This window comes from Lentinula edodes (genome assembly GCF_021015755.1).
Source record: "Lentinula edodes strain Le(Bin) 0899 ss11 chromosome Unknown C8R40scaffold_3, whole genome shotgun sequence".
Classification (NCBI taxonomy): Eukaryota; Fungi; Basidiomycota; class Agaricomycetes; order Agaricales; family Omphalotaceae; genus Lentinula; species Lentinula edodes.
Genome location: NW_025764309.1, coordinates 1 through 415,550, shown reverse-complemented (window position 1 = coordinate 415,550; position 415,550 = coordinate 1). Strand labels below are relative to the sequence as shown.

The window sequence follows — 415,550 nt, the reverse complement described above, 5'->3', positions numbered from 1 at the left end:
GGGCCCTGGCTTTCATGTAGGGCCCGGCTCAGGATTTTGATGAGCTTTGGCCGGGGCTATATGAGCCTTAGCCGGGGCTTTTAAAACTGAAGAGCATCTGCAAATCCTGTATGTTTGGCTATGGATTTAGAGCAGATAGCCCTCAGATCTGCTCTGAACTGCTTTCAGACTCTTAAACAGAGTTATAGGTTTTGCAGATGGAGATAGAGACATAGGAGCTTCATAACCTAGACTCATCACATGAAACAACTAAGTTGAAACTACTTAAACTGAGCTGAAAACTATGATACCATGACAAGTCACTTTTTGCAGCCTGCACTGTCTTCATTGCCATATTCTTAGTCCTCTTCAACTTGGGTATCAATTCTTCTGACTCAGAAATGTCATTTCAATCTGAATGGCTATAACATATGTAGACCTTTTAGTGAGCAAACACAAGAAAGTATCACATATGCACTTTGGACTAACTGGCAACTGTTAAATTCTATGCAAGCTACATTCATTGAATGGCTTTAGGCATTATGTGAAGTAAAGGCAAAGACAGGAGATGACTTTTGAATTGCTGGATGAAAGATTTCCAAAGTTTGGCAGACAAGATTCGAAGCTTTGAGTGATTGGGCTCAGGATGACACAATTTCAATGAGTTAGATCTTTGCCCTTGTGTCTGGAAAAATTTACAGTGGCTAACACTGCATAATCTTTATCTGTATGAGTATTTTATGAGTATTTCATAGGTTTTGGGGAGTCAACCAATCATCTAGTTGTCTTGAACGTATTGTTGTACGGAGTATGCCTCAACAATTGATGAATATATGTTGAACCAATTGCATGTTGAGGCATACTCCGTACAGAATTTACAATGACATCAGATAATTTCTTTGAGTGATATACATAATAGATCAGTTCAGATGTCAGGGAAAAAAGTAGAACAATGACAGAAGTTGAATGCATGGTTACATATGGCAAACATAGTTTGTAATTAGCCATACTGACATACTTTGAAGTTCGAAATTCAAACTTATACAATCTCAATTAGGCAATATTTGACGTGGTCTACATATAGTTAGGTTCAGCCTATTTTAACATCAATCAAGCTTCGGAGATCAAGAGATGTAAGTATGTTACACCAATACGGTTAATTTCAACCGATTCAGATATATGGTCAAAACTTCAAACACTTATGCGGCTTACATCAAATTGGTAAATACCACATGTGTACTGTGTTGATTTCACTAAGCTGTATTTAGATCACATTTAGTTGTGGACTTCAATTACCCATATAAGGAAAATTCGAAACGTTTACATACTTAATAAACATATACTTGACTGGTGATACCCGTTACTTCAGGACATTATGGGCGCATAGTCTGTTAGGTAATGAATTGAGTTTTTATTTACCGAAATGATATAAGAGCTGCGATTGTGATATTTCATCTGCGGCATAGTCATGGAAGAAGAGGGCAACCACCTTATACTTGCTTACGATCATCAAGGAACTTTAAATCATACATTACATGGTGTGTTTGAGTATATAATCTATTTTTCTAGTTTGCTCATGTGTGTCATGTATTTATCTAGTCTTGTCCGTAGACGAAACAGGGCATTTGGAATTACCACAGTCATTTGAAAGATCATGTAAGTGGTACTTGCTCATGATGAACAATGGTTCAAGATATTCAATATTTCAACTAGCTGTGACTAACCACGGAAATTCGATGGAAGAGCAGTCATCTATAACTCAAATTAGTCATCTTCTTGTCATAGATGAACCAAACTCAAACTTAAGCCATACGACGCCCTTGCCTCATAATTCAGTACATTCTACAAATTCCAATGCTGAAAATTTATTGACAAGTGAGTATCAAACCATATCCAATTACATTTGTTAAACAGTATTGTTTGTGACACAACTTAGATGGTACAAAGACATATCCAGAATTATATGTGACTGCATTTGATAGCAGCAATAATGACCAAAAACTTGACAACAAGCATGATTGTCTATCTCGAGATAATCTATATGAAGCAGATTTGACTTGTCCAATGTATGTTGCACTGTGAATCCACTATATCAATGGTTTACAAATATTTTAATTGTGTGTAGCTGCCAAGACATATTGAAAGTATTATTATGTTCTGAATGAACAATTCTTTGACATGTACCATAGTATTTCAGCTCAAACACTCAATCCTTGTGGCCACACAATTTGTGGTCCTTGTGCAGATGAATGGTTATTTGATCAAGCAAGTTTCAGTATCATTTCTATTAACATTCATTGGTTTAATATTTACACTGATAGGGTTCAGAAAGTTGTCCTAATTGTCGAAGAAAAACCAACTATCTGCGGCCTCTTATAAAAAATATCACAGTGAATAACTTTGTGGAAAGCTATATCCAAATCCGTGCTCTTGGTGGTGATAAAGATTGGCAAACTGATGGGAGCAAGCTTGTTGAATGGCTTGAAAGAAGAAGGTAGAGTATAGACTTCACTGATGTAATGTTTGATATCTAATGATCAATATTTAGGCAATGGAAAACAGCATCTGAGTAAATGCAGTAATTTACATATAGGTACAGTATAAGTAGACCAAGTTTTTGAAATGTATCTCAATTCCATTTGCAAGAGCTGTGGATATAGGTAAAAAATCTGACAGAAGTTGAGCGCATTTTCCAGCAGCCAAATCACCCGAAACAATATGAAAATTTTGCTCTCAGCCTGAGCTGTCAGTGTAAAGTGTTATGTAGCCAGGATTTTTCTTTTGGCCCGGGCAAATATAAATGCAAGCACAGCGTTTGGATGTTGATGTTGCTTCCGTGTTCATCACTGATAATGGCTCCGTTGTGTCTATCTAACCAATTGCTGCACCTGATCTTACTAAACAATTCAGCTGGTGGTTGTATTTGATATCATGGATGATGTTATAGAAGATGGCATTTTCAGGGGAATGACATATAACGATGTTGTTGTTCCCCAATTTTTCAGTGATTTGAAAGCTAATGTGATTGTTGAGGAGGCTTAGCTTTGTTGTGAATTATTTCCTCCAGCAGTTGAGCGCACGCTTGAGACAATAGCATTCGGGCGAGCGTTGCAATTGGACGAGGACGCGGACCCAGAGTCACCTACCAGGATAGGTGGTAAATTGGCGCCATATCCATCACATATTCCTGAAGGAGCTTGCGTATGCTTGGCATGATACCTTCGTATGGATAGGAACATTCCACTTATTCTGGTTCTGCTCCCACCTCATTGTCTTTTGCCCACTGCATCTGAAGCTGCCAGTTCCTGCAAACACTCGAGTTTTCGGAAATATGCAGTAGGTGGCGGTGATCCTCCTTAGCCATTCTGCATTATTTCTCATTGTATAATCACATTACTGCAGCTTCAGGCAGGAGTGGCAGCGTTTCGACCTTGTATGATATCCTGATCCATATATTGTAACGGCGCAAGGGCCGGGGGTATCGCAGCGTTGAACTGATTCATGGTTTTTGGCGCTGAATCTTCTTCATCTCTTGAAATGAGCGCAATTTTCTCGCAATAACCCGAACTCATACGGGCTGCTTTCGAGCTTAAATTGTATTCATCCAACCGAATAGTAATTCCCGAATCCTCGTCGATCGGAGTTACTTCACAAGCCTGTCTGTATGTACCTTGTCACGAACAAGAGCAAGAGTATGAACGGGATGTAAGGCAGGCGAGGAGCTCAACCTGTATTACGCAGTATCCTCCGTCTGAACATCAACAATTGTCAATACATCCGTCGTATCTGTAACGACACCGTGGCGTTGCAGACGATTCAGACATCCACATTCGTCTCGATCATCTCGTACTCCTAATATGACGCCCAATTACGATTCGGATGACGATTCCTTGGATGGACTTCCACCTCGCATGTCACCACCAGTAATGATATCCTCTGCCCAGCCAATGAGATAGAATGCATCAATGAGATTTTGACAAACTTGCAGAAAGGATGCTGTTGCGTGTATCACAAAGGACATTGTCGCTGATGTTCAAGGTTATCTTGGCAAAAGCGGAAAACCTGGTCGATATCGTTTTCCGGATTCGAGAATAAGCACCATATGGCCGCCTTTGATATCGAGGTATGACAACAGCATAAGTAGTGGAATGGTAGCCGATGAAAGTTTGGAGAGCTTGATTACACAGGTTAGATTGGAGAACCCTATAGGTTCGAGGAAATTTAGCTAGATAGGATCGAGGGCAATACGAATACTCGAGTGTCAATCAATTTAATTCACGCTTGCAACTCCCGACCTCTGAGCATAACTCAGGTCTCAGTCGGATGACTTCTAAGCATTAATTCTACAACACCAACGATGGCTTTTTTGCTTACGAATTGAGACGAATGATGATCAATTATTGACGCCTACGCCACAAGAGTATCAGCACAATCCCTCCTACAACGATGACGATGATGACAAAGGACGATATCATCTACTACTCATCATCACAGAACATGTATCTGATGGGGACGATGACTCCTTCGACGTCGACAACAGAACGCGTTAGGGGTGAGTTTGATTAAAATATTCCTTTTCCGGCGGAGGTGATCGGAATATGATACGAAAAGTGTATCCGTGTAGGATCACTCGTCCGACGATTGATCCGACAATGCAAGGTAATCCTATGTCATATGATACATTGTTTCGTGTGCTTCTAGGGCAATTCTAGGGAGGCAGGGCCCTCAACTTGAGGCTGTGATGATGCATGTGATTGATTTTCTTTATGGAGCACAGTTGACAGAAGAGCTTGCGAGGGTAGTAATGATAGTGAGATAACATGAACGGACCGAAATCAGCCGATCTAGAAATACGGGCGCTTGGCAAGTAAGGGAGTACCACCAGTGCCACAATTTCTTTACCAGTCTTTATAAGCATCATGTCCATTCGTGGCACTAGTACTAGCACCCCGGAAAGAGAAAAAATTCCGCTCGACGGAATTGTAACAATTCAGTGTAACTGATATATCATGTGACTGCAGATAAGCTATATCAGGCACATCGCCGGTCACATGATATATCAGTCGAACTGAATTTTGATAATTCCGTCGAGCGGAATTTTTTCTCTTCCCGGGGTGACCTGTACTCACTGGTTCCTTACCTTTATATTGTTTTGGCTACAACCTTCGACTAGACCACCGTGTTCGTACCCTCAAATTCTGGAGTCAAAGCTCAAATCTCAGTCCCCAAGTAATTTTATAGCCCAATTGTCATTTCCTTCGGTGATCCATACGTCGAACATGATAAGGCTGCTTATTGATTTACTGCTCTTAGAACGCGCTGTATATCGTCATTTATTGTATAATGGTGACTCAGAACCAAAGAGAGAGGATGGGACAGTAGACAAAGACAGTGATGAAGAAGATAAGATTGGACATAGCAGCGAATTGGTGAGCTTCAATGCCGCATTTGATGAATCCCGGTAGCCTTTAACTAGGTTCTAGTTTGGCTGGCGTCTTGTGCTACGGCCTGGATCAACGTCGACTTCTGTGGATGCTTGTGAGCGTTTACTTGGGGAAATTGGCTATTTTTACCTCCATCATTGGATTCGCCACTAATTCGCTGGAGCGACCTTAGCGTGCGATTTGCTTCCAATGAGCTCGAAAAATCACTTATCATTTCTCCATGGGCCATAGAAACGATATCCCGATTTACCACAATATTCTTCGGTTGTTGCATAGGTACCGCAACAAATTCTTTACATTGATTATATTCTTACAAGCTTTTTCCAGAAACTATAGCATCTCATGCGGGCGTCATCTTTGCATGTCACAGCGTCCTTCGGCTTTAAAATTTCGTTTCTGGCGTTCACAATTTGACATACGCAAAGAGTTCAGGTGCATTAGATTCGGACTATTTCGATTCCGAATCATATTGACATTTTTGTTTAGATTCTGTTCGATTACATTGGCTCTATTCTATCTATCGTTTACTAAACTGTTCTTTGTCTTTCTCCTCACCATTTGGTGCCATTAGGTCCCATTCCGATGATCGTTAGAGACAGACGGCAACATCCCAGTTTAGCAATCTCATACATCACTTACGGTGTGTTAATTCGAGTTTCTTCTTGAAATTGGATCTCGCTGGAGTTGGTACGTGGATATACGTCAAGCATCTTCCACTATTTGCGTTACTCTTTTCAGACGTCTTATCAATGGTTGCGTCTATGACCCCAATACTCACAATGTGTCAAATATTGGATGCTACTGCGGGGATCACTTCTGGAATTGTGAGGTCAAGAAGGGTGCAAGTTATGGGTGCAGTGTGAAACATTTCGTGAGCATTATCGCGTACACTTGATTTTCAGCATCTGATTTTTCTTGCTTGTGTATTGCGTGAACGATCAGTAGTGCATCCTATGTCTTTGGTATTTGTTTCAGAATTTACCTCGGCTTTTCATCTTCCACGCACATGGGCCTTTCCGGCGCTTAGGTCGGGCTCATTGTCGCAGTAGTGTACTGTGCCGGATTTGGTGTTGCGATGTGCTTGTGAAAGCTTGAGTACAAAAAAGAGTTGAAAAGGTTGAAAAACGGGTAGAGCGAGAAGGAGAACGGCAAATGGCGAGGGAAGAGAGGGAGGAATAACAAATAGAGCGTGATACTGTTAGCATGGGATGTGATAGTAGGACAATTGGTCGGAGATGGGCAGAAACCGAGGAGAATTTATAGCGCCACTGTTAACATTAGAAGCCACACCGTCACCATAGAAAGTTCCACTTCCGAGAATTGAGAATAAATAAATTATTATCAGACAGAGTGAACTACTCTAAAGAGCTGTCAAGATGCCCGTAACAGAGGAGAAGGATCCTGCTGACTGGTTGGCTAGATTGCACCGAGAGGATGGCAGCGGGAGCCATAAGGAGAACGGTCAGGGATTAGTGGTAACTGAACCAGGTTAAGCCCGTCAACACAACGCGCCGCTAAGCTAGAGCATCCGTTATAGCGCAGCAGGATCACATAAGAACGTTGTCCAAATGATCGCAGTAAACTATCCTAGCTGATTTGAAGATTCTTTTGAGGGACCGTTTGAGATGGTTACTATCAAGGTCGTCGTCTTGTAGGGGCTGTGAGTCGACGAAGTCGTCAATTCCTCTATCGTCAAGGAATGGGTAGACGTTTTGAGAATGGAATACAAGAGTCATTCTGGAATGGGCACTTCCTGATCAGCTTGTTTACTCGACGATATCTGCCCTCCTACGTATCTCGAGCTCCTGGAGGTTATAAGATGACCAGAGTCAGTCTAGGAGTATGACAACATTCGAGGCAGGCAGAAGATAGAGGAATGTTGATATCCGCAAATTGAGAATAGGTTGTACGTGCTCCAGTAGCCAGTACATCCGACATCTCAATCACCGTAAAATTCCATGTAGTGTAACACGATTAGTACCAACGTGTCGACGCGTCAGTACTCACAGCACTTTTCGCGATCTTCGTAACTAAGCTCTTCGGGAGCTCAAAGTTATCGATGCCCTCTGAAACCAGGTCTTGTTGTTGTTGAGCGGAGAGGGGGCCTGGGTTCTCTTTGCGGGGCATGCTGACTCCAAGATAACAGGTGCAGAGGTGAGCGTAGATAACGCTCAATCAGATTCTGGGAATGTGTGTATATACAGAGAGAGACAGAGCAAGATAAATTCCAAAAGTGAAAAACTGCAATTATGCAAAGTGAAGGATAACAAACTATAACAAATTTGGAGGCTACTATTAGTTCCTACTATATCACGCCACATGCCGGACTACGCTTTGATCTCCTTAGAATGATAATCCCTGGATAATACCCTATAATCCCTTTAGTCAGGTTTAGATCTCTGTTTACAACATGAACCTGAAGATCGTTACACTCCCGGCCCTGATCCTATCCAAACACACCTTGCAGACCAACCAGCAAGCACTTACAACGTTATACGTAGATGACACAAACAGCTAGAATGAATGAGCTACATACGTCTCATCCCAGCTTCGGTCCATCCCTCCTCCCATAGATCTGCGCCAAGAGCCCCAACACACCTTCATCCTCGAGGCTATCTTCGTCCTCTTCTTCGTACACACGCCTCGAAGGCCGTCTTGTGCCGTCGACATATGATGTGTAACGTCGCTCACCGGCTTCAGCCACGAGTTAACCAGACAGTGTTTTATAATTGACACTGGGTAGTACAAGTATTCGTAGATGTAGCGATAAGCGTCGTCGTAGTAGAAGTTAAAAAGATAAAGGATCCTTTCTCCGTCGGCGCCTGCTCCTATAACCTCGATTACTCGTTATATCCATATCCGTTACATATGATCCACCCAATCTACTTCCAACCTCTCCATCCGGACCAACCTCCTCATCAGGTATAACTCCAATCCGTGACTCTTCTAGTTCCGCGTCAATTGACGGTCTTGTTGGTGCTGGTTCTGGCATCACACTCCCTTGTGAGTCACCCAGGACAGCAGTCTGCGCACCCGCCATCACACTGGGCCCAAATATCGATGACGCAGAAGGTCCCGCACGCGGGTTCAATACCGACATTTCCATGATGCTACCACCACCTACCCCTTGTCTTCGCGTAGCATGCTGGCTTTGGAGAAGAGCGCGGTCGTATTCTTGTGCTCTGTCCGCCAGGGAAACTTCAGTCTTCCATGCAGGTATCGGAGAGGGGGGATTCACAGGGTGTGCAGTAAATGGTGATACTCCGGAGCTTTCCATCTGTCGGCGGAGCAATGAGTTCACCTTACGATGTGCAGCAGTGAAGTCGTGTATGCGGCTGAGGTAGAAGGAACCTGAATGGTCTGGTATCCATTCGGGATTGGCAGCCTACAAGACGGGGGTCAGGATTCAGAACTTTCACAGATGGATTAGGCTTGGGCCTTGAAATTGAGGAAACTCTTCTCCATCTTCCCTTCGTTAGATAGCATTCGTTGATCCTCGATCTGGCCCGGGGCACCAAACTGGGAAAGAAGACAGTGTCAGTCAAAGAACATTACGACCAACGACCAGCGAAGACCAAATCCATGCCTTGACGTTGCCATGTCGTTCAAAATTGAATTCAGCAAAACTACAAACATAACCACGTCCATCGACATGCACAGAAAATTCACGGAAAAAATCGATGATGGCAGGTGCACAGTTGGGTAAGGAAAACTATAAAACGAAAGGTGTGAGTACTACAGAGAGGACCTGTTCAACGAATATCATGATCTTCATCGCGAAAAGTTCTCCGAAGTCTTGATGGATCTACGTGCATATAAAATCAGCCAATGAGCTAGAAACATCTAGATGGATTCAGATACCTTCTTACTATGCAAATGTTCCTTCCACTCATCTGCCATGTAGTGAGTGTAATTGAACACATCCGTCATAAGCATCTCTGGATCGAACACCCGATTGTCTTCTGGGATCAAAAACGTCGGGGTCTAACACTATGGCGAGAAAAAGAACAGCGGCAAAGGATCCTGCGATGAAAGCTACAAATCTGTAGTCAATCGTGAAGTTAGTCGTACAGAGGCATGCGTAACGAGTAAACACACATACTGCATGATGATAGTCATCTTTTCATTTGGGAACTGTACAATGTAAATGTTCGCCAATGGGTAGCTCTCATCTAATCGGCGAATGAACAGGTGCGGAAGTTCATTAAACTCTCGGAATTTCCACTGAGCATATGACGTGTACCGCCGGCCACCAATCGTAGAAGGGTCTTTGTGGTATTCCTGTTGTGTTCAGTCAGTCATTATAACATTCGAAGACTACTATGCTTACTTCAAAATATCGGAAGAATGAATACATAAGAAGATACAGGACGATGAAGGGGGCAAATATCGCGTTGAAAATGCCCATGAAAACGAATCGTCGTCCCAGTCTGCCAAGATGTAAGATATATATCTGAACTTGTGAATGATCACGACTAACCCCTCGATAAGGGCCGCGCGATTCTTCGATTTCAAGAACAGCTTCCGCACCCTTCCATGTTTGTCAAATAGATACTCCATAAGACAGAACCCAAAATTCCACTCCAACGCTTGAGTGAGCATCTTGCCTCTGGTCTTGCTCTGATCTTGAGAAACAAATCTCTTGAGCACCGTCGGCAGAGGCACTCGCAAATCTAGCAGGTCTTTGTTAAACAACGCGATGAGGTGGTTTCCTTGTCGCATGATTTTGTTCGCAATATCGTGCGCGTCAAGCTTGGCAGTGGTCGTATCATTACTGCCGACACGATTGGAAGAGATGGCGGTAAGCGGGTTCTCTTCACGAATCATACTTATCCGACGGACGATTTCTCCCCAGGATATTGTCTAGGTGTCTGCCTGAGAATGAAATAAGTTTGTACAGTATTTAGGGAACACGAGACTAGGCCTTACGTCTGGAATCTTGAGAAGATGGGTGTAGAAGTTGTACATGTCGACGAGACGCATAATGCCTAGGACAAAAGTGGCAACCTGCCAGACATAGAAGACAGTAAAGAGGAGGAAGAATAGCAGGGGGAATCCAGAGAACCTAAGACAAATTAGGGCAGAATCCCGCAGCAAAAGATATGGATGACTTACTTCGAAACGCAGTGCTATTGCTTCTGATAATATCATCTGCTTGTCTGGATGAATCCTCGAGTAATCAATGCAACCAATAAGAAACGTGGAGAAACTAATGACAAGGCCGACTGTCCTGCAAAGAATTAGTATCACACCACACAGAAACGGAGGTATGAGACTCACAAAAGATTAAGTCCTCTAGATAAAGCTATACTATATATTCCTTTCCCTTCGTAGTAGAGATACATCTTGTAGGAACGCATCTAAGTTGTACACATTCACCCAATTCCATAATGCACGTTCATAAGCGTCCAGCCCGCGCATCTGCTTTGGACGTTCACGTTCGGAAGCTTGGCTGAATGTGTCACCGGGAGTAGTGGGCCCTTCATCGACCTCTGAAGGCTTTAGAGGTATTGAGACTGTATGGGTAGGTAGCAAAGGCGGTATCTTTCTCCTACTTGGAGCTGAATGTAGAGGTTGTTGACGTCTTCGGGCAGGTTCTTTACCTTTCAAAGACGATGTCGGCGGCTTCCTCGGTCTCTTCAACGTTGCTTTAATCATGAAGCTCTGTGGTACTTCTCCATCCGAAGAGTCATCACCCCGGTTCTGCCCCCGAACGTTTGAATGTGTATCACAAGATATTCGCCTCTTGCTTTGCGATTTGGACAAATTTGCCAATGGCGCTCCGGGTTCTACGTCTCCTTCCGCGTCGCTCTCTAACTGATCCTTTTCCTCCTCCTCCTCTTCGAGAAAAGACTGATTCGCCTGAGTGTAGCCTTGGTACGCTCCTCTACTCACTAGATTCAACATATTCAAGAAGGGTTTCGAACTTGACCCGGATGGAAAAAAAAAGGTTGAGAGGCTTGAAGGGATCGCGAATTAGATTGGCGTGATGAAGACATTGGGAAGTACTGAATGAGTGAACCTCAGCTCTACAGCTTGGCGGAGAGATTCAGAACAGGTTAAGAGGGTGACGTTTTCAGCGTCTAATCCTGCGGAAGCCGTGTGACTATTTCGTGACTTGGGCGTTCTGCACGTGTTCAATTACGTCGAAGTTACAACACAAACACGTCCATCGACACGCGCTATCTAATCCAGGGAATGACATGCTTAATACTTGTATCTATGAAGACTTATACATGACCATGGATAGGGACTTATATTACTTGTACGGAATTCCTAGATGGAGGGTAAATAAAATGCGATCAAGATCACTCTCTGCACAACCAAAGAGAACCGAGGACGCACTCTTTGAAATTCGTCATAAACCGTACTCCTCACATTCTGGTGCGCGTTCTTAATCACACCCATCATATACTCCGCTGCCAGTCGCTCATTTAGCCCTAACGCGTAGCGGTCCCTCAAACGCTTGATTATGCCTTCTCCTTTCAAGGAAGGAAGGCCGGTGCGTAGCATCAGCTGCACAGTATCGACTAGTTGGTCAGCATAAGGGCGAATGGCGAGGAATGCTTTAACGGTCAGATGCTGGAAAAGCTGGTATCCCTGTGAATACCGTCCACCCATCAACACAATCATTTCGTGCTTGAGCTTGAAAGATGATGGCTCGAATTTGACGTCCTATCAAATAACAATCGGTATCACAACTTGCAGATGATCGAAAAACACGACTTACACCTGTGCCAATGTCCAACAGGAAGCCGAAGTCTAGAAGAAAAGATCGTGATTTTCGATATATATAAATTCAGAAACAGACAAACCAATGTGGACGATATGACCTTCGCCGTCTATCATGATGTTTCCATTGTGGCGATCCTTGATTTGCAAAATGTAACACGCTACGGCGTAGGCAGCCATAGACTGAATGAAATTCAACCGCGCGCGCTGGAAGGGAATAGTATCTTGACCACCATATTTAGCCACAAAAAAGTCCATAAATCGTTGACTTTAGCACGCCCCATCTCGTCCCTAGAAGTGGCGTTTGGCACGACATCGATAACACCACACTGAAAGGCCACGAGTCAAAGCAAGAAAATTTCCAAGAAAGCTGTACACTTACACCCGGTGCGGTAGCCGTTACACGATACGGATAAAGATAAAGTGTCAGCCCGACTGAGGTAAATATGTTTTTGAACATCGCGATAACCTGTAGCGCTAGAACATCCTGACGGCAGTCATCTCCGACTTTGAAGATTGTCTGTTGCCAAACATCAAATTCGACATGACGCTCGATTCCATTGTCGCCCAGAGATTCAGGATCCTTCTCAATAGATATGCGCTCCTTGCGAACCTTAAACGTTGCCATGAAGGGGGCCTAGAACAGAGACGCAATCAATCAAAGTGATTTTAATCCATGCAACTCTTCACTAACCTTCGCGTGACTCTGAAGAGGTCTGCCTGATTTCTTGTGTATATCCACTACGACGCCATCAGGATTACTGGGAAGGTATACTCCAACGTCCACTACGATCTTTGCCATCTCTTCGTCGATGTTGGCCTTTCATATTACGTAAAGTTTAATAGAGCTCGAAATCCCAAAGAGACCCTTACTTTTTTCTCGGGCTTCGTCTTCTTAATGAATGGTTTTAGCTTCCCTGAGATCGATGTTACTTCGTTGAAGAAACCAAATTCACGATCGTATAAAGCTCGTGCCTCCCCCGAGAGAGAATTGACCACCCGAGTTGTTATAAGGTCCAGCATGGGTTTCATTGGATCTTCCTGCAACAGCCAACATTCAGAACTCGTTTTCACGACAACGAAAGTGAACCACTCACAATTTCAGCTAAATCATCTTTGTAACAATTGGCTTTCATGTTCCATATGATTTGATGGCAGAAGATCTGCGAAATTTTTGCTGTTTCAAAGATGAATCGAGAGACGTAACCTGCGGAAATTGAAATGTTAAACAGAATGTGTACAATAAATGTAATCCACTAACCAAGTTCATCATATGTAAGAGCCTGGACTACCTGCGGAACGAAGAAAAATGTAAGCTCCACTGGGTGTTGCTCCAATACTCGATGCGCATATTGCAGGAGAAGATGATCGCTCTTGTAGCGTGGTTCAAAGAATGTGTTGGCGGTCACTGGTGGCACAGGTGCCCACAAAGGAAGCAACTAGATGAATCATCAAATCAGATGGGCGTCTCAGGGAAAGGGCAATAGAACCAGCCTTTAAATCACGACGAACTGCTGCCAACTCTACCCCTTCCCCGAGCAGGAAGTTGAAAGCTTCGGGCACATCCAACACATCGGCTGTAGAAGACCGCACGAGTTTGGTCACTTCACTGCTGATGACGTTCGACTTGAAGCGTTCCGTTAAGTAAACAGCAATCGCTGGGTTAAGTTGCCAGAGAGTCCGTATCAAAGCAGGCCACGAGCTCTGTTGTGTGGATTCGACCTTATTACAATCACATGGGTTTGCAGAAATCTCACCTCGATCAATGTCATCCCAATATGATCTGTGCCGCTTTTAAGCTCATTCATTTGGTTGGCTCACACCTTGAGACGGAAAATTTCGTTCTCGACCAACAAACGAAGGGGCTGATTGATGTCCCGACACGGGATGCGTAAACTGCGAGAGCAGATATCAGAACATAATCCCGAAGACGCAGGTAATGGTTTACACGAAGCTCGAGGCGCGAATTGCGACGGCGCGAGACTCGAAACAGTGAGTGTATCACGGATTGAATCTGCTTGCAAATACGACAGGAATTCGGAGAGCACTTTGACATCTGCATCGATTTGAACTCGATTGGCACCGTACGACCATCTATATTCATATTTAGACATGCTTACTCAGAGAGAATCATAATTTATCACATACTGCGGCCGAACAGCAAACCAGGCGTACGCTATGGTATAAAGGCTTTCTCTTATGGTATGCTCACAAAACGAATCAAGATGCGAGCTCCTTAAAGTTTCGAATCCAAACATCAAGAATGAAAATCGGGCTTCGCGAGCTAAAGCATGGGTACTAGCGCATCCATCAATCCCGACTGCAGATGATAATAGTAAGGGTAAAGATTTACCTGAATGACTGGTGTGTCCTAGCTGATCGTGGTACCAGATGTTGAAGTAAGAACATGACACCCGGTCTACGATATCTGGCAGCTTGGAGACGACTAAGAAGTATTTGCGGAACCAATGCATGAGGTGTTAAGAGTCTACGAGCATTAGCAGCACCGAGGTCAATGGTGTCTTTATCAGTAGGACTATAACTGATAGGATGATAGAATGGGTCGTCATAGCTACACAATGGAGTATGTTAGTCCAGAGCGATATTACGAATGGAGGATTATTGACTGACTTTAGATTGGTCGAAAAAATACCTTTTTCGTTTTCGATGGTGTCAGTCCAGGCTGAGAGAAGTTCGCTCATAAGAGCAACTTCGATACTCGGTTTCTCGGCGATGACCCACGTCCAAACTTCAATGGCAGCTGAAATTGAAGGAGGGGTAGACACTTCGAAAGGAATGGATACTAGATAGTGCAATAGCTCGTGATCACTCTAGACTTTGATGAGACTTTAGCATTACGAAGTGCGACAACTTTTTACCTTATTCAACGATATCAAAGTAGCAGCGCACCGAAATAGAAGTCGTTTCAGGTCCTGAACAGTTAGAGTACTGGTTTTGCTGCGTATTTCCTTCATGGACTTTGCTAGCTTTTTCTTCAATGCCATGAGTTCTCCTGAAGGGGCATCTTGGGGGGGAAGCTGCTCAAGTCGGTCGGAGGCTTTAACAAAATGAGATCATGGCAACTTCAATCAAAAGGAGACACCCACCTACACGGCTTGCTAGCCTGAGACCAGCCGCCTCTCCCGCAAAGTATCCCTTGCTGGCGATTTGACTGGCAAGCACTTTGGCTTTATCCGAGCTCCAGTTTGACAATTTGGCCAAAGACGCTATATAGGTACGCCATCAGTAGCAGTATATAAAGCAATAACTAGAGTTTATTGAGTTGACGTTGCACGGGACCTATGGCTTTACCAAACTTCTCAGCGATATATGCACCAAGTTCAGAAGCATCGGAGGAAATTTGACCGACTGCGAGATATTTCTAGTGTATGATATAAGAATATTAACAGACCAGAGTATGTCAGATCCCACCTGTAAGGTTGACTGAAGTTCGAGTGGAGCACGACCAAGAGCAAGTTCAAACCATGTATTGGCATTCCGTTGAAGTTGAACAAGTATTTCGTTTCGAACTTGGTAACTGTCCGGTAGATGAAGCTTGATTTCAGTGCGCCTAGATTCGAACTCGTAAACAGGGTTGAACTATGAAAAGCACGCTTGATAGAACTAGACGAAAAGAGCAACGAGACATATTTCGTCAGTGAACTCATTGTCACAAGCCCGCCGGAGCAATGTCAAAACCTCCAAGATAGCGAATACCAGCGGGGGATCGCACATTAGCGATGGGAAAGATGAAATTAGCCGATTTAAGAATTTTGACGCTACATCTCTTGCTCTCGCCATACGATGGATGCCGCAGATGAGCAACGTTCGGAGTTCGGCCGAAAGTCTTTCCGGTAATGCTTGTTGGGCTGCCTCGGTGTTCAGGTCAATGATACAACCCCGAATGACCTGAATAGTAGTTCAAGAACAGCCAAAGATGTAACTGTAGTAACGCCACACATTTTCAGCAATAGAATCCATACAAGCACTCAAAGCAGGATGTCTGTTTAAGCTTTCGTTGATGAAGTAATAAACGAGAGAAGAGGTGAGGCCTGCGGCTGAGCGCATGCTCTCCATGTCATGCATAGTCAGCAGGAAGATGATTTGACCTGAAGACAATCCACGAATGTCGCTACTACGAAGCGAAATGTGCTTGGTCAAACACGAACGATGTTTAAATATGACCTGTTTAATCAAATGAGCTAAGAATACTTCGACCGGTAGCGAAGAGGATCACCGTATGCGCATAGTCTTGTCGAATGACAGAGTTATACTCCACGTCACTAGCAACGGAATCATGAGATTCCTCCATGACCATCGCGGGTGTTTTTGTCGCGATACGTGCCAAAGCAGGTTTTTGCCAGTCCATAGCAGTGGCCTCTTTATCATCTGTCGTAAAGTGAAATAGTATGCAGAGAAACCACATATTACGGAACAGGGAAACCAAAGTTGGCGACTCGTCGATTGGAGGGGTAAAATCTTCATGTGACAACAAGGCATCGATGGGGAGTAGGAGAGAAGCTAGCTGCTCGATCATATCATCTATCTTACTTGGAAGTCTCTCAGTCTTCGGTTAGTAAGGTAAAAATAAGTGCAGACCTTGATGAGATGATTTTCGGTCTTCACGTTCTGGGTAGCGACGCCCTTGTCAGCAAAGAGCGTAAGAAGCTCGACGAGATATATTTCATAAAGCTCGGGGCGGCGATGCAGTTCTTGTGCCAAACGAGTTTGGGCAGCAAGAACCTAGTCCGCGAGTCAGTGAAATACTACATGACATGAGACACAGCTCATACCATGTTGTTCGAGAATCTTGGGTCGTCAGGGTTGGCTGAGCGGTTGATCATGGAGAATGCTCTGATTATATCAATGAAGGAACTGTCGGGTGCGGATGAAGCAAGGTCAACAAGGTTGTAGGCAATGGCTGCTTCCACAGTTGGTTCAGCAGACCGCAAGCGTTGAAGCAACATTAAGACGGTCAAGCGGGTCATCTAAGTAGCGCGTCAGACCTTTGCAACACCAATAAAGGAGAGACACGACCTTTTCCATGCGAAACTCCAAAGCCAGCCTAGTCACCACAGAAATCGTGCTGATACCGACTAATCTTTTTTGGTCGTCTGAGAGCCCTCGTAAGCCGGTCTCCACGTTCACTACTGAATGACGATCGAGACCCTGATATAATGGATAATTCAGTAAGTGTGAATTACTGGAGCTTTCGTATATCTCTTTGCTGGTTGCGGCGATATAATTGAGTAGCGAGTACATGTTTGACATTATGAGATCATCGCCAGGAGCGAGCTGCAGGAGTTCTGTCAGAAAAAGAGTGTGCAATTTGGAAGAGAATAACTACTCTGATGCATAACGCAAGATATTTGGCGGCGGCGGCTAAAGGTGGAGGTGCTCGAGATTCCGACGCGAATTCGAACTCGAAAATGGGGATAGGCGAGGTGACAAACCGTCTAAGATGAGCTGCCAATTGCGAAGCTTTGCTAGGAAAACTGAAGAAAATTTAAGCATTTCTCGGAACATATATATCAAAGCTTACTTTTGAACGAGAACAATGGTGGCTTTGAGAGCAGCCTCCTGAACAAGATTATCAAAGATCGGAGCTTCGTCACTGAGCAAAAGTAGTAGCCGTTGAAGCAATTTGTCATCGAATTTGCGAAGTACAATTGAACATACAGACGCCAATTTCTAGGGACAATGTAAATGACTGATGTAGATATGAAGCCAGATCAAATCTCACTAGACTTTCTGACATAGTCTGCCAAGCATACGTATCTAAAGAAGGCTCCTGGTCCATTTCCTCAATCTGGACGAGAAGGTCGGTGAAGCATTGCATGGCATAGTCGGTGACGTTATTCAGGGCAGAAACGGTCTTCTGGTCGGCGATATCGAGCTCCATGGCAGCCTGTCGCATCAATGAGTTCCAGGCTTTATTTGCAGCAACAGCTTCTGAAACTCCTGGAACGATATCAGCAGGAAGTGGTGCCAAAACCTGTGCCAATACTGTCCACAGCGTTTCAATTACACAACAAACGATGAAATATCCGCTGAGTGGACGTCCACGGGAAATATATCGGGCAAGGAAAGTTTGAACAGTTGAAGAGTACCCTCGTCGGAATCGTCGGATTCAACGAGGTCAGTGATAAGGTGATTGAGATGGTCCACCATGTCAGGAGAGCACATGTATTTAAGTTGATCAGCGAGCATCTGCCACTGAGAAAGACTCCAAGTGAAACACCTGGAGCTAATGGCTCTGTACATTCCATGAAGGGCCGTTGTAAGTTGGGTGAGGACATCCAATGCTACACTGAAGGATAAGCACTTGCAAAACATCATAGTAATGATATCTCACAATCTCCCGCCTTGATATTTTCTACCACATCGGATATGAACGCGCAAATTGCTTCCGTTGCTGGTGCGCTGGAAATGGGATGTGAGCTCGAGATACGTAGGAAGGCAGAGTAAACAAGCTGATCAGGAAGTGCCCATTCTGTTTGTATCATTAGCACAGGATATGAGGTATACGGGGAGTCGAATAGTACCTTCCCATGATAGGCATTTGTCGAAGTCGATGTCGGGTATGTCGCGTAAAACGTCGATGAGAACTGGCAAAAGGGTATTTACGTTTTCGGATATGTGAGCGTCCGTAAAGTTGACAATGAGTTCTCCGAATGCAATGTTACGAAGAACCCTGGAAGCAGGCTATGTCGAAATTCCAGTGTACAAGTTGGAACAAGTCCGGGAAAGAATACGCACCATGAATGCTCTCGGCAGAGGATTCTCTTTATCAAGTAATGTTTCCGACCTTCCTCCTGTATCAGCCCTCGTCCGAACATTGGAAGCAATGAGTGCATTGGCATGCTGGAGGTCTTCAGGAGCTTCGCCAATATTCAAAGCAATGTCAGACAGAATTAAGATGTGCAGAATAAGGTGAGTTGGTACGACACGAAACTTGGTCAGATTTGAAAAAAGATACATGATATTCTACAGTTTAAACGTTAAGTTGATTGTTTCAATACCCACAAAACAGCGACTGTACCTTCATTCGTACTTCGGTAAACTCTTTGACCACATTTTTCTTGCGTTGAAGGTAGCGGAATTGTTCGTCAAGCTACGTCACATCGTTTACATTATTACATAGCGCCTGAGTATATGTTCAGATGTTGGACCTACAATGGAGACAAGCTCGGTCCCAATGTCAGGCATGTAAGGGTTGAGGGTAGCAACTAGTCAAGAATAATGAGGTAGTAGATCCGTGCGATTCTTGGGAACCTGTCCAAGATACTACAAGAGATGAGCGAACGAGCGGTTGTTCAGGATCGAGTCTCGCTACCTTTATGAGCCGTTTTCGGGCGGCTTTCGAGTTCAAAAATACAGATTCAACAGCAGCTTGATCAATTAGTGTGCGATTCGTTGCGTCTGGAAAGCGCGTGAGGAGCGCTGAGAGCAGCTGAGATGGCCCCTGAGGAGTAAGGTGCGGAGAAGCAGGTGAACTAGCGACTCTGGGCGTGCCTGGTGTGGGAACACTATTTCAAGCATATTGACGACTTTGGAAACAGGGAAAAAATAACGCACTCATCCTCTTCGTCCATAGAGTGGGTATTCTCTGAAATACCGTTCTCGCCTCCCAATGTTTGCAACTCTTCATCCAGCTTTCGCAGCTCCTTTTCCTGCTCGATGGCCTTCTCCGCATCGTCGTCCGTGGCTTTATCTGCATCGTCTAGTCCTAGCACGTTTTTTGGAACGAAGTCTTTGAGGTCTTGAACTTCTTCGAAGAATTTCCTCTCTTCATCATCTTCCCATTTTCCTCCGGGAGTGTATATTTCGTCCAACTTTTCTCCACCAGGATTATTTGAGCTGCTGATCCCAATTTGGAGACTGTCGGTCTTGCGTGCATTATTGGGAAGATCAGGCAGAGGCAAACACAAGAGCTCAGAGAGTCTGACGCATTCATTGAGACGACTGCTTTGAATATACCTATTCTCGACTAATTGATATCTTTCATCGAGCATTGGAGGAACAGGTTCGGGTTGGGATGCGGATAATGATCCAGATTCGGTTTCGAAAGAGATTTGTTTTGATAGACCAGTGGGTAACAGACCGAGGAAAGGACAAGCATAGGATTTGAAGAAGGTGGTCAACAACGGCAATGAAGACAGTGTAGGGTCATTGGATAGCTGAGAGGATTGGTAAGTTCGTACTTTCACGGCGTAAGTGACTAAACTCACCATTTCCTTCATTGCCCTCATGATTTATTCTCCTCCCGAGCGCAGCGGATCGTCACGGATAACTCTGACCAGTGCGAGTTCAGAACATATGCGGAGTACAGGGCGCCACCGCACTACTCGTGAAGAGTCCTCTTTTTCCCGCTCTTCGGCTGTGAGAGTCGACAAACTAGCTCGACATGAGACAGCCAAAGCGGAAAATAGTAAAGAGGCTAGCTTCGAAGTAAATGCGGTGGGAAACCGCAGATGAAGTGCAGAGAGGATCTGAACTGCTTGAGTTTAGGACATGACGTAGATAAGACGGGCGTACCTCGACGGCGCTCCATACGTCTCTTTCGGTCTTGCACCTCGATATTTCATCCAGATAAACCCCGGCAATCTGATCCAGATACTTGCTAGCGAGAAAGCGTCGATATCTTTGATAATTTGTTCACGATTATCGCTGGCCATAGATTGACGCATCCTCTTGATGAGTGCCGTGTGTCATTTCTAAGAAGATTCAAATTTTGAGGATTCTACAAGTCATGAGAGCAATCAAGAATAGTGTTATCATGCTAACCTTTTGTCGTAGAACTTAGGTTCTCCAGGTACCTTTATGATGATGTGTCAACATGCAACAAAGACGACAACGTGAAGTAAACATACCGATGAATGATGGAAGTCTGTCCATTTCGACCTTTTCCGTCGCGACGAAACGATTGCTCCTCTGTTTCAGCGGACGCTTATCAAGATTGGGGATGATATATTTGGGCCCGATTCTTAGACATTACGAGGGAAAGTGGCATATCCTTGCTGAATCTGTGGCTCCTGACTGTATAACAAATTGCAAAGGATCTGATTCTAGATCCACCTTGCCTCAACTGGTACGTCTACGGGAGTCGTTATTCGACAAATTGAGAAGTGGTGAAAGACGAGCGGAGAGGTTGAGTGAGAGTTATGTAGATGTTATTACGACTGAATAGTAAACATCACTAGGTCGCGTTATCCAATATCTCTCGTTCGTACATATCCCCCCAAATGAGAAAAGACTGCAAAGGTGCGACATTAAAAGGGAAAATTAAGAAGTGAGTCAACACTTACAGAAAAGACCACAGATTATTCAACGTCAATTTCATAATGTCAGAGACTCCCTAGGGTTCTTCTTCGATACCCAAACTTCCTGATATCTCTGATCATAACTTCGCGAGGATGTAATATGAACGATCACATTAGCGCAGAAGATAACTACACGTCTTGCGAAAGAAGAGGACAATCCAGCGATAGAACCAAACCGCAACAGCACGGTTGAGATACATGCGAGCAATCGTAAGACCAAATTCGGGGATCATGCTGGATGATAGTCTCAGCGGCAATACAGAAAATGAACGGTCTAAAGGACAACAAAAAATAAGATGTCAACAAACGGAGAACAAAAATGCGCACGATATAGATACTGCAAAAAACATTGAAACGATGCAGATGAAAGATTAAGAATGGATGCAAAGCAACATCCAATGTGCAGAAAAGTGTAAGGTCGATGATTGATCAGAGAATATGACAAAAGGCAATTCCAGGATAACGCAACAAGCAGTTTGGTAACGGAAGTGATGACGCGATGAAAGTCATGCAGCGTGATAATCCAAACGAGAAATAATCCGATCAGTCCGGAACATGAAAGATCTACAATCGAACTGTAGAATTCCTATCCTATCCTTTGAGCTCATAACCCAATTACATGAACTATGCACTTTTTGAACGTGATAATATGTTCTTCTCTCTCATTCAAAAACATATTATATGTATATACGTACTATTATAGAACTGCAAGGTCAAATACCTCCCAATGAGGAGTAAGGTCTGATCTCACGTGATGATCATACACGCTGGCATGCGATAGGTAAGAAGAAAAGGAACAAGATACTTCGACAATCAATACAAGAGTAACATCATTTTTCACTGAAATAAAGATACGGTCCGGATAAGATAGCGGAAGGATATGAAGAGTACGCTTACTTGTGATTATCGTTCAAAACATTCTCGTTGTCATCACGAGATAGACGGTGAAGGATATTCAGCGCATCATCGTCATGGAATCCTCGTAAATCCTCCAAGATAGATATGGGAGGTAATACAGGAACAAATGTCTCCTTTGACACCGACTCGGCGGAGCCAAACATATCGATTTCAAGGTTGGGTATGGATGCAGCTAAGAGATGCTCTGGAGATGAAAACGAAGATGCTGAAAAAAATGTCGAATCCCAATGAGGCGGCCACCGACTATATGATTGACATATCTTGTCGTCATTATAGGAATCTGCGATAGATGGAAGAAGAACCTCGGCTTGATTCAAGTGTGAATCAATAGAGATTGGGTACGGATCACCACCTAAAACAGAACCAGACGGAACACGATGCAAGAAAGATGAACGATGAGAAGACGAATATGGAATAGCTTGACAATGTCTAGATGATTCTGCAGCGAAGCTGCCAGTTGCGTTCGTATTCTGTGTTCCACCTATAGACAACTTGCGGCGTAGATAATTGCTCGGCTTGATATTTACAAAAGTAAGATCGTATTTCTGTTCAGTATGATTTGGTGGAATGCACTTTGATGAAAATTCGGGACTAAAACAGTAAATTGGTGAAATGTTAACGTTTAATGAATAACATTTTGAGTAGATTACCCAAAGAATGGAGTCAACTGATCTCGGATAGGCCAAGCAATCCTGCAAATGCGATATTAGAAACTTAGTTCAGAATTGAAGGAACCGACAGATCACCTAATAGCTAACGCTGATACCAACTGAAAAAATAAGAATGGTCGAATATACGTTAACGGCATTTGACAGTTGAGATAGTCTTCTAAGCGTACTTGATACGGCAACCAAGTACCCCGAATTTGGCTTTCACCGTCCTTGACAATTCGTGCTGACCGGGCAAGATCTGGTCTTAATCGGAGCAATTCTATAACGTCGACTTCAAGGCAAGATATCAGTGAACGGACAACACGGTTGTAGTGATGTATTCGAATTACTTGAACAATTCCCCACAGCTGATCGAATGAGCGAAGACAACTTCAGACATGTTTCGCCGTTCATGAGCGATAGACGTACCTTTCCAAAGACTTGACCATAAGATATATCCATCATCCTCGTCCATCATCAAGATGTATCCATTCAAACGATACTGCAGCACCGAACTAAAAATCATGTGTATTCACGCTTGCAGATTACGATGAAAGAGCGACGAACTTACATATACCCCTTTGTAATGTCATTAGTCGGATATATACTTCGTGTGAGGTGAGACGCAGAATGCGTAGATTTAGAAACTATTCCAGAGGAGGTGGAGAACGCCATTTTCTAGAAATACGATGTCCTCAATGAAGTAATCACAGATGAATTGTAAGAGACAATTTTAATCACCTGCGACATCTCGAACATTCAACCAAACGATTGACGAGGTTAACAGAGCTTGAAGCAATCGGTCGTTGCACAGGAAACAAGGAAGACAAGAGCGATGTTAATGCAATCAGAGAGTTCATGATATATATTGTAGATTAACAGCGGTTATATTCACAGGGTAAGTTACTTGCCTTACCGACACAACGTACAAAATAAGCTCGACATATCAGGAAACCAGAACACCTATATGACTGTAAGCATAACGTAGCACGACTGTTCTGCGTCCTAATTCGCGTTTGAGATCCATCTTGATCATAGACACCTACTTGAAATGTATTGCATCAGATTTGGGACATCTGATTTTCATCGTGCATAGGAGATATTTTTTATGCGGCTTCAAATATATATGGGAAGTTTTCGCAGATCGTCGATAGTACGAACTCTATTCGGAGTATGTAAGATTAGCGTAACCAAAAAAAAACGACGGCGTACTTCATTTCAGAACGATACTTATTGAATGTGGTGTAGGGACCGTTACAGTCCGGTCTTTCCATTTGTGAGGCTATGAATATCACTTGATCTTTTCGGATTTTGCTTGTGTGCGCGGATAGTACGATGCTTCGCTATTGGCGCTGACGACGGAGTAAAAACCGCTATCGGCAGCATGTACTCCCTATCGACCCACAAGCGCCACTGTAAAGCATTACCCAATGCGCGCTCACATCTGCTCACTTCCCGAGATGGGAGCTTACACACTGTTGCCCATGCACGATTGGAATATGATTTATCATGGATGAATTTTGTCGCAAGTATGAGTGACGCGAGAAATGTGCGTCTAGGACATAAAAGCGGTGAAGGAAGTAGTGGAAGCGGAGGAAGTGGAAGCGGAGAACGCAGCGCTTCATCGCCGAAAACGATGCCTTCTTCGTCTATAAAATGAGTTATTGTTTCGATACTGCTGGGGACATCTGCCTGATTGTCGTTGATGTTGTTGGCAACGTTCGTAGAACCAGGTGTATCTAGGAGCTGTTCGATGATCGTTGTACTTTCGTCGGCAACGATAATTCGATCTGTGATGGTTTCTTCCCTATACTGGTTACTACCTGACCGGGCCTGATGGAAAATTTGGGACCGAACTGTTTCAACATAACGTATTGCGATTAATAGGACTGACATGGACGTATGTGACCGCCTGAGTAACTTGACCACGAAACGTCTCAACATCATAAATTGGTCAAAACCAGTTGTCGTTTGAACCTGCGGGAAGTCGTCGGATACCTTTGGAAAAGAATACACAGCAGGTATAATATAGGGTGGCCAGCTATCGTTCAACACCGTAGCGATATGGTCTATCATGGTTGAGACAAAAACAACGTGAACATGGTGGTAACTTACTTAGTACATCATCAAATTCCTTGCGACGATGATCGATTTTAGGCGGCATTGATGAACGAAGAGGGTGAAGCGTTCAATGAGACGTAGATTGTTGAAAAGGAAGTCGTTCAGATGTGTCTAAATGTTCCAATTGTTAAATACAATCTCATTGAAGACGAGTCCAACAGACTACTCAACAGTTAGAGACTATTGTGATAGTAGTTCAAAGTGGGAGACGCTCCGGTGGTGCTGGTAAGACGAATAGAGGACATTGATGGTAAACAAGCTGTATATAGTAATAGTCTGCTCGAAGTACTGCGGTAATATGTTAGTACTTCATTAATCAATTGCAAGCTTACAGAGGCACGTACAAAGAACTGAAACTCTGATCTGTGTATCGTTCGAAATTCGCCCGAACGTCTGTAGCGGTCGCTGGTTTGAGCGAAAGAAAATCATGTAATGTGTAACGGCAGGCACAAACCTAAGACGTATACCGCTTGTCATCGAATCTGAAGATTGCACGCCGTCCAAAGAGTCCCCAAAGTCGGGAAAGTCCTATCAATTGTGAACAGATGACTCTCTGCAAACAAATTTTTATTGGACAACGATGCGGACCTCATATCATTACGAATTTTGAACAATTCAAATTTTTGTATTCATTGCTGCATAACCTTTCACTTTTCCGCTTCGACCACTCCGTTCAAGAACTCAACTGATACAACCCTTTATTGGCATTAGCAGTACGGTGCTCTTCGAATGGATTCAAATTATGTAGACGGTCTAGAAAGTTGGTCTTATTGGCGATTGTGAGTCTACATTGTTATTGGTGCGAAAGAAAACAAAGCTTGACTCAAATAAATGGGACCGCGCCGTTTCGTTCGTAATATCCTCCTCTTGATTTCCAACAAGTAAACATGGGCGGCCAATACGAGTATATCTACTATGATGATCCTATTTCTGAGTCGAAACGTCGCAGGCGACGGTCGAAAAGGACTAATCCTTATTCAAAAGTGAAGATGGTAAGTCTTTCTTATCCATACTTGAACCACTACGCTAAATGAATCCTCCAGTTGGCAGATCTTGGGAAACCTGAATGGGCAACTGAAGACTTAAAGCGCAGCTTTAGCGTGTTGTACTGCATGCGAATTTCAAGAGAGCAAAAGAAAATATTGAACGCAAAATACGGCGAAATTGTGATTGTTTTTGTTGCGTCTTCTTTCGGATTATTCACGTCGCGAGTTTAGAATTGCTCGGCTTGCCTATTTGCAGGCATACAATGCAAGATAAACGAAAGCACTCTCCATTGCGAACGTTGCGGTACTCATGGAAGATGCAGTCGGCTCTCCGTCCTAAAGAAATTTCATGTCCTTGATACAATACAACTATCCAAAAACCAATACGACTGGCTTACAGTATGGTATAAAATCGCGACTCGGGACGGCGTTATTCAGCGAATGTTGAAGGCGAACGACAACGAACTTCATGCGGTTAGAGATATTTGCGCTCTTGTTCATTTCGTTGTGTTTGCTTAATCGTCTTGCGGAATAGAAATCATCCGATGCAACTACGAACAATATCCCTAATTTGCAAGACGCGAGGTGCATATTTCGATGTTGCCTTTGTTGATAATCTACTCTTAGCCACAAAATACTTCTTCATTTGACAGAACCGACACTAATCTAGACACAACTTCATTTCCGAGTGGAAAGCAGGACTACAGATCAAGTGCGCACCAGAACTATCAATCAAGCACCGACCACCAATGCGAGCCATGTATACGCCACAAATACGGATTGACAATGACATCTCAGGAATGGCAACCAATGTTCGAATACTATTCCAAGCAAAAAATTGGAACGAGATCCATCAATGAACAGAAAAACGATTCGATCGTTTCGACTTATGCCTCATCCGATGGCGGCGTCGGCAACGACTATTCACTACCTTCTTGTGACTATGAGGAAAAGGTTGATGAAGATTCCCCTGACCCAACCATGTATCCGACATCGTCGTCAAACTCCTTGGAAGACTGTTCCATGTACCATGGTCACAATTCTGTTCAATTTTCCCCAAATCGGCGCCTACCTTTTCGCAAGTATTTATGTCTTTTTCAGACAACATTTTCGCTGATTTCATTACAGTCGAACCGCTCATACAGTCATCGGAAGATTGTTCTTACACTTCGAGTAATTCCTTACATTTTTTTACGAAACATACATTGAGAATTTGTAGCACGTCAACATTACTCGCATGAAGCTCCTACTTATGTGGAAGTGCTCGAACAAAGTAACAACACATATGACTACGGCGTGCAAAGTTCAAAAACTCCTGCAAATCCCCTTCCTTCGTATTTGAATATTCCCAGCATGTATGATAAATATTGCCAATCGTCCAACCTCACCGAGTATGTTATCGACCTTTTCATCCGTAACATCTTCTTGATAATGAAGAGCAAACAGGTCGTCCCTTACTTTATACGACTCGACAGTATTCACTTCCTGACGAAGATGGTCTTTCCTGCATGCATAACAATACGTACGAGGAGCAACAGCGAAAAGAATAGTATGTGTTCGGAATGGTACTGAATACTATGAAGCAAGTACTTCTGTTGTACGAGAAAGTGGATCGTGGCGCGTTTCCCATGAACATCTACGTGCATATGTATTTCGACAATAATACATAGCTCATGAACCGATCAATGTACTTAAGTGTACTTAGTGCCTACAGATCTTAAGGGGTCTTAATGGCTCAGATAGAAAGCGGCTGACTTCGTTTGAAGAAAATAAGACTGTATCAGACATCAGACTGTTTCCACCTCATTATCCGAATCTTACGTGTGATGTTATGTAACTATATAGTTATACAAGTGTATTGGCTTACATGTGTATTGGTAGATTGGTATGGAAGCCCATTAGGCTTTTAAAAGAGAAATCAGATGGATCTCCGTCCAACATCCACTTACACGGAACGTTGCGGTGAAGCCAACGCCCAGGAAAGTGAGAAACCGCAACCTTACTGTTAAGTTGTTTGAAAAAAAAATCTCCGGGCGGACGTTGCTAAAGAATAGTCGCAATTTGTACTGCGTGAATCAGCAGCAATACATTAATGATCAGAACTGAACACGAAACGACACGGGAAAATAACGAACCGAAATATTTTCATCGAACAAACGGTGTAAGCGCAATCGCGACACGAGGGGGGCTTAAAGATGCAAAACTAGGACTCAAAATTGACCGAACGTTTTAGCGCTGTACAGCGATATTGCAGCAATGATTTTTCTGGATGTAGTAGGGTAAGTAACCACGAAAATTAGAATGGAAGGATTACGGACATCATCTTTCGTAGTTCCATTTCTTCGACATATTGACCTCACGTATCCAACATATCTTTTTATCAGCAGCTTGACGTTCAGAGTTACATGAAAATTATGTGACGAAGGAACGCCGATAGATATTCTGAGGTACAGTTGCGTAGTACTTGATATAAGTCAACGACTTCTAGTATCTGCATCATAAGATTGATTTCGAAAATTTTCAGGTATCAACGACGTACGAAAAGCAGAAATATTGACTTCTTCTGTTTGTGATTTGTCCTTTGAAAGATAGGTCGTGATTCCTATATTAGTGAGGAGGATAGAGAACACACCGGGATCAACCTGTTACTCTATCATCCTTTCTGCGATCTTCAAACTTCACCTGCTATCGATTTGTCTCAACAAGTTGTAGAACAGTCAAGTAAATGATTCAAGACGCTGAATCCCAGTTTCATGAAGCGAATTCGATATATGAACCAAGCACTCACCGTCTACCTATCACAGTCGTTAGAGGTGATTCTTTTGTCCGTTCGATTTTCGATAACTTCGAATTCCCAACGATAATGTAGCGGTGTATGAGCGAAAGAGGTAGAAAATAATTGGATTCCATGGGTTGAACGCTGCGTTATGTCGGGGAACGACATCGTGGGAGCGATTAAACATTTCATTTCTTTATTCTCATCACCTCGCTCACAAATTCATCAAAAGTCGTCTAAAACAGTTCGAGTTGCAGCAACGAAGACATGTTGAAAAAGAATATCAACGCAATTATCGATCATTGGACAAGCCTAAAATTATTTCACATTCATCGGTGTGCACATTTGTATCACCACAAACTTTACATGTCATTGACGAACGTTATCCGAACAAAAACATATCATTCGTATGGTGATTAGACCTGCGACAAAACATATAAACGATATGGAGAGGAAGCCAATTACGAAATACGTTACCTCTCTACCGTTAGTTGACGACTTGTCATGTTTTGGTCACCCAGCGTTCAGCGCAAGAGGATGGGATTTTTACTTGGGTCAACCTATGTTAGAATCAATATGGAAAAAAATAGTACGTTTACCATCGTGTCCAGTGAACGTTCATAGATTCAACTGATGTATCTACATATCCTGTCGATTCACTGTCTTGCTAATCGCGCGTTCTTTACCTCGTTCACAATCAATGTCTTTTACTCATTCTGCCACAGACAGTATCAATGCACGCAACAACATCCTTTCGCAAATCTAATCTCACCTTCTGACGCACACACAACGAATCGTCGATTCACGTTAGCGTATACAATAACCACATATTGAAGTTCGATGTCTAATGACTGAAGATTAGTCGATGTCTAACGATTGCAAAAAAAGTACGTAGCTTGCTACATTCACATAGGCACAGTGAACTAAAACTATCTGCGCGATGATACGACTTACGATATAGGCGTACTCCGTTTCGTTGAATATATAAACATCTTCTACGACTGCATTTCTTCCAATTCTATGGTTAGTTATTTCCAAACCTATCCAGAACGTTAGTTCATATTTTGTTGAAACGATCCTTACTCACAACTAGAAAAGCGCCCCATTACTGTTGACTCATAACCAACAACTTCTACATTCGATGAATCAGGATAATATGTCGGTCAAGAATATCAAAACGGTTACCATTCTTAGCTTGTCTTCGCCGAATACTGATTTCTGTTAATAGGAACATGGTACATCGCTCATGCACATATCAAAAAAGCTGCGCGCAATTTCGTTTCAAGACCTGCGCAAATTCGTCACGACCTTCCGATACAGTCTCAACGCCGAATGTTCGTAGACACAAGATGCTAAACAACAAAACGCACACAAAGTGAATACCTCATGCCTTTGCTCCTGAGAAGTACTTCTTCCTCCTACAGGATATTCTTCAAATACATTGATCATGTAGCTGAACGTTTGTGATGGACGAATTGACCGGCCTGTCACCGACGCACCTACGGCGACCATCATAGATTCTTGACTTAAATGAGCCAGAATAATTGCGACCACAGATTGATGAGCTGTTAGCAAACGATGTGTGCAGGAGTGCTTTACACGGTGCGCTGAACGTCAAAACAAACTTCTGGCTCTGATATTTGAACATCCTACTACAGTCATATTAGCAAAATCGTTGAGGACTTTCATAATATATACGAAAAGCTACCTTGATCGTACACGAACATAACATGGTCACCATCGTCGTCGAATTTTAGGGCGAAAGTTCTCCAAAATGTACAGGCTTTCTTGCGATTGAATTTTGGCAACTGGTTTCCTGGATCCAGGTCAGTTATATGTATTGAGCACGGAACTTCTGATACCTTCCATGAACTATAACAGGATATCGAACGCATGCTATTTTTCAATCAACGAACTAAGGAAACTATTTGTGGTAAGTCCAAATCCAGTGATGATTCTTGCTTAAATGAATCTTCTGTATCGGTGAAGAATGATGCGGACCCAGTCTATTGCATGCCACCTGTTAAGAAATTGAATCGGGAATTTCTTTCTTGTCAATGTGATTAGTGAAAGGCTACGGATGAACTAAATCTCGCACAATATGCTAAATAATTGCAGACACACAAACGATCTCATTTTGTATGGAGTTCGAATGCTATATCGCCACCGTTCGTGACGCCGACGAGTACAAAGCGACGGCCATCCATGATACATGTCGACAGTGACGCTAAGCATACGCACAACATTGAACATCAAGTGAATGAGTGTCCTATGCAGGTACAAACCAAGGACACGCTGCTCGTTAACGATTGAAAATATCATGGTAGAGAACAGTTCGGCAAGATGTGCTAATACAATGACCCAGGTATTGCATAACAGCGTTACCATAAAGAATGATCGAGTTATCTGTTTTTACTTCACGATCCACCAACTCATATATAACGAGGATAATATCTCTATGATTCCGTATAGGGTGGGTTCAAGTTTCTTTCATCAGGCGTTATACTAAATATGTTGGGTTTGAAAAAAAAATAGACATGCCTAATAGCACGCAAACTCGCACCGTTTTGAACGACAGACAATTTCAGATTTTATCAGCGGCGCTGCATAAGGTGGCTCCTCAGTATTCGAATGCATATGTCATGCTGACTATACTACAGGCATTTTATCAGACCGATGAAGCTGTAGCTCAATTAGTGATTGATACTGGACTGACGTCTGCGCAGGTGAGGGTGAGTACATAGATTGTCCCCATATTCTACTATGCAAATACACAAACTTTCAGAATTGGTTCAATGTGAGCTCGATACTTATGCTCGAAGTTGTGCATGATTACAACGACATGAACTCATCATAGCATCGAAGACGGGTCTTACGCGAAAAGGAATTCGAAAGACGACGAATAGCGACTAAACAACATCGGTACGTTTTCTGTATCTTCAGAACATCTTCGCCCTAAGTATTATCTAGACAAGATAATAAGCAAAACTCAAACTACGTGTACTCGTGTCCACTAGACAGCGAAAGTTCATCCGAAATTGCATCGAAATCCTTATGCCCTTCGAGTGCATCATCTCAGTATTCTACTAGCAAACCCACCTTACCGCCCATTTCTTCGATGTTTCCCGAAATATTCAACAGCGAATATGATTATACACTTCCTCCACATGTTCATCCGATCGAACTACCGGCACATGTTGATTAAAGCACTCGAGTGTACTATTTGCCATATATACCATACGCAAACGCACCTTTTTGTTCTCATCAGAATGAATGCGCGTAAACTCTGCCGTCTCAACCAACTTTCAACAACAAGAGGTGGATTAATGCACCAGTCAGGTTACATGTTTTATCCGACCCAAATCTAAAACCCAATCTAGTCAGGTTCACATCATGAGTATGTTAATTCGAACCGTGAACTTGATAGCAGTAGAACCGGCGCCGGTCCTCTCTGTCACGTAGCAGAGTATGTCAAACTTGTAAGTACTGTAAAAATTATAAAAGGAATCCGTTCAACTAATAAATCGTTTACAATCAGGATATGACAACGTCGAAAGAACAATTCTGTTATTCTCTGACTAGAAGACGTATAAGGACAACAACACCTTATTTGATTTGAGAGTGACAAAGCGCGCGTGCGTTGTCGTATTGCCTCTCCATAAAAAATAGGTGCCGTATAATGTTCTGATCTTCGTTTAACACAACTAATCCTCACGTCGGGTTTCGTATCAGCTCCTGAGCCCGTCGCTGTTCCTGCGAAATATCCTCGGGAGCCTTCTCCGCTTCCATCTCCACCAGCGGAAGTCGTCGACGCGGCTGTTGTTCTGGTCGAAGAACCCCCTGTAATTGTTGGACATGGTTGAGCCTGAGCCTTTTCCGGTACCTGTTATTGATGAGCCCCTTTCTACTTATCTTAATGGGTATGAGATCGAAAAACCTGCTCCTACTTCCGTGTCAAGAACCCCTACACCAGAGCCTACTCCTGATGCTGCATCCACACCACCACCTGCAGCAGCAGTCATCGCTCCATCGCCGTCTCCTACTCCTGCTGTTGCTGCCTTCGGAACTACCCCCGCCCCTCCTGCGCCAGCTGCAGCTGCAGTTTCCAATGCGAGCGAACCCCACTGCTTTCAATACAAGAAACTGGGGCAACACTGTTGCTCACCACTCCCGAGGCTCTTCGGAATGTTTCTAATTCGCTAGCTGTTGTCGATAGCAATGGTATACACACGCCCATCAAACCTTCAGGTAGTTCCAGTAGGACTCCACATCCAGGTTATGCGGCTGGTCAAAGTGTGACAAATGCTCAATGTTTCATCAAAAATCTCCCCGGCCTCACTCATTGTACTGAAAACCACATTTCAAGAAAATATCTGTTCACGCAGCTTTCTAAGGAAGGTTCAAGCAAATTTGAACTTTGTCGTGATCTTTTCCATATAAACTCAAATCTGGGCGCTCGAACGCTGAGCTGATATTCGAATTCTCACTACCTGTTTGTATTTGACCCCTAACAGCTCCTTCTCAAACCTTTTTTACAACGCAAACACATCTACGCTCCTCGATTTCATCTACGGTTTCGCCAGCCCTGCGACAGGCTGTCATTCAAGAACATAACCATACATCCATGTTCTACTCCGGCCGAAAGATGTCTTCGCTCCAACTTGTAGCGTAGCGTGACGAACCACGATAACACCACACGAAAGACGGGAAGTTAGGGTAGCGTGTCGTCGAGAGAACTGTTCTAGGGTACATAATACAATCGAGTATCCTTATATACCCTACAAGAATCGGTTTCCCATATATGGTACTATATTCATACTGCATGATCTGGCACAAGTAAGCATAAGTACGAGCAGGCATAGGTAAAGTCCGAATAGTCCGAATGTAGCGCCTCTGATTGAGGCGCTAAATAAGTAGTAACGCGTGACACTCCGTTACATACGCCCTCCACAGATCCTTCATGACGACGATCTCTTAACCATCTCCATCATCGTCAACTGATGTGTCCATTGCCTGAAAATTGTCGACGTCGTGGGTAACTACTTCTATCTAGTCGAAATCCATCGCCAGGGTCTAGCAAATCGTCGACGAAAGACTGGGTACAACTGTTGTGTGTCGGTTCATTGGTCAAGATTGGTGTTTCCTCTGCGGCCGACGCGTTAATAAGGAGTGATGCATGAGGATCGCATGAGATGATAGTGGGGCTGAAGAACATTTTGAAGGATGTATGAGTAGGATGAGGGAGATGTTTTCGGTTCGTATGAGAAGCCGTTTTAGGAGCAGGCGAGATAGCAGAATCTCTGGGTGCAGATGGATGAACAAAGCTACCGGAAGGACCTCGGGCTTCATGGGAAGATGCAGCTGAGCTAGCCTCCTCTCTCATTGAAACTTCTATCTGATATTCGTTTTTTCCAGTCTTTCCTTTCTACACGACTTTTCGTCCAATGCTTCTTTTGTACTTTCCGATGTAGACCGTCCTTCCGTAGTCAATTTATACAATCCGTTCATCCTCAAATCATCTTCACGCGTGAATGAATCAAATAGTCGCCGATCAATAGGTGGAGCCTACGTATATACTATTCCGATATCAACATCAAATGTAGCGAGCTGGTATAGATGAATGAGTGGGTCGCTATTAATGTGCTCAGCAAAAAGTGAGTAGATGGCTGGGATGTCGGCCGTTTGCAATCTGAAGTTTCTTTTCTGCAGGATTCGGTCAAAGTCGAGGCAGGTGCAAACATCAGAAACAGTGACAAAGTGAGCATATTCATCGTGCCGCTTGATGAGGATTTTGTCATTTCTGACGCGTCTTAGCGAGGTGACAGATTCATACCCTCCATTTCCATTCATTGTTGGCAGCAAATCCGTATCAATGATGTATTGGTGCTACTCTGGTAAGTCTTCAAGTGCGAAATCTATTCCTAGAGTAGCTTTCCTCTTCTTGGTACGTCTTTTTTGGGACGTCAGAGCCATATTCATTCTTCCGCCCTCCTTTTGTTCTTCACGGTAACTGTTGAAGACGAAATCTTTCTTTCTCAAGCTGCGAGAGTAATATCTACCCTCTCGAACAGTATTGCTGATATCATTCCCAAGTTCTTTTTACCCACAAAACTTCAGTAATGTATCCATTCAGACAATAGCGGCTTATATGGCCGTACCCGCCACACCAAAAACATCTGCCGGTCGCAAGATATTCACTTCTTTCACCTTCAGAAAGTCGTCGTCGCTCCGAACGATGTTGGTATGTACTCCGGAGACAATCATAGTTACTTGAGTCTCATCACTGACAAACTCATCATCAGATTCATTGTGGTGTTTGCGATCAGATTGGTCCTCATTGGAGCGGTTCTCTGCATAGAAATTACTGTCCGAGGTTTTTTCAATTTCAAAGTCATATCTCCGCCTCCTCACAATCTCTATACCGCAAAATGTGCAATGACGACATGATGGAACTCCGTACCTTTTTCCTCGAAAGGCAAGGGAAAAGTATTCAACAATGACTTCTCACAGCCTGATTTAAACGCGTAAATCTACTATGGTAAGCCATTGCCTCAGTAATAACATGTTTCGTTCTATTCACACATTCTAGGGTGGAAAAATACCACCCGGTCACTGAACGATGTCGTATATCTCAATCATCCAATCATCTTATCACCCTGTTTATGAATTCTCCGAAGAGAGCCTTGCGTGAAGCGTCTGGTTCTCGAATGCATATACCTGCGGGGTGCACACTAGACGGTATACCCTGCAATCTTTTATCGGTGCCGTGTCGCAGTCAGGGTTTGACATCGAGTCTGTTGAAGAGAGGGACCGGAGCGGCTCATGCAGAAAAGAATGGAACCTATCTCGGGCAGAACAAGAATATGAAAAAGAGAGAAGAAAATGGCTTTTGTGGATTGTACCGAAGTGATCAACATTTTCAGTTGCATAGACGATTACAATAACAGAAAAACAAATATAGTGGCTATTTTGTAACACATATTGTTACACGAAGGTGGAACAAAGAACCTACCTGGATAAAGCAAAAGCCCATTGGTCTGAAAGTACGGAGCCTTGACAAATCAAGCGACCGATGGGGTGGTCTATAATCTATTAATTTGAGCATTGGCCGGTTCGTTGTCCTTGGGTTTCGCGAAAAATCCCCATTCGGGCTATTGAGAATGAAGATATATTTCCAAAGAACCGTGTACTGACCAAAAGATAGCACTCCAAACCTCTTCTCGCTTGAACTCGATGTAACGCAAATCAGAGCTCGAGGCAACCAGAACAGCAGTGCACCACTCCTTCCAAAGTTTGCCATTTAGATTACCGAAAGTCTTGTCGTTAAGCTCGTCGAACTGCTCTGCGGTAGCACTTGACAGCAATAGGCACAGTGGCAAAGCGAATTTTAATTCCATCTTAAAGGTGAGGGGAGGAAGACGAGGATTTGCAACGATGTCATGTTCGGGTCGTCCGCCACGAGGAACGACGGGCCGAACTCATACGCGAATGAAATGGCGATGTATTCGTCGCTCATTCTCGCATCAAAAAAAGCGGTGCTTATCTATATCTACCAGTAAGATTTCCGATTGACTGAAATTCAGTAAAAATGATATATCATGTGACTAAAGATATACCTACTATGGCTTATCTATGGTCATATGACATACGAGTGACTGTGGAATTTATTCTCTTTATCGTGTCAACACCTTGCATACGTCGCGAAGACCACACTTAACACAACCACTATGGGCATCCTACTCCGTCACCAGATTTTACAGCTGCTTTCTTATCGTCATGCTGACCAGAAGACATCAAACGTTAGACCAACCGCAAGCATACTTACCGGATTCCGGACACGTACACACAAATGCGATGCAAGAGAAAAACTGGAACGTCTATATTGAGTTGAAAAAATAAGGTTAGTTTGCCAACTTCGATTTGTTATAAGGCAGGCCAAAAATTCTGCTTATAGTACGTATAGAATCATTCTTGTTCCAGTTCCACAACCTTCCATCGTGGCAATTCAAACTATAGCTGACAAGGACGACAACATGGAATACAAAGATATCGTCTTCATTAGTGATAATCCTTACGAAGGCGGTCACCGATCTGCAGTTGACGCTATCACTGGTGGAGTCGTGAACTGGATGACAGATGCGTTGAAAAGAGAGTTTGTTGTCCAATTCAGAAGGTACGGGACGGTCAAACAAAGACGGATTCTTAATCGAAAATACAAGGACATTGTAAGTATGTTGTTGAGTATCGTTCCTCGCTGCTGAATTTTTTGATCGTGAGGTTTGTGAACGATGCAAGCGTATTGGAATCAAATGCGATATTTCTCCAAATAGGATCAGGTGCAGAGGCTGCATGCCTACTCGTATGTGCAGTCGCGTTGCTCGTATTAATAAGTTTCGGGTAATGGCGGATATGAACATTACTGAAGCCCAATACGAGGACTTAAAATTATGGTACTTCCGTTCGAAGAACCAGACTCATTTTGAATCATTCCAAAATGTAAGCTCTGAATTTTTCATAATACTTACTCTTCGTGTTGACCAATTCTATCAGATCCAATTTTGTTTCATGTACACAGACTCAGAGACATCTGAATCTGAAGACTGTGTAGGTACGAAGATTCTGGATAAAGAAACGGTACGTTGTTCTAATGCCTCATTTTTTTTCACGTGCTTCACAACAAAATCACAGACAAATGGTAGAAAGGAAATCGCAGATAACAAGTCTGAAGAGGGCTGTATGATGGATTCGGATGAACCAAGAAACGAACCAAAGAATGTATTACATAAAGAAGTTGTAAGTATTGTTATGTCTAATTGATCAATGGAGTTCATATTTCCGTAGACGTTGATTATGGCTGAAGTAATGGATGGCACTCAATATGCCAATACTATATCTGGACCAGAACATGGGGAACCTTGTATCGCAAACGATCCTCAATATAGCTTGCATGAACTCGAGGTGAATAACCCAGAAATCGTTGCCTTGCGCTGAGATTGACAACTGTTGATGAAAGTACCTAACCGCAGATCAAATCACGGATCGTACTGCAACTATTGATTTCAACAATGGTGTCGATACTTTATTTTGCAGTTCACAATCGGTGCCATCACATGGTCAGCATTTTGTTCCATTTCCAGGTTCAGTACTAGTCGCAACAAAATTTGGAAGAGTTCCTTTTTCCGATCCGTTGACTCGTAAGTCGTTACTACTATTGATGAATTTATTCGGTAACGTGAATATTTCAGCCATGCCGGGCAATTACCAACAATATACTGAAGATTTACCTGGAACGGTGTCTGCGTTTCAATCGTTTTCATATGGTATGTTAATTTATTGTTGAATAATATTTGGACTCATCTGTGCAACTTGCAGCCAATTCAAGTAGCTTGTTTAATGCTCTAGGTCAAGCAGTGATTACTACTGATTCCACATATTCAATGTCATTTCCCGGACACCCCAATCATTAAATGTGCCGACACCGCGTACTTCGGAATGGATAGTACCATATTGTGAAACACAACAAAAACAATATTCGATTACAGGTCTGCCACTCGGTATAGGTAGTGTTATAGTGTTATGAAGAAGAATCAGAAGATGACAGTAGTATTCAAATATTTCAGGTAAATTTTGTGAAGTATTAGCAATATGTATTCATTTTCGTTGGCTGATTAAGAATTGAATGATGTAGTATACATGTACCTACACAGTCTGTTCTGAGATCCTATCCTACATCTACACCGCTAATTCCAAAACACTTGGGTAAACTGTCACAAAAAGTGTTCGTTAAAATCACTGACATGCAAATCATCCCTAATCAACTTCAATCCTCGCTACAACAGCACAGTCTTGACGATGATAGTCCACTTACATTGCATGAATGACTTTCTTCCTTCTTACCATACATAGCTCTTGAGAAGAATGATCAAGAAGATTGATGAAATCAAGATCAGACATCTCACAATAATGACGCCGACATTGTGCATGTGACTATGGAATTATTACATCATGATCACTTTACTCGTGTCCTCGCTTACACTCTCTTCCAGTTACAAGAATATCTCGTTGAAGCATTTCTCACTCAATTCATGAAATCCGTAACCTCTTCACCATATCCACAGGAAAACCATAGCTACCTTCTAAAGACAACTTTTCAAATGAATTGACAATACCAATTCAAATTACAAAATAATGTACTCAAAAAAACTATATCTCACACTGGCCCGTCCTCGAAATCGTCCTGGACAATCTCAATCAATATACATCCTCCCCTCGAACCAAACAAGATTCAAAGTTTTCTTGCAGAAACACTGCAACAAGGTACAGTACTTGAACTCAATCTACAGATATCTTTGTTTCTAACTATGTTTGTTCAGACTGTGCTCAATAAGGATTTTCCTGAGAAGCAAGTACCATTGTGACATTGAACGATACAATGCAGGGTATGTTCTGCAAACGTCAACACGAGCCATCAATTGACGAAGTTACAGCTACGCTCTTAACTAAATCGATCTTGTAGAGTGGAACCATCATCGAAATCCACTTTCTGATCATATCTATGCTACCAATCTACTACGTTCTCCATCGCTAATACAAACTGTTCCCAAGAAATTACCAACCACGAATCAATCAAGCGTCAGGAATCACTACAAGTTCAGGGAAAACATAATCATCAGTGCATCTCTTCGCAATGTCATCTGTATGATAAACGACTTGGTTTTCATCTTCAAACGCGTTTCCCCTCCTTCTTGTTGGTAACTTGTCTTATCTTTATTCTACTCTCATTTTCTTTGTCGACTAAGCGGCTCCATCACTATCAATGGCTCAAACCCATTCACTTACTCGATCATCTACATACCACACATATACTTTCTGCGCATGCGGCGCTGGAACAGAAGAGCAAGAGTATACAAGATGTGAAAGAACAGAGGAATAAGTGAGTCCACCTAGCGCTACGCCAAGTCAACGAGGATAGGGACAAGGCTGATTTGTTAGAAGGTGATTTGGAACGAGAGTACGTAGCCACTTCATTCATTCTGCAACGTCTCTTGTCAATCCTATCTCTTACCCTTAATTTTCTTTCAAGTCCACAACACTTTGTCATCAAATTCTCGCTCTCTCAGACGGGGAGTACGCCGTCACCAAGGCCGACGTCGATAGACTCCGTGCAGAATTAGGTTCGCCTGCGTTACTGAGTTTGCAGACCATGTTGGATGGAAAAGCCTCGACTTTCATTTATAACTTGTCGTATCTCATTCAGCCTCAGCTCAGTTTATGATATCACCTACTTCATGAATTGGCTGAATTTTCTCGTACCATTCAAAACTGACTCTCTTTGCAATTGCAAACACATAGCACACCGACATAAGTTCTGGTACACATCCTCGCACTGCCATCGCGCTTGTCACAAGCAAATCGACGACAATCCATCATCGTATCGTACGCTTTGCTCTTATCATTTTGACGAAGCATTTCACCGCCGGCCTTATTCTGTTCATCAACCTCACAAAACAACGACGACTAACGAGCGAAGTTCGTTCGTCACGGTCACGCATTATCGGAACCCATCTTGCTCTATAACCTACCCCGACTCAACTGGTCTATCTACAGCTTTCTCACATTAACGCTCATTCTAATTCGTGATTTAGTACAATAACTATGCGTCGGTCGCTCCCAAAACTACAACGACTCTTTAACAAACGACAAACCCGAAAAATTTCAGACGCAGACGGAGCTGGATATCTTTATGCATATGTGAACAACAAGGAATGGAAAATCGGAACCACGAACGACTTCTTTCGTCGCCAAAAGCAGTGGGACAAAAGTTGCCCCGACATCTCAAGACTATGGTTACCTCCAATCAAAGTCGCGAATCGACGAAGAGCCGGTGAGTTTTGTATCTATCCTCTTTCGTTGTTACCAATCTGCGCAACAGAAAGCCTAGCCCATTTAATGCTGGAAATTGCATGCATCAACCGACCACGCACGTATTGTCATCTTTGTACGTGTCTGAATACTTTATCGTCTACTTCCATCTCATATTTGTTAAATAGGTCGACGAAAACACGTTGAAAAATTCTTGTTTACTCAAAGTTGGACCGTCGCCTGGATCACAATCATTGAACCGATTTTGTTAACCGCGGCTACTGCTTGAAGGTATGTCATTTTTCTCCTACTCAAACGCTTTATAGCTAAAACAACCGCAGTTTCGGTAGAGAATACTGTACCAATACCAATACCTTGCTTGTACATTAAAAATTAACCCAAAACTCAGAACAACACGCCATATAAGACAGCAATATACGTATGTACATATTCATCGTCCTTATACATCATGAATAGTAACTTATTCCACAGTTCACTAGGTCAAACCGTTCGTATCACGACTTTCGCCTCGTTACTACAAAAGACTCCTCAATCAATATTGACCGAATCTGATACTCTTTCACCTTGGTCAAGCTACATTTTCAACACACCACACTCCAGCAACGCTGCGACGGCTTGCTAGATCCTCAATAATCGATATCAACAACTAAACGGAGTAGTACAAAAGACTCTTCAACTAACACCGTTCAACGCTGATACTCTTCAAACTCATTCAAGCTTCACTTTCAATACGCGACAGTCCACCAATGCTACCACATTGCTTATTTACCTGCTACGAATATCTTTAATTACACGTACTATTGTAGTAAATGTACTTATTTCAAATGCAGAATTTCCGTTCTGACTTTGTTAGTCGCATCAGTGTTTCAGAGTCGGGGATTTGGCGTGCTAGCACGGCGCTAAGGATTATTATTTTTGTTGTTGTACCATCAACGAAAAGCGACCAAAATTCGTTATGCCACTCAGGCTGTATATACTTATCTTTATATGTGAATAGTGTTAGATAGGACAGCTCGAGTGCTGGGACCTTGGTTGCCTTCTCGTCGCTGGTTCGGCCAACGAAAATGGGGGGATATGAGTCAACGAGCATGACGTCTTCACCAAAGAGGGAACGGGATAATGATAAACTTGAATCATTTACATTGACAGAAGACGATGTATGCATATCGAATGTCATTGTTTTTCGCTGTATAGTAACTTGCATGATTATGTACATATGCGAAAGGAACATCCGAAACATATATATCAGAAGAAACAAAGCAAAAGATAAACAGCAAGCAAAGGAAGCCAGAGAAGAGAGACACGTATGGACACAACACATTTACAGCGTTTACATATATGGAACGACCGCTTCATTATTTCCTGGGCGTGCCCAACGTTTACTGAGAGATCCTTATCATGAATGTCAAAGCCAGTGGACAATCTCAAACTTACCAAAATTGGAATTGAAGAACAATAAAATGGATGGGGCGCCAACATGTGATCCTTACATGACAGCCATTTAAGCGCGTCTCCTCATTGTCCAAGCACAATTTCACTCTTGAACTTGCGCCTACACCACCCATAACATCCCAACCCAATCATGGAACCAGTACTGGAGAATGAGATCGCAGCCCATCCTCCGCTTCCTCACACTCCTAAGCCGAAACAGCATCAGGCTTATGCTCCACCTGTCGTCCAGTCCACTCCTTCGAGTCAAAGGTTCACCTCTCACGCCGAAGACGAAGTTCCCCAGCGTGCAGAGATTGTCAATAAGTTCCTTGAAGATGATATCAGCGACCGCCTTGAAATTTCTCTGAACGACTTCGCGACCCTGATCCTTGATCTTCCAACTGATTGGCACGTCAGAAAGGAGTTCACACTGCTGCCGGAAAGCGAAGTCGTGAAAGATGCGTTCGCGGCATATGTAAAGGTAGCGATAGGGGAGGTAGATGGTGAAGGGAAGAAGAAGATAGGCATTGCGGGGAACGAAAGCGGGTTGTACCAACCCCTTGCGAATCTCTTGAACTCATTGAGAGACGGAGAGGGACGGTTAGGAAAGGACATTGATGAGAAGATCTTCTACGTTCAGGATCCCCGTCCGGTGTTGGGCTCATTAGTGGCAAGGAAGCCAGACCTGGGGGGGATCTATACTGAGCTCCTTGGTCTCACCGAAAATGCAAAACTCTCGGATTACCTCGCAGAGAACAACATCGTGGGTGTATTTTGGGGACTCTTGCTCTATTTCATAGAGGTCAAGCATGAAAGGGGGAGATTTGTCGGTCTGAATGTGAATAAGCAAGAAGGTATATTTACAGGATTAAATTCCCTCCCGTACAATTGAGTTAAATTTTTTGCAGCGACGGGCACACCGACGAATGAATCGTCGCAGTCGGTGGCATCCAATGGATCATTGAATGAATCAAATCAAGCTTCACGGACAGCAGCAGGACCTTCGATTTTGGCTGCTCCTCCAGCAGGTCCATCGCAGTCGCAGTCAATCAAACGCCCCAGACCATATGAAGAACTTGATACAACCAGTGAGTGCACATTATTGATTCATAGAGGCTTGAGACGAACTGATATTTGCAGCTCCATCGGACCGTCCTAACAAGAAAGTCAAATCTCACTCGACCTCCGAGGCAAACTCGCAACACTTGAGAAGGTCTAAGAGAATACCAAAAATTGCAGGTGGGACGGTTTATCACCTCTTCTGTTGAATTCAACTTACCCAGTAACGCGCCCAGGTTTCTCATCGCGCACACAGTCGGATACACTGCCCTCCATAGCCTATATGGTATCGCGATCTAGTACTGCCTCTACGCCTCCGTCTACTCCCTCCGCTTCTACATCAAGCAGCGATGAAGACGAGTACCTGCCTGGAGTTACCCTTCAGAATCGGGGCGGCAGGAAGAAGAGAGTGGAAATCGTGACGTCGCAGGAATATTTACAAAGGGCAGAGGCAGAACGGAAAGCAGAAAAAATGTTGACTCCGACGCAGGGACAGCATCTTACAAGGATTCAATGCGCGAGTTATGCCAAAGAAATGCTCTCGAATGGATTTATTCGAAATCATGCTGTGGGGATCACGGCGGACGACACTAGCTTGCGCTTCCAGTACTATGACCGATCAAAAGTTGTCGAAAGCAAAGTAAGTGTTCTATTTGATTGTCTTAGAGATCACGCGTCTTCGGACCGGGTCCATTTCTCCACGTTTTTAAATTTTCTCACAATCGCATTTTCGCTTGAACCTTCATCGACTAACCTTTCTATTTCCACCTTCAGCCCTTTGGCATCGTGAACGACGAGTTCAAGAAGCTCTTTATGGCCATGGTCTGCCAACTGCACAAGCTCTCTACGGAAAATCTCGGATTTATTCCCAACCTGGACCTGGATGGCTTTGATCTCCTACGGAATCCAGAGCAGCTTCCTTACAATTTCGACAAAGATCCGTCAAAGTTGGTCGGCGCTACCTATACTTTTACAGGGACTGATGGCAGCAGGCGGAGAGTCCGAATAACCAAAATTCTCTACCGCGCCGAGGGCATCATTGGTCGATGTTCGATCGTTGTTGAGGTGGAGTGCCTTTGTAAGGAAGCTGATTGCACCTGGCATGAGAAGGGGAAGAAGAAGACGAGGACGAAGAGGAAGGTGATGAAGATCAGTTTTCCAAGCAAGACTCGGCCTTCAGAAGACGGACTCATTGGGGAAGCAAGGTCGAAAGCAGAATCTTCCGGCGACAGTTGGGCACTCAATCATCTTCCAGAAGTCATCGACTCTATCGCATTTCCCTACCACGAAGAAACCACGGTTCAGGGTCGCCTGAAGAAGCATCTGAAAGAAAATTACGAGGAACGAGTTATGCGTGTCACGTTTTTGGAGAAGCTTCATCCACTTTCAGAGTTGAAAGACCCCAGAGAGATTGCGCAAGTGTTTTACGATGTCCTACAAAGTACGTCGCTCTTCTGTTCCTTACATTCACCCCCTCTTACTGTTGTTCTTGTACCCTCCTAGTTCACCAGTGGCTTTACGAATATGTTGGGATTCTTCATCGCGATCTTAGCTCCGGGAATATCATGTTCAGACGCATAGATGGCAAGGTATATGGTGTATTGAACGATTTCGACCTTTCCTCTCGCGTCCGAGATATGGATAATGGTCCAACTTCCAACCAGCGTACCGGTACTAGACCGTTCATGTCTCTAGATCTTTTAAATCCCGTTTGGAAGGGCGGTCACTTTTATCGCCACGATTTGGAGTCGCTATTCTATATCATGCTTTGCCTTGCTTGTCGCTACGAGGCGCCGGGTGTGCCCGCACCCGAACCACGACCCTATTCGCAGTGGTTTAGTGGGTCCGATGAGGAGATCTGTGATAACAAGCACAAATTCTTGACCGACCCTTTGGTCCTTGCTCAAGATCTACCTATTCAACCTTACTTCGCCCATTTCAAACCGTGGCTCAACCTCATGCACCGACTTGTTTCAGAGGGATATCATACACGTCCCCGACCGGATATTGATATGTCTGCATATCCAGCTTTGAAGAAACACTTGCCTTCAAAAACCTTATTCGACTGGCAGACCCTGGACGGGAACGTTACATATAATGTACTGAGACAATTTATGTCCTCTTTTCAAGAAGAATCTCTCGACACTCGGTGGACAGGCTTTAACCCGGACAATTGACCTATAATAGCCTCGATGTTTCCGGAAAGGGGTTTCCATCATTCTTATGCCTTTCCTTTCTGCTTTTCTGTATCTCAGGCCCATCTACTTTCCAGATTTGGAAAACTTGTATTTATACTGTTTCTGACTTACGGATCATTGGAATACCCACATGAAGACCTTGAATGAATATTTCTCAACCAATTGTTTAGTTACTAGGAGAAGTTCTGGCATCAATGGCTGACGCAGACCTACTGACTGTGCGGTCGAACGATTTCGACCCTTCCTCTTCCGTCCGAGATATGAACAAGGGTCCGATTTTCAACCAACGTACCGGTAGACTGTTCGTGTCTCTATGTAGAATTGACTTGGAAAGACTTGGAAGGGCGGTAATTTTTATCGCCACAATTTTTATTTCCTGAATAGACTGCCTTACATACATACAAGTAACGGTTTTACCGCTCCCATGCAATTTCTGAGTCATAGATAGATAGAATACACGGCGCCATCAGCAATGTAAATTAGTGGTCCACAAAGCGAAGAACAATAGAGCGTACGCGCTTTGCCGTCAACAACATGTGATCGTGATAGGCAAGTCAATTATGCGCGTCCTCTCATTGTCCAAGCATTTTCCAATTTTGAACTCGTTCCTCCACCAGCCAAAATCTCATCGTTGAATCATGGAAGCCTCATCTGACACCAAACCAGCTACCCCGACTTCGCTTCCTCAGCAGAAACAGCCTGATGCTCCACCTATCGTCGGGAGCACTCCTGAGAGTAACGGAGCTGCTCATCCCACCCAAGATGATGCTCCGCAGCGTACTTCGGCTCTGACCAAGTTTCTCGAAGATGATGCTAACGAGAGGGTCGTATTATCTCTCGATGAATTTGTGACCCTCATTCTCGATCTTCCAGCTGAATGGAAGATCAAAGAGGATTTCAGCCTGCTGCCGGAAACCAAAGCAGTAACAGAGGCGTTCGAAGCATATTTAAAGGTTGTGATAAAAATAGCGGAGGGTACAAGAAAGAAGTGGAAGAATGCGGCAACGAACGAGCTCACAAAAGTCTTGGATACGTTGAAAGGTGGGGAGGGACTTGGACAGTTAAGCAGAGAGATTGACGAGGAGGTCTTCCGTGTTGAAGAGCCTCACCTAGTATTGGATTCACTGTTGAAGAGAAAGCCAGGCTTGGGTGGAATATACAGTCAGGTGTTAGAACTCACAGAGAACAAGAAACTCTCAACATACCTCGCAGAGAAAAACATTTTCGGGGTTTTCTGGTGGCTCCTCCTCTTGTTTGCAGAGGTCAAGCTCAGGAAAGGTTGTGCCGAACAAGATATTCAGAACGAAAGTACGTTTCGTAGACTATTCCCGCTCCCCTAACGTTGGCTTGACTTCCCATCCCTTGCAGAGTTCGGAACAGCCATGGATGAATCATCCCATTCATTGGTCATTGAAGCATTGCGGCCTAATTCGACGGTCGCTCCGCAAGCATTACCAAGCCCTTCAAATCTCCGTCTTTTAGGAAAACGTCCGTCACATCCCAAATCGAAAAAGCGGCTGAGGTCAAATGAAGAACTGGATTCGACAAGTATGTGCTCTTAACTCATTTTGGAGAGCTTCGGTACTGACAAATGTTTGAAGTCATCCAACCGAATAAGAAGTTTAAATCTCACTCAACGTCCTGGTCACAGTCAGGAGCCTTGGAGACATCTGAGAAATTATCGAAGAGAAAAGGTGTGGTACAATCTTACCTTTGGCATTTACCTAGATGTTGAGACTGTCAAAGTTAAGCACCCGGGTCCTTCGCTCAGCATGCACCTGGATCAATTGCCCGCCATCGACTTCCAATGCGACGCTTCTGCGCCTCTTCCATCAACTCCATCCACTCCTACAGCCACCAGCTTTGAGTGCAAGGATAGACCTCGAGTGACCATTCATTGTAAAAATGAAACGAAAACGGTAGAGATCGCGACGTTGCAGGAAGCAAGAGCGGAAGGAATGACAAGAGCAGAGCAGAATGTAATCCAGACACAGGGTCAACACCCAACAAAATGTGCGACAGAGATGATTCCGACTGAATCCATGGATCACAATTTTAGTTCCGCGCATTATCGTGGTTCAGAGGTCGAGAGCGAGGTGAGCGTTTCCTTTCATTATTCAAGCAGTGGTCGCAGTTGAAAATAAAGAGCATCCGGCCCGATTCAATTTCCACGAGTTTTCCTCTTGACTTCAACTATGATTTGAACACTAATCAAAAACTGTTATCTTCTTTCTACCTCACAGCACAACAATGAGTGGAAGAAACTCGTTTTGGCCATGATCTTCCAGCTCAAGAATTTGCCTACGGAAAAACTTGTGTTTGTTCCTACGTTGGTTCTCAATGGCTTCGATTACCTTCGGGACCCAGAGCAGTTCTTACAAGAGTTTGCTGACGATCCGCAAGGCTTGATCGACACTGTCTACTCCTTCAAAGAAATTGACGGTCGCACGCGGCAAGTTATCATCAAATCAGTCCTCTATCACGCGAAGGATATCGTTGGCTTGCGCTCGATTATTGTCGACGTAGAATGCCTCTGCACAAAACCTGGCTGTGAATGGCATGGGAATGGGAGAAAGGTTGTGAAGATCAGTTATATGTCCACGACTCGGACATCGGAACCACGACTTATCAAGGAGGTCAGATTGAAAGCAGAGTCCACCAGCGAACTCTGGGCACTCAACCATCTTCCAAATCCAATTCACTCACTCACTCTACTCCCCAATAGAAGGAAAGCGTCTCATAGACGCTTGAAAAAAAATCTCAAGGAGAAATATAAAGAACGAGCGATGCATGTCACAGTTCTCGAGCAACTTTATCCGCTTTCTGAGTTGGAAGATCCGCGAGATTTCGCGCAAGTGTTTTACGACATACTACAAAGTACGCCGCCAATCTTTGATTTAATGTATCCTCATCATCTCACTGGCCCTTGCGCGTTAATCTACATAGCTCATCAATGGCTTTATGAATGTGGTGGAATTCTCCATCGTGATCTCAGCTCGGGCAACATCATGTTCAGACGCAAAGATGGCAAGATTTATGGTGTCTTGAATGATTTCGACCTCTCTTCTCGCGTCGAAGACGTGGACAACGGCGACATCCGTACAGGTACCAGACCATTCATGTCTCTTGATCTGCTGAATTCCTACTGGGAGGGTGGTCACCTTTATCGTCACGATCTAGAGTCGTTGTTTTACATCATACTCTGTTCCAGCATCGTTCTTCTCGATACGTATCCAACACCGATCTACGTTACTTCACAGCCGATTGCACTCCAGGATGCACCAATCCGCTATCTTTCTACTCATCAAGTCGATCATACAATCTCATCGTTGGCTGAACGCTTCTCGCCTCCAAATTTTGTGCATTCCACAACCTCGGTTGCTCTTATGTCCTATGTAGCATCAACACCCCAGACAACGTCGCGTCCCGACTTGAAAGCAACGCTCCTACTTTTGCCTTTCCCGAGGATCCCAACGTCTGTTCCAAAAATTCTTGGACGGTCCGATTTCTCTCACCTCACTGAGGACGAGTATCAATGGTCTGAAGTTATGATGAATATCATACAGAAGCTGTTATTCGTCGCGGTTGGAGAGAAGCCTGATGTTTGGCACACACCATTGAACAGTAGCAGTAGTAAATCGTCAGTCAATGTCTTCGTCAAAGCACAAAATTTCCGTATTCGTTCTAGTCAAGCAAAGCCTTTTTATCAAAGCTTTGAACACAACCTCAACGCGTCGTAAGGTCCCTCAAGTCCGCCAATTCTCTGCAGAATCTCAAGTGGTCTACTGTACACTACTCACTCACAAGTCAGCAACTGACTCCGGCAGTACCCCCCGGGGTCGAGCAAGCCCCTCAATATCCCCTTTTCACCTTGCACTCTAAATATCAAACATCCTCGCGCGTCTCTACATCACAATTCTCTTAAACTATCGACACAGTCTTCATCCCTTTGGTCATTTACCCTCTTAACCCCATTGACGGCCTCTCGACCATGAGCGAGGTTACCTGGCTTGAGGACCCCTTGGGCCCCTATCACCCCGAGGATTCTCTAGAAAGGGACGACGCCGATGGTGTCAGCCTGGGCTCGCTCTCAAGTACAGGCGAGCCTCTGGGAGTGGAGGAACTTAGCCCCGAACCCACCACTATCGACCCGCATAATAGCAACGACGACCCTGACATCGGAGTCAACTCTGACCAACATCCATCCCCTCTGTCAGGCTGGTACTCCCCTGGAACCACCGCTACAAGAGAAGACCAGCTCAAATTACTCATCGCCTCCCGTCCAAACTACAACTTCCTCCCCGCAATCATCCGCCGAAACGACTCCAATGGGGCGATTCACTTTCAAGACTCTGGTCATGCCTCCAGCCCCCCTCTCCTTAGCCCCTCCTCACTCCGCCCATCTGCCTCACAATCCCGTGACAGCTTCGCCGCGGCGGGTGGCTTGGTCGTGTCTAAGCTTGGCGCAAAAGGGAACTCATCTTCCAAACTCCCATCGAAACTACCCGAGCAGCCGGCCGGCCAAGACGGTCGGTTTACCTCAGCTCAGAAAGGGAAGAAGAGAGCGCCAACGACCATTCAGAAAGAATCCTCGTTTCCCAATCTTCTTTATCCGCCTGACTTCAAACTGGACAAACGCCCACCCAAAGAAAAAGCGGGAGATCGGGACATTCGTATCGAGCGGAACTTCATCCATATACATGAGCTTCTGACCCAAGACCGATCTGTCTCGGGCCAACTACTAACAGCCCTCAACAAACTCCAAACCGACTTCACGGGCTTCCTCAGCGACTTCAACCGCACCTCGCAACCTTCTTCCCCACCTTTTGCACTTCCATTGCCCACTCCCTCCCCACTATCTACACCCACTTCTCCCCTCCCTACCTTCACCCCGGACACTCAAGACTCTCTTCGCACCGTGAGGCTCCAGACTGGATCATTCGGCGATCTTCTCTCTCGCATCACGGATGGCCCTTCCCTCCCTGCCTGTGCCTCTGTCAAACGCCCACGCTCCGAACATGATCACACTAATCCCTCTCCGTCCAAGCTCCCTCGCATTGCCTCACCCCTTCAACTAGGCCATGATCCTTCTACTATCATGGTGGCACCTGCTCGGTGGGCCCTCCCAACCTCCTCCGCTGCAATCATCGCGGTGATTGGTCGCTGGCAACCATTTTTCGAGGCACGCGGAGCCCGTCTTCCTCTACCGGACCTGGCGGAACATGTCAAGGCATGCGAGGATAAATCCTACGTCATCCGTCTGTCCTTCACCGATGCATCCCTCAACACCTTCATGCGAACCTGGAAGACTCACCAACCTTACATCCCGGAGATCTTCGACATCTCCATGACACGCAGCAGTGTTTATTGACGTTTAACTCAGAAGAGAGCATTGTTAAGTAGATCAACTCATTCATCCACCAGCCCATCACTCCCTTGTCCCGCCTCACACACACTCACTCCTGTACCTTTACATACTTCTAACTATGATTCCTGTACCTCGCCTACCACTCCCTCCCTGAATACACACTCTTCTCACCTCAGAATCATGAGCTGGAACATCAACGGCCGCTATCTACTCAACTTCCTCTCCTCTGACTTCCTTGACCTCCTGCTCACTGCTGACGTTATCCTTTTACAAGAAACCCGTCTTCAATCAGAAACATTCATGAAAACCCCACCTGGCTTCACATCCTTCGTACGAAACCGCCGCCGTCTTGATAATGACCTCGAGAATCCCTGGGGCGGCGTCGCGACTCTTGTCCGGGACAATGTACCCTGCTGCCTTCGCCAAGACCTCTCCAGCCCGGACTTACTGGTGGTCGACGTCAACGGTACACTGATCCGCAACGTGTACATCCCTCCCGAGTCCTCACGCACAAACTGGCGCGACTGGTCGGACATCGATCCCTGGGACGCCTTCATAGAAAACACTCACGTTCTCATGCAACTCGACACCCCCTCCATTACAGCCGGTGACATTAATGCCCGAACTGGTGATTTATTACCTCACTCGGGACACCCGGATCGCGTATCGTCCGACCTTACCGTGTCAACACGAGGCAGACTTCTCCTTAATCTCTGCAACGACCACCATCTCACGATTCTCAATGGCTCCACCTCGTTACCTGGTATTCATTCTTCCCCGACATCCTTCCAACATCGTCGCGATGCTCAAGGTCTCCCCATTACCTTGACTTCTGTAATAGATTACTTTATTATTACCCCATTTCTCTTTCCTTTCGTATCCGAGCTTAACGTGAGCCCTGAAACAAAATGGTCTGACCACTCCCCCATCACCCTCAAAATTATCTCCCCTGGGGTTTCTCCTACGCGGGTTCCCATTAGACCTCCTCCTCTCCGACCTGCAATTCACCTTCCTTTACTCACTGATTCTGATTTCCTCCAGGACAGGATACTTCACTCCAAACCTCGCTCACACCAGTCTCAATTGCTCATCTTGTATGGCCATGCCTCACAGTCCTTGCTCCCTTTCCCCCCCCTCAAGATCTATACAGACGGCTCATGTGCCAATGTGGGCCAACCTAATGCCCGTGCTGGGTCGGGTGTCTTCTTCGGTAATCCGTCTCATTCACTAAACACCATGGCACGTGTCACGGGAAAACAAACCAACAACCGCGGCGAACTCTTGGCTGTCCTCATCGCAATCCAGAAATCTCACACGAAACGCCGTCTCGAAATATTCTCAGATTCCGAATACGCCATTCGCGCTATCGTCTACCGCGCTCCGAAGGAAGCTCAATGCAACTGGACTTGCACTAATGGGGACATCCTGCGTGCCATCAGCCTTTGGATTGCCTCACGGGAAGCCCCTATCATTTTTCACCACGTCCGTGGTCACTCAAACAATGCTCACAATGATGCTGCAGATAACCTGGCCAAGCTGGGTTCATCTCTCACAATTCCCCGACCTTTCTCCTCCCTGGACTTCCTATCTTCCCCTGCCCCTCCCCCCTTTGAACCTACCACTCCCTCTGACATCCCAAAGGTCTCCTCCTCCCTACCTGAACTTCCCCCTCAACCTGCTCCACGTCCAGCTCCTCACCCTCCCCCTGCCTGCCCATCCTCACATCGAGGCCGCAGCCATAAACGGACACGACAAGACGAAATTTGCTCAAAATTGTCCAATGCTGCTAGCGCCGGGAGTGCGGCTTTTTGGCGTTATTACAATGACATCCGCCGCCCCTTGCGCCCATCTCCCAAAGTCTCCCTGCAACAAATTACAGACTCCTTCATCCCTCGCATGAACCCCCCTGACCCCTCCGCGTCTTCCTTTGACCCCACCCTGATTGCTGCCGAGGACGCTCGAGCGCACGCTATTCCACTCCCCTCTCCACCCTCAACTCATCCTGCCTTCAACGACCCTCTATCCCTCGATGATATTTCCTCAATTAAGTCATACCTCAAACGTACCACCCACTCCAACTCCACGGGTGTCGATGCTGCTACCTATGACCTCCTCATCGACATTGACAACGATCTCCTCCTCCCTCTTTTCCAACGCGCTATCGAACAACGCGAAATTCCCTCATCATGGCTCACCTCGACCATCATTGCTATTGCTAAACCTGGTAAAGATTCGACTAAAACCTGCAACTACCGTGCCATTGCCCTCGAGAGCTGTGTCCTCAAATTCGCCTCTCTCCTTGTACATCACAAACTCCGCCTAGCCTTAGAGCAATCCAACACCATCCCACCTTCTCAGAATGGTTTTCGGGAAGGCTACCGCACAAACAACAACGCATTCATCCTCCGTACCATCATCGACAAAGCTCGGGCACAAGGGGAAACCATCTACTTAGCATTTGTCGATATCTCCAATGCCTTCCCCTCTACCAACCAGAGTTCCCTATGGAACAAACTCTCCGATGCGGGTCTCACTGGCAAGTACTTCGACTGGCTTCGATCACTTTACAACCAAATGACCTACATCATCGCCCACAATGGCCAACTGTCCCACGAATTCCATGCGTTCAGTGGAGTCCTCATGGGTGACCCTTCCTCTCCCACCCTCTGGAATATATTCCTCTCCACCTTCAACCTATCCTTTGACCCCGAGGATGTCGAGCTCCGAATGGTAGTTATCTCACACCTCGAACATGCAGATGACATCGTACTCATCTCTCGAGGTCACGCTGGCCTGCAACGCCATCTCCGAACATTTGAGATCTGGTGCCGAAATAACTCCCTTCTTGTCAGCCCCGGAAAGTCATGGCTAATGCTCTTTGGTCGCCTCCCTTTGGTCCTTCCTCAACTCACACTTTCCGATAAACCCCTCAAATTCCGTGACGTAGGCCGATATGTGGGCATCTTCTTTCAATCCACCCACCGTAACATGTTCGCTCCCCACTATACCGAAAAGCGTGACGCCGCTGTCGGGACTGCGCGCGCCATCACTGGCTGCGATCTACTTGTTGGAAATCGACGCATGCCTCCCTCTATCACTAAACAACTATACACCGCGCTCGTGGACTGCCACCTGACCAACGGATGCGAGATCATACCTGACACCGACCCTGGTCTTATCCAGATTCTAGAAGACGTTCAATTACGCTTCCTTCGCCGTATGCTCAACCTCTCCAACAACTCTGTTATCACACCACTATTCACCGAATCGGGCATCATGCCTATTCGCACCCGCCGCGCATCGCTTGCACTCCGTTACCTCAAATACCTCATCGCTCTCCCCCCCTCTCACTACGCACTCCTGGCCCTCTGGGAGAACGACAACCTCCGCCGCGCTAGCTCTCCATGCTGGCTCTCGGACTTAGACTATGCCATCTCCCAACTCCCGGGCCACCACCGCCTGCCTCACCTTCGGGATCTCAACAGTGACTGTATTGACACTCTGATCAAAACCATTGAGTTCTCCACAAAATCCGAACTACAATCCCACATCGACACCTGGTCAAAACTCTCTTTACTCAGAAATCGCCTAGAACCGAAGGAAGAAGGTCCGGCAAAACTGCAAATCATCGGACTTCGCCATTACCTCACTCAAATCAAGAACCACGCGCATCGTCGCTCAGTCACCAAACTCCTCTGCGGCGACCTCACCCCCCAAGTATTCCGAGCCTCCGCCTCACCCCTTCGTCAGCTCACCCCGACAGAGATTCTCAACCGAGCCTGTCGTGCATGTAATCGGCAGGGAGAAACTCCACAACACCTTTTGTTTCAATGCCCATCCCTTACCTCCATCTCTTCTCTCCGATCCGAGTTCTTCTTGTCCATTCGACAGTCTCGGCCGCTACCACGCAGCTCAAACCTCTCGGATCCCACTGCGCTACACTATCTCAAGTTATTAGTTTTCGACTGGAACCTAATCGTCCCCACCGCTAAGTTCATCCACGAGGTCGTGACTCTCTGGCAACTCTTTTTAGACACTGGTTTAGATGGCTCCTCGGAACATGTGGATAGCGATTATGAGTCTGAAGAGGAGTGATTTGTGTTTGTTCCGCTCTATTCTTATATGTATACAAGAATAACCCTGTACTATAACCCCTTCATTCTAGCTGCAGTCTACCATCCCAGGTTGGATGAGCATTCGCTGCAGCGAAGATTGCTGGGCCCGGCTGTTCCCTTGTGGGACCCCGTCGACTCGACGGAGCCGCGTATATATCTATCTATCTATCTATCTCTGCCTTGCTTGTCGCTATGAGGCGCCGGGTGTGCCTGCAACTGAACCACGAGCTTACTCGAAATGGTTCAGCGGGTCCGATCAGGACATCTCTGGTTACAAGAACACCTTCTTGACCAGCCCTTTTGTCCTTGCTCAAGGTCTACCTATTCAGCCTTACTTCGCCGATTTCGAACCGTGGCTCAACCTCATGCACCAATTTGTTTCAGAGGGATATCATGCACGTCCCCGACCAGGTATTGATGTGTCTGCATATCCCGGTTTGAAGAAACACTTGCCTTCAAAAACCTTATTCGACTGGCAGACCCTGGATGGGAACGTTACGTATAGTGTACTGAGACAATTTATGTCCTCTTTTCAAAAAGAACCTCTCGACACTCGGTGGACAGGCTTCAACCCGGACAATTGACCTATAATAGCTTCGATGTCCGCGGAAAAGGATGTACATCATTATTTTATGCCTTTCCTTTCTGCTTTGCTGTACCTCAAACCCATATACTTTCCACTGGATTTGGAAAAATTGTATCTATACTGTTTCTAACTTACGGATCATTGGAATACATACATGATGACGTCGACCTCGAATGAATATTTCTCAAACAATTGTTTAGTTACAAAGAGAAGTTCTGCCATCAATAGCCGCCACAGACCTAATGACTGTATGGTGTTTCTGATTCGACCTTTCCTCTTCAGTCCGAGATATGAACAATGATCTGACTTTCAACCAACGTACCGGTACCAGATTTTTCGTGTCTCTAGAATCGACTTGGAAAGACTTGAAAGGGCGGTCGTTTCTATCGCCACAATTTTGATTTCGTGGATAGACTGCCTTACATACGATAGATAGGATACACGGCGCCATCAGCAATGTTATGGTCCAAAAACCGAAGAACAATAGAGAGTACGCGCTTTGCCTGTAACAACATGTGATCGTGATATGCAAGTCAGTTATGCGCCTCCTCTCATTGTTCAGTCATTTGCCATTCTTGAACTCGCTCCTCCACCAAGCAAATTTTCTCCGTTATCATGGAAGCTCCACCAGAGACTAAACTCGCTACCCCGACTTCCCTTCCTCAGCAGAAACAGCCTGATGCTCCACCTATCGTCGGGAGCACTCCTGAGAGTAACGGAGCTGCTCATCCCACCCAAGATGATGCTCCGCAGCGTACTTCGGCTCTGACCAAGTTTCTTGAAGATGATGCTCACGAGAGGGTCGTGTTTTCTCTCGATGAATTTGTGACCCTCATTCTCGATCTTCCAACCGATTGGAAGATCAAAGAGGAGTTCAGCCTGCCACCGACAAGTACAGCAGTGATAGAGGCGCTCGGAGCATACCTGAAGGTTGCGATAAAAATAGCGGGGGGTGAAAGGAAGAAGTGGAGGAATGCTGCAACGAATGAGATCGAGTTGAACCACCCCCTCACAAAAGTCTTAAATACATTGAGAGATGGAGAGGGACACTTCACGAAAGACAATGATGAGGGAATCTTCTGCATTGAGGATCCTCACCTAGTATTGGGTTCACTGTTGGAGAGGAATGGAATATACAGTCCGCTGTTGAAACTCACAGAAAACAAGAAACTCTCGACATATCTTGCAGACAAAAATATGTTCGGGGTTTTTTGGGGGCTCCTGCTTTTGTTTGTAGAGGTCAACCTCAGGAAGAAAGGTTTTGCAGATCCAAATATCCAGAGAGCAGGTATGTTACAGGGACTATTCCCGTTCCCATAGTTGACTCGCCTTGTATTCCTTGCAGAGATCGGAGTACCTTTGAACGAATCATCAAATTTCACTTTTTCACAAGAACGTCGCTCACACCCCAAATCGAATAAGCGGCTGAGGTCGAATGAAGAACTGGATTCTACAAGTATGTGCCCTTTATTCATTTTGGAGAGGTACTGACAAATGTTACAAGTCGTCCGGCCAAATAAGAAGTTAAAGTTTAAATCTCACTCAACGTCCCGGTCAGAGTCACAAGCCTTTAAGAGATCTGAGAGACTTTCAAAGAGAGAAGGTGAGGCACAGTCTGACCTTTGGCATTCGACTAGATGTTCAGACTGTCAAAGTTAAGCACCCGGATCCTTTGCTCAACATGCACCTGGATCAATTGCCCGCCGTCGAAATCCAATCCGATGCTTCGACACCTCTTCCTTCCACTCCATCCACTCCAACAATTACGAGCCTTAAGCAAAAGGATAGACCTCGAGTCACCATTCAAAGTACAAATAGAACGAAAACGGTCGAGATTGCGACGTTGCGGGAAGCAAGAGCGGAAGGAATGTCAAGAGCAGAGCAGAATGTGATCCAGACACAGGGCCAGCACCCAACAAGAAAATGTGTGACAGAGATGATTTTGACTGAATCCATAAATCACGGTTTCAGTTTCGCGCAATATCGTGGTTCAGAGGTCGAGAGCGAGGTGAGCGTTTCCTTTCATTATTCAAGCAATGGTCGTAGTTGGAAATAAAGAGCAGATATCCGGCCCGATTTATTTAATTTCCACGAGATTTCCTCTTGACTTCAACTATGATCACTAATCAAAAATCGTTATCTTCTTCCTATGTACCTCACAGCCCAACGATGAGTGGACGAAACTTGTTTTGGCCATGATCTGCCAGCTGAAGAAGCTGCCTACGGAAAAACTTGTGTTTGTTCCTACGTTGGTTCTCAATGGCTTCGATTACCTTCGAGACCCAGAGCAGTTCTTACAAGAGTTTGCTGACGATCCGCAAGATTTGATCGACGCTGTCTACTCCTTCAAAGAAATTGACGGTCGCACTCGGAAAGTTATCATCAAATCAATCCTATATCATGCGAAGGATTTTGTTGGCTTGCACTCGCTTATCGTTGACGTGGAATGCCTCTGCACGAAAACTGGCTGTAAATGGCATGGGAATGAGAAGAAGGTTATGAAGATCAGTTTCATGGGCACAGCTCGGCAGTCAGAGCAAGGACTGATTGGGGAGGCTAGATCGAAAGCAGAATCGACTGGCGAAGTCTGGGCACTCAATCATCTCCCAAATGCCATCCACTCACTCAGTTTATTGCCCAACAGAAGGAAAGCGTCTCACAGACGCTTGAAAAAGGCTCTCAAGGAGAAATATGAAGAACAAGCGATGCATGTCACAGTTCTCGAGCAACTCCATCCGCTTTCCGAGTTGGAAGATCCGCGGGATTTCGCGCAAGTGTTTTACGACGTACTACAAAGTACGCCGATCTTCCATTCAATGTATCCTCATTATCTCACTGGCCCTCGCGCGTTAATCTAGTTCATCAATGGCTTTATGAATGTGGTGGAATTCTCCATCGTGATCTCAGCTCGGGCAACATCATGTTCAGACGCAAAGATGGCAAGATTTATGGTGTCTTGAATGATTTCGACCTCTTTTCTCGCGTCGAAGACATGGACAACGGCGACATCCGTACAGGTACCAGACCATTCATGTCTCTTGATCTGCTGAATTCCTACTGGGAGGGTGGTCACCTTTACCGCCATGATCTTGAGTCACTGTTTTACATCATACTCTGCCTTGCTTGTCGTTACGAGGCGCCGGGTGTGCCTGCAACTGAACCACGAGCTTACTCGAAATGGTTCAGTGGGTCTGATCAGGACATCCTTGGTAACAAGAACACCTTCTTGACCAGCCCTTTTCTCCTTGCTCAAGATCTACCTATTCAACCTTACTTCGCCCATTTCGTACCGTGGCTTAAGCGTATCCGTTATTTCATTTCAGAGGGCTATCATGCGCGTCCTCGACCTCAACTCGAACCTGTGGATGATACAGTTATCCTCGATTTACCGGAAGACATGCAACCCCAAGCGTCGTTCAATTGGCAGACTCTCGGCGGGCAGGTGACTTACAGTCGTTTCAGGCGTGTCATGTCTTCTTTCAAGGATGAACCCCTCGAAACTCGCTGGTCGGATGGTCAGGCTCCACGTTGAAAGTATACTTGACCTCCGGTATGCCTGCCTTGGGCCACCCATGTCTTCACAACGCATATTTTTGTAGTATCATTTATCCGGGGGGGTTTTGGTAAAGTTGTATTCATCGTAGTCTTAGGTATTCTTTCGTTGGTGCTATTGGACATAATCTGACACATGTATGTTCGAAAGGTTGCGTGAACATATCCCCTTGCCTGACATAGATAGTTAGAAGACATGTACAGAGGTTCAAGTACTGTGATGAGAATCTATGGCGCAATTCGTGCTGGGTGGTCGACGAAGAGTTACCCTTACTCATTTGCCTGCTGTGTGACGCAAGTGAACAACAAAGTTTCCGTATTTCGTTGTTATTACTTCAACTGTTTTTGGTGGGTGTTGAGATGCATATGCATAGCACATTCAAGAAAACATGGTCAAAATGGGACCGAAAACAAAGTGGATATACGCATGCAAGTGAGTCATGATGGATAGATAGATAGATACACGGCGCCAGAAGGTGTGGTTCCAAAAACGGAACAGCCGATCTTGAGGCATATAATGCTCATTAGAGTGACCTGATATGTACTATACTAGTGACTAACTCAGTCACTGGCACTGGTGCGACCGCAACATCTAACGGGCATGAACGGGACAGGCTTTGCCTCGTTGAAGCCATGAGGAGAGGCAGGCTTTGGGGAACAACAGAGGGCGGAGAAATGGGGAGAGGGGTAATGGTTCATGGACGAGGACGGAGGAGGAAGAAGGGTGAAAGACGATGTGTGGTCGAGAGGGAAGGAGCAGCAGAATGAATTTCAAACTAGAAAAAAAGAAACGTCTATCTCACTCACCGTTATGAAAACTGCAAAAACAGCTAAGCCGCGCCACCATCGACCCTTTTGTAAACTCTTCTAGACAGATCACGCCTATTGTGTGATGAAGAAGAAAAGTAAGACCAATCGAACACAAACGCCGAGACTTACATTCAACTCCGATGAGCGTGCTCTCCGCCGGAAGCCTGTACACCAGATATTTCGCAGCTTGCTGGGTTGCTCCCGAGCCACCTTCTAGACAACTCTTGACATGCGCTTCTTGTTCGGCTGCGGTCCCGACGTGCTCCAGGATGCGGTTGCATACGGGGCACCTGAAGAAGATAATGATTGAGATCAATGCAGACCATGAAGTATGAGTGGAAAAGAACGGGAGATACCCACTCAGCCAAATCACTCAATTGCGAACTAGTCTGTCTCCTCATTGCCGTGCTATTCCTGGGATCGGGAATACTCAACCGCTCTTGATTTACGAAAACCCTCTCCATGCCCGCGATCCCCCCTGCACTGCGAAGAAGCCCATGCACACTGGCGGGGAGATTACCACTGACTTCGTCGAAGCAGGTTTGACAGACGCGGTGCGAGGAGGATGAGGATTGTGGTGGAGAGGAGGAAGAGGAGGTATTCGAGGAGCCTGGGAGGTGTGAAGAGAAGCGAGGATAAGAGTGAGAATGAAGGTAAGACTAAGAGACAAAATAGAAACCTTGAGAACCTTGAGAGCCAGAAGAGTTCGATCGGTTCGAAGAATATGTTTCTGCAACAGATCCTGGTTCGTGTACGATATCAGAAGGATCTAGGAGAGCTCGATGGGAAGAACATTTATCGCAGAATATTTTCCCACATCGACGACAGTGCTGTCATTGCGAACGGACAGTAAGTACAAATGTTGGTAATAGATAAGGGATAACTTACATGCTGTAAAACCACGACGTGAAGATAGAGCAAAGAAGAAGAAAAAACCATTAGTCCCCCACAATCCATCAAACAAATTTCGTAAACAACCCTAAAGCAAGCAATAACTTACCCTCCGAAGCAAAAAACTAAACCTCCTTCTACACTCCCTGCACTGACTCACGTCATCGTCCTTTTCCCATTGATGAACATATTGCGGGCTTGGAATAACCCATGTAGTAGATCGGGCGGTCCCTGATCCCCACCCGGAACCTGCACGAGATACTGTCTGGGATCGCGGAGCCTCATGTGTGGGGACACGGAACTCAGGGGCTTGAGAGAGGTGGTGGGTCAAGTCAGAGATGGTGGAGTTGGTTGCTGAGTTGATGGAGGAGCTGCGGCCTGGTTCCGGTCGATTGGAGGAGCTAGACCGGGAGGATGGCCGGATACTGGTACTCCCACTTGCATTAGTAGGGGACATTGGGTAATGGAATGATTCGTCGTCGTCGTCGTCGTCCTCTTCGTAGTCGTATTCATCTCCATCGTGGATACCTTCTCCAGCACCCGGAGTGGTTAAAACCCAGCCCTGCACTTCCGCACTAGCTTTTTGTCTCTCCAGCTCCCTGGTATATGTATGCAGAAGGACTTGGGCCTGGGTTTTTCGTTCGATGTCAGTGTCTCCTGCAAAATAAAAACACAAAGGAAAGCAGGTGAGTTCAAAAGACCACACAGGGAAGAGGAGAAGAGTTGATAGTGAAATACTTACCTGAAACACCCAATCTCAACTCCATCGTCGCTCTCTCAAGTTTAGCTATAGTTCTCCGAGCGTCGACCGCAGATAGTGATCCACCTGCATTGTCACCATTTTGGATACCATCCGAATCAAGCCCGCATGTCTGAGAACCAACGAGATACCTCGCCCGACTAACATAATCCTGAGCCTTCGAAGACATAGAAGGAATCGTGCTTAATTCTTGTCCTTCCTGATGACCTTCTTCGCCATACGAATACGCAACCTCATCGGGGGAGGCATTGGGATCCCAGTACGCGGGAGATCTAGGATGAGAAGCATCTTCATCACTCACGTTAGGATGATGGATATACCTAACCAACCCCCCATCCTCACGCACCAGATACATTTTTCCATCTGGGAATAAGAAGGGGAGAGGAAGGATATCCAAACGTCGACGCATAACGCGGACCCAGCGACGGCGACGGACGTAGGTTGTCGGGGTTGGAGTAGCCGAGGTAGAATTTGAACCTGATCCCGACCTAGAGTCGGAATTCGAAGAAGAACGACCAAGTCCAGGTGGTGTCCTCAAAACTCCACTCAATCCACCCAACCCTCCACCCAGAACCCTCCCCAATGCACCCGTGACTTCTGGCGTCCACTCTTCCTCTGGATCCTCAAAAGTTCTAGCGTATTGCCACCCTTGATCAGCGTCGACCCCAGGGTGTGTGACGTCCAAAGTCCAATCCGAGAGCCAGAAATGGCTTTTCTCTTCTTGACTTCTATCTGGACCGGTAGATCCTTGTGATTGAGAATGATATGAGCCTGGCCGTGGAAGGGAGTACGGGCTATCGAGGAGCGGGAGTTGAACAGTGCTTCGCCAGGCTGGGATGGTCGTATTATGTTGATAAATATTATTATTAACTGTGTTATCCTCATTTCCTTCATTTTGTCGTTTGTTATCGTCGTCAACAGATAGTATCCTCAACTCGAACGGCGCGCGCCTTCCTCGCCTGCCGAGACCGGAAGCAGAGAACCGAGGTTTCCCACCAGAGGTAGCGAGTGTTTTTAGACGCGCATCGAGCCGCTGGTTTTCGTATAAGACGAGAGGAATGGTGGTGTGTATTGCGAGGGAATTGTATGGAATTTTTGACGGAGAATTTGGGTTGGAGTGTGCAGAATTACGGTTATACCACCATTCCCTCTCCGCTCTCTCCAAAACCTCACATATCCAAACCTCAAACACCGCGGCAGCAACATCGTATGCTGTCTCTCCCCAGTTGTTCCTCACAAGAGGATCGGCATGTTGTTTGGAAAGGAGGTAACGAACAACAGGGAGGTGGCCTTTGGATGAGGCGTTCATGAGAGGAGTGTAGCCTGCTTTACTGCGAATATTCACGCCGTTGGCAGGAGGCTGGTCACTATCGTCGTCGTCCACTGACTCCGTAGCACCTCCTTCTTCACAAAGATACCTGACGATATCGAGATATCCCTTTGAACACGCATTATGTAGTGCTGTCCATCCATCGGCGTCTTGCGCGTGCACTGAAGCTCTAGACAAGGCATCCGAGGAATTCGCTGCATGCTTCGAAGGAAGGAGATACTTGACGATATGTAAATGACCATTCAGCGCAGCCTTATGCAACGCCGTCTCTCCTTCTTTATCTTCCAAGTCTGACATAGCCCCACAAGATTCTATCACTGTGAAAACAATGATTTAATGAATAGTAGTATTGATTTCCACAAAAGAACTCACACCAACGAACGACATCCTCGTACCCTCTACTCGCTGCAGCGTGTAACGCCGTCAAGCCAGTCCTTGTCGAAGCGTCGTTGGCCAAACTAAACGCCGAGATACCACCCGTTTCATGCGCGGTGACAAAGATCTTTTGCAGCAGGGAGAGGTCACCGGAGGAGGAAGCAGCGTAAGATGATTCAAGCTGTGCGGGAGTCGGGTGCGTGCGTGAAGGTTGAGGTGCTTGTTCCTGTGGCTGAGCCTGAAGCACCAAGTCAGGTGGTGATTCAGAGAGTGGGTCAGAGCGAGGTCTAGAAGACAATTCAGAGATTGTTGGGGGTGTCAGTGGCTTTGGAGACTCCTGAGGCGAAAGAGGCGTGGTATCTTCGTCATTCAGCCCAGGATACACGAATTCTTCCTCCTCCTCCTCCTCTCTATGACTTGGACTCTGACTAACACTCCTGCTTTCGCCATCATACACGAATCGATCCTCCTCTGCATCCTCCTCGTGTCCATTCAATTGAGTATCTGACAATCCAGATTCTTCTATAGTCCCAAGATGCGCGTACGGTCGTAAGTTGTTCATTCCGAACCTCCGTTTTTTGTAATGGACCAGGCAAGCTAGAGAGAGTTCAAAAATCTAAAGCCCTATATACGCCCGGAAACCGGGAATTGGAATTTCTCCAATACTTAAGCGCCCATCCATGTTCCCACGGATGCGCGTCATTCCGATTCTTGTGATAACAAGCACTCGCAGTTTCTTATTACTAACAGCGATGGCCAACATCCTCGACGCTTCTGCTCTAACATCTCTCATACCAACTCTCCTCCCACCTAACCAAAAATCTCTTCAGTCCCCTCAAGATGCTTTGGCAGTGCTGTCCCATGCGATATTATCTTCTCTCGCTTTTCGATTAATTGCTGTTGACGATTCCAATAATAATAACGAGATCAACAGTAATTCTCTTCCAGAAAACTGGAACTCGCATGGACCTGGAGGATACACGTTTAGGTATAAACACGAGCAAAGTAGTCTGGAATTTGTTGTAAAGTTGACGAAGTTGGGAAAGAGGACTGTTGTTAATGCGATTGCCGTTGAAGTGCGTATATAGGTGTCGACACTGTCATGTTCGGTCAAAATTAGTACTGATAATGTTCTCTACCTTTACAGAGCGATAAAACATCAACTCTCGACATATCTACAGATGATTTTACTTCGCCTTCTTCGTTCCCTTACATCCTCAACACCGACACCAATTCTTCCTCCTCGTCATCGCCGCTTGTACACTGCTACATTTCCTCCTCCCGCATAACCGACTTTGTCTCCCAGTTCAAACTCAAAATCATTCAAAAACTCGTCCCTGGGTTAAGGAAGGACGGGTATACTGAGGAAGTTGATCTCGATGATAAATCGTCTACATCTACGACGAACAACACTCACTCACTAAACCCGGTCCGACCCGGTCCCTCACGCACGATCCCGCGATACAACCCAGACGAGGAGGAGTTTCCTATGCGGTTCCCACCTACCCGGAACCCGTCCTCGCACATTGCGCCAAACAACCCCCTCGAAATCGGTCGCAGAGATCTAGACCCCATCCCAGGGGGCTCCTTCCAACCACCTCCGCTATTCCCACAGTCCGGTAGTGGCGATGGCATGTTCGTTGGTCCAGATCATCCCATATTTGGTGGGCGGATCGGACAAGGACAAGGAAGTGGTGGTGGGTTTGGTCCAGGAATCGGTGGAGGGGGTATCGGAGGTATCGGAGGAAGGGGGCCTCGATGGGGCGGAGACGGATTTCTCCCACCTATGGGTGCACCTCCCGGTGCAAGGTTTGATCCTGTTGGGCCAATGTTTGGGCCTGGTCCTGGGGGCGTTGGAATTGGTCTATTCCCTGGTGGTGGTGTAAGTGGAATCGGAAGTAGTGGTACGGGAAGGAGACCACATAATCTCCCAGGTCAAGGGGATCCCGACAACGACGAGTTTATGCCTCCTGGTGCGGTGAGTAATAGCTAACTGGTAGATGTTTCTGTCCAACTTCTCCGCTATGATTTCATATGTGGGGTGCTGACTTGTTTCTTCCCTTATTGGACACAGGAGAATATGTATATGTGATTTTTCGAGGTACCTTTCGCGGAGGAAGGATGTTGATGCCATGTAAGTTCAGACGAGATTTTGTATATTTCAACCTTTCTGTAAATGTAATTTGTATATATGGTATACTATGGTTTATATGATCCACGAAATCTTTCTGCAGTTAGTCAACATTTTGGATTATATCTCATAGTCGGCAGCGAAGGCGGAGTACCAGGGAATACCATTATCCTGACTAGCCTCCTATATAGTTCCTCCAATCGACCGGAACGATGTCGCAGCTCCTCCGTAAACTCAATAACCAACTCCACCATCTCTGACTTGACCTATCACCTCTCTCAAGGCCCTGACTTCCGTGTCCCCACACACGAGGCTCCGTGATCCCAGACAATAAACCTACCATGAGAATATCAATGGGAAAAAGACGATGACATGAGCCAGTGTAGGGGGGAGTGCAGGGAACGGAGAAGTTGGTTTCATTCTTTTTGCTTCGGAGGGTAAGTGTTTGCTTGCTGTAGGGTTGTTTTGAGACCTGCTTAGGATTGCGGTGGACTGATTAATGGTTTTTTGAAAATTCATTCAAAATCTTTTTGTATGTGTTCCGATGATTCCTATGTCATATAAAATAGTTCGAAAACAGGTAGAACAACACAATTTTATCAAAAATAGGCAAGAGCTACATACAGTATATACATAAAAAGCAGAAAGGAAAAGCATAAAATGATGATGGAGAAACACAAACCTCGGTGAAAGCCTACCCACCGAATATCGAAAGTTTCGTCGCCAAAAGAGGACATATATAGATTGTCTCAGGACCCTATATCGAACGTTTCCATCAAGGGTCTGCCACTCGAATTGGTGGTAATTCTTTCTTCAAAGCTCGATCAACAGACATACCAGTACTCACTGCCTGAGGCTTCGCGGGTGGTCGGGGACGTCATGATACCCCTGTGCAACAGGTCGAGTCACGGTTCGGAATCGGCGAAGTAAGGTTGAATAGATCGATATTAAGCAAGGACAACAGGGCGGGTCAGGAAAATCAAATCATGGTGATAAAAGAGCCCACTCTTCCGAGCGGAATTTAGAAGATGAACGGTCTGGCACCGGTACTTGGGCCGGAAGTGGAACCATTATCCATATCTCCGACGCAAGAGGAAAGGTCGAAATCGTTCAATACACTGTATATTTTGCGGTCTAAGCGTCTGAACATAATATTGCCGCGGGCGAACCACTGCATGATTTGTCTACACCGTGACTATTGAAGCTAGTAAAGTCTAACTCTTATTTAAAGTGAAGGTATTATCACTTTTCGAGCAAGTATGTTAATGATCCCGGTTCCAACCTGACCACCGAGTTTGGAGAGTTTCCCCCTCAAAGGAGGACATTATTAACCGCATTCCAGCATAGGTGACGGGTTTATTCAATGCGTACCGGTCATAATTCTTGATCTCCTCCACCTCGTCGCCATCAAGCCAGTAATACAGTGGAGGCTGGTTATAACCAGCACGTACTTCCCAAAAAATTTTCGACAGCCAGTGTCTAAGCCCCACAAAATAAGGTTGAACAGGGAAATCAGCCTTGATAACGGTGAACATAAAGCTACGCTTCTCGACGTATACTTGTATATCGGTGCCACTGTACCATTCCGAATAAGGTCGGGGTTCGTCAGCAGGAATTCCAGGTTTCTGGTAGCGACAAGCAAGACAAAGCATGACATAGAACAATGATTCCAGATCGTGGTGATAAAGGTGACCCCATTCCCAGTAGGAATTCAGCATATCAAGAGACATGAATGGTCTGGTACCCGTACGGTTGTCGCCGTTGTCCACGTCTTCGACGCGAGAAGAGAGGTCGTAATCATTCAAGACACCATAAATCTTGCCATCTTTGCGTCTGAACATGATGTTGCCCAAGCTGAGATCACCATGCAGAATTCCACCACAGTCATAAAGCCATTGATGAACTAGATTAACGCGCGAGGGCCAATGAGATGATGAGGATACATTAAATCAAAGATTGGCGGCGTACTTTGTAGTATGTCGTAAAACACTTGCGCGAAATCTCGCGGATCTTCCAACTCAGAAAGCGGATAAAGTTGCTCGTGAACTGTGACATGCATCGCTCGTTCTTTATATTTCTCCTTGAGATTTTTTTTCAAGCGTCTGTGAGACGCTTTCCTTCTATTGGGGAGTAGAGTGAGTGAGTGAATTGGATTTGGAAGATGGTTGAGTGCCCAGAGTTCGCTGGTGGACTCTGCTTTCAATCTGACCTCCTTGATAAGTCGTGGTTCCGATGTCCGAGTCGTGGACATGTAACTGATCTTCACAATCTTTCTCCCATTCCCATGCCATTCACAGCCAGGTTTTGTGCAGAGGCATTCTACGTCGACAATAATCGAGCGCAAGCCAACACTGTCCGTCGCATGATATAGGATTGATTTGATGATAACTTGCCGCGTGCGACCGTCAACTTCTTTGAAGGAGTAGACAGCGTCGATCAAGCCTTGCGGATCGTCAGCAAATTCTTGTAAGAACTGCTCTGGGTCCCGAAGGTAATCGAAGCCATTGAGGACCAACGTAGGAACAAACACAAGTTTTTCCGTAGGCAGCTTCTTCAGCTGGCATATCATGGCCAAAACGAGTTTCTTCCACTCATTGTTGTGCTGTGAGGTAGAAAGAAGATAACGATTTTTGATTAGTGTTCATTCAAAGTTGAAGTCAGGAGGAGAACAGAGGAAAACTCGTGGAAATTGAATCGGGCCGGATGCTCTTTATTTCCAACTACGACCACTGCTTGAATAATGAAAGGAAACGCTCACCTCGCTCTCGACCTCTGAACCACGATAATGCGCGAAAGTAAAATCGACATCCATGGATTCAGTCGAAATCATCTCTGTCGCACATTTTCTTGAAGTTGGGTGCTGGCCCTGTGCCTGGATTACATTCTGCTCTGCTCTTGACATTCCTTCCGCTCTTGCTTCCTGCAACGTCGCGATCACCGTTTTCGTTTTATTTTTACATTGAATGGTGACTCGAGGTCCATCCCTGCCCTCAAAGCTGGTGGCTGTAGGAGTGGATGGAGTTGATGGGAAAGGTGTAGAAGCAACGGATTGGATCTCGACGGCGGGCGGAGGATTCGGGTGCTTAACTTTTACGATTTCAACATCTATTCGAATGCCAAAAGTAAGATTGTGCCTCACCTTTTCTCTTTGAACCTCTCTCAGATCTTCTAAAGGCTCGTGACTCTGACCGGGACGTTGAACGAGATTTAAACTTCTTGTTCGGCCGGACGACTGGAAACATTTGTCAGTACCTAGCCTCGCCAAAGTCAGTAAAGGGCACATACTTGTAGAATCCAGTTCTTCATTCGACCTCAGCCGCTTATTCGATTTGGGGTGTGACGGACGTCCTGAAAGACTGAGATTCGAAGGGATTGGTAATGCTTGCGGAGCGACCGTCGAACCAGGCCGCAATCCTTCAATGACCGATGACTGTGATGATTCATTCACGGGTGTCCCGTGTGACGTACTTTCTGTCTGAATATCTGGTTCGGCAAAACTTTTCTTGAGCTTGAGCTCTGCAAACAAGAGGAGGAGCCACCAAAAAACCCCGAAAATGTTTTTCTCCGCGAGGTATGTGGAGAGTTTCTTGTTCTCGGTGAGTTTCAACAGCTGATTGTATATTCCACCCAAGCCTGGGTTTCTCTTCAACAGTGAACCCAATACTAGGTGAGGATTTTCAACGCGGAAGACCTCCTCGTCAAGCTCTCTGCTTAACTGTTCCTCTCTGCCTTTCAACGTATCCAAGACTTTCGTCAGGGGCTGGTTCAGCTCGATCTCGTTTGTTGCAGCATTCCTCCATTTCTTCCTTTTACCCTCCGCTATTTTTATCGCAACCTTCAGGTATGCTCCGAGTGCCTCTGTTACTGCTGTGCTTGTCGGTGGCAGGCTGAATTCCTCTTTGACCTTCCAATCGGTTGGAAGATCAAGAATGAAGGTCACAAATTCATCGAGAGAAAATACGACCCTCTCGTTAGCATCATCTTCGAGAAACTTGGTCAGAGCCGAAGTATGCTGCGGAGCATCATTTCGGGTGTGATAAGCCGTTCCGTTGCTCTCAAAAGTGCTCCCGACGATAGGTGGAGCATCAGGCTGTTTCTGCTGGGGAAGGGGAGTCGGGGTAGCGAGTTTAGTCTCTGGCGGAGCTTCCATGATAACGGAGAAATTTTTCCTTGGTGGAGGAGCGAGTTCAAGAGTGGAGAATCTTGGACAATGAGAGGACGCGCATAAGTGACTTGCATATAACGATCACATGTCGTTGCCGGCAAAGTGCCATCTCAACTCTTTATTGTTCTTCACTCTTTCTTGAAACACTAGTTTCCGATGTGCATAAGTGACTCAAATATAACGATCAGATGTCATTGATGGCAAGGCGCGCAATTGATTCTAATTTCTATCTATATACTCTCTATTGTTCTTCAGTTTTTGCCCACTAGTTTTCACAACCTAATGATACACATTACTCGAAAAGTAGCATTGAGAACCGGCTCTGAAATCGCATGGGAGCAGTATGATCATAGCAAGAGTGTCTACGGACACGTCGTAAGGGGAGTATTCCTACAACAAAAATTACAGATATGAATGACGGTTGAACACATTGCAAGTTACACTGTGAAGGTAGAATAGGTCGATAGGCAACCTAAAATAGCGTCAAAATCAGCGGTAACCTAGTCTAAGTTGGTATCAATTAGTGCTAGGTTGATGTAAAGAACCTAAGAAAGGGTGCCCAAATGTTTTCGGAATCTCGCACATCGATAGGTTATCTATAGGTTGTTATTTACCCTTCACTTCAACCTAATTTTTTTCGGACTCAACCAGATCAATCAAACTATGGCCTACTTCATACCACATTTTCAGTGGGTTTGCTCGTACTCATATCCCTACTGATATGTCTTGCTCGTTCACTATACATTCTACCCAACCTATATCCATCACAATACGAAGTGGGAACCTCCCAAATGCTATGTCAACAGACAAAAAAGTGGGAGCAGTGAACTGCAAAGTTACAGTGGAAGTACGAGGCTCTAACCCTGGAGGACCCATTGTGAGTAGTATTTGGAATATGTGTGTACATTTACTGACCGCTTTCTATGTAGACTATCACGCTATTTGATGACTATTCGAATCCTGGACCCGAGGCAACTCCATCTAACCCCCGAGTTGAAACCTCAGATACGACACTAGTTGAGCCTACTGTGCACCAGCTCTTGTTTCAGCATCGTAAACGTCTTCCAACTGGCGAAATTGTGCCCGAGGATTATAGTGAAAATACAGTCCATGAGAAGAAAGCGGACATGAATGTAATTGACATTGGCTGTGACGAGAATAGAGTTGTAGAGTCATCTCTCTCCCCAAGGTCTAAGGAAATGGGAAAGGAGATTCAAATAGGTGAGTGCTTTGCCTTCAGCCATCGGACTCTATTCATTTCACCACTATTAGAAGCGTCAAGTCCTTCACTGTCGACGCCTCTCAAAGATTCTACACATAGCAACATTCTGAAACGAAAATGGTCTTCTGACATTGTTCAGAGTTCTCAGTGGTATGAAAGGGAGTCTTTCCAGGGAGCCTTTGTTTGTAGCACACCGAGCCCGAAACGGTCTAAATATTATGTCGACGGTAGTACTAGTTAATGTCTCAATCAATCAATCTTCATCTTCAAGGAAAAATGCGTGACCCAATACACCACTTCTGTCAATAATACACCATTCATTCTTACCGCAAGGGACCCGCCCAACAACACACTGCACACTGGTGATATCGGTGACATGAATTTGTCCATTGGTGGAGTAAAAATGGAAGTCAAGCCCTGGAATGTTTTTGTCGCCAACCTTACATTCCCGTATCTGTGCCATTATGAGGGTAGTTGGTTCTTGTAGGCCCAAATCAGGACAGGGAGTGTCGAAACGTATTAAATAGATACGTTGAAGTTGGCCAAAAAATGTCTGAGGGACAAATTCAGACCTTACATTCCGTCTTTGAGCATGTTTGTCCACAAGCATCTCATACTAACCATGAATATCAGTGATTGAATAAGAATTTTTGCAGTAGGGAACCTACCCGGACATATGATGCATCACGGTGGTCATCTCCTGCTCTTCTTGCCTCTGATGCTCGCATTGTATCACCTGCTTCAGAGTCTATACATTGAATCTTCCCCCAGTTCTCGATATGAGCCATCTCCAGACTCTTCCTAACCACTCCAACACGTTTTTGAAACCAAGTACTTAATGCACCGATAAGTGGTGTCAAAGATGACACAGCTGGTGGTCCGGGAAGCTTTGGTGGAAGAAGACAACATGAAGGATCTTAGTTTGCTGTTAGTACCAATCACAATGATGTATAGATCAACTCAAGACTAACAGGAAATCACTTGACAAGCACCACGAACGAGCCCTTTATGTACAGACTGTAGAGATAATTCATCAATTTTGTCATAGAATACTTTGATTTGGGTTAGGCGTGCATCTTCGAGGACATATCGAGCCAGGGAAGCAAATGGAAACCGACGACTACGGATCGCAGGTTGGATTGCCCCGCAGTACCGCTCCATTGGGAATGCCCAGTAGCACCAGACTGGGCCAGTCGCTTTGATACTGGGTGCAATATGTAACAGTGCATGGATAGTTAACGGACAAACTGGGAGCCGTTCGGGAGAATACTGATAATAAATACTATGGAAAATGAGCCAGAGAAATTAAAATAGTGCTTCAGTCCACATACCGTTCATACTCCTTGACCCATTTGATGAACCCTACACGGACTTCCTCAACTTCTACCGATGATATTTCAAATTGAAGGCATATTGTGAGGAGGCGGACGAGTTGAATAAAATGATGGTAATAGCACTCTGATGTGAATCGACGATGGAGTAGAACAGGGCCAAGGTAGAGGGTCCAAAATGAGTACATCTCAGCAGACATATAGACCCCATCAGCTGCGATGTTTGGAACATGTACACCATAAGCTGACGGAATAGTAGAACCTGATTTGGCAGTAGCTTCACCGATGGCCTTCCAAACAGTATCGGGAATTTCATATGATTCGGAGCCACTGTTTAAACCCTTAAATGAACCTGTCCAATGGAGTATGAGATTCTTCATGAGATTTTCCCATATTAAGTGCATGAAATCATAAGGAAAGGAGAGTGGAAAGCGTAGTGACCTAAGGTTGAACAAAATAGATGGGCCCTTGATACCTGTTGCCCAAGATCGGCGTGTGGCTTCAGCCTCGGTAGGAGCTGCTTCTGCATGATGAGCCTGCTGAAACATTTCGTCATGAGTCCGCAGGGGAAGCTCTTCTGGATCATAGCACTTTATCTCATTGATCTCCGAAACAACATCTGGGTGCTTAGAACAATCCAGCGGAACATAGTGGGTTGTTCCAGATGCTCCTGGAACACGGAGACCAGTAATTTTGCACATATGACATGGTGAAAACCCATTATGGCCTGTCATGCGCATAACCATCGATACCGCAGGAATGTCACCAAAGACGAGAATGAGATATGCTCGTAGTGAAAACATTTTCTTTGAGCAAACATCATAAGAACTTATTCCGAGAGCTAAACGAAGCATTTCCCTGACAAATGGCCATAGAAATGAATCCATATCCTTTGGCTTCTTGGGACCTGGAATAACGCTGAGAGCCAATATGTGCTCAAGATGGAAGCGGATATCAGGAGGGAGATTGTAGTTGAAAAGAATCAATGGCCAGCAGGTATGTTTGCGCCGTTTAAATGGGCCAAATCCATCCGTCGAGAGACCCAGTGCAATGTCGCGGTGATCATCGAAGTACCGATGTGACAGTTTACGATTACCAACTTCGACAAACTCATTCTGGAGCTTGAGGTACTCGTCACCATCGAAAACATCGTTGATATTGCGGGAAGATGATATGTCAGAATTATTACAATATTCATGGCGATATTGCATCTGCTGAGCAATCTTCTGATTCATCAGGAATGCCTGCAAACGAGGGATGATAGGGATATAAATGAAAGTTTTGCGAGGTTTTCCGTCTGGGTGGTATCGAGATTCATTGCAAAATGGACACTTTTGGCGCAACTCGTGTGATCCAACGTAGCAAATACAGGAGTTGACACAGCAGTGATAGACCTCAGGTTCGACACTGGAGAGAGCTGCCACACAGGAGCGTATCTCATCAAGCTTTGGAAGGGGTGGATCAGAAGGGAACGCATAATGTGTTTTCTTGAAGGCACGATCTGTGGTATGAGTTTGGACCTTGTATGCAAAGGCTCTACAAATAGCAAGATCATACTTGCCGAGCATTTCCTCTATAAAATCATTAGAGTATTTTGCGAAAGCGAATAATTTAGACTAACTAATGCTAGTGAATTCCCTGAAGAATTCAGCCCGAGCTTGCTCTGCAGCTGTCAGTCGACCACCTCTACCATAACCTCGAAATTCCTCCCAGTCAATGTGCCCAATGTCACCGTAATCATCCTCCTCGCCTTCGGAATCCTGATCAGCAGCTCTACCATCTTCCATGGGGAACTCGGTATTCTCTTCATGTTCTCCTAAGTCTGGTGTAACCTCCCAAGCAGCACCGTAAAGCTGCTTAACATAGGCCCATTGATCATGGATACCTAAAGCCTCGAAGCTGAATTCAGAACTATCACCGGGGGAAGCAGGGACCTGATTTTCAAATCCGGAGTCACTCATACCAGAGTTGATATCCATAGGCGAGTGTTCCAGTTCGAGATGTGACTGCTGGCTGGAGCTGTCACTGCTATATTCCGATTCAGATCCGCTATCCACCACTCCATCACCAAGAAAAGGTAGAATTGGAGGAGGAACTGGTAGAGGTACAAATGAAGAGTGTCGACAAGTGCGCTCATGCTTTTGCGTAGTCATCTTCTTGCATTGCAAGCACCACACTCGAATGGTGGCAGGTTTCTTTTTCTTTCCAGATCGGTCAGGGGGCATGAAGCACAAGAAAATAATGATGATTGTCATTCAAGTGAAGAAAGCACATACGTATACACAAACAAAAATTGGAGGTGACATTCAACGTCACAACTTGTCACCCCAAAAACTTGACCGCAGTTTTTTCAACCTCGAGCTCAAGCCCACCCATTCCTTACAATTTGACTTATAGCTCATACACATGTCACAGAACCTCCGAAATAAAAACAGACCAACAATTCCTTCAAAACGTGGCCGGCCCAAGAGTGCCAGTAATGAAAAATCAGCAGTTCCAGCAGATGCCGGTGCTGGTGATGCAGCGACTATTCAGAACCTGTTGATCCGCATGAACCAATTTGAGAGTGAGTAGTCTGTACTCAAAAGAATTATACAGGACTGACCAATATATATATAAATTGTAGCTGCTGCGGAGCTGCGCGAAAAGGAGAACAAAATGCTTCAAGAGCAGCTCGCTGCTGCAAAAGCACTACTTCAGCCAGGTGGGTGCATGAAACAGCAACTCAGAAAATAATTGACTATATGTTGTACTAGCTCTTGCCGCCAGTCATGCCCACCTCGAAAACCAGATGGAACCTGAAGGTGAGCTGTTACATACCGAGCGTAATGTCTCTTCTCTGACTAGAATTCCCTCGCCACCTGCAAGACCATGAAGACCATTATGATGAAGTACTTCAAAAAGAGCTGGCTGAAGCTTGCGCCCGACTTGATGCACAGACTCCATGTGATCACCCAAATACAAAAGACTCCACATTTGGGCCACCTGCACAGAATACCAGACAAAGTGAGTTTTCGTTTCGTTAAAATGATGCAGACAAATGTTCTTACACTTTGAAAGTGTTTGAAGTAGATGCGGTCAATGTCTTGAACCAGGAAGAGCCCGAGTATAAACCAACAGTCCCAAAACCATCGGGACAGGCATGGAAGGATTACTCAATCTGTGTTGAGATGGGGTTAGCTAAAAGTTCGGAGAGTATTAAGAAGTATAAGGCAATACTGGTGAGTGGCTATCAGGCATCACTTGTTCAAAGGCTTATGTTGTTGCTAAAAGCGTGGCGTTCGCGAGGCTGTAATGCAGTCCCGTCTGCCTTGGCAAAATGCATGGGCTGATATCCCTGCAGCGGATAAAGCAATGATTCTTGCTGTAGTCAGTCATCTTCGGCCAGTCTCCACATAGAACCCTCACCTTAGATATCATCTACAGATGCGCAGCCGGCATAAATTTCTACAACGCTTCATTAATGACTGGGCAACTGTTGACATGATACGACAGTATCTGAAAAACAAGCGCAAGCCTCTTTATCGTAGCGGTGAACTGGAAATTCCACCGAAATATGCTTACCTCAAGTCCAATGCAGCGAAAAGAGATCAGGGAAAGTCTCGAAGAAGCAAAGCTGTGGAAGCTCGAGAAGCTCGGAGGCAGGAGAGAAAGAGAGAGAAGCGTGCCGCAAAAAAGCCAGAAAGGAAAGCCGGGCCCAAGCTTGTTCAGAGGGTTCAACTTCAGTCCAACGGCAGTCACCCGAGTTTGTTCAGGGTTCCTCAAAGGACACAGATGCTGAGATGGGAGATGTGGGCGGGGAAGATGATGATGAGGGTGACGGTCAATAATGGATCAGAATCGACGTGGCATTAGTAAGTTTACCAGTCGTGCTTCTTTTATTATGTTGAGCTGATCAGAATCATCTGATATACAGCGCTAACGGCACTCGCGCGCGCGGTCGACGTTGTTCATTGCCGGAGTTTTATATATGTTACTGTATGACTGGGGGAAAGGCCGCAAGCGGCAGGTGCCAAACACTTTATGAAAGTGGTGGCCAACCACCAAACAAATAAGATTGAAGGGAATAATGTTGGACCAACTCCGTATGCATACGTATAGCCCAATACCACCGCTTTGACTACACAAAACACCTTACATGTATATGCTGTGCTTACCATAAACTATACAGTTCCAAGTAGATCACACACAACAGAGACTCCCAAGCTCCCTCAGTTGTTCCATTACCAACTGAGGTGAGCTCAAGAGTATATCCCATCATACACATACTGATTAAACATGTAGATTAAACATATACTAACAAATATCTATAAGTTTGAACATTATGCCAAGTCTACTTACAGGATAATTAGCTGGATAATCCATCCCCCACTTATCTGCAAATCCTGGATTTTTTGGCTAAGGGTCCAAAAGCAGTCAAGAGCATTTCCCAGCAGTGAGAGCACTCAGAGTAGCCTGCTCTCAGTGCTTTTGGTTCTGGGATTTGCTGGGATTCTTGGCCCTTAGCCAAATATCCATGTCTTGCAGATGCTCAAGCTCAGGCTTGTTAGGATCTATCTCAGTTGTGTACAAAGCAACTAAATTGCTGTAGGTACCTGTTAGGATATATTTATGCTGAGTTAGTATGTTGTCTGTATTGTAAAGGTACTTTGAGCTCACCTCAGTTGTGTATAAAGCAATTGAGGGACCCAAAAATGTCCTTCTGCATGATCTAGGTAGTACTGTACAGTATAAGCTAATAGTGCTATTTACAACATAGTGTTGGAAAGAAACGGCAGAGTGAGTGTAAGTGTACATATGGAGTATCTCCCCTAACAAGGCTGACTGATTTGCTTTATTTTGTGCAAGACTCAGGAATCAGTAAATTTTTTTCAGAATATTCCCTAAATTGTGGGTTTTTTTGGCATTCTACTTACAGCAAATTGCAAAACCGGAGGCGGGTCCAAATATTTGCAGAACTGATGGCCGACCTTGGCCGGGATGCAGCAAGGTCACTGCCATCGACAGCTGTACAATACACCTACAATACACACTAAATACACAACGTTTCGACCATGAAAAGACTCTACAATGTGCTCAAATTAAGTATTTGTTAAGATCATGTACACCGTGTAACCGTGCCAGAGGTCACAAGGTGTCTAAGTGCGGGAGGTCGAATGGGACAGTAGTGAAGTTATTAACAACACCGCCGTTACGCCTTCAGTCCCCGGAGATCGAGAGTATAGAAAGGAGGAGCTGAGGAGCAGCCAAGTCGGAGCGGCGGTATCGCCGGTGACGAGGAGCAGCCAAGTCGGAGCGGCGGTATCGCCGGTGACGAGTAGCGAACCAGAGGACGTCTAAGTCCTAAGGTAGAGTAGAACGTACTTCAAGGCATTGAGCCTGAAGCCTTAGAGGAGCACAGAGTTAAGGAGGGAATCTAAGTTGATAATTAAACTGAGGAACTACAGTAGCGTACAGGCAGTATTTATATCTACGGAGCAGCGCATCGGTGCGGAACGCCAGACTAACTACTAGGAGCTATACAAGTAGTACCTGCAGGGTAAAGTAAAAGACAATAAGGAGGGACTAGAACGAAAGGGTATGTGTAGCGAGAAAGAACAATAAGGAGAGATTACAATAAAGGTAGATCTTCGGAATACCGAGCGGCGGAATGGAGGCCCGAGGCATGGACTTGACAGTATTGGTACATCCATACCAAGAAGGCCTTGTTGTCAGCATTTGCTGCCCTGAGTCAGATCTTGCTAGGCAAGCAGGAATGGGAATACAAACAATTCAGCGCATACATACATAGTGAGAAGTCTGAAAAATCCTGTCGGCTGTCCATACCCCACGAACAGTGTTGAGAGGTGTTGAGATAGCAGTCAGTCTCTCTGCCTTCCATTCATTCTACAGATAAATTGCTACCTTATGTTGAATTTGTATCAATTGTCATAGGTACACAATCTACGCAATGTGCCCACTCTTCCAGTCATCTCTACTCCATTGCTCGTATGATGATCAAGGCGGGCAGAACTTGAGTTGGCAGGTCTGCCGCTGTCGGCCATCAGCTGGCCATCAGTTCAGCTTTTTTTCCGACCCGCCTCTGGTTTTGCAATTTGCTGTAATCTAGATTAGTATAGTAGACAAGAGACTTCCAGACTACTGTGCTCCATGTCATTTTTCTGAGGATCATGATTTGAAGTACATAGCTGGAATTTGGAATTACCTAAAGGTTTGGCAATGACCTCATTCATACGGTGTATCCCGAATTGATATATAGTAACTGTTGCCTATATATGGGTGTGGGAGGTGGGACAAGGGCCAACATACATTCTACGAGACATTTTTGTAAAGAGCCTTACCTAAAGGTTCGGCAATAAGCAGCGTTTTCTACCTTGTTTTAACATACGTATATATACCTGAATGAAAGCATCTCAGTCTATCCCAATTATTGACTGAAGAGCTGTGCATTGTGTACAGAATCTGAACGACGAAAGGCATCAAAATACAGGTTGGAAAACAACCTAATTCAGCGTGCCATTTGGTAGGATGTTTCGAAAAAGACTCATAGGTTGAAAGTGGTCTTTTTAGGTCAGTTTGCAACCTATCATTCTGAGGGAGAGCAATCAACCTATCTAGGATGATATATACCCTGCGACAGGTCGAAGAACACTCTAGTACAGGTCAAAAGTTTCAACCTATCTGAACACCATAGAGTTACTACAGTAACATTGGAATGAAAAACATGTAGATCAGAAAGAAATTTCAATGATCCTGGTTCCCTATCCACCGCGTCTCGAGCTTTTGCCCTTCGAATGAGGACATTATCAACCGCATTCTAGCATAGGTAACACATTTGTTCAACGTTGTCCAGTCAAAGCGGAGGCCTTCACTATCATAGAAGTATTCTGGATATTTCTTTGAAGTCGAACGATGGTAGATTGGTCGTTGTTTATAACCAGCACAAAAATCCTCAAAAAGCAGCCACAGCCAGGATGTAAACCCTGCAAAGTAAGGTTGGATAGGGAAATCAGTGTAAGGGTTGAAGAGAAAGACACATTTTTCGCCACAGATGTCTTTGTCACTACCGCTGTACCATTTCGAAAAAGGCCTAGGTTCGTCGGCGGGGACTCCAGGTTTGCGGTAGCGGCATGCAAGACAAAGGATGATGTAGAACAAGGACTCCAAATCGTGGCGATACAGATGACCTCTCTTCCAGCTAGAATTGAGCAAATCGTACGACATAAACGGCCTAGTGCCGGTGTGGTTGACAACATTGAATGTCGGGAATTTGTTCAAATCTTCAATGCGAGAAGAAAGGTCGAAATCATTTAAGACACCGTAAATCCTACCCTCTTTGCGTCTGAACATGATGTTACCCGAGCTGAGATCACGATGAAGAATCCCAGCACATTCATAAAGCCATTGGTGAACTAGATGACATGTGAGGCTTAGTGAGATGATGATACATTGAATTGAAGGGAGGCGTACTCTGTAGAACGTCGTAAAATACCTGCGCGAAATCCCTTGGATCTTCCAGCTCGGAAAGCGGATGAAGCTTCTCAAAAACTGTGATATGCATCACTCGTTCCTCATATTTGTCCTTGAGATAGGTCTTCAAACGTCTGTGAAACGTTTTCTTTTTGTTAGGGAGTAGACTGAGTGAGTGGATGGCATTTGGAAGATGGTTGAGTGCCCAGAGTTCTCCAGTCGATTCTGCTTTCGATCTAGCCTCCCCAATAAGTCCTTGTTCTGACTGCCGATCCGTGCCCATGAAACTGATCTTCACGATCTTCCTCTCCCCATTCCATGTACAGTCAGCTTCCATGCAGAGGCATTCTACCTCAGCAACGACTGCGTACAAACCAACAGCATCCTCCGCATGATGGAGAATTGACTCAATAACGACCTTCCGTGAACACCCATCGGTTCCAACAAAAGAGTAGATAGCGTCGATCAAGTCTTGAGTATCAAGTGCGAACGTATGTGAGAACAACTCTGGATCTTGAAGGTATTCGATGCCATCTATGTACAAAGTTGGAATGGATCCAGCGTTTTTCGTAGTACGAGGGAGGGTCTTGAGCTGGCAGACCATGACAATGAAAAGTTTCTTCCACTCATCATTCTTGAAGGACTGAACGTGGAAAGAAAACTATAGTGAGAGAATGTTCAAGTATGGAATGCGAGAAAAAATCTGATGTGAAATCGGGCCGGAGGGAAGGAACAAATTGTTTACCACGACCTGCTTAACAACACGTACCTTGTCTTCGACACCCCTTGAACTGAACTCGATATGATTCCCAAAACTTTTCATCCCATCCTTTTGTGCATATTCCTGCACCGTCGCGATCTCCACTGTCTTCTTTTTATCTTCACTCCAAATGTTAACGTGAAGTCTATCTTCGTCTTCACATAGCAGATGGGTGGGTGCAGAAGCTAGAGTAGAAGCACTGTGCGGGGATACTGGATGCGGGGTAACGGGCAATGCATCTGACTGTATGCGGCCTGCAGAAGCGGGGCAATCCTCTATCTTGGGCTCAGTTCCAAGCTGAATGCACAAGGTACGATATAGCGTCACCTGTGCTCTTCCGTATTTTCTTAGACCCTCTCAAGCTCTGTGAATTGGACAGCGACGTGGACCGGAATTTCACCTTCTTTTGAGGCCGCATGACTGAATAGGTATTGATACCAAGTCTCCGTGAGATGAATGAATAAAGTACCTATACTGGCAGGACCGACTTCGTCATTTGACCTCACCCGTTTGTTCAATTTGTGATATATCGCTTCTGTTTGTGAACTTGAAGGAGGTGATCGCGAACGACTGAAGGCCGTTTGCGAACCTTCTGTTGTTCCATGCTGCGATGGAGTGGACACCATAAACTGTGATGATCTATTTGCGGCTGTTACAACCTCTGCGCCAAATGGTAAGGTAAGTGAATATCACGCAGTGAAGGATAGTTACGCTGACTCACCTTCTTTGCGGATGTTCAGTTCGACGAAATCTTTCTTCTGGCACCCAACCTCAACAAACGATATCAAGAGTCCCCAAAAAATCCCAGTTATGTTTCTTTCCGCAAGGTAATCTGAAAGGCTTCTGTTTTCTAAGAGTTCCTGTAGCTGAATGTATATTCCACTCAAATCAGACTTCCTCTCCAATAGAGAAGCCAAAACCGGGCGAGGATCTACAAAGAGCGTTTCTTCATTGATGTCCTTGCCTAGATGACCTTCCCCATCTCTCAATGTATTCAAGAGATTCCTAAGGGGCCGGTGCAACTCCTTCTCATGTGCTATGGGGTCCGTCCCCTTCTTCCCCGCACCCTCTGCCGCTCCTATCGCAACTTTCAGAGACGCTTCAAAAGCATCTTGAACTATTTTGCTTTCCGGTCGCAGGCTGAATTCCTCTTCGACTTTCCAATCAGCGGAAATGTTGAGGATAAGGGTTGCAAAATCATCGAGAGATAATACAACCCTATCTCTAACATCTTCAAGGAACTCGGTCAAAACCGAACCACGCTGGGGAACCGCGTCTTCGGCGGTCGTGATTTCGTGACTTGCGGGGGTCTTCGCGACGACAGGCAGATCCTGAGACTGTTTCTGCTGAGGAATTGGAGTTTCGGTTGCAAGAACATTCTCTCGTGGTTGCTCCATGGATCAAGTGGGAATATTTCTGGCGATGTATGATTGAGCTCAAGAGTGGAAAATGCTCGGACAATGAAGACTGAACGCTCTTAAACTGCAGTCATGTAACGATCACATGTTTATGACAAGGCGCACCCCGCTACTATTATCATCAACGTAATTGTAATTGTTCTCCTATTTGGTATGTCTACCACTAGTTACACCAAATCTGGACGTTGCAATGCTATCAGTGTTTGTCTTTCGTTATCCGCCTATTGCACCTAAGTACAGCCGCAATGATCAAGAATCAATGTTTTCAATCGATTCACATCGCAAGTTGCTCTGCCATTGCTCAACAAATAGTTAGATTACGCGACGTATCCCTTTGTCAGCATCTTTCAAGTCCCAGTCTACCACCCCCAAGGTCTGTATCGTATCGTCAAACTCCGAACCCCGACTTTCTAACTACTGTACAAATCCATTTCAACCAGCCAAGAATCCATAAATCAGGAGAAACCAGGAACTCCCAAACCTGAATGTGGCAAAAAAGTCCTGCGCTAGTCATACAATGTATGATTCACCGGGCAATATAGGATGATCTAGCGGTACAAAAACTAATTGTTTAGCAAATCAAGAGATATAGATTCATCACAAAATGTGAAAAAGAAATAAACCGACGACGGGGATCGAACCCGCAACTTCAGCCTAACCAACACCGTAGGAAAGCTACGCGCTACCATTGCGCCACGCCGGCTTCGCCATCAGTTAGGTTCTCATTTGTTAATATCACATGCTTATGGTGCTTATCGAGCCTATCTTAGCATTCTTGTTTTGCTTGCTCCTTTCATGGAACCAATCAAGTGCTGTGCAATTGGTGCAGGTCTAGCAACACTTACTTTCCATGTCCCATTTGTTCTCGGTCTTCCTTCGCTCTTTACCCTGCACGGCGTCCTCGAGCGCAATCCCCGTACTCCCTCCGGCACCGTTTGTGACCGTTTCCACCTTTCTTCCGCTGAAGTAAAGCTTTACCAAACTCTCGAGGAAGTCCTTTCCGATCCCGAGATCGAATTAGTTCTGGTTGGTACCCCGAATGACACGCATTATGCTCTAGCCAAAGCCGCGCTGGAAGCAGGAAAACATGTTCTAGTGGATAAACCTGTTACACCCAGTGTACAAGAGGCAAAAGAGTTGGGCGAGTTAGCTCGAGATAAGGGAAAGGTCTTGTATGCGTTTCAGAATCGCAGATGGGATCAAGATTTTTTGGCATTGAAGAAATTATTGGATCTGCCGGATAGTGACCCGAAAAGTTTGGGGACTGTGGTTGAGTTCGAATCGCAGTAAGCTGCCGTTGTTGTGGTTTCCTCTGGTAAATGATCAATTGATATCTTGGCATCACAAGTTTCGACCGATATCGCCTTGGATTGAAAGGGTCATGGAAAGATGAGCCGCGTCCAGCTGCTGGGCTAATATACGACCTCGGCTCGCATCTGATTGACCAGACCCTTTGCTTGTTTGGTCGACCCACACAGATCACAGCGTTTGCATCAAACTTGAGGGGAGTAGGACATCCTGATGTAGACGATAATGTAAGTGATCTCCGTACTTTCAATACCTCAACTCGTAATCAATACAAGATATTTTCGTCCACCAGTTCACAATTCATATGCACTACCCAGCCGGATCCGCTCTGCCATACCCATTTACCGCCATCCTCCGCGCTCACCCCCTTTCCGTTCACTCTCCTCAACTCCGCTTCAACGTCCTAGGTCAGAAAGGATCTTACATCAAATACGGCGTGGATGTTCAGGAAGAGCAACTTAAGAGTCTTACTGCAGTTCCTGTCACCGCTACTAGTACCAGCACTGCAAGCCTTACTCCGGAAAATCTGATCACCTCTCCCTCATTAGGCTATGGTCTCGAACCCGAAATACTCTGGGGTGCACTCGAACACGCTACAGATCCTGTCGGTATGACGTTCGTTAAATCAGTATGGCCATCGGAAGAGCCGGGATGTTATGCGGATTTGTATCGTAATCTCGCAGCAGCGATCAGAGAGGGCGTTGAAACAAAGGTCAAGTGGGAGGAGGCAACAGCAGTCATTGAGATGATTGAACTAGCAAAGAAGAGTGCAAAGGAAGGCAGAACCGTTGATGTGCCGTACTGATGTGGACAGTAGGGACTCGATACAGAAGTTGGTTTGTTTGTTCTCTATTGAGAGACATACAACGTGCGACGGTGTTATACAGCCAGAGGTGTTGGCACAACTACTCGAAGATAATTAAGTTACAAAGTCACAGTCCCAATACAGTCAAGTAATTACACAGGAAATGTAGGATGCAACAGCAGCGAAGTCGACAGCACGATAAGCAAGTATTGAGAGTGGTTTAGAGACAGCGTACAGATTCATCAAGAGTAATAAAAGAGGACTTCACGATGTTGTTGGAGGTATTGAAGTTCTTCGGTTCAGAGGATAATTCTCTGCGCCGTTCTCTGCTGTCTATGTCAGCACATAGGTGGATGCAAGAGTCCCGCAACAGGACGCACCGTGTCTTGAATCGAAAGGGGTAGTCATGAATCCAAGGGACTCAAGCTCTCCTTCCGGACCTCTGTTAGCAGAGCCACCTAGCCGCATCCAGCCGGGCCTACGAGTAGGGAGCCGCAAACCGGTAGATCCACCACGAGTATCTTCGGGCTCCGCAGACATGACCCTCGGACGAAAAGGTATATCGCATTCTGGATCGCCAAGTGAGGGGTAGAATTGCCTGTAAATTATATAAGTGAAAAGTAGGCCAAGAAAGAACCCTAACGCCACGTCGTTCCAGTGATGTCTGCGATCCGCGACGCGAGTCAAACAGATCCAGATTGAAAGGATTAGTGGGGAGAAGACCAGCCACACTTTGTACTACGTTCCGATTATCAATCAGCGACTTGGGAACGAATCGCACAAACGCAACGCACGGTGTATGCCTTTTGATTGAACAAATGCAATTTCCCACCCCAATACAAGCTCATGAAACCAAGCCCTGCAGCGGAAAGGATGGCATGACCACTGAAGAAGCTTCGCATTCCGTCTTTGATGAATGCGGAGTCCGTGCTCTGACATATTGTGATGTTCGTCAGGCCAAAAAATGCACTGTTCACGGAGCCTGCAGCTGGATCGCATCTCGCAATGAAGTCTGGAAAACGTAAGGCTGGGCAGGATCCAATGATATGAAAGGGTACTACCTGGCCGCGGCCTTCCGGCAGTAACACGAACGAATTGAACGAAACTACCAGAAGCAGAATAGCTAATCGATACTAGCATAACACGAACCATCATCAGAGTATAATGAGTAAATAAAAATGATTGCTCACAGCCCAATAAACTAGCATGTAGATCCCACCAATCCCGGAAGTTGAACAAGAGATTGCCGGCAACGATGGACAAATATGGAATAACCAAGACAGCGATCAATAGCCCGTTCTTGATATGACAGTACAGATGAACACGATTCAATCTTTAACGCCTTGAGATTGTCGTCAACCTACCGAAACTGTTTGTACCTCTTTAATTGAATACTGGATGGATGTATCGGTCAGGTCAAACTCAGGAAACTGTTGCAGACGGTTCAAGTAGAAATGAGCGAAGAGACTGCGAAGGGGAGATGATTGATTTTGTCCCAGAAGCTAGAGTGAACGACGTACGCCACTACAATGAGTATAGTCCTGTTGAGGTGCAATTCGTTAAAAAAAACCAAACATGTTGAAATGACATGGTCTGCAAAACCTGCATGCTCGCAAGAGGAAGGACGATTGGACAGCAGTAAACAGCAGTGGAAGCAGCATGCTCTCTGGACTGCTTTGGCTGCCTCCAGCCTGCTTTCGAACCCTGAGCCGAGGATACAGGTTTTGCAGATACGGTATGAGAGAAGCCATACCAATCAACAGCATAAGAGAGAAACAGGCGGGTCTTCGAGCTAAGAGGCATTGTGAGAACTTAGCAGGGTAGCGACAGTCTCCTTATTCGCCTACAAAGCATAGATGTAAGGAGCATCTGAGGAGCATGCGGCTTGAGATGAACAGCTCTCAAGCGTGACGATCTGATCTGATTAGTAACCAAGCAAAATCAATCAAATCAATCATCCTTGTAAACGCCGATCAACAAAGCCTCGAGATGGACCGTGGCATTATAACTATAAGTAACACAGTATAAGGCTAGCAGAATGCAACTCCAGGTCACTCTTTCTCTTTTTCTCTTCTTTCAGCTACTATGGCAGGAGGCTTGACGTCTCTTCTAGGTACAGGCAAGATTCTGCTCAGAGTTGCATGATAGAGATATTAACATAGATTAACATCTCGTCAAAGGTTTTGAGGGCCGTGATAATACAGCGGCAGTAGAGACCAACACAATCATTGTTTTCGACATCATGAATGTAGTGGGTCTCTTGATGACCACCCTCGTTCTTTTACCCGCCCTCTTGTCCCCAATGGTATCTAGAACTTCTACTTGGATGGCCTTGATGGCCTCCAGCATTTTTTACTCTTCTTCTTACCTGCTACTTCTTCCAATCGGTCAACGCTCTGTTGCTCAACCTGGATATGGGATCTGCCTCTTCCAGGCTTCTTTGGTTTATGGGGCACCAGTCTTGTCAGCTTTCGCATCGCAAAATCATCAGTATTACTGAAGTTCCTGTTCACAGAGTCTCATTTGCAGGCTGGGCTTATGTACTGCAGGTGAGTTATAGACATTAAACGGGTTATATAAAACTAATATTGGCGGGATAGCTATACTTTGGACTAGCTATGAACATATCAACGAACAAGATGTACCTATTGCGAATCAACATCATGGTGTATATCGATTTCACTGAATCCTGATTTCTCGATTTTTGATGATCAAGCAATGGTAGCTCCTCGTAACTCCTGTGGTCATGGCCTGCATCATGTTCATCGTGTCTCTGGCTGTAAGTATTATGTTCCTTCAGCAAAGTGACTTGACATTCAATGTTTTTATCTCAGGTTGGGGCCCAGTCTCCAAATACAGTCACAATTGATTCTACACGTCGTTATTGCCATATAACAAGTCATGTCCCGTTAGTTTCATTCCTTTCACTTGTACAAAAGTACTTATTGGAAACATACTCATAATCATTTCCATAGACGTACCACAGCCGCAATCCTGATTGGTCTAGGTACTGCAGGAATGATGGTGTTCGAAGGTGAACATCACTTTTTCAAAATATTGAACCACAACCGATATGACTTGCTCATCCCTAGTATTGCTCTCGATGCATCTTTCCCGCAACTGGGTAACACTCAAAAAGGTGACTGACGGCGAAATCTCTATTTTCGCATGGTACAAGTTTGGGCGGATCATTATCTTTACAATCTTCCCTTTCGGAGCTTTCGCGTGGGTTTCTCCTTTGCTTCTCAAGTAACAATGATCGCTGAGAACTCTGTAGACTCAACATTGGTGGGCTTTTCAGCAGTGGGACGACAAATGATAAATGGAACATACTATTACCAATCAGTCTGTCTAATGTTCCCCCCTATTTGACATTCTCAAAATAATGCTTGATATCTAGTACCTCTAGGAGCTGCTATAATTTTTGGCTCGCGCACAGTCAGTACCAAATCTTGACTGATTGTCCTGATGAAAACCTTAGATGCTTTTTATTTTCCAGGATATCATCTATGCGTGGAAAATGTCGTACAAAGCAGAAGCCACTTGGAATATCTATGAGGATCCAAAGCCGGTGTGCTGCAGCTGTCCACACTGTGGGGAGGAGTTCGATACCATACCTGGCAGTGCGTGAAGTAAAGACACGCGATTGCCAGAGGACCCGAACCTTCTTACAGGCTGTAGTCAGTAGTAGTCTAGTTCTGGCTTTATCTGGGTTTTATCATGTATATAGTACAGGCTCGATTCTGGAAGTCAAGTATGCTATCTCCAAATCATGGACTTGTAGTAAATACCGTCGAGTACGTTTTCTCAGAGCCAATTGTGCCAATATATTACCAGTGATAGTAAGCAACCTCCCCCTAATCATAAAACTTTACAGGAACCTCCTTGATACCCTCATTTGTTGGAATATTTCGAAGTTGGGAGACAATATCCCGCAATGTCCTATCCATCAGGCGCGTGTGCATCTAAGAAGCATCTCTTTGTGAATCATTCTACTAAGTACCTACTTGTATTCGCCAACCCAGTGCTCATGCACGAAAACTTCTTGATCTCACGCCCACTCCACCGATCCCGCTTCCACTCGAATTTCCGCCGCCATAGCTCGATCCGTGTCCCGACTCGCCAACCCTTCTCTCTACCTCTGTGACTTTACCTTCAATCTCTCTCACCGCTCCATCAATCCACTGCAAGCTATCCAAATGGCTGCTCAATATCTGAGAGATCTGAGCCATAGGATCTTCCTGTGATCTATCGTTCCCGTTTGCACTTGGATCACCGGAGCTAGATTGTCCTGATGATATGGACAAGCCATTGACAGCTTCAATCATTTGTGTGAGGGAACCGGACAGATCGTCAAGGTGCGTTTGTAAATCTGCCGCAAGCATGTAGCTAGAAGCAGAACAGAAGTAGTAACGAAAGCTAGTAAGGTTTCGGTGGAGATATGATATCGGAAGACGTACTTTTTATCCCTCTCAGTATCCGCAGGACCAGTGTCTAACGCACGTAAACTCCCCCCTTGGCCACCAAATATTTCTTCAGTGACCTTCTCGTATGCATCAAGTGTAGCAGCTAAATCCTTCTGCTGCTGTTCGATATGATCAAGAGATTGGTCGACTTCGTTCTGTTCACGTTCTGCGGCTAGAACATGACTGTAGAGTGTTGCCAGCTTAAAGGGGTTGAATCAGTATGACATCAAACGCAGTAATGAGAAAACACATACACTATTTGAATTCTCGATAAGTGCCCTATCCCAAACCGACACCTCTGCAGCGAATTTGTTGAATTCCTTGACATGGGTCTCCAGCTCGTTAGACCATTTATTGACAATCTCTTCAATGGTTTTGCCTCGTAGCATAGACGGTGGCTGTACGGCGACAGGGGGTGCGGTCGAAGTGGTCGAAGTGGAGATGCCTGATAGACCACCTGCTATAGCAAAGGCATCAGTAGCAGAACAGATCGACGAAATGACAAACATTCACCTGCTGGTTTTGATACACCAAAACTCAGGCCCCCTGATGGTGCTGGACATGACATGAGTGTTACGGCCAATAATTGTTGATCAGAAAGCGCACTTGTACCGGCAGCGCCTCCATCCTTCTTCTCTTCGGGTTTTGGGGCACCAAAAAGGTTTCCTGTAGGCACAGCTGTATTACACAACAGAAATTAATTTCGAACACACAATCCGATACAACACGTACCGGGAGCTTTGCCCTTGTCTCCCGCATTTTCAGCGGGTTTGGTGCCGAAAAGACCTGCACCCAAAGCTAGGAAGTAGATCAGAGATGCGAAGTTGTTGACGACAGCCAAAAGTAGTCGGACCTGGGGTTGATGGAGCCGTAGGGATAGTTCCAGATCCAGCAGCATTTCCGCCAAGAGAGAAAGGGGATGTCGATGTTGACGGAGTAGCAGCAGCCTGTGTATTTGTCGCGGGAGTGGCAGGCTTATTGAAAAATCCTCCACCAAGTAAGCCAGTACCTCCGGTACCAGGTGCAGATGCCGCTGACGTTGATGAAGCATTATTTTCGCCTGGCTTGGGGGCTGTTGAGCCGAAAAGTCCAGTGTTCAGAGTAGGTGCTGATGAGCCTGTATATGTTGAAGTTGAAAGTCGTTTAGCTAGTGAAAGGATTATACAGAAAACATACCGGGATTCGGTGTTGGGTTGCTGAAGACTGTACGGATGGATTACGATGCGAACAATGGCTTACAGCGAAGAACGTACAACTAGATGTAGCAGGTTTTGGCGCATTAGCTTGTTCGGTTGGTTTTGGTAATGAAAACGGGCTTCCTCCAAAAAGGGCAGGTGTTGGGTTTGCAGCGGATGCATTATTGGCTGTATTGGTATTGTTATTGGTATTTGGGCCTCCTCCGAACAAAGAAGGTGTAGAAGTCGATGTTCCACTTCCACCTCCACCTCCACCTCCACCTCCAAAAAGATTCGTCCCGCTTCCTGTTCCTGTATTTAACGTAGAGTTCCCGCCACCAAAGATGGATCCTGCCGGTTTGTTGGCTGTATGAATGTTGTTAATCAGTCAGCTGTAAATGCAAAACACGAATCACGAACCAGTATTCCCAAAGATACTCGGCGTGCCAGTAGATCCTCCTGCATTCGCGTTACCGCCACCACCGAATATATTACCACCCGCTGCTCCAGCCCCAGTTTGACCTGAATTTCCTGTGTTATTTGCGAAAAAACTCATCGTAGACGGTTGTAAGAAAAACGCGTCACGGTCTATAGTAGCCTGTTTGCAGCTCTTTGTAAAACTTCAAGCATCGACTGATTTATTCAATTATTGACAGATGAATTGATTGCCCTCGTCTTTGTACTCTTTCATGACCAGATCAAATACTCTCGATACCATTGCTGTACTCGACGAGCACCAGATGAACGACCTCAGTAACGATTCAGAGAAAGAACACTCCATTAGTTCTTCCACAACCAGTGACTGGAAAGTATTTGTCCACCCCCAAGGATCTATATATTTCTCCAACGGCCAAATTATTGCCGACCAGGACATTCGAGATCCAGAAATACTTTCTGGTATCCGATATAGTTCTTCGTTTCTGGGTCTCGATGTATGGGATTCAGAGGGTTCCGAGAAAGACATGGAAGTTCAACTGAACGTCAGCAATAGGGGACAGTGGAATCTCGCATTGTTTGTTAACCATAAATATTGCATTGCGGCCCATGCGTACGAGAAGGCGCGAGATGGAGCCTTTGCGAATATGGATCCCGAGACTCGTCAGTAATTTATCCATTCGGTTCAGTTCTACCATACTCCGTTGATGAATACCTTCTTTTGCAGTCAATCGTCGTAGAAGGCTGTATTGGAACTTCATATGGACACATTCGGCTCATCGTCCATGCCCTGCACGAGCAGTACCTGATGCTTGTGACGCGTTAGCCTGGTTTTATGTTCGTATACATACCTCTCCTCGACACGTTGTCATTCTAAACATCACACTAGGCAGACAATTTGATTTCTGGTGCGGGAAGTGTCGTTCCTTTTTCAAAAGAGGAATGCGAAGAACTTCTCAGACGCGTGAAGGAATTCGAACGTGAGCCGTTTTTCTCACATTCACATGAACTTTCCCTTATGATTGTTCTACTAAGTGCCATGCTACGACAATTCCACGGCCAAAACTTCCTTCCTTGCGTGGCTTTTACGTGAAATTTGTAGTTTTCGAGATGCGGAGATGTACGGTCAACTCACCCGTAAAGAATTTACAGAACGCCGCCATGATAAATACACACAACATAAAGCCCACTCAGACTCATCTGCTCTACCTGCAAATTTTGTTCTTCCGGTTTTGCGTCTTATCATGAACTGCGTCTTCTTCGGCATTCCGCACTCATATATGAGACTTGTCAAGCAGTCGTTTGAATATCGCGGCCGATTGGCGGGCATGCAAGCTAATTGGGAAACATATATCGATCGTTTAGTCCGAGAGTATTCCCATTTTTTGCTGATCGTACGTCATTATATGTGAAGATTTCGCTTCACTGACCCCTTCAAACGCAGTCGACCGTGCTGCTTTCTGCTACCGTTGGCCTTTTGGCGGTACCCAATGTTCCTCATATCATGGAGATCGCAGCACTTGTATCCGCTTTTAGCTCTCTAGGCAGCATCATAGTGGGCGTGTTTGCAATATGGAGACATCAAGCAAAGTTTCGGACAGTCGACTCTGTACGTATTCTCTCCAGGTGGCCATCAGGTTAACTATTTACATCCATGCAGTTCACATACATGCGCAATGCCCAACACAGCCTACTGGGTTTTTACGGACATGCTATGCTCCTCAGTCTTCCCCCGGTATTACTCGTGTGGGCTATCATCACTTTCACGATATCCACGTTGGCGTATGCATTGGACAGCTTGGGCAACCATAACACGGCCGATCGAATTTCTATTGGGGTTATTCTGGTTATATTTGTTTGCATATTGGGGACGGTCATCGCTGCGCTTTATACATTGACAATGATATGGACTTACCAGAATGAATATTGGTGGACTCGTCTCGCAAGGGCACTTAAAATAGGTTTCTTTCGTCGAAAAAGAGAAAAAGAATTGGTTGTATAACGGAACATTAGGCCACAAGTTGTACTGTATGTTAGCACATAATATGGATACAAATGACAAGCACCGAGATGCACAATTGCTAGTGGGTATGTACGTAGTGATTTGTAGGGATCTAATCAATGACCCGGATAGAGGCCCCTCCGTCTACTGTGACCCGCTTTCGAGTCTTAAGTATCAGATAGCGTCGACCGATCTGACCAACATTGTGCTCTCCATTCGCAGGGGATGGGAATGTAGCAAGTCCGGACGGAGCGAGAACAATTGCTTCCCCAGTCTGGAGATACAAGAAGTATGTTAGTACTGTTTCAAGTTGAAATCTCAAAAGACATTGACCTGAAGCCTGACAACTTTATCGAATGCCTCATTATCCGAAAAGTCTGCAGGAACGTGCTTCTCGAGATGTTGCCACCATGCAGGCGAGGAGAACCTGTGCAAAATTGTGACAGTGCACAAATCAAGTAAGACCGGGTTGACAACGGTGGGCTCTGTGAAAATCGGATTCGTTGAGGATATAAAATAATGAGAAATACGATCATCCTTCACCTTGAGTGCTAATGATTACCCGCATGGCCAAATGTCGTTGCTGCCTGGTAAGACTGAGCAGGGCTTTTGTGAACCCAGAAGGATGATTGTTTGAAGAGAGGTACTGTTAAAATGTTACTCAGACATCACCGATCGGCGAGCGAATGAAGTCCTTCGGTGAATACGCACTTTGTGAGCCTCATCAATAACGAGGACTTTTCCTGTGTTAACCTCTGCACGTACAAAAAGCCGCGTCAGCACCTCGAAGAGCCCACAAGCGGATGCTGGGTCAATAAAAGGGTCAGATAGATCAACAATTGTTAATTGTCCAGGTGCAAAACGGTGTTTTCGTTCTGTTAAGGCTTCCCACTTGAGCTTCTTGGTCTTTTTTCCGGCCATGAATGAAGTCAAGAGAGCAAGACGTTGTTCAAGGCCAGATAACTGAGCTGGGTTGAAGGTCTTCTTCTTCAACTCCAGTGCGGTCATGAACGCTTGATAAGAAAATGATTCTCCAAGTTCCCGCAAGATAGACTAATTGTTGACGTGGCTCAGCGACTGGGGCACAAAAAGTACTGATTCGCTCAGCTTACCAGAATGATTTGGATATAAAGCGGGGCGTTGTCGGAAGATCCAACAGCCATCAATGACAGAAAAGCCTGAGCATCGAGTTCGGACTCGTCGAACGACAGAGCCTCTACAGTCACGTTCCCTCGTTGGGTAAGTGGCGCATAGATACCTTTCATGGTGTTGAGTGATGATTTGGAGACATACACCTTGACCTGCGGAGCCTTGATGGATGGATGATTCGACACTCCGACCCAAGCGGCTTCACAAGGGCCAGAACCCGCACCACCCTCTCCAAAATGCAGAACTAGTCCGGAAAGTGGCTTAGATAAAGTTCCGAGGGATGAGCTTGAGATGAACATGTTTTCAAGAATCACTGAAACGGTATGGGACTTCCCAGAACCTAAAGCCTATGTATTATTGGAAAAGCTTAATATGCAGAGGTAAAATATTTACCTTGGACACCGCATACCAGTGTGGACATAGGAGCATTCTAAACAAAACATCAGTTGATAGGTGAATGACTGGACAAGATGAGCTCACCGTGTTCAAGTAGACGCGAGAATCCGAAAATGTGTGAACATCTTTTTTGAAGCTAGAAGGCGATGATTTCGATGAGACGTTGCGTTGGGAGTAATGAATGGCCTAGGACTTACTGGCATGCCACTACGCGGCCAAGAACACCATATTGAGTACTGGTGGAAGACCCGCAACGAAGAAATGCACCTCTCGTTATGATTGGTGCATCTTTCAGTTCATGGGCCTCCATGGAGCTGAGAGAGGAATCTTTCAGTGGCTCTCTGTCGAGAAGTTCCCACTCTGCGTTCGAATCATATTTGTCCTGCAAGGATTCGAAACTTGAACATGTCGGAGAAGTCAGTAAGTTGGGTTCTGACTCACGGACGACGTCGAGCAGGAGCTGGAGGTTAGCGGAGGGGATATAGTTACCACCATATTGAACGCTTTTCTGAGGGCCTGAAAAGTGAAAAAGATGAAAAGAAACCGTTGAAAAGGACGAATTCTTTGATGGACTTATAAAATACAGCCAAAGGCGCTTATAAGGTGAAAAGAAGTCACTGCAGGCCACCTGTTCGGGGCCAGGATAACCAGCATATAGCTGCGCTCGAAGCCCTTCGAAGCCTGAGTCCCTGCGGAAATCGATCGTGGTAATGTTATCTAGTAGATTGAATAGAAACCTTGGAAAATACTCTTCTAACATCGAAGAAAGGTGTCCTACATGTAAACAGTCATAAACATTCAGTGCCAGTGTACAACGGGAACTTGGTAGTAAATGTCGTAATAGAATGATTAATCGAAGAGGACCATTGGTTCACTTGCGTCTTTAGGAAGCTAAGCAAGTATGCAACCGCATGAAAACAAGGTGTGTTCAAGGAGTAGCCGCAGTCAAAGAGGTTCAATTCAGAATTATACTAGTATGAAAGGTACCGGCGCTCCGTGTGTTTGGATTAGTTGCGGGCGCTTGCACTGAAAATCCTCTTTGCTTTTCTTTTTCATGCCTTTATTCGATGTTCCAGGGTGGTCAATGCCAGCCGATCCAGTGCCAGAGGCTGGGTCTCGGAAGCGCAAAAGACCTATTAGCGACGCAGGGTCTGAAACTCAGAGTAGGATACACTCTGCAGAAATCAATCTCGAAAAACTTGTCAAAAAGTTGACTGGGAAGCGGGATGTGGGCGATGCAAGAACAAATGCGGCTTCCCACTCTAAGCCCAAACCGCGTCGAAAGACAAAGGAGTCTCAGCCGACTGCAGAAGTGGACAAGAAAAGTATTTCATTGCCCATGCCATTGATGAAGGCATCGGACAGAGCAACCAAGAAAACTAAACGGAGCCATGATTCTCGTCCCCCAGATTCTGAGGAGCAACCGGAACGGTCGAGTAAGGATCTCGATTCGTCATCTGGGTTGACGGGCATGCAGAAGAACATGAAGCAGAAGTTGGAAGGGGCACGGTTCCGGTTAGCGTCCAAATTGACCAGTGACTTTGCTTTAGTGGTCTCATACATGCCAACGTAGCATGCTCAATCAAACATTATATGAAAGTAAAAGTGAAGATGCGCAGCGGATGATGCAGGAGGATCCTACCGTTTACACCGAGGTGGATTTACCGTCATTCCCCTCAATCATTCTGCTTATTAGATGCAGTATCACAATGGTTTCAGACAGCAAGTATTATCGTGGCCTACGAATCCCGCAGACCACTATGTTGAAACCCTCTCATCGTATCATGTCAATACAATCGTGGCTGATCTAGGCTGTGGAGATGCAGCCATCGCCCGCGCTTTGATTCCTAAAGGAATATCTGTACTGTCTTTCGACCTGGTTTCTCATAGCCCTTATGTTGTGGAGGCAGATATCTGTGGTACACTACCATTACCGGGCTCAGAGGGTACCGAAGGATCGTTGTCCGAGGGCGAAGCTCATATCGTAGATATCGTGGTATTCTCGTTAAGTCTCATGAGTACAAATTGGCCGAAGTCAATTCGTGAGGCGTGGAGGATCCTAAAGCCCAAGTATGTAACATCATCTTTAATCGAAGACGACAGTCAATTTACCATTCTTATCAGTGGAGAGCTCAAGATAGCGGAAGTCACAAGTAGATTTCGCAACCTAGAAAATTTTGTGTCCTTAGTCTCATCTATCGGCTTCAAGCTGAAGTCGAAAGTAAGTTGCCACCCATTCGCTCGTAACTGACGTTGATCAGAGCTGCGCAGGACGAAAGGAATTCACATTTCACTCTGTTCGAGTTCAGAAAAGTTCCTCGCAGATTCAAAACTTCAAACGAGTGGGATATCATCTTTTCCAAAACTGACACCCTAAAACCCTGCGAGTATAAACGTCGATGTGCGTCGAAATAGGATTTTATTCGTACTGTACTAACAATATTATAGAATGTTACGGTTAATCTTATCGCATTCGGAAGCTGCTGATTCAAGGGCGCAAGGTGTTGAAAAGACGATCACCCTGGATTTGACATCGTTAGAAGTTGCCGGAAAATACAGTCTTATTTTACTTACGGTGTCGCCCAAACCAGGGCTAATCAATCCCTCCTTTGTCAATGTTTCGTCAATGCCTGCGACCCAGATCTATACAAATGTAATCATTTAGAATGATAATTACGGAAAATTTGGTTTGAGTGTGACCTCGAGTCCAGGGAATCCGCTTTGTACGTTCTTTAATCCTTCATGAGAAGCAAGTACGCAAAGAAGTTTGATTTTGTCCACTGAAGATACTATATGAGATGCTGGAAGGTCCGCGAACAAAAGGAATATACCTGGGATGCCCCAATCGACAATCATAGTGAGAGCGGCAACGGCGGTCCCTCCAGTAGCAATGAGAGGATCTAAGAGATATACTATGTCGACTGGAGGTTGCGCTGGCAACTTGGAGTAGTCTGTCAGGCGGATTAGTAGCTTCACCAGTTTTCATGTTGTTACTCATGACCCACATTCGACAGGTTGAAGGGTAACCTTTTCTCTAAAAATTCCGAGATGGTACACAGGTGCGGAGCTAAATCCTGTAAGTGGAAGATAGTGATAATTGTTAAAGGGGTAGCATACGGGAAAAGAGTTAACTGCGGACAAGGCCTATGGTCATTATCCTATTGCTTGTGGGAGGAACGGATGTCTTACCAGAGCATCCGTCATTCCCAGGCCAGCACGCAGAATCGGAGTTAGGCCAACACGAGGTTTGATATTTGTACCCTTGAAAGCCGCTATGGGTGTTTGCTAAGAGAAACGTGGCGTCAGCGAGGATGGATCGATAAGAAAGACCTGAAGCATCACTCACCCCGTCGAACGTCACTTCTTCCAAATCTTTTGACGCTTCGAGTCCCAGAATTAGAGCAATGTGGTTGATGCCCTACAAGAAGTTCTTTGAAATCTTTCATGATCTTCTTGAATGGCATAAGTACTCACTTCGCGGAATTCTTTGGAACTTGTACTGCTGAGTCGTAACTTGGAGAGTTCAGCGTTGACTATGGGGTGCGAGATCTTGTGAACGCCAACCATCTTGCAAGTTAGGAGTTGTAGAGGTTCAGAGGAAAAAGGAAAAGAGCTTATAACCAGAAAGTCCAAGATAAAAGGGATCTGCGGCGCTCAGGGACACTCTGACCTGCTCGGCCCGACAAGTTTTCGGCAGGTTCCGCGGGTAGACATGTGACTACTATCCGCTCGGTGTCTTTCGGGAGTCCGGAAGGAATAAACCGGACAACATTTTCCGTCAACAATTTAGTAAGGCGTGCTACCAACCTCATCTTTGCTCATCTTGTTCGAGAAGAGAATACTATGAAGTCCTACCCGTCAAATTTTCACTTGCTCATTTACCATGGCCATCGACGTTCCCGGCCAAGTTTCAACGTCTCTCGCTTCTTCAGTCACTCTCGTGTCTCCGGCCTCTCCTAAAGTAGGCGCTGTGCTTGAAGCTAATTTCGAGGAACTCCTCGAAGACCCAAGAGTGTCTGCCTCCACCGTGGTGGAATACATCTCATCTCGCGCAAAAACGACTTCCTCAGTTTATATCTATGATCTAGCGGAACAAGTTGGGTTCGGAACGCTCACAAAGATCTGGTCCAAAGCACAAGATGGAACCGCCCCAGTGGTAGATCTACAGACCAGAGCTGGTGCAGGATTGAGTCTCGTTGGCAGGCTGTCAGAAGGAACTAGCTCCGATACCGCCAATGGAGCTGTTTTGACTGCTTTCACGTCGCCGCAGGGGCTTTCTCTGATGGCTCCTGCGCTTTCGTATCTACCTCCCGCAACAGCCTCAAGTAGGCTTGTGATTCAGGTTCCTAACATCACCCCTGCTGGTGAGACTTATGCACTGTCTCCTACTCTGGCAAATTTTGCCACTGTCCTTCCGATTCTCCCAGAAAATATCGTGGTCTTAGCTTCTGCTACTTCTCAGGAAACAGTGCACTTCACTCAGTTATCGTACCAGCTTTCTGCTTCTCATGTCATTCACATCTTCGACCACTTTAGCTCGTCTCGCGAAGTAGGCCATGTTACTCTTCCGCTTCCCGAAAAGGACTACGGAAATATATCTGTCGCCGAAGCTATTCAGCGAGCAGGGTATTCATCTTTTGACTACGTCGGTGACGCTGAGGCGCACACAGTAGTACTGGCGCTGAATGGGCCATTAGCTGTGGCAGCCAAGGCCATTGCCAACAAAAGTCGCCACGGTTTTGCTGCTGTATCAGTCAATGTCCTTAGGCCTTGGGATGAAGCTGCCCTTCGCTCCGTGTTACCAGTCACCGTAAAGACAGTCCATGTTCTCGATGATGTTCCGAATGCAACTACGAAGGGACCTCTTTATATCGATGTTTTCAGTACTCTGCTGGACTCGATCAACCCACCCACTGTCCACTCTCACCGTATCACACCTTCGCAGACCCAGGTGTATATTTCTCAAAAGGACTCGTTCAAGGAGTTTTTGGCCACGCTTGTTCCCGAGTTGGAGGATCCGGTACCTGCTATAATGAAGAAATTGATGTTTTTCACCACACCTAGCACGACGCTCTCGAACCTCCCCCTACTTGTCGAAGGCGCTCTTTCCACGAGCCGGACTCTCTCCTCGCGTCTCTCTATAGACCACGACGTCTTTTCCAAGCGCGGAGGGATTACTGCCAGTCGCATTCTCTTGGCTCCTCGGAGTGCATTGGACTCTGAGGATTTTCCCATCCCCTTGGTCCTGCCATATGATGCCCAGACTAGTGGAGAAGTTGATTTCCTTGCTATAATGGATCAGACGATCCTGAAGACACATTCAGTTCTCAAGTATGCCAAACCCCGTTCCACAATTTTGATTGTAACTACATGGACAGCAGAAGAGTTATTCTCTAATCTCCCGGTCCAGGCTACCAGGCTTATTGTAGAGAGGGAACTTCGTCCCTTCATAATCAATGTCACCGACGTCGCGGAGAAGTTGACGAGCGCTATTGGTCAAGTTCAGGATGTCATCTCAAATATCGTTGCTTATTTGGCTTTTATGAGGATGTACTTGGGCGCAGCCGCTACGGAGGAGAACGTACTTACGTTGGCAATCGGATCCTACGGTGAGACTGTGGAAGGTGTAGAGTTAACGGAACTCAATTCGCAGACTTGGGACGCACTGGAAGAGGTGCTCTTTATTGAAGCACCTGCGGAAGAGAAACCTGTTGAACTCAAGGAATTTGAATTCAACGCGATTGCAGTGGAAACCGATGAAGGTGATACCGTAGTCAACGGAGCTCGTTTGGGCTCATGGCACGATGCGGCCAAACATTTGCTCTTCCCAACCATCTTCGCTCCTCCCACAGTGTCCACAGACGAAGAGTTCCCACAGCACCCTTCGCTGCGTCCTGAACTTCCTGAGCGTACTTTCCTTGTCACCTGCACTGTCAACCGTCGTTTAACTCCAACGGAGTACAATCGAAATGTCTTTCACCTCGAATTCAACACCAGCGGTACAGGACTCAAGTATGCTATTGGGGAGGCGCTGGGTGTTCATGGATGGAACGACAATCAGGAAGTAACAGATTTCTGTGAATGGTATGGCGTCGATCCGAATCGATTAATCACAATCCCCGTTCCCGGAAGCGAGGACAAGCATCATACTCGGACCGTCTTTCAAGCCTTACAACAACAGATCGATCTATTCGGACGTCCTCCAAAATCCTTCTACACCGATCTCGCAGCATATGCGACTTCACAAGCGGACAAATATTCCCTGCAGTTCATAGGCTCGGCTGAAGGAAGTTCGACGTTTAAGAAGCTGAGCGAAAAAGATACAGTGACGTTCGCGGACGTGTTGAAGTTGTACTCGAGCGCTCGGCCTGGTATTGAGGTGCTTTGTGAACTTGTAGGGGACATCAAGCCTAGGCATTACTCAATTGCTAGTGCACAAAGTGTGGTCGGCGATCGGGTGGATTTGTTGGTCGTTACTGTTGATTGGGTGACTCCAAGTGGTGAGTGCGGATGTCCACGTATCATGATTTCATCTCATAAAGCATCGATCTATAGGCTCACCGAGATACGGACAGTGCACGCGATACCTCGCAGGCCTTCAAATTGGACAGAAAGTAACTGTGTCCATCAAGCCTAGTGTCATGAAGGTATTGTCCATATCATCGCCTTGGCGTCCATTCAGTTCAATGACATGTACTTCGTACTAGCTCCCTCCAAATGACACTCAGCCACTAATTATGGCTGGTCTGGGTACCGGAGCAGCTCCATTCCGTGCATTCTTGCAACACAAAGCGCTTCTTCAATCTCAAGGCAAGGCGATCGGTCCAGTGTATTATTACTTTGGATCTCGACACCAATCCCAAGAATACCTTTACGGAGAGGAGATCGAGGCATTCATTCTTGACGGCATCATTACTCGTGCTGGACTAGCTTTCTCTCGCGATGGACCTCCTGGCCTGAAAAAGGTGTACATCCAACATAAGATGCTGGAAGATGCGCAAGATTTAGCGAGGATGTTAAAACACGATCAAGGCGTATTCTATCTGTGTGGGCCAACGTGGCCTGTTCCGGACATGTATGAGGCGTTGTGTGGGGCATTGGAGAAATATCAAGGAATGTCTAAGGACCAAGCAGGAGAGTATCTAGAGGGTTTGAAGGAGGAGGAGCGGTACGTCCTTGAAGTTTACTAGAAAATATTCGCATTTCGGGGTCTGTGGGCTGTCTATTGGAAGTAATCCATTTGCGAACGAATAAATATATAATGCATGTCATGTTCGCCGTACATACATCTTGTCGATGTCGTTATTTGAAGCTTGAAGGGAAGCGGTGTGAATTTGTCCAAGTCGGGCGTATATTGAATACGGTGACGTGACGCGGTTGGGATTTTAAGTTGATTCTGAAAACCAACGACGTGGTCCGTGCGGCGTTTTCATCCCCATGTTACTTCCATCATGTCTCCTAACACTTACTTTCGCTTCGATACAAGTTTACGCCCAACTATCTCTCCCTTCACCACCCTGGCTTCCAGCTAATGCATCTGCCGGAGCAGTTGCCACTACTGGTAGTAATACTTCCGTCCCGAATGAACAATGGTCTACTCTGCTAGGCGATCTGTTGTATTTTTATGAGGCGCAGAGGAGCGGGAAGTTACCGAGCAATAACCGAGTCAGCTGGAGAAATGATAGCGCAACTAGTGATGGAAGCGATGTCGGATTAGATTTGACTGGAGGGTATTATGATGCTGGAGGTGAGGATGCTCGTAGTATTAAAACCCAACAAATTGATTCCCGTCATACAGACTACATCAAGGTCTCTTTCCCGCTGTCATTTACACTAAACTCGATATGCTGGGGGGGTATAGATTTTGGTATGGGCTATGATTTGAGCAATCAAACTAGCTATTTGGACAGCATGCTTCGCTGGGGATTGGATTGGTTGATCAAGATGCATGCAAATACTAGCACTCTGTATGTCGAGGTCGCTGATAGTGAGTACGCTATGTGGCGCTCCTTCGCTGCCAATGTTGAAACCCTATACACTTCACTCTTCCAGCCGGTATAGACAATGCCTACTGGGGTGGCGATCAGAACATCCCAGGTCCACGTCCTTCATTTCAAATCAACGATACTTCCCCTGGCACAGACGCAGCAGCAGGTGTCTCTGCTGCCTTCGCTTCTTGCTCCTATTTATATTACGGAGGAACATTGAGCCCTACCACTATAGGAAAGAGCAGTGTCAATTCCACTGCTCCCGCTTCTTTGAAAAATACAACTTACGCAGATACCCTCCTCATTCATGCCGTCGAGCTATACGAACTTGCTGTCAATGCGTCTGGAGGAATGACGCTTTATCAGAATAGTGTTCCGGAGGTGCAGGATAGCTATGCCAGTAGCGGATACGGTGATGAGCTGGTCATGGCTGGCCTGTGGTTGAGCCTTGCTGTGAATGCGTCGCAAAATGCCAACTCCACCCTCAACATCACCACTCTTAGTCCCCAACAGTACTACTCCCTTGCTGAATCTTACTACAGCCAGTTCGATCTTGCGGGTCAAAATTCAGTGTTTAACTGGGACGATAAAACTGCTGGGACATATATATTGTTTGCGCAGATGTCATCTTTAGGTTTTGAAGGAGCAGGTAACTTCTCACAGTGGCAAACGGAAGCGGAAAGATATTTGGATGTCGTGGTGGACCCTTCGAGTAGCAAAGGAGATGCGTCTTTGACGAAAGGTGCATTCAGGTAAATAATCTTCGGAGTTTCATATCTAATATAATTTCACAACAGGTGGTCTACTATACTATTCGGGAGACTCGAATGACGCGTCACTCAATCCGGCGCTGAACGCCGCGATGTTGTTGACAAGATATGTTGCATCTGGACTCTGTAGCAGTAATGACAAGAAGGCGACCTATCTCGTAAGTAAGCAATCACTGAAACTCCCGGTACTACTAAGCCTTTTTCCAACAGTCCTTTGCTCAATCTCAACTCGACTATACGCTAGGAAATAACCCCATGTTCGTTCCCTACATCGTTGGTCTTCATCCTAATTCCCCTATAAATCCCCACTCGGCAATGTCTTCCGGCGGAGATGATATTGGTCAGATTGATACTTCCCCTCCTCTCAGCCAAGGAAATACCTACGTACTCTACGGCGCCGTTGTTGGAGGCCCTGACCGCTTCGATCGATTCTTCGACATACGAAGTGATTGGGTCGAGAATGAAGTTGCACTAGACTATAACGCGCCAATGCTCACCTTGACGGCGATGCATATAGTGACAGATGATATTGATCCGTATTTCACACAAGTTACGGTGGGGGCAAACGAGAAAGTGAAGCCAAAGGGACAACCGTGTGACGATGCGATACAAGACGGGTGTTCAGGCCACCGCTTAAGTGAGGGAGGAGAGATTGCGTTGGGTGTTGTTCTTGGAGTTGTGGGACTAGTTGTCGTAGGGCTCTTAGCGGTGTGGCTTTGGAAGTTACGGAGTACAGGGAGTTTCGGAGGGAAGGCTTGATGATATCAACCATACCACGCGCAATTGATTTTTTGGGTGAGGAGTAATATACTCTCAGTATACCCAAGATTCAGAGATTGGACAACTTCGTTTTTTTTGGGTACGATGCACGATCGGACTGCACACTATGTTTTGACACTATGTACGCTTTCATCTATCTTTTATACCTTAGTGGATGGATGCTGTAGATCTTAATTGCCTCTTGTTAAACTTATCTGCTTGTATGCGAATATGGACCATGTAAATGCGTAGTCAGAGTTTAAGAAAACCGTTTATCGCAAGTGCTGCTTTTCATTTGTGAAAGCTCTGACGAGCCGTATTACTCTGACTATGTATTCTCCTTCGTTGACTGGTTCTCCTCCTGCTCGCTATCCCTTGTAGGAGTATCCTCCAATCTATTGCCAAGTCTATGCTCCCTTCTCTCCAGATACCAGACCAGACCAGTCACCGCGAGAGTCGCGACGCAAATCACGATCATTGCAATCATTCTTTGCATTCCACCTTAAGTCAGAATGTTCATCACGAGAGTAAACAGAGACGCACCCTTTCGTAAATTTCGGAGCATCTGTGGCAGGGTAGAAGACGATAGACCACCATGCGTTGACGACATTGTTCCACATACTGTGAGGTAACATTAATTAGTATTAGGACTGCAAAGAACGAAATAAGGTAGTTACTTCATCGATGCCTTGGGATGGCAAATTAGTACCAGTCACGACGAAAAAAAGTTGGAGACGTACCAAAACGATTGCTCTTTCCTGATCGTCGTCAGCGCAAATCTGGTTCGCCCATCTGCATATCGTTACTCGTGAATAAGATTCTAGGTGTGTTGAGAATATCCTCACGCAAAAGTTGTCGCCTGGCCTGAATAAGAGGCGCCTGCAAGATCTATAGCAGGGTTACTACGATCGCGCATAAGCTTCCAGTTGAAATAACCTCTTACAGTATGCGAAGAATTTCAAACCGGTTGGACTGTTCCACACCAGGATGCAGACGCTCGCCACAATGCAGGATACTGACATGTATACAAGTACTGGCCACCTCACTTGCGTGTAATCTGTCCAGACTGCACAGACCAGCGTCGAGAGGATACCAAAAGCAGTAACTCCAGAAGGATAATAATCCGTTTGCTCGACGGAATATCCACCGATAGCTTTGAGCCATTGTCCCATTAAATTATTTGAACCAAAACTTTCCGTTTCACCGGAAATGGCAAACTATCATGGAGAGGATCAACAATCGCAGTTTGTTCAAGAAAATGGGAATGATTACCAAAAGGCTGCATGCATACCACCTCCATCGCGTCAACACTTTTTTGGCTAGCTTCCAGGATAGTGGAGAATGTCTGACTTCAACATATCCTTGGAGTCGCGAAGCTGCTAATTGTCGATCCTGCAGAATAATTGTCTCATGAACACAGAAGGATTTATCTGTACGACAGCGTGCAAACTTACTTCATCGCTCAGATAGAACACTTTAGTGGTAGCTGGTACATCGGGGAAGAGCCAAAACCCATATAATGCAATGGGGAGAGTTATGACTCCGTCAATAATAAATCTATCCAGCGGAACACTATGAGAGCATGGAACATGGAAAATTGAGATGTGCACCTACAGCCAACGCCAACCACTTCGTCCAGATACCCCATTGAGGTTACTTGTTATATCCCTATTAGCTCTGTCCACCTCGAGGTTCCGAGAACACCAACCTGTATACAGCGCCTTGTAGAACTCCCGAGAACCTGATTGAATTAGGTAGCGTAAGGTAGGCAAGAAAAGGATTCGCAGCTCCGACTTACAACGTTCCTGCTAATCCAGAACTTGTGAATATGCCTGATCGTTTGCCTAACTCTCCAGGCTTATACCACCTGTGTGTGTCAGTCTCGCATCTAAAGTCGGACAGAACCACCGCTTACGATCCGAGAATATAATGGGTCCCAACAAATGTCGAGGATTCAGCGATGCCTTGGAAGAACCGGATTGCGTAGACCTACAGTGAAACCCATTTTAGCAATGACCTACGTATCCGAAGGATGTTGAGAATACCTGCTGAACATTGGTCACTGCGCTTGTGCTACTCATTGTCTGAGGATTGATTGTTTTGCCTCTGCAAAGAGAGAGGCCGACGTACCAAAATGTCAAGACCCCCCACACTATCTGACACAACGGCAACCAAAGACGAGGTGGAAGTATTTGGAGCATGAGATTATCTATATTTTGCTCGTTCGGATAGCAAGCACAGATTGAAGCAAGACAAACTTGGTATCATTCCTATGCAGATCAGACATATTCAGCAACCCATTCAACCTTCAAGTAATTTGAACTCACCGACAATATAACCACAGGTAAAGATAGTAAGAATTTTATTGAAATCCGTCCCTTCCATAGATAAATCTTCTTTCATGCCAGACACGTAGGCATTATTGATATTTGAGCGGTCCAGATCTGGAAAATTTCCTAGATGAATGGTTTGGAAATACCAACATGGTGTTGCGCGCACAATTGGTAAAATACACCAAGCAGGTATACGAGAGGATGAAGAAGTCTAGTTTGAACAGAAGATTCCTCTCTTGTTTCGTAGATGGAGCTTGGCCCCAAAGAAAATTCCGAACAGTCATCGTATCCTAGGAAGAGAGTGCATCGAAGACCGAGGTCAAAGAGGGTCAAAGTCTCCGTAAACATCGAAAGGGCTTGAGTAAAAGGCGGCTGATCCGGAATAGCGTTATCTTCCACAAATTTCTCAGCTATTTTAGCTCCGGACTTGCAAACGGTATGTACCCTCCTCCGATTACCTCGGTTTTTTCCATTGGATCGAATCCTCAATGTATTTGAACGATGCATTACTGTTTACAGTATTTTATAACGTCGATTGTAAATAGGATATACTGTAATAACGAATACTCTGCACTTATAGGACACTATACCTGCCAGTTGCAGTAGGATTACGCATTTCGGCTTGAAGAGCAGCCGCAGAAGCCTCAATAAGCAATCGTTTAATTTCGCGAACAGCTTGTTCAACCTGGATGAACAGACGCATTAGTTATGTGCATGGGTAGAATGGATACATTGTAAGCTTACTCTATACTCTTCGTTTGACTCGACCAGTAGGTGGAGTTTAGGAGGACCGTCGAGGGGAGGCTCTTTGCCTTGATCATAGTATATTCCCTTGTTCGTGACGGAAGCACCAGTCATGTCGATGAGCTATACGAACGATAGTTTTCAGTATTAGATTCAAGCACTCAAGATGGACCAATTGCAGCTCACCTGAACCATCGTCTCCTTATTCGTAACTCTCCACCTCGCCTTCTGTGGATAGTCATTAATCGGTATTATCGCATGGAAGTCCGTTGAATCAGGATTGTTCTTCTTATCCACTACACCACCCTGCTGTTCAAACGCCAACTGCGACTGCAAGACCAACTTGGACGCCCTCAGCTGTGCGTTCAATTTCGCGACCACACTCAAAGCTTGTTTATGTGCAGGAGAATCCTTGCCGGCACGAGCGGCGGCTTCCTCAGCAGCACGCATTTGGGCTTGTATTTTCTCTTCCTCCTTGGCATGTGCGAGTTTACGTGCAGCGGCAGCAGCGCCTGCGACGCCCAGTAAGCCCTTGGAAGAATCCGGTGCCGGACCACGTTTGATTTCGACTTTGAAGTTTCCGAAAGTCATATCGTCTGCGGCAGCATTGGCGGTGGCGCCGCCTGGGGCTGCTTCCTCCGTGACAGCAGGCTTTTCTTCCTCTGGTTCACCATAAGCTTTACGTTCAGCCTTCTCTTTAGCGTCGCGCTCCTTGTCAAGCCGGTCAAGACCTTTACCACCGAAGCCAGAGCCTGCAGCTTGTGCTTTCCCAGTTTTGAGTTTGTCCAAGAAACCTGAAAGTACGAGTTAGATAGTTCATGTAGCTTCAGAATCTGGAGGGGAACGCACCATTAGCTAGCTCCTCGAGATCCTTGGGAACGGTTGCATTACTAGCTTTGAGCGCACGGTATATATCCACAGAATACCTGTCCTGCTCTGGCGTAATGAATGTCACACATGTCCCCTTGTTCCCTGCTCTTCCAGTACGTCCCGCCCGATGCACATAATCCTCCATATGATTCGGTGCATCATAGTTAATGACAAGTTTCAACTGCTTCACATCCAACCCTCTTGCAGCAACCGAAGTAGCAATAACGATCGGCACCACACCGGCCTTGAAATCCGCAATCGTCGAATCACGATCAACCTGGTCCTTCCCTCCGTGCAACGACATACAGAGATACCCCTTACGCATAAGTTCGCGAAGTAAGTTATCTGCGGCTTCTTGTCTATCGACGAAGACCAGCGTACGACACTCGGGATCCTCGTTATACATCTGCCCCAGAATCTCTAGCAGCCTCGTGAACTTGGTATCCTCTGCCCGAACTTCGACGATCTGCTCAATCTCTGCTGCGACCACAGACCGACCTCCGACAGTGATCTCAAGCGGCTTTCGAAGGATCTTCCGTGCGAGAGAGTCCATCTGTTTAGGGAACGTTGCGGAGAAGAGGACAGTCTGACGGTCGGGACGGACGTTGTTGATAATTTTCATGACTTGAGGCTCGAAACCCATATCGAACATACGATCCGCTTCGTCCAGAACCACATAAGTCACTCGCTTGAGGTTCGTGACGCGACCAGAATTGGCGGTGAGGAGGTCAATCATCCGGCCCGGGGTGCAGACGATGATTTCTGCACCTTTCTTGAGTTCGGCGATCTGGTCTTTGATGGGTGAACCTCCATACGCGCATACGGCCTGGAAAAGGTAACTTCAGTCACACACAAGTCTAATAAGATAAGAGAATTGATTAGCTCACTCGAAGATTCATCACCTTGAGGAAAGGTTTACATTCTCGATGGATTTGCACAGCCAGTTCACGCGTTGGGGTCATTACAATCGCGATGGGACCCTCCATCTGCTCTAAGGGACGCTGGTCCTTGATATGACGAAACAGAGGCAATAGAAAAGCAATCGTCTTCCCTGAACCCGTTTTTGCGACACCAATTACGTCCCGTCCAGACATGATGGCAGGGATAGCTTGGGCTTGGATAGAGGTGGGGGCGGTATAGTTGAGCTTTTTGATGACATCGAGACTGAAAACAAAGAGGATGAGGGTCGTGTCAAGATTCCTATGAAAAAAAGAACTCACCAGTTTGCTGGAAGCCCATAATGACTCCATTTCACAACTGGTTTGGGGCAGTCCAAGCCACGAATCTTTATACTGTCTAATTCGAGACGGAGAAGATCAGCTTCTTCTTCAGTCATAGCAGCGATATCAGGCGGAGGAACATAAAACTCCTTCCTAAATGATTCGTACTTGACGCGAGAATGGTCGACTGCAGCCAGGTCTTTTTTCTTCGCCTTTTTCGCAGCGAGAGCAAGGATATCTTCCAGATTGAGCTCGGTGGTGTCAAGTTCGTCGGGACCTGGACCTTCCACGACATTGTCGTCCTCGTCGTCGCCTTGATCCATACGTCTGCTAAGTCGGCCGTTAGAAGACACGGCTTTTTTCATGTCCTCCAAGTTCACCTTCTTCACTTCCTCCTTCACACCACTCATGAATGCATCCAAAGGATCAGCTTCGTCCTCCTCGACAACGTCCATAGCGGCGGAGGCAGCGGCGGCTTTCTTGATAGCAAGGTCCATCCTATTAGCCTCTTCGTCATCATCATCCACCTCAAGGTCGCCGACACTGGGTTCACCTTCTCCACCCATAGTCATATCCACGGCAGGCATATCCTCCAGCTTCTCCAACTTGCGCTTTGTCTCCACCGAATCATCCATCGTCAGCTGTTTTGTGCTAACAAAGTCGGGTTTCACAGGGAGACCTTTGAACCCGGCGGCAGCGAATTCGGGTTTTGCTGGGAGACCTTTGATGGCGGCGAGAGCTGGTTTGGTGGGAAGCTCGACATTGTTGTTGGTGGTGTTGTTGGGTGCTGTAGAGAACAGAAAAGGATCAAGTGATGTGAAATCTGGTAATTCCCGGTTTTTTTACATGGAAACATAACGACTTACCTGGTGGAGCGGATTTGCCAGCCAGGGCCATAGCTTTTGCCTTGGCTTCACCGAGGGCCTTTTGGGCTTCCCGTTGTTTCTTCCATGCCTCGAGACGTGCGCGTTTAGCTTTGATGGCATCGTCCTCTGGTGTAGCTGGTGCCGGTGTTGCGCCTGGAGCAGGTGAGTCTCTCGGAGTGTCTTTGCGAGGTGATGCTGGACGACGGTCACGGTCACGTTCTCTGGATGGGGAGAGACGTTTATCGTCTCTGTGGTCTCTTCTCCGGTCTTCTTTATGCCTGTCGTCCCGGTATCTGTCTCTGTCTCTGTCCCGTTCTCTATCCCTGTCCCTATCCCTATCTCTGTCTCTATCCCTTTCTCTCACCCGGTCACGTTCCCTATCTCTATCCCAATCCCTGTCTCTTTCATCGTCGTATTTCCTATTGCTGGACCTTTGGGAGCTGCGCCTCGTTGGCGATGGAGACCGGGGTGAAGAGCGATGAGAGTGTCTTACCCTTTTATTCGACGAATCTGGAGAGTACGACCTGTCTCTGCGAACCATAACTCGTTCCCCGAAAGTAGAACGGAGAAAAAAGGATGTAATAAGTAGTGTGAGTGTTTAACGGAAGAGTGCGTCGTGGGAAAAAATCGGCTGTTCTATCTTCCATCATTATCTCTTCAACACCTTCATTGATCAAGCTAGCTATCGCCTTTCTATCTCTATCATGAGTTCCTCTACTTGGTAGTCACTGCAACCAGCTGGGCCAACACAAAATTCAATTTCATACCGTCCAAATCTTCAACCTTCTCCAGACTTGAACAATTTGTAATATCAGTCGATATCAAACTCAGCCTTCAGATAGATATCTACGACCCGGAGTCTGGTCGTTCCTGGGACCCGCTTGATAAGAAGCCGGGATTCGAAATCTTGAATGAAATTCAACTCCTTTTCTCTTCTCTTCGTAGAGCTCTCTGCTGGTCAGCGAGCACATTCACCGGATCCCCCCTCGTCTCACTCTATTCATGTCATTTCGCAATTCGGGATCCCATACATCCATTATGTTCATTATTGTATTTGTACTGGGCGCGTCGTTGTGTACTAATGCGTACCCTATCACCGATACTTACACCGTCTACTCCCCACCCCAACTACCTCCTACTCCCGTGCTTCAATCTCGGAATTTGTATGGCCAAAAATGGATCTTGGATACGTACGACAAGACTCTCCAAGATGAGGATAAGGCGGTGTTCAGTGAATAACCTCATTTGCTACAATCTTTCTGCTTATTCATACCGTACCAGAGAACACCTTAACCAACGTCCCAGTCGGCTCCAGAATCTCCAACGACGGTGCCAACAACCGTGCCATGTTCCTCCTTTCCGGTGAGAAATACTATATGGGTCACCCTACGGGGGACCTCATAATGAAAGTCCTTCGCGGAAAACCCGACGACAATGCTTTCGTCGAAGTCAAAGTCCTCCGCGAGGCCGGGGATTTAATCGCTGCTGGTATGCTCCACGACGCGAGGCTGTCGAAGACGGCTATTCCTGTGATTATCATGAAGAAGAAATCGGGTCAGGTTTTGAGTGGAACGGGGGTGTATAGGAAGGCTAGTGGTAGGGAGAAGAAGAGGATGGAGGGAGAGGCGGTGGGGAAGATGTGTGAGAAGGTGGCGGAATTTGCGGAGAGGAAACAGATTTTGCGGCTGTCAGTGATTTTTTAAACTTCTGGTTGAATTCTTGGTCTGAGATATTGCGTGTAGTGACAACAAGGAACAAAATGCCCTCGTCACATTATCTGGCAAAACAGTTACCTCTGTTGAACTCGTCGATATGGGACCTCCAGGGATTTTCTCGGTGAGTAGAGACGCTAAACGAGAAGACATCGTGAGTTGTATCGTTCAGTCTGCTTACACACGCGCAACACATTGATGCTCTCTCTCTTGAATGTACAGATAAATTTCTGTACAAGATTCGCAATCAATATCTTTGTACCGGAACAGTGATCATCGAGGATGGAGGTTCGACTCGCAAGACGTCGGTTTACTTACTCTTTTCTTCGATATCAGCAGTAATATTTACGCTGACAATGGCATTCGCAGGTGATACTTATAGAGTATGTCTTGTTCTTTATAGCTATCACTTGAATCAATTTTATCGTGAAAGGTTTGGTTTGAAAATGCAAATCGACGTACACCATCTTGGCGTTACAATAAATTGAAGTTTCGGCCTCAAGCTCAAGCTTACAGGTATTCGCCCCGACAGTTTCCGCTTGCGTTGGCCCGGGATGATGTCATTATGCTTTGCTGCGCCTCCAGTAATCGAAAATCAAGATAGCTCATGACCAGATCCAGCAATGACGTCGCCGTTGCAAAAATCCAATTACGCACGATTACCCCTCCAACTCGTCATCCTCTTTCGGAGCGGAGCTCTCTGAACATATATATACTCACCAGAATGAAAGAAAAACAAACGCACAGAACTTTTAACGCATATCATCCACATCTAAACAACTTAACTCAATCAACACATATCCACAAATGCCTTTCGGACTCCACAACAACAACAACCCCACCACCACTTCTAACCACACCGGACGCGATACCGCTCTCGGTGCTGGAGCAGGTGGTTTCGCTGGTCACGAAGGACACCATGGGCATACAGCTCGTGATGCCGCTCTAGGTGGTTTCGCTGGCCATGAAGCAGGTCACCACGGAGGAGGAACCGCTACAGGTACACATGGGAACAGGGACGGGCTGATCGGTGCAGGGGCAGGTGCAGCTGCGGGCCATGGTCATGGACGTGAGTTAAACTTCCTCTGAATATGTGTTCTTCGTAGTTATTGATTGTTTTCGCTCATCTTGCTAGACGGCGTACGAGATGCAGCAATTGGTGGAGCGGGTGGTGAGATGCTCGGACGGCATCAAGGGCGGAACGCTCCCAACGCCGGTGCTAATGCTTACAACGATGGGTACACTGGTGCCCATGGAGCCGGCGCAGGTGCCGCAGGTGTAGGTGCCGGAGGAGTTGGAGCAGGTTCAGGTGCACCCTCCAACCCAAGCAAAATGCACGGTAAACTCGAAGAAATCGAAGGCAAAGTCGAACGTGGGATAGGTAAAGTCGCTGGGAGTGCTTCCATGGAGTGAGTTTTCAATACTCCAAATTAATCATGAATAATATTGACGCGCTGTTGCATGTAGTGTTAAAGGCGAAAACAAGATCATCGCCGGACAACGGGAGCAAGCTGCTGTAGGGGGACATCGGCAAGCGGATGCGCTTGAAGCACAGGCTGCAGCACATAGGAATCGTGCGGATGCTTTGCACCCTTCTGGAGGTCGTTATTAGTAACGCCAACACTTTGACTTCTTTCAACGCCCCACTACTCTGTATCAATATCATCTTTATTGTATGAAGTTCCGTTTGTACAAAAAATAAATATCGCCTCAGTCATATAAAATGTGCTGCGCGTGAGAGAAATGTACAGCTCGTGAGAGAAACATCCACTGCGCCTCAGTGAAATGTACCGTGCTCAGCTCACCAGTGTCATACAGTGTACCGTGCTCATGAGTCAGTTATTTCAAAGGTTGTATTCAAGTGCAAAATGTAAACATATTATTGCCTAGAATCCATGATAGAATCCATTATAACTAAGCATCTAACCCACTGAATAGCCCGCTTTAGCCAGATGTGAGGTGGAAGGGGAACCTCAAGGCGTCTATTGCCCCTCTTCCCAAAAGGTATTGTCTCAAAAATAGGATAAATTCCCGTTTCCCATTCTCCTGGTGTTAGTCTGTAGTTGGAGGGAATAAAGTCCGAAGACTCCAGTTCTTGTAAAAGCCTGGCAAACATCTTTACCTCTTTCCCGTTCTCTTGGAAGGGTGAGCTGTGTTTCGGGACAGCCACTGGCTCATGATAGTATTGGGAATGTTGCTCTTCTCTGATGTTGGCAATCACTACCCTTTCCGCCTCTTCCTTATCTTCCATTTCTTCTACCCTATAGTACTGCAAAACTTCTGGATGGACACCGCCATTGATGTCAGGATAAATTCCATGCTCAAGTTGTCCTAGAAGTCTCATATCCTGGAATTTGAAGTTAGATAACTTTGAAGTTGGATAATTAATCCTTACATTAGGAGTCTTATTATGACCCTTTCCTGATATAGGATGTGAATTCCAGCTCCGGACAAAGGAATCACAGTCTTCATTGATTGAGGGCAGAAAGAGAGTATGTAGGAGCCATAAATGATTGGGATTATTACGCTGGAGACCATGGACTCTTTCCAGGCGGAAAAAGAAAGCCCTCCATGCCCTAGCAAATTGTGAACCTACTTCGGGCCAGGTGCGTTCAGCTCGAGTATTTCCGGTAGAGGCTCCCCACATAGCACTGGCACGGTTGGGACCTCGAGTAAGAATCATGAAGGTTGCTACCTCAACATTCTCTCCTCCACGATCCAGGCGAACTCTGGATGGAAGGCCATATTTCTCAACAGCCACCTGAAATAGATCTAACACCGTAGAAGCCCTGTTATTGGTACTGGCTCTCATAGCAGTAATCTTCATAAAGAGCTTAAGTTTAGTCAAAAAGTTTGAAAAAAAGAAAATTCTCACTGTTCTGCTAAACCCATCTACAAAAGCATGAATAACATAGCCCCAGAGAATAAGTTTATGATAGCCATCGCCATGCCAAAGTGCGTTAGGCCTTTTCACTTTATATTCCTGGCGGCTGATCAGATTTTTCTTCCTGAGTGCTCTTCCCAGACGATCCACTCTCTGTAAAGAGCCTATAGCCCTTCTTCTTTGTATCTTTAGCCCGTGTTCACCAAGAAATCCCATCAGATACCGGAAACCAGAGTTGGGCTTTGTTTGTTTAAATACTCTGGTAATTTCATCCAGCTGCTTGTCGGTCAAGGAAGTGAATTTGTAGTCTATCCCATGTTTCTTCAGCTCCCGACGGAGAGTGTGACGGTGTATACCAAGGCATTTAGCCAAGGTGGTTATAGATATCCGGCGACCCCTTCCCATAGCTTCTTGAAGAAGTACTGGATTAATGACTTTTCTTGGCCTTCCTGGTTTTCCTGTTTTAAGGGTAGTAACTGGGTGCAGATAATCTACTCCAACAGTCTCACTTTGTGAAACTAAGTTAATCCAAAGATAATTAGATTATAATACCGCTTACTTTCCCAGGGCAGTCTTTTCAGCTTGTAATATTTGACTAATCAACAACCCAAAAGCACTACCCATGTTTTCTATCCATGGGACAGGGATATCTTCCTCCAATCTAGACTTCTCAATCTCATCCAGCAGTGGCAGGGATTGGTTGGTTAATACATTTTTGTGGAAATGAACTCGGTGTATTTCAAAACTCCCTTGGCTTAATAGTAGAGAAGCAGCGTTATAATGGGATTTGAGAAGGTCAACTGCGCTGAGAAGATTTGGAGACCTTTGGATTCTTGAAGTGGGAAGCACTGGAAGGGACATGTATACACCACTGAAGGCTTTTGGTCGGAGTAGAGTTGCTATGTAAGCATAAGCGCCTAAGGATAAGTGCCTTCTTCGCACCAGACCTTATGGACCAACCTGTTCCAGTGCAGCCTTCTCCCTTTGCAGATGGAGGTTTGATTGGGAGTTTTCCACCTCCTTATCAATCTCAGGCTCCTTTCCAAAATCCACCTCAACCAAGTCGATCTCCTCAGTTCTGGGACAGTGGCATTATGGTGGTATTTAGCGCAGTTCAGGTAAGGAACTCCCTTCTATGTTTTTGAAGTTAGGCATCCTTATAATGCCCTCAGGAGCTTCCTCCTCAACAAACTATTCTGTACCGTGTTTCCATAGATAGTTTGAGATGCCGCTCAAAGGTCCTGGATGATATCTTTGGCATTCCTCCCTCTACTCAGTCTCCAAACCAAGGCACCGAGGGTAATCCTATTGCTCTTCCTACTTCTATTACCGCGGAGAAATTTGAAAGTTTTCTTATGTATTTGAACTGTCGGTTAGTAAATATTCAATTGATGGATAATCCTTGGCCTTATTTTCTTCCAGTGGTTGGAACGAGTTCGATGACAAGGTCCCTGCAAATATACTCAACCTTCTAGACATTTCCGCCCTTCTGGAGGCAGATGGGGCTTTGTCTTATGCTATGAGCAAGGTTGTGGGGCTGAAGCTCCCCTCTGCACAGCTTCTTGGACTTGCCTGGCGTCACAGAGCCCACCCCCAGGTTCGGGAATGGATTGAACCAGCTGTGATGGGCCTGCTGAATACACCTCTGAGGTGCCACAGCACAGACCAGGAATCTTCAATTGGACTTGCTTATCCTATTATCGCAAAGGCAAGAGAGCGTATACAAGAAGCAAGACTTATTCTAGCAGCTATTCCCTTCCAGCTTGCTCCAAGGGATATGCTGTTTCCGGAGTGTCCAGATGAACTTCATGAGTATTGTGAAAAGTCATGGTTGTTTTTTTGGTATCAGAACATCACCGTGGAGCTTATACATCCGACGAAGCTGCCTTTGTCTTATAATGGTTTGGTACAGCTTGTCCAGGAAACTAAATTTGAAAACCTTCAGGATGGTTGTAAAGCTCGTACTCTGGACCGCATGAGGTCATATGGAGACTACCCAACGGTTCCTGACATCTTTCGCTCCGCAGTTTTACAAATTATTGAGCTTTTCAACATCCCAAGTTCCAAACGTGAGTGACACATTTCTTTTTATTTCTGGTCTGATTAGCACAAATTTACTCAGAGCTTTGATTGTTCTACAATTGCTGCACTGTAGTTAGCCTACCACTGTCTCACAAACGTATATAACAAGTTCAGATATTAAAAATTGGTTGGTTAAAGAGGGAAAACGTATGAGGCAGTCAATAGCAGAAGCCAGCTAGTATCTGTCTACCTTCGGAAGTCACCACCATTATTTCCCTCAGACGTGGAAGCATTGTTGTTGTCCATGTCCACACCATCTCCACTACTAGTCCGATCCAGAACTCGAGCTCCAATCCTACTAAGTGCTTCGACTCTCCACCGCGGTGTCCAACAATTATTAGACAGTGGGGGACTCAAAGAGGGGCCGGGAGAAGAGCTTCTCCAGGGTACCTGGGATGAAATACAATCCCACTCGATCTCCGGTTCCATACCAAGTTCATCCAGCTTATTGTCAATTTCCATCCTCTCGTTGCTATTCCAATCATAGTTTTCATCCACATGATCGGAAATACCAACGCCAACACCTCCCAAGCGTCTTTGACTTCACGATCTCCAAGTGGAGGAATGACCACCAGATCTTCTTCTGAATCTCTCTGCAAATTACATCCGCACCGCCGTGAGCCGCTTGCACTGGAGTCAAGTTCTTCCGCAGAATCAGAACCCCTAGTCGGAATCCGGAACGTATCCTCCAATGCGAGGACAACATAAGGTGACTGAGAAGTGCGATGACTATTGCTAGAACCTGACGTATGAGATATAGCAGAGACCGGTATTGAGAAGGGAATGTTGGATTGTGGGTGTGGATTGACAATGGAAGTGGGCACTAGATGCTGGACGTTGATATGGACAAACATAGGATGAAGGGATTCGTGTCTGCGATGTTTGAGGGGTTATTGTGTGTCTGATAAGGATGAAGGATGAAGGAGAAAAAGGCCGAGGCTCTGAGAGGTCAGGAAAACCAGACTTCGGAGGTGATTTCTCGCGGTCAGAGTTCCCACGTGACAATTTAAAGGTACAAGCGCCGGGAAAAACAGCTCTATCCGCCAAAAACTCCCCACCATTCTCGGTTGCACAGCCAGGTGCAACTGCTGCGGCATGCATGCGAGTCGTCCAGGGAAAGCCGGTGCGCTGACGCCAAGGGGCACAGTGGAGGAATTAAGTCCAGAAGCGTGCCTCCCACTGTGCCCCGGTGCAAATGCTGCAGAGCCGCGGGTGTCTCGGGCAGAGAGTAAGGGAATTAAGTCCAGAGGTGTGCCCAGACACTCTGCCCCACCCCACGCTCATCCATCGCGCTCACCCAAAGACGAGGCAGCCCTGCCGCAGTTTGTTCATCGACGCGTCGACCGCGTCCTGCTTCCTCGACGCGACTGCCGTTTGCCCACCGACCCCTCCCCCACCCGCTGATCAACCTCCGAACCGTGCCTCCCAGACTAACACCCTCACCGCGCCTCCCCGAACGCGCCCACCGCGGTTTGTTGATCAACACGCCCTCGCGTGACACCCACGTCATGTGCCGCCGCGTTCTGTCATGGGCCTGATGTGACAAGTCCTGGGAAATCTCTCTTTTTGTAACTCCCACCATGAAACTTCGACGCTCTGCAAGGCAGGCAATGAAGCTTCTCACTCAGAGGTAAGCCCTTTGCCCTGCCTCAAGGAATCCAGCTCATCACCCCTTTAGATTTCCACTGTTGAAGGACATCCAACTGAACCCAGCTGAGGTGGACACCCTGGCACCCAGACACATCCAACTTCATCAAGTTGGCCTCCTGAGGCACCTTACTCAGCATGAAAATCTTCAAAACACTGACCCAGAGTTCAGCATCCTGGAGCTTTCCCTGAAGTCCAGTTTTTCAGGCTATGAGGAGGTCAACTTCGAGGCTCTTGAGGACCTCACTGCGGACCGCTCGGAGGATTCGCGCGCTCTTGCAACGCCCTCGAATCCGAACACTCTTCCAACGCCCTCAAATCCGAATGCTCTTCCGGCGCCCTCGAATCCGAATGCTTTTGCAACGCCCTCGAATCCCAACGCCCAGCAAAACTCCGAGGAAGAGGACATCGAACATGACGAAGAGGACGCGGAGCGTGATGAAGAGGACACGGACGGTACATCCGGCGAAGAGTGGTCAACTCACGCGGAGCAAAAGAAGTCCGCGAGGTGCGTTGCGCACCCACTCATAAGTCCTCACAACGCTGACCCGACGCATTAGAAAGCGCAAAAGACGCGCAAACGCAAACACGCCCAGACCCAGGAAAAAGACCTCACGCCCACCCTGCATCGCCAAAACCAAAAGTCCACCGCAATTTCCCAGCGTGTCCTATGAAAAACGGTTTGCTTGCTCTTATTTCCACAGCCGCTGCCCCTCCTGACTGATCCCCTGCTCTGCTCAGCTCACCCATGGACGCGCCCACCCGAGAAAAATTCCACGCACTCCGCCCCGCAAACCTTTCTTCGAAGGAATGGAAAGCGGAACGCAAGCGCCAATACAACGCGTGGTGGCAAGGCCAGAAGCACGCCAGAGTAGTTGAAGTCCACACAGTACAAGATGGATTTGATGTGCCCAGGGACTCTCGAATATCAAAACCTGCTTGGATGGGACTTAGAGCCTCCGCGGACATGAGAAGTTCGATACAACTGGCATTAACTCAAGGAGCATCTCAGGTGGCACAAACCATCCTCGAGGGCATCACTCGCATTCCATATGTCCCGTAAGTGCCAGGTAACCTGAGTGTGAATGGCAACACTAATTTGATCTTAGTCACCTCGCAGTTGCGGTCTGCGATCTTAGCAGCCGAATGTTTCTCTATCGCTCCCAACTAACCCCAAACATTCTGGAAGACATTCTTCCCAAAGTCAACACCGCCATTCCGCACTTTGTGCAATCCATTACTCACGGCTTTTCTGAGGACGACATGCAGAACAACTCCCGAGGTGACCATTGGTTTTCTATTGCAGGGCATGACAGGAATAATCGCCAGGTAAAGCTACTTTTATCCTTGAGCAAGCTGGCCTAACCCACAACCAAGCGCCCGGAAGCCACTAAGTTTCAGAAAAACAATCACCTTGCCATTACTCGGGCCTTCAATCCTGGTCAAATCTTTCACACTCTTACGTGAGTTTGCGTTTCATGTAAGCTTTGCTTTGCTGACAAACCTAGTAATTATGGCTGCAACATCTTGCGAATCAGGTTTCCGGCAATTGCCCAGCGCTACCAAGACTCCGTTGACTACATGAAAGTAAAATTTGGAATTCATGCAATGTTTGGGCTGTTTTTCAACTTTTGCCTCAACTCCGCAAGGAATGGTGTACCAAGAGTATTTTGTCGACCTCATGTTGATTGGAAGAACACGGCTTTCGGTGTCTGCATGATTTTTGTCTTCGGTAAGCTGCCCCTCAGTCTTCAGGCATACAACTAAGTACTAGTAGGTCATTTTGATCACCGAGAGAAGTGCTGGCTTGTGATTTGGGAGGCGGGTATAGCCCTAGAGCTACCCCCGGGGGTTTTCCTTTTTTATCCCTCATCTCTTTTCTTGCACTTCAATGTTGACCTTGAGCGTAAGCGTCCCCTCAATCTTACAAACTCAAGCTTACAAGCAAACTTTTGCAGACCTCCCCATCTTCACCACTAAAAACGGAGAGAAACCCACCAGGGACAACTCAACTCCCTTGTACTTCTGCAACTGCCACTCCCATGATCAAAACTCCGCCTGGGCAAGAGCAGAAGGAAGAGGATCAATGGTTTGGTTTAACCAGGCGTCCATGTTTCAGACTTCAGAACTTGGTATCAACACCTTACGGGAGGCAAGGGAGGCAGGCATGGAGACCAACTGCGATGCAAAGTTTTGGCTTGAACAAGGAGTTTTCCCTACTACTTTATAACCCTTTTATCTAATTTTTTCACCTCTTAATTGTGGTACTATAACTGAGTGAATTTACATTTTTCGAAATGACAAACACCCGGCGCCAAAAATGACTAAAAAGGTAATTACTCACCAAAGGATTAACCAAAGTCACGCACAACTTGGTCTTTCTTTTCTACTGCCTCTATCTTCACTCATTCAAATTTCTATTTCTTGGATAATGCCTCGGAACAAGCACGCTCTTTTCTCCAAACATAAAAACAAAAACTCCCGGTCCAGGTTAAGCTCCGCCACAGCTACAGACCAACTCCGTCGCTTCTCAAGGAAGGCAAAGCCGAACAACACTGGTGAAAGCGACCAGGAGGAAATGCCAGGCAACAATTCTGATAACAATTCCGAGGAGCCAGAAGATAGTCATGTTGCTCAGGTTTTGCGAAACATCACTCAAAAGGGAAAAGGCAGCTCTACTCTTGCCCATAAAGCGGTAGTAGCATCTATCAAGGCCTCCTCTGCGTCTAGCTCCAAGCTCAGCAAAGCTAAGGAGGAGACTAATAGAACAAAGAGCAGTCAGCGGAACCACTCTTTGGTAAAAAATAAAGCAAAAGCGGTAAGGACTTGCCTTCATTTTCTCAATTGCACTTTTTCTAACTAGGGTTACCTGCCACCACGGCTGTTCAGGAAGCGGAGGTACATACTGAGTTCAAAGTAATGTCTTTGTCAATTTATCCTGTGGGAACATACTTGGTGGTAAGAGCAATAAATTTAAAAGCAAAATTAATTCTGACTTTATTTATATATAAGGAGGAGGGATATTTCCCTCGTCAGAAACCCACTAAGGTTTATCGAGACTTAACTAGCCTTGTTGATATTGGCTGCGCTCAAATAGCCACCATCAGTCAACCCATAGTCTTCGATAGAAAAGATACCTATGAGGAGGTGACAGATAGGCTCCGGGCTTTGTGTCCTCTGGTAATGGAATACATGGACTCTCGATTCATGTACCGCAAGAAGTCAAATCCAGAGTATCCCAAGCACGATAGTGATCCAGCCCACGCCTATCTTCCTGAAATTATTTTGTGCAAAAAGGACAGGACCCATGGAATGCTACCGCTGACAGGACCAAGTGCGTTCTTCCCAGATGGAGAAATGCTTTGGAGGATTGCTACCAAACATGGATCTGCAAACACTAATGCCCGTCAGCTCCACTTTAGCAAGTGCTCTCTTTTTTTTAAGACAAGCACTAACTGATTTTATAGTTACGAGGGAGCCTATTAGCAAAGGAAGACTTAGCTTATTTCAAGAGGCTATACAAAAAGGCAAGCAAATGAACGTTACACCAATTACTGCATTTTACACCCTGGAGGAAAATACTGAGCTTTCTGCGACCGAAGATGACGAGGAAGAAGAAGAAGGAAGGGTTGTGGATTGTGGCAGTGAAGAAGCAGAAGAGAATACCTCCGACGAAGACCAGAAGGATTATCAAGAAGGCAAGGAAACTGAAGTAGACGAAGAGGAAATTGTTAATACAGGGGCAGTATCAGGAAATAGCGAAGAGGAAGAAGAGCTAGTTGAAGGTACGCAGTGATATATTTGTCTTAAATCTGCTTTAAACATTTTCACAGGCGCTTTGAGGCCACCTTTTACACAGAAGAGGCCTCGATCAGAATCTGAACCTTCTGGAGAAGATGAGCGTCCTCCAAAGAAAAGAAAAGGCAAGTGTTTAGACACATATCGCTGGTGGTTCTAATTTATTCTATACCTAAAGTTTCTACTTCTTTTAGTGGCCTCAGAAGCTACTCTGGGTCTTCTTCGGAACCGCAAACAGAGGAAGCTGAAGAAGATACAACCAATACTCCTAAACCAAGATCACGAGCATTTTTGAGGCAAACAGGATCACCTCATATGAGGAGTATCCTGAGAAATGCAGACCGTGCAAGGAAATGTAAGTTTTGTAACAAATTTTGAAGAAAAGTTGATAACAAAAATAGTTTTTGGCGTTACAGTGGATGAGGTAGAGGACGATCTTGGCTTCCGGACCGATTACTCTAGTGACCGAGAGTACGCCTCCAACCTGTTTGAAAAACCAACTTCTTCCACTCCACAAGTTAATACTTCTGCTACTGCGTCTACTTCCCAAGCTAGTACTTCCACTTCTAATCCTTCTAATTCCATGGCTGCATTCTTAACATACTACAAACCTCCCCTTTCTGACAAGTCCAGGGAAAGACTTGATCCTTGGAAGCAAGTTTAGATTTGTTTTCTGCCTCGCTTTTGACTTACTTGCTTTCTGCTTTTGACTTACTTGCTTTCCACTGAGCCTTTCCATTGCTGTCTTTGCTGAGCCTTGCTCCTCCATACTACGCCACCATACGCATACCATTGCTGAATTTGCCACCAGATTGCCGCACCTACTCTATCTAGCATTGTTGACTTTACTGATGAATTTGCTATCAGATCGCTACTATACCCACTGTCCTAGATAAGCCCATAGTAAATATAAAGCCACTGGTTACATATAATCTTAAGCGCCGTGCATTAGTAAAATAACCAAACTGCATTGCACGACTTTACATATCACTCATGAGCATGGTACATTATATGATACTGGTGAGCTGAGCTCCATACATTTTGCTGAGGCGCAGTCAGTGGATGTTTTTCTCACGAGCTGTGATTTCTCTCAGGCGCTGTATGTTTTATGTGACTGAGGCTCCGTTTATTTTTTGTACAAACGGAACTTCATATTTATTGTATGTAACTAAATGTATAGCACACAATAAAATCTAGTCATGATAATATCATTCTCATGACTCTGATTCTGCAAGCAACCAGTAAACGCTATCAGCACCTGAAGATTTGTTAACTTTCAACGCCGGAACTTGAAAAGAAACTTGTTTGCAAGTACATTCGAAAAGTACGCACCTAAACCCTTCGATCCATCACGATTCTTTGTGCTATTTTCGCAAACGAGGATTCAACGATGCAGATGCTCTTAGCTGTGGCTCGCTGTCCGTCACATTCCCAGGCATCTGAAACCGAGTTAAGATATTGCTCCAGATGCGGGGGAAGATGTCCGTAACATGCATTCGCATGTGAGCCTCCTTCTGGCCTCCTTCGTCCGTTCCAAGTACGTCTCACATGTGGTGCTCGCTTCGAAATTCTAGTTTCGAGGGGTGTCGGTGCTGGCGCACCTCCGTAAAACAATTATCGACACTACAATGATTACACAAAGATGCTATACTGAGCAAGTAAGAATGTACAAGGTAATTGTTAGCTGAAGCTACGAGAGCTTGCTCCGGCTAGCGTAAGTGTTAGATAAGGCAATGGGAGTAGGAGTTATATCATTTCAAAGTTGGGTAGAAACTCTAGTTCAGACGGCCCGGCAGCGACGAGTGGTTACCAAACTTGTGTGCGCGTCAATTAGTCTCTTGCTCTTCGCATCCATCTCAGTACACAAGAATTCACTCGTTCTTTCTCTTATCACTAAGCATTCGTTTTTTGGCTTTATTCATATATCTTCAATGGTCAACATACTCCCTAACGCAGGAATACCGCCACCTATACCAGATAATTTTGATTTTCAGGCGCATTTAGTTATCCCACCTTTTTTGGATACCACAGGACATTCCCTTCGTATTCGTAACGCTCACAATTGCATCGCTGAAACGCACAATGAGGATAGCATGTCAGCCACCGTGAATTGCTGGAATAACAGAACAGTTTTTCCGGACATTGGTCCTCCTCTGTTAGCTCTCTATCCTTACTCGAATGAAGAGCTCGCGTTATTAGCTTCCAATCCTGCAATATGCGATCGAGTAGGACCACTTCCTACCTTCATTTTGATGCAGCTAGAGCGGTTCAAACTTCAGAAGGATTCAAGCCGAATTGGGACGGCAACCAAGGAAACTACAAAATCACTTCCAGTCGCAGGGTCTTTGATCCATTCAAACCCGGTCGAACGCGTTTCTGGTCAACAGCCTAGGACAATCATCCCGGATGTCTTTCTTTACTCCATTCGTCACAAGTTTTACCTCCCAGTCAATTGGTTCACCCATGATCGTCTTAAATTGGCTCAACACAGGCTTCACGATCTCCATACAAAAGTCCACAGAATGGAACCGATGTCCGAGGGCTCTTTGGCAGAGGCGCTGAAGGTGATTGTCTTTGACATGCTCAAGATGATGACACTGTGGGGCAACGACGACGATCATACGTGTGTGTCACCCATGCAGTGGCAAAAGTGTATGGAAAATTACTTGTCAGCTCTAGTAATCCTGTCACCTATTCCTGTAATGCAACTCGACCTCTCTGTTCTTCCTATCATATCGTACGCAGAAGAATTTCGAAAACACGTTGATTTCTTCAAAAACTATCCAGATTTCGAGGCATCATATCCTATCTGGTATAATTTCGAGCGAAAATCACGAAATGAGATTTTGGAAGGTACTCTTTTTAGTCAGGAATACTACGTCCAGAACCTCGCGATTCTTTCGCAGATAAAACTCCTTGCACATTCGTTATCCTCGTCATCTTCCAATAAGCGGCCTTTAGAGTCAGACTCACAAGGGAGAGGAGCAACGAAAGCCCATCGTACTATCTCAAATGATTCTCCACGTTCCTTTCGGGCTGCAGACTCGCCGAATCGCTCTTCCACCCCAACGTGTCTCATTTGCGCGTCGTCACATCTACTCCGCTCCCATCCAATCACCGCCGTCACTTTCAGTGATGGAAAACCGTTTTATTCAGTCTACCAGGATGGCGAGCTCCGGACTACCAAGCCCCTGGGCAGCTCAAAAGAATCAAAACGCATCTGTATTGCCTACAACCTTGCCAATGGCTGTCAGTACCAGCACGAGGATGGGCGGCTCCATACCTGTAGCCTCTGTGGACGAGAACATGCTGCTCTCTCTCGTAGTGCCGGATGTCTCCGCGTTGTCGACGGTGTCATACGCGCGTGATTCTGCAATATCTGATCCAAGATTCCTGTTGTATAAAGATTTTTCATCTACTATCTTACATCGCACTCCTTTCTCCGACGCTACACCCCTCAAAATAGAGATCTACAATTGTATAATCACACCTTATAATGCTGAGGCCTTTGCCAAACTTCTAGCAGAATGTGGTCTATCTGAAAAGTATCCCCTTCTGGTCAATAATCTTATATCTGGTTTTCCAATTGGTGACATGCCTCCCCTCACAGAAACAGTTATCATCCCAAATCACCCCTCCATCATAGAACATCTTGACATTTATGATTACATTAATACAGAACTAGAGGCTAAAAGAATGTCTGGACCATTCACCCAGGCAGAAGCGGAGCACATACTCGGGGGACCTTTTTATTGTTCTCCGTTCGTTGTAGTGAAACAGGACCAGGGTCCAGATCTACCACCAAAAGTGCGCATTTGCCGCCACCTTTCCAAAGATGCACAGAATATGGGTTCGGTAAATAGTTTTGTGGACAAGGAAGACTTTCCGACACGCTTTGATATGCCTTCTCGTGTGGCCGATGCGGTGAGTCTCTCCTTCATTTTTGATCCATATCATCCATTACATCCCATATCCCACATTATACATCATAATATCAATATCCCTATCTCGATATGGCTAGGATTATCTCTATCTCCCCATATCCCATATCACTTTGCACATCTAACACAGTTATAATATCTGGTATCAATAGATCGCATCATCTCCAGAGGGCACCCAGGCCTGTGCTTTCGATATCAAAGCTTTCCATCGTACTTGCCCAGTCATCCCGGCTCACAAACCATACCTGGTCATATGTGTGGAAGGGAAGTACTATATTGATCATTGTCACCCATTTGGATTACAACCGGCAAGCAGTAATTCAGGCCAGATAGCAAATGCAACCGTGGATATCTGGCAATCCTTAGGCCATGGCGAGGTGGAGCCATTCAAATATGAAGATGATATGATGGTCTTGCGTTTTCATGATCCACTTGGTCGTTTCGCGGAAGAACCATACAGCTATTCATTCAATCGGGATGAATGTATGGCCCTCATCGCAGAGTTGGGTATACCATGGCACCCAACCAAGACCGGGCTTCGTTTTGCATTCGATATGGTTTTCCTTGGTTTCTTTTGGGATCTTATTTCCCGTCGTGTTTCTTTGCCAGAGCCAAAACGGTTCAAGTTTCTCGCAAGAGTGGTGGCACTTCTGGATAAAATTGAGAGGCACGAAGGTCTTTCTCTTCTAGATATCCAAATCATCCATGGTTCCCTGGTGCACGTATGCTTTGTCTATGTTGCTGGATCTTCGTATCTTCCATCTATCTCAAATTTCATGTCTCAATTTCTCGACAACGGTTTTATCACCCGTCGTGCATCAGGGTCTTTGATAAGCACTCTGAAATGGTGGAAAAACCAGCTATCAATACCCAAATTCTTCCGTCAACTGCATCCTTTGCAGCCACTCCAGGATCTACACATATTCGTTGATGCTTCTACTTCATGGGGCATTGGCATCATTATCGGGACCCAGTGGTATGCTTTCGGTCTTCTACCAGCATGGAAGGTACCAGGCCGGGACATAGGTTGGCTCGAGGCCATTGCCCTAGAGCTTCTCATGTATTTCATCGTTCAACTTGGTTACCGCAATATCCATCTCCTTATGCACTCCGACAATACAGGCGCTATTGGAGCACATGAAAAAGGCCGCAGCCGGAATATCGCTACAAACCTTTGCGTTCATCATACTTATCTTATATCTGCAGAACATCTTATCATTCCGAAATTTGTATATATTCCATCGGCTGAAAATCCGGCGGATCCAATATCACGGGGTGTACTAGGCGTGGCATCTTTCCATCTTACCAGATCTTTTTTGTTGCCTGCAGAACTATCTTCCTTATTGTATGAACCTATCCATTAATGTCATCTCCATTTCTGTGTATCTACAATGCACCTATAAGGACAGCCGTTAACGGCAATGATCCTACAATTCAAACTCTCTCGAACCGCAGTACTGGAAAATTAGTCGATCCAAATGCATTGATGGAGTCTGACCTTGGAATCAGGATTAAAATCACACCTTCACCCATCCTCCATGTGGTAAATGCAGATACCAATAGTCTCCAGCCCTTCCCGATCCCAATACATCTTCTCGATATTCGGGCTACAGCAGCACTTTCTCTGCCCAAGAAAAAGGCACGACGCCCAGGACCATCCAACACATTGGCCCCCAGCATATATCGCCCAGTTAATGTTCCTGCAGATCGTTGAGTCTTACTATGGACTACACCATATTCATTACATATGCAATCAAATTGCAATATCGAAATTTCGCCTCGTCTACTAATCAAGATGTTTGAAGGTCTCTTGACAGCTACAACACATGACACTAGACAGTCTTATGGGGCAGGACTACTTCGTTTCAATCAATTCTGTGATGCAGAATTAATCCCGGAGGGGGCGAGAATGCCCGCTTCAGCTATACTTTTGGGTGCATTTGTTGCAGAATTTATGGGGACATGTACCGGTTCGTGCATCCAGAATTGGCTGAGTGGACTTCGATTATGGCACCTATACAACAACGCAGCGTGGCATGGTCAGGAGGGATGGCTCCCATCATTGAAGAAAGCCGCAGAACGGAAGGGCGCAGTTTTTAAACGCGCTCAATGGGGACCAATCGAGCGTCACCATCTTCTCGCTCTCCATTCACATCTTGACCTCTCAACACCTCACGGCGCTTCCACATGGGCGATAGCAACTACAGCATACTGGGGTTGCCGTAGATTGGGTGAAATTATCCCAAAATCAGCAACTAAGGTCACGCCGGAGCATGACATTTTCTGTTCAACTCGAATCACACGCTCAGTAGTAGGGGGACGACGAACTATCTCTTTCCATCTACCATGGACAAAGACCACTAGGGAAAAGGGGGGTGAATGTTTTCTCACTGAAATTCCGGGTGATCCATTATGTCCAGTCGCGGCAGTAGAAAATCATCTAAAGGTCAACCATTCACCTCCTCCAAATACTCCATTTTTTGCATTCAGAGAAGGTTCATCGTGGACTATCTGGGTCAAATCGGCATTTATTGCTTGGTTTACCGGCATCTTCAGACTGCATAATCTCGAGGAGGTCTTTGGACATAGTTTCCGTATTGGTGGATCTTTGGCATACCTATTGCTTGGGGTACCTCCAGAGGTCATCATGAAGATTGGAGGCTGGACGTCATTATGTTTCCTTATATACTGGAGAAGGCTGGAGAAGGTTATTCCATTAGCAGTGGCTCAAGCAATGCAGTCGGAATCACGTATGAGGGCATTCGCATCATCATACAATTTGCCATTCACTACAGAAGATCTAGAATTTGACCTATCTTAAATATCATCTCACTTTGCCCATGCTCTGTTGGGGTTTTCGGGTGGACCGGTCAATTTTCACATTCACCCTCAGCGAGCGGTGCTCTGGGAGCTTGGCTCCGTGTGGTATGTTTGGGTTCATGTGATATCTCTCCTTCACACCCTTGCACTCCTTGCGTACTGGATTCGACGTCGATGGCCTGCTACGTATTGGTTTTGGATTTCCTTTCCAAACCAATATCTGTCCGTGCCCCGCTTCGCGGGACGTCTTTTCCCCCGCAAACTACACGATATCATTGACTGACATTGGGTTATTACAGAAGAATACATTTGACCTTTCCCTCTATATGCGTACAAAAGGATATTATCGGCCCATTGCCTTATGGAAGATAGACAGTCGCGACTGAATTCGATAACGAGGGATTCACAGGAATTACCAAAAACGGCGGTGGCTGTGACCTCGTGGGATTTGCGAATATAGAATTGACGAAATTTTTCACCCTAAGTATGGCCAGTATTGCTTCGCTTCGCTCTTCGCTCGCAATCATGTTTGTGGGTCGGATGAGACACGGTAATGACACCACGTTCAGTAAGCCAGGTTGGACTTGATTAGCTCATGATCATAATCTTGTCTCAGAGACGGAATACGGGGACTCGGATGGTGATTTTTGGCTGTAGTACAATGTATGTCTATCCTACCCTGTACTTTTACCCCCTCCATTCTCACTGCAGTCTACCGTCCCTTGTCCGATATGAAACGAGATCTAGTCCGTCACACGAAGTAGATCCGTCTCGAGTACGACGGGAGGTTTAGGTTGGTCTGAGGAATGGCTCGAACTGAGAGAATTCGTACGATTTTTGCTTGGTTGTACTTAGATCCAAAAGATGGGGGGTAAAAATCTAACTTTATTTTCTTCCTACCTACTCTCTAAGTAGGAGGGAGGGGAGATCCGACCTGCGTGTACACTACTAATCTGAAACTAACATATGGACCCTCAAACACCAAGCCATGCAGAGGAGTTCTGAGATAAGTGCTCGATAAGGGAACCGGACGACTGACAACAGTAACCGAAGGCCCGATTTTGAGGTATTAACGCCAAGTCGGTCTTGTCAACCCCGTCCTCAGTCCGACGCACTGACCAGTGCGTAGGACTTGTCGAGTTCCGCGATCAAAAGCATGTGGAGCTCGACATCCCCTCTCCACTTTGAAGAGAAACTATAGGGGAAGGAAAGACGGGTCCTGAAACAGGTAACGGAACCTAACCTAAAAAAAGAAAACATGAACAGCCCGAGAGCGTATAAGTAGGAGCGATGTGCACATCGTACAATGTACTATCGACCGAAGAGAAAAAAAAGGAGGAAACGAAACGATGTCCATTACTGCACGCGAAGAGTGGTACGACTATGAGTACCACCGCGGGTTATACACCGAGGCTCTTGAACGCTTCGAACTTCGGCCCCATGATCCCCTCATTGCCTACGAGATGGTGTGGGCCTATTCGATGGCCGAAACACGCACCGTCCCTGTGGGGGCCATTCCGCTCGCTGCTTTTCCTTTAGAGTCTTACGACCTACTTCCGCAACTCCCTACCGGTACCCTGTCGACGTTGCCTCGCGTTGCTGTAGCGACGGCTATTAGCTGGAATCCGGGTTTGTTGCAGAAACTGGCTTTCGAGCGGGAGCGCCTGGTGGTAATACTCGAGGAGGGGAATGGGGAAGCGGGGTCGAGGACAGTGGTTTACTTTGGCAGTGACCAGTGGGAACGCACACTTCTCCTCCTACCACCGCCTGCTTACCGACCCTGTAGATTCTTCAGTTTCGCTACTCTGTTAAGGGCTGTTACCTTCGTGTACGAGTTCTGGCACACAGAGCCGAGTCATGACCATTGCGACGGTACTGTTTTTGGTAACCGGTGGTTGCGGGACAATTTGGTACGGGAGTACGAGAGGGGAGCGGACCACTGGGAAGGCATTGAGCGGGGTTGGAGCTGGTTGGGGAACGTGTAGACGAAGCTGTGAAGTTTTATAAAGCATAATATATATATCAAATGAAACAAAACTGCGTGTATGGTACGAAATCAGGGTACTCGAACTCGAAAGGTAGAGAAGAGAGAAATAGAAAGAGAGAGGGAATGAGAAAGTGAAATAGGGGGGGGTACTACTCTGGAAGTAGTCCCTCTCCGTCGAGGGTGTCATTGTCTTCCGAGGCTTCGAGTTCGGCTAACTCCTTGGTGGAGATGTCGAGGAACTCATCTAGGTTCGGTAATGGCAGGGAGGAACGTGCTAGGTACGGAATGACCCGGAAAGCACCTACAGGAGTTCTCCATACAGTCCCATCCAATTCTGCTACAATGTACGCCCCTCCTTGGTTTCGGCGTATGATGATGAGGGGACCCATGTACCGCATTCTATTCTTCGCGCCGAACGTCTTTTCAACCCGCGTATTCCGAGCGATAACCAGGTCCCCGAGTTTGAAGTTGTAATTTTTGATTGAGTGGAGGTGCTGTTGTTCAAAACGGTGAAGTCCTTCCAACCAATTTTGGTGGACGCGTTTACGCATGTCCTCCAAATCGTCCCACCGCTTTTGAAGCTCTCGTGCCCGTCGGGCGAGGAGGTCTGTGGTAGAAAGGACTGATGCGGGGGGGGGGAGCAAGTATGTGGCTTCCTCAATGTCCATAGGGAGTAAGGGATGGCACCCATGTGAGAGAAAGTAAGGGCTTGCACCCGTGGAGCGTCGAGGCGTAACACGTTCAGCCCAGTAGACGGAGGGTGCAATCGGGGACCATGAGTTAGCATCGCCTTTGGCGGCCTTAATCATACTCTCCCGGACGTCGTAGTGTTTTCGTTCGATTACTCCCGCAGCCTGAGAATTGTAAGCTGATATTGTGATGTGTCGTATGCCGTAGCGTTTCGCGAGGATTTCGAGAGCGAGCACAAACGGGGTGCCATTATCAGTGACGATGACCCGGAGGGTGCCCCATCGACACAGGATGTCTTCAAATATCCAGTTCGCTATGGCTTCTCCCGTTTGTCGGCGAAGCTTGCGGAACTCGGGATAGGCGGATGAGGAACAACGCCCGTGGACAATGTATTTGAATCCACCTGACTTGGGCATCTCCATAACGTCCATGTAGCATTTGGCGAAGAGGCCTAACGGTTCCGCTACGACTGGGGGGATTCGGAGTTTTTCGGTCTGGCGGAGTTGGCATAGGTGGCAGGTACGGATATACCATTTGATGTCCTCTGCCTGTCGAGGCCACCAGAACCATTCGCGAATAGTCGATGTAGAGGCCCAGACCCCTTTGTGGCCCATTCTGTCGTGGGCCTCCTTGACGATTGCCAGTCGGCGATGTTGAGGGACGACTAGGCGGTGGTTACCTTGTGGATCCCTTCGCCACAGGCGTCCAGTGGAGTCAATGAAGAATTGGAGGCAATACTTGATGAACTGCTGGTATTGGGTGTCTGATAAGCCTTCGGGACGTTCTAGGGAATGCAGATAGATCCTGATTGAATCGAGCCGGTTGTCAATTGCTCGCGCGCGGTGCGATCTGGGTACTGAGGAATACGGGACAAGGTCAACGTCTTCATGTGGTGTAATAGGTTCTGCTACGAAGATAGGGAGGGTAACCAAGGTGTTGAGGGATGAAGAGGCAGAGGGGGAACTGTTGATAAAATGCATAAAGCCGTTAGCTTGGTCTATCCAGTCTTCGAAGTCGTCATCGTCTTCCGGTTGGTCTCCGGGCTGGCGGATTCGACGTGACGGCCCATCGGCTGCAATGCGCTCAGACGGAACATGGACCATCGTGAATGAGAAGAGTAAGATCCCCGCTATCCATCGATTAACGGCGGCGTTGGGCTGGATATCAGGATTGTTAATCATCCCCCTGATATATAATGCATCCACTTCCACCACGAAATGCTGCGCGCCGACCGTCCATAAGCGTGTGGCTCGGAGAGAGCGGAATAACCCATACAGCTCGAGCTTAGCCTGGCTATAGCGCGCTTCCCGTTCATTAAGGGTGATTGAACCGAAGCGATTCACGTATCGAATCGTTGGGTCCTCCGGGCTCTGTTGCATGAGTATATATCCGATTGCAATATTGCAGGAGTCCACGGAAAGCACGATTGGCGCACCATTTGAGTAGTCCAATGGACGTATTGCGGGCGACGATACGAGAGCGTCTTTGAGCTTTTGTTGAGAGTTGGACTCGGCTGTTCCGAATTGGAAAGGGATACCTTTTCGTGTAAGTCTCACCAAGGGCTCCGCCTTCTCCGCAAAGCTGTCTATGAAGATACGGCATACCCCCACGGTGCCAAGGAATGCTCGGACGTCTGTGAGTTTGAGTAAGGGTCCCCAGTTGACAATCTTCTCTAATCGAGAAGGATCAGGTACGCGCCCCTCGTATGAGCAACGGTGACCGGTAATGAGCGCCTCTGCTACTGCGAGTAAGGTCTTCAAACCTGAGAAGGTACCCCCGGCATATTCCATGCGTGTCAGGATGCGGTTGAGATTATTGAGGTGTTCCCAAATGAACCGTCTGATCCCGGAGTTCTCAGGTATTGTTTCGAATCCCCCGGCCGGGAGTTCATAACGGGTAGGGGGACCGCGAACATTGACGTCGTCGACATAGGGAATGGTATATTCTGGAATTTCCGGTTGCAGCACAAAGGTAACATCCCCGTGAAAGATCTGTAGGGAGTTGGTCCAGCCCATGGGGATTGAGGTTAGGCGGAGCGCGCCAAGAGGCGTTTGGAAGGTGGTGTAGTCTCGTGAGGTGATCGCCAATGTACGTTCGTCGTATCCTACGTACATGTCGAGAGTTGCGAGAACGGAACGGCAAGCATATGCTTCAGCTAAGTTTTCAAGGATTGGGGGAATAGAAGAATCGCGGACGGTGACCGCGTTGAGTGGTTGGAGGTCGTGGACGAGGCGTAGTGACGTCCCATCCTTCTTGACCACTGCGAACCACCGTGTCCGATAGGACGAATTGGATGGTTCATAAACCCCTGTGCAAATTTTCTCCCGGACGATTTCTACAATCCGCTCCATCAGTCCAGGTGGAATCGGTAGAGTCGGTACTCGCCAGGGTGTATGTTCAATTACAGGCATCTCTACTGGTGGAAAATATTCCGGATTTAACTGTCCTTTTTCCTCTTCGCACCAGGCAAATGCTTTGTCGTGCAGCATCATTAGGTGGTGGATAGCTGCCATTTCTTGAGGCCAGAGGAAGTTCGGGTCGTGGACTGAGTCCATAAACTCCTTGCGCTCTAGCGTATAACGGCCAGTCGGGACAAATGGCGGGGGAGTCGGGTTTAATGTAGGTAGGTGCTCCAAGGGGTCGGATGGGAAGTGTCGGACCACTCGGAACTTTTCTGGCAGCGTTGCTGGGACTGGTTGGGTGCGTCGTTCGACGGGCTTGTACCTCTTTTTAGTCGCAGCATACGTAGGTAAGGTAAGTAGATTTTTATTTGGAATAACGGATATACATTTTTGGTGGTGAGGAGTATGTAAGTTTTGTTGTTGAAGAAGAGTTTGACTCTTGTTCGGATGGCGGTCAGTATACGGGTGGGGTGGCTCTCCAGCTGGGATTGCAGAGCAGAGGGAGAACGATTCGAAAGTGGGCGTGTCGTAGGTAAAGTACGCGTAAGCGTGTAAGAATGCTAAATTAAGTTCATCGATGTTCGGGGGATCCCCGAGACTGGCGGAAATAAGTGGAATAGAGAAATATCCTCGGAATTCCGAAGAGTCAGCTGATACTTCGGCGGTGTTCAATTCAACGATGAACGCCGCTTCTTTACCCTCCTGTAACTCCTCGAACTCCATACACGAAGGAGCACTGTTGGTCAGTGTGGAATTCTCCTTCGCGGAGTACCGAGTTAAACTCGGTACTCCCGACTGTCCTCTTTTCTGAACCGCGGAGGCTCTCTGGGAACTGTCGGGATTGTCGTAGTCTTGTAGGTGTTGGGGTCTGTTAGTGTGAGGTGCTGATCACCTGAAAGGAAGTTTTTGTAGGAAGCCTGCATCAGGATTTCGAAGGGCCGGCCCAAAATGAAGTCATAGGCTGGGGAATCTACCACTTGGACTTGGAGGAAGGCTACCACATCGCCAAAGCGGAACGGTACGTCTTTTGCTAGTCCCAGTGACCAATCGGTATTGCCATTAGCACTTTGAAGGTTGATCCGTTTTTCTGGGTCGAACGCGAAGCCAAACGCGTTACAGGCCGAGTCTGACATAACGACTATACTGCATCCTCCGTCGAGGATGCAATGTGCTGGCCTACCTCCGATTGTTGCGTTAACGGCTCGGATACTATGCGATTCTCTTGCCACATAAAAACCATCGCCCTCTCTCGCGTCCCCAAAGTCAGTGAAGAAGTTTTGTAGACTTTCTTGTGTGACCGGAACCGGGTACATGCCGTTTGCTAGGTCGATGTCGAACATCAATACCGATTCGAGTAACGCGACGTCTTCAAGCAGTACTCCATCGACTCCGATCCGCCTGCTTGTAATTGAGTCTTTTACCTTTTTCCTGTATTCCGGCGCGATTGCTAGGAGGTCGTCCTGCCTTAGTGATACCATGCTGGTCATACCGGTTTTTATCACTCGTTCGATTGCGGCCTCAGTTTCTATCGGTGCTCGGTATCGGTAGTTCCTGGAGTCTTCCTTGGGTTGTATCCCCACCGTCCTTTCTTGTGGGGGAACGTAATTGTCCGGTAATTTTCCGATGATTGGTTTGGGCGGTTTAGTGGGAGACACGATTCTTGGAGGAATTGGTTTCGATGGTTCGGGATCTGGTTGGGTCCCGACATTAGTATTTGACGAGGGAGGTTGACCTGGTGGAGATGTCGAGGAGTTATTCGCGTCGGTACGTCCCTTTGATCGACGAGTTTCCATTTTGAAAATCAAATCCCTCACAGCGGCTGCTTCAGTCGGGTCGCTTTCTCCCTGGAGGGTATAAGTCGCCGCAGTTGCTAGCATGGAAGGTCCTTGATAACTGTGGAGGGTGTAGGCGTTGTGCTGGCTGACATCTATTCCGGCTAGCGCGGGAGGCAAGGGATTTTTGGGAGTCTGGGGGATATCGAGGATCCAGGTCTTGGCCGATGGGTTCTCTTCGAAATATCGTTCGAATCGAGTCTTCACCAGTCCACGCTTGTACTTGGTTTCGTTTGGTAGGTCTCGTCCTCCCTTCAGTTGAACGAAACCCCGTTCGTTCCGCTCCACCCTTCCCTTGGCGACCCAATCTGCCAAGTCTTGACAATCTTTCAGCACTTTGCTAGTGCACCCGTCCCACGGGCAAGTTCGATCTGGTCGTGGCTCGCGTGTCCCGGTATCTCTGCTTTTATTCTCCTTTACGAGCTGCTGCATCATTTGGGTGAGTGCGGCCACTTGCTGCGACAGGGAATCTTCGGAGTCTTTGGGTTCTGTTTTAACCACCGGAGTGTCTATGGTCGTAGGGTGGGGGATCGACGTTCGATCCCCACTACGAAAACTTCCAGAGCTAACCGGGGCCGAGGCATCCGATAGGAGAAAGGTAACAACTTTCCTTATCTCATTGATCGTATAGGCCTGACCGACCTTCTTAGTGGGGTAATGGACGTAGAGTCCGGTGTCTATGCGGGTCCGGATGTTTTCTGGAAAGGGACGGACGTAGTGTTGGGCAATAAGGATTTCAGAGAGCGTCCCTTGGGTGCGTAGGGCTTTAGCCACCACAGCGAACTCTCTGTGGTATTCCGCAAGGTCCTGGGTTGTTGAAATCAACTTCTTCTGATAGGTTTCGACGACCCGGACCAACTCTTCTGTGGTGACCTCAGCTGTTCCTGTGGCACCAGGGTAGTAATCTAAGATTTCGGTCTTGAATTCCTCCCATGTCTTCTCATCATCGTCGAAGGTGTCCAGGGACTGCCAGAATTTCATAGTCTTGGCGTCCAGATACCCTAGGACTGTCCTTTTCATCTTTTCACTGTTCTCGATGATCCCCGCCGCTTTAGCGGTACGTTCGAACTCCTCGAAGAAGTTTGGCAAGAGTGCTTCATTCTTCGGGTCGAACTTCGGGGCGGAACGCTCATCTCGTTTAGGAAGAGGAGTCGTCATCGGAGTTATCAATGGACTAAGGTTCTGTAGGGAGGGACTAGGGGATAATGGAGTCAGGGGTGAAGGTAGGGTTGGTGAATAGCTCGAGAGAGGTGTTGTAGGATGGTCACGAAATTCGCTACTACCGACCTCTTCCTCTAGTCTGGATAGGCTGTTGTGAGTGGCTTCGGTGCTGTCTACTGGGGACAGTAGCTCGTCGAAGTCAAAGTCGATACGCCCTTGATGGAACTGAGCTAAAAGAGCTTCGTCTTCTACCGACAGGCGATTTCGTAGGCCTGTACGACGACTCGTCGTGATAATCTACCGTGTATTTTCTTTTTGGCGAGAGTTTTCCTAGTTCGGAGCAAGATCCAAAGAAAACGGGAAACCCCCCTCGCGGTGGGCTCCAGGTATGAAACGAGATCTAGTCCGTCACACGAAGTAGATCCGTCTCGAGTACGACGGGAGGTTTAGGTTGGTCTGAGGAATGGCTCGAACTGAGAGAATTCGTACGATTTTTGCTTGGTTGTACTTAGATCCAAAAGATGGGGGGTAAAAATCTAACTTTATTTTCTTCCTACCTACTCTCTAAGTAGGAGGGAGGGGAGATCCGACCTGCGTGTACACTACTAATCTGAAACTAACATATGGACCCTCAAACACCAAGCCATGCAGAGGAGTTCTGAGATAAGTGCTCGATAAGGGAACCGGACGACTGACAACAGTAACCGAAGGCCCGATTTTGAGGTATTAACGCCAAGTCGGTCTTGTCAACCCCGTCCTCAGTCCGACGCACTGACCAGTGCGTAGGACTTGTCGAGTTCCGCGATCAAAAGCATGTGGAGCTCGACACCGATGAGCGCCGCTAGACATTCAATGCACCCCAGTCAGATAAAGTTCCGTAAATATCGAACCCTTTTCGCGATCGACCTTCAAATTTGCATTACACGGACACATCAATCCGCCAACCTCGACTGTGGATGTGATATTGATGCTGACAGAATCCGGATCACCAATGAATTCGGGACTGTCTGCCCTCAAACGAGGTATTCCATGCGAGTTCTCTTTCAGTATTGTATCAACCAGATGCTTTGCCGCTTCCTTTATTTCTGTAGGTGTAAGAGCAGAGTGTGCAGGAAAATGGGCATTCGGGAGAAGTCGATAGGACCAAAAGATATCTTTTCTCTGCTTGTAATGTTGAGCCCCTCTTTAAAAAAAACAAAGAAAGAAGAAAATAAAGATAAAACACGCACATAGCCTACGGGATACATAAGGGCATTCACCGTGCACTGGGCGACAAGGCCCATGATCAGGTAGGTGGCGACGCAGAAGTGCATGATGTTTTGGTTTAGTTCGGCGTGGCAAAGTATCCTGGGCAGTAAATGTGAGGTTTGAGAGAAGGGTAGTACAAGTGCTGAATTAAATTTGAAACTTACCGCTGTCAGTGGGTCGGATGAGGAAGACGATAACTTGAACAGAAATAGATGCTTCGAACAGTGGGGGATTCGAGGTCTGTGCCAGTGATCCGCGAGTGTTATTGGGGCCCTTCAGAATGGTAGATTCATAGACTTACTCTGGGAGAAGTCAGAACAGAAGGGAAGATGCAGACGATCGTGACAAGTTCTGTTAACCGGCAACAAAATTGAGAAAAACAAGGACAGAAAATGTCACGAAGCGGCAGAGGCGGAGTGACTAACGGAGCGGGAAAGCGGAGCGACTAAGCAGAACGGTGAGGCGGAGCAACTGGACAAGGCAACAAGGCGGAGCGACTAAGCAGAACGGCGGCAAGCTGGTCCCAGATAATGACAGAGATATATTGAGTATCGTAGTCATAGGTAATAATAAGTAAGCACATACCTGGTCCCAGATAATGACAGAGAGGTCAAGATAAGGGACCAGGCTGTGGAGGGTTGGCTATATATACATAATCCGGTCTGCGAGAAACAACGATGTAATACTGTACAGTTTAGGAACAAGGAAGGTGGCGGAAGTCAGTAGAAGGAGAAGATGGGTCAGGTGGATCAGTAATCGATGGATCAGTAATCGATGGGGGTTTGACAGTGATGGGATGATGTATCGTACAAGTAAAGGCGTCGAGACGGTGAGAAAAGGAAAATGATAGGGGCTGCGTACTTTATGACATTACCCCCCTCCTTATGACCATTGCCCTCGATGGTCAAGGCTTTGCCGCTGTTGGGTGTTTTTTATGAAAGGCCCGAACAATTTTTGGTGCTCGACTGAGGTTGGCTGCGGGTTCCCAAGAGTTGTGCCCTGCGTCGTAACCTTTCCACTTAACCAAATATTCCAACTTCTTCCATCGAACCCGGCTGTCTAAGATCTCCTCTACTTCGTATTCCGGTTCGTCTTCATCCTCTAAGTATACCGGCTCTGGTGGTGTTGGTATTTCGCCATTAATGGAGTTACCTTTCCAGGGGTATAGTTTATCAACATGGAAGACGGGATGGAGGCGATCTAGGGATAGGGGAAGGTCAAGGCGGTAGTCTAAAGGGCCAATTTTCTCCAGAATGCGATAAGGGCCAAGCTGTCGATCTCCTAACTTTTCACTGGAAAGCTGAAGGTTAATGTCCTCTGCACTGAGCCAGACTAGGTCTCCAACTTTAAATTGATGAGCTTTCCGCTTCCCGCGTTCGTATCCCTCCTTCTGTTGTTTCTTTCCTAGGTGTAAGGCAGCTCCGGCATCTTGTCGCACTTCTCGGAGAATCCGTATACGGTCATCCACAGCTGGAATACCGCTGCGTTGGCCCACTGGGATATTGAACAGGGGAAGATAGCCGTAGGTTAGCTCGAACGGGGACATGCCTAGCGCAGAATGAGTCCGTGAGTTAATCACAAACTCCGCCATGGGAAGGTGCTCTGCCCAGTCGTCTTGTCGTCGTCCTACATAGAGGCGGATGTATTTCTCTACTTCCTGATTTGCTCGTTCAGTTTGGCCATTAGACTGAGGACGGTATCCGGAGGTTAGATCTGATTTAATTCCTAGCCTAGCGAGAAGGGATCGCATGAGTTTAGCTGCAAACTGGGGTCCGCGGTCGGATTTAAAGTGAAGAGGAAGACCATGGAGACGGAAGATCTCTCGGTAGTAAATATCGGCAACGCCTTCGGCTGTGATGGAGCTGGTGCAAGGAATAGCGTGAATTTGTTTTCCATACAGGTCTGTGCAAACCAAGACAGCATCGTAGCCTTGGGAGTTAGGTAGCTGTGTTATCAGGTCAACCCCTACCTCTTCCCATAGACCGGATGGTACATCTAATGGTTGAGTTACGGCTCGTGGGTGTCGCTGGATCTTCTTATGGGCACAAACCTCGCATCCCTCAACGTATTTTTCCACAAAAGAGCGCAATGTAGGCCACCAGAAATGGGTACTGACCAAGTCGAGTGTCCCGTGTAGTCCGGGGTGTCCTGCAGTTGGATGGTCATGGCATTGACGGAGTACCTCAGTGCGTAGGTCGTCGTTTGCTGGTACGTATACTCGACCTCGGTAGTAGACCAACCCATTGTCCTCTTCCCATTCGGCTATCCCATTGGCCAAGCGCTGTAGTCCGTGCTCTTTGACTGTTTTGAGACCCTCCAATACCTGTGCTTCCCGTTCTGAGGCTTTCCGGATACGATCCTCTAAGGGGTTCTGTAGGATCGAAGCTGCAATTTTTACGAAGTGGCCAGGTTTAAGGACTGTCTGTTGTCGGTTATCATCGCTGTCCGATACATGATGAACTGCCATGCGGGAGAGAGCATCAGCTTGGGTGTTTACTCTGCCAGGGCGGTGGATCATATGAAAGTCAAACCGTGACAGATAGAGGGCCCATCGGGCTTGTCGGCGGGTGAGATCTTGTGCAGTGCGCCAGAATTCGAGGTTCGAATGGTCCGTAATGATGTCGAATGGTTGAGGGAGTCCTTCTAGAAAGTTCCTCCAATCCTTCAGTGCTTCAATGATAGCAAGCATTTCTCGATCGTAGATTTCGTAGTTCCGTTCCGCTGGCTGCATGGATGCCGATCTGAAGGCTACCGGATGCCATTGGCCATTGTCTTGCTTCTGCATAAGGGCGCCTCCCGTGGCAAAGCCTGATGCGTCTACCTCGATTCGAGTAGGCCTGTCTGGTGTCCATAGAGCAAGGATCGGTGCGGAGATGAAGGCTTCTCGAAGGGTATCAAATGCTTTCTGTCGAGTGTCGGTCCAGGTAAAGCTGGTGTCTTTCTTCGTCAGGTCGTTCAGAGGTCGTGCTATTTTGGCAAAATTCCGGATAAAGCGTCGGTAGAAGTTTGCAAATCCCAAGAACCCTCGTAGTTTCCGAAGGTTAGTAGGGACTGGCCAGTCACGAACAGCCGCTACTTTTACCGGATCCATTCTCACCTCCCCTTCTGAGATGATGAGTCCGAGGTATTCAATCTGTTGTTGTTCAAATTCGCATTTTTCGGGTCGTAGGTAGAGGTCGTGCTTTTCTAACCGAGTTAATACTTCCCGTACCATTCGTCGGTGTTCCTCGAGATCGTTACTGAAGATAAGGATGTCATCTAGGTAGACTGCCACCTTGCCGGCTGCAATGAGATCAGCAAATATAGCATTCATAAGTGCTTGGAACGTGGCAGGGGAATTTGTGAGACCAAAGAACATGACCTTAGGCTCGAACAAGCCTCGGGTTGTTGCGAACGCGCCTTTCCATTCATGCCCCTTCTTAATCCGTATGTTATTGTAACCCCAGCGGACATCAAACTTCGTGAAGTATCTGGCTCCCTGAAGTCGGCTAATGATGTCAGCAACTAATGGGAGCGGGTATCGGTTCTTCACAGTGTACTCGTTCAGTTTCCGGTAGTCTTGTACGAAACGGAGTTTCCCATCCTTCTTCTTTACGAAGAAGACCGGTGATGAGATTGGTGATTTTGAGGGGACGATATAGCCTTTCCGTAGGTTTTCTTCTAGGAAACGATCCAACTCCTCCTGCTCGTTTAGGGACATGGGATAAATCTTGGTACGCATAGTTGCCGGTGCTCCAGGTACGAGATCAATCGCATGGTCCCAAGGTTGGTGGGCAGGTAATCGTTCGGAGGCGGATTCTGAGAAAACCTTCTTGAAATCACGATACTGCTCAGGGACCATTTCTTCGAAGGTTTTAACGGGTTTGTCTCGGTTGGCTTCCTCTGCTAGCTGCTGGGAGTAAGTGAATCCTGCGGCGCACCAGACTTCCTCCGTCTGTTCCTCTAGAATTCCTGCTTTTACCCATGCCCGGCGAGTTTTATGATTGGCTCGAATTCGGTGTATTAGTGGTTCTTCCACCGCTGCTGATTCACTCGGTTCAAGGGTCGCTTCTAGTGGCACCTCAATGTGGGGGTTTTCTGCGGGAGGTTCCAGTTCCGGGAGTTCGAGGATCGGGGTTTCTGTGTGAGTGGCGGCTAGATGAGAGTACAAGATCTCCTCGTCTGGGACTTCTTCTATCGTTACTCGAGGAGGCTTTACTGAAAGTCGTCCTTTCTCCCAATCAATCTCCGGATTTACCTTCCGTAGCCAGGGGAGTCCAAGGATGATGTCTTCACCTCCTAGGTTGGTGATCAGAAAGTCCATCCATCGCTCTTGATTATCCACTGTGAGTGCTAGACGTGCAAAATGGGTTATCCGTCCAGCTCGGTTAGGTGTTCCATCGATATTAAAAACGTCGATTGGTTTATGGAGGGGTGCACATCTTACATGGTTCCGGGTGACAAAATCTTGGTTTAAAAACAGGGCGGTAGCTCCACAGTCTACCATGGCTGCAGTTGTTATACTGTGATTCCTTCCTCTTAGTCTCGCATGAATTCGGAAATGTGGGGAAGTAGAGTTTAATTCCCGGATTGACGATATTGTACATGATGGGTGCGAGTCATACGAGGAAGTAGCGAACATAACAAACTGATTACGGGGTACTCTCGGTGCAGCCGAAGCGGGTACCCTCTTTAAAAACCCTGTTGAAAGCCAGAGGACGAGGAGGACATAGCGTTAGCACGATCAAGTAATTCCCTTATTTGACCAATCTGATTGGAAAAATCCTGGTTAGGGGGGCTCGGAGTAGCAGTTACGGGTGCAGGAGCAGATGTTGGGGTCGAGGACGCGATTTGGACGGATTCGTTTGGGAATAGGGAGAATGGCGCGGGTCCCGTAGCGGATATCTGTTGGCGTCGAGGTTGCTGGCGTCGGCCTCGGTCTCGTCCGAGTCCCATGAATTTGTCTTGGCAGACTGCTTCCAGATGTCCTCGACGTCCACAGTAGCGGCAGGTGGTTTCTCGGTGTGGGCAGTTTTGCTTGACATGACCTTGGGCACCGCAGCCGAAGCATCGTCCTCGCATGCGAGCTAGGAATGCTTCCCTAGTATTCCCATTACTGGTGTGGGTTGCATCAATGTCCATAGCATGGGGGTCAGCAGGGGTAGTATGAGCGGTATGCGTGGGAGGGTATCCAGAGTTCCGGCCAGTCATGGTGGGATCGTGCAGGTAGACATCCACCGATATGGCCCGTTTGATTGCCTCCTTCAGAGTCGGAGCAATTCCTTGGGCAATGTTTACGGTGATGAGGTGTTGTCGGATCTCTGGGAGTAATGCAGTGAAGAAACGTTCCCGCAAGTCAATATCAGACATTTCAGTCCGATCTCCGATATCCTTGAACTTCTGAGCGAATTCCGCAACTGTCTGTCCTTTACTTTGCCTGAGATTCTTGATCTCGCTACGGGCTTCCATACCTGGGTCCATTGGTTCAAACCGTTGGCTAAATTCCTTCAGAAACGCCTCCCAATTTCCTCCGAAAGGGGGATTTTCCGCATTGAAATGTAGCAGATGGGGAGTTGCCCAATCTCCGGCACTTTCTGTGAAGAAGCCCAAGGCGGACTTGATGAGTTTTACTTGGCTTTTGGCGAGATCCGGTTGTTCTGACGCCCAATTCTGGAACTGAGCCATGAAGCGATGGGCTTCAGCGCCATCTTTACCCTTGAAAACCTCGGGTTTGTTCATGCTTGACTTAGAGGATGAGCGTTCCTCCATAGCTGTAGCAAGGTTAGCTACTTGTCTGATGAGCTGAGCCATGAGATCCTCCGCAGAGGTGTTTGGGGCAGGCGGGATAGGAGTCGACATGATGGGAGTAGGCAATCGGGGCTGGGGAATCGGCAGGAAGGTTATATTGCTCACAGTGAGTGGCTCTCGGATTGAGTTCAAAAGGGCGTTGGGGCAAGGTTGAGACTGGCAATCGCGCCAAGTATCGTCGTTGTTATGGGCGTGAGCTTGGTCTCTGGGGTCAAGTGCGTGCGGGAGTGCGGAGCAGTCTATACTGGCAACAGGTGTTTCAGAGTCGGGCGGAACTGGGGAAGACGTGGTGTCTATAGACCCTGCAAGGACAACCTTATCGGTAGGCTGTCAGTGCAGTAATGGATCTTGACCTAATGTCACGAAGCGGCAGAGGCGGAGTGACTAACGGAGCGGGAAAGCGGAGCGACTAAGCAGAACGGTGAGGCGGAGCAACTGGACAAGGCAACAAGGCGGAGCGACTAAGCAGAACGGCGGCAAGCTGGTCCCAGATAATGACAGAGATATATTGAGTATCGTAGTCATAGGTAATAATAAGTAAGCACATACCTGGTCCCAGATAATGACAGAGAGGTCAAGATAAGGGACCAGGCTGTGGAGGGTTGGCTATATATACATAATCCGGTCTGCGAGAAACAACGATGTAATACTGTACAGTTTAGGAACAAGGAAGGTGGCGGAAGTCAGTAGAAGGAGAAGATGGGTCAGGTGGATCAGTAATCGATGGATCAGTAATCGATGGGGGTTTGACAGTGATGGGATGATGTATCGTACAAGTAAAGGCGTCGAGACGGTGAGAAAAGGAAAATGATAGGGGCTGCGTACTTTATGACAGAAAAACGCAGCTGTACTTTTAGGTGAGCAACCTCCGACCGCTCTTTTATTGAAACGAGAACAAGAGTGTGACAGTGATAAGCCATATGCAGCTGGGCTGTGCGGTTATGGGTGTCTCTTGCAGGTCAATAAGGTCGAATCGGAACAAATGGAAGCTGGGGTAGATAGTTCCGAAATATGTACCATGGTGAATTTTACCTCATGGAATGTTCATGGAGACCTTATTGTAAAGATGCTCAGCCCAGATTTTAAGATGTTAATAGGAGAGTTTGATGTTATTGGTTTGCAGGAAACACATTTATGTCCTGAGGAGGAAGAAGCTATGGCAAAGCTTCAAGGGTATCAATTCTTTGCTCAGTCAAGGAAGGCAGCAGAGCCATGGGAGCATCAGCATGGAGGAGTATGTGCATTTGTACGGAATCACATACAGGTCAAGAAATCGAGTCTATCTGTGCCGGATTTTCTTGTACTGGATTTGGGCACAGTATGGCTTATTGTGGCATATGTACTGCCAGCATCCTCAAAGTATACTCACTTTTCAGAAGTCTCCCCAGAGGAGAACCTATGGACTATCATCAGGCTGTGTCGGGTATCAAATAGACCAGTGATAGTGATGATGGACTTGAATGGTCGGACTGGGTCTAACATTCCGGCATATACACATAGGCCAAGAGTATCAAGTGACACCATAGAGAATGCACGGGGTCGGGCCTTCCTGCAGGTGTGTTCTCAGGAACATATGTCTGTGATAAATGGGACTGTGCTGGAGGTCAACAAACCGGTGACACACCTAAATTTTGGCTAGACGTCTATGCTGTGAATTGTGACATTTTCACGTATAGATTTGTATCGAGAGGACTGTAATTGAGACCCAGATTGACAGTCAAAGTCAATACTGAATCAGTCTAATAAGTTGAAGGGACCATATACCCATACTACCACAAGTTGGTTAGTTTACCCATCCCCGATACTACCTTTGGATAGCAGTCTACCTGTTTGTCAAGCAGGATTATACCAGACTCAGACTACATCCGAAGGATGACCATTCATGTATGACATACCAAGGGTATTCTTATTGGACCTTACACTGGCAGGAGTTTGGAAGAACTTACTCAAGTGACCATGAGCCGAGGATTGACTTGAAATGACTTTCTAGAACTCAGGAATTATCAAATACTCCTTCTAGAACGAGATCATGCATTAATCTAAAAGACTGCGATTTAGTCTAATAGACCAATCAAGTTGCATGTTTGAGGAAAATGACTAGAAGAACGATCGAAGTACTGCGAGGCTCCGAAGACATATCAAATGAATGTCAAAGAGTCCTGACGTAGAAAATATTGAAGAATACAATTAAATGAATACTATGCGTAACTCCCTTGATAGAGTATAGGCACAATGGGTGTCTGTTGAAAGAGAGAAGCAATTAGTTTAATCCAGATGAATCAGATTGATAGGATTAGAATCGAGGAGAGCTGATTTGCCTCCGGACGAGGTGACAAACGATCGAAGTAAGTGTTGAACAGCAATGACAGTTGAACACCATTTGAGTCATTCTCCAAAAACAATTAAATTAAATGAATATCGAAGTACCTACCTATGTTTGGAGGTATACTAGAATCTTGGAACCAATATGGGCCAAATAAGGACATGTAGATTCAAATTAAATGGTATCTGACCAAGTGTAGAAGTTTCCTGGCAGTTCCGAACGTTTATTGTATTAAATTAATTGTACTGTGCGACTCTATATTCTGTATGTATAAATAGCGATCCGATGTATCTGGAATACAAGTGATTTTGGGACGACGTTGCAGTGCTAATCCGTAAAAAGGAAAGACACACTCCCGCCAGACTGAAACCTCTTCGCTAGCAGCCATTCGGGCCCGGCACTTGTGAGTATAGGAACATTGTGTTCTGCTCCTTGTGACTGCGAGAAGTATATCCAGTTGTTGGATATCCTTCGAACTTAGGATCAGTCGTTGGTCTTAAGGGCAAATCACGCTGTGTGGTTCTGCCAGCACATAGTTCTAGCCCTCCGTAGGGGTCTGTGTGTTTTGGTTTTAATTTACTTTGATTCAAACCCCCAATTCTTGATATACCCAAATCAATACAAACCAAAGCACAAATCATGCTGAATCTACCTTGATCAAAGGAATATATCGAATCCTTAGAACAATTCAAATTGATTGATCAAAGCTTCTTACTTAGCTCTCAAAGCTTTGCAGAACCTTTGCCAACGCTACCCCTTGCTATTAAATAAATTTGATAGCAGTGAAGTCGCATATTGTGTATTAGATTGGTTGGTTGGAGTGCCCATTAGATTCCTTCCTTTCTCTTTCACACAAAAACGAGGCAAGCTCGTTACCGGGTGCCTATACATCACATCAGCACAATGGAAAGGCTGTGGTTGACTACTGTGTAGTGTCGAATAACTTGGTGAATGCAGTAAAGCATATGAGAGTACATGGTAATCCAAAGCAGGAGGAAGATAAGTGGTCAGATCACTCTATGCTCTCAATGGCAGTAGAGTTATCACTCACACCCAAGGCCAGTGCTGTGAAGGAGCAGGTGAAAATGACAATCAAAATACAGCCTCTACATGAACCTACAGATGTACTGTATAACAAAATTCTTGCAAGTGCTCTATCAGAAGAAGAGGCATTGAAACAATACTATGGGGATTTCTACTATGCCAATGATCCAGTCACAGTATATACAGATGGGTCATGTCTGGGTGGGGGAACTGACTCTGCACAAGCTGGTGCTGGAATATGTTATGGCCTGAACTCAAGGAGGAATCAAAGTGTGCGAGTACCAGGACCTGGAAGACAAACAAATAATAGGGCAGAGTCATATTCAGTATACTTAGTCCTATTTGAAATGGACCCAGAGAGGCCACTGATAATATACACTGACTCAGAGTATATTATTAGGCAATGCTGCTACTGGGCTGGCCGCCACTTGACCATGGGGTGGAATATACCAAATGGTGATATACTCAAGGACATCGCACTTCTACTTGAAGAAAGAGCAGCATCAACCAGATTCGTATGGGTCAACGGCCACAGTGGAAATCAGAATAATGATGAGGCAGATAATCTTGCCAAGAAGGGTGCTACAATGGATTTACCAGGCAATTATAGGCCACTCAAAGAGGTACCATGGAAATGTAATACCTCCTGCCTAGTACCACTAGAAGGGGACAAGGTCTCAACTGCTCTACCCAAAGATGTAGGGGGGGAGAGAAAAGCAGGGGTCAAAGATGTGAGACAGGGTGAAGTGTCACACAGAGGAAGGTCAAAAGTTGCAAAAATTCAAGAGGATGACCTCAAGAAGTTACAAAACTGCAAAACTATTGCACAGTTCTGGTCCTTATATATCAACTGGATGGATGGCAAAGCAAAGGAAATGGAAGTGACCATGGAACAGTTGCTTAGGGAATTCCGGTCATGCATGCAGAGCCCAGTCATTATTCCACCAAATTTAGATGCAAAGTATCTGGCACTGTGGAAGCAATGGGAAGCAATGATACCAGAAAAAAATGTGGACACAACTCAGCAGAAATTCTTCAGCCATGCAATACAGGAAGAGGAGATTGAGGAAGCAAAGGCGCATATTGCAATGAAAAACCTAGACAGCTCTGTAGGGGTGGACCAGGTGGATTATAAACTGATTATGAAGATTCCAAATGAGAATTGTGTGAAGTTGTTGAACTACTGTATAGAGAACAGGACTGCTCCGTCAGCATGGCTAGTTGCATTGGTAGTGGGCATACTGAAATGGGAGAAGGAGGCTAATGACCCTTCAAGCTATAGGCTGGTGGTGCTAGAGTGTTGCTTTCTGAAAATGCTCACATTAATAATTGACAGAAGGTTGAGGGAATATGCAGAGGATCAGGATTTACTGCCATCAACCCAGAATGGGTTTCGGCCGGGTTATCGAACCACAAATAATCCATTTATTCTCAAGACCATGGTTGACACAGCTAAGGCAATGGGAAAGCCATTATATGTTGCATACATGGATTGGACACACACCTTCCCACTAACAAATAGACCAATGATGTGGATGAAGCTGAATAAAATGGGCATCAGGGGCCCACTGATTGATTGGCTGCGGCTAATGTACCAAAAGTTGGGAAATGTGGTTCAGGTGGCAGATTCCTTCTCAGAGGCATTTACTTCAAATATTGGAGCTTGGACTGGGGACCCAGGAACACCTATGCTATTCAATCTAGCAATTGCAGACTTCAGACTTAGTGAGCACCCAGGGGATGTGGTATTATATGACAAAGTGGTCAACCATACAGAACACGCAGATGATGTATTAATGACTACAATGTGCCCTACAAGCTTTCAATCCAAACTCAACCAATTTGGAGAATATTCTGCACAGACTGGATTTATTGCATCAGTTCCAAAGTGTGTTTATGCAGTGTATGGAAAGGAGGAGACAGAGGGCTTGCCATTTATTCTGTATGGCAAAAGGTTGAAAAAGAAGGAAGAGATGAAGTACATGGGAATCTGGCACCAGACAACAGGAGTTGACATGTATCAGCAGCAGTACAAGGAGAGTGCTGAGAAAGCAAAAAAGACTGCAGGAGCAGTACTACATGCAAAGGTGTTTGTGGGGAAAAATATTCCAATATGGGACTTATGGTTGCTGTACAGGGGCAGGGTTGATCCCTATCTGAAAAATGGGGCAGAAGTGATAGTGGACATTTATGATGTAAGAAGAAAGCAATTAGAGAGTGTACAGCATTACTTCATTAGGAGGATGTTGGGACTGAATGATAAATCAATGGTGGCACTATTATTCTCTGAAACAGGCCTATGGCCAATTCGATATTGAAGAATTATTCTGTTCCTGAAGAATCTGAAGTATTTGGTGCAGTTGAGGAGGGACCACTTAGCATGGAAGGCATGCAGACAAGCATATAAACTGGCAGAGCAGGGGAAGAACTCAGTCTTTATGGAAATGGTACAAGTGTTACACAGACTACCTCACAGGGTGGTATAGAATATACCAAAATTCAAGGACTTGACTGTGCAACACATTGATGGGGTAATGGAGAGGGTTAAGAAATCAATGGAGAAAGATATTCAAGAAAAGGTAGACACATCAAACAAGACAAGGGATGTGCTCAGAGATAGAAGAGAGTATGACAAGAAGACAAAAAAAATGGTTGTAAAGACCCTGGCCTTTAGACACTACTTGAGGATACCAATAGGTGAACATAGAAGATCCTTGATTGATATGGTAACAAGCAACCACAAATTAGCAGTGGAGAGATTAAGGTGGGCAGAGAGGAACAAACCAATGGTGTAGCATGATAAAAGACTGTGTAGATTGTGTAGAGAAAAAGTGGAAGATGGGGGACATGTTTTGTTTGAATGCAGCAACAGCTGCAAGGTCATACAGCTGAGGAAAGCCTTTATGCAAAGGGTAATACAGGAGATACCCCATTTTGCAAGGCATTACGGGGATGGATGGGAGCTCTTTAGGAAGTTACTGGCAGATAAGAGGGTCGTGGGGTTGCTGGCAAAGTATGTGCATGAGGTGTTGGAAGTATTCTATGCAGTTGAAATATATCGGTTGGAGTGACACGCTGCATGCATATTGAGGCAGGGAAGACCGTGTAATTCATGATACCATGGGAGGGGTTTTTTTCCGCTTTTCCCCTCAATAACCAGGACATGAATGATCATAATCGCCCCCCTGTATTAGATATGTGTGTTCCATTATTGTACAACATTATGTAATATTGTACAGTACATGGTAAACTGGTTGTTTGGGAATCGGACCTCGCCAGTATAATTCATATCCTATCCTATCCTATCCTAGGCCGCTCGCTTACAGCTGATTTACTTGGAGTGTCATTGGATGACCTCAAGGATTCAGCGCATGAAGACTTTGGCTTATCTTTGATAACCGGAACCAGATAGATAAATACCTCAATTATGGGAGCTCTTTTCCATTGGAGATTTTTGTTACTATTCCAGCATCCACTGAACACTAGGCTCCACTGTCGTGGACCACACCTTGCTTGGTAAATATTGTAGATCTAAAATGCGGTGCACACAGGGCACTCCGCGAGTGGGTACAGGGCCTCCATATGTTCTGAATGTCATGTAGATGGAGAATGCGCAAGTTGTTGTGGAACCTTCAAAACAAAACAAGTTCAAAGTGTGCCTGCACATCAAAAATGTTCATGCAAGCAAGGTGATGATGAAGAGATTGACTCAGTGGTTGGGCATAGCATAGCAGAAAGCGCGGTAACTCGAGACTAAAAACGAAAAGAGCAGGTTGTGTAAAAAAAACACGATAGGCATTGATGCATTGCATTGATCAACGATCTTTCATAACCGGCACCAAGAAGCACAGACTCATCGTAATATACCCCGGAAGTGGGAGGTTATGTGGTTCTCCTATTCTGACACTGTTTGTGACCTAGGCAAAACTTACATACCAAAATGGGCCAGAAGAACAATAGATAAAAAATGCGTGGCGCGCTTTGGCTTTGACGTCATGTGATCGTTACTTGACAAGCCATTTAAGTATGTCTTCCCATTGTCCAAGCACTTCGCAAGTCTTGAACTCCCTCCTACATCACAGAAAACACCTCACTGAATTATGGAATCCTTACCAGAGAATCCTCTCCCAGACCCGGTTCCTCTTCCCCAAACTCCCAAGATGAAGCAGGCTCATGGTCCGCCTGTTGTCGAGAGCACTCCAATGAGTCAAAAATGCACCTCCCATGCCGACGACGAGGTTCCCCAACGTGCCTCTGTCGTGAACAAATTCCTCGAGGATGATATCGGCGACGGTGTTGTGTTCTCCCTCGATGACTTTGCGACCCTCATCCTCGAACTTCCAGTCGATTGGAAGGTCAAGGAGGACATCGCACTGCAGGTGGACAGCCAAGCAGTGAAAGACGCGTTCGAAGCGTATCTGTCGGTCGCGATAGGCGTGGCAGAGGCAGAAGGGAAAAAGCGAAAGGGTGCTGCGGGGCACGAGACGCAGCTGTATCGACCCCTTGCAAATCTCTTGAACGTTTTGAAAGACTCGGATGGAGAGGAAGGCCGCTTGAGAAGGGACATGGACGAGAAAATCTTTTATGTCCAAGATCCTCGTCCGGTATTGGGTTCGCGAATAGAGAGGAAGCCAGATTTGGGAGGTATTTACCTTCAGCTTCTGCAACTCACTGAAAACGAGGGACTAGCGGATTATCTGGAAAAGAAGAAGAAGATTGTCGGTGTGTTTTGGGGATTGTTGCTGTACTTTGTGGAGGTCAAGCACCGAAAAGGGAATTTTATAGGAATGAGTATGCGTAAAGCAGGTATATCATCAGGACCATCAATGCTTCCATGTAATTGTTTTTGACTTACCATTCGCAGAGGGGACTAAAACACCAAGGAATGGATCATCGCAGTCGGCGGTAGCCAAAGGATCGCGGCGTGGATCAAGACAGGGTTCACGAACAACAGCAGGCCCTTCGCTATCGACTATTCCACAAGCAGGACCTTCGCAATCACAGTCAGTTAAACGGTCAAGGGCAAATGAAGATGATCCTAACGGTAAGTGCGCATCATTACTCTCGTGGAAGCTATAAGTAACACATATCCACAGATCCGGTAGTCAGGCCAAATAAGAAGGCCAAATCTCATTCGATGTCACAGTCAGGCTCAGGACACCTGAGGAAGCCTGGAAGAATATTGAGGAACAGAGGTACGAGAATATCTTACCTTTGTAACTCAAATTGACACTGAAAATCAACATAGCGATGCGCCCCGGTCCTTCGTCCCGCGCGCAATCAGATACAATGCCCTCTATAGCCTATATAGTATCCCAGTCTGTCTCGTCTACTCCTCTCACCTCTACACCCGCCAGCTTTGAAGACGAACCTCTACTCGAGGACACCATTCAAGCTATTGGTGGCACAAAAAAGACAATAGAGGTCGTGACATCGCAGGAGTACGCACGGAGAGCAGAGGCTGAGTTACGAGCAGAGCAAAAGATGTCCTCGACCCAGGGACAGCGCCACACGAGAATCCAATGCGCAAGTTACGCTAAGGAGATGCTCTCCAATGGATTTATTCGGAATCACGCAATGGGAATCACGGCTGATGATAGCGGATTTCGGTTTCAATATTACGATCGTTCCAAGGTCGTCGAGAGCCAGGTAAGTTTTCTTTCATTATTCCAGCAGTTGGTTGTACGTGGGAGGAAGAAACAGACATATTTCGTGTCCGGGCCGCCTCCATTTCCGCATTTTTCTCACAGTCACACCCTGACTTCAACGTTCATGTTCACTAATTGAAATCACTCTTTTACTTTTTGCTCTCAGCCATTCCACATCTTGAACGACGAGTCGAAGACGCTCCTCATGGCTATGGTCTGTCAGCTCAACAAACTTTCCACCGAAAAACTCGGATTCATCCCCAACTTGGACTTGAACAAATTTGATCACCTACGGCATCCAGAACAGTTAACGTTCAATTTCGAAGATGATCCGTCAGCCTTAGTCGGTGCTACCTATACTTTTACTGGGAGCGATGGTCGCAGGCGAAGACTCAAAATAACGAAAGTCCTCTACCGAGCGGAGGGCATCATTGGCCGATGTTCGATTGTTGTTGAAGTGGTGTGTCTTTGTGAGGAAGCTGATTGTGTCTGGCATGAAGAGGGGAATCAGAAGACGAGGGTGATGAAGATCAGCTTCCCAAGCAAGACTCGGCCGTGCGAAGACGGACTGATTGGGGAAGCAAGGTCGAAAGCAGAATCGTCTGGTCAACGCTGGGCGCTCAACCATCTTCCGGAAGTTATCGACTCTATCACATTCCCTTACCACGAACATACCACGGTTCAAGGTCGTTTGAAGAAGCATCTCAAAGATGACTACGAGGAACGAGTAATGCGCGTTACGTTTTTGGAGAAGCTACATCCACTTTCAGAGCTGACAGACCCGAGAGAATACGCGCAAGTGTTTTACGATATTCTACAAAGTACGTCGCTGTTCGATCGGTTGCTTTACCTTTCCTTACCTTGTTTTCGTCCTCCTCCAGTTCACCAGTGGCTTTACGAATGCGCTGGGATTCTTCATCGTGATCTCAGCTCCGGGAACATTATGTACAGACGCATAGATGGCAAGGTATACGGTGTATTGAACGATTTCGACCTCTCTTCTCGCGTCGGAGATATGAATAATGGTCCAACCTCCAAGCAACGTACCGGCACCCGACCATTTATGTCTCTCGATCTACTTGATCCCGATTGGGCGGGTGGTCATCTCTATCGACACGATTTAGAATCGCTGTTTTATATCATTCTTTGCCTTGCTTGTCGCTACGAGGCGCCGGGTGTGCCCGCACCTGAACCACGACCCTATTCGCAGTGGTTCAGTGGGTCCGATGAGGAGATATGTAATAACAAGTACAAATTCTTGACCAGCCCTTTTGGTTTAATCAATGGTCTCCCCATCCAGTCTTACTTCGCTGGCTTCCAACGATGGTTGCGCAAGATTTATGACCAATTGCGTGGTGGGTATATCCGACGTCCATTATGCGCTAAAAACTTGTCAACGTCGAATGAAGAGTCGGAGGAGTCGGGAGATGAAGACTTGGAATTTTCGCAAAGTGATAACGATTTAAATTTTGATTGGAATACCTTGAATAGGCACGTCTCTTACGCTAGGATGCGCTCGGTAATGTCCTCGTTCAAGGGAAAATCTCTAGAAACTCGGTGGGCAGGGAAAACGGAATTTTAAATGCGTCTCGATCTTGACTTTGTTATACATGCTTTCTTGCTCTGACTTCCATCTATTTTATATATTTGTATGCTTTAATCTGGGGATGGTTGCATCATGTATAACTATGTACCATAAATCCACAGTTCTCTTCAAATGTTATACGAGTCCATGCGTACTAAATCATATATATATTATCTCATGCATTTAAGACATGGTGTTATTCTGTGTAAAGTTTCCATCCTTCTCTCACTCATAGAACTCTCCATCATTTTCTAACTTGACAGAAAAATCATACTATGTCTTATTTTCATAATCTTTTCATTCGTGGTGGTGATTCGGAAGCTTACACTTTGGTCCTTGGATGTGAACGTATGCAACGGTGCCTCCGGTCCAGGTCTGGTTCCGCATCTTTCTCTCAATCATTTCTTGTGTGTTACCTTCGTTAAGCTTCGTTAACTAAACGACTTGTTTTTTTCCTTTCGAACATCGACTTTAAGAAATTCTGCGTGGCTATGGTCTATCAAGAACAAACTTTTCACAGAGAAACTCGAATTTAGCCCCAACTTGGACCTGGATGCCTTGATCACGTACGGAATCCAACTTGAACATTACGTTGGTGGACAACCAAATTCGGGATAGAAGCGCCTTGGGGGGCCTTGGGGGGTAGGGTTATGATTATCTTATCGGGCAATTCGTTGGGCGGCCCCCTACAGCCCCTATTGCTATTGCACACTTGAACCTACACCACAAAATCCACCCCGCTGAATCATGGACCCATTGCCAGAAAATCCTCTCCCAGATCCAGCTGCTCTTGCTCAAACTCTCAAGACAAAGCAGGCTCCTTTAGCTACTGGAATCGCAGAGCCGCTCGCTGGACAACAGAGTATCTTCAACACCTTAGTAGGGATGCAGAAACAGCTAGCGCAAGTCGATAGGCGTTCCGCTTGCGTAAACTTTACCTCTTTGGAAAAATACACTGGAGCACTGATGGATGATTGCCAGACCATCAACCAAACAAGAGGTAGTGGTGCAGGGAAACCGTATGATGAAGTTCGTTTTCCTGATAATACACTCCCTTCACAACCTGTGCGTACTCTAATACAATCTGCCTATTTCCAATCTAATGTTTTCGAATTCTGGCTAGGGTCAAGGCCGTGCTCCACTTCCAATGCTCAATAATATGCTTGACATTCGTGCACTCAGCGGTGAAGACGTTACTACTTATCTCACTAATCACGGAATTCTACCAGAAAATATTCCGCATCTTGTCACGGACCGCCGCAAAAAGCTTGCTGAAATTATTGGTTGTATTGGATACTATGAAGAGATGTAGTTTACAAAAAGCATTCGCGTTTCCGCCATGGATTATTGACAAGCCTATGTTATTGGTACAATGTTTATGAATGTAAGTATGTCTTACGAGGACAAAGAGCGAAAATTTGTCAAATCAAGGGTGGATACGACGCCTTTGCCCCTGAGTTTAACGAATCTTTACCTGTTTAAAGACTCTACATTGGTTTGTACGCAGCATCTTATAACGATTACTCATATTTTTATTATTTGGTCAGATCCGCTTGTTAATAACTGAGTGACCTGAACCTCCAGCATGAACGGAAACGGCTACTATTATAGACTCATCAATGACGGCTACAACGCCCGCCATGTCTGCTTTTCCTTTTCCCTACAATCCTCATTGACCATTTCTACAAATTCACCTCCGTATCTATCGTTCCAGCGATTCTTACAAGGATTCTTACAAGGACCAAGGATTTGAAGAAGCTCGCGACTCAGTATCACTTTGGACGGATGAGTTCGAGATCGACAAGGTAGCTCATCCCGTCCCAAGTTCATCTTCGTACCTCCTCTTTATCATCTACTTACCTCCGGGTATAGCTGAAACGACATGGAGCGCTATTGTGTGAATCATGGAGCTTGGAGGATCTCTCTACAGTGAGACCAAAGCCAAACAATCTCCTCCTCTCGATCCCCTTCAACTAGGCTCTCAGTTGCCCTATCTGCTCTACGCCTCAAGGCAGACGAGGAAATTGTATTAGAATGGGAATGGGATGATACCTGTGCAGTACATATGCCAGATTTGTAAGATAGATCTGTTGAAGGCGACTGAGGATGAGTAAAGGTATGTTATACGTATCTATCTGCTGGGTACGTTTTAGTCTTTCAAGACTTTCTCTACATTCTCACGTCCATTCTCTCCTTCACCTTGTTTCATTTCGAATTCCACTTACTGTATTTTTCCTTTCCGTTAGGTTCATAATTGATTATCTTATTTTTTATGTTACCTAGGTGATATGCTTACAACTTGCGCGTGCAACCCCAACATCAACCTCTCGACGCCGACTCAGTGGGGACAAAGGAGTGATGAAGGGAATGGAGAATTTGTCAAAAATGGCAAGCCTAAGTTCTGCGATGAGGATGACGAGAGCGAAGTGGATGCTGTTGGTGGCATTGACGAGGAAGCGAAGGGCCCGGAATGGGAGATCGTTCAAGCGGATAGAGATGTTGACGTGGAACTGGATATAGCTCCTCCTCCCCCGACACCAGTACCAAGACCTTCCTCGGTGGCCCTGGAACTTCCAGTACCACCACTTCCTTGAACCTTCCTCGAAGGCACTCACGCTCCCGAGCCAGAGTCGACCTGGGTTCGCTTATAGGTCACCTCAGGGCTTTCCTACGTGGGAGAGGGAGAAAGGTAGTACAGTTGAAATGGAGATCTAGAGATTCTTTAGATCCAAGGGTGGGTAGGAAGAAGAGATGCTTTTCGCATCTCGACAAATATTTATCCCTGCGGCCGGAATTATCGCATCCGGCTTCCTCATATCCTCAGCCATATCCCTCTTTGTATATTCGTAAACATTTTGCGCTGAAGGAAAAAATTTGAAGTGCGACTATCTTCAACGGGACCGTTCTTTAATCAGCTCCTACCCGATTTAGCACCTGTAGCGCGGATGCAGCTGTCCGGTCTCTATACCTTGTGAGGAGAGCCCTTTTGGAACTTGGTGTCCTCGTTGCTGGGCATTTCATAACAGAGGACGCGGTACGGTGTCTGGAGTCTGAAAGCGACGCGTGAAGTGTCGGACAGATGGAAAGAACACCTTTGCTAAAGGTGCAGTCGAGATTGTGAAAAAGAAGAGAGCTGGTTGCATTGAAAAAACATGACCAACAATTTTTCGCATCCGGCACCAACGGGCACAGACACATTGTGATGACCCCTGAAGTGGGAATTATTCTCCTATAATCTCCTATTTGGACACGACCCTTGACCTTCCGGCAAAGTCAAAGTTACTTACCAAAATTGGAACAGAAGAACAATAGATAAATTGCGTGGCGCGCTTTGCCTTTAACATCATGTGATCGCTACATGACAGCCATTTAAGCGCATCTATCCATTGTCCAAGCACTTCGCAAGCCTTGAACTCTCTCCTACATCACGACAACACCTCACTGAATTATGGAACCCTTACCAGAGAATCCTCTCCCAGATCCGGCTCCTCTTCCCCAAACTCCCAAGATGAAGCAGGCTAATGGTCCGCCTGTGGTCGAGGGCACTCCAATGAGTCAAAAATGCACCTCCCATGCCGAAGACGAAGTTCCCCAGCGTGCCTCTGTCGTCAACAAGTTCCTCGAGGATGATATCGGCGACGGTGTTGTATTCTCCCTCGATGACTTTGCGACCCTCATCCTCGAACTTCCAGTCGATTGGAAGGTCAAGGAGGACATCGCGCTGCAGCTGGACAGCCAAGCAGTAAAAGACGCGTTCGAAGCCTATCTGTCGGTCGCGATAGGCGTGGCAGAGGCGGAAGGGAAAAAGCGAAAGGGTGCTGCGGGGCACGAGACGCAGCTGTATCGACCCCTTGCAAATCTCTTGAACGTTTTGAAAGATTCGGATGGAGAGGAAGGCCACTTAGGAAGGGACATAGATGAGAAAATCTTCTATGTCCAAGATCCTCGTCCGGTATTGGGTTCGCGAATAGAGAGGAAGCCAGATCTGGGAGGTATTTACCTTCAGCTTCTGGAACTCACTGAAGACGAGGGACTATCGGATTATCTTGAAAAGAAGAAGAAGATTGTCGGCGTGTTTTGGGGATTGTTGCTGTACTTTGTGGAGGTCAAGCACCGAAAAGGGAATTTCATTGGAATGAGCATCCGTAAAGCAGGTATATTCTCAGGACCATCATTGCTTCCATGTAATTGTTTCTGACTTACCATTCGCAGAGGGGACTAAAACACCAAGGAATGGATCATCGCAGTCGGCGGTAGCCAAAGGATCGCGGCGTGGATCGAGACAGGGTTCACGAACAACAGCAGGCCCTTCGCTATCGACTATTCCACAAGCAGGTCCTTCGCAATCACAGTCAGTTAAACGGTCAAGGGCAAATGAAGAGGATCCTAACGGTAAGTGCACATCATTACTCTCGTGGAAGCTATAAGTAACATATCCACAGATCCGGTAGTCAGGCCAAATAAGAAGGCCAAATCTCATTCGATGTCACAGTCAGGCTCAGGACACCTGAGGAAGCCTGGAAGAATATTGAGGAACAGAGGTACGAGAATATCTTACCTTTGTAACTCAAATTGACACTGAAAATCAACATAGCAATGCGCCCCGGTCCTTCGTCTCGCGCACAATCAGATACACTGCCCTCTATAGCATATGTAGTATCCCAGTCTGTCTCCTCTACTCCTCTCACTTCTACACCCGCCAGCTTTGGAGACGAACCTCTACTCGAGGATACCATTCAAGCTACTGGAGGCACAAAAAAGACGATAGAGGTCGTGACATCGCAGGAGTACGCACGGAGAGCCGAAGCTGAGTTACGAGCAGAGCAAAAGATGTCCTCGACGCAGGGACAGCGCCACACGAGAATCCAATGCGCAAGTTACGCTAAGGAGATGCTCTCCAATGGATTTATTCGGAACCACGCAATGGGGATCACGGCTGATGATAGCGGATTTCGGTTCCAATATTACGATCGTTCCAAGGTCGTCGAGAGCCAGGTAAGTTTTCTCTCATTATTTCACCAGTTGCTCGCAGGTTGTACGGAAGAAAGAAACGGGCATATTTCGTGTCCGGGCCGCCTCCATTTCCGCATTTTTCTCACAGTCACACCCTGACTTCAACGTTCATGTTCACTAATTGAAATCACTCTTTTACTTTTTGCTCTCAGCCATTCCACATCTTGAACGACGAGTCGAAGACGCTCCTCATGGCTATGGTCTGTCAGCTCAACAAACTTTCCACCGAAAAACTCGGATTCATCCCCAACTTGGACTTGAACAAATTTGATCACCTACGGCATCCAGAACAATTAACATTCCATTTCGAAGATGATCCGTCAGCCTTAGTCGGTGCTACCTATACTTTTACTGGGAGCGATGGTCGCAGGCGAAGACTCAAAATAACGAAAGTCCTCTACCGAGCGGAGGGCATCATTGGTCGATGTTCGATTGTTGTTGAGGTGGTGTGTCTTTGTGAGGAAGCTGATTGTGTCTGGCATGAAGAGGGGAATGAAGAGAGGAATCAGAAGACGAGGGTGATGAAGATCAGCTTCCCAAGCAAGACTCGGCCGTGCGAAGATGGACTGATTGGGGAAGCAAGGTCGAAAGCAGAATCGTCTGGTCAACGTTGGGCGCTCAACCATCTTCCGGACGTTATCGATTCTATCACCTTCCCTTACCACGAACACACCACGGTTCAAGGTCGTCTGAAGAAGCATCTCAAAGATGACTACGAGGAACGAGTAATGCGCGTTACGTTTTTGGAGAAGCTTCACCCACTTTCAGAGTTGACAGACCTGAGAGAATACGCGCAGGTGTTTTACGATATTCTTCAAAGTACGTCGCTGTTTGATCCGTTCTCCCACCCTTCCTTACCTTGTTCTCGTACTCTTCTAGTTCACCAGTGGCTTTACGAATGCGTGGGGATTCTCCATCGTGATCTCAGCTCCGGGAACATCATGTACAGACGCATAGATGGCAAGGTATACGGTGTATTGAACGATTTTGACCTCTCTTCTCGCGTCCGAGATATGAATCATGGTCCAACTTCTAAGCAACGTACTGGCACCCGACCGTTCATGTCTGTCGATCTGCTTGATTACCGTTGGGCGGGTGGTCATCTTTATCGCCACGATCTGGAATCCCTGTTTTATATCATGCTTTGCCTTGCTTGTCGCTATGAGGCGCCGGGTGTGCCCGCACCTGAACCACGACCCTATTCGCAGTGGTTCAGTGGGACAGATCGGGAGGTGGTCGCTGACAAGAACATGTTCCTGACCAGTCCGTTTGTCCTTTCTGAAGATCTACCTATACAACCTTACTTCGCTGATTTCGAACCGTGGCTCAAAAGTATCCATTATTTCATTTCAGAGGGCTATCATGCGCGTCCTCGACGTCCAATCGTACCCATGGATGATGCGAATAACCTCGATTCAACGGAAGACATCCCGCCTCAAACATCGTTCAATTGGCAAACTCTCGCTGGGCAGGTGACTTACAGTCGTCTGAGTCGTCTCATGTCTTCTTTCAGTGGCGTACCCCTCCAGACTCGCTGGTCAGGTTAGAATACGAAAAGCTGATGGTATTTATCTATACTTCAGTCACAGTATACTGGATGGGCATTCGCTGCAGTGGAGATGGTTAGGCCCGGCTATTCCCTGGTGGGACTCGTCCTAGACGGAGCCGCGTATCTAGAGTATTCATCTATCTATCTGGATGACACTTGTTTTTGCTACTACATACGACACTTTCTTCCTTCACTCTGATTCTTACGACATCTTGTCTACAATTATTGCGGAAACTTTGTATTCATAGTATTCATAATCCACATTGTCGATTAACTGCAGAGAAATTTCTTCGTAGATAGATTGCCTTGCATGCACTGTACATACTATCCAGTCTTTGCTGACACTGTGGGCGCCTGAACTCGCCTCGGCCCGACCTCGGGTAACAATAATGTGACGCAATCAGTCTATTCAATCTCCAAGTTCCACGTCTACACACAAATCTTTGCTTTATCTTTCTCCTCTTTATCTGTCTCATTTCCTTCATTAAACGCTTTTGATCTTTTTCCTTTTTTGTGAAATGTCAGAGGAACACCAACCCGCGCTTCCAACGATGCCGATACTTGTTGAACTCCCAGCTTATGGATATTCGTTTACTGTCCACCTGCCTTCCGAGCCCACATCGACATCGGCCGCAAGCAGTAACACTGTGCTCTCAATCAAACACGCTATTTCTCGTACATGTCCTGGGAATCCCCAAGTTGATGGGCAGAGAATTATCTGGCGCGGGAGGGTGTTGGGTGATGCGGAGAAGGTCGGAGAGTTGTGGCCGGTTGTTGATGGGTATGGAGGACAAGGGCTAAAGCGAATCGTACATCTGAGCGTGCATCCGTCGGCGTGGACCGGGAAACCGCCTGTCATCAGTGCTGCTAGGGAGGTGAGGGAGAGCAAAGAGGTTGGGAGTGAGAAGGGTAAAGGGAAGGAGAAGGAGATAGTGGCGGAAAGAGATGATGTTGTGAACAAGCTACGCGCAGCAGCAGCTGTCACCTTTGAATCTTCGACTACCACATCCAAGTCGGCGCCGACAGTTACTACGGCTCCTTCTCCTCCTGCATTACCCGCGTATTTGATATCCACTCACCGTCAAGCGCTGAGCGCGCTCACTGATCTCGAGGGCTTTACGCCAGAGGCTTTCACATCGAGTGACAATGAAAGGGAAATTGCTATTCGATTTGTTAACGCGCATGGGTATTCTTGGCCTGCGACTTTAGACGAGGGGTATCCTAGTACTGATGTGAATAGCGAGAAGGGGGTAAGGTATGTGAAGGATGTTATAGAGTAGGTGTTCTCTATTTTGTTCTCCTACTACGTATACTGACTTTCCTTGCAAGCGGTCGTCCATATCTCCGTCTACTCAATCCAACCGAAACACCTACAGCTGCACAAAAACACGCATTAAAAGTCCTTTCATTTACTTTTGAATTGTTGAAGCTGCCGACTCAACCTTCTCGACACACTTCCTCACCTTCAATTCCCAACACCACTGCACAACCCAACCAACCTGGTGTCCCTGTTCCGGAAACAACCCCCGCAGTACAAGTTCCCGCACACCTCAATGCGGTTCTGCAACAAATGGGCTTACCACCGATTACCGAGAATTTACCTCCCGGCGTTGTAAATGTAATACAACAACCACAGCAGCAGGTGCCTCAGGCTCAAGGAGGCGTTCAATTTGACCTTAACCAATTCTTCAATGCGAACAACCTCAACAACAACGATAATAATAATAATAATAATCACCAAATTCAACAAATCAATATACGTCCTATTTTACTTCCCCTACTCATGCTCTCCCTTCGGATGTTTCTTCTCTTGTACTTTGTAGCGCCCGCGAGGAAACCGTTTCTTATGCTCCTCGTTCTCGCCTGGGTAGGGTGGGAGATTTGGGGTTGGATTGCGGCGCTGGGAGTTAGGGTTGAGGTCGAGATTGAGCGGGGTCGTATGGAGGGAGGAGGCGCTGGTGAGAGACCACCAGGAGGTGGTGGTGCGCCTCAACCAGCTCCACCCCCTGCGCAACAGAACGTTGCTGCACAAGCACCACCCGCTGTTCCTGCTGCCAACAACCCACCCGCGCCTGCACCTGCACCCGCAGCTCCTCCAACTCTTCTCGATAACCTAGCTTCGTTCGGTATCGCCCAAGACCAAGCAGCGTTAGAGTCTACTCTCCCCCTAGAAACCGATTCCCCAGAACCCGGATTCGCACGGAAAGCGCTCTTGTTTCTTGTTCTCTTTTTGATCAGCGTCCACCCAGCAGTGTGGAACCGCCGCAGGGCGTTGTTGAGAGCGAGAGAGGGACAGGTGAGGGTTGAGATGGGCGTTTTGGCGGAGGGTGTTGGGGAACAAGAATCTGGCGCTGCAGACGATGCCTCCGCATTAGAGACCACGCGCAGGGCACAGCGCCGTGCGGAGATGTACGTGAAGTATATGAGTCGTCCGGCTTGGGTGAGGAGGTATATGCAGAGGGTGATGAATGCGCAGGCTGGAGAGGGTGCGTGGGTCGACGAGGCAGATTGAAATTCTATCTACCTTCAGTTGGGGTGGGTGATTCGTTGGGATGTATATATTCGCGGAACTTAGTAGTATCTCTTAAAAACCAAGTATGAATGTATCTATCCATCGTTTGTAGTATGGTAGTATTTATTCAATTCGTTCATTTAACACAGGTACATATCACATTGATCACCACAAAGGCCATTGCAACAGTAGTCGTTGCTACTTATGTGGTCAATTGGGCGCCGAAAATACATACATCCAGAACTGTAGACCAAAGTAAAAGTTCGTACAAAGAAAGTTCCCGATGTGATGCAGATCCTTCGTTGGTTTGACAGCGAGAAATCCACTACTCAATCACAAAAACATTGCGTATGTACACCTTCAATATAAAGGGGCTAATAGACGTTGTACGTTTTAAGAGAGTTGAGTCTTGTCCATCTCCGGGAGTACCGAATCATCGACGTTCGCGAGTCCACCTACATGCGTAACGCTGATTCTCATCTTCTCAAACCCGAATCCTCTCGTCGACGTCGTTAGTCCGCTTACTCCTGTTCTCGGCCTCTGCATCTCCACCAGGGATAGGCCCAATGCACAGATAACCATGGCCCTATAGCAATAGATTCTGCCGTCACCTTATCCTGGTATTGGGGAACTCGCTTGGCAAGGGGATATTAACAAGCTGATTGTTAGCATCTCGTTTCACTGCTTTGCAGATTGTGGTGCATTTGGCGTAGTCCCTAGAGTTGAATGGAATTTGCGGATGTTGTCTGGAAATATTTAGAAATGAGAGCCAAAGAGAACAGAACGGGGAAAGACTATGTAGTAGTGACAAGCGTAGGTTTGTGAATGACGGTTGGAAACTTGATCGTCTCGACGCTATGCGAATTCAATTCAAGGAATTTCTAGCGTCCATATTTCTGCACCTCCTCAGTCTCCGTGGACATTGTTGACCTGACCATCATCAGTGAACGGTGGAAAGGTAACGAATCTGGGTCGTTTATGATCCTGGACAGCGAGAAATCCAAGGACATTCACTGCCCAATCACAAAAACATTACATACTAGTCCCTGAAGCTGAAGGCCCGAACGTTTGAACGCTGAGCTATATGCTTATGTAGTTCGAAACTCTTTGTTCTCTTCTCTGCACAGAACACGAGGAAAGTGGCGATAAAGTTCTGCCATAGCATGTTGAACCTGAAAACGTTGAACACTGACAGCGTGTCCATCTCCGAGTCGAGCTGAGCCAGCACCGGTATTATGGCACGGATTGGGCCGAAACGAAACGTTGTGCACAAGTCTTTTCCAGGTTGATTCATAGTATCTCAGGCAGTCCCAAGGCACCCACAAAAAGGCAGGCTCGATATGCATGGCAGTCTTACCCATATAAGATACAAAGGGCGTTGGCTCAACTTGACTATACTGTATTCAATCATGAGTAGACAGATATATTTCGCTTTGCCCGGGAAAAAGTGTGAAGACATTGTTTACATACTCACTCAACGTGTCCAATCAAGAGAAATCCTGAGAGGAGGAAGTCAACTCTAGAGAACATACAGGTAACGCTGGTAATGAGTTACAAAGAATGAGGACATCGAAAGAAGATTGATTGTAGATCACCGTTTAGCATGCATCCTTTGAGCTCTATTGCCGCTCTCTTGAGTCTAATCGAGCCAAGGCTTCCTTCCACAACGATACAAGGCAATGGACTTGGATGTTGAAGTGGAACCGAGTCAAGCTGGTACTGTTACTGTATCCAGTGTCAACCGTCGACAAAACAGTCCCTTTATCACTGGCAGAACTTCTAATAAAAAACAAGGGTATCTTTGCCTATAAAAGTATCAGTATATACTTTAAGGTTTACAGTCACTATGATCAAGCCGGGAATTACCTCAACTGCAACCGAATGTCTGTTTTGAGTCATTGACGATTAACGGAGGACAGAAGCCTGTCTTTTGAGCAATAAACTTCTGTCAGTGAGACCGATAAGCCCTTTTGCGCCCTGTTACGCCCATTAGCCCAATGCAGTCGACAAAACGAAAGGAGGTAAAAGAGGACCTATACCTGTTCACCACCAATCCGAGAACGCCATTGAATGCATATGCCGGTTGAACACCGACGATGTTCGGTCCATGGAAAGCTGAGAATACATTCGGATAGGTGAATAGAATCGAACAACCAAAAGAAAATGAACCAAAGTACAATGAACACCAATACAAAAGGAGCGCGGATTTTCAATATTAAGAAATTGAATATGATACAGAAAGGTATAGTAGAGCAGTGAGTTATGTAGAAAGCAAGACAGCATCGAAATATCGCAGGATAGCAAGAAGATAAAGAGCGTGCAGTACTATTGTAAAACATCGGGAGCGTTCTTTGGCGACGGTATGGCAGGCTTTAGAAGTAGCATCATCGAAGCTGTCCAGAAGACATGGTACACAGCGCGGAACGGCTTCGCGAAAACCTCATCTTTCTGGACCGCTCGAGAGCGCAGTTTCCACCACCGTAACTTTGCACTGAGATCGGAAAACCGCGAGGCGACTTCAGCCATCGTAGGACGGCTGGAAGGATCATCTGCAATCATATCGTTTACGAGCGGCCGTAGAAACTCAAAGCCATAAACCCCAGGTTTGGATACATTGGGGTCGCCCTTGTCGTGAATGATTTAGGTGTACGAAATTCTCGTTCAGCGTAAGCACTCACATCAAGAAACGAGGTTCGTATCATGGTACCCAGAATGTATACATCGGTGGCAAGAGGATCACACGGGATACCTGCATCACCTTCTGGAGGGGTATAACCACCCGACTTCAATGCATATTCCGATGGACGTGACTCCGAAGGATTATATATTCTAGATTGTCCAAAGTCGATCAAATAGTATTTGGGCGCACAGCGGGTACGGGAGTGATGGAGTGCCCTTCCGCTCCAATTATGTCTCTTTTTCGGATTAATAGGATGATATTGACGGGTGAACATTAGATTGGCATCCATGCCCATATTGTTACTCGCGCAATCCCTAGAATAAACGAACATTATGGACTGGATGTTGTCGCTAAGAATGATTGCGCACCTATGGGCTACATTATTCTCGTGCATGTATTGCAAGCCCTGTATATTAATGGTCATTATCTGAATTCACGCGGAGGAATGAAAAAGACACACCTCTATTATCTCTTGGAAGAACTGTACCGCTTCTCCAATTGTTCGAAACCTAGGATCCATTACCTGCCGCAACCATGGCATCACCAAGATTTTTTCATTGTCGTCTCCTGGGACCGATAAGACTTCCAGTACCCGAATGCAATGATTACGAGGATTCGTGTTGTGTTGTTCGTTTGAAAAGAAAGTGGCAACTTGATCTTCGCCTGTAGAAACCTTGACGCGCTTCATTGCGACCATGTAAGAATCTGAAATGCGAAGGGCATCCATAACATAGGGATGCTGGGAATAGTAAGTGAATCACCGTGAATCGAGTGATATGAAAGGCACGACGTTACATCTTGACTTTGGCCATCTTCTGAAAACAGAGGTTCAAGTATTCCAGGTTTGTAAGAGGGCTTCCAGCCAGGACGATACCTGGGCCGCATCATGTAACCATGATTTTTCAAGAATTCGAAATGGCCAATCCACCATAGTTCGCTTTCATCGAGAGCATAGAGGTCCGACGACGAGTGGGAAGGGAGCAGTGAGCCTATGATTCTGTCGTGATATTCGTATTCACCCATGGATTCAAGACGATGTTGGGGAGTAGAAGAGAAGAGAACAGGCTAAAAAGTACAAAGGACATTGACATCCTTCCGATACAATATAAATCCAAACCTGGTTCGGTTCAATTTTGTTAATAACCGTTCAAATTCCACGTATTTCCAATTTAGGACATTGTTCAATCGTCGAGTACTTATACGGTTCCATGTTCAAGCTCAATACCCTCAGAGACCTACACACTTTACTTCTACCCCACGCGGTTCTCAGGCTAGATACCGCATATCGCTCACTTTTACACCGAGTCACCTAGCACTCGAACTCATTATCATACCTCTTGGCTCAAAGACTTAGTAGATCCCTCAAGACTCATATCATGATCACTGGCCTCGAAATCCCAATAATAACTGCTCTCTCCGGAAAATTAGCGGCTGCTATTCAGGCCAATCGTACTTCAGTCTTGGTTGAAGAAACAAAGAGCATTTTGAATGACGAAAAACTTACGAATTTATTATGCCTTCTCTACAAACTGGACCCAAAATTGGCCAAAAGGAATGATAAGCGATATGCAAAGTGAGTTTTCGTACTTTGTTCAGTATTCCATGTAATGCATAGCTCATTTTGTATAATTAGAGCTCGGGCCATTTGCGACAACCTGGAGTTATTGAAGGGTTCCAAATACATTCTGATTCGACACATAAGTGCACGTAGTGCAAACGCTCTTGCGTTGCAGTACAGTGATCATGTTACTGTAGGCGAAGATGGGATAGGGACCTTTGATATTGTACTGACTTTTCTTCGTCCATATAGGCTGATACAACGGATGCTAAAATCAGACAGTCGCGCGAGAAGGCACACATGCGAGAGCAAATGGTAAGTACAAATGCACCCATTGTCATTCCATCCCCCTCATGTAGGCTTCATATACCAGCAACACAGCGACGGAAACAAGCATATAAGTCATGTAAGCACTTTCTTCCCCTACAACTCCTTTATGAGATCGACAAAATTTCCGAGGACAGGCTCCCCATTCCGTTCAACATCATCACGCTGCTGCTGCAAATACCGTGAGCCGATTCCCCTCTTTTTAACTAATGCTCAATTATTGCCAAAGAATCAGACACCTCGATATATTGTTCAAACTCCCAGTATGGCTGCATTCGCCTATCATCAGGTAAGTATATGTAGTGCACCATTGGTATTTAAATTGTTTACTGAAATATTTTGATGCAAACTTTGAAGGATACTCCAAACAATCCTACCATCGAGTCCTGTCCAGTGTGTATCGTTACTCAAGTTTCCTCATTGTAATTGATACTAAATAGGACTCTTATTCTAGGAAGGTGCAGGGCCCATACTGCCAGATGGCTTCAAGCACGGAACCCTCGCATATTACTATCAGGTGAGTTCTCTATCATTAAATCTTGTGCATCAAAAGAATCGAGCCGGGCCCCACAGCCACCACACACCATGGCCAGTATAGTGCGTACTTTCGCCCAACCAATCTTTCTCATTACAACTAACGCAGAGTGCTATCACAAAGGACGAAAATTCTTCAACGGTACGCAGATTCTCACTACTAGACGTGCGACTAGTACTGAATCTGATCGACTCGAAAATAGAGCCAAACGGACTTGGAAGAGGATGACCTGATTCCGGTTATCGAAATTAGAGACAAGCCCAAGTCTTCTCGGCGCGGTTCTGCTCAAAGGTTCTCTCATAGTCACGTAGTGAGAAATTTTTTTTGACTCGAATTTGGCAACCGATTTAATACCGAATTGTTCTTTGAATAGAGGCGGAGATCTACAGACAGTGAAGAAATTGTTGAAAACATCCGCAGCGGATTGCAAGACATCGCTGAAACTGCTCATTATATTGATAACTTCAGAGCTTCGAATGAAAGCAATGATGACGTTACCAGCATTACATCTGGTACTAGTTATATGAGCATTGATGATACTGATACCGAGGGAGGGAGTATCTTTGACTCTGGGCTTGATGATTTCTAGACAACATTCTCATTCAGCCACTGTAATATTTATTCCTGCTTTACTCGAACTTGAATGCTCATATATCCATCCTTCTAATGATCACAATTCTTGCTATCTATGCTCTCATGCTGTATTAATTTAATGTTGCTCCTGTAGCTACTGTTGGTATTATGTATTCTCACAACATATTGCACAAGTTGCTCTTCAAGTTGTGTGCAAAGAGAATTTGCAGTTAACCGACTTAAATTTGGACATTTCAAGAGATTTCAACTAGTACTCAACTACGAACTCAACTGATGCCCTTCAATTGCACCATGCAAAATTTGATCACTTTAGAGTCGACCTCCTAGAGATTCGAGTTTATTTGATCTGCTGTCAAACAGTCTTCAAGTAGATTATACAAGGTACAACCATCAAAACAGAGAGGCATACTTATAGATACATAAAATAGATATAGGTCAGAGCAGGAAAGCATGTATCAACCGAGGGTAACAAATGAATAATCAAGACGCAGTTAATGATCCGGGTTTCCTACCCACCTAGTTTGCAGAGATGTTCCTTTGAACGAGGACATTATGGACCGCAGTCTGACATAAGAGACGTGTCTATTCAAGGTATTCCAATCAAAATTCAAAACGTTATCAGTTTGCAAAAATTCCAAGTCTTCATCTTCCGACTCCTCCGACTCTTCATTCGATGTTGACAAGTTTTTGGCGCAAACTGGACGTTGGATATACCCACCACGCAATTGATCATAAATCTTGCGCAACCATCGCTGGAAGCCGGCGAAGTAAGACTGGATGGGTAGACTTTGAAAAGGGTCGAGCAAGAAGGTGGTCTTGTTATTGAATATCTCCATATCTGTTCCCCTAAACCACGGCGAAAATGACCGTGGGTCGGCAGCGGGCACACCCGGCGCCTCATAGCGACAAGCAAGGCAAAGCATGATATAAAACAGGGACTCCAAATCGTGGCGATAAAGATGACCACCCTCCCAAACGGGACTAAGAAGATCGACAGACATAAACGGTCTGGTACCAGTACGTTGGTTGGAAGTCGGGCCCTTGTCCATATCTCGGACGCGGGAAGAATGGTCAAAATCATTCAGGACACCATATATCTTGCCATCTATGCGTCTGAACATGATATTCTCGGAGCTGAGATCACGATGAAGAATCCCAGCACATTCGTAGAGCCACTGGTGAACTAGAGGAGTAAGAGAACAAGGTAAGATCGAACAGCGACGTACTTTGTAGAATATCGTAAAACACTTGCGCGAAATCTCTCGGGTCTGTCAACTCCGAAAGCGGATGAAGCTTCTCAAAAACTGTGATATGCATCACTCGTTCCTCGTATTCGTCCTTCAGAAGGGTCTTCAACCGTCTGTGAAACGATTTCTTTTTGTTGGGGAGTAGAGTGACCGAGTGGATAGCTTTTGGAACATGGTTGAGTGCCCAGAGCTCGCAAGTCGATTCTGCTTTCGATCTAGCCTCCCCAGTGAGTACTTGCTCTGACTGCCGAGCTGTGCCCATGAAACTGATCTTCACGATCTTCCCTTCTCGATTCCATGTACAATCAGCTTCCATGCAGAGGCATTCGACCTCAGCAACGACTGCGTACAAACCAACAGCGTTCTCCGCATGATGGAGAATTAACTGAATAACGACTCTCCGTGAACACCCATCGTTTCCGACAAAAGAGTAGATAGCGTCGATCAAGTCTTGAGTATCAAGTGCGAACGTATGTGAGAACAGCTCTGGATCTTGAAGGTGATCGATGCTATCTATGCACAAAGTCGGAATGAATCCAACGTTTTTCGTAGTACAAGGGAGTTTCTTGAGCTGGCAGACCATGACAATGAAAAGTTTCTTCCACTCATCATTCTCGAAGGACTGAATGTGGAAAGAAAGTTATAGTGAGAGAGAGTTCAAGTATGGAATATGCGAGAAAAAATGTGAAGTGAAATCGGGCCGGAGACAGTGACACGGAGCAAATTGTTTACCCACGACCTGCTTAACACACGTACCTTGTCTTCGACACCCCTTGAACTGAACTCGATATGATCTCCAAGACTTCTCATCCCATCCTTTTGTGCATATCCTTGCACCGTCATTATCTCCACTGTCTTCTTTTTATCTTCGCACCAAATGTTAACGTGAAGTCTATCTTCGTCTTCGCATCGCAGACTGGTGAGTGCAGAAGCGGGAGTAGAACCACTGTGCGAGGATACTGGATGCCGGGTAGCGGGCAAGTTATCGGATTGTACGCGGCCCACAGAAACGGGGCACTCTATTATGGACTCAATCACAAGCTGAACGCACAAGGTGCGATATAGCCTCACCTGTGCTCTTCCGTATTCTCTTGGACGTTCTCAAGCCCTGTAAATTGGACTGCGACGTGGACCGGAATTTGGCCCTCTTTGGAGGCCGCATGTCTTGATCGCCAGAGAGATATCAATATCAAGCATATGTATGTGAGACGAACGAAATACACATACTGGTAGGACTGAATTCGTCATTTAATCTCACTCGTTTGTTCACTTTATAGTGTATCGCTTCTGTTTGTAAGGGAGGTGACTGCGAACGACTGAAGGCCGTTTGCGAAGCTTCCGTTAATACATGCTGCGATGGAGTGGACACCATTAAATGCGATGATTTAATTGCGGGTGTGACTGCCTCTGCGGCAAATGGTAAGGAAAGTTAATTTCACGGATAGAAAGATAGTTCCGCTGACTCACCTTCTTTACGGATGTTAAGTTCGACGAAGTCTTTTTTCTGGCACCCAACCTCCACGAACAATATCAAGAGTCCCCAAAAAACTCCAGTTATGTTTTTCTTCGCAAGGTGATTTGAAAGACTCCTGTTTTCTATGAGTTTCTGTAGCTGAATATATATTCCACTCAGGCCAAAGTTCCTTTCCAATAGAGAAGCCAATACCGGGCGGGGATCTACAAAGAGCGTTTCTTCATTGATTCCCTTGCCTAGGTGACCTTCCCCATCTCTCAATGTATTCAAGAGATTCGTGAGGGGTTGGTACTCCTTCTCATATGCTGTGGCATCCGTCCCCTTCGTCTCTGCACCCTCTGCCACTCTTATCGCAACTTTCAGAGACGCTTTGAAAGCATCATTCACTATCTTGCTTTTCGCTCCTAGGTTGAAATTCTCTTCGACTTTCCAATCGGTTGAAATGTTGAGTATAAGGGTTGCAAAATCATCGAGCGATAATGCAATCCTGTTGCTAACATCATTTCCAAGGAACTCGGTCAAAACCGAATCATACTGGGGGACCTCGTCTTCGATGTGAGTAGGCATTTTGTTGCTTGCGGGGGTGTTCTTGGCGACGACAGGCAGATTTCGAGACTGGTTCTGCGATGTAGGATGGAGTGTTCAAGAGTGGAAAATGCTTGGACAATGAAAATCGGACACGCTTAAGTTCATGTAACGGTCACATGTTATCACAAGGCGCGCTATTATCATCATCATGGTCATGAATCTGGGTGTCTGTATTATGATTACATCGCGTCTTAGTTGTCATACACTACCATAGTCAGTTTAATGCCTACTTTCGCACAACCAATTTTTCCCATTGCAACCAACACAGAGTGTTATCACAAAAAATAAAAATTCTTTGATCACTTTTAAGTACCTCTTACAGGGTTTGGTTACTCCTTTTAAACAGTTCCGAGTAGATTATTCAAACCATTATGTAGAACAGAGAAGCATATAGATACATAGAATAGATAGAGCAGGAACGCAGGTATCAACCAAGGGTAACAAATGAATAATCAAGACGCAGTTAATGATCCGGGTTTCCTACCCACCGAGTCTGCAGAATTTTTCCTTTGAACGAGGACATTACGGACCGCATTCGGGCATAAGAGACATGTTTATTCAAGGTATTCCAATCAAAATTCAGATCGTTATCATTGTCCAAAAATTCCGAGTCTTCGTCTTCTGACTCTTCTTCTGAATGTTCCTCCGATGTCGACGAGTTATTAGAGTCTGGACGTTGCCTATATCCACCACGTAATTGACGATAGATGTTCCGCAACCATCGTTTAAAACCGGCAAAGTAAGGCTGAATGGAGAGACTTTGGGCAGGGAAATCGAGAAGGAAAGCGCATTTGTCTTTGTAAACATCTTTATCGGTTCCGCTGAACCATTCGGAGTACGGTCGTGGCTCCTCAACAGCAGACACACCGGGTTTTTCATAACGGCAGGAAAGGCAAAGCATGATGTAAAATAGAGATTCTAGATCGTGTCGGTAAAGGTGGCCACTCTCCCAATTGGGATTCAGCAGATCGAGTGACATAAACGGTCTGGTACCAGTGCGTTGGTTGGAAGTTGGACCATTATCCATATCTCTGACGCGAGAGGAAAGGTCAAAATCGTTCAATACACCGTATATCTTGCCATTTATGCGTCTAAACATGATATTCCCGGAGCTGAGATCACGATGGAGAATCCCCACGCATTCATAAAGCCACTGGTGAACTGTAAGGGTGAGTGAATAGGGATACAAAGACTGAATTAAGGAACGACGTACTTTGAAGAATATCATAAAACACTTGCGCGAAATCTCTCGGGTCTGTCAACTCTGAAAGTGGGTGAAGCTTCTCCAAAAACGTAACGCGCATTACTCGTTCCTCATAGTCATCTTTGAGATGCTTCTTCAAACGACCTTGAACCGTGGTGTGTTCGTGGTAAGGGAATGTGATAGAGTCGATAACTTCCGGAAGATGGTTGAGTGCCCAACGTTGACCAGACGATTCTGCTTTCGACCTTGCTTCCCCTATCAGTCCATCTTCGCACGGCCGAGTCTTGCTTGGGAAGCTGATCTTCATCACCCTCGTCTTCTGATGCCCCTCTTCATGCCAGACACAATCAGCTTCCTCACAAAGACACACCACCTCAACAACAATCGAACATCGACCAATGATGCCCTCCGCTCGATAGAGGACTTTCGTTATTCTGATTCTTCGCCTGCGACCATCGCTCCCAGTAAAAGTATAGGTAGCACCGACTAAAGTTGACGGATCATCTTTGAAATTGAACGTTAACTGTTCTGGATTCCGTAGGTGATCAAATTCGTTCAAGTCCAAGTTGGGGATGAATCCAAGTTTTTCCGTGGAAAGTTTGTTCAGCTGACAGACCATAGCCATGAGGAGCGTCTTCGACTCGTCGTTCAAGATGTGGAATGGCTGAGAGCAAAAAGTAAAAGAGTGATTTCAATGAGTGAACATGAACGTTGAAGTCAAGGTGTGACTGTGAGAAAAATGCGGAAATGGAGGCGGCCCGGACACGAAATATGCCCGTTTCTTTCTTCCGTACAACCTGCGACCAACTGCTGGAATAATGAGAGAAGACTTACCTGGCTCTCGACGACCTTGGAACGATCGTAATATTGAAACCGAAATCCGCTATCATCAGCCGTGATCCCCATTGCGTGATTGCGAATAAATCCATTCGAGAGCATCTCCTTAGCGTAACTTGCGCATTGGATTCTTGTGTGGCGCTGTCCCTGCGTCGAGGACATCTTTTGCTCTGCTCGTAACTCAGCCTCGGCTCTCCGTGCGTACTCCTGCGATGTCACGACCTCCGTTGTCTTTTTTGTGCCACCAATAGCTTGAATGGTGTCCTCGAGTAGAGGTTCGTCTTCAAAGCTGGCGGGTGTAGAGGTGAGAGGAGTAGAGGAGACAGACTGGGATACTATATATGCTATAGAGGGCATTGTATCTGATTGCGCGCGGGACGAAGGACCCGGGCGTATTGCTATGTTAATCTCAGTGTCGAGTCGAGTAATAAAGGTAAGATATTTTGGTACCTGTGTTCCTCCATATCCTTCCAGGCTTCCTCAGGTGTCCTGAGCCTGACTGCGACATAGAATGAGATTTGACCTTCTTATTGGGCCTGACCGCCGGATCTGTGGATATGTATTACTATTTGCTTCTACGAGAGTAATGATGTGCACTAACCGGTAGGATCCTCTTCATTTGCCCTTGAGCGTTTAACTGACTGTGATTGCGAAGGACCTGCTTGTGGAATAGTCGATAGCGAAGGGCCTGCTGTTGTTCGTGAACCCTGTCTCGATCCACGCCGCGATCCTTTGGCTACCGCCGACTGCGATGATCCATTCCTTGGTGTTTTGGTACCCTCTGCGAATGGTAAGTCAGAAACAATTACATGGAACCAATGATGGTCCTGATAATATACCTGCTTTACGGATGCTCATTCCAATGAAATTCCCTTTTCGGTGCTTGACCTCCACAAAGTACAGCAACAGTCCCCAAAACACACCGACAATCTTCTTCTTCTTTTCAAGATAATCCGATAGTTCCTGGTCTTCACTGAGATTCAGAAGCTGAATGTAAATACCTCCCAGATCTGGCTTCCTCTCTATTCGCGAACCCAATACTGGACGAGGATCTTGGACATAGAAGATTTTCTCGTCTATGTCACTATCTAAGCGGCCTTCCCCATCCGAGTCTTTCAAAACGTTCAAGAGATTTGCAAGGGGTCGATACAGCTGCGTCTCGTGTCCTGCAGCACCCTTTCGCTTTTTCCCTTCCGCTTCTGCCACACCTATCGCTACCGACAGATATGCTTCGAATGCGTCTTTCACCGCATCGCTGTCGAGCTGCAGCGCAATTTCCTCCTTGACCTTCCAATCAACCGGAAGTTCGAGGATGAGGGTCGCGAAGTCATCGAGAGACAACACAACACTGTCGCCGATATCATCTTCGAGGAACTTGTTGACGACAGAGGCACGTTGGGGAACTTCGTCCTCAGCGTGGCTGGCGTATTTCTTACTCGTAGGAGTGCTCTCGACAACAGGTGGACCATTAGCCTGCTTTGTCTTGGGAGTTTGGGGAAGAGGAGCTGGATCTGGGAGAGGATTCTGTGGTAAGGGCTCCATAATTCAGTGAGGTGTTTTTCCGTGGTGTAGGAGAGAGTTCAAGGCTTGCGAAGTGCTTGGACAATGGATAGATGCGCTTAAATGGCTGGCATGTAACGATCACATGACGTCAATGCCAAAGCGCGCCACGCATTTTCTATCTATTGTTCTTCTGTTCCAATTTTGGTATGTAAGTTTGGCTTAGGTCAAAAGTAGTGTCCGAATAGCAGAACGCCACCTAACCTTCCACTTTCGGGTCTGTGCTTTCTTGGTGCTGGTTGTGAAAGATCATTGATCAACGCCTGATGACAAACGACAGATGGAACAGTCGCAGCCCTGGGAGCGAGCCTTGAAAGTGAAAATTCTAGTGATCCATGATCTCCCTGAGTGGACCAAAGAGTCTAGTGAACGCTAGTGCGTCAAGTGCAGCAACTTTGAGTTTCGGACCTATTTTCTTGGGAGTCGAGGACGAAGACGATTCCTCATCAACAGTAGGCAGCGTAGTGGGACGAACAACAGCCGAAACCGTAGCCGCCTTGGGCGCAAGCCTCAAAAGCGAAAGCTCTCCAAAACAATCCCCCTTTCGCGAGTTTCCCAACAACCACCTAGCCTCCTTCTCCATCTTTCGAAACATTCAAGAGATTTGGCAAGGGGTTCTTTTGCTTTTTTCCCTTCTCCTTCTGCCACGCCAATTGCGACCAACAGAAACACTTTGAACACGTCTTTTATTACTGTCCTGCTGTCAAGCTGCAATGCGATGTCCTTCTTGACGTTCCAATCGACTGGAAATTCGAGGATGAGGGGTCGCAAAGTCATTGAGAGAAGAACACAACACCATTGCTGATATCATCTTCAAGGAACTTGCTTGTTGATGACAGAGGCACGTTGGAGAACTCACTGATACAACACTTGTTTTTTTTAGCATATTTGCCACTATCAGAATCACCCATTCACTTATTATCTCAAATCTTAGATTTGTTCAAATATAGAGTTGTTCAAGTCGGAGCCTCCTCGTTTACCCCCGGGCTTTGGTGTTTCAACGCACCTTTGGGTTGTTGGCTCACATCTTGACATGGCCCCTCAGCATATGGATAAGACTCGTCTCCGGCCTCGCCTCCGCACCACCCCAGGGTCAGTGTTCTCTCTCTCCTCGTCCCCAACTCACGTTCAATGGTCAGTTTAACAGCATTATTGTAATTTTGCATTTCGCACAAGCGCTCGACGCTTGATACGAAAGAAAAATGGTTCGACCACTGGACTTAGGGCCTATATGTATAGCTCATGATTGTTTTCTCAGAAACGGAATGTAAGGACTTGGGATAAAGGAACAATTTTTTTGGCTGTAGTACCAACGTATGTGTATCCTATCCTGTACTGTGACCCTTCCCCTCCCCCCTCCCTCCCTCCGTCCCCTCTCCGTTTCTCACTGCAGTCTGCTGTCCCTGCTGTCCCTCGTTAGATGAGTCAGATCATGATAAATAAAAAGTATAAAACACACCTCACCTTTATAGCGCTAACGTCCATAAAAATAGAGTCCTTGTTGTGATCAACCCTCAAAGTTGCATGACACGGACACATCACTCGGCCAACCTTGACTGCGGATATGATTTTGATGCTGAGAAACTCGGGATTACCGATGAATCTAGGACTGTCTGGGCTCCTACGAGCTGTTACATGCTGCGTGTGCTCTTCTAGCATTTTATTAACCAGGTTATCTGTTTCCTCTGCAGCTGTAGAGTCGAAGGGTGTGGGAGGATACATGTAATTCGGGTGAATTTCATGGGACCACAGGATCTCAGCTGGGTTCGAGTCCACTACCGTCGCCTCCTTCTCCTCCGAGATGCCGACGGAGATTTCTTCGCTGGTAGCGTTAGCGTTAGTCGGAGCAGTGGGAGCAGTGGGAGTTGGATTCGTCTGGCTTGTAAAAAAACCTCTGTTAGAAAAAAACAAAGACAAAGACAAAGACAAAGAGAAATGAAAATACCCACACACACCTTTTTGGAGTTTCTTACGGGAACGATAACCGCATTCACCGTGCATTGGGCGGCAAGGCCCATGATGATCAGGTAGGTGGTGATACGGAAGTGCATGGATAATGATTTTTTTTTGTTGGGTTGGTTTAGTTTACTAGTTCGGCTGTTGGCAAATGACTTGGAGGTTGGGGTTTGAGAGAAGTTAAGAATAAGAACAGATGGGGGGGGGGAAGACGACGACGATGGTAGACAAAAAGTTTTGTTGATCCAGCAACAAAGTGAGGGGGAAAAAAAGAGGACAGAAACTGCTCTTTTTATCGAAATGAGAACAGGCTTTAGGCTGTGCGGGTTACTGGGAAGACTGTGCTCGCTTACAGGTGATGGTTACTTGGAGTACATATCATTGGATTGACACAGGAATAGACAACTCCTGTAAGGAACCAGATTACATAAATAGATAAATCCCTCAATCCGTTATTTTTTTTTTGCTACTTTACTTACTTATCCCGCAGACAAAGGGGGGGGGTTGAACTTCAAAACAGGTATACGTAACGGATGGGGACTCCAAAAAAAAAAAAAAAAAACAAACTTGGGATTTAAACTCAAACTCAAACTTTAGACTCAAACTCAAACTTTAGACTCAAACTCAAATTTTACTAGACCCCCCCCAAGAGAACTCCAAGACAAAGACAAAGAAAAGACTTGAAAGCACTCTGATGTCATCTCTAACCCATCCACGAGGGCTTTTAGTCCCGGACACATCAATGCATACTTATGTGCATATGCCACCCTTGATCATCGGGACATCAGGACATCAGGTGTTCTTGAGCTGTTTTTGTGTCAACACCCCCCCCCCCCCCCCGATCCAGGAAGTTCCGGTGGGATAACAGCCCCTTCAGATGGGGGGTCAAAGTCATAGCATAAGCACTGTATAACTTCTTCTTATGAGTACCCGAACACACTAGGACAGTTGCTTAATGCTTAATGCTTAATGCATAGTATATCCCAAGACTCGGATTCAGGGGGGGGGCGTCCAGTAGTAGTAGTAGTAGTAGTAACTTGTGTGTGTAAGAGTAAGAGGATATGACCTTATGGGGCAGTGGTGGTAATCGCTTGGCGTGATGGTGCTGCTCTGCTACCTCCACTTTTGCTGGTTGCTACCGTGACTCCACTTCTGCTGGCTGCTACCATGACTCCACTTCATGCTACTTCAACTTCAAGCTACTCCCAGTTCATGATAGACTCTTACCCTTACCCTTACCATCCATCCATCCATCCATTGCATAGTATTAGTAGCTCAAGCGCTAGCGCTAGCGCTCACCCCTTGTCAAAGTCAAAAGTCAAAAGTCAAAAGTCAAAGTCAAAGTCCAAAAAAAAAACGAGCACTCTATCTCCGAGTCCGGTGATATCCCAGAAGAGAAGAGAAGAGAAAGAGTACTACAGGGTTTTGCATAATTCCATGAAAACGGGGGGGGTTTTTTTTCCTACTTTGGTCCGATTTTTGAATGTTCCGGACCCAACTTTGATGTCGGACCCAACTTTGATGTCGACCCCGACGTGGCAACAACGACCACCCGCTCAACATCCCGACACATTGTTATTACATTATTACATTAGTGCCTCTTAATTGTTAGAAAACTTCAATATATGACAGCAGCCTCTCAATACTAAGGGTTTTTAGTCAATACCTGCTGGATCCTGTTCTTTTTGCAGCTATTCCAGTAAAATTTAGGTGCATGTACATCGTGAGGAGACAGCGTGCAGAGGGTATAGCGTGCAGAGAGGTATGGCGCGCTGTCAGTGTTACTGGGGCACAATGCCAAGCAAGTCAGCTGTCAGGCCGGAGATCTCGGTCGAAGTCGCTTATGGGCGGTCCGGTAAAAAAAAAAATTTCCCATTTTCACGGAATTATGCAAAGGGCTGTAACGTTCAAAGCAAAAAAAATACTAACGTTCAAAGCAAAAAAAAAAGACTGGACTCAAAGGGGCACGCGAGTATCTAAACTGCCAGTGTACATACACGACAAGATGGTTATGTAATTGGAATCAAGAGGCGGTGTGGTGTGGTGTTTGGTGGCTTACCCAAGATTCACTATTCATTCAGACAAAATTAGAAATAAAATACATATAGTAAGGAATTACATGAGATAACTCTCTCCTGCCCTACGCTCCATGATCTCCCGAAGTGGCCCAAGGAGTCTAGTAAACGCTGGAGCGTCGAGTGCTGCGACTTTAAGTTTCGGACCAATTTTCTTGGCATCGACTGTAGGCCGAACAACAGCCTCAACTGTCGCAGCCCTCGGCGCCAACCTCAAAAGGGAGAGTTCACCAAAGTAGTCTCCTTTGACAAGTTTCCCAACAACCACCACCTCATCCCCATTCCCCACTCTCTTCCGTACCACCGCTTCCCCTTCTTCCACGAAAAAGAACGTGTCCCCGACTTCCCCTTGACGGACAACTTGTTCCCCGTCTTCATACACCCGACTAACCAACGCATCCGCGATTTTGCTCCTCTCGCTGTGACTCAAGCCTTGGAGGAGGACGACGTCGCGGAGGAAGCCCTCGTACATGGTGCGGCGGCGGTGTGCGGCGGCGAGGATGATGGTGCGGAAGGTGATGCGGTCGAGGGCCCAGAGGAGAGCGGGGGTGCGGGAGAGGACGGTGGCGGCGCGGGGGTGGCCGTACATCAATGCGAGTTCACCGAAAGAGGTGCCGGGGGGACAGGAGGCGACGAGGGTGCCGTAGAGGGGGTGGGTGGGGAGTGGTGGGGGGAAGGTGTCGGTGGTCGACGTGGTGGTAATCGTAGGAGTGGTAGGAGTGGTGGGAGTTCCCAAGATATAACAATCCAACACCCCACTCTCCACGACATAAAAAAACTCTCCCACATCCCCCTGTCTAATCACCTCTTCCCCCTGCGCCACGCTCACCTCCCGCATCGCATCCAACACACCCGTTTCCTGCTCCTCGTCCAAATCCCTAAATATAAAATTATCCCGAATCGACAATTTTATCCTCGCCAGCTGCGCGTCTGTTTTCGGGTGAGTCGGGAGCTGTACCCCCTGCAGTAAATCTTCGATGGGGATGGATTCAGCACTGACACTTGTACGGCGTGCGAATATCGCGCTGTTGGGGGGGTGGAGGAAGTCATTCCCGATAGACGAGAGCGGGGTGGGTGAAGTGGAGAATGGATTGGTAAACCCAATGGATGGCGGTCGTTGGATACTCCCACGTTGTTTGCGTTCCAGGGGATCGATCGGTGAATCATCGACGTAGTTCATCACCGATCCCCTGCGACTGCTACTACTACTGCCTCTCATTCCATTATTCCCACCCCCCAACGCATCCCTCGCACGCGTCCTCTGCTCCTCCAACCGCCTCTGAAACCAATTCGCACAAAACTGCATCGCATCGTGTGGCTGTGCCCTCTCATAGTCCCGCGTCAGATCGACCAGGAGAATTCCTAGTGCCGATGTTGCAGATGGCGTGTTCATGTAGTGGCAGTTTTACTTGTAGTTTCACCAAGTAAGTTGTGGAAAGAATACAAAGATCATCACGTGAATTACGTATCTCCTTTGCTTTGTTCTGTCGAAGTATCCCCCTCATAAGACTACGTAGGATTAATAACCACGGATGCCGGCGTGGCGCAATGGTAGCGCGTAGCTTTCCTACCTTGCAAAGGCTGAAGTTGCGGGTTCGATCCCCGTCGTCGGTTATATAGGTTTGGAACTTGTCTGTTTCAACAATTTTTTTTTGGCGTTTGTACATTCTTTGTATGTATAGTAGTATGTATGTCAACACCTCACCTTCCACCAATCCATGGGCCATAATCCACACCTCCCAACTCAACTCACAAATTCCCATAATTCCATCCCTTCAACCCACAATGACCAAACACATATCATACCCACACCCATACCCATACCCTCACCCTCACTCTCACTCTCGTTTTCCCATTCCTCCCCCCCCCCTCCTCTCCTCTCCTCTGCTGCTTATCCTTTCCTCTGCATAGCACTACACACTTTCCCCTGTCCCTTATAAAACCTGCCTGAATCAAAATCAGTACCAATAGTCTATAACTTCATAACATAACATAACACACTAAAACCACCCTAAACTCAGCTCGAACGGAGCTCCACAAACCCCGACCCCAACCTCCATCCCACTCCCAACCCGAACTATCCCAACCCCAACCCGAACTATCCCCCCCAAAAAAACAAAAAAAAAAAACTAGAATAGAATGGAATAGAATGACCTAATATGTAGCTAATAGAAATACAAGGACATTACGAGTACGAGGTCATTACAAGTACCAGGACATCACAAGGACATTACGGGGACACTAAAAAAAAGACCCGGGGTCCCTGAGGATGTCATATGCATGCAATTCACCCATACGCTTCCCGGCCCGGCCCGGAGCGGCCGGACTTCGGATTAATAACCTTGTGACCATCATTGTATTTATTTATTGTTCTGAGCTTTCATCGAGGTCTTCTGACTGTATTTGGGATGTATATAAGCTAGAATACTTTGTACATTGTAGTCAAGCTTGAAATCAAGTGTACCATCTTATCCCAGTCTTTAATATCTTCTTTACCCTTTGCTTCCGGACTCCCGGATCATCAGGAACCCCATTTAGGCTGCTCATCCCAATCTTGCACTCTTGCCATTATATTCCCGGGGACACCAACAGTGTGTGAAGGGTGTTGCTAATAGCTTCACCGACGTCCCACTCCCAGTGTGTACTACAGGCCAATACTCAGTTCCGGACCTCGGAATTATCCTGGGCCATTCCCGGGCCAGATCCGGCCTCAGAACCTCTATAGCTATTGACCTGTAGGCACGGTCTTGTCAGAGGACGATAAATACCATGAGATACCATGACACAGCGCAAGCCAAGAACCGGAATGTGTTTATACAAATGGAGAATCTGGGAGTTATCCAAACCCGGGATGGGATGGGATGGGACGGGATGGGATGGAACGGGATGGTTGATACAGGTGGGTAGGTCGAGTTATTGATGGATGGGGGATATAGGAGTGAGTGGAAGAGACTTATCAGAGTGGAGGGGTCTTAAAGTAAAGTAAAAATCCCCAGACAGAACAGAGAGTTGTCATCATCATCATCATCATCATCATCATCGCAGTCGCAGTCAATATCCCCAAATTATCAACACACCACACCACACCACACCACAACACAACACACCACACCACACCACACCACACCACAACACACCACACCACACCACAACACACCACACCACAACAGAGATAGAATCATCGAGGTCAATGTCCTGGAGTACCTCCGCAAGGGGAGGTTCGACGTTGCTTCTACCCTCTAAGTATGTATGTATGTATGTATGTATGTAGATGAGGTTAAGGTCCTGGGTACTGGATACTGGGGTACTGGGGAGTCAAGATCAGATCAAGTATGGGGGTGTTAGGGAGGTATTAGGGGGGTGTTGGGGAGGTGTTGGGGAGGTGTTGGGGAGGTATTTGGAGTTGGGGGGGTTGGGGGGGGGGGCACCAAAACAAAACAAAACAAAACAATTCAATTGATAGGATGTCTTTATCTTGTGGGGATTGGAAACCTTGGAATTAGTCGAGGGAGGTTGGGGACACATGCATTTGGGATACTTGGGGCTTGGGGTGCTTGGGGGTGCTGTGACGTGAGGTGTTTGGGGCTTGGGGGTGTTTGGGGGTGAGGTGACGTGAGGTGAAAGTGTGGAAGTGTGTATTGAGTTGACGAGAGTAAGATAAAGGTGTGTTGTTGTATGTAGATTGGGGAAGGAATGAAGGTTCTGAACCTTAGGCTGTAAGGTGATGGTGATGGTGAGTAATTGGTGTTGTGGGGGGTACTGGGGACATTGAGAGAGGGTGAGAATAGTTATGAGGAGGGGTCACAAGGGAGGTATGAGGAAGGGAGTGTGTGAGGAAGGAGGTGTGAAGGATGATGAGATGGCAGAGAGGCGAGGAGGTGTGAGGAAGGAGTGTGCAAGGGGTTCCTCAGGTGAGGGGAAGGTGAAGGACAATTCTGAAAAGCTACAAACAAGAGGAAAATGAGTCAGAGTATGATAGCATGAAAGCATAACAGCATGATGGCATGACACATCCCTCTCCTTTGAAAAAAAATTATTAGTAACTTGTAAATTGTGAATTGTAGATTGTAATTATTCAATGATGTTTTTACTTTTGCTTTCTGAAAATCTGAAAATCTGAAACTCTGTCTGTGAGTCCAATGTCAGTGTGTCGGGGTGTTGGACTCGATGTTTGTTATGCCTTTTGTAGTATGGTATAGGAGACACTGCTTGGATAGAGTTAATAGAGTGAATAGTGAATAGTGAATAAAAAATCTATGAAGGGTCGATAAAAAAAAATGTAAGCAGGGATAACTGTGATACTAGGAATATGATCTACAGTGATAACACACCCTCCTTGAGCCACACCATATTTGTATATTTATATTTGTATTGGACCGAACAGGACCACGACAATGGCTCAAGGAATCAATCCAATTGCTACATACTACATACCAAAAATACAAAGAAAAACTTGCAGTGTATAAAATCCAACTTCGCTATGCCAGTGGTGTACTTTAAACTTGAAGTATCTCAAGTGTGTTTCTCTATCTCAAGTGTGTTTGCAAAGATGTTTAAGATGTTTAAGATCTTTTTTTTTGTTTTGTAGATATGGATATGGATATGTGGTTTTATGTGCATTAAAAAGTCGCAAGACCCAATTGATGTTTTAGCTCAAGAAACTGTCATCACTGTATGTGGTAGTTTATTGAATTCTTGTGTGGTTGAAATTTACTCAGGGTCTCTTGCCTACTATACTGCTTATGTAAATGGAGGAGAGCCCTCAAACGAGACGAGATATTTTTTTTTGGCTTTTTCGAGAATAACCTTCCAAGTCATTAGTACTTACAACAAATAGTATACTAAAGTCATCAACGCATTCTCTTGAATATTTCGTATACACACATGTGTTACAATTATAGCTGGCTGAAGTTTTTGATTTACGAAGTATTATAGTACATTCTCTTTCAAGTTCACAATACCACATAACTTTACTTCTAACAACTCGAATCCCTTTCCCGAGGAAGCCAGACCCCGACACCACCAATCACCACGAACACCAACCAGTCAGAATCGTCTAACCCCTCCTCATACAACTCACACTCACTCCCCGACTTCCATCATCCCCGCCTCCGCCCTAGCCTCCATCGACCCCCCATCCATCCCCATCCCCACCATTCTCTCCCGCCCAGCCAACACCTCCGCCATCTCCGCCGCTTTCCTCGCAACCTCACTTACACCCCCTCGTCCTTCTCCTTCTCCTCCCTTACTAATCGCTGCAGCCACTCCACCCAACGTCCTCCCCATCTCAACACCCCTCGCCTTCTCCCTCGCCCTAAACTCCCTCTCCTCCTTCCGCCCAAGATCCGTCCCCATATATTCCTCCCATTCCCGCCGAATAGCGGCTTTGAACACCCCGAACGACATATCGCTGTTTGGCTGGAAATCCATCATGTCTGGATCGGAGGAGGAGGAGGAGGAGTCGTAGCCGGAGTCATTAGGTGATGAAGACGTAGTAGAGGTAGACGAGGGTGAGTTTACGGAGGAGTTGGAGTTGGGGATATACCGAAAGTTCTCGTAATGTATCGTATCGTTATACGCATACCTGAGCAAAAGAAACGAAAAAGAAAAGAAGAAGTCGATACATCAAACCAAAATACACGCCCGAGAAAGATGAGCAAAAACTCACTGATAACACTGCAACGTGCAGCACACCGTCCCCTCTCCTCCTTCTTCCTTCCTCTTGCTCAGGTTCTTCAACTGATGCACCTGATAATGCTGGGGCGATATCCACGTGATATCACCCGTCTTCAGCTCGACTTTGTCCATGATCATCCGTGGTCCACCGGGGTTGACGAGGGAGTCGTAGAAGAAGGCGTGGATGGTTCCGTAGAGGACCTGAGGGAGGGTTAGGTAAGTTGGTAAGTATGCATGAAAGAGTTCAGTGATATTAATAATAAGTTTGATGATGTCGACATTGTCTGGAATAATGCGCCAAAAGTGCGTTGAGATGCACTAATATACAGCTTATTCATGATATACACCGCAACAAACGGGTTTCACCTAATCGACACGATAGATGAAGTGAAAAGATAGACAATCGGTTTGTGTATCCGCGAAAGAAACGAAGAAAAACACTACCAATTCCACCGCCCGCAAAAAGGAAAAACAGCAAATATTTTGAAGAGTGTTACACACCTTGATAATCGCAAACGAGTCCGCATGTTCGTGTACAGGACTATAATGACCCGCGGGCCAGATTTCCAATACATATGGGATTCCGGGGGAGTTGACCTGTTGGGGAGGGGGGTGATGAATGAATGAATGAATGAACAGATGAAGGAAATGAAGGGTTCAATTGGATAAAGGAAGGAAAGATTGGACAGAGGAAAGGAATGAAGGGAATGAAGAGATTGAAGGGAATAAAGGAATGAACGGTTGAACGAACAGCGGATTGATTGGGATTTCAAGTTAAAGTTTGGTTAGTCGAATCTTTGAATGAAGAATGAAGTAATGATCATGACAGTGAAGGGTATCACTGGTGTGAATCTGGATCTATGATGAAGAGTTTGATATGATCAAGGTAGTAGAGGGGGGGTCGTAATGAACTCGGTGAGAAGGTTAAGCAGAGCGCCGAAAGATTGGGTTGAACATGAATGAATCAAAAGAAAGAAACTGGGCGCTATCGATTATTGGAAACAGAAGAAAGAGGAAGGGAAAAAACATAACGAGATCTATGTATAACTTAACCTATAAAGTTCGAAAGGTTCGATGTGAAAGATGGAGAAGAGCACGAAGAACACAGGGAACACATACACAACACGGTGATAACACGACTGAACACCAAAGAGGAAGAACATGAACATGAACAAAAGAAAAGTAATAATCATAAGAACAAAAACACTCATTCTTCCCCTCAATCAATCAATCGAGTCGAAATGAACAGGAACGGGGAAATGGAGAAATGGAGAGAAAAGACAGCGAAAGATGTTTGATATCGATGTTTAAAAAAGCCGCTATCGATCAATGGAAGCGCAAGCGCTGGTGTAGATGAAAACGAATAGATATGATAGATAAACGTGGAAACATGAAGTCAAAGAAAAACAAGGAAAAGCAGAAAAAAAGCCTCGTTGCAGAGGGGTGAGGTAAGAACTCAAATTGACAGAAAGATAAGAACAAAGACACGAAAAAAAATGACACTTACCATATGTGAACCCAACGTGATCCTCAAATACGTCTGTGTCAAATCCGGTTTCTCATCCTTACCACCCCCATGAACCTTGGTACCTTTCTTCCCGCCAAACTCCCCTGCCTTCCGCATGAGGAGACTATACCCTAAACACCCCTCGGTGCTCACGCTCCGCTCAATCGCACGCCCAAACGCAGGAAAGTCGGGCGTGTTGAGGACGATGTTGGGGCCAGCGACGTTGGAGTAGAGTTTCTGTGGGTCAGCCGCAGTGCAGATTTTGTTGGGTGCAGTAGCAGTAGTGGAGTTGGAGGATGAGGCAGGTTGACGGACGTGGGCGGAATAGTATGAGCAGTGGAGGGTGTTGAGAGTCAGAGGCGGCAATGTTGGTAATTTTGGCGGCACGGAGGGAGGTGCGGAGACAGTCACAGCCGCAGCAGGAACAGGGGCAGGAGGAGATTGATTGAGAGGTTTAACAAAGCGATGAGACGGTGAAGGAGGTTTTCGACGGAGGTTCGTGTTTATTTTAAGTTTGGATTTTGAGGTAGTTTTGGGTTTGGCGTTGCCCGCGTTCGGTCGGCGCACCAGGGGTGTGGAAGTGAACGGTGAGGATAACGTTGATGTGGAGGATGCAGAGGTGACCGGAGGAGCAGAAGTTGATGACGAAGCAGCAGTCGCCGGAGAGGGACCCGGAGAAAGAGGATCAACCGCCGGTAGCAACGTCAGAGCCGGAGCCGGAGGCAGCGGAGGAAGTGAATAGTTGAACGAATTTTCCAAAGGCGAAAACATCGTGGTATCGACGGTATTATTATCAAAAGTTGAAGGTGGATTGGAAGTAGCCAAGTTGTTGGGAAATGAATCCGAAGTAGTGAACAGATCATTGCAGGCGGTAAGCTGTTGTTCGTCGGGAGCGACAAAGTGACTGCTGGAGCTCACCTGACACTCCACGGGTAGATTGGCAACAACGGTAAAGTTGTTTGATTCGAGGTCGTTCATCGAGATTCGATAATCTGGGATAACGTATGGTGACGGAGCATCTACTAGTGGGAGAGTTTGTGTTGCCACAGAGAGTGCGCGCTAAACACAGATACATAGATATAGATCAGTATAAAGTCTAAAGATACACATAACGTTCTTACCAAATCACCTCCCGTTTGAAGAACTCTAACTTCTGTGAGTTTCTCGAGGAAGGTCCATGTTTCGGGCCAAACCATACGGCCATGGTCGTCCATTTTCTTAAGTCGAGCTTCTAATAGCGTGAGATTCGAGCTCAGGTATCCCTTCCCGTACTTTAGGATTCCGTTCGGACAGTCAATGGACATCCAATACGTGGTTTGCCGGTTCACATCCAGATACATTCCCGGCCCGCTTCCTGCACCTCCACCAGTACCGACATACGGTGAGTCGGGCGGCGGGCGCGCGGGAATCGTGGTAGCAGAGGTGTAGTACCCGTATGAAAAAGTGCAAGACGTTGGGGTGATATCGAGGTACAGCGACGGATGTGAGCGATCCGCAGAGCTGATGCAAATGCAGAGCTCCGCGGCAGCGGATGCAGATACCGAGATAGTACCCTGTCCTTCTAGATCGAGCGCATACACAGGCGCATCTCGTTGATACATGACCAATGCATGAGAGAAGGAATTCACTTCCGTGGCCTTAGAATCCGATGAATCCAAGCGAGCTGATTCCTCATAGCCTAGTTGAAGAGGCGTGTTGAAAAAGTTGATAGAGGAAAAGGGATTGGCGTCTAGGCCCTCTTTGGGATTACCTGTAGGCCCCGGATGAGATCCAGGGAGAGGATGCGGAGCAAGATTGCCTCGCGGCGTGTCGAAATACGCGAACGGATCGAGGAAGGCGTATTGGAACGACATGTTAGCGAAGAATGAAGTGCGATGGTGCAAGATAACACGATGCAAAATCAACGTGTTAAGGGTTTATGTAGCATCAAGCGGAGAAAGAGGAAAGTTCATGTCAACGATCCCCTGTGGTGCCTCTTCCGAGAGCTCCATTTGGAACCTTGTTGGCCTTCTGATGAGCTAGAGTCCTAAACGACTTGCATCAGCTTGAATCCGGATTCCTGAAGGATTACAAGCTCCAAGTGAGGAAAGATTAAAGTTTGAAGCTCGCTCGAAGGGGCAAGCGGAAGGTGATTTTCTGATTCAATTTGCACTTGGAACACAAAGTTCTTGCGAAGCGATCATGTACCTTTTGTGGCTGGCATTCTGAATTTACAAAAGAAGCGCAGATTCTCCTGTGTTCAAGATCGGGGTAACAGGTCGTGCATGAGTCGTTTTTGCCACAAAATTTCGTATGCATGCACCTCATGAGTCTTTGAACAATTTAAAAAGACACAGATAGAACACCTATCTATAGGCTTTGAAGGAGATCACAGAATATTCAAGTGGAAGTCACTGGTAGAAGGCATACGCAGTGGGTTTCCCACGCCTCAGCCTTTACTTCCACCAGACAGTCACATACTGCGGCAGTTGGTTTTCCTTGTACAAATATCTTTCAAGCAAGTCAGTCGACTTTTGTGATTGCTCTCATTTCCGCTGTTGCAAAAGAAATATGATATGCTCAAGATATGAAGTTCCTGGACAATTCCACCAGATGTCAACTAGATACAGAACAATCATGGACATCCCTGCTTTTTTTCGCTTTTCTAGAAACCCTGCTGCAGCCACCCAAGGGTCACTCTGCTAGATTCTGTGCTATCCAAGTGCTATCTTTTGACCCCCGTTCACCGTATCTGGATTCAAACATGTCACTATGTTGCCGTGTTGTAAGGGTATATGTCAATCTTTTCGGCTCTGTTTCGTCACTAGACTGACTTTCATCTACTTTATAGCATTACGCCTTTCAAAAACCGTCGCTCCCATGTATCTCGGACCGTCTTCCTGACTCCCTCTCACCATCGACCTCACCTGTAAACCTAGTGATCGATACAGCCAAAAACTCCCTGACCCTTCATGCATCATGCTTCATGATCTAATTCCTTTTTAACATCAGTATTTTTCCATCGCATGTCTTCTCATGGGACAATATATGGAATCGCAGATTCCTGACCTCTGGATTCAACAGGATCCCGATAACACCACATACTCTTACCTTGTTCGAAATTCGCTGTCAAATACGAGCCCCAAAGGAATCAGGATCGCCGTCAAGTTCTTCGACTAGTAGCTATTACATCGGATGTCCGTAGAGGTCCCGTACGGAATATTTCATGAAAACCTTAGGCTGCACTGGATTCGCCAGGTTTATCGCTCTGCTTCGTTTCGAAGAACGTGCATGCGCGTGGACCCTTTGATTCTATGAACACCTGTCCGCTCAAAGTTCCTTCCACGGCTGGGATTCCGTACGAGGAATGCACAAAGATATCCTCGCAAAGACACGATCACCACGATACTTTGCCTCGTTCTGAGTTTGCTGTCAAATTTGAACAATAAACCTCATGAATTCCTTACCAGATAGTCATTCAAACGTTGCGGAAATCCGCTCGCACAAAGGTTCAGTTAAATCCTTCTACCATATATCGGACCTCCTTTCAGTATGTATCTTTTCGCCTGTCCGCATTCCAGTGACTATATCCTTTCTTCGCCTTCTTTCTGATCCCCTCAGTGGTGCTTACATTGTACCCAAGATAGCAGTTATACAAAACAATGACAATAACTCGAGAATATCGACCTTTCGCATTGCCGAAAGCAACTCGAACTTCCATACCACTCACAAAACGACGTGATACATTTGAGCCTCAGAACCGGACTCAAGTACTCGCTTTCTTAGCCTCAGTCCTGTCCATGGTCACGCATGGTGTGTATGGATATATCTACTTTCTCTTCCCCTTACCTCCCATTCTATTAAATCAATCCTGAGGCTCAGTTCCTCGCTTTCAACAGGGTACAAAAAACGGTTTTGCCGTTGTTATATATTCCGGGCCGTTGACCCACTGGCGAAGTAAGCAGTTCTTAAGTTCTAAGTATTTTCTATCTTGTCCAAATTCCATAATCCCCTTAGACTCACATCTGTTCGTACACTGATGAAACAAATCTCATTTGTGTCGGTATCGCGGGGTACTTGCCAGATGTCTATGCGAGAGCTCCGGCGTTATTTCTTTCATCTGGCTCCATCCTGCTCCATCCCGTGATGGCTCCTCAACATGATCGCTAAAACAATCGCGATGCCAACACTCCACACTTTCAAGGATAATGGAGTGAGAACAATGCTCAGCGCTGAAGTTTATCAAGCCCGATATTCTCTTTTCATTCCCCATCTTTGCCTCTACATCCAACAAGCACTCATTTAACGAGAAAGTAGTTGCTTGACACGAGCTGAGGCAATCTGTCGATCGACTTCTACATATCATCTAGCAGCAAGCAACTTCACATTCTTTACCTCTTTCATTTCATTTGTCTCCGTCTTCAGAATGGATGGACCAAATGTCTACATCATGCAGAGGCAGGTCCTCGGTAGTGGTGAGGATCTTCTATTTCGACGAGATATCTGTTCTCATTAAAGCGCTGTAGTTCTCGGGGGTGTGGGAAGTGTCGTGTAAGTGCGTCGCGTCGGCCACTCTGGAATGTGCTCATCCGCTTGTCCAGTTCCGGCCTAGGAAGCGGAATCAACTCTGCAGTGAGTGGGGTGGGTGCAGGGGTAACTTCTGGTTTGGGAGAAATCACTAGTGCAGTTCTCCCTACTATTACTACGTGAGTAGGCCCTTAATCACCTACCTTTCTTTACGAGTTTTCCAACGTGTTCCCATAATGTAGTCCGACCTCCACTTCAGCTACTTCTTCCTCTACGTCCGTTTCAAGTACTCCGTAGGTGTCCGTATGGAAAATCGTTTCGCGGCTGACCCACCATTTAGTACTTTTTCATCATCATCAACAATAACATCCACCTCCTCAACAATAACACCAACATCTTCGACGATTACGTCTCGCTCTACTTCGTCTTCCGTTGCATCTTCGAGTAGTCCCACAACGACGTCGTCATCTTCTACTGACATTCTTTCCTCGTCGGCTTCTATCTACACCTCGACATCAGACGGTGTCAGAGAAACGATCACTGCATTTGTGACACCGTCAGCTTCTCCGAGTCCTAGTCAAAGTCCTGTCAGCAGCACTAACGGATTCTTGAACAACAAGCCACTCGAGGGCTTTGTATTCGCCTTGTGCGGAATTGTTGGTATTGTTATTCTCTGCCTAGTGACTACGTTCGCGCTTCGCCGCTCCCAGAGGAAGAGGATGCTCAATGAAGCGTTGTCTTACGAACCCACTACTACACACGGCTACACTGGCCATACAGATCGAGATGTAAATGAGAAGATTCGCGCAAGTTACAGCTCGGCCGGGAGTTCAAGCAATGGATTAGGACCGCCTCATTCTAACGGATCCGCGATTGCTGGCGGATACTATAGCGCGCCAGGCATGGCTCCGCAGGCAGCTCATCAGTATGAACGCGAGTATCCCGCTTACGCACCTCGGTCACCGAATCCCGCCTACGATAATTCCCGTTCTCATGGTCCATCTTACAACTACAATATGAGCGGGGCCCCTGTCATGGCTGGCTACATTCCTCCTGCTCAGCCTGCCTTTATTCAACCTATCCTGGCGACAAATAGCTCCAGGGTGCCGGTGCCCGCGATGTCTCCTGATCCTACTGCTGCTACTGAATCTGCGGTTTGAGGCCGCCAGTAGTATTATACCCTTGTTCTCTTTCCTGATCGTTATCCCTGCGCCACCTTGTTTTCCGATCTTTTCTTTAATTTGCAGCATATCCTGTAGGGTCACCCAGATGACCATTTGAATCAGAGTGCCAAACGAACTCGTGTCGAAAAAACGTTTGCATCATTTTGCCCTAATTTCCTCCCTGCTGCTGGCAGTCGTGTTGGGGAATATCAATCTTCTGAACATGCTGAAATGTACAGTACATTATTTGAAACCCGAGGTGGTAACTCGGAATATGATTAGTTGCAAAATTTCTTGGGATGCCTCTTACTTTACCTCAACACGAAAACGAAATCAGTCCAAGGATTATCACCCCCGGTGTGTATTGTTGGCGGTACCATAGGGAGGGGTTGGGCACTGGCGGTTGATGAGAGGAGTATGTATGTACTTGAAGGTTCGGAGATGTCCAACGCTTCCGCTACATACTTGTATCACGATTCGTACGACGGGAACGGGACCCGAGCTGACCCGAGTTAAGGTCGGACGTGATCGTTGATCGTTGAACATTCAATGTTCTCTTCTTTGACTTTGCAGTCCAAGCGACGAGGTTTTAGATACATTGATGATAAGAGCGCGGCAATATACGGCGATTTGGAGGGAAAAAATGAGACGGCAAAATCAGCCAAGAACCTATCGCGTTCGTCTGGCTTCGTCTGGTTCTGCCACCACCTATATAGTTGCTTAGTCACTAACATAGAACCTATTTTCCGACCTTTTCCGGCCTTATTCATCCAACAATCTGCTTGATCAACGCATACAAGGCTTGCTGATGGATGATTCCCGAGTAGATGCATATCTACTGAGCGTTGTATATAGGCTGCGCATCGCGCAGAATGCGCAGGATAGCGCAGGATTTCATTCAACGAATGCAGACACAACATATGTAGAACATCTGAGAACATCGACGAAAATGTCATTGTAATGTACGCCAAGCCCTGGATTACGCGTGTATCATGTATGCATAATTCCGGCAGATTCCACTTTTTGGTTGGTCTACCAATCATATGTAGTACCAGGTAGTACCATTGTCCAGAAACCAAGGGGGGGAATATTTCTCCAAGTATACGTCTGTTTAAGAAATTGCGTCAGAAATCAAATTCAGAGAAGATAGTAAGAAGGTCGAATTCGGAATGATAGTGACGCTTGGACATCCGCTTCGTCGTCGGCTTTGTAATACATATGTACCAATGGAATTCTATCCAGCACATTCCAGGACCTCCTAGACCTACTGCCTTGCTACAACGATTATATCGAAGCATCAATCAAACGATAAAATTTTGGATCTGGATGCAGAGGACCGACCGGAATGGAACCCGAATTCGAAGAAAATAAACGTCTGCAATGAGTTTACGTTGATCTGCTGAGTAAGAAATTGACAATCGGATCCGAAATCATCTCCTTTGTAAACAACATCTTCCAGTCAATTCAGGCTTGAATAAAAACGGACAGTCATGATTGTGATTGTTTCGCCTACGCCCTACGCCCCCAACAAGCCATGCGTCTTTCACGTTACGCCCTAGGCGTTTTGTCCGCCCTTGTTGTTTCCGCTATTGCCGACGACGCTGTCCTGTCTGCGCCCTCACTATCCAGGCGAGATGGTAACCATCACATGAGTCATGGTCCCCCCTCCTAGAACTGAACGAAACGGAGTTGACTCTGCATCATCAACCAATTCCCGAATCCTATTACACCATAGATTTTGATGATTCAGAGCACGCCTCGGAAAGACATCCCGGACTCATGTTTCTTCATGCGACGGCAATGGCCCTTGCATGGTTTGTTATGTTACCGGCTGGTGAGTACCATTGGATGTCGAAGGTGGCTCAGTGCCAACATAATTCCAGGTATTGCAATGCGTTCGGTGAATCATGCCTGGCACAAGATGGTCGTGATTGCTTTCTACGGACTGATAGTAGTGGGATTAGCATTCTCAACGGCGTATAGAAAACTCACGCCCAATATGTACGAAGGACAAGTACACGGGAAACAAGGTTACACTTGGATTTTATTTGCCCTAATTTTGACCACCATCGACTTTCTCAATATCTTTCGACGGGTGTATCTGTTTTTCAGAAACGGTCAAAAATTTGACTTCCGAAGTTTCTGGTCATCGGTCGTACTAGACAAAGGAATCTCTTCGTCGTTCGGAGGAGCAGAATACGCTGGGCTCGTTAGCGAGGAGCCCGAAGAAATGGACGTGACAATGGAGATGGTCTCCCCTACTTCGCCTCCGCCACACAAACATGTTCATTACGATGATAATGCTTTAGCGGATGACGGACCTACTGCTCAGTGGGCTAACGATGTTAGGCGTCATCACCGCGATTATTCACAGTCAGCTGCATCCGAAACTACGCTGTTCGGTCGCTCTCACTTCGAAGAAGAATCAAGCAGTAATCGACGTCCCGCGAAGAAAGTTCCATTGTCAAGGCGAATCGGCACCGGCTTTTTTGCTACTTTAGAACGTGTGCTGGTCTTTGGTGGCTTGATGCAGGTTTTGAGTGGCATTGTGGTCTACACAGGTCGGTCATCATTTCTTCTTTGCAATAAAGGTTTCTCACAGGTCACGTTAGGTGGTTGCAGAGAAAACTATCTTAACGGCTGTCTGGCACATATCATCAAAGGTGCAATATTCTGGTGCTATGGGCTCGTATCATTTGCTCGTTATCTTGGCGCCTTCGCGGTTCGTGAACTCCATACATTTCGTCTATATATCTTCTGACAGTGACACATCATGTAGGAGCTGGGCTGGGCTTGGAACCGGGCACCTGCCGCTGGTTATCCTAGCGCAGAGTTTGTCGAATCGTTGGTATGTAGGTTTCTTTTTCCCGAACAATTCTTCTATTAATATCTTTTGATCAGGTCATTTTCATCTATGGGATCACGAATACCTGGATGGAGCGATGGGGTGCACGTCCAGGTGACCCATTTACCACCAAGCAAATCCAGCATATCGGCATTGCAGTAAGGGTCCAATTCCTAACCTGTCTGAAGGAAATGCTTATGATTCAACTAGGTAATGTTCTGGTTCGCTGGTTTACTCGGAATGGCAATCGAATCCAAGACCGTCCGTCAATGGCTTGCCTCATCTACTATTTCTGCCTTGAACCCTTCTCAACGGGACCAGGAAGCTGTGGCCGAACCTCCTACATACATTGCAAGCTTCAATCCATTCCCGGCTTTAGTTGTTGGTGTAACAGGAGCTGCAATGGCGGCTCATGCTCAGACTTATCTGTTCCAAGTATGATGACTGGATTATTCTATCTTGCAAGCTCCGCTTACATGCATCACAGGTACAGATTCACCAACTCTGGGGAAACCTTTTACTTGCTTGGTCGGTTTTACGGTACATAAACGTCCAATTATTCATCAATGGAACATTTTGCTCATGTTCTGCCACAGATGCTTAACTTATTTCTTCCTTTGGTTGGGCGTGCCCCGGAGTATGTTACCTTCCCGACCACCGACTGAAGCACTCGGAAGTTTTTTCCTTGCTTGTGGGGGTTTGGCATTCATATTTTCAACGGAGGAACTTACTATTGCTGCCATGAGAAGAGGGCGGGATGGTGAGAATATTATTCCTGTCTCCGACATTCTCTTACCTTATCTTCTTTCATAGATGTTATGATGTTTTTGAATGTTGCCGTAGCCATCACCTGTTTTGCTCTCTGTTGGACGATTGCGGTCGTTGGGTTCAAGGGTTACCTCAAATCCCGCATTGCTCCCCCCGTTGCATACCACAGCTCGGCGTAAAATTCGTAAAATTGCGTTAATCCACACATCAATACGCAATAATACACTCAACTCATCAATGTTTCATGTTCACTCTACGGTGTTTGAAATCAAATGTTCATTTACATCGATTCTCGTGCACTGTTCTGGCTTTTGGTTTTGGTACAGACACTATTGCTTGTTTCAGTAGATTCTCCTCTGCCCCGCGTTCATCCACTGTATCAAACACACTTTTCCAACTCTCTTGATGACCATTCAATGTTACTTGCATCCATTTGTTTTTGTTGTACTTCGATGCATGTGTATTTACTTCTGATTAGGCCCGCTTTGATTGCTTGAAATTGATGAAGTCCTAATTCGTCATACTAAAGCAACCCAAATGCGTAATCCCCCAGTGCCCCTGCCCATACCCAAAAACCTGACCATCCACATCCCACAAACCCTCTCCAACAACTTTCCCGCACATCAAAGTCGGTTCGGATTAGCACACGAGCTAGTTGGGCGGCGGCTAGGCTTACTCCGAGAAAGAAGGGAGCAGTCTGGTCATTGAGATAGCCCGCTAAGGTGATAAGTGACATGGATGAGGCCGAAAGACCGCTGAGAATCAAACGAGATTGGGTTCCAAAAAGAAGTGCAGTTGAGCGGATGCCTGCCGTCACATCGTCTTTTTTATCCTAAGGGACACACATTCAACGTCAACGAATGACAAGAATGATTTTCCCAAACCTGATGAGCATAGATGCTATCGTAAACTAAAGTCCAGCAAACTCCGCCGGCATAAAGCGGTAAACAGACATGCCAATCGACAGCACCAGCCACCGCAGACCAGCCCAGCATTGCACCCCAGTTGAAAGCTAGACCAAGTACAGCTTGAGGCCAATGGGTTATGCGTTTCATGAGCGGATATATCGTCACAACGGACAATGATGATGCTCCCAAAAGTATGCTGAGAAAGGTTAGAGTCCCATCATCGAGAGTTAAGGTGAGCACTCACCTGTACCAGTTTAGTTGGAGCAGTACACCCAAGCCAATTCCGAGCTGTCCAGCCAAAAATATCAGAGCCTGCCTTTGGGTGATGTCATCTCTAGCTAGCGGTCGTTCACGCGTTCTTTCTTGGACCAGAAATCTGCGCGATCACCATCTGTTTGATACGGCGGTGATTGAGCAACTCACCTACTGCCCTGTCCAACCTTTGGTCCCACATATCATTTATTGTGCATCCTGCGCCGCGCATGACCAAAGCACCGGTTCCAAACAAAACAGTGTAGACCAATGGAGTAGTGACCGGAGTGTGCAAGGAGTAAGCTGCCATTGTTATCGACCATGCTTCGGGATCTAGTTAGGTTCTGCACAAGTGGCATCCATGAGAGCTTACTGCAAGGATAGAATAATAGAAGGGTCCCGATGGGTTTGTCAATTCTGGTGAGATACATGTATGGTCGTAACCTAAGTGGCATGCGTTCTACCCAACTTGAACTGGCTGGTGAAATCGAAACAACTTTATTTGAGGATGTCCGCACAGAAGTAAGCGAGAAGAAATCGTTCACTATCCCCGAACGTGATAATCTCAACGACGTCCGTAAACTAACGCGACCGAATGAACATTGTCGAGCAAGCATGCGGACTGCGACGTCCTAGTAGCAATTCAAGGTGGTCTGGCGTAAAAAGTAAGAGATGCGTGACCCTAGAGTCAAGGAGTTAGCGCCAAATATATTAGCGCCAAGGTTCTTGTGCTAATTGAGCGCTAAGTACTAGCGCTGAGTACTCAAATTGAAACCGTCGAGCAGTAATACTGGTATATACATATCTGATGAGTAAAAAGCTGAGGAGATAGGAAAGAAATTTGACGAAGATCCTTGGGTTCCAAAACAAGTGATAAAATGCGTTCGACGAAAGGTATGACTGCACTCTTCGAGCTGGGGAGTCTTCACCACTCCTTTGCGAGTTTGAACTGCCATTCCCAGTCTACGCATATCAGACAACCTGTTCGGAGCAAGACTGCGCGTATCTTACCAGCATAGACCTCCCCATCATCGTCAACAACTCGGCTTTTCACATTGTAGGTGCCTGACCGAGCTATCATGCCAGAAGGTGATTCTTCGGGATCGAAATTCTTCACGTAGGGTTCAGAGTTTGGTGAGGGACCATAGGATCCCAACATCTGTTCCATCTTGTCGACTGTCGGGCGTTAAATCAGATTCAAAATCCGTGGCTGGCTTCGAAACATACCTTTCACTCCGGCGCGCTTGACAACTTGAATGTAACGGACGCCCTACATATTTGAACAAGCGTGAAAAAAACTTCATTTTCGCAATGATAATGTGATACCGATATAATGGAGTGGTTGACCTTGAACCTGATGCGCACGCTGTATAGGCCGTTGAGGGGGTAATCGGATGAGAATGTTGGTGGGACGTACTTGTATTCAACTCCTTCTTTGATGACGACAGGATTCTTCTTCGTCTCTGCCGCAACCTTCGTTGGCTCTGAAAGATCGAGGGAAATCGTCTTGCCTGCTGGTAGAGTACTTGAAACGAGTTCGAGGGCCAGAACAGTCACCTGAAGATACAGTCAGATCGGAACCGGAACGAAGGAGTAATGGGACTTACTTTAGGACCTGAGGCATTCTCAGACGAAGCGGCAGTTAGACCAAGAGAACGTTTCCATCGAGCCAAACTCTCATCGTTCTCATCTAGTTTAGCATATTCCGATGGACTTTTGGCAGGAGAAGGATTGTAGCCTCCGAAAAGTAATCTGAACAGTGAACTGTGACAGAAACTGACGCGACTTACCAGGTGTGCTGGAAGGCTTCAGATCTTCGTGGTCATTATCATCCTGCTCGATATAGAAGTAAGACTAAATCCAACAGCCAATAGGTCATTACCTACAGCAGACATTTCTAGAGATGGTAGGAAGAAGGAATCAAGACTAGTGTTGCTAAATAAAACAGCGCCAACTCATTCCTCCGGCGCGTAATCACGATACGGCCGGACGGCATTGGAGACCCCTAGTAGCAGGTGGTGTTCGACAAAAATTTACATAAAACACCACGTATATCTGGGCTACATTTGTACTTGTACATAGAATAAGAAGTGGATAATGGAGGGTATATCCGAGTACATAAAATATTATGAAAAACAAATGTGCCACAAATGACACTACAATGCGGTGCGAATATAACCAGAGCTGCCTCGATGAATGAAATGTTTGATCAACCCAGTACAAGATGTTCCAGCCAACAAAAGAGAGATATTTGATGAAAAAAATTCATCGACATCCAATCCATATCGAAACAACTTGATGCCAAGGGCATTTTAAGTGTTATGCATACCCTCTGCTTCGTGTTAGAAACCACCACGCCAAGAGAACAACATGTACACTGCTCACCACCTTTAAACCAACATTTTCCCTTGCTTAAATGGAAGCAGCGACTTCCATTGGGACAAACATGCCCCCAGCAGCACGAGTCCCCATAGGGGCATCGCAATCCTAAAACGGATGAGCCTCAGATCAACATCGGAGAGTAGCGAGCTCCCCACCACTCTTAAGCCAGTTGCAAGGTGCCTTTTTCGCATTCGCAGCTAGCATAGCCAACTGTTCGGGCGTAAGCATATAGTCATGGGAGTACTTGCAGGCCCCAGCCTTGAAAAACTATTTAGGAATGATATGAATCTAAAAGCCAGGAGATAGAAATGCTTACCCCCTTCGAGCAAGCCATTAAATAGTGCTCGTTGCACGGAGGTGGGGTTTCTGTCCGATGACTAAGTTAGTTATATCAGATGAATTTGAGAAGTTATACTTGCGCTTGTGCAAAGGCTGGCATGAGTAGGAGTATTAAGGTCAATTCAACGGAACTCGTTACTGTTGAACTCACATATCTAGGGTCGGGATAGCGCATCCCGATGCATACAGGTGACTGGGGACTGACAAGGCCGCCGTGTGACGGGCCTGCAACTGGTTCCATGGAGGCAGCCATGCTCAAGGGCGTAAGCTGTTGCCTTGAAGGGTGTAGGGGCTGCTGAACCAAAAGCTTCTCTACGTTGAGCGCCGGGATAGCGAACGTTTGGTCTGTACAGTCATCCAATAGGCTACGAAGCAAGACTAGTTTTCCAAGAAGATTCTCTGACTGTATGTTATCGAACGCGCTAGAATAACGCGCATCGGACTCATAACAACCTTGAATCTCGGAATCAGTGATCAGCATAGAAATAATAATCGTGAGTTTATACACCTCCCAAAAAGATCTTGAATGTTTCCGGAAGACGCGTGTATGTTTGAATATATTCTAAAAGCATAGTTGAGCACTAGTACGGAAGCAATAAACAGCATTAGAAATGTGGCGAGCCCACCTCTAATCTTACGGTCAGCCGCACCTTCTCCTATCCCAACGTCTACTGCCGTGAATCGGGGAGACGCTTCGCTAAAGCCCTAAGGGGAGGTATAGGTATAACACTATTGAGCTATATTATGAAGCAACGTACCGCTAAAAATCCCTCCAGCTGTTCTCGAGAACATACGTCTTGACCGACCAGCGTATTTACAAGCTCGATTTTATTGAAGTAAATCGAGACCCAGAATGAGACACGACCGAAGATCTGAACAGTCTCAGAGGTGAGATAGTCAGAGATAGCTTTCGTTAAATATTGGGCAGCATTCTGTCCACCCATAAATCCTTGCATAAGAAGTGCTTGATTGAAGAATATCTTCTGTCCGTTGATGACACAAAGGACGAGTGGGTTCCCATTCTAAGATCCAAGATATAAGACTTGTTTCAGCCAAGAACTGCAAATGTACAGCTCACCTCTCTAGATCCGTCAGGATTAGTGATTTGTTTATGGAGAGAGGCGATGTGTACATTATCACGTTCCGACGCCTCAAGCGCGACAGAGTGAGCGCGCTTCCATACCAAAAGTTCCATTTCAAGATCAGCGACACGAACTTCCAGCTCCATATTATGTTTTATGGTAGCCTTAGAGAGACCTAAAGAGTCGAACAATTCAGTGCATTGGTCACAAAGTTCTATGACATTCGTTACTCAAGATAGACTTCAGTGCTTCGTCCCTGCGGAGTGTCAGCTACTAATACCCATGCAAGTCAAATAAGACGAACCACATTTGCTGATTGACCGTACTCATAGACTGAGTCGTCATGATAGGGAACGGTTCACAGCAGGGATAAAGAATGTAGGTTTCCAAAGCCTAGGCGCTTTTTAAAAGCATAGCTATGGGCAGTTGCTTCGCGGAAGACCCTGAGCCAAAATGGAAGTAGAGCGAGGATAAATCTTTAGTGTGTTCCCCCAAAATCTCACGAAGTCATAATCACGATCAGAGCAGTGCTTATAATGGAATACAACAGTACTCTCGTACGTCAAAAGGAAGTTTCTGTCATGATCTGACTAGTATCACCAAAGCTTCTTTGATTTGTTTGCAACGAAGGATATCAATGAACCGAGGACGCCGTCCATGGACAGCCGCCTGGCCAGTAGCATAACATTATTATTTCCCGCGGGATCTTCCCGAATAATCAAAAAATGGGTGAGCAAACATCCTTTAAATTTGGGAGTTTCAAGCTCATTATCATCATCATTAACAGTTCACAGCCCAGTATTTCACAATTGACTTGAGATGCTCAAGGACTTGGGGTCTTGTGCATATTCGCTAGATTCGTAATGAAGATAACCGTGAATCAAGTCATAACAGCATTGCGGATTGAAAGCCTTACATACCTCCGCTGAATTTACATCTCCCCTGCTTCAAAAAGTGGCATTTACTCAATGCCGAGCAGTAGTGACCATAGCAACACTCTTCACCCCAAGTACAGACTTCGCCTTCGAAAGGTAAACAGAAAGGTTCAGCAATGGATTCAATATGTAAAACAGCGCCTCCATACCTCTGTTCGCGGCGGGGCAGGGCTGCTTCTTCGCATTCTCACGCATTACCTCATAGTGTTCGGCTTCAAGATAATAGTCATGGCTATATTTGCAAGTCGATCCATGCTTGCAGCTAGCCAGGTAGAAGAGAGTGCAGGGAGGTGGTTTATCTGGAAAAGCACTTAAAAATCCGATAGGTATAGAGTATATCTCGTGGTTTAACTCACGTTTCCAGAGTGGCTATGATAGACAAAGAAGGGAACATCATCAGTGCAAAATTTTTTGCTCTGGGGAAGCACTCAACTATGTTTGGATTGATATACCTAGAGTTCGAGAATGACTGTGAAGATGAGTTTGGAGATGCCATCGCCGCGACCACAGCATTATGAGGTAGATCGTCGTCGTAATCTGACTCGCCTGAGGTACTGCCCTCCGAAAAGTCCAAGTCGGGAGTTGAATCCCTCTTGTAAGGAACCGCAGTTACAGAAGAGTAGCTGGTAGGAGGCAAGACTATTTGTGGGTTTGCCGGGATCTGCTTGTTCGTTTCCTTAGTTTCTCCGACTATGGTGGCGCTTGAATATGATGGGAAACGAGACGCCGCTACCTCAGTCACACACAACTTCTGAGCAACGAATAGATCAGGTATAGTGAGAATAGGGAGGTCCATTTCTGCAATTCCTGATGCCATTTCTGCATAGCTCTTTAACAGTATTAACTTGTTCTTGTATCCAGCCGTAATCTGGGAGCGGAGATTGGTGACATAACCATTGTCGTGGCAGCCTATCATTGTACCCAGGATCAGTCAAATTTACGGAGGAAGCTGAGAGGAAGCTGACCCGCGAAGATGACCTTAAATGTTTGAGGCAATCGGATATCATCTTCCAAATGGCCTGATTGGACGAGCAGCGAAATTGATACCGAGGCATTGCAATTAATATGGTTCAAGACGTACATTTAATTTTGGCATCAGCCGCTTCCTTTGCATTGCCTACATCAAGCATCGAGAACCGTTCAGCTGCTTGATTAAATCCAGTGACGAAGTCCTCGAAGTTATTCTTCAATTGTGGTGAGCCCAATCTTCCCAGGGTTTCCGCAAGACCTTTCTTATTCAAGAACACGTAGACCCAAAGCTGATATTGGTGTGAGCCGTATCTCTCTGAGAGATGCTGAATGAGGGAGTCGGAAATCTTCTGAGCAGCGATCAAACCACCGGCCTGACCCTGAACGATCAATTCCTTGGAGAAGATAGCACCATCTCCGTCGATAAGAGTTACAACACGGTGACCCTACAGCAATTGCTTCAGCAGATGAATAAGAAATAAGAAATACGAGTAGGATTACCTTGAGGCGAGCTTCTAGATCTTCCTTTTGCTTCTCGGTCTCTAACATTTGGGTTTTGTATCGATCCAGCTCTGCATTGACATCGGAAAACGCTCGTTGGTATACATTGAGGTCAGATTTCAACTTGTTGATAATGTCGGCGTGGAGAGAATTGTCGGCCAAGAGGGTGTGGATTTCACCTAAGAGAGAAGTCCAAGCGGTTAGTCACTCGAACTAAGAGATGCATACTAACATACCATTCAACTTTTCGAGGTAACCTTGGCTGTAAGGTAAACTCAACATACGCATGTGTCGTAAGGTTGAAACTTACATTCGGAGATGTCGCCCTGGGCTACTCGGCCTCATATCTGGAAATGAATCCATGGTCGACAGCAGAGAGAATATGTAAGGTCAGAGTGTTTGTAAGTGGGCTTCGTTTGGGTATTAAATAGCCCACAACAAGTCTTAAGTAGAAGCAACTTGCCTGAAGGTGTACATCAGGTAGATGGAGTGGATCAATTAGCAAAGGTGCGAATACCTTTAATCGTGTTAGAAAACGGATTAACACGTTATAATAGCATGCAGAGCATGCTTAGACCTCGCCTGATCGAGTCTAGATGTGAAAACCCTGTCATGAGGCGGAAGTGCAAGCAAAGAGGTCAGCAGCAGTCACTGTACGGGTGTACATAGTTCTAAATGAATGTCAAGTGGTAGCAGAGCCGCAAAAAATCAATGGGATATTATGTTGAAAACGGCATGGAAGCAACTTAAAGACGCAGCAGGATATCAGGGCAGGGAGTACGCTGAAGTTGAAAGCGCGATGGTTTTGAATCCGCGAACCATGGACCAAAATCGTTCAACGTACTTAGTGACAGTGATCGTGAGAGTTTTCTCCTCATGTACTTTCTCGACTGTTTTCTGAACTCTGAAAGACCAGTTCTCGATCATTCCTCGGTCAAGGCATGCGGTGGCTCGCTTTATCTTATAATTTAGCTTAATATAATGCTTCAGAACATACCTGATGCTTTGACAACTGAAGACGCCACACGACTCCGAGATTCGTTTCGTGTCTCACCAAGAGATCAGGTCAAATGTGCTACTTCTGCACGCCTTTGGGAGGAATTACTTGAACGCTATCGTCTTCCGTTCTTGCTGCTTCGCGTAGCGGATCTGCGCTTCATAACGAGGGGGCCAGGCTCTCAAATGACGTCGCTCCACCTTTATGTCGAGGTCAGTTCTTCATCACCGATGCATGTACCTCTGTGTTCTCAGTTTGCTTTTAGCTCGGGAAGATGATTCAAGACGAAATTTATGATGTGTGGTTATCTCAGCTTCTGGATTCGGTAACGAAACAGACGAACAATATGCGTGCGCATCTCAAAGTAAGTTTACCTTTAGTGTGTTGATTGACTCGTTTTTCAGTATCTGCCTACAAATCTGCCCAAAACATTACTCCTAATCAACACTGGCGTCGGAGAACGTCCGAAGACCCTTTCCCTTATTGTCGTATGCCAAAGGCGTTTATCGACGAGTTGCGCCAAAATTGGAAGAAACTTAGTACCATGGACTCGTCGGTTTTGTCCAAGTTCATCAATCTTCATTGCCTGGAGACCAACGTCATCGAGGGCACTGTCCAGTTTGATCCAACAGTGCGCCGCATCACGGTTGAATATCTGAATACTGCACTAAGTTTCTTCAATAGGCAACTACCATGCTCGTTCAAGTAGGCTTCCTTAATGAAGCCGCCCCAGGACAGATTACAGACTCTAATATCATATCTGGGACTGTGAGGCAGAGTCGGGATGCCCTTTTGATTCTTCAAGACACACATAAGGTTCGTCGGTCCACGAGCCATTTTGTACTCTGCTTTGATCAGTCCCTCAACGTCACAGGCCGTAGACGAAATCTTTGAACTCGTAAAAACAAGGCCTGTAGTAATCACCCCCGAGTGGGTATGCTGTCTGCATAAGAAAATGATGGCTTCGAGTCGTGTCAATGTCCTGGATATGAATGGGAATCGCAAGTTCAACCATATTACTATCGGTGCAACGCGACAGTTGTCTTGCGTAAACGTCGCTATACAAACATCATTTCAAGGACGTCCACTTAAGGTTCAATTTTGTCCGTATGACTCGGTTGACGCTGAGCTTGCTACATTTTGCAAGCAATGTACTGTGATCCTTTCGTGTGAACTATTAGGCCCTAATACTGACCTCTCTGTGTAGGTTCTGTTGGAAAGGAACGACGTTGACCCTTTCGCTGCCGCTGCTTGGATTAGCCACATCTTCATTACTATTCATCCGTTTGAGGTACGGACATCTTCCCATACCGGGTCGCTCCTCTCTCACCGGAAACTTAGGATGGCAATGGGAGGCTCTCAAGGATGCTTGCTTCCATTCCTCTTTTGCTGCAGGAGCTGCCGCCGATTTGCATTGGTTTATCTGAGAAAAGTAATTACAATGGGTTTCTCAACGCAGTGCGTATTTTGCTTAGTGAAGTAAGTAAAATTGTCCTGATCTGCATTTTCAGACTCGATCTTACCGCAACGGAGATTATGAAGAACTCATGAAAGTTTTACATCAGGGGACTTTATCGTCACTGTCTCAACTTAGACTTCATCTCAGCGGGCTGCAGTTCTAGAGCAGAGACGAGGGGGCAGGTCGTTGGATGCCTTCGGACTGAATCAAAATTTCGATTTCCTTTCTATTTAGTATACATGTACATAGGCAAAGAAAGTACTATATTTCAACTTCTATGTACTACATGTGATGACAGTGATTTCGTGAAACCTTTCGCACGTGATCGCGCTATTGTGGCTTCAGTTGTTCTGATCTGCTAAATCTTTCAACTTGCGACACCAACACCGAACCCAGGATACCAATTGCCTTGCTCTTCGAAACGCCAATATTGCTTTCTTGCTACTCTCTTTTCTACGTTATGTCAGATATCTACTCGACGCTATCTTTTTCGCCAAAGAAGAAGCGTACTGCAGCGAATTTCGACGCGGACACCCTTACCCCCAAGAGATTGAGACTTGCGTTCGTGATTTTACCGAACTGTTTTCCAAGATAGTACTCATAAATGAATCCAGTCCTCCGACTCCTCCTACTACGCGTAATCGCAAATTGCCTGCTGAACCCCAAATTTCACTGTCTCCTCACTTAACTCGCCTCCGATCCATCCAAACCTCGTTGCAGCAAGCATTGTCTCATGCTCTTGCTTCGTGTGCAGCTTCTCCGACGTCTGACACAGGAATTCTTTGTAACGTCACAAATCACATCTCGCTGAGCCAGTACAACGGCCTCGCAAATAATTTTACCGTGGAAGATTTACGACGACTTTGCTGGCTTTGGGAATGGGACGGCAAGACCATTCAGAACGCGGTTGAAGACGACGACAATCCTTTCTTAGACTCTCCATCTCCTTCGAAGGATTGGAAGAGAGGGTCCATGGGTTTCGTTATCAGTCCTGCAACTCAGTTCTCTAAGGCTGAAGGTAAACGCGTACCTGCATATGGCATCGGAATCGAGGTTGAGATTGATCTGGATAAAGACATGGGTGCAGGTATGGCTGCTGTTGCTCGTTGGACATCTGCTACAGAGACACGTCGTGCTCTTTTCTGTGAAAAGTTGCATACTTGGACCAAGGCAAGTAATCAGCTACATATACAAAAAGCACGTCGCTCACACATAAACCCCAGATGCACGCTGCGCTTCCTGTTGTTCCGACAGTGCCACTAGCAAATTTGCCAAATCTATCTTCTCCGCTGAAATCTTCATCTTTGACCCGCGTATTTGCTTCCATGTCGCCAAAATCTTCTTCATCCCTTCCCAAAGAACTGGTACCTCCGACACCTTCCTCGCCCTCTCGTACATCCTCAAAGTCACCTACTAAACGAGATTCCGCTATCACTGCTTCCTTTCATTCTATCATGCCTACAAAAGGCACAGTTTTATTCCCGTCTACCCCAACATCCTCTCGTGCTGAACGTACTCCACGCATCCTCAATCTTCGCACCCCTACCTCTAAAATATCCATTGATGATCTGCTGTCTGAAACATCTACGCCTCGAGGTCGTGATCCTGCATCTATTCTTCAGACACCTACAACATCTCGTAGGCAAGCCTTGTACGATCGTATTCGACAAAGATCTTTGTCCGCGTCGCCAAGCAAATCTCAGCGTAATGCAGTTATACCCGGCAGTAAACTCACCAAAGACCAGATCATGAAAATGGGTCAAGAAGAAATGCGTCGACGGTGTTTGTTAGGACGCCTTGGCGGAGTGGCTGAGAGCGTTTGGATGTAAGTAGTTCAGACCATTTCCCAGATTGACGCTTTTGTTAACGAACATTTTGGGACAGGCTGTTCTCCTCCGCTAGCGGATCCACTCCAACTTCCACCCCTTCATCACGCAAGCGTCGAACGCTACCTTTGGTTGAAGTCGCCACCGCTGTCATGAAATCATCCCCAGTTCCTATATCACAAGCCGAGGCTAATGAGTCTTTGGAACTTCTAATTACGCTTTGTCCATTCTTTCTCAAACAACTTACTATCGGTAGCGAAGATTGGCTTGAAATGCCTTCCTCTATCCCCAATGACACGGGATCCCCATCAAAGCGCGCTCCTCCCAGTCCTGGAAAGGTAGAAAGCGCGAGAGAGCTGATGACTAGGAGCCCCAAGCGAGTCAAGAGAGAAGCTGGTGGATTGAGGGAAGTTCGCGAAATCGTCCGACGAGAATTGGAACTACATGATTGAGTTATTTTGACTGTATGCATGCTTGATAACACTTCCCACTTTAATTAGCACTTGTCCGTGTGATTGTCGATTTGTAGTTATGTATGTAGTTCTTGTCTAGTCGTCAATAAATACTTCTTGTATATGTGAACCTCTACTTCCAAGCTCGTATCGCATTCTGTAGGCATGTGCGGCTTATGAGAAGACCTCTCTCCAAACGTTATCCAAACAAAGAAGCAAAGAGAAATTACTTCTTCCTTCTACTATCCGCAAGGTGGCGTTTTTGTATCTTCCAACCAGCCATGAGCCCATGCCAGCAAGGGTATGTCCACCACCACTGTTAGAGGTGATGACGGTGACCGGAGGTCTGGAATGTTCATCATCAAGCAAATCGGGGCAAAATCCCCCCCACCCAGAATGATAGATTTGTGGCAACTCTAAAAACCCCTGCCACGTCGACGCAACGCTGTAAACAGCATTTCTGATGAGTGCCCGTTCGTAATCTCCATCGGATATTCCGTTATCCTCTTTCCAATGCACTATATCCTCTGTCTCGCCCTCTCCTACAGGCGTGATGAGGATGCGCCGCACAAAACTTTCAGCAGTGGCCGGGCACTGTAATTTGTTCCCTATCGCATACTTCGCCACAACGGTCAAAAAGCTGAAAGGGAACACGCGCGATGGAGGCCCAGCCAGGAAGTAGCTCTGCCACGAAAGAAATTTCCAGTAATCCTGATGACAATGGGGAGGTGAAAGCGGGTCAAGTAGGATAAGAGCAGCTATGCAACGGCCATAAGGGAACGAAATATACGGTGCACCATAGAGAATTTGTGCGGCTACGCATCCAAAAGAATGGGCGCAGATGTGCAATTTTAGATTGTACCGTTCAGGGTGAAGGTGATTGAGCAGAAAAGACATGTCGCTGACGATGGAGGAAGCATACTGGGTCGATTTTGAAACGGGGGAAGACATCCCCCACCCAGGTAGAGATGGGCAGACAAGATGGACCTTGTGAATTTGCAAAATGAGTGGCAAACGAGAGGCGTCCCCGACACTGAAAGGACCGTGAAGGTAGAGCACCACGTTCAGACTGGACGTGTTTCCATTGTCCGCATACGCCAAGGTACGGCCGTCAGGCAGTAAGAGTCGTTTGTCCTGTACGTAGATCATGAGGGAAGAGGCCAGTTGTGAGATTCGGATATTTCCCTGTATATGCCGGGATACCTTGATAGGTCGATGTATGAATAACAGAACGTGGGTTCATCACCACGCCATTTGAGAAGACACGAAGGCAGATCGCTGTACAGTACTATGTTTAGTTAGTCTAATCAGCGCAGGTCCTACGCCTGACAACACAATTGAAGAATGAAAGGAGTCGAAGCTTGTCATGAGATATCCAAGCTATATAATAGACGCTGCGAAAAGCGATACAGCTATGCATAGAGCTCAAAAAAAAACTCCCGCTTATGGGTAAGCATTGAATTTCGGATGAGCTGTATCCGATTCTGGTTGCTGAGTTAGTGTGGACTGAGTTACACTTACAGCGCGTGATCAAAGATTAGTCAGTGGCTGTGGAAGCGCCGGCGCTGGCGTCTTCTTCTATAGCTAATGAGTAGGATCAGGTAAGACCTCGACGCCTCAACTGCTTGTACTATGCTTGCGCGATTAGAGTCATAATCTCACACTGCTTTACTAGAGATCAATTGTAAGTGCCCGAAATTTTCTTTCATATTGATTACCTTTTTTGGTCGATGAACAATCATGAACACTGTGCACTTCCAAACTTGTACAATTCATTCTTATACTTTATTTCCTATCTGGAGTGTCCTGCCCAAACATCATTCGCGTAATGGTTTACCGTATTTCGACTTCCTATTTTGACCTCGTCTTTCGACTCAATGCTTGTATTCAATTAGGAAGATTTAGAAAGGGGTCAGCGTAGGACAGTTTGTACACGCGTTTCCCGCACAGAAGCCCTTGCCTTTTCCTCAAACGCTACACAGTTGACCACTTTTTCTTCCCTCCGACTCGCCTCCGCAGCGAATACAGTCATATGACTCTTCAAGACCTCACCAACGTCCGTACCCAAGAGCTTCTGATTGCCCGTTCTCACAGCTTCGACGAACGTCCTTATCAATCCTATATCACCTCCTCCGTGCCCACCACCCTCGTTCGCTGGATGAAAAGTCTTTGTCTTGTTAGTCCTGAAATCAGTGACAGTGTACTTGTTCATGTCTCCCACAATTTCTCCGTGTGTAAAATGCATGCGCAATTGACGTTCGCAGATAGCACTAGTGAACGCAACCATGGTGAAGGACGCAGTATTACCGTTTTCGAATTCAAGGTTGACTATTTGATTGTCGCAAACGTCGTTCTTGCTTTCATAAACGCATTGTCCGTACGGGCCTACCTTCAATGCGGCAGTGATGTTTTCAATATCTGGGATGCCATCGACAAGGGTGGACACAGGCCAACCAGTGTTTCCGCGAGAAACAGAATCCAGGTAAACTGAGTAACGGTTAACCGGTGAATAGATTAAGGTGATAAATGTTCCACACTTCGTTTAGCACTGTATGGACAATCATTCCTTATCGCACAATCAAAGCAGCGTGTTGCATCACCTGCATCTAATGGTTTGGCTCTGTGGTGAAAGTGTCGGAGGGACCCGAACGAAGATACTTTGACCGGAGGTGACGGACTCATCCAATGACAAATAATATCGATGTCACTAAGAAACCGTTAAGGTCGTGCTACAAAGAGCTTCGATGGACTCACTGACAACACTTAGTCATCAACGCGAAAGAACTTTCTTTTTCGCTGCTCCAGTTTCCTCGAACATATGAATGGGCGAAGTGATAATATCCAACTGGTTCAACTTGAACGAGGTTTATTAGTTGTCCTAGGGTTTGAGATTGCACAATCTTGGTTATCTCTTGACTGTAAGGGGAATAACGCATGACTGGGGATTGGGAAGTCATTGATACACTGGTATACAGTATTATAAAGGAAGGGTTTACCGTGACCCATTCCAAAAATAATGCCCGCTCTGTTGATTGCCTCTTCTATCTTGATACAATCTTCCATGGTAGTCGCCATAGGTTTTTCGCAGAGAATATGGTACCCTTGCTCCGCGAAGGCTAAAGCGACCTCTACGTGCATATGATCTTGCACCGCGATAAGGACCGCGTCTGCAAGTCTTTTCCCAACAGTATTGATAGTATCTGCTGAGGCAGCGTGTAAATCCTTCCACGTTCCGAACACCAGAGTTGGATCTACTTTATGTTGCTCAGCGTACATATTTCTCGTTTGAGGTCTAGGCTCTGCGATGGCAACGACTTGGCAGGCATCTGATTGAAGGGCATATTTTCCATAGGCCTAAAGAACAGCGATGAGTTGTGTATCTGAAAACGAAGATCAGACTATAATACATACTTTCCCTCTTTGGCCACATCCAACGACAATCAATGTTACGGGTTCCGAGTCAGTGTTGGCCTCGGTGTACATGGTTTGTTCTTTGACTTTCGTGGATTTTCGGAAAAGGTTCTTAGTGCCAGATATGATGGAAGAGGCCATTATATATGAGGAAAACCATTGAGATAAGATCAGCAGGTTGTGTTTACTGCCAGGCTGATAGTGTGACACGTTCGAATTTAGGTCACTAATAATACCTCCTCGGCCTCAGCCCTGACTTACAGGTTATAGGTCCACAACAAAACTTGATATGCTTATGTACATATACTTGTATCTTCATGGAAATAGAGCTGTTCAGTCATAGCACAGTGTAACATCATGCCTTATACTTCGACTGCCATAGGAGCGACGTCCGAAACCGTAGACAGTGCGGCTAGTGGTTTTCGAGTTGCTTCGCCAAGCACTTCTTTGCCCTCCCAGAACCTTGGTAGTTCGTCTCCAGGGATAAATTTCCGCTCCACACCGTCCTCCGTAATCACACACATACGGATGCAGCCTCCAGATGAGCCATCTCGAGACATAGCCAGTGCCAATGCTGCGGGAAATGATATATTCAACAGTGTAGAAATGTCGGATAGATAGATATAACACTTACTGTTCTTGACGAACTTCACGGTTTCATCCTTACCCCAACCTTCCTGGTATGTCGCATCGCAGTAGCCGTACACGTATGTAGACCCAGAGCCTGAACACAAAATTGAAATTGAATGACGAGCGATCGTTTCCAGATAAGTACTTACCGCCAATTGCCCACGGTTGCCTGAAGAGACCACCACCAAGGGGAATATTATATACGCTGGGGCCGGCCTTCTTGTCCCATCCAGCGACGATGATACCAGCACTCAGTTGATCCTTGTTCTGGTAACACATCTTCTCCATTATAGCGGCCGCAGTCAGAACTGAGGGTGCTGAGCCCATCACTTGACTGGGAGAGTTAAATTAGCTGCTCTGCATGATGGAAGAATTGTGTATAGTCACATACGTTTGCATCTGGAGGTAATAATGCCCAAAATCTGCAATTGCTTGTGTATCTGCTGCAGAACCCGATCGACAGCAGTAGATACGATCGTGGAGGTATGTTAATTTATCCGTGACACGATTGGCCTGTGAATGGGCAAAACTCTTAGAGGGAGTTGCAATTTTGAAACGTTGCACGTACGATGTAGCTTCCTGTGGTTGTACGACTGTCGGCGCCAATAACCACACCCCCGTCAAATTGGACGGCCATAATTGAGGTCTAATGGGACATTAAACGGGAAGATGAAGGACTTGAAATTGAACAACATACACCGAGGTTGACCTCGCCTTGCTTGAGTCTGTGCATGTCGATATGGTCCATGGTAGTTACTGGAAGAGATGATGTACGTAACCAAAAAAGGGAAGGCAGGCTGACGCGTCTCAAAGATACACGCGTCGCTTCTTTATTATTACCACCATGGCTCAAAACCAACTCAAAACTCAATACACCGATCTCAAACGATCTTTCGAAGCGAAGCCTTCTGACTTGAAGAAATGCGGCTCCCTTTTGGCTAAGCTGAAGGTCAGTTTCTTACTCTTTGCTATACACAGATCCGTTCAAATTACAAGACAGATTGGCCTGATTGAGACAGGACTGCTTACACCGCAAGGTGAACACGGCGTTGACGATTTGGTGGTTGCTCGTGCGTACTCGAATTCTACCGCGGGAACGAATGTGGACAGTCTTTACAGGTGACATACTAGAAATCGGGGCCATCTGGAGTATTAGAACACGAGACGTCCCTTCCTTCGACCGATATTTCTCCCAACTACAAACATTCTACACCGACTATAGGTACTCATAGCACTGCTTGCCTGTCTATCAAAATTGCATTGTTGATCGTTGACGTTAGTTCTGTATTGCCACCATCGAAGAACGAATATCCTATACGCGGCCTCAACCTCATTCGTCTCCTTACCCAAAACCGCATAGCCGACTTCCACACGACCCTCGAAAGCTTGCCACTACCTGCAGATGCTATTGCAGACAACCAGTACATCAGCCATCCCGTCAACTTAGAACAGTGGCTGATGGAGGGGAGTTACAGTAAGGTTTGGAATGCGAGGGAGAGGGCGCCGGTGGAGGAGTACAAATTCTTCGTGGATAGCTTGATGGGCACGATCCGGTATGCTTTATAACCTACATTTTTGTACACAATACTGACCGTTTGTTGTAGCAACGAAATAGCTAGTTGTGAAGAGGCAGCTTACGAAAGTCTACCGCTCAAGGATGCCTTGACTCTACTATTTTTCAAGAACCAATCCGAGCTACTGATTTTTGCTCAACAAGTATGTCTGTTGTCTGTTTTGTTCCATACACTCACGCTAATTCTTCTCAATGTAGCGGGGCTGGCAGGTAGACCTATCAAAATCTCTGATAACTTTTGCAACAAAGGGCGAAGAGCAAGTTGACATTCCGAAGCAAAAGTTAATATCCTCTGCCTTAGCATACGCCAGAGAGCTTGAACAAATTGTTTAGATTCGAACTTATATGTATACCTTCCATCTGCATTTTTCGTTTGAGTATTGGTTATTGCTTGAAGTCGATATGTACACGCAACACATTATGTCCTTCTATTCGACATTTACTCAAAGTCCTCAAGCGCAGCTTTGGCCTTCTGTTCCGCCTCCGCCAGTAAATCTTTTGGTACAGGAACGTGAAGTCCATTTGTCTCGTCTCCAATCCATGACATCTCGAGCTCAAACGTCTTTTCTTTTGAATCGTCATGAACTAGATAAATGCTACAGAGTAACAGGTTAAATACATAGATAGAGTAAGGAGTATGAACGCACATTCGAGCTGCCTCGAGTACAGCCTGCCTCATTGTGAGTTCAGACAATTTGAGTTTCTCCAATTCTGTCTTTGCAAGTTGACGGCCTTTACCAACGGCTGCTCCGTGGTACCCCTGCACCACGTTTAGCGAAGTGAAAGGATGAGTGATTGTATTCACTCACAAAGAAAACACCACTCGGTTCGATGACAAAGAGCGAGGGACCATCCTGGTCGACACCTCCAATAATGGTGCTTATTCCAAAAGGTCGTACAGACGAATAGAGGGTATACACTTGAACGTAAGAGCCGAGGCGATCAGCAATGTACTAACAACGAGATCAGACCTAGCATGCAGGAATAGATGCGTTGGTGTACGATACCTTCACGGGCGCTGGTGATCTGAAGCTATCACGGAAATTGGCCGATTCGTCCCTTGCCCGGTTAGCAAGCTGACGACCATCTGCAAGTAAACCCGCGGTAGCCTGAGATGAGAGCAGTAAGCAAGGATGAAGAAAAATGAGAAACTCCATGTACCAGGCCCAGATGTCTATCCAGAGTCTGTATTCTTCGATTGGCGTCTGGAATCAAGAGCTTCGAATGTACTAGTTTTTCCACTGCTAGAACGATTCCATCCTTCACACGCAGTCCTATAGCAGTGCTGACAGCAATATCATTGATTGTTCATGGTTTGGTCAGGATGAAGATGGATCTCACCCAGAGTTCTCTACTGCTTTATTGGCATACTCGACCTACGCCTCCTTCAGCAAGACAGCCACGAAACTACTTTCTGTAGGGTGCCTACCTGAAATATACGACCATCGGGCGAGTACGTGCTCGCTGAAAGATCGTATCCTGTTCCAATAGAGGTCATGGTAGATGTGAAGATTTAGTTGTCAGTAAGGCTGAGTGACGCGTCCTTAGGGTCTTGCGCAATGCGCGTTCTTGAAGCACGTGCACTACCTAGAACGGATCGCGCTTCCCAACAAATGAGTCGTGACTGATACTCTTACACTAATACGACCATGGACAACGATGATACGCTTGCTACCCTCCTCAACAGCCACCCAATCTTTTCTACGCCATCCAAGGCTTTTCTTCCTTCTCATGATTCATCTCTCGAACTTTCTACGAATACTCTTTCTTCTTTCAAGCCGGCAAACGTCTCAGACAATAGCGCAACCGGTCGACGACAAGTTATGGTACTCAGAGATACGGACCTCATTCTGGCTGCTGGGAAAGAACTAAGAATAACCTCGCTATCCGATGCAAAAGCTCGGCGAAGTCATACGAAGAATTATAAGGTATCAATACCAATTTCTCATTGCAATCCAGTTATCGATTCGTGAACAGACACTTCATACTCCCAACATCCAATTCAAAATTGACCAGATAGCTTTGAACTCGAGCGGAAAACTTCTGGCAGTCGCTGGCGCTTTCCAATTAGCTGTGGTTGTTCTGCCGCGTGCAGGTTATTCCCGACTAGTACCCGATATAATTGATTGCAAGTGCGGACTTTTCGTTCAATGCCACTTATGGTGGGCTGAAACTTTTCAGGTCTATTCAGATAGGTCAATTTTATCACGGGTCAGATTCTGCTGTACCCATCGCCAAGATTGAGTGGCATCCTTGGGGAGAGGCTGGTTCGACATTGATGGTAATGACTATAGACGGAAAGCTCAGGTGCGAGAGTGTATCCATAAAATACTATGTTTACTTACGGATATTTTAGGGAATACGATATATCAGTGGATACCGAGGAACCTCAGCAAGTTTTGACCTTCGCCCCCGAGAAGAAAGCTGGAAGGTCATTCGTCGCAGAGGACGCTTCGGAACGCGAAGTCGTGTCTTTCACCCTCGGAAAAGGAAAAGCGGACTGGGGTCCACTTACCGTTTACGCTGTTATGAGATCAGGAGACGTTTACTCTATATGCCCTTATATGCCTCGAAATTCGTCAGTACGCTTTTTCATACCTTTTGGTCGGCGTTTACGATGATGAGACGAGTACAGATCTATTCCCTCCGCCTATATCCACTCGCTCGAATGCTTCATCTCCGCAAAACAGGAATTTCTTGCACAAGAGACGACTACACAGGCCAATAGAAATATGTCTATGCTCTATGATTACCAACACAAGTACGTCGATGCTTTGTTAAAGCAGCTACCTCCTGGAACAGTTTTCCCTGCCCCATCACGCTCAGTTCTTATACACCCTCCTACCATTATCAAAGCACCTCCTGCACGTCAAGGTCCTTTCCTGTTACAGCCCTCTCCTAGGATGCTTGATGAAAGTGAGGGTGGTGATGCCACGGATATTGTATATCTCTCCTATAGCCAGACTGAAGAGACCGTCGGTGATGCTGAGGATGGAGTAGCGGAAAATCTCGATGTCATTCTTATTACCTACCAAGATGGGAAAATTGATGTCTGTTTGGATGTGGAGAAGGTAGAAGCAAGATGGCAAAGCAAGGTCTTAGAATCCACTTCCATTTGTCCACTCCCAGAATAAGCTAAAGTGTTATATTCAGAATGCAAACCACGATCTCCCTATGCTCGCCGTGTACGAATGCATTGATCTAGGTCTAGTATCGCTGTTGAGCTCCCCCTCCTCGGCACAAGGCTCTCATTCAGCCCTAGATTTGATACAAGGGAATTATCCAGTATTTTCAGTCGATCCAATACACAGCGACACGATTTACGTATATCATGCATTTGGTGTCCACGCACTATATCTGCGACCGACACTGGAAATATTGTTTTCCGCATTGCATTCTTCCGACGCCGTCTCGGAGTTCTCGGAACTCTCATCTGTGACCGCTGTCCAGTCAATTCTATCGACATTTTCTGTCGAAAGAAAGTAAGTATTATCTTGGTGTTATGGGGTGCTTCCGGTGATTTTGCCTCTAACTTAGGTCCTCAAATCCGGTAATCGCTCTGGCCATACCGGACGACGTGTATCTATCCTACAGTATCTATATTCTAACATCGGCAATGCGCATTACTTCATTTTCCTTGAATCCCCGTCCTGAATCCCCACTTCCGAAATCTCCTGCCGATAACAACTTAGTACAATCGACGAGCCGCCATCTGGAACTCCTCGGAGACACGCCTCCGTACACATCCCTGCTTGGCACAGAGCCTTGGATGCCGCCATCGATCCTATCACGAAACACAGGGCTTCCATTCAATCCTCGCCTCTCTTTGCCAAAAGATGCGTCACAGCGAGAATTTATGCTCACGCCAGATACACTGCGGTATCTCGCGACAGTTGTGACCCGATATAGTGATCAAGTGCGGGAAGTGGAATTGGCACAACACAGCGCAGAAGGTCGTGCTGCACTACAAATCCAAGAAGTCATAAGACAAACCACTAAATGCCGTGAACTTCTTGCCATCGTGGAAAGAATAAAAGAATCCCGAAGAGAGGCTAGTCAAGATAGGATACAAAAAGTGCAGCAAGGACAAAAGATTCTACTCAAGAGATTGGATCGAATGTTGCAAGTCATGATGGAGAAAGCGTCTCCAGAACTCAGCGAGCATGAGACCAAATGGTTTGACGAGCTCAAGCGCTTGAAGGAAGCTGTGATAGGTGCCGATAGATATGATGAAAGTTCATTGTCTACAAGGATTCGAACAGTACGAACATGTCACATTGCGATGTCTTTTTATCTAACAATGTATCAGCTGGAACGTGAATATGCCAGGTTGATGCCAAGTCTCAAAGCTCTGTTGGAAAAAGAACGTCGACGACACAACCAAGCTATGACTGAAAACCCCGGTCTTGGCTTTTCACAAGCATTCGAATTCGGGGAACGGTCAAATCATGAGTTCGTGTACTTAGGGGTTATAGACTGTACTGCTTCTAATGTATCCCTTTCCCTTCTAGGCGCGCTCGACTAACAGAACTGGAACAAGACGTAATCCAACTCGCAGCAAAGCTAGATGTCACCCTAGGAAAACCACCATTAGCCAAGTAATTGCTTGACGAAATTTGTAGATGTTGATAATTGTTATAATCAGTTCGTTGATCGTAGCTTCCTTGAGCCGGGCGTGACGCGTCTGCCTCTGGCTGAAAGAGAATCTTGTCCAATCATCGTTGCAAAATCAACTTTCAAAACTTGTATCATTCAGTCGGTACCGAAATGAACCACTCTCGGAAATTTGGCGCCTACAATATGTCCGCCTCAATTTGTCAAGTTCAGCGCCTCGATTGAGAAACACCGAGACTGTCCGGGTTCACTCTCAGTGAAACAATACACTGATACAGAATTTAAAAGTCGGTTCGTATAAAGTTTGCGGATTTGGACTCAACCCCATCGTTCATTTCTAATAGGATGGATGCCTTAGAGGTTCAAGCTGATTCAAATAGGAAGAAAAGGTCATACAGAGGCAAAGCCTGTGGAAACTGCAGGTACGCCCAGGCCGCTTTGGACACTTTGGGAATTTAATGAACTGACCGTCGAACATTATCTCATCGCTGTCGCAAAAGGATTCGAAAAATTGTTAAGCCTACATCAGCTCAACATCCTTCATAAACTGACGTTTCATTGAAGAAATGTGATGGTACGCGCCCAACATGTTTGCAGTGTCTCCGAAGACCAGGAAGACCCAATGTTGCTGGCTGCCAATATCCCAATGCCGAACCTTCTGAATCACAAAATCTCGAAGCTGACATTCGGAATAAAGAAGCTCTTCTTAGGGAGCTCGAGGAACCATTGTTGGATGATACTACCGTCAAGCTTAGCCTTCCATATGTCAAGGAGTATGCCGAACAATTACATGTCAATCAAGCAGGTAGGTCTTACTTTCTTGCACTGTCCAGTCACTAATGATCACTGCTGCGCTCTATGGTTTTTGTAGAAGTACATCGTATTTCCCAACTGAATGATGAGAATGTCAATTTGGCTCAGGTGACATCTAACCCACTCGAACCACTGTGAGTCTAGTATTCTTGTTTATGTCTTATTTATTAAATCATCCGACGCAGAATAGACAATTTCATGAAGTTTGCAACCGAGTTTGGTTTCTTCCTTCACATTCCTCACTTTCGTCACTCAGCATTACTCCCCGAAGGACATCGTGATAAGCCACACAAAGGACTCCTCAGCATAGTTCAGCTTTTGGGACATCATCTTCGACGAAAACAGAACAAAAAATTTCATGATAGTCAAGAGCACACTTTTCTTTCATTAGCTATACTCCATCAGCCCAATATCATCTCCTCTTCCCACCCAAACAAAGTAGTTCATGCGATCCAAGCCGAGATTTTGCTGGGCATGTATTTCTACCATGCGTCCCGACCTTCAACAGCCAAGTACCATCTCAATGCTGCCCTTGCTATGGCTCTGGCTGCGGGTGCTCACAAAATTTGCAATTACGATACAACCTTGTTCCAGTACCCTGCTGGAAAAGACCCCGAGGAGGAGAGACATCGAATTATGGAGGGAGAAAAGATCAATGGTTTCTGGGTGGCGCTATCATTGAACGTCTGCCTTGTAGTTGCACTACACTCACCTATTAATGAGATTTTGCTGCTTCAAACCCAGATGTCTAGTTTTAGCATTGATACGCCGTGGCCAATGGATATTCAGTCTTACGCAACGGTATCATTTTTCTCGACCTCGCTGTTGCCAATCTAAGTCCTACTCCTAGAGCATTGTAAAACCAGCACAAAATAATTGTTCCACAATGGACATGTTTTTCAATCACTATCCTTCGGGTGCTCTTGCAGGGATAGGAGAACTTGACGCCCTTGCAATGTACATCCAATCGTCAATGCTTCTAGGGCGAGCATATATTATAACGGAATCCATGTCTTCTGGCAAGCGATTCCGTTGCTTTGCTTGTCGTTGGTGCTAATATTCAGATCTGAAAGCCAGGGCAGATCGAAACCTCGAGGTAGAAAATTCTGATCCCGAGTGGCAGGGCTCGATTTCGTCCATTGACAAACTCATAGACTCTTTCCGTTCAAATCTCATTCCCTTCGATCAGAGCGAGTCGACCATTGATCCTGTCATGGTTTTCGCCACTCATATCATGACCAATTCAGCTACAATTCTACTTTGTAACTGTCCATTGATTAATTCCAACCCTTACACTATCCAAAAACGTCTTTGGGCAGCCGAATCTTGCGCGCAACTTGTCTGTCAATTCAATCAAAAGTGCCGGGGTCGCTGTCTAAACCCCACTCTCATTCCGTTGTTGACTCTCATTTCCCGGGCAATCATCGATGAAATCGTAATGCGGGACAAAATAGATTTGGGATCATCTGAGGAGCTGCCATCACAGAAGCGGCGAGAACTGAAGAGAGAAATACACATGATTTTTGACCTGATCAAGGCGAACGAGAAAGAGGCACCATCAGCACCAGCAGGTAAAATTTTTGGTATGTCATACTGTACCTGCATACTAACTTTACGATGCAGTTCAGCAGCTCAAGTCAATACAATCCATGTACCAGCAGTTTGTGACAATATCCTGAAGACTTTGAACGCAATGTTTGTTCACGGAGTTGTAGAATCCTTCAATCATCAAAGAGAGTCCTAGATGGAGTAGATGGTACGAAGAGATTCGGGCAGAAATAACACAGGTATACACGAGTAAATTTCGAAAAGCTGGGCGTTCGCGGTGGACATATCGACTTCGAAAACTATCAGTACACATAACGGACTGTGAAATTGACATCAGTCAACACCAGTAGGCAGCTGGTGATAAACGCACAATTTGGGTTCTCTATGTCTGTCAAATCTTCAAATGCTCTTTTGTGATCAAGATATTCATTCTACAATGGATACACGTGTAAGCTTGAGCGCCTTGACCGGTGCAGAAGGTTTATGGCCTTACCGAATCTTCACCGCTCACACTAGTTTCCTGAAGAGACTGAGCCAACCTCTTGGACTGGTTTCGTCGCATCAAATGTAAACGCAAGAGGCCGATAACCACCAACTGGATTCCATATATTACAATATGGACGATGAATGCCTTGACATAGCGTGGGGCATCGTTCGCTCTAAACACTGTGCCACAGTCAGAATTTTGGTCACAACGGAACAGTGTCAAGATCACTTGCCTTGAGGACCCGCAGCATTTCCAGTGGCCCATGCACTGAAACACAGTTCAAAAAAGTGTGATCGAATGGTAGATTCGAAGTGACACGCACATAAAAACCAGAGAAGAAGCAACGACTTGTTTGGTCCTCTGTCGATAAACATTTAATACTAGAGTAGTTGCAATGATCACAAAACGACATACACCGGCTACATTACCGCTCATCACCGAAAGGTTGAGTACGGCAACTGCTCCAAAGACTTGTGTGCAGCTACAAGCCAAATCAGATAAACAACCGAGCTCAGAAGAACTGGGGCTCATACTAGAATGCAATCAGAAGCCCAACCTTCGTTTCCGAAGTAGTTGGAACAGCTTCAAATAGGTTTAGTGTATAAATTTTCAGTATAACAACACTAAATCACCTACATAAGAACACAATGGTCCCAGCGATGTTAGGAAGAGTATAGATCTACATGTATTGTTTAGTGTTGGAGCTAGCGATGTACTGACTGGTGTATTCACAAAAGCAAGCACCAGTTTTTGGCCATATCGTTTTGAAAGGTAAGCTCCACTGAATAAGGCGGTCATGATAATTATGCCTGCAAGAGTAAAAAAAAAACGGCATCAAAACTAGTGAAAGGGCAAAAAGTAAACAGGATAGAACCTTGTGCGATAGCCAAAAGATACGTCTGTAGTTGAGTATATCCCTACATCACAAAAGACTGATTTGTGTGCTGATTACATTTTCGTACAGGGATGACAACGCACGAAAGCAGTGATGATGAGATTGGAGAAAGCACCCAAACCCCCGGTCGGCAAGCCATTTGTGAAGGATATCAAAGTTACTGACCACACGATAGGATCTTTGAACGCTTCAACTATATCAATTAAGATAGGTCAGGATCCATTGAGAGTTCATAAATTAGACTTAACACCTGCTTGATATAACTATTAACCCTTATCAGAAAACTCAAAATCCAATTGTTAAAGGTGCTCACTTTGAATTCTTTATTCTGTATCCCGGTCTCATTTTTCCTTACCCGTTCCGCCATGAGTATACGGTCTTCAGGGGAGAAGCACTTGGCTCTCATTGGACTATCTGGGAGCCACCAGGCGACGAAGATTCCCCAGACGAAGGTGATACATCCAAGCAGCTGTTGGACTGGATCAGCGGAGCAGATAGACATGAGAGTTAACCACCTCACTGCGAAGAATATTTGCCAGTTCTTCAATTTAGCGTGCTGAATATGCGCTATTCCGTACGCGATCAGTCCTCCGACACATTGCTGAAAGCCATTCATGGAGTAAAATGAACCGATAACCAAAGCTTGTTCGTCTCGGGTATACCACATTGTTGACCTGGCATGTCGCCTGAGTGCATCAATAATGAAAATGCGTTCACTACCTACACAAACACAAAAGCTGGCTGACAGACACATTCGAATATTCCGAGGAGAGTTCTGACAATGACTAGTCCAGTGAAGTTTGTACAAGCTGCCGAACATGCCAAGACAGCACCCCACGCAGAGATACTGTATTTCTATTATCAGTTCAGACTATCACTACAAGCGAGGACCTGGAACGTACCTGAACGCCAGATATTTTCCAACTGGCAGTCGCTGTATGAGCCTATTCGTTGGAAACTCCCACACAAGGCTGTCAAAGCGAGCATGATCAGAACTGTTATAATCGCGAATGCTGAGTGCCAGTGTACCAACATTGCAATGTAGACTTGAGGGAAAGAAGACAAACTAATCAAATTGGTGATTCGGACAACAAAGGAATACAATCTACCACATGTCGTGAGCCACGCATATTCTTGACCGACGAGGTGGGTATCGGCGGTGATACCCATGATGGATGCGAAACTCATGGTTCTGCAACATTTGGATTTTAGTAGGTGAGCCTTGATTAGGAATGGAAACGCTCCTACCCCTTGTCCAAAGTTTGGCAGACTTGAAGTAGACCAACAGGCATGAGTAGAGATACAGGAAGTGGGGAGTGGACTAACAGTACGTGACAATCATGACGACCTAAGAATGATCAGTGTATACACAGACGAATTGAGATTAAATTCATACCAAGACGCGTTTATGAATCATCCATCTCAATCTTCTGTTGGTCGCATCGTCAATTACGACGGCCTTGCCACCCTTCGACGTGTCAGGGGCGAGGCTCGCGAAGAATTCTGCAACTTCTGCATCGATCCCGGTAGGAGGAGGAGCTGTGAAAACACAGACCGCTTCAATGCTCGTACAATCCGGAAAGATGGAATTTTTCCAAAGTCCGCACCTAGATCTGCGGACTGGCTATCTAGAGAATACAGGTCTTTGGGTGTCTTCTCTATGTGGCGGAAGTCTTGTATGTCGGAAGCATCCTTTGCGGCGGTGGGCATCCTGAATACCCAGAAATTGGGAATCCTACTTGGGCTGGCCTTTTCATTCAACTGTGAGGGTCCTTGTAGGTGGTGACCTTGTGATTACCGGTTGGGCGGACGCATCTCCACTCCGGATCGCACCGTCCTGTCCACATGTGCATTCACATATTAGGTATGAACTGGTATGAACCGATAGCAAAAGCCATATAATAATATATGCTAATATATGTACCGATGTCCATTTGGATGCCCACCTATCTAAGGCTTAAGCTTGTCTCATGGGGCCAAGCAATGAGAGATCCGCATACGGGTTTGTTGTGTATCGATATTCACAAAACCGTGATAAACGTTGGTGAAAGTTGAAACGAAGCGAAGCGTTCGTGTCCACTGTCCCTACCCCCATTTGTCCGTAACCCTCGGTGAGCCCGGTCCGGATCTTTCATTGACTTTTCCATTTCTGAATATCATGGTCTGCCTTTCTACCCGACAATGTCTGCCAGGAATGCGAATCCGCTGAAGGTTTATTAATGCGCTCATGACTACCGATTGAACTCTCAACGACAAGTGCAGGTTTCCCTTTTGAAGCACATCCATAAACTCATCGATTGTCTGGTCAACATCAGAGATGAGAGTGGCGAGTTCCTTATGACTCTCGAGGATGGGAGGGTGATTGATACCAAGGGCTGGAATGACTGGGAGGTAAGTGTGTACCTCGTATAGGTCCCAATCGACTAACATCCATCAGTGGACTCATGGAATCGGTTGGGGGCATGGGGTCTACCAGATTGACTACATGATTCATACTTTTGTCTTCTAGGGCTATACGGCCTGCTCAAGTATCACGAAATAACTGGCGACAAAGATGCACTGGAGATATCCCTGGCTTGGTTCAAAGAGCGGTTTGAGATTGGCACAACCAAGGTATCTCTCTTTCAAATTCTCGTATGGTTGGTATTCTCATTCCTTTAGAATGTGAATACGATGTCTCCACTTTTAACGGCGGCCTATCTTCATGAAGCCAAAAACGCTGACTTTCTAGTGCATATGGACTCATGGGCTGAATGGGTCATGTACGACATGCCCCGGACAGAGGAAGGCGGTCTACAACATATCACATATTTGGTTGTTAATCATCAGCAACTTTGGGATGATACACTTATGATGACGGTGCTTCCATTAGCCAAAATTGGCTTGGTTTTGGATCGTCCTCGTTATGTGGAGGAGGCTAAAAGACAGTTCCTTCTACAGTAAGTTATAGTTAACCTTCAATGTCGCCCTCCCATACCTGATCACTCCGAAGTATCAAATATTTGCAAGACATCCAAACAGGTCTTTGGTTTCATGGTATACATACTGATCGAAATTGCGAATTCAATTTTTTGGCTGAACAGCTTACCTATGTAGGCTGGACCTTTGACGGACGACATCATTTTGGTAAAGCTCGATGGGGCAGAGGAAATTGTTGGATCACTGTAGCGATCCCGGATTTTATCGAGATGCTCAAGCTGTCAGAAACGGACGGAATACGACAATATTTGGTCACCTCTCTCGTCGCGCAAATAGATGCATTGGTGAAGCTTCAAAACCAGGCGACGGGATTGTGGCATACTATTTTAGACGATGAAACTTCGTACCTGGAGTCATCTTGCACTGCGGGATTCGCATACGGTATACTAAAAGCGCTTAGACTCAGGCTCCTACCCAAAGAAGAACGCTATATGGATTCCGCAAAGAAGGCGATACAAGGGGTGCTTGCAAATATCACGCCAGAAGGAGAACTGAAGCTTGTGTCGTTCGGTACGCCGGTGTTCGACGATATTGAGGAGTATAAGAAAATACCTTTGACTAGCATGCCTTATGGCCAGAGTTTGGCGCTATTGGCATTAACCGAATATCTAAGAACATTTGTATAGAATTCACGTCTAGCCTTTACTTACCTTTCGAAGTCTCGAGGAAGGCTGTGAAAAACAAGTTAATGATAATTCTTGTCAAAAACGTAGCAGGAGCCCAATCTAGATAATACGTAAATAAGCAATACACGCTACATGTGGATGTCATTTTACTTTACTGTCATACTCCGTTTCTTTGCTACCTTCCTTTTTATGCAACGATGAGCACCTCGCGTCGCTCCTCCAAGTCAACAAGATCCACAGTCACAACACGTTCTAATCGTCCTCCTACTTGGCGCGCAACAAGCTTAATCTCTGGCACCGCCCCTGGACCGCCCTTAATAGTATCAAAGAATTCTTCTGCTCCAGAAGTGTCGATAGTTACTGCTGAGCCAGAAACTGTAATAAACTCTGTGTCAGAATCAGCAGCTTCTCAGCTTGCGCCTACCATTTCCAAGAGGACCAGGATGGTCAAGTCGAACAGTACAGATGGCAGACTCAGAGCGGAGCGGAAGAATAGCACCAGGACTCGATTAAAGGACGTATTTCCAAGTGAAGACTTAGGAAAAGGGGATATCAATGCCGGAGAAACAACCTTGTACGTCTTTTTCATCTTGTAACGAGCATAGATCAGAGCATTGAACTCTGTTCAGAATCCCATCAAGTAGTATGGTTGATACAGACCAGGGCGTGGCGTTCCCTTCGTATGTATCTTATGATATATTCCTACAATCAGATACTGAGGTGATATTGAAGGCCTCCTTCGCCCGAACGCACGGGTTCCACGCCTCTTGCGTCTACCAGTGCAGATACAACTTCTATAACTAATGCTCCTGTTCAGTCAGAGCCTGGGCCTGAACCCTCATCGTCCTCTTCTCCAAGCCGAGGATCCTGGCTTGGCTCATTTGGTCGTTCTAAGGGCAAGGAGAAGGCAGTGGGTGTTACTGCCAACAATACATCGTCCAATTCAGTGGCGGACACACCCAGACCAGCTTCGAAACCCCTTGCTGCGTTCCCTAGTACAGATGAAGGGGTCAACAACGCTGAGGATCTCAGCTCCGCTATAGAGGCGCTGGGATCTACGCAACCTTATGCTTTTGAGACGATACGCGCTGATATACAAGTGCCCAGAGTCGAACTGCCTTCACTTACGGAGGATTCTTCGAGAACTGTTCGCGCTTCCGAAGGACCAAAACATTCTTGGTTCAATCCTTTCGCACCTTATCCCTCACGTCCTCAAAACACCAGTGCACAACCACCTCCATCTCAGCCATCTTCCTCCCCCGTATCATCATCTACTTCACCAAGCTCACTACGAAAGACATCTTCATCTTATGTGGGATCGATAGACGACGAAGTCCCCGGGCCGGTTCGAACTCCTGCACATTCTGATGACGAAGATGGGCAAGAAGCGCAACAAGAAGTGAATCATTTGTCCAGTACTTTAGCGCCTTCCGGTGTCAGCGCAGCAGTCGCTCAATGCGAATTGCCGCCTGTCGACAATGCATCGCAATCCTTTCAACCTCGTGAGAGACTAGATTCCTTGAATTCGCTCAATCCGTCCACTAGTCGATTCAGCATTAGCATTCCACTTCTTGGTCGGCCCAAAATGCGCTTGGAAGATGCCGTGAAACGAGGGAAGGAGATTGGTGATAAGGCAGTCAAAGAGACTCCCCAAAAAGATGCTGGTGCGTCCCCAACTCGTTTATCTAGTTTCTGATATTTCTGAACCAACGTCAACCACAGCTGTGTCTTCCATTACAGCTACTCCTTCAATCTCTAATCCATCTCCTCCATTGAATCCACTCACAATGACAGAAACCACAGCTGCGACATTGGCAACCGCTGAAGCAGGTCGAGCTGATTTCGCTACCAATGAAGTGGCCGTGACCATTCCTTCACCAAGCCAACCCATATCACAAGAAATTGCAAATAATGCTTGTCCTCCATCGTCGTCTACCTCACAGAGTGTAAATGAATATAATGAGCCTATACGGACTGATCTGTCCTCCGGGCCTCCGCTCGATATAGCGGATGCCCCGGCGCAATCATGGTGGAGCTATATGGGATGGAGTTCTTCTCAATCTAATGTCACTCGCATGGAGATCCTTGACTCTGAATTGCGGACCGAAAGTCATGAAGACCCCACGCCAAACTTGAACATAACTCAAGCTCAGCCCGATCCTCTTCCCGAACGTTGCGCTTCTGCTCCCCCAGTCATGGAACCTTCCAATGGTAATCCAGAACCTCCAGAAGCCGAAACAAATTCTCCTTCGAATCCCCAATCGACATCGACTGCACAACCTCAAACAGAAACCCAAGCCTACGTGAAGGCCCCATCGATATTCTCTCTCGATGTCGCTCGCGCTGCTGGGTCATGGTTCAATCCGTGGGCGTGGTATGGTTATGGTGTTGTTGAACCTTCGTCATCGGACACAGTCGGATCTGTCGCTCTCAATGGTGTGCCTGAGGAAAGCGAGCGTGTATCAGATGATGGTAATGGAAATAGAGGCAGTATAGATGACAAGGCGAACATGACGGAGATGACGGAGTCGGAAAAAATTAAAGAGGCCGCTCTTGCAAGAGATAGACCATCAGGCGCTTCATCTTCCATTGCATCTGCGACGACTCAAGAAGACAATACTTCTACAGGTCAAATTGATTCACCAACAGTAGGTTTAGAAAGGGAATCTCAAGAAACTCCCCCAAGTGTAAATCCCATCAACCCTATTGCCGATTCTGCTTCATATATGGCGTCTGGATGGGCTTCATTCTTTTCACTGAGCAGAGGTAGAGGCCTAATTACAAAGAATCTAAGTGACACTGTCCCGGAAATAGAAGGGTTGAAAGATGAAGTAAAGAGGGACGAAAATGGGATGGAGATAATGGAATTGACTGATGATGAGGCTGGCAGTGTGCACGTAAATTTGCAGGAACCAGAGCGGGAGTTAGAGAAGGCTGTCACAAAGGTGCCTGCAAGTAGTGCGCTTATTCTTATGCGAGCGCTAGCAGGTCATGACTTGAAGCAGCAGAAAACAATTGAGGCGCCGAAGGACGAGAAAAGCCAATTAGAGCAGGATACCACCAACACGAACAGCAACTCTCCTCGTATCCCGCCCTCTCCTAGTAATTCTTCGAAGTATAATGCCGGTGCTCTTGGTGCCGATTCTGTTTCTAGCTCCCCCACGAAAGTCCTCAGTTCAAGGCCCGGAAGAGCCTCGTCTGTGAGCACAACGCAAACAAGCACGAGCTCGGTTGGCACTAAACCTGCACCGCCGTTGACAATCTCCGACGAGCTCAAAGCTTCGGTCGTTGCTGCAAAGAAGGGAAAACGAGCTGGTGTATCACCTGCTGGTTCGTCTTCCTTACCCAAAGATGGGTTTTCAACACCTTCAGGAACAGATGGTCCCAAGAAAGAGAAAGAAAAGGAGAAATCGAAAGCCGTTGTCAAGTCTGGTGCTAACACACCTGCCCCTCCGCCTCCGCCTCCAAACCTCGTGCTCCCAGCATGGGAGGATACGTTCCTAACTCCTCCGCGTAACTGGGTTCCGGAACAATATCTTCCAACCACCAATAACGCTACAGGAGGTTTGGGGACTACGATTGGAAAAACGATGCGATACATGAGTGGTATGCTCTTAGGTGCAGATAGTGGCTATACCTCTGGTGGAGAGAGTAGTCGACTTGGAGCAGGCGCAAGCGCAACCAAACGACGTTCACGTAGAGGAAGTTCGAGGCGGAGGAGCATATCAGGAGAAAATGCAATACCTGGCGGAAATGGTGTGGGAAGTGAGGCTGAGTTGATTGCGAGAGAGCGGGAAAAGCTGCGGGAGCTATTAAACTGGGGACACAACTTGCCGAGGGCTTGGGAAGTTATTGAAAAGGCCATTGAAACCCGAAGAAAGTCTGTATTGGAGAAGAAAGGGAAGGCAAAGGCTACGACTGAGCAGGAGGGATCTCACAGAGATGTGACGAGAGGCTGTAAGAATGTAGTGATCATCGGAATTCATGGATGGTTCCCTGGTATGGATTTTCCTTATTCTTCTTCATTGCACTGCTAATCTTTTATCACAGGTGCAGTCATGCGGTCAATGCTTGGAGAGGTGAGCGAGGCAGGTTTACTTGTTTTGCTGTGTTCATACGCCACTGGCGTCGACACCATCGAAACTTATCTGCACCCCCCCTTCCCTTGTCACACTTACCGACGCCACAATTTCATCGCATTTCATCTTTCGATGCTGCGTTCTAATGTTCGAAAAAATCCAGAGACGTCGGTCAGATTCTTGATCTCAATCATCAGTTTGGTATTGAGCTCAGGCGGTTGAGTACGGTTCGTTCGACAAAGTCCTGGCGTTACCCTCGGACATGAATACTTTGATCTGATATTGATGTTTTCATCTGGCTTCCTTCCACCTATCTTTCTCTTTTCAGTTTTCGCGCGATCATCACTTTTCTGACAATGGTTTTGTACAGCCCACCGGAACTAGTACTAAGTTCGTCAACATGATGGAGCAGGCACTTGCAGAATTTCAATCAACCCACGGATTGAAGTTCGACAAGGTCACCAAGATACCTCTCGAGGGTGAAGGAACAATTGATCGAAGGGTTGAAAAGTACGTAGCACGCTATGTTTCGTCCCCCTGAATTGAATTATAAAGGACAGGCTCTACGAAAACCTAATGTCCAATCGATCGTGGGTGGATGTCATTCACAATGCAGATGTAATCTTCGTCGCCACACATTCGCAGGGTTCAGTTGTTTCAACGCATCTAATTGACCGCCTCATTCGTGACCGCCACATAAGGACAGCTAAGAATGCAGCATCAGAGCCTATCTCAGATCTAGGAATCAATATGGTCCCTCTATCCCCTCAGAGAGTTTGCTGTCTTTGCCTTTGTGGTATCCATTTGGGTCCTCTACGGTATCTCAGTTCGAGTTCTCTTTTGCAACCATATATCCAGGTTTGTTAACTTTGCTTCGTGATCATCTAACCGCTGATTATCTCCAGTACTTCGAATCTGCTGCTGCACGAGAACTCTTCGAATTTCAGGTATGTGCACAAAATCAGATTACATGCATAGCTTACTTCATCTTGGCAGAATACCGAAAGTGATGTTTCCAAGGCATATGTTCAAGCACTGCGAAATGTGCTTCACAATGAGGTGAGATATATAACACGTTCGGCTGCTCAGCGCTGATGAAAATATGTCAGATTAAGATGGTTTATGTCGCCTCCTTGAATGATCAAGTTGTTCCGATATACTCTGGCTTGTTCACTTCTGCCTGTCATCCGTTGATCCTGCGAGCTCTTTACATTGATGGCGACGCTTACCAGTGAGTATTGTTGATCGGCGGAAATTTGTGCCTAGAAATGACCTAGTGTTTTTGTAGCTCTTCGGATTTTTTGACAAATTTACTTGTTCTACTACTTCGCGTCTTAAACTGTGGCTTATCAGATAGTGGGCTGCTGGCTCATCTGTCCGAAGCAACGGCCGGCTCTTTGAGTGGAATTGGACATTCCACAGCTTACGAAGAATTATCCACATTTTCGTACGTCGCCCACTTATATGTTTTGTCGAAAACTAATCGTCTTTATAAGACTGGCGGTGGATTACCTTTTCCTCACTAACAATGGCTTCGAGGATCATCCAGAGCTCACTGTAGAGTATTTCAACGCATCCAACGAAATGAACGACTACGAGGTTTGTTGCGATCTCTATATGGTTCAAGTTTTCTCAATGGTTGTCTGGTTTACAGATTCCGTGGGCTCTTCGCGATTTAATTGCAGACGAGAAAGTGACTCATCATTTCTCAAGAGAGATAACACAACTTCGTGATGCTTTTCGCGAGTGGCATCCCAAAACGACTATTCTACGAGATATCAAACGTAAATTACAACCAATACAAAGGCTGCCTACTACCTCCGCCCCAGGTACAGCAAATAATACGAGCAAGCTTTAGGGGATTCTATGTTACTTGGCGATCTAATCTGGTTATGCTTTTTTGCTCATTGTTGCGTCTTTCGGATTTCATGCTCCGCGCGAACGAGCTTACCACATTGTACAGTATCAAATCTCAATGTATTTTACAACATGCATATGTACACGAATCAAAATCTGCAATTGGACATAGAATTATGCAACACTCTTTCGTGTTGTATACTATTGATATACAAAGAGGTCGGAAATTCAACGGTATTCAGCACCGCAGTCACCTATTGTAGTTATGATGTGACGACCGCTTGAACGATTTAGTACAACCTCCAGCGCAGCCTTGTCGTTGTCATTGAGCCGGAAATCATTGACTCGCCGATTATCGTCAAGATGCTCAGAGATACCTAGTCGTGTACCTTGAAGAGGAATTAGTATGGCCTCGATGATACGAGGGAAAGAGATGAATACCTATAATCACTGCGCCTACAAAGGAATGATCGAGGACCCAACGGGTTGCGATATTGGAAACGCTCAATCCGTAACTGTCGCCAATGTTCTTCAACACACCGAGAAGATCTTGAAACAATTGCCAGTCACCCCACGCCCCAACGATGATATCTAGATACTACGCATTCCTTCAGACTCATTTGCATCGAAGACATGGAATGCGCTCACCTTCCGTTGGGACGGTGTCAATTTGTTGGAGTAACGGTCAGGCATTGGTTTGTTTAGCCAAGTATCTGATAAGAAGCCTCCACACTACGGACGAATAGGTCATGACATTGGAAGAGACGTAGTTCACAAACGAGCCCTCACGAGAACACCATAGCATAGGAGTCGAATGCCATGCTTCTCACAAACATCGGCCATACCATGGAGGGGACGCGTGTCTATTAGTGAGAACTAACTAAAATTGTCAGAAGCTCCAAGGCGAAATCGTATCTGAAGGCACCTGAACTTGGTTGGACGATATAACACCCGGGCCAAGTTGCGTGCAGATCTCATCAGTTCTAATTGAATCGAAGTTGCACAGTCCTAGGGCAGAAATCAACCCATCCGCTTGAAGACCTTCAAGTATTTCAAGCGCTCTGAGATATCCTTTATCCGAATAATCCTGCCAATGGAACTGTGTATGGGCTAATCAACATTTCGTGCATTGGAGCAATAATTGCTTAAGCAACTGACCTGCAAAAGGTCAATGCATTCCGTTTGCATTCGTTCCATTCTTTCTTTAACAGCAGCCTCTACCAATTCTTGGGACAGCTCAATGTTGGTGAAGACACACCATTTCGTAGCACCAAATACGTGCTGATCGGGTGGTAACGAACGCCGAAATTGGCCCTAGTTGAGTCGGATTGGTAAGTTCAAGCCACCGCAAGTTAGCATTGATTGCCACTCACAAAGATGATTTCTGCACTACCATAGTGGTCCGCTAATCACATTCAGGATGAGTAACACGAAGATTGTATTGCAACGCGCTCGTGCCTATGGCACCGTCTTACCCTAATGAATTGTCCCAATGAGGTCGTGAGACAGGAATAGCCGGAAAACTGTGGTAACTCACCATGTCTATAATACAGAAAATAAGTAATGATGTTAGTTGGCTAGGAATAAATACATACCAAATGCAGTGTACCCTATACCTACGTGTCTGGCCATTGCTTCCCGAATACGAGGAAGCGGTGCCGTCCCCCAAGCATTGCTCGAGAGCTGCCAAAGTCCTGACCACACACGAGGTAGGAGAGAGGAGCCCAGCTGGAAGGACTCTAGACTGCTGAGCGCAATATGTGAGGTACTAAAATCTGAAGACATTCGAAGATAGAATGAGAAAAAGTGGGACAAATATGTGTAGCTAGAATGTTGGTTAGTAAATTTATATGAATGAATAAACGAACCATCAATTGGAGGAAAGGCCCAGCTCGAGAATTCTTTAAATTGAACCGCTCAATGAACCGCAACCCGTCATGAAACTCTGATCGAAGATTGCCTTGGGAGTCTGAGAAATTCGTGCTTAGATCATAAGCGACGATTTCCACTGTTCGTCCAAATTTTCGGTATTGGGTTTTCTGAGCAGATGATGAAGGATGAAGCATTGGAGTCTATCAGTTGTATATGATCCTAGCGGAGACGCTCAAGATTCACTCGGAGACTGAAGATCATATAAATGCTTCATCCAAGTTTATCCATCTCGGACCCTCTCTAGATCTTCGAAAATGCCTGCTCCCGAAGTTACCGTCACCTCAAATTATCCTCATCCCATTGTAAAGCATGTGTCAGTGATCATTCTCTGATTCGATAATAAGGTTGAACAGGCTGGGTAAAACTTAACTTTCGACTTCCAGGAACCTCATGGTTGACACTTACCTCGCGAACGCAACGGTGGAAGAGTCAGTCAATCAACTCTGCTCCTTTCTTGTCCCTTACCTTGGTTATAGTTTGCGATGCGCAGTACGAGGATTGCTCGCTTCGGGAACATCCGGAACAGCATTACAATTTTCAGCCGCCGCTCGAAAACATTTATGTGAAAGCGGAGCGTTGCTAGCACCGAGACCTGAATCCCTGTTTGACAAGGATGTTGGGAGCGGAGAGATTATTCCGACTCACACTTTGAAGGAGGTCATGGCTCGTGCGAGGACAGTGTACGGGGTAGGTATGGGTTTTGCCAGCCTAGAAATTTTGATACCTATCGTGGAAGCGACCCGTGGCGCCAATTGGAAAAGAGATGGATCCACTGCAGAGATCTTGACCGAAGTAGACGCTGACATTGTACAAGCTATACAAGTGAGTTGATATATCTCTTTGGGTGACATAGATTAGATTTACTCCCATCGTCTCGTAGAGCTGCAAGGAAGAGCTTGTGTCGGATCACCTAAAAGAGCGCGGTGCAGCCAGGCAGATCGTCAGCAAACTCCAATATGCAATTCAGAATTGTTCTTCGGAAGAAGTTCTGGCGTTCGAGAAAGCTGCACACAGCATTCAACACTGGAAATTTTGAGATGTATTTCGTGTTCCGCGAATCATCATGGGATAATCATTTGAGTTAGAAGATATAGCAACATAGATTGATGCTCCAGATTGACGTAGCAAAGAAACGTGGTCATTGTGGTGCAGAAGCTCAGCGTGTAGAAAGCGTCTGAACTTGCCTGAACACATGTAGTTCAATCGAGCAGTAAATGAACGTATTGGAATGCGATCACGAATTGCAATGAACTGACTTGGCCAGGGCATTGTCAATTATTGAAAGGCATGATGCGTATAAGTTACTGTAATGTCCACAATAGCCAACCAACTTAACGTTAACGATTGGGAGGTATTTGATTGACGTTGGAGGTACCAGCGCTTGACCGTAATCTTTCAGCAAGGCTGCTTTCTCTTGTACGCCGACCACCATCATACAGACGTCCTCTGGGCGACGAATCATCTCCGAACCAACTGAGGGCCCTTTGGCGTTGGAACGAGCTTGGAGTTGAGCCATCCCTCTCAAGATCGCGTGCCGAATGCTCTCTAGGGGGAGTGTGAACTAGAAGAAGAGGCTTTAGGAAATGATCGTAAGATGCACAAATTAGTGTCATGAATGAGGGATACACCTACTTGAGCAGGTGAGAGGCCCATGACACTAATGGCGCTGTGCTTATGATGCAACGAGGGAAGATCACTGATTCGGCCCGGAAGGACCAGTGTTGCTCTTCTTCTCCGGCCTAATGATCCCGGGCTCAAGTTTGAGGCAAGATGTTCAGCATGGACAGAACCTGCTCGATCAAAGATTTCATCATCTGGTTGTTCAGTTCTGGGACTTTCGAATCCTTTGTCGTTGCTCTGGGACGACCATGCGATGATAAAAACTCCGGCAAAAGTCGCAGCACAGCCATACAGGAAGGTCACGATTTGGTGAAAGCTTGCTTTCTTGAAATCTCCATACAAAATAGCGGATCCAATGATTGCTGATAGATTGAACAAGACGAACTGAATGGGGATGACGATCTAGAAAGTGAGATGAGCCGGAATGGCATTGGAAGATTGATACTCGATAAATGTCACCTTGCTGTCAAATCTCATGAGTGCCCGATTCAAATAACGAATTTGACCCACTCCCGTTAGCACAAGACACTATGGAACGGTAGGTTCGGTTTGTAAAGTGGACTTGGGGATAGCCCTTACCAAGATAACAGGATAAGTGATCACACTAGTGAAAACTTGGGACCACTGCATGGTCAAAAGAGTAGATACAGCCTTCGTAGATAGGACGGTAAAGCCACCTACAGAGTTGATCAGGTATAATCGGACGCAGAGTTCAAATCCATAAGCATACCGAAAAGGGCACATAGACCAATATCTACAAGGGCATATCGTTGTCCATAAGAGGTTTGCGATAGAGATGCGAGAATCATCGCCCCCATAGTGTAGATACATGCGTAAACGATGAAAGGCGTTTGGGATATCGCGTGTACAAGAGCTTCAGGATCGAGTCTTCCGTTTGAAGCGTTAGAGGAAAGCACGACAGTTACTGCGCCAATGATTGCTATGATCACACCAAGAACATCACGCTGCAATGACGATGAGTACCGTTTAACATGTAAACGCAGTGAATCACCTTCCGAAAGCGTTCGCCTAGGATCAGTGGAGAAAACAGACAGTTAGCCACGAGGGCAAACTACGGTATGTTGATCCAAACGTGTCCAGAACAACAAAATCGAGGCTTACAGTGCCTAGAGGCGCGACAACAGAAGCTGGTGCCCATGCATATGAAAGAAAATTCCCTTTGCGCAAAAAGTGAGAATAATGCATACAAAATAATGAGCAGGAAGGTACCCATTTCTCCAACATTCATCAAAAGGAAACCACTCCACCATAACTTTGACTTGAGGTAATCGCTTTCGTTTCCGGTCTTAACATCAGCATCATCCTTCGATACGATGCTGTCTTCGACAATTGGAGGCCTTGATTTGTTCTGGGTCCTACTTGGATAGACTATGTCTACCGGTAGAACTATTGGGCGAGGTTTCGAGCGTGATTTAGCAGGAAAGATGCGGGATAAGACCTTGCTCTTCATAGATCGTGCAGGTGATTCCAACGTTCCGTATTCTCCAGAAAACTGTTGAGTACGAGGAAAGGGTAATAGTGATTCTCCTTCAGATTCCCCGCCATAATTTGATTCGACAATATGGTCTACAGGCTCATCAACAGAGGATTCCCTTCCTTCCTCGCCTTCGTCTACAGTTGATACCGCTCTTCTCTCCGTTGGTGACTTATGCTTCCCGTTCGATCCATCAAAACTTGAGTTCTTTTCTGCATCCAACCGTTTGTGGGCCAATTTTTGTAGGTTCAAGGCCAAGGATATTAAGACATTCCCTGCTACTGCTACACTGATTCCGATGACAGTGCCAGTGGTAAGTTCGGGTAGATTGTCGCGTTGTATGGAAATGGAGGCTGGATGAATTGTGAGTTATATGAAAGAGTATAGTCGAGAATTTTTGAGGTAAGTCTTACTACGGTAGTAGTCATATAGAGACATTATTCTTCAGATGGATGAAATGATAAATAAAGCATTCACAGATCCAGAACGCCTGTGCTTATATGCAAGCTTTATGTTTCGGGAATTTGCCTAGGGGAGGCTAATCACAGTCTGCAGTGGACGTGAAGGTGAAAGTTGCTACTTTGCCGGACCGAGTGTTGCCTTACGTACAAAATTACTTCTCCGCGTTCACTTCCATCAGCACGTAAACGTTGACAACAGTATGCGCGTCGCACATACGAGTCATGCGCTGCCAGCGTTCCCCGTCTACTCTTCGGCATTTCTGTCTCAGAACGAACTCGTAGTTGGTGGCGGTGGAGGAGCAACCAAGAGCGGAATCAAAAATAAACTGGTAACGCTTTTCCCTGCATTGTTTCCCTAGACAGCAAGTTCATGATAACACGCAGAAATCATTCAAGGTTGGAAAAGATCGCTCTGCAGAACAACTGGATGAGTTGGAACTTGCCATTGGAGAAGATGCTCCAATGAGTATGGCAACTGACGTATGATACTTTTTACCACTACCCACCTTTCGCTAAAGCCTCTGTGTTAAACAGGGAACGACTGTCGTGTGCGGTGTCAACAGTGCACCAGAGCTATTGGAAAAGGGCGAAAATGAGAATTGTCGTGTTTTCAAGGTAGACGACGGAAAGTGGGTTTGGTACTTATTACCCGTCTTCACCCAACTCATTGTATTGGAAGACTTTCCTTCCTTCGTACCCAAGGGACGCTGTCAGTAAAACCCGATGATTTGGACTACCAGGTTTGCGTCTGTGGCTTTGTAGTACGGAATAATTGATAAATAGAATCCTCCTCAGAAAGTAACAGTACTATCTCCCGATGGCTACTTGCTGGCAGTTGCTGGACCAAACGACGTGGGTTTCCCGACTTCTCGGTCATTGTTCAAGTGCTGACTATCTGCTTGTAGCTTTCGCTTTTGTTATATCCCTCTTTGATGCCAGCTGCACAGTCTCTCAAAGTAGACAAGGAAATTTACGATGCCACTTTCACGAAGTCGACAGTAGGCCTTCTTCGACTGTCTCCTTATGTTGCCTCTAAATCTTGCTTATAGCTCATTGTTGCTACTACAGCAGAGCTGCGAGTGTACACCTTACCCGAAACCAAATCAGCCTCGCCTTCTAAGCCAAAGAAGAAAGGAAAACAAAAAGTATCAACTTCATTACCTTCACTCGTGTGCGAACGCGTTATCGACATCCCTTCATCGCTTGGTGGTTCCTCTGGGAGCTCATTTCGAGCAGCCAAGTACGTTATACTTTTCTCTGTATATCCCCACCATTATACGATAGTTCCTTAGGATTCACCCAACACTTGGCACCATCCTTTATACTGTGGCGAACACGATACCGAATCGAAGTCGTGGAAAATCCACTGCAAGGCAAGCTCATGTGTTGAAATGGAATACAGAGAACTGGACGGTGGAGAAGATAAGGAAGGTTGGAGATAGGGGTATAACTTGTTTTTCTGTCAGGTATGGTTGCTTAAATCTGGAACAGATATACGGGCTCACGGATTCATAGCCCTGATGGAAATTTACTTGGGTATGGGTCCTCTGACCTTAGTGTTGGTTTATTAGATGCTGCAACTCTCAATGTTAGTTTTGTGTGCTCTAGAACAATTGCATACATAGCTAATCTGAATTCTAGCCTGTCTCTACGATCTTGAAAGCCCATGAGTTTCCTCCAACAACACTTGCATTCAATACAGATTCTAGTGTTTTAGTATCTGGAAGCGCGGATAACTCGATACGAGTGATAAATCTCCCAGATCAAGTCAGAGGATCCAGTAAGCCTCCTGCTCTGTTTCTCCTTCGTGAGACTTCAACTTACAGTTGCGATGTATAGATTGGGGCTTTTTTATGCTCATCATTCTTACACTCATCGTCCTCCTTCTGGCATATACATATCAAAGATACAGCAACACATTCGGGTGGTAGTAGACAGACGTATCATTATGGATAAACGTATATTTATTGTATTCTTTCGCATCAAGTCTTTAATTTGGAATCTGTTATTCTATATCATTATGTGCTATGTACACTACACTGCATGGAATGACACATCCTAATCGTAGTCGTCTGTCTCTACTAATTTACGCTTCATTTCATTGTTGACACCTTCATTCAGCGACGTTTGAACCTCTTCCATACCGTCACTGTCGTCGTCTCCGCCCGCAAACAGACCGTCCTCCTCTTCGCCAGCGTCGCTACCATTCTCTCCGCCCATCCTTGTATCTGTGTCGGCCTCCGAAGGCATGTGTATAGCGCTGATTGGGAACGGCGCTTCCTGAGCAGATTCCGGAGGAACAGATTGATTCGTAGAAGATCTAGCGTAATTAGGTATCGTCGCTGGTTCCATTTCCTCTTCTTCCTCTTCTTCGGATTCAGATTCTTCTATCTCCTCTATTTCTTCGTCGTATATCTTCACTCCGGGAGGTGCTTTATTGGGTATCAGATCGAAGTCGAGAGATGTAAGACAGTCGGAAGACTGTGGAAGGCGAACACCGAACACTTCAGGGACTGAAGGTAGAGGAATCGCATTCGTTTGGGTAGCTAACGATGATATGTACTATCCAAAGATTCGTGACTACGCTTGACAATTTGGAAGTGACTAACCTCGGAAGGAACTCTACCACCAAATTCCCAACCTACTCGCGCCTGGACAGCTAGTATAACATCGTCTATATCGAGTTTATCTTGCCGACCTGCATGGTCTGCGTAAACTTTCGCGTCGGTTAAGACTTGTTGCGTGTATCTGCTAGAGAATTCGAGAAGCTGATGTAGCACGCCTGGCTGAGCATCCTGCACAGAGGGAGTGGAAGAGAGAATGAGAGCTATTGCCCTGGCTGTTGGAGGAAGATTGTCTGCCGGGCGGAACGTAGTGGTCATGACTGACAAGGGAGCGGCGCTAATCGGGGCATCGGACGGTCCTCCCCGAAAATTCGGATCATTCAGGGTCTCTTACTTATCAGATAACGTGCCCATAAACAAGCCGCGACGGCAAGCAACGGCAAGCTTACGAAAGTGCGAATTGGTCCATATTGTCGTCACCAATAGGCTTTCTTCTCATCCACCATGTTTCGCTCAGCCATTTCTCGAACTGCTAGTCTTTCTGCCTCCTTCACTCGTCAAAAAGTGTCCTCTGTAACTCTCAGACCTGTGTTGAGCCGTGGATATCACGAAAAAGTGATCTCACATTATGAAAAGCCTAGAAACGTAGGTTCTAGCCACTGCATTTGGTCTGGACCCACTTATCTGATAATTTTTCATTTTATAGGTAGGATCGCTACCCAAAAACGATATCAATGTCGGTACTGGCCTTGTTGGTGCACCTGCGTATGTTATTGAAACATCTGTTAAGGCCTTGCTACTTATTCTTTATCCTTTGCCTTCCAGCTGCGGCGATGTCATGAAACTCCAGATCCGTGTTGACGAAAATGGTATAATATCTGATGTCAAGTTCAAGACGTTTGGTTGCGGGAGCGCTATCGCCTCCAGCTCATACATGACGGAGCGTGTCAAGGGGCTTTCATTGGAGGAAGCTGGTAAAATCAAAAACACAGAAATTGCTAAGGAGCTCTGCCTACCCCCTGTGAAGCTCCACTGCTCCAGTGTGTTCATTCTCTTATGTGTTCAGTCATGTTTTAATCTTTATACCCTACAGTGCTCGCTGAGGATGCTATCCGCTCAGCTATCCGGGATTACAAGTCCAAGCGGAATAGCATGACTAATCCCAAACAAAAAGGCTTCATTGATGTTTCGCAGAGTGTAGTCACCGGTGAAACGGTAGCCACTGCACACCCTGGCCAAGCGTAATCTATCCCGTCAGCCAAACGTTCATCATGTGCACCTTTACTTTATTACACTCGTTTCAATTCCTAGCATCTTGGAGTACCAGTATACTGTGTTCGTTAATTGTAGTGGTGTCTTCCTATCTCAATGTATCAATGTATCATAACTAGTAAGTTCATAGCTTTTTCAAAAAATTCGATTTGTCGAAGTCAACTCCCTGTGAGAGTATTATAAAGATTATAAAGCGAACCATTCGCGGTGATCATGATCAGATCTTCCATGTACATTGACTGGGTACAAGCTGGTTCTTGATACTCAAACTGCAAATGGCGACTGAACATTCCAGCATCCATCTTCCGGTGGAGGTCTGGAGCTATATCTTTCTTCACCTCGATCTCAACTGCCTGCGAAACTCTGCCTTGACGTGCTCTTCCTTTCGCTGGCTTGCTCGTCGCTACATGTATTCCCGCCTTACCATTGTCTGCGAGTATTCCTGGGAGGCTTTCATATACTCGTTCAAGACTTCCCAGAGGCGGGGGCTTGTGGACGCGCTTGAACGTCTTCGTTTCGTAGCATCCCCAGATATAGCACCTCTCATCCGAACATGTTCTATACAATTTCAAACGTGGCCTGATCCTCCGTTCGAGTCGGTTTTAAACTTCCTATGTGACCACCTGCATCTCCTAGTCAATCTACAACACCTGGAATTCCACAATATTCTTCTTACCCCGCGACGAGCATCAGATATATCTGGCCTATCGTCTTTGAAGCATCTACTCTTCAAAGAATGTACATTGCAGATCGGAGATGCTCGCTCCAAAATCTCTACTAGATCCTTGACGATTTCGAGTGACAATGACGCTGTATATAATCCCGACCAATTACCCCGTTGGCTCGCTCTAGTGGAGCCAGAAAAGCTCTTGGAACTCAAATTGGTTACATCGAGAGCTACTCTGGAAGCTCTGTCAGAACTTACGAACACAGATATAATCCTTCCTCGCCTCAGAAGCCTTCATCTCAATCGGGACAAGAAAATCATGCACTGTCCTGTACTCTCCGGCATCGTGAACAAGTGTCCTTCTCTTCTACACTTACATCTTCTACGTAAACCAGAACCAGAGAGGTCCTCAGAGGGAACCATACTACCTGAGGACTTTTGTTGTTCCTTTCACGGCCTCTCCCTCTACGATGGCCCTCATTTCCTTATCTCATCCTTTCAAGAAGAGCAGCTGAGAGGTTTGCGTCGGGTTCGACTGTTCGGAGACAGGTGGGACGGGACCTGCGATATGATTGGCATACGTGACGATCTCAGGCATCTGCACCGTGGCGCTCCCGAACTCGAATCCATGCATCTACGGGCCTTCCATACTTCGGAGGTTTGCACCATGATCGCAAACCTTTTTCCAAGGTTACAGTCTCTAGCATTCTCCTTGCCTACACAAACAAGTGCAGAAGATCCAATGCTAGCATTAACGCGCGAGGTACGCATTCCTATGAGTAAATTCCCTTATTTTTTTCATATACCTTTACATACCCAGCCTTTCCTGGATTCCCTGATTAGGATGACTTTACCTTCGAATTTGAAGAACCTCGTCGTCTTCGGGATGATATTCTCGGACTCGACGGAGGGAAGCCATGTAATAGAGGCTCTGGCTAGTAAATATGACTCGTTACAGCACATCTACCTCTACTTTCCTCAGGATTTCTGGATGACATGGTCTAAGGTTCCTGCGATGGAGTCGTGCACCTCCAAAGCCACGATCCTCCGTAAGGGGATCTCTATTTGTAGACAATTGGAAGTTCCATCGGATTGGTTTTGAATATTTTTGTGGGGCGGATCATATGTATTTTGAGAATTGTTGAGGTTCCAAACATGCTTTTCTTTGGTTGTAAAATGTACTGTACAGATACTTAGGAGGACAATCTAATATGTATAGGTTATTGAGCCAACAAGCAAAGGTTATTATACTACGTTCAGGACCAGAGTATACATGTAGGGTATCCAAGCTCGCGTCGCGGTTGGAGAATACAACGTTCGAAGATTGTGTACGATAACAAAATGCATTTCATGTATCATATGAATAAAAGGGATACGAGTGCCGAACAACAAAGTGAAATAGAATCACCAATGGCGTGCGTTAATGTCCACCATAAAGTGCGAGCTGAGACCGTGAAAGGAGTGAAATACAGTGGCGAATAAATGGCAGTTATCGCGGTCCTGCGCAGATATATTCCATTAGTGACGCATAGGACTGCCGGGATCTAGAGGAGGTTCCTGAACCGTCGGTGTTGCAGCTTTTGCTAGCGGACTGCTAAAACCCACGGCACCCCTACCTCCTCCACGATTGTGACGTCTACCAAGGAGCGTAGCCGCATCCATGTCTAACTCGAACCCTGAAGAACCTGCTTTCCGATTTCGAGTACCGCCAGCGGCTTTGCGAGGCGTTGTGATAACAGTAGTTTCCGCCGGTTCATCATCCTCATCATCCTCCTCGTTGAGTCCCCCCAAGAATCCTCTGGCTCCTGCACCACCCCGTCCATTATATTTGCGACGCCTTGCGCCTTCCTCTTCCATTCGATGCACAGCGTAAGTGATGTCAAATGCTTCTTTGAGTGTAGCAATCCCAGGGCTGCGTCCTTCAGCACGACCTCCACGAGCAGCAGAAAGGAGTGGAGAATCCAAGGGTGCGTTGGCTGTAGGGAGATTGCTATAGATGAACGGCGTCGGGGGAGGAGGCGGAGCGGGGGAGGCGTTGACCCAAGGATGCGCAAGAAATTCGTCGATAGTAAATCGTTGAGCAGGATCAACGCACAATAGGTGTGTAATAAGATCTTTAGCTGTGAAATGAAATGGAAATCAGCGTTTGGGTCGAAAGCACAAGTGAAACTTACCATTAGCACTAATGTCATCCCACCATGGACTCAGGAAAGTATAATACCCACGAGCAACTTTCTCCGTCAAGACGTTTATACTTTCATCGTAGAAGGGAGGGAAGCCACACAACAATGTGTAAAGCACACATCCTAAAGCCCACATATCAACGCTTTTACTATAGCGTTCGTCCTTGACAATTTCGGGAGCGGTATAACCGACGGTCCCGCATGGCGTCATTGTCTCTTCGTTCCACACGACTTTGCTTAGGCCAAAGTCAGCAATCTTCACACGACCTATACCACCACCACCCACTCCTGGGGTAAATTCACCCTCATCTTCTTTCTCTTCATCATAAGGACGATGTATCTGGGTCTTGGAAGGAACAATAGGGATGCGTTCGAAGAGAAGATTTTCAGGTTTAATGTCGCGATGGACGACGCCACGTTCCTCATGTAGATACCGAATTCCTTGTGCAACTTGAATGATGACATGACGGGATAAGTTTTCCGAAAAATATGTGAGCTTCACGATTTGATGGAAGAGTTCCCCGCCCTCCATTACTAAAGATTCTGTTAAATTCGATGAACAAGGAGCAATTGTATATTTACATTCTAACACAAGAAAATAATGCTCTTGAGATTCCGAGAATGATATGAGTTTGACTATTGAAGGATGGTGAGTGCCTCGCATAATTTGAACCTCTGTGTTTGAAGGAACTTAGAAAAAGGGTCTTTGTGGACTATCAATGAAGAACACACCTTTCAAAATGTTTGCACGCTATGACAATGATAACAAATGTTAGACCTATTCGTCGTAATCACGGTATAAAAAGCAAATAGTGAAGCACCTCTGTTACGCGCGGCTTTTTCTTAAATTTGGGATTGAGGTGTTTGTCTCCATCCTAGCGCGCGCGCAGCAGGAAGATAAAATAGTTTGATGAAGTCAGTGGAGTGAAGGTATGACATAAAAGTAAGAGCTTGCACGGTAAAAATCACTAACCTGGTTGGCGTTTAGTTCGTATTTACGGACTACCTTGACTATAATAGAGCCATTAGTATGATGTTGATGAAATAGCGACGGTGGGAGCACACCAGCAACTTTTTGACCGGTCTTGAGGTCTAGAGCCTTGTACACATTAGAGAAAGCACCGCTGCAAGAGAAGGTTAACAAATTGATAAGATCAAAGAATTCACGGGACATACTCTCCCATTTTCTCCAACAACTTGAAATTTTCTAAACCTTTATACGAAGGCATCTGAGCTTTAGCTTCTCGTTCCTCTTTCACGATCTGCTCGGCAGCTTCTCTGTTGGCTGGTTGTTGATCCTGCTCTGGAGGATTGGGCGATTGATTTATGGGCTGATTACGTGTGGGAGCCTGGTCAGATGGATGCGATTCGTCGCGATGTTGATTATTGTGATGTTTTCCATGTCGTATAAGGTCTATTGATACAAAGGAATCACGATATTGGAACTACGGGAGCAAGAGAAGAACAAGATTTCTTACTCTTGAAAGCGTCTACAACGCCCGCAGAGGGCATGGTGGTCGGAAGTTAAGAATGGTGTTGGAAGGAAATGGTGATCATGTCATTTTGGGGTCGAGAACGTCATGTTTGTCAGCAGTGGTGCATCGTCACCGCCATCAAAAGTGTACGTCAGCTCCGCCCATGCATACAGTAACATAGCGCTAGTTTCCCGTGTCACATAGGATGCTTTGTTGGATACGCCTAGGTTCCCTACGAAAATCCCCGGCGCCCGCAAAACCATCAGTTCGTTGTCGATGCAACTTATACCAAAACCCATTCTTTTACTCTCATGCGCTAGGTAAAATATCGAATTCATAGACTCAAAAACTTGGAAATTTGTCGATGCAACCCATTGTTTTGACTGGAACACATATATCGGCATCCAAAAGACACCCCCACATACAAAAGATTGTGCAAATGCACAGAGATACTATATTTATATCCGACTCATTATTCCAGACCAGTATGTGCCTCACGCAGAGCGCAATGGCGCTGTGAAGGTCAGGGCAAAAATACCGTTCAACAGAGTGGTCTCAAAATTCGGGAGGTTACCGAATTATTGTCTGAATGTTCTCATGTCGATAGCATGAATGGCGTATACATCTTCGTTCAGTGCAGGTTCAGTGTCACTGATATGTTGATTTATAGTGGTTCACTGAGGAGTTGCTCGGAATTCATGGTTCAAACAGCCTACCGTATTCTGTCGAGCAGAATTTTTTCCTCTTGCTCGTCACCGTGTGTCTTCCATGGCTGGTTAGGCCTGTTAGGCCTCACTATATAGAGCTTCTAGCTTGAGATTTTTCACTCCTGTATCACTGATTATCTTGATAAATGCATGAGCTGAACTGTGTATTTAGCAAAAAATAACTTTTCCCTCATGATCAGTGTGGAATGTATAAATCTATGTGCATGTTATCTTCTCAAGTTCACAGCTCATGATTGAACGTAGCTTCAAGCTGGCTTTGCAGTCATCGAAATAAATTCACTGATATCCGCGGGCACCCGTGAATACAGGGTGGCAGGCAGAGTGAGCATCCGGACTTAGTAGGAAAACTTTGTGGTAAATCCCGCGAGGTCGCAAGGTGACACTCAGTGTATTGTACTGATAGGTTGGGAAAAAAGTCTGTGATTTGCTGAATGCCATGCATCCAACGGAGGTGTTCAATTTATAGCAACACTGAAGTTGTTCGCCTTGTTACATCTCCTAGGCTATAGGTATGCACTAAAGAGTCCAAAGAAAATCACGGCATCTCAAAATCCACGGCATAAGATTCTGGGGTCATACGCTTTGTTTATCTGATTTAACATACCGCATTTGTGAGCTTCTGGTAATCCTCTAAGCCCATGATTGCCTCACGATGATCAAGGTTTGAATATGTACCGCAAAGCCTACTCCGTAAATCGGCATTAAACTTGTATATGACGTTCAGAATCACAGTTCAGTGATGAGCCAACAACTGGGTCTGATATGGAAACATTCAAGTCGCAAGGCCTCGTCGAATTAGAAGGAAGACTTGAAGTACACATGAAATGCTATAATATCTGATGAAATCTGAATAGAGTGGAAGCCGCCGAGGGAATGAATAGTATGTACCTTGCACCCGGATTCGCAGCCACGTACATACATACTCGCAGTCTGCTCGCAGTCACCATTTTTCCTTTCCTTTCCATTTCAAAGATCTCATCAAATGTCAGCTTGGCATTGACAGTACAATTATGTCAGGTTTACCGAAGCCTGACCGACATCGATGTATCGAATCACTTAATGGGTCGTCGAACTGATTGAAAGAAGTTCTTCTTTGTCCTGCTTCGCGTTACAACATGGAGGCCAAAGCTGAGATTCATGCTAATTTAAGGCCCATTCAAGACAGTGGCGATGCAGACCTACAAAATTAAACAGGTTCAACGTTGTTCAACACGACCGAAAGTTGTACTGACCACGGTCGGATCCCGGATGATGAAAAATCAGAAAAACCCATCCGATGATTCGCCTCATCTCAGCGGTCGATTAGTACACATTCTGTATGTATATCAGTGCGAGATGACTGGATAACTTTGAATCTGATTTGCAATAACACTTGATTTTCCAGTCAGTCAAGCCACATCCGCAAAACGGGTCTATGGCAGATATCTGTATCAGTTTTCAAGAACATCTGATTGCATGTCCAACATCCTTTTGGAGAAAAATTGCATTATGATAAGAATGAATAAGGGATACCGAACACGCACTGTCTCCCGTCCATCTCCCAGGTTTTTCAGTGTAAGTGCAAACCACCCATCAGTTGCATTTTTGGACCAGTCGTGTGAACATATGTGAGATGATGACTTGTGGAATTAGCAACACACCACACAGTGGCGTATTCTGGAGGGCGGATCCTACCGTCTTTTCAATTTCCTTGTAATTTCCAAGAGGTGTTCATGTGCCCTTACTCCAATTCCTGGTAATTCATCGCAGAGATGCTGAATCGGGACGCCACTCTCAACCGGATTTATGACATCGACCCATTATCAGACAACATACTGAACGCAGATTCCTTCAAAGTATACCGTTTGTAAATTCCTTTACGTTGAACATCCCCGAAATACAAGAAGCAGGTGCCGAAAAAAAACATCAAAACGATCGTATGGCCAGAGCTATGCATATGCAAATCAAGGAATCCTATGAGGGTCAATCAGTCGTCTGTGTCTGTCGGCAGACATCGATGCCACATTTCACATACGTTGACGTACACCTCCTGCGCTACCGTATCCGTATCTTCCCAGTGGCAAACCATATCCGCACTTATAGTCCGACATTAATTTCGTGTGTTGCAAGGATTAAACGGAACACGAACCGACCACCTTGTCCCAGATTCTCATTCACTTGTGTAAGCACAACATATTTACTATAACAGTAGTTCGGCAGTAGTTGAGCAGCTCGGTCACGAAGAATCAAAGCCAAGTGATACTCACAATCCTTTTGGCTGAATTTCCAACATCCTGTCCTTTACCCTGTCTCCAATCTCCTTCATCCAGGACCTGACACGATCGCGATCTTTTGGCTCCGGCCATACAGACGAGCTTAAAGTGGTAGACAGCAATTTCTTTATATAAGCTTTCAACAACTCCGAATCAAAGCTTGGGCGAGGAGAGGAAACCTCTGAGCGTGGGGTAGGGGGAGATCGTAAGCCAGATGCATTTGCCATGATGTTGTAAGGTATAAGTAAGGGAAAGGAGAGTAGAGTACAGATGAAATTCGTGAGGGCCAAATGAAGTAATGAAAGAAAATAATGAGTAGGACTCGTTACTATCGGCGCGCGTTCTCGTTGCACGTGAGTCAAGCGCCCGTCAAGGAAACGCGCAACTTGAACTTTAACTCTGCCCCGACTTTGCTTTCAACTGCTTCAGCCCGTTCGTGAACCAAATGTCCTCAGTAACGTTCCCTCATTCAGTCTCTGCTCCACAATCATCACATCAGGATGTATCGGAAAGTCAATACTTCTCTTCCCAGTTTGATGGCAGCTCAGGTTTCCAAATGAATCCGCTGTCATCTCACCCACCCAGGACGCCACGGGTCTCTGTTGTCTCGTCGCATGTGTATAACTCAAGCGTATATGAGAAAGATGAAGTCTCGTCAGACCTTGGCGCAGAAAGTATTGACGAAGAGGATGATGAACGCATGAAGGAAGCTGAGCGCCAGATACGCCACGAGGAGGTATGGAGAGAGATTGTTCTTACCAGTAATGGGAGAGACAAAGCATTCGTACGCCAATTGTACCTTTATATCGTCTTGAGTCTTGTAATCTCAATCACATATTAGAAAATCATTCAATACTCAATAAAAGTATATCTCCTGTTTCACACTTCGGTGACTGGCAGTCGACTGTTGCGCAAATCATCCAAACAACACTGGGAGCAGGAGCTCGTAAAGCGACTGACTGCGGCCGCATCCGGTCTTTCATTTTCACGGTATGTGACTATCACTATCTATCAACAACTGCTTGAAAAAGAAGTAAATCAGGAAATGCTTACTGCTATTCAACTGGCTAACGCCTCTAACTACAATATTAGCACAGCAGTCAGTGCCTTTCTCCGACAGTGCAGCTTCGACGAATTCACCAGTCCCACGGCCATTTCTGCATACGGTATTGAATGCTCCCCCTCCAGTATTACTCGAGCTAGTAAATGCCATTTCTGATGACCTGTATACCCTTTCGTTATTGGGAATCCTTGGTAAAAGGTCCGGTGATAGAGCAGCACGGTTATCAGATTGGTGTTGGTTTTTCGCAACTTTGGTTGGACTTGTAGAGAATAGTGTGGAGAGACAGATGAATGGAAACCTGCAGCATGAAGGTATGTATGTTCACGACCTCCGCCTTTGGTGATCTCTGCCCATGATTCGCCTTGTAGCACAATCACGGCTTTATAAGGAATCACTTTCGGGAGCAACAGCGAAATCAAAGCCGACTTCGACAAAAGTTGACGACAAAGAATTATTTCGTCTACAAAAGCAGGATTATTGGTTACAGCTCACGAGAACGAAACTCGTGATGGATCTCATCTTCGTTTGTGAGTCCTTCAATACTAGATTTGAGGATTTAATGCCAATATTTCCCTAAGCATATGATATATTCCGCTTCAAGAGAGCTAGAGACTCCGTAAAGGCTATCAGCGGCTTGATAGCAGCCATTCTGAGGTGCGGATACAACAAACTTTTGACAATTTTCCATCCAACCTGATTGCATCGTTGGTAGCACCGCTAAATTATACGACCGCCACAAAGGTGCTCTCACAAAAGCTCTCGGAGTGACACTATAATTGATATCCGTTTATGTTGGAGTCTCATTTTACGCTTTCTTCATTGCAGTCATTTACTATATTCTATTCGCTGTATCTGATTCCTACTATATACATATGTGGACCCATATTGATAGAACTCGCAATTGTCCAAAGATATTCAACATCTTTAACTCTGTCTACCTACCAGAATCGCCAGCTTGATTTTTCCGAAGGGGATTTTGAAGGAGTTGATTCCAGTTCTCTTTCTCGATTGCGTTGGAGAGCGACAGCTATGTGAGATTCAAGAGTTTCCACTCGTTCTCGCGCTTCAATCATGTATTTCTCGTGAAAAAGGCGCGTCTGGGCCAATTGAAGGCCCTAGGGATGTCGTTAGATGAAGGTGAATCGATTTGTTTCCGAAGAATGCGTACGAGATAGACAGCTGAACCCAGGAGAAAAATCGGAACCATAGAAGGCAGTACATCCGAGTACCATTGTGCATGAGGTGATTTGGGTTTTTGCGTGCTGTACCGTTGGTTTCTGGTGTAGGCGTAGGGAGACCTTAGACGATCACGAAGTCCAAGCCCGGTGCGTTGCATCTTTATTCAACAGTTATCGTTGGCTACGCAGCGAAGGATATCGGGGTTCGCAGTTCCTTTGACTTAGAACGGCTTCTATGTACACATTTAGTCGGAATATACATTGACAAAGAAATGAGAAAGGTATACGTGTCACCGTTTAAACGTTTAATGATAGCGGAGGATTTTCAAATTGAGCGCCTGGGCTTTCCTCTTAAAACGGTTAGGATTACGGCACTACGTGAAAGGAGTCCCAGGGCCGCGCATTACCTCATTTTACCAGCTTTCTCCTTCCAAATTCTTTCAAGTGACTTGACCTCTTTACCCCGCTTTGACTCTTTCTCTCTACCTACTTGAATTGTTGGATCACATATCTCGATGAGCGACCCCACTCGACCTCCGGTTCTCATTCTTGCCACGTCTTCAGAAACTCCGCGGCCATTTTCGACTTCACCCTCTCCACACCACCAGTCCCAGTCTCCCTTCGGATATCTTCATTCTCCTGAGAGCATGAATGAGAAAGCGATATCATCAAGTGACGCATCCTCTGAAGACAAGTTACGATCTCCACGTGCTGGTCCATCTGTGCGACCGCAACATCAGTCTTTTTCCAGAGGTCCTTCTCATATTTCAACCCAGCCAGCGATTCTGCCTATTCAGAGGCTTCCATGCCAATCACAATCGTACATTCGCCCTCGTGGACTGCGAATAACCAATCTGATTCGACCATGGTTACCTATAATCCTGTACGCTCTGACAAGCCTCATCTTCCTTATCGCCATCGCCTTCTACAAAGCTGAACTTTTTTCCGGCAAGTTAAAGAACCTCACTTCCCTTAAAACGGGTCTGATTACCTCTTTTCTAGCTCTCGATGAGTTATCTCGTTGGTTACAAGCTGACAAAACATACGGTCAGGCTGTACTTTTCTTCCTCATTTTCCTCACTACATTCCGTGAGTTATATTTGCCTCCTATCGCCTCTTTCTATTCATCCTTACTCATCCACTCCCCAGCTCCAGTGCCTCTCTACTCTACGCTCATTATCCTTTCCGGTTATACTTTTGGCCCCTGGACAGGCGCGGTAATTTCATATTTCGCCGCGCTTTCCGGTGCGCTTGTCGTGTTCCTGTTGTCTCGTACTCTCCTGCGGGAAACTATATCCCGATGGCTTTCCTCTACATGTACCCTCAAGCGTGTCGTACGTGCCATTGAGAAGCGGCCAAAGCTACTTTTCCTCATTCGCCTTGCTCCATATCCTTACAACGTCATGAACTGCCTCCTAGCAGCTTCTCCGACTTTGACACTGCGAACTTACACTATTTGCACTGCGCTGTCTCTTTTCAAGGTTATCATCCATAGTAGTCTTGGTGCCTCCATACATTCTTTCAAAGACTATCACATGACAACTGAGGGTGATAACCACCCAGATTCAGGCGCGAACACTGTGGCACGAATGTGGACAATTGTTGGGATCGCACTCTGTGTCGCGATTTTTATCTACCTTTCCTACGTCGCTCGCAAAGCCGTCGATGAAGAACTCGAGGAATACGACGATGAAGAGACAGTTTCCTTTCTTTCCGCTGAAGGAAATGGCGACCTGGAGCAATGCGATAATTGCATTGACGACCAACCAACAATGACACAAACGCATCCCCATCAGCTAATGTCCCCGCGTCCTTGTATGTCGCTTGACATTTATGGACAGCCATTGCGACCTCAGTTTTCCTGAAATGCTACTTTTCCCCCCTCTTCCTAGAGAATTCGCCCTTCGCGTCATGATCGTTCGCCTTTGAATCCTTCCCGCTGCCAATTTCGATGAATCATGTATCAAAACCACATTCTTTTCACGGACTTTCTTTTTCATCTACTTCTGCTTTCTTTTCGGCTGCAGGCAGTTCCATTCTGATTCTTCTTTCCCTACGTTTTTTTTCTTGCAGATCCCATTGCGGACCTTTGCAAGAAGTCTTTCGGGACATGGACCTTGTAGTTATAGCAGTGGCTATACGAAATTAGCGAACGCAATGTAATATTATTCTTTAACTTAGGTATCTTCTATTCTATTGATAACTTGCTTCATAAGTTACTCGAGAGCTACTTGAGTCAATCGGTGATTACACTCGAATCCTTCTTTCGGTGTTAACCTTCTTGCCGTCGTATGCGTCAGCAAGAATGTTGGTATTACTGTAAGCGGGAATAATCTGAAGGTCAAAGCTATGGTTAGTATCGGCGGCACTGCGCACATGCTTATCGTTCTGTGCTTAGGGTCAAGTTGGTATTCTTGACGCTGAGGACCATAACACATGGCGTACTGTATTATAAACCTGATCATGACGATTCATACATAGATAGAATCAGAGTGTTGAACTGCCGAGAATTAAATTAAAGTAAGTACCCAGTCTGAGTCCGAAGGGGATCAAAGGGGATCACTAATCTCATACCCTGGTATAGATATTAAAGCTCGAGAATAGATGATTCACAAATCCCGTACCAGGTAATGAACCATGTCCAAGTGCCGCAGCTCTCCGCCGCTTTGATGTACTAGGCCAATCGTGACAGAGCTATATCAAAGCGGTTTAGAGTATGCAGCACTTGCATGTGCAAATCCAAGTTGGGCCGTGGTCGGGTGTTTCTTGTCCCACTGGCTGGACCAACGTTGGCCATGTAAATGTGTCTGTCTGCTCTTGGAATGCTTCCGCAAAGGAACATGCGACGTGAGTAGGTAATGATAATGCATTGGCGGAGTAAAAATTTATCTTCCGTTCCATTATCCATAACAATCCGACGTAAACCAAAATCTGCTCAATCCAACGGATAGCATTTTTGGTGTGCATCTCTGTACATCGTCGCTTTCAATGTAACGGTCAAGGCTTCCGTTGTTATGCGATTTTGAGTAAGTGCTTTACAACGACCTGCGAGTCTATGCATAATCATATGAAACTGCAGGCTATCTGCAACGCTAAGCCCTAACTTGCACACCATTATTTATGATACCTCTGAGAGACAGGAAACACTTGCGATACATGTTCACTGATATCTTGTGTTCAGTGACAATTTTTAGAAACTGGCTCAGTGACGGGTGCCTATGTACATAGAAATTTGAACCCTGCTTTTTTGCTGATACAGTCAGATACAGTCAGTACGTCCGGGGACATTTGAATCGAACATGCTTATTTGTACTCCTGTCCCCGACGCTGGACAATGCTTCAGTAAGTAGTGAGTAATGCGCACATAGGCTCTGGTGTATGCTCCACATTTCCGTCCATTTTTGTAACAGAATTGAACAGGTGACGGGAAGGTATGGAACTTGTACGAACACAAGGACACAAGGGAACACACCGGTGTGTTATGAAAGGCTCGTAAGCCTGTCAATAACAAATGTCGATGACCCCTTAGTACAGAGTGTTGATCCTCTTTACACAGCGATTACAACAGCTCGGATATGAATTCTGAAAGGCGAGATCAGTACAAAATTCGCCACTTACCCAATGCGAAATTGAGATAGAACGGACACGTGTCTTCATAATCAGCTGTAGTTGTCGAACAATGTAGCAACCTCAGTAGTACTGGCAGCCTGAGGAAAGAGGCCCCGAAACGATGGTACAGACACGGGAAAAGACACACCAAAGGGTCTCAGGCAAATAATCACGAGTGGCAGAAATTCGACAAGCGCTAGTCCTCGGAATGAAGGGTCCTCATCTACTCTAGCAATTTGGACGGCTGATGCTCTGATGATTGAGTTTTGTTATCGAATTCTTCCAAACAGAAGAATGGCATTCATTATTTCGCTCGCAATTTTCATGGCACAAAAAAATCCCATGGCGGTGTTGCCCAAGTTTACATGGCCCGCGTTAATTCCAGATATATTGCGTAACGCTCCGCTATTGAGTCACTTTCCAGATTTAGATGAGTGCCGTAATCTGGATTCTCTATCTGGATTTCTGGGTCAAAGATGTTGGAACAAAGTAATCGATATCGGACGCAAAGATCAATAAGCCTGACGCCTGACCATCAGGGCATGCGCCGTTTATTTCACCGTAGTTCAGTGGGCCTCGCGTATACAAATATATACAAAGGCGCGACAGACAGGAACAGAAGTTTTGTTGAGTACAAGAAGAAAATAAAATTTAAAGCGAAAACAGGCTTCGCAGTCTTCCGAAATCCCGATTCCGAGGATTCCAAAAACGTGAGCACGAACGTGAGAACGAATCACGATCAATGATCAAACTTTCTGATCCTTCAAAATGCCAGCCGGATGGCTATTAACGGGATGAACACATGCAAGGTTCAGCGAGGCTTAGCGCAACAGTAGGCAAGTCTCAGCTACGATGTGCTGCGATAGCTGCGATGATATTGAATGCTGAACCTTAGTATGAGCTCATCACGGAACTTCCCAGTGAGATAGCAGATTGTTTCCGTGGAACATTTCCAACAGACGATTGATCGATAAACTCGATGAGTCTCGAAAATAGCAACAGATGGTGATGAAAATGCAAGAACAATTTTGAGCACGTACGATATGTATACTGGCGGACGCATACATGGAGGTAAGTTAAGGAGCTGAGGTAGGAAAAAAGTCCATTAAGTGATAGCAAGACAAGATGTGGAGTACGATAGCAGCACGGGTATAATCAGGGAAAACACCGACGATGAGGTTCAAATGCAAAAGACGCTGCACCTAAACATGACGTTCTAAAGTCGAGAAAAGTTTTGAGAACCGTCTTCAGGATAGAAATCCTCATCCACAAACGAAAATATAGCATGGCATGCACGGAGTCGCATTAGAAAAGGAAGACACAGCGGTATTACATCTCTTTTCCGTATCCTGATTGAAGGTCATGGTTGTCCATTGAAACAAAGCCATAGTCCTGGTCGTAGCCTCTTACCATGGCAGTGTCCCCGCCCATCCCTGCACCTGAGATACTAACTTCATAGGTGCTTGCCCCGCCATCCATTGGGGGGGTATTCGCTTGAGACGAGGAACTTGCGACACTCATCGATGAGGCTGCTGTGCCAGGGCGTGCACCCGTGCCATGTCTACTATATGTATCGTGGATAGATGACATAGATGAGATTGACGACGAAGATGGCACACTTGTGAGAGAGGGTACCGAGATCGACGACGCAGATGGAAGTGGGGAGTATGCGAATTCTGACGGCGCGTTATGGTATGAATAAGGAGATGGTGAGCTCGTATCAGAAGAAAGCTGCATCATGCTTCGAGCACGAGGAAGAGACGACGGCATTCCGTTATGATGGGCCTGATAATGGCCATTATGGGTGTTTGGGTGCCCATGATGCATCTCAGGTTGTGGAGAGCTAGAAGGACGTTGATGTTCAGTCAGTGACCCACTAGAAGACGAGCCACCGCCGTTTTCGTAAGGAGATGGATAAGGGCTCATGACTTGTGAATGTCTGCGATGACGCCTTACCATCATAGTGGAGGTGTTAGTTGAGTGATAAGGCGACCGCGACAGCCTCGGGCTGGGCGAAGAAATTTGTCTGTGACTCGAATTAGGTCTAGAAGAAGACGCATACTCATCGTATGTTATCGGATATCCAGACTGTGAACGAGAGTGCCCTTCGGGTGACAACGAGGACGCCGAGTGCGGTTGCTCTGAGGAGTGTAGAGGGATTGAGGAAAAAGGCGAGCTATAGCTGCTGCCTGAATGAACAGCAGTATTGATCGTCGGCGTAGGACGAGCGTTCTGGTTGTAGGCGTTAGAGCCATTAGAAGAAGGGTTAAGAAGGGACGACAAGCTACTATTGTGAGAAGTCGACGAATTCCCGTTGGAAGGGAACCACTGGCTACCAGATGTATCTTGGTAACTGTAGTTATGATGCATCAACGGTTCTGCTCGTGACGGATAGTTGTACGAGGGAGAGGTAGGAGAGTCTTCAGATGGAGAGAGAGGATGATGTCCGTAACCTGAATGTGGCATGTGATGTGGCTCCGAAGGTACAGTAAGAGGCGGAAGCGAAGTGCGAGAGTAATTCGATACCCAGCCCCCTGAAGCTGCGCTCTGAGAGAGCGGGGTAAATGAACCTGGGGCGGAGAAACCTCTCGATCTACCAACGTGATTGGCTAACTTCGAACTATTCATCCCAGAGGATGGCACTGAAAGAGACACACTACCAGGGCCTAACCCTGGGATGGCAGAGCGCGGAGGTGGTATAATCTGCTGCTGTTCTTGCAGATCGCGCTTTCTGGGCTTGGGTAGACGCGGCGGCACGCGTCGTTTGAAGTTGGCAACAACTTCTGGTGGAGAATGGCGGTTCAGGGTCGGATGAGACCAGGTACTGGCGTCGGGATCATCGATTGCTGGATCAACATTGCGCAAATTCACCTTGCGCATAAACCCATAGATCTAAATCAAATCAGATTACAAGCACAATAGGAATTATTACCTCCAGTACTCACATTGAGCTGCCTTGAGAAGCTTGCAAAACGAGATTGGCGGTAGATGGAGGGCAGAACGTGTAGCGCGAGTTGCTCCGGTCTTTCGACAATGATATGTTCGCCTTGTGGATCCCAACGTATCATATGCTGGTTCTCAGGCCGTTCAAGAAGACTGATGTTCGTGGAAAAATTTAGAAAACGCAAATGAACGTATCGAAGAAGCATTATCCTTACGCATACAGCTTTGTCAAGAAAGTGGCTTGTGGCTAAAATCATATTTCAGAATAATGGTCAAAGCGCAAAAAGAAATCGCAAGCTTAAAGCAAGAACTGAGAATGGAAAGAGAAAAAAATATTGCCAAAGAAAAGAACAAAGAAAAAAGCAATGATCACCTTCGAATTCCCGGAATCAGTCTTCGGCGAAGCAGAATCTTTAGTGGGGCCCGACTGATCATTGTCAGCGTCGCTGTTGTCATCGGCGTAGACCCGATTGTTGTACGGTGGATACATTTCAGCCATAGTTGGATGTAAACTGAGCAGCGTTGGGTTCAATCATCAAGCTGTAGGGGGTTTATGTACTTTCATAGAGCCCGGACGGAATGCTTTCCTCCACCGCATAAGCAACGTAATTTGTGCCAAAGATCACACCGTGATGAATCTGAGATCCACCTCGGAACCCTCGGTGTGACATGCGTTATGTACCTTATAAAGGTCACACCCTCAGCATCGTCCCATGGCAGTCAGTTTCTGATTTGAGTTCTATTATGGTATCCTGTCCGCTCCGCCTCCTGGAGATAACCTAAAAATGCAGTATGGAGGTATAGTGTATGTACTATAGCCCGAATCTATATATCCCCTTCGTGGTGCAGAGTGACACTGGAAAATCCCTCAAACAAGTCGCCGCCGCCTTCAGTTTCTCCTATCGGTGTCCCAGGTGTAGATTGGCCTCTTGATCTTGTTCGTCCTGGTGAACGCGTTGAGTTGGATGGCATTCTCGATGTCCCCGGACCGTTAAGAATTGGGGCACTGTGTGGTGGATGATTCGGGGACAGCATTGATTCCTCCTCCTCCAGGTGTAGGGAATGTGATTCTTTGATATGCCGAAAGTTTACTGCGTCCACTCCGTTGGATGATGAAGGGATGATCTACGGTAATGAAAACAGTCAGCGTCAAGCACAAACCAAACACATGTCAACCCCCCAAAACCAGCAAATGAGAGTAAACGAGCATATCAAGGCAATTGACAAAAAAAGAAAGTAATGTGCAAATCGATCAGAACAATCCATCATGCCCAATGACCGATAAAATCCGTGAAAGACATAGATCCCTTGACCTAGATACCTCCGCGATATCTAGGCGCATCAACCAGATCAGCGTCGCATGCCGTTTGCTGTGAAGAAGAACTTCGTCGGGCATTATAGCTGTGGGGGGTTCAATAGAGCATGTACGCAAAGATCTCGATGTCAGATCAATCGCTTGTCTCGAAGAACCATTCGCTAGTCTCGTCGACAATATAGCAAGCAGACTGACACCACAACACAGAATCATAATGAAGGAAAATGGGCAGCTGAAACGACGACCTGAATGCCTGCCAGACAGCCCATTCAAACAAGGAATCGCAAAAAAAAAGACAAAATCTGATTGGGTGAACCGCAGAAGCAAAAAAAAATTCAGGGACAAGAGCAGGAGCAACCCGTTTGATCAAGGAAGAAAATGGACAGCAAAGGCACAAAGAACAATATTTCCCGAGTAAGCAGAGGAACACAAAAGGATCAAAATGGGTTACATAGCTCCATGTGAGAGTTGAGTGCATCGCGAAAGAGACTGTCGCTTGCATTCAATGATGGCCACCTTCAGTGGTCCACAAAAAGACTCGCAACACAGACTGTTGCGCGTACGAAATCAATGTCAAAATCAAAGAGGAGAAGTGACGAAATCTAGATTGACGAAAATCATAGAAGGGTACAAATGACGGAAGATCGTCGTTAAAATTGGTCGACAAATCTCGACCAGTGAAGCCGAAAAAAACCGGCATCAAACGAGTTCAAATAGCAACGATCCCAACGACAGGGACTCAGGGAGCAACACCCACCGGTGGTTTCATGTTCCTCAACAGGCCCCAATTGACCTTGGCAAACCATTTGTGTTGCTTGACTTCGCTGGCACCACTGCGACTACCTAAACGAGTGGATTCGTTTTTGTCCAATAACCTTGTGACACAGTCCTTGCCTGCACTAGAGATTATGAAAGTTTGATAAGCAATACAGGATAGCATAGATGGTCGGGCATAAGACGTAAACAGCATTGCGGCGGGTGTGACTAAGTGATGCGGCAACAAGGTGTCGATAGATAAACCAAAAGAGGAGCCAAAAGGTCGGAAAAGGTTATCCTGAAGCTATAGGCGTATCTGACGAGGTTACAAGGTACAAAAAACTGCAACGGTGTATAAACGGCCGGCTAGGGAGCAAGAGCCTCCATTACAGCCAAAAGTATATCGATCAGAAGAATTCGATCAGATTCAAAGCACTCGGAATCCGAACACGAATCGAACTTCCCAATCCCGGTGCTAGACTGGTCAATCGAGACTAGACCAGGAAAATAAGAGCGCAGAGACAAGCCCGCGTGCTTGAGAAAAGCAGATGGCAGGTGTAGTCACACCAGAAAATGCAAGGTTTTCGACACAGAAGTTGAAACGCGGATCATTCCAAGGAAGGTAACCAAGCGCCGCAGAGAACCCAAACATGATTCTCCAAAGTTTGAAATTTGAATGCGACATAAAGAAGAAACGCAAGCGCCAACAAGATGATAAAATGGACACTCACGCAGAGACTTTGGGTGCATCCCGGAAATGGACAGGAAGCATACGAATGTTGGCAAATGTATCTGTCCGTGCTTCGCCCTTGAAAGGAGTCGTAGCATACTTTGGATATGGAAATAAGCCAACGGAGATATCGCAAACCGAGGGCGAGAGCAAGTAATGTCCGGAACCATATCCGGTGATAATGGTACAGTAGACGTTTTGGGTGTCAAGATCAAAACCGTCGTGGGTTGGGAGAGCAAGTTAATCCATCATTGTACAACGTAGAGCCATTCCGGAGTAGGCCAAAGGCATACAGTTTAATGGTACCCAATTGGCGGAAATTAGACGGTCGGTAGTATTCGATAGATTGTCCCGGATCAAGCATTCAGTTCGATAGAGGAAAACGGAGGAGGAGAAGTTTGTACGTCAGAAAAACGATTAAGGATAGAAAGAAGACGAAGCAAAACGTGAAGCGAAGTCAATGACCACCATCGCGGCATTGCATTGAGCGTAAATGAACGACTGCCACTGTTAGGCAACGAAGGAAAAAATTAAGAACCCGGGTGGGTTTGGCCATGATAATCGCGTCGGACTACAAAACAAAAAGTATGAAGGCACGTACAATCATCTCGTAAATGAGTATGCCCAGTGTCCACCAATCTACAGAAGCTGTATGACCTTGAGCCGCGATCACTTCAGGTGCAATGTATTCTACAGGCAGACGCCGTGATTCGGTCAGTCAGATATCTGAACACAAGTCCCTATGACTCGCTCACCTTCAGTCCCAACGAATGAGTTTGTGCGGAAATTTGACGTACATGCCATTGTGTTTATCAGCGGGACCTGAGACGAAGAATCAGATTAAGAATCAAGTCGATCAGCCGTGATGAAGTTGTCTGTAGAAGTACTGGCATTCGTGGTGGATTACTTACTCCATTGTGCTCTGAATGAACCATGGCAGGGGCTGTTCCAGAATCGCCAAATTGCTTGGCCAAATCAAAATCTGACAGCATTATGTGCCCAGATTGGTGTAAGAGTATGTCTAAAATGTGGTGGAAGTTAGTAAATAGGTTTCTTGGTTGTGAAAGACCATTGAAGGTCGTGCTCCTGATCTCCTGATTATAGGGAGAGTGTACACAGAATTAAGACCAAACTCACTTTCCGGTTTTAAATCCCGATAGATAAAGCCCATGAGATGTAGATACTCCAAGGCAGCCACAACCTCCGCGGCGTAGAATCGAGAACCATCTTCTGAAAGGCATTTTCCCGGACGTGTCTGAAGTGCACGAAAAAATTCTCCACCCATGCAATACTCCATGCAGAAGTACAGATAACCTTCTGACTGGAACGAGTGATAGAGGGTAACGATGAAAGGATGATTCGCTGTGGCAAGGATCTCTTGCTCAGTTAGTGCGCGCTTGATTTTCTTTCGTTCGATCATTTCTTTCTTTGACAATACTGGGACAATGCAAAAGGTAACTAGTCAGCATATCAATATCATGCAAAGGAAAAGACGGCAAATTAGGGGAAGCGCATGTTTCGTCTTAGTGACTGAGAATAACCGAAGTACCTTTCATTGCAAAAAGTTTGTCTGTCTTTTTCTCCCGCACAAGATAGACTTTGCCCACATCGCCTTTCCCGAGCATCTTAACCTTGAGGAAACTTGATGGGCCAACTTCGACCTGGAGTTCACAAGAAGGTCAGCCAGCTCTGATGTCCGAATATGAAATGAAAGAGCAGACGCACCTGTCGAACTTTGATTGAATTGCTCGAATAAGTCCTTCGAAAGGCAATTTTCCCCGGCCCTTCTATCTGACCATTACTCACTCGTGTCTGAGTCGATGGTGATAACGACGCGCCATGGAATCCATCTGGCCGGGATAAACGGTCACGAGAGGAGCCTGATGAGAGTGTCTCCAAGGAATCTGTACCATGTTCAGTAGAAGATGATGGTAAAGGCGGGACTGCTTCCGCAGGTGCAAGAAGACCATTCTTGGTTGTGGCCGAAGTCGTACGTGAGCCCAAGTTGAAAAGCCCTTTAGCATTTGGGGCAGAGGCCACTCGACGAATGAAACGTGAAGCTGACGCTCCGACTGACTTTGGTGTGAAAGGACCTGGACGCGAAGAGGATGTAGATGGTGGAGTAATGGTGAAAGATGTATGGGAAGGATCGGCTGTTCGGGGTTTTGCGCTTCCTGGAATACGCGATAGCGCAGTTCTCTGCTTCTCTGACTTGGTACGAGGCCTGGTTCGGGCTGGCGTAGAGAGAGCATCAACAGAGTGCTGGGGCCGTAAAATGCCACTTGATGATTTTACTGGAGCTTTTTGATAGGTTAGCTGGTTCGGGGTGACTCGGTGAGAATCACTTGAAGGCGTCCTAGAGGAGTTGTATGATGAACGTTGGTCAGAAACAAGGGAAGCTGGTGTCAAGGATGGATTTGGGGTATGAGGAGTGGGCGGACCTCCAGTAGAGGAGGTAGCCAGGCTTGTATCGAGTGTAAGAGACGATGAGTTGGCTGAGAGTTTCCTCGAAGACCCGTTCGCGAATCGAAATACTGACTTCCAGGTGTGCGTTGGACTAATTCCGTGCGTTGGACTCTTGGGAGTCGGGCTGGAAGGGGCATCAATCTCCGGTGAGTCCTGGCCACCTTTGGCTAACGGGGATGATGAGGGCATCTCAGAGTAGAAGAATAGATGAATGTTTGAACCGTCAAGAAGATTAAAATCTGGTTCCTTCGACTGTACTGTACATCTGCTGTATATAGTACAAGCATTAATATTTCTGAAGCTTATTCAGCTCAGCGTCAGTTTCAGCGCTTGCTTACTTTTCACAACTGGTTACTGTATGGTACCAGTAGCAGTATTGTAGCAAACTAGGCAAGTCCTTGTGGGCACAGTCGTGGACAAGAACACTTCTCTGTTGTAGCGATTCCTGAATCTGCTGACTCTGCGGAAAACTAGCATCCAATTTGACTTGACGCAACGTAGGCCATGCTCTGAGCTTGGGTCTTTCTTTTCCTTCGAACCTTCATCGATGCTTCATTTCATGACATAGAAATCGAAGTTCCGCCCTGGAAACGAACGCTCTTGACATGGTGGCTTGTTTCTTCTGTTTGCCCAGTCCCACAAAGTCGGCGAAGAGTCGGCTTGACCCGTGCAGCAGCTGTTAAAGCCTAGAACTTGAAGGCGTCGCAATCACACCTTTTAAGGAACCCAACTACTTGAAACTCATCTACGTCAGGATATCACCGTTGAGCTCGGTGTAGGTACCCAGCTATCCCCAAAATTCTGGGACTTCACAAGCATTTGAGAACACGGAAAGTAATAAAAATGATGCTACTTAATGAACCAGACGAGGCTACGTTAACATTGAACATTCAAAATCGAAACGTTCCAGCTTTTCGTCTACATATCGCGATCGTCGACCGGATGCATTGATATTTCGTACGAGAAGGATGTAAAGGCATTCCAAGCAATACTATCCAAATTCATAAACATCGTCATTACTTCCGAGCCCTGCTAAAGAAAGAGGAAATGTACCCTAACTGATGGTGCTACAAGCTGAGAAAGACTTGGGAAGGGGACCCATGAAGAATAAATAATACTTACATACATCTTTTAGTTTACTCACCTGACAAAATATTTAACCTGGCCGACTGCGGGTGTGATAATATCAGTTCAGCCATCCAACAACCTCCCCGAGGTTTGATTTTAAATTTTTATTGGCAGTAGTCCATAAAAAGAATCAGAAAGAATCAGATCGAAATAGTTACCCTAGTTAGTCGGAGTTCCCTTTCCCGAATGAGAGACCAGCTCATTCGTCGGCAGCCTGACAATAGAATCCGACGCGCCTCTTGAGGAAGAACTACGCTGTATGAGATTGCGTGGGGTAAAGCGGTATGCTCAAATAGTTTTGACTCTAATAAACACGTGGGTGTCCCTCTTTTGAGTCTTGACCTTGACCAATTTGAAGCCATTGCACCTCTCTATGTCGATCTCGAGCACAAAAGTGTAGCTATTCAGTTCACTTACCTTCAGTTTTTTTCAAAATCAGGACTTGCGCGGTATATACTTGCCATCCCATCGGAGACCACTGGCAGGTACTACGTTAGGTCCATCTCTATCGGGTTTGCTCTTCTATCCACAAGTTGACAATTTTGCATCATCAACGCGGGTCAGAATTGGAACGACTTCGGACCCGTATCATTCAGCATACGATGCGTATCTGGATTGTCAGCAACACCGAGCACAGAGCGTTACCCATTTTGGTGAGATTCACTTCTTCGCGACTGCTACGCTATTCATACGCCTCGATCTCTTAGAAGTACCTCTGAGGAGAGTCTGAAGTACTTACCGAAGAACACAATCCTGTCGAAACATTCGTACAGTAAAAGGACAGTAGAAACCATCCTCCCCGATTTCCGGCCGGTATGCCCTTTTGTCGCCGATGAAAACGGAAGTTTACAAGCTCAACTGTTAGTGACATGTGTAAGAATCGAATCTAATTCCACCTATTTCATGTTATGCATTCTTTTTCTGTGCCCAACGCTTCTTGAATTGCTAAAGTTCCTGTTTAAATTCCGGCCTCTTTCGCAAAATTCTGCCTTTCCCCTTTATCACACACTCAACTGGCGGAAGAAGAGATCTTGCCAGGGTATCAAAAATTATAAAAGCGGGCCTCAAAATACCCGTCATATCCCTCTTCATCTCTGATGGCTGTCTACAGCAGACCGGCGTCTATGGAAAGGATACCACTGCTGGATGATGTGCCATTGACGTATAACGCCTTTGACGATGGCGGCGACTACACGAGCGATACGTCCACACTTGCCGAACCGGAAGCTTCCGAGCCACCGTCATTGAACAAGTTTTCCCGACTCGAAACTTGTTGGATCCTGGCAGGACTCTGGAGCGCGGTCTTCCTCGGCGCTCTCGATGGTGTGTGTGGGCACAATATCCAATACCTGTCTGACATTATCCTCCCGGTAGGCACCGTTGTAGCTACTCTGTTATCGCCCATTGGAAGCCATTTCAACAAGTTAAATCAATCTTCGTATATTGGGACCGCGTATCTACTTTCTGTATGTTGTTTCACTCCTCTCTATGGTCAGTTAGTCTTCGATTGTTTCTATGTAATGTTGTCTGTATTGATCTTACATCCCTAGGCCGCCTCTCTGATATTTTAGGTCGTAAAGGTGCCATGCTCTTAGCATTGACGCTCTTCGGTAAGTTTTTATGAGTCTTCGAAATCAATCCAAAGTTAGAGGTTGCTTCGAGGTTCTGGGACCATATCTTGTGCGCTCGCCCCTACAATGGAATCACTTATCGCTGCACGAGCCGTCGCTGGTATGGGAGGAGGCGGGTATGTCCCTTTTTTCCTCTTTCAGAAGAAATTTAATCTGATAAGACCATTGATAGTGTCATGACCGGTTGGTCACTCGACTTATTTCGATAATTCACGTTCACTGACTATCAGTGACCAGTATCTAGTATTGTCGTCACCGATTTGATACCTTTGTGAGTATCATGAGCGAATCCGCGCGCGGTGTCTAATATCAAGCAGGAAACAGCGTGGGCTGTATCAAGGAATGGCCAACATGTAATTATTATTTTTACGCCTTTGAAGTAATACATATGACTCACAATTCCTCTATAAGATTATTTGGTTTAGGTGCAGGAATTGGAGGTCCTATCGGAGGTTGGATCAATGATGTATTTGGCTGGTATGGTCAAATGGATTGGTACTGAGTTGCTATCTCTCATACTATTCTTAAGGCAAGCGGCCTTCCTTTTCCAGGTCTAGATATTTCAATCTTTTCTCTGCCGCCTGAACTCATCTCGGGTAACGCTTAGGCACCTATACTTTTGTTTAGCTTCGTCCTTGTCGCGTTGAAAGTTAATATTCAACTTCCATCGGACGTGCAAAATCAATCGCTTACAGACAAATTACGACGCATTGATTTCCTTGGCTCGTTGACTTTAGTTGGCACAGTCGGTTGCTTGCTACTCGGCTTTAGCTTGAAGACAACTGCAGAAATGGCATGGTCTCATCCGCTGATCTGGGGGCTGTTCACCTCGAGCGCCCTATGTGGCGTGCTGTTCATAACAGTTGAAAAATTCGTGTCTCCGTATCCGGTTATGCCTCTACGTTTGATCACACAAAGGACACCGCTCGCTGTCTCGATGTCTAATCTGTTCGGTAGCATGGCTGCATTTTCAACGGTATGATTTATCAACTTGAATAGTGTGGGTGATCAACTGACCAACCTCGTCCAGCTGTACAATATCCCCTTGGTGAGTAGAGTCTATTGGATGATTTTTCTCCGACTCTCATGGAAATTGGCAGTATTTTACGGCGGTTCGTCTCTATACTTCAGCGAATTCAGGTGCGTTGCTTGTCGTCCACTTACGAAACGACTGAATCACTCGTTATCAGGGCTTCATCTACTCCCTCATTCCGTAAGCTCTCCATATAATTGAATATTCGTCAAAATGAATATCACGTAGGTCGCCATATCTTCTGGAAGTGTTTTTGCAGGATGGCACGTTTAGGCATCGTTCGGGTTCAATTCTATGACTGATCATTAATATTAGGATGATGAGGCGCACTGGGAAATTGTACAAGCTTACGCTATGCTCTGGGCTCATGTGTATCTTGGCTAGCGTATCTGTTGTTTTCTGGAACGAAAACACTTCTCCGTTCCATCTGTGGATTGACATAGTGCCTCAGGGCTTTGGTATGGCCAGTCTCATCACTACTACGTTGATCGTAAGACGAATATCTCCCACTCACTCGTTGTGAACTTAATTCAGTCTACAGGCTATGATTGCTGGGGTGTTAAAGGAAGATATGGCCGTAGCCACTGGAAGTAAGCGCGCTAAAATCATCACCAACCGATTTATTCATCGTATTCCATCAGTCACGTATCTTTTTCGGACTACAGGTCAAGTGTTGGGTGTAAGCATCTCTGGGGCGATATTTCAGGCGGTTCTTTTGCAAAAACTACGACTCAGGATTCAGGGTCCTGGCTCAGCGGAGGTATGTCCTATTCTCATGATCATGTGTTGCGAAGTCCGAGTCCCTGATCATCCGATATAGCTCATTTACGATATACAGTAAGTTTGGTCTCGATTCCAACATAATTTTCACTACTTAAAAGCTGCAGACATTCGACGAACATCATATCCACTCTTGATCCACTGCACAAGGTTGCCGCCATTGAATCATACGGTGACGCTTTACAGATTGTGTTCATCTGTCAGGCAGTGTGGAATTTCCTGGCATTCCTTTGGTCAGTCCTTTGATACCATCTGTACCTAATGCTTCCTCATCGACTTCCAGGTGCATACCGATCCAAGAAAATGTGTTACCATAAGAAGGTCCGAACTTCAACTGCGCCCTTCACATCACTTAGACGTCGGACAACGAATAAATTGTACTCTAGTTAGGTACCTTGTGTATTTAGAAATTCCCTGCCTTGTGAGGAGCGGTACTGTTGAATTTTAAACTACGAACTATCGACGTGAGGACACGGTGATGGAATCATTCAAATAATATAGACAATGTATGATCCGGAACATCCAAATTTGCAGTGTCGTGACGGAGAGACCCACGATGGAAGATTGAGCACAAGCCCATGCGTTACAAATCTGTCTCCTCCTCCTCTTTGGGTGAAGTTCTCATTCCGGGCGGTTTTTCTTCGATCCACTTCCTGTGTTTCCGGGAGATGACAACTACTTCCCCTCCTTTAATCAATGAGTTTTTATCCGGATCAGCAAATCTTCTGCGTTCCGGTCGTGCTGGACAAGGTAGTACGTTGGAAGCTGACACTGTAAGGACAGTAGCAAAAAATGTGATGCTGAAGAGAGACGTGATGAATGTGCGCCCTTGGGCGAAGCGTAAAGCTCGGTTTCTAGACATCCTAGAACTAATTCGACTTAGTAAAAGCTTTATGAAGAAGGATCTTATTGCGCACTGAGGCTCCAATACCCATGGCTGTTGCCCAAAAAGCTATTCGATGGTTGGTGGCGTAAGTCAAGGTTGAAACCGGATTTGATTGCATAAGCAACTTTTTCCTTCTTACATTGGATCCGCTATGGGACTACGCCCAAATATCCGAGTGCTCAGAGACATGAAAGCTCGGCAGGGCGTTCTCGATAACGAAGTGACTAGGAGAGCCTATCTTTTCGTTGCACGTAATCAAAGTCTCCCTCCCCAAATTCGTCATCAAGCCCAATTGCAGCTCAACACTTTCGGGCGTTACACGCGACCTACAACAGTAAAGAATAGATGCTATGAAAGCGGTAGAGGAAGAGGTATCATGAGTGAATTTGGTCTCTGTAGAGTAAGTCCAGTCTTCGATATTGAGATTCAACTGATTCTCTGACTGTGTGTAGTACCAATTTCGGTTAAAAGCACTTGCAGGACTGTTGAATGGCGTCAAGAAGGCATCTTGGTAATACTGTAGTGCGTGTCAATCTAACTCTCTCCAAGTAGGGTTATTCTCAAATTGATTGTCAGTGTTCTAGAAAATACTCTACCCTACCTCTCACTGCCATGAATATTGATACATTTGTGATCACGAAAGCCTAAAAATGTTGAATCTGACATTCATTTACTCTATATTAAACTGCATTAGGGGAATGCTCTGCGCTAGCAATGTCGCTCAAACGAAGTTCAGGTTCACCCCTTTCCCTCCGCCAACGATTCATTATATTTAATGTGGCCTGTTCAACGAGGAATCTGGATATTCATATCGTTAATATTTATATGACGGACACAGAATTGTATCATATTACCCGTATTTGCGCAGCCATTTCTCATTGATCTCCCAATTACTGTGGGCTAAAACGTCGTCTCCATGTATGGTGACCGCATTTCGATATTCCAACAGACAATCTACCAGATCGAACCTGGCTAAGGGACCTTTATTAAGAGGAAGGGGAAAGGCACAGAATGCAACATAGGAGCCTTACTTCTCAAAAGAATCATTCGGTCGCGTAGTTCCGGATGGAGGATGCGGTCGATAACACTCTCTGAGTTATTCGTGAGCGATGAAATATGGCAGTGTGACTTGACATACCATGGGGCACAGTCCTAGTAAAGAATCAAGAAGAGACGCGCTATAGATAGGAAAATTCTCACCGTTGAACTAAAGTAGGTCGTAAAGAAGAAGGTAAGCAATATGCACTGTTTCTTTTGAAGTTGTCCAAATGATAACTACCAGAAAATGTCAACATTCTGATTTGCGGAAGAAATAAGCCCTGCGTACTGAATAAGTTTATAAGCTTCATTCTTATTGGGATCTTCGTCGTCTTCCATCTGTTCAGGAGATGGCTGATCACTCGATCTTGACTGCGTGTTTGTGACCGAAGGGGTTGGTGGGAATGATATCGGAGGGAGAGAAGATTCGAGATTCATATGACCACCTGGGATATATGGGTATCCAGAGACATTTGAACTTGAAGGACCCCCATATTGAGGAGAAGTACTAGAACTAGACCCCGACATAAACATCGGAGAGCCATTGCTGTTGCGCATGATATCGGAGAACATTGTACGCCCATCATGAGAGTTGGGTCCTTGGTAGAGGGTTGTGGAAGTTATGGGGCTGCTACTCATTGGTAAGAGCATGGAGTACGAGCTGCCAGCGTCAGCGGCGTCATTAGTACGAGCCTTCTTGTTCAGCGAAGAAGAATCATCCTGGTCCGCGGTCCGTTTCTGACCAGGATTCAATATTTCCGTAGTCGCTGTTACCTTCTTTCGTCTCTGGTACCCTTCCCAAGCAGTATCTGTTTCCGACCTGTTGATGAAGTTATTGAAGTCGGACATCTCCCATCCAAGTTTAGGTAACAATCCTCCAGCGCCTTCCCCTATGAAAGCTGAGACGCTCCGAAGGAGACTGCGGAGGGTCTGATTCTCCTGCATCAAGTCTGAGGGAATCACTTAGTCAAGGGGAACAATACAGAAGATGCAACAAACCCTTCAGTATATTCCTCATTTCACCCATAGCCTCCTCTTTGCCACCTGAAAGGATCTCGACCCTCGCTTCAAGGTCACGGATCTGGAGTAATTGTTAGGAATGTAAAGACGAAGCAAATGTACCAACGAACTCGCTGTTGTTTCCTGAGACGAAACTCCCTTTGAGCAATACGGTTTTGATCCCTTCTGGCCGCTTGAGAGCTATGATCATAAGCAAAACTAGTAAGCAGCCTTGACAGGGAATGACGAGACCGCGATTACTACATACTTTGGATTTTTCTTTCTGCCAGGTTTGCCAGGTGGAGCGGAATCTTCTCGAGATTCTCCATCGCTCTGAACCATTCAATTGAGTACATCAGTGCCAAAAGAGATAAACGTACATCTGGATCATTGGAATAACCTCGTTCCGTAGTACCCTCAGCCATGTTGGGGATTGGTGAAAAGATTTGCGTAATCTTGATTGGATTGCTGTGCAGCGCGGCAAACCAAGTCACATGAGTGTGGCGCCTTTTTTGTCATTGTCAATGACAGTGTTTGCCACTGTTCATTCTGGTGAGGTTCGGGCCTGTTCGGGCACCAATGATCTACCACTTGACGGTAACCTACATACTGTCTGTCTCAAGCGTGAATAATCCTGGAACAGAACACTATCTCGTGGTACGAAGGTTATCCTACCGACCCCACTAGGGCCCAAGTGATACACATATGTTTTTTGCGGTTTTTTTGGTCGTTGATCGATTTCATTTCCGTATCGGTATATCTCCTACGCTGAAGGGGTTACTCCGAGCCGTACGCGGTGGACGTACACCATTCAACATAGATAAGTATCCAAGGAACAAGCTTAGCTTTCCGTTTTGTTCCATGTCTACCGCCGACTCATTTGTCCTTCAATTCGTCTTTGTGCCCTCAATCGACGCCGATATGCGAACCTTCAAAGTACATCTGGTGTCTGATGGATCTCCACATACTACAGAGCTATACCGCGTTCGTTCGTTCTTTCTTTTCTACATGTTGTCCAATAATCTGATCCATGTCGTTGAACTTCTTAGTTTCACCATCCAGTTACTGGCCTTAGCCATGGATTAACTACCTTTCATCGCCAAAACCTGACTACCAATATCTTTGAGACTGCTGGTCAGATCGAGTGGTCATCAGACTACAATGCTACCGTTCACTTTGGACTGGAAGAGGCGATTGTCATTCCTCCTCGTATCCTTTACCAAACTCAACAGGAATTTCATGACAGGTTCACATTCGTGATCTTAGAAAGGCGAAAAAATCAAGCAGTCGGTCTGTAGATTCCCTATAAATTTATGTATACGATCTTTTTGTGAAAACGAATGTTTTCTCAGATCTCGTCGGTTCAAAGCGGCAGGTTCCGAGTATAAATGGAAGATGGCTTCCGATTCAGTAGATCTTTTTGTGGGTATCATAGCTCTGAATTTGACAGATGCTAACCTCTTACAAGTGTGTTGACTCTCGGGGCAAAGTCATTGCTTCTTGGAACCAAGAACAGTCAAATTTACTAGTTTCCCCCAAAGGAGAGTCAATCCTAGACCGATTAGTTGTCACTTGTTTTCTCAACTTGTGGGCGTTGAGGCATTTGGGGCAGTGGTGACGTTTAAACAAGTTTAATTTAATTGATGGTGCAAGTCCTGTCTTGCGTCCCTTTCCGCTTTCAAGCTCCTGCAATGACAACACCGGGGCGACATTCAAGTCTCAGCGGTTTATGTTTCACATGAATGCAATCCCTTGTGATTCAGAGTGTCTATGGAGAGGCTCGTCTTCAGGCATTATATGGTCCGATAGTTGTATGATTTGCTGGACAGGACTGTTTGGAGCACCACGTTGAGGTTATGCATACTGTGTTGCTGTTAAGCACCTAGATGTCTCAGTGGGGATGTCACCATCAATGGTTGCGGTCGCTATGTATAGGGAATCATAACTACGGTACGGGTGGACATTAATATGAGAATAACTGCGGTGCCGGACCCATCCTAACTTGTTATGTATGTACACAACATTCTCGTTTCTGCCCTTTTCGTCCACAGGCGTCTGACAAGCCTTTCCTTTTTCACCGTGCGAGAATTTCCGGGACGGTCTCTTATGGTTCTCTCATTAAACACATATCAAAGTGCCTTGGTGATGTCCTAAGTAAAGGACGCCCTGTTCGAATGATCAGCAACAAATCTCCTTGCCGACAACTATTGACTCCAGATTGAGTCCAAGGAACGCTCTGTTGGACTTAACAATGAACGTGTTGCCGTGGGCCTCGTTTCCAAGGGATCTACATCTATCTACATTCTGTGAGTGAACGCTAATGCTATACATTCTTATAAGTAGCCAGTCAAGACAAGTACACTCATTGAAGGCTTCCCCCAGTTGAAGCTATACATATACCTCCGGGTACCTCTCAATCATAGAATGACCACACTCCCTTCGTTCGTAGAGCTCATGGCCTCTCTAGGCATCAACGCGAAGGCTGGACAGCCCGAGCGAGCATGTACCCCCTCATCCCCTGACTCTTCACCTTCATCCTCACCTAAATTGTTGGGTGAGCCAACACCATCTCTTCAGTCCAAATCCAGCCCGTCTTTACGCGACCAGGGCCGTCGTTCCCGATCAACTAGATTCTCACCATATTCTTCTACATTTGTGGGTTCCTCTGAGCACGTCGAAACCAGTATTCCTGATGATCCCTTTAGATATCAGCTCGGCGGAGAAGCAGTATATCCCCTGATTCCTCTTCCTCTTCTTCAGACACCGATGGTTTATCTGAACGAGTGAGTGTCTTTCAAAACTCAAACTTATCTCACTAACGCGCAGCAGTCCAGTTCTTGTTCACCCACTCTTCGATCATCTTCACTGCGGACGCGCAAACGAGCGCAAAATAAACTTATCGTGAACGTCTTCGGGTCCTCACCCGATCTTTCGGCCAACACCCCCATTTCTAGCTACGTCCGCCGCAAGACGCCAGGAACGTCCCCATCTTCACCATCATTTCCTCGAGACTTTGGCCAAGCTCGGGAATTCTCAAAACCTTTCATTATGCCCACACTCCCTTCTTTCTTACCTGCTTCTGCGCGTAAGGAAGCCTTTTCCTTGACTCAAAACCTCGAGATGGACAACCCTTCAGTCCCACCACAATCGCATCCCGGTTTCATGGAATTTTCCGATGTAGAGCTTGACACAATGTCACGTCGATCCCACTTTCATACTGGAATCCGAATATCCACCCCGCTAACAGTTACAGATCACAGCGAGAGGGAGATACACCATAGAACTGTGCATGTTGCATAATACCCAAGGCTACCTGCCTTGTATGTACTTTTATTTCACCTTCATACCATTCCCTTTTCCCATACCCCTTCACATTCCCTCAGTTGTAATATAAGGACTCTGGGACTGTTGTTAGTACTGCAATGCGACCGAAATGCGATTTCCCGTCGCTCACACTCCTTTGGAAAATTTCGCTCTTTACATCCACATCGTTCTTTGTACTCAAATTTGTTGTGTATATACATACTCAGTATACACAGTACTATCATATGCGTTGGCACCTGCGGTATCTGTGGCAAACATACACTGCAACGAGCTAATCATGAGCTTCTTCATCAGGTCCTGGGCAGTTATTCTCCATGTCGTTCTGGTCGTCATATTGAGCACCGCACCAAAAGCAGTAAGAGTAATGGTCGCGAAGATAGGAAATAACCAGTTTGAGCCGATCCTGGGTCTTCGGACACTTGAGAACAAATCATGAAGGGAAAAAATAATTAGACTTCCTACCCGGAGATGAAAGAACTGCTGAATTTCTTGAAGGGTACCCTCAGTGAAACCATTACCGATACCAGGTTCCTTATCAACCTCAAGGGATATTGGTTGAAGGGCGTTGGTTTTCATTTCCCTTTGAAGCCGTCTTGGGAGGTTGTCCTCTGGATGTTCCTGATCAATTTGAATATTTAGCGATGTATGCAGATTGAGTGATTCGATAAGTCCGGGAGGAAATGTATCTGGGTTTCCAGGGTTTAGCCACAACACGTTGAACTGAATCGGTTGAAAATAATATGTAGTCAGTTGTAGTCAGCCAATGGGAATGGAGTATGTAAGTAGATATGACTGACCGGTATACCAGATTTCTCATCCAATGTAGCACAAGTTCGTTGCGCGGGCCCTATGCAGAGATCAGAAAAACAGTTTAGAAGGGGACGATACTGAACAACGTCCATACCAAGTCTATTTTCAGCACGGCGCTCTGCATACTCCCGCCTTGAACGGTCACGAAAATCTTCCTTTGTAGAGTCTTCTGCAATCTTCACCATTTTGGCGACTCTATCAGCGGAAGAAGGTGAAACACCCCGCTTCCTGGAGATACCGATACCCAGTTTTCCTGCAACCAAAACGAAAGTGGGTGAAACCCTGAGGAAAAAATGATATAGTAGGCATATACAAACCAGACCATTCGCTAAGGGGTAAGGGTTCGGTGCGATGTGAAGTGCCGGTCCTAGATGGTTGAGAGTCCTCCGTATATACAGGGGCAACCAAATCTCCAAGGGAAGAAATCTCTGATTTCAAAGACTCGTTTTGTTTAGAGCCATCGTTATGAGGTCGTCCTAGAGACTGTCCCGGTTGAAAGCCCATCTTCATCATGAGAGACAGTCCTTTGTTCAAGCCAGAGTTCCCTCCCGTTTCCTCTTCCTTCGCTCTGTCAAACAGACTCTTGCTTAAACCTTCCTCGCGTGCTTCGCGCTCGCGTTCTCGACGACTTTTCAGTCTATTCTGTTCATTCTTCCTGTTTGCATTCCTTTCGGCATCTTTTCGTAATTGACTATATGTTTTGGAAGGCAAGGCTGCAACGGGTCGTGCTAGAAACTGTAAGATTACAATGAGATATGAAATGCAGCGAACATCATGTCTTGCCTATTTACCTTGTCCGAGAGATAGTCTTCTTCTGCATCGGACATGATTACTTCACGAGTACAAGAACAAAAGCTGAGACTGCTCCAAATTGTGGTTCCGAGTAAAAGAGATTACAGATTCTCACTTATATTGGTAAGAGTCGTCACGATAGCAGGTGTCATTAATCAAGGCATGTAAGAGACACTAGCTAAAATAAAGTTTAAACCACGCAAGGCTACTGAAGCATTAAAAAAGTAGTAAGACGTGGTTCGAAGCCGTCCACATATCATTTCGCTGTCATATAAAGGGAGAACCTGATGGAAGCATAACGCAGTGAAATGAGAAGGTCAAAGCAAGATTGAACAAATCTTAATAAAAGGGGCGATTGAACGACCTAAACGGCTCCAGTAACGGGAGCAACTTCAACAGCATCAGTGGGAGGGGCAGCCTCAGCAGCCTCTTCATCGTGAAAGGAATTGACAGCAACTTTGACGGCAATGGGCCTACCGCCCACCTCCTTGCCTTGTAGAGCCTCGATAGCCTTCTTCTGTTCTTCTTCGCTACCAACATCGACGAAACCGTACCCTTTGCTACGCCTAGGGTGGCCCCATCGTCTGCGCACAATGCGAGCAGAAGTGACACTGATTCCGGCGTCAGTGAAAAGAGCGGCAAGACCAGCATCATCGATGTTGAAGCCAAGGTTAGCAACGAACAAGACAGTTTTGGATTGTTCGCCTTCGGGATCCTCACCAGCAGGGCGAGGGGTACGCGGAGCACGGGGCTTGCGTTGACGGGGAGCCTTTTTGGGAGTCTCTGTAGTCGGTTCCGTCGTGGCAGGGGGAAGGGGTTCCGCCACTTCACCTTCGGTCTTGGCCTTGGGCTTGCGCTGCGACATTTCAACTTGGTAAGCGCATGGAAAAATCTAGCTACTCACAGACTTCTTGCTTTTCTTTTTCTTGGGTTTCTCAGACTCACTAGCGCCAGCAGCAACGTCGTCTTTGGTATCGTCGCCATTGGCCTCCGCCTCAGATACTTCCCCGGGAACAGCTTTGCTGCCTCGCCTGCCGGGTCTCCTCTTAGGCTTCCTCTCCTTCTTTTCCTTGTCTTTCTGGTCGGACTGCTTGGCAAGCTCGACAATGACTTGCCGACCATCAAGCAACTGTTTGTCAAGAGCGTCGACAGCTTTTTGAGCAGCCTCTACGCTTGAGAGAGCGACAAAGCCATAACCGGCGGACCGGGTGCCCCTCAAAATGACTTGGGCAGTAATACTGCACGACATCAAGAGAAAGCAGTGCAGGAAAAAATGATGCCACGTACATGTCGTTCTGCACAGGAGCAAAGAAAGCCTTCAGCCCCTCGTCCGTGGTAGTGTACGCAAGATTGCCAGCAAAGACCTGGATAGGTATACTCTGAGAGAGTAGAAACGAACCAAAGACGAAAAAAACGAACCTTGAAACCAGGAATTTCTTCTTGCGTAGCCGGAGGCGCGCCATTCTCGGTGACTTGGGTGGCGGGGGCGTCAGACATAATGCTGATAGTGGAACTGATAACTTTTGTGTGGGTGAACGGTGTGAGGATGAGCTTTCTTTGAACCTGGTTTTTGCTTCGAAACTTGTAAGGTTAAAGATCAAAAACGCTGCGTTGGTTTTTAATGCATCACATAAGTCACGTGACTCTATCTCTATGGAGATATGTACGCATATACTGACAGTGATACCGCAAGGCTCCAGCAGGACCCCTGATTATACACTATGATCCCAGACGGTGGTTCGGACAAGACACCCCCCCAAATTTGGTCTATAGCCATAGGAAAATTCGGACAAAAGACCGCCATAGGCGGCAGCCAGAATGAAAAATTCGGACAAAACACCCTAAAATTTACCATAAATTGCACCAGAAAATTCAATGAACAAAATATACAACCAGTTGCACTCTGCTGGCGTCGGAAAATTTGGGCGCTTATACCATGGCCGGAGGGAAATTCGGACAAAAGTCCCTCCCAAAATTCTACTTTTGGTTCGGACAAAATCCCTCAGGATCAGGCAAAATTTTCATATGGGATCATAGGGTATAATCAGGGGTCCTGCTCCAGCGTGCCAGTCCTCACAAATTTCACAAAAGGAATATTTATTTACCGCAGGTACGTTAATCTAGAATTCTAAGGACAGTCATCTCGTTGCTCATGCACTCATGTTCCGGCGGGTCAGTGCAGGTCAGTGCGACTAATACATGCTTACAGAAGATTCTGAAAGATGTTGGTTTACACCACTGCAAACAGTGGCTGGATTCTGGCTGAATTGCAGCTGCGCAAAGCTAATAATACCAGTTCACATACTTTACCAGAACTTAAATAACCGCTACTAAAAAATATCATTTGTTCAATGTAGGAATGATGTTTAGTACGATCCAGGTTCTGTCATAATTGCATACTGTACTCCAAGGAACAGATTGATTTGTCGCTGCTTCGAAAAAATGTAACGTGTATTGGCATGTGAGACTACCTTGACTCTACTTTGTCCTGCTTTCCATTGCCCGATTTCAGCTGCCTCTTGAAGCTAGCTTGAAGTATGAATTATATGAAGCTTGAAGAATCAGAATTGCTTTATTTTGCTCGAAATCATCATCATATTTCCAGCGCTGTTTGTTGTATGTGAAGTTAAGGTAGGACCCATCTGCAGTGATACAGGACTCCCGAAGGAGAAGTGAAACTGTCAATACGGCTGGTGCGGGCACAGTGATAGGCTTCAAACCGATTCTCTGGGTGATTCTCAGCACAATTTTGGCACAAGCACCGTCTGCGAGCAACAAGAGAGTTGGACTGTATAAAATTTTATGATTCTGTTTCAATGCATTTTCTGAAGGCGGCGCCTTCAGACCGCTCCAGGACCGCTCTTGGCGCAACCGTTGCCAAGTATCGCCTATTGGCATCAAATGGTCCGTGCGCAGGGGAACCAAAGTATAAATGTCAAATTTGCATTTGTTTTGCAAGATTTCCTCTCCAACAAGTGTCAAGTACAGCGTCAAGGCTCCCTCCTTTTCGAGGTCATTCACTCTCTTTTTCCTCTCACTGTCGCTTTTACGATATTGCAATAATGGCACACAAACTTCTCAATCTCCTCGCTTTCACTTCCCTGGCTATCATGGCTTGCTCTTTTGGTGCAGAGCCTGTCAACGCGCTCTCTAACACCCATCATGTCAGAGACGGTCTTCGTGGTCACGACGCGCTTGCAAAGCGTAAACGAAGTGTCAATGGCAAACGTTGCAAAGTCCGCTCAGCTCCCGCTGACAGCTCGACCGCATCCAGTACTGACTCCTCCAGTGTTGACTCCTCCAGTACTGATTACACTCCTGCTCCGATCACCACCAGCACTTGGTCTGATTCATCTTCCTCTACCTGGTCCAGCACTAGCTCTTCAGCTCCTGCCGCCACCAGTAGCGCGAGCTCGAGTAGCAGCGGCAGTGGTAAAGGCTGTCTTGCTTGGCCGAACGGTGACCAGTCGTATCTCGGTGATTACAAGACTGATAAAACTAGCCTGTCAGTGACCTCCCCGTTTCATTCTCGTCAACCCAACTAATACGATCTTTCCAGCATCTACACATGGGGCGAAACTGCTCCTTCTAATGCTGCTTCTCTCGGCTTCACCTTCGCTCCTCAGCTTTGGGGCTATTCCAACGAGAACGCGTTCGCGTCTACCGTAGTTGCAGGCTACGCCAAATATGCTCTATTCTTGAATGAGTAAGTAGTCGTGATATTTGACTGTTGAACATTTTTAAACTGTTACTAGGCCTAACGAGGTCGGTCAATCCAACATTGATGCTACGGCTGCTGCTGGTTTGTGGAAACAATACATGGAACCCCTCAAGGCTTTAGGCTATCAGGTTGGCTCTGCCGCCACAAGTTCCAACCCCAATGGAATGACATGGACTCAAGACTTCTTCACTGCTTGCAATGGTGGCTGCAACGTGCGCGATTCGCGATTTTTTTCCCTTCTCATGTGTAATCTTCAATTTACTTAGCCCGATTTTGTGGCTGTTCACTGGTATGACATTAGCGCTGATGGCTTCATGTCCTACGTCGAACAATGGCACTCCGCCTTCAACTTGCCGATCTGGGTGACTGAGTTTGCTTACCAGGTACGTTCTTGCTATAACTCCAAGTTTGTAAATCTTCAACGTATCTTTGTATAGGACTTCAACGGTAATAACCAAGGTGACTTGGCCACCATCCAAAGTTTCATGGGTGAAGTCACTGCCTGGATGGACCAGCAAGATTATGTTCATTACTACTGTTGGTTCGGTAAGCTCATTCGGTTTATCAACTGCGAAACCATTGCTCAGATCATATATTTAGGTGCTATGCTTGATATGCAGAATGTCAACCCTCTTAACACTCTCATGAACCCTGACGGTTCTCCCTCCGATCTCGGTGAACAATTCCTCTACTCCGGTTAATTTCCTCAGTCATCTGGACCCTTATTGCTACATGATAACATGTTTTATACCCATTTCCTCAATTTTCTCGAACTACATCTAGAGTTCGGATTTTACACCATTCTCCTACATGCAACGCTTTGGTCGTTTATCATGATTTACAATGCTCATCGATAGATATGGAAGTCTCAATAGTTTTTCATTTCTGTTAACCTCTCGTAGTATCATTGCTGTGCTGGCGTGGGCTGGGTATCCCTCTACTATTTTACTATACAATAGGGAGCTTTGTTTTGTTTTGTGAATTGTTATAATTGGTTTGTTATAATTGGTAAGGCTTTTCTGCCGGCGGCTGCGTATGAACGGTCAACTGAGAAACGGTTCACATCTGGTTCACACAGACTACGTTTTTTGACTGTCTACTGTCACAATCAAATTTCGAGTACCAAGCGGCGATGGTTAACTTACACCTCTCAGCCCCTATCAAGCAACTACTGACACTTCGAAATCCACACCCTTTACCGAGTCCTCCACTTTCACAAGTACATGATGTCCTCACAAAGACACATCTAGATGCTAAATCTAGAAAAGCTGAGACCGGCTGGCTCGTTTTAGCCGTGAGTAACGCGTCTTCCATTCGCGCTGTTGCTGATTCAAAGTAGGCTTGCACTTTGTTGACTGCCAATCGACCTCCTTGTTTTGGCCACCTTTATCGATATGTGACCCGCCCTGAATTCAATGCCAGCTTTCGGAACGTAAGCTTGGAAGCAGCCGTAAATCGAGCAGCCATCATTCGCGAAGCTGCTTTGAAGAGCACCATATTTGTTGGCGTACCTCGAGCGAGTATAAGATGTCTGTTCATTCCTTGAGTAATGGACTTACGATGTCACCATTGTTAGGTCATACTTTCACTCGCAGCTCTGCATGAGACCTTGGATGAAGATGTCAAGGCATCCTTGAGGAAAAAAACCACTCAAAGGTGCGTTTTTTTCTTGTATCTGTTGGGCTCCAAAGTGGCGCTAGTAATTGAAGGCAACTCTTTCATTCTGCTTGCATTCAATACGCTGTATAATTCTATTGCCACTTCTATTCGATGAGAAACACTTATCTCATCTCCCAGACTCGCCACTCCGGAGAACATTGAGGCGACTGTCACCCGAGGAAAAGCGCTCTGGGACTCGATCTACGCCCCTCATGCAGATAAGCTTCATGGCAAACTTGGGGCCTATCATCCGGATTTCATTGGTGAGTGTTCTTCCGAGTATATCGGCAAGCACGATATGCCCGGTCCTTTGAATCGATGTTGCCTTGTCCGGCCAGAAATCAGCTTGAACCTTGTCATATGTCGCCAGATCTTGGGAAGCTTTTCACTTATCTGATGCATGCATCGCGTTCCCGCTGCTTTGTGTGAACGTGTCTTTAAAGTTTCTGATTCCATTCTAACCATTTCCCGTGTGCCATTTACAGCTTTTATCATCCAGGCGTATGGTACAGTTCTGTCGCCATTACCTGGAGTAACGAAAACATTTTTGGATGTCAGTAGTACAGAAGACCAAGATCAAGGAAATCTCAGCCGCGCATTAGGTTCGGTTATTGGAATAGCTTGTCTGCGTGCGGAAGAGCGGGTTGTTCCTCAGCTTACAAGTCATGTCTTTGGTCTTCTCAAGGCGCGCTATGTGGAGAATCAGAGCGATGAAGACAGTTGGCTTTCAAGCGATGAAGGTACAGAATGGGTTATTCGTACCGTGGATGAGATTCTGGATGGTGTAAAATACTTTGATGGACACAAGGCGAGATTATGACAAATTTTATTGGGATCGGTCGGATGACTTGAAGGATATTTTTCTGCGTTGGAAGATTGTGCCTAAGTAATCCTTGCATCATGTTCAATCATCTTTCTCTATGCGAAGCAATCCAGGGCACATGGGAACCTCATTGATCAGCTATCCAGCGTAAAAAGATGAACACTCCGAACGTCGTTATCGATGGCAAGCTCGAATGGATGAACATCGCAGCCTCGTGCGAGGTCTGCCTACATCGTGGAGCCAGAACGACCTGTTTCACCTGTATTTCTAGGAAATATCATTATCATCAAAAATGCATTGAATTCGTAATGTACAAGGGTCATTGTAGGACTTCGTAGTTGAATATACTGGTTGGTCAGAGTCGAATATTGATAGAAGAATAAGGAAAATATTACAGGTTAAACAATTGGCAAAATCTGTACAGCATAGCAGTGACCGTTACCATATCCATAATCGGTGGGTGCATCTGCGTATGCGAAGTTAGCAAGTATCCAATTCTTCAGAGAGGGTTGCTTACCACTGTCCCAGAACCTGCCGAACGAATGAAATGCAACTCCCCAAAGACGTCGCCTATTTGATAGCGAGTCTGCCTTGTCTGCCGATAGAAAGCGAGTACATTGCCGTTGGCATCTTGCAACTACGGTATCTAGAGATTACTAGAACGGTCATGCACATTCAATCAAACTAGACCCACCATAATGTCGCCGTTGCTTCCAGGTCGCCAGCGATATGTAAGTCCATCAGGACCGTTGAATATCCGCGAGCCCTTGAGATCAGTGTTGAATGCTCGCAGAGTTTACCAAAATGAACGGAGCTCACGTAGATATGAGGATCTGGCCTGACCAGATCAGACATAGGAAGAGTATTCTACACGACGATATTGGCGACCAAAGAAAGTGAGATCGAAAGAAGGACACCGACCTTTCCGATAACGACTCGCCCTAAGCCACCGTTCGAAGCCCATTCAAGCTTCGCGACACGGTCTTCCTTGTTAGCGCGAATGGTGCGATATAACGTCGTGACGCTAGTACCATTGGCCGACACGGTGGTCTGATATTGTGTAGAGAGCTTCAGTGACTAGAGACATGTACAAGACATTTAAATATTGACCTGGAAGCGGTAAAGGATACCCCAGGAGTTGAAGAGTTGACTTTCTCGAGGGTCTTGGTTAGTCCAAGACATGATATCATCGGGAGAAGCAGCCATCGGGATAAAACTTCAGGAAAAGGAAGGCGAGCTGGACGAATGGAGAGCGAGGCTGGATCCTTGCATATTCACTAGAGGCTTTATATGTCGAAGGCCAATTGGTGAAATGTACATGCTTTTTCGACTGATGCTTGAAGAGATGATCGAAACGTGGGTAACAAGCGCGACAAGATAAACATGAATGCTAAAAGGTCCACAACGTGTTTTCGAAGAAGTGCAAGGGCTCACGTTGAAGGTGGTCAGTGGAGCAGACTCGGAATTACAGGTGAGGCCATTTTCGATCGACACGAGTTCCTGGGTAAGCGTTGTAATTCCGGAAGACATAAGATACAATGAATACACACGATAGGAATTCGGCAGGACCCGAAGCTTTGCTTTCAGGAGAATTGCTATTTCAACGCAAATACGTTTTCATGCCTGATATTTTCAAAGAAGTCAAGGGACCGCGAAATTCCATCTCACGTCGAAAAATGAAGGATTCAAATGATGACGCCGGCATCGTTGATATAGAATTGAGTTTACTTTTGGCAAGTCTGTAACGTCGGAATGGCTCGAATACCGAAGAACAGCAAGAGAACATGTATCCTGTATCCGGGGCTGGGGACACGATGTTTACAGCGTGTCGGGCCTACTGAATCCGGCTCAAAGGTGAAGAAGATAAGGTAGATTTGAGGCATTATGACGAAGACCACGTCTATTTCTGAAACAAAGACAAGCTATACCTCTTTCTGAAAGCTTCAGCGAAGAGATCTTGTTTCCAAAAAGGCAACATCAGCACATGTAAATGGTTCAGTTCCGATGTAAACATACAAATGTGAGCAAGAGATGAAGAAACGCAGCCACTACAATCTTCAACAATCGATATATTCCATTGAAGCCTAATCTATCTGAGTTCCTGTTCGGCGAGACCAAGGAAAAATATAGAGTACGCTGTTCCTAATGTAATCGGTACAATGACCATTCGCTCCGAAAGAGCTCCTTCCGAGTACAATGCAACGAGCCAGAGCCGCTATGAAGTCCGACATTTAATAGAAGGTTTCTCAAATCTGATCCAATCTGATTTGTAGGTGATAAGATGAACGCAGATAGTAAGCGTGAAAGGAATCAGAAAGTGAAAGGATAGAACACTGACTACTCAAGGAACTACTTGGACCCCCACTGTTCTCGCAGTTCCGATCACCATTCTGGCTATGTTTTCAAGAGATAAATGACTCATATGATCATCCGTCGCTTTGATTTTCGCGATCTCATATACATGCTTGAGACTGATAGTAGCAAGGGTTTCATGACCAGGTTTTGCGGGACCCTTGTCGATACCGGTGACTTTTTTGAGCAGATAGGACGTAGGGGGTGTTTTGGTAATGAAGGAGAATGTGCGGTCTGGACGTATAGTGATAAGTGTGGGAGTAGGTACCCCCGGTTCAACGTGAGCGGTCCTAGCATTGAATTCTTTGCAGAAATCCATGGATTTGACACCTCGAGCACCAAGGGCTGGTCCCACAGGCGGCGTAGGCGCAGCCTTCCCTGCTGATATGAGAAGTCGCTTCGGAGAGTTAATAGGCAACTCAAATGTAAGCCACAAGAGTAACGCACCACAACTTGGTCTTTGGCCTTTGCAGTTTTGGACATGACTGAAAGTCAGAATCGTATGCTGCTCGTATGTCCCTCGTCGAGAATGGTTGAGGGCAAAGTAGTTTACGAAAGTAACACGTGGCGCGACGCGTTTTCCGACCCTTTAATTAATCAGGTGAGTTCTTGCCCGAGCTTCTATACTTAACGTTCAACTAAACGGCCATGAAGCTCTCCGTTGTTATTCTGTCTCTCGCCTCTCTGGTGTTTGCCGCTTCTCTCCGTACCTTCGAACAACAACCTCTTCCTGCAGCGCAAAGCGGCTTTGACCTGGATTTGAATGCGTTCAGGCTCATACAACTGGAAGGTCGAGCACCTGAATGGGTCACGGAAGGCCGAAAGGCAGGGCATCCTCCCTGGTCTCATGTACTTACTCTTGTTTTGACATTCTTGAACAGATTGAACTGAAGGCACTAGGATTCAAGTTCTTCGATATGTAAGTTTAGTTACATTCGTGGGTCCGGATTATCTGTTAATGTTCACTCCAGAACTGAAAACCAAGATCTTGGTAATGGGATCCAGTCTCCAACACGGGTCAAATGTTCGTCCAACGTCTTAGTATCATCAACTCATTTCACTCAAAGTCTTGCAGCGTCTTTCCCATCCCCCAACGCCACAGAGAAGGTTCGCACTATCACCCTCCCATGTCAATTTGATCCGAAGCTCGCTCCATAGGTGACGCCCATACTCAAGACCTTGTCAACTCAAGGCCCGAAGGAGAATTTGGAAAAGTTCACAAGCTTCCGCACCAGGTGTACGTGAGCCTTTTGGCCGGTGGTTTCTGGTCTCTTATTTCTCTTTCAGATTATCGCAGTGATGTAATTGACGCTCCCTTCAAGTCTGCATGAGACTGTGACTGAGCACGTACGTACTCCTTTTCAGACCGGACGGGCTAGTCAGAAATGGCTTCTATCCAAGATCTGCGAGGTTTTTATTCTCGCAACATTGGAACGCGTGGTGTAGCTGATCAAGCCACAGATCACCAATGGGACGGCATCTGCATCGTTGCAAAAACTAATCACATTTCGTGAGTTCAGGCATTCATGGGGTCAGAACAGCATTGTGAGCAAATAATGTCTGTCATCGGGAACATCTCTAACGCCATTGCACAGATTGTTCGAATCCAGGGATCGTCCACTTCGGATGATGCTGTAGTTATCATTGGCGCCCACCAAGATAGGTCTGGTCTTCCATATCTCTCGAATACAATGTGTTACTAGAATTAAATGCCTTTAGCACCAACTTGTGGCCTTTTCTTCCTGCACCTGGTATGATTGCCTAACAATCACTAGTGTCCGCTGATACCACTCTCGCTGTTTCAGGCGCAGATGGTAAACCAAGGACCTCGTTTTGTCCGAATCTATGTTAACACCGTCTCAGATGATGGTTCCGGCTCGGTCACAATATTGGAAGCATATCGCGCTCTTCTAGCTGCTGATTATCGACCCGTTCGGACGCTCGAATTCCACTGGTATTCTGCAGAGGTATACTCATATCTGCTATGATGCTAAAGTTACTGAAATCATTCTAAGGAGGGTGGCCTTCTTGGTTCACAAGCTGTAGCTCAAGACTACGCTGCAAATTCAGTAAATGTGATAGCGATGTCTCAATTCGATATGACTGCTTGGGTTAAGGTTAGTTCTTGAGCTACCTGTTAGAATAACGTTCGTTACTAGCCATCATCAACTAGCGAGGTACTAGAGAGGAAGCTGGTGACTATGGTTTCTGTAATCGCGCCGTTATCATTCCACTTAGGTGATTATTTCATAGGCATCATCATCGACTATGTAGACCCGGATTTAACCAAGTTCAACATGGAATTGGTGGACTTGTATATGGACATTCCCTTCGTTCAAACTCAGTGCGGATACGCCTGCAGTGATCAGTAGGAATTTTACTTCCTTCTACTTCTCCCAAAAACATCTTAACCTTCTTGCCTAGTGCATCATGGAGGAAGGCTGGATATGCTAGTACGTTCACCATTGGTAAGAGAAATTCTTCATGCCTTTCGTTAACAGCTCATAATCCAATTTTCCTCCGGCGGATTACAGAAAGCTCATTCGAAAACTCCAACAAAAACATCCATTCGGCCAACGAGTAAGCTTTTGAGCCGGCTTTAATGAATTGTTTCCAACCCCTCATCCATGTTTATTCTTCCTACATATAGCCGGATTGACATTTCCGATGAGTTCAGCTTTGAACATATGCTGGAATTTTCCAAGCTTGCCGTCGCCTTCGCCGTTGAGCTCGGAGGATACACTGACTAGATCCGAGAAAGCAGCTTTGCTGCTGGCGTTTGTTGTTATATATATCGAATGCATTTTTGGGCTCTTTCTACCAAGTGCAACCGTCAGGAATGATCAAATGATTTGTGTGGTGGGGCATCGTCTCAACTAGGTGACCTATCTGGTTCCTTCAGAAAGTTTATGATTAAGGTGAGGACGTCGTCGTGTATCGTGGCCCTTGCGAGCCATGATCCTTCCGATCTTTGTGGCCTTCGCTGGGTTTGAAAAGGTTCGGAGACTAGATGAGGACAGTCTAGATTTACCTACATATGATCACTCAGATCAGGACACTTTCAAGGTGTTTCTGTGTTAGGACTAATCCCGGACCGATGTTAAATGCCTCTCAAAGGCAACTCGAGTGCTCTTGTAGTAAGCCCGTTTCTGAAATTTTTTTGTCTACGTTGACCTTTATCAACTTTTTCTCAGCCTTTCAACGAACCAGGTAGGAACAAATAAAGTGAGGCCTGGATATCTCCTTCTAGTCTTTCCTTCTCCCTCCTGAATCATGATGTACATCGTGGTCCCGGAAAACTGCCATGTAAATGATGTTTCTCAGGTCTCAAGGTCCCGTTTTTGCCCTGCGCTTTGTCGACGATCTATTTCATCGACCTATCCCGTCTATGTAGAATCAGCCGATAGGTAGAAGATTTAATCACATATTGTGGCTTGCCGTGGCAGATATCAGATTTCTTTCACTGGCTTCCTCGAAGGTCTTTCGCAATGAAGAATCCAGCTTTCCGAGCGAAGCCGAGGAAGTCTTCTCTAAGGCAAGTAGAAAGATTGTAGTAGAGTCGTCGACGCACAAACTCCTCTTAGCTCCTTCCACTCGCAGTAAAGTTGACTGGTTTCGTTCTACACCCTCATTCTTCTTTTGAATAGCCAACCGTAGAGCTGACTGGGGTCTACTGGGGTACGTCGTATAGACAATCTTTTGCAATAGCGAACTCACCGGAGACTATTATAATGACCCAATGATTCCGACGTTCTATAAACAGCCTAATACGTAGAAGAAGTTGAAGGGTTTCGAAACTGAACAGAACCGCCTCTCCTATCTTCTGATAGTCAAATCAGTTGACTTTGAGACTCGTACATACTACTAGAGAATAAACTAGAATAAAGGCGAAAAATGAAATCACCGATTATCATCGTAAAACTCGTGTACAACATCTGCATAGTTACGTGTAATTTCTGGAATTAATTTCTCAGTGACGTTCTACAGGGTGTAGATAGTGTACTAAGCGTTTTGTAACGCCCTATGATTAATTTACCACAAATGTCCCACTGCCAGCCTCAGCCAGGACACTTCCTCTCAAAGTTACAAGGATTTTCTTGTGCGTTATAATGTCTCCCAAATGATAATGGCATCAATGACGATAATGGTGATATACACCCACACATATGTACAGCACCGGCCTTTCAGAAAACATGCTTACCGTCTCAAGGTACTCTCAAGCAAGACCACGATTTTATAATCAATTTTAACGTTTGCTTTCTGTTTCTTCTCCCAAGTCTGCCAAGAGTTCGAGTGACGTCGTACTGCCTCGTACCACTCTACCAGAAACCTTCTCAATGTCAAAGCACGTTGTTTTTCGCTTCAAAGGTACAAAGCTCGTTGTATACTCGCAAGTTGAGCAACAGCAACATCCACCGCTTACTTAGTTTCTATGCACGGAATAATTAATGAAATAAATGTGACCAATTGATATGCGAAATTGTCTTCTTCTGCAATGGGCTCTCGATTGTGTTGCATATATTCCCTAGCCAGGCGAAGACACAGCTCCGCTCGCGAGGTATCGCTCAACGACGACGCTGGTCTAGATCTGATCTCGTCGGAAAGCCAGGTCCTTGCTTTAACTGGCTACGTCCGCGACTTTCATCAACTTTTTGTGGTCAATCTCAATGGAAACAAGGTGATGAAGGGACAACTAAACTCATCACCGGACCTTTCAAACCCACCTTCTTTTCAGTACTACATAGTTCTCATGCGACCATGGAACGAAAGCAAAAAGGTTCAATATACGTTATGGAGAAACCTCGTTCTTTTACTGCTGGAGAATACGATCGTGTCAATGCTTCTGTAGAAATTGGGTCCACAATCCTTCATTCGCGCTCGCCCAACCTCTCTTTAACAGCCACCACTGTGCTCTAGTCTAGTCCTTCCCCCCATCTGTGATGTGATAAATTGATTAGGAACCGATTGCAAAGTAAACTTATACGATCTGTCTTCGGAACGAGTAATCGACTCCTCCAAAAGTTCAATCATTTGTTCGGATGCACTCACCATTTTGCCTTATTAATTACATCTATCTCATCCTTAATGCACAGTGCCTGTTGGAAGTACGCTCGAATTATAATTCGAAATGCAAGTTTGCAGAATTGTACACTGGAGCGTCCTGTTTGTAGTTACTCAAGGGTTCAAGCTCAAGCTTTCAAGGTCAAGAACGTTACATGAAAGCTCCATGCTCGGCAAAGGTGATATGGACGGTTGATCACTCTTTTATTCTGAGGTGTCTCTTTATGCACGTCTTTACTGTTTACTTCTGAGAACAGATCTAGAGAAAGGCTAGATTTTGGGACCCTACAAGCTCTTCGAAGTCCTGGAACGGTTGAGCACACTGGGTGTAAGTCTTGATATAACATTGAAATTCCACGCATGCCTCCTGGCACTCAGGCTAAAACAGGCCGCAAATCAATTCAGATTGTGTGCTTTACAGAACCTCAGAGGATTGTTCAGGTTCTCTGTGAGTATCTCAACTATATATTGGTACATTCTGGTAGACTCGAACCAGTCTGCTGCTGAGAAGCGATATGCGGAATCACTTTCTCGGCAGAGAGCGCCAGTTTCCAAAGTGTCAACATCCGAAGCTACTGGCTCGAGTCTAACATTCTGGTGCTTTTACTGTTGTGACACTGGACATTGTTATTCCATCGTTATCTTTATGTACAGGTGCACTAGGGATGCAGTTTCATACAGGTCTCATATGAGGAATGAAAGTACTTTACGGTACTTGGCATTACTTGTACTATAGTTTTCCCCTCCGAAATGGTGGCCTGCCACGGCGGTTAAATCAACCTGAAATCAACACACTCTCATATGAGAAATGAAAATTCCCCATATCCATACTATTACAAGACAGCTAGCCAAGCTAAGTGCTAGAGATACAGTCTTCTTGATATATAATTATTGACTGGAGAGTCACTGGACTGTCAATACGAAAAAAGTTATCCTCATCAACTTCGCGCGCGCCATTGGATCACTCCTTTTCAAATTCTACTTTCATGTCGTCCAGTTCTGCCACACGGATCCGTCGAGAAGAGGATGTACAGAAGGCCTATGATATTCAAGTACAAGCAGGGTTAGAGGTATGTCCCAGACATGCACACACGTGTCACTGCCAATGCTTCCACCAATGTCTGTTCAGGGAGCCGCAAGATTCACAGCAGTTGGAGTTGGTCTTAGCATTGTTGCGCATTATTCTTGGCCAGCTTTCCGGTACGAGGCTTTTACCTAAGTTCTGTATCGGGTACTAACATATCCTGTCAGACGCCAAGGGCGTCCTTTCAAAGCATTACTATTATCGTTGTGTGCGTGGTCACGCTGTAATGCGATCTTGATTTTGCAGTGTTAAATGTGTGATTCCAGTTTGTGTAGCTGGTGTAGTATTCGGAGCAGAGCGTGCCCTCATTGCACATGAGGCACAACGAAGACTGGAAGAAAATAACATACGAAGAGTTGCTCGCTTTGAACTTACGAAACAAGGCATTGTACCCACCGAAACCGAAATCGCAAAATGGAGGGAGGTTAATGAGCGTCAGGATTAAGAAGTAATTATCCTAACGTATGTATCCAAATATCAGTTATAATCATGGGCAGTGGTAAATCACAATCTATACAAGATAATTTATGTCTCGAGATTGCAGTTGTATCGTTGATGTCAAAGATTGCAAAGAATAAGTCCGTTGTATGAATAATGCAAAGTGATCGAGACTATCAAGTTATTTTCAACCCTGGTAAACGTGATACGCGTTCTGAAACTGCGATGTCGACTCATGATGATAGGAAGGTTGTGTGGGAGGTCTGGGAGGAGGTCCAGGATAGAAAGATTGAATATGGGAAATCTGGAGTGGAGGAATGCCACGGAAGTCAGAAGGAGGTTGTGGTAATGGAGGATACGAATTTGCGTGTATAGGGGGCTGGGGGAGGCTGACACGCCGGTTAGGCATGTGCGGCGGAGGCGGTACAGGTAAGTTTTTGGATGGTACTGAAGATATGCGTCCCTCAGAAGAAAAGTGAGATTGCGGAGAACCGTTGAGAGGACTTTGTGATTGTGGGGAGGGTATAGGAGGGGGCGGGGGTACCGAAGCATATCCATTACCACCCACCTGACCCGGAGGGTTTATATACGAGTTATTATATGTCCCGAACTGCTGCTGATCCAAAGGAAATGGTGGGGGTGGGGGTGGAACACCATGTGGCTGGGGGGGAAGAGGTCTCGAACCATTACTCGATCCAATTTGATCTCTGGATGGACTAGGTACCGTATACCCCGTGTATGCCTCGACCGGAGTCGATGGAGACGCAGGAGCCAGCTGAGAAGAAAGAGGAGGAGGCGGGGGGATTGAGAAGGTCCCTTGCTGAGGGTATGTGTAAGAATCTGTCAATGGAATAGTAGGTCCGTTGTCGAAGGAATGTAAATGCGGTAGGTGTGAGGTATACGAGTTCGGAAAAGGTGCTTGCGAGAGTGCTGTAGGATAGCCTCCTGCATCGTAGGATCCCAGAGAAGTACCGTTCGGAGGAAGAGGTGTTTGCGACGGTACATGATGAATGCCAGTGTCATACATGACAGAAGAAGGGTTGTAAGGAGCTGACATTGGTGTTTGCGATGGCGGCGGGGGGTAATTACCGTTTGGAGGTGGCACATTGAAGACGGACGAAGTTGAATTATGCAACACAGAACCTGAATTGGAAAGAGGTACAAAGCCTGACGAAGAAGTCGGAACACTATATCGCGCTTTGCGGACCGGCGGGGGTGGCCGATAACTCGAAGGTTGAGGCTGAACGGAATCATAATCAACTGGATAAGGTACCGGCCCATTGGGTGTGACGGGCCTGAATGCGGATTCAGTAGGTTCGTACAGAGATGACTGGGAAGAAACCGTGGACAATCCCATTGAGGAAGTTGATCTGTAGCTGCTGCCTGATGACTACGAGAATCATGTCAGTTGCAGTGATCAATTATCGGTAAACCCTCACTCACAGGGAGTGTTTCTCTCCTGTTACTATTTGACACGCCAAATTCCCCGAAATTACGCGTTATGGAATCGACAGACTGATTTTGTTCATAGGGTGTTTGATACAGATCGAGCTGTGCGAGAGAGGACGATGGTCGTATTGAATACGAGTCTGATTGACGGCGATTATGGTCTTGAATCATGCTCGAAGACACAATTCGATTGGTTACTCCTGCCGAAGATTCCTCGACGAAAACGCCCGGACCGATATACTCACCGTTATTTGTGAGAATTGCAGTCTTCTTTTTCTTCGGAGGTTCAGGTTCCTGTGCGGAAGATTAATCCTCATCAACAAAAAGGCTTTGAGCTACAAACGTTTGAGTAAAGAGTCATTTCAAGGTAGACTTTACCCGCAAATCTGTCCTTGTAGGTGAGGGTATACCACTCTGAGTAACAAATGGTTAGCTTTGTGTATCGGCGTGCTTAATGTCTTATCATTCGCACCATCTGATTCGCCTTTGGTTATCACTTCTGTCAAATCTACAAGCCCTTCGCCAATAAGATCTGGTTCCCGAGCGTCGTCCGCATAAGCCGCAACTTTCATGAACATTCCTCCCTTAATTTTCGAAGGCTGGTCGCTCTTCGGAGGCAAAGGCGGCGGTGTTCCGCTGGTTGTTGGCTCAGCTTGGGAAAGCTCCTCGTCATCTTCATACAGCTGAAATCGGATTTCCTCATCCCATTCTGGATGTTGGCCACCTTTTTTGATGGCTTTCGTTCGACGAGTTTGACCGTCAAATGTTACGGCGCAGTAGGGATCTTGCTTGCCTATGTGCCTCTTATTGGGTAGATGATTCTACAACAAACATGTTAAGAATTGACATGATATGTGCCGATTGGGTACATACAGCTTTGAGTACAACGACGACGAGCGTACCAATTTCTCGAGCGGCTGTAGTCATAATGGAAAGTTTAGAGGAGTCTCTCCAGCTGAGAGACGCTTAAGTATAATGGAAGATCATACAATGGCCAAGAACGTTCCAACTATGTCATTCCGTAAGCGAAGGCCAAAGGCGCTTACGTTGGCGCTCATCACACTCATTGCCCACTCATTTGCAAGATCTAATAACACTCTGGTCTCTCAGCGCTATTACCTGAGTTTTACTACGCAAGTGTTTGAACCGGCCATACTAATGGACCACAGTAAGATTCGAATTTAACCTCTTGACCCACTACCACCTTAGGGCGGTAACCTTTTTTCCCTATCGAGAGTGGCTCGTAGACGGAACGCCTGAAAAAACTCTGATCAGAAAATAGGACAAAATGAGGACGCGGCCACTCACAGCAGCTTCCTCCGGCCTCAACGCGCCTTTGGCCATATTATGCTTCCCTAGCCTCATCTTCGCATTTCGGGACGAGGCTACGGCCTTGCTTGATTCCATCTCAGCTTGCTCCAAGACAGCCTGACATTCTTCATCAGTGGCCGGACGGCCATCCAAGAGAGAGAAGAACTTGAGGCGCAAAACGGCTTTTATACGCTCCAGTGCATGCGTAGAATACCAACCGTCGCGTTCCTGTGATATCCAATTAGGATTGCCTTTTTGAGAAAGCACATCGTTGGGTTGACTCACGTCGCAAGCCTCGCGGACATCGTCTGGATCCTCAATCATTTCTTTGAGCATAACGTCCGTGATATCGCACAATTGGAAAGCGGCAGTTTCTTTAGTTAAGTTAACACCATCAAACATATGCGATGTCCTGTGAATGGGAGAACTCAAAAGAAGTTGGAAGCAAACCGATCTGACCTACCTGGCTTCCTCCTTCTCTGGATCTGTTGTGATCGTCGCAGCAGTTGTGGCTCTTTCTTGGCGACGTGTTACGACGGACGGACGATTTATGGGATGATTTGCGTTTCGAAAATAAAGTCGTTGATAGCTATAACAATGTTCTATACAGTTGGAGAAACAAAGACAGAAGAAGCTTACAAACGTCCTTCAGGATCCTTCCTAGGGTCATAGCCCAATTTAACTAATGTATCTCGCCAAGGGCCATCATGAAAAACGTAGCAAACAAGCGGAAGTATCACTTTCGAGCTAGACAAACGGTGAGCCATCTGAAGGGATCTAAGTGAAGGCCATACTGACTTGTGGATCTCTTTGGCGACGGTAGCCGATATCTGGTTGAAAAGGGAGGCTCGGGTCCAAACAGGACGTTGGGCAAAAAGCTTGAAATGCGATATTTTGAGAGATTTTGACCCACAAGCGTATCAGATGATTTACCTCGTCCAATTTCTTCAAAATATTTTTATCCACTTGCTCCCGCACTGCTTCTACATTCGTCGGAGGTTTGTCAGGAGCCTGACAGACAATTTCGTTGATTTGTAGAAAGTATTGCCACTGAGCAACACTCACGATGGGATCCGAGAATGCAATCGTAGCGGGACCATAGCCCTTCCAACGCATCCTATTGATCAATCGTTTCTTCTCCTCTCCGGTTTCTTCGTTGACGACAGTCGATACAATAGAAGCTGGATTCCCTTTGAAACTACATGATACTGTCAGCGTTCCCCAGCGCAAGGTACAAGTACTGCGGTGGACCAACTTATAGCTTTGAGCAATGCCTTGACGACTGAATATTGGCGGAGGGAATAACCGGAGATTACTTCGAAATGCTTGATTTGAAGATGGCTTCGTGTTTTTCGCAGTATCGATGCCTTCTTCAACAAGCTGCGGGTCTATATTCATTTCTGGAGCACCTAGAGTTGATACTGCATTTGAAAATAGCGACTTGGAAGCTATTCTATAATCTTCGTTCTCTGGAGGAGTTCGGTATGAAGCAATTGCTTGTACTGTTGAGGCATGCATATCAGATGCGCAGATCGGACTACGGTGAACCATACCATCCATTCTGTCCATGGCAAAACGCAGACGAGATATAGGATCATCAGAGTCAGGCAGAAATTGAAAATCGACCATCGCTATACAAGGTGTATCAGTACCTTAACTCTGTACACAAGTTCAATGTACAAACATCTGAATCTCACTGTCTTGTGTAAGATGCCCACTGCCTCTGCTTTGAAGTCTCCAAGAAGTTCATGCTGGCCTAGTTCATTCAATTCAGGCATTACGGTCCCTTTTCTCTTTCGTCGCGTTACTTTGATAACGATACTATTGTTCGCGACTACTTCGCCGGGAACTGGATGCACAAAGGAGTCGTCGGGCTGAAGTTTGAGCTCGACCAAGGTCTCTGATTTTGACGCGCCGCGCCGGAAGGCGGTTTCTAGACTGGAAGGACCACCGAGATTGCGGATTGCTTGAGGAACTGAAGCAGGCTGAACATAGCCAGGATATTCCACGGAATAAAAGTGGGTTTGAGGTAGAGGGTGTGATTGTGCTTGATCATTTGTAGTCGTGGTAGATCGTGAAGGGCCAGCTTCCATGGTAAGTGTTACTAAAGGATGAAGTGAATTCTCTTCCACGTGCAGCTGAAAACTACTCCTGCGCAGTGTCCATCATGTCCTCCGACTCACAGATTTCCACCGGCTCCCATCCCGACATTGTAGATTCATCCACAATATCTTTTTTCTCGGATATACTGAAACCTGGGTCTTCACTCCATCCTACATTTCTACTCATTCTCGACGCGATCTTTTTCGCTCTCTTACTCACTCTACTGGGCCTTGTGTTTGCTACTGCCGGTAATATACACCTTATATTCCTTACTGTGATAGAACTCGGGCTCTGGGCGAGTGTTAAATGGTGAATAATAATACATATACATCGGAAAAGTATACTTATTCACAAAAATGTGTAGGTTCGTTTATGAACTGAGAAATACACCCCTTCAAGAAAACCCAAGCTCAACAGCGAACACCAACTCCCAGAAAGCAAAAAAGGATTCATGATGTCGCTGCATTACTTCACGATACCCGCTTCGTTCCTCCGCTACTTTCTTCATACCACTTCTTCATCCGCCGGGCACTTTCCTGTGCTAACACAAACACTAACGACAGGGATGAATACCTTTTATTCGGGACATGTTCTTGATACGTACGTTCGCGCTCCGTAGTATCCAATCCCTCCCTGAACATTTGTGGAGCGGAATCTATACCACCACCACCTCCTCCTCCCACTGGGCCTAAAGCAGCAAAGTGTTGTGCTTGGTCAATCACGTCTACTAGGCGTCCTTTGAATGTCTGGCGATATTCGAAAAATAGCTAAAACATGTATTGAGACAATGGAGAAAGTGGGCGCACTGTGACAAGCATTTCCGACATTTCGACCCCTTGTTCGTCGCCAAGCCTAATGAAAGATAGAATTCAGTAGTGACAAACTTTAATCACTTGCTCAACGTACATATCCATGATTGTTTTTCCGAACACGTACCAACCAGTGCCTGCGCCAACTAAATTCGATAGACGAACACTCCGTGGCTCTGCACGCAGAGCGTTTCGTACTTTGTTGGAAAATGGTCGTGGGATATCAAAGTCAGCCCAATCGCTTCATGTAGATCGTGGATTAGACTTGAATGAAGGCAGGCGAGTGAAAGACAAACGAGTATATAATGATGTACGCCAGCCAGATTGGAATCTGACGTTTGTTAAGAGGCGTTATCTATCCCCAGATCGTTGAATAAGCGTCAAGAATGAAATGTAGCGTGGGCGTACATCGCGTTCAGAACCTCCGCCAAGATGACCCATCTCCGGAATCCGTTGTTTGAATTTACATTGAACTTTCTTGATAGAGTATTCGGTCTTGAGTGCAGATGCGTAAAGAGATGTAAGCACACCTGGTTCTCCGCGAGAATCGCGTCGATTGAGAAGTAGTCGTTGTCCATGGCAAAGGGGCGGAGTGGAATGTTTTATGCTGACGTCACGCGCCTGACTAACTATTTACGTCTGTCTTTTCTACCATGTTCGGTTTCAGTCGGGTTGCTTTGAGCACCCGTTTCTTCATATTTTCACGCACTCCTCAATTCCATTATCCAAATCACGGCCGCAGAATATGCACCACCCCTTCCCGACGAGCCTCGGAGCCTTCTTCGCCATCCCCTGCTGAGCTCTATTCTCGCCTTAGCAACACGACGCTAGCCAAGAAGTTACAAGATGCGCCTGAGGCAATGCAAGCTATTCGAGACTTTATGGTTATATTGCAGAATGAGGGTAAGCACACAAAGAATTACCATCCACCTTGTAGAACCACTAGAAACTTATGTAGGTCTTGACTTTTCGTCTGGTAAACCACCGTCCACGATGCAATTGATGAAGCTGGGCATGAAGAAGGAAGTAAGAGATGGAATGATAAAATTGACTACAGAAGCGCAAAAGGCAGGTATAGATTTGACAAACAAGGTACTTTACTCTTTTGACTCAGAAAGTAACATAGGCTGACAATTTCATTCAGGATATGATTGCGGAATTGATGGCTGCAATGAAGAGATGAAGAGAAATTGACTTTATGTTCGTCAGTTCCAATACTAAATGTGTGAACGCAGTAATTGACGTCGACGTTCCATGGATCGAGTAGAACATTCTAAATTTCATCGCAGAAAGAAAAAACCTAACCTATGTTGGACTTATGTTACTATAGTACTGTAACTTAGCCACTGAGAGGCCGCAACGCGTTATCTGTACCAATAAATAGGAGCAGCCATAGGTTCACGAAGTTGAAACACATGAAAACATCTAAGGGTTTTGATAAACGTGAAAAGATGGAATGATTTTTTGAGACATGCATATTCATATTCATGAAATTAACACGGCCGATGACATAGGTAGTCGCTGTGGCACCTTTGGAAATTCCGACCAGCAATTTAAGACGAGAGATACAATGATCAAAAGATGGTGATTAATGATTATTCTTCATGATGCTGCTGCTTTCTGCTCTAAACGGGCCTTTTGCTGCGACACGGGGAGATTGAGGACTACCATTATAAGGATACTGATGAGAACTCACCGATCCAGCAAGTGCAAACCGTGCGTTACGACGAAACTAAATGAGAAAATCAATGAACGCCCCTACAGTATCAAGCCCTTCAGCTAACCTTAGCATCAACCTACTCAAGAAAATCAGTGAAGATAGAAGGAAGAGTCAGACAGATACATACACCCTTCAAAGACCTGGTCCTGCTCGATTTTGGGGTTTTGATCCCGTTCTTGTGAGCCTTCTTGTTCTGGTTGTGATTGGTATGGCTAGACGTATGCAGCGTTAGCGTTAAATTTTCAAGGATAGACAATCTTGAGAGCAACGGACTTCTTTGATTTGGCCATTTTTTCGTCAAAGGGTCTTGGAGATATACACTCAGTGAAGGTGTTCTGTGAAGTATGTTCGTGACCGTGAGAGCGTGAGCAATAACTGTACAGTGTAGTGTCGTATTCAACCTAGCAGTGGTGGTTTTGATACTTGTCTTTGGAGTGCATGCTTTACATAGCCTTTTCTCGTCACTGTCGACCATATAAGTTGCTACTTGTCGAATGTATTGATAATTCTCCAGTACTACAACAGTACTACAACCTGTGTTGACTGGAAGCACTGAATTCATTCAAATTTCGTTGTTTTTTTGGGGGAAAAACAGTCAAAGTTGATTCAGATAGGATTCTGAGCATAGCACGATGTAGTAGGATTCGATTCTTTGTATTACTCTAAAGCAGATTTCAGGCAGATTCCCCGTGTACCTTCCCGCTTTGATGAGGGGCGGTCTCAACACGGTGAGTGAGCGCTTGTAAGTAGATTGGATTTTCAAAACATTTCATTGGCTTGTCCATAGGCCGAAAAAAGTCGGCCGATAGGAATTTTGACCTTCATCTCGACGCTCATCCAGTATAAATACCTGTTTTCCGCATATCTTCTATTGTCATTGGTAAACCATGCCTGCTCCCGTTAAACCTCCCCGTACTCTTTACGATAAAATTTGGGACGACCACGTTGTGTGAGTGATATCGAGATGTCTTATCAAACTCGTTATGAACAGGATACATACATGCAGTGAAGAGAAGAAGGACGGATTAGCATTAATCTACATTGACCGGTGAATACATCGCTCGAGACTTCGAAGTATCGACTAACAACCAAATGTTCTGCAGCCACCTCGTCCACGAAGTCACCAGTCCACAAGCGTTCGAAGGCTTGTGAGTCACATTCGTATACGATCCTTCATTCTGCTGATCTTCCAATCCATTCTAGGCGCACTGCCAGTCGTCAGGTTCGTCGTCCTGATTGCACTTTGGCTACTGTTGATCATAACGTCCCGTATGTTCTCTATCCTCCCGCGAAATCTTGAAGTGAAATGACATCATACCCAGAACTTCGTCTCGCAAAAACTTTTCCAATGTCGAAGCTTTCATCGACGAGCCTGATTCACGGGCTCAATGTGTTGCCTTGGAGGAAAACGTAAAAGAGTTTGGATTAACATATTTCGGTATGACTGATAAGCGTCAAGGTGAGTCCCATCTGTGCGATCTGTACCCTCAATTCATGTGTCGTGATAGGCATTGTGCATATCATCGGTCCTGAACAAGGATTTACTGTAAGGATATTCGGATATTCATGGAGGACAACTTTGCCTAGTGCTCATGCCGTTCATTAGCTTCCGGGTATTACCTGCGTATGTGGTGACTCTCATACATCGAGTACGCACTGTATATGATGATACATGGTTCGTGACGCTGATGTTCTCTTCAGCTCATGGAGCCTTCGGATCTTTGGCATTCGGGATTGGTACCTCTGAAGTCGAGCATGTCCTAGCAACTCAAACTCTTTTACAAAAGAAGAGTAAGAATATGCGAATCACTGTCGATGGCGAATTGATTGAGGGTGTTACATCCAAGGATGTTGTTCTCCATATAATCGGTGTCATCGGTACTGCAGGTGGTACTGGGGCTGTCATAGAATACGCGGGCTCTGTCATTCGTAGTCTCAGTATGGAGGCCCGGATGAGCATCTGCAACATGAGCATCGAAGCCGGAGCTCGTGCTGGTATGATCGCCCCGGACGAAATCACCTTTGCCTACCTCCGTAATCGTCCGCTTTCCCCTAAAGGCGAAACTTGGGATCGCGCTGTTACTTACTGGCAAACACTCAAAACAGACCCCGATGCCAAGTTTGATATCGAAGTCAACATCCCCGCCTCCGACATCATTCCGACCGTCACTTGGGGTACATCTCCTCAGGACGTAGCACCCATAACTGGCGTTGTCCCTGATCCTTCAACAATTGAAGACCCGGTCAAGCGTGCCTCTGTCACGCGTTCTTTGACTTACATGGGCCTCACTCCCAACACGCCTATGCAGGACATCAAAATCGACAAGGTCTTCATTGGCTCTTGTACGAACAGCCGAATCGAGGATCTCCGCTCTGCTGCGAAAATTGTTCTAGCGGCTGGTCCGGAAGCCAAGGTCGCTCCTGGTATTCTTGCTATGATTGTCCCCGGATCCGGTTTGATTAAAAAACAGGCGGAGACGGAGGGCTTAGACGTTGTTTTCAAACGCGCTGGATTTGATTGGCGTGAAGCTGGATGTTCAATGTGTCTAGGCATGAACCCAGATCAACTTTCGCCTGGTGAACGTTGTGCGAGTACCAGTAACAGAAACTTTGAAGGTAGACAGGGTGCCGGCGGTCGTACTCACCTTGTCAGCCCTGCCATGGCTGCAGCTGCAGCGATGACTGGGAAGCTGACTGATGTTCGCAAATTCCTCGGGGCCACTGCTGAAGCCAACATCGCTGCAGGACCAAAACTCAAGCTCACTTCCGCATTTGACTTCATGGACGATCCTGTTCTTCCCTCTCCCGATCCCATTCAATCTACTACTCCATCCACAGGTGGAACCAATTTACCTCCTAGCGAAGCGCCTTCCTCCGTCGAAAAGTTCATTGTCTTGAAGGGAATAACTGCCCCTTTGCACATCGAGAATGTCGATACAGATATGATCATACCCAAACAGTTCTTAAAAACTCTTAAGCGAACAGGACTCTCGAACGCACTCTTCTACAATTTCCGTTTCGACCCGACGACGGGTGCCAAGACCGACTTTGTTCTTAATCGCGAGCCTTATACTCAGGCTAAGATTCTCGTTTGCACTGGCAAAAACTTTGGATGCGGAAGCTCTCGTGAACATGCACCATGGAGTTTGTAAGTTTACTAGCTGCTTGAAGCTTAATTGTCAAATTGATTTGGTATTCTGTAGGAATGACTTTGGTATTCGTTGTGTGATTGCTCCTAGTTTCGCGGATATCTTCCGAAACAACTCCATGCAGAATGGCATGCTGCCTGTCGCGGTGCCTCAGGAGGACTGCATGGTTCTCGCACAAGACGCGGAAGCCGGTCTGGAGCTCGAAGTGGACTTGGAGAAACAAGAAATTCGTCGTCCCAACGGCATGCCTTCGATCTCATTTACCACAGACCCGTTTAGAAGACACTGTCTCTTGAATGGGCTAGATGACATTGCCTTGACGTTGCAGGATGTTGACTCAATTGAGGTGTTCGAGCACAGGAGAAGCGAGTTGTGGCCGTGGTTAGACGGGTTTGGATACAAGGCTGGAAAGATCCCCGTAGCAGCGAAAAGAGCCCCGAAGAAAATGGATTGGTGAGGTTGAAGACAATTATACGCTCATTTGTACATGTAACGCGAGTTGTACAGTATCTCGTAGTCCAACAGTATTGAATATGTACCGTCATTGTCAAATTGGTTGGTATCAGGGGCGCAACGCATGAGGCACATGTTTAAAGAGTTTAAACTCACTCCACCACCACTACCGTCACCTACGATAATTTATCTTTTCTCCAGTGCTCGCGATGACTGCATCTGTTCCCTCTATCCCGGCTGCTGCTACTACAGCGAACGTTAAACCTGCAGCCCCGAAACCTTCCACGAAGCTTAATTATAATTCTCAAAGTCTTCAGCCGAAAAAGATACCTCGACGTAGTCAGCCAATCATTAACTGGTTTCAGAGGAAACTAGCAGGAACGGTGAAGGCGAAGAGAGATAGTGCTTCACAAACTGGCTTGCGAAATCTCGCTATTCCTGGGCGACCAACGAATCGAATCACCTCTTCACCGTTGCCGTCTACTGTGCCTGCACATGTTAATCGTCAGCAAGGCCGATTCGACACAGCTCCTGGAGGCAGACGAAACACAATCTCATTGAATGGCGACGATGATTTACGCGATAGTTCTATTTCTGATAGTGGTTGTTCAGACGATGAGTCACTTGCTCGTGGGTCAGCATGGACTCCAAGTCGTTTAGAGGCAGATGAAGATGCTTCTGTCCGACCTTTACCCCCCAGCTCACCTCCTTCCCCATCACCCTCTCGTTCATCCTCTTCCTACCTTTCCGACCCCCGCACATTCAAAAGCATCGCTGCTAGCACTAAACCGACGACTCTTTTGAGCGTCGATGTGCATGGGGGCATGGCACATATTGCTGAAGCACCACTCACTCCAAATACCCAAGTGACTCGTTTTCCGCATGTACGGACATCATCCACTTCTACTACTCCCATTCTTAGCAGCGGAGCGTCCATCACTTTTTCCGCTCTGCCGCCTTCGCCACAATCTTCTTCGCGTCCGTCTTCTACTACCACTGCACCGCAGAATTCTATGAACTCGGTCCAAGCACCCCTACATACAACACACCATCCTCGCAATAATCCTCGTCCCTCATCACCACCGCTGGACAATGCTTCCATGTTGACTTTGGCATCTTCAGCTTATGCCATTCCTGGACTTCGAGTGGGTATGGGGACTCCGATAGGTTGGAGCTCTGCACCACCTTCAGCCGTCGGTGGAGGCGCTGATTCAGTATCTCAATTTGAGGGTGCCTATGCGGATGCAGAAAGCCAGAATGACGAGGAGCCCCTTGATGATAGAGATGTGGACGCGAGTTTGCGAGCTTTACGGCCACGAAGTACTAGGAGAGGTAGCTGGGAAAGTGAAGTCAGTCGATGGAGTGCTCGTATTCAGCCATCTTTGGTAAGGGAGAGAAGTGTATGGACTACAAATAGTGTTCGAACGGGGACACTTGGCACGGACCAGGTTCATGGCTCGGAAAAGTTGGATGAGGCTGGGAATAGTCCTGTTGTTGAAGGCCGACCGATAACTGAAGATATATCGTCCTCGACGACTGCCCCTTCTGAAGCTGCTGATGCTCCGACTTCTCCTCACATCACCAGCCTGCCTGCTACAAAACGGGCTTCTACACCTCAAGAGAAACTTTCCTCGGAAACTGTAGCCCAAGCCGAAAAGCCAGGGGTGGAGAAAACTCCAGAACCTGTAGTGTCCCTACCCAAAACAGCATTTGCTGTCACTGTAAATGGTTCCAAGGAAGCCCCAGAAGAAATTAAGGATCAATTTGCTGACACTGCTGGAGTTCAATGATCGCTCTCGCTACTACACATCATGTATCTGTTTCTTTTCTGCCTGTCACGTTATGCCCTGTAAGCTACATCCCTCATATAGTCTCGTTCTTAGTTCACTATGTAGTGTATACATTAAGTAGTCTCGATGGTCCATTTCACCCTTCTCTCTTCCATCACCAATGAATATTCTTGCGGAAGGTTTGAACGAGTTCGAAGTTGTCACGCGCGCAGTAGACAGTCCATGCAGGTCCATGCATGATCTCCGACGTCCGTACCATCTCAATTCCCCATATCATTCTGGGTGATCTCGTGGACGGTAGCATCATATGCTTCGAATTCCAATATTAGAGGATCTCATAGGTCTGTCGACGAGGTATAAGAACCGGTCTATGCTGCCCTATGACTTCAACGTCTTTCCACATCTCTCTCCAACTTTCTTCAAGATCGCCGGGAGGATTTCACGAATGAGATTCCCGCAAACGGCCAGCGCAATTGTGACGGGTATCCTTTTGGGCGGTCCTTCTGTAGCCCAATCACAATGTCCAGACTTCACGACATATTCCGCTAGTCCTCAAGGCAATCCCTCGAACGGCACATTGGGTCTCCCGTTCATGCGTCCTGCTCCAGCTTGTCGTACTTTCAATAGTAGTGCAGTGGAGGTGTGTTTCGATACTGATCCATTATTTCGTGAATGCTTATGAACATCAATGCTACAGACAGTTATTAACGACATGAAGTCGCGTCTCAAAGATCCAGATATAGCTCGGCTCTTCGAAAACACATTTCCAAACACTCTTGGTGATTTTTCTCCACATCCTTACGCGTCTTTGGACGTGTTAACCGTTTCTCCGAAGATACGACGGTGAAATACTATAACCAGGTCTGTCACTCGTCAATATGAATCTGTCAGTAAGATTGACTTGTGTTCTGGAAGAGTGAAAATCTGGCTTTCATCATCACTGGAGTAAGTCTTTAATTAGACGCGTCTTATCCCATGATTCTATTGATGCTTTGTTCATTTTATGTTTAGGATATCACGTTGGTCTTCGTTCTGTCTATCTTCCCCTGGTCGTCGAACGTAAACTTTCCTCTTTCACAGAGCTCAATGGCTTCGTGACACCGCGAATCAGGCATGTACACCCTCAAGTGGTTTGACCACGCGATCTCAGTGTCATCCCCCGCTTCAGTTTGCACATTATCGCAGCCTCCTCTCCATGGACTCGGAGCTAGCGACGTTGGTCAAGGCAGTGATTAACAATGAAGCTCGATATATCACGCAATATCCCTATTGTACGATACTCCCTTTTTCCCATTCCTAAATTCACGCCCAAGTTGAATATGTGAATCCCAAGGTGGCGCGTTTCAACCTCCTCCCGAAAGCGGTCTTCCTCCATCTCTCAACGGCTATGCTACGGATGTGATAGTGAATCCGTAAGCTCAGCGTCAATATAACTCGCTCCTTCCTCCAATGACAATATGGCAGACCCGTGGATAACCAGACCGTATTCGAATGCAAATACGAAATAGATTCCCTATGTGGCTTTTTGAAACTTTCGACCTCTTATTACAATGAAACAAAGGATGATTCATTTATGAATGACAACTGTAACAGTTTCAAGCTTTTTTCTTATTGATACTACAGCTTACTTCCGTACCCAGGGTTTTCGGCGATCGACCAAATATTCCAGGTCATTAACAACCAATCTCAAGGATCCTGGGACGAAAACTTCAACTTCATCTCTTATTACAATTGGACTGGATCAGCTGGATCACTTTCTCCTGCGGTGAATAACGGTGGTAACGGTGAACCGAAGGCGTATACGGGAATGGTGATACCGAATAGCACATCTGAGCTTTTGAAGTGCGAGATTAATGCGCTATCTTTTGCAGGTCGGGACACATCATCGCCCATCGGATGACCTGAGTACATTTGCTTTCCTGACTCCCGCAAATGCGATGTTGTCTGTCGAATTGACGAATCTAGCCCTCATACTCGATGAGGCAGGTCAAGGGGCCAGTATCAGCCAGTCAGCTAAGGAATGGAGCAGTAGGATAAACGAGTCAATATGGGCCAATACGGCGAGTACATAGTTTTCTTGATATATACCTGGTTCAATAATTGCCATCACCTCACAGCTTGTAGACAACATTTTCGCCTATGAGACAAATGGTAAATATATTTCCCTAGGTCTAAGTCCGATATGAATTTTCGATCATCATGCAGGTTACGGTGGACGCTATGTCATGGATGATGCCAACGTGCCTTCGTTGCTTTCCCTACCGTACCTTGGATTCCTGGAGAAAGACAATCCTTCCTATGTTGCAACCCGCCAATTGCTCTTGTCTCGTAGGAACCCTTATTATGCGGCCGGCCAGAACTTCAGCGGAATTGGGTAGGTCTACAATCTAGACTCCAGAATTTTGCTGAAATGAAACACAATAGTGGCCCTCACATTGATGCATGGAATCCTTGGTGTGACATGTACTGCTCTAATTAGAATTCTATCAATGACACTTCACAGGCCCATGTCTCAGATCTCTGCTATATTTGGTACTGACGACGACGAGGAGATCATGCAATCGCTCTACCTCATAGTGAATGTGAGCTACATTGTCACCTAATGCTTGAGTTGTTACCTATGAGTGTTTTTACCCGATAGAACACAGATGGGCTAGGCTTAATACATGAGTCTGTGTCAATCTACAATCAGAGTGATTTTACTCGAACGTGGTTTGCATGGGCAAATAGTTACTTTGCGGAGTATGCTATTTCTACTGTACAAGGATCTACCTCCTACTCATTGCTCAATTTGAACAGAATGTTATTGGACCTGGCGGAACGCAAGCCTAGCTTGATCTTTACTGATGCCGTAAGCTACGCTCCTGGACGGTGAACGAGGACGCAGTCGAAAGCAATGTTCCATTGTACCAGTCAGAGTTGATACTTATTATATGTACTACATACACAAAGATACACAACCAATTTTACTGCTTTGATTGGTGAGAAACAGGTCACGAGTGACTAACGCGCCTGCGATTTCCGGTCCGTGTCAATGTTGGAATTTACGCTCACCACGCGCAGCGCCGCTACGGTCATCTATTCCAGGTTAGCTGCTGACAGTGCGTTCACTTCTAGCTCCCTTCAAGGTAGTCTGGGCTCTGTCGGCTCTCCAGCTATGCTTATACTAGATAATTCAAACGATCTCATAAATCCACAAGTCACCGAACAGGAAATAGGGTCAGATTTAGAGCCACTTCAGGACGAAGAAGTAATTCAATTTCGTGCTCAAGTGCTGAATATGGGTGTCCTAAGCTCTGATGGGATGAACTCGAGGGAACGGGAGTTGGCCAGAATGGTGCGTTCACTACCGAATACACTGTCCGATTAATCATATGCACACAGGTCCTCAGACTCACTGAATCTTCTCGGCCCAGCTCTGCTCAAATTGCTAGCCAAGCAGCCATAATTTTGGACCTCTCCACTCAACGTGACTATCTGATTCAACAAGCTGAAGAAGAGCGGGCTAGATGGGAATCTGAAAGGGAGGGATGGGAAAGGGCTTCCGAGGCACTTATTGCTCAAAGAAATGCGAAGGATCATTATTCAAATCGTCACCAGGCAAATCCTTCTTAGTATACGAGGACTTCGAACCGAATTTGTGACATGATTTTCAGGAACTGGAGCGGTATTGCTCTATCTTGCAAACAGACAACGAAGATTTACGACGAAGAGTGAGCATTCCCCGACATGAAGTTTACTTCCTTTAAAACAAGCCGCTAATGCTCATCTCGATGCAGGAGCAACAACTATTGAAACGGTTGACCTCCCTCGAGGATGAGATGGTCAAACTGAAACCAGTACTCCTTCTGGATCCTTTCCCTGCGACTGCCTCAGAATCCTCATTATCCCATGCCGCTGCGTACCTTGCAAGTCTCCCTTATCCCGCGGCTTCTGGTAAGGAAGCGGTTCGTGCACAACGCTCGCGCAGAAAGAAGCTTGAAGCGAAACATAAGGACATTGATCACCTTGATCAAGAAGTCGACCATGTCGCTGCTAATATCAGCGCCTCAAATGACTCTCCAAACTCAATTGGTGTAGGAACACAAGGCACTTCTTTACGAACCCCCAACGACCTTGACGGCGAGATTTCTCATTCTTTGTCGTATATTCCAGACCAGCTGCAGGACGATTCAAATGTACTTCCTTTCAAATCAGTACGTTCGGAAAAACACGTCTCCAGACGAACTGAACCTCCAGGTACACTTTTACTTTGGCCTGCCCACATCCAGCCACCGGTTACTCCACCTTCTCTTGAAACACCATCGGCGATCTTGGGCGCACCTTCAGCTCCAGGACTCAATGAACGTTCCGAAAATGCAGCATTCGATTCAGCAATTGAACCACCACTTGCGTCCTCCTTATCCAAGCCAGCTAGACCTCTCACATCCGATGCTCGCATGGAGCATCTCCTACTCGCAGCTAGAATGATTGGCAGGAAGCGAGCGGCATTTGCTGCTGGAATCGTGGACGCCGAACTAGAGAAAGGGCAAAAGGAAAGAAAAGAGAAAGAGAAAGAATGGAGAGAAAAGGAGAAAGCAAAGAAGCAGAAGGAAAGAGAAAGGGAGAAGAAGGAAAGGGAGATCGCGGAGAAATCAAAGTCAGAAAGGAGTAAAGAGAAAACTCGTTCAACTGCGACACTACGTTCTTCTGCCGGTGGGAGTAGATCAGTGAAGGGTAAGGGTAAGGAGAAAGCATTGCCAAAGAGCAGCGGCGTAGGTAAAACAAATTCGTTGAAACGTACTCCCTCGCGGAGTGGAAGGGAGCTGGAGGGGATCTTGGACGACGAAGTCATAGCAGGCTCGTCGAAGCAAAGAAGAACGAAACAAACGCGTCCTAAACCTAGGGCACTGTCAGCATCTTCATCTGCAGGGTCAACGCAAAAGACGCAGCTCACTGGTATGGACTCCCTCCTAAGCGCTGCGAGAAGCATGATGGATCCTGGCTCCAATCAATTTATAACTAGAGATAAGGCCCACGAAGGAGGGATAGATATCGATAGTAATGTAGGTTCACGCCGTCCTGCGAGTGAACTGGGAGGATACGAAGACACGGATATGCTTCCGCCTGCGAAAAGGCAGAAAAGCCTGGTGGTTAGTTCAAACCGACCGATGCGGACTCCTAGTGCACTCGACGTCTTGGCCGACCAAGCTGCGGCTGCAGTCTCTACCTCAGCCGCTAGCTCAGATATGGATAGCACTATTTTAGAGGGCAAAATGGTAAAAAATGACTTGGAAGACGAGGATGCGGAAGGGGAGTATGAAGACGATCCTGCCGATTCCAATAGTGTCACTCGTCTCAACAGTCCGACTACTAACACTGATGGACCTCGAAGGAGCAGCCGTCGTTCAGCATCCTCCCGGTCAGTAATAAACACTAGGGTAATATCCTCGGCGAAATCGCCTACCAAAGGTCTCTCCTGAGATCTGATACCACTGTGAAAATTCCCACTCGATATCCTGGTCCTCACGAAATGGCTATTCCATTTATTAAGTTGTCATTGTATCACCTTCATATGTATATTATCCTGTGTAGAATACTTGTACATTCTTGCAACTTGCCTACCCATAAGTACATAAATTGTGTTACGCCACAAAGGAAGATCAAGCGCTACACCCGCATGGCGTCTCTTTTCCCGCCCAATCATGGTCCCTTATTGCCCAACTTTTCAAGTCTGCTTGTAAAAGGCCCTTATCCGAGCGCCTGCCCACTTAATCTCGCGTTGTCCTTTCCAAATCCAGATCGTAGCATAATTATCCTAGCATGCTCTGGCAGAGAGAATTCTGGAAATAGCCTGCGTGCTTCACTGCAAGGGCTCAAATTGACTGGCAAGATATCAGCACAGACAGAGCGGGTGCAGATCTTGTACGTCTCACTTGGAACTAATTATCAGAAAATTGGTAAATCTTGAATCAGTTATCCTCTTACAGCAGCTCACATGGCGCTTCTACTCTCTTCCCTTCAAGTTATTGACACAGACACGCCGTTCCCATCTGCTGTGCACGATACATCTACCATGACGAATTCAGCATACTCCCCTCATTTGCTCAAACCTCCTAGACCTCTGCTAGTCATCATTCACGAGCTTTCGGCATACTTTACTAACTCAACCCAGCCCTCTTCGACGTCTTCCTCTTACCTTTCACTCTTGGCTCGCGCTTTATCCGTTACATCTCGTCTGGGCGCGTCTATCGCTATATTTGACGCGCATGTTAATCATCTCAAGATGCCTGTACATCACGACTCAAACCCTCATTTGGAGCGACTGCAATCGGTCGCCCCGTTGTTGGAAAACTATATTGAACTCATCCTTGACTTTTCTGATTCGAACCAGTCCCACGCACAAACATGTTCAAATGATGGAAATAAGGCGAGATTCATCTAAACGATCGTCATCTTGGTCAAGTGAGAAAGGAAGTGTTGCGGAGGAAGAAAGAAAGACCGTCTTCTCTTTGTGCTCGTATACTCAATAAAAAATCCTCCGTTCCTGCGTTTTGCAGCCCAGACTGAGAAGCAATATTCCGGTAGGAAGTCTGTGAAGAGAAACCACCAAGCCTGGTGACAGTTGGTGACATACTTAGATCCGTGCCAAGGCCCGAACCCCCTGGAGAAGTGTTCTTACAGTTCCTCGCGGCGTTTTGCCCACTCTGTTGTCGCCAGTATCCGGGGGCTCGAAATCCATAAGCTGCGGCAAATTGTCCGTAGACAGATTTTCATCTGAGGATCACTGAGCATGCTCGAATATTCCAAGGCTAGAATTTCTAGAGGGTATAAAAGGTATGCAGAACCGACATAGGTCCCCAGGTCGCTTCAACCTCTCTTGCACTAAACATTACCCACCAGTCAAACCTGGAACCATGCAACTTGTTTCTCTTGTCGCAACCGTCTTCGCCGCTGTCATGTTGATCTCCTCGCCCCAAGTCGCTGCAGATATCATTGCCTGGAGTGGAAATGCTTGCACTGGCGACGAAGGCGATAACGTCGCTTGCGATAATTCATGCCACTCCTTTGATGGTCGACACTCTTTTGAGGTTTCTACTTCCTCTTGCTCTTTCATTTTTCCGCCAGTTGAAGTATCTGCATGTAGGTTGTTGCCAGTGGTACACACTGTGTCACATTCTACGAGGACGATGGTTGCAGTGGTGAACACTTCTTTTTCTCTGGGGAAGGGAATTCGGAATGTATCAATGTCGACACGGGGACGTCTATAGGATCTTTCAGTTGCTCTACAAACAATGTATGTAACATAGTGTGAGGTTTATCACTCGTCTCAGCTGAGGTATGTGAATTTCGATTCTATTCCTCATAGAGTCGTTGAACCTCTGTCCTAGGTCATCAGCAAACTTGACTGCCTTTTTGTAAAATAGTTTTTATCAAACTGTCCAAGTGTTTAAGGATATGTACAAATGCAGTGGAATTTTACTTCCTTGATTCATTCAAATTGTCCCGCTACAATCTGTGTCGGGTCAAAAGGCCTTGCTTGCGACTGAGCTTGTTGAGAATGATGAGATAAGATTAACAAGCTGATATCACCAGAAATACAGATGTTTCAAAATCAACGACATCTGCAAAACCTGTAAATTCAGCTAACCGCCTACCTGAGAGCAGCGAGGAGTGCTCCCCAAGCACTTTTTTGAACTGTTTTGAGTGCTTGTACATGTATGTATGTTCTGCAGAACTGATAAAATTTGTTCCTTGTTAAAGATTGAACCGCTCGATGGATAACTTAAAGGAACTGAGAGACAAACTTTGGCAAGTTCGCAGAAGCCAATTTCAGAAGCGTGCGAGAAACAAAAAGTTCGAGCAGTAGGTATATAATAATATATGTATGTAACTGAATAGATGGATGTATATACAAAATTGGTTGTTGGAAAGGAAGCCTGGTTGTAAAAAGTAAAAGTCGATCAAGGAGTCAAGCTAGTGTAGTAGATGAAGAAGATAAAGAATCGTTGTCGGGATTAGATGAAAAAGATCGAATGAGAACCTGGGATCATGAGTAGGCGATATATGTACACAATGAGAAAAAACAATTCGAGATGGAAGAAAAAGGCGAATTCCGATTCTGAGAGTAAGGTCGAGAGAGATAAAGGGGAAAATCGAAAATCGATAAATACATAGATCATCGTCGTTCAAACAAGCAAGCTTCCTGTTCCTATGAGGGCATTCTGGGGTGCCCCACCGGACTCCCGCACTACGCCTTGGCGGGACTTCCCGCGATCGTCCTCGCCAGTTTCGAAATAGCATCACCCGTAATGACAGGGCGGGAAGCCGAATGCTCCCTCGAGTGATGAGGAGTATGGCGAGGAGTATGGTGCGGAGAATCAGAACGATTCAGTCCAGGGTGCAGAGGATCAGAGTGATGTGACTGGGTTTGAGGTTGATGCACTGGTCTATCGCGCGAGAAATGATTAGCAGCATGATTCGGGTCCTGCTGGTAATGTCGTGGTGCATGATTATTATATCTCGGATTAAAACCAGACCCGTTCCCGTTGAAAGCACCGTTCCTGCCGTTGAATCTGTCGTGGGGTCGATCTGACCCTGCAGACTCACTAGGACCTCCTCCACCTGGTCCACGAGGTCCAGTAGGATAATGCCCAGATATCGGACTTGGGCTGAGAGATGGGAAGGTGAACTCTGCCGTAAGACTACCATTGTCACTCGGCGGAGGCGCAGGTGTGGGCACAAATGCCGGGCGGGAATTGCGTGTGTGCGGAGGAACGTATGATCCTACCTTGGATGCAGAACCACCGTTGATGTTCAGAGATGCGGGAATATTGGCTTTAGACCGCACAGGTTCCGCTGAAGCAAGCCCAGGTTTTGGAGCATGCATTGAGTCTGTTAAACCCTTAGTAGGTGACTCCGGAGGTGTAAGTGAAATTGCACCATGGTTCGTAAGAGGCGTTGGTGTAGACAGCGAAACACCACCAGAAACTGGCTTACCAGTATTTTTGGTATTGATGTCGTGACTAGATTCAGGACCTGGCTGGATGGCAGCCAGATTATTCCTGCTACCCCGTGAAGTTCGAGGTGGACGGGGAGTACTTCCGTCACGGGAACTACCAGTCACACCAAGTTTGTTCTTTGGAGGCCGGTTTACGGAGCCAGAAGAAGGCTTATGGGGGAAGGAAGGATATAAGGAAGACGAAGTTGAAGTTGAAATTGTCTCCGAAGGTGAGGTCTGTTTGGAATTAAGACGTTCTGGATAAGGAACAGGGGAAGCCGCTTTGACCTCCGTTTCTGGCTCGGGATGTTCTGGAACTTTGGGCTCAGGTAGAGACTTGAGCCCTTCGACTAAAATTGGTGATATAGCATCTGGTTTCATGTTTGAGCCTTTGGTAGTTTCAACTGTGCTCGCTGGCTCGAAAGTGCCTGGGGCACCTCCACTGCTGGTGCTGACACCCCAGTCATCCAGGTCAGGTAGACTCCCATCTTCCTCTTCGTCTCCAGCCCAGTCAATGTGGCTGGGAGTGAATGGAGTAATCGGGCCGTTGGGTGTGAGGGCCCCTGCGCGGACGTGCTCAACCAGGGCATTTACCTCGTCGGTGATTGTCGTCGATGTCGATGTCGATGGCGGAGGCACAGTGATCTGAGGAATAGTTTTGGCATTCGAGCGTCTACGCCCTCCAGTTTTTCCCAAGGGCGTATTCTTCGGAGTAGCGGTCGTTTCAGATAATTTTGCCTTGAACGTCGCCGTTGATGGCTTGCTCGCTACTTCAGCTGGTTTCGTCACTGTACTCGTTATTGCAGATGTATTTGTCGTCGTTATCGTCGTTCCGTTGTTGCCAGACCCTCTCCCTCTTCCTCTGGCTCTAAAACTAGCGCCGCCTCTACCGCCTCTACCTCCCCTCGGAATACCTCTGCCAGGTCCCCCACCTCTCTTCCCTCTTCCGAGTCCACTGAATGCCGAGCCTGATTCATCATTGTTACGACCCCATTCTCGCACTGCCGACAGTGGCTTTGGTGTCGCGCTGTCCGACATCAACGTTGTGTAAGTTTTGATAGTAACATACACAAACAACCACATTTGGCCATTTCTTCGGTTATACTTAGGTTCCTAAACTCACGGTCAGTCATCAGTCGGACTCAGTCACTCTACGCTGCATCGCGATGTCGAAAGCTTCTCAACCCGAGCTCAAAAAAGTCTGTCCTCATTCTTATCTGGCTTATTACCATCTTTCTCACAAATGTTCCTAGTTTATGGACAAGAAACTTTTTGTCCAACTCCAAGGTGGAAGAAAAGTCTCTGGCACTCTTCGTGGATACGACCTTTTCCTTAATCTTGTGATCGACGACGCGCACGAAGAGAGTGAACCAGGAAGTAGACATCCTATCGGGACTGTTGTGCGTAATGAGAGCCGTCATTCATCCTTATTCGTACTCATTGAAGCTCATTTCGTTTTCAGGTAATAAGAGGAAATAGCGTGACAACCATGGAAAGTCTTGAGGCGATTCGTTAGCACCTGTGGACGCTCTATCTGTAATCTCAAACTGATCAGTTTTCTGTACTTTGATGCTGTTTTTCCCTGCATTCCCGGTTTCCCACTATTTTCAGCGCTGTTATCCTCGAACAAATCAGCGATATGTATCGATCAAAATTCAAGTCGGTTATGCATCCAGAGTCCAGGCTAGAGGAAGACCAAGATTACACCAAGATGTGGACTGAGATAGCGGAGACTTTCGTTACTGATTACCTGAATTTTGAACACTGTCGGTAACACTTGGAAACACACCGTCCGGTAGCTCAGAGCATAGACCTTTCATCACGTAGCATTTGTCCTGCTTAGGCCGTACCTGGTCGAAGTTCTGACCTATTTTCCTCATGGCGCGTTCCACAATCCTCGTTCCGAATAATCGTTTCTATCATTCAAAACATGTAATTACCACGTTGAAGGGTCTTTCTTCATTGTTGGGAACGATCCGTTACCCTTGGGCTACGTATCTGCTTGATTCACTGCTTTCTCTTGGAGTGATGTACTTGCACTCACTGGATAAGTATTTATATTCCCCTAAGTCAGCATTCTGTATCGATTCTGTACTCAGATCATTTACTCAAATTCAGTAATAAAACCAGCTTTGACACCCTCGAGTCTCGCACGACGCCTACGGTGACGTAAGCAATTCTGTTGAATTTTTCCTGTTCTTCCTTTTTTGCAACAACGTGCAGAAAACAACGTGCAAAATTCAGAATCGAATGTGAGTAAATATCTGTATATTTGCCGCAATAAATACCCAATGAATTCTCTTCTGTCAAGATTAACATGCTCTGCTCATCTTGTTTATCTTCCACCCAGGAATCTCCGACACTCCAGCAGTCCATAGATAATCCTCGCTCAGCGGCCTCCGCAAATCTTCTGATAAAGAACCGGTCAGGCTATGTTCCACCTTCGATCTAGTATTCGCCCCTCCTTGCACTCTCTGAAGATGCTTTCAAGTCTGTGACAATCAAATATCCCAGTTAGAGATGATGCTGAAGAATCTTACAAAACAACGCGCGGAAATAGTAGGAAATAGTACAATTAGTGAAGTAGAGCCGTTTCCTGTTTTCTCCCATCCTTAAACTACCATCTGAGATTCTGAACGTGATTTTTCTGACAGTAATTGCCTCAGAGCGAGGAATAGTTATCAGTAAAGATCGACAGAAGGCATCTGGCTCGCTTTTCCGACTATCCTGGGTTTGCTCCTGGAGAGACCATATTCTTTCTCGTAACATTTTTTGGTCTTCCCTCGAAATCGACATCCAAGCCGTACGCTTGCACTTTGAAACTATTAAATGCGTCGACCTGTGTACCTCTCGTTCCGCAAACGCAGCACGCAACTCCGGACATGAATCTTCCTGGTTTTACCAGTGATTTTCAGTTGCTGATGTGCTTGTTCAAGCTTTCTGGAAGATGTGTTGGTTTGTGTCTGGACTGGAGCGATGTTGGACAACAACCGCCAAATCGACACTGGCACATATCGACACTCTGATTGCAATGTTGTCGTCCCTGCCTCAGCGCATGGAGTTCCTCCCTCTTGGGATAAATTGACCATTATATCGAACAAATTACATCCTATTCCAGCTTCATTCTATTGCCTATTCAACTTTTGCCCCCCCAGCCTCGACTCTCTATCTTTGTTCTATGACGAAAGGAACATGGATTGAATTACCGAAGTCCAGACGATGCTGAAGGTTTCAGTGTCACCTCTACAAAAACTTTCACTTTTCGATTTCCCGGAACAAAATACAGTCCAGCTCATTAAGGACCTACCGTCGTTGTTGCGCTTGTGTATATCCTCGGAGACAATGTCGAATATGATATTCAATCGTTTGATGGTAGAGCAAGACATCTGCCCCGCGCCCAAGCTTGAAGTCCTCTCTTTCGAGCTTGAAGGCATTGGATGTCTGGGTCTGCATCTGTCAAGGACCATTTTATTGAGGTTTGCTGTCGAATGGTGGCATCAAGGCGGGATATAACTCGGGACCTCTGAAGGAGCTTTCGCTTCTTCTGCCGTACGCTCCAAAAGAACTTCTATTAACTCTCGAACGTCGATTAAAGATGATTGCTCCGGAATTGAAAGTAACGTTCAGACAGATGTATTTGGACACTTGTAAAATATTGGCCAATGTCCTGGACGGTTCGCCTTTATAATAAAGAGAAATCGGTATAGAACTTTCTCTTACCATAAAATCTTGGGACTGATGAAAATCATGGCTAGATTCCGAATTGGCTACGTGTCGAATGCGAAGATATGTAAGTCTTGTGAGCTCTTATGAGCTTCGCATGAATTCATCTGTGGGTGGGGTGCAAGCTATACATACATATATTTATTCACTCGTGTTTTCAACATACCCGGCCCTACCGCAAAAACATATCTTCACGTACTACATACATAGTACAAGTACAAGTACAACCTGTCGCGTGCACATGTAGTAAAATCATATCGCGATTTGCAAATGGTAAGTACAATCTCAAAACTTGGGGGACTAGAAAAGGATATTCTTGAAAGTTTGATCACCGTGTCTTGAGCTGCCTAACCTGCGTCAACTTTTGAAAAAATTGCAAGCAAGAAGTGAATTCGCCTACAGAAATCAATTCAGAGACCCAAAATACTAGCATTGCCAGTCACAGTGCTGTTACTAGTGGTCGACCTCGATACTACACAGTCGCTGTTTGGAGAACAACTGAAAGACCCAATAGACGTCCCCGTGTTGACGTTGATGCACTCCGAGTTCCCTTCTCCAGAGAAAAAGAAGTGTTCACCACCGCAACCTTCGTCCTCGTAAAATGTGACACAGTGTGTACCACTCGCAACAACCTACAACGTATGGCAAGAAACAGTCATGCTGTAGGTAAAAATTTGAGAATCATAACAAGTTTGGATCCTGACCAACCTCGAAAGAGTGGCGACCTTCGAAGCCATCACACCCGTTGTCGCAAGGTACGTTTAGACCTTCATCACCGTCGCAGGCATTCCCACTCCAAGCTATGAAGTCTCCAAAAACTTTGGAGTAGGAGATCGCGGCAAGGATAGTGGCAGAGAACGATATAAAATGCATGATATGTAGTATTGGTCCACGTATATTAGAAAGCACCTTTTATAACAGTCATGTTAAGGTCTGGCGTTGGAAACGTTCGATATGCTTCCTTCTTGTCTGCATGAGGTAGCTATTTGTGTGTTGATATATTCCTTGCAGAGTTTGAACCCCAGATTTCGGTGAATTTTGTGGTGGGCTAAAACCAGCGTCACCGTTGAATAGCATGTATCAAGAAAGCAAATGGAGGAAATATGCCAGGACACATAGTATTGTGTGCCATGTTTTGTAATCAAAGTGAATAGATTGCAAGAGATTGCAAGCTACCTAAGTACTTCAGGCATGATGAGAGGCTATAATGGTTAGGCACATTTTCCAGGTATTTCAACTCAGCGTTAAAAGGGTTTGAGATCTCTGGTAAGATACAGCAGAATTTGCAGTATGGATGATTCTACATTCTTCCTCCGCCTCTTGTGCATGCATTATGCTGTACGTACCTTCCAAAATCTTGGCATGTAGTAGTGAGCAGGCGAGTACGCCAGCCAATTTGAGGTCCAGATTTTCAACGGTCAATTGTTTGGTCGCCGAATAGAAAACCACTAGGGACGATGATCAAACCTTGGCCTTCAGAATCACTGTTATGTCTGGAGCAAAACCAGGAGGGGTCTCAGCATCAACAAAATACCTGCCATAGTTTTGTGCGGTTTGGTTTGCTCCCCGGAAGCACGGTGTCTATCTAAACAGAGCTTCGGTTTGTCTCCCACATACAGACAAAATATCATGACATCGTACATAGTGAGGCTTGGGCCTGTTAAATGGAGAATCTAAAACAGCCGAATACATATGCACATGTTTTGCATAGAATATGGTTTGAGTAGCAAGTCTGAATGATTATCACCAGTGACGATTCGAGCAGAGTTTTTAGATGAATTCACATACCTTTCGCGGGTGCCTCAGGCAGCTGACATTAATCATCGCCGTCGTCACTTGGAGCTACGCGATTTATGCGAGAGGCTAGTGTGAATTTATACTTGAAATCTATGCTACTTGTCGAGTCCACGGATGTCATGACTGGCTGCGTTTGGACCTCTATTGAGTGCGTTCAAGGTTTCAATCCACTTTTGAGAGATTATCATGATATCAGGAGCCCAAGAACGTGTTCAAGTCTAGAGTTCAAGTGCAAATAGGTGTGGCCTATCGTGATTGAGGTTGACCTGAGAGAACGTTGGTCTGATTTCCATCGATCGAGGTGAGTTCCGAGAACAACACTGACTCCTCATATTGTCCAAGCCCAGGATTCAACTTTGCATGGGCATTAGACTTGTGTAGAGTTGCGGCAGCGCGTTACAGAGTTAATGGATGAAACCGTGGGACTTCGGTAGGCTAATTAGGAAATTTGTCTTTCAGTCGGCGATGCATCCTTTCGCGTCTTATGTTCTCCGAAATTACTACAAAGCTACGGGATGGAACGAAGACAACCTGTTCACCAATTTGACACGCTCCTCCGATGGTATGCGTGCATAAGCTTCGGATGGCAGCCACTCACCTTCTGCGACAGCCATTCTTGATTTTAATGTCCCAAAAGGACTGCATCTTTCGATATCCAAGTCTCCCAATGCCTTGTTCAAGACAACGTACTCTATGAACGCGATGCCGTCGTTGAATGGCTCTGTGGGATACATATTTACCTCTTGCGATCTCAACGTGAAAAATTCCGGAGACGTCAGGTTCAAAGATATGGTTGAGCGGTTCAGAGTCTACGACCAGCCCCGGAGACCGGAAGGTAAAGGCGAAGAATGGCTTGCAGGAGAGAGAGTGGATACCCGAGGTTCTTGCCTTCGATCCACGTTCCTTCTCATTCGATGCTCACAATTCAGGAACAGACTATCTGATGTATGGACGTCTCTATATCCCTACCGGCCGACTCGATGCTCTATACTCTACAAGGCTTTCTGCAAATTTACAAGGAATTGTCGCCGCAATATCAGATCCACCATCTCCGCTCTCTGCTCAAGCCAACGTCAGTAATTTGATGCTATCCCTACAACACGATGTAGGCAAATGGTGTACAGAATACACGTATAGCGCAGAAGACTCTATGTGGGGTATCAAGGCTTTGCATAATTTTGGCAGAATCGCTGGGTCGGGAAACGCTGCAGATTCGTCACAAACACCAACCCGCGTTGGTTTGAAACGTATCGACGAAGAAGACGCTGTCGAAGGTGGACTCAGAGGCCGGTTGTCCGCAGGTGCAGAAATTTATCTTAGTGCAAAAGAGAAAAGCGCTGGAGGTAACTTTTATCATCCTTCGTGTTCGCGAGGATTGACATATTCGCTTAAAGTCTCAACTGGCATCAGGTTCTCAACAATTCCAGAGGCTAAAACCCCTTCTACTGGAGGTTCTACATCAATTATAATCCCCCCTCAACCACCAACTACGATAACGGCTTTGTTTAACCCTATGCTTGGGCACCTCTCAGGTGCATATTCTGCGCGTGTTTCCCAAGACCTTGCGCTCTCATCGCGCTTCGACTTCAATGTTTATTCATATGAAAGTGAATGGACAATGGGAGCTGAATATTGGTTAAGGAGGGACAACGATCCAGACAGTGAACTCTCGTCTCCCGCAGTAGAATCTTCCAAAAAGCGGATACACGGGGTGGTGAAAGCCCGGGCTTCTACGAACAATGTTTGTACTTGTTCTACTATCCAATTTACAGCAGCACTGAATGCCGCTCCATTGTTATCAGGATGTCGCAATTCTTTGGGAAGGCCGAATGCGAAATATGCTCATTAGTCTCGGGGTCATTGCCGATTTTTCAAGCCAGAGTCGAGTGAAGCCAATTCGTGCCATGGGTATGGAGTTAGCATACTTTAGCTCAGATGATTCAGTATCATAGTCATGGTTGTGCACTAGAGTCTGTTAGAGGGTAACTAAGTAGCATGAAAGGTTTGATATCTGGACTAATACACTATTAAAGTATGTTTATTGGATTTAGCCTTTTGAATTTAGGTGATGACACTGAGGCGGGTGTTAGGGAACTTGCCAGCTTAAGTGCACTCAAGGAGCCACCAGAATGGTGTTGCATAGGTCATGTCAGAAGTCTCACTGTTGCCGGAACCACCAGTAAGCTACCAATACAGACCAATACGGGCCAATCACAAAACCCTCCGATCTTCATAAAATGCTGCCCACTGACACCTAGACCAATGGGTGGGGAATGAACTGGAACAAAGAATATGGCCAATGACATGGTTATCAATTTTCCTCCATAAATTTACATTAAATTTGTGTTTTGCAATAACCAGTTATAGTGTTTCGAAGGTGGTGGAACCTCCAAAATCCATATATTCAAAATATGGTGATTATATCAATATGACTTTCCCGTCTACGTTACCGCACTCAGTTACAATTGGGTTTCGAACCAAGCCTAGCTCCCTCAGGCCTCAGGCTCCAGTACTGAGCGCTGAACGTGAACTCTGAAATCTGAGTTTTGAGCTCATGATAGAAAAAAACATTTGGCACGCAGTCGTAGCGTGTGAATATATATTTTGCATTGACAGTCCTTCTCCGGGACCCCGAGCATGAACCAATGTTGGTTCTTTCCCCCAATGTTTCGTGCAGCATGCGGCCGCGGGTGCTCCTTGCGGGTTCGTAACAGACAATATACCACTGCTACTTTTCCAACCTGGTCTACTCTGAATCACGAGATACCTGCCCCTAGCTCTTTCGCTCATTCAAAATTGAACAACCTACTTGCTTCATCTAAATCTGCACCTAACGACATATGGGCCTTTTATAATGATGTCCTAGATGTTTCAGGGCCTCACGAGCTCGATTTATTTATACACCAGAGGGTTTTGCAGCGGTGTACATTATCCATGGAACAGATGCGTAAAAACTCCCGGCGACACTACTTCAGCATGGCGCGGCCAGTCCCGGGACATATACACGAAGATCGCTTCCAGAATGTCATTCGCAACATCCTGTCTATTGGATACACGCCCTCGAGAGAGGACTACCACTTCATTCTGGGGCAATTCGCTGCTGTCGGACACAGTATTGGCTCAATGGGTGTGTACAACGAAATGAGGGGGAATAAAGGTTGTCTACCGAACAATGTAACGATTGCATTGGTACTACAGTCGATTGCGCATAGGCTTGGCCTGCCGGAGCGCAAGGTGGATAGACAGGAAACAGCGAATCGCGCGCGGGGACTTCTGAAGCAAATATTAGACGACATGCGGAGCAGGGGGATCCCATGGACCAATACCAATATGGATTTGACAATACGCATCATGAAGTATACGTCTGACGAAGAGAATTTTGATACGTTACTCAAGCTTGGCTATGGTATCGACCTTCGGTATCCCGACAGGCCAGTACTTGACGATCAATCTAGCGCACTTCTGCCTTTCACCCTCCACACACTAAACACCGTCATCAACATGTACGGTCTCGGAGGGAATTTATCCAAACTCGTACAAGCGTTCGAAGTGCTTACTGTCCCTTTACCCCATGCCCAGAAACATTTCTCTGCTTCGTTCGAGGACGAAGATGACTTTGGTATTGTTCCTCCGGAATCATCCCTCTCTTTTAGGTTTCCCTCGGCTGAGCCCAATACCACCACCTACACATTCCTTCTTCGACAAATTTCTCAACACAACAAAGCCCATCTTGCGCGACACTATCTTCTTCAAGCTATAAAGCATGACATAGAGGTTTCCCGTGATCTCCGACGAAAGGTCATTACCACACCAAACCTCGAAGACGTTCAGGCTCCGCGTATAGCTATCAACCGAGCCATGCTGGTTCCCGTGTTTGGCTTAAGCAACAGGAACAAGAACGTATCACTCATGAGATGGCTCCATGACCGTATTCCATCTATAATTCGAAGGAAAAAAGCCGACATTTTGCATTTCTCTAATTTCATTAAGCATTTGGAAAGAGTGGGCAAATGGCCACCACCACCAAAGCCTAAATCATACCATACCACTCGTAGAGTTCCAGTCTCAACTTCAAAAGACTACATCGATGTCGACGGCGTACGCTGGCATCGTGCTGATGTTGAAGATGTCCTTGCTGTCGATCCGAGTATCCAACAACCTGTACCAGTTTATACTGTGAAACCCATCGATCTACGGCTTCACCTTCGTATTCTTAAAACCGACGTCAACGACCTTACCGTATATTACGGATATGTCCGGTCGGTACTCGCGCGCACGATTGAAAGAGTGAAAGACAAACTCGGTCGTAGGGTATGGAGAGGAAGGAACATTTATCTCAAAGACGTCACGTTAGCAGGCGGCACGGCGGCACATCCCAAATCAAGGATGAAGGTCTCGAAGGATACGTGGAGGCAAATTGTTGGTTACAAACCAAAGCTTAAGACTGGGTTTGCGCGACCCCCGTCGCATTTTCATCACAAGGTCATCAGACATCAGTACTGGCGGGAGGTGAAGAGCATTAGAGAGGAGCAGGCGAAAGGGAGCTCTGCAGGTCACTTCACGCGGTCGGGACAAACTTCAATGTTGAAGCCGCCAGGCGAAAAGGGTAGAGAGTGCTAATCTGATTCATCCTAATCAGTATAGAGGTATGCAAATTTTCTTTTCATTTTTCACGAGTTCAAACTTTGTCATACAGATGCACAATACGTTAAGCGCTGTCAGTCATCTAGAATTAACGGTGCTTCCGTTTTCGATTCTCACTTCATGTTGTGCGCATCTTCAATTTGTTGGCGGATCTCCGACATATGAGGAGGTATAATTCAGTCGTGTAGTTTTGAAGTCCCACAAAGGTTTTATTGCCGTTTGTCTATGAATGGAGGGCACATGGACGATAGCAGACGACAGCGGGTGAAGGTCGAACAGACGAGGTTGATGGGGTAGCAAGGTTAATGATAGGAGCCATCGGAAAATCATCGCGCACTTTTGTCACCCGTAGCCGCTTATTCCGGTCTTGGTCTCCTATACATTATTATTACTACTTGCTATGTTTATGCGTAGCTAGCGATGCAGTTCTGTAGGTGAATAATTGAATGAACTGGAATTGCAGTAATCCAATCGCCTTTTCGTCTCCAGAGTCGGGGTTCAGCAACAGTGAGACTAAGGCTGCACAATCTATTACTGGCTGTTGCACTAATGATCTAGTCTTTCACTATGCTTCTCTTTCAATGATTTCCTTTGTCTGAATGGCCCAGTGACTTGCCAGGCTGGATCTTATCCCGAAGTCTTTGTTTCTAGGGACCGTGTAGGTTTAACAGGCGGTTGTCCATATAAAAAACACACATACAAGAACTTTCAATTCTGGAAATCCTCCCTCCACTTTCCGATCCCATAGTAAAGTGTTTGAGAGACTGTCGGTTTGATTACTGGCAGGTATGGTAAGCCATACCCTAAACCGACCCGCTGTTTCATCGGTGTTGCGGGGGAGAAGAGAGATACATTCAATTAGAGGAGGTGGGAAGGTGAGTAGGAGCTCAGTCTGAGTCCAGGTGGCACGATGAAGCCTATAGACCGAGGTCGCCATCGATGACGATGATGAAGGTGAAATTGAAATAGAATGTATCTTACTTACCAGCGACACTAGCGAGCGCAGAGCAGGTCAAGAGAAGCAGGTCAAAAATACATATGTATAATGATACAGTAGAGACTAACTCTATCGCAGAACTCGATGGTAACGGTTGTGCCTTGGAGAGGTTTTGGGAATACGAAGGTCGCCGGATTGAAGGGATCATAAGCTGGAGAATTAGCAATAGACTGTTCGAGTTGCTGATCTTTTGTTTCTGGAGCTGCACAAGGCTCGTTAGGAGCGCATGAGGCATCAGACGCGGGAGCTTCCATGACTGTGTCAAGCAACTTAGCAAGACTTATTCATTACTTAAGCGCTCGGGATTCTAGACTCACGTGTACGCGTTTGACGCGAAAGCGGCGTTGAGTTCTGCTTCATGCCCCCTGCACCAGATATAATCATGCAATCTTCTCAAACGACGGAACTTCAGAGACTAAGATGGCCTGTACATGGTGCGCTGCTCATGTTTTATGCTTCCATGCACCAAGCATCCTTGTAACTAATTGCGCTGTATCTTTAGTGGAAGTCCGTCTAAAGTCGCGATCAACTTCTCGATTTGAAACGATACGCACTCATGTCCAAGCCTGGATCACATCTTTTGACCGCATAAATCTTTCATCTTCTCTAGATGGCTGGGAAGACGTCCCAGAACTTGCTGCGTCCGTCGAACGAATCGTCACATCGGAATCTGCATGTCCATCTCAATCACTGTCCGTCGATGAGATGGCTTTGCAAATTCACGTGTATCAGCCTTGCGAATCGGATGCCTTCGAAGAGTTCTCAAATAGTACTAATGAAGATGATGACGAAACAATGGCCGCTACTGTACGCGAGCTCCCGAATCGGTCTTGGGAAGGGTTGTGGGATTCATTGATTTATGAAGACAACATCAAGCTGAAATTGTTGGACTATATCCACGCAACTTTGGTGTTTAGTGATGCTGAGGTTGACTGTAAGTTCCTATATATTTATAATGCTGGAAGGGTACTCAAATATCAGGTAGTTAATCTCGTGTCCTGGAATCGAGTGGTTCTGCTTCACGGACCTCCTGGAACCGGGAAAACTTCCCTTTGTCGAGCTCTGGCGCAGAAGCTTTCGATCCGGTTATCACAACGGCGAGCTTAATACTATGATTTGAATGGCTCCGATCTAATACTCGTATTTTCCAGCTACTCTCACGCGCGCTTACTCGAAATCAACTCACATTCTCTTTTTTCAAAATGGTTCTCTGAATCAGGAAAGCTTGTACAGCGATTGTTCTCCAGTATATCCGAGCTTGCGGACGAGGAAGACGCGTTCCTTGTTGTTCTCATCGGTAAGCTGCACTCATGCTGCTGATCGTTGCAGTCTGACTCGTACCTCAGATGAGGTCGAATCATTGACAGCTGCTCGAGCGAGTGCCATGGCGGGCACTGAGCCGTCTGACGGTTTACGTGTAAGTAATTCTGCAATCTATTTTGATGCGTTCGCGTCACGATTTCATCGTTTATTGCAGGTAGTCAACGCGCTCCTGACTCAACTGGACAAATTGAAGCACCGCAAGAATGTTCTAGTGATGTCGACCAGCAACTTGGTGAAAGCCATCGGTGTGTTGTTTATTTCTTAAGTTTCACATCCTTTACACGTCATATTTATTTGGATTACAGACAGTGCCTTTGTTGACAGAGCAGATATAGTTCAATATGTCGACCTTCCTCCTCGCGAAGCAGTTTACGAAATCCTCCGCACCAGTTTGTGCGAGATCATCAATCGAGGAATTGTGTCTTCCACAGTAGGGACCCGATATACTCGTTGAATCATTCGACTGATTTCAGATTGGTAATTCATAGAATGTCCCTAGTCTCCAAGAGGCCCTCATATACGAGCGTACAGCTCCAGCTCATTCTTCTACGATGATTTCCAATGGGTCCGACGCTCACGAAAAGTCGAAACTACTTGGATTACGGCTATTGACGTTGGCTACGCAGTGCAAGGTGAGCTTGAAACAGCAGATGTGTTTTAGGACGATGTCACAACTTGAGTATGTAGGCCCAAAAAATGTCCGGTCGTGCGCTTCGCAGACTTCCTGTCCTTGCACTTGCACGCTACATCGGTGCAGAGAGTATAATCTCGTCTGACAATACTGAGATAAAAGGAAGAACCAAGGTGAATGGTTCTACCGGAAGCGGTGCAGATATCGACATGTGGCTTTCTGGAATGGAAAGTGTTGTTGTAGATCAGGGGAAACAAAGAGAGACTTTGCTTTGAGGTGTTTCCCAACAGGTTTCTTCTCGTGGAGGATAAATTGCATGAGTTCCTCAAATTCATCCTGTGCATATATGCATCTATTGTAGAACAAACGACATGTTGTACCATCGCTTCACACTGTATTATCCACGTATTAGTTCTTAATACCTCGTCTCTTTGATTAGCAGAGCTACAAGTCGTCTCCTCTGTAAGGCTAGCCTCTCCAACCTCTTCGCCATCATGTCAAGGACCTGCGCCATTTTCTCCTCTTCCATAGCCCGAGCCTCCAGAAGTTCTACAAACTCTCGCTGTAATACTCTCCCAGGTTTTGGTGTACGACGATTCTGGGAAATCCGTGCAGTCCTGGAAGTTTGGAGCAAAGGGCTGGCGGGAGTCGATGGAAGACCAAACGAAGCTGTTGTCTTTGCCAATGGCACTGCTTTTACACCGGAAGCGGTCTCTGCTCGTATTCCCTGTATAACGCATTGCGAATTGGGGGTCGTTGTAGAGACAGCTGAAGGATCGGCAGCAGAATTCATAAAGAGCTGTCGTTGACGTCTGTTCTGATGGGACTCAATGGCAGTGAACGGCGTCATGGAAGAAAGGCAGGCTCGAATATCGGGTACCGAATCAAGATCCACGCCTTCGATGTGAAGACCGGGGGTAGAAACGACGTCCAAATAAAGAGGAGAGCGTAACATGCGGACAGGTGTTTCGTGGGAATCGGTGCAAGGGATACGTGCAGTCAATGGAGGAGTGAGAGGATAAATCAAGCTTGAAGGTCCACCTGCTTGCGGATTTGCACAAGATGTCTTTCGAACGTTCTGGAGTTCCAGACTACTAGGAATGGACAGAGACAAAGGTGAAGCAGAGACGGCCTCGAAGCTCCCATCTGAACTGTAGAAGTTTGGGGACGGCGAGCGCAGCAGTTGACGGAGAATGGATGGACTGAGATTGGGAAAGTACTTCACACGTAAAGGTGTACTGAGAAATGGATTTTCTGAATGACTGGGACGTAATGGTGAATTGAAGGCTGCAGAGTCCTGAGGTGCATTTCTTTCATGGGGTGGGTTCAAATCCTCGACAGGGCGCAGAGGAGTTTGGGGAGTGAAGGCATCTTCATCCTCAGAATCACACTCTTCATCTATATCGTAAGTTTGTAGTAACAACCTTGCACTATCTTCATCAGCTTGAATTCCGGACAAAAGTTCATAGAGTAGCTCTTGTCGGCTAGATGTGATGGACGAATTTGATCGTCGGAAGTTGACATGTGGGCTCTTCTTCCAGTCCAAATTGTCCGGACGTGCTGTATATGTTGTCATGGCACGATATCAGGAGGAATGCCGCCAGTAAAGGGGAAAATTGGTCGTGTGAAAAATATGATATTACTTCATTCTTCATTACACGGAATACATAGAAGAGAATAGAAGTTCAGTAGGTTTTATTAAAATAGCATACGTAGTTCATATGCATATACGTAGGGTTAATACAACAGCAAAAAGCGATCGTCAAAAATCAGAGATACTAGACGAAGAAAGAACTTTGATTACATCATTATTTAACTAGGCTGTCTCGGAGGGGTGCTCGTCCTGCTATCCAATCTTCTCATCTCTTTCTCAAGTTTGTCGACACCAGTTCGACCGAGAGAATGTGACAAGCCTCGAGCACCATGTTTATCAAAAAGATAGGTAAGAAGATTTTTTTTCTCGTCTGCCAGACCGTCAAGAAGGGCGAATAAATGTGTTTCATCACGGAGAACTAGTTGCGCAGAGATAATGGCGGCTGCTGCAGCTTCCCGAATAACGAGCGATTTCGCATCGTTCAGACCCTTGCAAGAGTCGATCAGTACACAGATCAGGAACTGCTGCACATATAAATTGCTTACCGAGATTAATGTATCACGAAGGCGAGGTAGTTCCTCTTCAGCTATTTCGGCAGGGAGGCGAAGTATGAATTTTCCAAGGGCAATCAGGCCGAACGCATACGATGCAGCCTTGACCTCTACATCGCCTTGTAATGGTGGTGCTTCGGACTGAAAAGTACGAAGACTTGCGTGCAACGTAGTCAGACCATAAACAGGCTCGATGCGCGCAGTGAGAACGTCCCGGATAGTGTTGGTAGCCTCGAGGACCTTGAAAGCATTTAGCAAGACTCTGCATACGCAGAGCGCGGCTTACATTGAATTTGTTGCAGTATCTGACTCGCAATAGCAGAGTGAAAACATCACCCTCCCGCCCCTCAAGATGTATCGATTGGCTTTCAAGCATTTGCCACAAGACCATTAGGCCATGTTCTATCTGTATCTCATCCTATCGGAAGATTGAGGTGCCACAATGTACACGAAGAAAGAATACAAACCTTGGTAGACACCATATAACTACCAAGTGCGTTGAATAATTTGTCGAAGTTGCGGTTCTTCTCCCACATATCACGATGAAGAGTGGGGACTGGGCCAGAGCTTGTGAACGGAGATGGACTCATCGGATAAAGCGAGTCGGGACTAAGTGGGGATAACACATCAATGGCGGGGTTCTCTATACACAGGAAGACAAGCTTTTGTAACGTGGACAAGTGTGGATCTCCTTCTTCTAAAACGGAAATGTAGTTCTCGAGGTCCGTCTGCGCATTGGACGATTCAGCTATACCGAGCGTAATTCGTTGGCTAAGTACTACAGAGGGAATGTGAGAGAAAGCTTTCTGAGAATGAGGAGAATTCTTACAGGTCTTCCGTTTCAGCCACCAGCCGGTTTCCTTTGAGCGATCTTGCAAGACATCAAGCAGTGACGGAGCTCTCCCGTTATAAGCAGGACTATCTTGGAAAAGAGCGGCCTGCCGCATGACAATCGAAGCCCGGTTCTTTGGTGTCACAGGAAATTGAGCAACGGAGACTGGGGGAGGTTTTGATTTTCCAGGTGTTGAAAGCCCATTCGAAACAGGGCTTCCCACGAGAAGCGAGGGTGGCAAAATAGGATGAGGGATATCATCCTCAGGCTCAACCAATTCCAACAACCTCTCTGCAGCACTTTCTGCTTGCTCCGCTCGTGCCCTCAGAGCATCTTCGACCACTGGTGCACCACCCCCTTGCGCCAATTCTGTCACAGAGTCCGTGGACAGTGCATTTGAAACACCAATTATAGGATTCAATTCTGCAGAATTGGGAGAGACAGAATGTACTTGAGAGTCGGAAGCAGGAGGCAGATGGTGAATTTCATACGGAGCCGAAAACGACATCAGGTTGATCGAATGTTCGTCAGAGTCACTGTCTCCATCTGGGAGGGGGATTGCGGTGGCAAGGAGAAGAGAGTCTTCATCAGAACCGTTTAATGTTGGCATCAAACTAGACATCCGAGCTGCCGCAGCAGCGAAAGCAGGTTGGACTCGGGAGACGGACCGATGCGGAGGCGACTCAGTAGAATGAGGCGAGGCCGGGAGGGTGGTTTGCATGGCCCTTCGTATTGTTGTTGGACGAGTTGGGGATATACCAGTAGCCAAAGGGGATGAGAGTCGCCTTGAAAAGCTATCTGAAACAGGAGACGGGGGAGAAGGAGGGGAATCGGAGCGAGGTACCGGACGCGACGTCGAAGGCGTAATTGCAGTGGTGCTGATTGAGCGGGGCATTGTATTGGAGATAATACGCGACCTAGGAGGGCTTGGACCGGTGGAGGTGCGCAAAGGAGAAGAGGGACGAGAAGGTGGACTTCGGCTTGTGCTTTTCGACAAACTTGGCGAGGCAGATCGCCTGGCTGGAGCGATGTGAGATGCGGAAGTAGCTTGATGCCGCAGACTTGGAGGAGCAGTCGCAATTGCCTTAGCCTTGGCTCGGCTTGCAGCAATCGCGGCGGCTACGCTCGACTTCTTGGCCGGCTTTGGTGTTGTTGGCGGCAAAGATAAGGCAAGTTCTGGGTTGGGACAAACTTTCTCGACCTCCTTCCGCGCAAGCGGAGTCAAAGTCTCAAGGATAGCTACTCCACGCTCTCTCCAAATTTCATTGAAAGACCAAAACGCTGCTCGTGCAGCGGCTTTGACGCCTGCATTAGGGTCCCCGAGGGATTTTTTGATCGCGCTTTCCAATATATCTACTCCACCGAATGATTCTATCGCACTCTTGGCACGATGACCATGAATGTCGATATAAGCTTTGAAGTGTCCCATCGCAAAATTTCGTGCTTGAACGTTCTTTTCCTTCGATATTTGCGAAATGAGCGAGATGAAGATGCGTGGGGTACCGGAAGAATACATGATGAGTGAGTTTACAGCAGCTTGCGAACGGTCTGCGGTTAGCTTTTTGGTGAAACCTGCCATTCTGAGGAGGTGTGTGAGGAGCAAATCGCACAACGGATCAATGGATGTCCCAAGAGCAGCAGCAAGCTCTTGATAGAGCGCGCATGTATTCGTACACACCGTCGTACGCAGACTGGCCAGCTGACATGATTGTTAGAGATACGAGGTTAAGGTCCATCGCTGACGTACCGTCTTCAAAGACCATTGAATGAAGCTTTGTTTAAGGCAAGCCAGGAAGGAGTCGAAGTATTTCTGGTGAACATCACCTTTCAACATACCCCGTACTCGTAAAATAGATTGTTCCCGAGTCGACCAGTTATGCTCGGTTTCTTTGCCCTGCGAAGTGTATCACACTGGTCATTTAAATCACAACGCAAAATAGGAATCAAGTTTTACCTCAAAGGCTTTCTCCATGCCTTGAAATTCATTCTCGAGATCACGAACAGAAGCAATCTATGCACGCAAGTCAGGATTTGCTCCTGAAGGAACCGGACGTGAAATACAAACATAGACGGGCTTCACTTCTGACGGTACTTCAGTAGTAGGTGTCGGAGGCATTGAAGAGTCCAACGCTGCAGCTCGACTGGGGGGCCTAATGATACCAGATTGACTAAGTGATGGTGCTAGCGGAGTAGGGGCTCCCGACGCCTTTCGACCTTGCAATGCCAAGCTGGGAGGAACGTAGCTGATGGGTTTACTATCTCCACTTTCCGAGCCAGACGGACTCTGCGGATTGCTGTCGGCCCCATTTCCGTTCAGGATTTTCGACAGCACACCGTCGACAATTGTTTTACGCACGCCCTTTTTTGACATCTCTTTCTTCAGATCTGCACGAGCAGCATCGGTCACGGAGGGTCCGGAAAAGAGTTCGATGACAGATTGACGTGCGCAATCGCGTACATGAGCGTCTGTGTCTTCCAAGCAATCAACCAGCAGTGGAAGGTAAGGGCGTAGCGGAAACATGTGGTGTTGGCGTCGAATTTGTACCAGTGTCAGAATAGACTAGATCAAGTAAACATCAACGAGATGAATCCTATCGGTCACGTCGAAAACACACCTGTTCCCTGACCTTCCATACTTTGCTACTCAGACCATTTTCCCTCAAGAAGCGTTCGAAAACCACCAGAGAAGTCTCAGGGCCCTTACCACTGCGCGATCCAGTGGACATGGTAGCCAGCGTTGAACCTGGGGCCCGGAAAGCGAATCCACCCAAAATCACTAATGCTTCGCGTGCCTTCGTCTGAGCTTTCTCTTTATCGCCGAGCCTCTCGAATAGACCTCCTGTAGGAAGAAAGGCATTGAGCAGTTGGCGAAGAGCGTAAGCATCGACGATGGAGGATGGCGAAGTAGAAGAGGTGGAAGAATGAGCTGATGATTGGCCGTTTGCGGGAAGGCGTGGCGGAGGGGCGTTCAAAGGCCGTGAAATGAGGAGAGGAAGGAGTGTTGGTAATGCGGACAAGGTGGCAGTCGTAAGGTGTTGATTCGAAATCCGTAAACAGGATTTGAGAACATTAATGAGGGCGTCCGGGTCGTTGATCTTGGAACATTAGTCCAATATCTTGTATGATTGATATGAACGAGACACACCTCCAATCCTTGTTCAGCTTCAACTTGAATCTTCGTCAAAGCATCGATTTTGACGTCGACATCTTTGGTGAAAGCATTAGCAGGATTCCAGGAACGTTGCAAAGAATTTTCAGGTCACCGTTACTTTTGCAATGACTGAGCAATGCGTCAAGCCTGGAGTCATCAGATTCCATTGGTGTGTTGGATCGAGGGACAACGTCCCAGTTAAAGCAATAATGGGTCGATTCAAGTTTGAGTGTGTGAAATTTACGACGCGTCGTAGCAATTGCCCACATTCATTAGTACGTTAAATAAAACTAAGTTTCAATCAAGGAGTTACAACTTTTCGAACGTTCTGCATACATCTTTTTTTTTGAATTTTTCATTAATCACAAGTAAGTAAGGCTAAGTACTAAGGCGCGGGGTGCTGCGGCGACCAGCTAGTTGTAACCCTGGCTCATCGCCCAGCGGCTCCATTCTCTGGTTCTGGGTGATGTGGAAGGTCTGTAAAGGATGCTCTGCATACATCAAAGACCAAATCTCTTGAGCAGATAGTACGCGATTCCCGCCAAAATACCAGCTACATGCCCCGCAGTGTCTGTTTCCCGCCTTTTATCTGACATGGCGGATATCACATCGAATACGAAGACGCCTGAGACGAATAACCATGCTGGCACGGGGATGATACCGTAAATTTGGAATATCATCTTTGGAGCAACACAGGCAAGGAAACCATTGACCGCGAAAACGGCGCCTAAAGCAAAGAGTTCAGCGAAGTCACACTTCGAACATGTAACTAAGCCTACCGCTTGCGCCTAAAGAGCTGGTATCACGATGCTTGATCTTGTTGTGCCAGTACATGCTTCCGAAACTGGAGACGAGCCCTCCTGCGAATACCTTTGAGAACGAAGTACGAAATAGCAGTCTAGACATACCTCCGATGTACAAACTCAAGAATCTCCGAGGCCCTAAAATTGAGAGAACAGGTCGGGCGAGAAAATAAAAAGTGAACATGTTAAACAGGATATGCTGGAATCCCTGATGAGAGAACATGGCTGTCGCAGCGGTCCATCTGTAGAACAGACATCAGAATTGCCATGGTGTAGAAACCAAAACTCCTACATTCTACCGGAGCTAAAGTTCGTCCAACTGGTGGTAAAGTTTTCTTGCATCCAAATATAAGATCTCGGATCACGTTCGATTTCCTGTTTCGAAGTTGTGTCAAAAACACCGTGTAATCAGCAGTTAACCACGTACATATCTCTTCTGTGCTAACTGCCACATGATAAAAACAGCTCCGTTCAGCCCAATGATTCCCCAAAACACAACGTCTTCAGGAATTCGATCGAGAAAATCAAACGGACTTCGTTTGCTTCCTCCTCCTCCTCCATAGCCATGACTTCGTGAAGGTGTTCTTATTCTGCCAGATTGCTGTCGAATTTTTAGCCAGGCGGATTTGATACCAAGCTCATTTAAACGCGTGTGATGAGCAGCATTGGATGTAGACGGCAGTGCTTGGGCGCGAGAAGTTGACTTGAACAGGAAATGCCACCGACAAAGATGTGGAATAGTTGATATAGATGGATTAGCTATTGAAAGACGTGTCCCTAAAAGACTGGAACGCAAACTATGTTGATGAACCCTAGAGAGAAAGGACATTTGGTCCTGTTTACAATTACATGCGCGCAAGTCAGCCGCGTTAGCGCCCAACTCGGAAATGTCACATCATCTGTTCATCCTTTCGCCTTCAGATACGCCAATATACAATCTTACTTACTCTTCGACAAAACCTGCGCCAACGATAACATCTCCGCTTTCTTCAAACTTACCTACATGGTCAACATCAGCTTTCGCTGGGACGCTCACTGCCCTATCAGGAGCATCGAGCACAACACAACACACGACTGGCGGAGGAGTGCGAATTGGAGGCGGTCAAGATAGACATGTTATTCAGATGATTGCCAATGCAAGCCTGGATGCAGTGGAAGACGTAATGAGGAAAGAGGGTACGATGTAAGCCAGCAGGTATCAATATGATTATTCGAAAAACACAGATCAGTATATCCGTGTAGGTACCTCAAGAGCGTTGATAAATTCAACGAATGGACTGTGTCAGCCTTCATTACACCTGGAAGTGAGATTGGGATTCAATTCTTCGTTAAGACGATTAGTGATAGTAATTTTCTAGACACTAAATTCGTGCTCCTGCACGAAGCCAAGAATGACGAGGGAATCAAATCTTTCTTCCTCGACGTCTGGGAGTTATATGTAAAGGTAAACCCGAATTCGGACGACCAACAGCCACTGATGTGCGTTTTAGACGATGCTCAATCCATTTCATTCGAACCAACAAATGATACGGAGTTCTACGTTTGATTCTCGGGTACGGGCGAGTGCGAAGAAATATTTGTGATCACAGGGTAATGAAGCAAGTTCACCCAGTGCTTTGTCGTCTTCTTTCATAGGATAGTTATGATAAAGAACTTGAAATTTAAATGAAAATCTGGACATAAAGAACTCCAAGCTTTTCGAGGCTTTGTTGTACATGTACATTAGTTCGGCGTTCGTGCTTTGTCCATGAGGCTGTGCTGTTTACTTAAGCCTGACACTTCCGGTGGAATCAAGGCTAGAGTCTTCACTCTAGTCTCTCGTTGGGTGGTTTTTTGTTTCTCTGTTTTCCTCGAACAAAGTCTCTTCTTTTTTTACCTTCAAGTTTTTATTTCCTTCTGCACCGCCCAGTATCCACTTGCGTCCCTTCACAAGTATGTGGCCGGTCCTTTATCGTTTATTGCCAACCTCTGACCGAACTTTTTCTAGCTGTATCGACTTTTTCACCTTCAATAATCTCCGTTAATCGACTCTTATCTCTATCTATCGCTTGACAACCATGACTACCGCACCCACATCGAACTCCAGAGCCTCTCTTTTGTCTGGTCTCCGCACAGGCGGGGTACGCTCGTCTTCTGCATCGATTCCTCATACTGCTGCTCCTGGCGGCACTTTCAACATCCCCAGAATCGTCTCGCACGCGAGCTCTGCCCAATTTATCAACGAGGAACCAGAATATCTTCCAGAAATGACTTCTCACAATATATACGCCAACAACCACCACGGCGGAAACAGGATCCCCTTGACTGCCGCTGTCGATGGACCCAACAACACATTTTCTCAACACCAGCGTGGCATGAATCCTAACGTTACACCGTTCAGCCCCAGCTTCAACCCCAACTCAATGAGCCAGGCCAATCAAGCGCAGCAGGCTTTGCAAATGCAAATGATGCAATTGGAGATCTTAAAGATTCAGGTATTTATCTCTACCCGGATAATATCGTGAAAAAAAGTACTAAGAGTTGTATAGGCTGCTCAGGCTCAACAATACCAAGCTGAGATGCTTGCTCAGGCGCAGCGCCAGCAGCAGGCTCAGAACAGGCGCTCCAGTCTTGGTTTCAACCCTCCTGCCACCGCTGGACCTCTTTCCACTGGTTTCGACATTCGAGCTGCCACTCTCAACGCCCAAATGCGCCGTGCTAATCAGGCTGAACAGCAGGCCCAACTCGGCGTGGGTTCTGATGAACATGTTCCCATGACCGCTGCCCTCGGAGGTAAATTCGGTAGCCGAAACATCAGTTTGAATGTTCCCAACTCAGTGATGGCGAGATACGATGATGGTGGTGAGGCTACCCTGCCTCCCACTCCGAGCTCTACTACAGTTATCAGTGGTGGAACATCTCTTGGACACCCGTCGTCCAATAACATCAGCGGTAGTACCACTCAGTCCAAATCCGACTCGGCTACTTCTTGGAGACGTGGAGGTGGTAAAGGGAACTCTGTCCTAGCTAACCGCTCTGTCACGTCTCCCGCTGTTAAAGTGACTCCCCCTCCGTCCGAAGGTACTCCTCCTCCTGGTGCAGCTTTCTCCGCTGCTGTAACTGCATCCAAGTTCCGTCCGCAGCCGCTCCGTTTCAGTGTTGTTGCACAGCAACCCCTTCCTAGTGTAACGATTGACACCTCGGAAGTTAATGATAACGATGACAGTTCGTCCACCAGCTCCGATAAGTCCGTCGGTTCTCATTCGTCTCCTACCACTCCCCACTCGTCTTCTTCCAACGAGATGTCTCTTTCGCTGCGCGAAGAAGCTTCCAAAAAGTTGTACGAAGGTTTAGGAATTGGTAGGCCAGCATCGGCTGTTTCCAATAAAGACGCTCCGTCGCAGCAGTACGCGGAGGCTCTCTCCAACTTGGGCTCCCATCGAATGGTGAGCCAGCCTTTGAGGCAACCCCGTGGTCCCCCTTCAGGACTGGATGAGTTGCAGCCAAAGAACTTTGCCACCAGGATCAGACGTCAGGCTATTGGTGGACTCGGCATGCTCATGGATGCTAGGGAACGAAGAGATATTGTTGAGGTCTATTAATTGCCTTCACTAAACCAGCACCCAATTCGTCTCCAAAGGTCTTTCCTGTTATCCATCTTGTTTACTTTTACTTTCTCTGCGTGGACGTTTAGTCCTCTCTAATGATGATGACTCCCCTTCTACATTAAGGACTCTCCTTTTCTTCTTCCTCTTTCTCGTATGCGGTTAGTCAGCGATAGATAAAGATATTCGATTGTGAGGTTTCTTGTCACTATGATACGACCCTCCCGAATATTCCCCCTCGAAATATTTCACATTCCTTTTTTCCATCCTTCGTCCAAGCTTTTCATTACTGTGTATGCAGTTCGATGTTGGAGGTATGTTGGCCGAGATAGCTCCTCAGGAATCCTTGAGGCATCCCTATTGCTGCCATGACTCCACGTCGTTTAATCGTTCACCCAAAGCGAAAACATTTGGGATTTATCCTTGATTTCATATCATCCATTTCCACCTACTTTTCATTGTCCATTGGTTCCGGTTTGGGAGTCCTTTGCATGGGGAGCAGTGCTTCTCTAAGGTCAGTAGGGCAGTCTCTTCAGGCCCCCCTTTCCAACATTGTTTCGCTACATATGTTTTGTCTAAAACCAACCCTCTTATCCAACTTGTTACCTTTGTCTCTCCCTTGTTTGTACTTAACCATCGTTATCTCGAACTGGGTGGAGTCCACCGAACTCAATACAAAGTATATATTGTAAATGTATGGTGTTGAATATATTTATTTATGAATCAATGAGCGAGAAGCCACACTGAGCAGTGAGCTTGCAGTGAGCAGTATAGATAGATAGATAGATAGATACGCGGCTCCGTCTAAGACGAGGTCCCACAAGGGAACAGCCACCCCTCCCCCAACACTGCTTTGCATACAGTAGACTCACAGCTGATTCCGAAAGTCTAGGACGAAATCAGCCTCCTCACATTGTTGGAGCACTATTTAGCCTTGTTTGTGGACGAGCTTAAGCGTATAGTTACTAGCCTCTTTCAGAAACAAATCCGAGCAAGCAGCTCTGTCTTTCTTACATAGAGGCAGCCCTAGTTTACTCCAACAATGTAATTACAACAATTCTTTGCATCCATCTCTGGGTTAATCTTCATTATCTGGTCTACATCCACAAATAATGCTAAACAGTGCTCCAACGATGTGAGGAGGCTGATTTCGTCCTAGACTTTCGGAATCAGCTGCAAGCCAGTAGCTTCGGATGTTGACACTTTGGAAACTGGCGCTCAAAGGTGTCAGCGAAGCGACCGGCACTTTTGGCAGGTCGGGTTTTTATCACGTGCTTCTTTTGACTTCAACAAAATTTCGAAAATAGGCGTGTCCTGAACATCAATTAAGTGAGTCCGCATATCGCTTCTCAGCAGCAGACTGGTTCGAGTCTATGCATACAGCTGATTCCGAAATTCTAGGATGAAACCAACATCTGCACATCTGCAAAACATGTATACTCGCCAGAGCAAGGATACTAGCTGGAGAGCGCTCTCCAGCGACGAAAGCACCCAAAGCAAAAATCAAAGCCTGCTCTGGGTGCTTTTGCTGCTGGGAAGTGCTCCCAAGTGCTCTGAGCTGCTTTCGGCTATTTAGCCGAACATACAGGTTTTGCAGATGCCTATGCATCCATCATCTGCAAAACCTGTATTTTCGGCTAAGGGTCCGAAAGCGGTCGAGAGCACTTCCCAGCAGTGAAAGCACCCAGAGCATGTTGCTTTCGGTGCTTTCAGCACTGGGATCTGCTGGGATCTGCTCTCAGGCCTTAGCCGAATATCCAGGTTTTGCAGATGATCTCTGGGCTAATCTTCATTTTTTTTGTCTACATCCACAAACAAGGCTAAGCAAGGCTAAGCATTGCTCCAATGATGTGAGGAGGCTGATTTCGTCCTAGACTTTCGGAACCAGCTGTAATTCGTTGGTTGCTTGAATTTTTTCCATCTATTTGTGTTGATTTATCTGTCCAATATTTTGCCCTCAAAAGGATTTCAGCAATAGCTTTTCGAAACCCGACGGCCCCGGCGGTCCCCCTCTCGAGCCTGGGCCCAAAAATGTATTGGACAATAGCAGGTAAAAAATCCATATACAAGCAAACCTTTTCGCAAAGCACTGTAATAAGTTCGTACACCTGCCTTGTTCAATTTCTATGAAATTGTGGGACCGGTCTATCCGTCCCAGCAATAGTAAATCCGGTCGTTTCGTTCACAGAAATCTTTGGCGAAACAATGGGATGTCACAGCTGTGAGACATAGCCAAGGAACAATGTCGGTACGCTGACCCCTCCTCGAAAATTAATTTGAATGTATGGGCTTGCTCCCATCCTACGTTCTCCAGCGTTCTCTGCGCTCGTGTCGATAACATGTCCTTGCGCTTGGCTTGCGTTATAAGTACAGCACTCTACCAGTACAGGCCATGGTATTTCAAACGTGGAAGGACAAACATTGCCAGTGGACCGAAATATCCATTTATTCACAATCGTGGAAATTACATCAAGATACCTAATCGATTCATCTTCACTTACACCGTTGCCCAACGATAGCTTTTCCATGTTCCTACAATGTTACAATGTCAGTTCCTGCAACTCCATGGAGACATAGAAGCAAAAAACGCACCTGCCACTCTTCACGACTGATCCATAGTTGATGAAACGTTCCAAGACTGGCCAAAATGCTGCCACCTAACCAACCACCGTAACGCCGTTCGATTGGGTTTCCAGGAGCATGTATTTTGAACTTAACAAGTGATGCAATGGTCAGTCATAAATTGAATTGTGTCGATTGTGTGAACACCATACATGCGGGAAAGACCGAGCCAATTCTGATCCAAGACGATCAGCTAGTCCGGAAAACAAACTTCCACCTCCAGTCAAGACAACATTGCTTATCAGAACCTGGCGCAGTTCAGGATCACAGGCCCTTAGGGAGTCAGTAATAAGACCTGGGATGTGTTTTGGAATGTCGGGGTTTCCAGCCTGGCACACAACACAAAGTAAGAGATGTAATATGTGAGAGGCCAAAAATTCGGGCTCACCACAAGTTGTGGCGAGTGGTGAAAGTACATTTCACCAACGCCGAATCTTTCAGGACCGAACCAAGCATTGTAGCCTGTCGGGAACTCGTATTGTTTGTGTTGGCGGTGTTGTACAACCCTAGAAGATACCGTTCAGTATCCTTTTTTTGAGGGAAAAGGGCATTCACTCAACTGGTCATTCCACCCTTGGTCTAATACTCCTGCTACGCTCTGTACCCATTCTTCTACCTCGCGAGCTTCGTACCATTCGCGCCATGACTGAGTGGTCCCTGCCAAACGATCTTCACGTAATGTGTATCGAGGGGGTGCATTAGGTTCGACAGCCTTCGTCAAGTAATTAGGAAGAGCAAAGAGCCAAGTATGTGTCAATTTACATACCTGTTTACTAGAAATGAGCTGGTATGGATATAGGTCTGCCGGACGACGGACTGGGTTTGGTGCGGTAAGAAGATGTCGTGCATGGGCATGAACGAGTTTTGGTAAGCTAGAATGCTGAAGCCCTATGGTCAAATTAGTTGAATTTGATGCTACGGGAGGGAGAAGTACAAACCCTTCCGGAGAACGAATCCGTCCACGACTGGCACAACACTAGCTGTTGATTGTCCGATGTCAATGACAAGAGCAGAACCTTTTCCTGCAGCAAACCTGGATAGCTGGGTCAAATTTTCAATCAAGCGCACCTATTATAACTCACGTATTTAAAACACTTGTGTTTGCGATATAGAAAGCAGGAACCTGGAATTCTTCAAACATGATTTCCGCCATGCGTTCTCTGTTAGCCGTAGTGTTCCATGAAGGTTCAGTGACGAGGATTGGATGTTCGGATGCAGAGCAGCGCATAACGTCTTCTAAAGCATGTCGAAACAGAGCAGGTATTGGCCCAAAGTCTGTAACTGTCGGAAATCATGAACGTGAAGTATAGTCAAGCTTATAAAATGATAGCGTACTGAGTCCGTCGGTAATGGGATTACCGATCTCCATATTCGCTCGCCAGATAGAGGGACCCGAGTGCCCAAAGAAGCTCTTTGCCTTTGCTACACTTTCAGATGCTCCAGTTTCGTTCATTCTTACGTCTCCATTGTCTGAATGTGCAGACGGAGGAATATAACCATAAGACGAGGGAATGATTGCTTTTGGGGCGTCATCGCCGGCGTAACCTGCGCGTAACGAGGAAGAGCCAATATCAATAACAAGTGCAGAGACTTCATCTGTAATCGGTGTAAGTCATTGGCAAATGTGAAGCTAATCAAGCATACCTCCTCCGTAGTTCACCATGCTTCATGAGTTCGCGTTGTTTGCACTTGTTGAAGAAAAAATTAGAATTTTATGAACAAGCGCCCAAAAGAATCGTTATGACTATTCAGGCTCGAAGTTCAAAAAAAAGAAAGCAACATGGTCAAGACGAGTCAGCCGATACCTTCAATGAAGCTGTCAACCTAGAGATGCTCAGCGATGAAGAGGACAGGGAGGACGTTGAGTCGGACAACGGAGAGGTGGACGAGTTTCCCGAGATAGATGCTGGTAGCGACGAAAGCGGCGAAGAGGACGAGACTTATGAGAGCGAAGAAGATACCGGGGCTAGTGAAGAAGGAAGCAGCAGCAGCTCGCATGAACAGCTGCACATTTTTCCAGAAGCGAAGACTATCGTCTCAGACATAACTGGTCAAGAAAAACGCGTATATCCTGAAATAGAGCCAGATTATGATTCTGATTCCTCAACTGAAGATGTAGGCTCAGCAGCTCTCTTTCAAGATACCATCTAAACGCGATATCTAGACGCCAAATCGAGTGGGGGACATCCCGATGCATTGGTATGATGACTTACCTCACGTTGGCTACGATATGGATGGCAAAAGAGTCCTAAAACCCGCTCGTGGTGATGAGCTGGACCGTTTTCTTAAGACCGTCGAGGATCCGAACTCTTGGTTAGTACTTTATTTGATGTTAATATGTGCACGGACGTTTAAAGGCAGCCCAGGACCTCTGCATTCGACAAAAAGGCCCAGGCCGACAAACCTCTCACAGCTGAGGAGCTTGACATTATCCGCAGATTATATGCGAACGAAAATCCCGATGCTAATTATGACCCGTACGAACCACTGACTGAATGGTTCACTGGTCCAGGGAAAGAGGAAATTATGCCTCTCACAGCTGCCCCTGAACCGAAAAGACGTTGGATTCCCAGTAAATGGGAGCATAAAAAGGTTTTTCGAGGAGCTCTTCATTCAAACTACTCTCTGACATAACCTCACACGCAAAGGTGATGAAAATCGTCCGTGCAATCAGACAGGGTCGAATATTGCCAAATAGAACCAAAAACACATCTCAGCCACTATTCTACTCTATATGGGGTGATAGTTCCTCTTCAAATGCTCCCCCACTGCCTGCTCCAAAACCGTCATTGCCTACCAACTCCGAATCATACAATCCACCTGAGGAGTATCTTCCAACAGAAGAGGACAAGAGGCAATGGGAAGAGACAGATCCAGAGGATCGCGAGCATGATTATCTTCCACAGAAATATTCTGCGCTGCGACTTGTTCCAGGATACGAGCGTTTCATTAAAGATCGCTTTAACCGCCAACTTGATCTGTACATGGCGCCTCGCGTCCAACGGGTCAAGTTGAACATAGATCCCAACTCCTTGATACCCAAACTTCCAAGCCCTAGTAGCTTGAAGCCTTTCCCAACGTACAAATCTCTTCAAGTTGTGCACACACACATTGCACGATGTATCAGTGTCAGTCCAGATGGTGCTTGGGTTGTTAGCGGGGACGAGGGCGGGGTTGTCAGGTTGTGGGAGGTGAATGTAGGACGAGAGGTCAGGAAATGGAAATTCGACGGAAAGATAGGATCCATTGAATGGTGCCCCAGAACAGATGTCAGCTACTTCGTTGTCGGCACGTAAGTATCGTCCCATCTGACTTCATGTTGAGGTACTAATTTACAGTAGCGATGACATGCTGCACTTCCTCATTCCACCCAACTTACCAGCCTCCATCCTGCAGCTCACTCAGAGTACTTTGGCCCCGAGTACATTACCTCCTCCCCCTGAAACGCCATCACCTGTGAAGTGGTCAACTCCCTCCAGCAACACATGGACAGACGAGACTGCTGTCCTAACCATTCATCTACCTCCTTCATCTGGTCTTCCGACCCAGATCACTTGGCACCGCCGAGGAGATTATCTGGCTTCTGTTTGTAGGTCTTCTAGTATCTCTATGACCTACTAATTCATGTATGTTCCAGCTATCGGTGGTAGTCAAGGAGCTGTTTGGATTCATCAGGTGTCTCGGAGACATTCTCAAGCTCCGTTCAAGAAGGTGAGAGGGAAGGTACAGCTAGTTCTCTTCCATCCCATGAAGCCTTGCTTCTTTGTCGCCGTGAGTTTTCCCTTGCTTTACACTTGAATATACTCCTGACTATGGTACAGACCCAACAATATGTCAGGATGTACAACCTATCTGAGCAGAAGTTATTAAAAACACTTCAGCCTGGAATCAAATGGATTTCTTCAATGGATGTTCATCCGTCAGGAGATCACCTCATTGTCGGAGGCTACGACAGGAAATTATGCTGGTTTGACTTAGAGCTCAGTGACAAGCCGTATAAAGTCCTTCGGTAAGTTTCCTGTCCGTAGCGTCATGGTGTATAGCATAACGTTTTCTTCACTCTCAGTTACCATACAAGGGCTATCCGCTCCCTGCACTTTCATCCAACATACCCGCTATTCGCGTCGTCTTCGGATGACGGGGCCATCCAGATTTTCCATTCTAGAGTGTATAATGATTTAATGACGGACCCCCTCATAGTTCCCCTGAAAATTCTTCGTGGGCATGAGATTACGAAAGGTCTAGGTGTTCTTCAAGTTAAGTGGTGCAGTCGGCATCCTTGGCTTGTTAGTGGAGGTGCGGACGGTGCTGTCAACGTATGGTGTAGTTAATTTCTTTGTATGCATGTTGAGCTTGCTATCTTTGCGATATCTCCTGATACACATATCTCCGTTGGAAAATACGATTCACGCTCCACGCCGGTCGAGAATATTCTTCCTTAGCCTTTAAGGAAGTAGTATTTCTATCTAATGTCTTGCATAATCCCACATCCATCGTCCTGGACCCAATGTGGATTTCCGATATTACCTTTTTTTTCACAGATGATGTTGTACCTTGCATTGCTTAGTCTCGATTTCAATGAGTTGGCCGTCCAAGTATGCTTTATCACATTGGCTGGCTACCACTGGCTGTTAGCTGGCGGAAAGTGCCCCAGGAGATTCTAGCGTCCTGTGGGCGTTCGCATCGGTATTCAGGTCAGTCAGGGTCAGTCTCAGCCACACAACAGGCCACAACAAGCTTCTCAATTAAATTTTCGATGTCACTTCGCGGCGTAAGGCAATAATAATGCTTTCGTTCTTACCATTCACTTGCATAGTTCATCATCATCGAACATCACTGAACATTGATGAAAGTCCATGTTTCTTTTCTCAAAACTAAATTGTATGCGTTGCATGCATCTCCTTCGATATGTCTCCGACAGCCCAAGTATCAGGGAAATTGTCAATTCTAGTTTGGTGACTGACAGCGATGCAAAAATTAAGCTCAACACAAAGTGAAAAGAAGTACGGATCCCGTCATCACTCGGGTGCAAAAAATTCTGAACGTTATCCACGGATCCCTATAAACTGACATGGTGCGTATCTTGTCCCTAGTTCCTTGTCCCCTTTGTCCCCTTTGTTTGCTCCTCGCTCACTCTTCTTATTTCTTCTTCACACCTGCTCCTTCGATCTCGTTCCCAGTTCCAACAGTCTTCGGAAGCAGTATTCGATGGTTGACTGGTCCGATTCTCAAGAAATTATGCGTGACACTCGTATGTCACGGTGCTCGCAGTTTTTTTTGTGGCTTCGTTGATTTTTCCTCCAGTGGCATTTGACCGAGTTGTCTTTTGTTTTTTGGGGGTCACGCTTTGGGAATTATTCTCCACTTGGGACTTCGAATGGTCCCTTTTGCGGGGGCGACGTAAACTCCGTTGGCCTTTGGTAGGGTACATTGAGGTCAAGCTGTCAATCGTACTCATCATCTTTCATAGGGTATGATCCATCGTCATCGGATTTGTTGGCTCTCTGAAATGTTGATAGTATTCTTCTTCCTATCCCGCTATTGTATCTTGTTGGCTTTCGTTGGAATGTGCGTAGATCATCGAGTTCCGTTCGTTCTCGAGCTACTGATTTCGGGTGCTTCTTGCAGAATTGTCTCTCTATCTGTCACGACTCGGGTGTGTACGCTGTCGTTTGTGATGTCTCTAATATGAACCTCTTTTTTCTATAGATCAATTGCGGAGTGAGTTTGATTTACGCCTCGTATAAGTATGTTCTTATCCACCGGCTAGGCACTCTATGTGTTCAACTCGGTGAGCTGATAAATCTCATACTATCCTATGAATTTTAGCTAACAGCTTCTCAGTGGGCTGGAAATATGACTCTGTTATGCTCTTCGACGTCTCTCATGCTTCGAACGTCAGTGTTGGTACGATTCCGTGAACTTCATTCTCACACTCACTTCTCAGTATCGCCTTGTGGGAGCGCAAACTGACCGTTGTAGTTCCGCTTGGTCTGTTGTGTGTTGCATTTTGGGCAATCCTTTACCGCACTATGTTCATAGTGCGAGCGGATTGGAGCGACATCGCTCGAAGCTGCGTTGTAACTTCAACCGAGCCTTCGTTGCTCAACGTAACTTTCTTTTTTAGTAGGTCATAATTCATTCGTCGCATGACGTGTTATTCACCTTGGGACCTGTGTAGCTATGGGATTCGACTTTGTGATCCTCGTTTACACCTATGTCGCGCTGGTCACAAAACATACTGCACGTACAGATCTATGGAAACTTCTGTTTCATGATGGACTCGTGTATTTTTTGGTGACCTTCTGTGCTAATTGTATTCCGGCGGTGAGTAGTTCTGTCTTTCCCAATTCCTCAATGATTTATCGCGTGCTTCTGCACAGGTATTCAATGTTCTGAACCTTAACAGTGAGTCTCGTCGAGTAGTTTGCTTTTCTGATGGCCTGATGCAATGTGACGCTTCATCTCAGCTCCTATGAACGTGTAAGTTTCCTTTTGCATTCCATATCTGCCTTGCTAAAATTGTGTTCTTCCCAGTGTGGCCACAGTAAGTATAGCTTCTTCTTGTTACATTTTATGTAATAGCGAGGACCTGATTCTTTGTTCAGACCCCAGCGGCAGCTGTAAGGTATTTCTTTTCTGTCCAATTCCCGGTCAAGCATCAGTGTCATTGTTCATCCTACAGTTCTATCGCGTCCTGTCGGGCCGTCATGAGGTTGTTGGATTACACGTCCGGTGACGTCTACGTGCATTCCGTGTCTGGTGCCGGTCAGTCTTCCGGAAACAACGGTACTCGTCAAGGACACCCTCGTGCATCAGCTATGGTCCCAAAGTTCGCGACAGCGCGGCCGGAAGTATTGGTAACTACTGAGCATATCACTATGTCAGAGTTCGTGTGCGTGTCTACTACCTTCGCTGTAACGATAGCGGCTGAACTTTGCAGCAGGACGGACTCCGACTCACCTTACACAAAAACTAGTCATTCCATTGGGAACGACCTTGAGATCGTCGAAGCTACTGATGATCACAAAACATCCCGGAATTCTTCTGAATGCACTTCGCTCGTTTGACTGCTGAAGATTGTAGACGATTCGGTTCTTATGTAGTTCTCGTTGGAACTGTCAGCTTTGTCCAGTTTGAATGATCCAAAAGGTGTACCTAGATTGAATTAGATTGAATTGTCCGACAATGAGTATGTAACAGAAGAACCATGGACAACTACAACCAGAATGAAAATTTTAAGAAAGGAGGCACTACGATCGCGAAAAATAGCGAGAGTATTGGAGCGATAGAGAGAGCATCCGGTATATGTATCAGAAGAGATGCATTCCTATCTTCTTCTTTTCGAACGCCCTGCCTTACGCCGCGCAGCTACTCCTCCTTGTCTGTTCATTCCGTTTCGCGAAGGCTGTGCTGGAAGACCTTTGGACAAACGCCATTCTTCTCGCCTCGACCCTCTGGGACCGTGAGTCGAAATAGGTTTCGATAACGAATCTTCTAGTCTGGTAGAATCATCTACCTGCATATAGTCTGAATTTGGTCAATTAAAAGGACCAATTATAAATATTGTTTGACGCAAACCTGCGGAATTGTTGGTAACGTCCGATGGTCCTGCAGCTGTGAAAAGGAGACAAATCGTCAATGATCATTCAATAGGCACCACATTGATGAGTGAAGGATCCATGAATTTTCCGTAGATTGAACTTTAGAGACGTTGGGTAAGGTGTGAATTGCGCATCGCCTGCACGAAGAAATTCATGCTACCCGGGGAAATGTCGTCTGGGTCTAGCAGACCAAAGACAGCAAGCCAGCACGAACCTGGCACGCCTGCGGCATCGATTATATTATCATCCAGAGCCTCGTCACCGTCTTTATCCTTCGAAACAACAGCCCCAAGTTTGGCATTTAATCTATGCAACCGTGCGGCTTCGGCCGCAGCATATACACCAGCTTCACGCTTCTTGGAGCGAAAGTCTCGTTTGACTTTGGATCTGAGTGATTTAGCCATTGTAGTGATGGGCAGGGCGATGATGAGAGATACGGGTGGTGGGATGCTTTTGGTGGTATGTGGAAGAGTAAAAAAATTTTGTTATCACGTAATCGAGCCGGCTCCTTTTGTTCAAAAGGACAACCAGTGCAAATTCATGAATTTTATAAGCTGATGATACGACAGTTTTGGCGCAGACAATCAATCTAAGTACAATAACATACAACGGTTCCGAAAGGAAGATAACACGAGGTATATCTTTGCAAGCTTGAACGAAGATAAGCGACTGAGTCTGTACTGAGCATGAAGTCAACTATGAAGGATCCTCTCTACGATTAGAGGTATGATTGAATTGTTGATCAGATAGATAACAACCGAGACATACCTAATGTACAGGACGTTGTTACACCTGGATATGAGTAAAATGAGCCCAAATTCGACATACATGAAACAGTATTGCTCACCGAACGAGAACTTCTCCAAGAGTGCCGGTTGATTTTCCATCCTGGAATTCCTCCGTGTTCACCATCTAGAGAAACCGTCTCAACGAAGAGCCAGATTCCACAAAAGGAAAACGCGCCTGAAGGTTCATATATCCATCCGTACTAACAAGGAAGCCCTTATACTCTAACCCCCATTTTAGCAGGACACGGATGGATTTACCGGTGAGCTCCTGAATGAAAGGCTTTGGATTCACTGGGTTTACCTGGCCAGCAGTACCATTTGATCGTCAGTATCGCATCGAATTATTTATGAGAGAGGTGGGCGTACCGCAGACATGATGGTTGAGAACACGTGCTTCACGAAAAATTGGGCGCCCAACTTCCAACTGATTGAACTTTGTTGAACATTGACCTTGGCCATGTCAGACCGCGAAGGTCTCGGTGCTTCTTCCAGCGATGATGATCTATCCCTCCCCAAAGCGACGGTGGCCAAGATGATCACAGGTAAGCAATGCGCTCTCTTGGTTTTTCGCATATGAGAATTCTTACCTGTACTTCAGAATTACTCCCAAAGGACGTAGTTTGCGCCAAAGAAACGCGCGACTTGGTGATAGAGTGCTGTGTAGGTGAACATACTCTCTATTTCGTATCCGAGGATCAGGATGATTGATACCTCGACGTAGAATTTATACATTTGATATCATCTGAAGCCAATGACATCTGCGAGAAGGAGTCAAAGAAGACGATAGCTCCTGAACACATAATCAGTGCGCTCAAGGTGTGTTGAATTTTTGATGATTGATATTCGAACGTAAACATGCGCTATAGGCCCTTGGATTCGACCAGTTCACTTCGGAGGTGGAAGACGTTTTGAAAGACCATAAACAGCAGCAGAAGGTGCGTGGTCACAAACTCTTCCGTGTTTCATTATTTCTGAATCCTACTCACAGGATCGAGAGAAGAAGGTTTCGAAATTCGAGCAATCGGGAAAGACAGAAGAAGAACTACTTGCGGAGCAAGAAAAACTATTCGCAGCAAGTCGTGCTAAATTCCAACCCTCAAATGCACCCCAATGACACAACGAACTTCGATGTTCTATCTTTTTATCTTTATTCTTCCATTTGTATTACCACCCGATGTACCTATATTCTGCTTTGGGCTTACTCATGACGTGCCCTGCTTTTCAACGCTTCCAGCCTGCGCCTTGGAGAATCGTTATTCCACTGCTCCAAAGCCCTGTCACCACTGGATGTGATCGCAGGCAGTCCACTCTGCTCGATGACAAACGATGCAGAAACAGTCGCATAGAACACCGCTACATTTCCAGGTAAGAACTGATATGTATATGGTGACGGCGGTGTTACACACCTTCGTATACATCCCCATTGGCTATTTGAAGACCTGCACTAAGCCCTCCGAGAAAACTGTTACCAGCACCTGCCAAATGAATCCATCTCAGTACACGGGGCCATACAATATGTTTCTAATCTCTCACCAGTCACATCTACAATTTTTGACGCATCGGCTTCCGTCCAAAAAGCATCAACCCATTTTCCACCCGTCTTTCTTCTGAGAACATATGCCCCGAGTTCGCCGCTTCTAATAATCACTGCGTCCTTCACACCAAGCTGTATGAATCGATTGGCTGCTTCTTCTATGAGTGGCTTGCTAATTGGCCGCATGATTGGAATGGAGAGAAGTGACAGGGCTTCTTCAGCATTAGGACTAACGACATTGCATGAATGATTGTCTCATGGGATTATATCGCACCCAAAGGATGGCGCACCTCAGGATATCTATTGAAGGCAAAACCCCGATCAAAGCAGGCAGCTCTTTGGGAACACATCTGTCCTTGAGAACGATGAGAGCTATTCACACCAAAAAGGAGGAAATTGCTAACAGGTATCGGTTCGTAAATCGTCAGTGGGTTCCAGCCTTCCACTTCTTCGGCCTCAGAAATGATGGTGGATGCTCGGAGAGGTGAACATATAAAATGTAGCATTCTAGGCCTATCCAACGCTGTGTTGGTCAAGTCTCTGGGCGTAATTCTAATTCGAGGTGTCAGGTACTCGAACCTGTGGGCATAAATTGAACCTTTTTCGTATGTACTGGAACAGAGAGCTCCGTACCCTCTATGGTCACCTCTGTATATATTCATAGCCCGAGTGGTTCGAGCTTCATTCTGAGGTCTGAATAACCACATTTGATCGCCGTATGCTTTCAATTTGTTCTCGATTTCAGAAGGAAAATCATATCCCTTATCGACAATCATCCCAACCTGTTCAGGAGGTAGCCTGAAATGACATCTGTTCGTAAGAGCTCGAGGAATAGTGGTTAAGACAATTCACCATATACGCGTTCCAATTGTAGCATATGTACCTCCTCCACCGATCTAAGCATCAAGATTAGGCCAAGATAGAATTCGCCGATGGGTTCGTACTTACTTCGAACGTAGATGCTTTAGTGGATTTACCTTCCAAGTCTGTATAAGAGAACTCATCTATGATGAACATCCCCAAAGTAACAAAAGTTTTGGAGCAGGCCATGGCGGAAATGAGATAGGAATAGATACTTAGATAAGTAGATTAAAAAGCGATCCGTCGGAAGCTCCGACCGAGCTCCGACCCGCGCCCATCGACGATGAACCACACTGTGTTCAAAACAACCAACAGCGACATTGAATAAATGCAGGTCTGGGCAGTCGCATTTGACCCTCCTAGCTTCACAGAGGAAGTAAGCCGAAAGTCAATCAGATGGTTCATTATCGTCTTACATCAGTCATTTCAAGCTTTACCAGAAGGGCCTTCTACTCGTCGATCCAGCTAGTTCTGCAAGGATAAAGAGGTTCTATAGACGCGAAGATGCTTGCAGTGAGTGCATCTCTTCCTACTGTCTTATCCTATGACCGTCTAAACAAGAATGAAGGAGGGCTTATTGCGCGCCTTCTGCCACGGCTTTTGCTCAAGGATCGAGGAGTTGCACCCAGTATGATGACTTTTGCTGCTACGGAAGCTGGTAAACCATACGTGGTAAGTTATTTCATACTCCTCAGAGACAGAGACTATCTCATGAGCTCGTCTAGTAGACGACGCCAAATATCGATCCCCCAATCGCCTATAATCTGTCTCATGACAATGGGTCTGTAGTCATGGCCTTTGCAGATGGCAAGTCGCATCCGCCTGCATACAGCATAGGCGTAGACGTGATGAAAGTTCATCTTCCTCGAAGAAATTCGTATCGCTCGTTTGTTGACACGTTTCAGGAACAAGTACTTCTTTACCGTCAATCTGGTAATTACGAGGAATAACTTCAATTCTAGCTTACACTATTGGAACGAGAACTACTGTCTCCCGCGGTTTCAGCAGACGAAGGGCTCCGGAGATTCTTCTGGATGTGGACTATGAAGGAAGCTTATACCAAAGCCCTCGGACTGGGGCTCGGTTTCGACTTTAGTCGTATCGAGTTCGATGTAGTGGCAAACCGTGTGCGGGTAGACGGACAAGTACCACAGGGATGGATTTTTCACAAATTCCAAATGACGGAAACAGGGGAACAATATGTAGGCGTAGTCGCGGAGCTCGTCGAAGGTGTGGAGACAATAGTAGTTCCCGAAACAGATCCAAAGCCATGGTTCAAGTCTTTTAGAGCAGTCACATTTGTGAATCGTGCCATAGAAGAGCTTACACAAACTGAATGAGCACTGATTCTTCTTGCATTTTGATGATTCATTCCTTTTCATACAGATACACCGATATTAACGAGTTCGAACCCCTACTGAGCATCTTCAATCGCAGCTACGGTACCACCTTCCAACCAATCACCATAATAAACGCATTCTCCGGGGTTTACAGGCCCCCCGCTCTTGCAGAACTCGAAGGACGGGCATCCGCCACAAGGCGCTTGAGACCATCCGAGAGATACACGTTCTTCTCGAATAGCTCTATACACGCTGCTACCCGCTTCATCAAAAGAAAAGAATGGTGAGGGGGAGCGTTTCATAGATCTTGGCTTGCTTCGGTGTGAACGACTGTCGTCTGAATCAGAGCTAGAATCTGAAGCATACCGACTCTTCTTCCCTTTCGGCCTTCGTTTATTCGTCGATTTCTCATCACTAGATTCCTTATCAGACACATCCGAGTCCATTCTCTTCCTCTTTGACTTCCTTCTGCTAGTTTTAGATGAGGTAGCGTCGGAATCATCAGAGCTTAATCCCTTCTTGCGTTTAGCATTTTTCCCAGAAGAGCTGTCATCTTCTAACTCCGAGTCATCGACGGTCCTAGATTTTTTGTTCTTTCGCCTGCTCGATCGCTCATCGTCTCTTTCGTTATCAGACGAGTGGTGCTTTCTTTTCTTTTTGGAACGTTTTTCGTCTGCAGAGTCATTATCGTCTATGGCGCCAGAATCCCACAAGGAACTTCCAAAGGCGGGAAGCTAGAATTTGATGAACTGAGGTTGAACGCTCAGCCGTCAGACAAAAAACACGAACCTTTTCAATCTCCCCATCTAAGACCAATACATTCAAAAGTATTTCAACATGTTCAACGGTGAGATCGGTTTCTGTAAGGCGTGCCTGCTTCAAGGCATTCCGGACCTGTTGGGCGGTCGGATATTTGGGAGCTTTAGCAATTGGATACAAGGCACCGTCAGTCTGCCGTCCACGAAAGCTCTTGAGAGATATGGTCAGCTAAGAATAACACACGAGTCGGAAATTTCCAGAAAGTTTACCATGTCGCGTATGAATTTGAAGCATGCTTTCATCAGGGTTTCAATGAATTCGGTATCAAATTCACCGTCAGTGAACCATGGACCGCCTGTTAAAGCAACGGAAGGTGCTAGACCTTCAAGCATATATATCTTGCGGGTCGGGTGCTAGCCGGAAATACTTATTCGTATAATAATGAACTCTGTGAATTTGTGTAATGACAACGCACTTGGACTGATGGTACTTTTTTGATCAGCTTCTTCTGCTCCAACGTCTTGATACATCGATCCAGAACAGTCTGGTGAAAATTGCTCTTAGCTTTTAAATGCTTTACCCATATGCCTGAGGGATCGATCAATTCAGAAACTTTGAATATTGGGCTCAAACCACACACCTTCATTCTGAGCTCCTCTGATATACCCTAGAACAACTTTTTCTTCTTCTGAGAGCCCGACATTTCTAGATGTTCAAAATCAAATTGAAGGACGCATCTGCTTCAAAGCGGAGATCTCAACGTACGTTGTATGTTCCGACCTAGTCACAGCTCTAAAGATAAGAGCGCCTTTGCTATTCTTGAGTGGCTTGAGAAGACCAACGGCAAGCAGATAATTCAGAGCATCTTTTCGCTGTGCTGGATCCGCGATGATGGACTCTGCCGCTTTTGCGCTGAGTTCCTGTTACGATTTGTGTTTAGAAGCCAGTTGAACAGCCGAAGAACGTACATTGTTTGGAGATGTGAGGGCTGCTTGATGTAAACTACTTTCAAGCTCATTCGGAGGTCTTGTGTTTTTGCTCATGGTAGTGAAAAAGTAAGAATATACATAAATCGTGACATTTGCTCACGCGTCGCGTATCCTGTCGCGTTTGTGTTCTGGGAACGGTTCTGATTTTGAATCTGGTTACATGCTTTTGAGTGGACATTGTGATCATTCAGTCCGAAAGCCGACGAAGATTTACAAACCCTCGGCTTACCGATTCATATACCACCTCTATGGATCGTATATGCTTTTCAAAGTTGGCTTCCTCGGACGGACGATAAGAGCGCAGCTTTTCCTTTCTTCAATTGCTCGGTGGCTTTAATGTTAAAAGTGTTTATTACTTATTACCATTATCGCGACATCCATGGGTGATCATTAATAATAACAGGAGAGCTACAATGTACCCTGGAGATTACGGCGAAGAGCAAGTAGGTTATTGAGCTGAATACATACATTTGCCATTAACAGAGGAAGGGAATAAGAAGGAATCCGGTGGGATGTGAATCTATAGCTCAATATGCGAAAAACAAATCAGAGTAGGGATCGATTTCTAAATATTCGGGGCTAGAGTTTAACTCTGATTTCAGCGGTTGGGATTGCCAAACCCTATGCCTGTCGGAATCTTTGAGCTCTTTCGAGCCCCAATGCATCCCGCTCAATTCAAAAGTCTGCAGATCAGGAAAAGCATTGAGAGCCCCAGCAATACGTTCGTAGAAGGTCTGTGAAGTATGATATGAGAATGATGTTGTGAAACATATAAAGTAACAACTTACGACATCGGGAGCTTCAGGAAAGCTGTACGTTGTCAATAATTGTACATGCACAAGACATTGCATCCTCTGCGACAGCAGCTGCAGCAGTGTAGCGGGAGCAGAGCTAGTCGTGGCGCTTAGGATAGCGATACCAGCAGTGGATTCTGACAGCCGGGTGGCGACTTCTTCTGTAAGATCACCAGCCGTCAACTGTACACTTTGTACAGGTCTAGAGGGAATGGTGACCTCAGCTGCAAGGGAAGAGCCAACAAAGTGTTGTAGCTGAGTGACCGATGAAGGTGCGAGGGCGGATGCGGGGCGTCCGAGGCCACAGGGTGTGGAATCGACCTCCAGTTCTAGAAGCGCAGGTGTGTTCTTCAAGAAATTGGAGACGTGCGGGTCCAAATTGAACGGACAGGCGAAATGTACGAGTCTAGAAAGCGAAATATCTTGTAGAACCCAGCTTGCAGTAGGATCGACAAAAAGGCGCAGAGAGGTGAGCTCTGTCATGCTAGCTAACGCGCGCGAGACTTGTTGGTAGAATGGTCGGAGAAGGGTAAAATAAGAATCAAGTTCCATCGAAAAAGACCGCACGTAGTGCGCAATCTGTGGTTTGCGAGCTATAGTGAGCACTACGCCCAGGTTTCGACGCGACGAAGAGATCGAAACATGTCTGTATAGCTGTCTCTGGGCTGCTTGATGAGCAGAAGAGCATATGTATGAGAGACGTGCGAGGTCTGTGGGTGCAAGATTTGCGCAGACAACATCTATGAGCTCGAGGGGTAGCATAGTGAAGGACATGGTGGAAGAAAGATGTTGGAGTGGGCAAAGGGCTTTAGGAGGCAGGGTCAGGAAGAATATGATGGCCGTTTTTTGCAAGTTCTATGTGTCTACCTTCCAACGTGTGAATGGGCAAATGGATGGGCGAAGAAACATGATGAAAAGGCTGGACTGTACACTTATATATAAGAGACGGAGATTGTTTACTGAAGCATGAGGCATTCAATCGATGGAATGGTGAAAAACTTAGTACAGCTTGCCAGCTAAAACGTTGATGGAGTTTATGTCAGCCGCTAATTTACTTCTCTCGCGACTTAGTCCCACAACTCTGATGCACGCTTTATTTCGCGCGTCCATCTCAGCTGGTCGTTCTGCCACTATAAGCTATCCCAGGCCCGATGCTATCGGTAAGATTCTCTACGGCCACAGCAAACACTATTCTAGTCCTGTAATATCACAAGACCTTCCTAATTCTACGCAGTCTAATGCTCACTCCGGTCAGCAGCTCTCTCCACCTCACTGCATCGCGACGTGGCCTAATCAAACTTCTTTGCTACTTAGCACCCTTTCCAAGCAGAACTCATACCTGCGGCGGCTTGTCTGCTCTTGATGCCGGTTCTCGAGTCATTTTGACTGGCTGGTTACTTCCTGAGCGGTGATTATCTCTAAATCCCCATATATTCTGATTTCCTAAAATTAGTCTAATCCACCTGAAGAAAGGGAAAGCTTGTGTCTTTTTTTCCCCTCAAGGATTCCTTTGGGACAGTCCAGCTCATCGTTAATAATTCCGAACAAACTCGTGAAGACTTGGCCGCTCTTTCAAAGGTTCCAACCGAGTCATCTGTTCTAGTACAAGGTCAGGTACTACTGCGACCCCCTAGTGCCCGTCGTCCCGTTAGTCCTGTTGTGAAACATGATCCACGTATTTTGCTGACCAGTGATGTTCCAAGGGGCCAACAGGAGAGATTGATGTAGAAGTAGAAAAGTTTATCGTTCTGAATGCTGCGGCAAGCGATTTGCCGTTTACTCCCTCCAATATCCACAACCTGGTAGGCTTTACCGGAGAATTCGGTCTTTGTTTTGTGTCCAATGATATGTTATGCATTAATGCAGCCAAGTGAAGACTTGAGGCTCCGATACCGGTTCCTAGATCTGCGCAGGACAATGTTGTCTGACAATCTGCAAAAGCGAAGCCAAGTAGCTCACCTGGTCCGTAACACCTTGCACGATAGTGGTAAGGTCGTTCTCATTCGGCTTCACATTGGACTGATGATCACACCATATCTAGGTTTTGTGGAGATTGAAACACCTGTTCTCCTCAGATCCTCTCCCGAAGGCGCGCGTGAATTCTTGGTTCCGACTCGAACCAAAGATGTGTCGGATTTTCCGGCATTCTATGCTCTACAACAATCCCCACAACAACCTAAGCAATTACTGATAGCTTCTGGTACCGTAGACAAGTACTTTCAGATCGCAAAATGTTTCCGCGATGAGGACGGTCGAAAGGACAGGCAACCGGAGTTTACTCAGATAGACATGGAAATGGCCTATGTATCCTGGGGTCCAATGGATTCGATCGGTACTTCGTCATCAGGATCTCAATGTTCGGGGACCTGGCGCATTGGTGGGAGCGAAGTTCGCGATGTGGTTGAAACCATCATAAAGAAGATTTGGAAAAAAATAGAAAACGTGGATCTTCCCTCATGTTTCCCAGTGATGACATATAACGAAGCCATGACTCGAGCGAGTACAATAAAGTATGAACCTCCTGTCGTTTTGCTGACTGGGAACTCGTAGTTCGGCTCTGATAAACCTGATACTCGGTTTGGCCTCGAGGTATGCTTTCAGTGCGACTGAGTGCTCAAGTAATTCACTCAACATCATTTTCAGATTTCCGAAATAACTCCGTTCGTTACTCCAACTCAGAAGGCTTTGCTCGAAGAGAAAGATGAGGTCCTGGAAGCAATTATCATACGAAAATCTCAGGAGCCTGGTTTCTGGCATATTGCCCGCAAATGCGAAATAGACCCTCTAGTTGTATGTGGTCATAGAGTGAATAGCGCTGATGACGGCCTCTGGTTTTGATATTATCCCCAGGAGTCTATTTCGATAACCGGAAAGAACGCAGCAAATTGGCTTCAAGAAAGCAATACTGTTGGAATTCCTACGTCTGCGGAGGTTACTGAATCTCAATGTCCCGATATCAATTCAAAGCTGTCCATTTCTGCTGGAGATACCGTCTGGTTGGCGCGTCGATCCCGCGTACCAAATGTAGGTCCTTATTGTTGGTGACACTTGCCCTATTTTCAAGTGTTTGCACTTTAGGGTGGCTCAACGCTTCTAGGGCGTCAGAGATTGCGTCTACTAGATGCGGCGTCAGCAGCTCGTGAGGCTCTAAGTTGTTTTTGTCAAACTTGTTCATGACATTTCACATCATATCTAGGACAAGTAACTCTCCCGGAAGCGCCTCATTTTCTCTGGGTCACCGAGTTTCCCCTATTCACACGTTCTGACGACGACAAGGACTTTTTGGCAAAAGGCAGGTATAGTAGCTCGCATCACCCTTTTACTGCACCAATGTGGCAGGATATCAAGTCTTTGTACGAAGGCAAAGTAGAATCTGTGCGATTCCAGCTCTTCTCCTATGCTACTGTGCTTACACCATGCAATTGAATATCGGTTCTTCTAGGTTCGTGGACAACATTACGATCTAGTACTGAACGGGGTTGAGATCGGGGGCGGATCGGTTCGAGTTCACGACGCTTCGCTACAAGAGCACATCTTTACGAACGTCCTTCAAGTATTTGGTGGCTTCCTTTCAAGTGCTCCACTCACTTATGCGATTCATGTGTAGTTGAGCGAACAAGAGAGAGCACCCTTTGATCAGCTGTTGCACGCCCTTCGATGCGGAGCACCTCCTCATGGAGGAATAGCCTTGGGTTAGTGAATTGTAAAATTCGGACTGCTTTTGCTTTGAATTCTGACACATGCTCCAGGCTTCGACAGATTAATGTCCATTTTGTGTAAAACACAATCCATTAGGGACGTGATCGCGTTCCCGAAGACTGCTGGAGGCGCGGATCTGTTGTTCAAAAGTCCAGCACTGGTGCCGCCGGATGTATTGGAGCCGTATGGGCTTCAGCCTCGCAATCCCGAAAAAGCCAGTAGTTCATCCAGCTAGCTGGACCACCGAAGACAATATTAAAAGTAATATATATTGAGGTATAGGTCAAGATCTCTGATTCTGCCTATGAAGGCATAGTGTAAATCATATGTACATAGAGTGGAAAGCGCATAGAAAGCCTAATAATTCAAAAACATCCAATCCCAATTCTTTGCATATTATTGTCATCGACGTTAAAACGGTACAGGAACGGTTGTTTCCCCAATTGTACTACTATCTGCATCGAGTTCGGGGACAGGTCGACCAGTCGGAGTCTGTGGCGATGATAAGAAAGTTGAGTTTCGGGGTGTCGTGTCACCATTTGTATCCTCTTCAACATACGGTGAACGTCCATATGAAAAAGGTGATGTCCAGCTGAAGCTAGTTTGCTTCTGTGGCTGTGGCTGAATGAGTGTGGTGTCATTCAAATTAGAATTCTCAACCTGCGGCACATAATGAGAAGAAATGACTTCTTCAGTGCTATGCCGTGAGTTGGCCTCGTCGATAACGGAAAGTACGCTCCGAAGTTTAGATTCTGCTTTTCGGGAACTGTGGCCCGTACTTGCGGGTAGTGAATGACGGCGGATGGGCGTTGTAGGGGAAACGGAGCGAGGGGATGATGAGGCTGGAGAAGAAGGCACGTCTGCCCATGCAGAGGATTCGGAAGGGAATAAGACTGTGTTCGGATTCTGCGACCACGACGTACTGCTTGAAGCGGACGGGGGACCTTCCATATTTTCTAGCTCTGGAGTACGTGTTAACGGTGTCGTTGTTGACGAAGGTGCGCTAGGCATAATGGAGAGAGGAGGCAGGATACTGAATATTTGGTCTTCTGATTGGGGAGGACCGTAAGAATCGAATGGATCTGGAACGGATTGTAACATAGGCTCGATGACAGGGTCAGATCTGAAAGCAAAAAGACAAGACGTCAATGACAAGATACGGGAAAACTCAAGTAATGCGCCACACGCTTTCGAAGTGAACTTGTCATAAACATCCAAGGTCGAACGTACAACCAGACACATCTTTCCGCGGATACGACATGTAAGCTTCGAGGAGATAAACTGCAGCTAAAAACGAACCTTTCCCTGGACGACATCCCACACCTCCTCTTCATGCTCAACAATTTCTGCGTAATGCTCAACCTTAAGCTCGTCCAGTTCATCAACCTGACGTTGCAAAACAGCCAAAGCTTCTCTGAAACTTTGTAGATCTGTATGCTTCCTTACAAGTTATTGCTATAAGTCATTTGATATCGCTTACTTCGTTCCTTCCCATTCATATTGCGTTTCTCTGTGTGTCTAATGATTTCACTCTTTTCCTTCAACGCGCGCTCGTATGACAGGGATCGTTCCTACAGATATATTCGGCGATGTGAGAACGGGATGAATAGAATGATAGTGATGCTAGTAACGCACGGTGACGATAGTACGATAAGTTTCGAGGTGTTGCCTAAGAGGTTTCTCAAAATTTCTGTCCAGAGTTTCAGCCTAGTGAGCAGTTAGCAAAGTATAAGACATGGGTTCCAGTGTGGATTCGACAAACTAAAACATGCATATGGTTTCCAATTAAATGGTGAAGTCCTGAACCAGCCTGTAGACGAGTACCAGCCTCATACGAAGGACCCTTCAACCTGGTTTTGGGTTTTAACTCGTCAGTTAAGAGTAATGAAGAACTTCGATAGTCTACGCACGTACTACACCTTTCCATTGCATCTGCAAACTCAGCGGTAGCATTGGACACGGTTACGAGCGCTGCTCTATATGTTGCACAAGAGTTCATAAGCTAGCGATTTCGTTAGGATTGGAGCAAGTATAGCGAATGAAGCGGACCTGTTCATAAGCTTGAAGGCTAGCTTTTAAATCTGCCCGAGTAATGATCTTGGAAGGTCCATCAGCTCCGAAGTTCATACCAGAAACATTAGTTGTTTCTGAGAAAGTTGGAGAAGGACTGCGAGGCCCTGGTGATGAATTACGTCTGGAACCAAATGCAAGGACACGCAAAGAACGAGGACGGGTTGGTGCCATGGTGGAGAGAAACTGAAAAACGTCAAATGTCTCCCGCAGCCGGCTGCTTTTTCGGAAATCCCGACTCAAAGTAAATGTGCTTAGATATACAACTCGTTACAAAAAGTACTTTTGCAAGCTCATTATGATTCATATATTGATAGAGCTAAAGAGAGTAGCAGTACGACTGACAACAAAACTCGTAGGATTAGTCGCACAAGCCACGCATAGATTAGCAGCATTAAAATCCCGAACACAACCAGTCATATAAGCTATATTTCCCGAAGACTCTGAACGCGTGAAAGACAATAATTTCGGAGACGTCGAATAGCACCAAGATAGAATTATATGAACGTATCCGGAATTCAGTACGGTAATGTTCAGACCACCAATTGCTAAGAAGGATTTGACTTTTAGCATAGAGCTGTACTATTAGTGGACAAGTTTCACCTGTGTCATGCGATTGTTCCCTTCTTCGACCCAGCTAAAGCACTCATTTTCTCTGGCGAATGCCTCAAATAGAAAAGCTTTGCCCTCTTCATCCTTCCCTTCGGTGGTTTCTGGACCACTTTGATTGTCTTCACATGAGGCGAATTCACGAACAGTTGCATCTCCACACCCGTCCTCTGGATGACATTTCGCAGGACCATCGATGTGTCGATACCACGCCGCCTTATAGCGAGCACAACGCCTGTAAAGGCGAAAGGCGCATGCTCAAGCGTAACACCGACGATGGAGCCAGGATAAATCCGTTTCGCCGAGTGTCTGCCGAATAATTCTCGAAGCATAGTTTGTTTCTCCGGTGTTGTGAGATTTTTTTGGAGGTAGGGCATTAGCCCTTTGCCTTGGACGAGAGGCAGTGGAGGTGAAACGTAAGGTTCTGGGAGAATAATGGCCGTTTTGGAAAATGGATACGGTTTAGAAACCGTCTGAGCTGCAGTGGCCATCGTCCTGGTTAAGCTCTTGGACGTCCATCGGAAAATATTGAACATCGCGTCTAAGGAAGAAACTGGAAGGGGATTCATCGTTACGGCAGGCACTTGCTTAACAAGATATACTAATAAGAGTACACAGCGCTCTACATACAGAGTACTTTGAAACTTCAAATCGACGTCAACATGCAGCCCATAGAGACAGGAAGAGGTATTGAAATCATTAGGTGAAGTATATAATTTTGAGTCGACATGGCACAGAAAATAATAACACAAAAGTCCAGGTAGTTCCTGAGATCAATAACCTCGCCCACGACCTCTGTTTGTTAAGAATGAGTAGAATGCATAAGCCAGAGTGTCATGAAAACGCACCTTCCACGAGCCCTATATGGAGTATAACCACCGTTACCCCGATACCCGCCTCTGTAGCCACCTCGATAACCTCCACGTCCTCTCCCGCGGTTAAAGCCGGGAACATTTGTCCGTTTTGCGGTAACCTGCAGAGGTTGTAAGCACTGAACAAATGGCAAAGATATGCAATCCACACCTTGATCAATCGGCCGTGTAACAGTGAGTTATCCATTGTTAACGCAGCATCAATGTGTTCTGGTTCGGCGAATTCCACGTATGCATATCTAGAGACAGAGAACGATTAGATGAGGAAAATATTGAACGAGAGCTATACACGCACCCTTTAGGATGTCCCGTGAACTTGTCGCAAAGTATCGTTACTCGATTGATTGTCCCGCAAGCCTGAAAGTGTCCTTGGATATCTTCTGGCGTGGCGCTGTAGTCGACCTGCACAAGGACGGTTAACTGACGTTCTTCCCAAGTCGAAAGTCACTGACATTCCCCACATAAACACTCCTCCCATCTGCAGCGGCCTTGTCTTCCTCGGTATCCATGGGCATACTAGCGTCCTGTTGCCCGGTCTCTGCTGCAGCTTGAAGCTCTCGTAATTTTTTCGCTTCCATTTCCATCTCTGCAACCCTCTGTTTCATGAGCAGGATTTCCTGTAAACTCCCCGTTCATTCCATTTACAAAAAGAAAAATTAATGATTCAGCTGACCTTGTCTGCTTCCTCGCCATCATCAATTATCGCCTCCTCTGCTCCAATAGTCGGTTGAGTCGCTTCAACTTCGGCCATAATGGCAACTATGAAAAAAGCGTTGCACAACTTGCCGGCCAATTGGATGGTGACACAGCCACTTTGAATGACGTAATGTTACCTTCGACATTACGGTTACGGTAAAAAATCTCCTCTCAAATCTTACAACACAAGAAGACTGTGAGTACTACTTATAAGTAGCGGACGAGCAGACCTATACCGAATATCATTTCAACTTTTCCTGTCTCGTTCGATGTCCATGAATCTGTAGTGTATTTGAATTCGCATTAGAATCCATGGTTTTAGAGGAGCCCATCGGAGCCCATCGATTGCTCTTAATCGCCTTTAGCTCGCCCGAGCGTTAACCTCCGATGACTTTTTCCCTCCTTCCTCCCGACCGGTGACTGGGAAATGGATGTCAAAGCATAGCCTTGAAAGAGTACATACCTCAAATTAAATGACTGGAAAAGAACTGGCCCGATATAAGCGCTCACAGCCTCTTCAGGTTATCGAGAAATCAGCCCATCGGCCCGATAATAGTGCTTGTCTTTCTTGTATTTTCACTTATAGTCTCTCCCCTTATGGCCAAAGGCAGCAACGACTCTTCTCCCATGGCCCAACAGTCGAAGAAGAAACGGAACGACGACGAAACTAACGCTGCTCCTGATGGCGGCCAGAAACCTGTCCAGTTACAACGAAGAAGAGTATGGAGAGCTTGCGAATGTTGTCGGTACGTGGCCAAAAGTTCTTTCGTCCAGTTCAAGACTCGAATTGGTCTGCAGAAGGAAAAAGATTAAATGTGATGGATGCGAGCCTACTTGTTCTCAGTGTGCATCTTCAGGTTCGCAGTGCACTTGGTTACAAACTAAAGATCGAGGTACGTGGTCCTTCTTCCTTGGATTGGCTTCTCTCACATATATTTGACGCTCAAAGCTGCGCTCAGTAGACAGTGAGTTTTACTGTCTGTCATCTAGACTTGTCTGACCATGACGCTAGTTATGTTCAAGAACTTGAAGCTAGGTTACTTCATATGGAATCAATATTCTCTCAGATCGCACCCGTTCTCGAGCAATTCGGGATAAACGGCGGTGATGCTGTCAACACATCCTCTGTGAATGGCACTGTTTCTCTTCCACCCGAAATTGCAGCCCCTGCCTCGGAAATCCTTCGGTCTATTGCACCACGGGACACTCAACAATCGACTTCTATTCCCATCAAAGTGGAAGACGATGTCAGCGAATCTCTTGGCCAGCTTGCTTTGGACGAGTATGGCCACATGCGGTGGATAGGTGGATCGTCGACTATGTCGCTCATTCAGTCTTTCAAAGCCCTGACAACGTCTCCTCTCCACCGCATATCACCTATGGAGGAGGACCCGTTAGCTCCGTATCCGAGTGCCAATAAACTATATTTCCCAGCCTCAGTCTTCTTTGGCAAAGTTCGTGCACTCCCCGGTCCAGAGGAAGTCGAATATCCCGAGCGAGATTTGGCTGATAAACTGGTGTGTAATATGGTTCTACAAAGGCTTTCCGATGATTCAATACATCTTCAGGTCAATACATATTTTTCACGATTCCACTTCTTAATGCCGGTCGTCGACAAACCAAGCTTCTTAAAACAGTATCACAATATCATGGACAACCAGCAGAATCATTCCCTCGTCCAAAGCGAAACTGCTTTCATTTCGCTCATCTTTGCTGTGTTCGCTTGCGCAGCAAATCTTGTCCAGGACGATAGACTTTCTATGAGTGGCCGGACGGACGAGGGTGGGATGGGAATGGTTTATTATGAACGGTATGTACATACCGTTTGCATATAATGGTTAGACACATTCTGGATCGTGACTGACCTTTCCAAAGCTCTCTCATTCTTCAGTATATCAGTCATGCGAATACCCAAACCGCTCATGTCCAATGCTTCATTCTTCTTTCATCATTCCTTTGCTCCGTAAATTGCTTACCACAAGCTTGGATTCTGGTCGGACAGGCAGTTCGGACCGGTCAAGATCTTGGCCTTCATGTGAGTGTCTTCTTATTAGTGTTTGAATGCGTATTGACGCGCTGTTCAGCGATCACCACGCAGGCTCGTCCTCTCCTCTATCGAAATAGAAACACGCCGCAAGATCTGGTGGGGCGTCTACACTCTTGATCGCATGCTTGCGGTAGCTCTTGGTCGCCCCCTTGGCATCAACGATTCCGATTGTGATGTTGAATACCCGATAGATGTTGACGATGACAACCTGCAAGAATACTTCAGCGGTTCGCTCATGACCAACAACACCACATCTCTCATGACCGGGATCATCGCGCTCATCAAACTCTACCAGATCGGAGGAAGAGTTCTTCGGGATGTTTACGCTATTGAAAACTGCAAGGATAACCTTGAGCCAGAGAGGAAGGCGGAGTTACAGCGGACGGTGGAAGTTCTTGACAATGAGCTGACTCAGTGGTGCGATGATCTGCCGCCTGTCTTTAAATCTCAGCCCACCACCGACGAGCAAGTATCAATGGGTGCAGTGCTTTGCAGTCACTATTATTCCGTACTTACCACACTTCACCGTAATATGCTTCCCGTCAAGCGAGATCAGCCTGTCGCTGCCAAATCTACTGCAAAAGCCGTATCCTCTGCTCGCTCATGCATTCGCCTGGCGCCGTCCATGAAGAATGTAGTACCTCCATCCCATCATCTGGCTTTTTTCATACAGCACTTATTCAGCTCTGCCGTGATCCTCCTGCTTTATGCCATGCATTCTACTGAACCGAGGGCTGCTTCCGCTGCCATGGAGGAAGCCAAGAGTACCCTATCGGCACTGGAATCTTGGGAGGGCCAGTGGCCTGGAGCACGCAAATGCAGAGAGCTATTGCTTGAGCTTACGAGCACAGCGACAGAGGCAATTACACAGGCTCAAGCAGACCAGCAGAAGCAAACAAGTGAATCTGGTATTCCTATATCAGTAGCTCCAGTAATGACTTCCCCTGCCATGCACGAGCGGCAGCGCTCCCTGTCAGGAGCAAGTCCAAGTTCCGTTGCTGGGAGAGCACTCAAAGGCGTTGGTCGAACACGCAGGACTCAATCTCGAGAATCAGGGACTACCTCTAGACGCATGGCTGCCGTTTCTCCCTATAGGGTTGACAGTAAGTGATTCTTCCCATGCAAATTCTTCTAGGTGTCCTGATCATTAATCTTATGTTCGCAATAGCAACAGCCCGAGCACGATCAACTTCTCGTAGACGAGGTTTTGATGAAGAAATTGAACGTGTCGGAAGTTCAATGGGCCCTTATTTCCATAGCCTTTCTAGTCCAACAAATGGAAGTTCACATAGCTCTCCGGCATCAGTGAACATCCCTTCCCCGATAACCAACGTACCTGAAGGACAGGAATCGAGTCCTACCCTCGCATCTGCGCACACTTTCAATTACGGTTCCCCGAGGCTGTCTGCTGGTCAAATACCGTCTCCACGATATGACTCATATGATTTCGGACTCTCAAATAATCTCAACAATTACCAGGGTCCCGCTCAACCGCAATGGAATGGTCAACAGGCAGGGGTTGATATCTATTCTGCTGAGAATCTGTATGGGTCTTCGAATGGCGTTTACCCGTCCCCATTGGAAAACTACCCGGTCTTTGAAACCACCGGCACGCACGAGATGCATAACGGAATGAACAGGCTGTCTACCACTCCCCCTACTTCATCGTTCAATGCATCTGGCTTGCCGTTCCGCGGGTTAGAGTTCATCCGTAACTACAGTCCTGGTGGGTATCTCGCTGGCGACAATTTCATGGGCGAACCAGAATCTCTTTGGCAGAGTTATGATCCACTTTCGTTCAATGTAAATCCTGATCTTCCATTTACTTTAGGTGATCCTGATGTACATGGCACTGGCACCAACTAATAAATAGTGCCATAGTCGTACACTAATAGTTTGTTTTTGTGGTCAAATATTTCATGACGTTTCTGACTGTTGCTATGAATTTTCTTACTTTATGTTGTGTTATTTCACCTTATGAAGAAGCACTGTTAGGCATGTACCATTACTCCGGCCTATGTATAAATCGTTTCCATTCTGTATCCTTACTTCTCTACGAATACTACACGAACGTTCTCTGCGTATTATACTAAACTACCTTGCATGCTTCTCTGTACAATAATCTTCCGAGCAGTGGTTTCTGTACGGTATTAGTGTCACTGTGAACATGTATATACATACATGATAATTCTGTACCTTTAACTTGGCAAATGCAAGTGTTTCCCGGATCGGCTTCGGGTTCTCGCTATCGCCGGTTGTAGAGTGACCCGAGGTCCCGAGCGCACTCTTCGGAATCTTCCAAATTGAAACTCTTTAACACTCTTCAATATTGAACAATGTCAGACCATCCAGTCGTCGAATGGACTTCCAAGGCTTCATGGGCTATGGTATGCGTGCTTTTTTGTTTTGTGCAATCCAAATCTGACGGTGCCTCTTAATATGGGTAGGTAGAGGACAAGTTTTCGCCATACGCGAAAGAAACATTGGCGAGACTTATCAAGTTCATGGAAGCAAGTCTGGCCACCATCTCAAGGTGTAAAGAAAGCACTGCTTATACATATTCATCACACACAGGATGACATTCTTCCTGCAATCAGGGTTGCACATGCTCAATTACCTGATGATCCTAATACGAGGTGGAAGACCGTCATACCTATCATCGAAGAGCTGAAAGTCAAGGCGAAGAAGCTGGGCTTGTGGAATCTATTCTTAAGCAAAGCACACTATCCGGAATTCGGAGTACCTCTCACTAACTTGGAGGTAACGTATAGCCAGTTCGTGTTGGTATTGATGCCTTAAACATGGTCACTTCATGTAACAGTACGCGGTTATGGCCGAAATTCTGGGTAGAGGAGGTCATTTTGCTCCCCAGGCGGTCAATTGCTCTGCTCCAGATACCGGTAACATGGGTACGCAGGCTTCCTAATAATGATAATTCAATCATAATACCTGTTTACAGAGGTGTTGGCAAGGTACGCTAATCGAGAACAACAGCAGAAGTGGCTCATACCGCTGTTGAATGGAGAGATTCGTTCGGCCTTTGCGATGACTGAGAAGCATGGTACAGCTCGTTTGTATGTGACTTCACTCGACCGGACACTAATACATTCATAGTTGCGTCTTCGGATGCTACAAACATCCGGACATCATTGAGAAGAGAAGGAGATGAGATTGTGATCAATGGACACAAGTGGTATGTGTTATCTCAGTCCAAGATTGTCAAAATTTGCTCATGCATTGTTCATCTATCAGGTGGATTTCTGGCGCTGGCGATCCTCGCTGTAAAGTTCATCTGGTACTCGGAAAGAGCGACCCAGGAAACAAAAGCGCGTATCACCAACAAAGTATTGTCCTTGTTCCCGCAGATACACCCGGTGTGAAAATTATCAGACCCATGAAAGTTTTCGGGTATGATGACGCGCCGGAAGGTCACTGCGAAATTATCTATGATAACGTCCGAGTCCCAATGAGCAACCTTGTGTTAGGCTGGGGCAAAGGATTTGAGGTATACTCTCATTCTTTCGAGCTTTCTCAGCATTGTTTTATCCATGTTGTAGATTATTCAAGGTCGGCTTGGGTAATTTGCGTTTCATCGTTTCATTCCTTCGTTAACCATTGCTCATTCTTTTCCTGCTCATACATAGTCCTGGTCGTATTCACCATTGCATGCGATCAATCGGTGCTGCGCAGAATGCCTTAGACACCATGTTGCAACGTGTTACAGATCCCGCGAAGAAGACATTTGGGAAGTTCCTCTACGAACATGGTCAGTAAGCGATGAACTCAGTCGTATTTCGATGGTTGATTGTCCGAGTCTAGGCACCGTGGTCGCGGACATTGCGAAGTCCAGAGCAGAAATTGAAGGCGCGCGTTTGCTTGTGCTAAGTGCTGCGTTGCAAGTGAGTAACGCGAAATCGTCAGTGTCTTGGAAATATGAACAAGTTGCTGTGTATTCAGATTGACAGAGTCAAAGCGAAAGGTGCATTGAAGGAAATTGGAATAGCCAAAGTGGGTACAACGTTTTCATGAATTTGCTCGATGTCCATTTATAAATCTGTTTTTCAGTTTGTCGTTCCCAGCATGGCGCTTGAAGTGATTGATCGAGCGATGCAGTCGTTTGGTGCGGAAGGCCTCTCGCAAGATCAGGAGCTTGCGTCAGCATGGGCTGGGTTGAGAACGCTCAGAATCGCTGACGTACGAACATCTTTTACCTGTGATGCACGCTAGATAGGCTAATTCGTCTCTTAATCGAAATGTAGGGACCTGATGCAGTGCACATTCAGCAAGTTGGGCTAAAAGAACTGAAACGGGCACCGGCACTCGTACAGAAGAGTGTAGAAATTAAGAAGAAACAGGCGTTACTAATGGAAAAAGCCGGTCTTAAAGCGCATCTTTAAGTAGAAGAATAAGAGGTGGAGGAAATGCATTACAAGGTTTTTTCGAATATTTCTGTCTATTTCTGTACTTTATTACTTCTACATCACCTTGCTTTGTGAAGGTCCTTGCACTCTTGTTTACCTTCCTTCTCCCTCTTTTAATTTCTACAACATGTAAATCTAGTAACCCATTGGCAAGCAGGGGGGCAGTCAATACTAAAGTATTTAACTGTATGCTTGACTCTGCATTAACAAACAAAAAGTGGCTGTGCAATATACTCTTCCTTCCAAAAAGTCATGGTGTTTCTGACAACTCCTTCGCGACAATTCGCGTCCTGCTTCGGCCGTGTCTGGAAACTCCAATGGAGACGTCATTCGTCATCACAAGGCAGAAAACCACCTGCTCCTCATGCTCTTTCGCCTCAAAAGATGCGGGCCCTTATCTCGTTGTACCACCAATCCGAGACATTCATCACGCCAGAGAATCTTTCAGAACGCATAGACCAGGCTTTCACTGGAGAAAAAACAGGAAATTTGGCCTTCAGGTCCCAACCTGGTATTGATACCCTTTCTACGTTCTACAACCAGGCAAAGTTGGCGCCCAAATTCAGTGAATGGGATCGTGAAAAAATGGGGTTTGGATATGGAGTATGGAGTCAGGCAACGTATTCTAGGAGAGAGTGGAAAGTCATCGAGGCTTTGTATGGGGTGGATGCGAGTGGTTCTCTAGAGCCGTTGCCTGGTTTGGAAGCACTGGAAGAAGGGGACGAGGGAAATATCGGGCTTCCGCCTAGAGAAGTTGTCGTCGATGAATGAGTGGATATTTAAAGGGCCGTAGCCATTTTTCGAAAAGATTTCAGGTATGACCAAGAGTCTTTGGGAATATTGAGTACTCATTAGTCGAAGCATAGTGACCTTCCACATATTTCATCGCTATTTACGAACATGTTGCGAGCAAGCTTCAAATCGTTTTATTCTACCCATCGCCCCCTTCAATCTTTTATCTTGCCAGCATTTTGAGAACAATCCCTAAAGGTCAACATGTAGAGTAACCTTTGTCTTATTTCCCGCCTACAATACAGAGACCAACCCCAAACTCAGTAGCATTCAGAATATGCACTAAACTAGGCAACATGAACGACCCAAAACTCAACACTTACATCATTGTGGAAGCTGAAGGGACTTTCATCTCGATCAAGGCCTCACCGGTCACCGGCAAAGCTTTTGCTGCTAGACAAAGAGTGATTGCAGTCAACATGATTGCATGAGGTGCATTTCAGATCAAATATATGTAGTCAATCATTGCTTGTCTACGATCTTTAATATATGCACTTGTCTTCTCAAAGGCAATCGGTCTGTGTTGTCCAAGTAAAAGTTGTGCCGAATGCAACAAACTCAAAATGATAAAGAATTTATGTAGTTAGCGCCGTATGTATCTCAGGATTCCACAGACCGGGAGGACAACCACCTAACCCGAGTCCGCGGAAAGGTGCTCCAGCTACTACTACGATCCACCAGGGTGATAACCTTTTGCGCGGCTGAAAACGTTTTCAAACTTTCTTCTTCGCAAATGTGTGCTTAGCCTTGTTTAGCTGAACTTTAAGTTTTTGAAGGAGCAAGTCTTAGAAGAGTGATGATGAGACGAAGGCATTCATGTCCCCATTTGGAAGCTATACAGATAACAACATAAAAGCAAGTGGCGTGATTTTATCAGATTGCTGGCTGTTTGACATACGTTCATCTTATCAGATAATTTTTTCGAAAAGAAGAAAGCCTCGCGGTATGACTATAAATTCAAATGACCTGTAAGAAACTCCTACAATTCTGATTCTTCATTTCGCTAATGTTCAGCCTCAGACACCTCAAAAACTCCATTTTCGGCGCTGGTCTTACTCTTGAGGCTCTACAAACACAACTGGACTCTGTTTCCGTTCCGTATACGGATGTAGACTGTAGAACGTGCCCGAACCCCTGTGATGAAGGTGAGTATGCAATCCAGCATTATCTGCAGCCTTTCTGACCCACGATTTCGCTTACAGGTCACGAATCGTATCCAAACAAATTCAGTGTTGACATGGAGTCCACAATGTTCGGCAGTGTGAAACCATATCACCGACAGGTCCGTATCGCCAACCTAGCCTCTCTGAAGTTCTTGCAAACCCTCACCACTACAGATTGTCATTTCCACCGGCAAAATGGATTGGGACCGAGAAATCACGTCTACGAAAAATTCTCTCGCCGCTCACGTCCAGCACGTTATTCATAATACCCCTATGTCTGTTTCACCCTCAGGTGCAGAGATAAAGAGCAAACGTGTCAACCATGTCTCCGGCGTGTTCAACTCTTCTGACTCCAACAAGCTTTCAATATTGAACGGCAGTCATCATACAATCAGCGACAACCCCGAGTATGAAACTGTTCTTGTCTTCCCTGACTACATAATGGTCACTGAGGTTCCTCGTTCCCTGGACGGAGCCAAGGCTCTCTGGGATGCAGCTCTCGCACCCAGTGTCTCTATCCTACCTCCCGTGCACGAAAAAGGCAACCTCAGTAGCTGGATAATTCCGTACTCTTGCGTGATTCTGTTGTGTATGTACCCTCCCATATCATCTTTCTCTGCCCCTATCAGATAATTCTATCGCTGATATTGATACCCCTAGGTTCGCACAAACGACGCGACAATAGGTGCCACATTGCTGCGGCACAATTGGGCCAGGGTACGTCTTTTTCCATCCTGTTGACACTTTCTTCTCACTTTCTTTTCTCTATTCCCATCACACCCCATCTGGTTTTGTATTCCAATCGGTGTCATAATTCAATATAGCATTTACCCATTCATTGGAAGACCATGGCTGGACAGTAGACACGGAAATTGAACACCCATTGCATACGATGGGTCCTCCTCTAGAAAAACTCCAGGGCACAGAAGCGGAGAATGAGGAGTGTACAACGAGACAATTCCAAGAGATTGCATCGGAAAAGCGAGCTCTCATCCTGCGCAACTCTCACACCGGAGGCCACCGCTACGCCGGTAATTGTATAGTGAGTCTCGCCTTTTAGTATGATGTTTATCACTTCTTTCGGCCGAATCCGATGCTTCAAACAGTTGCTTTGATTGGAATCGCGTTCCAACGTGTGGCAGCTTCGTTTCTCCATTCTCAGACATTTCTCGACGTACATTATTCAGCTCACCCACCAAACTCCACTTACTTTCTAGATTTACACGCCCCAAGGCTCGGGTGTCTGGTATGGACGAGTATCCACGCACGAAGTTGAATCCATTGTCTCCCAAACGCTGGAAGAAGGGCTGGTCCTCCCACCATTGCTCCGAGGAGGAATGAACATCTCACGACCCGGATGCATGTCGCTCAACGATTGGTAGAGCTTCTGGCTACTGATAGATCCTTGGTGGGGCCTGTGAGCTCGATGGAATTTCAGATTCGGACCGGCGAAATTTTCTGCGTTCCTGAAGGTTAAAAACCGAGCACGGATTGTGTTACCTAGCATCGATTTCGGTTTCGGAAACGACGGGAATATCCGTATGTAGACGGTTCAGACCCTTTGTGTGCTTCTATATGTCGCGGAAGGTTAAAGGTAAAGTTATGGGTAATCGTTTAATGTGTAGCTTTTAAAATATAGCTGATAGCTTCCCGATAATGTTTTATAGTACTGTACTTTTATCGTTTTCTTTCATTCAATCCTAGATTTATGTCCTTGGTATCGCCGACACTTTCCAATCGCATGCTCTAGATTATGGTGAGTTACTATCTATGTATCTACAAGTATAATACGCAATATATATCGATGTTGTTGCCTGAAGATGTTTCGAGATAATCTAAGTGAAAGCTTGCCTGGAAGAATGGCAGGCTGCTTAGGTATAACATGATTCTTTTTCTTTTGCTCTTCGATAAGTTGATATCAGCGAAGATGCAAGCAATGGTTTGAGATGTTTTGAACTTCACTGATCACCATGTTATGGATTCGCACGAGCCTGGCACGATTCAGAAAGGTTACAGGAGGTTACAGGTTCATTCCACAAAGCGTAACTTGACAGTACAAGAGGTTATAAACAGGAGAATTGGAAAGAAGTATTTAAAAAATTGAAGTCCTACACAGGTCGTACGGTATTTTCCCTCTCGAATGAGACAAACATAGCATCCACCTTTGTTTTGCCTTATCGCAAGAGAGTGAGTTTTAATTGGGAGTTGAAGCGAAGATGCAGCGGTACTTGACTATTGGAGAAACTTACTGCGGGTTTACCCTTGCGCGTATATCGATAATAAGAATATGTACTTCTCTTCTGTGAATCTCTCCGGAGAAGTTGATGGAGGTGTGGGAAGGATGACGTAGGAAGTATCGGCATTCGGCCCTAACGCACTCTTACTTCATGTCAACGACTTCTGGTTCACAAAGCGTACCAAAGGTAAACAGCCCGCATATTTCGGAACATTCCTATAGTTTGAGGAATGCAGACAAAAATGGGCAGAAAATAATGTGGACAGACGAAAATGGCAGAATTCACCTGGCAGTTCCACCAAGGCTTTTCATCGTTCCTGGCGTGGCGTTCATAGTTGGAGCGACAATCGGAATTGTTCGAGGAGGAAGGGCGACTTCTTTACGGTTCCTGGCTGAAAATGCACATCGACCACCACGAACAGTGAAGGGCTGGTATTTTTACAATAAGACGAAGAACTATCGAGTATTGTTAGGCGGAATGAAAGGGGCAGCAAAAGAATCGGGGAAATTAGTGGCAATTTCTGTGGGATGGGTAGCAATCGAAGAAGGACTACGAGTATTGGGAGGTCCGTGGAATGAAGTGAAAGAAGTTGGCGCGGGGCTTGGAACAGCTGGATTATTTTGTGGAGTTTGTGAGATGCATACCAGTGGACGAAGAACGTTACTTATGATTTGCAGATAGACTACCTTTGAAGACAGCAAAACAGACGGTATTACTTGGAGGACTGATAGGAGCAGTGGTGAAAGTTTTGGATTCGGCAAAACAGCGGCTTATGAAATTGAAGACGCCAGTTGACGGAGAATAGATACTCCACATAGTGAGAATAGTACTCGGGCTGCTCCACATTGATTAGAACTTTGTAAATTAACCACCACCAACATCTCTAACATTTTTTGAAATGCTGAAATTCTGGCCAACGTCGCCTTCACCGATGGACCAGCTTACACCTAGAGTCGATGCCGGAGGCCATGAACGAAATCCATTCGAAGATCTTCCACAATCACCAAGCATTGGAGCTTATCATCCACTATTAACACCTACCAGAATCAGCAGTGCTCATTCTCCTTTCATTCCACCCTCTGCATATAAAGAGGTCGATTTAACACCGGGGCCGCACGGACCACCAACACAAACTGGCGCCCACGCCTCTTTTGCGGCTTCACTTCCCACTACCAGCTTGTCTCTTCATGCTCCAGATTTCAACATGCAGTTACCGCCGCCTCCCGCCAGAGATAAATCCCGTCCGTCTCCAAACAAGTCCTCAGCGACATCGTCATCGGCCACCCAGGCATCTCCAATGATTACGTCTTCTGCTCCGAAAGAGGCTTCGACACCTATCTCCAGGGGACAGATTCATGTAAAGCTTATCCAGGCCAGAGGTCTTAATGTTCGGTCAATGGCTGCCCAGCCCTATGTCGTCGTCCAATTTGAACAGAACGAATTTGTTTCCCGCAATCCGACCGATGAAACCGACAAGGAGGTCAAGGGCACCGCGACTAATTTATCTTTATCTCGGCCATCGTCATCCAATGCCATCAATGCTCTGGCTGCTGTAGATGCCGCTGTGAAACGGAGAAGCCGCGGAAGCAGCGGGAGCAAGGATAACTCGCCTGTATCTAGTGTTGGTTCAAAAACGTCTGCTCTAAATGGTGGCCTCTTCGGAAGGCTTTCTGCTCATAATCCAGTTTGGAAACATGAGGTATCCTTGTGAGTATCGCATATTCTATCTTCAGGTTCATAGATTTGACACCGTTTGGCAGCGATGTCACCAACTCGAACTCTCTGATTACTTTCAATGTATACGACCGTGCTGTAGAAGACCAGGGATTCCTGGGCACACTTCAGATCAAGCCGATTCTAGTTCATGATCATACTGTCGATCAGTGGTACAAGTGAGTTCTCATCCTTTTTCAACTCTTTTCTCTTGTAGCCGAATGTCTGTCGCATGTTCCCACTGGGACCAGCGTGCAACACAACCGATGTATAGTCACGGATCTAAATTTTTCCCTTGACATTCGATCGTTTTTTGTATCATTTCGAAATGGTCTACTGACTGATAGATCGCACCAGACTCAAGCCATTTGAAAACGACACCAATGAGCCTGTCACTGGAGAAATGCGTGTCCAGATTACGTTTGAGCAATACAAGGTGGGTGTAAACTCGTCGTTCATTTCATCGTTCATTTCTTCTTTTTCATTCTCCCGTCCTTCCGGTCCTGGTACTGGGCATGGGCGCGATGTGCCTAGATCATGCTCGATATTTCTCACTGTGGACATTCGGCACCTTGTTCAATCGGTGTATCATCGACATTAACATCCTTACAATCTTTGTCTCATTCTACCCCCCATGCTCGATATCCGGTTTTCGTCAGTGCACACTATTCCCGCCTATCCCTTCTCTGCCCAGTGCCCACTCCGTTATGGCTGTTCACATGCGGACGCACCCCTGAACTGATTCCCCAATTTTATTGACACAATACGAAATCCTCTCTTCTGGGGAAACTAGTCTGTGAATCTTGGGGATGTTCGCCCAATGGACATGGGACGCTGTATTCCGTATAGGCCGCGGCCGCAAATCACGCATCTCCGACAGCCTACTTGCGGTTTGGCGACCACCGTTTATAAAACCCCGCATAGTTACCCCACGCATCGGCGCAATGCACATCAAGATCCTTAATCGTGATGACGTTCCATACATTTACTCGTATTCCAGCGCCAATAGCTCATCCATTATATCTCGGTTTCTGGGTTTCGATTCCTAATAAGCCCACTCTGAGGAGTTGGAAATCTTTACTTCGCCTGATTCACACCAACCTTGGGACAGATGGTGAATCTGTTCTTGTTCAAGTTATGAAAGCTACTGCCTACATGGGGGGATAGGACAGGAGGATTTGTTGTTGTATCCATCGACGTCAGCGGGCGTTAGTTTCTTTTGATGATTCGTCATTGCCAATTCGACTTTTCACTCCCACTTATTTCTTTTGCAAATTTTTCTACTTCTGTCTTCTCAACTCGTTGGAACATTTCGCTGATTATTTTTCTCCCCCTCGCTCTGTACTAATCTGCATCTTCTATGTCAATGACAACCGTGGAATCATCTGCGTTTGCGTCCCGGGTGTTTACTCGTCCGCCCGCACCGTCCTTTCCATACCTTCTTTTTCTTGGAAAAACCTCCGATGATTCACAACACCACGATTTCAAACCATGCACTCAATATATCCGCCCTCATCCTGTCAACGTTCCATACTCCTTTCAGACCAAACGTGCCCTCACCCCGCGCGATTTTGAATTTCTCAAGCTCATAGGTAGGGGCACTTTCGGCAAAGTGTTCCAAGTGCGAAAACGCGACACAAAACGAATTTACGCTATGAAGGTGCTTTCCAAAAAGGAAATTGTGGCGAAAAAGGAAGTCGCACACACTATTGGAGAACGACAAATTCTTCAGCGGTCGTTAGAGTCGCCATTCCTTGTGGGCTTGAAGTTCAGTTTTCAGACGGAGCATGACCTCTATCTGGTTACCGACTTCAAGAGCGGAGGAGAGTTATTCTGGCATTTACAAAGGGAAACGAGGTTTTCGGAGGAACGAGCAAGATTTTATGTGGCCGAGTTGATCCTGGCACTGGAACATCTGCACAAATACGACATAGTTTATCGAGACCTCAAGCCAGAGAATATCCTTCTCGATGCAACAGGCCATGTCGCACTTTGCGACTTTGGCTTATCGAAAGCCAATTTACGTGCAGACGAGTTGACGACGACATTTTGTGGCACAACAGAGTACCTCGCACCCGAGATACTCTTAGACGAGCACGGATATTCTAAGATAGTCGACTTTTGGAGCTTGGGAGTGCTTCTATTTGAGATGTGTTGTGGATGGAGTCCATTCTACGCAGAGGATACGCAGCAGATGTATAAGAACATTTGTTTTGGGAAGATCAGGTTTCCTAAAGGTGTTATAAATGAGGATGGGAAACAGTTCGTCAAGGAAGTGAGTATTGTGTATTTTAATGATTCTCCACTGACGTTGGTCGGTTTAGCTCCTAAACAGGAATCCCAAAAAACGCCTGGGCGCTACCCGTGATGCTGCAGAGTTGAAAGAACATCCATTCTTCAAATCGATTGATTTTAACCTCCTTGCGCAAAAGAAGGTTACTCCTCCGTTCAAGCCTGTCGTCGAGTCAGACGAGTCCACGTCGAACTTTGATCCTGAGTTCACGGAGAAGAGCATTGCCGATGTCGGTCTTAACGAGGATGATTACGCCGACTTCGCTGAGGACGATCCCTCAGAAAGTTGGGTCTCTCAAAGCCTCGGTGCAAGTAGCTTTCTTCCTGGAGGTCATGTGCACAACGGACCTCTTGGAAGCGAGAAGACAGGGAAGACGCCGCCGATGACGCCTATATCACCGATGACAACAGTGACAACATTACCGAATGGCACCGCGCATACCACCCACAAGTCAACGAAACATAAATCCTCAAGAAGTGGGGGTGGATTATCGAGGAATGGAAGTAGCGCTTCAGCCAAGTCAAATCGATCATCGAAGTCATCACTCAACCGGGTCGCGAACGGAATCGATATTCATGCCAATGGTCGACAACATAAGAAACAGCGACAACCCGCGGGTACGCCACTGACCAACAGTGTGCAGGAAAACTTTCGTGGATTCACATACAGCGGTGGAGAATCGGTGTCGTCGCATGCGGATATATTCGCATCTCGGAAGGTCGAAGACGACGATAATGATGAGGATTATGTGGATGTGGATGAGGAACCCGAAGGCGGAACGGAGGACGAGTTTGAGGATTTTGGGAAGAGCGCAGGGAGATATGCCAATTTGAGGAAGAAGGGGATGGGATTTACTGACTTGGATGACATGAGTTAATGCTCGTCGCCCGCTCGGTCTGAGGTGAAATGTAAACGGAATGGGGCAGTATCCTAAGCTGGTGATGCGTTAATTGGATTTTGCTAATGACCCATTGGGTTTCAATTTATTGATATATGGTTTCATTCAAGTCGTATGTGGACGTTTGGAAGGTTGCACTATATCTATCTCTTAGCTCTCAATTTTTTCTTATCGTCAGTACACTTTCTGCAGAATGCGTGTCGAGTGGTGAACTACCAAGCTGCTGCTTTTATTGCCGTGTCTTTTGTACTGTTGTATTATTTAGCGAAGATGAGCCAGGCGACCTCTTCAAAAATGTACCATGCAATTAATGAATTAATGTTTTGCAAAACTTTCTGCTGAAGTATGGGTTTTTGAAGTAAGATTTCATGGAATATCAAAAAATTAGCAGGCTGGAAAAAAAGACTTTCCGACACGGGGAATCGAACCCCGGGCTATCGCGATAATTATACCAATCATTTGAGAGGCGATAATGTTAGCCACTACACCATATCGGATTATGAATGAATCGACGGTCTTCATTATCTCAATATTGAAAAATTGCATCGTAAAGAACAAGAAACCTAAGTAGCATGTATGTACTCATATATAATAATGTACATTCAACAGCGACATGATTAATTTCCGGGTGACCTTGACCGGCTATCTCTGATATCATCCCGACTGCCTTTACTCCGACTACGGCTCCGACTATATCTGGAGTAAGAAGAATATGACATCGACCGGGACCTTGACCGAGATTTGGTCCTCGACCTCGAACGAGAGTACGAGCGGGATCTACTGGACCGGACGGAGTAGCTCCTCGACCTGCTCCTAGATTTTGAGCGAGAACGAGAGATTGAGCGACCTCTGCGGCCATATCCACCTCTTGAGTAGCTTGGAGATCTCCTTCTCGGGCCTAAACCGCCCCTCCTTGTAGGTGAGCGAGAACGAGAAGCTCCATTCATACGCCCTCTACGCGGGGGAGGACCCCCACGTCCACGACGGCCAAAGCCTCTTCCTCTGAATCCCGGACCGTCATCTTTGCGACGGTATCGGCCTGGCGGCGACCTAGATCGTGAAGTAGATGGAGAACGAGAAAATGATCTATTTCTGGCTCTGTCACGACCGTTGCGACGAGGGGGAGGTCTCGGTGAACGTGACCGGGATGAACGGGAACGAGGAGAACGAGAACGGACGGGGAGATCGGAGAGCTCGACTTTTAGGATAGCTCCGTCGAGCTGTCCGCCATTCATATGAGAAGCAGCAATATGTGCTTCCGAAGATTGGGAGAATTCGAGGGCGGCTTTTCCTCGATTTTGACCGGCTAGAAATGAGTGGTAAGTATCAGAATCGTTCCAAAATGAACAGGCGATAATGACGCTCACATTTAGTGAAAAGTGGTAGATCAAGTTTTACGATTTGGCCGTAAAAACCAAATACAGTACGAAGGTGCGACTCGACGACGTTTCGCGTCAAATTGTTGATTATGACAACCTTGGCGTCTGGCAACTTATTTTCTTTCCCTTTGTCCATGTCAACATCGGTGGTAGAGTTCTGCGGCAAACGAGGGGAAGTTGAACGACCTCTTTCAGACATGGTATGAGATAGCGTTTGTAAAAGTAACTGTCACACAATGGATGGTGACTGCTGTCACAATTTGTCACTCTCAGTGGTAGCACTGCGGACTCATCTGATTCGATTCAGCCCACTCTGCCGATAGCTACATAACTATTCAGCCTCAAAACTTGATCTTCTATGTAAATACACCTTTGACTCTTGACAAAGCCCACGGACTACCAGCGGTGTAAAAGTCCATCGGATAGTGGTCATTCTCCTGCTTACCGAATCCTTCAGCTCCTACTGTCTTAGTTTCCACTCCAGAATCAAACCATTCCGTGTTCTTCCCTGTACCCATCGCCACCGCACATTCATACGGGCTCAACAATGGACGCTCAAACGCGTACCCCCAGTCGATGGAAAGTCGGGGGCAAGAAGTCTGGATAAAGGTAGATATTCGAGGATGATTGGTCGATGGTAGTTTAGAGTATCGTTGGAGTCCGTGCGAGTGTGTATCAATGGTAGAGAAAGATGGACTTCGACCAGCGTTGAAAAGTGCCAGCTTTGCAGGGGAAAGTTCGGATAGAAGGATAGGCATGTAGGGAATAGGTTTACGAGACTCTTGTAGTTGATTTGTTATCGCCTAAGATTACTTCAGTACAGGCAGCACGCGTTGGACGAAAGACGGAGAGAATTCTACCTGTAGTTGCCTGAAACTTCCTTGCCTCCCAAGAGTACCGAGTATCAATCCCCAAAGAGGTGTATCTGTTTCTTCTTCCTCAATAGGCGCAGGATCTGCCGTCCCTTTCAATAATTCAACAGTTTTAATCCAACCAATACTTTTCCTTGCGCCCTCGATTGCATCTCTTCTCACTGACCTCATCTCTTTGTGGCCATACCGCTCACGAGTAAGCTTTTTCGAATATGGATCATACCTGAACGCTGGCACTGATGGATTGGCTATCATGATAGCTTCAAGGTGAAAGCGTCCATCACCTAAGTAGCTGAAAGAAGTCTTGAGGAAGGACATGTCAATGAATATAAGGGAGTAGCTTACACGATCGCGTCGACCTCTTCGCCCAGCTTTGGTGCAGTACATCCTAGAATTTCACCAGGTGATAAAGGTTTAGATCGAGGAATTGTTGTTTCATAAGGGAAAGTCCAAAGAGGAGTAGCAGAAGTCGAAGAAGGAATGTATGGGTCACTTAAATCCTCTTTTAGTCGTTGCAGAGCAGCGACAAACTGAATTGTCGACACCAATGCCAACCTAGTCGGATTCAAATCTTTCTGTTCGGCAAGTATCACAGCTACATCACGGTCTTTTTCCTCTACAGACTTATGCGGTGAAGCTTCGATCCTTAGTCCCGGGCCAGCAATAGGTATTCTCTCTCCAGCTTTTATTTCCTGTTCGCCTCCTTCTCCCATGCCAATGGTCATTAGGGCGTCGTGAAACGCATCGCGATCACTGGGCAAGTTGGCGCGAATTGTCTGGTGTACGTGGACTGAATCGATACCGATCTCGACAAACACATACAAAGTCTTGATTTCCTGAGTGAAATTCGAAGGAACGAGGCAGGAGTGCCCGTAGTGTATAAGCATATCACAGCCTAGAGCGAGTGCAGTGTAATCATCAACACAACAAGCTCCATAGGTTACATCTCCCATTATCGTTGTCAATGCTGGTGTGAATCTGCATGAGATCCAGTCATTGGCAATGTTGAACGTCAAGTGACCAAGGTGAATAGTTAGCTACCTCTCGATAATATCGGCAATCGCACACGCAAACATTTGCAATCCTTCAGGCATCTGCAAAGCTACCATCTTACTCCCATTCTTTCGCACATGATGGATGGTTTTGTAGATCTCGAAACTGTAGTTTCTGGGGAGGACCTTCTCGATGATCGCGTTCAGCTGGGGGTCTTCGAGGATCTCTGCCGGGATTTGATTTCGTAGAACAGAGTTAGAAGGATTAGAGGAGGACGTCGGTTTGGAGGATTTTGAGCCAATGAAGCGACGGCGAGGTTTGCTGGCGTCCTTTTTGGAAGTTGGGGCGGGTACGGAGGGGTCTTGTTCGATGGACATCATGAAGATGAACGAGGAGTGAGATTTATCATATACAATGACATAGCTTTATTTGCATGTTCCACTACTACAATATAAATTTGTACATTTCCTACGGTGTTTACACATTATCGAGCTTATACCGGTTTGCGAGAATCTCGAAGCCTTGTGCATTGGAACAAGAGATTTGATCAGCGTACAATGCTCCTTCGACCTGCAATTCGACTACTTTCACGCTGTTGTCATCGGGTACTGAAGCATTACTGTATGAACTTCATTCATAAACCGTGTGGGTTTTGGGGCTCAATATGCATTTTCGGTGGGTGCGAGTTGATGAAAGCGGTTCAAGTTGGGTCAGGGAAAATCGATATCGGATTGATTCCGGGAGATTGCTGCTACAGCGGCAAGGCACCCACCACAACAATGGGCCACCTCGTGGACCCCAAAAACGTACGAACTCAAGAACTATACTAGCTTAGGCGCACGAACTTGGTCTATGCTGGCTATGTATGTCAGAGTAATAGAACAACTGGAGTACTGAATGATTTTGCGGAGGAAGTCCGGGCGATGCAGTACTACGTGCAACCTTTACTTTTCCGGTTCCACGAATTCGTCACCACCCTTCTTTTTCTCGAGGATCGAAAGAGCCCCATCGCCCTATAGTGGTTCCCGTGGACACTAGTATCTTTGTATGGAGCAATGTCCTGGAGTGACAAGGTCATAGATACCATGACCGCCGATACACTCTTTGATATGGCCGCTTCAACTCAGAGAAGCTCAGAGATGTCTTATGAGAGATGCATGTCTTCCGCCCAAAAATACTTAGGTTCTGTTACTACTGGCCTGTATCGCAATTGTTTCTTCCCCGCACTTTCATACCACCCTAACTTATTGGTGTATATCGTTATATTCTTCTCTTTTTTTTTGCACAGAAACTTATACGAAAGACTCACCATCTCGCCTGCCTCTCAACACTCCCTTACGATTTGCTCATGCTCATCTGCATCCTCGGGGTATCATCATCGATGAAGCCACAGGAACTATCACCAGTATAAGCGATTGGGCTACAGCTGGCTTCTGGCCTGGTTGTTAGGAATATTGTCATATGCACAACCCTCTTGTTTTATCTCCCGGATAGGAGAATAGTATCTTGAACCTGGTTTTTTCAAGGGAGCGACAAACTGAAACAGTTGTTGTTACTAAAACACTTCCTAAAAATTATTGACCAGTTTTTGCTGTCTTGTCTTCCATTTGTTTGCAGCTTATGTTAATTACCTGTGGATAAAGATTGCACCTGTTGTAAAGCAGCTATTCAGAGCTATTCATACGTGCCTGGAATCACCAAACCATAGTGCATCTCCCTGTTGCACTAGGATTATGCAACTCGGTCTGTAAAGGCATATGTGAGCTTGTCTGCAACTCATCGGAGCAACATGAACATCTCTGAAGCAAGAGAAGCTACAGGTGGTGAGGGAAACATGATGGCTCACCTCGGTTGATACTTAAGAGTCCTCTCCAAGTCCATGGACTCTTGAATGCATACTATTAGACCATTCAGGTATGCTGCAGTAATATCCTCAAACTCTGGAATATTCCATGTGACTGGAATTGGTAGGCTCTCAAGTACTCTGCATGCCTCCAAAATTATAGATGTATGTCCCGTTTGTGCCAAAGAGTAAGCTTCTCTCAATGCTTTCCACTGTGCCAGATGATGATGCGGTAAATTGATTAGGTACTGCATGTTCTCGAAGAAAAGGCAATATACTTTAAGATCCTTTATGTTGGTTGGGATCAAAGTCCTTTCTTACGCGTGAAGAAGAATCCTGTGACAAACGGATCTAGTAAATATTGGAGATGCTAATGAACAGGAATAACCATCCAGACTCATCGAACGATAGATGCGACGTAATTCCCAGGATCAGAGAGAGGGCAATGAGGGGGTGATAGCAGTTCAATTGCAAGAAGAAAGCGCCTAATCATGAGATTAGATTAAGATGCATGTGGGAAGACGCTTTGGGCGCTTCAAGTCTAGTCTGTGTCTATCATTTACATGTCGGACCCTCCTCAACGATGTGGGATGCGGGATACTTGCGGAAGCAAGAGTATATTTGGTAAACAGCTTCCTTGTCCTTATGATGGTCCACCGAAAGAGGTCTGTATCTCCTCATTGCACCAGTATACATCTCTGATTTCTTTCTGTTAGCCCTCCACATCCACGCGAAATGTTCTACGAAGAGTTTGCGGTCCAGAATTTAGCTCTGGGCCTGTATGTTGCACCCACGACCAGCTCATAACTCTTGAGGACAACTTTCGAATTGTGGACAAAATTGTCTCAGCTTGTCCAGCTTGCAAGAACAACTTTCACGATTTCTTCTGCAAGTTCACTTGCTCACCCAATCAAGGCTCATTTCTCAACGTTACATCCACACAGACTACGAATAGCGACCAGATTGCTGTCAAATCTGTCGACTTTTATGTTGGACCTCAGTTCGGTCAGGGTTTCTTCGAGAGTTGCAAGGACGTCAAGTTCGATGCTAGCAACGGATATGCAATGGATTTTATAGGTGGAGGAGCTAAGAACTACCACGACTTCTTCAGGTTCCTGGGAGAAGAAAAGGACCTGGGGAGTCCATTCCAGATCAACTTTCCATCCACTTCGACACCATCTTTTACGCCGCTCAGTCCTTCACCGAGGAATTGCAGTGATAATGACTTGGCCTCTCGGTGTACCTGCATCGACTGTCCTTCTATTTGTCCTGTTCTCCCAGACCTTCCGGACGTAGGCTCGGCATGTCACGTCGGCTTACTATCTTGCTTGTCCTTCACCCTGATTCTCACATATTCGATTGCCGTAGTGGGCTTCATCCTTGGTTTCCTTATCCAAGGGACCATCCGCAAACGTCGAGAACGTCGTTACGAGCGCCTAGCTTTGTCCGGTGAAACTCCAACCTCACCACGCGCACTCGTCGGTGCTGCTTCACTAGACGACCATCATGCAGATCTTGCTCGAGGTCTCATTGACCCTGTAGAAACGGTACAACCAAAGCAGTACAAACTCAACACGCTTCTTCGTAAATCTTTCTACAAACTCGGTTTCAACACTGCTACATACCCCATGCTCACCTGCGCGGTGGTTTTCACATTCATTGGTCTCATAAATGTTGGCTGGACGAAATTCGACATAGAAACAGACCCTGTCCGGCTTTGGGTCGCGCCAAATTCAGAAACACGAGTACAGAAAGATTTCTTCGACGAGCATTTCGGGCCATTCTATCGTCCTCAGCAAATTTTTATTACCTCTACCGACCAAGAGAACCACCCAGTGTTATCCTTTGAGCATTTACAGTACGTATCCGAACTCGAGAAGCACATTCGGCACAAACTCGTTTCTTTACCCAACAACCTCACGCTCAATGACGTGTGCTTCTCTCCAGCAGGTCCAGGGTCGCCATGTGTTGTACAAAGCGTTATGGGATGGTTTGGTGGTAGTTTAGATGGTTACGATGAAAACACGTACAAGGACAGGATAGAGAGGTGCGCGCGGAGCCCGGTAGAATGTTTGCCTGACTTTGGTCAACCCTTGGCGCCACACTATGTTCTTGGTGGAACGCGCGACGCGAACCTCAACACCTACCTTGATGCTCCAGCTTTAGTGATGACCGCTGTCCTATCTTCGTCACTGAGCCCGCCTGATCCGGAACAGCAGCAAACTTTCGAACGCGCTGCTGAGGAATGGGAACGAACTTTGCGCGTCTTCCTCGAAGAAGTGAAGATACGAGCGCCAACGGAAGCTGGGTTAAATGTGGATTTTAGCACTGGTGTCAGTTTGGAAGAGGAAATCGGGAAAGAAGGAAACACAGACGTGAGGGTTGTGGTGGGGAGCTATATAGCGATGTTTTTGTATGTCGGGCTCACGTTGGGTGGAGGTGGAAGTTGGCCGAGTAGTACTCGGCGTGCTTCTCCTAATAATGCCAATCGTTGGAGGCTCCACTGGCGCGCAGCAATCTCGTGGTTACGAAGCTACACCTTGACCTCGCACACACTTCTGGCTCTATTCTCGCTTGTCCTGGTCCTTCTATCGATCAGCACGTCCGTTGCGCTGTTCTCCTTAGTGGGTGTTAAAGTGACTTTGGTAATTGCAGAGGTTATACCGTTCTTGGTACTCGCAGTAGGAGTGGATAATGTTTTCCTATTAATGGGAGAGCTGGAACGTGTGGATGCAGTGCATGGATTATATGCAGGGAACAGCAACGTTTTGAATAGACCTGGTAATTGGGGACATAGAGGTCGAGGCAACGAAAGGAATGTTGCTGCTGATGAGGATGATGGTATTGCGGAAAACGGAGATGCTGAAGCTCGCATGATGTCGCCCACACGAACTACTCATTCTTCACGACATTTTCCTAATCCATCCCGACATAATCATCATACATCCTCACTCTCCTCCTATTCATCTGCCCCCTCTTCTGCGTATCCAAATCCATCATATTTACCTCCGCCTGCTCGTATCGCATTGACCCTGTCTTTCATCGGGCCATCAATACTACTTTCTACACTCGCTGAATCAGTAGCGTTTCTTCTTGGTGCATTGGTGCCGATGCCCGCTGTGCGGAATTTTGCATTGTATGCAGCGGGCGGGGTGATGATCAACGCTCTTCTCCAAGTCTGCTTATTGGCCGGCGTCGGGATGGGGCTGGATGCAAGGAGGATTGAAGCAGGAAGAATGGATTGCATACCGTGTATCAGTCTGCCTGGCCAGATATCTCTTCCTGGGGACGAAGACGACAGAGATACCCTGAACGAACAACAGACTTCTCCTGACAGGTCCAATTTCAATTCCGACCACGGCCCGAGTTATGGTGCTTTTGGTGCTTACGGTGAAAGCCTAACAAGAGGAGGAAGCGTCAGTGGTTCAGGACCACCAGGTTGGTTGGGAAAATTCTTCAGAAGATATTATGCACCGTTCTTGCTCAGACCTGTAGTGAAAGCCGTGGTTTTGATCGTGTTCGGAGGCATATTTGTTGCGGGTATCATTGGAATGCAAGGAATCGAGTTGGGATTAGGTGAATCATAATCTCATTTCTTTGTCCTTCATGCAATCAACTCATCTCGATTTAGACCAGCGGCTGGCGCTACCCGCTTCTTCTTATCTTGTGTCTTACTTTGACAAAATGGACCAATATTTCGATGTTGGCCCGCCGGTGTACTTTGTCGTTCGAGATGTAGATGTTACTCGGAGAGATGGTCAACAAAAATTGTGCGGAAGGTTCACGACTTGTGAAAAAATGAGTTTGAGTAATATACTGGAGGCAGAGCGTACAAGAGATCAGAGTCAAACCAAAGTGCTATCAACCCTTTCCTCTGAACTTCAATCAGACCCATTATTTGTTGGTTCATCTGAACTCTCGTTACTGTCCGCTTCCCAGTCATCTTCCCACCTTGCAGACCCTGCTGCTTCTTGGATTGATACTTTCTTTGCCTGGCTCGACCCCGAAATGGATACCTGTTGTCGCGTGCGGAAACGGGATCCATCTGTACTATGTCGGCCGCGTGACGGTGCACGTCTATGTAGACCGTGCTTCGAGGACCGGGATCCAAGCTGGAATGTTACCATGGAAGGGTTCCCGGAGGGCAAAGAGTTTGTACAGTATGCAAAGTGGTGGCTTGCAAGTGAGGCTGGGGAGGAATGTCCGCTTGGAGGCAGGGAAGGATTTAGCGGCAGTGTAGCATTTGGAAAAGGCCCGGATGATGATGAGATCGTGGCCTCTCATTTCCGTACCTTCCACACTCCGCTGAGATCACAATCCGAATTTATCGCATCTCTTTCCTCCGCACGCCGCATCGCCGAATCAATATCTGAATCGACGGGTGTAGATGTATTTCCCTACTCCCCACATTATGTTTTCTTTGATCAATATCTCACTATCGCTTCCACAACACAGATGATTCTCGGCCTTGGCCTCCTATCAACCCTCATCATAACGTCGACATTCCTTGGCTCCTTACGCTCAGGTGGAATAGTGACAGCCGTGACGGGCATGGTGGTAGTGAGCGTTATGGGTATGATGAGGCTAGAAGGAGTGAGTTTGAATGCAATCAGTTTGGTAAATCTGGTAATGGCAGAAGGTATTGCGGTTGAATTTTGTGTGCATGTGGCTAGGGCGTTCATGAGCGCTGGGTCTGGGTCTGGATATGGATCGGCTACAGGCGCGGGGAGCGTTTGGGGTTTTGGTGCTGCAGATCGAGCGAAAGGTCAGAAGGAAAGAGACGAGAGAATGTATATAGGCCTTACAAGCGTTGGGCCTTCGGTATGTGTTGGATTTAAAAGTTGTAATCCAGTACTGATTTTCCTGGTATGTAGGTACTTTCGGGAATTACCTTCACGAAACTCATCGGGATGTGTGTTCTTGGACTCACGAGGTCTAAGCTGCTGGAGGTGAGTAGATAATCACCACTGCTTTACTCAACTTCTGACATGCTGTTCAAAGATATACTATTTCCGTATGTGGCTTACGTTGATCATTGCCGGAGCCCTGCATGGGCTTGTCCTTCTTCCTGTTATCCTGAGCATCGCCGGAGGGGCAGCTTTTCCTGCTCAACAAGAAGCAGATGAAGAGTGGATGGCAAGTGCTATAAGGAGCGGGTACGAATACGCGTGAGTTTCTACTTTCCCATTGTTCTATCTTGTTAATAATTGTAGATAGACCTTTCCTAGCCGATGATGATTCTGTTGCTAGCGATTGATTTCCGTTATACCCAGTTTCTTGGACAAAAATAGTTATTTACATTGTATCATAGTGGTTACAGTAAGACTATAATTGGGAGCTCGATACATGTAGTACGTGTTCCAGAGTGGAATTTATTGAACGAATTTGTGAAACTCACACAGCAAATTCCATTAAGACTGCTTCGTCTGATACTCTTATAACCTAAGGATCTTCGAAGACACAATTTCCGTCATCCCAGCCAAGGGTGGCAGGATCAATACCTAGGCGCCTCAGCATTGTGCCTAACGTATACTCTATCCTCTCTTCTTCTTCGTCCTCTATTTTCGGCTTTGCGTTTTCGTCTTGCAATATTACAGTTTCATCTGTCTCTCGAGTTTGATCTGCTGTACTCCAACCCCATGAATCTTCAGACTTGACACGTTTTTGATCTCCTTGAACATCCCACCCCCAACTATCGTTGAGTGCTCTCTTGCTGCCCAAGCTGCTGCTACCATGTGCATTTGGAGAATCCCCGTTATTTTTGACCAATTCCCAAACTTCCCAAGCGACCTCCCTCCCAGCTTCTGTCCACCGTGCTGTCAGATCAGCCAGTATTTTTTCCTCATTATCTTTCTTCACTTTGAGAGCTCTCTTGAGGATTTGTATTTTTCGCTCGAGCGATTGCATATTAGGAGTCAAGCGAACCTGAGGGAGGGAGGGAGAGGAATTCGCCATACTGATGAAAGACAGAGGAGACTTGAATTGAGCGGCCGCACGAGCAGTGACAGTGAAACGTCTCTTTGTCGAATTGGTGGGAGAAAGAACTCTCGTTGAGGGAGGAGCAGATGCATGAGATTGACCGGCCTCGAACATCGTGATGGAAGGCTTATCAGCAGGGACAACGGGTGGGCCCATCAAAACCTTTCCTTGGGCATCAAGATTTGCTTGCTTCGTCATCAGCGGAGATTTGAACGGTGTAGCGAGTTTCCTGTGCTGGCGTCGGTGAGATGCTATGGTAGACCGTTTCGGAGCAGGTAGCATATAAGCCTGTTAAAAGATTGAATCTTCCACGCTTCTCACGAGAAGCAGTCAAGCTCACCAGACGTTTTACCGGAGACCCTGGAAGTGATCGAGAGACCTACAATTTACACAGGCTTGTTTCAGTCGAAAGAAAAAGATATATACAATAAAACATGCCTCTTCTTCACGGTCGCGCTTCCTCTTCCTCGGTGGAGAGGAAAATGCCATAGTGGGTGACCCGACAGGGTGGGTGGATCCCGGGGAGGATGATGTTGCCTTTATTGGGGTTTCATGCTTAGGAGACGAAGATGGCATCGGAGAACTTGTGATGGGTAAAGCAGTGTGATAAACCATCTATGATAACTACTTTTAGCATAAAAGTCGAGCCAAGATGTAGGCTGATGTAGGACGTACCGAGTCCGGTTCACTGGAATTATCAAGAGTAAATTCGTCATTTACAGGGTTTGACCGCATCAAGTTATTCGCGTCCTGGTCGTCGAATTGTGCAAAAAGCAGTGGAGATATTGGTTCAAACTCTTGAGAAAGGACCTGTTGATCTGGAGACGATACAGCTCCGGCATTTTTCGGATAAGAGCGGTGTAGGAAGACCTAAAGCATTTTGGAGTCAATTTCCGCCAAATGAACTTTGAAAGGACCTACAGGTGGTGGTGATCGTCTTTCAGTAACTATTGACATTGGCATCGTCGTAGGGGTCCCAGAAGGAGAAGACGAGAATAGTTGGGGAGGGCTTGAATTGGGCGGCGATGATGATGTGAGCACGGTATTATCGGGAGAAGAGCTGGGTAACATTGGTTCGAGTGTAGAATACTCAGGACCACTCTTGCAGTGAGCATACCCGGACTCGTCTTCCTGAGCATCATTCTTGGTGTTAAATGTAGGACCTGATATTTGATCTTGCGATAAGGAGGTCAGTAAGTTGTGCATAGAGGTCAGTGCCCCTATGGCAGGAATATCGTGTTCTGGTCCAGAGTTGGGAAGTGTCATCAAGGCAGGCCGAGGAGCAGAGGGAGGTGAGTGTGGGGAAAGTTCGAGACTGAAATTAGTGGTAACTGATAGTCGCTGACTTCCAATCGAAGGAGGTTCCATCGTTGGGTAGTCACGATGGGCATTTTGGTAGAGGTCAGGATTATTATATCCCTCAGGTAGCATGATCTCATTTACTGACAAACTTTTGATAGCAGGAACTGTTGCAGAAGGAGAAGAGAGCGAAAAGATGAGCGCTTCACGAGAAGTGGTTGACGAAGGCAAATTGAATATTTGAAGCTGTTGACCAGTCAGTCGGGAGCTGTTCGTAGCTATCGAATCTTCAACAAAGCTCGATCGACCTTCTGAGAGAGTATCTGGAGACAACTGAGGTGACGGAGGTGAGGAGTAATTGTCGGTAAAATTCGGAGCATTGCTTGTTGGATGAGCTTCAAAATCTGTACTGAGTATGTGAGAAAGCGATGAAGAATTTGGATCTCTGGCATCATGCAATGAATGATCCACGTTTTCTGGATTGAGCACTGGGGATAGAGTAAGCACAGAAAGACTTGAAGACTCGGAAGCAGAGTCTTGAATGTTGAGATTTTGATTCAACGGTGACTGCGCCTCGGTCGTAAATGAAGCAGAGTGATCGAGAGTAGAAGCAGTTGAATCAGACGGCCTATAACTATCTGCAGTTGTACCCGGAAGAGATGTCACATAAGTCATAGGGGGGCCAGACTGGAGATAAAGAGAACGGTAAGAATGTGTTGAAAAGACTGCCACAGTGATAGCTCACTTGTTCTGAAGACACTGCACATATCCCGATTGAGTTCTCTTTCGCCATTGGAGCAGTTTTGGCAGCCAGAGTCCCGCAAGGGCTAGGCGTAGATACCGCATCTGCTGTCGAGGACTGGATATATGCGTCAAAAGCATGGCACCAACTCATTGAAAGAAGTATGTTTACAATATCAGGACTCTCATCATAAAAACATGGTCCACAGAAAATCGAAGGATTAGTCTGATAATGGCAATATTTTAGAAAATGTCAATACAGAGTCTCGGAGTTAGGAACGTACGTTTAGCAAGGAACAAGACCTCGGCACATCATCATTCTAAGTAGCCAGTGAGTAGAGCTTTAGGATTAGCGAGTTAGTATAGATACCTGGCCGCCCTCCATTACAGTAGTACTAGTACTTGCACAAGAAGCTTTAAGAAGTCACAGTCGCGTTACGTCACGCACCTGACCAAACGCTGTGGCCATTCTTCCTCATTAATTTCTTCTCATGCTCAGACATTCATCATCGCTTGGTTTAAGAATTTACAAGATAGCAGTTACCCATCGTTCTATATTAGGCCCTTTTCGAGGATACAGAAGACTTAGGGCAAGCACAGGCTCCACTGCTGACGCTAGAGATGCTGCGCTTATTAAGGTCACTTTTTTCAGCATTGTAAATGTGAAGGTTGTTACTCATCAACATATTTAGAAGCTGGAGAGCCAATTGGCAGAGCTAAAGAAAACAATTAAGGAGGAGGAAGAGGACGCTCACAAGTTCTTGGAACGACATGCATCCGGCGAGCAGGCAAAGGCAGACAAGCAAAGTATGTACATCTCACGGAATGATTGGCAGCTAAAGGCTGACTTTGATCCTCTTAGATCAATATGTCTGGTTCTGGGAAAAGGCCCTCTCAGATGATGATCGTAAAAAGCTTGCCTCTCTCAACATCAAATCTCGTGAGTCGCCATGCTTCCTTTCCGTCGAACTGTCCCTCACCTCTCTATCAGTTGATGATCTTCAGGCCGCATATCATGAAGCCGACGTCGCAATGACCACTCCTCCATTTCCGAAGTCAGAGAAACTCGATCCCCGACTAAGGATTGCTCATAATCTCCACATGCGCATTCCCGAAAAGATTGCTGCTGCACGTCGTCAAAGTACCCTCAGCCGCCTCAATTTGAAGAGATTCTGGGGCGGTATGATTTGAATTGTCCTCACTACGTGTACTGATTGTCAAGGATGTACATGTGCTTTCTTACGACTCATATAAACGGTTCGTTCTCGATCCAATGCTCTATGATAGATTTCACAATGATAGGTTGATCATGAACGCTCTATCGTGATATCTTCTGTGAATATCATTCTGCCGAGAAATCGAGTACGACTTACAAAATGGCCTGCGCCCTCGACAAGGACAAAAGTCATGTTCCCCGCACCATCCCCAACTTGACGGACGTAACCTCGCTCGAATTGCGATGTGACTGGCCAGGGTGTTTCCTTGCTGTTGATAAAACTTTGCTGGTATGGACTGTGTATCAGCTTCAGGAACGAAAGGGCCCCTGGCCAAGCACAATTGGCGTCTTGGGCTCCGATGTAGTCTATAGCATTCGAGTTGTCTTGAACATCTCAAACAGTTCTGCATGTACTGGATTAATAAGAACGTACGCAATAACCTGATGCCATCTGCTAGTAAAGGCCCGTACAGGTGATGATGCCGAAAAGCCCTGAGAAAGAAAATTAAGGGACAAATCTCTGGCAAGGAAAACAGAGGAAAACACGCACTTATCTCCATACTCCGAGAATGCTTTCCCAACGTCCATATTCAAAGAGGTGTAGTTTACATACTCAGGAACTCCGAGCATAGTCTTGGTCTTCCGTTCGTTGAACAGTTCCCTTACCCACTTGAATTCTGGATAGCAGCTATCAACATCATCAGGTCGGCACTGCAAAACCGGTCAAGTTCTCGAGATAGGGACAAGTCATAAAGTTGACCTTCAAACGAATGTCTTCGAGAGCAGTTCCATTCGTATTTCCTTTCCCTATCTTCGCACAAAGTTCGATGGCTTCAAACCGATGTTTGGGTGTAGAATTTTCTGATTCCAGTGCATAGTCTAACGCTTCCAGACATTCCGGTAACGTGGAATATGCCTCTTTACAGGTGGTCTCATTGTATACGTTGTGGTAAACGCAGCGGTACTGAAGTAACCACCGAAAATGCGAGTATGGATCCTGAGACTCCGAAGTTCTTGACAGCTTTTCACGTATTCCACAGAAACAACTCACAGTGAAAGGGTTGTGGATCATTAACGACTCTAAATTCAACCGTCTTGCACCAGGTTGACCCTTCCCGGCTGCGATAGCGCGGTTACCTTCTCGTATAACGGTAGCAATATGGGGGACATATATTCCACCGTAGCTTCCGCCATCTATAATGAGCTTGTTCCTGTTACAATGTGGAAGTCGGTGTTGGATTACTTTCCAATAGAAGGTAGTAATAGCACTTACCCCGCTACTTGTGGGAATAAAGCGTAAAACTTTTGGAGAAAATCATAAACGTCTAGTGCAGCATCACGGCTGTTGTTTACTTGCGGTCCAGACGAGAACGAGAACCCCGCGCCAACAGGCTGTATCCACAGAAGAGTAAATGAAACGCCAAATACGGGAGACGACTAAATGTTGTACATGATCCAATACAAGGAGGTTGTATCGCTCCGTCCAGGAGTGCGGATTAGCGACCAAACCTGCAGCTGTAATGATGCACGGTGACTGGCCTATTTGTTTTCATTCTGGATTTCATCACTGAAAGCAGAAGGAGACTCAGCAACACGAACCAAATAGTGCGTTCATGAGTCCACTACTTCCGGGACCTCCACCCATTGTTAAGCTGGAAGCAGTTTCATGAATACAACCTCCTCGAGATGAGCTCTCTCACACACATTATAGGTGCCTTTGGATCATGAGATTCGGCCCCAAAATACCTGAAGAATAGTCGCTGATAAGAACCTTCCCCACAAAGATACGTGCTATTGAACACGTACCAGAAAAATGATCGCCTGGGACTTGAATTTGTGTCATGTTTTAAGCCAATGTATCCGGAATATGAGGGAGTATCCGGTCCTACACCAGGACATAGAGAGCCAGGAACAACGGAGAGGTTGGCAAAAAATGACAACGTATTGTTATCGGACAAGGGATCGCCCATTGCTAACCAGTGCGTCCAGTTCGAGAGAAAGCAGTGTGATCCAGCATATCTTGTTGCCAACAGAGTCATCGTAGAAGAAAGAGTCACTAATACTAGAACGACCCCTGCTTTCAACGCGAGATCTAGAGAAATCCGCACCATTCGCGTTGAACTCCACCTTCGATGGGATTCCAGTGATTCCGCTAAACGGCGATCGAGCGACTGTTTCGAGGACCCCGGATAATCACAGTGAAGGTCGTTCCCAAAATTGCCGAATTTCGGCTGAAATGTCCGAACCAAAATCAAGAATTTCTGTCAAAAAATGTCCGAAAGTCGACCAGCCGCCGGCGCTTAAGCAAATTAGCGCTCGCCTAAATGATCTTCGGGGAGGCTTCAAAAAAATTTCCAAAAGTCCCACGGACTCCCACCTGCAGATATAACTCCCCAAGCTGGAAAAAATGTCCGAACCCCTGTGAGCAACCTACCGCCGTCAGAGGCCTTGAAATGTCCGAAAATCGAACAGAATTTTCGAAAAATTTCTCAAAATTTGTCCGAATTCCCGAACGACTGTATCCCCAATTATCCGGGGTCCTCTGTTTCGCCACAAAAATATGATGGTCATCTGAGCCGATATTCATCACACTGATGGTTGAAGGTGAAGAAATACAACATCGCCAGATCTATGTACACAGTAATTAATATAATCGTGATTCGTAAACTTTGATACAGTGGGCGAATTCAGCTGTTCACCTTGCTGCTAGTGCTATCTCTGACGCTCTGGAAAGACCGTTACGTTCTCCTTCAGGAGGTTCGGCAAACCGTTTCATTTCTTTTCATTTATTGTTGTAGACCCTCGACCTCAAGATAACTTCCTCTATCTTTGCTCATCCTATTCTTCTAACACCTGGCCCAACATTATGTATCTCAACATCACGGGAGGAATTCGGAATAGAAAATTAGTTACCAAAATAAATTTGAACGATAGGCTTCCACGGTCAAGAGTATAGAAGCTGAGTACAGTTCATGACGGTGGCTCAGACACGCAGTAATCAAACGAACAAATGGACCATATGTAGATGTCTTCACCGAAAGAACTTTCACTAGAGCTCCCCTCAGGATTTTCATACTATCGACCGCTGGTTCAGCCAGTGGACTCAGAGGGAAACGGAGCCTCGATAGACTCGGTGGTTCACTGATAAAGGAGAATTGTCGAAAGCCAAGCGAGGCTGTCCATGACTGAGGGTAGTAGAGAAAACTACTCTCACCAGACAAGGAGATGAATATTGGGAGTCCTGCATTCACAAGCTCTGCTGCAACAAGGATATACGATAAAAGAATTGATTCGATGTTCGACCATGAGCAGTTGGACTGAATGAATATGGGAGATAGCAATTACAACATCTAAGCCCGTCTGTCGAGCTAGAACAAGCTATCAAGGAGAAAGAATAGACCGTGCACTGTTTCAGAGTTTCAGGTTGGCCGGTCTGTCTTTCCATTCACGAAGCGAATGACTGCAAAGTATTGTAGGTGTAAAAGTAGGAAATATTCTAGTAACTTCAACTCAGCAGGGGAGTTGAACGCAGAACAAAGAATACACAAACATCTACAGTCTTCTCATCTTCTTCGACCTCGTTCCACCAATCTTGATTGGTGTCCTGTCCCCGACAACTTCGACTAGAACCTTCACGTTTCCACCTTCGCTTGTCATAAGGGCTTTTTGCATCGCATCTCTGCCTTGACCGAAGCCATTGAAGGAAAGGGCGATCCGAACCATGCCCTTTGTCGCCGCTGTGTTTTCAATGATTTTGAATATCCTCACAGCACACTGATATCCGGCTTCATAGGAGGCCCGCTGGCCTCTTTTAAACCCACAAGAACCACCGCTGTACCAGGCAATAGGATTGCCGCGTGGGTCAGTGAAAGTCACTATAGTGTTGTTGCGACTGGAAAAACAGTGGAGTTTGTATTGTGGTATGCGACCAGGCGGCATGTGAGTTGAATCTTCCCCCAAAGCCTTTGGGGTGAGGTGAGCACGAGAGTAGCCACCTTCAGCGGACGGAGGATGGTCAAGCTCGTCCATTAGACCATTCGCAGAGCTAGGCCATGATTGTGCAGAAACAGATGGGTATAACGGATTGAAGGGTTGGGACGGCGTAGCATAGCCAGAATACCCACCAAGTAGTCTTCTACATCCGTGTTTTGCCGCAGACCTTACTGAGCTGAGCATCGCTGGAGATCGTTAAGGACTTGAAACCGGGCTGTGACCGCGGCGCGAAACGACGTCTGATTACCTAATTGGTTCAGCAGACCTTCCGCGCTCGTCCGACTTTCAAGTCAAAAATCAACAACCATGTCGGTCAGTTTTCCTTTTAGTATGCCTCTTGATTTCTTACTGACGCTGTTCTAGTTTGCAACAGCCGCCTATAACTCTATTTTCAAGCGGAACAGTACGCATTCTATGTCTATCCATCCTGATTTCGCTACCTAACCAATGTTCCAATTGCTTCTCTATGTAGGCGTATACGTCGGTTCCGTGTTCGCCGCCGCCTTTGCTTTTGGTATTGGCTTTGACTCAGGTGTCACTGCTTTTTGGGACTCATGGAATAAGGGGGTACGTCTGCTGCTTGGCTGAAACTGGCTTCCCAGCTAATATTTCCCTCTCCATAGAAGCAGTGGAAAGACATCCGGCATAAATACGTGCAGGACGAGGAGTAGATGATAAAACATGTATCGTCATACAGGCCTACCTGCCACCCAATATAGATCTTCCATTACCCTCAAAGTTGACCGTCATGTTGCACAAGCGGACGAAGTACTAGCTTGTTCGAATGTCGAAAGTAGTGTCGTCGGCCAGACCAAGGTTCTTCGGATTGAATACGAAAACGAACAAAGATATCTTTGGAAGTGCGCCAACGACGGTGCTTTTGATCCAGTGATTTTTAGAACCCTTTAAATTACAATCCCTGAACATGTAGGGAATTGCTCCAGCACCAGAAACGTAAAACGTAAGGATGATGCATCATGACCAATGGAATTCTTGTCGGCTCGTGAGCCTTTCCAAAAATAATGATTAGGGGATGCAGAGATTCTAAGGCACAAGCTTGGGCTCATCCTCAAATAGGTCTCGGACTGGAAAGGAATATGGCAAGGGGTCAAACTGTGCTCAGAAGCCGAAGTGGAGCTGGGTCTTTATATGATTCGTTTGGTGTTTTCGTGCCTCAGACAGGCGCTAGAGGTGGTTACTTTTATCTCAGTGCCCTTTGTATACATGATTCCGTGAAAATGGGGAGACGTGGTGACAACGTGTCGGGACGTCGAGCGGGTGCTTCTTGTTGCTACGTCGGGGCTACGTCGGCGCATTCTGCGAACAGGGTCCAGAACATTCGGACCGAAGAACAAAACTCTTCTCATTTCCAGGGAAAATAACATCATCCCTTGACTTGCGGCAAATCTGTCTTACCTCCCATTATGCCGCATATGATGTACTAATTATTTGCACTTTGTACTCGAATCTTTCGTAGCTTTTGTTGACTTGAAACCATGACACTTCCAATTTTGCGAGCTCAGATTAGATACATGTGTAGAAGCTAGCTCAGTTATGATACAGTGGTACTGTGTGATCTCACAGCGTTATGAAGATGCTCCCCGATTATGTTCTCAGAAGTCCTTCCACTATTGCCGTCTGACCTGTTCCAAACTGTTCCAAAACTGTTCAAAGCGAGAAAACGCTTTGACCTTACTGGATTTGGAAGTTAAAATAGGCGCGCAATCAACGCGCGATTGTTAGCGCTTAACTTTTGCTTTTAGCGCAAACGAAAGAGTCCTTCCGGACAATGTCACTGTCAAACGACGAAGTAGTGGCCACACATGAAAAAAAACAAAGGAAGGAGAAGGTGCAGAAGGCGAAGAAGGCTAAATCCGACGAGTCCGACTTCCGCCCAGCTGAAAACATCGTAAGGAAAAAGGTTGCGGATATCATCGAGATGGAGATAGACAGAAAAAAGAAGAAAAAGAAAGAGAAGAAGGATAAGGATAAGGATAAGGATAAGGAACCAGTGGTGGATTTAGAGGGTGCAAAAGAAATCAAGTCGTTCATTCAGGGGGCACCTGAAATAGAGATGGTCAAGCAAGCTGAGGGAGAATTCGAAGTGATATCAGAAAAGAATAAAGAGGGAAAGAGGAAAGGAAGGGAGAGACGGAGGAATTCGGAACTTGACTCAGAGGGAGCTCCGACCGCACGAAGGAATAAAAGAAAGAGGGAAGAGTCGGAAAATGCGGATACGGAAGACATGCAAGGGGAGGATTCCAAGAAGAAGAAATCAAGAAACAACACTGGGTTTCCTGACCCTGTAGAAGAGGCTTTACTATCGGACCAAGCTCGATTAGGTCAGTTCGTACCAATCTTTTGACGCTTATTCTTGAGAATTGAGTGCTTAATTGCTGTCAGCCCTTACATATGCTTTCAAACAATTCCGAAAACCTTCAAAATGGAAATTCATGAAATCACGTCAGAATTGGATCATTAGGAACTGGGCTACTGATAATGTGGGCAAATCTTCACCTTCGAATTCTAACTTCCTTGAGGTGGGAAAGCCTCCCGAGCTCATAACACTCTCATAATTAGATCCCCGATTCACAGATGCCCCTCGTCCTCAAATACCTTTCCAATGTAAAGGGCAATATCCGCGAGGTAAGCCCTTGGTGAACACATGCCTGGTACCTTTACGATGATCTTCTCTTTGATCTTCTCTGTTAGCACTTAATGAGGACTTGTGAATCTATCATTTCTACCGAGAATCCGGCTCACACTTCAGTCGTTACTGAGAGGGATAGCGAAAGGGACGATGATGAGAAAACTCATCCGACAGAAAAAGCCACCAATCCAATGAAAGTCTTACGAGCAGAAGCTATGCTGGCAATGTTCATGGACGAAACAAAATTTGATTGATACTTTTACCCGGGGTTGTGAATGCTATTGATGATGTGTATTATTGTGCGCAGTGATGTCCGTAATATCGTAATCATGAAGGAGCAAGAAAGTCATGAGCGCAGAAGGGTATAAGTAATAATAATTGACGGATGCTATGTCTTTTGTATCGCGTTCACTAGCCTATGAAGCACATCAATTTAACCTTTCACTAAGGCATATTGCTGACGTACCAATCTAATCCTTCTTCAAGACCTTCCCCTTTCGTAGCGCAACTACCTCGAACGCTCCAAGGCCGTGACTTCTCCCCGCCTGCGAGTCCGAGCTCTTCGCTGATCACTTCAGGCTTAATAGCGCCATCCACATCCTGTTTGTTACAAAACACGAGAAGAGGTACCCCTTTCAATTCTTCTTCCGAAAGCATTGTTAGGAGTTCCGATCGTGACGTTGGTAGACGGGCTTGGTCGGATGAATCAATCACATATATGATAGCGGATGTATTTGGGAAGTAGCAACGCCAATATGGTCTGTCGTATTACAATTGAGGTTTGGTCCAGGAGGATGACCAAAAGCGAACGCACCGGATACTGGACTGGCCTCCTAGATCCCACACTTGGAACTTGATGTTTTTATACTACCACGGTGTCAGACAAGTATAGCTAACAAGACGTTCATATTCGCCCTGACCTGGACTGTTTCCACATTGAATCCGATTGCTATAAGAAAGCATACGTTGAGCACACGTCAATTCGGAAAGAGAATGGGAGCGAACTTGGTATTGTTGAGACAACCTCCCCAATCTAAATACACACACATTTTGAATTTTTCTAGCTATCTTGTCTCAAAGTTCCAAGTACCTGTAATCTGTACAATATTGTTGTCTGTTGTCACACAATGAGTACGAACTGACGAAAGGTGGCTGGACCCGACGCACTTTTCCAGCAGAGTCCAAACCCAGCATCAGTATACGAACATCTTGGTCCTTACTCCATCGAACCAAAGAGCTCAGAGAAGAGAACAGCGAAGATATTGAGAGGCCCATTGAGCACAAAATGGGGGTTAATGGTAGAGCCGATTACTCAGACGCAATACAGGCCCGGCAGAATCGGCAATCCTTGGATCGGCACAGAATCTTTCTGTTACTCGATGGCTTCTAAGTCTATCTCATTAAATTTTTATTCAATGACATACTATATGGATCTAATAACAAGTATAGGCTGACTCAACAGCGTTCAATCCACAATACTACTTAACCAGGAGTCACGGCCTTCAGACTTTTATTCTTCTATCCCCCCGAGCTCCCTATCGGAGGTCTCTGGGCTCCCAATGGACTCAATCACTCGCAAGAAAGGAGCGAAACGACTTCAAAATAGCTGTGATAATTGTCGTAGGAAGAAGAGTAAGTCCGATCCTGTTGTTCTTCCAAGTTTCCTGGCCGAGGACACCGTCTTATAATTAACTTCTCCACAGTTCGATGTAAGTTCCGCAATATTTGTTCTGAGAACACCTTCGCTGAATTGAAGCTCAGGCGACAGCTCCACTATGCCGAACAAAGTTTGCACTGTATGCCTGAATGCAGGAATAGAGTGTAGACATACAAACACACCAAAGGTACGGCGATTTCTGCAGGCTGGAAAGCTAATCAAAGATATACTTACGCTACTTCCTAATGAAAGAAGCGTGGTCCTAAACCTAAGTCAGTGGCGATACGACTATCTGACCTCATGGGGTGTATGTTGATCTTGTCGCAGTCATACAGCTCAATCTGCATTGGTTCACGCTATATTGGCCGAACCGTTGACCTATCAAATACCTGAAAATTTTGCAGGAGTGCGAGAACTGCTAGTAGATATCTGCCACTACGTTCGCTCATTGGAGAAGGATATCGCCCGTTTACGACGTGCGGCTGTCTCAAGCTCTGGCTCGGCCGGGAGTCGACCTTCGCCGTCACCCTCCGCTCCGGATATCGAAGGCGTTCAGTCAACTTCAGACCCAATAATTTCGAAATCTGCTATCGGTACTGTCTTTTCGGATGAAGACAGCGACGATATAGACACTAATACTATTTCGGAAAACTTTAAACACCTCTCGCTATACCATTCCCGTCCCCGCCACTATGGTATGTCAAGTAACTTCGTTTTAGCACAGACTCTTCTCGAGGTAGATTTACAACATGGTCTCGACATCGGCCTTCTCCTAAAACGTTTCGAGCGGCCGTTGTTCTGGACCATCAATCCTGTGAGCGTATCCACATCCTTTGATTACTTGAACGCACTACTGATCATTGGCGATTGTTACTGCTTGTTATCTTTACAGTGGCAACGTGAGGTCCCATTCATGACACCTGACACTCCACTTGTCTTCCCGGACTCTGATCTTCTACATGAGCTTGTCAGCATATATTTTGCGGAATTTGACCCATATCTCCCGTTGCTCCATCGACAGACTTTTGAACAATGTATCAAAGACGGAACTCATCTACGTGAACGGTGTTTTGGGAAGGTCGTTCTGGCAGTATGTGCGCTGGCTTCGAGATACTCGAATGATCCGAGGAATATGATTCCTGGCGCACCGTGTCCTGAACACTCATTGGGGTGGCCGTGGTTCAAACAAGTTGCAGTTGTGCAAACAACATCTTTTATTGACCCCCCCAGGGTGTACAACCTGCAACTGTTCGTCGTAAGCTGTCAAGCTATGTATACGGCCCGATTCCCCTTCTTATAGTGACTCTTTATATCACAGCTCAGCGTCGTCTTTCTTCAAGGTACGACTACCTCCGAATCAAGTTGGATAATCATTGGCACTGCCATTCGCCTTGCTGAGGCCATAGGGGTACACCGGAAAGGCCCTGGACCTAGTCGACCACGAACCATCGAACGCGAATTATGGAACCGCGCATTTTGGGCATTGGTAAATATCGATGTCACCGTCAGCATGTTTCTTGGTCGTCCTCGAGCGACGACTTTTGACGAGTAAGTGATCGAGGCATCTGTCCACATGTTGTCGCTCATATTGAACCAGTATCGACCTCGAACTTCCAGCTGATTGCGATCAAGAATATTGGGAAAATCCTGAAGATCCTGAAAAAAATTTTATTCAGCCGGCTGGAAAGCCTTCTTTGATGTCGTTCTGGATTCACTACACGAAGTTGCAGCAAATTGCGGCTGCCGTTCATCGATTGATTGTAAGTCCCCCGCTGTATTGTCAAAACCTCCGAAGTCAAGTCTTCCATCAATGACCTCTGTTGACGTAATTCACCGATTTCAACACTTCAGTATCCTATCAAGAAACTGGACGTCTGGCGGAGAATGGGAATCAGTAGTAGAGCATGGCACCAAAGGGCCGTTACGGAGATCGATTCTTTGCTCAACCAATGGGTTGACAATATACCCGAGCATGGTAAGCAGTTATCTCTAAAGGTCTTTAAATAACCGTTGAATGATGTTAATTACTCGATGGATTGAACAGTCAGATGGGATCCGAAACGCAAGGACCCTGTATTCCGACAACAAAGTGTTATACTGTACACCACATACTACTGGGTACAGGTGCGTGATTGTCGATGAATATATTGTCAGTTACCTTCAATCACTAATACGCAAAATACAGATTCAGGTGCAGAAGACCTCTTATCGGTTGATTGTGTTGTTTGAATCATCTAGTCTTTTTTAGGTGCATAAAGCATTTATACCCCGTCCAGGACAAGAATCCATTCTCACCTTCCCGTCTTTGGCCATATGTGCAAACGCGGCCAGGTGTTGCATTCATGCTTCTGAATTCCAGTCTCCAAAGGTCCCAGTTTTACCTATACATGTACTTGTAAGGTTTCTATCATTTTCACATCTAGGATATCGATATTAAAAATACTTCACAGACGCCGTTGTTCAGTGCTGGGATCGTGTTACTCTTAAAGCTCTGGAGAGCAAAACATACGCCAGACATTGGAGTTGACAGTGAAAAAGAGCTGAAAGCTCTATATGAATGTTTTGACCTGTTGTCTCACTTCAGTCAACGGTAACTTTTGCAAGAATGAGCCAGTATTTCGATATTTACATCGTCATTTTAGATTCCAAAGTGCTGGTCGGTTTATGTATGCTTTCAGTTCGTTTTCCGAAAATGGACATTGACCCAAATATACGGCACAGTGATATTCTCAACGCAATCATATCCGTTGGCCACCTAGTTCCTGAAGAGCCTACTGGTAATAAGGAACAGGAACAGTACTCTCTGCCCTCCGCCTTGGACACTCCAGTTTCATACCCAAACGCCTTTAAGTTACCTGGGCATCACCCGAGTCGATCTAATCATTTAGGGCCTACTGAACCTGTTTCCGCTTCTGAGTTTATTCTTCCTTTCCACACTCGAGAACTTGGAGAAGGTGAATCATCGCTGTACTCCTCGCCTGATTTATATGGCCAGGTATCTTCGACCTCGTCTCTTACGGACGCCATCCCTTGGACTGCTTGCCCCGAAATTACTAACGGTGTTGTCATCCACGATGTCGCAGCCCCTCACGCAACGTCGTCTCAAGCTGAGCAATATGATCCAAAAGTTGTAGAATTTTACAATCAATACGGTATGCAGGGCGTCATTGCTTCCGTCGAATCGTACTCTAGTCCTTTTCATACACATACAGGCCTATTACCTGGTATGGAAATCCAGCACCTTGACCCCGGTCGGAGTGGGATTCAAAATGACTTGACGGTTCCCCGTCCACGTTGGAACGATTCAAGTGATAACTACTGGGGACCTGATTCTCGACCGAGTCCCGATGGGTAAGCTGAACTTCGAACTTGTAGAACGAACCTCAACCTCATCTGTTTGTTTTCTATCAATAGTTTAGGTCAAGATTGGAATCATTTTTTGTCGAATGTGGATGGGCTATTTCATTCAGCATCGGGCGATTTTTATGCATATCCTGTTACTTAGACAGTCTATGTGACACTCCTTGTACTTTCAAATAACCATTAGATAGTAGATTTTATCAGCTAGCCCTACGGCCAGTAACCAGCAATGTGGTATACGTATCAGAAGGCAAATTGCAACAAGCTCTGCGAAAGAAGAGATACCCAAAAAATTTAAGGTGTGAGTTTTGTGTCGAGGTTATCAAGCATTCCAAATTATTTTCGACAGCGCAGCCGCATCTGGTGTATTCTACGAAATAGCGTTCACACTGATGTGACCTACTATCTAGCTGCTAACTGACCAGCTCCATTTCCATTTGTAATCGTCAGGATCCTCCAAACATCTTCGATAGACGTCTACGTCAGGCCTCCAAATGCGAACCGTCCTATCATCAGCACAACTAGCTAACATCCCATCAGCCCAGTCTACAGCGTATACTTCACCAGTTTGGGCCTTCAGTTCCACACCAGGCGACGCTCGCGCATAAGGTTTCGCAGCTGCAGCAATATCGAATAATAGAGCGCTTTTCCCGCCGCCGCTCGCTAGCCACTCCCCACATGGAGAAACCGCCGATGAGATATAGAAAGAACCGTTGACTTGGATATTGGGATCAGTGAAGCTGATAGGCAGTGACGAGAGAGACGACGCGACGTAAGTGTGGATACGCGAATCGGCCCCTAGCGCGAACAGCAGTCCAGAACTGGGTCCTGTACCCTTTGTCAAACTCAGAATTCCTCGAGGTCGGCGTGATCCATGTAAAGTGGTGGGGTCAGTAGGAGTACAAAGGGATGGCGTGAACCGTTTGGATTTGGCTGTGGAACGTATTGTTGAACTCGACAAAAATCGTAGATCCCAACAACGTAAGACTCTGTAGGAAGCAGGAATCATCAGCTTCAATGGGGCGTGTATGAAAATAAGCTCAAGAGCACCTACCCATCTGATGATCCGCTGCTAACCAGATTCATGCCTTCATTCAAAATCAGGTTGGTGATAGTCTTAGGCGTATGTTGCTTTGTGCGGCGTCCGCTAGGCAGCAATGACTCATGTGCATTGGGAATGTTGAAGACAGACGATTGACCTAATGCATTACTTTGTCGAATACGAAGGTCCCAGATACAGATCATGCCGTCCCGCCCTCCTGAGCACACTAGAGAATCATTCGATGGATGCCATGCTGCGCGTTTGACGCTAGAAGCATGGCCGGTAAGTGTATGCAGCACTTGGGAGGTATTAATGCACGATATTCGAATGGATCTGTCTGCAGAGCACGTAGCCAAACAAGAGTCAGAGGCGCTCCATTTGACATCGTATACACCATTATCATGAGGCCGGAGAGTTGTTCGAATAGGTTCTTCAGAGTGAAAGGAAATGAGGACAAGTACAAGGTCACGAACTCGTCTACTGACCTGGGTCCCATTCACTCCGTTTTCGGGTGTCGAATATGTGCACCGCGCCCTCCTCCGTGGATACCGCCAGGTGAGACGTTCTTCCTGCCTTTGCAGCTATTTATGAGTAGCCTTAGCTATGATGTTAGAAAACAACACCACGTAGACGCACAATGGGAGTAAGAGCAGGCATAAGGTGGAGTTAATGATCCATTCTCAACAGAGTCGCATCGGAAAAAATCAGATTTATATGAAGATACGAAAGATTGAAGAATTGGTCGTGTTGAGACTGAGAATAAAATGAGTAATAAGTTTCGATATACGAAGTGCAACATCCGTACTATTGTTAAATATAGAATTGTAAGATGGCAGATTGCTACGCGCCATACTGAGCGGGGGACACGCACTACGACAGAAACGCGTTCGTGCACGTTCGACTAGAGTCTCCTCAGATTCATTCAGCCTGCTCTCATATCTAGCCGTAAGTTTTGCTCGTTTTGAGGGTGAATTGTCTTTTTCTTCAAACGGTCGTTTCGTGTTTGTTGGCGGAGTAGGAAGTTGAAGCCATGGATGGGAAGATTTACGGCGGTTGTCATCTTCATCTCCTGGTCGCCGAAGATTCGTAGAGTTATACAAAGTAGGAGGTTGTAGCGGAGAGGAACTTGGACTTGGAAGCATAATTGTTGTGATCAAGGTGTGGCAGAACTTGGGAAACCGCGTCCCATTCAATCAACACACTTGGTGAGTCAGATCACGTTACCGTCCCTTACTTTGGCAAATCACTCTTCATGACATCTAATTATATTGGGCTACATACATACGTATGTAGTTAAACAGCGACTCAGTCATGATCATTGATAGAATGACAACGCTCAACTCTTCCCAGCCAACCTTGTTGATCTTCTAAGTGTTGAACTACCACTCGCTGGAGTTGAAGGTAGACTACGAGTGGTAGGTGACACAGGGACCACACTCCAATCGGCGGTACTTTTCCTTGAGCGTTCTTTCTTGCGAGCAGGTCGACGTTGCGGAGTTGAAGTATTTCCAATACCATGCTCAATATTTGTCGCAGATTCAACTCCGGTTTCGGATGAGTTTTTGTTCTGCACAGAGACAGTGTTTTTCGAGGGGGTTAGTGACATCGTATCGCTCAACTCCTCTCGCCGGCGTTTGCGGCTCAACGGCGACCCAGTCGCGAGGCTGTGGCTACCGGCTCTCTCAGAGGGATCCGGACCTTCAATGTCGGACATAACTTCCGCAGCCGCACCGGTGATAATCTTGAGTGCAGGATTGGTGTTTGCTTCCAATTCTCTGACTCTCCCCTCCCCTTCCCAACCTTGGACTAGGCCATCTGCTTCCCGTCCACTGACCTGTGTCCCTGCTTCCCATCCCTTTTCTGCGCCCCACCCTGTGACTTGACTTTCAATACTGCTATGACCTTCTGCTTCCCATCCTCTTATCTGAGCTTGACTTAGTACAGAAGTAACACCCCTTGTTGGTTGCAAGGTCTCTAAATTTTCTGTGGACAGTACAGCGGCACGTCGATGAGATGGGCGTTTTCGTGCCGGACGGGGAGGCTAGAAGGATTGAGATTCAATTGCATTATCAAGAGAAGGAGAATGCAGAGCTCACAGCGGTAGCAGACGATGATATCACAGAACTTGTAACAACAGCAGAATTGGAAGAGAAAGGTTGTTGTTCGTTATCGTGCGAATTGTGTGTGGTATTGGTATGAGAGGTCATCGATTGAGGTGGTACATTCGTCTTTGCCTTTGATTTTGGCTTGGGTCTCGGTTTAGCCAATGCCAGGGAAGATTCTGAAGGTTGCGCTATAGAAACGTTCGGGGAGGTAGATGATTGCGCAATGGAAGTTGGCGCAAGTTGTAAAATCGGAGGATGAGAATCACTTGTAATGAAACTGAGGGCATGCCTGGATCCAGAAGGCGCAAGGCTCAAATACGCGTTAGGACTAAGATCAGGTAGCGGAGGCGCAGATGGTTTAGACGGCTGGTCATTTGTAATGGAAACAGAATGGGAGCTGCGATTGGTATCGGTTGATAGAGTACCATTCTTGAGCTTCTTGTACCTGATGCGACACTAAAGTACAATATTATCGGTTTATCAAAGAGGTAAAACTGAAAAAACAAGGCATACTTGAACATTGGTGTGGACCCCACCCGTGGCTGCACTAATTTTCTGCCACTTGTTTCCCATTTCTCCTACCATCCGAACCAACTCTTCATCTTCTTCCTTCGTCCATTCGGACCTCGCAATGGCCTCCCTCCGTTCATCTCCCTCCGTCTCTTGTACTGAGTTTCCATCATCATCCTCCGCTTTCGCCTTGGCTTTGCCCTTATTGATTTGACCCTTAGCTTTGATTCTTTCTAAATACCTCTCTCTACACATCTCGTTTGTTCGACCAGGTATGTGCCTCGCAACATCAGGCCAGCTAGATGATCCCAGCACACTGACAATTTCATTCAACCGTTCGTCCTCAGCACTGCTCCAAGGAGATTTATTCAACAATGGATCAAGAGAGCGATTGTACCGCATCTGACATTGAACGGAGGTAACATTCGGCGAGACATGGATGGCCACTTGATATAATGATTCAGGATTAAAAAATTTCAACTTCCAGCAGGAAAATTTTGTACTGACCGAGAGCCCAATTTTCAATTCCATACACTTGAACAGCTTCGAACAGCTTTCTATCAGCTTCTGGGGCCCATGTATGATTCACTCTCTTGAACCCGTGGCGCATACAATCTATTGGCGTACGGTTAGTCTATAGGGAAAAGAAAGAGATCAGCATCCACCAGGATCGCGCAGCAGGCAAACAGGACGAACACCTAATTCCTGAGCGACATCTACCCAATCCAATTCATACTCCTCATCTTTTTCCTTTTCCGCGACGATTTCTTTCAACTTCTTCAGTTCGTCCAAAGTCCAATCATCATGACATATTCCCGGGCGCTGATACCCAAGCCATTTGGTTTTGCATTCGCGGTCGCTGCGAAGAAAATACGATGCATCAGAGACCTGAACCGAAAGAAATCTGTGAGCATGCCCAAGAAGGGATTAGAAGGCGAATGTGGACCTTCTCAGCAATTGTCTTCCAGTTTAGTCTATCGGTATTAGTTGTGAGATCTATGGCACTGGACGTACTACAAAACTAGACAAATCAGCATTATCAAAAGTGAAAAGTCGCTGGTAACTCGCCTTCCTTGACCCTCCAGAACCCTCAGACGTCGGAATTCAGCTGTAACCGCATCCGTAAGGGTATCTAATTCCTTAGGCCTCACTAGAAATGCGCCGCATCAGACACAATGGCTTCAAAAAAATCAAATCGCGTACTAGCATGAGTGACCGTAGATTTGCAATATCTGGACCGCTTGATGGCTTCGCTGAAGAATGGTGAAACCTCAAGAGAGTTCAGAAAACAAGATAGATTGCGGAAAAGCGAAAACATACGGGGTTCAAAAACTCATGCTCTGGGATAGGACCAGTGGCGCGTGAAGCACCCTGTATTTCTACATCACCAGGTTGTTCGCTGTCGGAGTCGCCGACGTCTGCTGCTGCCTAGTAATATTTGTTACTGATACGATAATGAATCAGTTAAGACTAACCAAAAGTTTATCAATTTCCTGTAGCTCAGCGGTTAAGCGTTGGCTATATTTTTCAAGAGCATACTGGTGCTTTGTATTGGATTGAACTGCAGTAAATATTTGTTGACGAGTGGAGCCTGCGGATAACATCTTTCGCCATGAAGGACAAGAAAAAATTCAGGCGGCAATTCTCCAAGGCGCTAAATTTCTTTCCTTTTACCACGTAACCCCGCAGAAATGGCCAATGCCTCCGCAAAACGCATCGGTAAGTTCTAGTATCATTACTCAAATTATGCATCATAAATTTCAGGAAAATACCAGCCAATCAGAATGAGGCCACAGTGAAACATCTTCGCCTTGGACTTTTTCTCCCAACTATCCTCTCTCTCCTTCTGCGTTTTCTCTTCCGTCGCAATTCCCTTCCTCCGTCCAAAGGCTCTTTGGCTTTGTACCTGGGGACCTTCTTTCCAGGGTTCTTCTTATCAAAATACCTTATTAAAACTGGTACGACTCGACGTGATCCAACAACAGGAACCCTCATTTCATACGGAGAGGATTTAAATCAACCTGGCTTGACCGAATGGGCTTTTGACGTTTTGTATATTACCTGTGAGTCCGCTCTCTGACCTGATCACGTATCATCTATTGCTTAACCTCATCTCACTAGGGGCTTGTCAGATCGGCAGTGGTGCCTTTGGTGAATGGTTCTGGTGGTTGTACACCGTGGTTCGTGTTAATATGCCGGCCATAAACCTTCTTATTCAATCTCACTGATAGATCCCCCTCTACGCAATATACAAGCTCTGGGTTTCTGTCATATCACCGTTTGTTCTAGGTCGAGGTTCGCCCTTCTCCCCGAGTGATTCCAAGTCCGAAGCAACTCCAGAAGAGACTGGTACCAGTAAACGACAAGAAAAGCTTCGGAAACGGAGCGAAAGAGGAGATCCAAGGGTTCGAACACAAGCCAGAAAATGACTTTGCGTTCTTCTTGGTCATACCGACAACAGGTTATCTGCTGTACATCCACATCTTATTGTTATTATCACAATATAACCAATACATTTATCATACACTGGTATGAATTCATAGTCGAAGGATGTGTGATTCATATCGAAGTTTGTCATGTCTTTCTAGTACCACTCAAGTCAATGTTGCAAAGCCTACTTGTGTGTTGCCAACATCGAAGCCTGGTGAGTAGAGATGAATATCAGAGAGTTAACGGTACAAATATCGAGCGAAACGCACTGGTGTACACATTCTGCAGGAACACGTCTCCTGTAACCCAGAAATCTAGGTTTCAATTCGCTAAGATTAGGTCGGAGGAGCTCTCAATGTAACTGAACACTCACTGCCTAGATCGGAAGCAGACACGCCCCCGACACAATCATTTGATCCAAGAGAAACGAGACCAAGATTGAAGGTGTCTGGCGACAGAGTGAATGCTTTTCCGGCAAAAGTTAGACTAACCGAAGGAATATCATCGCATGGAACTACAAAAAACAAAACAGGTTAACTGGATGAAGGGAGTCCTTCATTGCGAATGAGTAACACTTGCCGGTGAAGAATCCTGGTCCAAGAGTTTCCGAGGCATCTTTAGAACCCGGAATCGCAGCATAAAATGCAGCCACATTGTCTGGGTCACCAACAATCAATGTCGTCCCCGTGTCCACAACCGCGCTCAGGTCTGACACTGCCGCTTTGTCGTTGACATTGACCGACTGAAGATCAATCTGCCAAAAGCCCTGTGGAGAGAGGCGAGTAGGTCATAAGCGAGCTGCTGCGCGAAACCAGGCGAAACCATTGCTGGAAAAAGATTTTCTTACCACTTGCGTAACAGGGTTCGTCGTAAAATCACCCTGGAACAACGCTGTGTCCACACCTCCCAAGAATAACTCAGACCCGGTCGTTGCTAATTTTACTCCGAATTCCGGGGCAGTAACAACACCTTGGGCGACGAGCGTCTGGAAGACCGGAACGGCTTGGAATACCGATATTTCCTGGAAGGCCATTCCCATGAGGCCATCTGGGGGGAACTCGTCAATCTCGAATCCCGGAGAATATTGAGTCGCTGCTCCAACGGTTTGGGACGTTGCCTACGGAAACCATTCTCGTACATGAGCAAACAAATGCATTGAACATACAGAGAAAGGAGACTGACCGTAAGTCCTGCAACAGTCACGGTATCTTTGAAGATATCAGCATTGACAGTCGAGCCATCTCCGAATGCAAGAGATGCCCGCGAATTCTGATTAACAGCGGAAGAGCTGGCAGCAGTGTTGAAGATGGTGTGTCCTCTGCAGGTTGTACCACAGTTCTGTCCTGGAAGGAACAAATCGCTGCTACCTAGGAACATACGGTCTTCGGGATACACCCTTCTTCAGCAAGGAACATAGACATACCCGTATCAAAGTCCACTGCGAATGGAAAAGTAAATTTCACATTAGTGCAACGCAGGGTATCAGACCCACTGGAAATCTTCTACTTACCAGTAAAATGAACAGGTGGCGTCCCAACTGAAATGGCGCCTTGCCAAAGGCTACCGTCTTCATCATCAGTCAAAGGGTCGGCACCTGTGGCGCGCTTCCGATTGTTCAAGTCGGTGGAATTCGCTAAATTCTTGGTGTCACTAGGGTGAGCAGAGCCTGTGTTTCGCTGGAAAGCCGAGAAGCCTCGAGCCAGTTTGCTTTAAGTCCAATGATATTCAGGATCTAGACACGATATCCGCAAGGGTTTGCCTACCTTCTGGTCCTAGCCAACTCGTTTTGAAGAGCAGAAGCAGAAACCACGCCTTGGTCATTCACCAACTTTGAAGCGCGCTTGCTAAGTGGAATCTTTGCATTTATCGATGGAGGAGTTGACGTCGGTGTACCAATGACAGAAGTTATTAATGGTAGAATAACAACCAGTGCAAAAGCGGTCGGCCGCATGTTGATGCCACTGTATGTCTAGAGGTTTAGAAAAACTAGGGAGACGAGGCTCGAGGCTCGAAAATACTCAAGCAGCTCAACTACTCGAAGGCTCCATATAAATGATTTTCAGTCAATTCTCGTTGTCTTACAATTTGGTACATACTATTCGTAGAAACCAATAGGAGTGGCTGCAGGTGGAAATCATGATCTTGTGAAGTGAAGTGGAAGTCTGGAAGCTTTCCGACTAGAGGGAACCCGAACGGTGGAGCGAAAGAGTGCACCTGTTCCCAGATGGAGCCCATACAGTGGGTAGCATCTTGAAGGATGATATCATACATGTTGTTTATGGAGGTCTAAGGTTCTCAAGCTACGACTGCGCAGGAAGAACCGCAAGAAGGCGGTTGAAGGGTCCGCTACTTGAAGGTTGATAAATCAGTCGATGTTGAACTTGGAAAATAGAGGTGAACCCACAAGATTGGTCCAGAATCGAAAATTCACAAAGAAAAGTGTCTGTACTTATTGGACGTTCAACGTTCAAGGATTGTTTATGATTGAATCCGGCAAGTCAAAGTTGTCTTCGGGCGATGCATGTCTTGGTCGTATATGGACTGGAGCATGCACGAAGGAATGATATTAGAACCGGCTAGACACCGCGCCACCATTCGACAGACTGGGTCACCGAAGAAAAACTTACCGGCAAAGATCCACAGGAGGTACATATGTATTTGAGACTTCAGTAAGCAAATGCCTGTAAATGCACATGTTCGGAGTTAACAACTTACGAGAGGATCTTCCTAGTGTCCAGTCAAGCTGTCAGTGATAGCCATTTTCGAGAAAAGCGACGAGGATAGATAGCATACGATAACTATAGCACAGCCGTACATGATTACAGAAAAAGCAAGACAATGATTCCTAATAAGCATAGCAAAACCAAGAAAAAAAGCAAAGAAATACATTCGTTGTGATACAGAATATAAGAAATTTCCTACCAATCCACCCGGAAGAATTGCCACCATTTGCGTTTCTTCTTTGGTTTCCCTGGCTCTTCGATAATCATAGGATATGCATCCGCATATTCGGTACGCGAAGGTAACGAAGCTCTTCGAAGGCGGCGTGAAGATCCAGATTGTTTCTGAATTTGCGTGGGCTGTGATCGAGGGTACCTAATAGAAACAGGAGGTCGTTAGTTACAAGACTCGGGAAACAAAGCACCAGAAGTAGCAACATACTCATCTACATGTACAACATAATCTTCCTCCCTTCTCAGTGCTGCCAAGGCGAGTGATACCTCGGCTTGTAGCATTAAACGCATGTTGTTAGGAACGTTGATCTTTCGTCTCCACATAGCGACGCTGTTGCCACTTTGCGATGGCAAGAATACAAAGACGATAGCTTGGGCTGTGGGATCGTAAAATGCAGCAGATTCCTGTATGATCTTGTCTCTGGTTTCCTGGAGATGATCGAATGTAAGCCAGTCAAATGCAGGCTCATTCTTGCCACCGGGTATTCGATAGTCGGCGTTTGCGATCAAAGCTCCACGTTCCCGACTTTGTAAAAACCTATGAAGCTGAACGGTTACAATCAGGATGATTCCAGGGAGAAGCAAATAGTCAGATAGGGCTTACCCCATAGGTACCTAAATCGCGAGACACAGTCTCAATCCATGTTAATAACGACTCCACGCGTTCGTCCTTGTTTGGGGGAAACATCCAATGGATTCGATCTTTCGCTTTGCGCGCTCGACCAAATAATGCTTGTTGTGCAGGCATCAAAGCTGCCCCCTTCGAATCGTGGAACTGGACATTGGTATACTCGTTTATTTTGTTGCGAGGAAGACCAGTATTCAATGAAGTCGTCGTACCATTATAGGCATGAGCAAGAGTCTTGGAAGGCATAGTGTATGAGGTGTCCCTTGGTTTACCCGATCCCCACAAATTAGCGATTGATACTTTGGAGGACTCTGACCCTCTGGCACTTGGAGCGAAGGATTCGGAACCCCACCCGCCTCCGCCTTTACTTGACCTCGAAGTAAAATGTACCTTACGGTCATCCTCTTCGTAATCCTCTTCGTCTTCTTCTGGGATCGGTCCCCAGCCACTGGCTGTACCCCACTCGCCAGCACCGTTTTCCCATCCGACAGAATCTTCCCCCCAATCACCAACATCTTTGCTTCGACCTCCTGCGTCATTTTCCCACCCGACTGAATCTTTACCCCAGCCACCATAATCTTTCGCCCGGACACCAGTGTCATTTCCCTTTCCAGATGAATCCTTGCCCCAGATACCAGTGCTAGCGGCACCCCATGTATCTTGATACTCCGACTGTGAACGCTGATGTCTTGGTGGTTCATTCTGCGACTTTTTCTCCTTCTTGCTATATGACGGCCATTGGGAAGGCGGTGCCGCGGCAAAAGCACTAGCAGTCTGTTTAGGATGGGGCATAGGTTTCTGATGGTATGGATTGACGGCAGGTTGCTGCTGCCTGAGCTTCTGTTGTTGTTGTGCAGCAGCTAGATATCCATTCTGTGATGACGGCTGGCTCAGTAACGAGTTTAGAATTTGGGAATGCTGTTGGTGGGAGAGATTAGGCTTGCTGGCTCCAACGACATGAGTAGTAGCAGCTATAGAAGGTACTTTGGACAAGTGGCTGACTTCTTTGCCCCAAGATTTCCAGCCAGGTTGAGTTGGCTGAGACTTACTTGGGTTCGATGTACTTGGCTGTACACCCCAAGAACTGGCGTTAGTTGTCGGGCCCCATCCGGGTTCTTCTTGTTCCCACTCTTGTTCCTCTTCTTCGTCCCACTCTTCATCTCCATACTCTTCGTCTTCTTCATCTTCTTCTGGTATACCACCTCCCCAGCCATCTGCAGCTCCTCCACCCCACCCTGCGTCATTTCCTCCCCATCCGCCAGCCCAATTTACTGATTTGGAAGCAGTAGATGATTTCTGTTCTTTAACCGCGGTCTTCATCGGGTGGGATTCATGGGGAACATTTGTTCCCCATGCTGTAGCAGCAGCCAAGGAAGCAGACGGCCAAGCTGCTGGGCTGGATCCAGCTTTTGTAGATAAATGTTCGTCTGGGAAACCACCATGACCTATTGGTTTTTGACGACGAAGAGGTCGTTGACTCATCAGTTAATGATTAATGATTGTTCAAGGTCAAGGAGATATAACAGAATAGACGCGCGCCCAGGTCACTGTACATATAGCTGTGTATATTTTCCAAACAAGTACATTGAAAGACTGACCCATTTCCATCATTCCACTAACTCCGTCATCATATACTTTTGGGGGTTCCTCGGGAAGAGCAGCAAGAGGAACTGTTGTTGTTTGAGGCTGAGGCTGTATAAAATCTTGTTTTTGCTTTCCTTTTTTGCCTTTAGCCATCGAGTAACGATGGATGTATATACAGAGAGTTACTAAGACGTAAAAATTTAATTACAAAGGCCGAGTGCGCCTCAATTGATCGGCGGCGCAGCGCGTCAGTCACATCAGAAATAACAAAATTGTCACAATATATTTACCTGTTCAAGGCTGTTCAATGTTCAAAGGATCTGCAATGTACAGTGTGTATCTCTTCAAATCATTCCTCACTTATGATTTTGATTTCTACGGATAAGGCTAAGAAAATATCTGGAAAATATTACCAGCATAAGGTATCATACAAAAGTGAGCGCACCGGTCACTAAGGATCGGGCGTTGCGATAAAAATGCGTTGATCCAGGTTGATCCACTGCCCTGTAGTCCAGCTATTTAACCGACCTGACTAAAATTATAAATAGGAAATTCCAATCAAAGCTCGGGTTTCCAGCTTGCTTTCTTTCTTCTTCCCTTCAGCAGCCCCCCATTTCCACTGAGCAGTAACGTCTGAGACGGAAGCTTGACTGTGTCTTGCTTCATAGCTGCTAGTGCAATGTTCTCACTACGGAGCTGGTACTTCATCATATTTTTTGTGCTCGTTCGTTGCAGATGCGAATCTGCGACGCTGGAGAGCAAAGACGTCACCGGCCTTGATTTCTATGGAGGCGAGAAGTCACCAGTACCTGCGAAGCGTAACGACTTGTGAGCGCACAAATAACTCTTATATCTATCAATGTCTAATCAATCCCGCAATATAGGACTGGCGTTACCCAGCTGCTGCGTAGAGCTACTTCCAATTCAGATTCAACAGCTTTCGCAATTCTCACCGGATGTGTCGCCGGAATTTTGATCCTCCTGGTGCTCTTTGTCTTTATCTGGACCAGGCTCAAACGCCGCCGAATTCTGGACGTAGAGAAAGGTGTGGTTAGCTCGGACACTGAAGTGCCGTCTTCCATACCGCCCTCCAAATCATCTCTCAAACTGTCCCCACGGTCCTCATCAAATAGGAGTAGTTGGGCCTTCCTGCAACTGCGCTTCGCACGAAGGAAACTATGGGACTCAATAGAGAAGGAATCGCCCAAGGCTTACCCTTACCCATTCCCTGATCCCGACGGCACGACGGGTCCCGAGCGTGAGGAATCCCTAATATTTCACGGCATTCCTGCACTCTCGAAACCTGAAGCTGCCATCATCCCAGATCAATCCTCTGTGGCGCACCCACGAACGAGCAGAGAAAAGAACATGCCTTGTACAGTTCTTCTTCCAGTGGAGGGAGGTGTATTGTCCGTCCCTGCGTCGATGGCGCATGAAACTGACGATGATGAGATGGTCACTCACTCCAACCGACGGGAGGTACGTTTTGCTCCTGTTGCTGTGCAGATACCCACGGTATCCCCTGGTGGCAATGGAAACGCAATCGTAGCCCAAACAATCATTGCCAATAAACAGAAACCACGACAGGGTCATAGCCCGACAGACTCACTTTCTCGTTCGCCTACCCGTTCCAGGAAGGGATCTTTATTGTCAGGACCACCTCTGACGGTGCAACAACTTACACCAACTTCCCCAACTGAAGAGAACTCAGTAGACATAGCTTCTTATTATGCATCTGCGCACACGTCGGGTCAGACGTTGGAAGAAGAGCTGAGTAGGATGTTATCCGAGCAGGAAGAAACTCAAAGAAATCAATAGGAGTACTTCAATGGGAAGTGGCGTCTTAGTGATAAAAGAAGTATTGTTGAATTTTGTACAGAAAGTAACTACCAAGAACGCTGATTCTAGAAAGTTGAAACTCGCTGACCGATCGAATCCCTTTATGAAAGCACCAGTCACCTCATGCGCGTTGACATATAGCGGAATCGGAGTCGGAGCCAAGGTTCTCTGGACCATTGCTGCATGACCCTACCCTGTAAGCTTCCGGCGTAACAAAAGATGGAGGGGGCTTCACAATTCCTTAACCGAAGGTCTGGGGCATACTGGAATTTCCATTTTCAGATAATTGGGATATCTACGATAGATAGAATTGACGGGCTCGGAGGATTCACGCCCATGACTTGCTCATGACATAAAGTATCGAGACTCAAGAGAGAGAAAGTCAAGCTGACCGAAAGGTTGTTTTTGTTTGAATGAATCTTGCACCATTTGCACGAGTGAAAGCATCCAGTTCTCTCATGCCAAGCAAAAATGTCCATGGATGCAGAATCTCCATTGGGTATATGCTACCTCCGGGCGATTTGGGAGTATATGCCTTAACCTCTGTGTTTTGCACCACGCAAT

General features: G+C 46.2%; 168 protein-coding genes and 3 non-coding genes across 171 annotated transcripts; 88 read left to right on the top strand and 83 right to left on the bottom strand.

Moving 5' to 3' along the window:
- Positions 1–2,157: 2,157 nt before the first annotated feature.
- C8R40DRAFT_1034875 (uncharacterized protein) lies at positions 2,158–2,477 on the top strand (the record flags this gene model as incomplete). Its single annotated transcript, XM_046223463.1, has 2 exons — positions 2,158–2,254; positions 2,308–2,477. The coding sequence occupies 2 exons, from the start codon at positions 2,158–2,160 to the stop codon at positions 2,475–2,477; spliced, it is 267 nt and encodes an 88-aa protein (XP_046090752.1).
- Positions 2,478–3,383: 906 nt separating this feature from the next.
- On the bottom strand, positions 3,384–4,000 carry C8R40DRAFT_1165908 (uncharacterized protein; the record flags this gene model as incomplete). Its single annotated transcript, XM_046230769.1, has 3 exons — positions 3,384–3,639; positions 3,717–3,831; positions 3,886–4,000. 3 exons carry the CDS (start codon positions 3,998–4,000, stop codon positions 3,384–3,386), a joined length of 486 nt encoding a protein of 161 aa, XP_046090751.1.
- A 6,733-nt stretch (positions 4,001–10,733) lies between these two features.
- C8R40DRAFT_1158339 (uncharacterized protein) lies at positions 10,734–18,661 on the bottom strand (the record flags this gene model as incomplete). The annotated part of the gene is made up of 31 exons (XM_046229722.1): positions 10,734–11,285; positions 11,769–12,098; positions 12,154–12,155; positions 12,239–12,362; positions 12,425–12,484; positions 12,538–12,792; positions 12,850–12,975; positions 13,029–13,196; positions 13,253–13,362; positions 13,417–13,594; positions 13,668–13,877; positions 13,913–13,954; positions 13,979–14,051; positions 14,106–14,249; positions 14,304–14,453; positions 14,509–14,727; positions 14,787–14,986; positions 15,035–15,213; positions 15,263–15,382; positions 15,444–15,537; positions 15,588–15,755; positions 15,798–16,064; positions 16,116–16,340; positions 16,393–16,722; positions 16,755–16,898; positions 16,949–17,143; positions 17,193–17,450; positions 17,503–17,650; positions 17,698–17,846; positions 17,899–18,266; positions 18,511–18,661. The coding sequence occupies 31 exons, from the start codon at positions 18,659–18,661 to the stop codon at positions 10,734–10,736; spliced, it is 5,739 nt and encodes a 1,912-aa protein (XP_046090750.1).
- C8R40DRAFT_1200842 (uncharacterized protein) lies at positions 18,180–19,300 on the bottom strand. The gene is given in 5 exon segments (XM_046233119.1): positions 18,180–18,460; positions 18,511–18,648; positions 18,668–18,860; positions 18,915–19,142; positions 19,198–19,300. Coding segments are annotated over 4 exon segments (429 nt in total). The 5' UTR covers positions 19,204–19,300; the 3' UTR covers positions 18,180–18,460; positions 18,511–18,646.
- A 3,742-nt stretch (positions 19,301–23,042) lies between these two features.
- Positions 23,043–23,667, bottom strand: C8R40DRAFT_1018581 (uncharacterized protein; the record flags this gene model as incomplete). Its single annotated transcript, XM_046222967.1, has 4 exons — positions 23,043–23,088; positions 23,200–23,338; positions 23,476–23,561; positions 23,618–23,667. Coding segments are annotated over 4 exons (321 nt in total), but the record flags the coding sequence as incomplete, so codon positions are not given.
- Positions 23,668–24,444: 777 nt separating this feature from the next.
- On the bottom strand, positions 24,445–24,609 carry C8R40DRAFT_1013638 (uncharacterized protein; the record flags this gene model as incomplete). Its single annotated transcript, XM_046222895.1, has 1 exon — positions 24,445–24,609. A coding segment is annotated over one exon (165 nt), but the record flags the coding sequence as incomplete, so codon positions are not given.
- Positions 24,610–31,466: 6,857 nt separating this feature from the next.
- On the top strand, positions 31,467–32,134 carry C8R40DRAFT_1065884 (uncharacterized protein; the record flags this gene model as incomplete). The annotated part of the gene is made up of 4 exons (XM_046225705.1): positions 31,467–31,661; positions 31,715–31,726; positions 31,787–31,851; positions 31,900–32,134. 4 exons carry the CDS (start codon positions 31,467–31,469, stop codon positions 32,132–32,134), a joined length of 507 nt encoding a protein of 168 aa, XP_046090746.1.
- A 2,681-nt stretch (positions 32,135–34,815) lies between these two features.
- On the bottom strand, positions 34,816–36,326 carry C8R40DRAFT_1065883 (uncharacterized protein; the record flags this gene model as incomplete). The annotated part of the gene is made up of 5 exons (XM_046225704.1): positions 34,816–35,024; positions 35,088–35,345; positions 35,390–35,459; positions 35,942–36,080; positions 36,124–36,326. 5 exons carry the CDS (start codon positions 36,324–36,326, stop codon positions 34,816–34,818), a joined length of 879 nt encoding a protein of 292 aa, XP_046090745.1.
- A 636-nt stretch (positions 36,327–36,962) lies between these two features.
- On the top strand, positions 36,963–38,314 carry C8R40DRAFT_1065882 (uncharacterized protein; the record flags this gene model as incomplete). The annotated part of the gene is made up of 9 exons (XM_046225703.1): positions 36,963–37,154; positions 37,321–37,425; positions 37,480–37,563; positions 37,618–37,722; positions 37,771–37,887; positions 38,020–38,042; positions 38,067–38,123; positions 38,208–38,249; positions 38,302–38,314. The coding sequence occupies 9 exons, from the start codon at positions 36,963–36,965 to the stop codon at positions 38,312–38,314; spliced, it is 738 nt and encodes a 245-aa protein (XP_046090744.1).
- A 2,270-nt stretch (positions 38,315–40,584) lies between these two features.
- On the top strand, positions 40,585–41,080 carry C8R40DRAFT_1065881 (uncharacterized protein; the record flags this gene model as incomplete). Its single annotated transcript, XM_046225702.1, has 3 exons — positions 40,585–40,813; positions 40,862–40,927; positions 40,980–41,080. The coding sequence occupies 3 exons, from the start codon at positions 40,585–40,587 to the stop codon at positions 41,078–41,080; spliced, it is 396 nt and encodes a 131-aa protein (XP_046090743.1).
- A 1,314-nt stretch (positions 41,081–42,394) lies between these two features.
- C8R40DRAFT_1034594 (protein kinase) lies at positions 42,395–45,479 on the top strand (the record flags this gene model as incomplete). The annotated part of the gene is made up of 4 exons (XM_046223439.1): positions 42,395–43,097; positions 43,539–43,942; positions 44,077–44,743; positions 44,806–45,479. The coding sequence occupies 4 exons, from the start codon at positions 42,395–42,397 to the stop codon at positions 45,477–45,479; spliced, it is 2,448 nt and encodes an 815-aa protein (XP_046090742.1).
- A 659-nt stretch (positions 45,480–46,138) lies between these two features.
- Positions 46,139–49,240, top strand: C8R40DRAFT_1165901 (uncharacterized protein; the record flags this gene model as incomplete). The annotated part of the gene is made up of 5 exons (XM_046230768.1): positions 46,139–46,808; positions 46,869–47,048; positions 47,102–47,194; positions 47,247–47,596; positions 47,744–49,240. 5 exons carry the CDS (start codon positions 46,139–46,141, stop codon positions 49,238–49,240), a joined length of 2,790 nt encoding a protein of 929 aa, XP_046090741.1.
- Positions 49,241–49,491: 251 nt separating this feature from the next.
- C8R40DRAFT_1165900 (uncharacterized protein) lies at positions 49,492–50,871 on the top strand (the record flags this gene model as incomplete). The annotated part of the gene is made up of 1 exon (XM_046230767.1): positions 49,492–50,871. One exon carries the CDS (start codon positions 49,492–49,494, stop codon positions 50,869–50,871), a length of 1,380 nt encoding a protein of 459 aa, XP_046090740.1.
- A 4,070-nt stretch (positions 50,872–54,941) lies between these two features.
- On the top strand, positions 54,942–55,700 carry C8R40DRAFT_437583 (uncharacterized protein). The gene has a single exon (XM_046235066.1). It carries the CDS (start codon positions 55,058–55,060, stop codon positions 55,565–55,567), a length of 510 nt encoding a protein of 169 aa, XP_046090739.1. The 5' UTR covers positions 54,942–55,057; the 3' UTR covers positions 55,568–55,700.
- A 98-nt stretch (positions 55,701–55,798) lies between these two features.
- On the top strand, positions 55,799–57,020 carry C8R40DRAFT_437362 (uncharacterized protein). The gene has a single exon (XM_046235065.1). It carries the CDS (start codon positions 56,185–56,187, stop codon positions 56,887–56,889), a length of 705 nt encoding a protein of 234 aa, XP_046090738.1. The 5' UTR covers positions 55,799–56,184; the 3' UTR covers positions 56,890–57,020.
- A 714-nt stretch (positions 57,021–57,734) lies between these two features.
- Positions 57,735–59,101, top strand: C8R40DRAFT_1034863 (protein kinase; the record flags this gene model as incomplete). The annotated part of the gene is made up of 2 exons (XM_046223462.1): positions 57,735–58,365; positions 58,428–59,101. Coding segments are annotated over 2 exons (1,305 nt in total), but the record flags the coding sequence as incomplete, so codon positions are not given.
- A 612-nt stretch (positions 59,102–59,713) lies between these two features.
- On the bottom strand, positions 59,714–62,891 carry C8R40DRAFT_1158334 (FYVE zinc finger-domain-containing protein; the record flags this gene model as incomplete). The annotated part of the gene is made up of 7 exons (XM_046229721.1): positions 59,714–59,769; positions 59,929–60,003; positions 60,061–60,221; positions 60,292–60,541; positions 60,620–60,761; positions 60,932–61,479; positions 61,565–62,891. 7 exons carry the CDS (start codon positions 62,889–62,891, stop codon positions 59,714–59,716), a joined length of 2,559 nt encoding a protein of 852 aa, XP_046090736.1.
- A 1,058-nt stretch (positions 62,892–63,949) lies between these two features.
- On the top strand, positions 63,950–65,651 carry C8R40DRAFT_1082712 (PI31 proteasome regulator N-terminal-domain-containing protein). Its single transcript, XM_046227207.1, has 3 exons — positions 63,950–64,363; positions 64,435–65,265; positions 65,362–65,651. The coding sequence occupies exons 1-3, from the start codon at positions 63,968–63,970 to the stop codon at positions 65,377–65,379; spliced, it is 1,245 nt and encodes a 414-aa protein (XP_046090735.1). The 5' UTR covers positions 63,950–63,967; the 3' UTR covers positions 65,380–65,651.
- Positions 65,652–66,404: 753 nt separating this feature from the next.
- Positions 66,405–69,868, bottom strand: C8R40DRAFT_437276 (uncharacterized protein). The gene is made up of 5 exons (XM_046235064.1): positions 68,704–69,868; positions 68,558–68,650; positions 68,177–68,505; positions 67,387–68,020; positions 66,405–67,321 (listed from the first exon to the last, which is right to left on the bottom strand). The coding sequence occupies exons 1-5, from the start codon at positions 69,566–69,568 to the stop codon at positions 66,681–66,683; spliced, it is 2,562 nt and encodes an 853-aa protein (XP_046090734.1). The 5' UTR covers positions 69,569–69,868; the 3' UTR covers positions 66,405–66,680.
- Positions 69,869–70,304: 436 nt separating this feature from the next.
- Positions 70,305–71,018, top strand: C8R40DRAFT_1165894 (uncharacterized protein; the record flags this gene model as incomplete). Its single annotated transcript, XM_046230766.1, has 4 exons — positions 70,305–70,460; positions 70,513–70,804; positions 70,856–70,938; positions 70,995–71,018. The coding sequence occupies 4 exons, from the start codon at positions 70,305–70,307 to the stop codon at positions 71,016–71,018; spliced, it is 555 nt and encodes a 184-aa protein (XP_046090733.1).
- On the bottom strand, positions 70,612–72,540 carry C8R40DRAFT_1200788 (uncharacterized protein; the record flags this gene model as incomplete). The annotated part of the gene is made up of 4 exons (XM_046233118.1): positions 70,612–71,421; positions 71,474–71,721; positions 71,792–72,087; positions 72,137–72,540. The coding sequence occupies 4 exons, from the start codon at positions 72,538–72,540 to the stop codon at positions 71,059–71,061; spliced, it is 1,311 nt and encodes a 436-aa protein (XP_046090732.1). The 3' UTR covers positions 70,612–71,058.
- Positions 72,541–74,542: 2,002 nt separating this feature from the next.
- C8R40DRAFT_1165892 (uncharacterized protein) lies at positions 74,543–75,966 on the top strand (the record flags this gene model as incomplete). The annotated part of the gene is made up of 8 exons (XM_046230765.1): positions 74,543–74,702; positions 74,763–74,840; positions 74,893–74,940; positions 75,005–75,142; positions 75,197–75,357; positions 75,410–75,505; positions 75,563–75,850; positions 75,904–75,966. 8 exons carry the CDS (start codon positions 74,543–74,545, stop codon positions 75,964–75,966), a joined length of 1,032 nt encoding a protein of 343 aa, XP_046090731.1.
- A 2,809-nt stretch (positions 75,967–78,775) lies between these two features.
- On the bottom strand, positions 78,776–80,326 carry C8R40DRAFT_1140240 (uncharacterized protein). Its single transcript, XM_046229468.1, has 2 exons — positions 79,607–80,326; positions 78,776–79,548 (listed from the first exon to the last, which is right to left on the bottom strand). Exons 1-2 carry the CDS (start codon positions 80,208–80,210, stop codon positions 78,881–78,883), a joined length of 1,272 nt encoding a protein of 423 aa, XP_046090730.1. The 5' UTR covers positions 80,211–80,326; the 3' UTR covers positions 78,776–78,880.
- Positions 80,327–80,917: 591 nt separating this feature from the next.
- C8R40DRAFT_1082694 (uncharacterized protein) lies at positions 80,918–81,874 on the bottom strand. The gene is made up of 5 exons (XM_046227206.1): positions 81,788–81,874; positions 81,667–81,763; positions 81,250–81,642; positions 81,113–81,198; positions 80,918–81,027 (listed from the first exon to the last, which is right to left on the bottom strand). The coding sequence occupies exons 2-5, from the start codon at positions 81,761–81,763 to the stop codon at positions 81,019–81,021; spliced, it is 585 nt and encodes a 194-aa protein (XP_046090729.1). The 5' UTR covers positions 81,788–81,874; the 3' UTR covers positions 80,918–81,018.
- Positions 81,875–82,404: 530 nt separating this feature from the next.
- C8R40DRAFT_t39 lies at positions 82,405–82,487 on the bottom strand. Its single transcript has one exon. It is a non-coding gene; the product is annotated as a tRNA-Arg (tRNA).
- A 44-nt stretch (positions 82,488–82,531) lies between these two features.
- Positions 82,532–84,300, top strand: C8R40DRAFT_1082686 (NAD(P)-binding protein). The gene is made up of 3 exons (XM_046227205.1): positions 82,532–83,070; positions 83,133–83,319; positions 83,385–84,300. The coding sequence occupies exons 1-3, from the start codon at positions 82,580–82,582 to the stop codon at positions 83,895–83,897; spliced, it is 1,191 nt and encodes a 396-aa protein (XP_046090728.1). The 5' UTR covers positions 82,532–82,579; the 3' UTR covers positions 83,898–84,300.
- On the bottom strand, positions 84,118–85,798 carry C8R40DRAFT_1234087 (phosphatidic acid phosphatase type 2/haloperoxidase; the record flags this gene model as incomplete). Its single annotated transcript, XM_046233351.1, has 8 exons — positions 85,500–85,798; positions 85,418–85,438; positions 85,262–85,364; positions 85,088–85,196; positions 84,959–85,030; positions 84,692–84,909; positions 84,278–84,635; positions 84,118–84,230 (listed from the first exon to the last, which is right to left on the bottom strand). The coding sequence occupies exons 1-8, from the start codon at positions 85,661–85,663 to the stop codon at positions 84,118–84,120; spliced, it is 1,158 nt and encodes a 385-aa protein (XP_046090727.1). The 5' UTR covers positions 85,664–85,798.
- Positions 85,799–85,815: 17 nt separating this feature from the next.
- On the top strand, positions 85,816–87,528 carry C8R40DRAFT_1200778 (uncharacterized protein; the record flags this gene model as incomplete). Its single annotated transcript, XM_046233117.1, has 10 exons — positions 85,816–86,360; positions 86,413–86,446; positions 86,498–86,563; positions 86,623–86,676; positions 86,732–86,805; positions 86,873–86,931; positions 86,990–87,122; positions 87,175–87,242; positions 87,298–87,335; positions 87,397–87,528. Exons 1-10 carry the CDS (start codon positions 86,140–86,142, stop codon positions 87,526–87,528), a joined length of 879 nt encoding a protein of 292 aa, XP_046090726.1. The 5' UTR covers positions 85,816–86,139.
- Positions 87,529–87,925: 397 nt separating this feature from the next.
- On the bottom strand, positions 87,926–90,094 carry C8R40DRAFT_1165887 (Nsp1-like C-terminal region-domain-containing protein; the record flags this gene model as incomplete). The annotated part of the gene is made up of 10 exons (XM_046230764.1): positions 87,926–88,286; positions 88,358–88,563; positions 88,618–88,823; positions 88,877–88,918; positions 88,970–89,041; positions 89,096–89,161; positions 89,217–89,480; positions 89,540–89,566; positions 89,617–89,904; positions 89,959–90,094. 10 exons carry the CDS (start codon positions 90,092–90,094, stop codon positions 87,926–87,928), a joined length of 1,668 nt encoding a protein of 555 aa, XP_046090725.1.
- Positions 90,095–90,278: 184 nt separating this feature from the next.
- C8R40DRAFT_1035310 (uncharacterized protein) lies at positions 90,279–91,975 on the top strand (the record flags this gene model as incomplete). The annotated part of the gene is made up of 6 exons (XM_046223488.1): positions 90,279–90,636; positions 90,701–90,810; positions 90,863–90,953; positions 91,009–91,367; positions 91,418–91,582; positions 91,634–91,975. 6 exons carry the CDS (start codon positions 90,279–90,281, stop codon positions 91,973–91,975), a joined length of 1,425 nt encoding a protein of 474 aa, XP_046090724.1.
- A 112-nt stretch (positions 91,976–92,087) lies between these two features.
- On the bottom strand, positions 92,088–93,830 carry C8R40DRAFT_1035118 (uncharacterized protein; the record flags this gene model as incomplete). The annotated part of the gene is made up of 8 exons (XM_046223476.1): positions 92,088–92,249; positions 92,309–92,460; positions 92,519–92,621; positions 92,687–93,028; positions 93,088–93,464; positions 93,518–93,554; positions 93,605–93,656; positions 93,718–93,830. 8 exons carry the CDS (start codon positions 93,828–93,830, stop codon positions 92,088–92,090), a joined length of 1,338 nt encoding a protein of 445 aa, XP_046090723.1.
- A 571-nt stretch (positions 93,831–94,401) lies between these two features.
- C8R40DRAFT_437158 (methyltransferase-domain-containing protein) lies at positions 94,402–96,082 on the top strand. The gene is made up of 7 exons (XM_046235063.1): positions 94,402–94,442; positions 94,496–95,035; positions 95,094–95,175; positions 95,223–95,590; positions 95,645–95,741; positions 95,792–95,921; positions 95,969–96,082. Coding segments are annotated over exons 2-7 (1,140 nt in total). The 5' UTR covers positions 94,402–94,442; positions 94,496–94,574; the 3' UTR covers positions 95,971–96,082.
- On the bottom strand, positions 96,009–97,087 carry C8R40DRAFT_1035596 (armadillo/beta-catenin/plakoglobin; the record flags this gene model as incomplete). Its single annotated transcript, XM_046223516.1, has 9 exons — positions 96,009–96,041; positions 96,095–96,163; positions 96,221–96,300; positions 96,352–96,471; positions 96,526–96,587; positions 96,638–96,651; positions 96,710–96,805; positions 96,867–96,938; positions 96,995–97,087. 9 exons carry the CDS (start codon positions 97,085–97,087, stop codon positions 96,009–96,011), a joined length of 639 nt encoding a protein of 212 aa, XP_046090721.1.
- A 316-nt stretch (positions 97,088–97,403) lies between these two features.
- On the top strand, positions 97,404–100,710 carry C8R40DRAFT_1034754 (assimilatory sulfite reductase; the record flags this gene model as incomplete). The annotated part of the gene is made up of 3 exons (XM_046223452.1): positions 97,404–100,020; positions 100,076–100,167; positions 100,228–100,710. 3 exons carry the CDS (start codon positions 97,404–97,406, stop codon positions 100,708–100,710), a joined length of 3,192 nt encoding a protein of 1,063 aa, XP_046090720.1.
- Positions 100,711–100,866: 156 nt separating this feature from the next.
- Positions 100,867–103,241, top strand: C8R40DRAFT_436303 (glycoside hydrolase family 9 protein). The gene is made up of 5 exons (XM_046235062.1): positions 100,867–101,267; positions 101,319–101,507; positions 101,573–102,250; positions 102,306–102,436; positions 102,489–103,241. The coding sequence occupies exons 1-5, from the start codon at positions 100,958–100,960 to the stop codon at positions 103,035–103,037; spliced, it is 1,857 nt and encodes a 618-aa protein (XP_046090719.1). The 5' UTR covers positions 100,867–100,957; the 3' UTR covers positions 103,038–103,241.
- A 62-nt stretch (positions 103,242–103,303) lies between these two features.
- Positions 103,304–105,743, bottom strand: C8R40DRAFT_1082636 (major facilitator superfamily domain-containing protein). Its single transcript, XM_046227204.1, has 17 exons — positions 105,537–105,743; positions 105,365–105,481; positions 105,296–105,307; positions 105,168–105,246; positions 105,083–105,110; positions 104,953–105,026; positions 104,836–104,904; positions 104,746–104,778; positions 104,652–104,693; positions 104,492–104,594; positions 104,310–104,429; positions 103,981–104,254; positions 103,883–103,925; positions 103,778–103,829; positions 103,715–103,725; positions 103,581–103,658; positions 103,304–103,525 (listed from the first exon to the last, which is right to left on the bottom strand). Exons 1-17 carry the CDS (start codon positions 105,652–105,654, stop codon positions 103,366–103,368), a joined length of 1,413 nt encoding a protein of 470 aa, XP_046090718.1. The 5' UTR covers positions 105,655–105,743; the 3' UTR covers positions 103,304–103,365.
- A 74-nt stretch (positions 105,744–105,817) lies between these two features.
- On the bottom strand, positions 105,818–109,684 carry C8R40DRAFT_1082630 (P-loop containing nucleoside triphosphate hydrolase protein). The gene is made up of 7 exons (XM_046227203.1): positions 109,071–109,684; positions 108,205–108,991; positions 107,872–108,148; positions 106,964–107,810; positions 106,301–106,908; positions 106,115–106,237; positions 105,818–106,055 (listed from the first exon to the last, which is right to left on the bottom strand). The coding sequence occupies exons 1-7, from the start codon at positions 109,609–109,611 to the stop codon at positions 105,945–105,947; spliced, it is 3,294 nt and encodes a 1,097-aa protein (XP_046090717.1). The 5' UTR covers positions 109,612–109,684; the 3' UTR covers positions 105,818–105,944.
- A 424-nt stretch (positions 109,685–110,108) lies between these two features.
- On the top strand, positions 110,109–111,055 carry C8R40DRAFT_1165879 (uncharacterized protein; the record flags this gene model as incomplete). The annotated part of the gene is made up of 4 exons (XM_046230763.1): positions 110,109–110,301; positions 110,352–110,757; positions 110,813–110,936; positions 111,005–111,055. 4 exons carry the CDS (start codon positions 110,109–110,111, stop codon positions 111,053–111,055), a joined length of 774 nt encoding a protein of 257 aa, XP_046090716.1.
- A 534-nt stretch (positions 111,056–111,589) lies between these two features.
- Positions 111,590–112,394, top strand: C8R40DRAFT_1165878 (uncharacterized protein; the record flags this gene model as incomplete). Its single annotated transcript, XM_046230762.1, has 3 exons — positions 111,590–111,851; positions 111,918–112,191; positions 112,250–112,394. 3 exons carry the CDS (start codon positions 111,590–111,592, stop codon positions 112,392–112,394), a joined length of 681 nt encoding a protein of 226 aa, XP_046090715.1.
- A 267-nt stretch (positions 112,395–112,661) lies between these two features.
- C8R40DRAFT_1244409 (uncharacterized protein) lies at positions 112,662–113,429 on the bottom strand (the record flags this gene model as incomplete). Its single annotated transcript, XM_046233605.1, has 2 exons — positions 112,662–113,129; positions 113,178–113,429. 2 exons carry the CDS (start codon positions 113,427–113,429, stop codon positions 112,662–112,664), a joined length of 720 nt encoding a protein of 239 aa, XP_046090714.1.
- A 1,187-nt stretch (positions 113,430–114,616) lies between these two features.
- On the top strand, positions 114,617–115,796 carry C8R40DRAFT_1065860 (uncharacterized protein; the record flags this gene model as incomplete). The annotated part of the gene is made up of 4 exons (XM_046225701.1): positions 114,617–114,784; positions 114,839–115,038; positions 115,089–115,735; positions 115,774–115,796. 4 exons carry the CDS (start codon positions 114,617–114,619, stop codon positions 115,794–115,796), a joined length of 1,038 nt encoding a protein of 345 aa, XP_046090713.1.
- A 138-nt stretch (positions 115,797–115,934) lies between these two features.
- C8R40DRAFT_1165875 (uncharacterized protein) lies at positions 115,935–116,602 on the bottom strand (the record flags this gene model as incomplete). The annotated part of the gene is made up of 2 exons (XM_046230761.1): positions 115,935–116,220; positions 116,265–116,602. The coding sequence occupies 2 exons, from the start codon at positions 116,600–116,602 to the stop codon at positions 115,935–115,937; spliced, it is 624 nt and encodes a 207-aa protein (XP_046090712.1).
- A 726-nt stretch (positions 116,603–117,328) lies between these two features.
- C8R40DRAFT_1165874 (uncharacterized protein) lies at positions 117,329–121,857 on the top strand (the record flags this gene model as incomplete). The annotated part of the gene is made up of 13 exons (XM_046230760.1): positions 117,329–117,378; positions 117,427–117,903; positions 117,956–118,075; positions 118,137–118,454; positions 118,505–118,724; positions 118,773–118,858; positions 119,886–120,172; positions 120,259–120,353; positions 120,408–120,801; positions 120,863–121,180; positions 121,229–121,322; positions 121,388–121,548; positions 121,595–121,857. The coding sequence occupies 13 exons, from the start codon at positions 117,329–117,331 to the stop codon at positions 121,855–121,857; spliced, it is 2,883 nt and encodes a 960-aa protein (XP_046090711.1).
- A 1,010-nt stretch (positions 121,858–122,867) lies between these two features.
- C8R40DRAFT_435180 (uncharacterized protein) lies at positions 122,868–124,699 on the top strand. Its single transcript, XM_046235058.1, has one exon. It carries the CDS (start codon positions 122,927–122,929, stop codon positions 124,559–124,561), a length of 1,635 nt encoding a protein of 544 aa, XP_046090710.1. The 5' UTR covers positions 122,868–122,926; the 3' UTR covers positions 124,562–124,699.
- Positions 124,700–126,689: 1,990 nt separating this feature from the next.
- C8R40DRAFT_435197 (uncharacterized protein) lies at positions 126,690–128,022 on the top strand. The gene has a single exon (XM_046235059.1). It carries the CDS (start codon positions 126,882–126,884, stop codon positions 127,953–127,955), a length of 1,074 nt encoding a protein of 357 aa, XP_046090709.1. The 5' UTR covers positions 126,690–126,881; the 3' UTR covers positions 127,956–128,022.
- Positions 128,023–129,303: 1,281 nt separating this feature from the next.
- Positions 129,304–129,939, top strand: C8R40DRAFT_1165871 (uncharacterized protein; the record flags this gene model as incomplete). The annotated part of the gene is made up of 1 exon (XM_046230759.1): positions 129,304–129,939. One exon carries the CDS (start codon positions 129,304–129,306, stop codon positions 129,937–129,939), a length of 636 nt encoding a protein of 211 aa, XP_046090708.1.
- A 3,205-nt stretch (positions 129,940–133,144) lies between these two features.
- On the bottom strand, positions 133,145–133,756 carry C8R40DRAFT_1034250 (uncharacterized protein; the record flags this gene model as incomplete). Its single annotated transcript, XM_046223409.1, has 1 exon — positions 133,145–133,756. A coding segment is annotated over one exon (612 nt), but the record flags the coding sequence as incomplete, so codon positions are not given.
- A 1,602-nt stretch (positions 133,757–135,358) lies between these two features.
- C8R40DRAFT_1065855 (uncharacterized protein) lies at positions 135,359–137,339 on the bottom strand (the record flags this gene model as incomplete). Its single annotated transcript, XM_046225700.1, has 6 exons — positions 135,359–135,412; positions 135,436–136,298; positions 136,799–136,867; positions 136,956–137,209; positions 137,256–137,260; positions 137,286–137,339. The coding sequence occupies 6 exons, from the start codon at positions 137,337–137,339 to the stop codon at positions 135,359–135,361; spliced, it is 1,299 nt and encodes a 432-aa protein (XP_046090706.1).
- Positions 137,340–150,528: 13,189 nt separating this feature from the next.
- C8R40DRAFT_1165866 (uncharacterized protein) lies at positions 150,529–153,658 on the top strand (the record flags this gene model as incomplete). Its single annotated transcript, XM_046230758.1, has 6 exons — positions 150,529–151,234; positions 151,293–151,472; positions 151,525–151,623; positions 151,677–152,077; positions 152,243–152,897; positions 152,958–153,658. The coding sequence occupies 6 exons, from the start codon at positions 150,529–150,531 to the stop codon at positions 153,656–153,658; spliced, it is 2,742 nt and encodes a 913-aa protein (XP_046090705.1).
- Positions 153,659–154,408: 750 nt separating this feature from the next.
- C8R40DRAFT_1165865 (uncharacterized protein) lies at positions 154,409–156,255 on the top strand (the record flags this gene model as incomplete). The annotated part of the gene is made up of 3 exons (XM_046230757.1): positions 154,409–154,726; positions 154,785–154,947; positions 155,945–156,255. The coding sequence occupies 3 exons, from the start codon at positions 154,409–154,411 to the stop codon at positions 156,253–156,255; spliced, it is 792 nt and encodes a 263-aa protein (XP_046090704.1).
- An 854-nt stretch (positions 156,256–157,109) lies between these two features.
- On the top strand, positions 157,110–160,221 carry C8R40DRAFT_1165864 (uncharacterized protein; the record flags this gene model as incomplete). The annotated part of the gene is made up of 6 exons (XM_046230756.1): positions 157,110–157,815; positions 157,874–158,053; positions 158,104–158,202; positions 158,256–158,656; positions 158,827–159,493; positions 159,554–160,221. 6 exons carry the CDS (start codon positions 157,110–157,112, stop codon positions 160,219–160,221), a joined length of 2,721 nt encoding a protein of 906 aa, XP_046090703.1.
- A 520-nt stretch (positions 160,222–160,741) lies between these two features.
- Positions 160,742–162,735, top strand: C8R40DRAFT_1165863 (uncharacterized protein; the record flags this gene model as incomplete). Its single annotated transcript, XM_046230755.1, has 2 exons — positions 160,742–161,499; positions 161,553–162,735. 2 exons carry the CDS (start codon positions 160,742–160,744, stop codon positions 162,733–162,735), a joined length of 1,941 nt encoding a protein of 646 aa, XP_046090702.1.
- Positions 162,736–165,060: 2,325 nt separating this feature from the next.
- Positions 165,061–166,438, bottom strand: C8R40DRAFT_1065852 (kinase-like domain-containing protein; the record flags this gene model as incomplete). Its single annotated transcript, XM_046225699.1, has 5 exons — positions 165,061–165,360; positions 165,414–165,729; positions 165,784–165,821; positions 165,876–166,154; positions 166,211–166,438. 5 exons carry the CDS (start codon positions 166,436–166,438, stop codon positions 165,061–165,063), a joined length of 1,161 nt encoding a protein of 386 aa, XP_046090701.1.
- Positions 166,439–166,594: 156 nt separating this feature from the next.
- Positions 166,595–168,612, top strand: C8R40DRAFT_1082561 (uncharacterized protein). Its single transcript, XM_046227202.1, has 12 exons — positions 166,595–166,988; positions 167,049–167,166; positions 167,226–167,288; positions 167,347–167,379; positions 167,438–167,482; positions 167,530–167,589; positions 167,658–167,693; positions 167,755–167,817; positions 167,874–167,897; positions 167,959–167,976; positions 168,038–168,145; positions 168,209–168,612. The coding sequence occupies exons 1-12, from the start codon at positions 166,792–166,794 to the stop codon at positions 168,422–168,424; spliced, it is 981 nt and encodes a 326-aa protein (XP_046090700.1). The 5' UTR covers positions 166,595–166,791; the 3' UTR covers positions 168,425–168,612.
- A 308-nt stretch (positions 168,613–168,920) lies between these two features.
- Positions 168,921–171,717, bottom strand: C8R40DRAFT_1165860 (uncharacterized protein; the record flags this gene model as incomplete). Its single annotated transcript, XM_046230754.1, has 6 exons — positions 168,921–169,612; positions 169,656–170,298; positions 170,433–170,695; positions 170,748–170,840; positions 170,904–171,083; positions 171,144–171,717. 6 exons carry the CDS (start codon positions 171,715–171,717, stop codon positions 168,921–168,923), a joined length of 2,445 nt encoding a protein of 814 aa, XP_046090699.1.
- Positions 171,718–172,201: 484 nt separating this feature from the next.
- C8R40DRAFT_1034253 (protein kinase) lies at positions 172,202–175,321 on the bottom strand (the record flags this gene model as incomplete). The annotated part of the gene is made up of 4 exons (XM_046223410.1): positions 172,202–172,899; positions 172,952–173,606; positions 173,777–174,177; positions 174,619–175,321. The coding sequence occupies 4 exons, from the start codon at positions 175,319–175,321 to the stop codon at positions 172,202–172,204; spliced, it is 2,457 nt and encodes an 818-aa protein (XP_046090698.1).
- A 343-nt stretch (positions 175,322–175,664) lies between these two features.
- Positions 175,665–176,163, bottom strand: C8R40DRAFT_1262425 (uncharacterized protein; the record flags this gene model as incomplete). The annotated part of the gene is made up of 2 exons (XM_046233845.1): positions 176,033–176,163; positions 175,665–175,922 (listed from the first exon to the last, which is right to left on the bottom strand). The coding sequence occupies exons 1-2, from the start codon at positions 176,114–176,116 to the stop codon at positions 175,665–175,667; spliced, it is 342 nt and encodes a 113-aa protein (XP_046090697.1). The 5' UTR covers positions 176,117–176,163.
- A 535-nt stretch (positions 176,164–176,698) lies between these two features.
- Positions 176,699–177,861, bottom strand: C8R40DRAFT_1082534 (uncharacterized protein). The gene is made up of 3 exons (XM_046227201.1): positions 177,791–177,861; positions 177,295–177,731; positions 176,699–177,214 (listed from the first exon to the last, which is right to left on the bottom strand). Exons 2-3 carry the CDS (start codon positions 177,388–177,390, stop codon positions 176,765–176,767), a joined length of 546 nt encoding a protein of 181 aa, XP_046090696.1. The 5' UTR covers positions 177,391–177,731; positions 177,791–177,861; the 3' UTR covers positions 176,699–176,764.
- Positions 177,862–179,245: 1,384 nt separating this feature from the next.
- Positions 179,246–180,903, bottom strand: C8R40DRAFT_434496 (cyclic nucleotide-binding-like protein). Its single transcript, XM_046235057.1, has 2 exons — positions 180,063–180,903; positions 179,246–180,005 (listed from the first exon to the last, which is right to left on the bottom strand). Exons 1-2 carry the CDS (start codon positions 180,761–180,763, stop codon positions 179,411–179,413), a joined length of 1,296 nt encoding a protein of 431 aa, XP_046090695.1. The 5' UTR covers positions 180,764–180,903; the 3' UTR covers positions 179,246–179,410.
- A 1-nt stretch (position 180,904) lies between these two features.
- C8R40DRAFT_t41 lies at positions 180,905–180,984 on the top strand. Its single transcript has one exon. It is a non-coding gene; the product is annotated as a tRNA-Arg (tRNA).
- A 910-nt stretch (positions 180,985–181,894) lies between these two features.
- Positions 181,895–182,125, bottom strand: C8R40DRAFT_1082530 (uncharacterized protein; the record flags this gene model as incomplete). The annotated part of the gene is made up of 1 exon (XM_046227200.1): positions 181,895–182,125. A coding segment is annotated over one exon (159 nt), but the record flags the coding sequence as incomplete, so codon positions are not given.
- Positions 182,126–184,176: 2,051 nt separating this feature from the next.
- On the bottom strand, positions 184,177–188,877 carry C8R40DRAFT_1082527 (uncharacterized protein). Its single transcript, XM_046227199.1, has 6 exons — positions 187,675–188,877; positions 187,472–187,612; positions 186,554–186,790; positions 185,548–185,643; positions 185,039–185,247; positions 184,177–184,954 (listed from the first exon to the last, which is right to left on the bottom strand). The coding sequence occupies exons 1-6, from the start codon at positions 188,404–188,406 to the stop codon at positions 184,453–184,455; spliced, it is 1,917 nt and encodes a 638-aa protein (XP_046090693.1). The 5' UTR covers positions 188,407–188,877; the 3' UTR covers positions 184,177–184,452.
- Positions 188,878–190,958: 2,081 nt separating this feature from the next.
- On the top strand, positions 190,959–192,219 carry C8R40DRAFT_1165855 (uncharacterized protein; the record flags this gene model as incomplete). The annotated part of the gene is made up of 5 exons (XM_046230753.1): positions 190,959–191,007; positions 191,059–191,083; positions 191,134–191,238; positions 191,302–191,352; positions 191,400–192,219. The coding sequence occupies 5 exons, from the start codon at positions 190,959–190,961 to the stop codon at positions 192,217–192,219; spliced, it is 1,050 nt and encodes a 349-aa protein (XP_046090692.1).
- Positions 192,220–192,669: 450 nt separating this feature from the next.
- Positions 192,670–193,652, bottom strand: C8R40DRAFT_434338 (uncharacterized protein). The gene is made up of 2 exons (XM_046235056.1): positions 193,403–193,652; positions 192,670–193,329 (listed from the first exon to the last, which is right to left on the bottom strand). Exons 1-2 carry the CDS (start codon positions 193,438–193,440, stop codon positions 192,735–192,737), a joined length of 633 nt encoding a protein of 210 aa, XP_046090691.1. The 5' UTR covers positions 193,441–193,652; the 3' UTR covers positions 192,670–192,734.
- A 104-nt stretch (positions 193,653–193,756) lies between these two features.
- On the top strand, positions 193,757–196,507 carry C8R40DRAFT_1200683 (uncharacterized protein; the record flags this gene model as incomplete). The annotated part of the gene is made up of 10 exons (XM_046233116.1): positions 193,757–193,859; positions 193,895–194,056; positions 194,106–194,783; positions 194,835–194,944; positions 195,002–195,070; positions 195,124–195,225; positions 195,278–195,502; positions 195,555–195,607; positions 195,664–195,827; positions 195,881–196,507. 10 exons carry the CDS (start codon positions 193,757–193,759, stop codon positions 196,012–196,014), a joined length of 1,800 nt encoding a protein of 599 aa, XP_046090690.1. The 3' UTR covers positions 196,015–196,507.
- Positions 196,359–197,612, bottom strand: C8R40DRAFT_1034678 (4-hydroxybenzoate polyprenyl transferase; the record flags this gene model as incomplete). Its single annotated transcript, XM_046223445.1, has 5 exons — positions 196,359–196,667; positions 196,720–196,939; positions 196,988–197,105; positions 197,167–197,319; positions 197,369–197,612. The coding sequence occupies 5 exons, from the start codon at positions 197,610–197,612 to the stop codon at positions 196,359–196,361; spliced, it is 1,044 nt and encodes a 347-aa protein (XP_046090689.1).
- Positions 197,613–197,920: 308 nt separating this feature from the next.
- On the bottom strand, positions 197,921–198,822 carry C8R40DRAFT_1034700 (immunoglobulin E-set; the record flags this gene model as incomplete). Its single annotated transcript, XM_046223448.1, has 6 exons — positions 197,921–198,171; positions 198,223–198,265; positions 198,322–198,361; positions 198,413–198,552; positions 198,603–198,733; positions 198,786–198,822. Coding segments are annotated over 6 exons (642 nt in total), but the record flags the coding sequence as incomplete, so codon positions are not given.
- A 197-nt stretch (positions 198,823–199,019) lies between these two features.
- Positions 199,020–201,351, bottom strand: C8R40DRAFT_433446 (uncharacterized protein). Its single transcript, XM_046235055.1, has 12 exons — positions 201,103–201,351; positions 201,029–201,054; positions 200,795–200,973; positions 200,475–200,738; positions 200,343–200,421; positions 200,225–200,278; positions 199,868–200,169; positions 199,797–199,809; positions 199,694–199,743; positions 199,533–199,644; positions 199,384–199,482; positions 199,020–199,327 (listed from the first exon to the last, which is right to left on the bottom strand). Exons 1-12 carry the CDS (start codon positions 201,141–201,143, stop codon positions 199,308–199,310), a joined length of 1,239 nt encoding a protein of 412 aa, XP_046090687.1. The 5' UTR covers positions 201,144–201,351; the 3' UTR covers positions 199,020–199,307.
- A 734-nt stretch (positions 201,352–202,085) lies between these two features.
- On the bottom strand, positions 202,086–203,389 carry C8R40DRAFT_1034650 (uncharacterized protein; the record flags this gene model as incomplete). The annotated part of the gene is made up of 3 exons (XM_046223443.1): positions 202,086–202,642; positions 202,815–203,148; positions 203,192–203,389. Coding segments are annotated over 3 exons (1,089 nt in total), but the record flags the coding sequence as incomplete, so codon positions are not given.
- Positions 203,390–204,081: 692 nt separating this feature from the next.
- On the top strand, positions 204,082–205,957 carry C8R40DRAFT_1140165 (fido domain-containing protein). The gene is made up of 8 exons (XM_046229467.1): positions 204,082–204,412; positions 204,466–204,550; positions 204,605–204,831; positions 204,885–205,016; positions 205,075–205,356; positions 205,408–205,491; positions 205,542–205,658; positions 205,712–205,957. Exons 1-8 carry the CDS (start codon positions 204,185–204,187, stop codon positions 205,820–205,822), a joined length of 1,266 nt encoding a protein of 421 aa, XP_046090685.1. The 5' UTR covers positions 204,082–204,184; the 3' UTR covers positions 205,823–205,957.
- Positions 205,958–206,119: 162 nt separating this feature from the next.
- On the top strand, positions 206,120–207,937 carry C8R40DRAFT_1158311 (uncharacterized protein; the record flags this gene model as incomplete). Its single annotated transcript, XM_046229720.1, has 4 exons — positions 206,120–206,220; positions 206,274–206,829; positions 206,883–207,484; positions 207,544–207,937. 4 exons carry the CDS (start codon positions 206,120–206,122, stop codon positions 207,935–207,937), a joined length of 1,653 nt encoding a protein of 550 aa, XP_046090684.1.
- Positions 207,938–208,111: 174 nt separating this feature from the next.
- On the bottom strand, positions 208,112–209,086 carry C8R40DRAFT_1035563 (Alpha/Beta hydrolase protein; the record flags this gene model as incomplete). The annotated part of the gene is made up of 1 exon (XM_046223513.1): positions 208,112–209,086. The coding sequence occupies one exon, from the start codon at positions 209,084–209,086 to the stop codon at positions 208,112–208,114; it is 975 nt and encodes a 324-aa protein (XP_046090683.1).
- Positions 209,087–209,823: 737 nt separating this feature from the next.
- Positions 209,824–211,599, bottom strand: C8R40DRAFT_433323 (uncharacterized protein). The gene is made up of 5 exons (XM_046235054.1): positions 211,349–211,599; positions 210,934–211,291; positions 210,692–210,875; positions 210,475–210,644; positions 209,824–210,424 (listed from the first exon to the last, which is right to left on the bottom strand). The coding sequence occupies exons 1-5, from the start codon at positions 211,487–211,489 to the stop codon at positions 209,850–209,852; spliced, it is 1,428 nt and encodes a 475-aa protein (XP_046090682.1). The 5' UTR covers positions 211,490–211,599; the 3' UTR covers positions 209,824–209,849.
- A 111-nt stretch (positions 211,600–211,710) lies between these two features.
- On the bottom strand, positions 211,711–212,711 carry C8R40DRAFT_1035151 (nucleophile aminohydrolase; the record flags this gene model as incomplete). Its single annotated transcript, XM_046223479.1, has 6 exons — positions 211,711–211,922; positions 211,983–212,072; positions 212,128–212,312; positions 212,370–212,491; positions 212,547–212,624; positions 212,676–212,711. The coding sequence occupies 6 exons, from the start codon at positions 212,709–212,711 to the stop codon at positions 211,711–211,713; spliced, it is 723 nt and encodes a 240-aa protein (XP_046090681.1).
- A 111-nt stretch (positions 212,712–212,822) lies between these two features.
- C8R40DRAFT_1165845 (proteasome 26S subunit) lies at positions 212,823–213,884 on the top strand (the record flags this gene model as incomplete). Its single annotated transcript, XM_046230752.1, has 6 exons — positions 212,823–212,927; positions 212,979–213,048; positions 213,098–213,200; positions 213,259–213,531; positions 213,583–213,694; positions 213,750–213,884. The coding sequence occupies 6 exons, from the start codon at positions 212,823–212,825 to the stop codon at positions 213,882–213,884; spliced, it is 798 nt and encodes a 265-aa protein (XP_046090680.1).
- A 106-nt stretch (positions 213,885–213,990) lies between these two features.
- C8R40DRAFT_1165844 (proteasome subunit alpha type-3) lies at positions 213,991–215,049 on the bottom strand (the record flags this gene model as incomplete). The annotated part of the gene is made up of 7 exons (XM_046230751.1): positions 213,991–214,147; positions 214,199–214,311; positions 214,361–214,504; positions 214,559–214,660; positions 214,713–214,836; positions 214,893–214,927; positions 214,981–215,049. 7 exons carry the CDS (start codon positions 215,047–215,049, stop codon positions 213,991–213,993), a joined length of 744 nt encoding a protein of 247 aa, XP_046090679.1.
- Positions 215,050–215,164: 115 nt separating this feature from the next.
- Positions 215,165–218,233, top strand: C8R40DRAFT_1082431 (uncharacterized protein). Its single transcript, XM_046227198.1, has 9 exons — positions 215,165–215,479; positions 215,529–215,683; positions 215,733–215,858; positions 215,908–216,129; positions 216,187–216,646; positions 216,705–217,033; positions 217,089–217,812; positions 217,861–218,003; positions 218,063–218,233. Exons 1-9 carry the CDS (start codon positions 215,201–215,203, stop codon positions 218,151–218,153), a joined length of 2,529 nt encoding a protein of 842 aa, XP_046090678.1. The 5' UTR covers positions 215,165–215,200; the 3' UTR covers positions 218,154–218,233.
- Positions 218,234–218,374: 141 nt separating this feature from the next.
- On the top strand, positions 218,375–219,815 carry C8R40DRAFT_1234050 (uncharacterized protein; the record flags this gene model as incomplete). The annotated part of the gene is made up of 6 exons (XM_046233350.1): positions 218,375–218,456; positions 218,510–218,587; positions 218,666–218,678; positions 218,730–218,970; positions 219,037–219,112; positions 219,164–219,815. The coding sequence occupies exons 2-6, from the start codon at positions 218,511–218,513 to the stop codon at positions 219,813–219,815; spliced, it is 1,059 nt and encodes a 352-aa protein (XP_046090677.1). The 5' UTR covers positions 218,375–218,456; position 218,510.
- Positions 219,776–220,865, top strand: C8R40DRAFT_433154 (uncharacterized protein). Its single transcript, XM_046235053.1, has 2 exons — positions 219,776–219,997; positions 220,052–220,865. Exons 1-2 carry the CDS (start codon positions 219,865–219,867, stop codon positions 220,720–220,722), a joined length of 804 nt encoding a protein of 267 aa, XP_046090676.1. The 5' UTR covers positions 219,776–219,864; the 3' UTR covers positions 220,723–220,865.
- Positions 220,719–223,970, bottom strand: C8R40DRAFT_1234049 (major facilitator superfamily domain-containing protein; the record flags this gene model as incomplete). Its single annotated transcript, XM_046233349.1, has 21 exons — positions 223,833–223,970; positions 223,516–223,779; positions 223,305–223,465; positions 223,235–223,256; positions 223,157–223,178; positions 222,942–223,100; positions 222,811–222,879; positions 222,633–222,755; positions 222,222–222,582; positions 222,159–222,171; positions 221,992–222,101; positions 221,888–221,930; positions 221,746–221,822; positions 221,650–221,692; positions 221,547–221,595; positions 221,428–221,494; positions 221,336–221,373; positions 221,246–221,280; positions 221,020–221,192; positions 220,897–220,957; positions 220,719–220,825 (listed from the first exon to the last, which is right to left on the bottom strand). Exons 2-21 carry the CDS (start codon positions 223,616–223,618, stop codon positions 220,719–220,721), a joined length of 1,836 nt encoding a protein of 611 aa, XP_046090675.1. The 5' UTR covers positions 223,619–223,779; positions 223,833–223,970.
- An 88-nt stretch (positions 223,971–224,058) lies between these two features.
- Positions 224,059–225,611, top strand: C8R40DRAFT_1082400 (glycoside hydrolase family 105 protein). Its single transcript, XM_046227197.1, has 7 exons — positions 224,059–224,119; positions 224,171–224,299; positions 224,346–224,361; positions 224,418–224,521; positions 224,570–224,847; positions 224,901–224,944; positions 225,005–225,611. Exons 1-7 carry the CDS (start codon positions 224,090–224,092, stop codon positions 225,511–225,513), a joined length of 1,110 nt encoding a protein of 369 aa, XP_046090674.1. The 5' UTR covers positions 224,059–224,089; the 3' UTR covers positions 225,514–225,611.
- C8R40DRAFT_1082394 (uncharacterized protein) lies at positions 225,589–231,580 on the top strand. Its single transcript, XM_046227196.1, has 13 exons — positions 225,589–226,087; positions 226,143–226,193; positions 226,246–227,177; positions 227,236–229,512; positions 229,564–229,592; positions 229,963–230,102; positions 230,153–230,450; positions 230,498–230,539; positions 230,589–230,651; positions 230,702–230,823; positions 230,881–231,039; positions 231,089–231,191; positions 231,247–231,580. The coding sequence occupies exons 1-13, from the start codon at positions 225,711–225,713 to the stop codon at positions 231,448–231,450; spliced, it is 4,797 nt and encodes a 1,598-aa protein (XP_046090673.1). The 5' UTR covers positions 225,589–225,710; the 3' UTR covers positions 231,451–231,580.
- A 97-nt stretch (positions 231,581–231,677) lies between these two features.
- C8R40DRAFT_1158302 (NADP-dependent oxidoreductase domain-containing protein) lies at positions 231,678–233,234 on the bottom strand (the record flags this gene model as incomplete). Its single annotated transcript, XM_046229719.1, has 8 exons — positions 231,678–231,838; positions 231,891–232,047; positions 232,098–232,181; positions 232,239–232,325; positions 232,375–232,548; positions 232,608–232,763; positions 232,823–232,854; positions 233,045–233,234. 8 exons carry the CDS (start codon positions 233,232–233,234, stop codon positions 231,678–231,680), a joined length of 1,041 nt encoding a protein of 346 aa, XP_046090672.1.
- Positions 233,235–233,635: 401 nt separating this feature from the next.
- C8R40DRAFT_1065830 (uncharacterized protein) lies at positions 233,636–234,417 on the top strand (the record flags this gene model as incomplete). Its single annotated transcript, XM_046225698.1, has 4 exons — positions 233,636–233,694; positions 233,765–233,809; positions 233,858–234,203; positions 234,262–234,417. 4 exons carry the CDS (start codon positions 233,636–233,638, stop codon positions 234,415–234,417), a joined length of 606 nt encoding a protein of 201 aa, XP_046090671.1.
- Positions 234,252–237,021, bottom strand: C8R40DRAFT_432439 (magnesium transporter NIPA-domain-containing protein). The gene is made up of 9 exons (XM_046235051.1): positions 236,910–237,021; positions 236,232–236,849; positions 236,124–236,179; positions 236,014–236,073; positions 235,732–235,966; positions 235,581–235,678; positions 235,461–235,529; positions 235,014–235,403; positions 234,252–234,955 (listed from the first exon to the last, which is right to left on the bottom strand). The coding sequence occupies exons 1-9, from the start codon at positions 236,932–236,934 to the stop codon at positions 234,719–234,721; spliced, it is 1,788 nt and encodes a 595-aa protein (XP_046090670.1). The 5' UTR covers positions 236,935–237,021; the 3' UTR covers positions 234,252–234,718.
- Positions 237,022–237,116: 95 nt separating this feature from the next.
- C8R40DRAFT_1082364 (WD40 repeat-like protein) lies at positions 237,117–238,945 on the top strand. Its single transcript, XM_046227195.1, has 11 exons — positions 237,117–237,286; positions 237,342–237,437; positions 237,492–237,586; positions 237,637–237,697; positions 237,753–237,809; positions 237,863–237,955; positions 238,007–238,197; positions 238,250–238,423; positions 238,473–238,545; positions 238,599–238,737; positions 238,797–238,945. Exons 1-11 carry the CDS (start codon positions 237,158–237,160, stop codon positions 238,886–238,888), a joined length of 1,200 nt encoding a protein of 399 aa, XP_046090669.1. The 5' UTR covers positions 237,117–237,157; the 3' UTR covers positions 238,889–238,945.
- A 70-nt stretch (positions 238,946–239,015) lies between these two features.
- On the bottom strand, positions 239,016–239,848 carry C8R40DRAFT_1035049 (transcription initiation factor IID, 31kD subunit-domain-containing protein; the record flags this gene model as incomplete). Its single annotated transcript, XM_046223472.1, has 2 exons — positions 239,016–239,519; positions 239,567–239,848. Coding segments are annotated over 2 exons (786 nt in total), but the record flags the coding sequence as incomplete, so codon positions are not given.
- A 177-nt stretch (positions 239,849–240,025) lies between these two features.
- On the top strand, positions 240,026–240,766 carry C8R40DRAFT_1065826 (FeS cluster assembly scaffold IscU; the record flags this gene model as incomplete). The annotated part of the gene is made up of 4 exons (XM_046225697.1): positions 240,026–240,166; positions 240,228–240,286; positions 240,347–240,561; positions 240,615–240,766. 4 exons carry the CDS (start codon positions 240,026–240,028, stop codon positions 240,764–240,766), a joined length of 567 nt encoding a protein of 188 aa, XP_046090667.1.
- Positions 240,767–240,966: 200 nt separating this feature from the next.
- C8R40DRAFT_1082360 (uncharacterized protein) lies at positions 240,967–242,664 on the top strand. The gene has a single exon (XM_046227194.1). It carries the CDS (start codon positions 241,069–241,071, stop codon positions 242,560–242,562), a length of 1,494 nt encoding a protein of 497 aa, XP_046090666.1. The 5' UTR covers positions 240,967–241,068; the 3' UTR covers positions 242,563–242,664.
- C8R40DRAFT_1082358 (kinase-like domain-containing protein) lies at positions 242,665–245,217 on the bottom strand. The gene is made up of 9 exons (XM_046227193.1): positions 245,122–245,217; positions 244,820–245,057; positions 244,709–244,767; positions 244,617–244,654; positions 244,465–244,518; positions 244,376–244,394; positions 244,226–244,318; positions 243,635–244,177; positions 242,665–243,580 (listed from the first exon to the last, which is right to left on the bottom strand). The coding sequence occupies exons 1-9, from the start codon at positions 245,153–245,155 to the stop codon at positions 242,979–242,981; spliced, it is 1,680 nt and encodes a 559-aa protein (XP_046090665.1). The 5' UTR covers positions 245,156–245,217; the 3' UTR covers positions 242,665–242,978.
- Positions 245,218–247,751: 2,534 nt separating this feature from the next.
- Positions 247,752–248,325, bottom strand: C8R40DRAFT_1034530 (uncharacterized protein; the record flags this gene model as incomplete). Its single annotated transcript, XM_046223438.1, has 4 exons — positions 247,752–247,799; positions 247,861–247,921; positions 247,975–248,025; positions 248,093–248,325. The coding sequence occupies 4 exons, from the start codon at positions 248,323–248,325 to the stop codon at positions 247,752–247,754; spliced, it is 393 nt and encodes a 130-aa protein (XP_046090664.1).
- Positions 248,326–248,543: 218 nt separating this feature from the next.
- On the top strand, positions 248,544–249,937 carry C8R40DRAFT_1035644 (uncharacterized protein; the record flags this gene model as incomplete). Its single annotated transcript, XM_046223518.1, has 6 exons — positions 248,544–248,882; positions 248,940–249,088; positions 249,141–249,472; positions 249,530–249,688; positions 249,740–249,815; positions 249,874–249,937. The coding sequence occupies 6 exons, from the start codon at positions 248,544–248,546 to the stop codon at positions 249,935–249,937; spliced, it is 1,119 nt and encodes a 372-aa protein (XP_046090663.1).
- A 44-nt stretch (positions 249,938–249,981) lies between these two features.
- C8R40DRAFT_431751 (uncharacterized protein) lies at positions 249,982–250,674 on the bottom strand. Its single transcript, XM_046235049.1, has 3 exons — positions 250,627–250,674; positions 250,330–250,572; positions 249,982–250,276 (listed from the first exon to the last, which is right to left on the bottom strand). Exons 2-3 carry the CDS (start codon positions 250,495–250,497, stop codon positions 250,100–250,102), a joined length of 345 nt encoding a protein of 114 aa, XP_046090662.1. The 5' UTR covers positions 250,498–250,572; positions 250,627–250,674; the 3' UTR covers positions 249,982–250,099.
- A 79-nt stretch (positions 250,675–250,753) lies between these two features.
- On the top strand, positions 250,754–252,603 carry C8R40DRAFT_1082338 (uncharacterized protein). The gene is made up of 3 exons (XM_046227192.1): positions 250,754–251,287; positions 251,342–251,428; positions 251,489–252,603. The coding sequence occupies exons 1-3, from the start codon at positions 250,855–250,857 to the stop codon at positions 252,202–252,204; spliced, it is 1,236 nt and encodes a 411-aa protein (XP_046090661.1). The 5' UTR covers positions 250,754–250,854; the 3' UTR covers positions 252,205–252,603.
- A 2,674-nt stretch (positions 252,604–255,277) lies between these two features.
- On the bottom strand, positions 255,278–257,390 carry C8R40DRAFT_1158292 (putative heat shock transcription factor; the record flags this gene model as incomplete). The annotated part of the gene is made up of 3 exons (XM_046229718.1): positions 255,278–256,840; positions 256,894–257,044; positions 257,203–257,390. 3 exons carry the CDS (start codon positions 257,388–257,390, stop codon positions 255,278–255,280), a joined length of 1,902 nt encoding a protein of 633 aa, XP_046090660.1.
- Positions 257,391–257,716: 326 nt separating this feature from the next.
- Positions 257,717–262,347, bottom strand: C8R40DRAFT_1034753 (kinase-like domain-containing protein; the record flags this gene model as incomplete). The annotated part of the gene is made up of 10 exons (XM_046223451.1): positions 257,717–257,819; positions 257,922–258,016; positions 258,964–259,105; positions 259,694–259,791; positions 260,294–260,382; positions 260,448–260,514; positions 260,604–260,713; positions 260,830–261,129; positions 261,242–261,353; positions 261,418–262,347. The coding sequence occupies 10 exons, from the start codon at positions 262,345–262,347 to the stop codon at positions 257,717–257,719; spliced, it is 2,046 nt and encodes a 681-aa protein (XP_046090659.1).
- A 2,036-nt stretch (positions 262,348–264,383) lies between these two features.
- On the top strand, positions 264,384–267,047 carry C8R40DRAFT_1158290 (vacuolar amino acid permease; the record flags this gene model as incomplete). The annotated part of the gene is made up of 17 exons (XM_046229717.1): positions 264,384–264,609; positions 264,661–264,777; positions 264,837–264,896; positions 264,949–265,033; positions 265,162–265,188; positions 265,235–265,270; positions 265,329–265,394; positions 265,447–265,468; positions 265,525–265,893; positions 265,948–265,965; positions 266,018–266,071; positions 266,179–266,213; positions 266,266–266,440; positions 266,492–266,540; positions 266,592–266,733; positions 266,838–266,963; positions 267,014–267,047. The coding sequence occupies 17 exons, from the start codon at positions 264,384–264,386 to the stop codon at positions 267,045–267,047; spliced, it is 1,641 nt and encodes a 546-aa protein (XP_046090658.1).
- Positions 267,048–267,767: 720 nt separating this feature from the next.
- C8R40DRAFT_1034604 (uncharacterized protein) lies at positions 267,768–268,131 on the top strand (the record flags this gene model as incomplete). The annotated part of the gene is made up of 2 exons (XM_046223441.1): positions 267,768–268,016; positions 268,069–268,131. 2 exons carry the CDS (start codon positions 267,768–267,770, stop codon positions 268,129–268,131), a joined length of 312 nt encoding a protein of 103 aa, XP_046090657.1.
- Positions 268,132–268,296: 165 nt separating this feature from the next.
- On the bottom strand, positions 268,297–269,995 carry C8R40DRAFT_1034808 (uncharacterized protein; the record flags this gene model as incomplete). Its single annotated transcript, XM_046223459.1, has 9 exons — positions 268,297–268,414; positions 268,471–268,588; positions 268,648–268,707; positions 268,755–268,768; positions 268,817–268,891; positions 268,944–269,604; positions 269,654–269,735; positions 269,785–269,854; positions 269,922–269,995. The coding sequence occupies 9 exons, from the start codon at positions 269,993–269,995 to the stop codon at positions 268,297–268,299; spliced, it is 1,272 nt and encodes a 423-aa protein (XP_046090656.1).
- A 519-nt stretch (positions 269,996–270,514) lies between these two features.
- Positions 270,515–271,271, top strand: C8R40DRAFT_1158287 (uncharacterized protein; the record flags this gene model as incomplete). Its single annotated transcript, XM_046229716.1, has 5 exons — positions 270,515–270,637; positions 270,703–270,843; positions 270,900–270,943; positions 271,006–271,075; positions 271,122–271,271. The coding sequence occupies 5 exons, from the start codon at positions 270,515–270,517 to the stop codon at positions 271,269–271,271; spliced, it is 528 nt and encodes a 175-aa protein (XP_046090655.1).
- Positions 271,272–271,493: 222 nt separating this feature from the next.
- On the top strand, positions 271,494–273,085 carry C8R40DRAFT_431412 (uncharacterized protein). The gene is made up of 7 exons (XM_046235047.1): positions 271,494–271,603; positions 271,705–271,959; positions 272,036–272,059; positions 272,121–272,308; positions 272,359–272,436; positions 272,483–272,973; positions 273,037–273,085. Exons 2-6 carry the CDS (start codon positions 271,905–271,907, stop codon positions 272,951–272,953), a joined length of 816 nt encoding a protein of 271 aa, XP_046090654.1. The 5' UTR covers positions 271,494–271,603; positions 271,705–271,904; the 3' UTR covers positions 272,954–272,973; positions 273,037–273,085.
- A 163-nt stretch (positions 273,086–273,248) lies between these two features.
- Positions 273,249–276,076, bottom strand: C8R40DRAFT_1158286 (uncharacterized protein; the record flags this gene model as incomplete). The annotated part of the gene is made up of 9 exons (XM_046229715.1): positions 273,249–273,386; positions 273,440–273,697; positions 273,775–273,824; positions 273,882–274,040; positions 274,105–274,429; positions 274,971–275,449; positions 275,480–275,817; positions 275,867–275,943; positions 275,999–276,076. 9 exons carry the CDS (start codon positions 276,074–276,076, stop codon positions 273,249–273,251), a joined length of 1,902 nt encoding a protein of 633 aa, XP_046090653.1.
- Positions 276,077–277,641: 1,565 nt separating this feature from the next.
- C8R40DRAFT_1158285 (glycosyl hydrolase catalytic core-domain-containing protein) lies at positions 277,642–279,001 on the top strand (the record flags this gene model as incomplete). Its single annotated transcript, XM_046229714.1, has 6 exons — positions 277,642–278,084; positions 278,139–278,285; positions 278,335–278,512; positions 278,567–278,683; positions 278,738–278,846; positions 278,901–279,001. The coding sequence occupies 6 exons, from the start codon at positions 277,642–277,644 to the stop codon at positions 278,999–279,001; spliced, it is 1,095 nt and encodes a 364-aa protein (XP_046090652.1).
- A 322-nt stretch (positions 279,002–279,323) lies between these two features.
- C8R40DRAFT_430257 (uncharacterized protein) lies at positions 279,324–281,015 on the top strand. The gene is made up of 6 exons (XM_046235045.1): positions 279,324–279,594; positions 279,640–279,816; positions 279,877–279,956; positions 280,098–280,222; positions 280,445–280,767; positions 280,835–281,015. Exons 1-6 carry the CDS (start codon positions 279,433–279,435, stop codon positions 280,847–280,849), a joined length of 882 nt encoding a protein of 293 aa, XP_046090651.1. The 5' UTR covers positions 279,324–279,432; the 3' UTR covers positions 280,850–281,015.
- A 158-nt stretch (positions 281,016–281,173) lies between these two features.
- Positions 281,174–281,988, bottom strand: C8R40DRAFT_1034186 (uncharacterized protein; the record flags this gene model as incomplete). The annotated part of the gene is made up of 6 exons (XM_046223403.1): positions 281,174–281,248; positions 281,300–281,419; positions 281,477–281,548; positions 281,602–281,649; positions 281,704–281,832; positions 281,893–281,988. The coding sequence occupies 6 exons, from the start codon at positions 281,986–281,988 to the stop codon at positions 281,174–281,176; spliced, it is 540 nt and encodes a 179-aa protein (XP_046090650.1).
- Positions 281,989–282,851: 863 nt separating this feature from the next.
- Positions 282,852–283,738, bottom strand: C8R40DRAFT_430430 (ribosomal protein L11, RNA binding domain-containing protein). The gene is made up of 3 exons (XM_046235046.1): positions 283,582–283,738; positions 283,121–283,531; positions 282,852–283,034 (listed from the first exon to the last, which is right to left on the bottom strand). The coding sequence occupies exons 1-2, from the start codon at positions 283,615–283,617 to the stop codon at positions 283,124–283,126; spliced, it is 444 nt and encodes a 147-aa protein (XP_046090649.1). The 5' UTR covers positions 283,618–283,738; the 3' UTR covers positions 282,852–283,034; positions 283,121–283,123.
- A 44-nt stretch (positions 283,739–283,782) lies between these two features.
- On the top strand, positions 283,783–285,884 carry C8R40DRAFT_1034198 (uncharacterized protein; the record flags this gene model as incomplete). The annotated part of the gene is made up of 17 exons (XM_046223404.1): positions 283,783–283,983; positions 284,016–284,053; positions 284,106–284,158; positions 284,210–284,241; positions 284,293–284,371; positions 284,422–284,435; positions 284,500–284,544; positions 284,596–284,679; positions 284,730–284,797; positions 284,854–284,885; positions 284,998–285,101; positions 285,150–285,251; positions 285,308–285,329; positions 285,388–285,502; positions 285,559–285,602; positions 285,669–285,714; positions 285,785–285,884. The coding sequence occupies 17 exons, from the start codon at positions 283,783–283,785 to the stop codon at positions 285,882–285,884; spliced, it is 1,179 nt and encodes a 392-aa protein (XP_046090648.1).
- Positions 285,885–289,056: 3,172 nt separating this feature from the next.
- On the top strand, positions 289,057–289,781 carry C8R40DRAFT_429990 (uncharacterized protein). The gene is made up of 4 exons (XM_046235044.1): positions 289,057–289,265; positions 289,325–289,395; positions 289,447–289,487; positions 289,546–289,781. The coding sequence occupies exons 1-4, from the start codon at positions 289,182–289,184 to the stop codon at positions 289,722–289,724; spliced, it is 375 nt and encodes a 124-aa protein (XP_046090647.1). The 5' UTR covers positions 289,057–289,181; the 3' UTR covers positions 289,725–289,781.
- Positions 289,465–292,169, bottom strand: C8R40DRAFT_1082249 (uncharacterized protein). Its single transcript, XM_046227191.1, has 5 exons — positions 292,040–292,169; positions 291,639–291,987; positions 291,510–291,580; positions 291,161–291,460; positions 289,465–291,107 (listed from the first exon to the last, which is right to left on the bottom strand). The coding sequence occupies exons 1-5, from the start codon at positions 292,091–292,093 to the stop codon at positions 289,905–289,907; spliced, it is 1,977 nt and encodes a 658-aa protein (XP_046090646.1). The 5' UTR covers positions 292,094–292,169; the 3' UTR covers positions 289,465–289,904.
- Positions 292,170–292,371: 202 nt separating this feature from the next.
- C8R40DRAFT_1035513 (RNA polymerase III transcription factor IIIC subunit-domain-containing protein) lies at positions 292,372–294,570 on the bottom strand (the record flags this gene model as incomplete). The annotated part of the gene is made up of 11 exons (XM_046223510.1): positions 292,372–292,422; positions 292,475–292,705; positions 292,763–292,904; positions 292,941–293,066; positions 293,117–293,224; positions 293,276–293,355; positions 293,411–293,488; positions 293,543–293,675; positions 293,733–293,979; positions 294,031–294,108; positions 294,162–294,570. The coding sequence occupies 11 exons, from the start codon at positions 294,568–294,570 to the stop codon at positions 292,372–292,374; spliced, it is 1,683 nt and encodes a 560-aa protein (XP_046090645.1).
- A 298-nt stretch (positions 294,571–294,868) lies between these two features.
- On the bottom strand, positions 294,869–296,002 carry C8R40DRAFT_1082246 (uncharacterized protein). Its single transcript, XM_046227190.1, has 7 exons — positions 295,920–296,002; positions 295,798–295,866; positions 295,686–295,744; positions 295,487–295,630; positions 295,387–295,432; positions 295,185–295,326; positions 294,869–295,133 (listed from the first exon to the last, which is right to left on the bottom strand). The coding sequence occupies exons 1-7, from the start codon at positions 295,965–295,967 to the stop codon at positions 295,051–295,053; spliced, it is 591 nt and encodes a 196-aa protein (XP_046090644.1). The 5' UTR covers positions 295,968–296,002; the 3' UTR covers positions 294,869–295,050.
- Positions 295,991–296,849, top strand: C8R40DRAFT_429918 (uncharacterized protein). The gene is made up of 3 exons (XM_046235043.1): positions 295,991–296,292; positions 296,348–296,481; positions 296,534–296,849. The coding sequence occupies exons 1-3, from the start codon at positions 296,043–296,045 to the stop codon at positions 296,570–296,572; spliced, it is 423 nt and encodes a 140-aa protein (XP_046090643.1). The 5' UTR covers positions 295,991–296,042; the 3' UTR covers positions 296,573–296,849.
- Positions 296,850–296,991: 142 nt separating this feature from the next.
- Positions 296,992–297,399, bottom strand: C8R40DRAFT_1165810 (ribosomal L29e protein family-domain-containing protein; the record flags this gene model as incomplete). Its single annotated transcript, XM_046230750.1, has 5 exons — positions 296,992–297,030; positions 297,086–297,121; positions 297,174–297,185; positions 297,237–297,321; positions 297,383–297,399. 5 exons carry the CDS (start codon positions 297,397–297,399, stop codon positions 296,992–296,994), a joined length of 189 nt encoding a protein of 62 aa, XP_046090642.1.
- A 147-nt stretch (positions 297,400–297,546) lies between these two features.
- Positions 297,547–300,816, top strand: C8R40DRAFT_1082241 (aconitase family-domain-containing protein). Its single transcript, XM_046227189.1, has 9 exons — positions 297,547–298,058; positions 298,116–298,157; positions 298,213–298,257; positions 298,313–298,378; positions 298,432–298,568; positions 298,618–298,655; positions 298,716–298,758; positions 298,811–300,257; positions 300,313–300,816. The coding sequence occupies exons 1-9, from the start codon at positions 297,997–297,999 to the stop codon at positions 300,713–300,715; spliced, it is 2,283 nt and encodes a 760-aa protein (XP_046090641.1). The 5' UTR covers positions 297,547–297,996; the 3' UTR covers positions 300,716–300,816.
- On the top strand, positions 300,817–302,680 carry C8R40DRAFT_1082240 (uncharacterized protein). Its single transcript, XM_046227188.1, has one exon. The coding sequence runs from the start codon at positions 300,921–300,923 to the stop codon at positions 302,499–302,501; it is 1,581 nt and encodes a 526-aa protein (XP_046090640.1). The 5' UTR covers positions 300,817–300,920; the 3' UTR covers positions 302,502–302,680.
- A 266-nt stretch (positions 302,681–302,946) lies between these two features.
- C8R40DRAFT_1270305 (Six-hairpin glycosidase-like protein) lies at positions 302,947–305,487 on the top strand (the record flags this gene model as incomplete). Its single annotated transcript, XM_046234036.1, has 18 exons — positions 302,947–302,983; positions 303,011–303,141; positions 303,199–303,280; positions 303,337–303,362; positions 303,417–303,446; positions 303,513–303,520; positions 303,582–303,612; positions 303,670–303,772; positions 303,835–303,913; positions 303,966–304,087; positions 304,142–304,311; positions 304,373–304,561; positions 304,619–304,652; positions 304,707–304,875; positions 304,926–304,955; positions 305,005–305,083; positions 305,143–305,243; positions 305,301–305,487. 18 exons carry the CDS (start codon positions 302,947–302,949, stop codon positions 305,374–305,376), a joined length of 1,497 nt encoding a protein of 498 aa, XP_046090639.1. The 3' UTR covers positions 305,377–305,487.
- Positions 305,488–305,542: 55 nt separating this feature from the next.
- C8R40DRAFT_1234017 (uncharacterized protein) lies at positions 305,543–308,051 on the top strand. The gene is made up of 4 exons (XM_046233348.1): positions 305,543–305,838; positions 305,886–306,101; positions 306,158–306,214; positions 306,281–308,051. The coding sequence occupies exons 1-4, from the start codon at positions 305,659–305,661 to the stop codon at positions 307,961–307,963; spliced, it is 2,136 nt and encodes a 711-aa protein (XP_046090638.1). The 5' UTR covers positions 305,543–305,658; the 3' UTR covers positions 307,964–308,051.
- A 109-nt stretch (positions 308,052–308,160) lies between these two features.
- On the top strand, positions 308,161–308,925 carry C8R40DRAFT_1165805 (uncharacterized protein; the record flags this gene model as incomplete). Its single annotated transcript, XM_046230749.1, has 2 exons — positions 308,161–308,405; positions 308,457–308,925. 2 exons carry the CDS (start codon positions 308,161–308,163, stop codon positions 308,923–308,925), a joined length of 714 nt encoding a protein of 237 aa, XP_046090637.1.
- A 472-nt stretch (positions 308,926–309,397) lies between these two features.
- C8R40DRAFT_1035319 (uncharacterized protein) lies at positions 309,398–309,795 on the top strand (the record flags this gene model as incomplete). Its single annotated transcript, XM_046223490.1, has 2 exons — positions 309,398–309,571; positions 309,628–309,795. 2 exons carry the CDS (start codon positions 309,398–309,400, stop codon positions 309,793–309,795), a joined length of 342 nt encoding a protein of 113 aa, XP_046090636.1.
- Positions 309,796–310,731: 936 nt separating this feature from the next.
- On the bottom strand, positions 310,732–312,519 carry C8R40DRAFT_1165804 (uncharacterized protein; the record flags this gene model as incomplete). Its single annotated transcript, XM_046230748.1, has 1 exon — positions 310,732–312,519. The coding sequence occupies one exon, from the start codon at positions 312,517–312,519 to the stop codon at positions 310,732–310,734; it is 1,788 nt and encodes a 595-aa protein (XP_046090635.1).
- Positions 312,520–312,647: 128 nt separating this feature from the next.
- Positions 312,648–312,997, top strand: C8R40DRAFT_1035262 (ribonucleoprotein LSM domain-containing protein; the record flags this gene model as incomplete). The annotated part of the gene is made up of 3 exons (XM_046223487.1): positions 312,648–312,680; positions 312,735–312,881; positions 312,944–312,997. 3 exons carry the CDS (start codon positions 312,648–312,650, stop codon positions 312,995–312,997), a joined length of 234 nt encoding a protein of 77 aa, XP_046090634.1.
- Positions 312,998–315,614: 2,617 nt separating this feature from the next.
- C8R40DRAFT_1065805 (uncharacterized protein) lies at positions 315,615–316,077 on the bottom strand (the record flags this gene model as incomplete). Its single annotated transcript, XM_046225696.1, has 2 exons — positions 315,615–315,836; positions 315,913–316,077. 2 exons carry the CDS (start codon positions 316,075–316,077, stop codon positions 315,615–315,617), a joined length of 387 nt encoding a protein of 128 aa, XP_046090633.1.
- A 1,389-nt stretch (positions 316,078–317,466) lies between these two features.
- Positions 317,467–318,953, top strand: C8R40DRAFT_1035011 (mitochondrial distribution and morphology protein 10; the record flags this gene model as incomplete). The annotated part of the gene is made up of 5 exons (XM_046223471.1): positions 317,467–317,563; positions 317,612–317,881; positions 317,931–318,344; positions 318,396–318,742; positions 318,804–318,953. 5 exons carry the CDS (start codon positions 317,467–317,469, stop codon positions 318,951–318,953), a joined length of 1,278 nt encoding a protein of 425 aa, XP_046090632.1.
- Positions 318,954–319,325: 372 nt separating this feature from the next.
- C8R40DRAFT_429377 (uncharacterized protein) lies at positions 319,326–321,699 on the top strand. The gene is made up of 2 exons (XM_046235041.1): positions 319,326–321,647; positions 321,698–321,699. Exon 1 carries the CDS (start codon positions 319,639–319,641, stop codon positions 321,619–321,621), a length of 1,983 nt encoding a protein of 660 aa, XP_046090631.1. The 5' UTR covers positions 319,326–319,638; the 3' UTR covers positions 321,622–321,647; positions 321,698–321,699.
- A 524-nt stretch (positions 321,700–322,223) lies between these two features.
- Positions 322,224–322,896, bottom strand: C8R40DRAFT_1035220 (Rdx family-domain-containing protein; the record flags this gene model as incomplete). The annotated part of the gene is made up of 4 exons (XM_046223484.1): positions 322,224–322,292; positions 322,346–322,562; positions 322,631–322,638; positions 322,711–322,896. The coding sequence occupies 4 exons, from the start codon at positions 322,894–322,896 to the stop codon at positions 322,224–322,226; spliced, it is 480 nt and encodes a 159-aa protein (XP_046090630.1).
- Positions 322,659–324,941, top strand: C8R40DRAFT_429483 (P-loop containing nucleoside triphosphate hydrolase protein). Its single transcript, XM_046235042.1, has 9 exons — positions 322,659–323,076; positions 323,145–323,576; positions 323,628–323,739; positions 323,794–323,939; positions 323,989–324,059; positions 324,120–324,210; positions 324,271–324,383; positions 324,454–324,597; positions 324,653–324,941. Exons 1-9 carry the CDS (start codon positions 323,001–323,003, stop codon positions 324,869–324,871), a joined length of 1,404 nt encoding a protein of 467 aa, XP_046090629.1. The 5' UTR covers positions 322,659–323,000; the 3' UTR covers positions 324,872–324,941.
- C8R40DRAFT_429296 (uncharacterized protein) lies at positions 324,794–326,248 on the bottom strand. The gene has a single exon (XM_046235040.1). It carries the CDS (start codon positions 326,170–326,172, stop codon positions 325,012–325,014), a length of 1,161 nt encoding a protein of 386 aa, XP_046090628.1. The 5' UTR covers positions 326,173–326,248; the 3' UTR covers positions 324,794–325,011.
- A 27-nt stretch (positions 326,249–326,275) lies between these two features.
- C8R40DRAFT_1140055 (clasp N terminal-domain-containing protein) lies at positions 326,276–330,987 on the bottom strand. Its single transcript, XM_046229466.1, has 11 exons — positions 330,837–330,987; positions 330,719–330,780; positions 330,189–330,668; positions 329,639–330,133; positions 329,528–329,584; positions 329,321–329,467; positions 327,571–329,272; positions 327,209–327,519; positions 327,028–327,159; positions 326,736–326,981; positions 326,276–326,678 (listed from the first exon to the last, which is right to left on the bottom strand). The coding sequence occupies exons 1-11, from the start codon at positions 330,889–330,891 to the stop codon at positions 326,409–326,411; spliced, it is 3,957 nt and encodes a 1,318-aa protein (XP_046090627.1). The 5' UTR covers positions 330,892–330,987; the 3' UTR covers positions 326,276–326,408.
- Positions 330,988–331,035: 48 nt separating this feature from the next.
- C8R40DRAFT_1244255 (uncharacterized protein) lies at positions 331,036–332,356 on the bottom strand (the record flags this gene model as incomplete). Its single annotated transcript, XM_046233604.1, has 5 exons — positions 331,036–331,451; positions 331,504–331,584; positions 331,633–331,769; positions 331,820–331,902; positions 331,955–332,356. The coding sequence occupies 5 exons, from the start codon at positions 332,354–332,356 to the stop codon at positions 331,225–331,227; spliced, it is 930 nt and encodes a 309-aa protein (XP_046090626.1). The 3' UTR covers positions 331,036–331,224.
- A 51-nt stretch (positions 332,357–332,407) lies between these two features.
- C8R40DRAFT_1082211 (transport protein particle complex subunit) lies at positions 332,408–333,291 on the top strand. Its single transcript, XM_046227187.1, has 4 exons — positions 332,408–332,710; positions 332,770–332,831; positions 332,886–332,971; positions 333,018–333,291. The coding sequence occupies exons 1-4, from the start codon at positions 332,415–332,417 to the stop codon at positions 333,108–333,110; spliced, it is 537 nt and encodes a 178-aa protein (XP_046090625.1). The 5' UTR covers positions 332,408–332,414; the 3' UTR covers positions 333,111–333,291.
- A 293-nt stretch (positions 333,292–333,584) lies between these two features.
- C8R40DRAFT_1065798 (uncharacterized protein) lies at positions 333,585–335,108 on the top strand (the record flags this gene model as incomplete). Its single annotated transcript, XM_046225695.1, has 2 exons — positions 333,585–334,001; positions 334,056–335,108. 2 exons carry the CDS (start codon positions 333,585–333,587, stop codon positions 335,106–335,108), a joined length of 1,470 nt encoding a protein of 489 aa, XP_046090624.1.
- A 2,428-nt stretch (positions 335,109–337,536) lies between these two features.
- Positions 337,537–339,597, bottom strand: C8R40DRAFT_1082207 (brg1-associated factor b). The gene is made up of 11 exons (XM_046227186.1): positions 339,539–339,597; positions 339,378–339,477; positions 339,069–339,329; positions 338,816–339,014; positions 338,672–338,766; positions 338,500–338,621; positions 338,294–338,445; positions 338,122–338,239; positions 337,886–338,062; positions 337,704–337,823; positions 337,537–337,643 (listed from the first exon to the last, which is right to left on the bottom strand). Exons 2-11 carry the CDS (start codon positions 339,394–339,396, stop codon positions 337,605–337,607), a joined length of 1,302 nt encoding a protein of 433 aa, XP_046090623.1. The 5' UTR covers positions 339,397–339,477; positions 339,539–339,597; the 3' UTR covers positions 337,537–337,604.
- On the top strand, positions 339,463–342,160 carry C8R40DRAFT_1244242 (NUC169 domain-containing protein). Its single transcript, XM_046233603.1, has 8 exons — positions 339,463–339,848; positions 339,898–340,046; positions 340,100–340,325; positions 340,382–341,025; positions 341,075–341,322; positions 341,371–341,504; positions 341,555–341,742; positions 341,800–342,160. Exons 1-8 carry the CDS (start codon positions 339,474–339,476, stop codon positions 342,062–342,064), a joined length of 2,229 nt encoding a protein of 742 aa, XP_046090622.1. The 5' UTR covers positions 339,463–339,473; the 3' UTR covers positions 342,065–342,160.
- A 1-nt stretch (position 342,161) lies between these two features.
- Positions 342,162–342,805, top strand: C8R40DRAFT_1082203 (uncharacterized protein). Its single transcript, XM_046227185.1, has 2 exons — positions 342,162–342,614; positions 342,667–342,805. The coding sequence occupies exon 1, from the start codon at positions 342,203–342,205 to the stop codon at positions 342,395–342,397; it is 195 nt and encodes a 64-aa protein (XP_046090621.1). The 5' UTR covers positions 342,162–342,202; the 3' UTR covers positions 342,398–342,614; positions 342,667–342,805.
- Positions 342,784–344,889, top strand: C8R40DRAFT_1082201 (uncharacterized protein). Its single transcript, XM_046227184.1, has 16 exons — positions 342,784–342,807; positions 342,914–342,984; positions 343,038–343,153; positions 343,252–343,301; positions 343,362–343,389; positions 343,443–343,454; positions 343,504–343,524; positions 343,578–343,630; positions 343,681–343,859; positions 343,915–344,060; positions 344,117–344,141; positions 344,204–344,216; positions 344,271–344,280; positions 344,342–344,361; positions 344,419–344,628; positions 344,680–344,889. Exons 2-16 carry the CDS (start codon positions 342,942–342,944, stop codon positions 344,801–344,803), a joined length of 1,050 nt encoding a protein of 349 aa, XP_046090620.1. The 5' UTR covers positions 342,784–342,807; positions 342,914–342,941; the 3' UTR covers positions 344,804–344,889.
- Positions 344,890–344,933: 44 nt separating this feature from the next.
- C8R40DRAFT_428617 (uncharacterized protein) lies at positions 344,934–345,857 on the bottom strand. Its single transcript, XM_046235038.1, has 3 exons — positions 345,552–345,857; positions 345,315–345,350; positions 344,934–345,263 (listed from the first exon to the last, which is right to left on the bottom strand). The coding sequence occupies exons 1-3, from the start codon at positions 345,739–345,741 to the stop codon at positions 345,064–345,066; spliced, it is 426 nt and encodes a 141-aa protein (XP_046090619.1). The 5' UTR covers positions 345,742–345,857; the 3' UTR covers positions 344,934–345,063.
- Positions 345,844–346,960, bottom strand: C8R40DRAFT_428668 (uncharacterized protein). The gene is made up of 6 exons (XM_046235039.1): positions 346,713–346,960; positions 346,492–346,627; positions 346,301–346,426; positions 346,185–346,249; positions 346,106–346,129; positions 345,844–346,017 (listed from the first exon to the last, which is right to left on the bottom strand). Exons 2-6 carry the CDS (start codon positions 346,582–346,584, stop codon positions 345,927–345,929), a joined length of 399 nt encoding a protein of 132 aa, XP_046090618.1. The 5' UTR covers positions 346,585–346,627; positions 346,713–346,960; the 3' UTR covers positions 345,844–345,926.
- On the top strand, positions 346,583–347,239 carry C8R40DRAFT_1234003 (TATA binding protein-associated phosphoprotein; the record flags this gene model as incomplete). Its single annotated transcript, XM_046233347.1, has 5 exons — positions 346,583–346,667; positions 346,724–346,789; positions 346,847–346,941; positions 346,992–347,060; positions 347,114–347,239. 5 exons carry the CDS (start codon positions 346,583–346,585, stop codon positions 347,237–347,239), a joined length of 441 nt encoding a protein of 146 aa, XP_046090617.1.
- An 84-nt stretch (positions 347,240–347,323) lies between these two features.
- Positions 347,324–348,709, bottom strand: C8R40DRAFT_1158261 (Ribokinase-like protein; the record flags this gene model as incomplete). Its single annotated transcript, XM_046229713.1, has 8 exons — positions 347,324–347,478; positions 347,532–347,600; positions 347,659–347,888; positions 347,950–348,014; positions 348,064–348,238; positions 348,293–348,457; positions 348,512–348,555; positions 348,608–348,709. 8 exons carry the CDS (start codon positions 348,707–348,709, stop codon positions 347,324–347,326), a joined length of 1,005 nt encoding a protein of 334 aa, XP_046090616.1.
- A 139-nt stretch (positions 348,710–348,848) lies between these two features.
- C8R40DRAFT_1014281 (uncharacterized protein) lies at positions 348,849–349,743 on the top strand (the record flags this gene model as incomplete). The annotated part of the gene is made up of 5 exons (XM_046222907.1): positions 348,849–348,896; positions 348,952–349,033; positions 349,089–349,192; positions 349,249–349,431; positions 349,483–349,743. Coding segments are annotated over 5 exons (678 nt in total), but the record flags the coding sequence as incomplete, so codon positions are not given.
- Positions 349,744–349,934: 191 nt separating this feature from the next.
- On the bottom strand, positions 349,935–351,662 carry C8R40DRAFT_1165786 (RNA polymerase Rpc34 subunit-domain-containing protein; the record flags this gene model as incomplete). The annotated part of the gene is made up of 7 exons (XM_046230747.1): positions 349,935–350,594; positions 350,650–350,829; positions 350,889–351,032; positions 351,095–351,207; positions 351,260–351,324; positions 351,385–351,539; positions 351,588–351,662. The coding sequence occupies 7 exons, from the start codon at positions 351,660–351,662 to the stop codon at positions 349,935–349,937; spliced, it is 1,392 nt and encodes a 463-aa protein (XP_046090614.1).
- Positions 351,663–352,135: 473 nt separating this feature from the next.
- Positions 352,136–353,164, bottom strand: C8R40DRAFT_1034376 (uncharacterized protein; the record flags this gene model as incomplete). Its single annotated transcript, XM_046223426.1, has 2 exons — positions 352,136–352,342; positions 352,397–353,164. The coding sequence occupies 2 exons, from the start codon at positions 353,162–353,164 to the stop codon at positions 352,136–352,138; spliced, it is 975 nt and encodes a 324-aa protein (XP_046090613.1).
- Positions 353,165–353,640: 476 nt separating this feature from the next.
- On the top strand, positions 353,641–356,336 carry C8R40DRAFT_1035411 (uncharacterized protein; the record flags this gene model as incomplete). The annotated part of the gene is made up of 12 exons (XM_046223501.1): positions 353,641–353,810; positions 353,872–354,053; positions 354,119–354,204; positions 354,269–354,925; positions 354,953–354,991; positions 355,046–355,207; positions 355,277–355,426; positions 355,481–355,541; positions 355,599–355,777; positions 355,845–355,955; positions 356,010–356,094; positions 356,152–356,336. 12 exons carry the CDS (start codon positions 353,641–353,643, stop codon positions 356,334–356,336), a joined length of 2,067 nt encoding a protein of 688 aa, XP_046090612.1.
- Positions 356,337–356,512: 176 nt separating this feature from the next.
- Positions 356,513–358,345, bottom strand: C8R40DRAFT_1034928 (uncharacterized protein; the record flags this gene model as incomplete). The annotated part of the gene is made up of 8 exons (XM_046223465.1): positions 356,513–357,224; positions 357,288–357,343; positions 357,401–357,531; positions 357,582–357,672; positions 357,737–357,808; positions 357,864–357,951; positions 358,012–358,103; positions 358,151–358,345. The coding sequence occupies 8 exons, from the start codon at positions 358,343–358,345 to the stop codon at positions 356,513–356,515; spliced, it is 1,437 nt and encodes a 478-aa protein (XP_046090611.1).
- Positions 358,346–358,404: 59 nt separating this feature from the next.
- C8R40DRAFT_1082150 (translation protein SH3-like domain-containing protein) lies at positions 358,405–359,345 on the bottom strand. The gene is made up of 2 exons (XM_046227183.1): positions 358,775–359,345; positions 358,405–358,719 (listed from the first exon to the last, which is right to left on the bottom strand). The coding sequence occupies exon 1, from the start codon at positions 359,314–359,316 to the stop codon at positions 358,780–358,782; it is 537 nt and encodes a 178-aa protein (XP_046090610.1). The 5' UTR covers positions 359,317–359,345; the 3' UTR covers positions 358,405–358,719; positions 358,775–358,779.
- C8R40DRAFT_1082146 (uncharacterized protein) lies at positions 359,330–360,838 on the bottom strand. Its single transcript, XM_046227182.1, has 7 exons — positions 360,585–360,838; positions 360,326–360,525; positions 360,105–360,269; positions 359,948–360,054; positions 359,804–359,891; positions 359,629–359,753; positions 359,330–359,575 (listed from the first exon to the last, which is right to left on the bottom strand). Exons 2-7 carry the CDS (start codon positions 360,401–360,403, stop codon positions 359,554–359,556), a joined length of 585 nt encoding a protein of 194 aa, XP_046090609.1. The 5' UTR covers positions 360,404–360,525; positions 360,585–360,838; the 3' UTR covers positions 359,330–359,553.
- A 137-nt stretch (positions 360,839–360,975) lies between these two features.
- C8R40DRAFT_1034282 (putative fungal-specific transcription factor) lies at positions 360,976–364,261 on the top strand (the record flags this gene model as incomplete). The annotated part of the gene is made up of 8 exons (XM_046223416.1): positions 360,976–361,094; positions 361,147–361,241; positions 361,298–361,313; positions 361,361–361,865; positions 361,917–362,158; positions 362,224–362,383; positions 362,433–363,498; positions 363,564–364,261. 8 exons carry the CDS (start codon positions 360,976–360,978, stop codon positions 364,259–364,261), a joined length of 2,901 nt encoding a protein of 966 aa, XP_046090608.1.
- A 364-nt stretch (positions 364,262–364,625) lies between these two features.
- C8R40DRAFT_1082141 (acyl-CoA dehydrogenase/oxidase) lies at positions 364,626–367,046 on the top strand. The gene is made up of 13 exons (XM_046227181.1): positions 364,626–364,782; positions 364,843–364,905; positions 364,970–365,155; positions 365,217–365,304; positions 365,355–365,456; positions 365,510–365,588; positions 365,648–365,900; positions 365,953–365,972; positions 366,040–366,161; positions 366,215–366,294; positions 366,353–366,403; positions 366,461–366,589; positions 366,655–367,046. Exons 1-13 carry the CDS (start codon positions 364,732–364,734, stop codon positions 366,790–366,792), a joined length of 1,362 nt encoding a protein of 453 aa, XP_046090607.1. The 5' UTR covers positions 364,626–364,731; the 3' UTR covers positions 366,793–367,046.
- Positions 367,047–368,070, top strand: C8R40DRAFT_1244208 (uncharacterized protein). Its single transcript, XM_046233602.1, has 3 exons — positions 367,047–367,631; positions 367,678–367,819; positions 367,873–368,070. The coding sequence occupies exon 1, from the start codon at positions 367,069–367,071 to the stop codon at positions 367,585–367,587; it is 519 nt and encodes a 172-aa protein (XP_046090606.1). The 5' UTR covers positions 367,047–367,068; the 3' UTR covers positions 367,588–367,631; positions 367,678–367,819; positions 367,873–368,070.
- Positions 368,071–368,495: 425 nt separating this feature from the next.
- On the top strand, positions 368,496–370,529 carry C8R40DRAFT_1082138 (Sucrase/ferredoxin-like-domain-containing protein). Its single transcript, XM_046227180.1, has 7 exons — positions 368,496–368,576; positions 368,629–368,753; positions 368,811–368,890; positions 368,946–369,360; positions 369,432–369,488; positions 369,596–369,813; positions 369,989–370,529. Exons 1-7 carry the CDS (start codon positions 368,554–368,556, stop codon positions 370,151–370,153), a joined length of 1,083 nt encoding a protein of 360 aa, XP_046090605.1. The 5' UTR covers positions 368,496–368,553; the 3' UTR covers positions 370,154–370,529.
- A 549-nt stretch (positions 370,530–371,078) lies between these two features.
- On the top strand, positions 371,079–371,868 carry C8R40DRAFT_1082135 (uncharacterized protein). Its single transcript, XM_046227179.1, has 3 exons — positions 371,079–371,145; positions 371,195–371,639; positions 371,686–371,868. The coding sequence occupies exons 2-3, from the start codon at positions 371,264–371,266 to the stop codon at positions 371,811–371,813; spliced, it is 504 nt and encodes a 167-aa protein (XP_046090604.1). The 5' UTR covers positions 371,079–371,145; positions 371,195–371,263; the 3' UTR covers positions 371,814–371,868.
- A 344-nt stretch (positions 371,869–372,212) lies between these two features.
- On the top strand, positions 372,213–375,891 carry C8R40DRAFT_1035474 (serine/threonine protein kinase; the record flags this gene model as incomplete). The annotated part of the gene is made up of 6 exons (XM_046223509.1): positions 372,213–372,715; positions 372,769–372,900; positions 373,079–373,157; positions 374,265–374,996; positions 375,046–375,423; positions 375,613–375,891. 6 exons carry the CDS (start codon positions 372,213–372,215, stop codon positions 375,889–375,891), a joined length of 2,103 nt encoding a protein of 700 aa, XP_046090603.1.
- Positions 375,892–376,319: 428 nt separating this feature from the next.
- C8R40DRAFT_t38 lies at positions 376,320–376,409 on the bottom strand. Its single transcript has one exon. It is a non-coding gene; the product is annotated as a tRNA-Glu (tRNA).
- Positions 376,410–376,428: 19 nt separating this feature from the next.
- Positions 376,429–377,528, bottom strand: C8R40DRAFT_427389 (uncharacterized protein). Its single transcript, XM_046235034.1, has 2 exons — positions 377,280–377,528; positions 376,429–377,218 (listed from the first exon to the last, which is right to left on the bottom strand). The coding sequence occupies exons 1-2, from the start codon at positions 377,488–377,490 to the stop codon at positions 376,530–376,532; spliced, it is 900 nt and encodes a 299-aa protein (XP_046090602.1). The 5' UTR covers positions 377,491–377,528; the 3' UTR covers positions 376,429–376,529.
- A 1-nt stretch (position 377,529) lies between these two features.
- On the bottom strand, positions 377,530–379,583 carry C8R40DRAFT_427564 (putative diphthamide synthesis protein-domain-containing protein). Its single transcript, XM_046235036.1, has 4 exons — positions 379,205–379,583; positions 378,509–379,141; positions 378,152–378,455; positions 377,530–378,094 (listed from the first exon to the last, which is right to left on the bottom strand). Exons 1-4 carry the CDS (start codon positions 379,534–379,536, stop codon positions 377,648–377,650), a joined length of 1,716 nt encoding a protein of 571 aa, XP_046090601.1. The 5' UTR covers positions 379,537–379,583; the 3' UTR covers positions 377,530–377,647.
- Positions 379,584–381,482: 1,899 nt separating this feature from the next.
- C8R40DRAFT_1233987 (uncharacterized protein) lies at positions 381,483–386,256 on the top strand (the record flags this gene model as incomplete). Its single annotated transcript, XM_046233346.1, has 6 exons — positions 381,483–381,664; positions 381,716–384,575; positions 384,631–385,820; positions 385,874–385,948; positions 386,001–386,167; positions 386,217–386,256. Exons 1-6 carry the CDS (start codon positions 381,563–381,565, stop codon positions 386,254–386,256), a joined length of 4,434 nt encoding a protein of 1,477 aa, XP_046090600.1. The 5' UTR covers positions 381,483–381,562.
- A 185-nt stretch (positions 386,257–386,441) lies between these two features.
- On the bottom strand, positions 386,442–387,092 carry C8R40DRAFT_1035421 (uncharacterized protein; the record flags this gene model as incomplete). Its single annotated transcript, XM_046223503.1, has 1 exon — positions 386,442–387,092. The coding sequence occupies one exon, from the start codon at positions 387,090–387,092 to the stop codon at positions 386,442–386,444; it is 651 nt and encodes a 216-aa protein (XP_046090599.1).
- A 201-nt stretch (positions 387,093–387,293) lies between these two features.
- C8R40DRAFT_428004 (uncharacterized protein) lies at positions 387,294–389,656 on the bottom strand. Its single transcript, XM_046235037.1, has 8 exons — positions 389,467–389,656; positions 389,389–389,413; positions 389,303–389,338; positions 389,191–389,244; positions 389,023–389,136; positions 387,900–388,964; positions 387,417–387,848; positions 387,294–387,357 (listed from the first exon to the last, which is right to left on the bottom strand). The coding sequence occupies exons 2-7, from the start codon at positions 389,401–389,403 to the stop codon at positions 387,609–387,611; spliced, it is 1,524 nt and encodes a 507-aa protein (XP_046090598.1). The 5' UTR covers positions 389,404–389,413; positions 389,467–389,656; the 3' UTR covers positions 387,294–387,357; positions 387,417–387,608.
- On the top strand, positions 389,510–390,209 carry C8R40DRAFT_1165770 (uncharacterized protein; the record flags this gene model as incomplete). Its single annotated transcript, XM_046230746.1, has 4 exons — positions 389,510–389,656; positions 389,711–389,825; positions 389,881–389,958; positions 390,010–390,209. The coding sequence occupies 4 exons, from the start codon at positions 389,510–389,512 to the stop codon at positions 390,207–390,209; spliced, it is 540 nt and encodes a 179-aa protein (XP_046090597.1).
- Positions 389,890–392,204, bottom strand: C8R40DRAFT_1200207 (alpha/beta-hydrolase; the record flags this gene model as incomplete). The annotated part of the gene is made up of 11 exons (XM_046233115.1): positions 389,890–390,336; positions 390,392–390,600; positions 390,668–390,726; positions 390,785–390,945; positions 390,995–391,231; positions 391,286–391,445; positions 391,508–391,626; positions 391,685–391,773; positions 391,834–391,886; positions 391,939–391,980; positions 392,041–392,204. 11 exons carry the CDS (start codon positions 392,202–392,204, stop codon positions 390,265–390,267), a joined length of 1,365 nt encoding a protein of 454 aa, XP_046090596.1. The 3' UTR covers positions 389,890–390,264.
- Positions 392,205–393,381: 1,177 nt separating this feature from the next.
- Positions 393,382–394,462, bottom strand: C8R40DRAFT_1082101 (uncharacterized protein). Its single transcript, XM_046227178.1, has 2 exons — positions 393,785–394,462; positions 393,382–393,730 (listed from the first exon to the last, which is right to left on the bottom strand). The coding sequence occupies exon 1, from the start codon at positions 394,408–394,410 to the stop codon at positions 393,787–393,789; it is 624 nt and encodes a 207-aa protein (XP_046090595.1). The 5' UTR covers positions 394,411–394,462; the 3' UTR covers positions 393,382–393,730; positions 393,785–393,786.
- C8R40DRAFT_1233984 (ubiquinol-cytochrome C reductase) lies at positions 394,463–395,136 on the top strand (the record flags this gene model as incomplete). The annotated part of the gene is made up of 5 exons (XM_046233345.1): positions 394,463–394,539; positions 394,591–394,630; positions 394,700–394,794; positions 394,851–394,894; positions 394,947–395,136. Exons 1-5 carry the CDS (start codon positions 394,534–394,536, stop codon positions 395,134–395,136), a joined length of 375 nt encoding a protein of 124 aa, XP_046090594.1. The 5' UTR covers positions 394,463–394,533.
- Positions 395,137–395,964: 828 nt separating this feature from the next.
- On the top strand, positions 395,965–397,226 carry C8R40DRAFT_427541 (uncharacterized protein). The gene is made up of 4 exons (XM_046235035.1): positions 395,965–396,569; positions 396,631–396,728; positions 396,808–396,873; positions 396,940–397,226. Exons 1-4 carry the CDS (start codon positions 396,017–396,019, stop codon positions 397,129–397,131), a joined length of 909 nt encoding a protein of 302 aa, XP_046090593.1. The 5' UTR covers positions 395,965–396,016; the 3' UTR covers positions 397,132–397,226.
- On the bottom strand, positions 396,851–398,223 carry C8R40DRAFT_1082092 (ADP-ribosylation factor family-domain-containing protein). Its single transcript, XM_046227177.1, has 8 exons — positions 398,045–398,223; positions 397,968–397,991; positions 397,883–397,910; positions 397,798–397,826; positions 397,692–397,744; positions 397,344–397,637; positions 396,991–397,293; positions 396,851–396,932 (listed from the first exon to the last, which is right to left on the bottom strand). Exons 1-7 carry the CDS (start codon positions 398,150–398,152, stop codon positions 397,266–397,268), a joined length of 564 nt encoding a protein of 187 aa, XP_046090592.1. The 5' UTR covers positions 398,153–398,223; the 3' UTR covers positions 396,851–396,932; positions 396,991–397,265.
- A 17-nt stretch (positions 398,224–398,240) lies between these two features.
- Positions 398,241–402,180, top strand: C8R40DRAFT_1082090 (fungal-specific transcription factor domain-containing protein). Its single transcript, XM_046227176.1, has 15 exons — positions 398,241–398,509; positions 398,639–398,721; positions 398,787–398,806; positions 398,862–399,348; positions 399,427–399,789; positions 399,853–400,082; positions 400,132–400,294; positions 400,386–400,509; positions 400,579–400,658; positions 400,783–400,929; positions 400,985–401,124; positions 401,177–401,200; positions 401,256–401,686; positions 401,747–401,885; positions 401,949–402,180. The coding sequence occupies exons 1-15, from the start codon at positions 398,437–398,439 to the stop codon at positions 402,037–402,039; spliced, it is 2,595 nt and encodes an 864-aa protein (XP_046090591.1). The 5' UTR covers positions 398,241–398,436; the 3' UTR covers positions 402,040–402,180.
- A 120-nt stretch (positions 402,181–402,300) lies between these two features.
- C8R40DRAFT_1034763 (WD40 repeat-like protein) lies at positions 402,301–403,735 on the bottom strand (the record flags this gene model as incomplete). Its single annotated transcript, XM_046223454.1, has 4 exons — positions 402,301–402,883; positions 402,949–403,366; positions 403,422–403,517; positions 403,573–403,735. The coding sequence occupies 4 exons, from the start codon at positions 403,733–403,735 to the stop codon at positions 402,301–402,303; spliced, it is 1,260 nt and encodes a 419-aa protein (XP_046090590.1).
- A 1,092-nt stretch (positions 403,736–404,827) lies between these two features.
- C8R40DRAFT_426833 (uncharacterized protein) lies at positions 404,828–407,199 on the bottom strand. Its single transcript, XM_046235032.1, has 9 exons — positions 407,027–407,199; positions 406,872–406,979; positions 406,755–406,821; positions 406,620–406,701; positions 406,498–406,564; positions 406,248–406,439; positions 406,059–406,185; positions 405,555–405,997; positions 404,828–405,497 (listed from the first exon to the last, which is right to left on the bottom strand). Exons 1-9 carry the CDS (start codon positions 407,153–407,155, stop codon positions 405,006–405,008), a joined length of 1,707 nt encoding a protein of 568 aa, XP_046090589.1. The 5' UTR covers positions 407,156–407,199; the 3' UTR covers positions 404,828–405,005.
- Positions 407,200–407,205: 6 nt separating this feature from the next.
- On the top strand, positions 407,206–408,073 carry C8R40DRAFT_1233978 (uncharacterized protein). The gene is made up of 4 exons (XM_046233344.1): positions 407,206–407,270; positions 407,327–407,614; positions 407,673–407,731; positions 407,783–408,073. The coding sequence occupies exons 1-4, from the start codon at positions 407,243–407,245 to the stop codon at positions 407,978–407,980; spliced, it is 573 nt and encodes a 190-aa protein (XP_046090588.1). The 5' UTR covers positions 407,206–407,242; the 3' UTR covers positions 407,981–408,073.
- C8R40DRAFT_1139970 (acid protease) lies at positions 408,074–409,997 on the bottom strand. The gene is made up of 9 exons (XM_046229465.1): positions 409,745–409,997; positions 409,492–409,688; positions 409,405–409,419; positions 409,164–409,348; positions 408,829–409,098; positions 408,555–408,747; positions 408,355–408,495; positions 408,251–408,295; positions 408,074–408,192 (listed from the first exon to the last, which is right to left on the bottom strand). The coding sequence occupies exons 1-9, from the start codon at positions 409,930–409,932 to the stop codon at positions 408,146–408,148; spliced, it is 1,281 nt and encodes a 426-aa protein (XP_046090587.1). The 5' UTR covers positions 409,933–409,997; the 3' UTR covers positions 408,074–408,145.
- A 1,100-nt stretch (positions 409,998–411,097) lies between these two features.
- On the bottom strand, positions 411,098–411,809 carry C8R40DRAFT_1035159 (uncharacterized protein; the record flags this gene model as incomplete). Its single annotated transcript, XM_046223480.1, has 2 exons — positions 411,098–411,481; positions 411,540–411,809. 2 exons carry the CDS (start codon positions 411,807–411,809, stop codon positions 411,098–411,100), a joined length of 654 nt encoding a protein of 217 aa, XP_046090586.1.
- A 1,552-nt stretch (positions 411,810–413,361) lies between these two features.
- Positions 413,362–415,148, top strand: C8R40DRAFT_427171 (uncharacterized protein). Its single transcript, XM_046235033.1, has 6 exons — positions 413,362–413,582; positions 413,696–413,975; positions 414,032–414,405; positions 414,472–414,626; positions 414,723–415,029; positions 415,097–415,148. Exons 2-5 carry the CDS (start codon positions 413,827–413,829, stop codon positions 414,963–414,965), a joined length of 921 nt encoding a protein of 306 aa, XP_046090585.1. The 5' UTR covers positions 413,362–413,582; positions 413,696–413,826; the 3' UTR covers positions 414,966–415,029; positions 415,097–415,148.
- Positions 415,149–415,550: the final 402 nt, after the last annotated feature.

Coding starts and splice junctions, on each gene's coding strand:
- C8R40DRAFT_1200842 (XM_046233119.1), bottom strand. Junction 18,861..18,914: donor CTCTGCCGAGAGCATTCATG/GTGCGTATTCTT, acceptor ATTTCGACATAG/CCTGCTTCCAGGGTTCTTCG.
- C8R40DRAFT_437583 (XM_046235066.1), top strand. CDS start 55,058: ATGAGCATTCGCTGCAGCGAAGATTGCTGGGCCCGGCTGTTCCCTTGT.
- C8R40DRAFT_437362 (XM_046235065.1), top strand. CDS start 56,185: ATGGAAGCTCCACCAGAGACTAAACTCGCTACCCCGACTTCCCTTCCT.
- C8R40DRAFT_1082712 (XM_046227207.1), top strand. CDS start 63,968: ATGTTCCCACGGATGCGCGTCATTCCGATTCTTGTGATAACAAGCACT. Junction 64,364..64,434: donor TTAATGCGATTGCCGTTGAA/GTGCGTATATAG, acceptor CTACCTTTACAG/AGCGATAAAACATCAACTCT.
- C8R40DRAFT_437276 (XM_046235064.1), bottom strand. CDS start 69,568: ATGGAAGCTCCGCCAGAGACTAAACTCGCTACCCCGACTCCCCTTCCC. Junction 68,506..68,557: donor GAGAGGTTCAAAGAGAAAAG/GTGAGGCACAAT, acceptor AAATCGTAAAAG/TTAAGCACCCGAATCCTCCG. Junction 67,322..67,386: donor GTTTTACGACATACTACAAA/GTACGCCGCCAA, acceptor GCGTTAATCTAG/TTCATCAATGGCTTTATGAC.
- C8R40DRAFT_1140240 (XM_046229468.1), bottom strand. CDS start 80,210: ATGGTCTGCCAGCTCAAGACCCTCCCTCGTACTACGAAAAACGCTGGA. Junction 79,549..79,606: donor ATTTTACGACGTTCTACAGA/GTACGCCTCCCT, acceptor CATGTCATCTAG/TTCACCAATGGCTTTATGAA.
- C8R40DRAFT_1082694 (XM_046227206.1), bottom strand. CDS start 81,763: ATGGAGCAACCACGAGAGAATGTTCTTGCAACCGAAACTCCAATTCCT. Junction 81,643..81,666: donor CGTCGCGAAGACCCCCGCAA/GTCACGAAATCA, acceptor CGACCGCCGAAG/ACGCGGTTCCCCAGCGTGGT. Junction 81,199..81,249: donor GGAGAGGAAGTCTGATTTGA/GTGGAATATACA, acceptor GAAGCCTTTCAG/ATTACCTTGCGGAAAGAAAC.
- C8R40DRAFT_1082686 (XM_046227205.1), top strand. CDS start 82,580: ATGGAACCAATCAAGTGCTGTGCAATTGGTGCAGGTCTAGCAACACTT. Junction 83,071..83,132: donor GTGGTTGAGTTCGAATCGCA/GTAAGCTGCCGT, acceptor TGGCATCACAAG/TTTCGACCGATATCGCCTTG. Junction 83,320..83,384: donor ATCCTGATGTAGACGATAAT/GTAAGTGATCTC, acceptor TTCGTCCACCAG/TTCACAATTCATATGCACTA.
- C8R40DRAFT_437158 (XM_046235063.1), top strand. CDS start 94,575: ATGCCTTTATTCGATGTTCCAGGGTGGTCAATGCCAGCCGATCCAGTG. Junction 95,591..95,644: donor TGGAGGATCCTAAAGCCCAA/GTATGTAACATC, acceptor CATTCTTATCAG/TGGAGAGCTCAAGATAGCGG. Junction 95,742..95,791: donor GCTTCAAGCTGAAGTCGAAA/GTAAGTTGCCAC, acceptor AGAGCTGCGCAG/GACGAAAGGAATTCACATTT.
- C8R40DRAFT_436303 (XM_046235062.1), top strand. CDS start 100,958: ATGTTACTTCCATCATGTCTCCTAACACTTACTTTCGCTTCGATACAA. Junction 101,268..101,318: donor AGGGTATTATGATGCTGGAG/GTGAGGATGCTC, acceptor CCCGTCATACAG/ACTACATCAAGGTCTCTTTC. Junction 101,508..101,572: donor GTATGTCGAGGTCGCTGATA/GTGAGTACGCTA, acceptor TCACTCTTCCAG/CCGGTATAGACAATGCCTAC.
- C8R40DRAFT_1082636 (XM_046227204.1), bottom strand. CDS start 105,654: ATGACTGTTCGGAATTTTCTTTGGGGCCAAGCTCCATCTACGAAACAA. Junction 104,430..104,491: donor TGTTCTATCTGAGCGATGAA/GTAAGTTTGCAC, acceptor ATTATTCTGCAG/GATCGACAATTAGCAGCTTC. Junction 104,255..104,309: donor GGTATGCATGCAGCCTTTTG/GTAATCATTCCC, acceptor TCTCCATGATAG/TTTGCCATTTCCGGTGAAAC.
- C8R40DRAFT_1082630 (XM_046227203.1), bottom strand. CDS start 109,611: ATGGTTCGCAGAGACAGGTCGTACTCTCCAGATTCGTCGAATAAAAGG. Junction 106,238..106,300: donor ATAAGGAGACGATGGTTCAG/GTGAGCTGCAAT, acceptor TCGTTCGTATAG/CTCATCGACATGACTGGTGC. Junction 106,056..106,114: donor AGTCAAACGAAGAGTATAGA/GTAAGCTTACAA, acceptor CTGTTCATCCAG/GTTGAACAAGCTGTTCGCGA.
- C8R40DRAFT_435180 (XM_046235058.1), top strand. CDS start 122,927: ATGGGAGTAGGAGTTATATCATTTCAAAGTTGGGTAGAAACTCTAGTT.
- C8R40DRAFT_435197 (XM_046235059.1), top strand. CDS start 126,882: ATGCAATCAAATTGCAATATCGAAATTTCGCCTCGTCTACTAATCAAG.
- C8R40DRAFT_1082561 (XM_046227202.1), top strand. CDS start 166,792: ATGATCACTGGCCTCGAAATCCCAATAATAACTGCTCTCTCCGGAAAA. Junction 167,590..167,657: donor CTGCATTCGCCTATCATCAG/GTAAGTATATGT, acceptor CAAACTTTGAAG/GATACTCCAAACAATCCTAC. Junction 167,818..167,873: donor CCCTCGCATATTACTATCAG/GTGAGTTCTCTA, acceptor CGGGCCCCACAG/CCACCACACACCATGGCCAG.
- C8R40DRAFT_1082534 (XM_046227201.1), bottom strand. CDS start 177,390: ATGCACTTCCGTATCACCACCTACCTGATCATCATGGGCCTTGCCGCC. Junction 177,215..177,294: donor CCGTAAGAAACTCCAAAAAG/GTGTGTGTGGGT, acceptor TTTACAAGCCAG/ACGAATCCAACTCCCACTGC.
- C8R40DRAFT_434496 (XM_046235057.1), bottom strand. CDS start 180,763: ATGAACACGCCATCTGCAACATCGGCACTAGGAATTCTCCTGGTCGAT. Junction 180,006..180,062: donor ACTCCTACGATTACCACCAC/GTCGACCACCGA, acceptor CTACGGCACCCT/CGTCGCCTCCTGTCCCCCCG.
- C8R40DRAFT_1082527 (XM_046227199.1), bottom strand. CDS start 188,406: ATGTCGTTCCAATACGCCTTCCTCGATCCGTTCGCGTATTTCGACACG. Junction 187,613..187,674: donor TTCAAACGGGAGGTGATTTG/GTAAGAACGTTA, acceptor ATCTGTGTTTAG/CGCGCACTCTCTGTGGCAAC. Junction 184,955..185,038: donor TGCACGTTGCAGTGTTATCA/GTGAGTTTTTGC, acceptor TCTTTTGCTCAG/GTATGCGTATAACGATACGA.
- C8R40DRAFT_434338 (XM_046235056.1), bottom strand. CDS start 193,440: ATGTATTACAAAGCCGACGACGAAGCGGATGTCCAAGC. Junction 193,330..193,402: donor GACGAAGCGGATGTCCAAGC/GTCACTATCATT, acceptor TTTCTTAAACAG/ACGTATACTTGGAGAAATAT.
- C8R40DRAFT_433446 (XM_046235055.1), bottom strand. CDS start 201,143: ATGACGACTCAGTCTATGAGTACGGTCAATCAGCAAATGTG. Junction 200,170..200,224: donor ATTCAAGATCTTTTTGGGAG/GTGTATAAACTC, acceptor CCGAGATTCAAG/GTTGTTATGAGTCCGATGCG. Junction 199,483..199,532: donor TTGCAACTGGCTTAAGAGTG/GTGGGGAGCTCG, acceptor CATCCGTTTTAG/GATTGCGATGCCCCTATGGG.
- C8R40DRAFT_1140165 (XM_046229467.1), top strand. CDS start 204,185: ATGCTTCAGAACATACCTGATGCTTTGACAACTGAAGACGCCACACGA. Junction 204,551..204,604: donor GAAACAGACGAACAATATGC/GTGCGCATCTCA, acceptor CTCGTTTTTCAG/TATCTGCCTACAAATCTGCC. Junction 205,357..205,407: donor CATTTTGCAAGCAATGTACT/GTGATCCTTTCG, acceptor CTCTCTGTGTAG/GTTCTGTTGGAAAGGAACGA.
- C8R40DRAFT_433323 (XM_046235054.1), bottom strand. CDS start 211,489: ATGGCCTCTTCCATCATATCTGGCACTAAGAACCTTTTCCGAAAATCC. Junction 210,876..210,933: donor TATTTTTGGAATGGGTCACG/GTAAACCCTTCC, acceptor CCCAATCCCCAG/TCATGCGTTATTCCCCTTAC. Junction 210,425..210,474: donor TCCATACAGTGCTAAACGAA/GTGTGGAACATT, acceptor ACCGTTACTCAG/TTTACCTGGATTCTGTTTCT.
- C8R40DRAFT_1082431 (XM_046227198.1), top strand. CDS start 215,201: ATGGACAACGATGATACGCTTGCTACCCTCCTCAACAGCCACCCAATC. Junction 215,684..215,732: donor CCCGATATAATTGATTGCAA/GTGCGGACTTTT, acceptor GAAACTTTTCAG/GTCTATTCAGATAGGTCAAT. Junction 217,034..217,088: donor ACATTTTCTGTCGAAAGAAA/GTAAGTATTATC, acceptor CCTCTAACTTAG/GTCCTCAAATCCGGTAATCG.
- C8R40DRAFT_433154 (XM_046235053.1), top strand. CDS start 219,865: ATGGACATGTTTTTCAATCACTATCCTTCGGGTGCTCTTGCAGGGATA. Junction 219,998..220,051: donor AACGGAATCCATGTCTTCTG/GCAAGCGATTCC, acceptor CAGATCTGAAAG/CCAGGGCAGATCGAAACCTC.
- C8R40DRAFT_1082400 (XM_046227197.1), top strand. CDS start 224,090: ATGTCTGCCAGGAATGCGAATCCGCTGAAG. Junction 224,522..224,569: donor TTGAGATTGGCACAACCAAG/GTATCTCTCTTT, acceptor TCATTCCTTTAG/AATGTGAATACGATGTCTCC. Junction 224,848..224,900: donor AAAAGACAGTTCCTTCTACA/GTAAGTTATAGT, acceptor ATCACTCCGAAG/TATCAAATATTTGCAAGACA.
- C8R40DRAFT_1082394 (XM_046227196.1), top strand. CDS start 225,711: ATGAGCACCTCGCGTCGCTCCTCCAAGTCAACAAGATCCACAGTCACA. Junction 226,088..226,142: donor AATGCCGGAGAAACAACCTT/GTACGTCTTTTT, acceptor AACTCTGTTCAG/AATCCCATCAAGTAGTATGG. Junction 227,178..227,235: donor GACTCCCCAAAAAGATGCTG/GTGCGTCCCCAA, acceptor CGTCAACCACAG/CTGTGTCTTCCATTACAGCT.
- C8R40DRAFT_432439 (XM_046235051.1), bottom strand. CDS start 236,934: ATGTCTCTATATGACTACTACCGTA. Junction 236,180..236,231: donor GATGAATGTTGGAGAAATGG/GTACCTTCCTGC, acceptor TTTTGCGCAAAG/GGAATTTTCTTTCATATGCA. Junction 234,956..235,013: donor TGGGCCTCTCACCTGCTCAA/GTAGGTGTATCC, acceptor CATTTCCTAAAG/CCTCTTCTTCTAGTTCACAC.
- C8R40DRAFT_1082364 (XM_046227195.1), top strand. CDS start 237,158: ATGCGCGTCGCACATACGAGTCATGCGCTGCCAGCGTTCCCCGTCTAC. Junction 237,438..237,491: donor CAATGAGTATGGCAACTGAC/GTATGATACTTT, acceptor TGTGTTAAACAG/GGAACGACTGTCGTGTGCGG. Junction 238,198..238,249: donor AGCTCATTTCGAGCAGCCAA/GTACGTTATACT, acceptor ATAGTTCCTTAG/GATTCACCCAACACTTGGCA.
- C8R40DRAFT_1082360 (XM_046227194.1), top strand. CDS start 241,069: ATGGCGACTGAACATTCCAGCATCCATCTTCCGGTGGAGGTCTGGAGC.
- C8R40DRAFT_1082358 (XM_046227193.1), bottom strand. CDS start 245,155: ATGCCCTCTGCGGGCGTTGTAGACGCTTTCAAGA. Junction 245,058..245,121: donor CGTTGTAGACGCTTTCAAGA/GTAAGAAATCTT, acceptor TTGTATCAATAG/ACCTTATACGACATGGAAAA. Junction 244,519..244,616: donor ACGAACTAAACGCCAACCAG/GTTAGTGATTTT, acceptor CGCGCGCGCTAG/GATGGAGACAAACACCTCAA.
- C8R40DRAFT_431751 (XM_046235049.1), bottom strand. CDS start 250,497: ATGCAACGCACCGGGCTTGGACTTCGTGATCGTCTAAGGTCTCCCTAC. Junction 250,277..250,329: donor TGGGTTCAGCTGTCTATCTC/GTACGCATTCTT, acceptor CGACATCCCTAG/GGCCTTCAATTGGCCCAGAC.
- C8R40DRAFT_1082338 (XM_046227192.1), top strand. CDS start 250,855: ATGAGCGACCCCACTCGACCTCCGGTTCTCATTCTTGCCACGTCTTCA. Junction 251,288..251,341: donor CAAAGCTGAACTTTTTTCCG/GCAAGTTAAAGA, acceptor CCTCTTTTCTAG/CTCTCGATGAGTTATCTCGT. Junction 251,429..251,488: donor CATTTTCCTCACTACATTCC/GTGAGTTATATT, acceptor TCCACTCCCCAG/CTCCAGTGCCTCTCTACTCT.
- C8R40DRAFT_431412 (XM_046235047.1), top strand. CDS start 271,905: ATGAACGTGTTGCCGTGGGCCTCGTTTCCAAGGGATCTACATCTATCT. Junction 271,960..272,035: donor TCTACATCTATCTACATTCT/GTGAGTGAACGC, acceptor GGCTTCCCCCAG/TTGAAGCTATACATATACCT. Junction 272,309..272,358: donor CACCATATTCTTCTACATTT/GTGGGTTCCTCT, acceptor TGATCCCTTTAG/ATATCAGCTCGGCGGAGAAG.
- C8R40DRAFT_430257 (XM_046235045.1), top strand. CDS start 279,433: ATGGTTAACTTACACCTCTCAGCCCCTATCAAGCAACTACTGACACTT. Junction 279,595..279,639: donor CCGGCTGGCTCGTTTTAGCC/GTGAGTAACGCG, acceptor GATTCAAAGTAG/GCTTGCACTTTGTTGACTGC. Junction 279,817..279,876: donor TATTTGTTGGCGTACCTCGA/GCGAGTATAAGA, acceptor CACCATTGTTAG/GTCATACTTTCACTCGCAGC.
- C8R40DRAFT_430430 (XM_046235046.1), bottom strand. CDS start 283,617: ATGTCCAAAACTGCAAAGGCCAAAGACCAAGTTGTG. Junction 283,532..283,581: donor AGGCCAAAGACCAAGTTGTG/GTGCGTTACTCT, acceptor AACTCTCCGAAG/CGACTTCTCATATCAGCAGG.
- C8R40DRAFT_429990 (XM_046235044.1), top strand. CDS start 289,182: ATGTCGTCCAGTTCTGCCACACGGATCCGTCGAGAAGAGGATGTACAG. Junction 289,266..289,324: donor AAGTACAAGCAGGGTTAGAG/GTATGTCCCAGA, acceptor ATGTCTGTTCAG/GGAGCCGCAAGATTCACAGC. Junction 289,396..289,446: donor TATTCTTGGCCAGCTTTCCG/GTACGAGGCTTT, acceptor ATATCCTGTCAG/ACGCCAAGGGCGTCCTTTCA.
- C8R40DRAFT_1082249 (XM_046227191.1), bottom strand. CDS start 292,093: ATGACTACAGCCGCTCGAGAAATTGGTACGCTCGTCGTCGTTGTACTC. Junction 291,581..291,638: donor AACCAAAGGCGAATCAGATG/GTGCGAATGATA, acceptor TTTGTTACTCAG/AGTGGTATACCCTCACCTAC. Junction 291,461..291,509: donor AAATGACTCTTTACTCAAAC/GTTTGTAGCTCA, acceptor TCTTCCGCACAG/GAACCTGAACCTCCGAAGAA.
- C8R40DRAFT_1082246 (XM_046227190.1), bottom strand. CDS start 295,967: ATGGACAACGACTACTTCTCAATCGACGCGATTCTCGCGGAGAACCAG. Junction 295,745..295,797: donor GCGGAGGTTCTGAACGCGAT/GTACGCCCACGC, acceptor ATCTGGGGATAG/ATAACGCCTCTTAACAAACG. Junction 295,631..295,685: donor GCGTACATCATTATATACTC/GTTTGTCTTTCA, acceptor ATCTACATGAAG/CGATTGGGCTGACTTTGATA.
- C8R40DRAFT_429918 (XM_046235043.1), top strand. CDS start 296,043: ATGTTCGGTTTCAGTCGGGTTGCTTTGAGCACCCGTTTCTTCATATTT. Junction 296,293..296,347: donor GGTTATATTGCAGAATGAGG/GTAAGCACACAA, acceptor AAACTTATGTAG/GTCTTGACTTTTCGTCTGGT. Junction 296,482..296,533: donor GTATAGATTTGACAAACAAG/GTACTTTACTCT, acceptor AATTTCATTCAG/GATATGATTGCGGAATTGAT.
- C8R40DRAFT_1082241 (XM_046227189.1), top strand. CDS start 297,997: ATGCCTGCTCCCGTTAAACCTCCCCGTACTCTTTACGATAAAATTTGG. Junction 298,258..298,312: donor CCACAAGCGTTCGAAGGCTT/GTGAGTCACATT, acceptor AATCCATTCTAG/GCGCACTGCCAGTCGTCAGG. Junction 298,656..298,715: donor GTCCTGAACAAGGATTTACT/GTAAGGATATTC, acceptor GCCGTTCATTAG/CTTCCGGGTATTACCTGCGT.
- C8R40DRAFT_1082240 (XM_046227188.1), top strand. CDS start 300,921: ATGACTGCATCTGTTCCCTCTATCCCGGCTGCTGCTACTACAGCGAAC.
- C8R40DRAFT_1234017 (XM_046233348.1), top strand. CDS start 305,659: ATGCTTATACTAGATAATTCAAACGATCTCATAAATCCACAAGTCACC. Junction 305,839..305,885: donor AACGGGAGTTGGCCAGAATG/GTGCGTTCACTA, acceptor ATATGCACACAG/GTCCTCAGACTCACTGAATC. Junction 306,102..306,157: donor ATTATTCAAATCGTCACCAG/GCAAATCCTTCT, acceptor CATGATTTTCAG/GAACTGGAGCGGTATTGCTC.
- C8R40DRAFT_429377 (XM_046235041.1), top strand. CDS start 319,639: ATGAACCAATGTTGGTTCTTTCCCCCAATGTTTCGTGCAGCATGCGGC.
- C8R40DRAFT_429483 (XM_046235042.1), top strand. CDS start 323,001: ATGCCCCCTGCACCAGATATAATCATGCAATCTTCTCAAACGACGGAA. Junction 323,740..323,793: donor TCGATCCGGTTATCACAACG/GCGAGCTTAATA, acceptor CGTATTTTCCAG/CTACTCTCACGCGCGCTTAC. Junction 323,940..323,988: donor GTTCCTTGTTGTTCTCATCG/GTAAGCTGCACT, acceptor CTCGTACCTCAG/ATGAGGTCGAATCATTGACA.
- C8R40DRAFT_429296 (XM_046235040.1), bottom strand. CDS start 326,172: ATGACAACATATACAGCACGTCCGGACAATTTGGACTGGAAGAAGAGC.
- C8R40DRAFT_1140055 (XM_046229466.1), bottom strand. CDS start 330,891: ATGGAATCTGATGACTCCAGGCTTGACGCATTGCTCAGTCATTGCAAA. Junction 330,781..330,836: donor CAGTCATTGCAAAAGTAACG/GTGACCTGAAAA, acceptor CTTTCACCAAAG/ATGTCGACGTCAAAATCGAT. Junction 330,134..330,188: donor TATGGAAGGTCAGGGAACAG/GTGTGTTTTCGA, acceptor TACTTGATCTAG/TCTATTCTGACACTGGTACA.
- C8R40DRAFT_1082211 (XM_046227187.1), top strand. CDS start 332,415: ATGTCACATCATCTGTTCATCCTTTCGCCTTCAGATACGCCAATATAC. Junction 332,832..332,885: donor AGCCTTCATTACACCTGGAA/GTGAGATTGGGA, acceptor GTAATTTTCTAG/ACACTAAATTCGTGCTCCTG. Junction 332,972..333,017: donor TCTGGGAGTTATATGTAAAG/GTAAACCCGAAT, acceptor TGTGCGTTTTAG/ACGATGCTCAATCCATTTCA.
- C8R40DRAFT_1082207 (XM_046227186.1), bottom strand. Junction 338,767..338,815: donor AACACAAGTGTTTTAAATAC/GTGAGTTATAAT, acceptor CCAGCTATCCAG/GTTTGCTGCAGGAAAAGGTT. Junction 338,063..338,121: donor ACCACTCGCCACAACTTGTG/GTGAGCCCGAAT, acceptor GTTGTGTGCCAG/GCTGGAAACCCCGACATTCC.
- C8R40DRAFT_1244242 (XM_046233603.1), top strand. CDS start 339,474: ATGACTATTCAGGCTCGAAGTTCAAAAAAAAGAAAGCAACATGGTCAA. Junction 339,849..339,897: donor CTGATTCCTCAACTGAAGAT/GTAGGCTCAGCA, acceptor CGCGATATCTAG/ACGCCAAATCGAGTGGGGGA. Junction 340,326..340,381: donor GTAAATGGGAGCATAAAAAG/GTTTTTCGAGGA, acceptor TCACACGCAAAG/GTGATGAAAATCGTCCGTGC.
- C8R40DRAFT_1082203 (XM_046227185.1), top strand. CDS start 342,203: ATGTCTTGCATAATCCCACATCCATCGTCCTGGACCCAATGTGGATTT.
- C8R40DRAFT_1082201 (XM_046227184.1), top strand. CDS start 342,942: ATGGTTGACTGGTCCGATTCTCAAGAAATTATGCGTGACACTC. Junction 343,525..343,577: donor CACTCTATGTGTTCAACTCG/GTGAGCTGATAA, acceptor ACAGCTTCTCAG/TGGGCTGGAAATATGACTCT. Junction 344,362..344,418: donor ACCCCAGCGGCAGCTGTAAG/GTATTTCTTTTC, acceptor TTCATCCTACAG/TTCTATCGCGTCCTGTCGGG.
- C8R40DRAFT_428617 (XM_046235038.1), bottom strand. CDS start 345,741: ATGGCTAAATCACTCAGATCCAAAGTCAAACGAGACTTTCGCTCCAAG. Junction 345,351..345,551: donor CGATGCCGCAGGCGTGCCAG/GTTCGTGCTGGC, acceptor TCCTTTTCACAG/CTGCAGGACCATCGGACGTT. Junction 345,264..345,314: donor CGTTACCAACAATTCCGCAG/GTTTGCGTCAAA, acceptor GACCAAATTCAG/ACTATATGCAGGTAGATGAT.
- C8R40DRAFT_428668 (XM_046235039.1), bottom strand. CDS start 346,584: ATGGCCAAGGTCAATGTTCAACAAAGTTCAATCAGTTGGAAGTTGGGC. Junction 346,250..346,300: donor ATGGATATATGAACCTTCAG/GCGCGTTTTCCT, acceptor CGGTTTCTCTAG/ATGGTGAACACGGAGGAATT. Junction 346,018..346,105: donor AACAACGTCCTGTACATTAG/GTATGTCTCGGT, acceptor CTTCATGCTCAG/TACAGACTCAGTCGCTTATC.
- C8R40DRAFT_1082150 (XM_046227183.1), bottom strand. CDS start 359,316: ATGTTCAATATTTTCCGATGGACGTCCAAGAGCTTAACCAGGACGATG.
- C8R40DRAFT_1082146 (XM_046227182.1), bottom strand. CDS start 360,403: ATGGCCGAAGTTGAAGCGACTCAACCGACTATTGGAGCAGAGGAGGCG. Junction 359,892..359,947: donor TTCACGGGACATCCTAAAGG/GTGCGTGTATAG, acceptor CTCTGTCTCTAG/ATATGCATACGTGGAATTCG. Junction 359,754..359,803: donor TACACGGCCGATTGATCAAG/GTGTGGATTGCA, acceptor CAACCTCTGCAG/GTTACCGCAAAACGGACAAA.
- C8R40DRAFT_1082141 (XM_046227181.1), top strand. CDS start 364,732: ATGTCAGACCATCCAGTCGTCGAATGGACTTCCAAGGCTTCATGGGCT. Junction 366,162..366,214: donor GAAGTTCCTCTACGAACATG/GTCAGTAAGCGA, acceptor GTCCGAGTCTAG/GCACCGTGGTCGCGGACATT. Junction 366,295..366,352: donor TGCTAAGTGCTGCGTTGCAA/GTGAGTAACGCG, acceptor CTGTGTATTCAG/ATTGACAGAGTCAAAGCGAA.
- C8R40DRAFT_1244208 (XM_046233602.1), top strand. CDS start 367,069: ATGGTGTTTCTGACAACTCCTTCGCGACAATTCGCGTCCTGCTTCGGC.
- C8R40DRAFT_1082138 (XM_046227180.1), top strand. CDS start 368,554: ATGACTATAAATTCAAATGACCT. Junction 368,577..368,628: donor ACTATAAATTCAAATGACCT/GTAAGAAACTCC, acceptor GTTCAGCCTCAG/ACACCTCAAAAACTCCATTT. Junction 369,814..369,988: donor GCTACGCCGGTAATTGTATA/GTGAGTCTCGCC, acceptor CTTACTTTCTAG/ATTTACACGCCCCAAGGCTC.
- C8R40DRAFT_1082135 (XM_046227179.1), top strand. CDS start 371,264: ATGTGGACAGACGAAAATGGCAGAATTCACCTGGCAGTTCCACCAAGG. Junction 371,640..371,685: donor TGGATTATTTTGTGGAGTTT/GTGAGATGCATA, acceptor TATGATTTGCAG/ATAGACTACCTTTGAAGACA.
- C8R40DRAFT_427389 (XM_046235034.1), bottom strand. CDS start 377,490: ATGTCTGAAAGAGGTCGTTCAACTTCCCCTCGTTTGCCGCAGAACTCT. Junction 377,219..377,279: donor TCTACCACTTTTCACTAAAT/GTGAGCGTCATT, acceptor ACTCATTTCTAG/CCGGTCAAAATCGAGGAAAA.
- C8R40DRAFT_427564 (XM_046235036.1), bottom strand. CDS start 379,536: ATGATGTCCATCGAACAAGACCCCTCCGTACCCGCCCCAACTTCCAAA. Junction 378,456..378,508: donor GAAGAGGTCGACGCGATCGT/GTAAGCTACTCC, acceptor GACTTCTTTCAG/CTACTTAGGTGATGGACGCT. Junction 378,095..378,151: donor GAAGTTTCAGGCAACTACAG/GTAGAATTCTCT, acceptor AAGTAATCTTAG/GCGATAACAAATCAACTACA.
- C8R40DRAFT_428004 (XM_046235037.1), bottom strand. Junction 389,245..389,302: donor GGTCTTGTTCCTTGCTAAAC/GTACGTTCCTAA, acceptor TGCCATTATCAG/ACTAATCCTTCGATTTTCTG. Junction 389,137..389,190: donor ATGATGAGAGTCCTGATATT/GTAAACATACTT, acceptor GCATATATCCAG/TCCTCGACAGCAGATGCGGT.
- C8R40DRAFT_1082101 (XM_046227178.1), bottom strand. CDS start 394,410: ATGCTCAGCTCAGTAAGGTCTGCGGCAAAACACGGATGTAGAAGACTA.
- C8R40DRAFT_427541 (XM_046235035.1), top strand. CDS start 396,017: ATGTCACTGTCAAACGACGAAGTAGTGGCCACACATGAAAAAAAACAA. Junction 396,729..396,807: donor GGAACTGGGCTACTGATAAT/GTGGGCAAATCT, acceptor TCTCATAATTAG/ATCCCCGATTCACAGATGCC. Junction 396,874..396,939: donor TAAAGGGCAATATCCGCGAG/GTAAGCCCTTGG, acceptor CTTCTCTGTTAG/CACTTAATGAGGACTTGTGA.
- C8R40DRAFT_1082092 (XM_046227177.1), bottom strand. CDS start 398,152: ATGGGCCTCTCAATATCTTCGCTGTTCTCTTCTCTGAGCTCTTTGGTT. Junction 397,911..397,967: donor CAATATTGTACAGATTACAG/GTACTTGGAACT, acceptor GTGTGTATTTAG/ATTGGGGAGGTTGTCTCAAC. Junction 397,745..397,797: donor TCAATGTGGAAACAGTCCAG/GTCAGGGCGAAT, acceptor ACACCGTGGTAG/TATAAAAACATCAAGTTCCA.
- C8R40DRAFT_1082090 (XM_046227176.1), top strand. CDS start 398,437: ATGGACTCAATCACTCGCAAGAAAGGAGCGAAACGACTTCAAAATAGC. Junction 398,510..398,638: donor TAATTGTCGTAGGAAGAAGA/GTAAGTCCGATC, acceptor ATTGAAGCTCAG/GCGACAGCTCCACTATGCCG. Junction 399,790..399,852: donor ACAACCTGCAACTGTTCGTC/GTAAGCTGTCAA, acceptor TTTATATCACAG/CTCAGCGTCGTCTTTCTTCA.
- C8R40DRAFT_426833 (XM_046235032.1), bottom strand. CDS start 407,155: ATGTTATCCGCAGGCTCCACTCGTCAACAAATATTTACTGCAGTTCAA. Junction 406,822..406,871: donor AGCATGAGTTTTTGAACCCC/GTATGTTTTCGC, acceptor AACTCTCTTGAG/GTTTCACCATTCTTCAGCGA. Junction 406,186..406,247: donor ATGTCGCTCAGGAATTAGGT/GTTCGTCCTGTT, acceptor TTTTCCCTATAG/ACTAACCGTACGCCAATAGA.
- C8R40DRAFT_1233978 (XM_046233344.1), top strand. CDS start 407,243: ATGGCCAATGCCTCCGCAAAACGCATCG. Junction 407,271..407,326: donor TGCCTCCGCAAAACGCATCG/GTAAGTTCTAGT, acceptor GGAAAATACCAG/CCAATCAGAATGAGGCCACA. Junction 407,615..407,672: donor TGACGTTTTGTATATTACCT/GTGAGTCCGCTC, acceptor TCATCTCACTAG/GGGCTTGTCAGATCGGCAGT.
- C8R40DRAFT_1139970 (XM_046229465.1), bottom strand. CDS start 409,932: ATGCGGCCGACCGCTTTTGCACTGGTTGTTATTCTACCATTAATAACT. Junction 409,689..409,744: donor GAGTTGGCTAGGACCAGAAG/GTAGGCAAACCC, acceptor TTGGACTTAAAG/CAAACTGGCTCGAGGCTTCT. Junction 408,296..408,354: donor GTCTGCTTCCGATCTAGGCA/GTGAGTGTTCAG, acceptor ATTGAAACCTAG/ATTTCTGGGTTACAGGAGAC.
- C8R40DRAFT_427171 (XM_046235033.1), top strand. CDS start 413,827: ATGTTCTCACTACGGAGCTGGTACTTCATCATATTTTTTGTGCTCGTT. Junction 414,406..414,471: donor CGGCACGACGGGTCCCGAGC/GTGAGGAATCCC, acceptor CCATCATCCCAG/ATCAATCCTCTGTGGCGCAC. Junction 414,627..414,722: donor CTCACTCCAACCGACGGGAG/GTACGTTTTGCT, acceptor GCCAATAAACAG/AAACCACGACAGGGTCATAG.